At 32.7% G+C, this 568,353-nt stretch overlaps 14 protein-coding genes and 1 long non-coding RNA gene across 25 annotated transcripts; 9 read left to right on the top strand and 6 right to left on the bottom strand.

The window, feature by feature from the left end:
- Positions 1–7,512: 7,512 nt before the first annotated feature.
- Positions 7,513–10,904, bottom strand: LOC129951487 (F-box only protein 42). The gene is made up of 3 exons (XM_056063655.1): positions 10,583–10,904; positions 8,727–9,985; positions 7,513–8,656 (listed from the first exon to the last, which is right to left on the bottom strand). The coding sequence occupies exons 1-3, from the start codon at positions 10,701–10,703 to the stop codon at positions 8,231–8,233; spliced, it is 1,806 nt and encodes a 601-aa protein (XP_055919630.1). The 5' UTR covers positions 10,704–10,904; the 3' UTR covers positions 7,513–8,230.
- Positions 10,905–23,140: 12,236 nt separating this feature from the next.
- Positions 23,141–23,893, bottom strand: LOC129949777 (peptidyl-prolyl cis-trans isomerase Fkbp12). The gene is made up of 2 exons (XM_056061423.1): positions 23,752–23,893; positions 23,141–23,687 (listed from the first exon to the last, which is right to left on the bottom strand). The coding sequence occupies exons 1-2, from the start codon at positions 23,786–23,788 to the stop codon at positions 23,398–23,400; spliced, it is 327 nt and encodes a 108-aa protein (XP_055917398.1). The 5' UTR covers positions 23,789–23,893; the 3' UTR covers positions 23,141–23,397.
- Positions 23,894–27,112: 3,219 nt separating this feature from the next.
- On the top strand, positions 27,113–35,818 carry LOC129951687 (polyadenylate-binding protein-interacting protein 1-like). The gene is made up of 2 exons (XM_056063977.1): positions 27,113–27,254; positions 34,328–35,818. The coding sequence occupies exon 2, from the start codon at positions 34,407–34,409 to the stop codon at positions 35,721–35,723; it is 1,317 nt and encodes a 438-aa protein (XP_055919952.1). The 5' UTR covers positions 27,113–27,254; positions 34,328–34,406; the 3' UTR covers positions 35,724–35,818.
- On the top strand, positions 27,118–78,748 carry LOC129951686 (protein 4.1 homolog). 6 transcript variants are annotated; one of them, XM_056063972.1, is made up of 17 exons: positions 43,641–43,947; positions 44,119–44,185; positions 64,643–64,826; positions 64,894–65,136; positions 65,197–65,399; positions 65,454–65,606; positions 65,662–66,020; positions 66,089–66,222; positions 66,583–66,681; positions 70,854–70,947; positions 71,012–71,067; positions 71,355–74,225; positions 75,431–75,652; positions 75,846–75,944; positions 76,169–76,309; positions 76,376–76,486; positions 76,569–78,748. In XM_056063972.1, exons 3-17 carry the CDS (start codon positions 64,683–64,685, stop codon positions 76,632–76,634), a joined length of 4,995 nt encoding a protein of 1,664 aa, XP_055919947.1. In that variant the 5' UTR covers positions 43,641–43,947; positions 44,119–44,185; positions 64,643–64,682; the 3' UTR covers positions 76,635–78,748. The 6 variants fall into 6 exon arrangements, with proteins under 6 accessions (XP_055919946.1, XP_055919950.1, XP_055919947.1 ...); XM_056063971.1 differs by lacking the exons at positions 43,641–43,947; positions 44,119–44,185 and adding an exon at positions 27,118–27,254; XM_056063970.1 differs by lacking the exon at positions 44,119–44,185.
- Positions 78,749–85,504: 6,756 nt separating this feature from the next.
- On the top strand, positions 85,505–86,625 carry LOC129949641 (protein windbeutel). The gene has a single exon (XM_056061213.1). The coding sequence runs from the start codon at positions 85,614–85,616 to the stop codon at positions 86,382–86,384; it is 771 nt and encodes a 256-aa protein (XP_055917188.1). The 5' UTR covers positions 85,505–85,613; the 3' UTR covers positions 86,385–86,625.
- A 133,595-nt stretch (positions 86,626–220,220) lies between these two features.
- LOC129952384 (broad-complex core protein) lies at positions 220,221–224,609 on the top strand. Its single transcript, XM_056064940.1, has 2 exons — positions 220,221–221,339; positions 221,710–224,609. The coding sequence occupies exons 1-2, from the start codon at positions 220,269–220,271 to the stop codon at positions 222,799–222,801; spliced, it is 2,163 nt and encodes a 720-aa protein (XP_055920915.1). The 5' UTR covers positions 220,221–220,268; the 3' UTR covers positions 222,802–224,609.
- A 6,911-nt stretch (positions 224,610–231,520) lies between these two features.
- On the top strand, positions 231,521–242,904 carry LOC129952428 (zinc finger protein 236). The gene is made up of 6 exons (XM_056064997.1): positions 231,521–231,671; positions 231,737–232,001; positions 237,261–238,380; positions 238,461–238,638; positions 238,698–239,141; positions 242,518–242,904. The coding sequence occupies exons 2-5, from the start codon at positions 231,834–231,836 to the stop codon at positions 239,137–239,139; spliced, it is 1,908 nt and encodes a 635-aa protein (XP_055920972.1). The 5' UTR covers positions 231,521–231,671; positions 231,737–231,833; the 3' UTR covers positions 239,140–239,141; positions 242,518–242,904.
- A 2,910-nt stretch (positions 242,905–245,814) lies between these two features.
- On the bottom strand, positions 245,815–255,981 carry LOC129952056 (7-methylguanosine phosphate-specific 5'-nucleotidase). Its single transcript, XM_056064480.1, has 3 exons — positions 255,189–255,981; positions 246,240–246,663; positions 245,815–246,161 (listed from the first exon to the last, which is right to left on the bottom strand). The coding sequence occupies exons 1-3, from the start codon at positions 255,560–255,562 to the stop codon at positions 246,036–246,038; spliced, it is 924 nt and encodes a 307-aa protein (XP_055920455.1). The 5' UTR covers positions 255,563–255,981; the 3' UTR covers positions 245,815–246,035.
- Positions 255,982–280,584: 24,603 nt separating this feature from the next.
- Positions 280,585–334,809, bottom strand: LOC129949293 (uncharacterized). 4 transcript variants are annotated; one of them, XM_056060664.1, is made up of 8 exons: positions 323,002–323,245; positions 317,528–319,806; positions 317,398–317,459; positions 315,039–315,190; positions 313,226–314,965; positions 309,339–312,577; positions 309,078–309,222; positions 280,585–281,261 (listed from the first exon to the last, which is right to left on the bottom strand). In XM_056060664.1, the coding sequence occupies exons 2-8, from the start codon at positions 319,720–319,722 to the stop codon at positions 281,115–281,117; spliced, it is 7,680 nt and encodes a 2,559-aa protein (XP_055916639.1). In that variant the 5' UTR covers positions 319,723–319,806; positions 323,002–323,245; the 3' UTR covers positions 280,585–281,114. The 4 variants fall into 4 exon arrangements, with proteins under 4 accessions (XP_055916639.1, XP_055916640.1, XP_055916638.1 ...); XM_056060665.1 differs by lacking the exon at positions 280,585–281,261 and adding an exon at positions 294,047–294,723; XM_056060663.1 differs by lacking the exons at positions 280,585–281,261; positions 323,002–323,245 and adding exons at positions 300,677–301,464; positions 334,660–334,809.
- Positions 334,810–346,998: 12,189 nt separating this feature from the next.
- On the top strand, positions 346,999–367,267 carry LOC129949420 (phospholipase D2). 3 transcript variants are annotated; one of them, XM_056060871.1, is made up of 14 exons: positions 346,999–347,181; positions 355,597–356,056; positions 356,128–356,551; positions 357,765–358,024; positions 358,204–358,376; positions 358,439–358,674; positions 362,929–363,036; positions 363,097–363,945; positions 364,030–364,346; positions 364,406–364,531; positions 364,593–364,833; positions 366,477–366,573; positions 366,644–366,885; positions 366,944–367,267. In XM_056060871.1, exons 2-14 carry the CDS (start codon positions 355,638–355,640, stop codon positions 367,043–367,045), a joined length of 3,594 nt encoding a protein of 1,197 aa, XP_055916846.1. In that variant the 5' UTR covers positions 346,999–347,181; positions 355,597–355,637; the 3' UTR covers positions 367,046–367,267. The 3 variants fall into 3 exon arrangements, with proteins under 3 accessions (XP_055916846.1, XP_055916845.1, XP_055916844.1); XM_056060870.1 differs by having other exon boundaries at positions 347,059–347,098; XM_056060869.1 differs by lacking the exon at positions 346,999–347,181 and adding an exon at positions 347,258–347,899.
- Positions 367,268–378,524: 11,257 nt separating this feature from the next.
- LOC129949117 (zinc finger protein jing) lies at positions 378,525–511,462 on the top strand. The gene is made up of 5 exons (XM_056060381.1): positions 378,525–380,026; positions 496,595–499,712; positions 499,782–499,926; positions 500,638–500,815; positions 500,884–511,462. Exons 1-5 carry the CDS (start codon positions 379,023–379,025, stop codon positions 501,245–501,247), a joined length of 4,809 nt encoding a protein of 1,602 aa, XP_055916356.1. The 5' UTR covers positions 378,525–379,022; the 3' UTR covers positions 501,248–511,462.
- Positions 511,463–518,862: 7,400 nt separating this feature from the next.
- On the bottom strand, positions 518,863–519,804 carry LOC129949128 (uncharacterized). Its single transcript, XR_008782005.1, has 3 exons — positions 519,390–519,804; positions 519,064–519,337; positions 518,863–519,006 (listed from the first exon to the last, which is right to left on the bottom strand). It is a non-coding gene; the product is annotated as an uncharacterized LOC129949128 (long non-coding RNA).
- A 2,769-nt stretch (positions 519,805–522,573) lies between these two features.
- LOC129950632 (uncharacterized) lies at positions 522,574–528,159 on the bottom strand. Its single transcript, XM_056062560.1, has one exon. The coding sequence runs from the start codon at positions 528,157–528,159 to the stop codon at positions 522,574–522,576; it is 5,586 nt and encodes a 1,861-aa protein (XP_055918535.1).
- A 3,690-nt stretch (positions 528,160–531,849) lies between these two features.
- Positions 531,850–541,544, top strand: LOC129949121 (heat shock protein 75 kDa, mitochondrial). The gene is made up of 6 exons (XM_056060388.1): positions 531,850–532,166; positions 532,225–532,553; positions 532,612–533,145; positions 540,156–540,394; positions 540,452–541,138; positions 541,198–541,544. The coding sequence occupies exons 1-6, from the start codon at positions 532,031–532,033 to the stop codon at positions 541,370–541,372; spliced, it is 2,100 nt and encodes a 699-aa protein (XP_055916363.1). The 5' UTR covers positions 531,850–532,030; the 3' UTR covers positions 541,373–541,544.
- A 5,376-nt stretch (positions 541,545–546,920) lies between these two features.
- LOC129949126 (V-type proton ATPase 16 kDa proteolipid subunit c) lies at positions 546,921–552,815 on the top strand. The gene is made up of 3 exons (XM_056060394.1): positions 546,921–547,209; positions 551,001–551,190; positions 551,265–552,815. The coding sequence occupies exons 1-3, from the start codon at positions 547,131–547,133 to the stop codon at positions 551,467–551,469; spliced, it is 474 nt and encodes a 157-aa protein (XP_055916369.1). The 5' UTR covers positions 546,921–547,130; the 3' UTR covers positions 551,470–552,815.
- The last annotated feature ends 15,538 nt before the right edge of the window (positions 552,816–568,353 follow it).

Here is a 568,353-nt window from a genome sequence, read left to right as displayed (position 1 = left end):
TGTAAGATTAAAATACACATTATGTTATCTTATATGTGTCAGCCTCCTTTCAAAAACTTATCTTATGTTGTAGTAAACTTAATATAAGTACGCGTATGTTTGAGATAATTATCCTGTTAAAAGTGAAATCAGGGGTGGAAACGGGTAAGGTGATGATTCAACTGTTGTTGCCTTGGTCAAATTTTAAATTGATTCTTATAAAATATCTAAATAAAAGTATCAAATTGGCTGACTTTGAATAAAATTCTTACTTTTCTTGCTTTTTCGAATGTCGTAAGCTTTGTCGGCATAGGAATGTGTTTTTTTTTTAAGAAACAAAGTGAACTAAGAACATTTTCCTGTCGTTTGTGTTAGCGTCTGGTAGCTCTATTTGAAATAAACATATTTGTTTGAAAACTACTATCATATTTTTTTGTGACAGCTTTTTAGGTATCAATTTGACTATCACCTTACGTAGACTAAGTTCGATCATTTTGATTGTCATTTATCAACAATCACCTAAGCCGATTCCACCCCAGTATACGATCTCAAGTTTGTCTGCACTTTGTTTTAATTTTTCTTTTAAAATGCTTAAATAGACCTTATTCAAATCAATTCAATGATTTTAAAATTCCCAACACCACTGAATGACATACACCCCCATACAATTACACCACCGCCCCTGTGTTTCACAGTTTTATTTGTGTTTTTTGAACTAAAACGTTGAATTTCGTCTCGACGGAGAGTATTACGTTGTCCCATAATTTATTTGTATACACATTTGCAAAGTCCAGTCTTTTCCATTTATTTATTTCACTTACGAACGGCTTTTTACTAGGTGTGCACGACTTAAACCCTGATCTCTGGAGCGATCTTGCAACTGTTTCACTTTGTACTGATTGACACGCAATTGTCATATTTCAAGCTGTATGCAAAAAAAAAAGCTTACAGGACCGTTACAAATGTATGCAGTTAAACTGGTAAGGTGCAGAAGTATATGTTCCTATAGCTATTAGATATAATTAATGTATGTTTTTAAAATTTGTTTCAAATAATATTTTCAATTTCACTGAAGATGGTTACCATATTGAGATCCAACCCCCTGCTCAGGATGCTGTTGATTATTATAATAATAAGGGATGGTACTCTACTGTACTACTGTGGTTGATTATCGGTAATAATCGAAATTCAAATCTGAAACTTGGGGTTTGGTGTGAAAAGCCTATAAGATATGCTGAAGTGATTAAAAACAAGGGTTTTGCTACCAAATACTAATGATATCTTAGTAACACTAAACAAAATATGCATATGTACAGCTGTGTTCAAAATAATAGGAGAGTTTTTACAAAATTTGCTCAAGTGTTTTTTTTTTACCATGTGTATACTGGTAATCAGCCCATTTCTCTACCGGTAAGTATAACGGGACATTGAAGATGATAAATGAACTGGTTTGCAATTCATAACCGTTTACATTTGTAACCAGAGATCAAATGATCTTTACTCTCAATAAAAAAAAAATAAAAAACTTAAAAAAAATAAACAGTAAGTAACTAAATTAAAATAGGAATATTAAATAGTTGGAATATCGAATATCTAAACAAGTTTGGTTATTTAGTGGGCCGAGGAAAGCACTGCACCGACAAAAAACGGGAAATCATACAAAAGTTGCGAAATGAAGGAAAAACGTATAAGGATATAAAGTTGATGTTGGGGTGCTCCGACCAAATGATCGCCAATGCTGTAAAATATGAAAAAAAGTCGAAACCCGAGTGAAAATGACGATCGTCGTATTGTTCGCTACAGCCGAAAGGATCCTTTTGGGTCCTCTAAGATGATCCAGGAAGATCTAGGACTGGCAGTTAGTAGCATAACAATAAGAAGACGATTGTTGGAACACTATCTTTCCGCTCGCAGTCCACGAAAAGTGCTGACGCTTACAAAAAAACATGTAGCCGCTCGTCTGAAATTTGCAGGAAGCCATGCTTATTGGCCTGCAGAGAAATATCGAAACATTTTTTGGACTGACGAGACCAAAATTGTTTTATTCGGTGGAACTGGCTCTACGTCCGACGTGGAGAAAATTCCGAGTTTAAGCCTCGGTACACCATTAAAACGGTAAAGCATGGAGGTGCTAAAGTGATGGCATGGGGCAGTTTCTCTTACGCTGGTGTTGGCCCAATACATCAAATCATTGGCACGATGGACCAGCGCGTTTATGTGGATATAATGTCCAGTGTGATGCTGCCTTATGCGAGTTGGAATATGCCGGTTTAATGGGTATTTCAAAAAGACAAATACCCGAAGTACACCAGTAAGTCTGCCAAGGAATGGTTTCGGGTCAATGAGGTTGGGGTTATGGACTGGCCAGCTCAGTCGACTGGCCTCAATCCCATAGAAAATGTATGGGCAGATGTGAAAAAGGGAGTTTCTCCACGAAGACCCTTGAATTTGAGGCAGTTGTGGGACGCAGTCGAGGAAAAATGGAACCAAATTCCAGTTGAGCGTTGTCTTTTTATATACTTTATTTTGTTTACTCCTATTATTTTTAACAATTCGTTTTGGCTTTATTTTGATAAAATTCATGTTTTTACTACCTTATTTGTTTTAAACAAAGTAGTCTTTAAGCACAATAATAAAAGACTGGATTACCTATTTTGTACAGAAGAAAAAATAAATTTAAAAAAATTATACAACTTTTGAGTCACGACTTAATCTAAAAAGAACAGGCACTCCTATTTTTTTGAACACAACTGTATGTATTTTATAAAAGTTGCTTTTGTTTTGACCAGCCTTATATTGAACTAACTGTTCTAATTGTATTATATTTAATGAACGATTATAAAAACAGCTTTATTTTATTTTCCAAAATATAAAATATACAATAATTGAATAATAAATTTGTTTTTAAACTAAATGCTCAATAATCGAGGCAAATAAATGCTTATGTTTTGGTCAACACTGTATCTTAAATCACTTGCTAGCTTACTTATTTACTATCAGTTTGCTCAAGTTTTACTTGTCGATAAAATTTTATATCCTATCTTTCAAGATACATAATGTACATATGTATTTGATAGCTGTCGACATCTCAGAAGTATGCATTAACATTTTTTTGGCTTTTGAAGAAACAAAAAAATAAACAAAAACGAAATGCGATATTGGATGCAAAATATCGTTTTAGCACAATTTCTTTCGTTTTTAAAAATCGAATCTGACTCCCTTATAGTAATAGACAATTATCATTACTTAACGACATTTTCATTTCCAAAATGTTTTAATTTCATACTATCTTAACCAATTGGATATACAAAAAGTTCAAAAACTCAAAATCGTGCGATTTTTACCAATATTTTCTTCGACAGCAAAATACTGCAAAAATGTTTATTCTCCCATTGAAAATGTTTCCTATGGGGTGATTGATAGTCTACCGTTAGGAGTTGGACACAAGAAATTTAATAATCGCAAAAAACGTAGGTTGTACGCTTAACTTAGGGAGTCACTGTACATATTTCATTGTAAGTTTTTATTACATACAGTTCTGTTCACTTGATTAAACGCACATATTTTTTTTACACAAATTTGATTTTTTTATAAGTGTGTGCAAGAATTATCAAGCAATTGCATTTTTTAGAAAGCTTATTAAGTTCTCAACAAAAAAACACCAAAAAATGGTAGGTGAGTGGAAGATAACGGATATTTTTTCCCTTTTTTTTGTATATGCTGTAAGAAAAGTGAAGTTTTTTTTCGTTCACTTGATTAGACGCACACTTTAAATTATTTATTTGGTCGCGATCTAGTACGTGGATTTGAGTTCGCTTCAAAGTTAAAGCATTTTAGAGCATTTAATATTGTTTTAAATCAAAAATGGGGAAAAAAAGTTGTATCCGCTGAAGAAAATGGAAAAATTGCGCGTTCCATTCCGAAGGGTTTGCCATGAGAAAAAATAGGCCGAAGTGTCAATGTTATAAGGAATTACATAAAAAACAGTGCTTCATATCTAATGAATAACAAGGGACGGACAAAAACCTCTTTAACTCCTCAGGACAAAAGAAAACTTATAAGAATTGCGTCACATTCAGCTGCCTCCACCAGCAAAATAAAAGAAAAACCGGGGATAACTGCAAGGATATCCACTGTTCGGTGAGCTATTTTGATCGCAGACCATCTGAAATTAAAAAAAAAAAAACTTTTAAAAAAACCTCCACTAAACGCCGTACGAAAAGAACAGCGGTTGGAATTCGCACGCCTTCACATGACGTGGGATACCGAGCCTGGAAGGCGAAATGTCGTTTTTTCAGATGAAAAAAAAAATTAATTTGGATGGCCTTGATGGGTATAACTAATATTTCCATGATGTAAGAAAAGAGGAAAAGTTTCTGACACGTCACCATTCGAGTCAAGGAGCAGTAATGGTTTGGGGAGCCATTTCGTAGGTACTATGGGGCGTTCGATTTGGTGTTCGGTTCCAACAAAATGACGGGACTTTCGTACAAAGCTCTTTTGGCATCAGCCTTCAACGCTATGAAAGAACTGATTGGAATTGTTGTCATGGCCATCTTATTCACCTGACCTCAATATAATTGAAAATGTTTTGGAAATGGCTCACGCGTCAAATTTACGAAGGAGGTAGGCAGTATTAGACCTGTGAAGAACTAATTGTCGCCATCAAAGAAGCCTGGAAGAAGATTTAGAAAAATTGTACGATTCACTAAAAAATAGAATTTTTGATGTGATTTTAACACATGGTGGTTCTACAAAGTACTTAAAATATAAAAGAAACATACAAAAAATAAATTTGAAAAAATTAAATCAAAAAGTCTGTGTTTCATTTTTACTACCATTTTACAGGGGCGTCTAATCATGTGAACAGCATATACAAAAAAGAGAAAAAATATCCCTTATCTTCCACTCACCTACCATTTTTTGGTGTTTTTTTGTTGAGAACTTAATTAGCTTTCTAAAAAATGCAATTGCTTGATAATTTTTGCATACTTATAATAAAATTAAATTTATGTAAAAAGAAATGTGTGCGTCTAATCAAGTAAACAGAACTGATGTACTGTTTTGTATTCCTGGATAGAACCATAGAGGAAATATATTAAATAATAAAAAATGTATATTGATAATATATTTCCCCTATGGATAGAACGATGGATGCTTACTGAAAGTGACTATTTGCAAGAGCTTGCAATAGCTCTGAGCAACAGTTAGGCGTACACTTACACGCAATTCAAGAAACAGAATTTGCGTGCAACTGTTAAACATGATCATGTTACAGGGATCTATGGCTTTAAGTTTAACGGGTACCTTTGAGTTCATTGACACAATTATGGACAAAGGAAAATGTCTGGACATGCTTAAAAGAAACATGCATTAGTCCACAGAAAAACAAAATTTATCAGCAACATTTTACTCTAAACAAGATACCGATAAACATAAAGGAACGGTTCCTTATAATGCCAAAGCAGATCAAGACCCCACCGCTCAGTCTCTCACAAAATAAATTTTTTGAATCAGTGCCGCGATGTTTTTTTTCAAGGGGATATGAATACCCTTATTATGATTATACACAATTCGAGCAATTAGGAAGGGAGGGTAGGATTGGAAAGGAGATACCGCACATTGGTTTTGAATGCCGGCACATTGTAATGAGTGGGAAATATTGGGTCTAGTAAAGCATTCCACATTTGTGTAGTGCGACTAAAAAAAGAATCTCTGTACTTTACTGTACGTCCGAAAATGGGCTCTAGAATAAGCTGATAGACATTCCTAAAAGAACGGGTATTATGGTTAAATTGTTTGAGAGGAGGAATGCAACTGGCTATTTTACTAGAACATTGTTTATGAAAATAGCAATAAAATAATGACAAACATGAAACCTTAGGGCCTTGCTCAAGAGATACAAAAGTTTCAGTTAAACGACGATCACCTATCAATTTTAGTGCTCTTTTTTGAATTTTGTCCAAGAGATTTAAATGTGTTATTGGAGCACCTGCCCAGATATGGGAATTGTACTCGAGTTTCGGACGAATAAGCTTAATAGATTGTAGCCAGATCAGAAGGGGTAAAAAACTTCTTGCATCTTCGTAGAAAACCTAAACACTTAGCAGCATTTTTGGCGATGTCAAATATGTGATCACTCCACAACAAGTGGTTTGTAATGCACATACCTATGACTGAAAGCTGTTCAGTCTCCTCTCACTGGGGGAGGGTTACGCTTTTGTTACAGAAGACAGCATTGAGTTTTCGAAGCATTAAATTCTACACGGTTTTTGAATCCCCATTCAACAATGCTGTCAAGATCAGAATTTAATGAGCTTATCATACGCTGCCGTTGGTAGTCCACATCCGTAGCACAAGGATGCGAATATAAAAACGAATATGAGAAGTTGAGGATAATGTCATCAGCGAAACAATTAAGTGGATTAGGTGATTCAGGCAAAAGATCATTTATAAAAATAAGGAAAAGTGTCGGAGACAAAACGAAGCCCTGGGGCACACCAGCGTTTATTTTGTGAATATCAGATTTGAACCCGTCCAATACTACTTGAATTCAACGATCCGAAAGGTAATTTCTAACCCAACGAAGAAGGGATTCATCAATACCAAATGCATACATTTTTGAAAAGAGAGCTTGGTGCCAAACTCCATGAAATGCCTTTGAAATATCAAGTGCAATGATCTTACTTTCTCCAAAACGATGTAAAGATTTGTTCCACTGTTCGGTGAGATAAACCATGAGATCACTAGTGGATCTATTGCAACGAAAGTCATACTGCCGGTCATTAAGATATTTCTTAAGTTGAAAGCGTTTCCATGACCTTGGAAAGAAGTTAGAAACACCCTGGACAAATGCAGTTTTCCATCCACTCGGAAAGAGACCTGTAGAATAGGACAGAAGAAAAAGATTACGCAGTGGTTTTGCCAGCGTTGAAGAACATCTCTTCAGAACAATAGCGGGGATACTATCCGGTCCAGCGGATTTGTGTATGTCAAGATTTTTAAGTACTCTAGTAACTAAGGTGGCCCTACAAAATATTAATCTTCCAATTTCACCGCACTCTTACATTTTTTCTTAGATTAATCTCCAAAAGTACTCTTAATTTCGTGTCAAATATTTGAAGATTTTATAAGTATTTTAATTTTTGAGAGTAACTCCACATGTCTTCCTGCTACGTCCCACGAAATCAAAATTCTATATCCAAAAGTTTGTCTAATAGATCGAGTAATTTAGTGAGATAATCATTTCAGAAAAATTATTCTAACCGAATTAATACAAAATTTTTGTCTGAAAAAGAAGAATCAAAATAAAAACGCTTGTGCCATTAGATTATCACAATTCAAAAGTGTCTAGCATATTTTAATTTTTTGTTTTTACCTCCAATGGTCCATTAATAAAGAAGATAAAATTAATTTAATTTTAATATTTGTAAGTACAGTACTGAACAAAAGATAATTATCTGTTATGCTATTTTTATATTTTATAACATTACTTTTTATAAAGCAATACAATTCAAAAAGGCAAAATTCACATAAAATCTAAACATATTATAATATAAATATATATTTATGAATATTACGGTGAGTTAGACAATAAACTTTGTATTTTATTTGAAATTCGAGTAAAAAAATGATTGTTTGGCATCTTTAAAAATAAATCTAATAAATTATTTTTAACAAGTAAATTCCATTACACGGAACAAGTTTGGAATATTTTTAAATACTTTGAATGCCGAAAAGCAATTTTTGTTTACTTAAGTTTTACCAAAGTTTGATGTTAAATAAAGGATAAACATTTGAAATTTTTTTTAAAGTACCAACCAATCAATTTTTCACCACCCGAAGCAAAAAATAAATTTGTTGTTCTACAAACCATTACATAAATAAATATGCGTTGAATTATTCAGAGTAATACTAATCAACATTTTACATTAGGATTTTTGCTACTGTACACTCAGTAGTTACATTTTACAGGAATTTACATACGATTCTATTAATATAATAAAAAAATAAGTTTAGTTTAGTTTGTGTATTTTGAAAAGAGGGAGCTTTAATAATTATTGTTTATATATTTACTTATATAAATATTAACCGTCTCAGATGCTAGAAATTCGCTTTTGCAGTTTTGTATTAATTAAGTTGAAGGAACATTTTTTAAATTGTTATTTTTATATTCGATTAAAATTGAATAACATTCTCTCTGTCAATTTAAATATTTCTATCGTGAAAAAAAACTTAGCATAAATATAAACTAAACAATATCCCTAGGAGCACTCAAAAAATGGACAGAGTTTGAAACGGAGTGAGTTATTTCTGATAAGGTTTCCTTATGCACTCCTCCGAAAAGTATTAATTCACCATTTCCTGCCACCATTGAAGACAGTATTAAACGTTCTGGAGCACCAGGAATAATGCCATAGTTTTTATATTCAATCCATTGTAAGAACGGATCAGTTTCGGATAGGGCATTTTTGAGATCGCACACAAAAAGTGAAAGAACATTTCGTTTAACGCGCTTTGGTGAAGGTTCCTTTATTTTTTGCTCGGCAACTAACGCTCTTCTAGAGTTTCGTATGGCATTCATTTTTTCCTCCATTCGTCGAATGCGTTCATGATGATCTTTTGATAGACTACGCGCACGACTTTGTACGTTAAATGCAGCCATGCGAAAAGGATCCTGAACATAAAAATGGTATTAATGGTAATAATGCAGTACACGTTTTAAAGTTTATTATGATTTTACCTACCTCATGCAATTCGTCAAAACGTTTCGGTAAACGAGGTTCGTGATCTCGACATCGAAGAGCTAAATTTCTTTGCAAGCGGTTTGCGGTCTCGATATCTTTATGATTTTTGTCATGAGCCACAATTGGAGCAGGTGGTGCCGGAGCAGCATCATTGTCATTTCTATTACCTCGTAATTGTGGTCGGTTATAGTTTCTCTCCTCAGGAACGGGCGGTGCATGCATTCTCGGTAGTATGTTATTATTGTTGTTCTGATAGTTATTGTTCATACCAATGCCTCGTCGATTTAAACGTACATCATCCACTACCCTAAAATTATCTAAATGATTTATTCCACCGCCGCCGCCACCTCTTACTTCAGGAAATTGTCCAGGGCCTCTCATCGCCGCAGGGGATCTTGTCTGCTTCATCATTTGAAAATCTGTTGGCAAATTTGGCGTTGGTCCCAACACCACTAACTTAGAGTCTACCTTACAAGCGGGATTACACCACATGTGTGAGGCCCCCCATTTTTTATTTTTCACTGGAATAGATTTCCATTGCCATTGCTCTTTCGACATGTCCAATACCCATGCATCTGTGTATATACTGTTGGGTCCGCCACAGCCACCAACAATCAGAAGATGATCCTCATCCAAGTTAACTTGAAACTGCCCATACCGCGGGGGTGGCTTTGTATTACCCACAATTTTCGGTATTGACCAAGTAAACGAGTTCATATTTAGGCACCAGGTATCGTTAGAATTGTTATTAACGCCTTCAGATATCTGATAACCCCCAAAAACAACCATTCTATGGCGATGGACACTTGCTGAGTGCCCGGCCATTGGTGGCGGTGTGGGAAGTTGTGCGCGAACGTGAATCCAACGGTTCATTTCAAGATCATAAACGTGCAACTCATCGAATAAACACCAGGGCTGATATGGTGGATGGAGTGACGGATATCTCCATCCACCAAATAAAATTAATTGATTTTGGTAGCAGACCATTGAAGCAGAGCCTTTAGGAGACGGATAGGTGCCTAATGATATTGGACGCTCCCATTTTGTATGCGACAAATCAAATCTCCATAAATCATTGAATGTTGTGTCAGACGAGGAACCACCACCAAATATAAACATTGAATTTTCGTGCAGGACAGCTGAATGCGAGAATCTTCCAGCTATTGTTGAGATTTCTTCTTTCGGTCGATACATCTCCCAGCAAAGACGAAAGTCGTTTAAGCCTTTTTGTAAATTCATTTTGGAACGGCGTATAACATCTGCAAAAAATATAAAAAATGATGAAACAAAAATTATATTATTCTGATTCAGTGGCAATTTTAAAAAACACAAAGAAGTGAATATGAAAGTTAATGCAATGGGGATACAATTTAGTAAATAACGAAATGCAGATCTTGAATCCAACAAAATTTCACAACTAGAACACCGAATATTATTGACAAAATTTGCTGGTACATAAATGTTAAAAATGTCACAAAACATTTTTAGGGCAAAGCTAAATTAACAGTTCTGATGTGATATTTCTATTAATAATAATACCTAAAATGCACTTTATCTATGAAATCTTTTCGTGGTTACTTAGGAAAATATCAGAAATAACTAGTTTTCGAAATGTAAACATTTAATTCAAAAAATTAAGTTAATAAAATGCAATTCATAAACAATAAGCCCATCATTACACTGGAACATATCCCGGGGCTTTGGCATCTGCTTTATTCTAATAAAGTCAAGTCAGTAGGTAAGAAAATGTTTTTACAAACAAGAGTGTGGAAACTCTCTTGTATAGTTTTATAAATCAAACTGTTTTAGTTCACACTAATTGGAGAAATTTTATTTGTGAATTTTTTGAAACTTACTTTTTACGATAGAATTCCATCGTTTGCATACTAAACGGCATCCTTGAAGATCGGCGTAGGGCGGCAGGTAAGTGAAAATGAATTCAATAATTTCGTCGGGCAGTTCTTCGATATCAACCATATTTATGTAGTTCTATTTGTGTGATATAGAATAAGTAGTATTGATGTTTGAACTTAATATTTTCTTAAAATGTATTATTTTGTGATATTACTAAAACTAAAAAAAATATTAGAAATTTATGTCTTCTCTTTTGGTGTCTTTTTTTAATAATTTTCTTTTCCTTGCTTTATATCCTCGTATTCTGTTTTGGGTTTTGACAGATGAAAATTATAATTTTCAAAATTATATTTTTCAATGACAATCAGGATGAATGCATTCAGCCATCAAATATCTATATATTCACAATAGATACATATGTTTGTTATTTCTTTTCGGAGTAGAAAAATTAAATAAATGTATTCCTGATCGTATAATTAAATCAAGAATGAAGATTTTTTAAGACTTATATTAAACCAGTGGACATTTTGATAAACAATTATTTATTATGAGGCTATACTGAATTAAAAACGAGTACGATATTCTTGTCATTTTTGTATATAAAACCTGTAGTACAAATACCGTTGGTTTTAACGGGGCCGCATCTATTGGCTGCTTTATATATACTTTATTTAAAAAACTTCCAATGCCACCATCATAGAGGAAATCTATTATTATATATTTCCTCTATGGCCACCATAAGGCTACGGCGAACGGAAACAAAAACAAAAATTGCTCAATGATAATACTATAGATTTTATATAGAAAATGGTCATAGTAAAAATTAACGAAATTCGTTCTGCTTATCATTTTTCGTTGATGGAATTGGAATCGATAGTGTATCAGATTATTCCCATGAGCACAACAAACGTTTTAACAACTATTTTTAAATTTTGACCCTTTTTGCACCTTGTTTTTTTTTTTTATTATTCGAAGCGCATGACGTTCGGCTTCGACAGTATTTTTTTTTGTGTTGAACAAAATAAGAAAAAAAGTGCCTACTAAATAAAAACTAGAAATTGAAGAAGATTGAAAAAAACTTAAATATAGGAAAATCACAAACACAAAAAGATCCACAGGGCAAATCTATGTATGTATGTATGGTATGGATATATATAATATATGGATATTCAAGCGTATCTATTATGGGTAGCTATTTCCGCTATCGCTATTTTGCTTTCTAGTAGGAACTCCAGGTATTTTTAAACTAGTTTTTTTTCGGTGGTACGTTTAAATTTTTTTTCTTTCTATTTTTTTTTTTTAATTTTGAAATTGAATTTTTCCTTCTTTATTTTTATTTTTAAATTTCATTTTATTTCAATTTTTAAATTTCCTTTGGTTTCAATTTTTTAAATTTACTTTAATTTCAGTTTTTAAATTTCCTTTGATTTAAATTTTTTGTAGGTTTTAATTAGGGCCGCCGGAAATCAATCTATTATAAATAAAAAATAACATTAAGTAAATTCCTATACTACGATAATTTAACAGACTCACCACCTTTTCTTGTACTTTGCTTGATTCTTTCTTTTATCCAGAGTTGTTGGCACTAATTAAAATTCAACTTAGTTTTCACTATCTTAATACACCTTTTCTTTCCTATAAGGAATTAATTTTTATATTTGTATTTAAAACAAATTAATAAAAAAAAAAAACTAACTATACCAGAAATCTTAGTTTGCTGGTCCAATTATTTCTTGTATTTTCAGATATTTGAATAGAGTGATATAAACTCTTATTGTATCTCTTTTTTTGCCTGTGTTGGTTTGATGGTAATTTCAGCCCACTCTCATTTGTCCAGCTACCACACAGTGGAGTAGAAAGTGAGTTCTATTCTAAGTTCATTAAAATTCTCTATATTTGAGCAAACAAACAATACAAACGAGTTAGCAAGTGTGGTTTGAGAGACAATGGGCTTTTCAACAGGCAAATTTAAATTTCCTCAAAAATTTATTTTTTTGTGGCGCATGGAACACGATTCGAATTGTTTTTATGTTTTCATTCCATTAGTGTAACTTCGTGCAAGTGATAACGAGTGCAATAGAGCTATCAAATTCCAAGCTTAATTTTTGCTGCAAAAAGAAGTAAATATGAAAAAAAAATCCAAATCTGCAGATATGATCTTAAATTAAAAATAAACTTTGCCCCATGGAATACAAAAACAGGGAAAATTTGTGTTTTAGCAGATCTGGATCAAGAATAAATTGATTTATTTTACCCCTGGAAAACTCCATAAATCATTTTAGCGAAAGGTTCGATCATTGGTTGTAAGCCCCTTTATGTTTCAGGTATGAGTGTAGAAACTCTTGCAACGTATTTTAAAAACCTCCTTTGCCCATTTGTTATTCCGTCTTCCTTCTACTATGCTTTGAACTTGAACTTTATATAAGTCTACAAAAAAGCCAAAACAAGGAAGTACTGTGAGAAGATTCGACGTTAGACGGCTACAATCGCAAGAGACTGCCATGTCCTTTTCCGATCGAGTCTCTTATAACCTCTTAAGGAGTCCTATGCTTCCTGCATTAAGCATTGAAAACCAATGGCAACATTACCTTGCAGCCATCAGAGATGCCGCCTCTGAAGTGCTAGGTTTCATACGGCCACCACAGCGAAACCCCTGGTTTGACGACGAATGCCAGCAAGCGCACGCAGCGAAACAAGAGGCATACAAAACGGCGCTGCACAAAAGGACTAGAGCTGCTCTCGAGCTCTACGAGCAGAAGAGGAGAGAGGAACACCGGCTTCTTAGATGGAAAAAAAGAGAGCATGAGAAGCGCGCGATTGAGGAGATAGAGGGATGTCACAACAGGAATGAGGTTCGTAAATTTTGCCAAAAGGTAAAAAAACCTCCCAAATGTACAAGCCAAGAACCGAAGCCTGTAATGAAGAACATCGTAGTGGAACCGCAGTCTATGTTGAGAATATGGAAAGACCACTTCTCCAAATTATATAAAGGCGATGACTAATCGAATTCCGATGTAAGGGCGATAGAATCACTCAACCTAGGTGACGCAGATCAACAATTCCGCCTACCCGACCTAGAGGAATTGAAGATAGTTTTATCTAAACTTAAGTCAAACAAAGCTGCTGGAGCTGACGGCATCGCTGCCGAACTATTCAAAGCAGCAGGCGATGACTTGGTAGGAAGCATGCACCAACTCATCTGCAAAAATGGTCGGAAGAAACCATGCCCGATGAGTGGAATCTCAGCATAGTGTGCCCGATACATAAGAAAGGAGACCCTCTAAACTGCGCCAACTACAGAGGCATCAGTCTCCTTAACATTGCGTATAAGATCCTCTCTGCCGTATTATATGAACGTCTGAAGCCATTCGTCAACAACCTGATTGGTCCTTATCAGTGTGGCTTCAGACCAGGAAAGTCCACTATCGACCAAATATTCACACTACGGCAGATCTTGGAAAAAACCCAGGAGCTTCAAATCGATACCCACCATCTCTTTATCGATTTTAAAGCCGCGTATGACAGCATCTATAGGGAAGAGCTCTACCGAGCAATGTCTAGTTTTGGCATCCCTGTCAAACTTATCCGTTGGTGCAGAATGACGGTGGAGAATGCACGCTGCTCTATCAAGGTCGGAAAAGATCTTACCGATGCATTCGATGTCACAAAAGGTTTTAGTCAAGGCGATGTACTGTCATGCGACTACTTCAACATCGTTCTGGAAAGATTTGTGCAAAGCTCAACCGTCAACACTAGAGGCACAATCTTCCAAAGGTACATCCAATTACTCGGATACGCAGATGATATTGACATAATTGCAAGATCAAAGCGTGATGTCAGTGGAGCGTTTTTGAGCATTGCGATGGAAGCGAAGAAGATGGGTTTAGTTTAGTAGTCAATGACGGCAAGACCAAGTATATGCTGTCATCAAAAAAGGACACTGAACGACGACGTCTTGGACAAAATGTAACCATGGACAGCTATAACTTTGAGGTAGTTATTAATAAAGACAACGACACCAGCGCTGAAATCAAACGAAGAATAACTCTTGCAAATCGCTGCTTCTTTCGACTTAGAAGGCAATTGGGAAGTAAAGTCCTCTCTCGAGCATCTAAAATCACCATCTATAAGACACTTATCATCCCGGTTCTCATTTATGGCGCTGAGGCCTGGATCCGGTCAAAGAAAGATGAGAGCGTCTTAGGATGCTTCGAGAGAAAAATTCTTCGGGTGATTTTTGGTCCCGTACGCATAGATGGAGAATGGAGGAGAAGATATAACGACGAACTGTACGGGCTGTACAGCGACACTGACCTAGTTAGCAGAATTAAAGTCCAACGGCTTTGATGGCTAGGTCATGTAGAGCGGATGGACATCAACGCTCCAGCCTGGAAGATCTTCGAATCCAATCCCGAGGGACGGCGCAGTAGAGGAAGACCGAGACTCAGGTGGCGCACCCAGGTGGGAGAGGACCTCAACCAACTTGGCGTGCGAAACTGGAGACAGCTAGCTAGGGACCGAGCTGGCTGGAGACGCTTGTTGGTTGAGGCCCAGGTCCGCCCCGGACTGTAGCGCCACCTTAAGTAAGTAAGTAAGTAAAAAAATGAAAAACAATAAAGGGGTACGTGAGCTTTTTGTTGAATGAAAAAACATGATCAACTGTCATTTTGACAGAAGTAGACTTGACTTTATAGTAAGGGAGATTTATTTTAGTTACTTTCCAGTCAACTTTCCAATAAAGTTGCCTTAATTGAAACATTTCGAACATTGGTCTTTCATGTAAGCTCCTTAGAATAAACAAGCAATTCACACATATGCAATGGCATCACTATGCCAGAACTTTTTGATACTACAACAGGTGTTTCCCAAGGATGTGTCTTAAGTCCAATTTTATTTGCCTTCTCATTAATGAGTTACCAAAATTGTAGGTGGTGGAGTGGGGGTGGGTGACGAACTTAAGGATGCTGCTCTTCGCAGACGATCTGGTCTTACTTGGTTAATCCCCTTTCCTCACTTTAGCTCCTTATTAATTACTTAAAAACTATTGCGACCCATGAGATCTGCGAATAAGCAGCGTTAAGTCTAAATTTTTGTTTTAAGTTTCCAAAAGCAAATAATGAGATTAAAACCAACTCCTTTTCCGGGAATGGTTCGATATCGCGGATATTTACGAAGTGGATCTCAGTCTTTTAAATCAGCCCAGTAAATTTTGGTATGAAGCATTTTACAACTGCATTGCCAATGTACATAGATGACCATTTTTACCAACAATGCATTCATAGCGAACAATCCTCGGCTGATTTCCTTAGGTAAAAGACATTATTTTAGTAACTATTTGTCCAACTATCAAATGAGTACGATGGCATGAGGCATGAGTTGAAATCTTAGGACTTTACTTTAAACCGCATAGGCAAGAATTTTATCTACTTGTAATTTGTTGAATAAAAATAAATACATTTACGACTTTTTAGCTATACATACAAATATGTTCAATTCTGAAAAAAATAAGAAAGAGGCTTTTTCTATTTTTCTAAAACTAAGGATATTTTGAACAGTAATGATGATTGGAAATTAGGTAAGTTTTAATTTTTGCGATCATGCACTTACATAGATATCGATATAGTATTGATTTGTAACCTCGCTCTTAAGTTCTTTGTTGGCCATTCTTAGTGATGTAATGATAACCTTTGTCCTTTCAATTTCTAGTAAATTTGTATTAATTAAATTATATGTTAAATACTTTCCACAGACGAACCTTGTTGCCATGTTTTTTTTTTTGATTATTTTTGTATGTATGAATGTATGTTTTTATATATTCTTCATTTGAACTAAGAAATGTTGATAAAATTAATAATATAAAGCCAGTAATCAAACATATTTTTCTGGTGTTCAAAAAAAAAGGAAACTATGAGTTTTTGGTTTTATTTGTCCGAACAGTTTTTAATGTCTTTAATTTAATTTAATTTCCTGCCTTAAATTTAGAAAAAAAAAGAAAAAAATATATGAAGCTTGGCTAGAAAATGTACTTATAAGAAGCATTTGAGCTTACGAGCAACTTCATTTCTGGACAAAATTAATGGAACTCCTAACAGAAGGTTAGCAACGCAAAGTCGTAGATCGGCTTATGAACGAGCTTCTGGATGAATGCAGTTAAAAAATAGTTAAGGACGAGAAAAGAATAACATCATTTAATTACGGCAAAAAGCAAGTTTAAGGACGTCTGAACGATTATGTGTAATGCCAAGACAACTAAAACGGAAGAAACTATTTGGAAATGAGTCTGTAATTAAAAAAAAATACTTAACGCTATAGACATATTTTGTACAAGTCGTCTAGAATATTTTATGGGAACGAGACTTTATTTAGTTTATCCCAAAAACAGGCAAAGTTATCAGCGATAAAGGTTTCAAAAAACGTATACGAATTGAAACTATCAACTATCCTCTACCAAAACAAGGTACTAATTAATGGCTTTTATATTTAAAAAATAATCCCAAAAATTATTTTGCATATAAAGTTTTTATTGTTTTTATGTTTGTTTGCGTGTTATTATTCTTTTTTTTAAGTTAAGTTCGGCTTCAGGTTGCGAGATTTCGATAGCTGGGGAATTTGTTTTTTTTTCGGTTTTTATATAAAAACTATTAGAGTACATTTAGTTTCAGCTAGTAATTAACATTTCATCATACATTTACGTTCAAGGGTTTCCTTAAAGATGAAGGTTCCTTTTTTATTTTTTTATAAGCCATTAAGGGTTCGATTAAAGGGGATATGATCCTATAATACCTTCCCTTAGCTCTTAGATCATCAGTTCATAAGGCCTGGTTCCTTCGAAGCTTCGATAACAGGCCTGTTCCTTCAAGACGGTCTTTTAACATATATAAACGGACAACGAAAATAAAACGGTTCCACAGTTCGGAACTTAATCCTTCAAAACTTTGTTGTTCTTACCTTGTCCTCAGACGGATTCCAACCAAGTTCAGTAAAAAATGCGCTTAAAGATAAAAAAGATTTCATACGCTTTAACGGTTTTATGTGTATTCATTCTAGAACATGATTTAAACAATCAGCATGGTGTGGTATATAATTTCTTTATTAAAATATAACTCTTATTTAAAGACTACAAATCTAATTCGACTGGCTTGGGCGCGTCCGTTGAATAGAATAGACGTTAGAATACAAATTTTTATGAGAGCGAGCCAAACAACCTTTTGTCTCGCTTCTATGTCTCAGGTTTCAGAGTTTCGCGCTCAGCGTGCGACATCTAGCTACGAAACTCTGAAACCTAAACATAAGGGGAATTACACATTATTAATGATAGTTGCCTTAATTTTATACTACAACTCGGCCAATCTGACAATTTGATCGCCCACGATTAAATTAAACAAACAAGTCTTAAGTTATAATCATGAGATGGTAGGTGTCGCCCTTAATCAACCGAACCTTCAGAGTCTCGATTCTTCCAAAGTCGAATATTTCGAGACTCGACAATGCCATCATATGGCAGCTGTGTGATTTGACAACCTTCGATATCGCGTATTACGTATCTATCATTAGGTAGAATTTTGTAAACAACGTATGGGCCTCTGAACTTTGGAACCAATTTCTTATTTACACCGGTTGTTGTATCTACATTTTTTATTACTACATAATCACCCTCATCGTATATACGTGCCGGGTTATTATGCTCATTAAAATATTTAATATTATATTCCTGAATCTTAGTGATTGCTTCTGAAGCCTTTTCTCTTGACAATTCAAGATTTCTTTCCAGTTGACTTAATTGTTTATCATCAAGAAATTCTGTTAATTTGTCGATTACTACTCCCCTTTGGTTAATACCAAATAACAATTGACTTGGTGTATTTTGAATAGCGCGATGTATAGTGTTATTTAGTCCGAATTCTATTTGTGTTAAAGTAACAACCCAATCTGAGTGCTCGATTGGTTCCGAAAGCTTAGCAAGCATGCCAGTTAATACCCTATTGACTCGCTCTACTTGACCATTGGCCTGTGGCGAATGAACTGCCACCTTAACATGATCTATATTCTGGTCTATAACAAATGAACTAAACTCTAGTGATGTAAAGCAGGTTCCCCTATCAGTAATTACTCTTGATGGCCTACTGTAATACTCAAAATATTTTCTTAGTGCTGCACATACTTCTTTTGAGCTTGTAGATACAACTGGGTATAATTTAGTGAACTTTGTAAATGCATCTATTACCACTAATATATGTTTTCTCTTTGACTTTATTGAAGGGAGAGGACCAAGATGATCCAAGTGTATTGTATGGAATGGAATGGGCTCCTTAGGAATATTGAACAAATTGCGTATATTAGATCGAACTGGTGCTGAGTGCATTATGCAACGGATACAATTTTTAATGTATTTTTCAACTTTTTCCTGAACATTCGGAAACCAATAGTGACGGCCAATTTGATCAGAGCTTTTTGTTACACCTAAATGCCCAATTTTCTCATGGATCATTCTTATAACATTAGTTTCCATTTCAGATGGGACATAGAATCGAAGTTTACCATTTTTATTTTTTTTGAAGACAATACCATCCTGAACTAAAAACGAATTATTATCTTTTAAATATAGTTTGTTTTTCATTTCCAAAATCTTTACATCTCGATTTTGGGCTGCTCTGAGTTGGAAATCAACATCCTCAGAGTCAATAACGGATATAACATTACATCTGCTTAAGGCATCAACATGATTCATATTGGCACCACTACGATGTTTGACCTTATAATCATAATCCTCCAGCTCTAAGGCCCATCGAGCAATTCTATGATTAACATTCTTTTTGTTCAGTGTCATTGTTAAAGAACTGCAATCAGTTACGATTGTAAAAGGAATACCTTGCAAATAAACACGGAACCGACGTAAAGCTGAAATTATGGCTAAAGTTTCCAATTCAAAACTATGGTATTTGGCCTCTTGATCAGTGGTGCTTTTAGAGAAGAATGCTACCGGATGTAATTTATCATCTTCTTGTCGTTGGAGTAGAACTGCACCATACCCTAATGAACTTGCATCGCAATGCAGTTCTGTTTCTTTCCTTGGACTATAGATTGCCAATACAGGTGGAGATGTTAACCGTTCCTTTAAAGTCTGAAAAACATCTTCGCATTCGGAAGTAAATCTAAAAGGAGTTTCAGCTTTTAATAAATTATAAAGAGGTCTTGCTATTCTTGAAAAGGATTCGACAAACCTGCGAAAGTATGAACAAAGTCCTAAAAATGAATGCAATTTCTTTCTGTCTTTAGGCACAGGATATTGAGCAATCGCTCGAATATGGGAATCACTAGGTTGGATGCCATGTTCCGTTACTTTAAACCCTAAGTAATCAAGTTTCGAATATGCAAAGCGACATTTTGACAAGTTGAGCTCCAACCCATTCTTCGCTACACAACATAAAATTTTAGTAAGTATCTCAAAATGTTCAGTAATAGTTTTACTAGCAATTAATATATCATCTAGGTAGACAACTATATCTCCTCTGTCTATAAATTCACGAAAAATTTGAATTATGAATCTCTGAAAAACACTGGGCGCATTCTTAAGGCCGAAAGGCATTTTAAGAAATTCCCATTGACCGTTCGGGGTTACGAAAGATGTTAATTGTGTTGAATCTGCTGCTACCTTTACCTGGTAAAACCCACTCTTAAGGTCTAATAAGGTCATAACCTTCTTCCCCTCCAGGTATTCAATGCAATCGTCTATCAATGGTATTGGATGAGGATCTCTTACTGTACGTTTGTTCAATGCTCGATAGTCTATACACATTCTGGTTTCACCAGATTTTTTCTTAACTAAAACTATTGGTGCAGCATACGGAGAACTACTTGGCTGAATAATTCGTTTTTCCAATAGGTCTTTTATTATTTCACTCACAGTACCTTTTTCTGAGACTGATAGCCTTCGCGGAGCAAAACAAACAGGAATATCAGATGTAAGTCTAATGTGCATCTCAAAATCCTTTGGTGAAACCATAGTTTTATCAAAATTCAAATAATTTTGAGATACTATATTTTTAATAGTTTTTGAAATGTCTAAACTAAGATTTGAATCAATATCTATATAATCTTTTCTATCCCATATAATCTCAAAAGCATGGCAGCCAAATAAATCACTATCTACCTCAACATTATTGTATTCTCTCTTCACATCAAGATCGTCTTTAAGCTTAATCCGATCATGATCAAATGTATTCAACTTGTCTTTGAAGCAATCACTAAGTTCTTTAGGTTGTATCTTTAATTCACCGGCTAATACGCTGCTCCCAAAAACATCATTTATGTTGTTCTTATAATGACTACACTCTGAAGGTTCGGTTTTTTCATCAGAATAAGTGCACATATACAATTGGTTAGAAAGAAAAACTTTATTCGAACAAATTTCATTTTGACACTGCTCAGAAGTTATATTAACTTTATTACAGTTCATGTTAAGTTTTATATTAAAGATTTCAAGGAGATCACGACCAATAAGTAAAGGTATAGGAGTTACTTCATCTGGAATAACCATAAGGGAAACAAGATTTAAATTATCTTTTATATTAATATAACAATTAATCGTACCGTACGTAAAGAGTTTAATGTTTCCTAATCCTTTAAATCTTGAATACGTTAATGATTCTTGAACGTTAATTTCTTCAGGCAGAACAGACTTTCGTATGAAACTAATCGGACTACCGGTATCCAAAAGAGAACAACAATCGATAAATTTTGTGCACTTATTCTTATTTGTCATAAAGGCGACACTCACCATCTGAACAGCATCCAAACTCTGAGTCAGCTCCTTGGTGTCATCATGTAGGGCATCCCGGTTCACGGCTCCAACTCTGGTCTTCACAATATAAGGGCAGTTTTTGTAAGTGTGCCCCTCGTCAGCACATTTGAAACAGGATCCAGCTGGTCGTTGCTCCTTTGGACATTTTGCTGCGATGTGCCCATACTTTGAGCAATTAAAACATCTCTTGGACTGCTCGTTGTTTGATGCTGAAGTTGAGGGAACCATATTTCCTCCAGAAGTTGTTGCCCTAGCAACCATAGTCCTCGGAACTCTTCTTTTTTCGTATCGTGGCAAGAGGTTTTTGAGCTCTACTATAGTTTTGGCGGCAAAAAGAATAGAGACATTTGCTGGTGAATCCCTCAAACCATCGATAATGAATTCGATCAACTCTGCCTCATCGATTTCAGCATGTGACCCAAGTTCTTGCATACATATGACATATCGAAGAAGTGGCTCGCCCTGACGACGTACTCTCTCACTCAGTTGACGATAGACCTGCTGTCTGCTCATCTTATGGTCGAATTCTTTGATAAGTATTTGCTTCAAAGAATCCCAGTTGTCAACGTAGACCGTGCGTAACAGCATTTTCGCAGTTCCCTGCATGAGACGGCGTGCAGACAAGTACTTGCATCGGTCATCGCATCCCAGCGAGTCGGTCACATCTTCGTAGTCAACTATCCATTTAGTGATGCTGTATGGATCGTCACCGTTGAATGCAGGAACAGCATTTTCGATGTCTGAGAAGTCCACTGCACGCCATGGTGCAACCGAAGATGTTGTGGGCGCTTCCATCTGGTCCAATTCTTTCCTTAGCTCAAGGATTTTTTTCCGACGCTCAAGTCTGGCCAGCTCTTGTTCTTCTTCCAAGTCTTGGACATCAGAAGCTGTATTACTGTGCCTGTTATCAGAAGCGGCCAGTGTTTCGGAAGTATTCTCTCCATTCGGAGATGCAGAAGGTGGAGTTTCCTCGGTTAGCTCAGCAGAAGGTGGAGTTTTCTCAGTTAACTCACCAGAAGGTTGTTGGGGTGCCACTGTAACTGTACTTTCATACAATGCCCGAAGTTGAGCTAGAGAAGCCGTGTCTGGCACATCTACTCCAGCGCTCTGAAGTGCTTCAACCAATTGTGCTTTGTTGAGTTTTGTCATAGCTGGCTTTAAATCCGCAAAAAGAGGTAATATACACAATAATTTAGTTTTCTTTTGGTGTATTACCCCACATCTGACGTTGTGGTATATAATTTCTTTATTAAAATATAACTCTTATTTAAAGACTACAAATCTAATTCGACTGGCTTGGGCGCGTCCGTTGAATAGAATAGACGTTAGAATACAAATTTTTATGAGAGCGAGCCAAACAACCTTTTGTCTCGCTTCTATGTCTCAGGTTTCAGAGTTTCGCGCTCAGCGTGCGACATCTAGCTACGAAACTCTGAAACCTAAACATAAGGGGAATTACACATTATTAATGATAGTTGCCTTAATTTTATACTACAATGGTGAAGTTAACATTAAATCCTTAATGGCTTTAGGTATCAAATATTCGAAACTCGGCATTGCTTTGAGGATTCGACTAAAAAAATACAAACCAACCCTATGCCTTATACTCATCAGTTCAATTCATTCTTCATGAAAGTACCTCTTTAATCCTCATAGACGGGTTGTAGAATCTTTTTCATCAATCATATGCTCAGCATAGAATAATTAATATTTAAAGAACAGAATATCCTTAAATGTTTTTATCTAAATCAAAGAATCGTTCACTTTTGTAATTCCTATTTATTGCAGTTTTGTAAAATTATAGAAAAACATTAGATAAAAGGAGAAAATGGTTTAGGTTGAACGTAAGCTAATTTGTCTATTTCTAAACATTCACGAGTAGGCTTTTTGTACTACGCCTCGGTTACAACTTAATTTAAATGTGTAAGATCCTTCAGAAATGCACTCTGTTAGATTTAAGATGTTTTTTTCTTTTTTTTACTTTTGCTACTGCAATTTGATTGGTTATTTGTTCATTCATTCTACTTTAAGAAGTTCTACATCAAAAGTCAATGTGGAGTTTGGTGGGATAATTCCTGGATGTCCACGACTGCCGTAAGCGTAGTCTGGCGAACATACCAACTTAGCTCGTTGGCCTAGAGAAAGCTGCTTAACGCCTTCATCCCAACCACGGATTACCTCTCCACGGCCAATGGTGAATTTGAATGGTTTACCGCGATCGCGCGATGAATCAAACTTGGTGCCATTGTCTAGAGTTCCGGTGTAGTGGACAGAAACAAGTTGACCACTTTTTGGGTATGTGCTTCCTGTTAAAATCATTGGTTAGACTTTAATATTTGCATTAATTTTAGATATTGTTTTTTCTTTTACCGTCACCAGGAGTAATTGGAATAACGTCTACGCCCATATTTAGCTATAAAGAATATTATTATCTAGATGAAACACCACAAAATATTGCTAAGTGGAACCGCAGAGTAGAGCGTGGTTGCGAAGAAAATTTCGGTATTGGGCAAAAAACGAAAAAATGGAGGATATACGACATACGCATAGCCACGAGTCTCGACTATCAAAATTGCTTTGGTTTACTGAACCCCTTAAGTTCTTAGGCGTGGTTCCCACTAAGATGAACCTAGTTTCAGGCAACTTATGCAAGAAGCACAATAAGCATATTTAAAGTTGTCTACCCAAGCAACTTAACACATTCCAATACGATTGACTTTTACTTTCCGGAACTGGAAATTCTTTAGATAAAAGAGGATATAAAATATTGAAATTAAATAAGTTGCATAAATGAAAACAAAACAGAATACAGAGATCTACATAAATGCAGATTCAAGAAAATTGTGGTGCACCGGTATAGATTTATGCGAAATTACGGGTGCAAGAGATTGATAGAAGATGTTGCAAATGTTTGTTTTATTTTAGAATAAATCTCAAAGGTTTTAATCCCCAATGAGATTTTTTTTCATTTCGATATTTAATTTGACGTTCGATCTACTGGAACAACCGCATTTAACAGTACTCAAAAGAAAGAGTTGCATTTAACAGTTTACAAAAGGAAAAAAGATTTGATTAAAATAAAAACCTTTTGAGATGAGTAAGTAAATAGATATTTTTTGTATAATTGTGTTGTTAATAAATTTGTTTAATTTACAAAGGGATATAAATTAATTTAATTTGACTTTGCCTCTCTGAATTAACTGCAATGTAGTATACAAATTTGATTATTCTATCTTGTTTTAATGTAAATATACCCTAAAAATTATTTTTTAAGAGCGCTTACATTTTTAATGGAGAATAAGTATTCACCAGCTGCATTTTGAAAGTGCAATAAAATTTTGATTGTAAGCAAAAGAATGAAATTCAAAAAGTTCATTACAAATTTACAAATTAATTTAACTATGTTGCCATGAACTTGTAGAAATTTTAAGCAATTTCAAGTAATTTGTAAGTTCCTAGCAACTAGGTTATACTAAGTGGGTACTAGATATTGACATGCGTTATAATGCGTTTTACTTTATGAGAATGTTTTTCTTTCAAAAAAATTGTTGAAGTGTATGATCTTTTTTCTTGACCATAGGCCCACTGGGCAATTTTCCAGCTGCCCTGTTTGGTTTTATTTGTCAATTGTTAAAGACCTTTTTATACAATCCCCTCTCTTATAAAAGGAGTTTAATTATATACAACAAATAGAGTTCAAATTAGTATTTATATATTATTATCATTATCATTATCATTAGTATTTATATATGTCAAACATATCTCTTTATTTTAATATGGGGACCTATTGGAAATATCAACACCCGTGATTTATTGGAAAATCTATCAATAGTATAGAAGAATTTTACGCAAATAACAAAAACAATATGCGTAGTATGAATATTACCGATAAAAGTTAAAGCAGAATCTTACTACGGATGGGTTTTTGAAATTTATACGAGTCTCGAATATATCTAATGTGATTTTTTTCTCAAATGTTTTTACGATTGATATTGCATTCGCATCTCGATGGCTGTATTCGTTGAATACTTGTCCTTTTGGAAATAAGTTTGATAGCACTTTCTAAAATGCAAATGGTGTTTATTCATGTTAAACAATGAAGAACTCAACAGTTCAGCAACGTATAAGAATACGCTACCTACTTTATGTGCATTTTGTTTGGATTAAAACAAAACTATTTTTTTGTACACAAACATGCATTATCTGTAAAACCAACTCCTCCACACAGGCTTTTTTTTACAAATTTTGAATCGACTTCTATTCCCGACCGGAATCGAATCGAATCAAGCTCATTGCAACTCGATTCAAATACGTATGGAATTGAGGCGAGCTTTAATCTCGCTTCAACACCACATGTTAACGTAGTAGTCTACAAACAAACCCCCTTCTTGAAGTTATTATTTTATCTCAAAGCTGCAATTGTTAAATCTTATTTTCGTTTTGCTGAACTTAATTTTAACAAAACTTTCTTCTATTTGTGTTTTTTTTTATAATTATTATTTTGTAGTACCCGCGGCATGATGATTAGTGCGTTGGACTGTCATGCAAGGGGTCTTGGCTTCAATCCCTGCCTGTGCCACCTTAATTTAAAAAAAATAATTTTCGCGGGTACTGCCTCTTGCGAGGAATTGACAAATCCTTCAAGAGTAATTCTTGTCATGAAAAAGTGCTTTCTCAAATTAGTCGTTTCGATTCGGCCTAAAATTGTAGGTCCCTTCCATTCCTGACAACTCGCACCCAGGAATGGTTGAGATTTGTAAGTCACTAGGCCCTGGTTCCCAACGGACTGTTGGGCCACCCAATTTATTTTTATTATTCTGACAGATCTTCTTTCAGTTATACCAATTTTTAAAAACAAAAATCTGGCTACTGCCGATGCGTTTTCTTGGAAATTTTCTACTGTACTATTTACAGAATATCAACAAAAAAACACGGGTTATGAAATTTAAAAATGATTACATGTTCATAATTTCAACTTCCATATCTTTAGAAAAAAAAGAAATTATCTCAAAATTATTCCTGAAATATCACCTTCTCCATAAAAAAAAAGTGCTAATCTTTGTTCTTACGCTGATCACTTCTTGAAATCTCCCTTTAAAATCAAATTCGTTTCAGGTTTTTACAAGCTCACGTTCAGCTTCTCACTAATTATTGTCAAACAAGTAAAATATCATTATTTATTGACATCCATTTAACACATTTGAAAATCGATTTGATTAAGCGTTCATATTTTGAAATTCAAGTCAATCAAAACACATTTGCCAAACATATTCGAAAGTGTGAACCCCCCTATAGGTTAGGTACGCGTTTGTAATGTAAACGAGCACAAGCATTCCATACGTTCAACCACTACTAACTTCGCTTTGTTGAATTCGAAAAAGAAAATTTTGATTAATGGCGTTTTGTAATTTGTGGAGTGGAGAATAGATAAAGATAATAGAAAATAAAGTCACTAATTTCAGCTGAATGTAGTTTTCAAATTGGAAGGAAAAATTCTTACTCTAAATTCTTATAAGGATAGAAATGGAATATAATTGAGGAATATTCAAAATATTGTTGGTTATTATGTGCCTAGTGTATTTCATGTTTTATTGTCTTGTGATCAGATTTTGAGTTTCTTCAATTTTTCCTTCAAACTGAAACAAGTGTTGAAAAACTGAAGTGGTTGTGGCAACCTGGCGACCACCTCCTTCCGAAGCATTGGCAAACAAAAAAAAAAAAACGGTGACGCAAGCAGATTTGTCCAACGATTTGTTTATTTCAAATCGCGTGTGTGTATAAATTTCTGCAACGACGGGAAAAAACCAAGTATTCTCTTCTATATTATCGATCAGCAATCAGGAAGCAGTATTTATCAACAAAGAATCCTTTAGGTAAGATTTATTCAATATTATATATAATTTTTGTTTCTTTTTGATTTTGCCTTTTTTATCCTTTTAATTCATTTAAAGTATCTTCATTTTGTGAAAAAATTACATTTATTTTGTTTTTACTTGCTCAGCGGAGCAGTTTTATTTAGTTATAATTTTATTTCGTTACTTTATAATCAACAAGTTAATTTTTAAAACAAGAATTCAACTCAAAACTTTACCATCAACAATGCTTTTTTATTCTTTTGTTGCACCACTGATGCTTCAATCCTTTGCTACTGCTACTAATTGTCGATTTGCTACTTTCCCTGAGTAGATGACTAATATCCAATTAATTTGTTCAACTTTTCATGTTTTGAATAGTTAATTAAAGTTAAGTGTTACTGCATTATAATATTTCAAAGCAAAACTTTTTTTTTGGAAAAAAGAAACTGCATTTTCTTCTGTTTTAAAGTTTCGTTGTTTTTTTTTTTAATTAAAACTACATACATAGTACCCTAAAAGAAAAACTAGGAGTTTAATTTATTAGAAATATAGTCATGTACTTACTTAGAAGATTTGTGGTTATTGTGCTGTTTATGATGAAAGGGTTTTCTGATTAATATAACCGATCGCGTAATTATTTCAATAAACCCGATAAAAATGATTCAGAAAGCCGAAAAAAATGGCCAATTTGTCAATGAGGTTAAAAAAGGATTTAATAAGCTTTATAGAGCCGCATAATATTAACTTATAAGGCTTTATTTGGCAAACAACGAAATAAAAGTACAAATCTGTAACTTTATCAAGAAATACACAATTACAAGAAACATGTGGCAATATACATTGCATACTAATTTTGAAGTACAACTTATTAGTCTTATGTCCTTTTATTAAATTGTATCTTTTTTACAATTAAAAATGATTACTAAACAGGAAAACTGACAAACTTTAGTATTTTATACCAATACACTTTACATAATTTTTAGTTGAAAATTTCCCTTCTGTATACCTATTTCTTGAATTAGTTTTTATTTTTTTATTTTTTTCTGTTTACTTTAAGTTTATTTTGCCTTTTTATATTTTTAAAATAATTAATTAATGGCGAGTCCACTATGTTCATAGGAACCAGGGCCCAGTGGCTTACACTCTTAATTTTCCCGTGTTTAGTTTAATAAATGCTTAACAAATGACGTCGATATTCAATTCTTGCAGACGCAAAATACTGCTCGCATGAAGTAGTAGGTGTGGAAGTTAAAATTCTGGGAGTCAGCTTAAAATACTAATCGCTATGAGAAGAGAACTACTTAAACTTTAACTTCTTTTCAAATCATATTATTATAATAAACTGGTATTTTAATTTTATATGCAACAAGTTATGTACAAGAAAGAAGTTAAAGGATTAGTAAGATACTACCAATTAAACAAAAAAAAAAAAAAAACAAGAACTGAAATCATTTTGTTTCCAGGGTCGAACTGAATTGAAGAAAATTTAAATAAAATTTTTACGAAATAACAATAGTAAATAAATTTAATAAAATAATAGGAACGAGGATAAGTAGTAGCAGTAATATTGACTTCATTTCATTATAAAGGTTAAGTTATAGTGGCTGTCCAAGATGGAAACGGACACACTTAGGTCAGTTTAATGGCCCATTGTGATACCACATGAATCTTGAGGCTTCCTTCTAAGCTCAATGAAACCAGCTTGAGCCCCTTACGAAACGTGAGAGGCTGATTATACCGATATGATTTAGATCGTTTAGATCGTTAAAGAAGAATTCTCCTAGGTATTTCTTGCGTTTTCGAGCTAGAGCAGGGCAAGTGCAGAGAAGATGAAGAACCGTTTCTTCCTCTTCCTCGTCTATACAGCTTCTGCAAAAGTCATTTGAGAATACGCCTAGTCTCGTGGCGTGCTTTCCTATTAGACAGTGTCCGGTTATGACACCTTATCGAGCTTATATGTGATCTGCTTAGAGAGAGAAACCCCTTGAACGTATTAAACCCAGTGTTGGCCAGATGTTTTTTGTGACTGGACACGTGGTGATGTTGTTCCACCTGGTGCCTGCCCTCCTCACTGCGTCTTGCATTAGCAGCAGTTTACAAGTAGCGATTGGTATGCCAGTACTTGCCAAACGTGGTAGAATGGGCTGTACTGTACCATTCCTGGAGAGTTCATCTGCCTTACAGTTACCTGGAATATTTTTTCTATGGCCCGGCAAACAGCAAACTTGAAAATTAAACTGTTGCGCCATCTCCATTAGAGATGATCGACAGTTATGGACTGTTATAGAGTTTGAAGAGACAGAGTCCAGAGATTTGATAGCGGTTTGGCTATATGAGAAAATACGGATATCAGATATTGAGCCAGGACAAGAATTCCTTTATCGCCAAAAGTTCCGCCTGGAACACGCTACAATGATTGGAATGGAGGAATGAGATACTTAATTTCAGTCGTTCAGAGTACACACCTCCACCAACCCCTTCTTTGGTTTTTGACCCATCTGTGTAAAAATGGATTGACTCAATCCTCCACGAATCCTATCCTCCCAAAAACATCTGGTAGGTATAGAAATCTGGAAGTTTCTGTCTAATTGCAGTTGGGGGATGGTATAGTCTGTGTGCTTTGGATTTGATTCTAAATACCTTAGAATTACGGAGTGGCCAATGACGAAGCTTTAAGGCGAATAGCAGAGCTTGCAGCTATTTGTTTGCTAAATATGTCAAGAGGTGTAAGGTAGAGCAAGGTGTCCAGTGCCGCAGACATTAGCTTTTTTGACTCTTTCCTGTACGTTGCGTTTCCAATTTAGTTTTTTGTCTATGACAAGACCCAGGTTTGTAGCCTCGTGTGAGAATTTTAATTGGATTCCTTTAATATAAGGAGGGTTGACAAATGGATTTTTTTATCTCCTCGAAAATAAGACCAAATCGGTTTTGTGTGGGTTAACACCCAGTCCACACCGATCAGGCCAAAGTATTAGTCTGTCTAAGGCATTTTGTAAGAGTTCTTTTAGGATGTTAAGATGCTTTCCTGAAACTGCTATAGCAACGTCGTCCGCATATGCTATCAAATTACATTTAAAATTGGACATATTGCTAGAAAGTGTAAAACGTCTTCCCTTACTTTCATATTACATATGTTGCATAATATAGGCAGTTCTGGTTCGTGTGGAATGTAATTCAAATTAACTAATTCTCCTCTCATTTTTAGAATAGTGCTTATTTTATCAGTTGTATAGTACTTTAAGAGATATGTTTTTTCTTCAAGATTGTATTTAAGTTTGCTATAGTACACCCTGTATAGGGAAGTTTTGGCTTCATTGACATATTTTTGATATACAGCGTTGTTCCTATAATATGCATAAGGTCTTTTTAAGGTAACCTCTCTTCCTCCATCGCAATCACTTTTACTATGTAATTGAAATGCATTTTTAATGTGTTCAAAAACATAGGATCCGTTCCCGTTTCTAAATGTAGCATGTAGTTGGGGGTACTACTTGGTAATCTAAATATTCGCTTAAGAAAGTAGCGCAGAAATTTTTCAAGTGCTTCAAATGAACAGTATCCCCACACTTGGGCTTCATATAAAAGAATTGTGGATGCTGTTGCTTTGCACTGTGACTTACATGTCTATTACTTATGCATTTGCTCCAATTCTCCAACAATTTCAATGGGTTTATCTTGCAAAGTCCACTTTTCATTTCGACTGTATCTTCCGCCAACATTTGTAAATATCATCATTTTGGATTTTGTTAGGTTTACAGAGAGATTCCAAGTGTTGCAGTACCCATCAAGCTACCCCGAAAGCTATATTATTTGTTTATTTACTTTTTTCGATATTCCATATCCATATAGCTTATAGAAAAGCGCCTCTCTAGAAACAGAGTCGAATGCTGCTCAAAAATCTATAAAAAATGCTTAAGCTTTTTGTGGTCCCTGTTGTAGATTTCAACGAGTTAGTTAGCGTAAATATTTGGTCGATTGTGGAATAGTTCTTCCTGAAGCCCGCTTGAAATTCGTGAATGATTTTCTCCTTATCTACCCATTGAATAAGTCCGTAAAAAGCACTGCACCAAAAAGCTTGGTTGAAGTATTTAAAAAAGATATTCCTCTATAGTTTGTCTACTCATTACAATCACCTTTCTTGTGCAGTAGAAGTATTATTGATTTCAAAAAACTCCCCGGTATATCAGCATTTTCAAACATTATTGAATTCAGATACAAGTGCTGAAAGGAATTCACTCGTACAGTTCTTAAAATTCAAATGAAATGCGGTCGTCTCCTGGGGCTTTGTTATTTTTAGATTTCAAGATAACACTTTGAATCTCTCCTAGAGTTATCGGTGAATTTAGGAGTTCATCAACAATCCAGGGTGCTGCATATTAAAATGGCTGAGAGATTTGTGTTGTGTTGAGCAAGTTTTCAAAGTGATCTTTAATTTGTTCGGCTGGCAAGCTTAGTGCGATATTGTTTTTTTTTAACCATTGACATGCTTAACAGCTTTCCAAAACTCTTCTGGGCATTTTGCTTTGTTTAAAAGGGCAATATTTTCCTCGTTAAACGCTTGTTTTTTTTTTAGAAAGGCATACGTTTTTGAAATGCTTATTTGCTTTTGCATATAGTGTTTTTAACGTATTTGTGTTGTTCTTTCTAATAAGCTGGAGAAATGCAAAAGATGCATCTCTAGCTCGCTTGCAGTCTATATCAAACCACCTTTAGCATTTTTTAATGTTATTTTGGTTACGGCTTTTCTCATTATTTCTGTAAGGCTTTCAATATTTGGTGACGCATTAATATTTGTCAGAGCTACGACTACTTTGAGGATAATACTATTTACTTCAAAATAAAAATAAAAACAAAAATTGATCATTAATTTCAAGGTACTTTAGATATAAGGTCAATTATAAATACTGTATAAATCTATTTCAAGCCTTTGAAAGCGCGTATGATAATTACATTTGGTTAAAAAGTGTAGATCGCTATTAAAATGAGGGCGAATTTGACATATTAACTAAAGAATTTGATTAACTTTAATGAGTACTTTTAAGTTTAAGACTAGTTAATAAATTCATAACTGTACCATAACTATATCCTCTTCTCTATCTTACATTCTTTATCAAACCGTGGCAGTACATTATACTACAATCCTCTCGATAAATTTGAATTTTATATTGTTACGGTATTGCTATCGTCATAGTTTGTACTTGGATCTATCTTTTATAGCGAATCATCAATTAGCACTGACTTGTATTTTCTTTCAAGGTGTATATAAGCCTTTAAAAACATTTCTGCGAAACCGTGTATTCAGCATAAAATGCTATCTTGTAATTTGACAATCACTCGTTTTTCCTGATTCCGTGTCACTTTGATACACTCAAAATTATAGATTTGTTAAAAAATAAATCCGAGCAATATACCAATAGTCAGCAATGAAGTTAGTAAAATACCTTTGGTAATCATATGTTCATACAGTACCCGTGGCATGATGTTTAGTGCGTTGGACTGTCATGCCAGAGGTCTTGGGTTCGATCCCTGCCTATGCCATCTAAAGTCTTTTCACTGGTACTGCCTCTTGCGAGGAATTGACAAATTCTTCAAGAGTAACTCTTGTCATGAAAAACTGCTTTCTCAAATAAGCCGTTCGGATTCGGCATATAAACTGCAGGTCCCCTCCATTCCTGACAACATTATTCGCACACAGGAATGGTTGAGAGTTGTAAGTCATTAGGCCCTAGTTCTCAAACGGACTGTTGCGCCACCCAATTGTATATTCATATGTACATGATGTGAATGGGCCAAAGCAATTCGAATGTACTTGCTGTACGATTTTCGTAGTAAGTAACTGCTCTCCGTTTTTTCGATTTTAAACAAGTTACAGAAGGGAACTTTTCTTAACTAATATCTATCCTTGTTACCATACATGATTATAGAATATAGTATTGTTTATTAAAATGACACAACCATAGCCATACGTCATTGACTTCACATTCATAGGCTTGTATAACTGGCTAACACTCTATTTGCAATTTTAAAATAACATGACTCAGTGAAGCAATTTCCAGTGGTCAAAACAGATTCTAAGCTACCTTTCCCTCAAGCAGAAAGAAAAATGTTTCTAAGTTTTTTTAACATGTAACAAACCATTAAGCTCTATGAACACTCTTTCCATCAACAAATGTGTGCGTTATGTGTAACTTTATGTCCACAACCTTTCTATTCAGTACTATAGATTAAAAGCTTTTTAATTGTTCAACAGTTCTCAATGCCGGCCGCCGCCAATAGAAAAGCATTCGCCAGCTTTATTTTGTTGTTTTGTAAACCAAACTTTTCTTGTTTTTGTCGAAAGTCAAAATTCTTAAGGCTCTTTTTTGAACATAAAGTATTCTAAGTATTCACTAATGAAAGCAGTTGAAAGAATATCTTACACATTTTAAGCCTCTTAAAAATTTTGTATCCGATGTTTCCAAGATTTGAAATTTTAACCGTCGAATCCTTTTTTTTTATTTTAACGAATACTAATTCTAGAGCTTTGTAATCTGGATCAAAAACCTGTAGATCGTAATGTAAATGAAAGACAAAACGACAACTTGATAAAACAATCCAAAGGAATATAATAAATAGTTTAAGGTTAAGGACTAAATAATAAAATCATAACTATAAACCATAACTTCAATTGTTTTCACTATCTCACGTTGCTTTGACTTAATTATTAAATTTTGTAGTAGAATATAATTTAGAAGTCTTGAACAATAAATAACTAAAATGCTTGTTTAGAACAAAATGTAAACATTAAATCGTGTAGGTACATTAAATAGATACAACAATCTTTTAATTCATTTAAAATTGTTTCGTGCGATGACGCCCAGCGTTGTGCTTAAATATGACTGTAGTTAACTAGAGGCAGAATCAAAAAGAAATTAAAGAATTAAAATTCAATACAAAATTAATTTTCAATCAATCGCAGCGCTGGGTGTTTTCAATTGTGTATAATGTTATTTATTTAATGCTTAAAAAATTCAGAAAAATATCCCAGCGTTGTAAAGATAGTTTAAATATACATACATATCATTTTTAAAAGACAACAATTTATGTTCTAGACTTTGACTTTCTAAAAAGTACAACAACGCCATCGAGATCAATTTTTTTCGAAACAAAAGTTAAACTTCGAATTAGAAAATGGAAATTAGTCCAGGTCGTGCACCATTTGATGTTGACGATGATTTCACTCCATTAAGAAAGCCACATACTCGTGAAATAAAAAAAGCAACATTGCCGACATCCACACCTCCGAAAAGTCCTACGCCATTGTCTCCAATGGCTAAAGTGTTTGTCCCAAAAGTAAAGAAAAATGACAGTTCTGACTACCAATCGGATTCTTTCTTAAGTCCAGTGTCTCAACAACAAATTGTAATCCAACCAAATTCGGTTAATAATCGATTACTTAGAATTCAGCATCCATTAGAATACGCCGCCGCTGTGAATTCGAATTCGATTCAGATGAACGTTGCTTCAGTGTCCTCTGCCGTACAAAACCGTTTAAGTATTCAGAATAATTCACAATCGGACTTTAACTCAAATTGCTTACAACCAGCAGAGGTGGAAACCATCGCTCTGGATTACTTGGCTACAGTGATTCAATGTTTAAACGATAATCCTGGTTCCTTTGACACCGTTGCTACAAGATTTTTAACAATCTTTGATGGAATGGAGAACAATGAATTTGTTTTAAGTAACGCTATGGAAAATATATTTACTGAGTCGATTGACAATCCGAACTTTAGATACATGGGCGCAAAACTTTATAATCTCTTGCACATGCTTAATTTGCGCGATGATTCTCTTTTCCATACTCTCCTTAAATGTAAGCTTGAGTATCAGCAATCCGAAGTAATGGAATATATGCAAAACAATTGCGAACAGAAAGTCAGAGAAACTGCATTATTCCTCGCTGAGTTGTATATGCAATTGCGTGGAGACGACACTCGAATTAAATTGATTGCTGAAAACATAGTTTTTTCTCTGAAGCAATTGTTGACTAAAGTTTCGAATGATAATATTCGTTGTATATGTTTGACACTGAAATTAGCTGGATATGATTTAGACTCAGATTGTCGTAACGACGTTAGTGTGATTTTGCAAAAACTAGAATCAATAAACAAAGACAAACCAGGAAAATATCCTCTGGTCAAAAATGTGATTTCCCTAAAGAAAAACAATTGGGGACGAACTGTGTTCCAAGAAAATGCTAATATGCTGAGTAGCCCAAATGATTCAAACTGCGAAGCTACTAACGAACCAACGTTTTATGGTCCAGATGGAAAAATCATGACCAAAGAAGAAAGCCAATTTCTGGCCACAAGCGTTTCTAAAACTGTATCATCCACTGAGGACGATGAAGAATATGATTTGGAAGTTGATTTGGACCCAGAAATGGATGAAGAGACGGAAAACGCATATCGCAAATTTTGCAAACTAAATAAAACGAATAATTAGATAGTTTTTTTTTAATGCTTTGCAGACGACCCCATTCTCATTTTATTTGTTTGTCCACTTAAATTTTTGTATTATTTATTATTTAATGTGAAAAAGATTTAAAAAAACGTATTCGTTGTGCATATCCTATATTTTTATGTTATAACTTTAATTTAATAATGAAAAAAAAAATGATATAATAATTAAACTTTATTTTTTGTAAAACAATATAATAACTTTGTTTAATTTTGTTCAGTTATTTATTTTCAATATGCCAGTTGTTTTTTTTCAACAATCGATTATTAAAAAAGTTTTTATTCAAACGTTGTATTGACACTAAAGGACACGTCATAACGATACCTTTTAATTTAGTTTAAAAAAAAACAATGGAAATATGTATCCTACTCCATTACGGACAGCCTCTTTAACCTAACGTAACCATGGACATATTTTTTGAAAGACGGCTTTAGTAAGACAAACCCTTTTATATTAGGTTTTTAATTATTTTTTTAAACTTCGGATTGTTCTATTAAAATTTCACCAAAAATGGCAAGAATATGATTTTTCTTGGTAGAATAAGATTATTTAATTTGTTGGTAATTTTTGTTTCTAAAAACCTATTGTGTGAGATATTTTGTTAACCAAATTCGTTTAAAGTAGTAATCATACGCAATGAGAAACAATATGTGAATTGAAAATTGGTCCATTGTCTAAGATTATCCATCAATTCAGAAATCGTGTTAAAAATTCAAACAGCCTAAAATTGACCTGTAATGCTTAAATTAAAAAAAAACCCTAGCTACTGGAAAGTTTCTTGTAACTTAAAAAAAAAATGAATAAATTTGTTTCGGGTTTTCCACAGCAACGAGCGAACTCATTTCCGTTGATATTAAAATAAGTGTTTTGGTGAATCCCTCAATAGCTGTTTTTTTTTTTTTTTTTGTGTAGACTATGGAGTTAAGACAGTTTATGTCAACAACGATTGCAAGGTGAACGAACTGAATATATCTAAACATTAAGAAACTTAAATCAATTTTTGGCGAATAATTCGCTTAAATGTTTCACACTTCTTTTTTTTTGTATGCTATGAAATGATGATTAAAAAATGATTTTGCGACAGAATTTTGTTATACAATGTTAAAAGATAAGTTAAAAAGCATTGCATTTAATGAACAGAACTGAATTGTAAATCATAGGGCTTATGCAATTTATAATTACAAAGTTGGAACACTCCAAAATGTACGTATACCAAACGTAAAATTGAATTCTAGTTTTTAAGAAAATTAAAACATGACTAAAACTACTTTTTTAGTTTTTGTATTTATTTAAGCTTCAGTATTTAATTAAGAATTTATAGGAACATCAAATAATTATAATACTTAATTTGAACAACTGTACCGTTAAAGCGAAATAAACCCTCTTTGCCACTATCTATGAGTGGCACTTGCATCAACGAAACTGAAAATCTCGAAAAATGCCGCTAGATGTCTAGGTTTATTGATGACTTGCAAGAAATTTTTCATTCCGTCTGATATTGCTACAATCTACAAAACCTATATACGTTCCAAACTTGAATATAACTCTCATCTCTGGGCTGGTGCTCCAGTAACTTATTAAGCCTCTTAAACAGTATTCAAAGAAGATCTTTTAAAATGATTGGTGACATTAACATCAACTACTTAACGTCACTTGAACATCGACAAAAAGTTTCTTGTCTCACCTTTCTTTACCGTTATTTTAATGGCCTATGCTCTAGTGAAATAGCCAGTTGCATTCCTTCCCTTACTACGTGAATGTGGAACGCCTTACCACGCTCTATATTTCCCTATCATTGCAGTGTTTAGGAATTCAAATCAATTTACACCGACACCTCCTATCCAACCCTTCCCTCTTTTCCTAATGCTCGCACTGTGTCTTTGGCATATTAAAGGCACATAAAAACCTTTTAGTGTTCGCTAATTATAACAAAAAAAAACTATTACCAAATAAGTTAGTTTAAAAAAATATTAAAGGAATAATAAAAATAAATAAATAATGTGGCGTAACAGCTCGTAGAGAACCAGGGCCTAGTGACCTAAGTAATATCAAGTATGGAGGACAGTTTGTATGCGAAATCCGAACGGCTAATATAGGAGTGCACATTTTATAATAACTACATATGTGCAGGTTCAGACAACATAAGGGCCTTCATTTGCAGTCAACTGCGTTTTTTGAACGTACATTACATAGACCAAGGTAACTAGTTAGTTTTTCAAGTGTCATAACCTTCAAACTCGGAACTTTACTTCAATAACCTCTACCAGTAGTGACTACCAAAAACAATTTTTTACAGTACTCTCCTCAGGCAAGCTACAATTACATCCCGACCTGTATTTTGTATTTAAAAAAAAAAAACATACTTATCCTTTTCCAATTTGACAAGAACCCTTTTACAGAAGATATTAAATGAAATTGAGAGAAAATAAAAAAAGCATTGATTAATAAAGTTCAGCTTTCAGTTACATGAAGAATTACGATCAGCTGAAAGGTTGATTACCTTTCCAGTGAAGTTTCTAATAAAGTTGCCTTAGGTAGGTAGGTAGGTAGAAATGGCAATCTCAAGGCAACCTAGCCTGAGATCCAATTAGCGCTGTAGTGCGCCGTTTTGATACCAAAAACTCGTTTGACCTTTGATTGAAAGGGATAGATTGATAGAGAAGCTTCATAGCGATTATGTTAGAGCCATTTTGTCGCATTGAGAAAAAAGATTAGGTCTCTAATCTTTGTCTCAGATAGCTCATCAAGTTCTTGAAGAAATGCTTTTCCAAAGTATTTCATTCTAGTGTTTGCCAGACATTTGCAGAGGAAATGGATTATCGTTTCACTTTCTCTTTGGTCACTACAACTACGGCAAAAGATTTTGTAAGAGATACCCAACTTCTCTGCATGAACTCCTATAGGCCATTGTCCGGTACAAACCGCACCAATCCTGGCTATGTCTTGCCTTGGCCTGCATAGAAGATCGTTTGTTCGGGTTTTGTTATAGGTGGGCCATATCTTCCTAGATATAATGCAGTTGGGTAAATTGCTCCACCTTCGGCTTGATTCAGTTTGGTAGATAGAAAAGATTTTACCCTTCATAGCAACAAGAGGAATGTTAACTATTTCCACAAGTGAGCTATGACGGCCCGATCCTTGCCTGGCTAGCTCGTCAGCCCGTTCATTTCCCACGATACCACTATGGCCCGGAACCCAGATCAGGGTGGCACCGAGGTTAATATTCAGGCTCGCAAGCTCATCGCGACATTGCTGGACCAATTTAGATGAGAATATGGCCGAGCTAATGGCTTTGATAGCTGCCTGACTGTCTGTTCTGTTTTGGTTTTGGGTTTTGTTTAAGTATCTTACATGCCTCCCTTATTGCCAGCAGTTCAGCCTGAAAAACGCTAGCAAAGTCAGGAAGCCTAAAGGATTTGGCTACATTTAGGGATTAGGGAAAAGATCCCAGAACCAACTCCGCACTCCATCTTTAAGCCGTCAGTAAAGATGGTTGTGTCGAAACCTATCGACACGATGTCATCCTCTCAATCTTTTCTCGATGGGAAAATAACCTTAAAACCCTTACCAAGGTTCAAAGTAGGAGTGCAGTAGTCAGACCTTCTTAACCCGTACCTCAATATTTAGTTTCCAGTTTAGTTTAGGGTCGAGTATAACTCCCAAATATTTTGCACTGGAAGATAATGATAGGATTTGACCGCTGAGTCGAGGTAGCGTGAAGGGCGGTACTTTAGTTTTGGTGGTAAAGAGCAACAGTTCAGTTTCACTTTGGTTAACTCCTAGTCCACAACTCGTGGCCGAGTTGCTAACTTTCTTCAAAGCTGACTCCGTGATTTCACTAATCACAGAGGTGTACTTTCCTGACACCAATAGCACCAAAACATCCGCGTAGGCTACCGCCCACATCTCTCTAATTTAACGAGAATTGTATCCATGACCAGAATCCATAGAAGAGGCGAAAGGACACCACCCTGGGGTGTTCCCCTACTCACGTGTTTTGTTGCGATTGTATTGCCTAAAATGGCTCGAATCTTCCTATGAAGATGAAGTCTTCTTCACCGAACTTAACGAGCGATTCTTCTATGGATTCTGTAAGGACGTTGTTAAAAGCACCTTCTATGTCTAGGAGGTTGGCAAGAGTAAATTCTTTATAATGGATTGTTTGTTCTACAGTACGCACTAAGATAAGCATGCTGAGAGCTTTCGAGAGGTCGTTTAGGATTTCTAAGTTGTCTTAATTAGAAGGCAATTTTTTGTCAGATTCTAGAAATTTGCCTTACTTTAAAGTTCGCCAGAGCCTGCCCAATTGCTCTTGGATGATTTGTCAATTCAGCCTGCCCAATTGCTCTTGGATGATTTGTCAATTCAGTACCCGTCAAGAGGCAGTACATCCGTAAAAAACCTCTAAATGGCAAAAGCAGTTCTCCAGAACTACATTCCTACGCATTCACAGCAAAGTGACGAGACGACAAAAGTTTTCAGAAAACTCATAATTCCTTGTACATTCGTTTTACCGTTATTTTTAAGTATTTTGTATTTTAAATTATTTTGTGCCTACTTGCACTGGGTCCTATGATTGAAGTTTAACGTATTTTTAAATAGTTTTCATAATACAAATGTATTATCTTATTTATGAAATGGTGGAAAAAAGAAGAAACAAAATTATTTATATATATTATAGGTATATACCAAAATGGAAGAAAGTGGCCCCAAGTTAAGGAATCCAATTTTGGCGCCAATGTTAATGCACTCTCAATTGTTTCTAACAACCTCATGTTGGCTTTTTATCAGTAAAATCATTGTGTATAGGAATTTTAAAACAGTTGTGAAGTTTCTCAAAACATAATAATTAATAAAATGTAGGAAACCACATACATCTCATAATACATACAAATAAAATTAAAAATAATAAGACACCTGTTTTTTTCAAATAAACACTACCTTAACGACGACCTAAACAAATAAAAACTCAAACCTAAACTTAACTCAAATTCGATATCTACTGGATGAAAATAATATACAGTACGATCTCGATTAACTCAACCCTCGATTTTACAAGTGCAACATTTAGCTGTATACTGGAAATCTACAGTTTGCAGACGAAATACGTTTATCTTGCAAAATGTTTAATTATTTTAAATAATTTTTTCTATTACATTTATTCAATTAAGTTGAAATTAAAAACAAATAGTAAATTTCTCTGAAACAAAACAAAATAATTATTGATTTGAGAAGAACATGAAGTATTTATTTTATATTTACGCAACGAACTAATTTAATTAAGATTTCTAATGCTTTTGCTGATTTGTTCGAATCGAATTATTTAAATTCAAGTCAATGTATTAACATACATATAACTAGCGTTGTTTCGGATAATTGTATTAATATGAAGACATTTAAGCGCGTCTTTATAAAATTTGGAAGAATTTTATGTTTATTTTTAATAATTTGCTGACGAATGGAATACAGTCTTATAAATCCAAATTTTAAAAGTGTTCCAAAACAATTCAATTCTATTTAAAGACCAGTTAATAAACTAACGGTTATTCCAAAATTATGTGAAAAAATAGTTTGTAATCTGTTATGTTTCCTTTTAAAAGAAAAATGCAGGTCAACTTGTACTTATTTTTAACCCTTTTTTCTCACTTTATTTTAAATAATATTGAAATAGGTTTTCAAATGGATGTTGTCTATACAGGTTTAGCAAAGGCATTTGACAGAGTAGATCGAAAAATTGATTCAAAAACTGAAAGGAATAGGATTTCATTTCAAAATCCTTGATTGGTTAAGTTAAAATCGAAAAGGGCGTACTCAATATGTTAAAATCGGTTCGACAATTTCTAAATTAATAGATGTTACATCAGGAGTTCCTCAAGGAAGCCAGCTTGGTTCACTCCTTCTTTCATTAATTAATGATTTACCAGATGTTTTTTTCTAATTTGACAAGTCTTATGTTTGCAGATGACTTACAAATATTTTCATGTATTAAAAATTCTTTTGATTGTTTTCAGTAGCAAGAAGATCTTAACAGACTTTCAGAATGGTGCCATAAAAACAAACTGCTTCTTAATGTTTATAGATGTCAAATTTTTCCTTCACTCATTCGCTCATCTCCGTTTTTTTCTGAGTATTTTATTAATAATATTGTTCGAGAAAGATTTTTATCAAGAAAGATCTTAGGGTTATTTTTGACTCATAGAAAATAAATCCAATTCAATGTTAAGGTTTATAATTCGTTACTGGAAGAATTTAAAAGATCCGTTCATTTATTTCCTGTTTTTGCTGAATACAATTAATTCGTATGCTCCGAGTCGTTTCCTTGGAAATCGAAATTTATTTTATTAAGAAAATCACAGATCTAATTATTCTTTAAATGAACGTCTGAATCAATGTGTTGGAGAAATAAATATTATCTTCAATAATTTTGATTTTAACTTTAACTTTTACTATACAAGATACAGTTTTATAAATAAGTTAAGTTTATATTTTATATTTTTTTGGGAAGTCATTCCGTAATTTTCAAAACGATAACCGTCAACACGATTATCATTAACGATATCGTCAATAATTTGCTTCACAACTTTGTCACTATCGTCTCATCTATCGTTTTCAGTATAAGATAACTGAAATGTCAAAATGAACTCAACGAAAGATAACGCTGGTTCGATAACTTTAAAATATTATTAAACTTGGGTTTTGTCTATGGGAAATTGTGAAAATTTGCAACAATGTTCTTACCAAACTTATCAACTACTTGTTTATTGTTACTGTTACCGTTTTTTTGCCGCCGACGATGTTACTATAATTTATTTAAGTCTGATATTATTGAAATTATGAAGGCCTCTTTTGAAAAACTTTGAACAAAACTATAATAGTTTTAACTTTGTTGTGTTTTTGTTCCATTATTTAAAATTGTTCGTTTATTTATCTTTTATTTGTGTTATTTATTTATTTATACAACTTTTCATAACAACAAAAAAATGCAATAGTACAGTTAACTCAAAAGTAAGAAATTAACAATAGAAATAGTTCCACACATTGTAACATATATTTTAAATCTTCAGCTAATAAATTTGAAAAATCCCTTGAAGAAGCTGGAAAATAGCCAGCGAAACGACGGACGGGTAACAGAAGATGAATTAGTTTTTTATTAATTGCATCAAGAATATTGATAATTAAAGCCCAATCAAACAAACATTACATATTAAATCAAGAACTTACTATCCAACACCCAAACACATAATAGTTTAGATTATTTTAAAAGTGAGAAAGAAAAAACAAAAATGTTTAAATACGTATAGCTTGGAAGAGAGGGTCTAATTTATGTCTTATTTGTTTCCATAATAATAAATTTTATTTTTTTGCGAGTTTTCATTTTCACTTTATAACAAAATTTAATTACACCGAAACATTTTTATATCAATTTGCTCAGTTAGTATTTGGAAATCAATGACATACGATTTAGCTATCGTTTTGGGTGTATTACTTTGATGATTATCGTCAAAACGCTATCGTTTTACGGAATGACCCCCTGATTTAATCTTGGCCAGTGCTTAAAATATGTACTGCGTTATTGCAACAACCTCGGTCATTATAACCACACTTGTTTTAATTGGTTTCGAAAATCGAGAATGCACTGTAAATGAATTTGAGTGTTTCTCGCGTTCCACAACGAATAATAAAAATAAAAGAATAGTTGAAGACATCTAGTTTATTATTATGGAAAATGGAAACGTCATTCCACGTCCACCATACCTGATTCATGTATCTAAACCACAGTTGGCAACAACCTAGAACAACCTCTCGAAATCGAAACAGTAACTAAAAACCAACCACTGAACTGAATCAGAATTCAGAATAAACACGCTACATGCACTCCACTCCGAATCCAAAGAAAATTTAATTTCAGTTCGAGTCTCTTGCTTGTGCCGCTCGCTTGTAGATTGTTTATGAAGCGCTAGCGCAGTGTCCGCACCTCTCCGACAGTTCAAATCACTGAACCACGAACAAAAACTAAATTTCAAGTTTTTATTTTCAGTTATACCTAAGTGTAGTGTAGATTACTTTTGTTTGTCAATATTAAATCGATAACGGGTCGGGAAATACAACATCAACAAATTATTCTAGCGGTTGCCTAAATCCTTAATCATTTTACCTACCTACCTACGGTTGTGGATCAGCATTTTGTGTTTTAAATTAAAAGATCTAGGTACATAAATATATATTGTGTTTTCTTTTTTTATTTTTGTATTCGAGTCCGCTCCGCCACTTATTGACACAACTTTTTATTATTATATGTATCTTTTTTGTATATCTACACAAGTCTTGAGTGCTACTAAGAATTTTATAAAATATTTCCAATTGATCCTCTATAATATAGATGAACATCTATAACAAAGTGATATAAATACAAAACTAGTACCTAGTTATAATTGGATTTGGACTAGGTATGTAAAAGTTAATAAGGCGAAGACGCATTTTTGTTAAAAATTAAAATGAATGTTTATAAATATGTATGACACTATGTCTATGTTTCGTTTTTGAGATCATTTTTTGGGCTGTGGTCATAGGATGGAGAGACATAGAGAAGCACAGTAAAACACAAATCAAAAGAGACACATAAATGTATTTGTTAAAAAATCAAGTTTATTCTTCTTTATTATAGTTGGATACTGGTACTGGACTGGGTCTGGCTACGTAAACGTATCTTCTATACATACCATATTATTTTCTCATTTTGAGCTTGAGCTATTGGTTTGTTACTTTTTCTTCTTTCGTTCGCATTTAGGTTTTATTCTCATCGCACTCGCAACTCCATTAAATACTACATTATAAAGAAGTTAAATTACCTACCCATATTTTGAAATACCTATCTATTAACTTTTTTGTTTGCGAGAAGCAACATTATTTAAGTACAAGTACCTATCTATGAGTATTGAGTATGTCTGTTTTTGTTTTTCTTTTTCTTTAATAGAATATTATTATGGGTCTCTGGAAGGTATATCTAGAAAACTTGTTAGACGGGATCACTACTTTAAATACAAGTTTTAGCTTGGGATGGGATAGACGATAGAGTTGAAAACTAAGCTGTATCTTTTGGTCTTGTGTTTTGTATATTGTATCAACCTCATGCCATTGCCTTATTTCATCAACAGCGTCTTTGTGTCGTGAACGTGACTCTTTAATTCCTTTTTCTTGCTCTCTTTGGTGTTGTTGTTATTTTATTTTGATGGGAGACATGACATCAGCAAAGTGAAGTGAAATGAAGTTTCATGGGATGCGTGAATATGCCTTATAGATACATGCGCATCAAAAAAATTTCAAACAGCAAATTCAAAATAATGATACTTAATTAGGTAAAGGATGCAACAAGGCCAAGTCTTCATTTTGCGAAATTCAATTGATTTTAAAAGTTGAACGTTATTCTTAAAATTGAAATTAAAAAAAAAGGAAAATAAGATTTAATTTATGAGTTAGTCAAAGGATATTATAGAAGCTAACTTAAAAGAACCTTGGGGAAATCCGCAATTCAGCAGGACCCATTCTTACCCTGTGTTTATAAAGGTTTATTTATAATTCTAAGTGAATTAAAATGCTCATAAACAGTTAAATGATTATTAAGTTAATTTATTCAATTGTTTCTTTGGTCTCAAGGAGAAACATAATGGTTTCAAAATTGAACTAGGAGAGAAACAGTCGGTGAACAAAAAGAAAATACTTTGTGCTACTGTTTCAATACTCTTTAATCATACTGTATTTGTCATTTTTCTCTATCTATGTACCTATGTTCTTTTGACATTTTCATTAAGATTTTTGGGTGTCTGACGTATAGCATGTGTAGATAAGATAAATATATGGATGTCGTCATCACTGAGAATTTAGGTCACCCATTCAATGAGATTTTTTTAGCTATCGGTGTTGCTGATTTTTCACACTCATAAACAAGATTTTCAACATAATATTTTTCTTTCATGCAATCAGTTAAAAATGTAGGTATATAAGTAAATATGTATGTATATGTAGGTATGTATTTACATGATTACACACCTGTTGAAAAGACGAAGTAGGTCCTTTTGGGTATGGTAATGGTAATTTGTTTTGTTTGTAGATAATTTAATTATGTTTATACATAGGTACATATAAAGGTATCTAGTCTAACTTTGAAAAAGTACTCAGTGGGGTTTTGTTGTATTTTTCAAACATCGTATTTGAGAACATGTTTTTGGCGAAAGTGTATGGTGGTTTTGAAAAGTAAAAAAATCTATTACAATCAGAAAATTATCATACCTGTACCTACCTGTTTATGTATGTTATTTGGGAAAATGATTTTTTTCTGAACAAAATTAATTCGTTTTATTCTGGACTTATCCATTTGATCTATCGCTAGCCAATTACTGCTTAGCTACTTAGCTCTTACTTTAAAGTTAGGCATACAGTAACGTACAAAACAACAGGACGCTCTAGACATGAGCCTTAACTAAGGCCCACCAAAAAACAATTTTGAGTCTATAAATCACAAATGCAATATGAATATTCCTTAATTAGTTGTTTTAAATGGAAAAAAGAATCGTACAATCGTACAAAAGTCGATGAGTTCTCAAAAGCTTAAAAAAAATATAAAAAATGTGAGGGTCTAAATAATGAAGTAGGTAGGTAGGTATAAAATTATTGAACATTTTGTTTCACTAATAAGCCAAAAGAAGGGAACGTTGAACTCACCAAAGAATTTTTTTCCAAAGCTGTAGGTACCTAATACAAAGCTTTAAAATATATTTTTTTTAAATATATTATTGTTCTGCTTAAAGAAAAATTAAACAAACATCTATGAGACGCACATTCACAATATTAAATAAAATGAACGACTGGGTCGCACGAACTTGCTTATGTATCCAAAGAGTCTGTTTAAAAATATATCTCTTAAAGATATCGAATTTCGCAAACAAATGTTCAATATTTTATAAAAAATCAATAATATAAACATGACATTATCAATAATCAAACATTATTTAGACACTACCCGTGTATATATCCATAGTATAGTAGGATTTTACACGAATAACAAAAACAATATCCATAGTATGAATAACACCGATAAAAGTTAGAGTAGAATCTTACTATGGATGGGTTTTCGACATTTATACGAGTCTCGAATGGATCTTATGTGATTTCGTTCTCAAATGTTGTTACGATTGATATTGCATTTGTATCTCGATGGCTGTGTTCGTTCAGTAGTTGTGCATTTGGAATTATGTGTGTTTTTCATTGGGGAAAAATCAATCTTTTACTGTTGATATTATTTAGTTTTGCTAATAAAGATGAACTAACTGTCCTTATTTTGCAAGAGAAAACAATAGAAAAGATTATTAAGTTTTGCTATGTTTACACCAAAGGTTTATCTCAATTAAGATTAAACAAACCTTTTTGGTGTTTCCACCGCAAAAGAATATTTAAAAATAATTAAGTTTGACTGCACTTTCTAAAATGCAAATGGGTTTTCGATGTTTCTAATGAAGTGCAAGTGAGATAGTTTGGTACGTGTTAAACAATGAAAAACTGAATAGTTCAGCACCATATGCTATTTTTTTATTTTTTTAAATTTGATTGAAATAAAACTATATTTTTTGTACACAACCATGCAAATAAATAGACCATAACGCATTATCTGTAAAACCAACTCCTCCACACATGTTTTTCTTCGCAAATTTTGACTCGATTTCGATCCTCAACCGAAATCAAGGCGAATCAAGCTTATTTCAATTCGATTAAGGTATATAAAGAATTGAGGCGATTTTCAAGCTTGCTTCCACCAAATGTTAATGTAGTAGTCTACGAACAAACCCCCTGTTTGAAGCAATTGCTAAATGAACTTTTTTTTATAGAATCTCAATTTCCAGAAGTTTTCTTAACATTTCTTCTTGAAAATTTTCCATTTTATTAGTTTTAGTTAGTTTTTTTTTGCTAAGTTAATTTTGACTTTTGATTTTCGCAAAACTTTTTTCTATTTGTGTGTTTTTTAATATTATTCTGACAGATCTTCTTTCAGTTGAACCAATTTTCAAATGCAAGAATCTGGCTACTACGGATCGTTTTGTTGGCAATTTCTCTTACTTACTATAATATACTTACTATAAGAGCTTGTGCAAAAAAATTATAATTATTATTGAAATCGGTTGATTAGTTCTTGAGAAAACTGAAAACAAAATAACGAACATATTTCTTATATTAAAAGAAGCCAAATTAAAAACAAATTTTGTAGGGAAAATTACAAAAATCTTTGAGAAAATTCGAATTTTTAAGCAATTTTTTATTTTTAGTTTTGAAAACGCCTTACGCGAATAGGCGCAAAACCCTTATTTCCCAATTTCAAATTAATCGACCCAATGCCTTCGTCTGTGCAGAGGCCAGGACAAACAGATAGACGGACGAAATCGGAGATGCCACTTTTTTAAACGTAATGTTATGTTCGAGTTCGAAATTTTTTAAGATTGCAAAACTTGCCACATAATTTATATACATAATATTTACGCAGCAAATTAAAGTTATTTATAATGACATAATATTTTATCAATTTACTTTGGCAATAACGATTTTTGTTTGAATTGATAAAATTATATTAACCGTTAATCGGGTGAATTATTGTTGTTGTTTTGATTAAACTATATCCACTCATCAAATACTGTATTTAATTTACTTACAAACTCAGATTATCTTATGCTTAATATCAAAGCAGCACATCTTCGCTTATTTTGTTACAAGTAAAAATACAGAACTTTTTTTTATTCAAATAAGTCCTAACATAGTGTGTTTTTTTGAATATTATTTTAAAATTTACATGCATTTAGAAAACACTTTCTAAGTAATAAACACAATGATAATTAACTTTCATGACAGTAAATTGCCTTCAAATTACTTTTTAATTGATATGGACGAAAATTATCATTACTTCAAATTAATTGTTTTTCTTCATACTTTCTTTAAAAATAAAACAAAATTCACAACGCAAAGAAACTAGCATTTAAGTTCAAGGCTAGTATTTTAGTAAAGCCATGGAGATAAGAAGTAAGTTATAATAAGTTAACACAGCTATTCATAAACCTACAGTTTTTATGCCGAATCCGAACGGCTTATTTGAGAAAGCACTTTTCATGACAAGAATTACTCTTGAAGGATTTGTCAATTCCTCGCAAGAGGCAGTAAGGTGGCACAGGCAGGGATTGAACCAAGACCCCTTGCATGACAGTCCAACGCCCTATCCATCACTCATCGAGTAAGCTGGGGTTTAAAAAGCAGAATTACAAGTAATCCCTCTCAACATACAGAAACTATATTACATATAAAAGGATTTCTTCTATTTGAATAAGCATGAAGAGTCTGACGAACGATTAACGGTGTGAACTGTGAACAACTAAAGCGAATCCTAAGTTAGGCGCCAGTCATAGCTATCATTGAAATCGATCCAGAAAAATTTTTGAATTGATATTTGACGGTGTTGCCCTATGATTAGAAATAAAAATTGTATACTGATCGATCGGAAATCACACAAAGAATTTTTTTGATACATTTCATAATTGCATATTTATTTTCCTCTAAAAATGTATTTTTCAATTTTCCGGACGGAAATTCATTTTCCCGAACAGCTGATACTTTTATGTTCAAAAGTGAAACGAATCGTTCCACTGATTTGTGTTCCAATTTTACACAATTCCAATGACAGATTTCCGTCAGTAAAAGTTTTTAGGTGATTTCAATCAGGAAGTTTTTTTCAATGACAGAAACTTTTAATGACAGCTATAATAGACCTGTCAAGAAAATGCCAATGTTTGTTTTCAATGATGAAAACCAATGATAGCTATAACTGACGCCTTAGTATGTATCTGAATATATTCTAAAGGACTCTGAATTTGGAGATTCTGTCATTTTCGCTGACGAGTCTAAGCTTAACATAATTGGCTCTGACGGAAATTTACAGTTTATTAAGTATAAAAGTGTTTTGCAAATAATTTGAAAGGTGCCAACAATGTTCTATCTGTGTTGGACAATAACATCCGTAAAAACAAAACATCTAACACAGATGACCTTAAAAAAGGACTTATTGAAGAGTTTAAAAAAATTACCCCTGAAGTAACGAACAAACTCCAGGCTTTTGAAACTTACAACCCATAATTATTAAATGTTATTTATTTTTCTTGTATCAAATATGCTGTGACCATAAATTTAACAGAGTTTTTAGTTTTTGACAGTAACACTTATAGTTACTCTCAAAATTGAGCGTACACCAGCGAAAAAAAAACTGTTTTGCTGTTTGAAATTATTAAAATGTTATGGTTTTAAAATTTTGTTTTCAATTTTCTTTTTTTTTTTAAATATTTTATGTTAAATAAACAAGAGGAAAAATAACAAAAACAATTAATAAAAATAATAAAAATTTAAAAAAATAAATTTTCAATTGACTTTTGTTGGTTTCAACCTTCGCTTTTTTCTCACAAATGATCGATGGAATTGAGTTCCGATGACTTAGCTGGGGTCTTGTGCTTGTATTATACAGCAACCATTCCTTCTCAAAAAGCGATGTGTGTTTTGGATTGTTATCTTGTTGGAAGTAAAAGTTTACTAATAAATTCAATTTTTCTGCAGACTGACGCATATTTCTTTCAAGAACGTCCAAAAATGTCCACTTGTCCATTATTGTGTCAATAAATTCAAAGTTTCCAGTCCCATTTGCCACCATTGACCCCCATAACATACCATTCCTCTCCCATGCCTAACAGTGGCAAGAAAATTCTCTGTCTTGAACAGAGTATTGGGCTTTCTCCAAATAATTTGCTTTCCATAAGATCGAAATAAGTTACTTTTGGTCTCGTCCGAGAACAAAACATCGTTCCAGAAACTTTGGGATTTGTTGAGGTGCTTTTTAGCGAACTCAAGACGTTTTCGCTTATTAATTTTGGAAATAAGAGGTTTTTTTCCGAGCAACTCTGCCGTTAACATCATTCTTCCGAAGAACGCGACCATCATTTTCGGTTGAAACTGAACATTCAATAAGTGTCGCCATTTCGACCGCTAAGTTTGGTACACTCGTTTTGAGGTTTACCTCGAATTTTCTTAAAATGATTCATTTGTAATGCTGAGAAATTTTTTTCGTCCTCTTCCAGGTTTGTTTTGGGTCGTACCTTCACATATTCGTTAAGTATTGTTTAGACCGTTGAATGTGTTCAGCCGACGATTTCGCCATTTTCACGTAAGGATTTCTTGTTTAAATGTAGTTTTAAAATAATTGTCATGTAGCAATGTCGGTTTTTTTCTTTTTTCTACCATTTCCACAAAAAATGAGGAAGTGAATATTGAAAGGAAAATTATTTCTACGACGAACATTGGTTTTAAATTTAATTGAGAAAAAAAAAAACAAGTAAATATAGCAGTGCATTTTTTGAAAACTTGATTTAAGAAACCATAAATACAAAGTGTACGCCTAATTTTGTGCGATGAAATGTTGAGATAATGAAGTTTTTTAAATATTACCTTGTGTTTATTGTTTGAGTAATGTCTTTTTTTGTATTCCTAAGAAAAAACAAATATAATAAAAGATAGAAATTAAAAAGAATTTTCCAAAAACATTGCATCTTAAATATGAAAAGTAACAAATAACTAACTCTCAATTGAGTCACTTTTGGGAGCAACTGTATGTATGTACATTATATATGTATGTTTTACTGTGTATTTTTTTGATTGTTTTTAATATTCTTCCATATAAAATTGAAATGTTATCACAATCCTTTAAGGCTGGAAAATTATACAACTTAAACATAAAACTAAGGCCGCATGCAAACAATGTGAGTGTTAAAATTAACTTTTGAAAGTAGACATCCGTTAATTTCAAAAATAAATAAGTATGATTATTTATGCTTAAAATTAGAAAAGTGCAATCGAAGTAGAAGCGCCCCCAATATACATCTTAATGTACAACAACATTTACCAAGGACCGTTACAAAACTACCTTCGAGAGAATGTAGTCAATTTGAGTCTTTTCTAAAATTTAATAAAAAAAGAGAAAGATCAAAAAGGTTTCTCTTAAATCAAAAGGCCAGAGGGGTGTCTAGATAATAAGGGTTGAGTTTAAAAATGCAACTAGTTGTACAAGCCATGCCGCCAAAATTCATGCAATGCATTTATGAACAGAAAAACTACTGCAAGAATGCGGCAGATATACAATATCAAAAACCAGTTCATAAATGTCATCAAAGTATGACAAAAATAATTAAGTTTTTTTTGAGTTACGCAGGTTTTGGGTTTTTAGTGTCTTAATCAAATTATTTTAAAATGTCCAATAAAAACGTTTTATTAGAACTTATTTTAAATATTTTGAATGGAACAAATTCATTCATTAAATTATTTCTATGAAGTATAAATATTATATTTCAACTTATTATTAACCAACCATTTTATTTTTTGACAAGAATTTAATAAATATTTAATTATTTTACCTACTCATCTTGTTCTGAAATTTTCCTGCAGAGCAGCATCAGAAATAAAATGACTGCAGGTTTGATCGCATTTGAACTGTCAGACTGTTTTTTTGAACACAGTTACCGACTGCAGTAATGCAGTGTATTTACGTTTATTAACGCAAATCTGCATTACTGCTGCATTTTTACATTAATAAACTTACCCAAGGTTCCGTTTGCGGTTGTTCTTGATTTACCCAATCTAGAAAGTTTTTGAGCTGTTAAAACAAAATATGATAGCATTTTAGCGCAAAAAGTTGGTTAAATAGCATAATAAAAAATAAACTCGTTTTCAACTATTTTAAGTGTTTGTATTTTATTATTTTTTGTATTTTATTGGGCTTGAACCCTACGTCATATATATATATATTCTTGATATAATAATTTGTCTTGGAGCTGGAATGGACCTTACCAGTTTTGCTTTTAATACAAATTTAAAGATATATCTAACAATTGATAGATAGATAGATATTTTATTTTCATAGATAAATGCTTTTTACAAATAATTGTTTTTGTTTTTATAATACGCAGCTTGCTCAGAGATTTGATATTTAATTTATATCTTACAACTGAAAAATTTTATAATATTTTAAAGATATTTTGAATTGAAAATTACATTTGAAGGAAAACTATGATATATATATATATATCTAACAATTGAAACTACTTTCATATGAACATATACAAAAAAAAAAAGATATTACTCTTTGGTTTTTATTTTTCATGCACGCACATATTAAATTGCAAATGACTACACCTTATTTATAAGATTGATAAGATAAGTACTTGCTGTAAAAGTTATAACAATATAGGAAATAAGTAAATGTGAGTTTGAACTTGAACATACAAGCATGTTATATACATAATGTTAGGGATTATTGAAATAATACGATAAGACATGATACATTTCCAATTCCAGTGTATTTGGAATAAAAATGATATAAAACAATTTTTATCGCATTTCAGAAAAATTCTGTTTATATGACTTTATTTCAAAAACGCAGAAAATATTAAAACGTTAATGTATTCGTAGTTGTGACAAAACAAGGGATGAACAAAACAATGAGAGTGTTTATGCTTCATTTAAGTTCACAATTATTTTTAAAATATCAACTAAAATTGTTATTAATATGTGGAAAGAGCAAGGAGTAGCAAAGGCGTTCGGCTTTTTTTTTTGTGTAAACTGTGTTTTAATTCACAACCTTTTATTTTTTTTTTGTATAAACTAGGTTTAAGTTCCTTTAGTGCATTTAGTGTATTAACCAATTTGAATGCTATATTAACAGGAAATGGCTTGAATTCATTTTTAAAATTCGCGTTTATTTCCTATACGAAATTTGACATGAGCCTCATACCTTTAAAAAACCCAATTTTTGAATTATGTTTACCAACAGATGATTTCTCTTACCCTTACTAAAACAAAACATTGAGCCTCTATTTTTAATGAAAAGTAAGTGCCATATTTTCAAAAGGATAAAAGTAAAAAAGGCTTGAAAACTGCAATAATTAAAAAATCGTCTAGGTTTCGAAGATACCTATTTCATTTAAAGAGATTAAAAAACTGGAAGAATTAAAATATGTACCTTCATTTAATTTTCAAAATAAGGTTAAGCTTTCTTTTTTTTATAACTAAGATATTTAAACTATCAGTCCTATTTTGTTGATTCACGTGGATCGTATCGTATATATTCGATTCACCCATTCGATTCCCTTTCACACTGCCTTTGCATTCTGCTTTCCATAGGGTGAACTAACAAACCAGACAGCAAATGAAAAATCCGCTGCATTTTATATGCGGATCTGAATTGTATAGTATTAATGCTTTCACGTGAATAGAAGAATACCGCGCAGTATTACCGACGTTACCGACATACACAGATTCATTTTGAATGAATAGCAGAATAATGATTATTGAAATTTCAAGTAAAATTCCCCCCGATGAAAAGCAGAATAGGCCTGTATGTTCTCATCTCAATAAATTAAAAAGGAACTTAACCAGGGTCTACAGGGCCATAATTTAAGTATTGGTTAAGGTGCCGACTGATAGGTACTTTACAAAACACTAATCACATATTTCATGATTCATTTATTCTAGAGTTAGTGATACTCAGGCATTCGGTTGAATTACTCATTGATTCTATAATTTGTTTTAAATTTTTGAAGTGGTTTTTAGGTTTTGACAAAGTTTTTTTTTTGCTGAATTTTTTAAGCGGTTGTGAAAAGAAATGTTATTTTATAAATCTACTGTTTTTTAAATTGATTTTATTTTTTCTTATATGCTTGCCAATAAAAAAACTGATTTTCATACGTTTTTGAAATATGTCATTGAAAATTTGAAATATCATTTATTTTTTAATTTAGATTATTCCAATTTGCATGTTGGAAGTGTTACTCGTAGTTACAAAAGTTTAATTTTCTGAATATTTTGCTAAGGACTTAATTTTTGACTCTTTCTAGAAGAAATTGTTAAAGAAATCTTGTATTGTTCCATGTATGTATGTACATATGTTAATGCTTTAAAGATGATTTGCCTAATTTTAAACGATTTTAACATCTAACTATTCCTTCACAATTTTCTTAATTTAAAATGACGGAATGGCTACTTAATCCATATGACATCTACAATTATTCTAACAGTGGAATTCCATTTAATGGCTGCGTTCAACCAAAGACAGATAGGTTATCCGGATACCTTTTCGTTAGTGTAAAATAACAGCTGATCAAAAACAGCTGCGATGTCAAAAAATCAATACAAAGTTAACTCAGAATTTTTGGGGTATTTAGGTATCTGACAGAACAGGTGATTCAACACATGGTTGATTTTCAAGAAACTTGAACATTGATTTCAGCTTTTTGTATTTGTTGGTTAACAAAAAGATACAAAATGTTAGTTGAAGTTATCTTTGAGGATGTTCTGTACATAATGGACGATGAAGAAGCTACTTGTCTCCGAATTTTAGAAGATTATCTCTTATATATTTAATGCTTCGAAAACTCAATGCTGTCCTGTCGTTGAAGCGTAAAATACCCCCGATGCCGCTATCTATGATTGGCACTTGCATCCAGGAAACTAATCAACTGTCAGTACTCGTTATCAGATCACCTTTTATGGAATGATCACATATTTGATATTGCCAAAAATTGTGCCAGGTGCTTAGGATTTCTCCGACGGTGTAGAAATTTTTCACCCCTTCTGATCTGGCGGTAATTTACAAAGCCTTCATTCGTCCAAAACTTGAATATAACTCGCATATTTGGGCAGGAGCCCCTAAACAAGTTTGAACCTTTTAGATAATACAAAAAGGGCTTTGAAAATGATATAGGCGATAGAACTATAACCGAAACATTTACATCTCTCGAACACCGGCGCAATGTTTCATGCCTTTCGTTGTTTTACAGATACTTTTACAAACAATTTTCTGTCGAATTAGCCAGTTTCATTCCTCCCTCAAACAATTCAGTCGTAATACCAGCACTTCCAGGAATGCTCATCAGTTTGCCCTCGAGCTCAATAGTCAATTTCGGACGTACTGTTAAGTATAGAGATTCTTTTTTTAACCACTCATCGAGAATTTGAAATGCTTTACCCAACTCTGTTTTCCTCTCCCATTTCAATATTCAAAATTTTAAGACCAATGTGCACCAGTATCTCCCCTATCATCCTTCTCTATTTTCCTAAGAATCGCACTGTGTTTAACCGTAAACGTGTTAAGGGTATTAAAATCCCCTTGAGCGCCTGTACTTTATAAAAAAAAAATTGTTACGCACCTATCATTTCATCATCGTCCGACAAATCAGTTGAATTATCCATTAAATGTTTTATCTTACAACAATTTTTGTGAATAGCTGAAAGTTGTTTTTATTTTGTGACAGCTATCTCAATACAGCTATCCTACTCGTTCATCAAGGTAAATACAAATCCACCTATCCAAGATACCCTATCCAACACGAGATTAAACGCAGCCATCCGTTTAAGCGTATTTGGTTTGTGTATTTTTACGAACTGTCACTTTTTAGAAATGTTTCGTTGATTGTTTTTTAATAAAAGGCAATTATCAAATTCCAATATTTAGTAAAACGAATTGAAAAGTTCAAAATTTTGGAGTCCCTTAGAGAATTGCTAGCAAATTGCTAACTAGTAAATTGTTAAACCCTTAACAAAGGGATCAAATTTTGCATCAAAATTTCTCAAATCGTTTAAGGAAGAAAATGGCTTTTTCTTCAATTTGTATTAATAATTATAAAAATTATGACATCTTATGTTTTAAAATCAAAAATTATGTTATTTCACACATTCGAAGACAAGTGTCAAGAAGGTACAAGATGCGATTCTGCTACCAAAAATAAACGTGTAACGACCATAAATTTAAGTATTAAAAACAATTTTAACCATTAATTAAATGTATTACAAGAATACAATACCATTCTCAATTCGTTTTTATATTTTGTATTAAGTGCAAAGTAGTGGGGAATAATTCTATGAGATTCTTTTATAATGTATTCAATTTAATATGATTTTTTTTCTTAAAGTAAGGACAGTCGATAGGTAATTTTTCTCTTCGCAATACACTTTTACAATACAATAGAAGTTTCAAGCAACGATCGTTTTTTCCATCACTGTATATGAATGAATTGTGCACGCATGATCAAGCTATCTTTAATTAAACATTCTTTCTGAAGTATAGTAATGATGAGAAATAAATACTTCGATGCCATAAAAATTCCAACAAATGTCGTCAAAAGTTTATTTTTACAGAATGTTTTAAATAAATATAACTAGCAATAATTTTTATAACGTCATTCCTACAAAAAGAAAGAACCTCTTCAACACGATCTACAATACACAACCTAAATCTTGGAAACAAATTAATATCTTTAATGTATCTACCACTTGTTGGCGAGCAATAGGTATGCTTAATGTAAGAAAAAGATGCCATTCCTACGAAAACAAAATAATAGCATTGGGCATAAACAATAACTGAATAAATTATACTTCATATCAAAACGATGGAGCGGCAAACCAAACGGGATCAAGTTCAACCAGCAAAAATAAATTTATTGGGACTGATTAAACTATTAAGAAATATTCATAAATAAATGTATGTAAGTACATATTCTTAAATATATGTACATAATGTTCTTTAAAATACTTTTTCCTTTACTTCTTGATACATACAAATACTTCAAGATTATTCAATATCTCAAGTTCGCTAAAATAATGCAATCATCAAAATGACGCATATCGGGAGACACGTTCCGTAGTTTCTATCTCATTTTAAAAATTTCGTCATCGTTAGGCGTTATACTGAGCGAAAGATGAATCATACATACTCCCATTCATATGAATGTGTTAGCGAATTGTGAGTTTTTCATAAATTGTAAGTCTTAATAATTTGCCCTAAGTACAGTGCTTGGTTTTTGGGTTGTATATTATTATGGTTCGAAATGCAAAAAATAATCCGTTTCGATAAAATTATTTAGATAAAATATACAAATCTAACTTTCCGTTTTCTTACGTTAGTTTCAACAGAAAACAAAAACACACAAATAACCGAGGGTAATAAAAACGGAATGGTTAGATGATGTCACTCAGAGTTAAGTTTATAAGAGTAGAAGTTTCAATTTAGAATGATTTTGAGTTTCTCTGATTAATGCTGACTGACTTTGTTTTCTGAATTAAATCATTTCTTGTTTAAGTGGATGTATGAAGGTACTTTGGGTCATAAGAACACAATAATCGAATATGTGTTCATATTTATTAAGAATCAAAGTTGAATGTAATTTCCTGTTACACATTTCAGATTTTGTGTTTATGATATGACCTTAGTCTGAATTTAGTTAAGGCACCAGTATGATAACAACGACGACGGCGGCGATGCCGCACAGTGGTTCAGGGGCGGACAAAAATAATTTTATCGACTTTTAAACATTTAAATGTTTGACTTTGTAGTTTGATTAAGAAATAATTGAAGCATTAGGATCGGTATTTTTACTTGCGACATAAAGGAACAATATGGCAGGTTTTTCATTCGTAAACAATTCGAACTCATGATGTTGCTCAAATTTGACATTACGATTGTAAAGATGTCGAAAAAAGTGGGTAACCCGATTCATTCCGTCTGTCTGTCCTAGCCCCTAAGCCTTAAGCATTGGGTCTATTGACTTAAAATTTTTAAATAAAGGTTTTGAGCCGATTTGTCTTAGAAATTTTTTTCATTTTTTTTTTCAAACTAAAAATAATAATCAAACAGACCGCTAGATTTTTAACTCTCCATAGGAAGTTATTATAAAGGGTCCGATTTGTCAAATTGAAAAGTTTGACATTTCTCGACGTTTCAAGGTCCCTACAGTCGAAATAAAAGATTTTTAGAAAGATGTCTCTGCGTGAGTGTTCGTATGTCCGTATGTCCGTACGTCCGTACGTTCGCGATGTTTTTTCGCCGTGCATAGCTTATAAATTATACATATATGTGTTTATCAAATAAATTTTGTTATAGAGATAATAATGTAAATACAGCCCTCAAGAAAATTGCGTGGGTAGTTTTTTTTAACATAGCAGTTTAAAAAAAGGTGAACATTTTGGTTAATCCTAAATATCTGACGAACCAAAAACGCTAGAGACTTGAATTAAATTGTATATAGTATATTGTAACGTGATATATATATATCATATTTTTATATATATTTTTTGAAAAAACCCAACCAACGGTTTTTTTATAAATCAAGTTTTGAGGTTGTCACATCAAAAATTTTACGACTAAAATATAATTTTATAAATAATAAAGTTTATAACATCTGGTAAAATTTTGAGAAAAATCGAATTGACAGATTTTTTTATAAAAAATAAAAACATTAGATACTTAAAGTTGGTAAGAATTGATTTTTGACTTAAAGTTCTTTTCAAAACTTTTAGATATTGCCTTCAAACTACTTTTATCTTTGGAAAAATATTATTGTCAACATTCAGTAAAATTTTGAGAGAAATCGAATTGACAGTTTTTTTTTACAAAAAATAAAAACTTAAAAGAAATTTTAACAAAAGTTGGTAAAAATTGATTTTTAACTCAAATGTCTTTTAAAAATTTTGAGATTATAGCTTCTAGCTTATTCTAACCTATAAGAAATATTGTTGTCGACGTTCTGAAAAATTTTGAGAAAAATTGAATTGACAGTTTTTTACAAAGATTAAAACCTTAACAAAAAAAAAAAAAACAATATATAAACTTGGTAAAAATTTACTTTCGATTCAAATAGCTTTTTAAAAATTAAAAATATTGTCTTCAATTTTTTTTTTATTTCACAGAAAATATTATTTTCGATATTCAGTAGTTTTTTTTTTATAAAAAATAAAATCTACAAGAAATAGTACGCAAATTTGGTAAAAAATTGATGTTTAGTTTTTAATATCCCTCAAATTTATTTTATTCATTCAATTTTTATAAATTTAAAAAAATGCTACTAAAATCGGTAAACATTTTTTTTCGACTAAAAAACTATTTAACAAAACTAGATTTTTAAACTAAACTATTTCTTTATATGAAAAATATTGTTGGTAATTTTTAAATTTGTAAGAATAATTCAACCGACAACTTTCTTAACCCAACATGAAAACCTACAAACTTTTAAGCAAGATAAATCGACAGACAACATGGGAAGTTAAATTGAAGAAATGAGGTTTATTAAAACATCCTAAATAACTCTTACCAAAAATATTTTAAAAATAAAATTTACACATTTTGTGCATTGAACATTTATTTCAAAGAATTTTCAAATACTTTATTTTAAAAATTGGTTTGAAAGTACATCTTTAAATCATAAAATACAGTAAATATTTTTAAACAGAATCTTTGGATACATGAGCAAGTTCGTTCGACCTAGTCGTGTATCTTATAAATAAATAATCAATTTCAAGCCCCAAAGTTGACAAAAAAAACTTAAGTGATTTTGAAGCCAAAAACGAGCTTTCTTCAAAGAGGATTCTTTTGAATTTTTTGATGTTTTTACTTAATTGGGGAAAAACAAATACAATTTTGGAAAACAAAAATTAAGATGTATAGTTTTAAAAATTGTTTGTACTAATTACTCTATACAAGGAACCGTTAAGTATAGAATACAAAACAAATAAGTTACAAATTAGTTAGTAGTTTAAGTGGCAATGCCTCCAAAAATTGTTTTAATTGAATAACTTCAAATATTTTCCCTAAACAATGAAAGCAAGTATGTATATGCATATTTATTATTACGATTTAATAGTTATTACTATGACTTCCTTAACGCCGTAAATTATATTTTTTGATCATTTGGGAAAAAAAAATCAGTTAACACTAATGTTTATACTGTGGGGTATTACCTCTTCATGAATGTACGTAAAGAGACCATAGAGTTCATTCTGAATATGGCCACATGCAAGAATTCAAAATCTGGCGAAAAAATGAAGAAATAAACAAAAAGGAAAAGAATCAAAAAATGTAAATTGAATTTAAAGGAGAATAGAACTTAGGGTGAATTTCGTAAAGCTTGGCAGTAGATCAGATAATGACAGAAAAACATCTTAGAAATTTCTAAACAAACCATAACAAGGCAAATAACTGGAGTTAACTAGGACTTATCCATCGCTTTTCAGTAATATTGCAGGCAATCAATGCTTATTTTTCGATTGATCCAAAAAAGTTCGAAAATTACTGAGAGACTACAACATATCCTTACATGGATTTGTGTGTTTACAGTTCAAAAGGTTTTGATACATGGAGGAGAAAAACAAATAAAAGACCAACGAGTTTTCTGTATGCACCCCCAAAAAATGTTGGCAATAAACTCTGTTAGGCTGCTTACTGAGCTTTTTGTAAAAATCTCTACATCTCTATCGTTTTCTAAGAAATTGACCCAACAATAATTTGGATCGCCTCTAAAAGTGGGCGTGGTAAAAAAGGCGTATTTTATTAAAATTGTATGCAAATGTATTACTTATAATATTCTATCTAGTTTTTGTATGCTATTTTATTGATTTGTATTGATTATGGCCTCTCCATATAATTTAAAATACTGGGCGCTGCCGCTGCAAAATAATTACGAATGGTTCTTGAAGGAAAAAAAAAATTCATTTGTTTTCTTAGAGAAAAAGCCTAGTCTACTTTTAAAAGGTAGTTTTTTTTATTTTAAAGAAAGGGTTACCAACAATGACTGATAAAAAATTGTTTATTTTTATATAATATATGTACATTTGTGTAAAGATAAAACCCCATTTTATGCATACAAATTATATCTATTTATGTATCCTATCAAAGCTATTTTAGATTTAGGCCGGGGGCAGTGGCAGGCTATTCCATATGGTAAATTTTCTTATCTCGAAAAAAATACTTATTATTATCCTGTTAAAAATTGAGTGGCATTTTGACTTCCAGGTATGGTAGCATTAAGTATTGTATTTTTTCTACACATAATTTGCTAAGCGCCGTTTGTTTAGTTATTCAGTTATTAATAAATAATATGAAATAGAACTGTTTTTTTTTGTACAATCACACATTTTACATACATTGAAATGATTCCAAACTTGTGACCAGTTTTGGTTGTTACTTTAAAAGAATACAAACATTCGATATACTTTTAAAAATTAAAGCAAACAAGCCAAAATAGTATAAAAGCTTTTTCAGTATCCAGGTAGATCCGTTTTTTTCTATTTTTATATACTCCCACATGTTCCAATTCATATTACTATTGCGCCTTCTTACAAACCCCTAAACTACAAATAAACCTAGTGTTAGGTCGCAACAAGTTTTAATATCAAATCGAATAGCAAGTTTTTGAGAAATTTGCTGTAAATTTTATATTTTAAATAAAGTTATTATTAGTCAGACACTATTTGCATCAAATTTTTGAAACACTCAAAACTTGAAACATCGAATCCGTGAAACTACTTTTGAACGAACTCTATAATATGTGTTTACATGCAATTCATGATCGTACATTTGTCTTTTAACTTTGTTTTATATTTTGGTTGTATTTAGTCTGATTTGATTATTAAAAGACAAAAACGAAGGAACAAACTCCTATGAAATGTATTATTATTATTTTTTAAATGTTTTCTTCTAACTTTGTGTATTTCGAGGTTTTTGCATTCTTGATTTTTGCATTCTAGATTACGATATTTGGTACTTGGTGCTAAACCCATAGAACATAATGGGCGTTCTTGTGGTTCCTTTTTAAATCATAGGTTATTTTGACAATAAACGCTGTTTCCTACTCTAAATCTTTAAAAAAAGTCAATATTATTTCTTCGATGAACGAAATGAGAAATTTTGCGCTCTTTAACAACGTTGGTTATTATTGAAAACTAATTTCCAAAGTGCGTCTGGGTGTTCCATCGCCATGTGAACCGACTTTTTTCACTTACAACAAAAGCCATACCATAAATTTATATTTTAACCACCCATTGCATAGTGATAACATTTTATTCTAACTTATTGGATTCTTATACAGATGGGTCAAAAACAAAAGAAAGGGTTGGAAATTAATTCTCTCATTCGGCCTTCTCAATAATTGTAGAGTGTTGCAGGCGGAACTTTTGGCGATAAAGGAAGTCTTGTCCTGGCTTAAAGAAAACGTGATATGCGTATCTGATATCCGTATTTTATCAGATAACCAGGCCGCTGTCAAATCTCTGGACTCTGTCTCTACAAACTCTATAACAGTCCATAACTTTTGATAATCTCTAATGGGGATGGCACAACAGTTTAATATTCACCTTTGCTGGATGCCGGGCCATAGAGTAGAGACATTCCAGGTAACTGTAAGGCAGATGAACTCTCCAGGAACGGTACAGTACAGCCCATCCTACCACGTTTGGCAAGTACTGGCATACCAATCGCTATTTGTAAACTGTTGCTAATGCAAGACGCTGTGAGGAGGGCAGGCACCAGGTGGAACAACATTACCAAGTGTCAAGTCACAAAAAACATTGACAAACAGTGTATTTAAAACGTTCAAGCTAACCGGACATTGTCTAATAGGAAAGCACGCCATGATGCTAGGCTTATTCTTAAATGACTTTTGCAGAAGCTGTATGGACGAGAAAGAGGAAGAAACGGTTCTTCATATTCTCTGCACATGCCCTGCTCTGGCTTGAAAACGCAAGAATTACCTAGGAGAATTCTTAGTTAACGATCTAAATCATATTAGCATAATCAGCCTCTCACGTTTCGTAAGGGACTCAAATTGGTTTCATTGAACTTAGGAGGAAGCCTCATGATTCATGTGGTATCACAATGGGCCATTAAACTGGCCTAAGTTTGTCCGTTTCCATCTTGGACAGCCACTATAACCTAACCTATAGTACTGGAATATTCAAAGGAATAATTATAATACATTATTCTCTAACAACAACTTCGTTGAACTTTAATTTTTTCAAATATTTCAACAAAATTCTGTACAATTTCTTTACGAAAATAAATAAAAACTTGTAATTTCAAAAGTATCTAGAAGTTATTAATTACAACAATTTTAGATTTATAAGTAAGACATGTCAATATTGCAATAAAATCAAATTAAATCCGCAAGCTATAAGCAGTTACATAGCGAAATTGTCTTATTATCACACACTTTACCGTTTAATTCAATTATTCTACATTTAAACTTGACCACAGCTTCGTACGTTCGCCTTAAATATATAACACGACAGATGACAATCAACCGCAGATCGGACAATTGCCATCAGCTTTGTCCTAAGGCACTGTAACTACAATTTCTACTTATCTATGGAACATCGCCACTTGCTTTAATTCTTTAACATTGCTCTTTATTCATTACTCAATTACTTTATATACTTCTTACAATGTCATTGTTCGCTTAATTCGATTTGGAATATGAATATCATCTTAGTGATGCTCATGCTCACAGTGTTAATCTTTTCTAGTCAAGTTAAATATATAGAGGAGCTAAGAAACAAAAGTTAAAATACCAACTTTTTGCGCTAGTTGTTATTTTGGTTTCAAACCATTTATTTTATCGAGTACCAAGAACGGTATTAATGGGCAAGAGCTGACATTTTCATTGAATCATTAAGTTTTTAAAAGATTTAATTTTTGAACCAATTGGTCCTAACTTCATGATTTTCATAATTCATTTTTGCTAATAAAATGTAAAAACTTTAAATATAGATTCTAAGTTCCTTAATTGAATATAATAGTGCAACCTTTAAAAAATGATCGAAATTAATAAATATTATGTATATACAAATTAAGCAATACGGACCGGTACATATTTGACCTATCATTTCTTTTTTTTTTTTTTTGAATACATGTGCAAAAAGCTGTCATTAAACTTTTAGTTATGCTCCAACAAATAAAATTATAAATTACCAAAATTATTCTGCATTTTTTAAATAAATTAATTATTTTATATTTTTAGAAACAATTTTAAGTGATATTGATATCCTTAAAACATAAAGATGCCGGCAGAAACAAAATCTTCTCCAGCTGGAACTGAGACAGAAACACCTACAAAGAAAAAGTCAACAGCTGTTTCCACATCAAAAGCTGCCCTGGCACGCGTGACTCTCCTTGATGGTTCTATTTTAGATGTTACAATTGATGTAATAAACAATTATTATTATTAAATCGCTTATTTCTCATAAAATAAATATTATCTAATTTAATTAGCGTAAAGCCAGAGGACGAGATTTGCTGAATTCTATTTGTGCGGGCTTAAACATTCTGGAAAAAGATTACTTTGGTTTGATTTATCAGATTCCAACTGACGATCGTGTTTGGTTAGATCTAGAGAAACAGGTGGCTAAATTCTTCCGAACTGATCCATGGGTGCTACAATTTGCTGTGAAATTCTATCCTCCAGAGCCGGCTCAACTACAGGAGGATATAACTAGATACCAACTTTGTCTTCAAGTGAGTACCTTCAAATTTTTAAATAGAATTGATATAAATTAAATTAAAATTTTCTCATAGATTCGTAACGATATCTTGGAAGAACGATTACCATGTACATTCGTTACTCATGCCCTTTTGGGTTCGTATCTCGTTCAATCCGAAATGGGAGACTACGATCCAAAGGAAATGCCAGACAGAGGTTATTTAAAAGATTTCAAAATTGCACCAAATCAGAATTCTGAATTGGAGCAAAAGGTCATGGATTTGCATAAGACTCATAAGTATTTACAGTGCATACCCCCAAAGAATGATATTAATCAGGTTTATTTTTACAGAGGACAATCACCTGCTGAAGCAGAATTGCATTACTTAGAGAATGCAAAAAAACTTGCAATGTACGGGGTAGATTTGCATCCAGCTAAAGACTCTGAGGGTGTAGACATCATGTTAGGTGTTTGCGCATCTGGATTGCTTGTTTATCGTGATAAGTAAGGAAATTTAAAACAAATTATGTGATCGATTCTAATGATCAATTTTTTTTAGATTGCGTATCAATCGTTTCGCTTGGCCGAAAATTTTGAAAATTTCTTACAAACGTCACAATTTTTACATCAAAATCCGTCCTGGTGATTTTGAGCAGTACGAGTCAACGATTGGCTTTAAGTTAGCCAGTCATAGTGCTGCTAAAAAATTATGGAAATCCTGCGTTGAACACCATACATTCTTCCGTTTGATGACACCAGAGCCACCAACTAAGTCAAGTCTTTTTCCAAGATTCGGATCTAAGTTCCGTTACTCTGGCCGAACCATGTATGAGACCAGAAAAAATCCTGTAGAGCGTGCAGCTCCCAAGTTTGACCGGAGCTTATCGGGCCGTCGGCTAACCAGCAAGAGCATGGATGGTATGTACTTTAAGAGAAAATGTACTATATATGTTAGTAATACACCTAAATTTTCGTTTTTTATACAGCTTTAGCTTTAGCTGAAAAAGAACGTGAGAAAGATGCTCAAAAGCGGCATACTATGGGTCACCCACCAGATCACATTCCAGATTTAGATCCACCTCGCAGCAGAAGTCCATTGAAAAAAGATAAAAAAGAAAAGGTTTGCCTACATTTTTCTTTTAGATTTAAATATTTAAAAATTAAAAAATACAATCCATTTAAAATGACAAATACATATATTCAAAACAACAAAATAGTAATGTTTGCTTACTTTTAATTTCTCGATATTAATACGTATTCAACTAACATTTTTTTTTTTTGGTTTTTTTTTTAATTGTAAATCCAACATAAAATTCATTCACTTAACTCATAAACAACACACGCAAACACACAATCCACAACACATTGGTTATCAATTTCTCAACTCATATAATTTTTTGTATGTATCACAAAATAAATAAATTTATTTATGAATGCAATACAAAACAAATAAAAAATAATTGATTGATGACAACTACAGTTGAAGCGTGAATCAAGCACTGGTACAGCATCTGCTTCATCGCAGAGTTCAATTGAAGGCGATTACGAGACCGGTGCAGATTACATTGTCGACGAGCAGGTTATTAAAAAACATCAAAAATTAACTACCATGACATTTTTTTGTTTTTCAATTTTTGTATCCCAAACTGTTTTAAAATATTTTATTTATTTCGATTTTGAATTTCGTTTAGTTAATTTTCCTTTAGCTCGCTTTATATAAAAAAGTTGTATGTTTGACAGAAAATTGAGCTTTATTTTTTATTGATTTACTCGTAGGTATACTTCTATGTTTGATAAGATCGATGTTTGATTTTAATCGCTTTAAAGATAGACATATCATAAATACGTATAGATTGCCAACAAATACAATTACAGCCCAGTTAAAACAATTTATGAAAAACTTGCAGTTTTTAAAAGTTGCAGAACAGTAAAATGTTTAGTTTTTGTTTTGGTATTTTAAAATTAATAGAATCTAAAATTTTAGAAGAGAGATTATTTTTCCCATAGAATCTTGTTATAAGGAACTTTTTATGTTTTTTTTTTTAAATACATAAAATAACAAATAAACTTTATAATAGGTACTTATTAAATTTCTATAGACATAATTTTCGATACTATACGTTTATAGTAATAATATTATTACGATATAGCCTAGAATTACTTAACAATGTATTTCAATATTCGTCAGGCCGCAATCTTATTCGTTGCTAAATAAATAAAGAGAAACACGTCCTTTATTAGATTCTTTGGAATCAGAGGATGATCTTAAACAACTTCTCTATGAGTAATCTGTCTCGACTGTTACTTCTCTTTGAGTATTATGTCTCGACTGTTGTTGATGCAAAAAGAATCCGCTAAATCGTTCTTTAACGATCAAAACGCGATTAAATGTACATTGGTAGACTCAGCGATTAATCTTAATTGATTAATAATGTAAACTGACAACCACGTGTTGTACCCGTAAACTTTAACTTACTCTGAATTGGTACGCATTTCATCAATAAAAATGTATAAAATTAAAGGGTAATTGGAAAGGAGTGTTGCAATTTCCAAAGATCAAAAAATAAATTACTTAAGGCCACATGCAAAATTTCAAAACAAAAATACTAACAAATTAATGAAATATTTACATTTAATGGTTTAACAACATTTATTTATGTATAACGTTTTTTTTATTAGTAAAGACTAATGACTATGTCCTCAATAAGACGGTCTGGAATGGAAACATACATTTTTTTTTAATAATCACAGGAAATTTAGACCCAGGAATCACGAAAAACTTGGATTAAGGTTCTTCAAACGGTCTGCCAACTTCACAAACTTTATGAAAAAGCCATGGTCAAATGGTTTCAATCAAGTTAAAGTGTGATGAATATAGGGGTCATGGCATGGGGCATTGTCTTTTTGGAAAATCCAAGGCAGAGGTCCAAAGATGCTTTTTATTTTTGGAAATGATCGTTCCAGCAAACATTAATAGTTGTTCCCGGTTATTATTATGGAGAAAATTAAATGTCGATTGTGCCATAGAAGATTATAGCTCGCCACACTCTTACACCTGACGGCTATGATGTCTTTCCAAAATAAGCTCATTCTTTCTCAAATCATATGATTATGAATACAAGTTGTAACCAAAGGATCAGCAATATGGCTCCTTTAAACTTTCTTGCTTCTATTAAGTATCCTTGCTATTTCACGTCCTGAGAGTCGTAAATCCCTTAGAGCATCTATTTTTGCTCTATCTGTAGCTATCGAACTCTTTAAAATATAAATATAAATAATATTTGGCAGGTTAAGACAACATAAGAGACTTCATTTGCAGTCAACTTTATTCTTTGGACGTAAATTTTGACTAAGTCAATAAGTTATTTTTTCATGTGTCCTGAATTTCAAATTCAGAACTTTACTTCACAAACTTTTAGTTTAAGTTCATGTTACAAAAACTACTAAAAACATTACTGCCTACAAAACAGTCCTCAGACAATGTAAAAGTCTATCACGATTTGTATTTTGTACTGTAAAGAAATATTGCTTTTACAAATTGACAAGGGACCCTTTTACACAAAACATTAAATAAAGATATGCAGAAAATAAAAAAATCATAGAGTAATAAAGTTCAGCTTTCAGTTGAATGAAAAGACATGATCAACAGTCACTTTGGTAGAATTAATCCCTTATGTCCTTTGAACCTGCCTATTCTCAGTGGCCTCATCCATTTATTTATACTCTTTATTAAGAGTTTAATGTTTGGTATTCCCTTTTATTTAAATTTTATTATTTGTAATGGTAAAATACGTACCTATTCAAGGTATTAAAAGTTTTCGGGTACAACACTTCCACCAGCTTTAAAGAGCAACAGTTATTTATTTATCCTAGTGGTTGGTAGTATACCTACATATGTAATTCCATATCGGGTCTCCACGGATTGCTTTAGCCTACTAATATTTTTTTAATATTTTTATAACTTTGCTATCCAAGTAGGGCTATGTGGAAACCATTCATCGTTGCAATGTTATAGTAGCGACATAATATTGTTAACTATTGTGTCGTTTTTGTGAAAATGATTTTAAAAATTATTTTAACAGGGCTATTTACTCTAATCAACTTTGCACTGCTTTTACAAATAAAGTATATGCATTTATCGGAATATACCATAATACAAAATTATTATAAGAAATTTTAAGAAGTCAAATTCAAACAAGGCTAAGTCTTGAGTTTTTTTCATTTTCGCACATGATATCAACATAGCTATGTTAATTATTTCTATTCTTTTTTTGTAATAAATAACTGTGATCTTATTTCATATTAATATTTTATTTTTCTTGAATCCTATACTATACATTATTTATGTATGTATACTCTATGAAAATAATTCACTTTATGGCAGACTTATTTATCTGTTCCAAAATTCCAAAACTCATGTTTTATGTTGTACAATATAATACAGTCTATTTACATAATCTTAAGGTTTAAAGTTTGTTCATCTACTATGAAAACCCGCAACGCAATTTAAATCACTAATTTTCGTATTTCAAAAATAATCAGCACAGTATGTAAGCTAGTGCAAAAAAAATACCTATAATATCTCCTCAGCGTACACATACACAATACCTCGTTATATTTCGCTCTCAATGGCTTTGTTACTCGTTTTTTGTGATTTTTCTCAATTTTTGTTTGTATTCAAATACATTAACTTTTCTGTCCATTCAAAAAAATAATAAAAAGAAATTAGAACTTATTATAAGTGAACTCCTTGCACTTTAAATTGTTTGGAAGGAGCTCGTGAGTCCTAAAAAATCATTGGAACTCATGTTATTTTCAAAGCTTACGAACTTTCTTCTGTTCAAAATTTTCCAAAATATTAATCTGATATGTGAGCTCCATTTGAATAATGATGCTGTATTTTGGAAACAGTTTTATGTCCGTATTCTTTTGGCAGTCACTATCAAATAGCCAAATAGTTGTTCTATAAGATCAATTAGCATTTCATAAATAAAAGACTCTAAAAAACTGAACTTTTTTCAATCTTATCGTTTTTAATTATTCTGTTTTAAAAAATAAAATTTCCTTGTGTGTTTTTCCTTAATATATGTATGTATGTATTATGCTCGACATGTATTATTGTTTAAGAATACAATATTTAATTAATTATGTTAATAAACTATGTGCTAGAATTCACAAGCGCAAAAAAGATTGAATTCTCGAAAGAGAAAGGATAATAAAAAAAAAACATTTTTCTTTCGAGGATTCAATCTTTAATGTGCTCGTGTATTCTCGCACTATGTGGCAAGGGTGTTACACCCACCAAATATTTTTCCTAGAGCTTTTCAAATGTAAGCTTTTTAAAAAGACGATATGGCAAAAACAAAATAAAATCACAAAAAAAAGAGTTGCTCCATTTTTTAACATTTGTGTGTTGGTTGATATGTTGTAAAATTACCTTAAACAAAATTTATAAAGTCATAATTTTGATATTTTTTGTGTGATCATAGAAAAAATCAGGTACGAATTGGCAACAAAAACAAAACAACTACCAACACTACATCATATATAACTTTTTATGTTTATTTTATTACATAAACATATTTTTCTAAAACTCTATTTAAAAAATAATCCCTTTGTAATTTATTATTCAATAAAATATATACTTTTTGTTGCATGTGTGCTTGTTTCTTGTCTTATGTCCTTAAGCTTTTATTATACAATTTTATGTGAAGTCGCATTTCGTGAATTTAAATTGTGTTTTTCTAATAGGCCCGTCCTGGCGATTCCGATAAAGAAAACAAAGACAAGAAATCGAAGGATGACAAGGAAAAACAAAGCGGCAAACCTAATGAAGAAATAAATGGTATTTTTGAAAAATAATTTTTTGGAAGTGAACGTTGAACTTATATAATTTTTTTGTTGTACAGGCAATGATGGTTTAAATGGTTCAAACCACTCAGAAAAGTCTACCGGAAAAGGACGTGTAAGTTAAAACTTTTGTTTTTTCATTGTTTTCTTAAGAACAAATAATTTAAGAATATTAACATGAGATACGCAAATTTGCAATGATATATATACAATTAAAAACAAAAAAAGTCGTCTGTCTGAATATCATCGTGTGGAAATCAGGGATTTTGATTTTAATCAATTGATTGATTTTTTAATTATTTTATTTTAATTATTTATTAGATACTAGAACCTTTTTTTTAAGTTTTTCTTAATTTTTTATTTTTATTTTCAATTTATTTTTTTATTTTCAAAATTACTCAGGGACTTGGTCTCTTCTCTGGAGGCCGAAAATCCCCGAAGGACAAATCACCAAAAGAAAAAGAACAATCACCTTCACCAACAAAAGATTTAAAAGATAAATTCGGTAAAACAGGAAAAGAAAAAGTTGAAAAAGTAGGCGTGTTAGCCACCTCACCAGATAAAACAAATACAAATACTAATAAGGGTCAATCGGGTTATACTAGGCCTTATGAATATTCGGAAGACGATGCTGGTACAAGTCCAACACGAAAGTCGTACGTCCCTGGTGGATTCCGTTACGACCAAGATCCAAATTCCAATAAAGGCTATGACGGCAGCGAACAGCTGTCACCTGGATCACAACAGAAAAAGGTCGGATTGGCTTTTAATTATGCTCCTGGCAACGCAGAGCAACTTAAAGAGCATGCTCAAAAGTTGAAAAAGGGAGAATTATCGCCTAAGACTCGCGATAAATTGAACAAAGGCCAATTATCGCCGAAAACTAAAGAAAAGCTACTTAAAGAAGGAAATTTGTCACCCAAGTCGAAAGCTAAATTACTGGGCACAGCTGAAAATGCTGCTCCCTTAACAGATGCTCACGGTAGATCTTACTCGCCAAATGAAGGCAGAGGTGGTTATACATCTGGGGCTCCTGGTAGCTATAAGCCAACCATTGATCCAACAGCTGCATTTTTGGATGCTGAACGTTATGCCAAAGAAAAACCAAACTCTGGTTTAGATAGAGTGGGAAAATCTGTTGCCGGTTTACCAGTTAAAGATGCCGCAAAGGCCAAGAAGAAGAGAGTTAAGATAATGGTCATCACATCCAAATTCGACCCATCGACTAAGAGAGTCGATACCGAAAGCGGCCTAATCGAACACTCAAGTGGTATTTTAAATCTAGAAACTGGTCGCATCGAGTCCAAGTATGGTTTAATTGATCCCAAAAAAGGTACTCTTGAAGCATTGAATACAATGACAGGAAAAAAAGAAACATACCAAGGTGAAGTCGATCCCAAGACTGGTAATTTGCATCTTGTAAAAGGAGTTGCTGATCCAAAGACTGGTCGCGTAGACGACTCCTTGGGTCAGGTCATATGTATTACAGAACAGGATAATCCGGTTGTCGAGCTCACTGTGATTACAAGTAGAATCGACCCAATAACGAAAAAAGTGGACACTGTTAATGGCGAAGTCGAACGCTCTTTAGGCGTTTTGAATTTAGAAACCGGTATTTTGGACACAAAATATGGTGAAATCAATCCGAAGACAGGTGAAATCAAAACAGTGGATCCTAAAACACGAAAAGTTATATCTTCAAAGAATGTCACAGTTGATCCAAGTACTGGTCAAATAACCATTCTTGGAGTAACAGATCCAAAGTCCGGAAAGATTGATACAAGTGTTGGGCGTTTGATTGAAATCGGCCAACAGATTGACCCAGTTGTTGAAGTTACATCTTTGTCTGGTAAATATGATTCAAAGAAGGGCATAATTGAACCCAAAACCGCTGAAGTAGAAACATCAGCAGGACAATTTGATCCTAAAGCTGGCAAAGTTGATACGAAATACGGTCAAATCGATCTTGTCAGACACACAATTACATGTCATGATCCAAAAACAGGAAAATCAAGCGTTAAGGATGTAAAAATTGATGCAACCACTGGTCAAATTGTTCTTAAAAACCAAGTTAATCCCAAAACTAACAAACTTGATAAAGATTATGCTCGCATCTTATCATTACGCATAGTTCAGCATCGTGTCGACCCAAAAACACAACAACCTATTAATGATTTACGTGATGATAAAGATGTCATTATTGATCCCAAGACAAATCAAATTTGGGTTCCTACTGGTGTCAAGGATCCGAATACAAATGAACTTCAATATGTATCTAGTAGTGTTGACCCTATAACTGGTTATGTAATCACAATCTACGGCTACTTAGATCCAAAGGCAAATGAAATTAAGCAACAAACAAAATTAGACCCGAATGTGATTAAAATTGAACCAAACACTGGGAAAATATTTACTGCTACTGGTGAGGTTGATATCGAAACCAGACAACCACTATACGCTGCTACCCAAGTTGACCCAGAGAGTGGGGAAACTTATACGAAAGTTGGGCGTATTGATCCAAAAACTGGAAAAATTATTATTGTAAAAATATTTTTAATCTCAAAGACAGACGAACGCGGCCGTCCAGAAGAGTTTGACCCTCAATCGGTAGAAATCGATCCCAAAACGGGACGCATTTTAAAATTCTCCAATAGAACTGTTTATGTTTATAATATGATTGATCCAATAACTGGTGAAATTATTCAGGTTGATCCAAATGATCCTCGCATAGCTGGTGCTCGTACCACAGTCACTCACACCATGACGCTTTCAGGAGAGATTGATCCAATAACGGGACGCATTAAGAGTGAATACGGACATATTGATCCTGAAACAGGCGATATCGATCCAGATACTGCTATTATGGATCCAGTTACTGGAAAACTTATTCTCAATTATGCACAAATCGATCCAACCCACTTTGGTAAGGACGTTGAAGTCAGTACTACTACGGAATCCGTTCCAATTACCCGTCAGCAGTTCTTTGATGGTATCAAGCATATGGGTAAGAATGCTTTGCGCCGGGACTCTGAAGCTAGCAGTGATGACGATATGACGAAGCAATATGAGTCAGAGAATATTAAAGAGATGCAATCAGGAACACCAAAATCTGGAGGTGGAAAATTGGGAAAATATGTAAGCACACCAACAGTAGTTAAGACAACGACAAAACAAGTGCTTACTAAGAATGAAGATGGCGTCACGCATAATGTTGAGGAAGAAGTTAGAAATTTAGGCACTGGCGAAGTAACGTTCTCGACGCAGGAACATAAGGTTAGCAGTCATTAAATATTTAAAGTATTGAAGGGGCGTCATTTGATATACATTTCTTAATATTAATAATGGCTTTGAATGAAATGAGCTTTTCAAAATAGCTGCAAAAGACATTTATGAATCTGCTATAGCTTTTTTGGCACTTAATCATTATTGTTTGTATGTATGTATATGTTTATTGTTTATTGTTTGTTTTTTTTTTTTTTATTTATTGCAAGCGCTTATGGATTAACAGGCAAAATTATTTCTTACTAATACAAATATTTTTTATATGTAAACTTCATACGCCACAACTTGCATAAGTTTTCCTTTCAGTTTAAACTTTTTCAAAAATGGAAATTCTATAAGGTTTGAATATAAATGAAATATTTATGTTTACTTTAAAATCACACGGTTTGAGTATAACATATTTTATATTAAACCAAATGCTTCTTTAAAAAATACATTTTTGTCTTTAATGACCACAATTTGCTGACACATACATATGACCACAAAACTAAACGACAATTTTAAGTGGATAATTTATTATTTGAACTTAAAATATTTTATTATATCTGTACATAATCAACTGGTGGATGTTTCAAACAAGAAATGAGCCGAACAACCTCAGTATATACTTTTAACTAAACTTCAATTCTCGTGGAAATTTATTTTAAAAGAATGAACGGAATATTAGTTTTGATTTCCCAATCATTAAATTTGATACAAAAAACTTCTCGCATTTGAAATATCATGTTTCATTCGAAGTGAATGAAATATAAAATGTGCATTCCTTTTAAAATTAAAAATAGATGTGAAAAAAGTTTAATTGTTCACAATCTGTTGCCATGAAGTACCACAAAGTTGTAGTCCTTGAAAAAAATAATTAAACGATATAATGTTTCATATTTTCTTTCGTGGATACAGCTTAAGTAGTTTCAAAAGCAATTTTTTAAGGCGTTTCCTTTATGTCCCCTGCTTTTTTATAATTACATTTTGACTTAAAAAGAAAAGTTAAATTTTTGTATCGGATAAAATATCAAGCTCTCAAAGCAAAAAATTCAGCTCACTATTGATGTTATGCTTCCTGCTAACTTTCTCTACTATCATGCTTTCTTCTTGTTTCAAATGTTTTTGCTAAAAAAATGACCAAAATGATTTATTTGAATTTTGTTTGCATTAAAAACAAAAACGTTTTTATTAACACAACAACACAAAAAACCTAGGCCGAACCTCCAAGAGATGATTCAAGTGGTGCTTATGTAACAGCCACCGCTGTTACTACTCGAACTGCCACCACCCACGAAGACCTGGGTAAGAAAGCGAAAACCGAACAACTCGAAGAAAAAACTGTAGCCACTACCCGCACTCACGATCCAAACAAACAAGAACAGCGAGTTGTAACACAGGAGGTTAAGACAACTGCAACAGTAACAAGTGGTGACCAGGTAAGATCCGGCCTAAATACAAATCTACAAAAACTAGAAAAAAGTCTGCCTGTTTTCTTTTTATTTTATTTAAATACTTAATTGGTTTGAAAAAAAAAAAACAAAACTGCGCATGCATTTTTTTGAATGGTACAATTTAATTGTTTTATGTTTATTTTGTAATGAATCAAACAAAAATTTACAAAATTTTTAGTTTCAAAGAAGAGACAGTATTTCATCGGCAAGCTCTGGCGATTCAGGTACTCCAATTGATGGGCCGTATGGCTCTGTGGTAAAGTCGATAGCTTATCAGGTTTGTACTTAGATTGCAATGAGTTTAAATAAATATTAAAACAATAGTATAGTTACAATTACATTGTTCGTTGTGTTATTTAGTTCCGCATCAAATTTATTGTTATAAGTTAAGCATTTTGAAAAATTGTAACCATATATCATGTGGAAATCATTTATATTACATTTTATTATATTTTTTCTAAAAAAAACCATTAAATAAAAACATATATCATGAAATTACAGCAATCTCCAACAAGCACGGGACCACATGTTGAACAGACCAGAGTTATTCTGGGTGAGGAAACACCCGGATATTCTGGCCATGGAGAAATTGTTTCCTCACAAACAGTTAGTAGCAAAACGAGAACTGTAGAAACTATAACTGTATGACATCAATCGATTTGTGAACGTATTTATAGGTACAATTATTAATTTTTTTTTCAATTTCAGTATAAAACCGAACGAGATGGAATTGTCGAAACAAGAGTAGAACAAAAGATAACAATTCAATCAGATGGCGATCCGATAGATCATGACAAAGCATTGGCTGAGGCAATTCAGGTATAAAGTTTAAAAGAATAGTTTGAAGAATATTTACAAAATCGTTTTCTGGTTTATTAACATTAACATTTTGGAATTGCAGGAAGCCACAGCTATGAATCCAGACATGACAGTCGAGAAAATCGAAATCCAACAGCAAACACAATAAAATACCACATACCTACCAATTAAAAACAAAACAAAACAAACTATTTCTGAATGAACTTTTTAGAAAACTCTAATTTAAAAATTTATTTTTTATTATTATTTTAAAGTTATACAAATTTATCTTGCATATATATTAAGCGTTTTATCAAAATAGTTTTTAAATAAATCATACTTTATATATTTACAATAAAATCTTAATAAAAAACACATTTTGAATAAATAAAGGATAACTCAGGACACACACAGCAGCAGCAGTTATTAAAAAAATTAATAAAATATAATTGAATCAATCAAAAAATAAAATATATATACTGCGTTTAAAGTAAAAATTATTAAACAAAATTTATGGTTACACACATTAAAACAAGTTCAAATAAATACGTCCTACCTATACACACTCCCCCACCACTGATACACATTCTTTATTATTTATCATATATTAATATTATCATAAAGTTAATACATTTTTAGTGCTCAGACTTTAACAAAAATAAAATTGTGAATGTACATAATATAAAACTTTTATCAGTAAATCCTAAGTGTTTAACGCTCATAGAATATTTATTCACTTCAATGTAAAGGAATAACAATATACCCCCACAAAAACAATAAACATTTGGTACAACCAACAACAACTTGCATGTATGAAGTTAAGAAGAACAATGTCTTATAAATAATAACATGGAAAACTCCTCATTGAAGGATATTCAAAAATAAACGCAATGTGCAATATTTCAATGAAAATTAAACTTTACCATTTACACATTTACATATACGTATGTACGTGTTGAGTTTCCAAAATCATAGCTAAGAGTTTCATTACCTAATAAAACTAAACTTTTATAAACCAAGTTTCAATAAATATAAAGTTTTATATGTGCCTGAACTTATGTATGTATGTTGTAGCACGAAACATAAATATGAAAATTCTAAACATAGGAGTTTTAATTGTTATTTAAATTCTTCAGTACATAATTTTGATGAGGTTTGAAAAACGTAAGGATATTTTTAGTTTAATTTTTTGTTATAAATTTATGTTCTGCTATCCATTTTATGATTATAGATTTATATCGATAAAATATGACCAAGATAATTTGAGATGCATACTATTTTTAAGAAAAAAGTTTCCTTTTTTAAATACTAAACATTACATGTAGATTCTTAGCTTTTGTACTGAAGTATCTATATATTAAGTGGTTCTGAAATCAATTTGAAGTACAATATTTAGGGAGACTTGCATGGTATGCTCTAAGAAACTGTTAACATGAAAAATCTTACTTGTGGTCTGATAATTAGGCAATCCCCTTTTTCAAGACAGAAAAAGTTGCGTTTTGTATTTCAAGTTCGACTCAACCTCCAATTCAAGACCAAATACTTGTGGAAGCTTTTACTCCTCTATTGAGCATTTCTTTGTAATTTTTAAAATCTTAAATCACAAACGAAGATACAATAAGGACTTAAAATACTTACAACATACAAAAAGATGAAAGGTAATAAATTTACTTAATCAGAGTTCATTCCATAGTTAGTTATGATTTTGTTTACATTCGTAAAATTGATTTGTTTTCATTGGCTTTCAAAGCTCCAGTTACTGATATTTCATTTTTTAGTTGTTTGAAATAAACATACAGTACTTTTTATTTATGTTTTATAGACCGTAATATTGTTTGTATCTCTGACACATTCCAATCTTATTTATTCTTTTCTTGTTAATTGCAATGCGATATATTTATTAATATATTTTGTCTTGTTTTAGTTTGCCTTTAATATATTTTATTGTATATTTGCTATGTTGGATTTCAAATCATATTACATTTTATGGTAGTTATAACAAAAATAATATTATTACATTATAACAGTTATTATAAAAACAGCATTTAAAAATTATTTATGATGATTATACATAAATTTGTACGTGTCTCTCAAATAATATTTTCGATACTAACAATAAAATTGTATTAACAAAAATTAAGCTATTTTGGCATTTAAAAATAGAATAACAAACAATAACTACATGTGCTAGCTTTTAGATTTTTCACAATTGCAAAGCAATGATTTCTTTTGTATTAAAAACTAATATCTAATTATCATAAACAAATAATAATTTGCATTACAGATGTTGCATTTTCTTATTTTTTGAAGATCGCAATAACAAAAATAATATTACAAATTTGAAAAGGAAAAGCTTGAAGGCTAAGAATTTTTTTTATTGAAAACAAAAATAAAAACAAAACTTATTTGAAAAATGCTTAATGATAAACAGTAAAAATAAAATTGGAAAAATTGCGTTTTATTTGTATAACATCAAAAAGGATTTTCAAATATCAGGCTTCAAAGCATACAAGTTGGACAACTCCGAGTAATTATGCGGCCAAAACATTGACAATATGGCTTCGAAAGAAAACCGACAAAAGTCTACACGGATGAGCGGACTGGTGCAACCTATCAACTATATCAGAAATTCGTAGCTAACAATGGACAATTCCGACGGGGGACAAAGTAGTCCATTTAAAAATTAAATTAGGATTTGAGAAGGTTTTGCAAAACGGACAGACGGAAACGCAATCCCCAAAATTTGCAAATGAGTTAAGCAATATGAAGGACTAAGCCTTAACTCAAATCTGAAAAAAAGAAACGAAAACAAACTCCCCTCCTCTGATCTGCCAAATACAATAACCCACAATTGAAACTGGTCATGGATTTAATTTGCCTAAGGTTTTAAATTGCTGACTAGATTGAAGACTAGACTCTTAATCTTTCAAGTCATTGTAGCTGAAGTGAAAAAGTGAGCCTTTAGGTAGCCGTCTATCAGGAATAGGTTTCACTACCAGAGAATTGTTCTAAAATGTCAATTACCAAATTTAAAATTGAGGAATTGTGAGAGCTTAATAGTCTTTTGGCTGTACTTTTTATCTGTCAGTTTATTGTTCAAAGCTTTTGGTAAGGTAAGTAAGGCTAGTAATTGTGCTTTATTTCGAAACAAATACAGATTTTATACTCGAAAATGACTTTTTCGAGTTTTTTTCACATAAAATAGAAAATATAATAAAGAAATAATACTTTCAATGCCTTTAATATAATATGGACTAGCTGGTGAATCGATTATTATGCATTGGAGGCAATTCTTTATTTTTTGGCTTTTTTAACATCATCAACAAATGGTCTTACAAATTAGTCCAGTAACAAGTGTATTCCTATATCACACTAACTTTGGCTAGCAAAACGTACAAATATTTAGCTAATACAAGGTGATTCGTCAACTACACTTTTTGACATGATTCTTAGTCAAATCTTTATTTTTGTCGAAAAAAGTAGGTCCCTCGATTCCGTCCGTCTGCCTGCCTGTCTTCGCCCCCAAAACCCAAACCATTCCGTAGATTAACTAAACCTTGGAAGTTAAGGTTGAAAGCTAAGACTAAAAATAAGAGTAGTCCCCATACAAAGGTTTTGTCCAAAATCGTAAATTTGCATTTTATGAGAAACAGAATGATAGTTTTTTCTTGATTTAAAGTTTTCTCAAATACTTACTTACTTACTTCTCACTTTCTCAACTACTGTCTTAAAAATATTTGATGATCAAAAATGTCATTGTTTTTATTTTTGATTTAAAAAAAAAATATTTAGATTTTTTTTGATATTCGATGTCTTGAAAATGGGTTATCATATTTTTACATAATTGAAATGTAAAACGTATAACAATAAGCTCTAAATGACGGTATACTAAAAATACATCTAACCTTGAATTGAAGAATTGTATATATATGTACAAATTAATTTATTAAATTATAATCTGTCTTTTTGGATAGGTACATGAGCAAGTTCGTACGACCCAGTCGTGCATTTTATTTGCAATGAATTTTATAATATATTTCAAAAATAGATGAGATTTTATTATATTGGGGAATAATTGGTGCAGGTAAAATTAAAAGAAGTAGTTTTGTGATTTTATATAATTTTTATAATTTTCAAAAAATTCATTTTTACTTTAATGAAAAAATGCTTGCATAAGAAAAATCGTTTTTTAATTTCTAGACAATGGGTGATAAAATAAACATACATACTTTTTTTGCTCAGTACAACAGTAAGATAACTTTTCTTTTCCAATTTCATATAAAATGCATTTTATTATTTTTATTTGGATAAAGGGGTAATGGACACCCTTATAATTATTAAACAAAGTGCGAACTTTTAGGATGCACATTGGTTTTAAATGTCAGCACATTGTAATGAGTGAGAAGTATTGAGTCAGGTAAAGCATTCCACATTCGCGTAGTGCGGCTAAAGAAATTGGTCTCAAGGGTAAACTGATGGGCATTCCTAGCAGAACGGTATTACGGTTAAATTGTTTAAGGAGAGGAATGTAATTGGTAATTTCGCGAGAGCATTGTTTATAAAAATTACGATACAAAAATGACAGGCATGTGACCTTGCGGTGGCAGTGTTCAAGAGAAGCAAATGTCTCTGTGAGAGAACGATCTCCTTTTATTTTTAGAGCTCTTTTTTTCAATTTTATCCAGTACGATATTGGGGCTCCAGCCCAAATATGAGAGTTATACTCAATTTTAGGACGAATAAAAGCCTTGTAAATTATAGCCAGATCAGAAGGGGTAACAAACTTCTTGCATCGTCGGAGAAAACCTAATCACTTAGCAGCATTTTTGGCGATGTCAAATATGTGATCACTCCACAACAAATAGTTTGTGATGCACATACCTAGGATTAATAGTTGTTCAATCTCCTCGATGCAAGTACCACCCATGGATAGGGCATTGGAGGAGGGTTACGCTTTTGTGACAGTAGACAACATTAAGTTTTCGAAGCATTAAATTCTACGCAGATTTTGAATCCCCATTGAACAATGCTGTCAAGATCAGAATTTAATGAGCTTACCGTACGCTACCTTTGGTAGTCTACATTAATTTTACAATTATCTTCTGTATGTTCATTAATGATTTACCATCTGTCTGCAAACATACTGCAGTTCACCTCTATGCTGACGATGTTCAATTGTATCTAGCTCGGCCAATTGACAAAACAATTGTTCTTGTAAGTAAATTAAATGAAGATCTACATGAAATTTACTCTTGGTCTATAAAAAATGGTTTGCTACTAAATCCCAGAAAATCTCAAGTTATTCCAATTACTAAAAAGAAACTGGCTCTTAATACTCTACCTGATGTTTTATTATCTGTAGACAAGCTTAACATTGTTCAAACTGTGACAAGTCTGGGATTTGTTCTGAATTCAAACCTATCAGGATACGACCATTCAAACTCTGTTATAGGTAAAATATAGGGATGTCTTCGGAAATTGTGGATGGCTGCAAGTTTTACCCCACAAGATACCACCCAAAGGCTTGTTAAAAGTCTTATCCTACCACTTATTACTTACTCTGAAGTCGTATGCCCTAATTTAGATTCTTTATCCCAACGAAAACTTCAAGTTGCATTTAATGACTCGTTAAGATACATCCATGGGCTTCGTAGATATGACCATATTTCTCACTATGTAAAAAACTTTATGGGAAGTACTTAAGACAACTATATTGATGCCAGAAATTGTATCTTCTTACATAATCTTATAAGTAGTAAGACTCCAACGTATTTATATAAAAAACTTAATTTTGCTCGTTCCCTTAGAACTTCCTCACGCTATAACTATCTCAATTCATCCCGTTTATTTTTTATTCACGCCGTTTAATTATGGAATTCTTTACCAATAAGTATAAGATCTATCGCTACTGCCACTCGCTTTAAAAGTGCCATCTTCACTTCACTTCAACTTAATCTCAAAGCTACTCTTTCTTTTTTTTCTCATTTGTAAACTCTTCTTCTTTTTTTCAAACTCTTTTTCTACTGCTTTATTTTATTTTTCTTCATTTTTAAAATCTCACACTTCTTTGCTGCTACTCGTATCTCTAAAATAAAAACTCAGAATTTTGTAAATTTAAATTTAGTTTTAAGTTAAGGAATTTAAATTGAATACCTAAAAAACTAAATTAGTTCCTATTTATCTTATCTCTTTGTACTACAAAAGATATTAATCTTAATGTACAAATGTTAATAACATGTATACAATAAATTGAAATTCAAATTGACATCTGAAGAACAAGGATGAGAATCTTAAAACGAATATGAAATGCAGAATTTAGTGAGTAAGGAGTTTCAAAAAATACGCTTGTAAAAACTAACTAAAAATTGGGAAATTCATACAAATTAAGGCCTGCCAATACTGAATTCAAGACATACAATCAAAAGAGAATATAATGTTAAATAATTTTGTAAAATCTGTCTGTTTTGATTTTGAGCTTGTAATTAATTTTTGAAAAACAAGACAAGTGCGGCAAATGTGACCTACGCGGCTAATATAGCCTTTAATGGTATTGCCCAAACCAATAGAGCGAAAAAAAATGTAGCACTACGAACACTTTCAAACCGGTTTAGCCTCAGTATTTCGTGCTTAATGTGGAGCGACTGTTGTGAAGGATATACGGGGCGTTTTTTTTTTTTTTTTACTTTGGTTGTAATTTTTTGGTAAGTTTTCTAAAGTGTTTTAACATTAAATTTTGAGTTAAATTGGTAATTTCTTTTTTAAATTAAATTGTGTTTAGTATTTTATTAACATGTGTGATATCATGATTTAATAAAAAAAATATAAAATTTGTATGTACGGCCCATATTTAAAACCAGGTGGGCCATATTTGCCGCAATTTTTCTTAATATGATTTATGGAGTTTCTCTTAGTTTTTGTTTTTAACTTTTCGTTATGTTTCTTTTTTAGTTAAAGTTTTTAAAAGCTGAATTGAAAATGCTTCTATTTAAAAAAAGGTTATCTACCTATATTAAAAATATAAAAGTTCTAGAACTGGGTCTCAAAAAAAGTACTTTTAATTTTTTTTTGTAAGTGTTCTACATAAAATAATAGTACATAAAAAGAAGAAATATACTTTTATAGTAAATATGCTTGCGAATTAACCATCTAGAAAAAAAGCCTAGGTGATCGTCCCCGTACTCTGATTTGTAAGAATTACCTACATATGTACGTTCTTTAAACTTTAGAGTAATTCGAATGATTCGACAATTTTAAACAAAATAAAGTTACATTAAAAACGAATTGATATTCAACAACGTTGTAACAGAGCTTTAAACTAATCTACTCCAAAAATTAAATTGTTAATAAAAAACTTTTTTTTAGAACATTCTTCTCATCTTCTCACATGAAATGAATTCAGTTGTGAGCTCATCCAATCCGCACTTTAAACGTGGCTTTGTGTACTCAACAGATTGTCATGGAAGTCATTCAACTCTGTAGGTATAATTCCACCTGAACGAAAAACAAAATACAGAACCTATAACCGAACCGAGGCAAGTTTAGCTAAATGAACTTACAACGTTTTCCTATTCTCTTGCTTTTTTCTCACATATACATACATATGTATGTTCATACAGTAGCGGCCAAAAAATAGAACCGCAGATGATCATAAACTTTATGAAATGAAAGAATTGATTTGGTATTGGGAATAGCTGCTTTCTTTTTAACATTGTCAAAATAGCACCGTATCCAAATGGCATCTAATAAAATGAAAAGTATACTTTTCTTTATTAATTTTGGGTGTTTGTGCTGCGTGTTTCGCATATTTTCTTTTGAACACCAATCCCGTCAATCTCGCAGTATTACACCAGGATGTTTTTCGGTTGCGTGTTTTTGACACTTTACTTTCATTTTTTGATCTCATGCACAAAGTCAAAGTGTGAAAATATTTAAAGAAAACTGCACATTTTACTACAGCAATGATTATTGACATCCTGCCTTAATACGGATAATAATTCCGAAATGTTGGATAGACCTTTTTGAGGATGCTTTGAAAATTCCCAAGCAAGAGAAAAAAGGAATTGGATTGAAATCTGAAGAGAATCCTTCATTTTCCTGACGGATGAACTAAAATTAAATGATGAACCATTGTTTTTATATTATATAAGGATGAATGCAGAAACATTTAACCTGCTTTTGTCGTTCATTGAAAACGACCTTAAAAAAATACAACTTTGAGAGACAGAAAAATTGGGTATCACTTTGTTTCATCTGGTGAAACATTCCAAAGCTTAAACTACCAAGCTAGACTCTTTCAATTATTTCTTCATTGAAGTCTTTGCTCCACTTGAATTTGTCCGGCGGAGTATTTCTTGTTTACTCGGAAATATTTGAAACAATAATAAAAAAGCAACGCAAAGAAACAAAGAAAGGCGAGAAAAAGAAACGTCAAAAACCATCCAAGACAATCCTGAACCCACAACACTGCGGATTGAGACTTTTAAAAGTATTTCTATTTCACCTCCTTTCTATTTCGCACTTATTTGTGTCTTTATAAAAACGTATGAGTGTAATGACAAACTCTACTTTATTTTTCAATTTGTTAAATTTGTGGTTCAAACAATATAAGGTAGCATGTATTTTAATTTTAATAACCGTTTCTAAGCCACCACTATTTTTTATGGGTAACTAGGAATTGACAAATTCTCTAATAGTAATTCTTGTCATGAAAAGTGTGTTCTCAAATAACCCGTTCGTATTCGGCTTAAAACTGTAGGTCCCTTATATCCCAGACAAAATTACTTGCAGATAGTAATAAAGTGAAGAGTTGTAAGTCACTAGACCCTAGTTCTCTACAGACTATTACGCCACCTAACTTATTTTTTATTTTGGGTTAGGTTCGAAATATGGAAGCAATTCCCACCATACAAATCAATCTTCATTTTTTCTCAAATCATTTCGTATACTGTTCATTTCAGTGCTATTTTTTTGACCCCAACTGTATAATAATGTACAGTGCATACTCCAATGAACAGGTTATATGAACAACTTTTTAGTGCTATTCAAAACAAGTATCTTCTGCCGGCTTGTCACTTTTCAGTCGGTAGCACTTGTGTTTGGATAAAATTTGTTTACGTTAGAAAAGAGAAAAGTTTTTAAAAATATAATTATGGACCTACACAAATATGGATTTTTGTTACTAATTTGGTATAATTACAATTTAACACCTGTATCAGCATCTTGTCTTGGTTGCGTCGAACTCGATCACATAACATTCAACAAGTTAATACCAAAATTTCCTAATGCCTTGGTTAAATTTGATATTGCATTTCCCTATGGTGATAAGCACGAGGCCTTCAGCCAATTTTCAATCGAAGCTCATCAAGTGACAAATGATTTACTCCTTGGCATTGTTGGCATTAAGGACTACGGCGAGAAGGAAAACAGTGATTTGGCGGCAAAGTACAATGTTGACTCCGAAAATTATCCAGCTATATTTCTTTTTCGTGGCAGCTCAGTGGACGATTATGTCAAATTTCCTTCCGATTCGGAAGTAACTGTGGAGAATCTTAAGGAGTTCGTCACCCATAATACAAATCTCTATATTGGCTTAGATGGATGTGTTAAGGAGTTCAATGATTTTGTTTTGGGATTCTCACAGAAAAGCGCCGATGAACAACATGACCTGATTGAAAAGTCTTCGGAGATACTTGACAAAGTGCAAGGAGATGAACAGAAAGCAAGTGGCAATGTTTATATATCATTTATGAAGAAAATTCGTGAAAAGGGAGCACAGTTCGTTGCAGCTGAAACTGTGCGCCTGACAAAGCTAAAAAATGGTAAGGTCAGCGATACTAAGAAGCTCGAGTTATCGCACAGGTTGAATATATTGCAAGCTTTCAAGAACGAACCAAGTGCTGGAATCAAAACTGAGCTATAGGTTATCTATAAAGTACTTTGTTCTGGATAAATAAGATTGTGTTTGTGTGTGAAATAAATGTCTGTCAGGAAGTTCGTTTATTTGTTCTAATTAAATAATTGTTGAAATCGGTATTTTTGGATATTTTAACGTTTGTTTTGATGAGGTCTGTTACATTTATTTGATTGATTGGTAGCTTTAATTCTCTTTTAATGTATGTACTAAATAACACATTATTTATGGAACACAAACATTATATAAATAGATGTGTCATTGACAAAATATTTCTTTTTTTTTAATGTTTACATATGGTTATGTTTTATAATTGTTAACAAATTATTTCTAAAAACAATAAAAAAATATATGTACATATGTATCTGTAATCATCACTGCAATTTTGTATTGAAAGAAAATGTCAAAATAAATTTGTTTGTATTATCCAAAAATAAAAGAGTTGAGCTCGAAACTTGTTTGAATTTTTTTTTAAATCTACAAACAGTGATGAAAAAATAATATAAACGGTGCAAACACAGGCTACAATTCTTAACTATCATCTCCGTGTATTCAGGATCGAATTTAGAGGTTCTAAATTGTCTCAAAGACAAATTTGTTCGGATAAGGTAAAAAAAATCATGTCAGATTATCAAGGATCTTGAAAGATGCGATTATGCTAACCATTCTAAATTTGTTTCTATTATTTAAGGCTAAGTTAGTGCGAAATACTTCACTTTTAGAATTTAATATTATACTTTTTCCTTGAAGTATGGAGCGTTGTAAGATATTTTTAACTTCCCATAGGAAGTTATTGTAATGGGTTCGATTTGTCAAATTAAAAATGTTGACATTTCTCGAAGTTTCAAGGTCCCTAGAGTCGAAATAAATATTTTTTAGAAAAATGTATGTGCGGGCGTGTGTACTTACGTACCTCAGGAACTATAAGAGATATTTTGTTATGCTGATAATAATGCAGAAAGATTCAAAAAGGGCTCTCACAAAAATTGAGTGGGTGGTTTTTTTTTACCATAGCAGTTTAAAAACAAAGTGAAAAGTTTGGTTAACCCTAAATATCTTACGAACCAAAAAAGCTAGACACTTCAATTAAATTGTATATAATATATTGTAACATGATACCAAACAAGCATATTTTTTGAAAAAAAATCCAATTAACGGGTTTTATTTATAAATCAAAACTGAACAAAAATTTTTCACCTCGAAAATTTTACGAATACAAAATGATTTTGTCTCCAAAACAATTTTGTGCAAAGAAAAATAACGTTTTCAACATCTAGTAAGATATTGAGAAAAATCTAATTGACAGTTTAAACTTAAAAGAAAATTTAACAAAAGTTGGTAAACATTGATTTTAAACACAAATATCTTTTCAAAAATTTGAGATTTTGGATTCCACCTAGTTTTAATGTATAAGAAATGTTGTTTTCAACATTCAGTCAAATTTGTAGAAAAATCGAATTGACATTTTTGTTTACAAAAAATAAAAACCTATAAATAAAAAAATTAATAAAAGTAGGTAAAAAATGATTTTTGACTCAAATATCTTTTCAAAACCTTGAGATATTGGCTTTAATCTACTATCTTCTTTAAAAAATATTGTTTTCAACATTCAGTAAAATTTTGAGAAAATCCAAAATTAAATAAAAGAAAATTTAAAAAAAGTTTGTAAATATTGATTTTCAATAATTTGCGATTCTGGCTTTCAACTAATTTTCACTTATAAAAATATTTTTTCAACATTCAGTTAAATTTTGAGAAAAGTCGAATTGACAGTTTTCTTATAAAAAAAACTAAACAAAAAAATTAATAAAAAGTGGGTTAAAATTGATTTTCCGCTCAAATATCTTTTCAAAACTTTGAGATATTGGCTTTAAACTTCTTTTATCTTTTAAGAAATATTGTTGTCAACATTCAGTAAAATTTTGATTAAAATTTAATTGCCAGTTTTTTTACAAACAATAAAAACCTACAAAAAATGTTTACAAAAGTTGGTACAAATTGATTTTCTACACAAATATCTCTTCCAAACTATAAGATTATGGCTTCTTGCTAATTTTATCGTATTATAAATATTGTTTAAAATATTCAGTAAAATTTTTTGAAAAATCAGATTGACAATTTTCTTACAAAAATAAAAAAGTTATTAAAATTTGGTAAAAATTGATTTTAGGTTTTAAAAAATATTGTTGGCAACATTTAGAAAAATGTTGAGAAAAACATAATTGAAAGGTTTTTTACCTAACAAAAAACAATACTAAAGCATTTTTACTTTCGACTCAGATAGCTTTTCAAAAATTGAAAATATTGTCTTCAAACTCGTTTTATTTCGCAGAAAATATTGTTTTCGATTTTTTTCATAAGACAATAAAATCTACAAAATATAGTACGCAAATTTGGTAAAAATAGATGCTCGGTTCATGATATCTCTCAAATTTATTTTATTCATCCAATAAAATTTAAGAAATGCAAATTGGTAAAAATTTGTTTTAGACTAAAAATCTATTTAATAAAGCTAGATTTTCAAACTAAACTATAAACTATACAAAGTTATAAAATAAAACAAAAATTAGGTGGCCGTTGAGAACTAGGGCCTAGTGACTTACAACTCTCAACCATTCCTGTGTGCGGGTAATGTTTTCAGGGATGAAAGGGACCTACAGTTTTAAGCCGAATCCGAACGGCTTATTTGAGAAAGCACTGTTCATGACAAAAATTGCTCTTATAGAATTCGTCAATTCCTCGCAAGAGGTAGTACCCGTGAAAAAACTTTAGATGGCAAATGCACGTATCGAACCCAAGTCCTCTGATGTGACAGTCCAAAGCCTTTTTTTAATTAACATTTATTAATTCAATCGTATTAAACCTATCTTTAAGATAGACAAAAATTCATAAAACTAGCCTAAATCACCATAACGTACAACTAACTTAATGGTCCCATACGGATACTATAAGTTAAACTATAATACTTAATACTAATGCCTTTCGGCCCTAAGATCTATTTTACTTCAATTTAAATTTTATTTATTTTTGTATTTATTAGAAAATTTGAAAAAAAAACTAATATCAATATCCTTTTTTATTTTTACTTAAAACTACTTAAAATAAGGTCCTTAATACAGTCCAACGCACTATCCATCATGCAATGGGTACTACATATTGTTGGTAATTTTTAAGAATAATTCAACTAACAACTTTTTTAGCCCAACACGAAAACATACAAACTTTTAAGCAAGACAAATCAACAGACGGGATCCCAGATTTTTTTTTTAATTTGTTTATACTCTTCCCAATACGCTTTTTATTGCATGGAATTTGCAATTTGTTTCAAATATTTACAATTTAAAATAATCAGAATTTTCAAACTAACTAAATTGATCAGAGTTTAGTAAGCTCTCTACTATAGTAGGTATGATAATCTTATTTCAGAAATATGTATATGTACGTAACGTTTGTGATTTTTTTATCTGATAAGTTGGTTTGATAATTTTTTTAAGTTATTATTATTATCGAAGGAAATCAATCAATTACATTAGGTTAAATTCAGAGAATTAACTATAGGAACCAAATTAATTAGATTAGCATGTATATTTTTTCTTTAAAAAAAACCTTGCCATTTTAGGGTTTCCTATAATTCGTTATAGTAATATTTCTTTTCATTCAATATAAAGTTAGTAGGGAGATAAAACTAGATTCAATTGAAACGTTAGGTGTAAAGCAGGACTAAGTAACTTATAACTTCAAACGAAGTAAGAAATTGTATTACATATTTGTTTATAAAACAAACAGTGCAGGCATTTATTTTTGGTGCATTTGTTAAGAAAGTATTTGTATGCAAAACTTTTGAGCAATTATAAGGACATATGTAAGTAAAGGTAAGTATTAAACAATAGGAAAACATATGAGTTAATATACCCGAAACTTACCCTTTAAAAAACTTCATATTAATTAACTAACATAGTAGAATATTTTTTTCTGTTTTTCTCACAACATTTCTTTATTAACCAACGGGAATCGAATATCCAAACACCAACCTAGATCCCATAAATATTTCATCCATGCTCCAAAAATAGTCGCAAGAACATCTGCAAGTAATTCTACGCACTAAAGTTTCTCCTTCGAAAATAAAAATTGCTCTTATAGTCTTTAAATAAAATATTATTGTAGAATAGTAAATAGCAAAGGACTATTTTCAGAAGAAAAAAAAAACAGCAGTATTTTAACACATGCACACATGATGTGCGTGGGAAGAAAGAGGGAATATATTTCTTAATATTTCAGTTCCAGGACTATAGTAATTTGATACCTCACATGATTGAAGTGTGCACAAAACACGCGCATTTTTGTAAAGCATGTTTATTGTTGAAAATGTTTGAGAGAAATGATATTTTAATTTATTTGCAAAATAAAGGAAAATAATTGTGTGGAATAGTTAAATTGTTTTATCGTTTATGTTTTTTATAATAAAATGCACAAGTAGGTACTCTTGAAATTTATTGAAATTTTAGTAAGTTGATTCCCTATAGAAAAATAAGGAAGATTTTTGTAATACAAATATTTACACAAATGTACGCCAAGAAAACACTAGACTACTGTTATGCACATATTACGTGACAGTTTCTTTTAAAAACCAAAATTGGAAAATTATTTGAAGAGAAGTTACCCATTTTCAAATTAAAGTATAGCCTCAAAGACAATATTAACGTAAAACACAAGACTCACAACTGTATGTATTTATATGAACTATAATAGTACTATCTTGAGGAAGGACGAACGTAACAACCTCTGGGCAAGGGCGGATCTAGACTTCAATCAGACGGAGATCACGCGCTTAACATATGGACGAGTTTTTACTTACCGCTTAAAAATGTTCTTTAAAGGAGATTTACAAAATTTAAATAACATAATGTGTATCTTAACCTTAAATGTACACATTTCAACAGCTAAATTGACAACTTTATTTATTAAATTATTTTAGAACGCTATTATCCTGTGTATTCGCACACAGGAATGGTTCCCAACGGACTGTTGCGCCACCCAATTTATTTATGATTTTAATTTAAGTGTGAACCAAGTGATTTCTAGAATTCAGTTTAGAGATTTTAAGAATATCAATAAAACACATCCTGAAAATGATATAAACATGATAGCATGAAATGACATTTTCCTTATGCTTTCACCAAGTCAAGTTTTTAAACACAAATCTTAGTATTTTATTTAATCAACACGTTTCACTACAACACTAGTAAACAATAGTTTACTAGTAGGATTACAGACCTTATAAATCGGCGTGATCTAGCATATCGACGCTGGAAACGTCGCTCAGTGAGTTGTAAAAATCATTACGAAATAAAGTAGTTCAAGAGGTTAGGCGCGCAAAAGTACAATTCTACTCTTACCGTCTAGATTTAAGATGCGATGGTCGTAAACTACTGAACAACCTCCGCCAGCATGTTATAGGTAAACAAAGAAATAATTTTTAAACTGCAAATAATATAATTGAGCTAAACAGTAAATTTGCTTTTACACCTTTAAAAACTCGAAGAGATCATGAATTTCTCAATACCATACCGCCAACTTCTACAGACAATTTATTCAGTTTCGATTGTGTGATTATTTGCCTTAGACAAAGTTGAAAGTTGCATAAGTATAAAGTCCAATGCCACTGGTGCTGATGATATGAATCCAATTTCCATTAAAGTTATTCTTTACACATTAATAAAAACAAATCTAACAAATAAAATCATCAATGGAAAATACAGAAATAATTCCTATCCCCAAAAAACTCGCTTTGTAATGAATTTAGACCGATTTCAATACTTCGTTTTCTATCTAAAGTATGTGAAAGGATAATGCAAAAACAATTCAGCAGCTTCCTCAGTCGCAACAACTTTTTAGTCGATGTTCAATCGCGGTTTCGTTCACCCCATAGCTGTATTACGGCACTAACTAAAATAATCGAAGACATAAGGACTGAACTCGATATTGACAAAGTAAATTTTTAAGTCCTATTAGACTTTTTCAAAAGCATTCGACACGGTGAATCACTCGATACTTCTGAATAAACTGCAACGCAAATTCAACATATCTTCAGAAGCTATTAAACTGCTTTCTTCCTTTTTGAATGATAGAAAGCAAGCTGTTTTCTTAAATGAAAATCTCTTCGATTTTCTTCCGATTCAACCAATAGTTCCCCAAGGATCAATTTTATCCCTCCTTCTATTTTCATTATATGTGAATGAAATCGGTTTCACTATAAATGAAGTATCAAAACATTTTTATGCCGATGACATTCAAATTTACAAAAGCCGTCGTTTGGGTTTAATTGACGACTGCGCTTTCACCTTGAACCAAGAACTAGAAAAGATATCCTACTGGGCGTCGTGCAATAGGTTGTTTCTCAACACAAGCAAATGCAAATGTCTGGTTATATCAACAAAAGAATTAGTGTTAACATACTTTCCTTCCATATTTCTAAACCAGAACCCATTACAATTCGTAAATTCCAGTAAAAATCTAGGAGTAATTTTCAATAGAACATTGACCTGGAATGATCACACCAACTGATAGGTAAAACTAATGGGACGCTTTAAACGCTGTGGACCGTCCAAAACATCACTCCATTTAAAACCAGACTAATGCTAGCAAGGACTCTAGTTATACTTTTCTCACTAATTGATGTGAAATTTTTTACAACTGCGATTACTATACATTTTTGGGTTAAGAAGGTACAATGATGTTTCAGATTTGCAAGATATTCTACTTAATATGCGTCTAAATGAAATCATGACGCTTCGAACATTGACACTGTTTTTTAAAATCTTGGAAACACGTCAACCAGCCTATCTCTTTAAAAAAACCAGAATGTCAACATGGAACAGATCAACATCAGTCGATCGTTTTCAAAATAGGGCATCGCATAATGAAATATTGGTGCATCTTTTGTTGGATTCTTATGTTTTTGAAAGTGATCTTTCAACACATTGGAAGATGGATTCGGAAGTTTGTCTTCCATTGAGCGCCCTTAAGGTTTTCACAGAATTTATTTGATCTCTGAAATAAGCCAGTTGTAAGGCTTTTGCTTCATAAAACAAAGTCTTTTTTTCCTTTGGCTTATCTGAAAAATAATATTAGATTAGAATCTTCTATCTGTTTGGAATTTTTATTTGTTTCGATGTAAAGTCTTTTAACACATCGTTTACAATGTATCTGAAACCATACAAAAGATGTTTTTCGCATTCATCGTCAAAACACTTTTCAGTATTCCATTAAATGCATGATGCGTTTGTTTGTGTAGTGGATACGTTGATTTAATTACTCTTTCAATGTCTGTTAGATTTAACCCTTTTTCGATTTGAATTTCTCGATTAACATTGTGAAGATAATGAATAGCTTAATTTGCTTTCAATAACAGTTTTGGTGTCAGTAGTAGTTAATTTAGGCTCTCACTTGGTTTAAAAAATGTTACAAGACATAATTCTGTATGCACCTGATATGTGAAATTGTTTTGTAAAAATGATGGTGAATGACGAAATACGCATAATAGTTAAAAAAAAAAAATATAAATGTAGCACAAACATAGGAGTGTGGCGCATTTGAAAACCAGTGCTTGTTTAAACATTTACATTGTTTTTGCTTCTCATTTTTTCGAATTGAGATTAATACTCAACTAAAATAATCAAAATTCTGTGAAAATTTACAGAATTCTCTGCAAAGCGCAGAACTAAATTCTTGTCAATTTTAACACATATCTATGCACATATTCGACTGGGCTATAACACAAATTTTTCTGTAGATATAGTTTCGAAACAGTGTGACTGTACAATTTTTGATCTAATTTAAAAAAAATCGCTTTGAATTCTTTGCATTTGCTAAAAACTAAATTATTCATCATATTTTGTTATTCCTTCATATTTATATAGGTATTATGTACTGTACATATATGCATAGCAACAACATGGATGATTATGTATATAAACCCAAGCCACCCCTCTAATTTCAGTAACCCTCTTTGACGGCTGCACTGAACACAAGTAAAAAAATCAAAATAAAAAAAATCGGAATAGATTTCACACCCAACCGATCTGCAGGGTAGGAACACCTCACCCTCATGGGGTAGTTTTTTGCACAAAATTGAATATTAAAATTTCGATAATAAGAAAGCATTAAGGGTTGAATTTTTTTTTGTAGGATATGTGTTTTGTTTATGTTACCCAGAAGTATCTCTATAAAATGTGTGGATTATTATATGTACTTACCTTCCCCTTGTTAAGCAAAATCCTGTATGTATATTTCAGGACATACATACATTGCATCAGATGAAAGTTTCCTTTAGAAAAATAACAAACAAAAAACAAGTTCTTCTGCAAAATATGGAAGGAGATGGTTTCAAAAAAAAAAAATATATTACGGAGGGTTGGAATTATATAAGAATATTTTTGAAGTTAGCAAGCATTAGGATTCGCTGAAAGTGATACATTGCAAAAATTATCGTCAATAGTTTGAACCAATAGTGCAAATTTTAAAAAAAGGGGTTGGTAACGACAATGGTGATTTGTAAAACTGCATTCAAAATAACTGCAGAGATGCAGCCATTTTTGTTGTTAGTTTATAGGACCCGAAAGAAATTCTACGCACAAACTCATATTGAAGTCCTTATTTTTACCTTAAATAATTATAACTCAATGATTTTAAGGAAGTTTTTGTATTTCCGTTATAAATTTGACAATATTTTCATAAACAATGTTCTATGGATTCATTTCTTAAACAATTCAATCGTAATATCCGAATTTGTATATGAATACTCATCAATTTAAGCTTGAGTGCAATTTCAGCCTTACAGATATACATTTTTAACCAAACTGCACTTACGTGAAATGCCTTGCCAGTCTTGAACTAAAGTACATCAGTATCCCCTTTTAAATCCCATACCACTTTACCAATTGCTAGAATTATAAGCGTATTAATAACCCCTTCTGTGTCCATATAATAAATACAAAACATAATGTTGTTAAGGGCACACAATATCTGCTTGGAAGTATAAACTTAGTGTTTCGTATCAGCAAATTTTGTCACTACTGTAAATACTGCAAATGTACATATTTTATAAGAATTAGTTAAAAACATGCCAGCATCTTACAAATATTTAAAATATTACGAAATTATGTTTAATAAAACAAAAAAGTGTCCTCATATTGATATCTTTTGAGTCAACTCATTTCGAAATTTTATAAATTATACCTCGTTCTCGCTAATTTCTGAAGTGAAATATTATTTTTTTCATAAGTATTTCTAAAATAATTGCATCGGTATTTTGCCAATTTTAAACAAACAAACCTCTATTATTTTTCAGCCTATGTACAAATATTTTAAGCAAAAACCAATTCTTTATAACTAAATTGACAAATTTTAATTTTTTTCAAGCTATAAATTTTGAATGTATTTTAAACTTTATGACAGACTTTAGGTCTTCACAACGAAAGCCAGACACATAGATCCATTTTACTGAAATAAAAACTATTTTTCGTAAACATCTGTTCAAATTTATGCAAAGTTCTATAAAAATCGTTCTGTAAATTCTCAAATTAATTGAAATAAATATATAATCTTAAAATACTTATTAAAGATACACTCAGATAGTTTTCTATACAATATTCATAATATTTGAAGCGACGACCCCGACGAAAATGACATTTTTCAAAAACCGCACACTAATTTCTTTAAACTCAGAGAAATGAAGCTGAATAAAATTAAAATTCAAAATTGCAAATGCTACCAAACAGCAAGGTTCTAACCATCACCGTGGGAAAAACATTTTGGACTTCCTTCAATAATTCGGATAAAGTTGAACTTAATTTGCATTTTCTATAAATTGCTTCAAACATCTTAAATTTTCTTAACCATCGTCGGTATCACATTAAGGGAGCAAATTAATATGCAAATTTAACCCTAGCTGCATCACCAATAAAAAAACTACACTTCTGGTGATCTAAGAAAAGTCTTACTCGTAAAGAGAAAGATCAATTCTTTTTGTTAAATATGCAAATTAGCAATGCAGTTGCGTACCTGCTTATGGGACATTTGGTGTCCTTGTTTTTTTTTTTTATACTCAAGATCAAACACCTTTGGTTGTTATAATAAATAGTCTAGCAGAAAAATGCAATTTGGTAAAAATTATGTGTATGTGCCATTATCAATGCAATTTAAGAAATTATGCAAATCTCGTGAACATCTTTTGAACCGGGCGGGTGAAAGTCTTTTTTATTATCTTGAACCTCAAGGATTCTTCCTATATGCACACACATCGTGGGAAAAAGGGGTAACTCAAACAAAATATCTGGGTTATGTTTTCATTTTTTTTTGCAATTTGCATATTTTACTCAAGTAGTTGTCGCGTACCATTTTTTTAAATTGGACTATGGAATGAGTCCTAGTTCTTACGCATTTCTTCTAAGCAGAGAATGCAGGTACAAATGTCTTGAAATTTCCTTAAGAAAAATATTGGTACGGCGAAAAATGCGGAAATGAAATTAAATATGCAAATTATTGATTTCCTTATCGTGAGATTTTTTAATAAGAAAAATATAAATGCCATTGAAAGTTTGTAATAATTTATTGCAATTCCAACCATTCATTTATTGATTACATCAATTAGAGTTAACAGTATACTCAAATGGACTAATGAATTACACAAGTTTTATTTGAAATATTATCGGTATATATAAAAATAGATGCCACTTTTCGTTTTAATGTTATAACTTAACAATGCCTTTACTGATTTGGCTAGTTTTGAATTATTCGTGGAAGTCCAGAGAAGGTTTTTACGTAGAAAAAATTAAAAAAAATCCTGAAAAGGTGTAAAATCAATATCTTTCTATACTCCCATATACAAAAAATTTGTACTAATACTTGAAGGAATCCCGATTTGTTGATTACCTTGGAAATGTACAACGAAGCTGTATCTAATAATAATTGAAGACATGTGTCTACCCATTGTAAATAAAGCATTACCATAATTGGGTATGACCGTACCAAATCGTAAAATACTTGATTTTTTTTGATCGTGAATTGCAACGTGAGCAGGAGTTCAATTCTAATGATTTATATAATGGTACAGGCAAAACCTTCGTTGTACCATTAATTTAAGCGACTATTTTATCGGAACAGTAAATTTCATTGGAACATGCATCTTCGGGAATTGTTGCTACATTATTAGAAGGTGGTTGGACCGCACACTCTGCATTCAAATTGCCATTGAATGTTCGGGTGATTGAAACTCCAACTTGCAATATTTCGAGAATTTCTGCTATGGCAAAATTTCTGCGAATAACATCAATTATTTTATGGGATGAGTGCACAATGGCGAATAAAATATCAATAGAAGCATTTAATCGAACAATGCAACTTTTACGCGGTAATCAACAGCTGTTTTGGTGGTGCTCTAATATTCCTGTAAAGAGACTTTCTTCAAACATTGCCTGTCATTCCTCGATCAACTCCTACTGATGCAATAAACGCCTGTTTGAAGTCATCAGTTCTTTGGAGATATGTACGAAAATTCACACTGAACATCAATATGCGTATTCACCTGCATAATGATGCAACTGCCCATGAGTTATCAAATTGTTAGAAATTGGTAATGGCAAAATACCAATCGACAGTACCAACGGATTTAAAACATTCCCGAACAAGTTGTGTGCAATTGCTCAGTCTATAGATGAGTTAATTGAATGTGGTTTTCTGAAAAAATTATGATTAGTTGGGAGAGACACCATTTTAGTACCGAAGAGCATTGAAGCGAAACTGCCAGGTGTAGTCATAACATACATATAAATCAATTGACAGTGTTATGAATCAAGATGAGGCAATGAATTATCCAATTAATTTTTTTAAATTCATTGGAACCGGCTGGTAAAGCACCGCATTGCTTGAATCTGAAAATAAGTTCTTTGATTATTATTATTACGAAACATTAATCCACCAAAACTGTGTAATGGCACCAGATTGGCAGTGAAAAATGTATTGTCAAATTTGATTGAAGCTTAAATCTTAACTGGTTAATTAAAAGGAAAAGTGTTTTTGATACCGAGGATCCCTATGATTCCAACTGATATGCCATTTGAATTCAAGAGATTTCAATAGCCTGTGCGTTTATCATTTGCGGTGTTCATAAATAAGGCCCAAGGGCAAACACTTCACGTTTGTGGTGTCAATTTGGAGAAATCATGTTTTTCACATGGTCAACTTTATGTTGCCTGTTCCAGAGTCCGTACCCCCAACTGTTTATTTGTTCATGCTCAAAATGGAAAAACTAAAAATAGTTTTTATCCAACCGTTTTAGACTAATTCATATAGAGCCACCATAGTAAGAGTACCCAATTATCTTTTTTATTTTTTAGTTTTTACTCTTTGCTGATAAATATAATATGAATAATAATATATGGGTCATTTGGACGCAATTTAAAATATTTTTTTTTTTTTGAATAAATGAACTTAATAATCATTTTTTTTATAACTATGCCTTATACGTAGCGAAGCACGTACCGAGCGGCTAGTAAAATATAAAATTGAATTCGAGTTGCTAGAGTTATTAGTTTGTCAGCAATTTTGAGTTATTTTTGCATCTTTCTGCATTAAATGTAAAACAAAATTTATTTGAAGTCCATATCTCTACTGGTTCTTGAGATATGGACGAAGAAAAAAGCTTCCCGAACGTACGGCCGTACGTTCACACTCAGGCACAGACATCTCTTTTCAAATTTTTGATTTAGATTCTAGGGACCTTGAAAGTTCGATAAATGTTTCAAAGTTCAATTAGAAAAAATCGGGCCGACTCCAATAACTTTGTATGGGAAGTTAAAAACTATCTTATTAAGCCCTTCCGATTCTGGGTTTTAACGTTGCTAAGCATTACAATTTAAATTCACTACATTTTCTTGTGCTTTTTGTTTTGTATTATTAATTGTAAACAAAAATGAAAAAACGTTTAATTTCGGGAAGCTAATCATACAATAGGCTCAGCTGCATTATTATTGTTATTCTGCACAATATTAGTATCAACAAAAACCTAGCCCATGAAGAACCATTTTACATAAACCATAATCTACTAACTCCGGTTTTTATTTCATTCAAATTTAATTTACAAAATCAAAAACATGAAAATAAATTAAATACAAAAAGTCTGGTATTTTATTAACAATTTCAAAATTGTCCATTTTATTAAGTTAAACATATCTCTGGACCATTTTTTTACATTGAAAACCCTACCGGACTACTATGGAGATTTTGTTTTGGACATGTACTATATATTGAATCCCAAAATCAAAAAATATATCATATAAATTCAATTTAACAAAATTCATTCATCAATGCATTCTTAAATCCTTTTTTATGATAAATGTAAACTAGTACGTAACTACCCGCACATACTTTCAAATTGACGTTTTAGATACTCAGGTTTAAAATACTTTTCTTTCATCACATAAAGTTTCTTCATGCTGTTACCTTGTTTTCTAAGCCATTTAAGCATTCATATCGTAATTATGCCAATTTTCTTGACAGTTTGATTGACTTTGAAAAACTTGAAATCATAAACTAAGGAATGTGTTTACCTTATTTTCGTTTCAAATGTGTCCTATTTATGGCATTAGTTTGATGAAACACGGACACGGTATGAATTTCAAGATAATAAATTTAAATTAGCATATCATATGTTTATGAATATGGATGTGTTTCCATTATATGCAAAATATCATTGGTAATTTTTGAATTTTTCAACTGGCAACTTTTTCAACAAAACACGAAAGCAAGACAAACCGACCGACGGGATAGAAAGTTATCAGTGTAGGTCGCATCCCAGTCGGGGGTGTTGTTCTCCCAAATTTTGGTTTTTGTAGCTTGGGCTTCAATTCTGCAGCCTTCGCTTGATTTCTTCCCACAAATGCACAATGGTGTTGAAGTCCGGTGGCTGAGGTGAGGTCTTGAACGGTTACTGGGAATTATAACGCAAACGATGTATGATTAGGATCGGTATTTTGTTGAAAGTAATGTTGCTGGTGAATACAGTTCTTTTTGCTGTCTGACGCATATTTCTTTTAAGAATGTCCAGAAATTTCAATTTCTACATAATTTTGTGAATGAATTCAAAGGTTCCCATTCTACTTGCAGCTATAGACCCCTATAATATGACCAGGCGCTGATTGAAGAAAATGGGTGCCCGGGTCTATTTCAAATTTGAGGCCCCCTAAAAAGATATAAAACCCAAGCAAGCCATTAGACCCTTCCTTTTTGATTATTTAAACTTCTAAAAAATAAGAGTTGGTAACAAATGATGTAGTAATTAGTATTTATTATATTTTAAGAAACTCATTATTTCAAAAGGCTGCTCTACTTCTTAGGTTGATTGGAATTTGTGGGTTATTTTTTGGGTTCATTAGATTAGACAGTTTGAATATCGCGGTTTTCCGGCTTAAGTTTCACAAAGGTTTCCGTGGAGCCCGGGGTCCGACCTATCCAGCTGTTAATCCGGGCCTGAATATGACATAATCCCATGTTTAACAGCGGAAAGTTAAATCTTTCTTTATTTGCTTTCCGTCAGTTAGTTTAAATATATTAAAAAAAAGTTGAAGTAATTGCCAAAAACGGCGCATCTTAAATGTTAAAAGAATTGCGAGTACTTATTTTCACATGAGTTTATGTTCACTTTTGGGAGTAACTGTATGTATGCAGGTATCCGGAAGAAAAAAGAAGAAAAATGATATCTCTAAACGTTTAACGTCATTAATCGTACCAGTAATAAAAATTCCATCACGTAAATTCATATAAATATTTATAACCCAATATGAGAAAAGTTAAATTTTTAATGATTTTTAAATAATTTTATAATTTTAATTGCGACCCAGACTTCGTCTGAGTTCCAATACTCCAATATCCTTTCTAGTGCAAAATTAAGCTTTTATCTTAAGTTTTAATCGCTATCAAAAAAACTAATTTCCCAAAGAAAAAAATGTCAGTGAATACTTGTGAATATTTATCTATGTATATTGTGGATGTGCGCATTACATATGTACGTATGTATGTATATGTTCAACAGTATAATCATTTATGTCAATTTTTCATGTCCTGCACGATTAGAAAGCGAATAACTGTGCAACTAGCATAAAAGGATAGCGGTTAAAATTAAAATCAACTTTCAACTCCCTTGCATTCCAATGCAAATTCAACGCTATGGTTTTCTGACCACAACTCTTTTTTCAAAAGACACGGCCTTGTGGTAAGAAATCGCGAGCAGCCATCTGAATGGATTAGCGATAAAATAATTACCTGGCGACTTTGCGGCGAGTCATTTTCTTTTTTAATTTTACAATTGGCATTCACATTTTATGAACTGACGTGTGCAAATTCAATTGCATGTCATGTTCACTGTTCAGGTCTTTTTGATGTTGTTGCGTTTTTTTATTTTTGCAGAAGTTCAATCAATTTCGTTTCCAATTACATTGAGTAAAATGTAATGCGAATAATTTTTATCTGATCATATGCGGTTAACTTTGTATTATAGACACATTAGCTAAAATATAATATTTCGAAACTGGTGGCAATAATTAAGTGCACGAATTTAGTGCAGGTAGGAAAAATAAAGGAGGGATATTTACCTACTGGCATCAGGAATGTATATCTACCAGTTTTCACTTGCTTCCCATTTCTTATTAAATTATGCAAACAATTCTTCCTGCTTTTAAAAGGGTAATTCTTTTAAAAACAAAATGCCTGTATACATACATATATATATTTAAGATTCAAATTCGTTTATATAATTGATTGAAAAAAACACAATGTTCAAACAATAACGCTGAATCAACAAAAACAGGAACGCAATGCTTAAGCTCAAATCAATGAGTAAAGAACGAGTCTTTTCAATAATATTTTCTGTATTTTAAGATTTAAAAATGTAGGTACCTGTTAAAATGTAAGCGCCATTTGGATAAACTACTTTTTATATACAAAATTTTTCAATTTTAGTTGAAAAATATAAATTTATTAAGATCTTATTAAAATACGTTTAACATTTCAATTTGGTAAAAAAATGAGGCTTGGATGCGACCCACTTCCCATCCCATCTGTCGAAAAAGTTTGTATGTTTTCGTGTTGGGTTAAGAAAGTTGTCAGTTGAATTATTCCTAAACATTTTTAAATTACTAACAATGTTTTTCATATAAGGGAATAGTTTAGTTTGAAAATCTAATTTTGTTTAATAATTTTTAGTCGAAAACAAACTTCTATTAAAAAAACACTGAATATCCGAAACAATATTTAATTTTTGTAAAGCTATTTGAGTCGAAAGTACATTTTTAACCAGTTTTAGTATTATTACTATTTTGTTAGATTTTTATTTTTATTATGTGGGAAACAATATTTTTAAAAGATAAAAGTAGTTTAAAAGTAGTTTTGAAAAGATATTTGAGTCGAAAATCAATTATTGCTATCTTTTATTAATTTTTTCGTTTAGATTTTATTTTATGTAAAAGAACTGTCAATTTGATTTTTCTCAAAATTTTTCAGAATGTTGAAAACAATATTTCCTATAATTTTAAATAAGTTTGAAGCCATATACTCAAGTTTTTAAAAAGATATTTGAGTCGATATTCAATTTTTAACAACTGTAAGTAATGTTTTTTTAGGTTTTTATTTTTTATTAAAAAAAATGTGGATTAGATTTTTTTTCAAAATTTTATCAGATGTCGAAAATATTATTTTCGTTGCACAAATATATATGTTTGGTATCACATTACAATATATAATATAAAATTTAATTCTACCGTCATTTATTCGTTAGATATTTAGGGTTAACCAAAATTGTCACCTTTTTTTAAACTGCTATGGTAAAAAAAATAGCCCACGCAATTTTCTTGAGATCCTTTCCCCATCTTTCTGCAGTATTATGTGTTTCACAAAATTTATTACAAGTCGATATCTCTTCTGATTCTTGAGCTATGGACGACGAAAAAAAGGTCGCGAATGGACGGACGTAAGAACGTACGTACACACGCACGTGCAAACATCTTTCTAAAAATCTTTTATTTCGACTCTAGGGACCTTGAAACGTCGAGAAATGTCAAAATTTTCAATTTGACAAATCGGACCAAATTACAATAACTTCCTATGGGAAGGTAAAAATCTACGAGTCTGTTTGATTTTTGACCAACACATTTTTATGGGGAATATTATTATTTTTAGTTCAAAAAAAAATTAAAAAAATGTATGAGGCAACAAAATTTCTTAGGAGTATTGAGGTTTGTTTTCAGCGAATTTTTAAAGAAATAGAAAAAAAAAATGTATAATATGTCTTTCGAAAAAAATGTGTGCAAATAATTCAATATTTTAAAAACTATATCATATCTCTTTTAAAAGCTTTATTATTTGTAAAATAAAATTAATGAATTTTTTAAAAATTCGTTTAAAATAATTTGTATTTATTAATTTTCTAAAAAGTTTTATAACAAAATACATCTTTTAATAATTTACCGTTTAGACAAATTTTAACTATTTATAAAGAGTTCAGCTCATGGGAAAAATTATGAGCACATCCTATATATGAATTACTCTCTTACAATTTACCATTTTTAGAACTTTCAAATAATTTTAAGTAATTTTGAAAAAATAAGTGCTTTTCCTAGTTTTTGTGTATACAACTGTCAACAAATTTGAAAGAGGGGTAAGAAATCTAAAAATAGTGAAAGGAAAACTATTTTATATCTCAAAGTCCCGAAAAGAAAATGATTTTCTTGGTTCGGGTATTTTCAACAGCACTGTTTAAGGATACAGACAATATAGAAAAAAAAGAGGCAGCAATGCGACCCACACTGATAACTTCCCATCCCGTCTGTCGATTTGTCTTGCTTAAAAGTTTGTCTATATGTACTCGTATCAATTTTACCAAATTTGTGCACTATTTTTTGTAGATTTTATTTTTTATGAAAAAACGGACTGTTGGATTTTTATATAAAAATTACTGAATATTGAAAACAATATTTTCTCTGAAATAAAATAAGTTTGAAACCAATATTTTTAATTTTTGAAAAGCTATTTCAGCCGAAAGTAAATTTTTACCAAGTTTTAGTAGGTATTGATTTTTTCAGAGTTTTATTTTTTGTAAAAAAACTGTCCATTCGAATTTTTTAAAAATTTTACCAAATGTTGAAAACAATATTTCTTATAAGATAAAATTAGTTTGAAGCCAATATTTAAAATTTTTGAAGAGATATTTGAGTCGAAAATCAATTTTTACCAACTTTTATACATTTTTTCAGGTTTTTATTTTTTGTAAAAAAAACTGTCAATTCGATTTTTCTCAAAATTTGTCCTAATGTTGAAAACAATATTTCTTATAAGAAAAAATTAGCTAGAACCTATTATCTCAAATTTTTTTAAAGATATTTGAGTCTAAAATCATTTTTTACGAACTTTTGTTAATTTTTCTTTCGGTTTTTAATTTTTTGTACAAAAACTGTCAAATCGATTTTTTTCAAACTTTAACTGAATGTTGACAACAAGATGTTTTGAAAGATAAAAGTAAATTAAAGCCAAAAAAAAAAGTTTTGAAAAGGTATTTGAGTCGAAAATCAATTTTTACCAACGTTTATACATTTTCTTTAGGTTTTTATTTTTTGTAAAAAAACTGTCAATTCGATTTTTCTCAAAATTTTATCAGATGTCAAAAACATTATTCTTCGTTGCACAAAATTATTTTAAAGATGCAATCATATTGCAGTCGTAAAATTTTGGAGGTGACAATTTTTTTTTTTCAGTTTTATTGATTTATAAAAAACCGTTATATATATTTTTTTAAAAAATATACCTGTTTGGTATCACGTTACAACATATTATATAAAATTTAATTCAAGTCTCTAGCGTTTTTGGTTCGTAAGATATTTAAGGTTAACCAAAATTTTCATCTTTTTTTCAAACTGCTATGGTAAAAAAACCACCCACGCAGTTTTCTTGAGAGCCCTTTCTGCATCTTTCTGCTTTACTATCTGTATAACAAAATTTATTTGAAGCTGATATCTCTTCTGGTTCTTGAGCTATGGACGACGAAAAAAACGTCGCGAACGTACGGACGTACGGACGTACAAACGTACGTACACACGCACGCACAGACATCTTTCTAAAAATCTTTTATTTCGACTCCAGGGACCTTGAAACGTCGAGAAATGTCAAAATTTTCAATTTGACAAATCGGACCCATTACAATAACTTCCTATGGGAAGTTAAAAAAGTTGCTGCCAACCTTGAAAGATAACAAGGAATGAAGAAAAGTCTGTCGTTAACTCTTTAAACTAAATCCGCCCTCTAAATTAGATGCAAATTTCTTAACAATTTGGAAACACGATTTATTAAAAAAAATAAAACATAAATCTGTTTATGTTCCTTAAATTATAATGCCAAAACCGTTTACAATTATATAGTGAACAAGAAGGTATGGAATTTCTAAAAGCGTACGTTAACTAGGAATCAGACTTATTATGTATATTTCCGGACAAAAGCAAATTGTATCTTTCGGAGTGATGGCCGTGAATTGCTGTGGCGAAAACCAAACATTGCTCCAAACAAAGAAAATTTGCTTCCAACAGTCAAGCTAGGATGTTGCTGAGAGTTTCTTTTTCCAGCAAGACAATGGTTCCAAACATACTGCTCAGGAAAGGATCCTCTTAAATGCTCCTTATACTCTCAAAACATCGATACAACTTACTTTACCCTCTTGGAAAATCAGGTTTTCGTTCACACCATAGCTGTATAACGATACTAACTAAATTAATCGAAGACATAAGGACTGAACTCGATATTGACAAAGTAACTTTTTTAGTCCTACTAGACTTTTCAGCATTCGACATGGTGAATCACTCGATACTTCTGATTAAACTGCGTCGCAAATTCAACATATCTTTAGAAGCTATTTAACTGCTTTCTTCCTTTTTGAATGATAGAAAGCAAGCTGTTTTCTTAAATGAAAATTTCTTCGATTTTCTTCCGATTCAACAAGGAGTTCCCCAAGGATCAATTTTAACCCCCCTTCTATTTTTATTATATGTGAATGAAATCGGTTTCATTATAAATGAAGTATTAAAACATTTTTATGGCGAAGACATTCAAATTTAAAAAGGCTGTCCTTTGGGTTTAATTGACGACTGCGCTTCCACCCTGAACCAAGAACTAGAAAAGATATCCTACTGGGCGTCGTGCAATGGGTTGATTCTCAACACAAGCAAATGCCTGGTTATATCAAGAAAAGAATTAGACTTAACATACTTTCCTTCCATATTTTTAAACCAGAACCCATTAGAATTCCTTAATTCCAGTAAAAATCTAGGAGTAATCTTCAATAAAACATTGACCTCGAATGACCACATCAACCAATTAGTGGGTAAAACTTATGGAACGCTGTGGGCAGCCCAAAACTTCACTCTATTTAAAACCAGACTAATGCTATCAAGGATCCTAGTTATACCTGTTCTCACGATTCCATCGGCAAAAATAAATTAAACATAGCCTTTAATAGTATCATTCGATACATCTTTGGGTTAAGAAGGTACAACCATGTTTCACATTTGCTAGAGATTCTGCTTAGTATGCCTTTTAATGACTTCATGAAGCTTCAAACATTGATACTGTGTTTTAAAATCTCAACCAGCTTATCTGTTTGAAAAAATCAGAATGTCGAAATCTGTTCAATGCTTAATGCAGGCAGCATAGGACTCCTTAAGAGGTTATTAGAGACTCGATCGGAAAAGGACATGGCAGTCTCTTGCGATTGTAGCCAGATTGTAGTGGTCAATCTGGTTGACGGTTGATTGATCAGGAGATTTCCATGTCCCCTTGTGGATATTGAGATTTGTGAACTGCGTACTAGCTACCAGAACGTCTCGCCCCGCAGCGAAATCGATCAGCCTGAATCCGTTTTCGGAGGTGGTGTTGTGCAGGCTGTATCTCCCGATGGTGCCACTAAAGATGTATTCTCTTCCTAGCTTGGCATTAAAATCTCCTAAGACAATTTTTATGTCATAGCCAGGGCACTGCTCATATATCTTGTCCAAGAGTTCTAGGAATATTTCTATGGTGTCTTCATCTTTCTCCTTTATTGGGGGCATACACGCATATTAGGCTTATGTTGGCGAATGTTGAAACTCAAGACTTTTTGCCTGAGTCTAGTTCCAACATCAAATCCACACCAAAATAGACGATGTCTTTGTTCTCGGTAGCAGTCGCCGTAGTATACATCGCAGTCTTTTACGAGTAGTTTGCCCGGTCCATCGCATCGCACTTCTTGGATGGCGGTAATATCTGCCTTGCAGCAGTTTAGGGCTTCCGCTAATTGTTCGGCTGCACGTGGTCTGTTAAGGGACCTAACATTCCACGTACATATCCGTAGTTCGTTGTCCTTATTTCGTTTGCGTGGGTTGTCAACAGTGAATCCGTCGGTATCCGAGTCTTGTTGGTGCTTCGCAACTAAAGGTGTTTTTTACGTAGCCTGGAAGTCACCCCCACGACAGCACAATCCCCAACCTGGAGGGCCAGATCCTTAGTATAACTCCAAGGACAAGGAGCCGGATAAACCGCTCCTTACAGGTGTTCACTAAGTAGTTCAACTATTACCATTACTAAATTAGGAATTTAAAACAAACCAAATTCAAAACCCTCTCTCCCTTTCCTTATGCTCACACTGTGTCTCTGCATAATAAGGTGTGCTTATTATTTAAAAAAATTGACGTATTTACTTTGGCATACAAACATGAACATTTAAATGTTTTGAATTTTTAACAAATGTGTACAAGAAATTAGGCTGATCCTATTTAAATCAAATCACATGTTTTGTTAAAGTTTGTATTGCGTAAAAGGATAAAAATTTAAAGTGAAAACTTTGACAGAAAATAGAACCTACATATTTCAAATATTTAGCGCACAAAAACTATTATATTGGGTATCTACATAATTATAGAATATCTGTAATAACACACTCTTAAAAAAAAATAATTTAGGCCAAAGAAGGACAATCAAAAAATAAATTGGAGTACATATGTAATGTATGTACATTATCTGCGTCCGGCAAAAAAAATTAAAATGTACGATGTGTGTTTAAGACCTTCAATTGGAAAATGTGTGCTGGCTACAACATACCTAGTTTGGTTTCAATTTGATTATTTAATGAAGGAGTAGTGCGTGTTCTAATTCTTTTTTTTTAGCCAATTCGTAGGGATGTATATGAGCGTGTACATTATCAAATACTAAAGAATAGATAGAAACTTTATACAAAATTACTGCTATTAGATGCGGTCGAAATGGTGGGTTGATTTGATTGTCCTTCGACATTTGCACTAGAAGCCATACCCCATATCGTGCTAACCATCATATGCGTATACTCAACTCACTCAATCCATTATGGTGTTGTACATTTTTGTGCGTAGAATTTTAGTATTTACCTGCGGTTATTTTTTCGGCAGCACTTAATAATTCATATGCAACACACGTTTTGCCGTTTAAGTTTGTGTTTTTCGTTTAAGGACGAAACATATACAAAACTTGAATATATAGTCTTGCACGCTATATGTGGTTAATTTTCGGCAATCGATTTCAAAATCCTAGAATTGTTCAGCGACGCATTAGTGCTTCTATAGTTCTTTTAGAATAGCTAAGTCCAATAGTAATAACATATTTTTTGTAGCAATTTTCATTGAACTACGAGTAACATGTGCCTTTTTTTATTGCTGAGTCCATTAGTCCTCGATAATGATAAAAAGTAGTGCTTATTTATTTACCTCTTCTTTTTTTTTTGGATCGATCGATGGAGTGTTTAATTACTGTCTTTCATTTAGAAAAAAAAGGATGACCTATGAACGTACCTACATAAATGACAAAAAATGGCAGTTTTACCATTAAAGGATATTAAAAGTTTTGTTTTAGAAGGAAAGAAAGTATAACTATTAGTTTTGAAGATTTATTTAAAAAGCTATTAGTTTTACACATTTATGTATTCTAGCACTTTTATTGTATATGTTGAACTTGAATAACTAGGGCATTAGGCACGATACGTATACAACAAAATAAAAAAAACTCTAGGTCCCATGGTCTTATAATTATAATTGAGGATTTTGAAAATTTTTGGATCAACCTTAAAATAAACTGTCCGTAGAGATCAAGGACCTAGTAAATTGCAATTCTCATGTGAGAGTAATGTTGTCAGTGATGGAGGGGACCTACAATATCAAGCCGAATTTAAAAGGCTGATTTGAGAAAGCACTTTTCATGACAAGAATTACTCTTGGAGGATTTGTCAATTTCTCTCAAGAGGCGGTACCCGTGAAAAAGCTTTAGATGGCACAAGCAGGGATTGAACCCAAGACCACTGGCATGTCTGTCTAACGTTTATCGTACAAAAAGCTGAATAATATTTTGAGTTTGAGTTGAGAAGGATGTTTAAAATAATAACTTTATAAATTCTTTGCTCTTTTGAAATTCTCTTTAAGTTCTTTCTGGATTAAGCTCTTTCTAAGTTTGCTGTCAAATTTGCAACCATACGAACAAGTACAAACATTTATTTATTTGATAATTTTTTTATTTAATTCAAAATTCATGAAACTAATTTAAGTTTCCAAAATCAAATCTACAATACATAAACTTACGTAACTATACAAAGTCGGCTTCCTTAGAAGTTGAAATCCTTCTACGTCGAAACCCCCTCTATAGGTTAGCTTAGGTTAACGTGGCTGCGGATTTAGAATCCACACACTTAGGCTAAAAAAAGGCTCATTGTGATAACACATGAATCTAGAGAATTACTTTTTACTAGTCGAACCATTTTGAGCTTTTTATAAAGCGAAGAAGATATTTGATATCCTTTTTAGCTAGTTCACTGGGATTATCAAAAGAGAGTCTCCCAGATGAAGTTTGCGTCATAGTGAAAGAGCAGGGCAAGTGCAGGGAAGGCGAGAGATTGTTTCCTCTTCTTCTTCGTCCATACAGCTCCTGCAGAAGTCATTTGAGGCTACACCAAGTCGTATTGCGTGTCTGCTTATAAGACAGTGTCCAGGAAGAACACCTATTAGGGAGCTAATATGAAGTCTGCTTTGAGATAACAAGTCTTTAGAGCTCTTTAGGTTCAGTGAAGGCCATTTCAGTTTTGTGGCTGCGCTTGTTAGTAATTTGTGCCCCCTAGAAATTGCTATCGGTATACCTATCTTCTCTCTTTAAGGTGAAATAGGCATGACGGTTCCATTTTTAGTGAGTTCACGGCTCTACAATTTCCTGTGATGTCTCTGTGGCCCGGCACCCAACAGAGGCAAATGTTAAATTGCTGCGCCATTTCCATAAGAGACGATCGACATTCGAGGGCCGTTAGAGATTTGGTTGAGACTCCGTCAAGGGATTTGATAGAAGCCTGACTGTCAGAGAAGATGCGGATATCAGGAGTTGATATCACGTTTTCCCTTAGCCAGCAGAGAACCTCTTTGATCGCTAAAATTTCCGCTTGGAAGACGCTACAATGATTAGGGAGGCGGAATGAGATGCTTAAATTAAGCTTTTCTGAGTACACACCACTACCAATTCGCTCATTTGTCTTGGATCCATCTGTATAAAAATGAATACTTTTGTTATCCAGGAGTTTTTTGTCTTCCCATTCATCTCTGGATGGAATGGATACCTGGAAGTTTTTTCCAAATAGGGGGTTAGGAATAGTGTAGTCTATGTACTTTGGTATAGAACCAAAGGGGTTCTAAACACATTGTTGTTGGCCCATTAAGATGAGGTGTTGAGTCTTATAGCTGTTCTCGCTGCCACTTGTTTACTGAAGATGTCGAGGGGTGTCAGATGGAGGAGAGTGTCTAACGCTGCTGAGGGTGTGGTTCTCAATGCTTCGCTTATGCAGAGACATGCAGTGCGTTGAATTCTGCTGAGTTTGTCGTAGTATGTATGTGACTTTCTCCAGTGCAGTCCACCATACTGCAACCCCGTACATAAGTATTGGTCGGATGACTGATGTGTTTAGCCAGTAGGTTATGCGAGGTTGAAAACCCCATTTGCTCTCTATGACTTTCTTGCAAAGGAAAATAGCTGCTCTAGCTTTTTTAACCCTTTCCTGAATATTAGATTTCCAACTTAATTTTTTCTCTATTGAAGGAGGCACAATTATTGGGATCTTGTATTTCCGTGTAAAATGGACGAGGTCTGTTTTTTGAGGATTAATACTAAGTCCGCAGTGATCAGCCCATCTAGTGAGCATATTGATTGCGTTTTGGAGGAGGTCTCTCAGTGTATTAGGATGTCCTCCTGTGACGGCGATAGCAACATCATCGGCATATGCAACCACTCTGTAGCCTTTCCTCTCAATGGATATTAGTAGTTCGTTAACCATTATGTTCCACACGAGAGGGGACAGAACGCCACTTTGCGGAGTGCCTCTACCGACAGACCTTTTCGTACAAAAATTCCCTATCTTAGAGTTTATGATCCTGCTTTTTAGCATTAGATTAATCAATTCACAGATTGAGTATTTGACATTTAGGGTCGTCATAGCGAAGTGATAGCGAATGTGTCAACGTTGTTGAAAGCACGCTCAATATCCAGGAAGGCCACCATAGTATATTCCTTTTGCTCTAGGGAGTATTCGATAGTTCTTACCAGAGTGTGCAAGGCTGTTTCTACCGATTTCCCTTTGCAGTAAACATGCTGAGACATCGATAGTCTCTTATCAATGCTATTACGTATATGGATATCAATCAATCGTTCCAGAGTTTTGAAATTGAATGATGATAGGCTTATTAGTGTTAGCTCTAACTCGAACAAATTCTTTAGATTTTTGGACTATTTTAATCCCTCTAACAGAAAACTATAAAATTTTAGTTTTACAAAATCTGACTTTAAAAGAACTTTATTATTAGTTTGGTAGGTAATAATTTTTTCATGTGAGGGAAATCCTTATTTTTTAAAATTCATTGCTAACTTTTGGATAAATTATGGCCAAAAGAAAATTAAATAGTTACATAAGATCTTGACCCGAAGATAAATTAAGGAAATTGAGAAGGGAGTTGAAATAAAAAATTAAATTGTTTTTTGAACAGATATTTGATTAGAAAACTAAATTGTACTATTTTAATTACCTACTTACTTACTTAAGGTGGTGCTACAGTCCGGGCGGACTTGAGCCTCAACGAACATGGGTCTCCAGCCAGCTCGGTCCCTAGCTAGCTGTCTCCAGTTTCGTACACTAAGTTGGTTGAGGACTTCACCCACCTGCGTGCGCAACCTCAGTCGCAGTCTTCCTCTACTGCGCCGTCCCTTGGGATTGGATTCGAAGACCTTCCGGCTGGAACGTTGATGTCCATTCGCTCTTCATGACCTAGCCATCTAAGCCGTTGGACTTTAATTCTGTTAACTAGGTCAGTATCGCTGTACAGCCCGTACAGTTCTTCGTTATATCTTCTCCTCCACTATGTCTTATAGATGGAGATTTTAGATGCTCGAGAGAGGACTTTACTTCTCAATTTCCTTCTAAGTCCAAAGAAGCAGCGATTTTCAAGAGTTATTCTTCGTTTGATTTCAGCGCTGGTGTCGTCCAATCATGTCAATATCATCTGCATATCCGAGTTATTGGATGGAACTTTGGAAGATTGTGCCACTAGACACTCTAAGAAAAAAGTGAAGCTGATTGAGAAAAATGGAAGTAGCGTTCAAAAATTAACTTTTTCATATTATTCCACATATTTTTAAATTAAATTATTTCAATAAAAAAATAGATTTATTTAAGCCTCCATATTACATAATTCAATATGTTAATGTAACATTTCTCAAATTAATTCTTGGTTGTTGGCAACGAAAACGCAAAGATTAAAATGTACCTACAAAAAAATTTGTCTTCAAAAACCTAAATACCATTTGATTTTTCAAGAAAACATTAATTTTTTTAAATTTGTACCTTTTTAAAAATCGATTGAAAATATTTTTGGTATATAGTTTTGAACTCATGATTAGACCTCTTGCATTTCAATTTTGTAAAAAATTATGACCTATTTTCAAGATATCAAATTTGGAAAAAAATAGTTTTTAAATTAAAAATAAAAAAAAACTAAATAGTATTTATACTACTGTTATTTTTAGTTTGAAAAAGAACATGAAAGACAAACAGACAAACCGACAAAATCGGGGGACCCACTTTTTTCTACTTCTCTACCATCGTTATGTCTTGTTTAAATTAAAACTTGAAATGCAGCATCGAAAGTAAAAATAACAAAAGGGTTGAATTAGAACACAATAGATAAAACGGAACCTCACCGTTTAAAGACTACATATAAGAGTGATAAGAAGAAAAAGGAGTAGGTTCAGTTTATTTTTATAAAAATTGAATTGAAAATAGGTAGAAACAGAGATCTTAAAAATAAAGTAGATTTCAATATTTTGATGATGGTGCAGAGTAGGAAGTAGATTTCTAATTTATTTAAAAAAAGGAGTAGATCTACTTCATCTCGTGAAAGTTCTCCATTGCTAATATGTAAGAGTGTTCAAAGTCGCCTAAACCATACGTTCCGGCAGATTTCTGCATTTGGTTTCATATCTGCAAGTGATGTTTTTATGTGTTATAATAATAGTTTAATTTTAATTCGCATAGAAACGTATTTGACTCGAATATATGTCCTATTTAAGCACGTCAGATGATCTGATGCTCCATTGTCAAAATACTAATCTTCTATAACTAAAAAGGATATTAACATCGCATTCTTCTTTTAGACTTCAAACATTTACCGTACGTCCGTACGTTCGCGACGTTTTTTCGTTGTGCATAGCTCAAGAACCAGAAGAGATATAACAAAATAAAGTTTGTTATACACATAAAAAGGCAGAAAGATGCATAAAGGGTTCTCAAGAAATTTGCGTGGGTGGTTTTCAAAAAAAAAGGTGAACATTTTGGTTAACCCTTAACATCTTACGAACCAATAAATAATTTTATATAATATATTGCAACGTGATACCAAACAAAAATCCAATAAATTGTTTTTTTTTTTTTTTTATATAAAAAAAACTGAAAAACAAATTTGGCACCTCGAAAATTTTACGAGTGCAAAATGATTTTATCTCCAAAACAATTTTGTGCAACGAAAAATAAAGTTTTTAACATCTGATAAACTTTTGAAAAACATCGAATTGACAGTTGTTTTTTATAAAAAATAAAAACCTAAAAAAAAACATTAGTCAAAGTTGGTAAAAATTGAATCTCGACTCAAATATCTTTTCAAAAATTTGAGATTATGGCTTTCAGGTAATTTTTTCTTTTAAAAAATTTTGTTTTCAACATCCCAAAAAAGTTTTGAGAAAAATCAAATTAACAGTTTTCTTACAAAAAATAAAAAAATTAATAAAAGTTGGTAAAACTTAATTTTTGATTTAAATGTCTTTTCAAAACTTTGAGATATTGGCTTTAAACTACTTTTATCTATTTAAAAATATTTTTGTTAATATTCCGTAAAATTGACAGTTTTTTTTACAAAAAATAAAAACCTAACAAAAAAACAATATTAAAACTTAGTACAAATTTACTTACGACTCAAAAAGCTTTTAAAAATTAAAAATATTGTCTTCAAACTCTTTTTATTCCACAGAAAATATTGTTTTCGATATTCAGTAGTTTTTTTTTTTATAAAAAATCAACAGTCCGTTTTTTCATAAAAAAATAAAATAAAAAAAAAATGGTACGTAAATTTGACAAAAATTGATTTCGGTTCTTAGTTCTCTCAAAAAAATTTCATTCATCCGATTTGTAAAAATTTGAGAAATGCTCTAAAGTTTTTAAAAATTTGTTTATATGGAAACCATTGTTATTAATTTAAAAATGTATAGGAATAATTCAACTAACAACTTTTTTAACCAAACACAAAAACCAACAAACTTTTAAGCAAGATAAATAGACAGACGGGATGGGAAGTTATCAGTGTTGGTCGCATCCCAGCCTCTTTTTTTAGCATAACTATACCAATTTTTGACTACATATGCAGTTTAATTACTCACATTTGTTTTTGTTTTTTTACAAATTTAAAAAACTACAATTCAAAATTGTAAAAAAAAATAAATTCGACTCAAATATTTCGAGAACATATAACAGCATTGACTTCAACTCATTTTATTTTAGAAAACAATAGTTTTGTTAAAATTTTATAATTTTTTTTCAGAGAAATCGTATCGACAGTTTTTCAATAAAAATAAAAACTCACAAAAAATTGATTCACCTTTTATAACACATTGTTATTTATACCTGATGAAGTTCTTAGACCAATCTATAAACAGATTTTTGTATTCCAAATATTTCGATAAAAAACAGCCTATATACACTTCATTTATGATGCAATTAGACCTATTGCAAAAAAATAATCAGTTTAAAAATGGTTAAAATGGAAAGTTATCAGCCTCTTTTTTATTTTCGTTTTTTTTTTTATCTCTTCCCCGTTGGCCAACATGTGTTAAGTTAAATTTATGTGGCTTTATTTATGAAAGGATGAAAACATTAAAATTTTTATTTCTGAAACCCTCATACAAGAGCAATCTTCTATAAACACTAAAAGTTACATTACCTTAAATCAATACCTTAAAAAATTGAAGTTCAATTTGCAAGTAATCAAAAGACCAGTCATAAAGGACTGGTCATTGAAATATATATTGAAGTTTTATTAGGAAATATTGCAAATATGGTTTCGAGATGTTGTTTGTATTATTTTTATAGCACCAATTTTCCAAACAATACGTTCACCATATCGAATCAAATGGCCTATTCAAAAACGTACTCGTAGAAGGACCGAGGAAAACTGATTCCAATTTCAACCCTTTTTTATAGTTTATTTTTTATTTTACCAGTTCCCCGAATATGATGGACCAAAATTAAGTGGTTGACTATGCCTACTCAAATAAGAATTTATTGAAATGGGTTTGTATTCGTTTTTATTTTTCAATGTTGATCTGTTTTTACGATGAGTTCTATTGTATTAAAAATTCTGTTGCCGTTCGTACGGTTTATCTTTATTGTATATTTTTGCAAGGCCTAAATTATGAAAATCAAATCTTTATTATTTTCTTCTTTTATTTTTGGGAGCAGCAATTTAAGGAATGAGTAAACTTTTTATAAGACTGTGGAGAATTAACGCATCATCATAAAGGTTTAAAACAATTTGGCAAAAAAGGCTTTAGACAATGTGATGCGCTATCATTCGATTTCTTTAACATTTATCTTAAAATAAAAGTTCAGAGCTTCCACGTCACTAGAGGCATATCTTTCAAAAGTCTTTGCAATAACTAGCATATGCTGATGACATTGATATAATCGGGAAAACTCAGCGTAATGGATTTTGCGAGTATTGAGAGGGCTTAGAGGTTAACACAGAGGTGACACAATCTTGACATTACTGGAAAATGATGATATTTCAATAGAGGTTTGTAAAAGACAAAAGCTATGATAAAACGTCGAATATGTTGAAAAAAATTCTGGTTTGCAAGGAAGATTAAAGGAGAAGTGCGAATTTGCTACCTTTGTACCTGTGCACTGTGCAGCACATTCTCTTAGCTTAGTAGGCCTTCATGCTGCTTATTGTGTGCAGGAGGCAACAAGTTTCTTTCAAGTGGTTCAAAAAATATACAACTTTTATCTGCTTCAACGCATAGTTGGAATAAATTGAATGTATGTTTAGGTTCACATAGAGTTCTAAAAAGCCTTTCTGAAACATGATGCAGTTAACGCGCTATCATATAAGCAAATTACTGAATCCTTGACATTTATCTCTAGAGATCCAGAGCAAGCTCCAGATACAGCCTGTATAAGAAAATGTCAAACTGGAGTTCCTCATTTTAACAAACATTTGGAGCACAATATTAGAAAGAATTAATAAAACCAGTAAGAGCCTTCAAAGAGAAACAATAACGATTAACGTTGCTGCCAATTTGCTTTGTTCACTATATTCTTTCATAAATGAACCAAGGGAGAAATTTGAGAAATTTGAAGCGTGTGCTAAAATTAAGAATCCGAATGGTAATAATAAAGACTTGATGCAACTAAAAATAGTACGAAGTTCGCTTGCCACATATTTTGATGGTCATGCTAATTGGGAAAGAAAAATATTAACTTTTTTTCCATTATTGACACTATTTCTTTGCAATTAAAACTACGATCCAATTGCTATCAACAAATTAATGCTTTGTTTGGCTTTTTTGTCGATTGCAATATTTGACTTCATTGGAGTTGCAAAATTCTTGCAAAACAGTTTTCAAAAAAATATCATGGAGATGTCAGTGCAGAAAAACTTGAGGTAGAATGCCTGCACCTCGTACAGTATTTAAAAGAATTCAATAAAGATGTAAATGAAGATCTTATTACAATATCAAAATTGTAGAGTCTAATTACAGTGGATGAAATTGGGAACTCTTTTCCAAATGTAGAAACTGCCTGTAGATTTTTTGAATTGAACCGGATAAAAAATTAACTTCCAAGCACAATGCTACAACTAAATAGCTTGTCAATTTTATCTATTAAAAATAAATTACTGCAGGAAATTAAACTTGATGACTTAATTCATGATTTTGCAACTGACATAGTCAGAAAACTATGCCTTCACTAATATTTTATTGTAAGCTTAAACTTACACATATATACATATATATATAAAACAGAAACCAAATCAAAAGAAATAAACTTACATACACTTAAAAAAATATATAAAAATATTAGAAATCAACCAAAAACACAATAAAAATTCTCAAAAACCAACTGTAAAGAAAAATGTTCAACTATTGAAGGTAAATTTAAAAAAAATTATAAAAGTATACAAAAATATGTTTTTTTTTAGTTCTTTTTAAAAGGTACAAATATTTATACATATGTAATACACAAATTAATTTTAAAATAATTTTCTTAACCTAAAGAATTAAAAAAAATATATTATACCTACTTTTGGTGGCCCTAAATCCTATTGGGCCCAGGCCCCTAAAAGTCTTAGAACGCCCCTGAGAAGAGGAAGGCTGCTAAACAGGTGGCGCGCACAAGTGAAGAGTGACCTCACCTAACTTGCAATGCTCAACTGGACACATCTAGCTAGGGTTCGAGCTTGATGGATAAGCTTGTTGGGTGAAGCCCTATTTCACACAGGACTGTAGCGCTACCTGAAGCAAATCATACTTTTTATATTGTATGGTATGCATAGATTAATATGTTTTATTTAATACATAAATTAGTATTTTGGTACGAATAGAAATGCAAGTGCTTTTACTAAAAAATTTCTTTTTAAACTACATTTTATAAAAAATTTTCAAATCTACACTTTTATTATAAAGAGGAAAGATTTGTATTTTTGTATATAACGAATAAACTCAAAAAGTACTGGACCGATTTTACTAATTCTTTTTTCATTAGAAAACTACATAGTAACATAAGCTATATATATATATAAGCTGCGAAGAGTGTTCATGATAGGAAAACAAAACGTTCGACAATATTATAGAATACTAGCGGCCCGTCCCGGCTTCGCAACGGTAGACATAAATAGGTACAACTCTAATAGTCTCTGCACTGCTTCAGATGTACTTATGTACCGGCCGTTCAAAGAGTGCTTTTCCCACGGACAATTGTATGTGGCACTTTCTCAAGTGGCATCTCCGGAAAATCAATACGTTTTGTTGCCACCAACAAATACCACAGCCAACGAAGTGTACAGGGAGGCTTTAAGTCAAGCATAGCATTTTTTCTAATTAAGCTATTCATGGCAGTTTTAATTAGCATGCTTATAACTTAAATATATGTACGTATTTATGTCTACCCGTACGAAGCCGGGACGGGCCACTCGTATTCATATAAAAAGGTACAAGTGAACTATTTCTCACCTGCAGTGGTAAAAAAATACTCAAAAGTGGAGTTGTTTCCTTATTTATGGAAAGCCAATTCCCGTGTTAATATAGTTCCCGCACATTTTTTTTTTAAATCTTAACATTAGAGTGATCTAAGATATGTTGGCTAAGTGAAAAAAATACTTCTCGGTAAGGTCGTAACCCACGCTACTCCACTGCTCAAAAGGTTGAGCGTAAACAAAATTATTGCAAATTATATAAACTTGCCTTTTTAGATAAAAAGTGTTTATATTAACAAAATTGAAACCATAGAAACGGTGATAATCAGGAACAATTATGTTTTTAGATCTTTGATCTGCCATAATATACAAAAAAAGAGAAGATTTCATAAGACTTTTAATCTATTTTCAGAGCGCAAGGATGAAACCCTTATTTTATTGAACGATAAGTAATGTATGAATTTAACGAACTCAAATAAAAGTGAGATTTTTCTAAAAGCCACAGATTTTTTAATGTATTCATACTTTTATTTGCATGATTATGTATACTTACATACATATCTTTACCAGCATTATGTAGATTTTAACATTTGATACCAGACAGCAAACAGATTCAATCAATTTTAACCCCAACGAAGATGCGATAACCCCCCATTTGATATGACAACCCTTGCATTAGAAATCTTACATATTAATTTCTTACTTTTTAAATATAGTGGTTTTACCCTCACCTTGTCCTTTTATGATGGGAACTCTTAAACGCGACATTTCTTTGAATATATATGTGTTTTCATTTTCTATTATTAGGAACCTAATGTAGATTTCCTGCATAGGCAAAATGCATAAAAGGGTCAAATCGGGTACCAAATGCTGTCAAATATTAATTTTATCTCTCGTTGCAATATACTCACTTTCACCCTTATTTTTTTTAAGTCAATAAAAAATACTTTCCAGAGAGTTGTGAGTATTTACTCGTATGAAAAGGAATTTTCTTATTTTATGTCAGCACATTGTAAAATACCAAATAAATTTCAACGCAATTTTCAATTTATTGGCAGAATTGATTGCCACAAAATTGATATTTAACACATGAGAATTTTTATTAGTCAGGATGCGGGTTCAATAGAATGTCGACATGAAAATAAGTTTATCTGCAATGTATGCAGTTGCAATCAGGGTTAGTGTTGCAACAGTATATATTAAGAAGTAAGAGTTCAAGGCAGAAAGAGAACGATATTTCACTTAAAAATTAAGACTAATGAGGGAAAAGTTCCTACAAATTATGTAGTTATTGAATGGTTTTCTAACCTTGCGTTTGCAGCTATAGTGGAAAAAGATAAAACCGGCGTAAGATTATCAAATATAATAATTTAAGAAATTATTTGCTTACAACAAAAAAGAACTTGAAATTGGATTTGGTATAACCATGCCATTGAATTTAGACTTTGACATTCTTTGTTTTTAATGAAAAAAAAAAAATAGAAAATCCCAGATAAAACTGCTTAACACTGCATGTACTTAAAATCTACCATCTGAAACAAAAAACACATCGACTTTTACTTTAATACTATAACGGCCAATTCTTTGTCAAAATTCAAGTCTAAGCTTGGTTTATTGACTTTAATAGGACTTCAATTAAGATATCAGTCTGAGATAAAACTTCGACTTATTAGACTATGAAAATTGAGGGTCTAGGATAATAGAACTCGGTTTAGCAATGTTTTTAATTCTTTGAAAAAAATTATCAGGAAATATTGTTTTATTAAATTTGAATTCATTGAATTTTTTTAAATGTGTAATAATTATAAATTGTTATAAAATATAATTATGGTCGCGGACAAGCCCTGATCACAACAACTTTCGGTCTAAAATAAATAAACATGTCTATGTACATATATATAATATATATAATGTTTTTAGGTTTTAATGTTTAGCTTCTGTCCATGCAAGAGAACATATAGGTACAATCATAGACAATTTTTCAAGAAATAACTTTTGATCTCAAACGTTCCATATGTCCATAGGTAGACATTTTTTAAAAAGGCATAACGTTTGTTAAATTATACTTTGTGTTGCAAACGATATTCTTACATACAAGTTCCAAATCAGTGTTACTCTCTTTGATGTTTTTCCGGACACGATCTCTTTACCTCCGCCGCGAGATAATTTCAGTTACATGAACGTTTCAAGGAAGTCATATTTTTCAATTTCTGTAACCACAGCAAATATTCTAATTTCTTACTTACTTACTACTGTCCTGTGTGAACTAGGGTCCCTAGCTAGATATGTCTAGAAGTTGGGTGAGGTCACTTTCCACTTGTGCGCGCCACCTGATTCGCGGTCTTCCTCTACTGCTCTGTCCTGTGGGTGTGGGTTCGAAGAATTTCCGGTACGGAGCATTGGAGAGGTGCTTTCATCCGCTTTTGTCATAGTCTAATATAGCCATACTTTGGTCCCTCGAGAGAGGGCTTTACCACTTAATTGCTTTCTTAGCCCAAAGAAACAGCGGTTAGCAAGAGTTATTCTGCGTTTGATCACAGCGCTGGGATTTGTTTTCTGCGTTTATATTGATATTTAACACATCCTCATTAACCGTTCAACCCATTTTTGCTCTGTGAGCTCTGCACTATTTTGTCAAGTACGATTTTAAAAAAATAGCATGACAACGCATTACCTTGTCTAAAACCTTTTTTGACATCGAAAGTTGTTTTCAAACGTTATGTTTGTTTCCTAGAATCTATCGAATATTTTTAGGCAGATTTATTTGGAACAAAGAATGACGTTTTCAAAGACTGGTCAAATTTTGAAAAAAATCAACTAACAGTTTTCTACAAAAAATAAAAACGTAAGAAAAAAATTGGTAAAAATTGATTTTCGGCTCAAATATATTTTTAAAAATAAAATATGAAAAAAATATGAAAAACATTCAGTAAAATTGGAAACTTTTTTGGCTCAACTTTCCATTACCGCAGCACGAATTTAGACACGCTTTTTTTTATTTGATAGCTTTGTGTATATACATAATAATTTATTATAGCAATTTTAGACCAAGGAAAAATTTATCTCTATTGTAATTTAATTTTTAAAGTTCACCTTTTCACATACAAAACACGCAAAAATGGTTGATTTTGACACTTTCCCCTGTTTTTTTGTTCAGTGTTGCCATACTTGATTTTTTTTTCTTGGGTAAACTCGCAAATACCTCAAATAATGTAGTGATCCCAAGCAGGAGGTTGAAAACCTAGCTGTTAGTACACCGTACTATCAATTAAAAAAAATTGTTTTAGGCTCAAAAAAGAAATACTAAATAAGAAGGGTTAAGTCCGAAAAAGAAAACATTAAATTATATTATTAAAGGTGTTTCTTCGCCTTAGTATTCAAAACATGTTCCACTGCCTAGCTAAAAAAAATCACAAGGAATGGAAAGTTGCCCCACTTTTTTTACAAAGTCCGAAAACCTATAAAAACATAAAAAAAACTGATAAGAAATAGTTTTCGACAAATGGTTGAGTACAAAGAAGATATTGTCAATTTTTTCACCTCACATTGTATGTATATATGTGTGTTCACTGAGTTTTTTAATAAATTTGCTAATGGCATCACTTTCTTCTTATTTTAATAAAATGCCTGACTCCGAGTAAATTGTGTTTTTTTTTTTTTAATTCTCCCTGCAATCTAAAATCAGAGATATTCACCCAAACTCTATAGCATTTGAACTCTTCAATTCATCTACATTTAAAAATTAAAAAAGAACAAATTAATTGGAAACTTAGATGATTGTGAAAAAAGAAACTACGAGTATTTGTGAAACGACATATGGTACATTAAAGTTTGAAAGCAAGTACATATCTTACATTTGATTTGCAAAAGGTGATGTTCGCAGTTACGACTCAATTATAGCTTTTATCACAATTTAGTGTAGCATGTCCAACTATAGTTTCATTTTGCAAGTGGTTTCTTCTTAAGAAAATTACAAAATTACAGTTCAAATTGTTAGATTTACAACACAAACCTATTACCCGTTATGATTGAGTGGAAAAGAAACTAGCTCAAACGCTTCTTTGTTCAGTCGAACATTTTTCAAGATTCCAAAATAATTGATTTATGAGTAGGTACATTCATTATGTTGTTAATAACTTATTTCATATAGTTACATTGGGCTAGGAAGTTCCAAAATATTTTCTTTATTCCTTAAATTGATTCTCAGCAATTGAACTTTTTTTTGTAGTAATTTCTCGTTCTGGTGATACAAAATTTGCATTGAAGTATACATTACTGTTCATGTTCACTTATTTTTATTTAAACCTCTATATCTTTTTACTTTTTTCACTAAACTTAAAATTTACAGTGGAGCTGAAGTAAATTATCTTTCTCACAGAAAATTAATCAAAATATATGAAAGTGACACCTAAATAGCTATCACTAACAAACCATAGCAAAAAAGTGATAATCACCTTACGTGGAGCAAAATCATCCATTTTGATGGTCAACAATCAACAGTCACCTTACACGATTCTACCCCTGGTCTTTATATAAAGTGTATTTGGTTATTAGATCGAGTTTCAAATTGATTTTAGAACATTGTCAAGGAATTGGCTGTAAAACATTTCTGAAACCCTTAAAGATTATAATTTTCCAATTCCAAAAAAAGTAAACATCATCATTGTTATAGCTATCTCATTTTTCTTTTCATATTCAAAAAAAAGTATTAAACACACTATTGACATCTTTGCCTATCCGTAATTTAAAGCCAAAAAGGGGTTACTAATACGAACATGCAACAGGACAGGCAATCAGATCAAGATTAAAGTATCTTATTGGCTATTGCATTTAAACAAAAAGAAAAACTTCCCACACCTCGTCTCTTTCAACTGGCGTAACCGTGTCATAAAATTGTGAATTCACTTCGATTCGATAAAAAAAAATCGAATTAAAGATATTATACAAAGATTCACATAATTTTTGTCAGTAAAAAAAGGACAGCAAAAAGGGAAATCAAAAAAAAAATCTCAGAAAAAGAATGAGGAAAAAACAGGCTGCGACTTTTGGCCTTTTCCAACCGTCCAGCATAACGATTAAACAAAGAAAATATCTAACAAAGAAAATGAAAGAAAAAAATTAGGCATCCTGATGACACTCATAGCTGCAGTAACCTACACCCATGCTGCCGCCAGCCACGCCATGGCCATCACGCGATTAAATGCGCGAACAGGTTTTAGTATCCAAGAAATGCGCACGAAAATAAAGAAATACCTATACCTTTTTTTTGGTAACCTGTGTGGACCCTCGCTTGTTGCAATGTTCACAATAATGAAACATATCCCTGGTGTGGTGCCTCATCACGTGACAGGTGAAAAAGAAAACATCTAACATTTTTAACTGAGAGGAGAGGACTCTGCAACGCAACAAAAGATACACAATAAGCTATAAAATCTATGTATTTGCAGCAGGTTTTTATGAAAAGATCCTTTTTAGATAAAGCGAAAAAAAAAGTCCTAACCGAATTTCAGAGTTTTAAGTTTTCCACAAATTTGATTAGATTTCAATTAAATTAAAATTGATTTTAATTATATTGACATCAAAATCAAAATTTTGAAACATTTCCGGTCAATTTTTTGACAAAGTTCTAGTCTCTTAAACTCGGTTTATTAATAAATTAAGACTGGATTGAGTCTTAACTTCTTTCTTCATCATGTTCCCAAACGTTAAAACCATGATTTAGATCTCAGTTTGAGATAGAACTTCACTTTATTAGACCCTCAAATTTAGGGGCCTAGGAAATTAGACCTCGGTTTAGCAATGTTTTTAGTTATTTGAAAGAACTAATTTTTAGATTCATTTCGGCTTGGATAAAATTCCACACTACAAGGATTTGTATGTGCAATAGTAAAATACTCTTAGAAAATATATAAACATAAACGGTTTGCCAAAAAGTCATAAATAGTGAAAAATGTCGTAGACGCTGACCGTTTCATGAAGCGTGAAGGTAACATTTTTCACATCAATGGATGAGATGACATGATTTATATTTTCGTGTATTATGGCCACGATTATTGAGTTTGCGCACAGATACCTAGACGTGCAAATAATTAGAAACGATTTTTCATAGCCATTTTGTTTTGGCTGTCTTGCTTTCTTCTTTAATATTTTTTTAATTTTCTTTTTGCTGGAAATTTGTTTTCGTGTCTATTTTATCTAATCATTTTTTTTTTTAATTTATAAAAAAGATGAAAAAAAAATAAAATTAAAGCCTGAAAAAATAACGTTTAAGTTGTTTAATATTTGATTAATTTATTAGCATTTTATCTTTATGATATTATTTTTTAATATGTTACTAAATATTGTTAAATATTTTGTCGAATAACCACGGTTATCAAGTACACACTGCAATCTTTTGAGTATAGAGCTAACCAAATCTTCACAAACATTTTTTTGGAATCGATTTCCAAAATCCAAACATCCTGAATTTCTTGGAATAAATTACTCGTAGACATATTTCCAACTTTTTTGTCACTCATTTTTATTTTTAGGTGCTGCCATAGGTTTTCTATTGGGTTAAGATCCAGGCTGCACGACGGCCAGTCAAAAAGAGTGATGGAGTTGTCTACGAACCATTTTTTAGTGTAACTGGCCGTGCGCCCAAAAAGTCCAGCTTCGAGGAACCCATCTGCTGCGCCAAGCACTGCCCTTCCTAATTTCCCTTGCAGTTGCAAAAGGTTTTTTTGCTCTCCCGAACAATTAGTGCATCTTTCCTGTGAGAGGTTGATTTTGGTCTCGGCTCTCGGCTCTCCTTCTTTCCGTCACATGATTTGTCTTTGCCCATTGTGATGACCTGACTAAACTATTAAAATTCAATTGTCAAAAAGACTTGATACAATAAAGTGTAACTTACAATTCCCAAAAATAACTTTTTTATCTTGAAAGTCTCAAAATAATGTTCGTTTCTAATTATTTGCACCATCGATTTTGTGGTTATGTGCCTTTTCCTTTCTTTAATGAAAAAATAACGGTGTCCTATTATACTATTATGACTTTATAGTGAAGTTGCCTATAGATTTCAATGTAAACGAAAAAAAAAGATGGCCGCATTTATTTAAAGAAAACGTAATAATCGGAAATTGCATATGCATATGCAAATCTGTTTAAATATGTTTTGACATTGTATTTATTGATATTTTATGCATCTGAAAAAATATTTAAAAATTCAAAATTTTTAGAACTCAGTAAGACTTAAACTTATTTTTTCTTTTCAAAATTCATGCTTATTCACTTAATAACGAATGTTATAAGGTGCCCCAAAGCTGATTACATTGTTGTCAAAGGCTTTTGTCTTGATTTTGTCTCGAACTATTACCTAAAGTTTTGAACATGCGAGGAAAATTAATCAATTGACTTTAAAGATATTTTGGCGACAAAAATATATTTTGTTAAGTAATAACTTCCTTTCTCTTTCTTCTTTTGCAAACATAAGGAAAGGATTCTATTTGTCTTCTGTCTTTTAAAATATTGTCTTGGCATTCTTTTTTCTAACGCATTCCTTTCAATCAATTATTAATTAAATTTTTTAAAACCTTCTACAAAAACGGTGATTCTGCCACAGCCATATATCGTACTTTAAGAGGAGATTATGGTTTACATAATCATTCAACTACGCAAGTAATTGGTGAAAGTGTGAACAAATTTGAAGATACTGGATTGGTTACATCGTTTTATTCGTTCCACTGACAACATCGCTCCTTTAAGTGAAAGTGTTGTCGAAGACTCGAATGTGTCGATTCCTAGTCGTTCTCAGGAACTAAGACTGTCTTACTGCACGTTATGGCGTATTTTGCATTTGGATCTACACCTACTTCCATATATAAAGTCTAGCTCACACAACAACTGAAGCCATTCACAACATCGTAGTTACTTCGAATGGGTGCTTGAAAAACAGGCGGTGGGCGATGATTTTTCGAAATAAAATTTCTTCAGCGATGAAGCACACTCGGTGGGTATGTTAATAAACAAAATTGTCGTATTTGGGGCTCTAGAATTCTCAAGTAATTCTCAACTACATCCACAAAAAGTAAAAATGTATTTGGGGCACTCTTTGGTCCGGAGGTGTAATTGGACCTTATTTCTTCAAAAACGCCGATGGAACGACTGTCACCGTCAATTCGGAGCGTTATGGTCTTATGAAAACCGTAATTTTTTGTCTGCTAAAAATATGTGGTTTCAACAAGACGGTAATACATGCTTCAAACGAATATGGGTTTATTGGAAGAGACATTTCTCGTCGTGGTGATATCAACCGGTCACCAAGATGCGATTTAACACCGTTGGACTTTTTTGTGTGAGGCTATGCGAATGACCGTGTTTATGCAGATAAACCTTTAGCTCTTGAGCACTTAGGAAACAACGTTCGTCAAGTTATGGCTGAAATACCCCCAAATATGTGTCAAAAATTATTTCAAATGAATCGATGATTGCAACAATTCGTGTGATGGTCATTTAAATTAGGCAGTGTTTCACACATAATGTCAAAGTTCAAACTTGTATGAACAAAATATTTTATGTATGTTTTATTTACGTTTACTTTTGAAACCGCAGATGGATAACAATGTATTTACTTTTTTTGCAATTAGTTTTAACGATTAATTAAATATAAATGCTTATTTATTTTCATCGTCATTTAGAGATTATAGTAACTCTTACAGGCTAGCGAAATACAAAATTTGTCTTTACATACATTTTAGTTAATTAACCAGAAAAAATAGGCTGAGCATATTTTTAAGTTTATCCCTACTCAAATGAAAATTAAAATCAATAAATCAGATATTCGGTTAATTTCTCTGACACAGCGAGATATTGGCTCGTTAACAGCATAATTTACTCTATGAAGTACCTCATAGAATAAATAATGATTTCTTAGCACTCGAGTTGGAGCATGCAAATTTATAAGAGACAATAAAAACGGACAGTCAATATGATAGGATAAAATATCTTTTATAAATATTATGGAAAATATTTTGAGACGGTTTTCTAAGGTCTGAATGCCAAGAAGTTGACGTCGAGTATTATAAGGTGGCACAACATCAACGTTCCATCTAAGTTTATAATAACTATTCTTGTAAATTTTCTTTGAATTTCTTCAATTCTATCAGAATGAGTTTTGAAAAACGGATTCCATACCACACAGCAGTACTCCAGAACTGATCTAACATAAACAATGTAAATCATTTTTAAAATATAGGGATCACTTAGACCTTTAGAGTTGCGGAAAACAGATCCAAGCATAGAGTTGGCCTTATTAACTAAGAATTCTAAATGATTAGCGACGTTGAATTTAAAGTCAAAATTGACTTCCAGTTCTTTTTTGGTAGAGACTCTATCGAGAACTTTGTTCTCAATATGATAATCATATACAAAAGGAGACGAGCGGCGTGAAAATGTTAAAAATTGACATTTAGAAATGTTGAGGTTAAATTTATGATTTTATACTATGTTGATATAGCTTTGAAAATATTCTTGAAGAAGCACACAGTCAAGCGGATCCTTAATGCATCTCAGAAATTGGAGATCATCGGCAAACATCAAGGAAAGGAATTTAAGAGAAAATCAAGTAGACCATTTATAAATATAAGAAACAAAAGTGGTCCAAGATGGCTACCTTGAGGAACACCCGAGGAAACATCTATTGGACTTGAGACGATCGAATCAGTACAGACATATTGAATGCGTCCTGTAAGATATGAACGCAACCAATTTATCAAGTTAGAATGTATACCTAGTTTTTCCAGTTCATGAATTCAAATTTTAGTGTGAACTCTGTCCAATGCTTTGGCATATCGACTTGATATCCTTTTCTTAGATTATTTAAAACAAAGTTAGAGAAAATTCTAAGATTTGTAGAATTTGATCTCCCCGATACAAATCCGTATTGAAATGGGGGATGTAGTCTCATTTAATAAAAACGAAAGTTTGTCGCACACAATTTTTCCAAAAAGTTTTGTCATTACGGATAACTTGCAAATCGGGCGATAGTTGGATATGTCCTGTTTTAGACCACTTTAATGAATAGGAGTTATAAAAGATATTTTCGATTCGGAAAGAAATACACCTTTCCCAAGTGACCTGTTAAAATTAATAAGTATAAAAATAAAAATATAAATATTCGAGACAGGGAAGGCGAACAATTTTTAAAATAATGGGAGGAATTTCGTCTGGGCCGGATGCTCTCTCAACCTCAGTTATGTTAAAACTTAACAGACCAAAGTTAACCGTATTATAAGATGGTGCCAAAGAAAAAGCATTTTTGTAAAGCAAAGTAATTAGATTTGAAAAATTTGTCAAAATTATTGCAAATGTTAGGTATTTATTTCTTTTTAATGAAACATTTTTGTATTTTCTAACAATGAATTTATATCTTGCAATACAGTTTCACTAAAAAAGGATACTGCAAAAGGCAAGCTTAAACGCATTTAAATCAGATTATATCCAGAATAAAATGGCTCATATTGTAAAATAAGACTATTTGACCTTTTACTTCAATCAAACAGAATGCTTATAGAGTTAGAGATGCTTATAAAAAGGAGGTTTGGTGATTCATATTGTGAGCCTTTGGTATTCAAAGGTATAAGATAGACTGCAATGCAATGCTATAAAAAAGATAATCATCTCGGAGCATTTGAAACAAAAGATGCATTCTTTTTAGAGTATACAAGAAGGGAATGGGTAAAAAACCTGTCGCAGGTATTTTCAAGTAGTTTTTTTGTCCTAATGGATCTATGGCGACCTTTTCGCTCATTCGAAACATTTGTAACATAAAAGAATAGGAAGGGCTTAGATTACCCAGTCACATGAAATTGAAGATAATAATTTGGCGTATATATAAATGTCTGTCTCGTATGTACTTAGATATATCTTATGTCTCGTATTTCAAGCTAATACGACGCCATCATCCAAAAAGGTGCTGAAAGGCTTTTTTGAGCCCCAAATATGCTACAATTCAGCTCTTTAACCTATATAGGCTTTGAGGTGAAAATGGGCATCTTATTTTTGGATTTAAATTAGAATTGTTTTGATATATTTCAATGACCCAATCAGCGGAGATACGAAGTTGCTGGATCGGACCTATAAGTCTATATATTCATAATATGGCGTAATGTTGGCTGTTAAAGGTCTTATTATAAAAATTGACTAGGAATCGATAATCCATGATTTTCTTGAGAGACGCACACTGACGCTGTTTCGATTATTCTCCTCGCTAGCTTAGCCCAACAAATTTGTCTGCAGATTTCACTATTTCCGACCGAGAAGTTACGATGATAATACTTTAGTTTTTCGAACTGATGGGACTGCAAAATACACTACACTGTAGTGTATTTTAACAATTCAGTGCGTTGTATCGTTCCATTTGTATAGTCATTTAACTTGCTAAGTAAAATTGCAAATAGCTCGTTTTTTTATATTGTGCGCGCACTCAAGGGGATATGAATACCCTCATAATTATTACACATTGCGAGCAATTAGGAAGGGAGGATAGGATTGGAAAGGAGATACCGATGCACATTGGTTTTGAATGCCTGCACATTGTAATGAGTGGAAAATATTGAGTCTAGTAAAGTATTCCACATCCGTGTAGTGCGGCTAAAAAACGAATATCTGTACTTTAGTGTACGTCCGAAATTGGGCGCAAGGGTAAACTGATGGGCATTCCTAAAATAACGGGTATTACAGTTAAATTGTTTTAGGGGAGGAATGCAACTGGCTATTTCACTAGAATATTGTTTATGAAAATAGCGATACAATAATGACAGACATGAAAACTTACGGCGTTGCCCAAGAGATACAAACGTTTTAGTTAAATGACGATCACCTATTAATTTTAGAGCTCTTTTTTAAATTCTGACCAAGAGACCCAAATGTGTTATTGGAGCACCTGCCTAGATATGGGAATTGTACTTGAGTTTCGGACGAATATAAGCCTTATAGATTGTAGCCAGATCAGAAGGGGTAAAACACTTCTTGCAGCTTCGGAGAAAACCTAAACACTTAGCAGCATTTTTGGCGATGTCAAATATGTGATCACTCCACAACAAGTGGTTTGTAATGCACATATATAGGACTCAAAGCTGTTCAGTCTCCTCGTTGCAAGTACCATTCATGGATAGTGGCATTTAGGGAGGGTTACGCTTTTGTGACAGTAGACAGCATTGAGTTTTCGAAGCATTAAATTCTACACGGTTTTTGCTTCCCCATTGGACAATGCTGTAAAGATCAGAATTTAATGAGCTTATCATAGGTGTCGTTGGTAGTCCACATCCGAAGCACAAGGATGCGAATCTAAAAACAAAGCTGAGGGTACTGCCATCAGCGAAACAGTTAAGTGGGTTAAAAGATTCAGACAAAATATCATTTATAAAAATATGGAAAAGTATCGGAGACAAACGGAGCCCTGGGGCACACCAGCGTTTATTTTGTGAATATCAGACTACTTGAATTAAACGGTCCGAAAGGTAATTTCTAACCCAACGAAGAAGGGATTAATCAATACCAATACACGCATCTTCGATAAGAGAGCTTGGTGCCAAACTCTATCAAATGCCTTTGAAATACCAAGTGCAATAATCTTACTTTCTCCAAAACGATGTAAAGCTTTGTTCGACTGTTTGGTGAGATGAACCATGAGATCACCAGTGGACCTATTGGAACGATAGCCGTACTGCCAATCATTAAGAAGCTTCTGTTCTTCAAGATATTTCTTAAGCTGAAAATTGATCTGCGTTTCTATGACATTGGAAAGAAGGGACGTAAGTCCAATTGTACGATAGTTAGATGGTGAGGAGGATTCGCCTTTTTTAGGGACATGCTGGACAAATGCAGTTTTCCATCCACTTGGAAAGAGACCTGTAGAATGTGATAGATGAAAAAGCTTACCAGCCAGCGTTGAACAAAACCTCTTCAAAACAATAGGAGGAACACTATCCGGGCCAGCGGATTTGTGTATGTCAAGATTTTTTAATAATCTAGTAACTGAAAGTGTTCGAACAAAAGATTAGTCCCATAGAATCGTTTACGCTTTTTAAAAGTACAGGAGGAGTCATGTCACTCATTGGCAGCGTCGAATTAACAGCAAACTGTGCTGTAAGCAAAAAGGCTTAATCAATCGACGGTTCCGACGCTCATTTTTAATGACACTCCTCATTAAAAACTAGCTTCGGAACCGATGAAGACGTAGTGTTACGCACTTATTTTACAAATGGAGTAATATTTTTTGCCGTAATTTCTGGTCATGCAAGAATTTAATGCGTCGTGTATGTCCGTTGAAGGTCTTTCTGGTTGTTTGAACTTATTCCGGTTTTCCTGAGTTGGGTTGGCTTTTGTAATTCCGGAAACGATATTCGGGATAAAATTCCACGTCCCACAAAGAATTAAGTTTGTCATAATATCTGCATGGAATCCATGTCACTATCGAGGAAGCATATAGTGGCTAGTTAAAGTTATTGAAGAATTTATTGAGACCGTCCGAGTTGGCTTTCTCATATTGCCAAACGGTTTTCGTAGGGGTTTTAACTTTAACTGGCATTTTTTGGCATGAGAAAATTGCAGATATGACACAAAAGTCTGATGTGCCTAGAGAAAATAACTCGCTACTCAGAAGATAATGAAACTTGTTATTAGAAAAACCTTATATTTGACTCGGGTGTTGTAAAACTAAGTGACCAAAAAGTAGAAAATATTTAGAAATCGAGTATTTCTTCACATCTAACCATTTGTTTAGAATCATTTTTTAGTTCTATGAGTTCTAAGGTGCTTTTTTGATATTTTTGTAGCATATATGTTCTTTTTATAGCTTGGAAATTCGTGGAAATATTAAACATTTGAGTTTGGATTATATTTCTCGACATTTTACATTTTACAATTCCTTTTTACAACTGTTTGGCAAGGTTAGGTTAGATTAAAGTGGCTGTGTGTGATGGAGTAGGACACACCTAAGCCACATGAATCTAGTAGCTTCCTCTAAGTTAAATAAAACCAGTTTTAGTCTCCTAGGTAATTATTGCGTTTTTGAGCTAGAGCAAGTCATTTACAGAGAAGGTGAACATTGAGGTAGTTGCAAAAAATGTATTTTATGTTTTACAAAAAATATTGACAAAAGGTTGAAAAGGCACTATAAAATTATGGTACTCCATTCTTTACAATTCCTAAAGCTATATTGATTGCTTCTGGTTCTTTATTGGAAAGCAAATTTTCTTTGAGATATGATATTTTTGATTGCGATGTAAGGAAAAACTATTTCACCACTAAATTGTTGGGGTGGTTTAATGCGTGAGATACTGTGAAAGGACTTTTTTATTTTATACAATAATTTAACGACCCTCATATATAGTTTTTTTTCGAATTCCCAGAGAAAACTGCGGGTCACGAGATTGACTTTTTTATAGAAAGTCACACGTTACATTTATATATATATATTTTTTTGCGATACTTCAGAAATTAATTTGATGATGGATATATAAAAATAGTTCTAAGCGGGTTATAGTATAATGTAGTTTCTTATTCCATTTCCACAAAGAGACATATTGCAACGAACAAATTTGATTTGGAAGATAGTGATAAAATCTTCTCAGTAATCTATAGTATTTGTTAAGTAAAATGCTGGTACCTTATATGTGTACTACCTATGCAGAAGGGGATCTAGGTAAGCTGTCATATGGAGAAGGGGGGATGTCATAAGGCAAGGAATTGTACTAGGGTAACATCATCGAAACCTAAACACTAACACTAACTAAAGGCTTGTCATTGAAAGTTGTAATTGTTAATTTTGAGGGATTTCAAAACATAATTCTGTGACTTATTTATTGATGCTCAATAATAGATTTTGTTTCTTCTATTATCAGAGTTATCCTTCTTCAATGAGTTATAAGAGAGTATCTTCTTTAAAAATGCAATATTTTTATGTTGGCCTTTTTAGTATTGATGCAAAGTTATGAAAATTCAAATTTTTGTTATACAGATAATAAGATAGAAAAATGCAGAAAGGGCTCTCAAGAAAATTCCGTTGGTGTTTTTTTTTACCATAGGTTTAAAAAAAAAGGTGAAAGTTTTGGTTAACCCTAAATATCTCACGAACCAATGACACTAGAGACTTAATTAATGAATTAAATTTTGTGTTATGTAGTGTAACGTGATATCAAACCAGTATATTTTTGGAAACAAATCCAATTAACGATTTTTTTTATAAATAAAAAAAAATTGTCACGTCAAAAATTTTACTAATATGAAATGATTTCATCTCAAAAACAATTTTGTGCAACGAAAGATAATATTTTCAAAATCTGCTAACATTTTGAGAAAAATCAAATTGATAGTTTTTTTTTATACAAAATAAAAAACAATATTCATAATTAGTAAAAATTGAATTTCGAATTTTTAAGAAACTTAAAAGAAACTTTAACAAAAGTCGGTAAAAATTGATTTTTGACACAAATATCTTTTCAAAAATTTGAGATAATGGCTTCCAATTAATTTTACCTTATAAGAAATATTGTTTTCAACATTCTGAAAAATTTCGAGAAAAAACAAATTGACAGTAAAACCAAAATAAAGCATTACTCAAAGTTGGTAAAAATTGAATTTCGAATCAAATATCTTTTTAAAACCTTGAGATTATGGCTTCAAACGTGTTTTATCTTATAAGAAATATTATTTCAACATTCGGTAAAATTCTGAGAAATATCGAATTAACAGTTTTTTTTACAAATATAAGAACTTAAAAGAAAATTTACCAAAAGTTGGTAAAAATTGATTTTTGACCCACATGTCTTTTCAAGAATTTGATATTATGGCTTCCAATTAATTTTAATTAACAAGACATATTGTTTTCAAGATAAGGACAAACTTTGAAAAAATTAAATTGACAGTTTTTTTTACAAAAAATAAAAACCTAAAGAAAAATTTAACAAAAGTCGGTAAAAATTGATTTTCGACTCAAATATCTTTTCAAAACTTTAAGATATTGGAACATCTTGAAAAACAGTTTTTTCGAATTCCCAGAGAAAACTGCGGGTCACGAGAATGACTTTTTTATAGAAAGTCACACGTTACATTTATATATATATTTTTTGCGATACTTCAGAAATTAATTTGATGATGGATATATAAAAATAGTTCTAAGCGGGTTATAGTATAATGTAGTTTCTAATTCCATTTCTACAAAGAGACATATTGCAACGAACAAATTTGATTTGGAAGATAGTGATAAAATCTTCTCAGTAATCTAGTATTTTTTAAGTAAAATGCTGGTACCTTATATGTGTACTACCTATGCAGAAGGGGATCTAGGTAAGCTGTCATATGGAGAAGGGGGGATGTCATAAGGCAAGGAATTGTACTAGGGTAACATCATCGAAACCTAAACACTAACACTAACTAAAGGCTTGTCATTGAAAGTTGTAATTGTTAATTTTGAGGGATTTCAAAACATAATTCTGTGACTTATTTATTGATGCTCAATAATAGATTTTGTTCCTACCATTATTATCAGAGTTATCCTTTTTCAATGAGTTATAGGAGAGAATCTTTTTTCAAAATGTAATATTTGAATGTTGGCCTTTTTAGTATTGATGCAAAGTTATGAAAATCCAAATTTTACAGAACACCCTCTATTTTGCCTGGAAAACAATCAGGCTAAGAAGAAGGGTATTAAAAGCTTAAATAGTGACCAAAACTTTTAACTTCCCATAGGAAGTTATTGTAATCGGTCCGATTTGTTGAATTGAAAATGTTGACATTTCTCGACGTTTCAAGGTCCCTAGAGTCGAAATACAATTTTTTTGACAGATGTCTGTGCGTGCGTGTACGTACTTTCGCGAAGTTTTTTTTCGTCGTTCATAACTCAAGAATCAGTTGAGATATCGACTTCAAATAATTTTTGTTATACAGGTAATAAATAAGGTAGAAAAATGCAGAAAGGGCTCTCAAGAAAATTGCGTTGGTGGTTTTTTTACCATAGCAGTTCAAAAAAAGGTGAAACTTTTGGTTAACCCTAAATATCTCACGAACCGATGACACTAGAGACTTGAATTAAATTTTGTGTTATGTAGTGTAACGTGATACCAAACCAGTATATTTTTGGAAAAAATCCAATCAAGGTTTTTTTTTATAATTAAAAAAAATTGTCACGTCAAAACTTTTACGAATAAGAAATGATGTCATTTCCAAAACAATTTTGTGCAACGAAATATAATATTTTTAAAATCTTGTAAAATTTTGAGAAAAATCAAATTGATAGTTTTTTTTATACACAGTAAAAAACCAAAAAAATCAAAGTTAGTAAAAATTTAATTTCGAATTTTTAAGAAACTTTAAAATTTAACAAAAGTCGGTAAAAATTAAAAAAAAAGATATTTGTGTCAAATATTTTCAAAAATTTGAGATTATGGCTTCCAATTAATTTTACCTTATAAGAAATATTGTTTTCAATATTGGTATAAATTGAATTTCGAATCAAATATTTCAACAATCGGTAAAATTCTGAGAAATATCAAACTAACAGTTTTTTTTAAAAAAATAAGAACTTAAAAGAAAATTTAACAAAAGTTGGTAAAAATTGATTTTTGACCCACATGTCTTTTCAAGAATTTGATATTATGGCTCCCAATTAATTTTAATTAATAAGACACATTGTTTTCAACATAAGGACAAACTTTGAAAAAATCAAATTGACAGTTTTTTTACAAAAAATAAAAAACTAAAGAAAAATTTAACAAAAGTCGGTAAAAATTGATTTTCGACTCAAATATCTTTTCAAAACTTTAAGATATTGGATTTTAACTACTTTTATCTTTTTAAAAACTATTGTTTTCAACATTCAGTCAAATTTTGAGAAAAATCGAAATGACAGTTTTTTTTACAAAAAAAAACAAAAACCTAAAAAAAACAATACTAAAACTTGGTAAAAATATACTTTCTACTCAAATAGCTTTTCAAAAATTAAAAATATTGTCTTCAAACTTTTTCTATTTCACAGAAAATATTGTTTTCGATATTGAGTAGTTTTTTTTATAAAAATCCAACTTCCGTTTTTTCATAAAAAAAAATAAAATCTACAAAAAATAATACGCTAATTTGGTAAAAATTGATGTTCGGTTCTTGATATCTTTCAAATTAATTTAGTTCCTCAAATTTGTAAAAATTTAAGAAATGCTGCTAAAATTGGTAAAAATTTGTTTTCGACTTAAAATCTATTTAACAAAACTAGATTTTCAAGCTTAACTTTTTTATATAAACAAATATTGTTGGTAGTTTTAAAATTTTTAAGAATAATTCAACAGGAAACTTTTTAACCCAACACGAAAACCTACAAACCCTTAAGCAATAGAAATCGACAGACGGGATGGGAAGTTAGCTGTGTCGGTCGCATCCCATCCTCTTTTTAAATTTTGTGTTTATAACTAGGCTATACATACATATGTATATATAAAATTATATGTAAGTAAAATTTTCAAAGCAGGTATTTTAAAATGCAAGCAATCAGCACAAAAAATACACTCTTGTATGTATTTTTCAAAAGCGCCAAAAGTAATAGCCAAGGTTTTTCAAAACTTCATATAGAGTAGACTCGCCATGGTATAACTACATGTCCGACAAAAAGATGGGTCCGGAAAAAAGATCTCCCATATTTTAAAAGGCAATGACAAATAAATGAACAATTTAACAGACAAATTTTATTGAATTTTTAAATTAAATACTATGCCATTTTACATTAAATAAAATAATTACTTAGTTTTAAACATTACCATTATTTATAAATAGCTTTAAATATAAACGGCTAAAAATACGGGAGGTTTTTTTTGCATTAAGAATTTCCGAAAACTAAATAGAGTAGATACTAAAATGCCTTAAGCTGTATCTAATAGATAAAGATTTGTACTGTGTTTTTACTTATTTTTTGCTTTTTAAGCCTTAAAAGCATCGTACCTATATTGTTTTTTTTTACTTCTTTAAAAAGATACATTTCAAAACCTGAGCTAATAGAGAAAGTTGGAAATTAAATTCTGATTTAGGACAGCAAAATCCTGTGTACAATTATTGTTTGGTTAGTAGGATAGAAAACAAATCTTGAATTTGTTGACCTGTGTTAGAATAAGAATCAAAAGAAATATCTACAGACGTTGAAGATTATTATGAAAATTATGATTTACCTGTCCATTGAGAACAAATGTATTATTGTTTTAAATATTTTAAGGCAAACCGGCGGATGTATTTTTAGCAAACTTTTCATTTTATAGCAAACTAAGTATTACTTAGGAAAGCACATAAATTCCTACGATTTCTTTTATTTGCTTCCTGTTCACTATACTTACATAAACTAATACATAATTTTTATTTTTTTAATTAATTTGTTGACATATGTACCTACAAGTAGAAACTTTGGGTGAAATGAAGTTTTAGTTTTGGGGTGTTTTCTTAAGGCCAAAGAACAAGAGAAAGAGTTTGTAAGTTTATTCCCACATCCTACATTTCCTACATCTTTCCTGGCTTATGAAATCTGCTTCTTTTTTAGTAAAAATATTAAAATTGCCTATGAGAAAATATAAAAATTAATCTACTCTTATAATATTTAATTTTTATAATGTAGGTAAATATTTGTAGTCTATATTCGTTTTTTCATCCTCAAGGTAGAAGGCCAAGAGAAACATGGAGATCATCTGTCATATAGAAAGCTCCGTGCCAAAACTTGGAGACGTGGTCCCAGCTGAGGTATCATTCTAGGAGTAGAGAGAGAAGGAAGGAACTGGTTGCCGCACTATGCTCCAGGAGAAGTGCAACGAAAACGAAGAAGATATTCGTTTTGTGAAAAACAACATTAGTTGGTAAATTTTAAATTTCACTTAGCTTTTTAACATTAATCGCCTTCAAACTTGTATTTTTATTCTTTATGATATAATAAATTATAAAAATACATATGTATAGGTAGATAATCTTTTTTGGCATTTAAAATCGTTTTTAAAATATAACTCTTTGTATTGGTTTATCAGTGAGAGCAAATACATTTCCCCAAAATACATGCCGCACGTTAAAAAGACCTGAACTATCACTCCGATGATACAATGTGTTTCGTTTCAATCGCCATTGAACAAAATTTTATAGAGAAAAACAGAGAAGCGATGGAGGATGAAAAAAGGCGCCCAGTAGTGCCCATAATTGCCACAAGCCAATCCGCGCCGGCTGCTAAACTTGCCACCGCAACAAAAATGCTTGTTGAATGTGTATAGTATGAGCAACGTATGCCTATGTAGGGTTGCCATACCCTAAACTAGTTCGATATAGCCAAGTTTTAAAATATTTATATAAATTTAATATAGCCCCAAAATCGAGGCAAAAAAGTAGCTTTAATAGTTTTAATAGAGCCTCAATACAAATTTATTTTTATTAATAAAATATGTTATGCTATGGTTTATCGATTTATGCTTTGTTAATTGAAGACAAATGTATTGACACTATTTAGAGGTTGCTCGAGCAAGTTTAATAAAACTTGTCGGCAAGGTTTTTATCGTGGTAATTAAATTGTACTTTTTCAATTATTTTCCCTAACCTTAGTTCAAATGTGACTTCAAAATTACTCTACCACGAAAAGTGTACAAATATTATATATGTCACCGGAAATGTTTGTAATCCACAGTTTTATATAATTTCTAGGAAATGTATGTAATGCCAAAAATCGCCAGGAAATGTGTGAATTTAATTTTTCTATACACATTGCCTAGGAATTTTTTACTACTCCTAAGCAGCAATAGGAATTGTATATACCTAAATCCTATGTTTTATACTTCTCCGGTTTTTATCATGAAAAACAGGGTTTTTTACGCTGGCATCAAACAAACTCCTTATAAAGCCCTTTTTGGGTGTACAATTAAAGTCTGCAGTTAATAAATGATTTTACGCAAAATATCGAAACTGAAGAAGATTCAGAGAAAATCATTGAAAACCTTCAACAGAATGGTGAAGAAGATCCCAAGACATCTACTGCTAAACTAAATGTAAATAATATGATATAACCAATCCCATTGTGTGAGACAAGCACAATACCTTCAGCCAGTGCATATGATAAGGAATGCATTGTCTGTTCAAAGAAACGACCGTAGTAGACAATGCGGATGTGCACTGCACGCAATTTGTTCTGTAATAGAAGAGGCAACGAAGGGATAGAGGTCCAAACTCTATTGTGTTCAAAAAATTTAGTAGTTTAAAAAAATCGTCATTCTGCTAATAAAAATCTGAAACAACAGGCAGGAAAAACTTTTAAAAACAAGTGACAAAAAGTTTCCTTTTGTGTTAATAAAAACTTCTGTAAGGGTTTCTGTACCAAACCGACGACGTGGTGACGCCCAAAGTATTATAGTTGTAATCGTAAAACAGATAACGAGCTTTATCATATTGGAACAGAGAATGGACTTATACAACGCTTGTATTTCAGATCTGAATTCAGAATTCAGTGTGTCCCCAAGAGGTATTCTGAATACCAAAAGAGTACCTATTACCAAAATTTCGCTACGCTCATTTGCGGATATAATAAATAATAAAATAAGATCTTTCACTTAAAAATAAAGTAATACAAATTTAAGAACAAATCTTTTTATTTCATTTGTAGTTTCCAGGTTTTTGAAATATAAAACATTAATTAAACACATTTCCTAGCGTTGTTAAGCAGTTGTATACAACTCCTAGGAAATATATACATCTCCTAGGAAATAAGTGTCTTACAAATTCTTTTGTAAACATTTCTATACATTTCCTAAATAGACTCGACACTGTATACATTTCCTAGGGATTGTATAAAATTCCTAGGTTTCCGGTAACATATATAAGTCTTTTTGAGACTATGTGTATAAATTCGCTTTTTTTCAATAAATTTATAAATCTCTTCCTTGAGTATTCAGTTAAAATATTTATAGTGTTCCATAAAATAGTCAGCTGTCTTCAGTTTTTAAAATAGATAAGTATATTAATAAATACAAATCAATATACAACACAGGCATTTCGTAAATATGAGCAGATAGTTAAAATCGAAGTCCGAAGGAAGCAGGAATTAGCACTAGAAATTAACTCCAAATAAAGACTAATAACTTTTGATAATTACCAGAAACTAAGACAGATACTTAAATTACTTAAAATGTATCCAGAAGACAAAGATTTGCAATTTGTTTGTACTTTACAAAATCAGCATACAATTTCTGTTAAAGAATATGTTGTTTTTTAACTTAGTCTTTAAAAATCGGTTTTAAGTTGACTTTAACATTTTAAAAATTGCATATTTTAAAAGTCTGATGTGATAGAAAGCTTTACAAAACAAATTCCTTGTCCAAACTAATGTTTATAGTTGTCAGAAAGTGGATTTTTAACTTGGAAACTTTGTTTACAAAAAAATATGAAAGATATGAAGATACACTTTTCAGTAATTTCTCTTTTATATATACAATACTAAAAATAGTAAAATTTAATTTTGATTAGTGGAGTATTTAATTATAAATTATATTATAAATATAAATGATTTTTTATCAAAACAACTTATACAGTTTTGTATTCATTAAGATGTTTATAGGTCGGTTAAACCATTATTGTATTTTCATTTTTATTTTTATTTAATTTTTTTTGTTTCTTAAATATGGCCAAGCATCTTCAACCAATAAAAGAAATATAAACGCAAGAAAAGTGTGGTAAGATATTTTAACTTGACATAAGCGATTTTCTTTTTTTGAATAATATCATATTTTACCAAAATCATGTCTGCCTATTATCTGATAGTTAAAATAAAAGTTTACATAAGAAGAATTATCCCCTTCTTAAGTTGTTTTAAATTTTATTAAACAGTACGAATCAAACTAAAGCTATTTTACAAACATACATTTCATGTTTTAAAAGATTAATCAACGAGGGTAAAAAGAAATATAGTTTGTAAAGGGAATATTTTTAAAAAAAAGGATAAACAGCTAAAATCATTTAAGTCGAGTTGGAGAAAAATATCACCCAAGAAGATTCAGTACCCGTGGCTTGATGGTTAGTGCATTGGACTGTCATGCCAGAGGTCTTGGGTTTGATCCCTGCCTATGCCATCTAAAGTATTTTCACGGGTACTGCCTTTTGCGAGGAATTGACAAATTCTCCAAGAGCAATTCTTGTCACGAAAAGTGCTTTCTCAAATTAGCCGTTCGGATTCGGCTTCATCCCTGCCAATAGTACATGCACACAAGAATGGATGACAGTTGTAAGTCACTAGGTCCTAGTTCTCAACGGACTGTTGCACTATCCAATTTATTTATTTTTTATTTAAGACGATATAGCCCATTTATTATGGGAACAGTGCGATTGACCGCAAACTAAAATATCTTATAACGAAATCTGTTTTTTTTTTTAAATCTCACATTTTTAATTTAAAAATATTACATTATAAAAATTTGGCATTCAAAAATACAGCAGATTACGCACAAGCAATATAAGGCAGATCTTTAATCTCGCATTGAAATAAAATACATGTTTTGAGATTTTGGTTTGTGAGATTTTAGTTTTGCGGGCTATGATATGCGCGATTTTGTATTTGCAAGATTTTGATAGAAGAGATTTTTGATTTTTTAAACGAGATTTTAAAATGCGGTCAATCATACCCAACCATTTATTATTGAGCTATCATATTAACTTTACGACAACTTTTACAAATTTTTGGTAAACAACTCACTCTGGCAAGCCTTAACTTATGAAGCATAAATGCATATTGCTCAAACACTTATATGAAAATATATAGGTATATATATATGCATGTGCATATGTTTCATCTCTGCGCTGATCTACACGCACAACGCGCACTTATACAGTTACATTTTGGGGCCAGAGGGCTTCTGTAGATAAATTCGCTGCAAGTGTCAATGAACTTTCGTTATCTATATCATTCCGCGTGTTATTGCACCATTCAGTGGAAACACAAACGAGTCGCGCATTTAGGGTCCAATACACCGCGCCATGGAATCAATACAGAGATGTGTTGGTTTGGTATAGTGAAACGATCGCAGCTGTATGGGTTTGAGATATATTATAACCAAACTTAACCAAAAATTATTATCGAAATAGCGAAATGTGTTTGATAAAGGGGAGCCCCTATACACATTTTACTAAATTTTTGTAAAACTAGCTTAGGTTGGTTTCATGCACTTTTAGAGTTTGCCACAATATCTGATGGCGATGGCGGGGAGAACGAATAATACCATTAAGGCAAAACAAAATTAATAATGTGGTTGTGTGTTGGTGCACAAACTGTTTTTTTTCTGTGTAACCTTTTTGAAATATTTACACAAGCAATTAAAGATAAATCGGTTGTTGTAATATTGGGAAACTTTTTAACAGTACCTACACAATAGGCAGTTTAGGTTTTTAGTTCAGCAGAAATGTAATATTTGGGTTTTTATAGGTGCCTACTTCTTTGATTAAGGTATTAAGATGGATAAAAACTGTAAGCAGTTTCATGAAAATTAAAAACTGTAAATATGCCAACTTCAACTAAAATGTATGCATGTGGGTAGGGTAGGTATAACCTAGGTATAGTTATTAGAAATGTAGGTAGATATATAATATGATATCTTCATCACTTATTAAAGTTTTAGATATTAATTGATCCTTTTAATATGTATCTTTGAAATAAATAAATTTGTAGACTGTATACCCTGCCCATATGTAGTTCTTAAGGTATAGCTTTTTAATGAAGAAATTACTTAAATCTATTATAATTGTATACAATAATTAGGTATTTAAGTAGGTTCTACATTTTACTTTCACCCGAAATGAAATTGAAATCTATTCAAAATATAAATTGTTGTTTTGAAGTTCACTTTTATCGATATCGTTTTTTTTTTAACGCGATTTTCAAGTGATTTGAGTTCGAAAAAAAACAAACCCTAACTCCTTTATCTATAATGCACTTGGTTCCTGAGAATTAACGGATTCTACTTTGTAGTTGAGGGAACAGACAAAGTATTTAAAATGATTTTTCAGCACGCCATATTTCCCTTCCATATCATTTCGAGTAAAACAATGTTCTTATAAAAACTTACACATTCAAAAAATAACCAGAGTTTTTCCCATAACTATATCTTCGAAAACTTCTTATCGTAAAGAACTGCAAACTTGCAGCAAGCTGATGTGTGCATCAACACAATGCAAATAAAAACCACGAATATTCTGTATTTACTTTATTGAACAAATAAAAAAATAAGAATTTATAGAAATTATGACAATCAACTGAATTATTTATTGACTAATGTGATATACATATGTATGTAGATGTGTAGCTTAATGATTGTATTGATGTGATCTGTCACAGAAATTTTCCTCAAACACTGAAAATAATTTAATTCTTACTTTTACAATTTACTCAATATTTGTTTGGATAATCTAAGCTAGGTCTCTACTAAATCCATGAATTTTGAATTTATTCAATTGAATGTTCTCTTCAATGATCTTATAATGGAACTGATATACTTACTTACTTACTTACTTACTTAAGGTGGCGCTACAGTTCGGGACGGACCTGGGCCTCAACCAACATTGGTCTCCCTCTCCTCCTCGGTCCCTAGCTAGCTGTCTCCAGTTTCGCACGGCAAGTTGATTGAGGTCTTCACCCACCTGAGTGCGCCACCTGAGTCACGGTATTCCTCTACTGCTCCGGCTCTCGGGATTGGATTAGAAGACATTCCGGGCTGGAGCGTTGATATTCCATCCCAATAATTCACGGGAGAAACGGTAAATGCCATACTAACTGCTAAGGAAGTTAAAAATAATTTAATAAAAAAAATGTAAGCCATCGAAAACTGTAATCGAGAATTACAAAAAACTTTATTAGGCGCTAGTTATATCTATTATTGGTTTTCTTATTTGAAAACAAATATTGGAATTTTTTTGACGGGTCTTTTATCGCTATTCTTAAAAATGTCTTTCATTTAATAAAATTTTCTGATTGAAAACCACCGACAAAGCAGTTTAACGATTAGTTTCAGTTTTGAACACAAAAGTATCAGCAAAATGAATTTCCGTCCGGAAAATAGAAAAATGCATTTTTAGCAAAAAAATAAATGCGCAACTAAACTTTTTCTCAAAATCTTTGTGTGATTTTTAATTGATCAGTATTAGTTTTCATTTCTAATCAATGGTAAACACCGTCAAATATCAATTCAAAAATGTTTCCGGATCGATTTCAGTGATAACTATAACTGGCCCCTTAATGTTTATTATAACTGAATTTACAAAAACGTATTGAAAATTAATTTTTTTTTTATAGGTTTAAGGTTTAAGGTTTTATTTTTGTTGTTTTTTTCGATAAGTCATATGGTAGGGATAAGCTTTTCTCATGTATTTAATTTGTTTAAGGATCTTAAAACAAAAACATAAGACTTAAAATGATGAAATTAATTATTTGTATGTTGATGTAAAATATTTTTTTAATTGCCAATTTCTTATTTAATAAACAAAAAGTGATGAATTTAAAATTTTTTTTATTTTATATCTTTATAATTTTAAAATGTTGGCCTTTGAGTCTGTTTTCGGAACATTAGCCATTGCAGTAGATCAATTAACTTCGAATTTTGAAAGTACTATTTTAAGTTTTTAATTTTGTTCATGGACCAAGCATGTATATGTTGTTTTTGGATTTACTTCTCAATTTAAGAAAAAACTCCCCAAAATGACATATAAATACTACTCTTGAAATGTTTAACACGACAGCACCGGGTCAGACAGGCAGACGGACCGAATCGTGTCACCCACTTTATTCGAATTTTCTATATGGTCTCTCTTTTTGTCTTAACCCAACCTACTGGCTCTAGCCTTGTTTTGCACTTTATACCGTTCATCGTCTATAATCTATATGAACACCGCGTTTTATTAAAGTTGTTCATGTTTAATATCTTTGTTTTATATTAATTGCCTTAAATGCATATATGTAATAACCACCAACTCTATTTGTGTTTTCATCGAAATCATTAATTTACCTTAATTTCAGAAGTGTCTTCTATTGATGAAATCAGAAACCTAAAAGGTAATATTTTCATTCATATTCCTTCTCCTAAGAAAACATCCCCTAATGCATCCTTTTTCCATTGTGAAAAAAGCAGGGTTCAGACACAGGCACACAATAAATAATCTTTTCTTGTACCTACAAAATTTATCAAAGGTTGAATTTTTTGCAATGTATACCTACTCAATGTAGAACTCTGTTTCTAAATTCAAGAAGTCAATGAAGAAATCCTTTTTTTAAATGCTTAAATAAAATTGCGTTCTTTTTAAATTATACTCAGTTATAGTTTCGAAACGGATTAATATATTTATAAATGATATTTTAAGGTCAATAATTTGTAAATTAGCTTTTTTTTTAAATTATATTAAAAATTGCACATGGATGCCAAAATTTGTATGTTTATTCTACAATCAGGAGAATAAAAACGTATATCTCTAAACAAATTTGGGCTCTGCCATTTATTTAATATTTAATAATTAACTATTTGCTGAAAATCGATTTGGTACTCAAGTTAAATACAATAATAGAATGAAAATTTTGTAATCATTTTATTGGATTTGCGAAACAACATCACAACACATTTCTTTTCTCCAAAACTCTCCATCACCCTTTATGTCCGTATATCGTGGGAAAAAGTAAATAATAGTAAAATAACAGATTCATAATCATCTAAACCATTTCACCTACTTTACATATTCCATTGCTAAAACTACCTTGAAGAGTAAAATATAAATAAATATGCATTTTTAAAGAACAGGAAAACAAAAAAAAACCCTTCACCCTGTGAGCATCTTATTCTTAAATCATGGACAAATACTTTCAAAAAATTGCATTGCCTCACCGTGAAAGCAACACACAAAATTAATGCACATCCTTTAGAACCTACGATATGCCGGTGACATGATTAAATCATTGCACAGCTTGAACTACAAAACATCATCTTCCCCATAATCTGCAGGGAGACTTTTGATTTTAATATGCAAATTATTCTGCCACACAAAAATATATGCATAGGTATTTTTGTATTATCCTTCTTTGGCACGTAGGTTTGCACAAGCAGGAATATGTAAATGTACGTATATGTAATCAAAAGATATGTTAATTATCTGAACATTTTCGGCAAGTGAAAAGTGTAAACATCTCATCGATCAGGAAGGTTTCTGGATTCGCATCATATCGTGGGAAAGTGGAGTCTTGTCGGAAATATTTATTTTCATATCCGCAATTTGCATTTTCACCTATTTTTACAATTAACTTTAATAGATCACTATCCAGAAGATTTCCTTCTTCCGTGTTTCTCAAGATTCACTTTTTAAAGGGTTTAGGTATATTTATAGGTGAGATTTCAGCTGTTATGTCATGCATATGGATTTGAAGCTATTCTATTTGAATTTAAGTATATATGAATTATGTCGTAGAGGTTCAAACGGAGTTCTTAGCAAATCCTGGGTTTTAAATGCATTATTATGTTATGTATCATTTCCAGATGCGAATGTAGTAAAAAAATAATTTCGGCGGGTTTCAAAAAATACGTATTATATAATTTTTTTTTATTTTAAATGTCAAGTGTTTTTTTTGCACTATTTTATATATGCAGGTATTAAAAAAAAAGATGAGGTGAAGTTTTTCTATTTTCATAGTTCTCTTTTGTTTGTTTTCGCATATTAAAATTTACCGTAGATTGCTAAATTAAATTTTGAAATTGTTGTCAAACACGTTTTTTTTAAACTCACCATGGAAATACTAGAAATAATGATTTTGAATGCGTTCCGAACCTTTAGACCGAAGACATAGGGTCATATTCATAGTTCCTTGATAAGTTCTGATTTTATCTTAGCTAAATTAAACTTCAGTTTATGTTATTTATAGACAATTTAAACCCATTTTAGAAAGATAATCTGGAGTCTAAAAATAAACGCGAAAGAACCTATGTTTAAGCTGTTTCTAAATCTATTAAACGTCAAAAATAAACAAACTGATTGAGTAAATTAAAGTACGAGACATTTTATTTGGAAATTAAAAATCAAAAATTAAAATGTCAAAAGACTTAAGCATATATCAATATTTTGATATTTTGCTGGGTGTTGGAATGCTAACTACTAACAAAAAACGAAAGCTCTACTTAACCCGATTGAACCCCTTTCAAATAGATGAAGACGATTTCCATGAACGGTATCGATTCGAAAAAAAACTGTCAAGTTTATGATTGACCTTCTAAATATTATAGATCGAAATTTAATGAAATTATTGCTAATATCTTCGTGCTTCCAAGTCTTAAAACCACCAGTCCGCCTTCACAAAATGTCTCAAGTAACAGCAAACAAGATAGTTAAAAGGGTTTCAAATATTTTTGCTCTCCTGCTAACGCAATTTATTTTATTCCCCTCTACATTCTACAAGCCATTATGTGTAGGTTTAAGTTATTTTTTTCAAAAATGTAGTAGAATATGCCTTAACCTTGTTTCTAACTAAACAGAGCGGGCAAATTCTTTATGAATAGCAGCTGTGTGAAACCTATATTTATGTTAAATTTAAACTCCAGTTCAAATAGACTCGGTTTAAAATATGACGATGCATATGCCCCATATTATTTTAAATGCAAAAACGCATTCAAATGGTTAAAAATATTGAACTTGGGAGACATCACGGTACTTTCAATATTAATTTGATTCTTGTACTTGAAAAATAGGAAAAAAACGCGTCAAAGGCAAAAAGGGTTGCTGTTTTTGTTTTAAAATATTATTGTGTCACAATTCAAGAAGTGAAAAAAGTTAAGTTAAAAGATTTTTTTTAATTTACATTTAAAACTAACATAAATGAACTGATCAACTTTTCGGTGTTTTGATATTTAAATGTCTCATAAACGGTCGTGAGATCGTTTTAAAAACGAGTACAACTAGGTCATTTTGAAGGTCATTTTCTGTGTTAAATATTTCTTTCTTTACCAAAAAATACAGAAATTTATTGTGCACAATTTCTATCACCGTAGCAAATGTATTAAAATTTTCGTTTGACACGTTTGAGAATTTAAGTTAGAAATTAATTTTGTACTATTTCTGTTTTTTTTTTTCTTTTGAGCAATAATGGACATTTGATTACTGCAAGTATTCCAATATTTGGGGGAGGGGGTTAACCCTCAAAACCCCTAACTGTGTTCACCCCTGATAACATCTAATTGAAAAACAAATTCATGAGTATTTTAAAATATTGATATTATTAATGTAATTTATTACCTATTCTGAGTGCAAGATATTGATCGTATAGTTAAAACTTTAAACAGAATAGTATTATGCATCAGTTTATTGTATTGCCTTCGCAAAACTTACAGCATAATCATTGTTTTTACTTGCGATTTATAGAAACTAGAGTTTTTAACTAAACACGAAAATACGATGTCGAAAAAATGAGTCCCGCGATTGCGTCCGTCTGTCTGTTCCGATTGAGTTCAAACTTGGAAACATAGATTTGAAGCATACTGGTGTCAGACCTTTTATATTTTTTAAGACCAAAAATAACAGTAGGTAGGTATCGAAAAATCGACCGATATATTTTTATTAAATTTTTTTTCAACTGCACTACATTTTTCAAAATTCAAAAAACTAAATATGCAGTTAATTGAACTTTTTTTTATTGAAAACTAGTTGTGGGAAGAAAAAAATATTTGAAATTCTTTTCTTCCACAGCTAAATTTAAGCAAAAAAGCTATAATTAATTACACCGTTACATTTTCGAATATCCTTGTTTTATGCCTGGATTCACGGTGTAAAGTTAGCACTACATTATTTTGCAGGTACATTTCTAAATACGTTGTTTTATACAGAATCTTGATCTTGCTACTCAGACGTGCATTTTATTCAAACCGCTTGACAACAATTTTGAGCTTAAATCGGGGTATTGAGATAGTCAAATGCATCCAAGAAGTAGCACTGCAGTCAAATATTATTAATTTAAGTACAATTGGTGTATTTATGGCAAAAAATGACTCATACTACTAAAATGGTGTTAGCAAAGAATTATGGATGTGTGGGGCTTATAGACGATTCTATATTAAAAATCTTGTAAGCAGTAGCCAAAAAAAGAGTTCTTGTATGTTAGTTTAAAATATGGGTTATACAACTTTATTTTGCTCAATTTGTGAGCGAAGTTGTACATAAACAGTTCAATCGGGCTCCGTTCCCGTTCCCACGTCAATGAATTCCAAATTTGATAAATTGGGTTGTTTTTGGTTATAATTACCACAATCACTAAAAGTTTAAAAAAATTATTATCTCCTCTATTTTATTAGATTCCGATGTAACTTACTCATCTGGAATACCCACATAGGGTATTCAAAATTTAAGGATTCAAAGTGAATCCATCGTACCGGGGTTGAAGCTCCAGAGCCACTCGGCACACTATTTTCGATACGAAAGTAAGAGCGAAAAAAGTTTCAGAGCGTGGTCCATTTACTTTAGCACTATTCGACTGAAAATAGCAAATTTTACTGTCACCAATTCGGGTTTAATCATTCGATAACCATAAACTTACCAGGCCTTCCCAAGACAAGGTATATATCCCCAAGTATTTATTCTTGCCATTTTATCTGCATATTTTTGGTCGTCTTTAGTTTTTTACTTAAAGTATCAGCCGGGTTCGAACTCTTTATTTGTAGTCATTTTTTTAAATTTTTTTTTAGGAAAATGTTGTTTTTTTTCTATTTATTTATTTATTTTCGTCTTTCAAGTAACATGACTTTATAGAGTCTACAATTAAATCAAATAATAATAAGATTTATAACATATGAGTTAAATATAATTAGCTTAAAATAATACAGTTTATAATAAATTTAATAAATGTCTCTTAATATCTAACCTATAATTATTATAATCAATTAAAAATCAAATTTATTAAAAGCAATATAGGAATCAGTAATGGGTTGTGTTTGGCATAATTTGTACTATGAAAAGGAACATGTAAAAAATTTCCATCTCTAGGTCGCAAACTACGAGAAGGTACGTAAATATTAAACATTGAAGCAAAGTAGAACAATCTATGTTATAATTCAAAACATCGAAAGCAAAGAGTATCGAATAAAGCTTTCTTTTCTACACTTAAGTTTTTAAATTAATTAATTTGCACCTGGTCTTATAAGATGGAATATCTGAGTTTCAAAAAACCTTACGTAAAGCGAATTTGGTAAATATTTTCTGAACTTTTTTAATCCTTAGGATACTTTTGAGTAAAGTATCCTTACAACAATACTCCAGCAGTGGTCTGACAAGGGATAAATAAAGGGTTTTAGTGCGTATGGATCTTCAAATCATTTAGAACTTCTAGATATAAAACCCAACATCACGTTAGCTCTAGAAAAAATGTGGTCAATATAAAACGAACAACTCATTTTATAGTCAAAGATAACTCCAAGATCTTTTTGTCTTGTTAACCTTTGTAATGGATGATTATAATTTGGCAAATCATTAATAAAAAAAAATAAAAAGGAGTGGCCCAAAGTGGCTGCCTTGAGGAACACCTGAAGAGTTTAGCGGGCTGCTAAATTGCTTTTACAAAAAGAAGTAGAGGTGCAGCGGAGAAACTATTGTCCAAAAATGATAAAGCTGACAACACATCATCTAAAGATAAACAAAGGCTAATAGCATTTTGATTGAAATAATAAGGTCTTTCGTCTCATTGCATAAATCTTTTACTAGAAATAAATCTGTTACATGCTAAAAAACTAAAATTAAACATTTTACTGATGGATTTTACTGGTATAGCTATAAACGGCCCCTAAAAAATAAACACACACAAAATATTTGTTATTGCTCCAGAAATTTCTTTTAAGTAATAATTTGCATTCTCTGGTCACAGTTCAAATGCAAGGCAATGCAAGTGCACTTAAGACAGCCTGTTATTTTAATTCGCTGCACATCTTTTTACTTGAGCTTATTCTTGAATGAAGAAAACTTTTTGATACATTGTCTGACGTTAAAAGGTGTAGCTTGCTCTGTTTCAAGAGAAACTTTTACAAACTATTAAACATAAATCCCTGTGTATAGCTCAACTACATCATTTCCTTTTACTTTTACTTTTAAAATAATTTCACACTTAACAAGTTGCATTTTAGTGTTCACACACGAAAAAAATTGTCTTTTCCTCAATGAGTTACCCAAATTAAACCTTTCTGGTTTTTAAGTGCTGCTTTTGTATCCATTAATTTCTTTTTCTTACGAAACGTGACCAATCAAATTTTGGGCCTATAGGTAATTTTGTTTTCAAAACACCCGCAACTCTTTGATCCTTCGCTGTGGCCTGGCTCTGGTGCAAGTATATTTTCATTTCATATATACACATACATACTCGTATATTGAATGCGCTTCCGCTCTAAAACCGCCTAGACTATACAACTCAGTTCTTTGTGCCTTAAAAAAAAAAAAAACAATAATTACATGACATGGTCGCCATTTTCACGATTTTCATACAAAAATAGAAGTCTTGAAGTGCACAACCATTTAGGTAGGGGAAGACAGCGCTGAATCGGGCACGTTTTCTTGTTATAGGGAACTTTGCAAGATCTGCATCACTAAGCGTCATGCATTTTTCAAACGCAAACGAATCTGCTTTCAAACTAAATTAATCGAGAAGAATTCTGGAATAATATCAATTTTGACAGTTAACGATTTTACGAGCAATGTTTTGACATATCCCCAAACGTTGATCGTAATATCATCTACTTGCATTCTCACACTACATTTAGCATAAGGTACCTTCTCTTCCCAGTAGGAAATTTGCTCACCAATGAAAATTTTGTGTGAAATCGCCAAGGAAATCAGCTACTCGAATCATTTAGGAATAGCATGCAATGAAATCCTTACTGAAAGGCATTGCGTTTTTCCTATGATTATACAATCCACCCTATCTTTTTCCTTGTAAAATATTTCATTCCCGATATGAAGCACGAGATGGGTGTTTTGTTTTTGTTTATATTTGCCTTTTTCTTCTCTACCTGCCACTGAATAATACGGAGATTGGCTTCAGTTTTAGAATTTCAATGCTCGGGTTTTTTACATACAATAAAAAATTGCCGTTCCCGTTCGTCAGCCTGGTTTGCTTCGAGAAACAAAGTTATTTCCAACAACAACGACCGACGGTGATGGCGACGCATGGTTGAAGGATTGCAATGTTCGGGTTTTTTACATATCATAAAAACTTCAATTCGCGATCGTCAGCCTGGTTTGCTTAGAAACAAAGTTATTTCCAACAACAACGCACAGTGTTCGGGGTAAGTGATTTTTTTTTGAGATCATTGTTGTTTTTTCGAGAAACAGTTTTTAGTTGAATTTCATTGTTCATAGTGTCAACAAGTGAGTAAAGCTTAAAGTTATTAAAAAGAGTTTAGAAAATAAATTATAATTGTAAAAAAGTGAATATTTTGGTAAATTGGTAGAATTTATGTTCAAATGGACAAGAAAAATATTCAGGTAATTTCATTTAAATTACAAATCCCTTTCTACAATTATCTAATCCTATTTTATTTCTCTTTTTTTAAAGGCTTCCGGATCTAAACAGTCGGCAATGGACTTCATTGAATTTTCACCCACAAAGCAGCCAAGGCGGATTTTTAAGAAAACGGTAATTATAACTATCATTATTTTATTAAATTAAATTTCTATATATCTGCTTTACATTTTGTATAGAATCAACAAGATATGATAGACGAAATGAGAGCGGACATTAAAAGGCAGCATTTTTTTCAATAAAATCATAAAAATTTACATGGCTGTTTTTTTTTAATATTTGTATCCAAAGATTTAGGTATGAGTAAAAAATAATTCGATAATAAAAACATGATTGACTTCATTTATGCACATTCACGACATTTTTCACCAGGTCAATTTGCATTAGTGAATGAGTTACATTGGCTTCCCTAAGGAAACCACTGGTCAATATTCATTTATGAAAAAGGCCTTCAATTTTGCAAAGTGAATTCCTTGGTGAACATTCATCACATTTTTCACCAATGTAAAGTACACAAGTATATCAGCAACTCCACTAACCCAGTGATTTCCCCGGTGTGAATTCACGGTATTTTTCATCAACTAAAATTCACTTTGGAATACACCAAATGCACTTGCTTGGTGATTTCCTCTCTGAACAGTCACCATGAAATTCACAACTTGGTGAACGCCAATCCAATCCCCATGTTAATTTCACTGATGTTTTCACCATGTTTTCATGGGGTGTAGCTTCCATTCACCAAGGAAAAAGTTGGTGATTCACCGATGAATTTTTTGAAATTTCCTACTGGGTTATAGCGTTTAAAAAACATATTTAAAAATTGCCATGAAATGATTAATCTTCTACAACTTCAATAAATGCATTGACTTGAAAATACAAAAATTCGAAGATCAGGTTTATTGACATTTTCGAAGATCATTCAAATCATTAAATTTTCATACAATATTCCGTTTTTGTACACGAGTGGTCAGCTGCCTAAATTTGACCCACCTTCTTAAAGGTTTTTATATATTTATATATATTAGCAGTGTAATCAAATCATTATACGTTTTCTAATGTCTTATGTGGTCAGATACATTTTATCATGGACCATCTACAAGACACCTATACGAGTATGTCAGATACCTGCTTATAGTTTGGATACGTCAATAACTTGCAGAAAATAGAGACGGAAAGGGACGCTTTTTCATGGCTTCTTTTTTTCTATATACCTACCAAGCCTAGTCTCCGGATAGTTGCGTACGTGAATATTTTTCAATGCATCAGTGACTGATGCGATGCGGAGTGGATACAATTTGAATCTAAAAATATCTTAGAAGAAAGATGGGCCATCGTAGGTACGCGTATACTGCACGAGGTGGGGGAGGAAGAAAAACCCGAAATTCTGGAAAACCAAAAATCGTGTTGGTGTAGGGCTAACATCGCGTTGTCGGTCGACAAGCCATGGCCTCGAAGACGACGACGCGACGGACGCAAATAAATACAGTGCAACTCTATACCATCATCATGGACGCACGCTGATTGTAGAATGGAGTTGTGGGTATTTGTTTATTCATACCACGAAAATTCGAAGGGGAAACAGCATAGAAATACAAAAAAAAAATAGATACCTACCTAAATTTATACATATCTATCTATGTAAGTATCTATGCGTATACTTGTAAGTATCTATGTATATACTTGAACCAACAAAAGAGAACTTCAAAATGGATACATAGAATACAAATGCATCCACACATGCGTGCATAGTATCAGGATAATTGTAACTAAAATTAAACATACGCGCTTATGGTTTTTGAATTAACATTGCATGTTATTGGATGCATTATGGGCATAGATATGTGTAAATTTTAAGAAACTGTTCAAAGAATATATTTGAAATGTGGAGGTCTAATTTAAGGATAAATAAAGTGATATTAAGTTATCTATTCACTAAAATTTTCAAAAATTCACTGTACTTAAAGGAACACTGCCCTCAGTTTTGACATCTTTATTATAAAGACATAATACTTACACTTACATATAATTACAACTATTAATTATTGAGTTTTTTAATTACGAATAAAAAAAATTATTATAGGTATACCCTTTAATTTGTTTTAATTTTATTTTTTATTTATATCATCTTTTGATAAAATAAATATTTTAAGAACAAAAATTATATTATCCCCAAAATAATTTCATGAAACGAAGAATAACGATTTTTATACCTGATACAATTTTTTTTTACAAAAAAAGAATTAATACCTAAGAAAATGAAAACTAAAAATTAGTTAAAAGTTATTTTGGACTTGATTCATATAAAAAGCATAGATATAAGAAGTTCTTAGCACTAGGTATAATTTAAATAACGAAAATAAATAATTAACAATTTTGAAAGACAAAAAAAAACCTTTTATAATTTTGTAAAAGTGATTTTCTACTCGAATGCCTTTATTTGTTCTGAAGATATTGGATTTTAAAATTATTTACTCCCATTTAAAATATTGTTGTCAACATTAAAAGGCCTTGCACGTGAGAGCGAACAACAAATGAACGAATGAACAAACAAACGTGATTTTACACATTTCAAAAAGTCAATTTCAAACAAAAAACACATTTAAATTATAAGAAACCAATTGACACTTATGTTAGGATAATAAAATTTGCATTTTGTTCTCTAAAACAAGACAATTTTGTAAAAAATTTTTGGTAGTAACGAATTGTAGTGTGGTTGCTAGGAACTGTCAAACTCTATTCGCTTTCCACACACCATCTACACTTATTCGCGAACAACATAACCTCAAAATTATACCACTATTGTTGTGTTTTTGTGTGAAAGATCATGGCTGATGAAAATATGGAAAAAAGGGTAATTCAATTCGTCGCTGTCTGCGAATAGAAATAGAGTCCATGTGAAAGAAATGTCAAAATATGCTAACAGTTCGGAGTTCATAGTTCGTAGCTCATGCGCAAGATGCTTAAAGCACTATTCACATGAGCACGAACAACGAATGAACTCACATGAGAGTTTTAAATTCGTCGCGAACGAAGTTTGACTTTGACAATTGTTTTTTTGTTTTGCTTGTGTTTATCATTATTGTGTTTTGTTTTGTTTTGAAAACAAACGATTGGGAAAATGCGGTGGAAGCCATATTTGTTTAAAAAAAAAATTTGTGTCCTTGTTAATAAACAAAACAAGAAAAAGATTTCATGTGCATCCATTTAATGCAAATAAGACTGCTGGAAAAATCTTCAGAAAAGTTCATTACATATTTTAGAATGTCAAAGGAAACATTTGACTTCATTTTGAGCAGCCGAACACCATTAACCACCGAAACCAAAACAAGAATTTTTTTAGGTTAAGTACGCGCAATTATTTTATTCGTTTCGGGCAGACGGCAATGACAGGCCCATAACTTTTTATTTACTAAAATTTGAACTGTACATTTTGTAAACTTTATTATGGGAAAAATAAAAATCTAATCTATTCGTTGCAAGTGTGGATTATGTGGAACGCGAATAATACCGACAGTTCGTATCAACGACAATTTTTTTCCGCGACGAATAAATTTGTTTTCTTAAATTTATTAATATATGATATTGAAAAGTAAAAGAAATCATCATAAATCAAATAGAAACTATGTATATTGCTATGGTTTTGTTAAGAATTTGTGTGGAAATATGTCTTCAAACGTATAATAAACCCACATTTTGTATTTTATGCGTCGTTCCTTGGTCGCGCTTATGTGAATACTGCTTAAGTATTGTTTTTAGAAAGATTTTTATTTAACAGTATTTTCTTACAAGAAACCAAATTGGTTAAAGTTGGTGTTATACTAATACACTCTGAGAAAGAAAAAAGATAGTAAAATCAAACTTATTTTAACTTATAGAAAATATTTCTATTAATATTTTGACTATATTTAGAAAAATCCGAGGCAATTTTGTTTGCCAAAAATTCACAAAACAACTAAAAACTACAAATTTATCGTTGAGAACTAGGGCCTAGTGACTTACAACTCTCAACCATACCTGTGTGCGAGAAATGTTGTCAGGGATGGACGATACCTTAAATTTTAATCCGAATCCGAACGGCTAATTTGAGAAAGCAGTTTTCATAACAAGAATTACTCTAGGAGAATTTGTCAATTCCTCGCAAGAGCCAATACCCGTAAAAAAAGCTTTAGATGGCACAGACAGGAATCGAACCCAAGACCTCTGGCATGAGTTTTCGTGTTGGGTTAAAAAAGTTGTTAGCTGAATAATTATTATTCTAATTAATAATTATTATTATTCTTTAAAATTTTTAAATTACCAACAATATGAGCTCGCCAAAAACGGAACACATAGGAACACCACTTGCTACATGCAAATATCTTCTCAAACAATATGCTCTAGAATCAACAAATGCTAGTGGTCACAGAGCAAAAATGGCCAAGCATAGACTTAAAACGGTCAAAAGGCTTGATATCCCTGAGCAGACAAAGTATAAGCTTTACAATTGGGGTAATAACACTGCACTGCCTCATAGGAAGACATGCTCTGAGGCTAGGGGTCTACACAAATGACTTCTGTAGAAGCTGCATAGACGAGGAGGATAAGTAAACAGTCCAACACCTTCTATGTACATGTCCAGCACTCTCCATTAGAGGGAATAACTTTCTCGGTAATCCCTTTTTCGATAATACCAGTGAACTGGCAACGATTGACACAAAATGTCTCTCTAACTTCATTAAAGTACAAAATGGTTTGTTTAAGTTCATTACTCTCAGATGAGGAACCTCATTAGTAGTATCACAATGGACCCTTGAGGTCTAAGTGCGTCAATGACATCTGAGCCAACCAACAATATGTTTCATATAAAGAAATAGTTCAGGTTGAAATTCTAGTTTTGTTAAATAGATTTTTAGTCAAAAACAAATTTTTACCAATTTAAGTAGCATTTCTTAAATTTTTACAAATTGGAGGAGTGAAATTAATTTAAGAGATATCAAGAACCGAACATCTATTTTTACCAAATATGCGTACCATTTTTTGTAGATTTTATTTTTTTATGAAAAACATGACTGTTGGATTTAAACAAAAAATTACTGAATATTGAAAACAATATTTTCTGTGAAATAAAAAAGTTTGAAGACAATATTTCTAACTTTTGAAAAGCCATTTAATTCAAAAGTAAATTTTTACCTAGTTTTAGTATTGTTTTTTGTAAGGTTTTAATTTTTTGTAAAAAAAACTGTCATTTCCATTTTCCTCAAAATCTTACCACATTCTAAAAATGTTATTTTTGTTACATAAAATTGTTTTGGAGATAAAATCATTTTGTATTCGTAAAATTTTCGAGGTGAACATTTTTTTCAGTTTTTTTTTTTAACTTATTTTATTATTTTGATTTATAAAAAAAATCGTTCTTTTTTTTTTTTTTAAATATGCTAGTTTGGTATCACGTTACAATATATTATATAAAATTTAATTAAAGTATCTACCGTCATTGGTTCATGAGGTTAACCAACATTTTCACCTTTTTTTAAACTGCTATGGTAAAAAAAATCACCCACGCAATTTTCTTGAGAGCACTTTCTGCAACTTTCTGCATTATTTATTTTATTTGAAGTCGCTATCTCTTCTGATTCTTGAGCTATGGACGCGAACGTACGGACATACGAACGTACGTACACACGCACAGACATCTATCTAAAAATCTTTTATTTCGACTCTAGGGACCTTTAAACGTCGAGAAATGTCAACATTTTCAATTTGACAATTTTGACCCATTACAATAACTTCCTATGGGAAGTTAAAAATCCAGTTGAAAGTTTTCTACAGAAAAATGAAAACCTATAGGAAAAAAACCTTCTTAAAAGTACTTAAAATTTAAACTATAATATTTTGAGAAAACTACTGTTTTCAAAGTAGTTTCACGCCATAGAAACATATTGCTGTTAAAATTTTGTAATATTTAAAAACAATGGCGCAAAGTTTTAATCAAACTATTGTTAAGGGTTTAGCAATTGGTAAATATTTAGCAATTTATTAATTGACTCCAAAATGTTAAACCTTTCTTTTTGTTTTGCTAATTTTATAGTAACTTATTAATTGACTTTCAATACAAAATGATCATCTACACATCTCTAAAAAAGTGACAGTTCGTAAATATAATCAAAGCTTAAACGGATCTTTTAATTGAATTCCCAACTGTTGACTGGTCCACTGTTCTTATAAACATAATTGTACATATGTCATATGGGTTTAGCGAATTGTTAAATGTTAAAATAGCCTTCCCTGATTTTAACTTTAGCAATTTGTAAAGATATAGTAAGATGTTTAGGTCGTTTAAAATAAGATCTTTAGCTAAGTAAAAAAAACTAAAAATGGATTGAACAATTTACTTGATCGTTAAAAACCGTAGAGGATCTAAAATATTTCTGCAATTATGTTTGAGCTATAAGGAAATAAATCTGCTTAAGCCAACTATCATATATATTAAGAAATAGCTTCTATATCGTTTCTAATTAAAGTCAATACAAAATTGCGCCAATGTTTAGAAAATCTACTGATTTAATTCGGTATAGATACTTTTAAGGCAACTTTAAATAAATATGATAACTACGTAAATCTATCTACACATATGTAGATATATTAACGTATGTCTGTTTATGTCTGCATGGCAAAAATAATAAGGTTCTTATGAATGTCATAAACAAGTCTACTGAAATAAGAAAGATTTGTTAAGAGAAGAAGGTAACTAGTACCTACCCTTCTCAAGATCCCCAGCCCCAAAAACAAATATTTACATTTTAAATTCATACCTATACTCACATAGGTAGGTCCATGCGTATACAATAAAATAACATAACTTAAAACTTAGGTACAGTTGTATTAGTATTTCTATACAAAAAAAAACTAAAATCCTTCTAGTGTTTATATTGAAACATTCACATTCAATTAAAACAACAAGTCGAAGTTATTCTCACGACAAACCTAAAATGTACCTTCATGCATATGTATCTACATATACAAATGTATATACAGGTTCCAAATTTATCCCTGCGTTCGTTGCATAATCACGAAACATGCAGTTCTTTCAAGTACCATCTCTTGGGCCTTTCCTATATTTTTTATAACTTATGCCTACCTACCTAACCCAGCTAGTGTAAAAACATTTTTCTGCATTTTCCTACGCCTTAAAGATAAACTAAAAAATGAATTTTTGACTTCTATATGACCCTGAATTCCTAGGTTAACGAACCCACGCATAAAAATCTATACAAAACTCGGGATGCGAACACTAAAAAGACGGAAAATATAACTCGTAGAAGTGTAAAACTGTACAGTAACAGAAAGAAAATGCAAACATTTAAAAACAAAGACCGTAGCCATAAGAGTTTTGTACAGGGGTCCAATCTTTAATTGAGTGAGTACATTTCTTTTTGTTGTATTTTCTCTTCTTTAAAAACTAAATATTAACAAAGTTGGATTGGTTTTTAAAAAACAACTTCAATATTTTTTTTCGAAGTTGATTTTTGTAAGCTGTCACTTGGTTTATGCTCAATTTTGTTAAGAATTTCATTATAAATATATTTACTCCTGAACAGCGTGGAAATTGTACAAATTGATTACGCATCATTTATTGAGTCAGATAAGCTCGAGACAATTGACATTATTACTGAAATTCGCCAAAACCCAAAAAAAAAACAGCAAAAAGGAGTCGAAAATTGGGCTTCTTGATTTTAAATTATAGGAGTCATTCGCAGCGGCCACTTTCCCGAAAAATATTTGAAACATATTGGCGAAATCTTATCTCTATAATAAAGCTAAATACTTGGCCATAGCGTTTAATTCTATGCGTTTTATGTGTTCCTAAAAACCACACGTCTACAAACAAAAACGTCACCTTAACCTTAATTTTAAAAAATTAAATTGTCGAAATTACGTTTTTTTCCTGTTGCACAAATAAAACAATATTTTTTGAAAAGAATAAGATGTCTTCAATTCGAATTTCGCCTATACCTTTTTTTATCACATGAGGTTTTTTAAATATGCAACTTGGAAAATGCTTAACATTTAACAAAAAGAGGCATTTTTAAGCCTAAGAAACAATTCTATAAATCTGTTGCTTTATTTTTATAAAAAAGTAGAAAATAGTTTATATTCTGCTACAAAATAATTTAAATGCAATACAATATTTAAAAACCTTATTAAAATAGCTGACATTTTGCGAATCCAAACTCATGTTTTAAAAATACTCGTTTCAACCTTATTTTTTTTATTTTTAAAATATATTTCAGATTCGTTACAAAACTTACACTTTCAAACCGTTTTAACTTTTTTTAGCATACTTGGTTTGACGTTTCTTTTAAATTTTTGTAAGACAAGTGAACTCTAACAATTTTTTAAATACTAGGCATATGAAATAATTATTAATTTGTTATTAATAGTATATTTTTAATATGTTCTTGATAAGAAAAAATAAAATAAATTAATACAAATGTTTTAATTGAATGGTAAAGAGAAGAATTTTATATTTGGAACACCATTACGGATTTTTTTTTTTGAATAATGGCATGAAAAAACCTGAGCTGTACTTTTTTGTGCGTATGTTTGAAATGTGCCGAGATGGAATGAGGCCATACTAAGTTTGATTGTCATAGGTTAGGTTTAGGTTAGATTAATACATTTTAAGAAGAAGATAAGTTGCTGTTGTACATTTTTATATACGACGTGTTTTGTTTTTCCTTCCTTGAACGTAAAGATTTTGTGGTTTTGAGATTCGTGAGCACGCTACATGTTACTGTCCATGAGAAAAACATTTTTTTTTCTCCAAATTTACAGCGTTTGCCCTGAGCTTTATATATTGTTATTGCAAATGCTGCTTTCAGAGGAAACTGCACTCTTTAAAACTGAAACCGCAAATCGGTTGGAATTATCGGAATTCGGGGAATTCCAGTCATAGCTTTTATAATATTTTTTCCTAGGTCAGTAATCTGTAAAGATTTCTTATTAACAGGACTGGAACACCAACCTTCAATCTCAACTTATAAGAAGGCACCTCTGATAATTCCAAAGAATTTAGAAACTCTATGGGGTATGATTTTACTTGCTCCGTGTCCATAACGTTGTCTACTGAAAGGTATTCGACGATATCTCCCTCCACATTTATATGGCTAACTATCGCATTAGTTGGAGCTAAAATTGCCCTCTCACACAAGCACTCCCGATTGCCCATATTTATATGCAGGTTTAGATAGACATTGCTTTTTTAATTCATATGTGCTACAGACAATTTGACAGAATTCATGACTCAACGTAATCGAGCCGTTGGTTGAGGTCAAAAGTAACTCATGTCTTTTCTTAAGTTTTAAACTATCTCGTAACCAAACTTTGTAAAATCGATCGGCCACCTGAATTTTCCTATGGGAATGCGTCATTTTCTCAGGATAAAAAGTAGCCTATGTCCTTTCTCGGATATCTCCATACCAAATTTCATGCAAATTGGTTCAGTAATTCAGACAGAGTTACTTTCGCATTCATAATTTTAGTATGATGTATGTACGTGTTTTTAGAATTTCAAATAGTGATATCTTTAAATCCTGATATCACTATTTTGAATTCGGATTTTAATTAAGGCGACCAAAACCCATTGTAAAAGTTCAATTTTAATGCTAGTATAAGAAATCCTTGTCGACCAGTGTTAAAGTTAGATGTTATACATATTATTTACGAGAGACTAAAGGTATATGAATACGTATTTAAGCTCAATTTAAGAGATGTAACATTTTTGCGACACGTTTAATACAGGATTTAAATAGAAAGATTTTAGTATTTACAACTTAAATTTAAAAAGATATGATCCTTATCTAAAGATATGGAGACATGTAAGTATTTTAAAATATTGATATAGACTACCCATTAAAAAAAGCACCTACCTACATAACTGAATTTTTTTTAGATACGACCTTGGCTGTTAGATTATGGACATGAAGAAATGACAAAGAAGAATACAAAAGAAAACTCAATTTTTGATTAGAACTAAGTGCCTAAAAGAAAAACAAAACACACACATAAAAATAGTCAGCGTGTTTTTTATGCGATCTCCTCTTTGGATTTGGATGCACTGCACTTCGATCAAATTTGCTTGAGTTTGATATTTTTTTTATTTTTGAACATTTAGCCATTTTAAATTTGTTGAACATTTTTCATCTTACAGTCTCTTTTGCATTCGTTTCTTCTCCATTTTGAAAAGATACAATTAAGTAAATAAAAATGCATACCTATAGCCTTCTATAGGTTATAATTTTTCCCTCTTTATTTGTGTTTTTTTATTCGCTTTAAATTCTATTATTTCCTTTCAGATCAGCCTTCACTTGTTGTGTTTTTTGTTTTTGAGTCAATTTTTTGGGCGTTGTCCGTTTTTTAATTTATAATTTGAATTGAAAACTGGTTATGAACAGGTTGGAATGATTCTCAAAAGGAATTTCGATTGTTTCTTTTGTTAAAGATGCTGCGATGCTGTAACTCGGGGGACAGAAATCCTTTGTTAATAAAATGAACAAATTTATCAACAGATATTTTACAAATCGTATTTATGTAGATGAAGTGCGAAAAAAAAACAATTTTTCTGCTCAGATTCGTTAATATTTTGTATTATTATTTATAATATTTCACAGTGAAACTACTAATAGAATAATATAGTTTTAGATGTTTGAAACTACTTTTACAACTAATTGATTGTCATTTGAAAAAAGTGAACCGGAACCTAATAATTGTAATTATTTTAAATTATTCAACAATAATAAAAGTAATAAATAACATCCCCGGTGGAATGCGTTTAAGCATGTAGGAATGTTCAAAAGACATTGGCGCAAAGTATTAATGAAACCTATGGTTTATGACTTAACAATTTATATAGAAGCTAGCAATTTGCTTAATAAAATTGCAAATTAACTTAGGGTCTCCAACATTTTAAACCTTTCTTTCGTTTTGCTAACTAGAAAATTGCTAATGGCCTTTTATTAAAGGACGAGCATCTAGACTACTGTTGCCGTTTTGAGTTGTTTCAAGTCAGATTTGACTGGATTTTTTCTTCGTTAACTGGAAATAAAATACAGATCAAGTCAACATTTTGTTTTGGACTGGAATCAAGTCGAAAAATCGAAACACTTTCTTTAATTATTTGCTCATAGTGAACTAAGTGTAAGCGAGTTATTATAATTCCTATAAATTATAATAATGTATTAGTGAAACATACTTATACGTAGCAACTTGGCTACGAAACGCTATATAAAGTAATAAATGAATCACCCAATCGTGTCCACCTAGATAGCTGTCAATAGAATTTGCTGTTTCAGGAATTCACAAGAAATATCTTCAGCTTAAAAAATATTTTGCAATAACCGAATAGACTGAAAACTCTTTTAAGATAATCTAGTCTGAGTGATAAGTAAGGAAATATACGTATGATGCCTATTTATATGTTTTTTTTCAAACCAATTTTAGAAGAACTTTAAAGGGTTAAGGGTGATTTGAAACTTCTCATATTAAAGCTTATCAACAAAAATTGTTAGGCCCAACTGTGGTTATGATTTTAGTCCTGATTTAGATATAAGTTGCTTAAGGCTACAAACAAAGCCTTACCTTGAAGTCGAATGCGAAGAAAAACTAAATGAGTTAGAATTAAACTTGGAAGTAAGCAAGGAAGATATTGATGTATTTAGACAAAACTGTAAACATTTTATCATAAAGCTAGTAAAATCTTAACATTTTAAAGCAGATAAGAATGCTTTCGGTAAGCGAATGTCTTTCGCAAAATAAATCCTCCCTGCAACTGCAACCTGTTTGGAATACAATGAATGTCGAGGCGATTATAGGTGACAACATTTCTAGATTTTCACTTTGTAAGATGGAACAACATAGAAGAAACAGCACCTTTTTGGTGTAAAGTTTCATCTTATAGAGATGCTAGTGGAGAAAATCCTTTTAGAGAATTGGCAAAGTTCGATATTTCGGTATTGTTATTGCCAATATCAAACGCTGAGGTAGAAAGAATTTTTAACCAATTATAAACTTGTTCAAAACCAAGCAAAGAAACAGGTGCTATTTTAATTATAAGAAACAATTTGGGAGGGGTAAAATGTTGCCAAAATTTCATCATTACAAGTGAAGTTACGAACAAAATTTTGAAACGGGAAACAAAACAATACATCGAGTTCCGATTCGGAATAAGTATATTCGTATATCTTAATTGCCTGAAAAGAATTATTCTTATTATCATTAATTTAGTCACATGCATTCTACATAATACGTTGTGAATAATAGGAAATAAGTAATTTTTTGTTAATTTTTCTATTATAGTTTTTGTTATAAAACAGAATAAAATATGTTATTTGTTTGTTAAAATGTTTTTATTATTTGACTGATGGATTTTTCCGTGATTTAAACTTTAAGTAATAATTGTTAAGATATGGCAAGATTTTAAAATCGTTCAAAATTAGGTTAACCATCTTTTAGGCTTAGTACATTGATAAAATTACTTTAACATTTTACAATATCGTTTTTCGCCACTATTTTTGAAATAACATTGTCATTCATTCTTGGGGGAACAAATTACAAATTTTTATAGACAGGGTCCGGCAAAAAGATATCCCATATTTTAAAAAGCCAATGACAAATAAATAAACAATTTAAAAGAAAAATTGTATTGAATTTTTTAAATTAAATACTATGCCATTTCATTAAATAAAGTAATTACTTAGTTTTAAACATTACCATTTTATCTATAATAGCTTTAAATATAAATGTCTAAGAATACGGGAGGTTTTTTACCTCCTCTTACCAAACCTTGATTAAATCCTTTTTAAGAGATTTCTTCTTATAGAATACTTATAGAATACTATAAGAACAAACAGAGACAGAAAAAAAAAATAAATTATGTTGCACAACAGTCCGTTGACAACTATAGGGTCTAGTGACTTACAACTCTTAACCATTCCTGTGTGTGATTACTGTTGTCAGGAAGGAAAGGGACGTACAGTTTTAAGAAGAATCCTTGGAGGATGTGTCAATTCCTCGCAAAAGGCAGTGCCCGTAAAAAAAAAAACGTTTAGACGGCACAGACAGAGATCGAACCCAAAACCTCTGGCATAACAGTCCAATGCACTAACCGACATGACACGGGCTTACGGTATTACACGGACGGAAGTCTGACAAAAATTCAGATCAAAGTTTCTCTAATTTGAAACTAGCAACTATATCGTTTCACGGTGAGCATCGCGCATTTGTCGTAGAGGAATATATCCGTAATGGCGTTTCTGCGATTACTACACAGCGACCATTTCGCATTCGATTTCATCTTGGACGACATAATCCTATTCCGGATAGAAAAACATTTCAAGTTTGGTATTCAAACTTTAGAGCAACGGCTTCTGCGCCAAAGAGAACATTGTCTGGCCGACCTTTAAACGCACCAACGCCGTAGAACCGGCAATCTCCTAGCGAGACGTTCAGCACTTTAACATGCAGCTCCCCTTGGATTGCTTAATTGGAGTGTAAGACGAATTTTGCACACAAAAATGATGATCGCACAAGGATTAAGCGAGAGAGATTTTGAATCTCGCCGAGTTGTTTGTGAAGACATTCTTTAAAACATTCCCGTCGGTGCTGTTTTAATTTCCTCTGACGAGGCACATTTCTATTTATCGGGTACTGTAAATAAACAAAATTTCCGATACTGGGCAACAGAAAACCCTCAAAAAATTCATCAACGACTACTTCACAACCCTAATGTGACAGTTTGGTGTGCTGAATTTGGCGTATTAGGTCCGTATTTTTTCGAAGAAAATGAGCAAAAAGTTACTGTTAATGCGGATTGCTACTGTCACATGATTGAAACCTTGCTCCAACCAAACTTAAATCAGTTTGCTAGGAACCACAAAGAAGTCTGGTTCCAACAAGATATAGAGAAACAGCACACACTTCACGGCGTTCACTAACCATTTTGAGAGAGATGTTTACCTGGCCACCAAGGTCCCCCGATTTATCACCTTGTGATTTGTTTCTTTGGGGCATTTAAAGGCCCAAGTCTACACTCATCGCCCAACATCTTTGGAAGCACTTAAGGAGGCAACCAATCAGGAAGTGGCAGCCATTCACCACAAATGACTTGACGAGCAATGGAAAACTTACGCGAAAGGCTTCGTTTAATGTATTTATAATAGAGGACAATATTAAACTTACATAATGTTTAAAACTAAGATATTATTTTATTTAATGCAAAATGGCATAGTATTTAATTTAAAAAATTCTATAAAATTTTTCTGTTAAATTGTTTATTTATTTATCATTGCCTTTTAAAATATGGGAGATCTTTTTGCCAGACCATGTATAATCAAAAAATCAGAACCTATATTTAATTCTTCTGAAGCTAGAAGTCAATATAACACACATTTTTTAATATAATTTCCTCCCACTGAATTTGATGCTTAAGATCTTATTCCAATTGTCTTGCAAGAGATTGGTTATCAAAAGACATAATACCTCATGTTTAACAAATATGTTTCATTAAATAAATCAAATTCCCCTGACATGTCTTTTGTCATTTTCGTAAAAGATCCTCTGATGCCTGAGAGCAACGATACCTATCGCACTAATGTAACAACTATACCTTAACTATTCCATAGTGTGGAAAAGATCAGGATATGGGGGCGAATTGCGTACATGTTCCCCCTTTTAAAATTGCTTCACAAGAAATACTATTGACTTTTTTTGTACAAATATTACATCCCCCGAAAATCATCTGCAGATCCTTATTCGAAGAATAACATTTTCCCATGACTTCTTCCTCCTTCAATAAACACCTTGTATCTTTGTTGAGGTTTTTCTTTCTTTATTTATAATTTAAAGGCTGAACGCATCTTTTGTGTGGAATGTGTACCTATTGTGGTACCTGTACTTTTTCTTTTGGTGAATAAGGTTGCTGCTGTCGATGGTTTAGAAAGTGAAAGGATAAAGAAGACAATGAAAGTACTACTGATTATTGTTACTCGTTATACAATTGTACTATTATTATTACACACACATAACCTATATATAGATATACATATATGTATATAAATATGTAGGTTTATACATTTTCTAAAGAAATTTTAATTTAATTATTTCGATAAATTAGATAATGTTGAAAAGAAGATAATATTTTTTTTGGCATTGCGGATTTGAAAACAAAAATGAATTGTTTTAAACAGTAACTCTTTTCTGGCGTCTGATAAATAAATTGTTTTCGAAAAATAGTCTTCTTAAAACAAATGAATACCTGCAAATATTTTTACAAATTCTTTACAATTTTGCCAAATATTGAGAGTTTTTGTGACATCCTTGGGTTCTTCCTGTTTCCTTTAGAATGTTAAAAAGAATTCATAAAAAAGTATCCAAATAAAACTTCGATTTTTGTTTGTAAAGTATTTCTTTCGTAAAAAAAGAAGTTTTGTTTGAATCAATTAATATAGGTACAACGACAATTTAGTCGGTATTTATAAGAGTTTTTAAATACTGAATATTTTAAATCAACAATTGTAGTGTTTTAAGTGAAATTGAATTTCTGATCCAAAATTTTAAGACCAACGGGTAGATCTAAATGTCTTAGCATTATTTCAAAAGCTAAAATCGACTTGATTAGACAGCAAGACCTTACCGGAGACGTGCAGCAGCTGATAAAATTGGTCGATGGCTTTTGTTCGTATTTAAAAATAAATATTTTAGTACAGATAAAACATAAAGAGAGGTAAAAAGAACTGCAAAAACAGCAGCTTCAAGAATAGCAGTATTAAGGTGTGCATCTGATTCTTGTGATTCTGTAGCTAAAATAAAACAAAAAAGGGGCTAGGATGCGACCGATTTGTCGATTTGTCTTGCTGAAAAGATTTGTAAGTTATTAAGTTTTGTTAAAAAGTCGTCAGTTGAATTGTTCTAAAAAAAATTTAAAATTACCAACATGATGCATGATTTCAAAATCTATTTTGGTAAACGAGATTTTTATTCGAAAATCAATTTTTACCAATTTTAGTAGCATTTATTAAACATTTTTATTTCTTCTATAAACAAATACAAATTGGATGAATAAAACTAATTCAATATCTTCTTTAATTCACGAGATTTCGAGAACCGTACTATTTTCTGTAGATTTTAATTTTTATAAAAAAATGTTGGATTTTTATAAAAAAAATTATTGAATATCGTAAACAATATTTTCTGTAAGATAAAATTAGTTTGAAATCAATTTTTTTTTATTTTTGAAAAGATATTTGAGTCGAAAATCAAATTTTTCCAACTTCTAGTATTTTTTTCTTAGGTTTTTATGTTTTGTAACTAAAACTGTCAATTCAATTTTCCTCAAAATTTTATTGAATATTGACAACAATAAATTTTACAAGATAAAACTAGTTTGAACACAATATCTTAGGGTTTTGAAAAGATATTTGAGTCGAGAATTTTTTGTAGGTTTTTATTTTTTTATAAAAATCAACTATAAACTCGATTTTTCTCAACATTTTACAAGATGTAAAAAGCGTTATTTTAAGTATTTAAGCACAAAAAAATCGTAAAATGTTCGAGATGACAAATATTTTGTTCAGTTTTCTTGATTTATACAAAAAAACGGTAATTGGATTTTTTCCAAAAATATACTAGTTAGGTATCACGTTACAATATATAATATAAAATAAAATAATATATAATATAAAATAATAAAATGTAAATTAAGTCGCTAGTATTATTGGTTCGTGCTTTTTTTTGGGTAAACCAAAATTTTCACCTGTTTTAAAAAAACCGCACACTCAATTTTTTGAGAACAAAATTTATGTGAAGTCTATATTTTTACTGGGTCTTGAGCTATGGGCGAAGAAAAAAACTTTGTGAACGTACGAACGCACGTACACACGCACTCACAGATATTTCTCTAAAAATCTTTTATTTCGATCTAGTGACCTTGAAACGTCCAAAAATATCAAAATTTGCAATTTTACAAATCACACCGATTACAATAACTTCCTATGGGAAGTTAAAAATTGGAGTAAACACAAGTCTCCCAACAGTTTAAAGAGTTAAACAAGCCATCTAAAGCGTAATTAAACTTAAACGTTATTTGAAGAATAAGGGAAAGCCATGCTATTAGAGTTTTTTAAAACTCAAATAATTTGGACAAAAGAATGGTATCACGTGTTTTTTTCAGACGATAAATCTATTTAACTTCGGTGGTCCTGATGGTTCAACCTTTTATTTTCACGGTTTAAGAAAATAAAAAGGTTTTAAAAGCTTCATCAGAACTGTGAAGGCCCTGTTGCCGGGTATAAGGGAATCTTGGAAGGAAATGCCGCGTCGGGAGAGATGCTGCAGCTAACCAGACCAAACACTTTTTGCATTAAATATTCAACCAAAAAGACTGTACAAAAAATTGGTTATATATGATCTGATATGAAACTGGATTTGTTTTCTATTTATGTATTTTGTTTTCGGCTCCCTATCTTACTTTGCAAGGTTTTTAATTTGCTGCAAAATGACCATTCCCAAACGAGTAAAAGGGTATTTTGTCCAGTTTCATAGTTTTTGAGAAGATTCAGCATTTTTTTTATTAGTCAAAAAAGCTGAAACAAAATTTGTCACATCGAAAATTTTACGGATAAAATATGATTTCATCTCCAAAACAATTTTGTGCAACGCAGAATAATGTTTTTGACATCTGATAAAGTTTTGAGAAAAATCGAATTGACATTTTCTTTACAAAAAATAAAAACCTAAAAAAAATTAATAAAAGTTGGTAAAAATTGATTTTCGACTCAAATATCTTTTCAAAGCTTTGAGATTATGGCTTTCAGCTATTTTTAACTTATAAGAAATATTGTTTTCAACATTTGGACAAATTTTGAAAAAAAATCGAATTTACAGTTTTCTTACAAAAAATAAAAACCCAAACAAAAAATTTAATAAAAGGTGTAAAAATTGGTTTTCGACTCAAATATATTTTCAAAACTTTGAGATATTGGCTTTAAAACTATTTATCTTTTAAAAAATATCGTTGTTAACAATCAGTAAAATTTTGAGGAAAATCAATTTCTTACAAAAAATAAAAACCTAACAAAAAAACAATACTAAAACTTATTAAAAATTTTACTTACGCCTCAAAAAGCTTTTACAAATTAGAAATATTGTCTTCAAACTTATTTTATTTCACAATATATTATTTTCGATATTCAGTGGTATTTTTTATAAAAATCCAACATTACGTTTTTTCATAAAAAATAAAATCTACAAAAAAAAGTACGTAAATTTGGTAAAAATGTATGTTCGGTTCTTAATATCTTTCAAATTAATTTCATTCATCCACTTTGTAAAAATTTAAGAAATAAGTAAAAAAATATTGTCTACTAAAAATCTATTTAACAAAACTAGATTTTCAAAATAAACTATTTCTTTATATGAACAATATTGTTGGTAATTTTAAAATTTGTAAGAATAATTCAACTAACAACTTTTTAAACAAAACCCGACAAAATGAGAAGTTATCAGTGTAGGTCGCATCCCAGGTTCTTTTTTGTTTTCAAATTTTCTCAAGAACTTAATCCACAGATTTCAAAAATCTTGTCTTTCAATGCAAGCTCTTGTCGATGGTCAAATGTTCAAATTGATGATGATTTTTGATGATCTTTCTTTTTATTGTTATTTATTTTTGTTTAATGGCATTTAATTTTTTTTGCAGGTATTGCAGCCGGCAACTTTAAGGTCGTAACGAATTTTAGGAAATCTACATTTTGAAGGGAATTTGCTTAAGATGTCTTGGAACTGAGATTTGAACACGAATTTCAAGAATATAAATGTCCCAAAAACAACAAAGTTAAATTTTTTTTAAACTAATGGCTAATTGAAAACACAATGCACGTTTCATATCTATTCATATAAAAGAACTGAAGTTAAAAGAGTCTAAAGCATTATTTTGGTAAGCTTAAATTATTAAGATACAAAATCTACGTATATAGTTCTACACTGAAAAAATTATTATACTTAAAAACTGTGAATCTCGTTCTTAAACCGAAATTCTTTAATTTTTAAGGAATATTCACTAAATTTAAAAACGATTTCTTTAAAAAAAGTGTGATTTTAAGAATAATTCATAAAATTTAAGAATCAGTTTTCTTAAAAAATTTTCCTTGTAAAATATTTGTATGAATTTTGATTAAGAACGAATACACTGGTTAATGAATAAATTCATAAACTTTTAGTACCAATTTGAAAGAATATTTCATTAAATTTCAAGAACGAAATTCATTAATCCAAAGTTTAAGAACATATACATTTAATTTATGTAGTTATGCATAAAAATTATGAATAAATACTTAAACTCTGTTTTAAGTACCTTTTCTTAAAATTGATGTATTTTTTCACTAATCGATCAGTAGAAGTCTAAGAATCTTTACATTTGTTTATGAACAAAATTCATTATTCCTATTAACTAAGGAATTTGTTCATTAAATGTATGCAGTAATGCATACAAATTATGAACAAATACTTTAACTTGAGGTTTTAAGTATTCTTTCATATTTTTTTTCAAATTTGTACATTAATTGAACAACTTACTGACAGGTTTAAGGAATTTTTCATTAAATCTAGAATCTGTATATCCTTTTAATATCACTTTGAACTATAGAATTTCATAAATTCTTAATTGAAGAATACATTTTTTTTAATAATTGTAAATCATGAATTACAAACTTTTACTTTATTTTCAAGTTTAGGAAAAAGTTCTTCACAGTACTTTTTTGAGATTTTTTTTCTTAGAATATACGAATGCAATGAATTTTTTTATGAATCGAAAAAATAACAAACATTTCACCGTTATCCAACTTTTTATTTACTGTTACAGGATTTTTCATATTTTTCCAAAGTTTAAGAAAATATTCACAACCTTTAAAAATCCGTGCATATTTTTAAATGTACAAAATTCACAATATGTAGTTCATATTTTTAAGTATTTTTTCTAACTCTTTTTATCACTTCTTTGATATTAATATTTCAAAAAATAAAACTTCAAAAATTTTCATATTATCCGAGGAATTAAAAAATATCAAAAAGAATTTAATTTTAATTTATTTTTATGTAAATATGTATGTACATAGTTTATTTAGTATTATTAAGTTTAATAATAAAACATTTTTATAACGTTTAAACTAAAGCATTTCTTTTATTTAACTATTTGCTGTTTTTCAAATTGGGTTGTTTCTTTTTTGTTGGTTTCCTGTTTGGAATCAATTTTATTTTTCAGGAACGATCTGAAGGATTGAAATGGTAATCTATCATACGTTTTATAAATTGAAAACAATCTACAACTTTATAAAATAATTCATATTTATTGATGATTTATTTCATAAATTTTAAGAAACATTTCACTTACTTTTTCCGGAAATTAATGAAATATTTCCTAAAATTAAAGAAATAAATTATACATTTAATGATTTATTAAATTAATGAAATGTTTCCAAAAATTTAAGAAATAATTCATAAATTTAATGATTGATTTCATAAATGTAAGGAAACATTTTACTAATTTTTTTCCAATATAAATGAAAAAATCATAAAATTTTACTTACTTTTTCTAGAAATTAATGAAATGTTTCCTAAAATTTAAAAAGTAATTCATATATTTAATTATATATTTCATAATCTTTAGGAAACATTTCATTAATTTTTTTTCGAAATATATGCAATAAATCATTAAATTTAAGAATTAAATCATACTTTTTTTGAACATTTCTTAAAAGAAAAAATAAAAAGTTTAAGAAATAATTCTTAAATTGTATGAACATTTCTTAAAATCTAAGAAACTTTTTATAAAATGTCTTCAAAAATGTTGGAATATGTTTATGAACAGAATTCATAAAATTTAAGAACTTGTTCTTACTTTTTAAGAAAGATTCATTCTCTTATGAATTCGTTTTTAAAAAGATGCTTAAATTTAATGAATTTATACGTTGGCTGATTTCCCACGAATTTTTTCATTGATTTAATGTACAAATTCATTTATTTTATGTACCTTTTTGATTCAGTGTATATTACAGTTTTTCTTACTTTGTGCATTATGGGTGCAGTACAATGCGTGAACTGCTATTCTATTTTTGTGAACAAAAAAACAAAAACTCCTTTAACGTGATGAAAGTAACTTTAAAAAAGTCAATAATATTTTTTTTTAATTAGATTTTAATCAACAATAATTTTTGTTCTAATAAAATAATTTAATTTTTTATTAGAAGTAAAGTGAAATATATTATAACGTTGATAATAAAAAGCCCTTTTGTTATATTTGGAGAGCACTGCTATTTTTATTATATCTACATTGAATGATTTATGCTTTTTTATAAACTCTTTCAATTTATATTTCATATATTTTTTTTTTCATTTCATATATTTTATTGAACAGGTTATACTGTAAGATACACTATCTCTTAAAATACTATAAACTTAATTATTATATTATGTGTTGTGTATATTTGTTTGTGAATTTTCAAGATGAAAATTAAATTAAATTGTATGTTTGTATGTGAACAGTTTAAAAAAAGTTTAATTTAAATTAATACAAAATAAAAATCAAGAAATAATACTTTATAACTAACAGAAAAAAAAATAAAAAGAACTCAAATCATCACTACCTTAAGGTATGCAAATATTCCTCAATTTTAATTCGAAAGAGCTAAGTACACTTTATCATTCTTAAGGATCGAGGAAGGCAGTTCCACAAACGAATCGCAGCTATGCAAAATTGGCGTTCTGATACTAAGAACGTGTAACGTATGGGTAAAATATTTAATGTTCTATTAGAATGTGAGTAACGTATCCTTTCATAAAGGTAAGGTGGTTGAGGCATTTATATAACATTATTTAGCAATACAAGTGATCTAAACTTGAAAATGTTTCAAGAGTAAGGCCATAGACAGAACTTGAGAAATTAGAAACTCGATCGTAACTTTTTAATCCAAAAATGAATCTGGCAACATTAAGTTTGCGCTTGTGCGCAAAAGTTTCACAGCAGTAGAGCATTATAGGCACGAGCAATGTTTTATGATTTGTCCAAAGTAGACGAAGGCCTCCGTAAACAGGACCTATTGTCAATCTTATGTGGTAATTCCAAGAAAGCGTTTTTGTAATTAAACCTAAGTTTTTGGCTGAATCGACAAACTCAATTTGTTTATTATTTAAAATTATCACGGGAAAATAGGACGTGTCGATGGCTTTTCTTGAAATTACCAAACATTTTGATTTTACTGGATTATGACAAAGTCCATTTTTCGCTGACCAAGAAAATATATTGGCAAGGTCTTCGTTGACTTCAACGGCAGCGTTTTCAACCAATCCTAAATGAAAACTTTTACTTATTTGAACATCGTCAGCATACATATCCAATTTAGAGTTCTGCATTCATAAGGGTAAATCATTGATGTACATAGAGAAGAATAGTGGTCCTAATATTGAACCCTGCGGAACCCCTTTTTTAACCATAAGAAGTTCTGAAGCAGAAGAGTTTGCAATAACTGCCTGAGATCGTAAATGCAAATAAGAATGAACTATAGACTTGCTGAAGAAGTAGAAAAATTAAATTGATTTGTTAGTTTACTAAACAGTATTTTATGATTGACCGTATCAAATGCCTTTGAAAAATCAAGGAGAACTAAAAGATGACATTGTCGCTATCAACAGCTTGTCTGATGTTTTCTACAACGTTAATGAGAGTTGTGGTGCAGATGTGCTTAGGACGAAAGACAGATTGGTTAACACAACGCAAATTGTTCTCAGTTAGCTAATTCCTTATCTGACCATTCATAATTCTCTCTAAAAAATGGTAAAATCGCAATCGGTCGAAACTCACGTTGGTTTTTTGGAATTGGAATAATTTTTGCTTGTTTCCAAGCTAATGGAAAAACATTCGACATTAATATTGTATTGTAAAGATGTGTTAATTATATCTTAGAATGTAGGGTAGGTAGTATAGCTTTAACAAAGACTGGATGAATTTCATCTATTCTAATAGAGTTTGATTTTATATTAATGCAGCTCTCTAAGACGTCAGCCAATGGCGGATGCAGGGGGGGGGGGTCGTAGAGGTCATGACCCCCCTGGGAGATAATTTGTTTGCTTTTTCGTCAATTCAAAACTAATCGTATTGCGTTTATAGATATGACCCCCATTATATTCTGAATTATTTATTTAGTATATGAAAACAACATTTGTATTTTACTTCCTTAAACTTTGTTGCTTAAAGTACTACTTTTGACTGAATATTGGACCAGGAACATAATATGAATCGGATATTCAGCCCTATTCCAAAAACACAGCACAAATTCATCAACTTTTGACCAGTTGACGATCCAGGGGGGTCATAGGAGCCAAAAAGCTTAAACAGTTAAGTTGTATAAGTAAATATTTCATTCAAAGATTTATTAGTAATTTAACGATATTCAAAAAAATGTGGTTTGCTGTCAAAAACAACTCAAACTTTGATTTTCGCTCAATTTAGAACTTGAAAAATCTTTAGTCATGCTTTAAATTATTTTCATAAAATTTGTTTCTAAGAAAAAGAGCAAATATTCAGGTTCTTAAGAAGAAACCTTGAATAAGAGATCATCAATTTTATATTAAGTTGCCTTTGAATTCCTTAAACTAGCCTTCAATTTTATTATTAATTTTTTTTGACACACATAAATAGTGAACATTGAAGTGATTTTTACTTGCGACATACATATAGGAACTATATGGTATGTTTTGCATTAGTAAACAATTTCGAAATAGAGTTTTTAATCAAATATGACATTACGAAAAAAGTGGGTACTCCAATTCCTTCCGTTTGTCTGTCTTTCATATCCCCTACAGTCCAAAAAATTGTGCTGATTGAAATTAAGATTTTCAGCCGCGTAGTGTAAGGCGTTTTGTTCGTTTTATCAATACGAAAAATAACTACAGTCCCCACACAATTTTTTTGGTTCAAACATTTGATTTTTCTAAGACTTTTCCAAAATTTTGTGTTCTTAATTTGGCTTCTTTCTACAAGAAAAACTTATTTTCGTATTAGGTACTCCAGAAGGGTACCCCTAAAAAAATCATTATTTTGTTTTTTTTTTTCTTAAGAACTAATGGAACGATTTCAAAATACTTCTCTTTCTGTGCAAGTTCTTGTCAATGATCAAATTGATTTTGTATGATCAAAAATGTATTTTTTTTATTTTTAATAAAATACTAATTTTGTTTACAAAACTCGATATCTCAGAAAGGGGACAACATTTTTTTACGAAATTTAAACGTAAAATGTTCATATATTCATAAGCTCTTTATTTAGTGCTTACCTATACCAAAAATATTTTTAAGACAAAATTTAAAATGATTTTCGAAAAAAATCTAGATTTTTTGACAAATAAAATGGCATTTAAATTTTTAAGAACAACCTATTTTAGAGGTACATTTTTAAATCTTAAAATATAGGCAATATTTTTAAACGGACTTTTTGGAAGAAATTATCAAGTTCTTGCGACCCAGTCTTGCATTTCATTTCTTTCAAAATTGGTTTCCTGTTGAATACAAAAGATCTTAAAAAAATAATTAAAACTACTTTTAAAGTGAATTTGCTTTGAATGCTCTAGAACTTAGATTCAAACACGAATTTCAATAATAAAAGTTTCATATTTATTTATAGAAAAGCTTTGAAACGTGTAATTTGTGAGTATCACAAAACTTTTCTTTCCAACTTATTCGTTTACTCACCTTACTTTGTTTTAATTTAATTTCTTTAGAGAAATTATGTACTTAAATGCAACTATTTCCTTTAATTCAAGAACCAAACTTTTTTGGCTCTACAATTTTTAAGTTTTGTTTGACGCCTTTATAAGATCGAAATACGCGTAAGAAGATTGATAGTAAAGGGTGATTTTTTTGAGGTTATGATTTTCATGCATTAGTATTTGACAGATCACGCGGGATTTCAGACATGGTGTCAAAGAGAAAGATGCTCAGTATGCTTTGACATTTTATCATGAATAGACTTACTAACGAGCAACGCTTGCAAATCATTGAATTTTATTACCAAAATCAGTGTTCGGTTCGAAATGTGTTTCGCGCTTTACGTCCGATTTATGGTCTACATAATCGACCAAGTGAGCAAACAATTAATGCGATTGTGACCAAGTTTCGCACTCAGTTTACTTTATTGGACATTAAACCAACCACACGAATGCGTACAGTGCGTACAGAAGAGAATATTGCGTCTGTTTCTGAGAGTGAAATGTCGATTTGTCGCCATTCGCAGCAATTGGGTTTGTGTTATTCGACCACATGGAAGATTTTACGCAAAGATCTTGGTGTAAAACCGTATAAAATACAGCTCGTGCAAGAACTGAAGCCGAACGATCTGCCACAACGTCGAATTTTCAGTGAATGGGCCCTAGAAAAGTTGGCAGAAAATCCGCTTTTTTATCGACAAATTTTGTTCAGCGATGAGGCTCATTTCTGGTTGAATGGCTACGTAAATAAGCAAAATTGCCGCATTTGGAGTGAAGAGCAACCAGAAGCCGTTCAAGAACTGCCCATGCATCCCGAAAAATGCACTGTTTGGTGTGGTTTGTATACGCTGGTGGAATCATTGGACCGTATTTTTTCAAAGATGCTGTTGGACGCAACGTTACGGTGAATGGCCATCGCTATCGTTCAATGCTAACAAACTTTTTGTTGCCAAAAATGGAAGAACTGAACTTGGTTGTGGTTTCAACAAGATGGCGCTACATGCCACACAGCTCGCGATTGTATGGCCATTTTGAGGGAAAACTTCGGAGAACAATTCATCTCAAGGAATGGACCGGTAAGTTGGCCACCAAGATCATGCGATTTGACGCCTTTAGACTATTTTTTATGGGGCTACGTCAAGTCTAAAGTCTACACAAATAAGCCAGCAACTATTCCAGCTTTGGAAGACAATATTTCCGAAGAAATTCGGGCTATTCCGGCCGAAATGCTCGAAAAAGTTACCCAAAATTGGACTTTCCGAATGGACCACCTAAGACGCAGCCGCGGTCAACATTTAAATGAAATTATCTTCAAAAAGTAAATGTCATGGACCAATCTAACGTTTCAAATAAAGAATCGATGAGATTTTGCAAATTTTATGCGTTTTTTTTTTTAAAAGTTCTCAAGCTCTTAAAAAATTACCGTTTATAATAGAAATAAGAGACTCCCGGAAATTGAGTTCGAAAAAACTACGTCAAAAGAAGCCCGACGTTTTTACATATCAGATCCTCTCTCATTTTCTAGATTTTAAAATTTGTGTAGCGTTCATCGCATTAATAGAAATGAAAACAAGAAAAGTGTGTTTTGTTTTTGGAAAAAAAACCAATCGTTTCAAAACAATTTCCTACATTTCTGCGCGAAATGCACCAAAAACCCTCTATGCTATTGTATTTTAGCTCTTAAATATGGCATATTTAGACAACTGTTCGAATCTTGGAATGCTTTCATATGAGTCATCCAAATTAAATAGTTAGACCATAACTTGCTGGACAACAGTGTTCTAAATAATTTGATAACTAAATTTGTCATTTTAGCAACTATTAAATTTTGTTAGCATCCTTTACAAAACATTAAAGAACATTTTTAAGAGGTGAGTAAAAACTCATCTAAGTGTGTGACCCCCTCCTGATGAAAAGTCTGGATCCGCCCTTGCGTCAGCTTCAGTTACCTACGAGAAACTAAAACAAGGAAATGAAAACGACGCATTCTCAAATGAAGCAAAAGATATTTCTTCATTTAATTCAGAGTTTGGAAGCGACCAAAACTTTTTATTGAGCTCATCACAGTCAACATGGCACGAGTACGATAACTTTGGCGCCGAGATATAATAACGGTTTTTGGTAGAGGGGCTTAATACAAGCATTTTTTACTATGGGAGGGGGGGGTCTATCTCCCCCCGTTTAGGCGGTAGGGACAATTTAAAAAAACATGTACTTTAAATGGAAAAAAAATAATTAAAAAATAACGGTAATACTTTCAATTAAGTATTATACCTTTTTTTAAAGCCAACACTTGTGTCTAGTAGCTTGTTTTTAAATCAAGTCAAAACTATGCATAGTTTGCGAAAAACACTGTTTTAAACTCAAAATTTGGTCAAAAAAAAAGTTAAAAATATGGTTTAGAGTGTAATATTTCGAAACTTTTAGATTATCTACAATTTTTTTTTTTAGAATACATTGCCCTTATTTATTTTTGATCGAAAACTGAAAACTAGATGATTTTATGTCTTTTAGTTTTTGAGAAAATTGAAAATAACCACAACTACTATTTTAATTTAATTCTTTTTTTTTGCTTCAAAAATCTTATTTTGATAGTAACAATGGTAGGTGCAAGTTTGGTTGTATGCAACAGTGGGATCCCTAAGGGGGGCCATGCTGCCCCCCTGCAACCCCCCTGCTTGGGCTCACTATAGGATTTGGGGTGGGTGCGAGTTAGGGTGGGTGCAAGGTGGAGAGGGTGAAAGGTTCGGTGAGTGCATGCAAAATTTCATATGCATCTAAATAAACTGGATATAAAAAAAGTAATTTAATTGAAATATTTTGTTTTGGTAATTTTCAATTTTCTCAAAAACTAGAAGACATAGAAACATCTAGTTTTCAGTTTTCGTTAAAAAATAAATAAGGGCAATGTATTCTAAAAAAAAAAATTGTAGATAATCTAAAAGTTTCGAAATATTACACTCTAAACCATATTTTTAACTTTTTTTTTGACCAAATTTTGAGTTTAAAACAGTGTTTTTCGCAAACTATGCATAGTTTTGACTTGATTTAAAAACAAGCTACTAGACACAAGTGTTGGCTTTAAAAAAAGGTATAATACTTAATTGTAAGTATTACCGTTATTTTTTAATTATTTTTTTTCCATTTAAAGTACATGTTTTTTTAAATTGCCCCTACCGCCTAAACGGGGGGAGATAGACCCCCCCCTCCCATAGTAAAAAATGCTTGTATTAAGCCCCTCTACCAAAAACCGTTATTATATCTCGGCGCCAAAGTTATCGTACTCTCCCCGTCAACATCATGATAGTTCATCTTTTTTTGCTTGCCAATGCCAATTTCACGTAAGTTTTTCCAAAGGTTTCTACACGCTTGTGAAGGATCTAACTTTTATATACCTATTATGTTAATGATGACTACGAGTAGATACATTAAATCCCTAGTTATATTTTTTCTTTTATCAGAGTTACAAATTTGACCCCGAAGTAGCATATTATGACAATCCTAATATGCTTAGGTCCTAGACCAGCACAAAGAATCCATCTTATTTAAATGCCATCAGCCTTACCTCTCGTTCTATATTTAACATCGTTCTCCTACCCAAAACCACTGTAGTTATAACTGTATACATACTTTAATACAAATACACTCTCTCAAAAACTGGAATTGAAACAGAAAATAACAAAAGTGGTTTGTATTCGGTGTGCAAAAAGTTGAAGAAAACAACAACAAGACATTCATGCAATTTTGTCATTGGCGAATATTTTGTTACTTGCTCTTAAAAAGCACCCCTTCCATAGCTTTTGCAAAACAAGATAGCAAATCCCTTATGCGTAAGAGAGATAACGACATCTAATACAACAAAACAAACAACAAAAAAAGCTCCTTTTTCGCACAAAATAAAACCAAATAAAAGCTTTATTTTTGCAACATGCTGATTGGTTATTTTGCAGATGTAGCCTCGCGCTCGTACCGGTTCGTGAAACTTCGTTTTTTGCTAACGAAATTTTGCGAAGTATCTTCGTTGTTGGTGTGGTGCGTATTTTTTCGCTATCTCGATTCTCGCCTCGCCGCACAACGGATGAACCATTGAGGTAGGTTATGGTTAAGTAAAAAGAAAAAGTAGTGAAAATATTGCTGAATGAAGCTAACAGTGCTATGCTAAATTTCGGTTCGGGTCTTCTGAAGAGAGGCGTTGGCGCTTTTTATTTTTGCCACACAAGACACAATACAATGATCAGTTTCATTTTGAACTTGAAATTTTTCAAGTTCAAGTTTATGTGTATTGTATGGTTGTGTGGCATCGGTAGGTTATGGCAAAAATCACTCACGTCACGTATTTCTTTTTTGGTTATATAATGGCGAACGGAAAAGAAATGGATAATGGCTGCTTGATGAGGTGACAAATGGATGCACGATATTAAATTGCCATTATACCTATAAAAATGAATAATTTTGCAACATAGCTAATCAACAATGTAAGAAAACAGTATTTTTTTAACAATTTATTAGATTTTAACTACACATATAATGTGATAGATTATGAAAGATTAAAACACCAAAGTTTCCTTCTTTTTTTTTTAATGAAATGGCTACAAAATAAATACAAATTACAATTTTTTTGTCACTTGAAATACAATAGTAGGTAAAAATAATTAATAAAATATAGTTTTAAACAAAAGAATGATAAAATGAAACACTGATTCTAAGAAATAAAATATTGGTCCAAATAATTTTATTTATTATTCTCGTTTCAACAAAAATAAGTTTAGAGGAAAAACGTTCACGTGTTATGAAGAACATAAAATATTTGTCTAAAAGGCATCGAGAGAAAAATTATTTAAAAAGCTTCCCTTTTCAATTTGATTGTGTAGGTGACATTTTGTTTATTAAATCGAAAACATAAATAGCTAGGTATACCACTCATGTAAATTGTATAGCTATGTATTTGCGAGGCCTTATACGTTTTCATATAACAATACCTATACTCATAAAAACTTACGAAATATGTCTATACAAATGTACGTAGGTATGTTTACTATAAAAGCCCAGCGAAATAGACCTTTTCAAGGTCAGTTTATTTGTCCATACTTTAGACTTAAAAGTCTAATATAGTAAATACGTATGTACGTATATATGAATTGAGAATTAAGTTCTAAACTCTTGATAGCTTAGATAGGTTATAGCTTACATTTAGGTACGAACGTACCTATACTGCCTACGAACATCATATATTTTTTTTAAAGTTATAGAAAAAAGCTTGCCGCGCACAAGTTGTAAGAGAAATTTTACATTACAACACCAGCGCGAGAGCGCTGCGAAGCGTCATGAAACATATCTACCAGGAAAAAAAAGATCTAGGCGAAGAAGTATTTGTAAACTTTACATAAGTACATTTATTATATAGGTTTCTATACATAATTATGATTGTATGTAGCTTTTTATATATACATATTTAGCTAGGTACATCTTTAGATACTTTTGCAAATCCAAAATTCACTTTAGATGTGACGAATTTTTTTGCAAGAATTATTGTTTTTACTTTTAATTTGGAGCCAAAAGTGCGCGTGGTTACTCGGAAATTGAAATTGTTGTATATTTTGTCCTCCTATTTGTTAAAAAAACAAAATACCTAAGTGAGTGCTGTTTCTTTAAAAATATGTGCGCCCTTTAAACGGATAATGTATAGATAAAAAACGAAAACAGAACATTGTTTGTTTTATTGTAAACCGCAAAAAAATAATATTGCGTGGTAAAAAAATAAACGCACACTTCAGTAAAAACTATGTCTAGGTCAATTTAATATAAACCATATTTTTGGTTTATTTTGTCAAAAATTTGTACCTAATGTGAGGTTAAATTTTATTTTCCGCGAGTGATTTAATTATAGAAGCATTTTATAGAGCTTTTATATATAAGTTATATATATGTACATTATACCTATAAGTTGGTACATATCTACGAAAGTAAATCGAAATATACCCCTAATGAACATTTTGAAACTTTTGTTCATATTTGCTAACATTTAAATATTTAATTTGTGCATTTGAGGAATAAGGAAAGTGTCATTTCCTTAACTGCACTTCATGTGTTTTGGTATTATCTATATATTATAAACCTCTGTAGGTACTCGTAGGTAGATATTTATGTTTGTATGCCTACAAGTATAAATTATGAACTCATAGTGAATCTCAATGATATTGACGCGAATGTAATTATTTTTTTTTTTAAATAAAGAACACACTTTTGTCTTCAATAAAGAACTTCGAATAGGTTCTTTACCAATAAAAGCTATTTTTAGAATTGCATCAAAATGGAAACTATAATTATAGAAACCGGTGGGAACTACAAGGATATTTCTTCAAGTAAGTAATATTATAAATCATATTTATGCATGTTTAGTTCAACATAAAACATTTCCTTATGCTATATTTTAAATTGTAGGCCTAGGAAGGTCATTGTTGTACATAAATCTGATTTCATTTAAAATTCAACCTAAACTTTAAATTAAATAAATATAGATTACAATCATCTTCTTCTTCTTCGTTTCCGGCTGCTAGTAGCAGCACTTTAACTCCTCCTGGAGCATATGGCCAGGGCGGCAACCAGTTTCTTCCATCTCTCTCTATTCCTAGCACGATACCTCACAGCTTGGACCACGTCTCCAAGTTTTGGGATCGAGTTTCCTTCATGACAGATGATCTCCATGTTTCTCTTGGCATTCCACGCCGCCTTTTACCTTAAGGATTCCATTGAAAGCACTGCTTTGCTATGTTTTCTCCGCGCGATGTAAACTTTTGTTTACCCAGGCCCACATTAATAGAGGGGCTAGGGGGGACTGCAGCCCCGAGACCCGCGGAAACGAGGGCCCCATCCCATTAAGAAATTTAAACCGTAAAACAGCGATATTTAAACTACCCTAAAAACGTTAATCCCATATAGCCCAACTCACAATTAATCTCATAAACTTTAAACCCACATAGCTCAACTCGCTATTAAGTAGCTATTAACCCAAAACTTTAAACTCAAAACATATTAATCCATGCAGCCTAACTCACAAAGGATTTTCTAATTGAAAAAAATGTATTTCTCTGCTTCGTATGTTTTTGTGCGAAGTGTGGAAATATGCTAGACTAATTAGTTATTATCTCGAGTACCTTATTTATTCTTGATTAAGAGAGATGTGTGAATTGAGCGTTTAAGTACATTTCGATATTAGTGTGGTAAAATTTAGAATTGTTAATTTCCACGAGTCCGTTTTGAGTTTAACAATCGAAAAATGGCGGGGAAAGCTTCTTGGATTTTCGATGCGGCAACTCCTCGGCGTATCGTCCGAGAGCGTGGGCTGCTAGCGCCCGGGTTATTGGGTTGGCTCGCTTGGGGTTCAGGACGCTCTGGGTTATGAGGGGTTGGCTTGCTTGGGTTTTATAACTTTTTAAGGGGCCTCAAATTTGAAATAGCCTCGGCCCCCATTTATTTAATCTGGGCCTGCCCAGTTCATCGTTAGATATGGTTTGTGGCCATCGGATCATGATATGATTATATAGTATTCTTATTTCTAAAACTCTACATTCAAAATCAAATGGGGTGGCGCAACAGTCCGTTGTGAACTAGGGCCTAGTGACTTACAACTCTTATCACTCCCTGCGATAGACATTCCAGGCAATTTTAAAGCAGCTGACCCCGCCAGTAATGGTACATTTCATTTTACCACGTTTGGCTAATAATATACTATTATACCAATCGCAACATGTAAATTGTTCCTAATGCAAGACGTTAAATGAAGAAGGCAAACATCAGATGGTATAACATTACCACGTGTCATGTCATAAAAACATCTGGCCTACACTAGATTTAAAGCCCTCAAGGTGCTTGCTATATCTCTTAGGAGATCGCATTTAACCTCGATAATCGGTGTCATAATCGGGCACTTTCTAATAGGAAAGTATACGCCACGTGGCTAAGCGTATTCTCAAATGACTTTTGCAGAAGCTGTATGGATGGAAGAAACAGTTCTTCACCTTCTCTGTACATGATGCTCTGCACTAGCTCAAAAACGCAAGTATTAACAAAGAGAATTCCTCTATAACGATATAACATCTAAACCCGGTATTCCCAAAGAGTGCTCCGTCTAGAATATCCAAGTGCTCCGCGGAAATATTTGAAAAACTGTAAAAATTCCAAGACGGACTAGTTAGTCTTGGCTTCTGATCTTGTAATTTTGATCGCATCATGATTCGAATTTGAAATTCACATTTAAAAAAAAATCAGCATATATATAGTACCTTACTACAAACAAATTTCAAACAATTTTGTAGTTCTAAGGAACACTTTTGCATTATCTTGAAACGGTAAAAACATATTAATGGACAAATTTTATTTTTTATTCCATCTCACTCTTATAAATTTACATTCAATACAACGAAGACTAGTGAGAGTGACGATTGAAATAGAAACATTTTTTGTTCAATTTGTTAATTTGCTGTTTCTTTTAGAGCGTGAGTTTAACTTTATTTTGTTTTTATACATATCTACAATTTTCGAAAGCATTGCTGGCTTAAGTCTGGATCTTTGAAAAAAGCAAGTAAATGCTCCGCAAAAGCACCCGAAGTTGTCCTTTGGATAGCTTCATTTTAATTTCATAGTAGAAGAAGCAGGATGGAAAATGAATTATCTGAAGATAAGAAAGAGGCAGAACATGTATGTTTAAATTTTAAAGCGATCTCCTGTTGGTTGTGTAGTTAGGTAGGTGTTTAAAACGGATAAGAATAGTTTATTGGCGTGATCAGCTTAATGAAGATAGAAAGATAAAGACATGTTTATGATGGTAATGAAGGAATGTTATTGGTAGTAGGTAGAAGGTACTTACTACAATCCAATCACATTCCCTCTTTTCTACAAGTTTTCAGCTCAAACATGGAGTTATTGCGTTCAATTTATTTTTTTGTTAAAGTACAAGGAATTGCTATTCATGTCAGTTCTTGTACGTTTTGGATTTTAGTTATGAGTGACACGTAAGCAGTAGTTGTACAGTTTGTACGTTTCTTTAACTAGTACTAAGTATTTATTGTTTTATATAGGCGAGGGCACGTAAAGTATGTGTAAAACAACCTTATTCTTAAAGAATAATATTTTAAAATCGTATATACAAAAGTACCAAGATATTAATTCTTGATAGACACTTTAAAATAGATTGTTGATTAAACATATAATATTCGTTAATCCGATGCAGTGGCGCTACACGGCCATAGTTGGTATTTACAATAGTTATAGTTATAAAAATACATACATAAATATGTATCAACTGTATTCATTTAGATAAAAGATAGGAATGCAAATAAAATTTTGTCAAAATAATTTACTTTAAATATGTTTAAATAATTAAAAAAAAAGATTCAAAATTTTACCTGAAAAATAACTTTGCCTTGAAAAATTTAAATGCCATTTTATCAATCAAAAAACCCTTGATTTAATTTTTTTTTTTGAAAATCGTTAGAGCGTTTTTTTTTTTTAATTATTTTTTTATATATAAAATTTTTCAATTTTGTTCTAAAAATGTTTTTGGTATGCAATTGTTTAGAGATTGTAAATATACGCTAGACATTTAAATTTCGTAAAAAAATGTTGACCCGTTTTTGAGATATAGAATTTCGAAAACATAAAATTCAATATTTTTTAAAAATCCAAACAATACAAAATTACATTTTTGATAATCAAATATTGTTAAGGCAATATAAAAGCTTATTCAGAAAAAAATGTATTGAAATCAGTTCATAAGTTGGGAAAATTAAAAACAAAATAACGGTTCTATGAGCGGTACCTACCATTCCTGAGCAATACTAAAAAATATGTTTTTCTTATTAAAAAAAGCCAAGTTAAAAAATAAAATTTTCGAAATATCGTTTTTTGACCAAAAAAATGTATGGGGCCACTGTTAGTTTTGATCTTAAAAAAAATGAAAAAAAGGCCTAACGCGAATCTGCTCAAAACGTTAACTTCCAAGTTTGAACTCAATCGACCCAATGGTTTAGGCTGTAGGAGCGTGGATAGACAGACATAACCGACCGGACGGAATCGCGGGACCCACTTTTTTCGACTTCTCTACCATCGAAATATCATGAAATATCAAAGCACAATGAATGTACAAATAGCATTACTATATACTGATGTTTTACTCTAATTTATAAGGTATTGTATCTTAATGAGTAAATTCATGCAAATAAAATAAATGAAATGAAATGTTTGATTAAAATGTCGAGTTCGAAATTTTGCACGAATGCAAAACTTGCCATATATGTAGTTCCTATATGTCGCAAGTAAATATCAGTTAAAAGGAAGTACCACGAATTATATTTAAATTTTGGATTTGATGAGACAAGTTACAAGAAACCTCACTGCGTAATTTGCGGTTAAGTGTTGCTATGTTTCAATCAAAACTTAAACGTCACTTTACAGGGATTCATCCAGATTGCAAAAGTAACCCGACTGATTTCTTCAAAAGAAAGTATGCTGAACTTACTAAATATCAAACCATTATTACTCTTATCACTTAAAGACAGTAAACGAAAATGCGTTGATGGCGTCCTACTTGGAAGTTTCCGAATAGCGCAAATTGATAAAGTGTTAAAAACATTGTTGAATGTTTGTTGGGTGAAAAGGGCAAAAAATAAGTTGACACCGTTCCTTTGTGAAATACCACAATATCAAGACGAATCGGAGACAGTCCTTTCAAGAAGATCTGCTCTTCTGCAAGCCGTTGCCAATTTTTAATTTGATTGACAATTTTTTGTATTGTAAATAACATACAATGGTTAAACTGCATGGATTTATGCACGGACTGTGCCATGGCCATGACTGGAAAAACGTCCGGTGGCATCGCAAGCATAAAGCAAATTGTTAAAGGATGCACAAGTAGCCACTGCGTTATACACCCCCATGCCCTCGCAATGAAAAAAATTCCAGTGTCCCTTAAAGAGTTGTTGGAAGAAAGCGTGAAAATAATAAACTTTATTAGCCAAAGAATACAAGGCTTTTTAAAGTATTGTGTGATGACATGGGTAGTCTAAATACATCTTTACTTCTTCACGCAGAAGTAAGGTAGCTTTCTCCCAGAAAAACACTGGCGTGGCTTTTCGAAATGATAGCTGAGGTTAGAATCTTCGTCATTGACGACAATGTTGTGTAATGAGCAATGAGCGTTGGTTATTGAAATTGGCGTTGGTTATTTAAAAAATAAATGATTTAATTGTATCACTTCAGGGAAAGGCAATAACAGTGAAAAAATATAGAAGAATTTGAAAATAAAATTCAGTTTTGGACTGCATCTATAAAAAATCGAAACCTAGACAGCTTCCCGATCATTCCCGATGATGTTTTAAATGAGTTTAATATCTATCTAGAATGTTTTTTAGATAGCTTTCTCTACTATTTCCAGACGAATTCCACCTAAACATTAAGGAAAACGTATGGTTAATAAACCCGTACTATGCCGCGTTGGAAAAACCACTTGATATCGCTGCAGTTTGAATGCTTGATTGATCAACAACAAATTCTTCGATAGAGAACTTTTCGCAACAAAGAAGTCTTTATCAGAATTCTGGTGTATGTTGAAAGACGAGTTCAGTTTACTGTCAGAGAAAGCTAAAATAATAACAATGTATCACAACACAATTGCCTATATTATACCGGCCTATAAGTAAGTGTGTCTTACTCTATCACGGACAGCCACTTTAACCTAACCCAACCTACCTCGAACATTTTAAAATCTATCACTTTTTTATAAGGACGACCACAGTGGTACTTTTTCGAAATTATCCCTTTACCTCATTTTTTAGAAAAATGATTTTTAACACTTTCCTGTTATGGGATTTCAAAGGATTTTTTTGGAATTTCTTGTGTTAGTTATCAAATTTTCACTTGTACTTCTTTTGTGTGTATATCTCTAATGTCTCAGATTTTGTGGGTAATTCTCAAATCTCAACGTTTTTGTTTAAAAAACCAAAGATATTTGAGATAGGTACCTACCACAGAAATATTCCAAGTCTTCCTTTCCCAATTTTCGGAAAAGCCAATACATTTTTGCAATGGCGGCTCCAGACACACTTAGATGAGTTTTTACTCACCACTTAAAAATGTTCTTTAATGTTTTGTAAATTATGCTAACAAAATTTAAATAATATAATGTGAACGAGTATATTAACCTATCCTTTACACATTTCAATTGCTCAAATGACAACTTTAGTTATCAAATAATTTTATAACAGTGTTGTCCAGCAAGGTACGGTCTAACTATTTAATTTGGATGACTCCGTACATATGAAAGCATTCCTAGATTCCAAAAGTGTTCTAAATATGCCATATTTAAGAGCAAAAACATAATAGCTTAGGGGTTTTTTGCTGCATTTCACGCAGAAATGTAAGAAATTGTTTTGAAACCAAGCTTTTTTTCAAAACTAAAATATACATTTCTTGTATCCATTTCTCTTTATGCATAGAACGCTAAAAAATTTAAAAATCCAGAAAATGAGACAGGATTTCTTGTGATGAAATGTCGGACTTTTTTTGACGAAGTTTTTTCAATCTTCATTTTTGGGAGTCTTTTATTACTATCGCTATCAGTCTGCTTTCTCGGATTTTGATCTTAAAGGAGTTAACAAAACTTAGGAATTTTAGAGGGAAAAATTTTTGGTTCTTCAATTTAAGGAAATATTTGCATTTAAGTTCATAATTTACCCTAAAAAATTAAATTAAAAGAAATTATAGTAAACAATTAAGTAAGGAAGAAACGTTTGTGTAGCACTCACAAATTACACGTATTTCTTTTCACTTCAAATATCAAGAGATTCAAAGTTCTTATATCAATAGATATGAAACGTTTATAATGTGTTTTTCTATTAGCAATTAATTTAACAGAACTACCACTTCTGCTCTTTTTGGGACATTCATATTATTGAAATTCGTGTTTAAATCGCAGTTATAGAGCATATACAGGGCAAATTCACTTCAAAAGTAGATTTATTTAATTCTTTAAGATCTTTTAAGATCTTTTGTATTGAACAGAAAATCAATTTTGAAATAAATAAAATGGAGGACTTGCTATTTTTTACCAAAAAGTTTGTTTAAAAATATTTCCTATCTTTAAACATTTAAAAATGTACCCGCAAATAAGTTTTTCTCAAAAAATTAAGATCAGTTCATTTTTTTCATAAATAATTTAAATTCTAAATTTTGTCTAAAAAATATTTTTGGTAAGCATTAAATAAAGAGCTTATAAATATATATTTTACATTTAGATTTCGTCAAAAAATGTTGATCCCTTTCAGAGATATCGAGTCTTGTTAACAAAATTAACACCTTTTTAAAAATTAAAAGAAAACACACATTTTTAATCATCATCATTTGATCATCAAAACTAGCTTACACAGAAAGAGAAGATTATTGAACCATTAGTTCTTGAGAAAACTTAAAAACAAAGCAATATCAAAATATGTTTTTCTTGTAGAAAGAAGCCGAATTAAGAACACAAAATTAAGAGAAAGTTTTAGGAAAATCAAACCAATGATTATACAATTGTTTGGGCTGTAGGAGCCAGGAAAGACACACAGACGGACGGTATCATAGTACCCTTTTTTTCGACTTCTCAACCGTTCGTAATGTCATATTTGATTAAAAGCTCTATTTCGAAATTGTTTACTAAAGCAAAACTTGCCATATAGTTCCTATATGTATGTCGCAAGTAAAAATCACTCAATGTTCACTATTTATGCGTGTCAAAAAAATTTAATAATAAAATTGAAGGCTAGTTTAAGGAATTTAAAGGCAACTTAATATTAAATTGATGATCTCTTATTCAAGCTTTCTTCTTAAGAACCTGAATATTAGCTCTTTTTCTTAGAAACAATTTTTATGAAAATAATTTGAGGCATGACTTAAGTTTTTTGAATTCAAATTAAGCGAAAACAAACATTTTAGTTCTTTTTGACAGCAAACCATTTTTTGGTGAATCTATACTTATACAACTTAACTTTTTGTATCATATGATCCCCCTGGATCGTCAGTTCGTCAAAAGTTGATGAATTTATGCTGCGTTTTTGGAATAGGCTGAATTTCCGATTCATATTATGTTCTTGGTCAAGTCCTCAGTTTAAAGTAGTACTTTTAGCAACAAAGTTTAAGGAAGTAAAATACAAATGCTGTTTTCATATACAAAAAATCAATAATTCAAACTATAACGGGGGTCATATCCATTAAGGCAATACGATAAGTTTAGAATTGAAGGGAAAAAGCAAACTAATTATCTCCCAGGGGGGGCCATGACCCCTACGACCCCCTCTGGATCTGCCATTGCATTTTTGACTGTTCTATCCGAATAAAAACTATAAAACCGAATTGACGTAGTTGTTGTCTATACATAATTTGTGCGATATCTTCCTTCTAGCATTATTATAAAACTTGTTTGAAAAAAAGATATTTTCCAATATACCTAACCAAAACAAAAACCATTTTCTCCTATAACATAGTTTTATAAATTAGCTTACCAAATGCTTTTTAACACTTCAATATGTTTTAAGGTTTTTTTTAAACCCAAATATTGTGCTTAAAAGTTTTACAATGTTTTAAATAAATACCATATTTATATTTATACTTTTAAACAAAATCTATGGTTTTGAGCTTTTATATTAGTATAAATAAAACAAATTTTAAATCTACGGGTACATTGTCTTGAATAATACATAATACAGAGCTAGAAGGGTTTCAAGGACTTCGACTTGCACTTTTTTTATTTAAATATCCTTTTTTGTAATAATAAGTTGTCATAACATTCATATTTTTAACCCTTCGCTCAATGTATACCCAACATAAATATGAGATTCCATTGAAAAATTCTCAAAAAATTATAAAAATAATTCTTTGTTACCCTTTTGTTTATGGTATTTTATGGAATAGGTAGGTATACATTCGGGTAAATACAAATGTTCTTTTCTTTAATAGTTTCTCTGTCAAAACATCACCGCAAACATCAAGCAGGTAAATTCTCTTACAAAATAATTCAGATAAAAACAGGAGCGCCTCATCAATGAAAACCAAATCCTGAGTATTCATTGTTTTCATTTTCCGTCAATCATGAATCCTCTCAAAGGTATAAAACCATTAAAAAAAAGAAGAAAACTGGCCTGCAAAATGTTTGAATACAATTATGTGTGTTCATTGTAAAAATATATGACCTCCGGCCAAAGAGAACGGACGTTCGGCACGAAAACGTTTTCCTTTGAGGATTTTCATACAATAGAGTGGCAAATTGTTACTTTATGACACCTCAATTAGGAAAGACAGTACCTAAAGTGGTTGTTGCAGTTAAAAAGGATTAGTTTTCAGTTTTATAACATTTATTACACCCTACGCCGCCACCGCCGCCGCCCGCCGCTTCCGCTAAACCCTTTCGATTTTGTTTTTAATTTTAAAGAAATGTGTTAATGAGACAAGGATATATGTATCTAAAATATTTAGTATTTTATGGTAGGTATATTCCAAAATAAATCTATATGTGCATGAAAAGTGCAAAAGGGTTGCTAAATTAAAGGGTTGCTGTTTTATTTGCCGTTTCCTTTTCCTAGAAATGCGGATGCAATTTTGCCGGCACCATATACATAGCTCTTTTCTATAATGACATGATACCCTCAAGCGAAGGGCATTTGAGTGATGTACTTACTTCAAATTCTTAAACATATTTTTAAGAATATAAAAAATGACATATTGTGCCTCTTAAATAATTTGAAGGTTAAGATGGTCCTAATACCTAACCTACCTACACAGCTGTTGGATTTAAATCAAATTTGCATTTGTATTTAAGGAAGTTATAGTAAAAGTATTGAATAGAAATTGATTGGTAAATTGTTTCTCATTAAATAATTGCAAAAGATTAATTGCTGATGTCGAATCGAGTCTTTTAAAGAGACAATTAATTAACTGTGTATCATTGACTTTTGTTCTTTGTACAACCGCTCACTGTATATCTGTGGTGTACAAAACATGATAACTATACCTTTTAACATTTTTTCCTTGAATGAATTTTAAACTTCCCATAGAACGTTATTGTAATCGGTCCGATTTGTCAATTTGAAAATTTTGACATTTTTCGACGTTTCAAGTCCGTAGAATATAAATTTTTAGAGAAAAGTCTGTGCGTGCGTGTGTACTAAATCCCGTCCATATCTCAACAACCAATAGAGATATCGACTTCAAAGAAATGTTGTTATACAGATAATAATGCAGAAAGATGTAGAAAGGACCCTCAAAAAAATTTAAGTGGGTGTTTTTTTTACTAAAGAAATATAAAAAAAAGTGAAAATTTTGGCTAACCCAACATATTTCACGAACCAATAGTGCTAGAATCTTGCAAACATTTTGAAAAAAAAAACAATTAATGGTCTTCTTATAAATCAAAAAAATAACTGTGACCTTAAATATTTTACAAATAAAATATAATTTTATCTCCAAAATATTTGTATACCTACAACGAAAAAATTAGAGAATAATATATTTGACAGTTACAAAGTATAAAAACCTAAAAAAAACTCCTTTACTAAAACGTATTATAGAAAACACTGTTTTCAACATTCAGTAAAATTTTAATAAAAATCCGACGGTCAGTTACACAAAATGAGTAAAAATTGATGTTGGATTCTTGATATCTCGTAAATAAATTTAGTTATTGACTTTATTGGCTTTCGACTAAAAATCTCGTTGGCAAAAATAGATTTTGAAATCAAACTATTTCGTCATTTTCAAAATATTGTTGGTAATTTTTAGTTAATTAAAAAAAAAAAACAATTGTCATCTTTTTTGACAAAACACGAAAACCTACAAAAACAGCAAGAAGCTCATAACAAATTGTTTTCGACTCAAGTATAAGAAGAGCAAAGAAAGATATTGACTTCATTATATTTATCTCACACAAAATATTGTTAAAAATTATTTGTTAAACTTTTAAGAAAGACAAATCGACAGACGGGATGGGATGTTACCTAACGATAGCGAGTCACTGATTTAATGAAAGGAATGTTTTTTAGACTTATGGGTATTAAGAAGGAATACAATGCATATAATTAATTTAATGTTTCATTAATAAACAAAATTAATACAATTTAGTATATATTAGCAATAATGTACGGATTAGTGTCTTCCAAGGCGTCAATCATCACCAAAAGTTTCCTTCAATTGAATAAATAGATGCGTCGCGCCAACCAGGCCCAGGCCTTGGGCATCAAGAAAAAAGGGGTCATCATAAAAGTAAGTAGAAGCAACCGAATCTTTACTGCTCATACGAGCAAAATGTGTAACAGATTTTGATGGTTTTGATTCAGAAGAAGAAATATCAATACAAAGTAAGTTGCAGCAAATTGTTCTGACAAATCCATATACAGTCTATGTACCTTGTGCATCACACTCTTTAAATCTTGTTGGTCGCTGTGCTGTGGATTTCTGTCGTCCAATCGCTTAACAATTTTTTTTTTGCATCAACTAGTAGATGGCAAACGTTAAAATCTGCTCTTCAAAATGATGCTGCAGATACTTTTGTCATTATTAAATCGTATAATAAATAATTAGATAGTTTAAACGACATTTCTGAAGATAATTCATTAAAAGGAGATGCTAAGGGAAGCTGATGATCTACTAAACAAAATGAATAAACTAGAATTCGAAGATGAAATATTTCACTATTAACAGCCGAATTTGCTTTAATGCTTGTTATTTGAAACGATATTTTACAAAGTTTTCAAAAAGTAAGCAATGTTTTGCAAAGCAAAGACATGCAAACATGACATGCGCGAATTTGTATAGATCATTGTCCGATCAACTGGAGAAAATGCGTGATAACTATTACGCTCTAAGGAACTTCTACTTGATCTTGATGGCAGCTACATGATTATACTATTTATTAAACGAATTCGCAAAAAAATGGCTAACGATGGTAATGCCGATAAAGATTCAAGCCCGAAGGATATGTTTCGAATAAATGCTTTTTATATTATTATCGATATAAGTTAAGAATACAAATGGATTCCAGAGGTCAAATATAAAGAAATTTCTGAATGATTTAATTTTCTTTGCACAAGCAATGAAAAAGTCAACGTTTGGTGTCAGATTATCCGAAAGATTTTTAAATCCAGAAGTTGCTGACGAGTTAATACAATTCCATTGTTATATGATGCATAAAAATGGCTATAAATAAAAAAAAACAATCAAGCAAATGTAAACCATACAATACAAGAGAATACATATAGGCAAAGGGGGCTCCATTTACTTTTCAGGCCTAGGGCCCAAAAAAGCTAAATTTGGCGATGTGTTGCGCTATCCGAACCATATCATTTCGCTAATAAATGTGCACAAATTGCAAACGTTGTCCATGACTAAGTCTTAACTAAACTAAACATAATTCAAGTGATAGCTGTCAAAAAGACTAACTACGCAAAAAAATTGCTATAGATTGGAAAACACGCGTCTTAAAAAAAAAAAAACAATACAAATTTAAGCTTAAAAGATCCAGCTTCAGCTTTATTTTATTAATAAATACAAAACAGATTGAGCTAAATTCTTCATATTTTGTCTTTCTTACATTTACTCACATATTATTGCCTAGATAAAGCTGATTAATAGCCCGAAAACCGGACCAAGAAAATTTGTACTTTTTGTATACATATACTACTGATGTTTATTGTTTATTAGAATTACATGAAATACAGTTGATTAGATCATTTTTTGGCATCTAAAAGTGAACTACCTTAACTGCCATAATCCGTCTTTAAAGGTTGTACCAAAATAAGAACTAGAAATAATGATATTTTTGTTGCGTTCAATATAATAATATTTTACTACATATCTATAATTTTAAAAATGTGCATATTTTTTCACCATGCCCTGCACCAATCACCGAATCTCACCAATTTAAAAGATGATATACAAAAACAAAATATAACACAATATTTGCTTCGAATGTATCTATCTATGTTTGTATGGAAATGGAAATGCATATGTAACATAAATAAGCATATGCATATATTAACACAATGATATAAGCAAACAAAAATTATCGCGCGTCATGTTGGAAAGTTGCGGCCATGTTTGATGCGCTTAAATATAGTGCCCTGTTTAGAAACATCGGTTGCTGTTGCGGTCATTGCACTTTTAGCTAAACACACATTTCACCATGCTATTGCTATATATGATAGAATGTGTTTTGTATATGTATTATTCACATGTTAGCTAAAAATAGCACTAATTTGAGAAAAATGTGCCCTTTCTTACAAATGCCCCAGATGAGCAATATCTATGATGGAAAAACTTATAAAATACTGACTGTACATTGAAAAATATAATGGCAAAGTTAATGACATAAAAAATATAGAAGTGATGTTTTAGAAAGTAGAGGGTAAATTTTAAAAATAGACAGTTAGAAAGTCACTAAAAGTATTTTTGGGTCTGTTCAAAGAGTTTAGTTTTCAAATGTTGAATCCTTATATAATGTGCAATGTACAACCGCGTTAAGGAAAATATCAGTTGTATTTACGGTATTATGAATGATAAGGTTTTTGAACAAAGAGATACTATTTCGCGGGAAAAAGATTATGTTAAATCCAAAAGCAAATTCACACCAAACAGCAGATTTATTAAATTTTTAAAATCATATAAGTTTTTGTATTCAACAGAAAATCAATTTTGAAAGAAACAAAATGCTGGACTGGGTCGCTACAACTTGCTCCTGTCTCCCAAAAATTCTGCTTAAAAATAAATCTTAAATTTTAAGTTTTGCAAAAAAAGTTTTTCTCCAAAATTTTAAAGGCATTTTATTTCTCAAAAATTTTTGTAGCCTTGTCTTAAAAATATTTTTGTTTTGCAGTTTTCTGAGATATCGAGTTTTGTAAAAATTTATAGAAAGTTTAAAAAATATCTATAACTGTTTTGAAAAAATAGACAGACAGACAGAAAGACGCACAGAATCGAAGGACATTTTTTTTTTTGATTTTGTCATGCTTGTTTAAAAGCTGGGTTGAGTTCGAAATTATTACGAATTACAAATTCTTTAGATGTAATTGAAGGCGAGTTTCAGGAATTAAAAAGCAACTTAATATCAATTTGACGATCTCTTATTCAAGGTTTCTTTTTAAGATCCTAAATATTTGCTCTTTTTATTAGAAACACATTTTATGAAAATATGGTTTTTCCAATTTCTAAATTGCGTGAAATAACATTTTTTGTTGTTTTTGAAAGCAACCCACTTTTTGGAAAATATCGTTAAATTACTTACAAAACTTTTGATGAAATATTTGATTATACACCTTATAAATGTATAGATATAGACGTGAATAATTGTCCATCTGGATGGAGATCGAATCCCAAGTGTACCTAAATTGATATTATTTGTAGGTATCAATGCTTAAAAAATATAACTTGGCCTTTAATTTCCTTAATAATGAATAAAGTAGACATTAGCAATACGGGCATCATTTTCTTTTGTATAGTGTGAACAAAAATTACTATTATTGGAAAAATTGGGTCTCCGCAGGCGGCCTTAACCCAAGCTACGTCACTGTTTTTTTTTTAAATATTTATGTACAATACATATATTTAAAAGATTATGAGGAGCGAAAAAATTCAGTAAGTTTAGCTGATAAGATTCAGAAACTATACCATTTACAAAAATAATATGATTGTATGTTGGATTGCACATATAAGTCACGCATACTTGTAGCTACTCGTAGAGTGCATATAAAGGAATAACATATCAGAAAAATTAAACTATTTGGAGATAACAGAATTGTAGTTTATACACATTAAAAAGGTATAAAACGCGATTTTTTAGTCTTTTTTGAAGTATACAATAAATACGAGATAAAATAAGGTGAATGAACTTTTTTCTAGACTCGAATTTCAAATTCGTAAATAGAACACTTATTTTTTAAACCAGATATAGATATGAAAAAAAACACTTATTAAGGATTTAATAATTTAAACATTATGCATACTTCAATCAGAATCACTAATAATAGTAATTATGTATGGTAAAGTGTAGGGAAGCGCAAATGTAGCTTAAGGACAAATTGGATCATAACATAATGGAAACGTAAAATTTAAATGACAAAAAAATTAAATAATTCTTATAATTATAAGGTTTTGATACTTAGTTTGAAATTCAAAAACAAGTTTGATTACAAAAAAATGTTTAATAAACATTGTTTTGAAACAATCATGAAAATGTGCCAACGCTACCTACTATATACATATTTGTTTTGATCTCGGAATATCATCCTATTGAATATTTTGGAGCAGAAAAATAAAAAAAGAGGCTGGGATGCGACCCACTATTGAATTATTCTTAAAAATTTTAAAATTAGCAAAAATAATTTTTATATAAAGAAATAGTTTAATTTGAAAAACTATTTTTTTAAATAGATTTTAAGTCGAAAACGAATGTTTTATCATTTTAGTAGCATTTCTTAAATGCTTACAAATTGGATGAATGAAATTTATTTGAGAGAGATCAAGAACCGAACATCAATTTTTACCAAATTTGGGTACCCAGTATTTTTTGTAGATTTTATTTTTGTATGAAAGACTGTAGGATTTTTATAAAAAAAAACTACTGAATATCGTAAACAATATTTTCTGTGACATAAAACAAGTTTGAAAACAATATTTTTAATTTTTGAAAAGCTATTTGAGTCGAGGGTAAATTATAAAAAAGCTTTGGTATTGTTTTTTTTTTTGTTTAGTATTTTTTGTAAGAAAACGGTCAATTAGATTTTTTTTGTAAAGAAACTGTAAATTCGCCAACAATATTTTTTAAAAGATAAAAGTATAGTTTAAAATCAATATCTCAAAGTTTTGAAAAGTTATTTGAGTCGAAAATCAACTTTTAACAAATTTTATTAATTTTTTTGATTAGGTTTTTATTTTTTTGTAAAAAAAACTGGCAATTCAATTTTTCTCAGAATTTTACTGAATATTAAAAACAATATTTCTAGAGAGATAAAATAAGTTTGAAGCCATAATTTCAAGTTTTTGAAAAGATATTTGAGTCGAAATTTAATTTTTACCAACTTTGAGTAATGTTTTTTTAGGTTTATATTTTTTATAAAAAAAAAACTGTAAATTTGATTTTTCTTAAAATGTAACCAGATGTAAAAACGTTGTTTTTCATTGCACATAATTGCTTTGGAGATTAAATAATTTTTTATTCGTAAAATTTTCGAGGTGACCAATTATTTTGTTCATTTTTTTTTGATTTATAAAAAAACCGTTAATTTGATTTTTTTCCAAAAATATAGTTTAGTATCACGTTACAGTTTATAATATAAAATTTAATTCAAGTCTCTAGCGTTATTGGCTCGTGAAATTTTTATGGTTACCCAACATTTTCACCTTTTTTTAAAAAACTGCTATGGTAAAAAAAACCACCCACGCAATTTTCTTGAGAGCCCTTTCTGTATTTTTCTGCAATATTATCTGTATAACAAAATTTATATGAAGTCGATATCTCAACTGGTTCTTGTCACGCACAGACATCTTTTATTTCGACTCTAGGAATCTTGAAACGTCGAGAAATGTCAACATTTTCAAATTGAAAAACCAGACCCATTACAATACTCGTAACATCCTATGGGAAGTAAATAAAGTAATAGTCAATCCCAAACTGCTCTTTAATGTATCTTATTTTTATTTTTATTTTATTTATAATTCAAAAAAAAACACACACACTTTTCTAATGAGAAAAATCCCATCGCAAATAAACGGAGATTACAGTTAAGAATTTTGGTGGAAGCACAATGAGTTTTTGCTAGTTTTTTCACCATCTGAAGCTAGGCCAATTTTTTTAATGAAATGAAAAACACGTGCTGTGGACTAAATTCAGATTTTAAGTACCGAAATAATGGTTAAAATAAAACAAATTGATGGTGATCCACACTTTTCAAGACATGTGTCAAGGTTGTTAATTCTTTATTGAAAGATGAGAATATGCCATTTATAATAAATGCGAAATGATTATGTATCTATATCTATATAATATAAAACCGAAATCAAGCAAAAGACGAAATCGTTGTTACGGTTTGGCTTCGAAACTTTTTATCCAATTATGTCATGCAGTTTTTTTTAAAGGAAAGAGGATATCAAGGAGCAGGTTTAAGTGCAGATATAAGGTCCGATAATGTTGGCCAATAATTTGTTATCTATACATATAAAATCCAAACATAACTGACTCACTGATCTCACGTTTCGATAGGAAATATGAATACCAAGTGCAATTTCTGTAGGGCATTCTGCTGTTCAGGACGAAAAGGTTTATTGGCAGAAATTGCTGAACCACCGGAACCATTAAAATTTCTTTTGAATCATTCTCATCGAGATTCTTTACATCATTCTGGATATGGTTCGTGTTTACGATTTCCAAATGACGTCATTCGGTGCCAATGGAATCAGACATGGAGGTTTTATGCCTACATTTAAAGTTCCAGGGTAAAGTCTATCAATTAGCTGGATCTCTTTTACCAAACAACCCTAACGAACCGAAATTTGTACAAATATATTTCGTGGGTGATTAAGTGAGCGAAGTACAACGGCGAATATCGATAGCCTAAAATACTTACAGAGAATTATTATAAAGAATGGAAAAACCCCTCACGCAACATTCAAACTGCCTTTAGAATTGCAAAGCCAAGAGCGTCCATTTTGTAGTATCTAGCTCACTAACTAAAGTGCTTAAGAAACGACGTTTATCGTATGGGACCTTTCGGCTATGGTAAATAAAGGTGGGCCTGAAGCTATAGATCGTACACTTAGAGATTTTAGAGCTGATGAGCGTCCGATGGGATTTTCGGCAAACATTACCAGTTGTGCCAAGAGGTACAAAAAGTGATGAAATAAATGCCTGCCTAGAATGGTCGTTTCTGTGTTATTCTGTCAAACTTTTAAGATTGATCACAAATATGCGGGTGGCGTACGAATGGTCGACAAAAAAAATGTCGACTGGCCAACTGAAAACTTTACAGACTCTTTAAATGTCGACTGAAGTTTGATCGACAAAAAAAAAAGTTGCCCATTTAAATGTCGACTATAAAAAATGTCGACTGAAAAGTTGTCGGTTAAAATGTCGACTGTTGTAAAGAAAAAAACAAGAAACTCTCTCTTTAATGTGGAAACTCAATTTTATTTTTAATTCAATGATATACTATACACATCGGTTCATAAAAAATTTCACATGCATGCGTCGAATGTAAACATTAACAGTTAACCACGAGTGACTTGTTGATCGACAGTGACGACCTTTTACTAGTCGATATTTTCAAAATCGACATTATAAGAGTCGGCATTTTGTTCGGTCGGTATTTTTATCAATCGACTTTTCGACAATCGACATTATAATGGTCGAATTTTTTAAATCGACATTTTAAAAATCGGCAAATCGTACCCAACCCCAAATATGCGGGTACATTTGGGTAGTGATAATAATGCAGCACAATTTTCAAGAACTGTTTTGGATATATTAAATGGAAATATTTTAAATAATGATGGTGAAGTACTAATAGAACCAACTATAGCGTCACCGGACAAGACGAATTAATAGCTAATGTTGACCCACAAGTCGCCCAAACGATTTTGTTACAAGCCTAAATAATTTCAATGTTTCAGGCCCATCAACAAACTTATTTTTCTATTGATAATCTGACTGAATACATCAGGACTTCCTCCGCATAAACTGGACTTGAAAATTGGGACTCCAATAATACTTATGAGGAATTTAAATGCACTGAAATTATACAATGGTACTAGATTACGGATAGTAAGAATGTGATTGAAGCTAAAATTCTTTCCGGATCAGCTCAATTTTAAGTCGTTTTCATACCCAGGATACCGCTGATTACTAAGGAATACCCGTTTGAATTAAAAGGAGTACAATTTCCTATAAAACTTTGTTTTGTTATATCTACCAATAAGGCGCAGGGGCAGACACTGGAGGTTGCAGGCCTTGACATCACAAATCCCTGTTTTACCCACGGACAATTTAATGTTGCTTGCTCCCGTTTCAGCTCGGCAAACTATCTATATGAGTATGCTCCTAGCCAAAGAACAAAAAATATTGTTTACTAAGAAGTATTATAACCGTAATAGAAATATGTACAGAAATAATATATAAATTAACAAATAAAAATGTGCAATATAAGAAAATAGTAGTTTTTTCATCTTCATTTTTTGTATATAAAATAGTTGAATAGCTCCCGGGTGAAGCCGGGTAAACCATCTAGTTTAAAGATAAGCTACAATTTTAACCATCAAATAATTCCTTAGCAATTATTGATTTTCGTAACCATTAATGCGAATTCTAGCTGTCACCTTTATAACAAAGGCACCATTTCACACTTTCTTTTATTTTTAACTACAACTAGTTTTTCTAAAACTTTCAATGTTTCTATTTTTATAGATTCTTTTCATTTGAATTTATTTGATTTGCATATCAATTAATGTTAAAATTCATTGCACCTATACCCAGTGCTATAGATAGATACAATAGAGAAGACAACAAATATGAGCAAATCTTAAAACAAAGAGTCGAAACAATAATATAATATACATGATTGGACAACTATCTAAAATAAACATTAACTGCAAAATTAAATTAAAAACAACTTCAATGACAATGACCAGACAGACCCTCGTCGTCAAACCAAAAACCGCTATTCCACACAGCCCAAACAACCATCACTTATTACTAGTGTAAGGCTGATAACAATTGAATTTCCGGTATAGTCGTAATATAACATTCACTATGTCAAAATCTAAACTGAAAACAAACAAACAACAAAAGGAACACGAAAAGTATGCACAAATCCAAAACGAACTATCAGACAATGCGAACACATTATATTACACGAATTATAGGTGCGTGCAGCAATTTTTGTTCATTGACCCTCATGAAAGATAAACTATTTTATTTGACAAATAACAGGGTCTAGGATGCCATTATCTTGTGAGGTTCTGATGAGCATACTTAACAGAGTATTTAGTATAGAACAAAAGGCCAACATCAACAATATTGTAAAAAAGCTTTAATGAATTTCAGGTAGCATTGTTTTTGTCAATTATTATCTATAGATACTTATTCATAATGTTGTATTTTATGACTGTGAAAACTTTGTTTTGTTCTTTTCACACTTTGAACTTGTATACTCGTACACATTTTATATGGACTGTCCAGAAGGAAGGTTTTTCTAATAATCTTGGTTGAATTATTAATAAGGCGTAATTATAATGTCGTTATTCAGTTTTTAAAACAATCATTTTTATGTTATCTAACTCAGTATTCAAAGCTTTTTAATACACTTCTTTATTTATGCACCTTTTTTTTCGTTTTAGTCTTTTTTAAGCATATCTAATAAAGCTTTACCCGCAAGGTTGCAATTTGAGTCCTTCTCACTTTTTATTAACGACAGTGGACACAGTGTTCCAGGGGTGTTTATTATGGTGATTTGCTTATTAAGGTGCTTTTATATGCGGATGGCCTTGTCATTCTTACTGACACTCTAGTAACTCTACAACTGCAAATTAACAAACTAAACCAATATTGTAACTCTTGGGATCTTTAAATAAATAAATAATAAAGTCGAAGATTATATGGTTTTTAAAAAATGTAAATACTTTGGTTTTACAATAACACAAAATTTAAACATCGTACCTCATATAAAAGATAAAACATCAGCGAAATGAGCCATTAACTGCATTTGGTCAAGTTTTTTTAATAACAATCGTATCGAACGATTATGGTAAGATTCAAAGTATTTGATGCAAGAATTAAAAGTTCACTCTGTTATGCTAATGAAGTGTATTGTTACGAAGTATGTGAAGACTTTGAAGTTATCCAGAGCTATTTCTTCAAACTATTTTATTTATTTTATTTTTATTCTTTAACTTTTATCAGAATTGATCGTTTCGATATAGTTACGAGTATAGAGAATACAACAGAATTGTTTTTAGTTGCCTTTGATATGTTTTATAAAGGTACAGTTGCATGATGTTTCTGAAAACGCCTTATTCAAAATGGTGCCGTAAAATAAGGCCAAGTTAAGTAAAACCATTTTTTAAAACTTAGTGGACTTTACAAAAGTGAAATAGGGCTAATTTTCAACAGTTGGTCATATTTCACTATATGACAAAATAAAATAAGGCCAAATTATTTGTAAGTTTAGCTATGTTATCACTAGTACCCGTGACGTGATGGTAAGTGTGTAGGACTTTAAATTTTCTAATGAATAAAAGAATAAATAAAATTGAATTGAAGTTAAATTGATCTAAGGCCCGAAAGGCATTAGAATAAAGTATTATTGTTTAACTTAGAGTGTCCGTATGGGATCAGTAAGTTGGTTGTAAGTTATGGATAATTAGGCTAGTTTTATGAATTTTAGTATAGCTAAGAAATAAAGAATACAAATTAGTTTAAAAAAGTGCGTAGGTCTGTCATCCCAGAGGTCTTGAGTTCAATCTCTGCCTGTGCCATCTAAAGTTTTTCACGGGTACTGACTCTCGCGAGGAATTCACAAATTCTCCATGAGTAATTCTTGTCATGAAAAGTGCTTTTCTCAAATTGGCCGTTCGGATTCGGCTTAAAACTGTAGGTTCCTTCCATCCCTGACAACATTACTCGCACACAGGAATGGTTTTAAGAAACTAGGCCCTAGTTCTCAACGGGCTGTTGCCCCACATAATTTAATTACTTCCCATAGGAAGCTATTATAATGGGTCCGATTTGTCAAACTGAAAAATTGGACATTTCTCGGAGTTTCAAGGTCGAAATAAAAGATTTTTAGATATCTGTGCGTGCGTGTGTACATGCGTTCGTACGTTCGCGACGTTTTTATCGTTGTCTATAGCTCAAGAACCAGAAGAGATATCGACTTCAAATAAATTTTGTAATACAGATAAAAAGGCAGAAAGATGCAAAAGGGCACTCAAGAAAATTGCGTTGGCGGTTTTGTAAATATAGCAGTTTAAAGATAAGTTCAACATTTATTTAGCCCTTAATATCTTACGAACCAAAAACTTAAATTAAATTTGATATAATATTACGTAACGTGATACCAAAAAAGTATATTTTTGAAAAAAAAATCCAATTAACGTTTTTTTATAAATCAAAAAAACTGAAAAAAAAAATTATATGACCTCGAAAATTTTACGCACACAAAATGATTTCATCTCCAAAACAATTTCGAGCAACGAAAAATAAGGTTTTTAACAACTGGTAAAATTTAAAGAAAAATCGAATTGACAGTTTTTTAATAAAAATAAAAACCTAAAAAAAAAACATTAGGTACATAGGTACTCAAAGTTGGTAAATATTGAATTTCGACTTAAATATCTTTTCAGGAATTTGAGGTTATGGCATTCAACTAATTTTAACTTATAAGAAATATTGTTTTCAACATTCAGCAAAAAATTGAGAAAAATCGAATTGCCAGTTTTTTTTTACAAAAAGTAAAAACCTAAACAAAAAAATTTATAAAAGTTGTTAAAAATTGATTTTCGGCTCAAAAATTTGAGATATTGACTTTAAACTACTTTAATCTTTTAAAAAATATTGTTGTCAATAGGTATTCAGTAAAATCTTGAGAAAGTGAACACGAGTGTAGTTAGAAAAAGTTAAGTTGTCGCCCGTAAACTAATTTTTGCTGAAAATAAACTATCTATTGATAAACAAATTTGTATCCGCAATTTCTGCCAAAAAAATTTCCTTCAGAGTAGGCTACGAAAGTCTGATGGGGGTAACATTACAATAGATCTTTAGGCCACAGTGCACTAACCACATGTTTATATTTAATTCCATTTTTTAAAATATTGAGGACAATCCAGATACATATAGGAGAGGTGTACATATGTAAAAGAACCTATTGTTAAAGAATTATCAATCTACTAGTTAGCAATTTGCTTAACATTTTACAATTTACTAAGGGACTCCAAAATTGTAAACCTTTCTTTTCGTTTTGCTAACTATAAAGTAAATTGCTAGTTGCCTTTTATAAAAAAACGAGCATAATTTTACTACATTTTACTAAATCGTTTAAAATATTTCGACATTAAGTTTAAATGTTATAGGTACATCACATACTTTTTATGGAACGTTTTTAAAGTTTTTCAATTTATTTTAAAGTAATATACTTACTTGTATAGGTACCTTAAAAACAATGCATTTTCGTTCACAGGATATATACATCCATATGTTTTTAAATACTGAGTTAACCGCGATTGATGCTTATAAGATGTTAGAAAATTGTTCATGAAAACAATTGATGCTCTTACAACCTAGGTATGTTACACCAAGAACTACTTAACTTCCTATAAAGGTACCCAACCTACCTGTTGAACTACATGCAACTGATACATTCTGCTTAACCATATCCTTCTATACAGACTAAAGACAACAAGTTTTAAGTTTTCACTTAACTGTATAAGTACCTACCATAGATACAAAAACTTGCTAAATTTAAAAACATGCATGCAGGTTAGGTATCCAAACATTAAAAATTGTTAAAATATCTATACCTATGTTCTAAAACTTAATCACTTATGCATATCCTTTCATATACATAAGAAGGTTAAAGGTTTTAGTAAATGCAGATACTTATATAAAGCTACCTTTACCTGCCTATAACAGGTGAACAAAATATATCTATCTACTATTTCTCCTCTTATTAAATTCGAAGGCCCAACAATAAAAATCGAGGCGAAAATCTTAATTTCGTTTACAGACCCACTATAATAACGACATACCCCTTTGCCTACATCTTATATCAACCATATAGGTACCTAAACCAATCTGTAATACGCTTCCAATAAATATTCGAATCGAACTTCTATTTTCTGTTTAGGTAAATTATTCAAGATGACTTTCTCCACTATCTCTTTCTAACACTTTAAATTTTGTCTCTCCTAAATATTTCTGCCCAATGCAAACACTCGCGAAGGTTAGATGCGTATAGAAATAAAAAAATATAAAATAAAAAAAAGAAAAATATACATTTCGTATTCGTATCTATGAAATGAACAACAAAAACACACATTCCTTGTGGGTGCATTTTCTCTTCGCATTGTCTGCTTCTCTTTCTTACGTTCGTGTATTTCTCCACCTATCTCATTAATTGTTGCACTACATGCGTATAATATTTAACATTATGTGATGAATAAAAAACCGGGACCACTTGTAATAACTGCAAACACAAAAACCAACACTCCTAAAAAACCAACTCATACTTATGCATCTGCAATTTTTTTATTTCTAAAATGCATCCCCGATTGATAACATATACATTCACAAAAGTGCGTATTGCGTATATGTAGTATATATATCTATCTCGCTTGTACGAAACATTTTTTTCACATATTCTATTTTTTAAAGTGGTGAAAAATAATGCGTTTCACGCATGTTGTCTATGTGTTGTGCTGTTTTGCCTTTGCCGTTGCTGTTTGACTATGATTTTTTTTTTGCCCATCGAATTTTCACATTTTCCCCTGAACGACATTTATACAACAACAACAATGCATTGCGCTCTGCCACTTCGAATTAAATGTATTTCGTTTTCGGTTTTCAGTTTTCGGTTTTCGGAAGATTGCGAGTATTCTACTGTGGCTGTTGCAATCGTGGGTTTATTCAAGTTTGAGAAGTTGAAGTTGCAACTACGTGCTGTCGCATAATAGATACACCTTAACCTTTCTAAAATACTTGTAAAAACAAATAATTATAGCTGCAATTTTCATTCCCGTTTTTCTTTTTCTTAAATTTAAGATCATAAATATTTTTTGGCAAATTATTCAAAAAAAAAAAAATTATATTATTGCTATTTCCAAACTCGAGTTTTTATGTTTTTTAATTTGAATTTGATTTGAACGTTTGTGAACCTTGGATACTAGAAAATTTTTAAAAAGTGAATGAACTTTTAGATAATTAGTACCTATCTAAACCAACCTCTGACTTAAGTTTTCTTCTGATAGTATAGAGACCCATGAAAAGTGAAATTAATTTTTAATTAAATAAAAAATAACCTAAAAAAAACACAAAATTAAGTAAATTTAGTGCAAGCACCACACAGCCATATACATTCTTTGAACGTTTTGGATTATTTTGAATTTGGCTTTTAATAATTTTTGGTTAACTCGCTGTGTGTGTGTGTTCAAAAAATTGACATCAAAATTTAAACTTTACAAAATTTCAAAAAGTAAATAATTAAAAAATACTATATTAAATACAACTTGCCATTGGATACAATTCTTTCAAAAAAACAAGGAATACGCAAAACCATACTACCTATACATTATTTTGGAATGTGGCTTTGAAAGTTTTTTTTTTTAAAAGGTGAGTAGAAACTGTGTTTCAACCATTTATAATTTACCACAAATACGATTACTCTAAGACATAAAATGACCCTCGATTGAATTTTGTTATTATTCATACCACCTATTTTTCAAACCTGTTTCCGGACTCGACAAAACTAAAAACAAGTTGGTAAATAAATTTCGCAATTTTTTCCACTAAAAAATTTATAGCAAAACACACATTTCATCAAAAGACTTTTGAGCAATAATTTATGGAATACTTGTGTTATTTGGATGTTCATTGTGCATGTGTGTACGTTTGCTATATAATTGCCCTTTATCGTAACAATAAAAACTTAAACTTAAAACTTGACTGATCATAACTTTTCTATGGGATATTTTAATTATGATAACGGTATTTACTGATGAGATTATTGGAAAAATTTTGAAACATTCCTGAACCCTTTCAAATTGTTTGTCCTTTTAGACCAATTTTTGGTTTTAATTTAAAAATGAATAATTTGCAGTCTGGAATCAGTTTATGTTAACTTAATGAACGAAATATTTTGTATCTCTTTTCTTCTTAAGATGTTTAAAATTTTTCGCTTTTGAGGGATAAAACTTTTACAGAATTAAATAAGTTTCTATAAGTTTTTTAAGTTTAAAAGACTTTACTCAATTTCTTATAACTATTTAATATCCTTAATTCCTTATAAGAATCTGATCATGACACACAAGGTATCTTAAATTGATACATACACATTTTGTGATTTAAAAAATAAAAAGTTTTAATGGAGTGAATATGGAGTAAAGTTATTATTACTGATTTCTGCTCATTGTAATTTTGAAAGCTCTTATCATCTATCTATTAACTTTTTTCCATCCCATTTTTACTTTAGAAGATACTTTAACTTTACAATAATAAAAAAACGGAAATAATACCTCGCTCTTTTAACTCTAATATTTACCCACTCAATTAGTTTTAAAAGACACTTGTGAGCTAATACGATTAGCCTATCGGTTTACATTTTTATATTCTTTCTAAAACAATCTTATAACACAAACATATGAACAATATAAAAACGATCAAAAATGTGTTAACGTTTTAATCCGTTTTATGACAACACTATTCTAACAACAGGTTTAAAAATGTACCTTCATATATCCCATAATCATTTCTCTGTTATTTTTTTTATCATTTAAACTGCTAATCTCTTTTCTTACTTTTCACTTAATAATCGTCTTATAAGATCATTTTCTTTATGTTGTTAAGAATCCAGTTGTGCAATTTCAATTTCAACCCCGTAACCTTTACCATCCATTCCGAAATAAAAGATACGATTTTTTTTTTGTTGTGTTTTTAAATGAAATCAAAAGAAAATAGAAAAATACCTGCTATGTCGTCCCTACAACTATATATTTTATATAAAATTAAGGGATCCTTTCTCTTTTTTTTATCGATAAACAAAAAAGAAACGATCGTCATTTATTATACTCTTGGATTGTTACCCTCATCCTCGTATGTTGTTGTTTTTGTTTGCAAGGATCTTATATCATTTTTCATCTTTTTTTGTTTCTTCTGTTTGTACGTCGCGTCGTCGTCCTTTGGCGTCCTTCGTCGTCGTTATCAACCTGCAAACACTTCGAAATAGGATATTTTGCAGTCTGATAGGTTTCTTTGTTAAGATAAACTGCGACGCACATGTCTTTCATGTGTCAAGATCTTATAGCAATTTTGCTATTTCATTCCCATTGGGATGACCTTTTGAATATCATCTCCTTAAAACCCCAGATGTGTGGAGGAGATAGGATCGTCAGACAGTAATTTATTGTGGGTTTGAAATGAAAATGATAAGCTACCTATGGTTTCGAACAGTTTTTAGGCTAAGTTAGCTACCTACCTCTAATGCACTCTTATAGTTTTATTATATCGATGAAATTTTTGTCTGCGAAATTGAAAAGACCTGTAAGGGAAAATTAAATTTCGAAACGATCGAAATCAATTTACTGCTTTGATTAAAAAAAAAATCGAAATGATGCTGAATGCCCAGGAAAACTAAACCTCTGTTTGTATAGGTGCACATGTTTAAGTTTCACCATATACTTTCTCACTAAAACTTTTGTTATTTTTTTATATTCCAAGAAGTCAAGATTAATATTCTTATGAATATCGTGAAAAAAAGTGTGATTTCTTGATTGAATAATTGTTGTCTAAGCATATAATTTTATTTTAAGCTTATATTGGGTCAGGAAAAAACGATCGTGAACATAGAAAATAAAAGAGAAGAAAATGTCGTTGTAAGGTTTCCCGGGCGCCATTTAATTTTTAAAAACTGTCTTGCATTTTTGTATAAAACATACAAACATATATACATACATACATATATACATGTGTATTGTATTGTGTTCATGTGTATAGTAGATTTATGCCAACACATTTAAAAAAAAAACTAACTTAAGTCAACGGTCTAAGTCTTTTCGATCATTCGAAAATAACCACATGACACGAAAAAACAATTTAATTTTCTGCAATTTTCTTTTTTTTTTTTGTTCCCTATTTTTATTTTTTTGTTTTGTCTTTGGTCAATTTAACATATGGTGTAAGACTCGGACTGTATCAGAACTTGGTATATACTCATTTTATGTAGAATGTATATATGTAGTTATCTTGAACTTGGGATCTTATTGACATCTGGTTAGCATTAGATTATTTTGGTATATATATGTACGTATATTTTTAGACGCATTTAAAAAAATAGATACATATTATTAAAAAACAAACACATTACTTTTTGAATGCATTGAGATATCTACTAAGATATGTTTTTGGTGCAAAAATATTTTACTTCAAAAACATTCGATTTTAGGTGAGTTTTTGAGATACGGTTAACATTGTTTGGTCGTTAATTTTGCATAGATATGTACTAAGGTCGGATCAAAACTTTATATCAGGGGGGGGGGGGTGTTAGAACTCACACTTAACATAGAGACGAGTTTTTGAGCATGTTCTTTAATTGTATCTAAATAACATGTGTATCTATCTTAACCTTACATTTGCATATTCCAAGGGTTAAAGAGACAACTTAAGTTATTAGGTTATTTATGAAACTCTTGTAGTCTAGCTATTTAATTTGGATGACTCCGAAAATATGAAAGTATTCCAAGATTCCAACAGGATTCTAAACATGCCATATTAAAGATTAAAATTGTTTTTAGTGCATTTCCCGCAAAAGTAATAATATATTCTGTTCTTGTCAGCGTTTCTTTAATTGTGAAGCTACAAAAATATAAATGCAGAAAACCCAGACAATGAGAATGTTCGCCAACAAAATTAATCTTTTTCCGTAGGAAATAAAACCGAATATGTTATGAAGAATTTTCTGGCTTTTTTGACGTATTTTTGTCGGAGCTGGTACTCAATTTTAGGGAGTCTATTATAACTCTCGTTATCAGTCTGGTTACTCGTAGATTGGAGCTGATGCTAAAAGACAGCTTCTAAACGAATTACTGTTTTGCGTGAACCTTTTGAAAATATTTTGTTCTTAAGGAATTCAACAAAACTTAATTGTATATTATTATCTTACTATAACAACTAACACATGCACTTATGATGAGCCTCTGATCGTGGTTTGAAGCTTGCTATAAGCTAACTACTTTCTCAAATTCTGAAGTGTAAATTGTAGATAGACAAATGTTTGGTTCTTGTATTTAAGGAAATAGGTGCAATAAAGTTCATAGTTTCTCTAAAAATTAAATAAAAACAAATCAAGGTAAACCATTAAGTTGGGAAGAAACTTTAGTGTGCCGCTCACAAACTACTCGTTGCAGAATCTCTTTTAGCTTCAGTTCTCGAGAGATTCAAATCTTTTATATCTAATTAATAGATATGTTTAGTTCTAGAAAATCTCTAGACTTTCTTAATTTTTTAAAATCTTAAAAGTTTTTTCTATCTTACAGATAATAAATTTTGAAAGAAAAGGACACTTTAAGAAAGCCTTACACTATTCATGTGCGTCAAAATAAAATAAGAATTAATTGAAAAAAAAAATATAGCAATTTAGATTTTTCCAATTCTAAATCGTGTGAAAACAAAGATTTTAGTTATTTTTAACAGCAAACCGCATTTTGGTATGATTATCGTTAAATTACTTGCAAATTTTAAGATGAATGCTTTATACGAGGTGTGTTCAAAAAGTACCCGGAATTTTTAAATTTCGAGATCTAGAGAGTCCGAAGGTCAAAATTTGTGTTGGTATACATGTCCCAAAAGTATGATGCAATTTTCAGCTATATTCACTGTGTACTTTGTCTGTGGTAGTTGCTAACGTTCGGCGTGTTTTTATAACCATGGCTATTTTTGCTTGTTTAAACAATGTTTGACCAAAAAAACAATCGCATGAACATCGCCCAGGAGCTGTTAAATGACGTCAACGACTAACCAAGTTTACTTGAAAGGCTCACAACTGGTGATGAAACATGGGTGTACGGTTATGATATCTAAACCAAAGCACAATCGTCAACCTGGAAGCATCCAACGCCACCAACTAAAAAAGCACTTCAAGTTCGATCAAATGTTAAGGTTTTGCATACTTTTTTCTTCAATTTGAATTGCATAGTGCATCAAGAGATCTTACCACAAGGTCGTACGATTATTAAGGAGTATTACCTTGAAGTTATGCGACGTTTGCGTTTAGCAATCCGAAAAAACGTTCAGATTCAGAAACAATACCGGTCATTCCCCAACCTCCATATTCACAAGATATGGCTACGTGTAACTTTTTTCTGTTTCCAAAGTTAAAGAGATCCATGAAATGACGGTGTTTTTCCTCAATCGAAGAAGTAAAGGCCGAATCGATGAGAATGCTCAAGGACATATCATAAAGTGAATATCAAGAGTACTTATATCTAGGGGGGCTACATTGTAGTCGACCACAATGATGTAAACGAATAAATAAATATTTTTTGATGGAAAAACGAAAATTCCGGTACTTTTTAAACACACCTCGTGGATCATTCAACCCACCCTGTATCTTTAATTGGTCAAAAGTTGATGAATTTGTGCTGAGCGATTGTTATCATTCAAAAGTAGTATTTTTAAAAACTTTTTTTAATGCTAATTTTATATTCATTTAGAAAAAGTAAATTACTATACAAATATAAGGGGGGCTATATCTATTAACGCAATACGAACACCTACAAACATATGTATCTACCATCCTTTTGACTAATTTATTTGTAAACTTTACTTATAAACAAATAACTTGAACCTAATAATATGAGTATAGCAATATTGAAATTAATATTTTCAAATTTCCATAACCTGACACTATAAATATAGGTGAGAAAACACATACATATCAAGATACTAACCTTGTACCTATATAAAGCTATTAGTTGCTATTATAAATGCAAACCAACAATATTGATAAAATAATAATTGTTATTTTGGTTGAACTAGTTCTTGGACTCAAAATTTGAATGCATAGGTACATGTTCAATATTTAATTTCTGTTATACGCATATTCAAAGTGTATACTCATGTTCCTAAAGACTTATACTCAATATCCTTACCCCAAAGATAAAATTTTATCTTTTGTTTTCGTATAACATACATGAGCCTAAAACTTCCATTCGTAAATAAATATTCTATAGTTCGCATAAAACTAAAAAATACGCAGTTTCTATTTCTTCAAACAAAACAAAAACTGCACCCACACAAAATCATATAAAACGCATTTTCCTTATTTCCTTTATTCTCGAAACACAAAGCAAAAAAAACTCAGAGTAAATAAAAAAATATATCGTACAAAAAAATTTCATACGCGTTAAAAAAAAAGAAGAAAAAAACAGCCCGGAAGTTTAGCGGTTTTATTTAAATTTTTCATCAATCTATTTTAAAAACGGGGGTTGAAGTTGAGAAAAACACAAGAAGCCATCGGAGTACACGTATTTTGTATGCAATCCAGAAACCAGAAAAGAATGAAGCGGCGGCGACATAATTTTCCATTATACATTATGTATTTTGTTTTATGTTGTAAGTTGTAAGTTGAATACCCACCTTATGTACTTGTTTTGCCGGTGATTGTGTTTTTCTTCTGCTTTTTACATTTAAGTACCTTAAACCTTACCTATGCTTTTTTTCGTCGCGTCGCGGTAGTCGTGAAAAAATGAAAACAAAAATTCTGCACGCAGTCGGCTTTTCATTTATTTGATAGACTCGGAGGTCTAACACATATACATAGATATGTATATAGACCCTGTATACAACATACATTATTTTTTTATTTTATGGCAGAAAATGGAAAATGCGACGATGCGTAACAAGGGCTATTGTCTTTAATATGACATTCTATTTCTTAGGCGCTTTGCTTTGCTTGGCTATTTTTCGCTCTTAGCTCTTACACGCATAATTTTGCTTTTTAAAGGGATCAAATGCCAAAAAAAAAGAAAACAGACACAAAACAGAGATGGAAATTGCTCTTTATACATTTTCGTTTGCTTGTTTTGCATTACAAATTTGTTTACATTGCATGCCGCATTTAATTGATTGGGGGTAGATGAGGACTAACGAATATAGTTTGTATGAGATATCTATCTATCTATGAGTATAAGGCTTTTATTTTGACTTAAAACGAAAGAATATTGCAAATGCATAAAACTAGTGACCATGACTGCATTGAAAAGAAAGAATATTTTTCACAAATGTCATGACTCTGTATGACAGGACAGGATGTAGGTAATTATGTATTAAGTTAATTGTATCTGAATTGTAAGAATACATATATTGAATAATGTAGGCCTATAGGTTCATATGAATATGCATTTATATACATGTACATACACACTGTCGGACAAAATAAAGTGCAAATCCAAAATCTTAAGTCGGATTGAAATATTTTCATTTAAATACATATGTACGTGAGTGCCATTAATATTTGGTTTTTAGTTTCTTTCCATAAAACACTTTACTTAAAAACCAGTTTTTCTTTAAAATATTTTAGATTTAATAATTTCAATATATACACATTTTTTAATCAAAATAGCAATTTAACAAAATAAAAAACACAAAGAATACGATAACTCAAAAAATAACACTTCATTAATATTCGGTTTTTTTACGTACTTATATTAATTTTTTAATTAATCTTTCTTACCATTGATTTTAAGATTTAGTTGGACACCCTTGATTGGATAAATCACCGTTCAGTCGCTTGGGCATGTTTTTTATAATTTTTTGAAGGTATTCAATGCCTATTTTTCTAAATTCTTCTTAAAGCCGTTGTTTGAGTGCACTTATTGACGAGACAGAGTTTTTGCGAACTCAACGGTCCAATTCATCCCACAAATTCGCGATTGGGTTAAGGTCTGGAGATTGTGGAGGTGTTTGGATAACTTTAGGACAGTTATACAGAAGCTATTAACTTACAACATGCGCCTTGTGCTCCGGGTCTTTGTCCTGGTAAAATTTGAAATTCCTTAAAATGCCCATTTATTCAGCACTTGCATTTAATTTCCTTTTAGGATCCTCAAATAGTATTCCTTATTCAATATACCGTCGACGAATACTAAATTTCCCATGTCTCTTGCCTAAATGCACCCCTAAACAATCATGTGCCAGCTTCCATGCTTCACTGTTGGCTTTGTGTTCCTGCTTTTAAGCTCTTCATTTGGCTTGCGCCACACCATAACTCTCCAATCCGATCCTAAGACGTTGTACTTACTCTCGTCCGCAAATATTACATCATCCCACCAAGTTGCATCCATATTTTTGTGTTCTCTCGCAAATTTGATCCGAATTTGTTTGTTAAACATATTTATAAATGGTTTTTTTTTTGGGCAACACGATCATTGTAGCCATTTGTCTTTATGGTTCGGCGTACCGTTGATGCAGATATTTTCATTTTGCATTCCATTAACAATTCTTGCACAATTGAACGATCTTACACTAAATTGCTTTAAAAATGTATGAAACGTCTATTGAACACTTTATTTTAACGGTACTCTTGAATAGACAAACTGTTAATAGTGGCAAATGTCAAACTCAGCAAAGAAAACAAAAAAAAACGAATATTAATGAAGCGCTTACATGTGTCCTTTTTGCGCATCCCATTATTTTGGATTCTTTCCCAAAAAGACGGTAAACTGCAACGCTCATCCAAAGGTATTCTGTCATCCAAAATGGACCAAAGGTGCTCAATAGGGCTAAGGTCTGGGGTTGAGGTGGCCGTTAACTAATCTTTTGCAATTCTGCTTGTATGCTTTGTGTTATTATCTTGTTAAAAAATATAATATTCCAAAGACATTTTTGAAGCAGAAGAAGCTATATTTTCTCTGACAATATTGACGTAACTAGAACCCGTCATTTTAGTGTCCATTTTAATAATATTTCCAACCCCACTAAAGGAAAAACATCCCCATACCATAAGCGACCCTCCTCCATGTTTGATGGTATTTTGAATGCACCTTTGGCTCAGTCTTTCCGATGGTTTGCCCTAAACTCGTTTTCTGGCTTTTAAATTTTTTAATTCAAATTAAAACTCATCGGGCCAAATTACGTGATCCCAAAAGGATTGTGGCTTTGATAGAAACTTTCTGGAAAAAGCTTATTAAAGGCTTTTCTTCGCAAAAAAAATTCTTAAGCCACTTTCATTCAGTCGCCTTTGAACAGTCCTTGGTGTAATGGATAACTCCAGGTCTTCTTTGATGCTTCTGGCCGAAGATTCTCGAGCCTCAATTTTTATTCTGCGGTCAAAAAACATCTGTAGTCTTCCTTTTTCCCTTTAAAGCTGACGACAGCTCTTTGTTGTACAAAATTAAAATAAATTGTTCTTACACCAGCTGTTTCATAATATCCTTACCCGAATAAAATAAAAATAAGCAATTAAATGAATATAACTTTAAATTTAATTTATACACCTTTTAATATTTTCCCTGCTATAAAAAATGTTCCTAATTTTTTTTTTTTAATATTTAGTAAGAAATTGAGAGAGTAATAAAAATTGCACTTTATTTTGTCTGACAGTGTATTCTTTTAATTTGATCATACAAAATTGCCAGTTTAGGTTTTGAAATCTAAGTAGATACAATGGCATAAGGAGGATTTTGATCAAGGGCTGTATTGAAATTTTTGAAAATTCACCAGTTTCCTACAAAAAAATTTAATTCAAATCTCGGCTCTAAATTTTTCTATCAAATCAGACTGTTGATTCGTTCATAACAAAATATTGTATGTGGTTAATAATTTGTAGTAATATCTTTCTTTGTTCTCCTAGTACTTGAGTCAAAAACTTTTCCTTATCAGTTTTTTGTTGTTTTTGAAGGTTTTCGTGTTCTGTTAAAAAAGTTGTCAGTTTTATTTTTCTAAAAATTTAAATAAATTTAAATTTAAATAGAAATCCAATTTAGGTACCATTTAGTAACACAAATACTGATTGTTTTTTCTAAGAAAATTTAGCACAGAATGAAATCATTTTGAAGTCAATACCTGTATTTATTCACGACATATTGAGAATCGAAAATCAATTTTGCGATTTAAATTTTTATGAAAAACTGACTGTTATAAAAATTTTAACCAGATGTCAAAAACGTTATTCTTCGTTGCATAAAATTATTTTGGAGATAAAATTAATTTTTGCTCGTAAAATATTAGAGGTCAGAACTGCTTGTTTTCAGTTTTTTTATTTGTAAGGCAATTTCGAGCCTTTTCTGCATTTTTCTGCATTATTATCTGCATAATAAAATGTTATCTATATATAAATGATATCTCCACTGAGACATGGACGACGAAAAAAACTTCCCGAACACATACATCTCCCTCAAAATCTTTTATTTAAACTCTAAGGACCTTGAAACGTCGATAAATAGCAACATTTTCAATTTGACAAATCGTACCGATTACAATGACTTCCGATTGGAAGTTAAAAATTACTTTCAAACCTTTTCGCTGTTCTGTTGAAAGACGTTTTATTAGTAATATTTCAATTAAGGCTATCAAAATGGATTGAAAAAGTGCAACTTGATTGTCAGGAAAAAGCACTTATTTAAGGAATCAGCAATAAGCTATACTTAAACGTTAATTCCCAAATGAAAATAGACTTTTGATACAGCTAAAAATACCTTTGTATATATTTATCTAAAATCTGGTACACTTGGAACACAAAAAATCATGTGTATGACAATTTTATTTGTATCTATCATTGTTCCCATTGAAATTAAATACTTATTCTCGTCTTCAAATATTTAGGAGATTTTATTCTTTTCTTTAAAAGTATATTTCTAAACTCACTTCACTTATACATAAATCATATTTAAAACAAAAACGTTAAGCTATACAAATTTATATTTTTAATTTTATTTTTTTTTAGATAACTTCATGAAAAATACAGATTTGATATCCGAACTGGCGCTTAAAAATAACATCTTCTCGACCTTTCAACAAAGCTTCATCAGGATGGGTGGCCCAACAACAGCTGAAGGGCAAACCTATTGCTTGCGATGGAACAATCACAAATCAAATTTGGTTGAAATTTTGGACGCTCTAATCAAAATTGAGAGCTATGTTGATTGTACGATTGTAGTTGACGATCAAGTACAATTCAAAGCACATCGTGTTGTATTAGCAGCAAATTCTCCATATTTCCAATCAATATTACAAGATGTCCCCATGGATCATTGTAGTATTTTGTTTCCTGGGGTTCAAGCGTTTGAAATGCGTGCGCTTTTAGAGTACATGTATACCGGAGAAGTAAATGTTACACAGAGCCAAATTCCAAAAATAATGAGAATAGCTGAACAACTCGAAGTAAAGGGTCTCTTTGATATGGCCGACTTAAAAGAAAAATTCAATAAATTCGAAGAAAGTGGAAGTAGTCCATATGCGACCGCAACAGCAGCTACTGCTTCTATTGCAGCTTCTTCTTCTTCCCTACCACATTCTTCACACGAACGCCGTTTAAATGGCGGAAAGGACTCCAATGAAAATTTGAATTCTTCACCAATCATTTCAACTTCTACGAATATCAGTCCATCTGCTGCACCTACAAGTAGCTCGTCACCTACATATTCATATAAATCGGCATACCCGAACATGTATTCAAAAAGTCCACAGCCCGTTCCCTACGCTATGGATCGTCATTCGTCTTGGCCAATTTCGCCAGTGGTACCAAGTTCATTACCAAACACCGCTTCTATGTTGAGCTCCGTGTATGAATCTGCACCCGATATGAACCCTCTGAAACGAAAAAAGTTGTCATCTATTTCGAGTATGCTAATGAACCGCGATACGCCTATTTTGCGAAATGTATTGGCCCAAACACATTCTGCAGATTCATCGCAGCCTATGCCATTGGTTTGTCAACCTGCTAAAAATGAAAAGACTGAAAAATCGCCACAGGTTAGCGCAACTGGTGCAAATTACTGCAATGGAGCGGACTATAATGATAAGGTAAACTTTCCTATTACAAGTTTTGTGTGTTGTTCTTTTAATAAAAATGTCAGTGTGAGCTAGGAGTTTGAATTCATATGCAGAGGTAAGAATGCAATGTGATTTAACCTAACCACCTAATGTAGCCTAGAGGTAGAGATACTTGATATACGTTTGCGTTTAAATGTATTAATGCATCTTTGCTGAGCAACAAAAGTAGTCGATTGTTTAATTTTCTTAAATTATATGTGTATGTATATAAATTATATATTTATTATAAATATATAAATATATAAGTATACATATATACATATATACATATATACATACATATATGTTTATATTAATTGAGTATCAGTTTTAACAATTTGTATTTGTTTCGTGATTCTAGAAAGTAAAATACGATGAGCCTCATTCACCATACACTGATAGATCGTACGACGACGACGGGCTTGACAGTCCACAAACTTATCCAGGAGAAAATCGATTAGGTTCATTTGGATCGCAACAACAACAGAAACCGGAATGGAAGCGTTACAAACAGTACACTCGCAGCGATATTCTGCAAGCCATCGAGTGCGTTCGTAATGGCATGAGTGCTCTGCAGGCATCACGCAAGTTTGGAGTTCCCTCGCGCACACTCTACGATAAAGTGAAGAAGCTTGGAATAACTACCGGTCGACCCATGAATAGAACCATTAAACGTAGTCCAAGTACAGGTGGTGGCAGTAGTGCTGCATTCCCATATAGTCATGGTTACGGCCAATCGGAGCCTTTGCTTTCATCGATGCATGATAATGTTGACAGAGAAAAGGATCAGGAACGCCATCATCCTCCCACAATACCCCATCCAGCAGCTGCTCTCTTGGATCCTGCATTTCTGCAGCAAGCTTTTGAAAGCCGCGGTGGTGATATCGCTGGACGAGAAGCCTTACATGCAATGGCATTAGCTGCTGCAGCTCATGCTGCTGTTAATGGAATGTCAACTAGTCCGGGAACTAATGGAACCGCTCGCTCACCCAGTCCTAGTTTTGCAATGAAATATGGTAGATCAAAAAGTCCAACTGGTCATCAATATCATGAAAGAAATTTATTGATTGAAAGAGAAAAAGAACGTGAGTGTGAACGCGAACGAGAGCGTGAACGAGAACGTGAACGAGAACGAGATCGTGAACGTGAACACGAAAGACGCATCATCGATCATGAGATGAAAAAAGAGAAAGAGCGTCTTCAACGTGAGAGGGAGGCTGAAACTGATCATGAACGAGAAATATCTCAGCACAGACTTGAAGGACAGGATGAAGAAAATGATCAAGTCGAAGATTTATCGGTAACACGTAAAGAAACCACTTCACCAAGTTTTAATAATCATCATGGTGTCATAGTACCCCCAATGAGCACCAAACTCCCAGCTCATAGTAGTGACGAATTTAGAGCAAATGAAAATTTATCACGTGAAATTCTAAGAGACGAATGTGATTAGACATAAATAAGATATTTATAGGCTTATAGATATTGATGAGCAAGAACAGTTACCTTCTTGTTTTTATTTATTAAGTAGGGCTATGTATTCAGTGCAATAGGTTACTCTAGTACCTAGTTTGTTCCTCTTTATAAGCAGCAATTAGACTCTGTGTCGCATTGACTTTAAAGGATTATGTATTCTTAACTAAGCCTTTCATCTAACATTCAGCTGAAAGCATTATTAATAAACAAAAATACTTTGAACTTTTGCAGAAAATAAGAATAACGTTCAACGTTACTTCAAACATATTAAACAAAATTTTAAATAAAAAAATAAAGGAATATCTAAACTTAGCTTTAAAGCAGGCTTTAAAAGTCATTCAAATGTTGCTCAATGATATACTTTGTAAAAGGAAACAAAGTTAATTCTATGACTTTAAAAATTAAACATTAACATTATCATTAACTAAAAATTCAATTCAGCTGAAATGTGTAAAAGGTTCTAAGAGACATACATGTAGAAAAATTATAGTAAGGCTACATTATTTTCTCAGTGCAAACAAAATATAAATAGTGTAAGTGTTGATATGCATAAAGCGTATATAGTAAAATTTGTTGTTAAATCACCGAGTGCCTAAATGTAGAAAAAATATTATCTATGTTCGAATGAAGATTATTATTTTAAAAATGTCCAAAATAATTTCTTACATGTTATTTGCCATTATAGTTTATTTTAATTTTCTTGACTAAGAACATTACAAAACCACTTCAACAACTTTTGCCATCAATCATTTTATTTAGTTCTTAAGCTTAGATTAAAGTTTTTCTTCTATCTCTATCAAACAAAAAATATAAATAAAAATAAAAATAAAAAAAGACTGATATTGAAGAGCTACAAATATATTAAATTTAAAAAAAAAAATATTTTTCTTAAAACAAAAAAATACGTAAACAATATTTTCCTATATTGAACCTTTATTGAAATAAACTCAAGAAAGCTACACAAATGGACCTGAATTGTTAAGAAATGCAAATAGAAACATTATTAATTTTATAAAAGAGAAAAAATGAATACCTCCTAAAAAATATTAATAGTCAAAAAAACCTGCCAGTGATTTGTTTAAGAGCTACCTCCTTAGATTAAATTTTAGTTTTAAAAATTGTATGTATCATAAATATAATTAAGTAAATAAATCAAATCAAAATCAAAATACCTCATTTAAAGCAAATTATACAAATTTTAACAATTATCTTAACAATGTTCTTAACCAAGTTATAATTTTAATTTTGTATGTTAGTTTTATTTTTATGTTAAAAGACTGAAGTATGTATAATCACATTAAAAGTATCAAAAATATATCCAACATAGTTTTGTACCAACTTGGAATAAGATTAAAAATGTATTTGTTATCTAAGGTTTTTAATTTGAAAAACTTTACCTACGCGCTGGGGCAATGCAATTTAAATGCTCTTTTAAATCTAATTTTATTTTCGATACATAAATTAATTGCTAATGAATGTAAATACATAAAGTTATTACTTTGTTTTCTTAAAAATCAGTTAAACTTATGATATGCAAAACGTTAATACTATTTTAAATACAGAATTCAATGTTTTTGTGTTAAGAAATTCAGTTTAAGGAAAGAATTTAAAAATGGCAGCACGAGCACATTAAAATATTTTTTTAATCGTTTAAGTTAATTTAAAAACTAGAATTTTACGCAATATGAAGTATGCTATGAATATGTTTAAGTTATTATGTTCCAATCGTATATTCAAATTCATAGAAACCCTAAGTTTTCAAACTGACTGAAATAAAATTAAATAAATTCTTGAAAATATAGCACAAAGTGAAGTTTATTTTAATTTTTTTTAGAAATTCACAAATAAGTCCCTAATGAGTTATCCGTTCGGAGCGGAAGCTTGTCCGTAACTGATTTCGACGGAAGTCCATGATGTTGTGTTCGATAGAAACGGACACACTTAGGCCCATTGTGATACCACATGAATCTTGAGGCTTCCTCCTAAGCTCAATGGAACCAGCTTGAGTCCCTTACGAAACGTGAGAGGCTGATTATACCGATATGATTTAGATCGTTTAGATCGTTAAAGACGAATTCTCCTAAATAATTCTTGCGTTTTCGAGCCAGAGCAGGGCATGTGCAGAGAAGATGAAGAACTGTTTCTTCCTCTTCCTCGTACATACAGCTTCTGCAAAAGTCATTTGAGAATACGCCTGGTCTCGTGGCGTGCTTTCCTATTAGACAGTGTCCGGTTATGAGACCTATTAGAGAGAGCAAGCACGTTTTAAATCCCAGTGTCTTGCATTAGCAGCAGTTTACAAGTAGCGATTGGTATGCCAGTACTTGCCAAACGTGGTAGCATGGGCTGTACTGTACCGTTCCTGGCGAGTTCATCTGCCTTACAGTTACCTGTAATGTCTCTATATGGCCCGGCACCCAGCAAAGGTGAATATTAAACTGTTGCGCCATCTCCATTAGAGATGATCGACAGTTATGGACTGTTATAGAGTTTTTAGAGACAGAGTCCAGAGATTTGGCCTGGCTATCTGAAAAATTACGGATATCAGATGTTGATATCACGTTTTCTTTGAGCCAGGACAAGTTTTCCTTTATCGCCAAAAGTTCCGCCTGGAACACGCTACAATGATTGGGAAGGCGGAATGAGAGACTTAATTTCAGTCGTTCAGAGTACACACCTCCACCAACCCTTTCTTTTCCTTTTGACCCATCTGTGTAAAAATGTTTCCACCGATTTACATTTACAGTAGGCATGTTGAGACGAAAACAGAAGGCTTGTATCGATACTTGCCCTTAAATGGATATAAATCAATCTTTCCAAGGTCTTAAGAAGGAATGATGATAGACTTATAGGTCGTAGATCTTTATTATTGACTTTCGAGCATTTACCTGCTTTGGGTATAAAAACAACTTTAATTTCTCTCCATGCCGGGGGAACATGGAACAGGTAAAGACAGCTGGTAAAAACTGCCTCAAGGATTGGTGCAATTATGTCAGAAGTCTTTTGTAACTCGGGTGGTATTATTCCATCTGGTCCTGCAGATGGAGAGGTTTGAAGCTGTTGAGAGCCCATTGTAGCTTATCCCTTGTGATCAGACCTTGTGGATATGTTGTATTTGAACTTGAACGTATATAATTGTTGCAAGTTTCGGTAAAAGAACTACCAGGAAAGTGAGTGTCTAATAGTAAGTTCTGCGATTCATTACTTGAATTTGTCCAGAAGCCGCCTGCATTTTTCAAGCAGCTTGGCATTGCTGGACTAATTGAAAGAATTTTCCGTAACCTAGAGGCTTCAGAAGTTTCTTCTATCGTACCACAAAAGGATCGCCTAGAAGATCGCTTAGATTTCCTCAGTACCTTCTTGTAGATTTGTAGGTATTCTTTGTAAGAGTCCCGGTGAGGGGCTGGTCTTGCGGCTTTGGCCCGGTTGAAAAGTTTCCTGCATTATTTCCTGAGCGAGTCAAACTCTGAGGCCCACCATTGTGGTTTCCCCTTTCCTCTTATGTGTATAAGTGGACAAGCAATTTCTAGCAATCTGTTCATAGCTGAGGTAAATTCGTTGACTTTGTTGTCAAGTTCGTTAGCTTAAAAGGAATGACTAGATAGTCCAGGTTCTAGTAAACTCTGTAATGAGTTCCTGTATGAAGCCCAGTCAGTTTTTCGAGAGTTTCGAAAATTCACATTTATATTGGACTGGATATACATGGAGAACGAGTGTTCGTTGGATACTTTCCAGTCCTCGATCATATGGTGTATAGTATCTGAGACAAGAGTTAGGTCTAAGACTTCTTGTCGTGTTTTAGTTATGAAGGTTGGTTCATTTCCAACATTACTTACTAAGAGGTTCGTACCAAGAATATAATCCAAAAGAGACTCACCTCTGTCGTTGATATTCGTGCTACCCCATACAGTATGATAAGCGTTAGCATCGTTCCCAATAATTAGGCGGATCCTTTGCCTTTTCGCTTCAGCGACGAACTTCTCCAAGGTTTATAAAGGAAGAGGACCAAGGTGGTCATGGCCAAGATACGCCGACACTAGCCTTGGTCGTTTCCAGCCTAACTACGGTGGTACCTTTGTCACTGAAATGATGGAGTAAAAATACATTAACGCTACGTTTCACTAGTATGCAAGATCTAGGTGCACCTTTATCTGTCACACACAGTGTGTAGTTCCCAGGAGTCCTAAATCCTCGAACAACGGATCCCACAATCCATGGCTCTTGGATCAGGACAATGTCTTCCCCGTTGCTTGCCAGACGGAGAAGAAGTGAGGCCGAGGCCTTTAGGGAGTGTTGGAGATTAATCTGTACTAACTGCAGTATTTTGACAACAATTAGGCAGATCCTCCACCACGGTTTTGTTCTGATCCTCTAGGTCTGAGGATGAACCCAAGAGTTCGTCCTCGCTAAGAAGGATCATGTTAAGGTCCTCCTCAGTCTCCATTAAGGATGGACTGTCCACGACTTTTGTAGGGGGTTGAGTCGCGATTGGAGAGGGCATGGGTGCATCGTCACCTTCTGTTAGGAGACGCCCAATTCCCACCAATCGCTAGTTCATCTTCGGTTGTTTTTGGAGTCCTTCTTTCCGCGTTAACCTCATCTTTTTTATATAGATTCGAATTTTAATGGATTCGAAGCCATAGTTTATGGAGCCCTCGTTTAAGGCTAGAGGAGCCAAGGATTCTTTATTGAGTACCCCTATCGCAACGCATCTTTCGTTGGAAACTCACTTTCGGTTATAGTTACTTTTCATCGGAAGAAAATTGAAAGTATTTTCACTACCCGACGCATTGCGATGGACGTCAATTTCAGACAAAGATTTGCAAATTCAGTGCCGTCGAGAAGAATTCCGGGCCTGGGACGGAAAAATCTCGGACCCCCATATTTACCATTTTTTTTAAAGTTCATGCCTAATGACATGCTATATTCTAATTTGAATTACGAATAGCATGAAATTGGAACCAAAAAAAAGTTAATCATCGAATCAATCGCAAGAGTATCGTCCAGTTATAGTTGAAATGGTGGATGGATAGAAAATAATTCTACATGCGAGGAGATCAGATTCCGAACAGAATCATAGATTCACTTCGATATTGTCAACGAGATGTTAGCAACTGATAATATGGTCGATTAACTATTGAAAAAAAAATGCCATGAAGATATATTATCTAATATGAAAATAAAATAGAGCGAAGTAAAAGTATATGAAATTTGGCTTAAAAAAAATATGTATCGTTTTTCTTTATAATAAAATATTATCATAATGTTTTCATTAGAGTTAGTTTGATTAAATGAAATATTTTCTTTTTGCAAACGAGCTTTCCTAGCTTTCTGATCCGCATAGTGTAGCAAGTCCGGAAACACGATCTTCTGATGAGCACGAACGATTTTTCGAACGAAATTCTTTGTTCTTGCAAGGACGCTAAATGAACGTTCGGCACTAGCTACAGTTACAGGTGTGGTGGAAAACACACAGAGAGCAACACAAATGTTGGGGAAAATCGTCTCCAAGTTCTGGGAATAAATAGCATTGAGAAAGCTCAATGGTGGAAGTTCTGCTTCAAAAATGGCTTCATATAGGTGTTTCAGATGAATTATTTCTTCTTTCAACTCTTGAGACACATGCGAGTTATAATTTTGGATGAACCTTGTACGGAGGTTTTTAATCTCAGTTTTGTCCATTGTTGAAAACTGTCATAAAAATGAAAACGTAGCATTCAAAATTTTCATCGTATTGAACCGTCGAGAAATTCGAGATATAATTGAATCACCAATGACGGAAGAGGTGTTCGCCTTGAAATTTATTTCTTCGTCTGTTTCAATTTACTCTCCGGCTCTTCGATTTTCTCCAAAATGTCTCTTTAATTGCCTTTTTCCGTTCGATGGGAACGATTCTGGAACATCCCCCAATTCAGTTGCAACTACTTTGCATTCAGATAAAATCTGATTCCATCCGCTTCGAATAATGTTCAAATCGGAGATCAAGCTGTCGATATTTCGAATTTCAACTTCAATAGTGATGTTTCTAGCTTGAAGAATGGAACTTTTTTCATTTATAGCGCTAAGAACCATGCACCAAATCAAAGACATCAGGACGCATTCAAATGTGTGCACACATATTTTTTAAAACGCCATTTGCATCTCTTTGACCTTCAGTAGTTTATATCACTCAATTCTTCTTATGATGTTCCAAGTTTTTTCAGATGATTTGCAAATGGTTTCACTGCCTCAATTCTAATAGTACCTATGTTGATGATGAATAAAGATAGAGTATATAAAAATAAAACACTCTCCTTAATTTTACAGGCCCCTAGAAAATCCCGGGCACCTATCGACGGGGCTGTGCAAATTAACAGTAAAATCTTAAAAGCGATGTATTTTCGATAGTTTGTTTTGAAAGAGACAACATTTTTGGGTTTTTAAACTATGAAAAATAGCTGTAATAGTGTAGTTTTTTATATTTAATCGTATCTATTAATAATTATATTGCGCTAGCATTTTTAAGTGTCTAATAAGATGTCCCCTTTTTCAATTCAAAACTATCGAATAAAGTTCCCTTCCTTTACCAAAACTTATGTTTAAAAGAATTAAGCCATAATAATTAGAAATGGATAGTGTAGAATTATTTTTGGACGCCGAGTCCAATGAGCTAAGTGCACGAAAAAAATGTAAAATGTATAATCGACAAACGAAAGCAATATACGCGAATTATTCGACGTGGCGTAAGTATACGTATTTTCTTATCTATTTCTTATACTCTAACTCTACAACTCTTCTTATCTTCTAGTTCGCTTCCAAATTTAAGAAAAACGTTCACTTAAATAAAAATGTGTTTGCTTTTATTTTGGAGAAGATTAAACACAAATACAAAACAAATCATCGGTCTCTCAAACAAGTTCCCGTAACCAAACCTGTACTTTGGAGAAAAACTCCCATTTAAATGGAATGCGTTGAACTTCTCCATAGAGTAATTTCCGATCATCTAATCTGAGAACCACCTCGAAGCAAAATGTCTCAGAGTCATAGGAAATCAGAGACAATTTAGCTCGGACAGTTACCTTGATTCTGTAACAGCTCCAGAAATCCAAAAATTAGTTTTCATCGCCGCTATTTTGTGTTGCAAATGGTAAGGTAGTGTGAACTTAAATTTAAACAAAGGGAAAAAAGAGATAGCTGTATGATAGTTTTATAGCCTTTTCACACCAAACCTAAAACCGGGTTTTCGACATAATATTTTCGAAAACCCGAAAATCGTTGACACCGACCATTTAAACGTTTTCATTTGACATTTTAATTTATTTAAAACCGACTGTCAAATTATTTGTGATAACAAAATGAATTCTAACCAATTCAAATTGATTTTAACGTAACACTAGCTCGCCTCGAAGAAGAGTTTCAGCTGAAATTCTAGGGACGGGTGGAATGGGCTCACGACATGAACCAACAAGCTCGCTTACTTTAACCGGTCCAAACAATTCACTAAGGAGAAGCTAATGTTCTAGAAAAGATCAAAAAATCAACAACAAACAAAACTTACAATACAAATTCATTTTATTTAAAACATTTTCTCCTTCTTTCACAACAAATTCAATCCAAAATACTGAGCTTATGACTATTGCTTCTGTTGGCCTAATGTTCCTTCAGAATCGTCATATATTGTGGCCGTCCGAGCAACTTATAGGCGGGGTTGAGAAGATTCTTAATGCCAGATCAAAAAAAGTCAATTCCTAGTTCCAGATTCGTACTAAAATCAAACTCATCCAGAGCGATCACTGAAGATGTTTTGATGGGCTGCAATTTCTCCATGACTATCTCTTTGGTTTCTTTCTTTGAGGACACGCTTGGCTTGTCCAAAGGACTGAGGATCTTCTTGATGTTCGCATTACTGTCCATCAAGGGGCGATAGCCCACTGTTAGGGTTTTATTTACTGGAACAATCCTTCCAACATTGTGGAATGTTTTGGCGCAAATTTTCCTAGCCCGCTGCGACATAGCCTCCACCAGAGATTTTCTTTCTTACTTCTATGAGCAAGTCTCCCTCGTCCTTGGGGTCGTTACGCCAGTAGCCATAGTGAATTCCGGTTCCTCGCTTAACAAAGAGCGTTTGAAACTCTGAAGGATCATAAAAGAACCGTCTGTGCCGTAAATAGTCACTGGGCTTTTATAGGCTTTTCATACCAAGTACAAAACCTGGTTTCGCGAAGAAATTATCTACATTGAAAACTCAAGTTTTACCGTAAATTTTTGCTAAGCCACAATTTTCGTAAACCACAAGTTTTATATAAAACCTCTCGAAAACTAGTAGCAATTCAAAGTTGAACTAAACACACAAACCTTTCGAAATATTCAGCCCTCAAATTAATATAAACAAAACGGCTGATGGCTGCTGTCAAAACAAATATTTAATTTTGAAATAAATTTGGTCGTGGTAATATTATTTGTACAATTTCCTTACAAAATAAGAATTATTGCTTTTTTTATTTACAGAATATGGAAGAGAAAAAAAAGAAACTTTGGGGGAGCTGCGTGTCAACAAAAAAACGTCGACGTCAGTCTACTTTTCTGTATAATTTTAGATGCCTCCAAGTGTGGCTAGGACCTTAAGATTATGTCATTCAACTTTCCATAATGATCTACTACATTTCGGACCGGCTCGCGTTTATTCGAAATTTAATTCGAACAAGCTGTCAAATGTCATTTCATTTTCAATCCAAGAGCGAAACCTACATACCTAAAGAGCTATAAAAATAAAACTTATTTCTTTTAAGATTTTGTTTATGAGAAAATAAAAATTGTTTTGTGAAAGAATTTTGTGACTTTTCGTCCTCGAACTGAATGATTTTCTCGGTATATAGCTAATAAATTATTAGGTAGTTCAAGTAACAAGCTTTTAAATTATTTTCTTCTTACAGAATAAAAAACATTGACCCGAAATTCGGCCATGTGCGGGGTTGTTTTATAGTTTGCTAAAAATTTCAAGGAAACAAATAGATTGCAAGTTCCCCTGCAATGGATAGCGAATCCTCTTCATCTTCTTCACTGCCGTCAATCAACGTGGAAGCAACAAGCAGCACAGATCAAAATCCTTCCTGTTCCATATGTAAATGCGCTGATGGTAAAGTTGCAGAGATCTCGGACGTCGAGGAACTGAAAAGTATAAAGGATCAAATTATCGAGGTACAGCATTCAATGCACTATATTTTATGCTTAAAATGAAATTTATGAAATTACTTTTACTTTATCAGTGAACAAAAACACAGCAACCTCTTTTTCACGTTGCCCACAAAAATAGTGCATTATAAATTTTTGAATAAGCCTTGAGTTGGAGATGAAAATAGAATATCTTATTCGGGTTCTTAAATCTAGTTAAATTGAAATAGATCAACAGTGCGTTATTGATTTCTCGGATATTCTAAAATGTTGAAACTATTTCTTGACAGATTTTCTCAAAACGTTTTCCGAAATTAACAAAAGAGTATAGTTCACTCAATTCTTCACTTCGGTGCTTATGCTTATTCTGAATCACTTTCTTCTGATTTATTTACAAAGTTGCAAAACCTAAATCTCGTTTTTTCCAAAAAAAACCACCCCTGATGGTAATTGAGTTACGGTGTCATGCCAGAAGTCTCTGGTTTAAAAGTATTTTCCTCTTGCGAAAAATTAACTAATATTCCAAGAGTAATATTCCCTGAAATGACTAGAAATGGTTCTTCTCAGACGCTGCTGCGCGACGTTATTTTTTTTGTATTTATTTATTTTATAACTCGAATGAGTTCTAACTGATTTCTTCATTAAGTTGTAAATTGTTAGAACTCTAGTTACGATCTCGGTTTGAGTTAAAACTTTGTTTTTTTTTTTTATCTCAAATGTGGGGCCTAGGAACTCGAAAACTCGATTAAGAAAAGTTTTTATTTCTTCTAACGACTCGATTTTTGTATTACATTAGATTTAACAACAAATTCAACACCATACGAATCTTAAATACAGAATATGCAATGACATTTGATTTTTATAAAAATGGTGAAGTTTGTATGTATAAATGTAACATTCAAATTTGAGTATGACCCATATCTTATACGATTACCATGAACAAACTTCAGAACAATCTCACTTACTTACTTAAGGTAGTTCTACAGTCTTGTGTGAACTAGGGCCTCACCCTAGCATGGACTCTAGCTAACTCCAGTTGGATACTCCAAATTGGTTGAGGTCACTCTCCTGCGTTGTAGGCTTTGATTCGAAGATTTTCCGAGCCGGAGCATTGGTTTACGTGCGCTTTACGTGACCCAGCCTCAGTCATTGGACGGTGCATTTTCTCCTCCACTCACCTTGTATGCATAGGGGACTGTAGACCACGCGAAGAACTTATCTTTTTGTTTGAAGATTATTTCATGAAAATGTTGACCTTGTCTGCGCCTCAAATGGTTTTTATCCGCTTATTCCAATTTAGGCATACTTTTTCCAACATTTCGGCCGGTATCTCACGTATAATTGTTTCAATGTTGTCTTCTAATGCGTTAATTGAAGCGGGCTGGTCTGTATAGACATGGGCTTTAACATAGCCCCAGAAAAATAAGTCTAAAGGCGTTTAATCGCACGATCTAGACGTCCCCAACGTGAAATAAAATGTTCACTGAACTCGCCTCTCAATATGTCCATTGTTGCGCGTGCTGTGTGGCATATGGCACCACATATAAGTTGAAACCACATGTCATGCAAGTCAAGCTCCTGCATTTTGTGCCAAAAATGTTAGATATCATCTCACGGTAGCGGTAAAAAAAGTGAATCTTCGGCCAACTTTCCCATTCACCAAAAATTGTACGTTGCAGTAGGTCGTTCGGCTTTAATTCTTGCACCAGCTGTATTTTGAAAGGCATCACACCTAGGTTAGGTTAGGTTATAGTGGCTGTCCAAGATGGAAACGGACACGCTTAGGCTAGTTTAATAGCCCACATGAATCTTGAGTCTTCCTCCTAAGCTCAATGGAACCAGCTTGAGTCCCTTACGAAACATGAGAGGCTGATTATACCGATATGATTTAAATCGTTAAAGAAGAATTTTCCTAGGTAATACTTGCGTTTTCGACCCAGAGCAGGGCATGTGCATCTTCTTCGTCCATTCAGCTTCTGCAAAAGTCATTTGAGAATACGGCTAGTCTCGTGGCGTGCTTTCCTATTAGACCGGTTATGACACCTATTACCGAGCTTATATACGATCTGCTTAGAGAGAGCAAGCACCTTTAACGTTTTAAATCCACTATTGGCCAGATGGTTTTTGTGACTTGACACGTGGTGATGTTGTTCCACCTGGTGCCTGCCCTCCTAACAGCGTCTTGCATTAGCAGCAGTTTACAAGTAGCGATTGGTATGCCAGTACTTGCCAAACGTGGTAGCATGGGCTGTACTGTACCGTTCCTGGCGAGTTCATCTGCCTTACAGTTACCTGGAATGTCTCTATGGCCCGGCACCCACCAAAGGTGAATATTAAACTGTTGCGCCATCTCCATTAGAGATGATCGACAGTTATGGACTGTTATAGAGTTTTTAGAGACAGAGTCCAGAGATTTGATAGCTGCCTGGCTATCTGAAAAAATACGGATATCAGATGTTGATATCACGTTTTCTTTGAGCCAGGACAAGACTTCCTTTATCGCCAAAAGTTCCGCCTGGAACACGCTACAATGATTGGGAAGGCGGAATGAGAGACTTAATTTCAGTCGTTCAGAGTACACACCTCCACCAACCCCATCTTTTGTTTTTGACCCATCTGTGTAAAAATGGATTGACTCATCCTCCAAGAATGTCATTTCCTCCCAAAAAGATCTGGGAGGTATAGAAATGTGGAAGTTTCTGTCGAATTGTAGTTGGGGGATGGTGTAGTCTGTGTGCTTTGGAATTGATTCTTAGTACCTTAGAATTACGGAGTAGCCAATGTTGTTGTTAGTCCACTGCGACGAAGCATTGAGGCGAATAGCAGAGCTTGCAGCTATTTGTTTGCCAAATATGTCAAGAGGTGTAAGGTAGAGCAAGGTGTCCAGTGCCGCAGACGGGGTCGTGCGAAGCGATCCGCTTATACATAGGCAAGGTGAACGTTGGACTTTATTTAACTTATCCCTGTTTATACCTTTCTCTAAAGCAGTCCACAATAATGCAGCACCATACATTAAAGTCGGTCTGATTACCCATGTGTATATCCAATGCGTGATTCTTGGTTGTAAACCCCATTTATTACCAATAACTTTTTTGCAAGAAAAGAGAGTTACATAACTTTTTTGACCCTTTCCTGTACGTTGCGTTTCCAATTTAGTTTTTTTTTTATCTAAGACAACACCCAGGTATTTAGCCTCGTCTTAGAATTTTAATTGGATTCCTGTAATATAGGGAGGGTTGACAAATGGAATTTTGTATCTCCTCGAAAATAAGACCAGATCGGTTTTGTGTGGGTTGACACCCAATCATTTTGTAAGAGTTCTTTTAGGATGTAAAGATGCTTTCCTGAAACTGCTATAGCAACGTCGTCCGCATAGGCTATCACTCTGAAGCCCTCCGCATTCAGACTAGTTAGGATTTCATTCACCACTAGGTTCCAGAGGAGAGGGAATAGAACACCACCTTGCGGTGTCCCTCTACTAAATAATCGCCTACCCGAAGAGTTGCCCAGTTTTGAGTTAATTATTCTGCTAGTAAGCATTAAATGAATTTCCTCCCGAAGCGAACTCTCTACAATGTGAGTGCAGATGTGTCTACGTTGTTAAAGGCACCTTCGATGCAGGGAATATTCGACGGTGCGCACTAAAGTGTGTAACGCTGTTTCCACCGATTTACCCTTTATATAAATTTATCACAATCGACAAATACTGTGATTTCAATTAAAAAACTATTGCAATGAAATTTTACTTGAGTTATAATCTTTATTGCCACATGCAGCTTAAGCCCACTATTAACAGTTTTGTGTCCGAACTAAATAATTATGTAAAAGGACTAAACTGTACAATTATGTTCATATATACGTACATCTCATTTGTGGGCATTAGCAAGACTAAAATATTCATTTTGATTCAGTATGGGGTTGCAGTATGATGGACTGCACTGGAGAAAATCACATACTACGACAAACTCAGCAGAGTCCAACTCACTGCATGTCTCTGCATAAGCGGGGCATTAAGAATCAGGTATCCATATCATCCAGAGATGAATGTGAAGACAAAAAACTCCTGGATGACAAAAGCATTCATTTTTATACAGATGGATCCAGGACAAATGAGGGAGTTGGTAATGACGTGTACTCGGAAAAGCTTAATCTTAGCATCTCGTTCTGCCTCCCTAACCATTGTAGCGTTTTCCAAGCGGAAATTTTAGCGATCAAAGAGGTCCTCTCCTGCCGGCTAAGAGAAAACGTGATATCAACTTCTGACATCCGCATCTTCTCTAACAGCCAGACTGCTATTAAATCTCTTGACGGTGTCTCAGCCAATCTCAAAGGGCCCTTGAATGTCGATCATCTCTTATGGAGATGGCGCAGCAATTTAACATTCACCTCTGTTGGGTGCCGGGCCATAGAGACATCACAGAAAATTGTAGAGCCGATGAACTTGCTAAAAATGGAACCGTCATACCTATTTCACCTTAAAGGGAGAAGATAGGCCTACCGATAGCTGCATGTAAACTTCTGCAAAAAGAAACAGCTTTTGCGATCACAAACTCTAGGTGGCACAATTTACCAACATGCACAGCCACAAAACTCATATGGCCTTCATTGGACCTAAAGCGCTCTAAAGACTTGTTTTCTCAAATCAGACTTCATATTAGCTCCCTAATAGGTGTCCTTCCGGGACACTGTCTTATAGGCAGACACGCAATACGACTTGGTGTGGCCTCAAATGACTTCTGCAGGAGCTGTATGGACGAGGAAGAAGAGGAAACAATCTCTCAGCGTCTCTGCACTTGCCCTGCTCTTTCATCTGGGAGACTACTCTTTTGATAATCCCAGTGAACTAGCTAAAAAGGATATCAAATATCTTCTTCGCTTTATAAAAAGCTCAAAATGGTTCGACTAGTAAGAAGTAATTCTCTAGATTCATATGGTATCACAATGGGCCTTTTCTTTTGCCTAACCTAGCCGGTGTTAACGTAAGACGGTGTTTTTGCTATTGTGAGTCTACTCACTCACTCACTTAAATTGAGAAAGAAGTTAACATGTTTATGCAATTTTTAGCTATCTGTTTTTAAAAGTATGTTTTCTTTGTATATCACCAAAATTATCTTAAACTTTTTAATTGTAACGTCTTGAAACCTTTTTTGCCAATAGACGCTTTTAACTTGTACTAAAGATAGTAACCAAGAGAACATTGATTGTTGAGTCGAATATTATCTTAATCTAATCTGATTTTAAGCCTTTGTATAACTGACTTGAACTTCATTTCTTATGTGTTTCTAGCATTCGAGCATCATCAAAAAAGTAACCCATGCCTGCTTAAAATGTCTTTACAAATTGTATACGTTCATTGAGCATAGTCGAATCGAAGAATATAAAAAGTCTCGAAATAAACAACTATTTGTTGTAGGTGATCTCATAGTTGAAACTGGTGGAATTCGACCTTCAATATCATTGTCATCAGAATCCTCTTCATCGTCAAATAGCTCTATTATCCCAGATGAACAAATATTTGAAAGAGAATTTGCAGGTGGCAAAAATATTCGCATGGATTCAGACTATAACAACGACAGTGATGAAATAAATGAACCTGAAGAAGAGGAAGAAGAAGAGCATATTGGCGAAAACAATGAAAATGCCATAAAAGAAATATCCATGGAAGATCATCAGAATCGAAGAAGGATTTCCGATCACTCAGATGATTTGGACATCATGTTTGAGACTTCGGAATCCGCTTTGGTTACTGAATCTGGTGGCAATCCCGGCCAGTACAAACCGCAACCGCAAAGATGTTTGTATTGTTCAAAAACGTTTGTGCGGCCGAAAATGTACGATAGACATATCAGAACGCATGAAAATAAACTTCGGAGTCGCAGTCGAAGTGCATCTAGGGCTCGTTCGACACCTTCAAATGTTGTTTATAAATGCGACGATTGTCCCACTACATTCTCTAGTTCGCAACTGCTCAAAAAGCATTCAAAAATTCATCTCAAGCAGCATAGTTGCAATTATTGCCATTTATACTTTTTTACTAGCTCCGAACGTGATATCCATCAAGCTGAATGCTTTGGAAAGGAAATGGCCAAGACATCCATCACGAGGCATTCTACACGATCCGTGACTCGATCTCTAGCCGCTCGATCACAATATGCACAATCAGAAATACTGCAAAAGAAAAACAAAGCAGAAAACCACTGTGCGTCTATTTCGAAAGAGATTGGCATAACAAAACAGTCAGCACAATCTGTGGGATATGATGATGAAGATGATAACGATGACGAATTGTCAGTATCGTGTTCGGATCATTTTAGCTTTGTTCAGAGCTGGGTAAACAAAACATGCAAAATGCTTAGTTCTGAAATAGCTGCTGAGGATCCAATTGTTTTATGTCAAAAGGAGTATGGTAAGCAATTTTTTTTAAGTATTCCATGATACCTTTAAGATATAAAAGATTTCAACTATAAACCAACATTTTGTTTATAGACATAATCATGCTAGAAAGGCTAATAGAGCAATCTGAAATTTTTCAATATACCTGCACTTTTATTGGGTGTGGTTATACAACAAGAAGACTACGAGATATGTGTTTCCATGAAGTAAAAACGCATAGATCAAAAACGTATTACAATTGTCGAAAGTGTAAAGGTCGATTTACTTCAAAGTAAGATTTTACATAAATAATTTCATATTTAATTTAAATATTTAATTTTTTTTTGACAGATTGTTCCTGGATTATCATTTGTATTTGCAAAACTATGGCGAATATCATTGCAATAAATGTGGAATGACATTCATTTATGAGTACAAGCTTCAGCATCATTTGATTCAGCACCAACAACACGAATCATTTCCCTGCCTGTATTGTAATTCAAGTTATATGTCAGAGACAGAACTTCGAATACACGCCATCGAAACTGGCCATAACACGAAAAAAAGAAAGAAAACCATATCAATTGATAGGCTAATGACAATAACAAATGCAATTCCGCCTGAACCACAACCACCAAAGAGAGAATATAAGTTTACAGAAAAGATATTAGATCTGCCAAAAACCGACACCAAGCGACCAATGGATATTATTTGGCCAAAGTACACTAAAATATTTTTGGGGGATCTTGACTTTCAATATCAGCCAGGCAGAAATTGTGTCAAAACAAATTAGATGTAAGTTTTTATGTTTTTTATTACGTATTAATATGGGCAGGTAAAATATGCACTCCGCTTCAACTGAATACGCACAATTTTTTTCGAAAATCCTTTTTAAATGTTTTCAAATATTGTTATTTTTATAAACTGTTGATGCTAACTACGCCTTTAAGATGTGAAGTAAAAACTTATAAAACAAAAATCACCAACTTTAGTGTTTGACCAATGGAAAAATCTACATGAGCTGGAAGTATTTCGAAAACTAAAATCGACTTGATTAAACACCAACTTCTAACCGCAATTTTTTTTGCTTACGAGCTCTTACCACAATATGGTATTTGCACCATTTCCTTTTTTGATTATATGTGGTTTAAATTCTTCCTAAATAAGCAAATCATTCACTATTCCTTCCTTTATCGAAGCCCTAATTTAGACTGAGTTTCAACGTCCGTGCATTTAATGCTTTGTTTGATTCCATCCAAAGAATTGTTTCGTCCTATCCTCGCACTGAAACCTGTTACGGGAGATTTCAATGTACACAATTCTTCATGGATTCACCATTCAGGCCAGGCAAAACCCGAGGGAGTGTGTGCAGAAATCTTCCCTGAGTTGAACCACCTAACTCAGCTGGTCAACGAGCCCACCCGAATATCGGACGTTGAAGGTCGAGCAGAAAACACTCTTGACTTGTTTCTTACCTCTGACCCTGATAAGTACACTGTTAGTGTTCTATCTCCTCTAGGCACACCTGACCATTGTGTTGTATCAGCAAATTTCTCGTGCCAAAACTGTTCAGTTAAAGAAAGAGCTCCTGAGATCAGGATCTTTAACTGGTCACTATGCTTCCTCAATAGTGACGTTGACGCCAGCGCTGATATGATCACAAATCTAATTCTCCTGGAAATGAGAACTTTTATACCGAACAGAGTTAAAAGTACCAGACTCAAGGAAAACTCATGGTTTGATGCCAGCTGTAAAGAGGTTATTAGGGCCAAAGAGGTAAGTTTCCGTTGCTATAAAGCCAACCGTACTGAGGAAAGCCGGAAAAAGTTTAAACAAGCCAGGAAGGCTTGCAACGCCCATATTCGACGGACCAAATTTTTACATGACCAAAAATTACGGCAAAAAGTACTACAATGTCCCAAAGACAGTACAAATTTTTGGTCATTTGTAAAATCGGTTCCTAAGCTCGTTGTCAATGAGACTCCTTTTGTTAGATCTTTAGAGAAAGCTAATCTCTTTGCTAGGCAGTTCGCCGCCAATTCTACGTTACCAGTCAGTTTTATGACTCCGAGTTAGTGGTTCTATGAGTCCAATCTTTTTTCGTACTCGTACTGTGGCGAGAGTCCTTTGAGATCTAAACACATATAAATCCGCTGGTCCGGATGGTATCCCCGCTATTGTTTTGAAGAGCTTTTTCATCTACTTCTTAGGTCTCGTTCCGAGGGGATCGAAAACTGCTTTGTCCAGCCCATTCCCAAAAAAGGCGAATCTTCCTCAACCTCTAATTATCAACCGATTGCACTTACGTCCCTTCTTTCCAAGGTCATGGAAACGCTGATTAATTATCAGCTCAAGACATATCTTGAAGATCGAAAGCTTTTTAATTACCGTCAGTACTGCTTTAATTATCAGCTCAAGACATATCTTGAAGATCGAAAGCTTTTTAATTACCGTCAGTACTGCTTTCGAAGCAATAGATCCACTGGTGATCTCATGGTTCATCTCACCGAACAGTGGAACAAATCTTTACATAGTTTTTGAGAAAGTAAGATTATTGCACTAGATATTTCTAAAGCATTTGATAGGGTTTGGCATCAGGCTCTCTTATCGAAAATGCTTGCTTTCGGTTTTTATGAATCCCTGCTTCATTGGATTAGTAATTACCTCTCGGATCGTTCGATACAAGTAGTATTCGATGGATTCAAATCTGAAGTCCATAAAATAAACGCTGGTGTGCCCCAGGGCTCTGTTCTATCTTCAACACTTTTTCTCATTTTTATTAATGATCTCCTGTCTGCAACTTCTAATCCAATACATCGTTTCGCTGACAATAGTACTCTTACCTTTTTTAGGTTCTTTTTCAGACTCACATCCCTATTTTTCGGATGTGGAACTGCAACGACAAAATATGATAACCTCATTAAATTCCGACTTAAACAGTATTGTACAATGGGGATTCACCTCTTGTGGAACGATCACATACGCGATGTCGCCAAAAATGCAGCAAGGTGGTTTAGGTTTCCTTAGGCGATGCAAGAAATGTTTCACACATCTGGCTGTTATCTACAAGGCTTATATACGTCCGAAGCTTGAGAATAACTCCCATCTCTGGGCTTGTGCTCCTGCAACTTACTTAAGCCTCTTGGATAGTATTGAACGTAGAGCATTCAAATTGATAGGTGATAATATCACCATAAGTTCATTTACTTCGCTTGAACTTCATCGTAAGGTTTCTTGTCTCACCCTTTCTTACCGATATTTTAACGGTTTATGATCTAGTGAAATAGCCAGCTGCATTCCTCCCCATAAACAACGCTTCTGGGAATGCTCATCATCAGTACCCTCGAGTCCAACTTCGGCCGTACTGTCAAATACAGAGATTAGTTCCTTAGCCGTACAACGCGAATGTGGAATACCTTACCACACTCTGTCTTTCCTAGTCATTGCAATATTCAGGAACTCAAAACCAATGTGCTCCTACATCTTTTTAAACCCTCTGTCCTCTTTCTAGTGCTCATACTGTGCCTCTGCATAATAAGGATAGTAATATCCCCTTGAGTGTGTGCTTATTATAAATAAAAAAAACCGCTCGTGTAGCAGCTGATTAAATTGGCCGAAGTCTTAATGGACCTGGAAAAAGAATGGTATCACGTGTTTTTTTTCTGATGATAAAGTATTTAATTTCGATGGCCCTCAATTTTCCTCAAATTCCTGGTAGAAAGCTTTCCAAGTGGTCGAAAAACAGCTTAAAGGAGTAGTTAGCACCAACAGATGGCACAATACCCATCAACATTTGGAAAAACGCTGAATGGTATTATCAAAAATGTTTGTGCGTATTCAGTTGAACCGGAGTATATCTACATTACAATCCCTCTTCAAGTGTTATAGACTTTCTGGTTGATAATTTTGGTTGAAATTTTACAATAATTTTTCGTTCAATTATAATTATTACCTATTTTTGGCTCTAAACATTTGTCAATTTGTGTTGTTTGACACACCTAAAGACTAATAATGTTTGTTTTTAAAAAACAAGGAAAAGGCTGTCCTCTAAACGAGGCAAATTGTCAAGTTTTCTTTTTTTTACCCTAATCAACTTTGTATAGCTTTCTTTTAAGTATAATGTTACGTTAAATATACTTGAATACATATATTTTATTTTGTTTCCTTCCAGAATGTTGCACATCTTTCAAAACCAACATAGAATAAATATTTATTTTTTACTTTATTAAATTAAACAAGCAAACATTTTGACAGTGCATTGCTAGTCTTACAGCAATATAAAATCAATCTTTGTTGCCGAAACACATCAAATAACAATGGACTCATCGAATGGGGTGAATTAGTTTAAATTAGTAACACTTAGTCTGCTCCAGCATTTTGCAGTTGCCACGATTGTTAATGGATGAAGAAAGGATTGATTTTTAGATGACTATTATTGTACCTAAAAAACATTATTTGAATTTTGTGGAATTTTAAGTTATTTTAGTATTTTAAAATGAGAAATATTTAAATACAGCGTTGATTAAAATAAATGAATAGAAGTTGATTGAAAAAATAAAAAAAACGTTAGTTTTCAATTATAATGAACATTTAATAAAAACATACATATACAAACAAATAAATATTAGTTCATATGTCTATGGTAATGACATTAGCTTCTAATGGAAAAAAGAATTCAGGTCTGAAAACATTGTTTTCCTTTGACATCTTGGTTATGAAAAAAATCTCCGATTTTTGTCTGAAGTTTTTGAACGTTCTGTGACGAGCAGAAAGACGATTGTACTAACGCACGATTGTACATGTACATACTCAAGTATCAAGTTAGAGCGTTGTATGAAAACAATGCGGCCTACGTATAAGATGGGGAGTATATATATGAAGACTTTTCAACAGAAATGGGAGTTAACAAAGGCTGTGTGTTAAGCACACTACTATTTGTTTTGTTTATTAATGATATTTTGCAGGAGGTCGGAGGAGGAGGAATCCAGTTCAGAAGTACTCGGATACCAGGACTGATATTTGCGGATGATATTGTATTTTTATCTGAATCGGTGGAAGGAATGCAGCGTATGGTGAACAGACTGGAGACACTGTGAAAATTGGAATCTCTCAGTTAATTTACAGAAGTCTAAAATTATGATATTTCGGGACGAAGGAGGAAGATATGCAAATAATAAAAAGTGGATTTACAAAGCTGAATATGTTGCAATTGTTCGAGAGTACAAATACTAAGGGGTTTTAATAACATCCTCAACAACGTCAACATATAAAAGCATTTTGTGCCCAAGCTCGGGGAATCGAAAAGAGCAGTTTCTTCTGTGTGGAAACGTGGCATCTATAATAAAGGTGTCGAGCATAGTTCAAAGCTAAACATTTTTCATACGACAGCATCTTCTATAATGCTTTAAATGGAAAGGTTCCTCAGGTATTTCTTAAAGCGCATTTTTCGGCTACCAATTTCTACTCCAATTTATATGTTACATTTGGAAACAACTGAACCTCCATTGTTCTTAAGGACGAAGAAAGATTGCCGAGACAAGTACTTGAAAAGATTTTGTCATCCAGGGGTAATCTAGTCAAAAAGTGGGAGGAGTTGGCTCTTAGCTTAGGTGAAAGTATCGAATTTTTACCCGGTATAAGCCTTTCAGATCTAAAAGACAATTTTAAAACAATAATAGATAAGTTAAGCCATGTCGCGTATAGAAGTTTTAATGAGGAAGCTCAATCTTCGCAACATAGAATGGTTTACAGTCAACTAAATTTAGATCCTCAATACAAATTATATACATCCATAAGTACACTGAACTTCCCTTGCCACCTTAATGCGTTATCACAACCTGTTATTGCCTCGGCAAGTTTTTTTTTTGTGAATTTCGCTTTCAATAGATTTTTGGTGCTTATTGGTTAGTTCTTCTTTTTAAAAATGCACAAAGAATTGACTGAGGTTGGGGTACAGCTGGTTTCTGGCAGTACACGATGTTAATTTAGGATAGATATCTTGTTTTTCGTTTTTTCTACGAGCTGACGCATTTTTTCTTTCTGTCTGACCCAAATATGGTAACTTAAATATTATAAGAAAAAGAGAGAGGCCTATCACGGATCCCATCGTAATCGGAAACTTTTACGAATTTCGAAGAATCGTATCACAAAGATTTTCCACTACGAACGTACATATTTGGCAATAGTTTTGTTTGGGAATTCGTAATTTTCCTAATCCCGAATTTTGAACAGGGCTGAATATTAAAATTAATGAAATGCTAACATATTTTCACATAGGTGTACGCTCAATTGTATTGTTTGATTGCCTAATTAAACAAAAACCGTTGTTAATTGTGTTAAGGGTTCAAATTAAATACATGTGAGATTCCTGACATTTACTTTTGAATGTTTTAAAAAATATTTTTATGAAAAATTAGTGAGTTGTTTTGTATTGAAATCCGAATAGGAAAATAAAATTTACAGCCCTATTCTGCTAAACGTTCACGTGAATGTTTGTATTTTGCTATCCGCCAGGATAAAAGAAATTGCCTGAAAATGCTTATAAATTGATAGCGAAATAAAATTTAAACAATTAGATTGCCTTTAGAAATCCAATGATAAATATTGTTAAAGTTTTGCATTCAAAGGATGCACGATTTCAAGAAATATTTTGAAGTAAATGTAACGAATCATTCACGTGAATCGAAAGATTCGAACGAATCGTATAGCAGAATAGGCCTTTAGTGTTGTTTCTTATGTACTTGCTTAAGGTGGCGCCACAGTCTGGGCGTACCTGAGCCTCAAGCAGCTAACTGTTTGCAGTTTCGCACGCCAAGTTGGTTAAGGTCTTCACCCACCTGCTTGCGCCACCAGAGTCGCGGACTTCCTCTACTGCGCCGTCCCTCGGGATTGGTTTGGATTGGAAGACCTTCCGGGCTGGACCGTTGATGTCCACTCGATCTACATGACTTAGCCACCTAAGCCGTTGTACTTTAATTCTGTTAACTAGGTCAGTGTGGCTGTACAGCTCGTACAGTTCGTCATTATATCTTCTCCTCCATTCTCCATCTATGCATACGGAACTAAAATCACCCGAAGAATATTTCTCTCGAAGACGCTCTCGTCATCTTAAGTCACAACCTCAACATTAAGTTATATTTCATTTAAAAGTCAAAGCAAAGTAATGCTAAAGTTGCCTTTCAATAAAGCACACATTTTATGCATTTTGGGATAGTTTTGCCCATACATGTATTGATACCAAAATATAGTTTGTAAAAATGCATTGTTTTAGTTACGTAATTCCTTAAGTTTAAGTTTTAAACACAAAATCCATCCTTAATTTGAAAGTGCCCTATGACTTTTAGTTACTTTTTGTTAAAATTACGGCTTAATTTTATATCAACAAGAAAAGATTCATTTCGTTTATTGTGAACCAATTGTGTAAAAGTGGTGGAAAATGTACCGTTCTATTTTTAGTTTTCAAAAACAATTATTCTGAACATCTTCTTTATTACAGGATTTATAATATGGTACTTATAAGCTTGTTAGACAAACACAAAGAATAAATCTACGTATTACATGTCATGCTTTATAAAATTAATAGAAACATTGATTATTTTCCTGGAAAAATAAGAAAACGTCTTTACCATCAAATTAAACAAAACACAACTTTTAGTTAGAAATATAAAACATAATGAAGAAGGTGTCTGGTCACTCATTACATTTTAAATGGTTCTTTTCGATTATATCTAAAAGAGATCTTGGTACATCCATTGTTTGATCATCAACTAGAACTATATCAAAAGCATCCATGTATTTACTAAGATTCTCGTCAACCTAAAACAAAAGAAAAACAGAATATTTTATTTTATCAGATACAAAATATGATTAAAACAAAATATAATCCATTCTTACATGATCATAAAGAAATCCAATTTTAATTATATGCGAGGAACTGGGAACTCCATCAGCCATTCCGGCGTCACCGATTGAGTCACCCATTACTATGATATGATCTCTAGAATGCACAAGATCATAATACTCACTGCCCTCCAGAGCTGTTTCATTTTTATTGTATGTGTGTATCATAGGCTCTTGGAAGCCATCTAGCATATCACCTTTGTACTGCAGGAAATTAGAAATAACTTTCACATTTGGATACATTACTTTCGAGTGTTTCAAAACGGAGACTACTGAGTTTCCAAGCCCAGCAGAGAAAACTAGTACAGGAACGTTTAAGCGATTAAGGGAATGGAACAATTCATAAGTATGATCTCTTAATTTATCCTTGCAGTCTAACGCTATTTCATCAATTTCGTCCTGACCAAGTGGAAACCCACTGAAAATAAAGAAGGATACAGTAAATGTTATTAAAGAATAAGAACAAATCAGAAAATGATTCAATTGGAATGGTGTTCAACTTAAAAACTATTAGTAAATATAAAAACTACTAGCAAATACAAATATAGATATGCAAAATTCAAAATTTTGAAATTTAGAGCAGAAATTGAATTTGATTTTTATTAGTTGCTGGCATAAGCCTCCCGCAATGTCTGAACTCCACTGAAGTCTTTTCGTTCTATCTGTAACTTTAATTATTCAGCTATGGTTGCAGATTTATTCATTTTGTATCCTTTCGCTGGGTCTTATATTGAAGATGTTTCTTTCCATTTTCGTCTGACAGGTCCTTAGCTGGTTAATAGATTTCTTCGTTAAGTTCAGGGTTTGTAATCCATATGTGAGCACCGCTAGCGATGGCGGAGTCAGAGATATTTTCGTGTTTCTATACTTCGGCCCAATTCTGAAATCTGTTTGAGGCTATATAATTGTTTTTAGTTGATTGTGATGCGTCTGTTGATTTCTTTTCTTGGCCTTTAAAAGATTTGATCTGTCCTAAGTGTATATAGTCTTGCAGCTATTCAATTCCGTAAAGTTAGGAAAGTTTCTAGTATCTGATTACTTCCAATTAAAGCAACTTTAATGGAAAGTTGTCTGGAAAGTTAAGTCAAGTCCACTTCTATCAATATGACAGTTGATCATGTTTTTTATTTAATTGAAAGCTGAACTTTATTACTCTATGATTTATTTATTTTCTGCACAACTTCATTTAATACATTCCGGGTCCCCCGTCATTTTGAAAAGAAGTTACTAATATTTCTTTTCAAAAAAATACAAATCGTGATGGACTTGTAGCTGGCCTGAAGAGTGTTTTCTAAACAATAATTTGCTTGGTATTTTTTGTACTATGAACTTAATGTAGAGGTTTGCGAAGTAAAGTTCTGAATTTGAAATTCATGAAACTTGAAAAACTCCCTTATGTTGCCCGAACCTGCCCATTCTAAATGTACGTCCTGTTCTCTCTGTGCTTTTATATTATTTTGTTAAATAAAAATGTTAAGATTTCAGAAACCGGTTCTTTTCCGTAAATTATAATTTCTGCAGAGATTTCATCATTCCCAGGCCATTTGACCATTTACATATTAATAATCTAGGGTCCTTTCAATGCTTTTTTTGCAAAACTTGGGTGTTTGTGTTGTAGGGAGACCGATGTCTGTGCTATGAAATATTTTCATGGTTAATTAGGTTATTCGTTGAGGTGAAAAGTTTTTCAAAGATCTCGGTGGCATTTAAAAAACATTTCTATTTGTTGTTTTGTTTGCATTTTGGTTCTTTAAACTGATTACCCATTCTTGTTGACTGTTAAGTAATTACTTACTTACTTAGGTAATCAGACCTGTTAAGTCCGTTGGGAACCCTTTAACGGGCATATGGCATCTTCTACGCCTACGCGCCATCGTTTACGGTTTCCGGAGATGTGTTTCAGCTCCCTCCAACTCTTGCCTAGTGACGCTGATTTCGCCTTGACTGTCCTGCGCCAAGTGCTTCTCGGCCTTCCAGCTCTTCTTACCTTTTTGAAGCGTATGTACAATCCATAACATCTCCGTATTATAGATTCTAAAGGTTCCTGAAGGACCTCATTTAAAATAAGGTTTGGCCAGAAAATCCTTAGGATGTTATGAACCCATATATTTACGAAGGTTTGCAGCTTTGTTGTTTTGGCTGAAGTAACCTTCCAAGTGCTGCACCTATAAAGATGCACAGATTCGACATTTGTGCAAAACAGTCGAAGCATTGTTCTTAAGCTGAAAGAGTTATTCCTCCAAATTTGTGACAGCCTACCGAAAGCCGCTTTTGCTTTGCCGATGCGGCAGACGACGTCTTGTCTGGTTCCGCCTTCGATGGAAACGATGCTTCCAAGATATTGAAAGCTCGCCACTTTTTCCACCGGTAGCGAGAAAATATTTATTTAAAAGGATGGTCGGGTTCCGAGGCTAATCATTTTTGTTTTGCCGGAATTAATTTTCAGGCCTACAACTTCTGCCTCTCTCCACACTTGTTGTCATTTCATGGAGATCTATGATACAATGAGAGAGCAAGCAAAAATCGTCCGCGTAACTCAAATGCTTTAAATAGGATGTAGAAGTCCAATGGATCTCTCCGCTACCTTACAGAGCTAAGCGCAGTACATCGCTTATCACCAACAAAAGCAATATTGGCGACAGAATACAGCCCTGTCTGACTCCACTTCGGATTTCAAAATCATCTGACAACCTACTACAACAACGTGCAGAACGTGACACTTGGATCCATCATATGCTGCTTTAATAATAGCAATTAGTTTTTCTGGGATGCCTCTCCTCCGCAAGGCTAACCAGATATACTCCCTGTTAACGCTATCAAAGGCTTCTCGAAGTCGATGAACAGCAGGTGTAGTGGTGATCGATATTCAACGCACTCTTCAATAATGATCCGCAGGTTGTTAATATGATCAATACAGGAGAATCTAGCGCTGAATCGTGCTTGTTCGGCATCGAGTGTGGCCTCAAGGTGTTCTTTGATGCGTTCCAGTATAACATTTGCTACTATTTTGGCAACGGCTCCAAAATAGTTTTTGCATTTTGTAAGATCTCCTTTTTTGGGAGATTGACACTCGGTTTAAAACCTAGCAAAAGTGTTCTTTCCACCTTTTGACTTGCTCATCCGCCGAACTTATCACAGTACCATCTACCTCTTTCACCAGGTGTTGCATTTAGCTGTGTGTACCGGTCAGCTCTTTGGTTATTCTGTAAAAGGTCCTCCTCTCGCACCTGTTTGCAGCATTTTCTGCTTCTTGCACCAATGGGTTGATGCAGTTACGCTTGTCGCGGCACACACTGCGGTGAACCTCTCTCTTTTTCATGCGATACGAGGACTCCAGCTCGTTTCTTTCTTCCTCTTGTGCAGCATTTATTTCTATGTATATAATGGATTGGTCGTTTTTTTAATGTTTTATGATTTATTGTTGTTTCTGTTCGTTTTATTCGTCAAAATTAGGTCTATTACAGTTTTTGTTTTGCCATTTGGTGAGATCCACCACGTCCATTTTCTACTTTTTTTGTAAAAAAAATTACCGAACTTTCAATTAATCTCTTTAATCCATCTTATAACTTCTTTCACCTCTTTCATTTCTTTCTCTGTATCCATAGGGCCCTAAAATTTCCTTTTCTTCCTCGTTAAGTCTCTTTCCAAGTTTTAAGGTGGCGCTACAGTCCGGGCGGACCTTGCCCTCGACCAACATGCGTCTCCAGCCAGCTCGGTCCCTAGCTAGCTGTCTCCAGTTTCGCACGCCAAGTTGGTTGTGGTCCTCTCCCACCTGGGTGCTCCACTTGAGTAGCGGTCTTCCTCTACTGCGCCGTCCCTCGGGATTGGATTCGAAGACCTTCCGGGATGGAGCGTAGATTTCCATTCGCTCTACATGACCCAGCCATCTAAGCCGTTGGACTTTAATTATGCTAACTAGGTCAGTGTCGCTGTACAGCCCTTAAAGTTCGTCTTTATATCTTCTCCTCCATTCTCCATCAATGCGTACGGGACCAAAAATCACCCGAAGAATTTTTCTCTCGAAGCATCCTAAAACGCTCTCATCCTTCTTTGACAGGGTCCTGGCCTCAGAGCCATAAATGAGAACCGGGATGATGAGTGTGTTATAGATGGTGATTTTAGATGCTCGAGAGAGGACTTTACTTCACAATTGCCTTTTAAGTCCAAATAAGCAGCGATTTGCAATAGTTATTCTTTTTTTGATTTAAGCGCTGGTGTCGTTGTCGGTGTTTATAGCGGTGCCTAGGTAGACAAAGTTCTTAGCGACCTCGAAGTTATAGCTGTCCATGGAGACGTTTTGTCCAAGACGTCGTCGTTGTTCAGTGTCCTTTTTTGATGACGGCATATACTTGGTTTTGCCCTCATTGACAACTACACCCATCTTCTTCTCTTCCGTCGCAATGCTCAAAAACACTCCACTGATATCACGCTTTGATCTTCCAGTTTTGTCAATATCATCTGGGTATCCAAGCAATTGGATGTATCTTTCAAAGATCTAGTGTTGACGGTTGAGTTTTGCACAATTCTTTCCAGAACGATATTGAAAAAGTCGCATGACAGTGCATCGCCTTGTCTAAAATCATTTTTGGTTGCCTTGAGATCCAATTAGCGCCGTTTTGATACCAAAAACTCGTTTGACCTTTGATTGAAAGGGATAGATTTATAGAGAAGTTTCATAGCGATTATGTTAGAGCCATTTTGTCGCATTGAGAAAAAAGATTAGGTCTCTAATCTTTGTCTCAGATGGCTCATCAAGTTCGTGAAAGAATGCTTTTCCAAAGTATTTCATTCTAGTGTTTGCCAAAGCAGGACATCTGCAGAGGAAATGGATTATCGTTTCACTTTCTCTTTGGTCACTACAACTACGGCAAAAGGTGTTGTAAGAGATACCCAACTTCTCTCCATGAATTCCTATAGGCCAATGTCCGGTACAAACAGCAACAATCCTGGCTATGTCTTGCCTTGGCCTGCATAGAAGATCGTGTGTAGGTTTTATTATAGGTGGGCCATATCTTCCTAGATATAATACAGTTGGGTAAATTGCTCCACCTTCGGTTTAATTCAGTTTGGTAGATAGAAAAGATTTTACCCTTCATAGCACCAAGAGGAATGTTAACCATTTCCGCAAGTGAGCTATGAAGGGCCGATCCTTGCCTGGCTAGCTCGTCAGCCCGTTCATTTCCCACGATACCACTATGGCCCGGAACCCAGATCAGGGTGACACCGAGGTTAATATTCAGGCTCGCAAGCTCATCGCGACATTGCTGGACCAATTTAGATGAGGATATGGCCGAGTTAATGGCTTTGACAGCTGCCTGACTGTCTGTAAAGATAGCCGCATTTCGGGTTTTTTTTTGGGTTTTGTTTAAGTATCTTACATGCCTCCCTTATTTTTTTTTTTTTTTACACTTCAGAATTTCAGAAAGTAGTTAGCTTATAGCAAGTGTCAAAATACGATCAGAGGCTCATCATAAGTGCATGTGTTAGTTGTTAGTAAAAAATAATACAAATATAGCCTAACACACGCACAAAATACAAAACAAAATTAGCATTTAACTATTACAGAACAAAAAATAAAATGAGAACGATTACGATAGTGGAGCACTGGTTCTAAACAATGATTTTAATCACACCTTATTTAAATTGAAATCTATCGATGAACAGTTTAAGTTATATAAAATGCTCATTCGACTTAAAGCTTCATTCTTGCCATAGTTAGTTCTATGGAAGTCAATATGTATAAAATCAAATGAGCGCAGGTGATGAGTTCCGCCCCGGTAATTCAAATGTACACAAGATAGCAAATAAGGTGCATCAATTACACCATTAATGAGTTGATGAAAAAATACATTATTAACACGCCTTTGATGGAGAGATTGCATTTGAAGAAGTAGAATACGATGTTCATAGGGAGGCAGATCATAGGGATCTTCCCAAGGAAGACCTTTTAGGGCAAAGCGAATGAAATTATGTTGAATTGATTCAATACGTTTTCTATGAATTTTGTAATAGGGAGTCCATACCTGCGAAGCATATTCAAGATGAGGACGAACATGGCAATTATACAAAGAAAGGGTAACATAGGGATCATTGAACTCCTTTCCCCAGCGTTTTATAAAACCAAGCGTAGAACTTGCCTTATTAACAATAAAATTAATGTGATGTGCAAACTCTAAGTTGGAACAGAAATATACACCTAAATCTTTAAATGTGGAGACACGACAGAGTTTTTGCTGTGATATACAGTAGTCAAATACGTTACTGATTAGTTTTTTAGTTAAAGTTATCGTCTCGCATTTTAAAGGGTTGAGTAAAAGGCCATATTTCCAACACTAAAATGTGAAACTATCAATGTCGGCTTGTAAAAGAATACGATCATGGTTGGACTTCATTATTTTGAAAATCTTCATATCGTCAGCAAAAATGAAAAGTTCACTTGAGCGTAGACATGACGATACATCGTTAATAGACAGGATGAACAGAAAAGGGCCAAGATGGCTTCCCTGGGGAACACCAGATTTTGCAACAAAAGGTTCAGAATGACAATTTCTAAATTTTACCTCGTAGGATCTGTTTTCAAGGTATGACTTAATGTGAGGAGATTAGTAACGGTTGATGTTTTTTTCACAAAACCATGTTGCTGTTCGCAAATGATATTTTTACTAAAATATGCTACGCTTTCACAAACACCTTGCTCAAATACTTTAGGAATGCACGAAAGTTTTGCAATGGGCCTGTAGTTGCTTATATGCGACTTGTTACCTTTTTTTAAAATTTGTGTTAGAAATGACTTTTTCCATATACTGGGAAATTTGCGTTTTTAGAGAAAGTTTGAATAAAAACGTAAGGGGTTCAACAACTACACTTTTTTAGTAATATCGGGGGAATACCATCAGGACCGCCTGAGCAGTCATCATTCAACGCAGATAAAATATCAAGGACCGTACTCTGTAGCACAGGTATGTGACTACAGCTAGTTTGCGAAAAAGTGTGAAGATTATGAAAATATACTTCATCAACTCCTTGAGGGCTATTAACAAATGACACACGGAAATTCGTTGCGAAAGCGTTACAGATATCAAAAGTTTAATCTAACGAAAGGTTCTTGTGAGTGAAGTTAACTGGAAAGCCATCTGATTTTTTCTTTGAGTTTACAAAATTCCAAAATTTTTTAGGATTCTTTTTCAAAGAGGTGGCCATATCAGTAACATAACAAGCATATAAAAAATTAGAAAGGTATTTAAATTGGTTAAAGAGTTCAACATAAAAAGAGAAGTTGACTCAGAGTTTTGAGATACGTTTTCCATGCCTTATTTCTTTTGTTACGTAGTAAACGCAATTCCTTCGTGTACCAAGGATGGCTAAAGTTTGTATTTCTTGATTTCTTTATCGGTACATTTTTTTTAAAACAATAATTAAGGATCCTATAAAAAGTTGAAACTGCTTCGTCAATGTTAGAAAATGCTAGTGTATCAGCAATTCCAGAAATGGTTAATTCTTCAGACAACTGCTGGAAATTGGCTCTTCTGAAATCAAAATTATATAAGCAATCAAAAAAATTACTGTGATTAGTAAGGTGATTACTTAAGTCAAAAAAAATGTCCAAAGGGGGGTGATATTTGTCAATATTAGTAATTCCTGATCTAGATTCTAGAACAAGAGTACTAATAGCATCAAAAGAAAAGAGAATTCGATTTTTTGAGTTTTTAATACCGCTTGTTTGCTGTAAGTCAGTAAGAAGGACTTTATCGAGAAGAGTTCCATTTGTGAAGAAGAAGGAGAGGCTTCAAGGCAGGATTCGTCTTCGGATGGAATCCAGTCAATGCGTGCTAAATTAAAATCACCTAAAAATAAGATATTGGTGTCAGAGCTGGACAAATTTATAAGATAGTCTAATGCCAAGGAGAGATCGTTATAAACAGACTCCAAACTTTTTGGAGGAATGTAAACGTTTAAAATGAAAAAAGTCTTAGTTTGTACCATTATCTTTACACATACCAGTTCAATTGATAATACAAATTTAAAAGATACAGAAGAAGAGAAATATGTATTTTTACCGCTATGAGAACATTATTGCAAGCAGTTCAGCTTGAAAAACGCAATCAAAGACAGGAAGCCTAAAGGATTTGGCTACATTATGGGACTCAGAAAAAATCCCAGAACCAACTCCGCACTCTATCTTTGAGCCGTCAGTAAAGATGGTTGTGTCGAAACCTATCGACACGATGCCATCCCCTAATCATCTCTGGATGGGAAAATAACCTTAAAACCCTTACTAAGGCTCAAAGTAGGAGTGCAGTAGTCAGTGTCTACCGAGATAATATAGCGATATGTATATAATTTTAAAGAATTAACTTTAATAAATAAAAAAAAAGAATGTTTAGTGATTTGCTATGTTACTATTTTGTCACCCTTTACAGTGCTCTATACCTCTCCCACTTATGTATGTATATACCACATCCTTACACAATAACAATAAGTTATTTATTTCTATCAAAATATTCTCTAGAAACTATTTATATGACAAAACAACGTTTGTCGGGTCAGCTAGTAAATACATTATAATAATAATATGGATTTTAACAAGTTAATACATTTTAAATTTTTGGAAAGTTAAATAATTTTTAGATTTATAAAATTTTGCATCACCACAATTAAATACGTGTCTTGTAACGCATATTATAAGCAGTTTGTTCTTAAACTGAATATATCACGAAAACGCAACAAATACAACGTGCTCAATTTTGATTTTTATTTCATACCAATGTCATGGTACAAAAAAATATGCCATCTTACCAACAAAAACTTAAAACCTATCTAATGTAAAAGCTGAGTCAGCTAGATTTATGTAGAAACATTGTTATGGTTTTGTGCTTTGCCTTTGGCGCCTTTTTCAGCTTTTGTTAATATTTTATTGTTAAGAAATACAAAGCAAATACTTACACCAATAAATCTCCAGTTTTTCTCCACCACTCAACCATATATTTGACCTTTTCTTGAACCGGTATGTGCGGATCAATTTCAATAGGACGGTATTTGTCGTACAATTTTCCAGATTCCTCAACAAACGAACTTGGAAGTGATTTGCAGGCATTCAAAATACCAAAGCTACTCAATACTTTCGAACCATCTTCAGTTCTTTGCTTTGTTATTGTATAATCAAAGTCAGAGACAACTTGCAAGCGATCCACTCCTCCAAGTATAAGTTCATTTATGATTTTCTCAACACGTTTAGGATCCTTCATTTTACAGTGACTTTGACTGAGTTTTGGAATATCCTTTAGATATAAGTACTTGTTGGAATTGGATCCTACCATTTTTGTAAAAATTCTGGTAAATGTTGAACGTGTAGGCAACGATGGAAACAGTTTAAAATATTTTTGTCGAATTGAGTTTACTCCGATACAAATGCCGAAAAAACAAAACACAAGAAACAACGATTAGCCTTTTAAAAATGGCTTTAGACGTCTTTTGTTTTTATGAACTGTTTTGTTTGAATTGTATTTATAGATTTAAAATGACTTGAAGAATTAATTTAAGCTAAGAAAGCTTATGCAATTTTCCTTTTCTAACTATTGTTAAAAAGTATTTTTTTTGTGCGGTCAGTAAACGTGACGTGTGCGCACCAAGCAACAAAATAAATTCAAGTTGTCACTTTTATTTGGCCTTTGAAACAAAAACGATAACTATAACAGCTGATGATTGTTGACGTTTTTGCAAAAACAGATTTTAAGGGAATCCATTGTAAATAAACACCAATTCCAATTTGTATACAATGAAAATCCGCAGGATAAAACGGAAAATGAAACGATAACCTATCAGAAATGAATGATATCGAAATGATATACTTGATAGTAATATCGAAAGTAAGAATCGATGCCCAGTGATGTGAATTTGAAGAGTACTATCGTGAAGAGGAAGGAATTTTTGAATTATGAATTTTGTTTTATTGAACATAATTTATATACAATTTGGATCTTAAATAATATGATACTTATGATTAATTTACTTCGGCCTAACGTTATACAGTGGCTTAAGTTTAAAAAATTATAGAAATATAAATTACATGTCAAAAAAAAATTTAAAAATCAACTGAAACATGGGGTGGAATCGGGTAAGGTGATTTGTGATAAGTGACAGTCACAATCAACAAATTCGGTCTGTGTAAGGTGATAGTCACCGGTGACAATCACGATTTGGTGACTTTTTCTGGTAAGAGCTCTTTAGTTGTCACTTTCATTGGAAATTGAATTATTTTTAGTTGCTGAAATTTCAAGACAATATGAATGTGTTTGTGCCTTTGATTTTACATTCTGAAAATGCTGAAAATGAAAATATTTATCATAATAAAAATGTCCGGCTCTTGAGGATTAACCTCCGCAATAAAATAAACATTCTTGATCTTCCAAGTCCAAAGTAAGTAAGCATATGTGCTATATATGCGGTCAACAACTTTCTCCCTATTCTTCGATTAGCCGTGACTTTAAATTTTCTTGGAGGTGGTGGCTACCAAAGGCAAGTTGGCGCTAACTGGTCAGCTCCAATGGGCCAAAGTACTGTTTGTGAGGTTATTTCTTTAACCTTGAAACAAATGGAGAGGAAATTGTGCCCACTTAAATTCAAATTTAATCAATGGGCTTTAGAAGCAACAAAAATGTTCTTCTACGAAAAATATCAAATTCCTGGAGGTAGGATTTTGTTTCTTAGTAAAAATAAACTAATTTTATTACTTGTTTTTTATTTTATTATTTGTTTCCTAGTAATCGGCTGCATTGATGGGAGCCATATTATGATTCTCCGCCCTTCGGAAAATGAGCTTATGTATTTCAATAGAAAAGGAAGACATAGTGTAGACGCTATGACTATTGTGCAGGCAGAACATCATCGTGGCTACTTGGTACATCAAAACTTATAATTAAATAATAATCCGGATAGCTTCAGATCGGTTTTTGAATACAACCACTGAAATTGTAACAAACGTCAGTGAATTTCTTTTAAAGTGATACCAAATTCTAAACAACATTTTGGTGATCACATTACACAGAAGCAAAAATTAGTTTGATCACTTTTTATGATCACAAAGGTGATAATCAAAAATTACCTTAGCCGATTGCACCCATGGTGTTCATTCTGGGTTGTCAATGTTCCTTTTGGTGTAGGTAGAAGGCTGACCCAATGGCTTCCTCTTTGTTCATGATTAAGCTGTCATCAAGCGTTTCCATCACACTGAGGTATCTTTGCTCTGGATGTCGTTGTACAGTGGTCATCCTTCTCATGAGTTGATTCGGGTGGTCGATGATGTCCCGTGCAAGTCTCTTCGCCGATAGGACTAGGTATTTGTCAAGCGGGATTTTTTTGGCATCAGAGTATAGATAATTGTTCCTGTAGTGTTTCCGTCACTGCCGGTCGAAGTACAGGCCGGTGAAAATTCTGAGAATTTTCCTTTCGTATACTAAAAGCTTCTTCATGGCTGTCTTCGAGATTGAAAATCAGACTGAAAAGGATTAGCTGATGACTGGTCTTAAGAGTTGCTTGTAGATGAGTATCTTCGTTGGTTGACTTAGTCCTGTTCTATTCTTCATCAAAGGGTGTAGGCGGTGGAAGGCCAAATTAACTTTTTTAAGAACATTTTTATAGTATTGGTTGAAGCTTACCAACTCATTGAAATGGATTCCAAAGTACTTAACATTCTGTTTGGTAGCTATGGTGAATACGCCAGGCAGTCTCAAGACCAGGTTCCTGCAATTGGCTGTGGTGTGGCTACCTCTACCAAATGAGGGCCTCCTGAAGCAGACAAGTTCCGATTTGGGAGTGTTGATACCCCATTTCTTGTAGAAATTGAAGAGTCTGCTAATGTGTGCAAAGAGCGGATAGTGGAGAGCGATAGGTGGTGATATTGAGGAGGTCTAGGTGAGCGAGTCATCAGAATATAACAGGGTTGGTCGGATGTCATCAGGCTGTAGAGGAGGGGGCCTAGTTTTGAGCCTTGGGCGACTCCGGCTTTGATGTTCATCATGTTTGATTTGCAGTTGTCCAGTTATACGAAAAATTTTCTGAAAGAAAATCACTGTATTGTTACTTCTACGTTTCCTATTGCGTGGAAAGCAGCCAGGATAACTCCTGTTCCGAAAAAGCCCACACCTTCCGAACTCGCCGACTACCGGCCAGTAAGCATTTTACCATAGTTCTCGAAAAAATCCTTACTAAACAAATTATTGACCATTTTACGTCCAAAAGATTGCTGTCTCCATACCAATCTGGATTTAGAGCTAACCATTCCTGCTCTACAGCAATGGTAAAGATCTTAGAGGATATAAGACTCGAATACGATAAAGACAATATCTCAGTACTGTGCCTATTGGACTTCTCGAAGGCTTTTGACAAAGTTGATCATCGAGTTCTTTGTCAAAAACTTGAGCACTACTTTGGTTTTTCGAATTCAGCTGTTCGTCTCATTGGTAGTTATTTGTGTAACAGAACTCAGCGTGTATGTGTTGGAAACAATTTTTCAGCACATACGTACTTGAAGATGGGCGTGCCACAAGGCTCTATTCTGGGGCCAATTTTGTTTTGTGCCTTTATCAAAGATTTGTCTTCGGTTTGTGAGCACTTCTCTTTTCATCTATATGCAGATGATATACAAATTTATCTCTCACGTAGAATCGGTTTAATAGAGGATCTTGTCTTTCGCGTTAATGAAGATCTTGAGAGAATTTCTAACTGGGCTAAGGAAAATGGTCTAGTACTCAATCCCAATAAAAGTCAAGCCCTACTAATTTCTAAGAAGACATACAACCATAGAGATCTACCTTCGATTACTTTGAATAGTGCCCATGTTAGTTTTGTAGATTCTGTGACCAGTCTTGGATTCAAAATCTCTAGGGATCTCTCTTGCAGAGACCATATATATTATGTCATTGCACGTATTTACGGAACTTTAAGAAAACTATGGGTATCTAATTCTTTTACTCCTCAAGAAACAAAACTTCGTCTTATGAGAACTCTACTCGTACCAATCATTTCCTTTTCTGAAGTCGTGTATCCGAAACTGGATTCTTTATCTGAATACAAACTACGTGTGGCGCTTAATGACATGGCTCGCTACGTTTATGGTATTCGCCGATATGACCATATCTCTGCTTTCAGCAAAAAAATTCTTAAGTGCACTATGGTCGTATACGTAAATTTCCGTATTTGTGTCTTTCTCCACAGAATTATTCGCACAAGAACACCTGAGTACCTTTATGAAAAAATTGAGTTCTGTACATCGTCAAGAACAAGTAATCTAGTTATTCCAACTTTTAGATATCTAAATTCCTCACGGTTGTTCTTCGTTCACAGCATTCGCCTTTTTAACTCTTTGCCGGTTAGCATTAAGAGGATAACGGATGCAGTAAGTTTCAAGACCGAGGTTTTTAAACATTTTTCGAACAACTAGGATGTTAAGGGGGAAATAGGAAAGAAGAAGAGAGGAAAAGTCTTATATGTATTATTAAAAAAAAAAATAGTAATAATTTTAGCAGCCTAAGTATTATCTTATTGTATATAGAATCAAACAGCACTTTAATTGTTCAACCAAAGTACAAATACTATAAAAGACATTGTCTTAGTGTATTGTTTACAATAAAGAAATTGAAATTGAAAGAAAGAAAAGAAAAAAGAATTCTTGAAATCTACTCGCGACCATAATAAAGTAAAACGTTTAACATTAATAGTTTTTAGATTTCAGTGAAATCTACTGTAAGCCTTGAAACTATATACATAAGTGCCTCATATCCCCGCAACACATTTTCTTGACGAAGGCATTTACAATTTAAGATTGAATTCGGTCCGTGTAAGGTGATAGTCATCTGTTACAATCACAATTTCCCGTGACATCTATTTAGGTGTCACTTTCATATAAAATTCACTTTATTTTTGTATTGTTTGTTGTTCCTAGTCAAAACGAATGTGTTCGTGCTTTTGCCATTGTTTTTTCATCTCAAAATCCTAAAAATCAAGATATAAATCGTAATAGAAATGTCCGGCTTTTGAGAATAAACCTCCAGAATAAATTTAACGTACTTGATCGTCCATATCCAAAGTAAGTGTACCTACATTACAAATATTCCTTCATCCATGTTTATTAAATCTATATCTTTCTTAATAAAATAGATTAAAAAAAAAAAACTTTCGATTAGCGAATGAAAAATGTTTGCATATCTTCACCTTTTGGAATTGCCAAGTGGAATTCACTATACCCATATTTCCCCTATACTCCAGTTAGCCATAACACTCATTTTTCTTGGAGGAGGTGCTCTATCAAAATCAAGTTAGTGCTGGCTGGTCAGCTCCCATGGCCCAGAGTATAGTTTGTGAAGTCATCTCTTCTACATTGAAAAAAAATGAAGAAGACATTGTGTCCCCTCAAAATAAAGTTTACTCCGTCGAATTCGGAAGCAACCAAAAGATACTTTTATGAGAAGTATGTAAATGTCTGCTAGCATACATTTCCACTGCCAGAAGCAATATTGACAGCATCACCAACTGAAAATTCAAATAAACAGCAAGCTGAAAGTGCAAGAAATGAAGGAGCAAGAACCGTTCAATATTATGGTATGTCTATGTTGGCCAGCTCCAACTACATTCAATTTAGTTGGAGTTCTTCTTTTTTTCAGTGCATTTTCATACTCTCTTTCGTTTTGCTTTTCTTAGCATTGCAACTTTACATAATCTTTCAATTCAATTATTGAAGTGTTGACTGTTTGCAAAGTTTTATCGATGTCTTCCAGCTTTTGGATTTGCAAACCAATAAATGTTTGCATTGTATTTTCGAAATCTGTGCAATATAAACAATGAGAGAACACCAATCAAATAAATATAAATACCTACCGTATATCACTCTGCTGTTGATTTTGCAGAAGGCCCATTCTCGTTCAGCATTCGGATTCTCTGTGAATCTCTTGAATTTATATTGTTTCCCGAAAAGGATTTGGCCAAATCGGGATATTGTTCCATATAGTAACTCAGAAATTGAATTTGAGCTTTGTTGATACAAATTTTATATTTTACAGTCTAGTAAACAGTAATACAATACACATAAATGTTTACTTATATTTTTGTTGAAATTAATTCCACTTTAGGAACACACAACATCTAGAAGAACAAAACACAAACCAATTTGCCGGCAGATTAAAAAAAATCAAATGTCAAAGTTTTTCTTCTAAAGTGATACCAAATGTAAGAAATATTTTGTTAATCACATTACACAGACGAATAAATTCCTTTGATCCCATTTGATTGTCACAAATGTGACAGTCACAAATCACCTTACATGATTCCACCCGTTATTTATTTTACTTTAGAATTGGATTTTCGTCAGCTTATCATTTTGTTTATTTGTTTGTTTTATTTTTATTTATAAAAAGAGGCTGGGATGCGACCCACACTGATAACTTCCCATCCCGTCAGTCGATTTGTCTTGCTTAAAAGTTTGTCGTATCAATTTTTATCAAATTTGCGTACTATTTTTTGTAGATTTTATTTTTTTATGAAAACACGGACTGTTGGATTTTTATATAAAAATTACTGAATATTGAAAACAATATTTTCTCTGAAATAAAATAAGTTTGAAGCCAATATTTTTAATTTTTGAAACGCTATTTGAGCCGAAACTAAATTTTTACCAAGTTTTAGTATTGTTTTTTTACAGTTTTTTTTGTAAAAAATCTGTCAATTCGAATTTTTTAAAAATTTTACCAAATGTATATACAAAAACTATCAATTCGATTTTTTTCAAAATTTTACTAAATGTTAACAACAATATTTTTTGAAAGATAAAAGTAGTTAAAAGCCAAAATCTACAATTTTTGAAAAGATATTTGAGTCGAAAATCAATTTTTACCAACTTTTATAAATTTTTTTTTAAGGTTTTTAATTTTTTGTAAAAAAAACTGTCAATTCGATTTTTCTCAACATCTTTCAGAATGCTTAAAACAATATTTCTTATAAGATAAAATAGGTTTGAAGTCTGACTTTCAAGTTTTTGAAAAGATATTTGAATCCATATTCAATTTTTACCAACTTTTGTTAATTTTTGTTCGGTTTTTAATTTTTTATAAAAAAACTGTCAATTCGATTTTGTTCAAAATTTTACTGAATGTTGATAACAACATTTTTTGAAAGATAAAAGTAAATAAAAGCCAATATCTAAAAGTTTTGAAAAGATATTTGAGTCGAAAATCAATTTTTACCAAGTTTTATTAATTTTTTTTTAGGTTTTTATTTTTTGTAAAAAAACTGTCAATTCGATTTTTCTCAAAATTTGTCCTACTGTTGAAAACAATATTTCTTATAAGAAAAAATTAGTTAGAAGCTATTATCTCAAAGTTTTTAAAAGATATTTGAGTCGAAAATAATTTTTTACCAACTTTTGTTAATTTTTTTCGGTTTTTATTTTTTTGTAAAAAAACTGTCAATTCGATTTTTTTCAAAATTTTACTGAATGTTGACAATAAGATTTTTTGAAAGATAAAAGTAAATTAAAATCAATATCTCAGAGTTTTGAAAAGATATTTGAGTCGAAAATAAATTTTTACCAACTTTTATAAATTTGTTTTTAGGTTTTTTTTTTTATAAAAAAAACTGTCAATTCGATTTTTCTCAAAATTTGTCCTAATATTGAAAACAATATTTTTTTATAAAAACAAATTAGTAAGAAGCTATTATCTCAAAGTGTTTAAAAGATATTTGAGTCGAAAATCATTTTTTACCAACTTTTATTAATTTTTTTTTCAGTTTTTATTTTTTGTAAAAAAAATGTCAATTAGATTTTTTTCAAAATTTTATCAGATGTCAAAAACATTATTCGTCGTTGCACAAAATTGTTTTAGAGATGAAATCATATTTCAGTCGTAAAATTTTGGAGGTTACAAATTTTTTTTTTAGTTTTTTTGATTTACAAAAAAAACCGTTATATTGATTTTTTTCAAAAAATATACATGTTTTGTATCACATTACAATATATTATATACAATTTAATTCAAGTCTCTAGCGTTTTTGGTTCGTAAGATATTTAGGGTTAACCAAAATTTTCACCTTTTTTTTAAACTGCTATGGTAAAAAAACCACCCACGCAATTTTCTTGAGAGCCCTTTCTGCATCTTTCTGCCTTATTATCTGTATAACAAAATTTATTTGAAGTCGATATCTCTTGGTTCTTGAGCTATGGACGACGAAAAAAACGTCGCGAACGTACGGACGTACGGACGTACGAACGTACGTACACACGCACGCACAGACATCTTTCTAAAAATCTTTTATTTCGACTCTAGGGACCTTGAAACGTCGAGAAATGTCAAAATTTTCAATTTGACAAATCGGACCCATTACAATAACTTCCTATGGGAAGTTAAAAATAAATTACTCATTCTTTTCATCTTCAAACATGTTGAAGCGCATGTATATTCTTTTATTTAAATATAAAGCAACTTTTAACAGGTTATGGGCCCAGTCCATGCATAGTATAGTTAATAGTGACGAAAGCCAGAGCGAAAATAATTCTGCTCATCGATCCAATAAACTATGTATGTAAGTCCACGTTCAGTCTGCGAAAGAAGCAATCTGGAATGAACTTTTGAGGATTCAGGACTGACGGGCAGAGTTGGACTTTTGCAAACTTTAATCACTACACGATTGAATGATAGTGATTCTGTTGAGTCATACGGAACCAAAATCGTAAGTACTGCCCACAAATTCAGATCAGTGGCCATGGAGGTGAGTGACACATGGGTTGGTACGTTGCTGCTTGCTGGATTATCTGTCGACTATCGCCCCATGATAATGGGCCTTGAGAGTTCAGGTATTCTCATAACCGCGTATTCTATCAAGACAAAACTTCTTCAAGATGTTAAAACTAGTGAGTCCGAATCTACAGAGGTCCTTGGCTAACGAAAGCCAAAGAAAAAGTCACGCGGACCAAGGTACTATGAATGCCGATATTTTGGCCATATTTCTCGGAATTGCCCAAAGAAAAATAAAAACAACTATGATTCTAAACCAAAATCACATTCAAAGACCAATAGTTTGTGTTCTGCTTTTACGGCTAGGTTAGGTTAGGTTAGGTTATAGTGGCTGTCCAAGATGGAACGGACACACTTAGGCCAGTTTAATGGCCCATTGTGATACCACATGAATCTTGAGGCTTCCTCCTAAGCTCAATGGAACCAGTTAGAGTCTCTTACGAAACGTGAGAGGCTGATTATCCCGATATAATTTAGATCGTTTAGATCGTTAAAGAAGAATTCTCCTAGGTAATTCTTGCGTTTTCGAGCTAGAGCAGGGCATGTGCAGAGAAGATGAAGAACCGTTTCTTCCTCTTCCTCGTCCATACAGCTTCTGCAAAAGTCATTTGAGAATACGCCTAGTCTCATGGCGTGCTTTCCTATTAGACAGTGTCCGGTTATGACACCTATTATCGAGCTTATATGCGATCTGCTTAGAGAGAGCAAGCACCTTGAACGTTTTAAATCCAGTGTTGGCCAGATGTTTTTTGTGGCTTGACATGTGGTGATGTTGGTCCACCTGGTGCCTGCCCTCCTCACAGCGTCTTGCATTAGTAGCAGTTTACAAGTAGCGATTGGTATGCCAGTACTTGCCAAACGTGGTAGGATGGGTTGTACTGTACCGTTCCTGGCGAGTTCATCTGCCTTACAGTTACCTGGAATGTCTCTATGGCCCGGCACCCAGCAAAGGTGAATATTAAACTGTTGCGCCATCTCCATTAGAGATGATCGACAGTTATGGACTGTTATAGAGTTTGTAGAGACTGAGTCCAGAGATTTGATAGCGGCCTGGCTGTCGGAGAAAATACGGATATCAGATGTTGATATCACGTTTTCTTTGAGCCAAGACAAGACTTCCTTAATCGCCAAAAGTTCCGCCTGGAACACGCTACAATGATTGGGAAGGCGGAATGAGAGACTTAATTTCAGTCGTTCAGAGTACACACCACCACCAACCAAACCTTCTTTGGTCTTTGAGCCATCTGTGTAAAAGTGGATTGACTCATCCTCTAAGAATGTCCTATCCTCCCAAAAAGATCTGGTAGGTATAGAAATCTGGAAATTCCTATCGAATTGTAGTTGGGGTATGGTGTAGTCTGTGTGCTTTGGAATTGATTCTAAGTACCTTAGAATTACGGAGTGGCCAATGTTGTTGTTAGTCCACTGCGACGAAGCATTGAGGCGGATAGCAGAGCTTGCAGCTATTTGTTTACTAAATATGTCAAGAGGTGTAAGGTAGAGCAAGGTGTCCAGTGCCGCAGACGGGGTCGTGCGAAGCGATCCGCTTATACATAGGCAGGCTGAACGTTGAACTTTATTCAACTTATCCCTGTTTATACCTTTCTCTAAAGCAGTCCACCATACTGCCACACCGTACGTTAAAATCGGTCTGATTACCGATGTGTATAGCCAATGCGTGATTCTGGGTTGTAAACCCCATTTATTACCAATAGCTTTTTTGCAAGAAAAGAGAGCTACAGTAGCTTTTTTGACTCTTTCCTGTACGTTGCGTTTCCAATTTAGTTTTTTGTCTAAGACAAGACCTAGGTATTTGGCCTCGTCTGAGAATTTTAATTGGATTCCTTTAATGTAAGGAGGGTTGACAAATGGAATTTTGTATCTCCTCGAAAATAAGACCAGATCGGTTTTGTGTGGGTTAACACCCAGTCCACACCGATCAGCCCAGAGTATTAGTCTGTCCAAGGCATTTTGTAAGAGTTCTTTTAGGATATTAAGATGCTTTCCTGAAACTGCTATAGCAACGTCGTCCGCATAGGCTATCACTCTGAAACCCTCCGCATCCAGACTAGTTAGGATTTCATTCACCACTAGGTTCCAGAGGAGAGGGGATGGAACACCACCTTGCGGTGTCCCTCTACTAACGAATCGTCTACTAGAAGAGTTGCCCAGTTTTGAATTAATTATTCTGCTAGTAAGCATTAAATGAATTAACTCCCGAAGCGAACTCTCTACATTTAGAGATGTCAGTGCAGAAGTGATTGCAGATGTGTCCACGTTGTTAAAGGCACCTTCGATGTCAAGGAAAGCAACCATAGTGAACTCTTTATGATGGAGGGAATATTCGATGGTGCGTACTAAAGTGTGTAACGCCACCGATTTACCTTTACAGTAGGCATGTTGAGACGAAGACAGAAGTCTTGTATCGATACGTGCCCTTAAATGGATATCGATCAATCTTTCCAGGGTCTTAAGAAGGAATGATGATAGACTTATAGGTCGTAAATCTTTAGGATTAACTTGGGAGCATTTACCTGCTTTAGGTATAAAGACAACTTTAACTTCTCTCCATGCCGAGGGAACATGGACCAGGTAAAGACAGCTGGTAAAAATTGCCTCAAGGATTGGTGCAATTATATCAGAGGCTTTTTGTAATTCTGCTGGTATTATTCCATCTGGTCCTGCAGCTTTAAATGGTTTGAAGCTGTTGAGAGCCCATTGTAACTTATCCTTTGTGATCAGACCTTGTGGATATGTTGTATTTGAACTTGAACGTGCAAAGCTGTTGCAAGTTTTGGTAAGAGAACTACCAGGAAAGTGAGTGTCCAATAGTAGGTTCAGTGATTCATTACTTGAATTAGTCCAGGAGCCGTCTGCATTTTTTAAGCAGCTTGGCATAGCTGGATTAGTTGAAAGAATTTTCCGTAACCTAGAGGCTTCAGAAGTTTCTTCTATCATGCCACAGAAGGATCGCCAAGAAGATCGCTTGGATTTCCTTAGTGCCTTCTTGTAGATTCTTAGGGATTTTTTGTAGGAGTCCCAATGAGAGGCTAGTCTTGCAGCTTTGGCTCGGTTGAAAAGTTTCCTGCATTCCTTCCTGAGCGAGTCAAGCTCTGAGGCCCACCATTGTGGTTTCCTCTTTCCTCTTATGTGTATAAGTGGACAAGAAATTTCTAGCGATCTGTTCATAGCTGAGGTAAGGTCATTGACTTTGTTGTCAAGTTCGTTAGCGTTAGAGGAAGGACTAGATAGTCCAGGTTCTAGTAAACTCTGTAATAAGTTCCTGTATAAAGCCCAGTCAGTTTTCCGATAGTTTCGAAAAGTCAATGGACTCGGGTTATCATCCACATTTATACTGAACTGGATATATCTATGATCAGAGAACGAGTGTTCTTTGGATACTTTCCAGTCCAAGATCATATGGTGTATACTATCTGAGACAAGAGTTATGTCTAAGACTTCTTGTCGAGTTTTAGTTATGAAGGTTGGTTCATTACCAACATTACTTACTAAGAGGTTAGTACCAAGAATATAATCCAAAAGAGACTCACCTCTGTCGTTGATATTCGTACTGCCCCATACAGTATGATGAGCGTTAGCATCGCTCCCAATAATTAGGCGGATCCTTTGCCTTTCCGCTTCAGCGACGACTTTCTCCAGGGTTTTTCCAGGGAGAGGGCCAAGGTGGTCATGCCCAAGATACGCCGATACCAGCCAGAAACTTCCTTTGGTTGTTTCTAGCCTAGCTACGGTGGTATCTTTGTCACTGAAACGATGGAGTAAAAATACATTAATGCTACGTTTCACTAGTATGCAAGATCTAGGTTCACCTTTATCTGTCACACAAAGTGTGTAGTATCCAGGAGTCCTGAGTCCTCGAACAACGGATCCTGCAACCCATGGCTCTTGGATCAGGACAATATCTTCCCCGTTAGTCGCCAGACGGAGAAGAAGTGAGGCCGAGGCCTTTATGGAGTGTTGGAGATTAATCTGTACTAACTGCAGCATTTTGGCTACAATTAGGCAGATCAACCTCCACCACGGTTTTGTTTTGATCCTCTGTGTCTGAGGATGAACCCAAGAGTTCGTCCTCGCTCAGAAGGATCATGTTAAGGTCGTCCTCAGTCTCCATTAAGGATGGACTGTCCACGACTTTTGTAGAGGGTGCATTCGCGATTGGAGAGGACAAGAGTGCATCGTCACCCTCTGTTAGGAGAGAAGACGACGTCCCAGGTTCACCAACCGCTAGTTCACCTTCGGTAGTTTTTGGAGGCCCGCTTTCCGCGTTAACCTCATCTTTTTTATATATTCGAATTTTAATGGTTTCGAAACCATAGTTTATGGAGCCCTCGTTTAGGGCTAGAGGAGCCAAGGATTCTTTATTGAGTACCACAATGGCGCTCCTATAAAGACCCTTCACCTCCTCTAGCTTGGCTATTTTCCAGTTATGCGTCGGAAGGGACGGGTTACACACTTTGACCATCTCGAGAATGTCCTCGATACCAGCAGGTTCAATCGGTATCCAGATACGGGCTCTAGGTCTGCTGGGAATGTCTTCCACAGCGACAACCTCGAGCTTCGCACCTGGCCAAACGTCACCTAACCGGCTGACAGCAAGCTTGTAAAGGTCACAAGATCTCTGGTCGCCACAAACCATGAGTTTGACATGGCCTTGATGCCAACCCCCATCGCTTATGGAAGGAAGTGGTCCTGGAAGCTCTCTCAAAATGCTCAAAAAGCCACCCGAGAGCTTAACCTTGACCAACTGCCAACGATCAGCCGATATTGTGCCATCATCATCGCTCCTGTCAATGACCGCAACCACGACTTTGCCCTTCGCGACGTCACTGAAACTAGATTGTTTCCAGATGGGATTGAGGGGGGTGCTCGTGTTATGCACCCGAGGCCGTTTTGGTGTCGGTGCGGCCCCCTCAAGAGATCTTTCTCTTTTGGACGTAGAGTCCTTATTGGATCTAGTTGTAGCAATTATGCTTTTGGCCCATTCGACGCTAGCGGTTTGCTGCGGTGTCTTTTCAGCCCCCGATGATGCACCAGAGGCCTTCAAGATTCTCGCCGCATGCCGCCTTTGTTTATAAAGACCTTTAGAGATTTTTCCATTTCTGGAAGTGTTCTCAGTAGTAGTGGTAGGGCCATTTTTCACAACCCTGCCACTACTGAAATTAGGTATCGCTACCTTTTTATTCTCGTTGCTACCAACAGCAGAGGAGGGTCCATGGTTAGCCACTACTCCCTTCTCTGTGTTGGCCGCAAGAGATACGACAGCAGGCTTTGACACCAAGCTGCCGCCCGGTCCTGAAGTGATACCGGTCTCACATGTGTTTTTGTTGTTGGTTTTGTTCATTTTGGTCCCACGAGATGCGAAGAAAAGATGATTGCTAGCTTTTTCGCCATTACAAACGTGGGAGGTGGGATGGGAGTTGGTGACATAAGCGTAGGCCGTTATGCCTTGTTTATGTGTTAATGGATGATGATTTTGGGAAGGTAGAGGGATAAGAACGTCCTTTAGTTTCAGGACTCATCTGGAGAAAATTCTCGAGAATCATTGACCTTACTCAGCTTCTACAACTCGACAAGTTCGACGTTCAGAGTAGAAGCTTTTACGGCTAACGCAGGAAACAATGATTGGTTTATTGATTCAGGAGCATCAGCTCATATGTCTATGAAGCGTGACTTTCTCACAGATTTCGCAGAACAAGATAAGGGAGAGATAATATGTGCCAAACAAGTCTCGCCTGTCTGTTAAAGGGATAGGAAAATTGAACCTACGAGTTGCTGTTGAAAAATGTCTTGTGAGTTAATTTACTGACTGTAAGCCAGATCGTTAAAAATTGAAACTCCGTTGTCTTTAATTCAAAAGGCTGCACAATTTTCAGTAGCGATAAACAGCTAGTTGCCATCGCTTCGCCTGTGGGTGTTATGTTTAAGTTGAATGGCTCTAATATTAACGTGAGTATGATGGCAAATGGTTACGTCAAAGAAGCAAAAGTAGAGGATAGTGAGTTGTGGCATCGCCGCATGGGCCATCTTAACTTCGATAGTTTGCTAAAGTTGAAGAATTGTGTCTCTGGGGTTAACTTTAACAAAGTCAACAAGAAAAACTGTGAAGTCTGTGTGAAGGGCAAGCAAACTCGAATGCCTTTCGAAGACTCACGCAACAGAACTTTTGGAATTAAACCAATCTTTACGGTCCTATTTATGTTGCTTCTCGCGGTGGTGCACGTTAAATCATTTTACTAGTCGCTGATTTTAATAGAAAACTCTTTGTTTATTTTTTTAAAGCAAAGTCTGAAGTTTTTCAAAGATTTGTCGAATTCAAAACTTTTGTTGACAGACAGAGCAACAAGCAAATCAAGATTTTACACACCTTTAACGACAGTTCAACGAGTTTTACAACCGTTCATTTAGCAAGCTGATGAAAGAAAATGGAATTCAACACCAGACGACAACACCGTAACGCCAGAGCAGAACGGCTTAGCAGAGACAACCAATCGATCGATTATCAACAAGTAACGATGCATGTTATTTGACGCTGGACTTGACGTTAAGTTTTGGGCTGAGGCAGTCTCTATCTACTGCTGTTTTCATCATGAACAGATCTCCTAGCAAATCACCAACTGGTGTGACCCTGAGGAGACTTTTTCTGGACGAGTTCGAAATCTCAGTCATGTTCCAGTTTTTGGGTGTAATAACCTTTTCATACCAAGCCCAAAACCGAGTTTTTGGCAAAAAGTTTTCGAAAACCCGAAAATCGTTCACACCGAACATTTACACGTTTTCATTTCACATTGAAATTTGTTTAACACCGGCTGTTCAAATTTGGTATTGATGAACAAAATCTGTGAGTAAAAAGTTATGACTATTTCTAGGGTTTGGCATCAGGCTCTCTTATCGAAGATGCGTGCTTTCGGTTTTCATGAATCCCTCCTTCATTGGATTAGTAATTACTTTTCGAATCGTTCAATACAAGTTGTATTGGATGGATTCAAGTCTGAAAACCACAAAATAAATTCTGGTGTGCCCCAGGGCTCTGTTCTATCTCCAACACTCTTTCTTATTTTTATTAATGATCTCCTGTCTGCAACATCTAATCCAATACATTGTTTCGCTGACGATAGTATTCTTAGCTTTTCATATTCGTTTTCAGACTCACGTCCCTCTTCTTCGGATGTGGAACTGCAACGACAAAATATGACAAGCTCATTAAATTCCGACCTAAACAGCATTGTACAATGGGGAATAAGAAACCGCGTAGAATTTAATGCTTCGAAAACGCAATGCTGTCTTGTATCGTTAAAGCGAAATATACCCCCCTGCCATTATCCATAAATGGCACTTGCATCGAGGAAACTGAACATCTCGATATTCTCGGTATGTGTATCACCAACCACCTCTTGTGGAACGATCACATACGCGATGTCGCCAAAAATGCCGCAAGATGTTTGGGTGCGATGCAAGAAGTCTTTCTCCCCCTCGAATCTGACTGTTATTTACAAGACTTATGTACGTCCAAACCTTGAGTATAACTCCCATATCTGGGCTGGTGCTCCTGCAACTTACTTAAGCTTCTGGGATAGTATTGAACGTAGAGCATTTAGATTGATTGGTGATATTATCATCATAAGATCATTTACGTCACTTGAAGATCGCCGAAATGTTTCTTGTCTCACCCTCTTTTGCCGTTATTTTAATGGTTTATGCTCTAGAGAAATAGCCAGCTGCATTCCTCCCCTTAAACAGTTCAACCGTAATACTGGAGCTTCTAGGAATACTCATCAGTATACCCTCGAGCCCATCTTCAGTCGTACTGTCAAGTACAGAGATTCGTTCTTTAGTCGTACTATGCGAGTGTGGAATACCTTGCCACACTCTGTCTTTCCCAGCTATTGCAATATTCAGGAATTCAAAACCAATGTGCACCGACATCTCCTTTCAACCCCTCTCTCCCTTTCCTAGTGCTCACACTGTGCCTACATAATAAGGGTAATATATCCCTTTGAGTGTGCGCTTATTATAAAAAAAAAGTACTTATCAAGTTTATTTTCAGGAAGATAAAGATCTATACGAGCTCGAAAAGAACGAATGGGATCCCGTCATTGAATGGTTAAACAAATGTTTCGATACGAAAATACAAAACACTTCCAAAATATCACCACCCACTCTCGGATGCGGATAAAATGAAAATATCCAAGTACTTCCTTTCACACAGTGAAAGGTATATATTCTCTCAATATTCAATTTTTTTTAAGTGCAAACATTCTCCTAAGGATTTGTCTTTGCCGTCGACACCCTTTCCTTTCCTGTGATAGAGCAGCATAACAGAGCGAACAATGCCGTAACAATAGCTCGTCTCGAAGAAGAGTTTCAACTGAAATTCTAGGGTCGGGTGGAATGGACTCACGACATGAACCAACAAGAACTTCAAGCTCGCTTGGCTGCTGCTATCCTCTTTGTTCACTTCAACTGGTTTAAACAATTCACTAAGAAAAAGCTAATTGTCTAGAAAATATATCATAAAATTAACAACAAACATTTAAAACATTTTCTTCTTCTTTTACAACAAATTCAATCCAAAATACTGATCTTATGACTATTGCTTTTGTTGGCCAAATGTGCCTTCAGAATCGCCATATATTGTGGCCGTCCGAGCAACTTCGTGTAGGTCCTTATGGCCGGAGCAGAAAAGGTCAATTCCTAGTTCCAGATTCGTACCAAAATCTCACTCATACACAGCGATCACTAAGCTGTTATGATGGGCAATTTCTCCATAACTATCTTTTTTGGATTCTTCCTTTGAGGGCTCGTCTGGATTGTCCAAAGGACTGAGGATCTTCTTGATGTTGGCATCGCTGTCCATGAAGGGGCGATAGCTAATTATACTTATTCTCCTCCACAAATGAACTTATCGTCTTTCTCATATCTCCCAAACCCTTGTGATTGAACGGAGTGACCGCAAAGTCTTTGTTGGCATCGCTGTCCATGAAGGGGCGATAGCTAATTATACTTATTCTCCTCCACAAATGAACTTATCGTCTTTCTCATATCTCCCAAACCCTTGTGATTGAACGGAGTGACCGCAAAGTCTTTATCTAGGTAGTAAGCTAAAGCTTCGAACATATTTGTGTCGGCGAGTTCGAAGACGCATCCCTTGGAAACGTCATTACGAACTATGAGCAAGTCTTTCTCGCTTAACAAAGAGCGTTTGAAAGTCATGAAAGATCGGCCATTGTCGCAAATAGTCACCGGGGCTTTTATTAGCGACGTTTTTTTTTATTGCCAAGCAACTCCCCCATATTCTGTAAATAAAAAACAAAAATCAATAATTCGTATTTTGTAAGGAAATTGTATAAATAATATTACTTACCACGACCAAATTTATTTCAAAATAAAATATTTGTTTTGACAGCAGCCATCAGCTGTTTTGTTTACATTAATTTAAGCGCCGAATGCTTCGAAAGGTTTTTTTTGTTAAGTTCAACTTTGAATTGCTACTAGTTTTCGAAAGGTTTTATATAAAACTTGTGGTTTACGAAAACTTTTGGTTTACCAAAAATGTATGGGAAAACTTGAGTTTTCGATGTAGGTTTTCGGCCAAAACCGATAATTTCGCTAAAACCAGGTTTTGGACTTGGTGTGAAAAGCCTATAAGGCAATGGTGCATGTGCCAAAACATTGCCGAAAGAAGTTTGATTCAATGTCAGAATGCTGCATTTTTCTCGGTTAATCTGAAAATACGAAAGGTTATCAATTATACCAGGCCGAGGAAGATAAAAGCATTACTAGTCGAGATGTTGTGTTTTTCGAGTATTGTCAAGCTAAATCCGTTCAGTTTACCCTGAGGCTCCACAAGAGTTAAGTAAAATCCAACTTCTCTCTCATCCTTAATTATATAAAAAAACGCCTTTGAGTAAACAAAAATTGGACCTTCTAAAGAAATTAATGCTGGTTAAGAAGCTGGAGGAACTACAACAGCTAACAATTCAAGAGGATAAAAGAAAACACAGGTTTTGGGTAAATCCATTTCTGGAAGAAAGAGAACTTTATGATCTTGAGGCTTACTATTCAAGGATTCAAGGACTTACTATGGAAGGAAGGAGCAGATTATAAGAATTTTTGTAGGATGTCGGTCGACAGCTTTGAAGATGTTCTGTGCTTGAAATTCCACAAACATTCTTTTGGCTTCAGTGACAAAAGCCCAAGAGCATGTAAATGAAAGCAAGCTAGCCGTGTTTGATTATCTAAGGGGAAAATTTTGTACGTAGCGGTTTATGTAGATGATCTTCTCATATTTACTAACGATAAATACTAGAAGTTTGAATTGAAAAAGAACTTACAAAACTCTTTCAAAATGAAAGATGCTTCTTTTACTGTAAGGATTTCATGCATGTTCTTTCTTCAAATTCTTTTTCTTTGAAAATGTACTTTTAGCTAGGCACAAGAGCCTTGTTGTAGCCATCTTGGGTTGCCTACAAGCTAAACCGGAAATCAGACGCATAAACTCATTTAAGTATGTGTGAAATTTCTCTAAATTATGACATTACCCCTAAAAACTCAGATATAGTGTTTTTAGTTTTAATATCAACTCCACCGCCATCAGAAAGAGAAAAGAACTAATTATTTGTTTCTCTCTGCTCGGAAGCTTGACATTGTTTTAAAGCCTACATTTTATATTCGCATGCATGGGATTGGGCAGGTTCAGTAGACATAAGGGACTTGAAATTTATGCAAGTTTCTAGATCTGATAAGCCAACTTCCAAAAAATTACCTTCCAATTAGGCAAATTTAATGGAAAGTTGACTGGAAAGTTAGCCAAGAATCTAAAGAAATGACAGTTGACCATGTTTTTTCATTCAACTGAAAGCTGAACTTTATTACTCTATGATTTATTTATTTTCTGCACAACTTCATGGATTCCTTGTGAATTTGGAAAAGAAATAACTAATATTTCTTTACAATACAAAATACAAATCGTGGTGGACTTGTAGCTTGAATGGGGAGTGTTTTGTAGACAAAAATTTTGTTGGTACTTTTTGCACTATGAACTTAAAAAACTATGCAGTTGCCTTTGTCAAAATGTACATTCAAGAAATTAAGTTGACTGTCCATTGATTACACTGGAAAACAGCATGTTTGTTTCATGAGATTTCATAAATGAATCTGAATAATTTTTCCACGCTGATTTCAAAAATATATGCTGTTTTTATGTGGCAGCTCTAGTTTTGGAGTAATGAAGGGATAGGATTTTTCATTTAAAATGCACATATTTTAAGTTTAAAAAATTTATTAAACATATTTATACTGAATAAAATTTTCGTTTTTTGGATTTGCTGGAGTGAGAGAACTATTTTGAATGCTCCAACAATAATCAGCCATCATATGTTCATTCCAGTACCCCTGATACCTTTCCTCCATAGTGCGAATATCCTGGTGAAAGCGCTCTCCCTGTTCCTCGCTTAGGTCGCCGAGATTTTCAGGAAAATAGTCTAGATGGCTGTGAAAATAGTGAAGCTTGATGCTCATGTTGCTTCCAAGCCGCTGGAAGTGTATCAGCAACTGCTCGACGTGCTGAATGTAGCCGTCAGACTTCCTATTGCCCACAAAATTCCTCACTACCCAAACAAACTCTTCCCATGCAGATTTCTCGACAGCTGTCATATAGTTGATGAAATTTGTATCATCTATCAACTTCCTGATTTGTGGGCCATCGAAAATACCACTCTTGATTTTTTCACTACTCAATTTTGGAAACACTTTTACAATGTAGTTGAAACATTCGCCATCTTTGTTTAGAGCTTTTACGAACTGTTTTATCAACCCCAGTTTTATATGCAAAGGAGGCAATATAATTCGGTCTCTGGATACCAGTGGAGCATTAATTACATTTTGCTTACCGGGAATCAAAGCCTCCCTGGAAGGCCATTCTCTTTTTGTCCAATGCTCAGCTTTAACTCGGCTGTCCCATAGGCATAGGAAACAGGGGTATTTTGTATAGCCACTTTGTTGGCCCAGGAGAAAATTTACCATTTTTAAATCAACACATAAAACCCAGTTATGTTCCTTGTACTTAATTTTGTCGAGAACTAAAGATATTGTAGGATATTCTTCTTTAACCTTTTTAGAATGAGCAATAGGTAAGGAACCAAGTTTGTTGCCATTATGTAAAAGTACACATTTCAAACTTCGTTTTGACGAATCAATGAACAACCGCCACTGCTCTGGATGATACTCTTTTAATCCCATTGCATTCATTAGACCCGGAATATCAGTACAAAACACAAAATTATCTTTTTTAGTAAAGAAAGGAAGTAAATCTTTTTCCCTGTTACGGTAGTACGATATCTTTGTTTCTCTGGTCAACAAATTTCTTTCTTTCAATCGGGAAGCTAAAATTTCTGATGCCGTATTAGACAGGTCCAAGGTCCCTGATCAAGTCATGTAGATCATCTTGATTTAGTGGTCGGGGACTAACGTAGCAATCAAAATCACTGTTGCTACCATTGCCGTCGTTTTCGCTTTGTCCGCTGCACTGGTCTGAATTTTCCGAAGATGTACATGGTTGCTGTGGTGTTGATGTATCACCAATACTCAAAACTGGTCTTATGGCAGATTTTAAGTTGGGATATATCCACTTAGAGCAATTTTTATGGTTTATTCCTATGATTTTCGTTACACAGAAATAACAGTCGTCATGATGGTTGGATGGTTCACGCCAAATTATAGGAGCTTTGTACTTAAAAGTGGGTCTTTTTTTGTTTGCCCACAGCCGCAAATATTCAACACAACTTTTACATACCTGACTTGGTATCCAAGGTTTAGCATTTGATGGCAACGGAAACCCAAAGTAGTCGAAGTATGCTTTTTTCACAAAGTCCGACACATTTAAACGAAATTTTTGGAACATATATCCTCCGCAAATAACACAAAACAATCAGGGTTATTTAAACACGTCCTTCTTGAGGAAGACATAATGAAATTTGTAAAGGAACTACTTAAGTTACACCGCTATTAATAGAAACTATCGACTACTTAACGGTACCCGTATCTCACTAACTAGAGCTGCTACAAAAAATCTGAGAGTAGATTTGAAATCAGAGAACCCAAATTAATAAACAACGGTAAAAAAATGTCATGCAACACAAAAAACGGTTTATTTTGTTTTTCTGTGTTATATCCCGCTGACAATTAATTCAAAACCTAAGTAATAACCATGGATTACACAATTTGTGATAGTTTTAGTAAAAAAGGTTGTAACATCGTCTTCTGGATTCTTCTTCACACTATAATTTTGTTGCAAAAATAGTATGTTTGAGATAAGATGTCATGTTAAGGAATTTTTGGACGGTTTTTAATAATGGTGGCTCGGGGGTACCAATTATTAGCTTACAGACTTATTACGGTTGTCAAAGATCAATTAATTGACAATTGAAACATTTTGTCAATTAATTGATAAATTGGTATTATATGAACGCTAGTTGATCATTTTTTTATCCATTGTGAATACCACCAATAATTTTGATATGAGTCCCATCGATAGCACCAATAACATTTGGAATACTGCTCTTTTGAAAAAAGTATATCTTGGCCTGGCGTTCTTCTTCTTGTGAATAGTTAAATTTTATCCATTTAGAATAAATATTTGTTTCCAAATCATTTAAAACTTCTTTCAAAACAACTGAAACCGTTGGTTGCGCCATACCAATGTTAAAATCGTTCCCAACACTCAACTGGTAGCTTCCTTGCGCGGGGAATCTTAAGACAGCTGCAAATTTTAGTATGTTTGGGATGGATTGTTGTCTTTTCGTTGGTTTTAACTTGTCGTTGATATCTAAAAATACATTAAGGAAGGCTTCTTTCAAAAGTCTAAAGTTTTGAATGAATCTAAAAGTGAGCCAAATTAGATTTTCTAATGTAACTAAAAAAGATCTTTTATCTACATACATATGTTCAGCCAAATCCATCGGATTTGAAGCATCGCGTAGTTTTCTTCGAATCTTTGCTTGCTCCAAAGTATTTTCTTCTTCAATTTCATTTTCACCGAAAAATAGTTCAATAGTAGACATGCTTTTGGCTTTCGCGATCCGTAAAATATTTTATCAACAAGGAATTTGTGATTGACTGAAAATTTGATAATTAACAAATATTTTGACAACCATAATACCAAGACTGTCAATTTGAATCATTCACAATAGATCTAATTTCTGAAGAGCGTTCACAGTTTATCAAAAATTTTGATTGCTGACAACGATAATACGAATTCATCTATTTCATTGAAAAATGTCAACTAGCGTATTTTCCCTTCAGTTCAATTCAGATTTGTCAGTTGTGAGTAGGAAGGGAAAGATTCGATAGTCGAAATAATATTTCATGTAAACTGGAGAGTTCACCTGTAACCATGGAGCGAGAACTTGGAACGATAACACGACACCTGATCGTCATGAGATTGACGCGGCCAGCCATCTTCGCGATTGGAGATGGGTGGAGAGGAAGGAACTGAAGGAGAAATTAGAGGTTGAGCACCGTGTGTTGATCGTATGGATAATAAACTACAAAAAATTGCTAATTTCAAAAAGCACTTTCCATGACAGTCATACGCCCTAACCATCATGCCACGGTGTTATAAGGATAATGCTTCTCGAGAACCACTAAGTTTTAAATTTAATTTCTTTTTATTTGAATAAAGAATTATTTTTTTTCGAACCTATCAGTTCTTTCGTACTAATTATCGAATTAACATTGGTCCTTCGAGCCGGATTTCCTTTGTTGGGGACAGACTAATGCTGCGGGCGAGTGTCGCTTATAATCAGTACTGCCTGGAAAATGACAATGAGATATAATTTGGGACTAAAATTGCCACAGGTACACAAAAGAAGAATGAAGTCATTTTTTAACCATTTGCTTGATGTCGCTTTTCATATTTATCCCGATAAATCATTCGGATATCAATTTGACAGTACCCGTCGCGTGATGGTTAATCTAAGGGTTGTCATGCCAAAGGTCTTGAGATTAATACATCCTGAGTCATCAATTTTTTTTTTTGTATGTGCTTCTTTTTTGTGATTCTGTAATGGTTTTCATTTAACTTTCACTTTTTTTTGAAAAGGCTTGACCCTTTGAGAAAATTTGGGTGACAGATTTTTCTTAACATTTAACAGAGTTTTACATTTAAGGATTTAAATTACCTGTTGTTATTATGTCATTACATCTGTTATTTCTGACAGAGTTTGAAGTTTTTAAAAGTTCTTCTAACACCTTGTATAAAATTGTCTATATAACTTGAAAGGCAAACATTTGTTATTACGTGAAATTGAATTGTTGATGGTTTTTTCTTCGATGATCAACTAGAATCCAAGTTCTTGAATGATATGCGTTGTGAATATTGGTTGAGGGACATCCGCTAAAATAAATAACCAGTTTATTTATCTTTTCAGTTCAGAGACGATCTGAATGATTCTTGTTTTTGCCTATGTTTTGATTGGAGCTCCATTTGCGGCGTAGAGAATATCCATTGTCTGTTGTTAACGTTTTTGCAGGAAGTTTAGTCCGAATAATCTGCACCCATGTCTGTAAGATTTTTGTTTTTCAATCATTAATGAATAAGCGACGGCTTTCATTTGTGTCAGCTTTTTGCTTTAATTAGTTTTACAGAAAATCGAATCTTTAAATTGGCAGAGTTCGACGAATTTTTGACAAAACGAGATTTAGACTTACTTGGTATTTTGCTTGTATCCCTCTTTATTTATTCTTGCCTACTGCTATCATTTGATTTTGGTGTTCTTCATCTTGTTTTGAAGAGCCTCGATTCTTAATAGCAGTTCTGATTGGCTGCTGAACGTCTGATTTGTTGTGGAAGTCTTTTTAACAAATATGTTGGTCAAACGAAGCGACGACATAATATTTCATGCAACTGGCCGCTTACATTTTGTATTGATATCTCTGGATGATCATTCAGCATCTTAACATTTGTTGTTGAATAATCCAGAACTCATGATTGAGGTCGTCTGAATCAATTGCTTTTACAACAATTCTAAAAACAATATACATCTCCATCTAAAAGTTCGATAAACTAGTCACCTGGTATTCCACCCCAATCTACTTATTTTCTCCAAATTCAATTCATGACATGTAAATCATGTGAATTTATTACATTAGTTTAAACTTGAACGCTCTCAAAATAAAGCTAAGACCTTAAATAAAGGTTCTAAGTCGCATTCCACTTAGATACCAATGAACGTCGTGATTTACAGTAATAAAACTCTTATTTATAAATTGTCTGTGTATTATGCAGCAAAGCCGCAAAGAACGAGTCAATTTTAAAATTTGTTTATCACGTACAAAAATGAAAATTATATTTAATATTTTGTATTATGACAATCTTCACGTTTATTTAGCACATTATTCATTTATATAATATTTCATAAAATATTGTATGAAATAAAAGATTAAAACAAAATTATAAACTAAATAAGTATTTACATATTTGAAATAAAAAAAAAGTTGTATTAATACTTTAAATATTTTTTCTTCAATTAGAATTTATAATTCTTTTTATTTTAGATTTTGAGTATGTTACCTTATTATTTAAAAAGATAATGTTTCATGTGACTTAAATTATTTAGGTTCTTATTTATTCTAGTTTCATCAATCAGTAATTCACTTAAGTGATGGTATACTTAACTTTTAATAATAAAAATACACATATTTACACTCATTTAATTTAAATAAAACTAAAGTTTACATATTAAATTCATAACTAGTTTACATGATTATGTTCATAATATATAAAATACAAATAAAAGATTGAATGTTTTAACAGAACAAAAACGTAATACATTTACAGTCCTTTTTGTATTTAAAGATACAACAAATAAAATTGCAATTAAGGCACCAGTCTCTTCTCTTACGTAAATATTAAACATTTACTTAACTTATTATATTACCAATGGTTTGATTCATTACATTAGTAAGAACATCCTTTAATATATTTTCTTACAAAAAGAGAATTGAAAAATTGGATTTCACAATGAGTTTACGAGTATATAAAAAGCGTATTTTTCTAAAATAAGGAAAACGCCTAGTCATCATCTGATAAGTCGATGGACTCACCTGGCTCTAATTGCTTTCGTGCAGCATTTTGTTGCTTCATTGTATTTAGAATTGAGGCAGGAGTTGTAGAAATTGATGTGGTGTGTTCATTCAAGCTTTGTTTAGTCGCAATTATCTGATGGATCAAACAAGAATATAATATTTTAGTTGTTTATTTTTTTTATTCAAAAAGAAATGTTTAATTTTCATTATTTTCACATTTTATAGAACTGAATAATTTGCAAGAAATTTAAACCGTGTTTTCCGAAGTAGTTGACACATATTCGGATATTCAAGTATACACTTGTCCTCGTATTAAAAATATAATTTTTCAACAAGGTTCCTCAAAAAATGACCATAGTCAAATGAAGACTCATTAGTAATCACATACACATATAAGAAGACTCTAGAAGATAATGATTTGTACTCACAGAATCATCACACAATTTATAGTTGAGGCCCTACCTTAGCTTTAAAAAGGCAGTTTTAGTTTTTTGCTTTTACTTAAATTTTTAAAAAGTGCATTTTTCAAAAACATGATGTGATGAAAAATTAAAAGTTGATATTGTTATAGAGGGCAGCTAAATCCTTCATAAAGAATTGTTTGGATTGTTGAACATGAGAAGGAAATTCCAAATAGGAAAGATAGATTTTCAAATTTGTAACCTAAAACTAGGTTCTCATATCTCAAAACAATTTGGCAAACAGGTTACAAGATATCAGTTTAAAATTAAAAAGGTTTTATTCGGTGATGTTTTGCTACGAAAACAAACTTTTTTTTGTATCGTGAATCCTTCATTAAGTTGTATAGATATTATAAGGGGTCATCCATTTTGCGGTTTCAAAAGAATAGGGCTGGAATTCGACATCTGTCAAACTAAGTCGGTAAACCAATTTTTTTGTCTGACTTTTATGAAACTGAATCGTTTAAATATCGCACAACGCATACAAATTGTTAAAACCTGCTACAAAAATGGCGATATCGTGCTTTAAGAGGAGATTATGGTTAACATAATAGTCCAACTACGAATTTGAACAGATTGAATTGGTTACAGCAACTGCATCATCGTTTCGCTCGTACCACTGACAGTATCGCTCCTTTAAGTGAAAGTGTTGCCGAAGACCCGGATATGTAGATTCCTCGTCGTTATCAGTTATGGCCATATGAGAAATGCGACTTAGAGAATATGTGATTTCAACAAGAAGGTGCTACATGCCACACAACTCGAACGAATATGGCAACTGGACACCAAGATCATGTTATTTGATACCGCAGGACATTTTTTTGTGGATCTACGCCAAAGACCGTGCTTATGCAGATAAACCTTTAAATCTTGAGCACTTACAAACCAACATTCGTCAAGTTAAGGGTGAAATACCGCCCACTATATGTTAAAAAGTGATCGAAAATTACCTCAAAAGAATCGATGCTTGCAGCAATTCGCGTGGTGGTAATTTAAATGATGTATAAATATTGAACAAATAAACATTTCAATTACTTGTAATGGAAAAAAATCGCTTACTAATTACATGTAATTGAAAATTGAAGTTGGTTTCTTTAAGTTTTACACTTCAGAATTTTCAGAAAGCAGTTAGCTTATAGCAAGCTTTAAACTACGATCAGAGGCTAATCATAAGTGCACGTGTTAGTTGTTAGTAAGATAATTACACAGTTAAAGCCTTACACACGCACAAAATACAAAACATAATTAACATTTAACATGAATTAATACAGAACAACAAAAAAGTTCTTGAGGGAAAGAACTTTTAAACTACATTCAAGGTAATTGATTTCTCTGATGTTTTTAATTTCAAATGTAAATTTTGTATTTTTGTAATATTTTGGTTAGGTTAGGTTATAGTGGATGTCCAATAATGAAACGGACACTCTTAGGCCAGTTTAATGGCCCATTGTGATACCACATGAATCTTGAGGCTTCCTCCTAATCTCAATGGAACCAGCTTGAGTCCCTTACGAAACGTGAGAGGCTGATTATACCGATATGATTTAGATTGTTAAAGAAGAATTGTCCTAGGTAATACTTGCGTTTTCGAGCCAGAGCAGGGCATGTGCAGAGAAGATGAAGAACCGTTTCTTAATATTAAACTGTTGCGCCATCTCCATTAGAGATGATCGCCAGTTATGGACTGTTATAGCGTTTGTAGAGACAGAGTCGAGAGATTTGATAGCGGCCTGGCTATCAGAGAAAATACGGATATCAGATGTTGATATCACGTTTTCTTTGAGCCAAGACAAGACTTCTTTTACCGCCAAAAGTTCCGCCTGGAACACGCTACAATGATTAGGAAGGCGGAATGAGAGACTTAATTTCAGTCGTTCAGAGTACACACCTCCCCCAACCCATTCTTTTCTTTTTTCATCCTCCAAGAATGTCCTATCCTCCCAAAAAGATCTGGTAAGTATAGAAATCTGAAAGTTTCTGTCGAATTGTAGTTGGAATTGATTCTAAGTACCTTAGAATTACGGAGTGGCCAATTTTGTTGTTAGTCCACTGCGACGAAGCATTGAGGCGAATAGCAGAGCTTGAAGCTATTTGTTTGCTAAATATGTCAAGAGGTGTAAGGTAGAGCAAGGTGTCCAGTGCCGCAGACGGGGTCGTGCGAAGCGATCCGCTTATACATAGGCAGGCTGAACGTTGAACTTTATTCAACTTATCCCTGTTTATATATTTTTCTAAAGCAGTCCACCGTACTGCCACACCGTACGTTAAAATCGGTCTGATTACAGATGTGTATAGCAAATGCGTGATTCTGGGTTGTAAACACCATTTATTACCAATAGCTTTTTTGGAAACCTACAGTAGCTTTTTTTACTCCTTCCTGTACGTTGCGTTTCCAATTTAGTTTTTTGTCTAAGACAAGACCCAGGTATTTAGCCACGTCTGAGAATTTTAATTGGATTCCTTTAATATAGGGAGGGTTGACAAATGGAATTTTGTATCTCCTCGAAAATAAGACCATATCGGTTTTGTGTGGGTTAACATCCAGTCCACACCGATCAGCCCAAAGTATTAGTCTGTCCAAGGCATTTTGTAAGAGTTCTTTTAGGATGTTAAAATGCTTTCCTGAAACTGCTATAGCAACGTCGTCCGCATAGGCTATCACTCTGAATCCATTGTGAATATCACCAATAATTTTGATATGAGTCCCGTCGATAGCACCAATAACATTTGGAATACTGCTCTTTTGAAAAAAGTATATCTTGGCCTGGCGTTCTTCTTCTTGTGAATAGTTAAATTTTATCCATTTAGAATAAATATTTGTTTCCAAATCATTTAAAACTTCTTTCAAAACAACTGAAACCGTTGGTTGCGCCATACCAATGTTAAAATTGTTCCCAACACTCAACTGGTAGCTTCCTTGCGCGGGGAATCTTAAGACAGCTGCAAATTTTAGTATGTTTGGGATGGATTGTTGTCTTTTCGTTGGTTTTAACTTGTCGTTGATATCTAAAAATACATTAAGGAAGGCTTCTTTCAAAAGTCTAAAGTTTTGAATGAATCTAAAAGTGAGCCAAATTAGATTTTCTAATGTAACTAAAAAAGATCTTTTATCTACATACATATGTTCAGCCAAATCCATCGGATTTGAAGCATCGCGTAGTTTTCTTCGAATCTTTGCTTGCTCCAAAGTATTTTCTTCTTCAATTTCATTTTCACCGAAAAATAGTTTAATAGTAGACATGCTTTTGGCTTTCGCGATCCGTAAAATATTTTATCAACAAGGAATTTGTGATTGACTGAAAATTTGATAATTAACAAATATTTTGACAACCATAATACCAAGACTGTCAATTTGAATCATTCACAATAGATCTAATTTCTGAAGAGCGTTCACAGTTTATCAAAAATTTTGATTGCTGACAACGATAATACGAATTCATCTATTTCATTGAAAAATGTCAACTAGCGTATTTTCCCTTCAGTTCAATTCAGATTTGTCAGTTGTGAGTAGGAAGGGAAAGATTCGATAGTCGAAATAATATTTCATGTAAACTGGAGAGTTCACCTGTAACCATGGAGCGAGAACTTGGAACGATAACACGACACCTGATCGTCATGAGATTGACGCGGCCAGCCATCTTCGCGATTGGAGATGGGTGGAGAGGAAGGAACTGAAGGAGAAATTAGAGGTTGAGCACCGTGTGTTGATCGTATGGATAATAAACTACAAAAAATTGCTAATTTCAAAAAGCACTTTCCATGACAGTCATACGCCCTAACCATCATGCCACGGTGTTATAAGGATAATGCTTCTCGAGAACCACTAAGTTTTAAATTTAATTTCTTTTTATTTGAATAAAGAATTATTTTTTTTCGAACCTATCAGTTCTTTCGTACTAATTATCGAATTAACATTGGTCCTTCGAGCCGGATTTCCTTTGTTGGGGACAGACTAATGCTGCGGGCGAGTGTCGCTTATAATCAGTACTGCCTGGAAAATGACAATGAGATATAATTTGGGACTAAAATTGCCACAGGTACACAAAAGAAGAATGAAGTCATTTTTTAACCATTTGCTTGATGTCGCTTTTCATATTTATCCCGATAAATCATTCGGATATCAATTTGACAGTACCCGTCGCGTGATGGTTAATCTAAGGGTTGTCATGCCAAAGGTCTTGAGATTAATACATCCTGAGTCATCAATTTTTTTTTTTGTATGTGCTTCTTTTTTGTGATTCTGTAATGGTTTTCATTTAACTTTCACTTTTTTTTGAAAAGGCTTGACCCTTTGAGAAAATTTGGGTGACAGATTTTTCTTAACATTTAACAGAGTTTTACATTTAAGGATTTAAATTACCTGTTGTTATTATGTCATTACATCTGTTATTTCTGACAGAGTTTGAAGTTTTTAAAAGTTCTTCTAACACCTTGTATAAAATTGTCTATATAACTTGAAAGGCAAACATTTGTTATTACGTGAAATTGAATTGTTGATGGTTTTTTCTTCGATGATCAACTAGAATCCAAGTTCTTGAATGATATGCGTTGTGAATATTGGTTGAGGGACATCCGCTAAAATAAATAACCAGTTTATTTATCTTTTCAGTTCAGAGACGATCTGAATGATTCTTGTTTTTGCCTATGTTTTGATTGGAGCTCCATTTGCGGCGTAGAGAATATCCATTGTCTGTTGTTAACGTTTTTGCAGGAAGTTTAGTCCGAATAATCTGCACCCATGTCTGTAAGATTTTTGTTTTTCAATCATTAATGAATAAGCGACGGCTTTCATTTGTGTCAGCTTTTTGCTTTAATTAGTTTTACAGAAAATCGAATCTTTAAATTGGCAGAGTTCGACGAATTTTTGACAAAACGAGATTTAGACTTACTTGGTATTTTGCTTGTATCCCTCTTTATTTATTCTTGCCTACTGCTATCATTTGATTTTGGTGTTCTTCATCTTGTTTTGAAGAGCCTCGATTCTTAATAGCAGTTCTGATTGGCTGCTGAACGTCTGATTTGTTGTGGAAGTCTTTTTAACAAATATGTTGGTCAAACGAAGCGACGACATAATATTTCATGCAACTGGCCGCTTACATTTTGTATTGATATCTCTGGATGATCATTCAGCATCTTAACATTTGTTGTTGAATAATCCAGAACTCATGATTGAGGTCGTCTGAATCAATTGCTTTTACAACAATTCTAAAAACAATATACATCTCCATCTAAAAGTTCGATAAACTAGTCACCTGGTATTCCACCCCAATCTACTTATTTTCTCCAAATTCAATTCATGACATGTAAATCATGTGAATTTATTACATTAGTTTAAACTTGAACGCTCTCAAAATAAAGCTAAGACCTTAAATAAAGGTTCTAAGTCGCATTCCACTTAGATACCAATGAACGTCGTGATTTACAGTAATAAAACTCTTATTTATAAATTGTCTGTGTATTATGCAGCAAAGCCGCAAAGAACGAGTCAATTTTAAAATTTGTTTATCACGTACAAAAATGAAAATTATATTTAATATTTTGTATTATGACAATCTTCACGTTTATTTAGCACATTATTCATTTATATAATATTTCATAAAATATTGTATGAAATAAAAGATTAAAACAAAATTATAAACTAAATAAGTATTTACATATTTGAAATAAAAAAAAAGTTGTATTAATACTTTAAATATTTTTTCTTCAATTAGAATTTATAATTCTTTTTATTTTAGATTTTGAGTATGTTACCTTATTATTTAAAAAGATAATGTTTCATGTGACTTAAATTATTTAGGTTCTTATTTATTCTAGTTTCATCAATCAGTAATTCACTTAAGTGATGGTATACTTAACTTTTAATAATAAAAATACACATATTTACACTCATTTAATTTAAATAAAACTAAAGTTTACATATTAAATTCATAACTAGTTTACATGATTATGTTCATAATATATAAAATACAAATAAAAGATTGAATGTTTTAACAGAACAAAAACGTAATACATTTACAGTCCTTTTTGTATTTAAAGATACAACAAATAAAATTGCAATTAAGGCACCAGTCTCTTCTCTTACGTAAATATTAAACATTTACTTAACTTATTATATTACCAATGGTTTGATTCATTACATTAGTAAGAACATCCTTTAATATATTTTCTTACAAAAAGAGAATTGAAAAATTGGATTTCACAATGAGTTTACGAGTATATAAAAAGCGTATTTTTCTAAAATAAGGAAAACGCCTAGTCATCATCTGATAAGTCGATGGACTCACCTGGCTCTAATTGCTTTCGTGCAGCATTTTGTTGCTTCATTGTATTTAGAATTGAGGCAGGAATTGTAGAAATTGATGTGGTGTGTTCATTCAAGCTTTGTTTAGTCGCAATTATCTGATGGATCAAACAAGAATATAATATTTTAGTTGTTTATTTTTTTTATTCAAAAAGAAATGTTTAATTTTCATTATTTTCACATTTTATAGAACTGAATAATTTGCAAGAAATTTAAACCGTGTTTTCCGAAGTAGTTGACACATATTCGGATATTCAAGTATACACTTGTCCTCGTATTAAAAATATAATTTTTCAACAAGGTTCCTCAAAAAATGACCATAGTCAAATGAAGACTCATTAGTAATCACATACACATATAAGAAGACTCTAGAAGATAATGATTTGTACTCACAGAATCATCACACAATTTATAGTTGAGGCCCTACCTTAGCTTTAAAAAGGCAGTTTTAGTTTTTTGCTTTTACTTAAATTTTTAAAAAGTGCATTTTTCAAAAACATGATGTGATGAAAAATTAAAAGTTGATATTGTTATAGAGGGCAGCTAAATCCTTCATAAAGAATTGTTTGGATTGTTGAACATGAGAAGGAAATTCCAAATAGGAAAGATAGATTTTCAAATTTGTAACCTAAAACTAGGTTCTCATATCTCAAAACAATTTGGCAAACAGGTTACAAGATATCAGTTTAAAATTAAAAAGGTTTTATTCGGTGATGTTTTGCTACGAAAACAAACTTTTTTTTGTATCGTGAATCCTTCATTAAGTTGTATAGATATTATAAGGGGTCATCCATTTTGCGGTTTCAAAAGAATAGGGCTGGAATTCGACATCTGTCAAACTAAGTCGGTAAACCAATTTTTTTGTCTGACTTTTATGAAACTGAATCGTTTAAATATCGCACAACGCATACAAATTGTTAAAACCTGCTACAAAAATGGCGATATCGTGCTTTAAGAGGAGATTATGGTTAACATAATAGTCCAACTACGAATTTGAACAGATTGAATTGGTTACAGCAACTGCATCATCGTTTCGCTCGTACCACTGACAGTATCGCTCCTTTAAGTGAAAGTGTTGCCGAAGACCCGGATATGTAGATTCCTCGTCGTTATCAGTTATGGCCATATGAGAAATGCGACTTAGAGAATATGTGATTTCAACAAGAAGGTGCTACATGCCACACAACTCGAACGAATATGGCAACTGGACACCAAGATCATGTTATTTGATACCGCAGGACATTTTTTTGTGGATCTACGCCAAAGACCGTGCTTATGCAGATAAACCTTTAAATCTTGAGCACTTACAAACCAACATTCGTCAAGTTAAGGGTGAAATACCGCCCACTATATGTTAAAAAGTGATCGAAAATTACCTCAAAAGAATCGATGCTTGCAGCAATTCGCGTGGTGGTAATTTAAATGATGTATAAATATTGAACAAATAAACATTTCAATTACTTGTAATGGAAAAAAATCGCTTACTAATTACATGTAATTGAAAATTGAAGTTGGTTTCTTTAAGTTTTACACTTCAGAATTTTCAGAAAGCAGTTAGCTTATAGCAAGCTTTAAACTACGATCAGAGGCTAATCATAAGTGCACGTGTTAGTTGTTAGTAAGATAATTACACAGTTAAAGCCTTACACACGCACAAAATACAAAACATAATTAACATTTAACATGAATTAATACAGAACAACAAAAAAGTTCTTGAGGGAAAGAACTTTTAAACTACATTCAAGGTAATTGATTTCTCTGATGTTTTTAATTTCAAATGTAAATTTTGTATTTTTGTAATATTTTGGTTAGGTTAGGTTATAGTGGATGTCCAATAATGAAACGGACACTCTTAGGCCAGTTTAATGGCCCATTGTGATACCACATGAATCTTGAGGCTTCCTCCTAATCTCAATGGAACCAGCTTGAGTCCCTTACGAAACGTGAGAGGCTGATTATACCGATATGATTTAGATTGTTAAAGAAGAATTGTCCTAGGTAATACTTGCGTTTTCGAGCCAGAGCAGGGCATGTGCAGAGAAGATGAAGAACCGTTTCTTAATATTAAACTGTTGCGCCATCTCCATTAGAGATGATCGCCAGTTATGGACTGTTATAGCGTTTGTAGAGACAGAGTCGAGAGATTTGATAGCGGCCTGGCTATCAGAGAAAATACGGATATCAGATGTTGATATCACGTTTTCTTTGAGCCAAGACAAGACTTCTTTTACCGCCAAAAGTTCCGCCTGGAACACGCTACAATTATTAGGAAGGCGGAATGAGAGACTTAATTTCAGTCGTTCAGAGTACACACCTCCCCCAACCCATTCTTTTCTTTTTTCATCCTCCAAGAATGTCCTATCCTCCCAAAAAGATCTGGTAAGTATAGAAATCTGAAAGTTTCTGTCGAATTGTAGTTGGAATTGATTCTAAGTACCTTAGAATTACGGAGTGGCCAATTTTGTTGTTAGTCCACTGCGACGAAGCATTGAGGCGAATAGCAGAGCTTGAAGCTATTTGTTTGCTAAATATGTCAAGAGGTGTAAGGTAGAGCAAGGTGTCCAGTGCCGCAGACGGGGTCGTGCGAAGCGATCCGCTTATACATAGGCAGGCTGAACGTTGAACTTTATTCAACTTATCCCTGTTTATATCTTTTTCTAAAGCAGTCCACCGTACTGCCACACCGTACGTTAAAATCGGTCTGATTACAGATGTGTATAGCCAATGCGTGATTCTGGGTTGTAAACACCATTTATTACCAATAGCTTTTTTGGAAACCTACAGTAGCTTTTTTTACTCCTTCCTGTACGTTGCGTTTCCAATTTAGTTTTTTGTCTAAGACAAGACCCAGGTATTTAGCCACGTCTGAGAATTTTAATTGGATTCCTTTAATATAGGGAGGGTTGACAAATGGAATTTTGTATCTCCTCGAAAATAAGACCATATCGGTTTTGTGTGGGTTAACATCCAGTCCACACCGATCAGCCCAAAGTATTAGTCTGTCCAAGGCATTTTGTAACAGTTCTTTTAGGATGTTAAAATGCTTTCCTGAAACTGCTATAGCAACGTCGTCCGCATAGGCTATCACTCTGAATCTATTGTGAATATCACCAATAATTTTGATATGAGTCCCGTCGATAGCACCAATAACATTTGGAATACTGCTCTTTTGAAAAAAGTATATCTTGGCCTGGCGTTCTTCTTCTTGTGAATAGTTAAATTTTATCCATTTAGAATAAATATTTGTTTCCAAATCATTTAAAACTTCTTTCAAAACAACTGAAACCGTTGGTTGCGCCATACCAATGTTAAAATCGTTCCCAACACTCAACTGGTAGCTTCCTTGCGCGGGGAATCTTAAGACAGCTGCAAATTTTAGTATGTTTGGGATGGATTGTTGTCTTTTCGTTGGTTTTAACTTGTCGTTGATATCTAAAAATACATTAAGGAAGGCTTCTTTCAAAAGTCTAAAGTTTTGAATGAATCTAAAAGTGAGCCAAATTAGATTTTCTAATGTAACTAAAAAAGATCTTTTATCTACATACATATGTTCAGCCAAATCCATCGGATTTGAAGCATCGCGTAGTTTTCTTCGAATCTTTGCTTGCTCCAAAGTATTTTCTTCTTCAATTTCATTTTCACCGAAAAATAGTTCAATAGTAGACATGCTTTTGGCTTTCGCGATCCGTAAAATATTTTATCAACAAGGAATTTGTGATTGACTGAAAATTTGATAATTAACAAATATTTTGACAACCATAATACCAAGACTGTCAATTTGAATCATTCACAATAGATCTAATTTCTGAAGAGCGTTCACAGTTTATCAAAAATTTTGATTGCTGACAACGATAATACGAATTCATCTATTTCATTGAAAAATGTCAACTAGCGTATTTTCCCTTCAGTTCAATTCAGATTTGTCAGTTGTGAGTAGGAAGGGAAAGATTCGATAGTCGAAATAATATTTCATGTAAACTGGAGAGTTCACCTGTAACCATGGAGCGAGAACTTGGAACGATAACACGACACCTGATCGTCATGAGATTGACGCGGCCTTGATGCCAGCCATCTTCGCGATTGGAGATGGGTGGAGAGGAAGGAACTGAAGGAGAAATTAGAGGTTGAGCACCGTGTGTTGATCGTATGGATAATAAACTACAAAAAATTGCTAATTTCAAAAAGCACTTTCCATGACAGTCATACGCCCTAACCATCATGCCACGGTGTTATAAGGATAATGCTTCTCGAGAACCACTAAGTTTTAAATTTAATTTCTTTTTATTTGAATAAAGAATTATTTTTTTTCGAACCTATCAGTTCTTTCGTACTAATTATCGAATTAACATTGGTCCTTCGAGCCGGATTTCCTTTGTTGGGGACAGACTAATGCTGCGGGCGAGTGTCGCTTATAATCAGTACTGCCTGGAAAATGACAATGAGATATAATTTGGGACTAAAATTGCCACAGGTACACAAAAGAAGAATGAAGTCATTTTTTAACCATTTGCTTGATGTCGCTTTTCATATTTATCCCGATAAATCATTCGGATATCAATTTGACAGTACCCGTCGCGTGATGGTTAATCTAAGGGTTGTCATGCCAAAGGTCTTGAGATTAATACATCCTGAGTCATCAATTTTTTTTTTTGTATGTGCTTCTTTTTTGTGATTCTGTAATGGTTTTCATTTAACTTTCACTTTTTTTTGAAAAGGCTTGACCCTTTGAGAAAATTTGGGTGACAGATTTTTCTTAACATTTAACAGAGTTTTACATTTAAGGATTTAAATTACCTGTTCTTATTATGTCATTACATCTGTTATTTCTGACAGAGTTTGAAGTTTTTAAAAGTTCTTCTAACACCTTGTATAAAATTGTCTATATAACTTGAAAGGCAAACATTTGTTATTACGTGAAATTGAATTGTTGATGGTTTTTTCTTCGATGATCAACTAGAATCCAAGTTCTTGAATGATATGCGTTGTGAATATTGGTTGAGGGACATCCGCTAAAATAAATAACCAGTTTATTTATCTTTTCAGTTCAGAGACGATCTGAATGATTCTTGTTTTTGCCTATGTTTTGATTGGAGCTCCATTTGCGGCGTAGAGAATATCCATTGTCTGTTGTTAACGTTTTTGCAGGAAGTTTAGTCCGAATAATCTGCACCCATGTCTGTAAGATTTTTGTTTTTCAATCATTAATGAATAAGCGACGGCTTTCATTTGTGTCAGCTTTTTGCTTTAATTAGTTTTACAGAAAATCGAATCTTTAAATTGGCAGAGTTCGACGAATTTTTGACAAAACGAGATTTAGACTTACTTGGTATTTTGCTTGTATCCCTCTTTATTTATTCTTGCCTACTGCTATCATTTGATTTTGGTGTTCTTCATCTTGTTTTGAAGAGCCTCGATTCTTAATAGCAGTTCTGATTGGCTGCTGAACGTCTGATTTGTTGTGGAAGTCTTTTTAACAAATATGTTGGTCAAACGAAGCGACGACATAATATTTCATGCAACTGGCCGCTTACATTTTGTATTGATATCTCTGGATGATCATTCAGCATCTTAACATTTGTTGTTGAATAATCCAGAACTCATGATTGAGGTCGTCTGAATCAATTGCTTTTACAACATTTCTAAAAACAATATACATCTCCATCTAAAAGTTCGATAAACTAGTCACCTGGTTTTCCACCCCAATCTACTTATTTTCTCCAAATTCAATTCATGACATGTAAATCATGTGAATTTATTACATTAGTTTAAACTTGAACGCTCTCAAAATAAAGCTAAGACCTTAAATAAAGGTTCTAAGTCGCATTCCACTTAGATACCAATGAACGTCGTGATTTACAGTAATAAAACTCTTATTTATAAATTGTCTGTGTATTATGCAGCAAAGCCGCAAAGAACGAGTCAATTTTAAAATTTGTTTATCACGTACAAAAATGAAAATTATATTTAATATTTTGTATTATGACAATCTTCACGTTTATTTAGCACATTATTCATTTATATAATATTTCATAAAATATTGTATGAAATAAAAGATTAAAACAAAATTATAAACTAAATAAGTATTTACATATTTGAAATAAAAAAAAAGTTGTATTAATACTTTAAATATTTTTTCTTCAATTAGAATTTATAATTCTTTTTATTTTAGATTTTGAGTATGTTACCTTATTATTTAAAAAGATAATGTTTCATGTGACTTAAATTATTTAGGTTCTTATTTATTCTAGTTTCATCAATCAGTAATTCACTTAAGTGATGGTATACTTAACTTTTAATAATAAAAATACACATATTTACACTCATTTAATTTAAATAAAACTAAAGTTTACATATTAAATTCATAACTAGTTTACATGATTATGTTCATAATATATAAAATACAAATAAAAGATTGAATGTTTTAACAGAACAAAAACGTAATACATTTACAGTCCTTTTTGTATTTAAAGATACAACAAATAAAATTGCAATTAAGGCACCAGTCTCTTCTCTTACGTAAATATTAAACATTTACTTAACTTATTATATTACCAATGGTTTGATTCATTACATTAGTAAGAACATCCTTTAATATATTTTCTTACAAAAAGAGAATTGAAAAATTGGATTTCACAATGAGTTTACGAGTATATAAAAAGCGTATTTTTCTAAAATAAGGAAAACGCCTAGTCATCATCTGATAAGTCGATGGACTCACCTGGCTCTAATTGCTTTCGTGCAGCATTTTGTTGCTTCATTGTATTTAGAATTGAGGCAGGAATTGTAGAAATTGATGTGGTGTGTTCATTCAAGCTTTGTTTAGTCGCAATTATCTGATGGATCAAACAAGAATATAATATTTTAGTTGTTTATTTTTTTTATTCAAAAAGAAATGTTTAATTTTCATTATTTTCACATTTTATAGAACTGAATAATTTGCAAGAAATTTAAACCGTGTTTTCCGAAGTAGTTGACACATATTCGGATATTCAAGTATACACTTGTCCTCGTATTAAAAATATAATTTTTCAACAAGGTTCCTCAAAAAATGACCATAGTCAAATGAAGACTCATTAGTAATCACATACACATATAAGAAGACTCTAGAAGATAATGATTTGTACTCACAGAATCATCACACAATTTATAGTTGAGGCCCTACCTTAGCTTTAAAAAGGCAGTTTTAGTTTTTTGCTTTTACTTAAATTTTTAAAAAGTGCATTTTTCAAAAACATGATGTGATGAAAAATTAAAAGTTGATATTGTTATAGAGGGCAGCTAAATCCTTCATAAAGAATTGTTTGGATTGTTGAACATGAGAAGGAAATTCCAAATAGGAAAGATAGATTTTCAAATTTGTAACCTAAAACTAGGTTCTCATATCTCAAAACAATTTGGCAAACAGGTTACAAGATATCAGTTTAAAATTAAAAAGGTTTTATTCGGTGATGTTTTGCTACGAAAACAAACTTTTTTTTGTATCGTGAATCCTTCATTAAGTTGTATAGATATTATAAGGGGTCATCCATTTTGCGGTTTCAAAAGAATAGGGCTGGAATTCGACATCTGTCAAACTAAGTCGGTAAACCAATTTTTTTGTCTGACTTTTATGAAACTGAATCGTTTAAATATCGCACAACGCATACAAATTGTTAAAACCTGCTACAAAAATGGCGATATCGTGCTTTAAGAGGAGATTATGGTTAACATAATAGTCCAACTACGAATTTGAACAGATTGAATTGGTTACAGCAACTGCATCATCGTTTCGCTCGTACCACTGACAGTATCGCTCCTTTAAGTGAAAGTGTTGCCGAAGACCCGGATATGTAGATTCCTCGTCGTTATCAGTTATGGCCATATGAGAAATGCGACTTAGAGAATATGTGATTTCAACAAGAAGGTGCTACATGCCACACAACTCGAACGAATATGGCAACTGGACACCAAGATCATGTTATTTGATACCGCAGGACATTTTTTTGTGGATCTACGCCAAAGACCGTGCTTATGCAGATAAACCTTTAAATCTTGAGCACTTACAAACCAACATTCGTCAAGTTAAGGGTGAAATACCGCCCACTATATGTTAAAAAGTGATCGAAAATTACCTCAAAAGAATCGATGCTTGCAGCAATTCGCGTGGTGGTAATTTAAATGATGTATAAATATTGAACAAATAAACATTTCAATTACTTGTAATGGAAAAAAATCGCTTACTAATTACATGTAATTGAAAATTGAAGTTGGTTTCTTTAAGTTTTACACTTCAGAATTTTCAGAAAGCAGTTAGCTTATAGCAAGCTTTAAACTACGATCAGAGGCTAATCATAAGTGCACGTGTTAGTTGTTAGTAAGATAATTACACAGTTAAAGCCTTACACACGCACAAAATACAAAACATAATTAACATTTAACATGAATTAATACAGAACAACAAAAAAGTTCTTGAGGGAAAGAACTTTTAAACTACATTCAAGGTAATTGATTTCTCTGATGTTTTTAATTTCAAATGTAAATTTTGTATTTTTGTAATATTTTGGTTAGGTTAGGTTATAGTGGATGTCCAATAATGAAACGGACACTCTTAGGCCAGTTTAATGGCCCATTGTGATACCACATGAATCTTGAGGCTTCCTCCTAATCTCAATGGAACCAGCTTGAGTCCCTTACGAAACGTGAGAGGCTGATTATACCGATATGATTTAGATTGTTGAAGAAGAATTGTCCTAGGTAATACTTGCGTTTTCGAGCCAGAGCAGGGCATGTGCAGAGAAGATGAAGAACCGTTTCTTAATATTAAACTGTTGCGCCATCTCCATTAGAGATGATCGCCAGTTATGGACTGTTATAGCGTTTGTAGAGACAGAGTCGAGAGATTTGATAGCGGCCTGGCTATCAGAGAAAATACGGATATCAGATGTTGATATCACGTTTTCTTTGAGCCAAGACAAGACTTCTTTTACCGCCAAAAGTTCCGCCTGGAACACGCTACAATGATTAGGAAGGCGGAATGAGAGACTTAATTTCAGTCGTTCAGAGTACACACCTCCCCCAACCCATTCTTTTCTTTTTTCATCCTCCAAGAATGTCCTATCCTCCCAAAAAGATCTGGTAAGTATAGAAATCTGAAAGTTTCTGTCGAATTGTAGTTGGAATTGATTCTAAGTACCTTAGAATTACGGAGTGGCTAATTTTGTTGTTAGTCCACTGCGACGAAGCATTGAGGCGAATAGCAGAGCTTGAAGCTATTTGTTTGCTAAATATGTCAAGAGGTGTAAGGAGAGCAAGGTGTCCAGTGCCGCAGACGGGGTCGTGCGAAGCGATCCGCTTATACATAGGCAGGCTGAACGTTGAACTTTATTCAACTTATCCCTGTTTATATCTTTTTCTAAAGCAGTCCACCGTACTGCCACACCGTACGTTAAAATCGGTCTGATTACAGATGTGTATAGCCAATGCGTGATTCTGGGTTGTAAACACCATTTATTACCAATAGCTTTTTTGGAAACCTACAGTAGCTTTTTTTACTCCTTCCTGTACGTTGCGTTTCCAATTTAGTTTTTTGTCTAAGACAAGACCCAGGTATTTAGCCACGTCTGAGAATTTTAATTGGATTCCTTTAATATAGGGAGGGTTGACAAATGGAATTTTGTATCTCCTCGAAAATAAGACCATATCGGTTTTGTGTGGGTTAACATCCAGTCCACACCGATCAGCCCAAAGTATTAGTCTGTCCAAGGCATTTTGTAACAGTTCTTTTAGGATGTTAAAATGCTTTCCTGAAACTGCTATAGCAACGTCGTCCGCATAGGCTATCACTCTGAATCTATTGTGAATATCACCAATAATTTTGATATGAGTCCCGTCGATAGCACCAATAACATTTGGAATACTGCTCTTTTGAAAAAAGTATATCTTGGCCTGGCGTTCTTCTTCTTGTGAATAGTTAAATTTTATCCATTTAGAATAAATATTTGTTTCCAAATCATTTAAAACTTCTTTCAAAACAACTGAAACCGTTGGTTGCGCCATACCAATGTTAAAATCGTTCCCAACACTCAACTGGTAGCTTCCTTGCGCGGGGAATCTTAAGACAGCTGCAAATTTTAGTATGTTTGGGATGGATTGTTGTCTTTTCGTTGGTTTTAACTTGTCGTTGATATCTAAAAATACATTAAGGAAGGCTTCTTTCAAAAGTCTAAAGTTTTGAATGAATCTAAAAGTGAGCCAAATTAGATTTTCTAATGTAACTAAAAAAGATCTTTTATCTACATACATATGTTCAGCCAAATCCATCGGATTTGAAGCATCGCGTAGTTTTCTTCGAATCTTTGCTTGCTCCAAAGTATTTTCTTCTTCAATTTCATTTTCACCGAAAAATAGTTCAATAGTAGACATGCTTTTGGCTTTCGCGATCCGTAAAATATTTTATCAACAAGGAATTTGTGATTGACTGAAAATTTGATAATTAACAAATATTTTGACAACCATAATACCAAGACTGTCAATTTGAATCATTCACAATAGATCTAATTTCTGAAGAGCGTTCACAGTTTATCAAAAATTTTGATTGCTGACAACGATAATACGAATTCATCTATTTCATTGAAAAATGTCAACTAGCGTATTTTCCCTTCAGTTCAATTCAGATTTGTCAGTTGTGAGTAGGAAGGGAAAGATTCGATAGTCGAAATAATATTTCATGTAAACTGGAGAGTTCACCTGTAACCATGGAGCGAGAACTTGGAACGATAACACGACACCTGATCGTCATGAGATTGACGCGGCCTTGATGCCAGCCATCTTCGCGATTGGAGATGGGTGGAGAGGAAGGAACTGAAGGAGAAATTAGAGGTTGAGCACCGTGTGTTGATCGTATGGATAATAAACTACAAAAAATTGCTAATTTCAAAAAGCACTTTCCATGACAGTCATACGCCCTAACCATCATGCCACGGTGTTATAAGGATAATGCTTCTCGAGAACCACTAAGTTTTAAATTTAATTTCTTTTTATTTGAATAAAGAATTATTTTTTTTCGAACCTATCAGTTCTTTCGTACTAATTATCGAATTAACATTGGTCCTTCGAGCCGGATTTCCTTTGTTGGGGACAGACTAATGCTGCGGGCGAGTGTCGCTTATAATCAGTACTGCCTGGAAAATGACAATGAGATATAATTTGGGACTAAAATTGCCACAGGTACACAAAAGAAGAATGAAGTCATTTTTTAACCATTTGCTTGATGTCGCTTTTCATATTTATCCCGATAAATCATTCGGATATCAATTTGACAGTACCCGTCGCGTGATGGTTAATCTAAGGGTTGTCATGCCAAAGGTCTTGAGATTAATACATCCTGAGTCATCAATTTTTTTTTTTGTATGTGCTTCTTTTTTGTGATTCTGTAATGGTTTTCATTTAACTTTCACTTTTTTTTGAAAAGGCTTGACCCTTTGAGAAAATTTGGGTGACAGATTTTTCTTAACATTTAACAGAGTTTTACATTTAAGGATTTAAATTACCTGTTGTTATTATGTCATTACATCTGTTATTTCTGACAGAGTTTGAAGTTTTTAAAAGTTCTTCTAACACCTTGTATAAAATTGTCTATATAACTTGAAAGGCAAACATTTGTTATTACGTGAAATTGAATTGTTGATGGTTTTTTCTTCGATGATCAACTAGAATCCAAGTTCTTGAATGATATGCGTTGTGAATATTGGTTGAGGGACATCCGCTAAAATAAATAACCAGTTTATTTATCTTTTCAGTTCAGAGACGATCTGAATGATTCTTGTTTTTGCCTATGTTTTGATTGGAGCTCCATTTGCGGCGTAGAGAATATCCATTGTCTGTTGTTAACGTTTTTGCAGGAAGTTTAGTCCGAATAATCTGCACCCATGTCTGTAAGATTTTTGTTTTTCAATCATTAATGAATAAGCGACGGCTTTCATTTGTGTCAGCTTTTGGCTTTAATTAGTTTTACAGAAAATCGAATCTTTAAATTGGCAGAGTTCGACGAATTTTTGACAAAACGAGATTTAGACTTACTTGGTATTTTGCTTGTATCCCTCTTTATTTATTCTTGCCTACTGCTATCATTTGATTTTGGTGTTCTTCATCTTGTTTTGAAGAGCCTCGATTCTTAATAGCAGTTCTGATTGGCTGCTGAACGTCTGATTTGTTGTGGAAGTCTTTTTAACAAATATGTTGGTCAAACGAAGCGACGACATAATATTTCATGCAACTGGCCGCTTACATTTTGTATTGATATCTCTGGATGATCATTCAGCATCTTAACATTTGTTGTTGAATAATCCAGAACTCATGATTGAGGTCGTCTGAATCAATTGCTTTTACAACAATTCTAAAAACAATATACATCTCCATCTAAAAGTTCGATAAACTAGTCACCTGGTTTTCCACCCCAATCTACTTATTTTCTCCAAATTCAATTCATGACATGTAAATCATGTGAATTTATTACATTAGTTTAAACTTGAACGCTCTCAAAATAAAGCTAAGACCTTAAATAAAGGTTCTAAGTCGCATTCCACTTAGATACCAATGAACGTCGTGATTTACAGTAATAAAACTCTTATTTATAAATTGTCTGTGTATTATGCAGCAAAGCCGCAAAGAACGAGTCAATTTTAAAATTTGTTTATCACGTACAAAAATGAAAATTATATTTAATATTTTGTATTATGACAATCTTCACGTTTATTTAGCACATTATTCATTTATATAATATTTCATAAAATATTGTATGAAATAAAAGATTAAAACAAAATTATAAACTAAATAAGTATTTACATATTTGAAATAAAAAAAAAGTCGTATTAATACTTTAAATATTAAATATTTTTTCTTCAATTAGAATTTATAATTCTTTTTATTTTAGATTTTGAGTATGTTACCTTATTATTTAAAAAGATAATGTTTCATGTGACTTAAATTATTTAGGTTCTTATTTATTCTAGATTCATCAATCAGTAATTCATTTAAGTGATGGTATACTTAACTTTTAATAATAAAAATACACATATTTACACTCATTTAATTTAAATAAAACTAAAGTTTACATATTAAATTCATAACTAGTTTACATGATTATGTTCATAATATATAAAATACAAATAAAAGATTGAATGTTTTAACAGAACAAAAACGTAATACATTTACAGTCCTTTTTGTATTTAAAGATACAACAAATAAAATTGCAATTAAGGCACCAGTCTCTTCTCTTACGTAAATATTAAACATTTACTTAACTTATTATATTACCAATGGTTTGATTCATTACATTAGTAAGAACATCCTTTAATATATTTTCTTACAAAAAGAGAATTGAAAAATTGGATTTCACAATGAGTTTACGAGTATATAAAAAGCGTATTTTTCTAAAATAAGGAAAACGCCTAGTCATCATCTGATAAGTCGATGGACTCACCTGGCTCTAATTGCTTTCGTGCAGCATTTTGTTGCTTCATTGTATTTAGAATTGAGGCAGGAGTTGTAGAAATTGATGAAGTGTGTTCATTCAAGCTTTGTTTAGTCGCAATTATCTGATGGATCAAACAAGAAAATAATATTTTAGTTGTTTATTTTTTTTTATTCAAAAAGGGAATATTTAATTTTCATTACTTTCACATTTTATAGAACTGAGTAATTTACAAGTAATTTACAAGAAATTTAAACCATGTTTTACGAAGTAGTTGACACATATTCGGATATTCAAGTCTACACTTGTCCTCGTATTAAAAATAAAAATTTTCAAAAAATGACCATAGTCAAATGAAGACTCATTAGTAATCACATACACACATAAGAAGGCTCTAGAAGATAATGATTTGTACTCACAGAATCATCACACAATTTATAGTTGAGTTTTAGTTTTTTGCTTTTACTTAAATTTTTAAAAAAATGCATTTTTCAAAAACATGATGTGAGGAAAAATTAAAAGCTAAATCCTTCATAAAGTATTGTTTGGATTGTTGAACATGAAAAACAAATTCCAAATAGGAAACATAGATTTTCAAATTTGAAAACTAAAACTAGGTTATCATATCTCAAAACAGGTTACAAGATATCAGTTTAAAATAAAAAAGTTTTTATTCGGTGATGTTTTCCAGCGAAAAAAAAACGTTTTTTTGTATCGTGAATCCTTCATTAAGTTGTATAGATATTATAACGGGTCATCCATTTTGCGGTTTCAAAAGAATAGGGCTGGAATGCGACATCTGTCAAACTAAGTCGGTAAACCAATTTTTTTTTGTCTGACTTTTACGAAACTGGATCGTTTAAATATTGCACAACGCATACAGATTGTTAAAACCTACTACAAAAATGGTGATATCGTGCTTTAAGAGGAGATTATGGTTTACATAATAGTAAAACTACGAATTTGAACAGATTGAGTTGGTTACAGATACTGTAAGCCCCGTGCATCATCGTTTCGCTCGTACCACTGACAATATCGCTCCTTTAAGTGAAAGTGTTGCCGAAGACCCGGATGTGTAGATACCTCGTCGTTCTCAGTTAATATGATAAATACGACTTAGATAATATGTGGTTTCAACAAGACTGTGCTACATGCCACACAACTCCAACGAATATGGCAACTGGACACCAAGATCATGTTATTTGATACCGCAGGACATTTTTTTGTGGAGCTACGCCAAAGACCGTGCTTATGCAGATAAACTTACAAACCAACATTTGTCAATACCGCCCACTATATGTTAAAATTACAATTACTATTACTTGTAATGGAAAAAAATCGCTTACTAATTACATGCAATTGAAAAGTGAAGTTGGTTTCTTTAAGTTTTACACTTCAGAATATTCAGAAAGCAGTTAGCTTATAGCAAGCTTCAAACTACGATCAGAGGCTAATCATAAGTGCACGTGTTAGTTCTTAGTAAGATAATAACACAATTAAAGCCTTACACACGCACAAAATACAAAACATAATTAACATAACATGAATTAATACAGAACAACAAAAAAGTTCTTGAGGGAAAGAACTTTTAAACTACATTAATTGATTCCTCTGATGTTTTTAATTTCGAATGTAAATTCTGGCAACAAATTAAAACCATTTGATAAATACGGTAACTGTATTTTTATAATGTTTTGGTTAGGTTAGGTTATAGTGGCTGTCCAAGATGGAAGGGGACACACTTAGGCCAGTTTAATGGCCCATTGTGATACCACACGAATCTTGAGGCTTCCTCCTAGGCTCAATGGAACCAACTTGAGTCCCTTACGAAACGTGAGAGGCTGATTATACCGATATGATTTAGATCGTTTAGATCGTTAAAGAAGAATTCTCCTAGGTAATTCTTGCGTTTTCGAGCTAGAGCAGGGCATGTGCAGAGAAGATTAAGAACCGTTTCTTCCTCTTCCTAGTCCATACAGCTTCTGCAAAAGTCATTTGAGAATACGTCTAGTCTCGTCGCGTGCTTTCCTATTAGACATTGTCCGGTTATGACACCTATTATCGAGCTTATATGCGATCTGCTTAGAGAGAGCAAGCACCTTGAACGTTTTAAATCCAGTGTTGGCCAGATGTTTTTTGTGACTTGCACTTGACACGTGGTGATGTTGTTCCACCTGGTGCCTGTCCTCCTCATAGCGTCTTGCATTAGCAGCAGTTTAGAAGGAGCGATTGGTATACCAGTACTTGCCAAACGTGGTAGGATGGGCTGTACTGTACCGTTCCTGGCGAGTTCATCTGCCTTACAGTTACCTGGAATGTCTCTATCGCCCGGCACCCAGCAAAGCTGAATATTAAACTGTTGCGCCATCTCCATTAGAGATGATCGACAGTTATGGACTGTTATAGAGTTTTTAGAGACAGAGTCCAGAGTTTTGATAGCGGCCTCGCTATCAGAGAAAATATGGGTATCAGATGTTGATATCACGTTTTCTTTGAGCCAAGACAAGACTTCCTTAATCGCCAAAAGTTCCGCCTGGAACACGCTACAATGATTGGGAAGGCGGAATGAGAGACTTAATTTCAGTCGTTCAGAGTACACACCTCCACCAACCCCTTCTTTTGTTTTTGACCCATCTGTGTAAAAATGGATTGACTCATCCTCCAAGAATGTCCTATCCTGGTCTGGTAGGTATAGAAATCTGGAAGTTTCTGTCGAATTGTAAGTGGGGGATGGTGTAGTCTGTGTGCTTTGGAATTGATTCTAAGTACCTTAGAATTACGAAGTGGCCAATGTTGTTGTTAGTCCACTGCGACGAAGCATTGAGGCGAATAGCAGAGCTTGCAGCTATTTGTTTGCCAAGAGGTGTAAGGTAAAGCAAGGTGTCCAGTGCCGCATTTGATTTGAATTTATATATAAAGCTTGCGCTATAAAGAAGATATTGTATCTTACTGTGTAATGCTATTCCTTTTAAATAAAGAACTAAAGAACTAGGCAGGCTGAACGTTGGACTTTATGTAGCTTATCCCTGTTTATACCTTTTTCTAAAGCAGTCCACCATACTGCCACACCGTACGTTAAAATCGGTCTGATTACAGATGTGTATAGCCAATGCGTGATTATGGGTTGTAAACACCATTTATTACCAATAGCTTTTTTGGAAACCTACAGTAGCTTTTTTTACTCCTTCCTGTACGTTGCGTTTCCAATTTAGTTTTTTGTCTAAGACAAGACCCACGTATTTAGCCACGTCTGAGAATTTTAATTGGATTCCTTTAATATAGGAAGGGTTGACAAATGGAATTTTGTATCTCCTCGAAAATAAGACCATATCGGTTTTGTGTGGGTTAAAATCCAGTCCACACCGATCAGCCCAAAGTATTAGTCTGTCCAAGGCATTTTGTAAGAGTTCTTTTAGGATGTTAAAATGCTTTCCTGAAACTGCTATAGCAACGTCGTCCGCATAGGCTATCACTCTGAAACCCTCCGCATCCAGACTAGTTAGGATTTCATTCACCACTAGGTTCCAGAGGAGAGGGGATAGAACACCACCTTGCGTTGTCTCTCTACTAACGAATCGTCTACTAGAAGAGTTGCCCAGTTGTGAGCTAATTATTCTGCTAGTGAGCATTAAATGAATTTACTCCCGAAGCGAACTCTCTACATTTAGAGATGTTAGTGCAGATGTGATTGGAGATGTGTCCACGTTGTTAAAGGCACCTTCGATGTCAAGGAAAGCAACCATAGTGAACTCTTTATGATGGAGGGAATATTCGATGGTGCGTACTAAAATTTGTAACGCTGTTTCCACCGATTTACCTTAACAGTAGGCATGTTGAGACGAAGACAGAAGCATTGTATCGATACGTGCCCTTAAATGGATATCAGTCAATCTTTCCAAGGTCTTAAGAAGGAATGATGATAGACTTATAGGTCGTAGATCATTAGGATTGACTTGGGAGCATATACCTGCTTTAGGTATAAAAACAACTTTAACTTCTCTCCATGCCGAGGGAACATGGGCTAGGTAATGATAGCTGGTAAAAATTGCCTCAAGGATTGGTGCAATTATATCAGAAGTCTTTTGTTATTCGCCTGGTATTATTCCATCTGGTACTGCAGCTTTAAATGGTTTGAAGCTGTTGAGAGCCCATTGTAGCTTATCCCTTGTGATCAGATCTTGTGGATATGTTGTATTTGAACTTGAACGCATATAACTGTTGCAAGTTTTGGTAATGTTGCGTAAGATTTAACTAACGAAAATAATATTTTATTACATTTATGTGTAATTAACCTTCAAAAAGTAATCATTACTTTTGTTTTCAATTACATTTTAAATTTTTTTCAATTCTTCATTTAAAGTTTAAAGTAATTAAAAAAGGGTGTGTAATCATTTTTTCCCAACTATTAAATTAAATTCGTTGTTATTTGTAGAGGTTTTCATTATTGAAAACAAACATTGGTAGCTTTTTCTAGGTCGTTTTTATAGCTATCATTAAAAATTTGTGTCATTGAAAATAATTTTTTGATTGAATTCCACTAAAAAATGTTTACTACAGAAATCTGTCATTGGAATTGTGTGAAATTGGAACACAAATCAGTGGAACGATTCGTTTCACTTTTTAACAAAATAGTATCAGCTGTTCAGTTGTATAGTTGCTTTCATCAGTAAAATTTTTAATGATGTGATCGGAACAGTAAAAAATAGGAACACCAACTCTCTTGGCAGTCAGCTGTTCAATTAAATGAAATTTTATCATTAAAAAAATTAAAATGGATTTATAAATTAAATAAAACTTTAAATGCATTGTTTCTTTTTGAAAAAAATTACTTGAATATAGGATTTATCTTATTTCATCAAACTTTTGCTAAAAATAAATCTATAACATGTTCAAAACTAAAAACAAACATTTTACTGATAGCTATAACCAGCCTTACCTCAAACGTTGATTCCAATAAGAAAATGCTTGACTCCAACCAGGAAATTTTTGTCAAATCACAGAACCGTTCAAAAAAAATTCCAATTTCTGGTTTCAATAACAAAACCAATGAAAGCTATAAATTGATCCTCAGAAAAACATAATTTGAAATTTTGTATAAATGCATTTATCTATTTTCTTAGATAAGGTAAAACTTATTTTTCTTTCAATTTAATACTCAAGGGGTTATTAGTACCCTTTATATGTTTATATTTAAACACAGTGCGAGCATTAGGAAAATAGGGAAGGATTTAAAAGGAGATACCGTTGCACAGTGGTCTTAAAGTTCTGAACATCAAAATGGGAGGGAAAAACAGAGTTGGCTAAAGCATTCCACATTCTCGATGTGCGATTTAAGAAAGAATCTCTATACTTGACAGTACGCCCGAAATTGAGCTCAAGGGTAAACTGATGAGCATTCCTGGAAGTGCGAGTATTACGGCTAAATCGTTTAAGGAGTGGAATGCAACTGGCTAGTTCAACAGAACATTGTTTATAAAAATATCGATACATCAACGAAAGGCATGAAACATTGCGACGGTGTTCTGTTTCGATTATAGTTCTATCGCCTATCATTTTTAAAGCCCTTTTTTGTATTCTATCCAAGAGATTTAAACTTGTTTTAGGGGCACCTGCCCAGATATGCGAATTATATTCAAGCTTTGGACGGATGAAGGCTGTGTAAATTACAGCCAGATCAGAAGGTGTGAACAATTTCTTGCACCGTCGGAGAAATCCTAAGCACATGGCAGCATTTTTGGCAATATCAAATATATGATCGTTCCATAAAAGGTGATCTGTCATACACATACCAAGTACTGACAGTTGATTAGTTTTTTGGATGCAAGTGCCACTCATAGATAGTGGCATCGGGGGTGTGTTACGCTTTAACGACAGGAGACAGCATTGAGTTTTCGAAGCATTAAATTCTACACGGTTTTTGATTACCCATTGTACAATGCTGTCAAGATCAGAATTTAATGAGCTTATCATACGCTGTCGTTGAAGTCCCACATCCGAAGGACAAGGATGTGAATCTATAAACGAGTATGAGAAGCTGAGGGTACTGTCGTCCAATTCCAAATTCAAATTTCTGTCAGAAAAAATCCAAATAGTTTGATTAGTTTGAATGGGCAGACATAAGAGTGATTTATTGGCATTCAATTGTATTCTTTGCGCGAAAAATGAAACTAAGACAGCTAGTTAGTTTTTTTTTTAGATGTCCTTAATTTCAAACTTGGCTACCTTTTACTTGAAGAAAGTACCAATAACATTATTATCTACAAAACAAAAATCTCCTTACGCTGGTTACAAGTCTATAATAAGTTGCATTTTGTATCACGAAACACTCTCTTTTTCTTGTGGCAATATGACAAGGAAACATTTTTTTTACAAAACTTCAAATCAAAATTTTACCCTAAGTGAATTAACCACAAAGTTATGAAGTTCAGCTTTTAGTTTAATGAAAAATATGATCAGCTGACATTTTGACATAAGGATTTTTCTTGATTAACTTTCCTGTCATCTTTCCAACTAAGGCAAGTTCAGAAAACAAAAGCGACTTATTTGCACTCAACTGTATTCTTTGAACTTACATTTTGACCAAGGCAACTAGTTTTTCAAGCGTCAAAAATTTCAAACTCAGAATTTTACTTTACTAACCTCTATCTTCAGTTCATCGTACAATAGGAATTATTGTCTACAAAACAATCTTCAGGCGTTTTGTTCTAAAGTAATTTTATTTATTTATATTCTAATATGAGAAGGAAATCTTTTTCACAAAACATTAAAACGAATTTGCAAAAATAAATAATTCATAGAGTAATAAAGTTCAGTAGACTTGAGTTGCTAGTTAAGGGAATTTTTCTTGGCTTACTTTCCAATAAAGTAGCCTTTCAAGTCTCTTATGTTGTCCGAGCCTGCTCAAATTTTTGGCAGCTGCTCAATTAACGGTTAATGAGGGCAAAACAAAGTACATGCTGTAGTCAAGAAAGGACATACAACACCCACGTTTTGGTCAAAACGTCACCATCGACAGGCGTAGTCAAGGACTTCGTCTACCTAGGCTCCGCTGTAAACGCAGAAAACAACATCAGCGCTGAGATCAAACGAAAAATAACTCTTGCTAACCGCTGTTTCTTTGGGTTAAGAAAGCAATTGAATGGCAGAGTCCTCTCTCGAAGGACCAAAGTAACGCTATATAAGACCCTTATCATCCCCGTTCTGCTATACGGTGCAGAAGCATGGACTATGACAAAAGCGGATGAAATCACCTTGGGTCGGTTCGAGAAAAAAGTTCTTCGTGTGATCTACGGTCCCGTATGCATTGGAGGAGAAGATCAAACGACGAGCTTTACGGGCTGTACAGCGACGTAGACTGAGTCAGAAGGGTAAAAGTCCAACGACTAAGATGGCTGGGTCACGTAGAGCGCATGGAAACCAATGCTCCGGCCCGGAAAGTCTTCGAATCCGCACCCACAGGACAGCGCAGTAGAGGAAGACCGCGGATCTGGTGGCGCGCACAAGTGGAAGGTGAACTCACCCAACTTGGAGTGCGAAACTGGGGACATCTAGCTAGGGACCGAGCTAGATGGAGAAGTTTGTTGGGTGAGGCCCTAATTCACACATGACTGTAACGCCACCTTAATGAAGGAAAGGTACTTTCGACATATTAAAGTATACAAATAAATTGATTTTATATGCCTTCATATAAGAAACGCCATAAGTTATAGTTTGGATTTATTACGGTTTTGGACTTACCTTTTTAGACATTTTATTAATAGGTTTCGTGAGTGGCGAAATTGATTTATTAACAATATTTAGTTTAGACCGATCTTGCGCTTTGAATGTCCATTTTAAATCTGCAATCTCATCAATGGTTTTTCCGCATTTTTGTGTCGTATATCTAAAATAGAGATCGGAAGTTATAGATTTTGGTACACACAAGTTGAATTGATAATTCAAATACTCATGGAACTGGGTAAAACGAAAATATCTAGGTTACTTGTGAATTATACTTACTGGTTCAAATAATTATGAACGGTTGATAATCCAGTTAATTTGAGTATTCCATTAAAGTTCGGTACTTTAATCAGAAAATCATCTCCAACACGTTTCACCACAAACTTTGGCAAACCATCTAAATTAGCATGAAAATATCCATATTCCGCATTTGCATTTGACGAACTTGTAGTTGTTTTGCTCCCAGAAGATGACACTAATGTATTCGTCGTAGTTGTAGTTGGAATCGAGGAATTAGTTTTTATAAGTTTTTTAGGGATGGAGTCATCAAGACTTCCTGGTGAACTGATTGTAGATGGTTCGGAACCTTTTTTACAACTGATTTCAGCTTTGGCTGGTGGTATTACATTTTGGGTTGGAGAGCTCATAATGGCAAATTTTTTTAAACGTGGTAGTTCAATGGGTATGCCTTTAACTTGTGAAGACAGTTTGACTGCTAATGGATCTCCTCTACCATTAGCAGAAACAGGTTTCGGAGCAAATTTTTGGGCGGGTTGTAGTCGAAATTGAGGGCGGATGGGTGCTCCCAATGAATTCCTTTTTATTCCAACAGGGGAAATAACGTTTGTTGGTGGTGATTGTATTTGGTTCTGCTTAGCAGTGTGGTTTACGCTCTGTATACCGTTAGTAAGATTTGACTGTTTTAAATTATTAGATGCATTCTTTGTTGATTCTTCAAATATTCGTAAGGGGTCGAGTTGGGAGTTTTTAGTAAAATCAGGTATAGGAATTTTAGGAATTGTAGTGCTTTGAATTTTCTTCGCTGCGTTCTGCAGTGAATTGACTTGTTGATTTGTGTTGGGCATTCTCTTTGTCATTGAAATGTTACCCACAGGTATTGGAGATACTAAACGTGTAACTTGAGTTGTTGCGTTGGGTGCTCGCAATCGTATACCTGAACTAATTAAATTAGGAGCAGGCCTAACCACACAAGTATTAAACCCTGGGTTTCGAATCGAATTTGGTCGCTGTGATCTTAATGTTGTATTTATTGCAGACGGTGACCTTACTATTAATCCGCCTTGTGTCCGTTGTTGGAAATTTGGCTGGCTTTTAACAATGTTTCCAACTGCAGGTCGCTGTTTTATTTGAATAGACGCCGAAGGTTTTGTTGGCAGACGATAGAATTGTGATGTATTTGGTTGAAAATTAGTTCTTTGTGGAGCCTGAACTAGCTGCGGTGGTCTTGGGTAAATGGGTTTTTGTTTCTGTACAGGTAAGAGATTTCTTGGATTAAAATTTGTCGTCATTGACACAGGCTTCTGAGATAAAAGTGGAAAAGATTTTCTTGAATAACTAAATGGCGCTGATGTTGATGGGCTTCGCTCAACTTCTGTCATTATCTTTTTTATTGTAATATTTTTATTAAGTTTCATTGGAACTTCATTTAATTGTAAGCTTCGTCGTTGTGATTCAAAAGTATCTTTATTACTTTCAGATTGAGTAACACTACTTAAAGTGTTTGAACTCGAAGAATCATTGAGTTTAGAATCACTTGGTGCTATTGAGAAGTTAGCAAGATGTTGGGCAGGTATTGACAAATTAGTATTCGCATCATGAGTTGGAAACGTGAGTATAATTTCACCAGGATTAATAACATCGTTCGCTGTCTGTAGACTCAATGGTCTACAATTTTCGGATGATAAATTAAAAATAGTATTGATTGGTATTGGCTGATTGGCATTTTTCAGTAAGTTCGGTTCTTCACTTTTTTGTAAGTTAACTGAAGGAGGTTGAGCTTCTGATAATATAGTAAAAGTATTGCTTATTCCGTCGGGAAGAACCGTGAGTTCACGATTACATTCATTTTGTATTACCATCAGAGGTGAGTTTTCTCCCCCACATGATATTGTGTAGTTTATTCTGGCAGTATTTATTTCTTGAGAATCTACTGATGTAACTGCAGTCGAGACCACTGGAGAAGCAAAAGCAGGTGATTGAGAAGTGTTCGGAGGAACAACAGCAACAGATGGAGCACACACTTCATCATCTACGATCATACAATCGTCATCATCATCAATATAATTGTTAGTATTCGAAGTATCTTGCTTTCCTTTTTCTAACCCCGGAACAGATTGAACACCTGAAAGTCTTTCTGTTAATAGATTACTTTGTGGATCTTTAACGTTTGAAAGAACTTCACCAATATTTTCAATTTGATTGTTTTGTTGAACTTGAAAGCTTTCCAAAGATTGATTACTTTTTTCTCCAATCAATTGAACGTTTCGATTAGCTGAAATATTTGGTGTGCCCTTTTGAGTATCTTCAACACAGATTTGTTGCGTATTAGCATCACAAGAACTGATATGATTGGTATCTTTTGGATCCTGTTCAATGACTTGTTCAACATCAAGATAAATCTTGCCACTTTTTTGCACAACCCAAAATGCAGTTGTGCTAAATGTCTTTGGAATAATATTATGCCGGGATTCGTATACTTCTCGCAACATCATTTGTCCGTCGACACTTTGAAGTAGAACAAGTTTTGGTGCAGTTATGCTATGTCGATATGGACCGAAATAAATCTTTTTCTGAGATTTTGGTGTGACATACGCATTAAACAGAGATTTTTGATTAAACTGCATTTTAACAATACGATTTTTGGCAAGAGCATAAGCCATGACTTTTTGAATTCGATCCAGTGTTAACAGGTCTTTTAATTCTGGTATAAATATATGTGAAAAATCATTGCTAATGTCTAAAACAAGCCAATGATGATTTGAATTCATTTTTGCTGGCGGGAAAATTTCACAAAGTTCAGTGTTACGTATTTTACGGAATGATATATTGGTTCTTACAAAACCGTACGCCTGTGATACCATTTGCTCTAATATAGAGGTTGCCTGATCGGAGATATTTCTTTGCATTGGTAAGACTTTAAGCTTCAGACTTATATTATTTTGATCACTGGACACTTCAGGACAAAGAGAAGAATTTGAAGTAGTCGGAGTTTTTGGTTCAAATGAAATATTTAAATCACTAGTTCTGGGTTCTTTTTCTGTTATATCATTAATGGAATTAGATGGCAATTGTGAAGATGTTGGTATATGATGTGTTTGAAGGGCATCTTGACGCTTTTTGTGCTCGTTGAATTGATTATTAATCAAAAGCCGACACAAGACATTTATTTTTCTGGTAAGCAATGGATGACTTTCTGGTGTTGGTTTTGGACAAATGCGTGTTTTGTCGGGTCGAAGGAATCCTTTTACAATCCAATACATCTTTTGACCTTGCATTACCTGAAATAAAAAAAAAACGTATATACTTAAAATTAGATAACGTTCTTTGATGTACTAGATTTTAATTTTTAATTAGGAGTTCATTTATGAGAACTCAATTTGTTCTTGAGTTACATTAAAATTCTGCAGTACTACGCATCAGATCTAATCAAATAAAATGTTTGACGAAGAGTGTTTAAGGCACACCCTACTAATGTTGTAGCTGACAACTTTTTGTATTAACTCGAAAAAAATATTACATAAAGTTCTGTTTTAAGGGTTTGAATGATACAACACCCGCTATAGTTACATTTAACGAGAGCCATCTTGATCACTAGACCCCTTCATTTCTGGTAGTAAGTTTTTTCAAACGAGTTGAAACACTTTCTACAGATACTCAGATTTAATTTCATCTTTAACTCGATCTAGGCCAACATTTTATTGAATATATTTGAAAGATCTTAACTATACAATTTATTTTGTAATACCTTTGTACACAAAAACTTTTCAGAGAAGTTTTGCAACGGCATGCATCAAAAACTTAATATTGAAATGTATTTCCAAATATCTTAAGTTTTATTAAATTAAATGTAGACTATGCTACGAAAAAAGCAAATTTGTGTATATTCATATTGAGGATAATTTAACTTAAATAAAAATCATACATACCACAGCTAAACCTTCTGAACTTGTGCTACGCTTTCTGTCCATCAGCATTCTTCCCAAAAGAGGCAGTTTATCCCTTAAGATAGCTTGAATATTAATAACACTCAATGCATTTATAACTAATGGCATTATTGGTTTTATAGTTGCAGCTATGAATGTTATGTTTGTAGTTCGCACTTCCCATAGATAAACAAATCCTTCTAAATATGCTTCTAAGAAATTATTCCATCGAATAATACATAATATTTCTGCATTCGGTGCTGGAATGGCTTTGCTTTCCCTTCGTAATGCCATGTCAATATCTTGCATTTTTTTGCTCACCAAGTTATTCATATTTTTGATGACTTGTTTGAAAACATTCTTGAATGCATCTGAACTTATACCATGTGCTAGTGCCATATCTTCGGAAGAACTTTGAGCAATGTCAATGGCAGAAGTTGGCTCGATCTCAGGCGTTGGAACTGCCATTGGTACTGGAAGTGACACGGGTCCCGCGGAATTTTCTGTAGTTCCCGTATTCAGGGAAAATATTTGTGAAATTTTTGGGACGGTGATCTGTTCAACATGTGCTGGAATAAATTTTGGAGAAGCTTTAGTTTTATGATCGTTTGAAAGTCCCTCTTCCTGTTTCAATGATTCCTTATGCTGGTTAACAAGTAAAAGTGATGTTCCTTTATCAGCCTGAAACACACTCATTCGCCGTTTTTTTATTGGAACTGGTGATGTATTATCACTTTCCTTGGTAAATAATTTGTGTTCTTTTATTCTGGAATCTATCTCATTAGTTTTTTCTATGTGACTAATATTTTCTTTTTTTAATTGCAGTTCTTCCTTTACTTCAGAAACTGTTTTGATTTTAGGTACGTTGTAATCTTTGTGATAGTAAACAGACCTTAAAACATGTTCATTGAGACTTAGCCTTGTTTCGTCGCTTTCATTTTCTGCAATATATAATTGAATGTGCGCTACTCGTTTTTTATTTCTTCTTTTATAGATATTTCTAGGAATAGGGACAACACGACGACAATGATTAGCTTTAGCGTTCATATACACTTCAATATAATGGTTATCTGATATCCGACCCCTTTTTTCAATTTTAGTTTTGTCTTCTGTCGAAGGACTAAAATCAGAAACTGATTCACTAGCTTCGCTAGATGCTGAGCTTACATAAGTATCACATTCCAAATCTGTGCACGTTTCTACATTTCTATTGCATTCTTCTTTTTCGAATGAATATAATGTTCGATTTTTCACAACCAAGGGTTCATCAATTATCGTTGCTTCAAGTGGTTCCTGTGTGTTGATGTGTTTTTCTATTACAATTGGATGGCCGATTGTTGATTGACCTTTGCAAAAACACTTATATACCATGTGAATCATACACCAAGGAGCCAAGTCTTTTACATCATTCAATTTCTTCAATCTCACCGAACTATGTTTAAGGTGATTATAAATAGTTTCGTTTACAAGCACAGGTTCTGTAGGAAAAGTTACAGTAGTTTCGGTTCTCTTTGTAGAAGTTTTAGAATCGATTGAATCATTATCATCGTGATCAACGAAATCACCGTATCGCTTTGGAATCTTTGTGCAACGTCGCTTTTTATCGTATTGGGATTCATTAATCAAAAGAGTTTCACTTCCAGTAAGAACTATAGTTGAAGTGAATTCTTTTTCAACCCGAGCTAGCTTTGCGGTAGCTTGACGTCTTAACATAAAAGCATCTTCAGTAGTTATTTTTCGACCCTGAAAAAAGATAAATATTAAATAATAATCGAATTAATAACATATAAAAAATAAATAATAGCAACAATCTTACATCAGTTTCTAAGCGTAGTACGTTCGGATTTTTACATTTGCACTCGAGAACACATCTTTGTTTTCCACAATGTTGCCTTACAGTAGGCCCTTCGCTAAGACTAGAACAAATACAACCAAGTTTACAATATTCTTTATCACAGTCCGTTCCACCTGAAAGTAAAATATTTTTATCATAAGTCATGTACATTGGTTTTTATGTAATTTTATGCGAAAATAAAAAGCTCAATATCAAAACCTCTACGTGTTCATGTATCTTAAATTCAATATAGCTTCATTCTTCGTGATTTAAACTTTGAATACATTTCGAAAAATGTTATTAATAAAAAGCCAAGCCATTTACATTGAAAAATTGTCTTTAAAACAAAAATTAAAATATTTTACTGTTGTACGAGATGCACGATAATATTGTTGTATAACGTTTTATTTTTCCTATAGATTTTGGTGCTGTTAATTTATTTATTACTTTTCAAAATTCGAACAACTTTAAGGCTTTGAGGAGATACATAAATACATAAAGTTGCTTCTTTTTAATAAAATGCTTCATGATTTTCCAAATTTATAATCCCTTTTTTTGAATATTGAGTTGAAATATTAATGCTCAACCGTTCTCCAAAAGGCAAAACGGTTTAAAAGAAAGTTTTGTTTTTTAACAATTTAATCATATCAAGTTTTTGAAATAAATCAAAAAGTATAAAAATAATATTGAAAATGTGTATTTAAAGCTCGTTCTCAAATTTAGCCCCAAAATGTATTTTTCTAAATTATTAAATTTAAGGTTTGCTCAAAACTTTATATAGATTCCAATAAGGCTCATAGCTAACTAGATTTTCATAAAATAAGTAAGTTAGTAGAATGATTTAAATTGTATGTAGAAGACTAAGATTTGCGCTTTGCAAAATCATTATAACATTTGATATTAATGGATATGTTGTGCTTTAAACTTTGCTTTAAAAAAAAAATATTTTTGGTTTCCTTTCACATTTTTAAAAATCTGCTGTGGTAGACAAAATATTAAGACAAGATTAGAATTCAGGATAACTTAATTCTTTAAAAAATATTTGTTTAGTTTTGTTTGTGTGACAGAAGCAAAGAACTTAATTTTTCGACAAGAGTAATTTACTATTATATAGTTAACTAACCATAAATTATTATAAACTAATTGTATACTTTAACATATGCGTAACACCCTTGACGTGATGCCTAGTGCGTTGGACTTTCATGTACTGCCTCTTGCAAGAGCAATTCTTGCCATGAAAAGTGCTTTCTCAAATCAGCCGTTCGAATTCGGCTATAAAACTACATCAATGACAACCTAACTCGCACACAGGAATGGTTGAGAGTTGTAAGTCACTAGGCCCTAATTCTCAACGGACGGTTGCGATACCTACTTTATTTTGTTTTAACGTATGCTTTTGTTTATAAACTATGCCCGTAATTATAATCAGAATAAATTGTTCCCGTTACCGTGTGTAATACACTAAGGAAAAACGAAAGCTACGGACTCAAATAATTAAGCTTATTCTATATTATTATTATACTATTATTGTTTTATTTTCAAAATGAAAATTTTAGGCTGAATACAAAGATTTAACACGTTCAGTTTAATATGAGTAAGAAATAATAATTTGAAAGTATAGAATTTTGTTCGAATTTAAGTACCGTTTGTACATCATTTAAGTTTTATTTCTTTATAGGTACATCTTAACAAAAACCAATCCGTTAATTGGGATCTCATCTATTTATTTTGATGTTTTTGGTTTAAGTACAAAATTGTTGAGCAAAAACCAAAGTGTGGTTTAAATATGACGTTATATCTTTTAGAACGAAAAATAGAAAACGAATGACAACAATTGCTAAATCGATTGGACTATTCCAAATCATTTGGTCTATCAGTCATACGTACAATATTGGCAACACACATGTATGAACAATTGTGGCGACATTTTATTGCACATTACACAACTGATCAAAGCTCAAAACATTTTGCTAATATTTGTATGTATACAATCTTCTTAATTTCTTGTTTATCTATTAAATTCTTTCCGTTTTTTTACATTTTAATTGTTCGAAAAACTTTTTCGCAGTGTTCGAAAACTTTTGCACACTAGTTATTTTTTATGTTTGTCCTTGTAATTTAAAATTTGTGTTGTTTTAGTACAAGGAATAGAAAATTCCATGACACAAGGAATGGAACATTAAAACTGAAAAAAAAACTTGTAGATCCCTGAAATGGTTCCTAAAAAACGATTTTTTAAATTAAATAATACTTGACAACTTGATATAATCCACAAGTTTTACATCACTTAAAAAACAAAACACTTAAGACACAAATTAAAGTTTTAACTATTTTGTAATACCTTCTGAAGATTTAGTAGTAGCTGCATCAATAACAGTTGCATTTAGTCGCTTCAGTTCATTCCTTGAATAAGAAATATTGATAATAAAATAAAACACTATCTTCTAACAGAAACGTTGTCTTTAACTTACAACAAGCGACTTTGTTTCTTATTTGAAATTCCAGCGTGTTGCGGATGTAGCTCGGTCTTACGCACTGATTTCTCTTCCATCACATCTTCATCATCGACACCGTATTGGTAAATGTTATCAGGATCATCTCTGATAAATGAATTCTCACTGCAAGCTATGGCTACGCTGTTGATCATATCTGTCAAAATATCGGCACATTCAACGGACAATGAATCCAATGGCTCTTCATCTACTGGCTTCAGATCAATTTCTCTCCGAAAAGACAAACAATTGTAATCGAATTCACTTTCGAACTCTTCTGAGCGTTTGTATACTCGACGAATTATTAAATGATTTCGATCGTTTGCATAAGGAAGCTTAAAAGTGTAAGATTTTGTTGGTTTACTTGCATTCTCCATATTTTGACTATCAAAAAGTGTAGAAACTGAAAACTCTGCCCATTCACGAGTTATCTCACCATAGGGAAGAATCAACTGAAGATACTTTTTTGCTATTTCAGACAAAGGTTTATTTAGCTGTGGAAACACTTCGAGTTCTACTTGAGGCATACGTACAATACCTAAACTACCGAAATCGGATTCCTCGTCACGTGAATGCTGCAAAATTTTGTGAGAAAGTGGACAGGGCTTGTAAAGTACCTTCTTCGAAGAGTCATTAAGTTTTGAACGTTTTTCTGGAATTCTGACTGGTCTAAGTGATCGAAAAGCAACTCGATCCGTACAATTGGCAGGACATATAGATATTGATTTCATGCATAAACTTGAATGGGGTTTTCTGAACTTGTTTCGAAAATTACCACGTCCTCCATATAAACGAACATCTTCACCGTCAACAGTAATTGTTTGACAACAATAATTGCCTATTTCTGTAAGAAGCCATGTAGCAGCTTTCCATCCTTGTCGTGTCATTGGAACTGAGCTAGAGTTTATCACAGATTCCACAGCTTGTTTATATATGCGATGGCCTTTAGATCTTTTTTGTAACTCTCGGAAAATCGTTCCAATATTATTTATAATGCAATATTTCGTGTTTTTTGTTCTTTGCAAAAAAGAGCGTCTCTCAGCAACTGTTCGCAGACCTTGAAGTCCTTCTGGAAGGGCAGGCATATCTAATTTTGGAGGGATTGATTTTGGTAGGACTTGTCCATCTTCTGGGCGGTGTTGTGGATAGTTTACGGCTGCGGAGCTCTCAAGCGAATTATCACGCATGTAAGCATTAAGAGTCTCACTAACAAAAGCTGAATTTGACTCACGTTTACGGACAAATGGCGTAGACAACATCCCAGGAAAGTTTCCCAATACCCGCTCGTTGTCTTCGAATCCGAAAAAATCACTTGAACTATTAGAGTTTTCACGTTCTTCAGTCTCAGTAGTTTCTTTTTCAAGTATTTTGTTATGTGGTCTAGGAGGTTCCATTGACGTTTCCAAAACCGGCGAAGTTTCATTTGGACTGTTTTCGTCAGACGTATGTTTAACCTTTGAAATTAACATGTCTAGAAAACTTCCATTTCTTTTTTCAGTTCTTTGATTATCTGACCCTTTGAATTCTTCTTCTGAAATATGAATCGCCGTAAGTAAAGGTACTTTTGGGATAGTTACGTTTTCTTCCAAGTTAGCCACATCTGTACATGCCACCGGTGGTAAACTCTCATTTGTAGATATTGCATCGGTCGAAGGAACTCTTGCAGAGTTTTGACTGTTTTCAGCTTGTTTTAAATTATTTAAATCTTCGAACAGTGGAACAGTGCGTTTTCTGCACTTAAGAAGTTCAAGTTGCTGTTTTAATTGTTCGCTTACCTCTTTTGGACTCAAAGCAGTTTTAACAGTATTGTCTTCTTCTTCTTCTTCTTTTTGTTTTTCTTTTTCTTGGTCTTCTTCTTCAACAAATTCAATAACTTCGAAACGTCTAAGGTGCAATACTAAGCGCTTAGACCATTGAGAGTGTAGACGTTTAGCTTGTCTTCTTTTTTTAAATTTTGTTGGGTCAAATAATAACTTTCGAAGATAATTGTGTCGCAGAAAAACACGATTGCGTTTTCGAATTAGTTTACGTTTTAATACGATGCGGGGTGTTATGGCATATTGTATGAACTTCAGCATGGCAGTCATATTACGTTGAATAAATTCATCGCACACTTTGAAACGCCGCTGGGCACGGCGAAAAAATAGCTTTGCTTCTTTTTCTGTGAGTCTCATTTTTGTTTGCCTATACGACCGGTGCGCAATGAGAATCCTTTTTAGTTTTGCTAAGAACTTCAAAACGTGTTTTATCTGAAAAAGCTAAAAACGAGATATTGCTTTTAGAAACATCGATGGAACATTTATTGATATGATTCAGTTGTATATTTTATAAATGACATTTCACATTAATTCAATGAATAAATGAGTTGTGTTTAGTTAGTTAGTGAGAACTAAAATGGTTAATGAAATAATATTAAAAAAAAAATGCTTAGAACACAACCAAATTAGAGATACATTTTAGTTTTATCCAAATCGAAAGGAATTTCGTTTAAGAATTGAATTTTGTTGTGTTTCCTTTTTTGTTTATTTTTGCATTTTACCTATTGGTCAATTTAATTATTTCCGTGAATATTTTTTTATATTGGTTTTTGAAGCCATTCAAAGAAGGAGTTTTCTTTTAATTCCACTGCTTGAAATCAATGTGAAATTATTTACTAGTTTACTTTATATCTAGAAATAATATTTTTCATATTATTCAACGAAAAGTTAATATTCTCATGGAAAAAACTTAGTTACAGCTTTTATCGTTCAAATATGAAAAATATTTCTTCAGCAATACTTTTTTGCTAAGAATTTCTAGTTTCGAATTATCAAAAAAATCCAACATAGTTTAAAAAAAAAATTAAAAATTTGGTATAAAACCGTCACAGACATAAAAATGTTGAAAATACAGAGGTAGAAAACGAGATACACAATCGCTTTTTGATAGCCTATAAGTGGTACTTCTTCAAGGCCTAATTGAAAATGTATTAGAAAAAGTAGGTAGGTACTATTGAATTAATATAATTATTTCTTTTAAGTGCGAACTGGTCGAAAAATCAACTCTATTAAAATGTATTTATTTTTATCATATAATTGGTATAAAAAAAAATCCAAGACGGCGCAGTAGAGGAAAACCACTCATGAGGCGCAAGCAGGTGGGTGAAAACTTCAACCAACTTGGCGTGCGAAACTGGAGACAGCTAGCTAGGGACCGAGCTGGCTGGAGACGTAAGTTGTCGAGGCCCAGGTCCGCCCCGGACTGTAGCGCCACCTTAAGTAAGTAGTATTTTATATTCTGGAAATTCCCATTAGTTATGAGTCCTTATTTGACTTTATATGAAGTTTTGAGCAAGCCTTGAATTTAAGACCTTCATTGTTATGAAAAATTGCTCTTGGAGTTAATTTTTAATGCTGATTTCTAATCCTAACTTTTATTTTAACTATGTAACCTTTTATAACATTATTTTTACATTTCTTTAAATTGTTTCAAAAACTATATATAATAGAATTGCTGATACAAGAACAAAAAAATTCTGTTAAAAACCGTTTTAGCACAAATGGTTCGGAGTTTCTTATAGATTAATTTGAAGCACGTAAAATCTAGCAACTTAAATTTTATAAAATGCTTTACATTTTCCAATGAACATCGAACAAAATGATTATAGGTTTGAAAAACGATTACTTAATGAATTTAGATAGGCTCAAAAAGCATTGTATGTGTTTTGAATTTTCAAAAGTAATATCTCAAAAACTGTACGTAATAAAGTTATTTTGAAGAAGGCTAACACAACCAACTGAAATTAGATTGCCAGGAAGAAAACCTAGTCGAACAGTGTGTAATTTAAATCGCATTATAAACATCTAGAAATAGAATATACAGTCCCTGGCCATATTATTAGACGCACTGCAGAATTTTTATATTTATTATAAGCAATATTATAACAATATAACGTTCAAGAATTGATGTATGGTTAAATTTGTATGCAAGATGGAGCTTCATGCCACACTGCCCGGTCCATAAAAACTTAGTTGAGGGAAGGAAACATCCCTCTGTTGGACTGGCCGGGAAACAGCCCAGATATGAATCCAATTGAAAACGTGTGGGAGCTGATGAAGAGGGAAATAGCTAAAGATGCGGTCACTTATTGAAAGATTAATTCACGTGTGGAATCACCACCCAAAAATGCAGGAAACAGTCAAATCATGCATTGACAGTATGCCGCGCAGAATTGAGGCTCTTATTAAAGCAAAAGGAGGTTCAACAAAATATTGAAATAGCTAAAGATGCGGACACTTATTGAAAGATTAATTCACGTGTGGAATCACCACCCACAAATGAAGGAAACAGTCAAATCATGCATTGACAGGATGCCGCGCAGAATTGAGGCTCTTATTAAAGCAAAAGGAGGGTCAACAAAATATTGAAAAAAATTACAAAAATAACATCAAAAAACGAGAAAAAATTAATTTAAAAAAATCTTTAAATCTGTTGCTTTATTTCTAGTAAGTAGTTATAATTTAAATGCATTACAATATTCGATAACCTGATTAAAATAACTGGAAATTAAGATTTTGCATAAAATCTTAAGTGCGTCTAATAATATGATCAGGGACTGTAGGTAGGTAGCCTTTTTTATTTACAAGTAGCAATTTTCCAATTTTAATGAATTATTTAAATGTTATGGTACTTAATTTTTACTTTTCATAAGAAAATATAAAAACAAATGTATACATTTACCCACCTAGTAAGGTATTTGATTCTATTATCAGGCAAAAGATAAGCCCATCTGTAACTTCTGTTACGAGTTTTGTATTGACGAACACATCCCTAGGAATAAATTTAAACTTTTATTCAACTACCAACTTTACACAAATTCTACAAAAGTTCTAATAATTATTCGTAATACCTATATGTAAAATGTACAATCTTATTAAGTCGTAATTGTAATTTTTGAAGATAACTCGTAAACCGTAAGTTTTGTGGTGGGCAAGAATCTATCATGCTTTCGCCGGAAATTGAATGTCTATTGAATGATATCCATTCCGATTTATGGACGCCATTTTCAAATGAAATGAACTTTAGTTAAGAACCTATACAAACTTCTTGCACGTTATTCTGGTATTTCTATCTACATACCACCGAAAAAGTAACGCACTGATGTAGCTTCGTTTTACTCTGCTTGTCAATACAATGATCATATGATTAGATACACAACAAATGCGGTACAAAAAAAGTACCTACAAACCAAAAAAAACATCAACAAACACCCTTCTTTGGAAACTATTATCTATGTACCTAATATTTTAACAGAACACCATAAAAGATGCAATAACACAAAATTGAACATAAATCAGAAACACATTCACTTATTAATTGTTATAGTATCCTCATCAATAAACAAAATAAAAACTAAAGCCACCACCTAAGCTCATAACATCACATAATGCACAAACAAATAAAATAAAAATTACCTCTGCTATGAACACTGAACCCAGAACCAAGTTAACCTCGATTCACTCCATAGCAAGAAAAACAGATAAAATATTGAACTCAAACAATTTCAATCGGTCGCAATTAACAAATGCACTTGATTTTAACTTATTTCAATAAAATATTAAATTAAAATCCCGAATAAAGTGTTATTTTATTATCCATGTGTGTGAGCAGATCAGTTTTGCGATTGCCGGATTCTGACAGTATGCTTGACGATTGACATTCGAGATTCAACTAATGGCAATTAATACCAGTTCATTTCGGTGTTTTGGAGCGAGAACAACAGAGAATGGAACGAAATACTGGTGAGTAAAGTGCGACGAGTGAGCTAAATATGGGGAATTTGTGAGTTATAAAATGGCGTCATGATGATTTGCGCAGAAAATAAAACAATCAATAAGTATGAAAAATATTGTATTATTTTTTATGGAAATTGTTGATGAACTGAAATTTAAAATAGACGATCAGACATATTATATTGTTCCGGATGCTAAAGTAAATTATGGTTAAAGGAAGAAGATAATGGTCATGGTGAAGTGTACACCCGCGCCATTGTCTAATTCCAAAATGGAGGATGCAACATGAAAATTTCACATGTGCGCAAATTGGGGTGGTTTTTGAGGTTAGGTTTTAAACAAAAGTGTGTACATTATTATATTTTTCTCAAACAAACAAAAAAATTACTAAATAATGGAAAATATGTTTTAAAGGTACAAACTTTTAAAATTTTAATGAAATAGTATTTACGTTTTGTTAAGGAATTAGAGTCAAATTCATTCATTTACATGCGATATATGTATGTATATGTACTGCATATATGTATGTATTATGTTCATACCTTAAATATGAAACTTGGCGTATTATCCGTAAGTTTAAAGTAGATTTGCAGCACTGTATGTAGTTTAATATACATTTAATTAATAAAAAGTATTAGTAAGAGAAGTAATGTATATTAAGGATATATATATACACATGTATATACATATGTATGAAGGATAAATTGATGCCATTTTCTTTTATTACAAAGTTAACTCCATATTTATTTGTTTAGATGGCGCTATTCGTTAAAAATAAGCTTAATTCATGATTAACGGCTCAAATTATGGATTCAGTATTCGAGTATATACTAAAAATCTACATGGATGAATAAACCAGCGCTTAATGACCTGAATCGAGTTTAACTTTAATCCTGCTTTAAATTCAGGCAAGCTATTTAAAGTCATTAGGGGGAAGTGAGAGCACATTTCACTTTAAGCTGAAATTGCGTAAAAACGTTCGATTTTTTTTTGCTAAGCCTAAAGATATTCCAAAGAATAGGATAAGCAATCAAATGATTTTAACATCATATATTTTGCCAAAATATAAATCAAGTTAAAATGTGCACTCTTGCCTCGAATCTGGGTACGATTGCGCAAAATCTTAGCCAACAAAATCACTACAAAATGTAATTTCGATAAGAAGTTGGTTTTTAATTCGAAGAATAATAATGTATTGTTTTATAGAGTGTTCAAATAAGCATTATTCATAAAATAGTACGTCGGATAAATGGCTGCATTTCTTTCTTGGCAAGTACCAAAAATACTCCATTTACCAAGATGGGAATCTTTCGTACATTTCACTCTCCAAAAACCGTTTGTTCACATTGTTGTATTTGTAATTTTGACAATTAGTCCATGAATAGATGCAAGCGGCACTTTGCAAAAGCAAAAATAAATGGGGAGGTTAATAAGTTTTTTTTTAGATTTTTCTTTGTACTTTTTTCGATGAAAAAGTCAGTTGCTTTAATTTTGCAGTTGATAGCAAACCAATGTACATTTTTGTCTTGAAAAAAGCATGTTCATCATCACTTCATTTACCACTACGAAATTCTTAAAATTTCATAATTAACCTCGGATTATTGTATCAAAGATGCGTTCGAAGAACCATAAAGTTAAGGGTGCGAGCGCAATTTATTAAATTCCAATAAATTTTCGTTAATGAACGGCGCAAATTTTGTTTTGCAAGTAATTAACATCTGTATCAATTTAATAAATCCAAGTATATTTACAGTTTGTTTTTAACGATTTAAGCTTGCAACTATTTTTCAATTAAATTTTGATTAATAAATATTAAATTTAAAAAAAAAGTTACAATCGAAAGTACCTCATGCAAAACATTCTTCATTGATGGAAGCTTACATGTATTTGCTATTAAAAAATTATGCTTCGAAGGAACACCAATATTTAAAAAAATAATCAGAACGATTATAGATTTTGACGTTTAGCACAAAATGAAAACGTCTTTAAATCGATCTGAATTCATGCACAACTAATTCAATAGGTCATGTAATCGACATGAATGTGTATTGTTGACGTACAGAAGTTTTTTTTTATGAATTCCCACAGTTTAAAAATATAATTTCCTTAAAAAATTTTAGTTACCAAAGTTCAAGTTTACTTATTATTATTATTGTTTGAAGGGTATGTTTAGTAAAAGTGCTGCTAATAATGAAAAACATTAATGACTTTTACGTACATATTTGTATTGTTCTTAATATAATAAATACTTATAGATATTACATTTTATAAATGCAGAACATAAACAATAGTTTTCAGATATAAAGCAGAGGTTAGTGTAGACAAATATTTTTGTGAAAGCCAATGATATTTTAGGTATGTTAAGGTATGAAATTTCCGCTTCAGCTAACCTTCATCAACTTTTTATGTTGTCTATAAATGTTCATATGCTACAAAACTCGTAATTTTCTGCGTAAGCATAGAAGATAACATTATTTGGTCAAGAAATTCACCGATTTTTTTTCTATTGGGTTTTCGATTTCCCCATACTGGAATACAAAAAGTTACTTAAATCATTTATTGCACTCATTTAATTGGTAATGTGTTAGACCATATTGCCTATTTCTATTACTTAAAGATGCTGTAAACAAAGCATCTTATTTGTATTCCAAAATCTAACTAAAAACAAAATTCTTACTCTCACATAGTCCCTCAAAAAAAAATTTTCAGGGATATTTCTGCAACAAACAAAACTAAAATTTGGTCTTGCAACTGGCGAACTACTTAATTGGTGAAAATACTAATGTAATTGATGAATCTGAACTAGCTAAAGTTGGCAATTGAACTCCACAAGTATGCTTCTCGTAGCATTGTCTGTACAAGAAAAATACGGAGACACCTGCTTATTGTTTCCACCTGAACTTCTAACGTCACGAAAAAAATGCTTTTAGCAAACTACAGCTGAAAAAGACTGTCTGTTTTGTTAAGCATTTTTTCCATTTCCAATTATCCTTAACCAGTTGCAGCGCGTATTGCTTTCGCAAATAATTTAATTAAAAAAAATACAGCACTAATAAATCATTAAATACGTATTTGGTCAATGTTATTTTATTTAATATGCAACATTTATTTGGATTGAAATTAAAAAAGACCATGTCAGCACTTCGATTCTGTTGGTTAGGACTGTTTCGTTTTTGAACAAAGGCCATGAAACATTCAAAATGAAGCATTTAGATGGGTTTGAGGAATAAAATGAAGCATTTTGATGGGCCTGAAGACTAAATGTGAGAATGTGTTTGTGTTTTTACTCACACTTTCTCACATTTAGTCCTCAGTAGGTTGTAGGCAAACCGAAATGTCAGTCTGAGATTCCCATCTTGTTAAATGGAGTATTTTTGGCAAGTACTTCGCTTTTATAACACTGAACTCGAAATATTTTAAACTATTAAAATGCTAATAGGATACATGTTTTGGGGCAAAAAAATCATGTTGTGTATTGGAAGAGATTCGTGGAAGAGTTGTGTAAGGTACTTAAGAAGATTTGAACTGGAGTTATTTTTAAGTACCCAGTACCGGACTTAAAAATTACTAGCCTTCGAGTACTTTTGCTAAGAAATGAAAGTATTTTTTCAAGTATTGATGGTCGTGAATTTGTTTGCAAAGACTTTCTACTTAAAATAAAAAGAAAAATATCCAATGAAATTGAATCTTAAGATCTAGGTGGTCTATTTTGATCGTAAAAAAAAAACAACCAATTAGGTACACGTTTATAAGATGCGTATCTGTTTCAGTAAATAATTTCTTTCTCTGGCTGCATGCCATTTGTCACATGTTAGTCACATACATATGCATGCCCTAATCCACAAAATATCTGTGCGATTTTAACCCCAAACTTCTTTTTTTTTCAGTTCTACAAATTCAAAGTTAAATGTAAATTTAAAGTAATATTTTACTGAAATTAAATACAAGTGTGCACTATCAAAAAATACATCCCACTTACTGCCTAGTGGTGCCAGACCATAATATTCGTGCAGAGCGAAAACAGGAAAAGAGACATCGTTCAGCGTAGCTTTTCTCCAATTCCGTTTCTATAAACGTGTTATTTTATAAGATGCATATCTGTTTCAGTCATAAGGCAACAAAAGAAAGATATATTGGCAGCAATTTTTCTTTTCAACTTTCGTCGTTTGATATGTGTGGTTAATCTGTTAGACTTTTTACGATTTTTGTTTGCAAACAAAATAATTGTTTGTATAACCTAACTTTAACGCTAAAGTTCCAAGTGAATACGCTACATCGCAAAATTTAAGACGGAAAACAAAAACAATGTATTAGTGAAACAAAGTAAGTTGGTAGCCAGTAAAAATATTTTAGTGAAGATTTATTAATTTTTACATTAAGTTCAACACATACTTTAAATCAAATGTTGAAAACAAATAAAAATAAATAAATAAATTGGGTGGCGCAACAGTCCGTTTAAGAACTAGGAACTAGTGACTAACAACTCTCAACCATTCCTGTTTGCGATAATTGTTGTCAGGGATGGAAGGGACCTACAGTTTTAAGCCGAATCCAAACGGCAAATTTGAGAAAGCACTTTCCATGGCAAGAATTACTCTGGGAGAATTTGTCAATTCCTCGCAAGAGGCATTACCCGTGAAAAAAAACTATAGGTGACATAGGCAGGGATCGGACCCAAGACCTTTTGCATGACAGTCCATCGCACTAACCATCATACCACGGGTTGAAAACAAATGGAGAACTAAAAAACATCAATTCTTCCCATTGAAGACTACTTTTTAGAATTTAATGACAGGACCAAGAAAATCAACTCCAATTTACTAGTCTTTTAGCGACTTTTAGAAACAATGCGGTCTCAAAAGGAGTCACCAACCATAGAGCTATGTAAATCAAAAATGAATTGATTTTCGTCAATCATAATTTGTATAGCACATACAATTCTATTTTCAGAAACACAAGTTTCTGATTGAACCAATATTTTGGTCGTGCAATGTTCGTTTATGTACCCATTCGAAAAGCCATGAACCTTATGACCGGCGACACGCGGCGTTTCCACGAATATTTCAATTCAAGGGAAAAATGTAACTTTAGAAAATCATTTGAGTATTTGAGCATATATGTACTTTGTTGACAATTCCAGTGATGCCAATAAGTTGATGATTCCGACGCGATTTGAAGCAAACATTTTAAGAAAAAGACAGTAAAAAGTATTTAATCAAATTCTAAATTGTTTATAAATTAATTTATTTGATGAATTTCAGCGAATTTTTTACTAGCGCACAAATTAAACTATTAATAGAAACCAGATTAAAATATGAAGGTGAATTTATTGCAGGCAGTAATGTAGAGAAAAGTTCTAAAGGAGATAAAATGTGTGGCTCCAAATTATAATTGAATATGCAATTTCGAAAAGGGGACATCTATGGAAAATTTTAAATGTTTAGGAATTGAAAAAAGTGGTTATTTTCCAAACTAGTGCATACATTTTATTTTTGTATGTACAAGCGATGTCCTTTATAGTAGAATTAATAGAGAAGCATTTACGTCACATTGGTAAATGAATCGCATTTGACAAAATATCCGACATGTGCCCTTCTCGAAATTGCATATTCAATTACGATGAGAGCTTTTAATAGTATCACATCCATCATAAAGCAAAAGATATTTTTAAACGTAAAACTTTTTGTCAATCAGCATCTCATCGTAATCAGCTGAGCTGTGCAACGATCAGCATCGCAAAAAAGCAGTGATGCCAAATCACTACCAAACAATTTGACGTTTTTAAATTTACCCAAAGTTATATCTAGTGAGTATAGCGATCTTTCGGTACTTGTATTACTACACTTAATTTAGCCGTGTTTTATTTAGTTTAATTTTCTTCTCGAATTGAATTATTTATGCACTTTAATTTTTAAACAATAAATTAAACAAAATCTATCGATTTGATTTTTGTCCATTAGTGAACATTCATTAAAGCTTCATTGCAGTAATGATTCAAAAACGTTTAAAGTCAAACTTTCACAAACTCAAATTTTGCAACGATGCATTAATGCCCAAAAACTAAACAAAAAAGCATCAAGAGAAAGTGATTAGTTTTTGACGCCGTTGAGTATTTGGAAATAAGGAGAAAGAAAACCAACATAAGCATTGATAGCAAATATTTATTAAATTGATATTTATTTATGATTGTTTTATGTTTTTAGGGAGAACTTCATAAAACTTGAAAAAAAAAATGATTCTAATATGAACCCCTTACTAATTGCTTGACGCATATTGTACACAAAATTATCAAGTCTGTATTTATAAAAACCTTAGTCCGAGAGAAAAATTAAGCTTCTCAAGTGATGCAAAATATGTTCTGTTCAAAACAACACTAATACCACCTACATTTTCAAATTAAAATTAAGTTATACAAATGTAAATTATATAAATGAATAGACCGTTTTATGGCTACTTGTATTTCGGCATATAAAAGGTTACATTTTGTTGATTTGCTTGAGTTCGGATTCTAGTTCACATGAAAAACTTTTGAAAAATATATAAGGAAAATTGACATACATGTCGGCTTATAAACGTACAAATTGGTGCTGTCAAACGAAATTTTGTTCATGTTTTTCATTTTTATCTCTTAAGTTTTCTGAATAATATCCAATAAACAACAAATGTTTCCACAAGGAAAAACCGCATAAGAAGAATATTGTTATTTGCATTTTCCTGTGTGTTATTCGATGAGCTGTTAAATATTAACTTAAGTTTTCACTCACCTATATCTTAAATTCCTGTAGAAAATTTTAAAGAACCAACAGCCAGCGGAAGAAATATATTGCATTCTACTTTTTTATATTATATTAAAATTAGTATTTTTTAAAAAAATATATTAGTACTAAATACCGTGTTTCTACAAATAAGCATTGAAATAAAAATTCAAATTCATAGAGGGCACCACTAAAATGTTCGTAAACAAGAAAAAGATCTCTGACCGCTGCCGAACAAAACTAGGGGAGGACCAGCTGACCAAACGTGTGGGAGTTTTCGTACAATAAACGTAATGTTGTGTTATTTAAAGACAAAAAAATACTCAATAACACTTTTTTTAAAATAATTTAAGGGACTTTTAAAATTATATGAGGCATCAGCATATAAGATTTCGATGTTGTGTTATTAAGTTATTGTTTTTAGACCTTATTGTTTTTAATGAATTGAGTAACAGCACGTTTAATTTGGTACTTCAAAAATTATTGGACGACTAAGGGTTCTCAAAGAAATAAAATGCACGACTAGGTCGCTCGAACTTGCTCCTGTATGCAAAGATTCTGTTTAAAAAAGTACCTATATAAGATTTAAAAATATACCTGTTAAATAAGTTTGTTTTCAAGGATATAAATGTCATTTGATTTGTCCACAAAAACAGCACGATTCATCCCAAGACACAACTCATCCCGGAAATGAAATATACTTGTACTTAACGAAAATAATTGTTTGTATATTCAACGAGTTCGTTAAAAGCTTTTTCCTTTGGATAGCTTTATTTTATTTTAATATTAGATGAACCAGGATGGAAAATAAATTATCTGAAGATAAGACAGAGTAAGAACATGTATGTTTAAATTGTAAGGCGATCGCGTATTGGTTGTGTAGTTAGGAAGGTATCTAAAACGAATAAGGAATAGTTCATTGGCTCAGCTTTATGCAGATAGAAAGATAAAGACATGTTTATGATTAAAATGAAGGAGAGTTATTGGTGGTAGAAGGTGCTTACTACAATCCAATCAAATTCCTTCTAAAAGTTTTCAGCTTAAACATGGAGTTACTACGTTTAGTTTAATTTGTTCGTTAAAGTTAAAAAAAAAAACAAACATACGAACAGGTACAAGAAATTGCTATTCATGTGTTGTTTACAGTCAGGCTCTTATGCGTTTTGGATTTTAGTTATGATGTGACAAGTAAGCAGTAGTTGTAGAGGCTGTAAGTAATACAATATGTAGGTGTACGTTGGAAAAGTGATTCAGATAGAAAATACATATACTCTTTCTGGCTCGATTGTTTAAATTGTAATAATTATTTATTCTTTTATTGAGGCGAAGGTAATTAAAAAATAATATTTTAAAATCTTATATACAAAGGTACCAAGATAATACTTCTTGATAGACACTTTTAAATAGATTGTTGATTAAACATAGATATCAATTTTGGTAATCCGATGCAGTGATGCTACACGACCATCGTTGGTATTAACAATAGTTGTCGTTATAAAAATACATAAATATGTCATTAGTTTCGATAAAAGACAAGAATGTTATTAAAATTTTGTCAAAATAATGCGATCTTTCGGGATTTGATCTGGTGAGATGGGAGGGGGTTACATTTAATGCAGTTAAAATAATTTAAAAAAAACTATTTTAAGATCCAAAATTTTACCTGAAAAATAAGTTTCACAATGGACCCTTGAGGTCTACGTGTGTCAATGATATCTGGACAGCCACTCCAAGCTAAGTTTGTCATCAAAAATTTAAATGCCGTTTTATAAATCGAAAAACCTTTGATTTTCCAATTTTTTTTCACTTAATAATCAAATATTGTTAAGGCAATATAAGAGCTTATTCATCAAAAAAAATATTGAAATCAGTTGATAACTTGCTGAGAAAATTAAAAAAAAAACAAAATAACGGTTCTATGAGCGGTACTTTTCCAAATACAAAAATATGTTTTTCTTATTAAAATAAACGAATTTACAAAATAAAATTTTAGAGAAAATTAAAAAAAAATCTATCGGTATGTTTTTGAGAAAATTCGAATTTTCGTTTTTTGACCAAAAAAATGTATTGGGGCCACTGTTAGTTTTGATCTTCCAAGTTTGAACTCAATCGACCCAATGGTTTAGTCTGTAGCAGCGTGGACAGGCAGACAAAACCGATCGAACCGAATCGCGGGACCCACTTTTTTCGACTCGAGATTTTAATCAAACATGATATTACGATGGTAGACACCATCTCGAGTTCGAAAATTTGCACGAATGCAAAACTTGCCATATAGTTCCTATAAGTACAAATGCTGTGGTTTACCCAAAGAATGATTCAGTTTTTAACTTGCAGTACCTTGGGTTTACGGAATGCTTTAGTCATTGACTCAAAATTTTAAACAACCTATTGTTAAGGAACAATTAACTTGTTAGCAATTTTCTAAATATTTAGCAATTCACTAAGGAAGTCCAAAATCAAAAACACCCGATATGAAGATATAAATTCTTCGTACGTATCACCCTCCAAAACCTATTTGATTACATTGTTGTATTTGTAATGTACGCATACATAGAAACACTTACTGAGTTTTTTAATAATATAAAATTTAAATTAGAGGAGAAATTACACGCATACTATGAAAAAGTTTATGAGGCTGATTTCCGGTTTAGTTGTAGGCAAACCAAGATGTCTACCGAGGATTTATATGTTCATATAAGGCGTTTTTCTTTTTTAAAGCTCGAACTGTCAAAAGAATAATTGTGTTTCTTTTTGAGCTCTGATCGTTCAGAGCTTCGAATTCGTGTTTCTTTTTTAGTTCTGAACATGTTCAGAGCACGAAAATAACAGAGTAAACGGAGTAAAATGTTGAACACAAACAATTTGATATTTGAAAGCCGGGAAATTAAAAAAATTATCGTCAAAACAATAAAAATAGCGGAAGAGGCTAGTCGCTTTGGTGTAGAAGGAAAGATAATTTAAAAAAAATTATTGCATATAGCATTTTTATGAATCAAATTTATTTCAGGAGTCAAATGGTCCAACTCTATGACGGTTTTAATAATTAATTTGAGTAAAGAAAATTTTGAACGCCTTCAAACAGACGATATTTAAAATCATGACAGTTTAGTGCTCAAGTTCAGAACATACTCTGCTCAGAACTCTACTCTACTCTACTCTGCTCAGAGCTCAGCTCTGAACTAAAAAAGAAAAACGCCAATAAAGTGTTTTTGTCCAAAATTTTAAATCCCTCCTTTAGTTTTACTAGCTAGTAACCTGTAAAAAACGAGTATCCAAACATGTCTAAAAAGTGGCAGTTCGTGAAAATAAACAAACCGACCTATTAATTGGAGTTACCAACTTTTGACTGGACGATTCCACTCACTGCTCCTATAAGAATAATAGTACAGATATCATATGGATTTATTAAATTGGTAAAACTTAAAGTAGCCTTTCCGTGATTTTAGCAAATTATGAAGAGATGGTAAGATGTAAAAGTTTTTTTAAAATTAGACATATCAACTTTTAAGCTTAGAAAATTGCTAAAAATGGCTTTGACATTTCCCTAAATATTTTAAAAATTTGCGCAATATTTTTAGAAAAAACAATACTTTACGCTTTTATGTTGTTGTCCAATTATTACAACATTATTAATTTATTCATTCATTGGGGGTATGCAGTGTCTTTTGCATTTAAAAACGATGACCCCCATAGGTACATCACTGCTTAAGCGTTGTAATGCTGTGTCTAAACTTATGAAAGTGAAATAAATATAACAAAGTTTGGCTTAATTTTACGTTCTTTAAGTGAAGACCAACTCCCAAAAATTGGTTTCCTTTCACTAGGCTTTTTTGACGGCACCGAAAAATAAACTTCGTAATTAACTTGTAGCACTATCCTTTGCCGGTGACTTTGGGATATTGAAAAATATAACAAATTCACACAAAGTACCACGTGTGAAAGTTCACCATAAAGCAGTATTCACATGAGCGCTACCAAAGAACGACACATGAATTACAAAATGTGAGTTTGTATACGTTTGAAGAAATATTTCCATTAATTTAACAAAACGATAGCAATATAGTTTCTATTTGATTTATGATGCATACTTTTACTTTTCATGATATATGTATTTATTAATAAATTTAAGAAAACAAATGTATTCGTCGCGAAAAAACTTGAAGTTGATACGAACTGTCAAACTTTATTCGCGTTCCACATTAACCACACTCGCAACGAATAAAATAATCGCTTGTACTTAACCTAAAAAATCATTCTTGTTTTGGTTTCGGTGGTGAATGGTGTTCGGCTGTGGCTTCATTCGCGACGAATTAAAAACACTCCTGTGAAAGAAATGTCAAAATCGACGAGTATTCGTAATTCGTTTTTCGTGGTCATGTGAATAGTGCTTAATTGTAGCCACTTAAACATAATGTAATCTCACCCTCAATGAAAAATCGAACACTCTTTGTTCAAATATAATACAAAATAAACCAAAAAGAAACAGAACTTTCAAAAAGAAACAGAACATAATCACATTACTACGTACATACATACACACATCTACTTATATAACTAGGAAATAATATTTATCTTTACCAACCAGCAGAGATGCTCGAGTTTATGCACAAAGAAATTACAATTGATCAAATGTTAACACTTTCATTACAAATTATACCAATTATATGAACTTTACATCACCATATTATTTGCTCGCACTTTTTGTCTTTCTTTATTTTGAGTTACAGTTACAGTACAGGTATGCGGGTAAGCGATTGCTATACTTTACGGAAATGTGGCTTTGGCTTGGCTAGTGGCGCGGTGCGGTTGATGATGGCGAAGCGCTAAGGAAATTGACATTACTCTAGATATGGGTTGTTTTTTTAGGAAGAAAAGGAAAATACTGGGAAATTTTTGAGAAAAAACATGATGTGATGGCATGTTTAATGTCATTTTCGATTTAATTTTTGTGATGTTGTCCCATTCTGAGGGAACTTTGAAATACTAAAAGTCTACATTTCTTGATGATTGTTTATTTATAGAAAATAGAATATTAAATATAAAATAAATAATAAAGCAAGACAAAATACTTTTTTTGAAAAATTGCAAACAGATTCGTTGTGCCATAAATATAAATGGACGATCTTAAAGATGAATGAGAAGAAAGTTATTCAGTTGAAATCTTTAAGATGAAGTGCAATTCTTTTGTTGCTTTACTTCCAGCATAATTTATAACAGAATTATCCTATTAAAAGCCAAAAAATAAAAAAAAAATATTTTCCTTATTACAAAATTTGTTTCTAGATTTAAAAGCGATTAGAAGCTAGATGAATACGAGCATACTTGTATGGAGACCGTACCATCGATGTTACACATAATTATCATTTGAAAGGTCTCAATGAATGTTACAATTGGTTAGAAATGAAAATTATATACCGATCGATCGATTTTTTTTCAGAAAAAAAAGTTTTGCTGCATGTTTATTTTTTTCTAAAAATGTATTTTCCTATATTCCGGAAGGAAATTCATTTTCCTGAACAGCTGATTCTTTTATGTTCCAAAGTGAAACGAATCGTTCCACTGATTTGTGTTCTAATTTCACACAATTCCAATGACAGATTTCTGTCAATAAACATTTTTCGGTGGATTTCAATCAGAACATTTTTTTTCAATGACAGACATTTTTAATGATAGCTATTAACGACCTGTGGTAAAAATTCCTATGTTTGTTTCCAACGATGAATTCCAATGATAGCAATAAGGGGCTATCATTAAAATCATTCCGGAAGCATTTTTGAATCGATATTTGAAGGTGTTTCCCTTTGATTAGAAATGAAAATTATATACCGATCGATCGGAAATCACATAAAGAATTTTTTTGAGAAAAAAAGTGCAATTGCGCATTTATTTTTCTTTACAAAATGTTTTTTTTCTATTTTCCGGAAGGAAATTCATTTTCCTGAACAGCTGATACTTTTATGTTCCAAAGTGAAACGAATCGTTCCACTGATTTGTGTTCCAATTTCACACAATTCCAATGACAGATTTTGGTCAGTAAAAGTTTTTCAGTGGCTTTCAATCAGGAAACATTTTTCAATGACAGACATTTTGAATGATATCTATAAACGACCTGTGGAAAAAATTCCTGTGTTCGATCTCTATAACTGGCGCCTTAGTAAAACCCATCAGTAAAAATCAAAACCGCTGGATTCTGACATTTTTTACTGATGAGCTTTTATAGCAATCAGTAAATTTACGTTATTGAATTAGAGGTATTAATAAATTCCAATCATTGGAATTTGACAGGTCATAGCTCTCATTGAAAAGGTCAGGTTCTTTATAATTAGAAAACATTTGTTTATTGAATATTTTAAGTCTCTTATTTAATATTTAATATGAACAATGAATTAATATAAAACATAAATCTTCCTTCATGGATAACAATGGTCATGAATAAAACATGGTTTTAAATTCGAAAATCTTAAAATTGTAATTTGATGAAACAAGAAAATAATATTTATTGAATATTTCAATTATTGATTAAGAGGACTATGAGCAACACAGTTTGATCTGCTAAAAGTTGTATTAAGGGGTCATTGGAGTCTTATGGTCGATCGACTAAAACTAAATTAAAAAGAATAAGAACCGTAGTAGGTGATGATGTTGTTCCATTTATTATTCCTGCAGCAAAATTGTATATATTCTAAAACGAATAAAAACCGTAGGTTATGATATTGTTAAAACAAAAAAAAAAAATTGTTAATATTTTCTATGGTTAATATCATCTTAATCGAAATTTTCTTTTGCAATGTAAACTTAATATATACCTCATTCATTCCAAATTTAGGGTTTTACAAAAAACTAAAGGGTTTAAAAGATATCGTTAAATTATAAACGAAAAAAGCTTGTCCCTATTGATGAGACACGAAGTGTATGTATGTATATAAATTCCATTATAGCGCTTACTTACACCTGAGTGGCAGTCTTCCACTACTGTGCCGTCCCTTTTGGATTGGATACCAAGACCTTTCGCTTTACATGAACCAGTCATCTTCATCGGTGGACTCTAATTCTGTAAACTAAGTCAGTGTCGCTGTACAGCCCGAACAGTCCGTGGTTATATCTTCTCCTTCACTCTCCATCGATGCAGACGGGACCCAAAATTACCCGAATAATTTTTCTCTCGAAGCATCCTAAGACGCTCTCACCTTGCTTTGACAGGGCTGAAGCCTCAGGGCCATAAATGAGAACAACGATGATGATCTTCTTATAGATGGTGACTTTAGAAGCTCGAGGAGAGGACTTTACTACACTATTGCCTTCTAAGTCCAAAGGAGCAGCGATTTGCAATAGCTATTCCCCGTTTGACTTCACCTTTGAATCGTTGTCCAAATTTATAGCGGAGCCTAAGTAGATACAAATCTTTAATTACCGTCTATGTTGACGTTTTGTCCAAGACGTTCGTCGTTTTAATGTCCTTTTTTGATGACAGCATATTTTTGGTCTTGACCTAATTCACCATTAATCACATCTTTTCTGATTCCATCGCAATGCTCGCTTTGATCTTCCAATTATGTCAATATGATCAGCTTGTCCGAGTAATTGGGTAGACCTTTGGAAAATTGTGCCTCCAGTGTTAAAGGTATAGTTTTGCACAATTATTTCCAGAACTATGTTGAAGAAGTGCATCGCCATGCCGAAACTCTTTTTTGATATCAAACGCATCGGTGAAATCTTTCCCGATCTTGATAGAGCAGCGCGCATTTTTCATCATCATTCTGTACAAACGGACAAGTTAGACAGGAATGGCAAAACTAGAAAACTAGACATTGCTCTGTAAAGCTCTTTCCTACAGATAGAGTCATCGCCGTTAGATAATTTGGAGAAGTAATCTTTCCATATTCTCAGAATGGACTGATCGTCTTTACAGGCTTTGATTGATGGTTGGTTTGGTTCCCTTGGAAAAATGTGTGTACTTTTGGTAAAATTTACTAACTACCTAGTTTATGTTAGTAATACGTTTTAATTGGATTTTAATAGCTATTAAGTGATTTATTTTGTTTGGTTTGGCATTTCAACTTTAATAGACTGACGCATGAACAACGCGTTCAAATTTTTCAAATTGAGCCCAAAAAAAAAGATGCTTGATCCCAATTTTATTTAGGGATAAAGCTCATTTTTTGTTGAATGGAAACTGCCGTATTTAAAGTAATGATAATCCTCAAGTGTATCTTAAGACATTGTTAATCCTGATTGGTGGAATAATTCTTTCAAAACGATGTTGACCAAAACGTTAAAACGGGATGATTTCTGACTTTCTTATAATGAATTAAACAAAAATGATGTGCTGTAGGAGATTGAGAATCTTTAAATTGAAGAGCCTTTGACAAAACGTGGGCTACTCATATGTTTATTTATTTTATTTATTTCAAAATCAATCAACTTACACAATAAGATATAAGATTTTATAAACCAGTGATGATTATGATATTAACGAAACAAATATGGAAATTTATATCAAACGGTAGATGCTCAATAAAATTATTATTAACTCTATCAAACGGTAGATGCTCAATAAAATTATTATTAACTCTAAAATGAATACAATTTTAAAATAAGACATAACATACATAAATATGTATATCGTTTTTATTTTTATTATAAGGTAACATTGGTTGTAAGCAGGTTATAAAATGTTTATAATTGGTAAAAATCTAGTAGCATTAGGTTAGGAAGTACGTATACTTAACCTATTCAACATAAGTTGCCTTTAATTCACCACAAAGTATTAAAAATGTTTTTCAAAGAGTGACCGTTTTTATATTTTTTTAACATTTGACCAGGGAAAACTACAAAATTGGTCAGCGAAAGTCAAAAAAGTTTTCAAAATATCTCAAAACGGTGTTATATTTAAAAGATAAGTTGTCAACTACTTATTGGAAAACTCGATACTATTGAAGAAAAAATGTTATGTATAAAGCAAAAAACCTTGCTCCTAGGCTATCCGTAATGCAGAACTCAAGTTTTATATTAAAACGATTTATTTGTGAGTTCGACAAATTGCGTTGGCGCTGATATAAGCCCAGTCAATGAACGAACAAAGTTGCCTTCACCTCAAAAAAATCCAACAGTTTTGAAACTTGGCACACTTACTAAGAGATGTCTGGTCATGCTTCAAAAAAAAGTCCCAAGAATCTAACGTGAGCTCTAGCGGCAGTTAAGAGAAACATAGAGATTGTTTCAGCTTTTCACGGTTATCTCAAAAAATATTTGTGGTATCAAAAAATTTTGTTCCAGGAAATAAAAGCTCATTAAATTTTATAAAAAAAGCTTTGGTAATTTTGTTCGTAATTCTTATAGTTTATAAAATAAATCTAGCGGCAGTGAAGAGAAACATACGGTTTCTCGGGTGTATCTTGAAAACTATTTGTCGTATTAAAAAGTATTTTCTACAAAATTAAGGCTTTTAAATTTTCTAAAGAAATATTATATTAATTTGTTTGTACTTGTTTTAGTTTGTAAAATAACTCTATAGGCATGTAAGGAAAACATGCGATGATTTTTTCAAACATGTTGATGACGATTGTGTATCGAAAAACCTAAAAACGTCTCTGGAAACTCTTAAACTAAAGAGGACGAACATTAAAAATAGAAAAAGGAAGTGCATCGCAATAGGGCATAGCATTATATCAGTTGTGCGGCGCAGATCATATATGTCTCCAATACTAAGCATTTTTATATAGAAAACTTGGATCTAAGAAGTTGGTAAACCTTATATCAAGCTTAGGGTTTTGTTCTTCATACGTGGAATCATACTATGAAGTTCAGTTGTTGGAGATATCACCTATTACACGCGACCAGATTCCAGCGATTCATTTAACCAATTTCTGTTTGGTAATGCGGACTTTAATGTCAGAACGTTAGATGGACTAAATACATTACATTCTTTGGCCGGTAATCGCTGCATCTACTTCCATAGGAAAAAAAACCGACATACCTTATGCTAAATCAACTAGATAACTTGGTGTACTTCTTTTGGAAACATTTCAGAAAACAGATGGCGGTTTTTGAGAATGTGTTTGCGTGTTCCGAAGAAATGCAACAGCCAAAACAATATGACACTCTTTGGTTGGCGTCAAAGTTTATTGGCATTTACGATTTTCCAGGATGGAAAGGGTACATGCACTCAACAACAACCGGCTTGTTTAGTGCAAAAACTAAAATCATTCCTCTTCCGTTCATAAACTCTCCACTCCAAAACGACTGGTGGTAACATTTGACCAGCCTCTCTACGAGTGTATAAAAAGTAAAGAAATCGTTGCCGCAGCTTCATCTGAGTCCCGTCTATCAGATTGGGTGGATTTCACCTGTTAATGTCCTATATTGTTGGAATAGGTTTTCTGATGAGTAGAAGTGGCCTGTAAGAATAAATGAGTACTATATACGCCCGGTTTTTGTTAAAAAGATGCTGCAAGGAAAAGCTTTCGTTAGAACAGTTCGTGTTTTAATACTAATACAAACATCTTTAGCTAATGTAATAATGGAACAAGTCGACATAAGCCAATATGAATTAGAGGAAATCCAAAATCTTATGAAAAATTTTCTTGATGAGTCTCCTTCGTTGTGTGCAATTAAACAACCCTCATTTGATTCAATAGTGAGAAACTACAAACAAATCTTAACGAACTCAAATCTAGTAGACCAACAGTCCACTTATGGATTCAGTTGTTTAATATGATTACATTGCTTAAAGATTTTATTGACGCTTAGCGGTCTGGCGATTGAAATGCCCATATTAACTGTGTGAAGAATATGATTCCATATTTCCGTGCCGCCGGAAACTTCTCGTACGCCAAACCATGTCACCTGTAATTGCAGGACATGATAAAACTGCCCCCATATGAATTTAAGACTTTGTACAAGAGGGTTACTTTACTATGAGAAGAACTGACCGATTTTAGACACTGGTGTGGTCCGACCAGACAATTGAACAAACTTTAATGCGTGGAATGAAGAGTATGGGTGGCTTGACAACAGGGCGTCGAATCAATGATAGTGTAATTAGCAAATGAATTCAAGGGCTGACTGCTACTCATGAAATTTTCTCATCACTCGAAGAATTCACTGGCGTTCTTTTTTCTACTAGTGATCAACAAAAAGATTTTGGGAAGACACGTAAAATTAGAGATAAAACAGACATTGCAAAGCTGTCAAATTGGTTCCAAAGTCATCCTCCATTTCCAGTTACAAATGAAATCATGTCAATGCTTATTCTCTAGACATGCAGGCAATGAGCCATATAGTAGCCCAACGAGTTTCAGAAGTAAGAAACGACATGCAAATTAAATGCTACAGTTTTTTGTGGACAATAACAGAAACGAAAAATTGCATACCATATTATTTAAGGAAATGAAATAGGCTTTATTTTTGTGTAAAAAAACACATGTTTTCCTTAAATGCCTATAGAGTTATTTTACAAATTAAAACAAGTACAAACAAATTAATATCATATTTCTTTAGGAAATTTAATAAGATAAACCTGAAATTCAGAAAAAACCTTATGTTTCTCTTCACTGCCACTAGAGTTATTTTATAAACTATAATCGATAAGAATAAAATCATCAAAGTTTTTTTTTATACAATTTAATGAGCTTTAATTTCGTAGAACAACATTTTTTGATACGACAAATAGTTTTCGAAATAAACGTGAAAAACTGAAACAATCTCCATATTTCGCTTAACTGCCGCTAGAGCTCACGTCGCACAGTTGTGCGAGAGCGGAAAAAAGTCTTTTTATGTACTCTTACTTAACCCGAGCATATGATTTTAAAGTATTTTTTAACATATGTATTGTATGTTCTGATTTATAAACCCTCAAAGTTGAAAAATAATTTTACTCAAATCGCGAACCGTATTTTCAACAAATTTTGAAATGTATTTTTGCGAAGTTCCTTCAAATAAATTCTCAAGTTTTTTTCTATTTTCGATAATATGAAAAAATATATATATAAAAATATTGATTATTTATAAAAGATACCTTCTATAAGTAGTCTGAAGCTTTAGTACTAGGAAAAAATGCAATTTTTTTAAACTTTTTGATTTAAAAAAAAGGGCCAAAGAAAGTAAGTATACCAGCATATGCTGCATACATTTATAAATATTAAAGCACAGAAAAAACAGCTGGAGATACGTTCAGATGTAGAAATAATGATCAAAAATGTTTCACTAAATCGGATTTCAAAAAAACTACGTTTTGACGCTGGTGTTTATCAAAAAGTTTGATTTCTTCCGTATTAATTGTCAGAATGAACTGGTAAAGACCATTCTTTTAAAACAAAATGTCAAACTTTATTTTAAAAATAAAACAAAGTTAATACATGGACCCAGGTCTGAGAATTTCGATTTTTGCGAAACTATTTATTTCTGCTTGGAAAATTTGTTTTAACTTTGAACTCAATTTTCTTGAAAACAATATAGTTTCATGATATTTTAAATTATATGATATAGCTTAATACAAAATAAAGAAAAGGATTGGGAATAGTCATAGTAGAAATAAAAAAGGCGTTATATTTAAAGTTTTATTGCTTTGTTTTTGTTGTGTATTGCGTAATTTTTTATTATCTGCTTATTACTTAAATCTATATTCATAAAAGATTATTTAAAAAAAGTCAGTGAGATAATTTGTTTGCTTTTTCGTAGGAATTCCCTTCAATTCAAAACTAATCGTATTGCGTTAATGGATATTACCTACCCCCATTATATTTTGAATTATTTATTTTTTGTATATGAAAACAACATTTGTATTTTACTTCCTTAAACTTTGTTGCTAAAAGTACTACTTTTGACTGAAGATTGGACCAAGAACATTATATGAATCGGAAATTCAGCCCTATTCCAAAAACACAGCACAAATTCATCAACTTTTGACTAATTGACGATCCAGGGGGGGGGGGGTCACATGAGCCAAAAAGCTTATAACAGTTAAATTGTATAAGTAAACATTTCATTTAAAGATTTATTAGTAATTTAACGACATTCACCAAAAAGTGGTTTGCTGTTAAAAACAACTCAAATTTTGATTTTCGCTCAATTTAGAACTAGAAAAAACTTTACTCATGCTTTAAATTATTTTCATAAAAATTGTTTCTAAGAAAAAGAGCAAATATTCAGGTTCTTAAGAAGAAACCTTTAATAAGAGATAATCAACTTTATATTAAGTTGTTTTTGAATTCCTTAATCTAGCCTTCAATTTTATTATTACATTTTTTTGACACACATAAATAGTGATTATTGAAGCGATTTTTACTTGGACACATAGGAACTATATAGCAAGTTTTGCATTAGTAAACAATTTCGAACTAGAGCTTTAATTTAAACATGACATTACGACGGTAGAGAAGTCGAAAAAAGTGAGTACCTCGATTCCTTCGGTCTGTCTGTCTTTAGTGGCCCCTACAGTCCAAACAATTGTGTTGATTGAAATTAAGATTTTCATATGATTAGTGTAAGGAGTTTTTATCATTTTATTAATACAAAGAATAACAGCAGTCCTCACACAAATTTTTTGGTTCAAACATTTGATTTTTCTAAAACTTTCTCAAAATTTTGTTTTCTTAATTTGGCTTCTTTTTACAAGAAAAACATATTTTCGTATTGCTCCAGAAGGGTACTCCTCAAGAACTAATGAAACGATTTCAAAATTCTTCTTTTTCTGGTGCAAGCTCTTGTCAATGATCAAATTGATGATGATTTTTTATGATCAAAAATGTATTTTTTTTTTATTTTTAATAAAATACTAATTTTGTTAACAAATTCGATATCTCAGAAAGGGGACAACATTTTTTTACGAAATTTAAATGTAAAATGTTCATATATTTATAAGCTCTTTATTTAGTGCTTATACCAAAAATATTTTTAAGAACAAATTTAAAATGATTTTCGAAAAAAATTGGTTAATCTAGATTTTTCGACAAATAAAGTGGCATTTACATTTTTAAGAAGAACTTATTTTGGAGGTACATTTTTAAATCTTAAAATATTGGCAATATTTTTAAACAGACTTTTTGGAAGAAATTATCAAGCTCTTGCGACCAACTGGTGCATTTGATTTCTTTCAAAATTGGTTTTCTGTTGAATACAAAAGATCTTACAAAATTAAATAAATCCACTTTTGAAGTGAATTTGCTTTAGATGCTCTAAAACTCAGATTTAAACAGAATTTCAATAGTACAAATGTCCCAAAAAATCAAGTGGCACTTTTGTTAAACTGATGGCTAATAAAATCTATTGATATAAAACCTTTAAAACGTGTAATTTATGAGTACCTACTACAAAACTTTTCATGCCAACTTATTTGTTTACTTAACTTACTTTGTTTTAATTTAGTTTTTTTTTAGAGAAATCATGTTCTTAAATACAACTGTTTCCTTAAATTCAAGAACCAAACCTTTTTGTCTCTACAATGTTTAAGTTTTGTTGACACCTTTATAAGATCCAAATACGAGTAAGCTGATTGATAACGATAGTTAATAAGATAATCCCGGAAATTGAGTTCGAAAAAACTACGTCAAAAAAAGCGCGACATTTTTACATATCAAATCCTCTCTCATTTTCTGAATTTTTAAATTTTTGCCGCCTTCGTCGCATTAATAGAAATGAAAACAAAAAATTGTGTTTTGTTTTTGGAAAAAGCAACGTTTCAAAACAATTTCCTACATTTCTGCGCGAAACGCACCAAAAATCAACTAAAATCTATTGTATTTTAGCTCTTAAATATTGCATATTTAGACAACTGTTCGAATCTTGGAATGCTTTTATATGAGTCATCCAAATTAAATAGTTAGACCATAACTTGCTGGTCAACAGTGTTCTTAATAGTTTGATACCTAAAGTTGTCATTTTAGCAATTATTAAATTTTGTTAGCATCCTTTACAAAACATTTAAGAACATTTTTAATCGGTGAGTAAAAACTCATCTAAGTGTGTGACCCCCCCCTGATGAAAAATCTGGATCCGCCCTTGCGTCAGGTTGCTTTTCCTGCTTACAATTTGATCCGGATGCATTATTTAACAAGCAGAATTGTCGAAGTGCCAATATTAAATATTAAGACATGCCATGTCATTAAGACAAGATTTTACTAAAAAATTCTATTTATATATAACATCAAAAGCATCTAGTTTTTTTTTTTATCTTAAAATGTGTGTAAAATTCGCGAAGTAGTTCAGATTTTACAAACTTTTTTCGCTCTCCCATACAAACAGCAACACCCTCAAATTTTAGAAAAATGACAATTAATTTTTTATAATAATTTTTTCTTGACCAAATTTTGACAAAGCATGCATAAAAGTAATCTTAACATGTCTTTAAAATTTTATTTAAATTCGTTTAAGAGTTCAGATTTGACAGATTTTTTTCCGCTCTCCCATACAAACATAATATCCTCAAATTTTAGAAAAATGTCAATAACTTTGTTTATAATTATTTTTTTTCCAACCAAATTTTGACCAAATATGCATAAGACTAATCTAAACATTTTTGCCAAATTTCATTTAAATCCGTTGAACCGTTCAGATTAATCAGACTTTTTGACGCTCTCTCATACAAACAGAACCACTGTGCGTCATCGGATTCTTGGATACTTTTTTTGGTCATTACCAGAAATCCCTTAGTAAGTGTGCCAAGTTTTAAAACTGTTAGATTTTTTTTGAGGTAAAAACCTTTATTAACTGGACTATCATGAGAATAAATAAAGGTTTTACAAATACGTGTTATATTTATTATTTTGGTAGTTTCCGTGATTGTTGTACGTTTATACTTACTTTGTAAAAGCTATCTCTTGTTACGTTTATACTTACTTTGTAAAAGCTATCTCTTGTTAAAATTTAAATTACATTGCACTTAGCGTCCCGTTTCTGCTTTATTGAACCACATATCTGCAAAATTCGTCACAGAAGCACACCCTTTCCATACCGGCAACTCCAAAATTATAGTTTTAAAGAAGAAATATTTGACTGTTAACAGTCGAATTGTTTTTTTCCTAAACACCGTTTGTTTAATAAATATGATTTAAAATCAAACCAGCATAAGAGTGTTCCTATATGCGTTTCGCTCCGATGTAATGGTTGGGCTCATCAGAAGATGACCATTACACATTGTATTGACTCATATTTTCTCGAATAAATCGAGATTCCATATAATCCAAGTGACATAGAGCAACTGCGAATTGTATAGTTGCTACAAGTTTTCAAAGAAGATAAATTGTAACTATTTTTATTGCCTTGCTGTGGGACTTGTAATGGTCATCTTCTGGTTAGCCCAACCATTACATATGGGCGAAACGCATATATAAACATTTTTATGCTGGTTTGATTTTAAATCATATTTATTAAAACAAACGGTGTTCAGGAAAAAACAATTCGACAAATATGCTGGTTTGATTATAAATCATATTTATTAAAATTATAGTTTTGTTTGCTATCGAAGTGATTTGGGGCACCCTGCACTGCATTGAGCTTAAATAGCTTCTTTACTTTACTATAGTGATAAATTATTATGCATTTCCTAAATTGAAAATAAACAATAGCAATAAAAGAAATTATATTCTGTGTTCAACTCTCAGGTTCCGGGTCAAACGTAGTTTTTCAGTGTGATATTGCAAAACCTCTTACAAACCTTGATGAAACTCGTCAAACCTCTTTTAAATTAAACCTAAAAATATGTTCTTTTTAATTATATTACAAGTAGTGCTTCGACTTCATTAATGAAAGCTATTTTTCTCCGACAAAAAGCACCGATTTCTTTCTCAAGACAGTGAATTGAGTTTGTGTCTATTCTTGTAAATACATGGAAACAGCACGCGGCGAAGATTTTCTCTGATATGATCTTTTAAAAATTACTAAAAAAGTTGTAAAGCTTTTATGTTCAGTATGATTTGACGATTAAAGGGCAGCTGTGTAGTTGTTAATAATGTGGAAAAAACTTGAATTTAATTGAGTATTTTTGTTTTCGTAGCAAACTATGATCCAGTGTGTAGTTGGATTGGGTGAGCAACAGTTCATACATAATATAGTAAGATCCACGCTCCGGTCATGGATGTTTTTGAATAAAGAAAATTTAAAGACAAAGGTTAGTCACTGCGAACTTGTTATATAGATACTTATTCGGATTATTTTGATCAAAAGAAATTAAGTTTGACAAGTGTAAAAAATGAAACAGAGTAATGCTAAACCTTGATACCTATTTGTACCTGTTTTCAAATCTTATCGCTCTGTATTTTGCGATAATAGGTTCTTGTGTACATGTGCTTTAATTGATAAGCGCTTTGGACTCTCCATTAAATATGAATTGCCTGCTGATATTGTTTAAACTTGAAAAGAGTTAGTATTGTTAACCATTCAGTGGTGGTAAAGCGCTAACGATCAGCCGACCGACACGACGACGCGACGGAGAAAAAAACCTCTTTCAACTCGCTTTTATCTACATCTGTTAGGAACTTGAAAATATATGTTTGGGGTTTTATTTACGTTCGTGTGTAACATATTTATGTATATTATATTAATATATATTTTCTGTTTTTAATCGTGCAAAATATTAAATTTATTTTTTAATGAATCAACGGTAGAGCAGTGACGTAGTCCGAACAATCGGACTAAACCAACATCGTGTGAAGTGTAATCGGTTGTCAAAAATGTATTAATGGCTAAGAATTGTGTGTTGGAAATTTGTTAATAAAAAGAAATTATAAATAGTCAGAATAGTGCCATTTTAATCACAATGAGTGATAATTCTATGCTGGAAGTTCGACGCCATCGTCGGAGTATTTCTCAATTAATGGCTAGCATGGGTAAAAGTTTCGATAAATCTTTCTTTAACAATTTTGTTTTCTCATTTTAATGTCACATAGGTACAACGTCAGCATTTGTGTTTTATTGTTATTCTGTTGTGTTTGATTCATATTTGTTATGTGCTTAAGTTTCTTTAAATAAAAGATATGAAAATTGTGGAAAGTATACCTACATTGACGATCTTTTGTGTATTGTGTTGTAGTGTATATTCTCAAAATGTTTTAATGAAATAGTTTCAATTTAAATTAAATACCTACATTTAAGTTCAATTGAGAAGCTTTAAGGAAAAGAAAATTTCATCAGTTGTTCCAGAGTATTTATAAAAGTAAAATTTTTGCCGTACACGAATACCCATACAAAAGATAATACATCATTAATGTAGTATTGCACACTTGTTCATGTGTACACATGTTGTTTATACCTATGTATATGTAGTTGTAGTCGTTTATTTCGAACTTCGCAAAACTGAAGTTCGTGAGCCTTGGTTGAAATGTAGCTTGTAATAATTAAATGTAAAATAAAGCTTATAAAATAAGTTTAATCCTTAATAACTTCAATTAAAAGATTGAGCTATTGAATTCACTTCTCTTAAAAAAAGTACTTAAAAAGACTTAAAACTTTGCAATCGCCGATTAATTTGGTATACCATCTGTGCACTTTATGCATTCATTCGAAGTTTTCGCATCCTTTTCTAATCCTAGCGTTCTTAGAATTCTGTAAAATAAACTGAGGCCTGTCTAAAATAAAATCATACAAATATTATTTATTTATGTTATGATAAAAACATAATAATAATACATTCATTAGTTGTTTTTAAATTTTTAGAAATCTTCAGAAATTATTCTTTCTGTGTACCTCAACGCAATTACTTTATTTTCATATATTTCATCAAGTAGAGTACAAAATTACAAATAATAATAATAAACTATAACAATACAAATTATTAAACTCCATAGCTAAAAAAAAAACATTAAATGTGTTATGGCTTTTTCAGAATTAAAGATCAATCTTAAGAAATATTAGTTATTTTTATTTGATCTCTCAGTTTTCGAATGAATCTTTAAATTACAATTATATATGACAACCTTAGCTTATACCTATATAAAAATAAAAAGTATTATTGAATTAAAAAGTAAATTTAAAACAGGTACCCTTGCAACTCGGTCAAGTTGTAAATGTTAGAATTTTACAATCAAATTTAAAAATTATTTAAGAAAAATTAAATAAAATTATTTTAAAAGAATGTGATATACTTAATCTAACCTTTCTGAACTAGAATTCAAACCATGTGAATCCCTCCAATCAACCCAGGAACGTATACGTGAGGCTTCAATTACACCGTCATAAGGAAACGAGTTAACTGACAATTTTCAATATCATTGATTACGTATCGATCATTTGGGAGGCCTTTATGCACTTTGTATGGAACGCGGAATTTAGGGATACATTTCTTATTACTACCAGCTGTTGTATCAATGTTTCGAATCATTACAAAATCTCCTTCTGAAAATGTTACGTGTGGTTTATGCACATTTGCGTAGTATTCAGACATATTTTGTTCATGCAACTCTATATTATAGCAAGCTTTCTTTCAAAATGCAGCTAAGTCATGTTCAGAAGCCAAAAATAGTTTTTCGTCTAAATATTCAGAAAGTGTGTCAACATCACGTCCACGTTGGTTTACACCATATAATAATTGACAAGGGGAAACGCTAGTAGTAGAATGAATAGAGTTATTAAGAGCGTATTCAACTCTTATCAAAAGTTTTGACCAATCGGAATGTTGAATTGGTTTAGTAATTTTAGCTAACATAGACTTAAGATTGCAGTTGACACGCTCGACTTGACCATTAGCTTGCGATGAGGCTGTGGCTATTTTAACATGTTCAATATTGTTTTGAAATAAATATTACGGAAAACATGAACCAAGATCACTAATAGCTCGACGAGGTCGACTATAATATTCGAAATACTTATCTAGGCAAGCACATACTTCTTTAGTACTTGTTGAATTTACTGCATATAATTTTCCATGTTTTGTAAAAGCATCTACAGTTAAAAAAAATTGTTTTCTTTTAGAAATAATTGACGGGAGAGGTCCAAAATGATCAACATGAATGGTATCGAATGGTATAGGCTTTTTTGGAATTTGGTAAAGAGTGCGATTGGAAGAATGTGTTGGCACAGAAAACGTTGTACCATAAATTTTTTCTTTCATTTTTGGAAACCAGTATTGTAATTTAATTTGGTCTAGACATTTCGAAACACCCATATGACAAAGTTTTTCAGGAAACAACCTTATAATTTGCGATTCCATTTCTTTCAGGACATATAACAATAAACATCCATTATCCAAATTTCTGTAAACTAAGCCATCATCAAAAACTAATTTTGGAACTTCTTCTTTTCTAAGCGATCGCGTATTGAGTTATTTGCAATTGCATTTCTATATCATCAGGATTAATTACTGAAATAACTTGTTTAAGTTTTTTGGAAGTTTAAACACAAGATGACACAAGCTAGCGACTCAAAGCATCAACATGACCCATTAAAATGCCACTTCTGTGTTGAATACTGTAATCATAGTTCTCAAGTTCAAGTGTCCAACGAGCTATTCGAGCATTAACACTTTTACGGTTCAATGTCATTGTAAGAGAGTTACAGTCCGTTATAATCTTAAATGGAATGCCCTCTAAATACACACGAAACTTTCGTAACGAATATATTATTGCTAGGGTTTCCAATTCAAAACTATAAAATCGAGACTCAGAAGCAGTTGTACGTTGTGAAAAATATGCAACTGGATGAAATTTGTTATTATCTTGTTTTTGCTGATTCGGAGTAGAAGCCAATTCTTGTTACAATTGCTTTAACCGACGTCGTTTTTCCAAAACTCTAAGCTGTGCATCAATATCAGCTTCTTCTTCTCTTAAAGATGCAAACTGGATTGAACGATCAAATACGTTTTTTTCATTATTTCCGGAATTATCTGAATTTTTAGTTTCCACGGAATTGTTATCCCTTTGATTTAACTCCCTACATTTTTCATTGTACAGCTTCCGCAATTGCGTCAATGAAGCTATTGTTGAAAAAACAACGTTTTGCTCCTTGAGCCAATTCTGGATTTCAACTTTGTCCATTATCAGAATTCTTTATAATATAGGTTAATATTAATCATCAATTTTCGGAACTATCCCACTTCTGAAGTTGTTATGGCCTTTTCAGAATTAAAGATCAATCTTAAGAAATATTAGTTATTTTTATTTGATCTCTTAAAATTAAAATTATATATGACAAACTTAGCTTATATACAAAAAAAATTAAAAAGTATTATTGATTAAGTAAATTTAAAACAGGTACTCTTACAAATGTGACTTAAAAATATCTCTACTAGAACATTGGAAAAAATCTACATTTTTATTTTTACACACTGAATTTGCCTGTCTTAACCAACGGGAAATTGGCTCATGTAAACAATAATTTAATCTGTGTTGAGGAACACGGAAGGTATCAAACACTCTTAAAGTTTACCCCGGAAAATTTAAACAAACTTTACTTAGTAAAAATGGACAATCAAATTTAGAATTTAATCTAATAAACATTGCATCAAAATATTTTCATCTAATTTTAAGACATTGTAATCCAAAAAGCAAACATCGTGCATCATATGAAGGTGGAAAAATATTCCAGCATAATAGATACAAAATGTATCTAGAAAGGTATTTTTGAATTCTGTCTAGTCTATTTGACTGAATGGAATAAAAAGGATTCGATACTATACGACCATATAGTAAAATGGGTATGAGAAATGCAGGCTCTTAAGAGTGAAGGGATGCTTAAATTTCTTCGAATTTCTTCTTATAAATCCTAACATACTCTTAGAACTTGATTTGGCTACTAGATATTCTCTGTGACTATTAAAATGGAACTTAGTGTCAAATACTACACTCAGATCCTTCATTTCTTTAATTTTATTAAAAGTCGTATTTCCTAAGGAATATATATAGATACATTTAAAAATAGCTTATTATTTACTTACCAATCATATAAATTGAATAAGTCTGTTTGCAACTTTAAACAATCTGATGCATTTTTTACGATGCAGTACATTTTCAAATCGTCAGCAAACATAAGACATTGTGAATGAACAAGAACATCTGGAATATCATTGATAAGTAGAAGAAACTACAAAGTGCCCAGATGACTTCCTTGGGGACACCGGCTGTAACCATAATAGCACCAGAAAGCCTATTGCCAACACGAACGAATTGGGTTCGATAACTCAGATACGACTCAAACCATTTAAATAGATTAGAGTGAAAACAATACCCCTAAAGCTTTCGAAGCAAGATATGATGATCAACTCTATCGAATGCTTTGGCAAAATCATATTCATATCCATTGTTCTAAGCACAAAATTAGAAAAAAAATATAAGACTTGTGTTGGTAGATCTACCACTTACAAAACCATGTTCCATTCGAGAGATCACTTCTTTTAATAAAAGTATAAGTTTCTTATAAATCAAGCTTTTGAAAAGATTTGGGATAGCTGATATTTTACAAATTATACAATAGTTTTGGACATCATTTTTTGAACCTGCCTTTGTAAATAGAAAATATGAGAGAATTTTTCCAACTTTTAGAAAAATGATTGACTTAATACATCTTTTGAATATAATGTTAGGTGGCTAAGTAATTGCCTGTGCGGTATTTTTCAAAAGTATTGGTGGAAAACCATCAAATCCTGCTTTTTATCTAGTCAGCATGTTTAACTCTTCTATAACTTCGTTTACCGAGGTATACAAATTTCCAAAATTTAATGAGTTTATTGAATTATTATGAAAGATCAGATGATGTAACGTCTTAATACTGCATTGTATTAGGAATACCCATAGACTTTTTCTTGTTGTTTATAAAACACCAAAAATATTTTGAATTGCTTTTAAGGTTTGTTTCAACTTTAAAAATGTAATGCGTGTACAGAAATTTACTGAGATAATCGAACTGCTTTTGAAGACAGCAATATTTTTGATACAGTGATTCATTACTTTTAGAATTACGGATCATTCAAATTAATCAATTCCTTGTTAAACCATGGCGGTTTATTTGGATTTTTTGAGTGAATTTTTGGAACATATAAATTAGTTGCCTCTTTTTGCTTGGAAGTAAATTTTTCATTATTTTTCATTATTTAATTCTAAATTGCTTTAAACAGATTGCCGGTAAAAGGACACAGGTGATTTTACAATGACATAAATATAATCACCATTTATATGATCATAACAATATTGATGTTTTATACTGTTTACATTTTTAAAATTGTTATAAAATTTGATGTTTAAATCAAGTGCAAAATAATGAGGGGATTTGGATAGTGGAGTCGAAGAGATAACATTTATATCACCACAAAGTTCCTTGTCGATTAAAATTAAATAAAGGGTGCGATCGAGATTATTTGAAAAGCTATTAATCTGCTTAAAATAAAACTCAGCTAATCTATCAAAAACTTCACTTTTCCAATCTTACTTAACATTAAAAGGCAATACACATTGAAATTCCTTGTCATAAATCCATTTTAAAGATGGCAAGGTAAAATCTCCTTAAATAAATACATGCAGATTAATTTTTCAACAGTTAGTTATATGCAATTTATACAATTTCAAGGGGCTATTTGGAGGAATATAACTTAAAATAATAAATAAATCATGAATCTTATCTACGCTAACGCAAACTGTAAGTTGGTGAATATCATACTTACATTAATACTTATTGATAACAAACCATTCTCAATACAAGAAAAGGATGATTTGACTGCTATCAAAACCTGATGTATTGGGGCATCGACCTTTGCGGAAAACATTATAATCCTCGATGCAAACTCTTACAAAATTGACGCCACCGGGAAGGTAGTCAATGAGTGTATTTAAAAAAATAAGCGAAAACAAGGTCGGGCTCAATGTACAACCCTGCCTCACTCCTGTTGTTGTTGCGACCCAGCCAGAGAGTTGTGCACCATTCAGTATTTGGAGCTTTATTTTTATGAAAGAAATAAGTGCAATTTAGATTCCTGCTGTTTCAATTTTTAACTGAAGTATTTTACTGATAGCTATAACCAGAATTCAAGAAGTATGCAATTAATAATTCTTGATTCACCGTTTCGAAGGTATTTATTTAAAACAATAGAACTCAAATAAAATGATATTAAATTTAATACCTTTATTTGCTTTGAAGATATTTCAGTCGAGAAACAAACTTTAAAACTGAAATAACACGGTTAAAGTGAAAGGTCAACGCTTTGACTCACTAAAAATTCTCTCTCTCAACGTTTACATTATTAATGCTCAAAAGCTTGAACATCACATTCATAACGCTCTTCGGTTTATGTTGTCCCAAACTGCAAAATTTTTATACGACCACACAATGCATGTGAGTAAATGTAATTTTTGTAATTCATTTTAGTCTGGGAAAGTAGTTAGCTAAGGCCCAACGATTATTTGTTAAATTTGTGTAGCCTTGAGCTGACAAATTTCAACACTATATTTGGAACAATAGCAAATGTTTTATCCGCAAGCAAACATTTCGCCTCTGAAAGAAGTTGTAGAATTGTTTTTGCACCCGAATATAAGGCTGATGTTGCACTCGCTTTTTTTCGAAGGGCTTTTGGAGATTGACAAGGGTGCGAAGCCACCTCGAACATTATCATTGAATCCCTTGTCGCGATCAAAGTACCTCTTTGGTTTTATATTGATTTATCATTTTTTTGAATGTAATAGTAGCATAACTATGCTTGAAAACATATGTATATGCTTAATGCATTTACGAAATCAGGATGATTCGGTTTGAAATAATCTTATAAAAGCCAGTCTTTGTGTTACTAAAGACATTTTGCAAGCAGCAAAGACAGTGCTGTTCTCTTAAAACTCTAAATATTACGAAAAGCTTTAACCTTCCTTCTTGTTGATTCTCATCAAACTATGTCTCTAAACAGAGGAAAATACAATTTATTACATCGCCGCAGATTTTATTTAGAAATTAACAAAACGTTGGAGTATCGAATTGTGTGATAAGGAATTTCGAATCTTACTGCTGTTAAAAAAAACAATAGGTACGAAATCACATTACCTTTTTTGGCTTTAAAGTATAAGCTGATCATGTGCTTGTAACACTTGCAGAATTTGTAATTGAAGGATCTATTTTTTTTAATTTCTCAAAACATTTTCAAAGTCTTAATTGGTTAGCTGTAAAGTAGAATTTCAAGCAATGTTCTTAGAAACGATTGATATTACTCATAAAAAAAGCTTTTTTGTACTTGTATATTTCTTTTAAATAAAAATAAACGGCATTCTATTTCAAGTTTTTTTGTTATCGAAATTAAATTAAAAATGTTATCAACAACCGCATAGATAACTTTTGTAATGTTTTTTTTTGTTCATATCAAGAAAAAGATATTATTTTTAAACTAATTGAAAATATGGAAGATAAAAATACATTAAGGTTTTAATTTGAACTCCCTACGGAAAGTGTTTAATTTTGTATTGAACTTGAACTTAGATATTTTGCGTATTTATTACAAAGAATTAAAATAAATAATTTCATTAAATGTGTGTTTTCGAAATTTACTTTTGTGATTTAATCAACTATATTCTGTAAATTTATCCTACTCAAACAGTTTAATATAGCTTTCTTAAATTAATAGAATACTCAAGGAACATCGACACCGGAACGTCGAACCCAGCAATGGTAAATGACGATGGAACTGTAGATCAGCTGCGGGCTAATAGTATTGACCCGCAAGAAGACAACGTCGAAGATAAAGACGATGATGATGATGATGAAACTAAAAGCTCAGGTTGTCTTCCTGAGTTTCAATTCTCTATGATTGACTCAGAATATGATGAAACGCTGGCATTTCCTGATTCTGTAACCATTCTGTCAAATGTCGGCGACAAACCAGTTCTAGTTGAACGCAAGGAAATGGACGACGAAGAAGCGGATGGGCCAGAAATTATTTCTGAAATTCCATTTTTATCTCTGTATGGCCAAAGCATTAAATTCAATTCATTTCAAAGAAAAATATTCATACCTGGTGTTGAAGTTAAAGTACAGATTGTCGACACTGAACGAAGTGTTACAACACACTTTTTGAGTCCAAATTTGTAAGTATTGCTCCAAAAAGGAGAACTTTTTCAAAAATAATCAATTTTCTATTAATTATTGATATTATTAGATACACCATTGAGCTCACACACGGTCCGTTTACATGGACAATTAAAAAACGCTACAAACACTTTAATAGTCTTCATCAGCAGCTTATGGTATTTCGGGCTTCACTCAATATTCCATTTCCCATAAGAAGCCATAAAGAGAAAAGGGCAACAATGCGAACTGTAGCAATACAAATGGATGAGCAATCAAGCCAAAATACGGAAAGCAAAAGTACAGACGAAGCAATAAGTGGAGCGACCAATCAGGAAATTGTACCAACAACAACAGTTGTAAAAAAAAATAAGAAAAAACGTAAGCTGCCCCGATTTCCAAATCGTCCAGAATCTTTGGTTACCGCTGAGTCTATGGAAACCAGAAAACAACAACTAGAAGAATATTTATCAAACTTACTCAACATAAGTCTATATAGATGCCACCATGAAACAGTAAGTATTTCGGTAAAGTTTGTTATATCAAGATTGAGATAACCTACTGGTTTCCGAATAATAACTAAAGGGACTCTGATAATTTTTTTTTTTTTTATAATTTCATAGCAAATGTTTCTAAGGTTTAAGGAACAAATTTCTATGTATAATAAAATGGTTCTCTCGTTTCAATCCTTTTCTAGCTACTGCTGGTGTTCCCCAAGGTAGTCATTTAGGCCCTCTCGTCTTCATCGTAACAATTAACTACATTAACATGTTTATTAAACATTGTCTAATATCCCGTTACGCTGATATGAAATTTTTCAAAATCATTGCAATTCATAAAGACGTATATCTCCTCCAAACAGATCTCGACAATTTCTCAACCTGATGTACTGAAAATTGTTCTAAATTTTGGCAAATGCCAGACGATGAATTTTTCGCGTAAACGCATTAACAGCTCCCCGTCATAAGTACCTTAATAAACATCCCATACATATAGTCGAAAACATAATGGTTGACTCACAAACACGCTTCAGCTTTGGCTTCGTCTGCGTTACAGTGAGCCTGCTTCGAGAATGCTATAAATGACTTTTCTATTATTTCATCCCTCCAAAGAGCAAATATTTTGTTAGTTGACATTTTTTTACAGCTGTTGAGCTGTCAGACAAAACAAATGTTCGGTTTATTGAACTAGAGCTCCCGTTTGGAGTCACATTACGTTCTTTTCCTTACGATTGTCAAGCGAAATGTGAGGTCGAAGCTCCGAAGCTATCTGAGAAACCCTCGGATTTTCTATTTACCAACCCACCTCACCTCCTATGGATTTAACAAACCTTTTACCCATATGCTTCCGTTGGTCAATTCGAATCCAAATTCATTTTATTTCAACATCAACACCTATGTATAACCTCAAACTCCTTTTGACCCACCCACACTCATGGTTATAAAATTAATAAGAAGTTGATTTGGTCTCCTTTGAAGCAGAAAAATGTGTGCCCTGTTCTTAGAGCGTCTAAATATTAATTTTATAAAGATGGGGGACTAATAGGAAGTATATCTTTTGGTCATTGGCTTCATTATAGTATACTTATAAAAGAGATGTCCAAGAATATATTTGACAATCCGATACTCTCTAGTTTTTACTATTTACAATACTTTTTCATTTCCATTGGAAGCTTTACATTCCAAAAATGGCATTCACAAATTTTTATGAAACTTTACTTTTCTATAGCTCAATTTTGTGGAAGTTTCAAATGTTTCATTTGTTTCTGGACTGGGAATCAAGGGAAAGGAGGGAGAAATTCTAAAGCGAACAGGTTCAACCCGTCCAGGTCAGGCGGGTTGCGATTGTTTTGGTTGTTTCCAGCACAAATGCTGTATACGATGCAATTATTTTTGTTCCGATGTTCTTTGCGGCAAGTGGCGAAAACGATGGTTCTTCGTCAAAGAAACATATTTTGGTTATCTTCGACCAAGTGATGGTGAAATCAGGTGAGTTACATTAATTTTAACTTCATCACAATTTTTTTTTGTTAAATTTAAATTTCACTTGTTTGCTTATAAAATTAGAAGATACCTGCAAAATTTTTTAACCAACGGGTCTTAACATTATAAATACCATCACTTAAAAAAATAAACATTTTAACCAAGAATTATAATTTTCTTTATAGAGCTGTGATATTATTTGATCAAGGATTTGATGTGTCAACTGGCATTTATCAAACAGGCATGCGTAGAGGTCTACAAATTTTAACAAACAATCGACACATTGTTTTAAAATGCTGGACGAGAAGAAAAACGAAAGACTGGTTAACATTTCTAAAACAAACTGCCAATCAATATGGTATACTACGACTACTAATATTTTGTACATACAATATTTTTAATTAAACTCTATTTATTTAGCGAGAGATTTTACCTGTCCTAATCCTCATTTTTCTTATGCACCTGTTCGAAATTCGACACAAGCTAGTTGGTTTGTAGATGGTTCGAGTTACATGAGTGCTGTGGCAGACGCCTTGGAAGGAGCAACCACAGAAATTTATATAGCTGATTGGTGGCTGAGTCCTGAAATTTATATGAAGCGTCCAGCAATTGATGGTGATTATTGGAGATTAGATAAAATATTACACAGAAAAGCGGTAAGCGGTAATTTAAATTACAGTTAACAGAAAAGAATAAATAATTAAATAAATAAGTACAATGTGGCGCAGGGTTAAACGTCTAAAAGTGAATAGTACGTAATGAACTTTTGAATCATTTATAAATAATGATTAATTTTCAGCTTAACAAATATCTCGAAGATCGAAAGCTTCTTAATGACCGACAATACGGCTTTTGGCAATAGGTCCACTGGTGATCTCATGGTTCATCTCACCGAACAGTGGAACAAATCTGTACATCCTTTTGGAGAAAGTAAGATTATTGCACTTGATATTTGAAAAGCATTTGATAGGGTTTAGCATCAGGCTCTCTTATCGAAAATGCGTGCTTTCGGTTTTCATAAATCTCTCCTTTATTGTATTAGACCCAAACCTAATCCCAAACCCAATCCCAATCCCAAACCTAATCTCAAAAAAAAAATATTGAAACCAACTGGACTCTTAAAACCCAAATCTTTCCAAACTTTTCTCTTTCTAATCAACTTTCGTCCTTTAAACGGAAAACTTCTCCTACCTCTGTAAAGCCTCCATCCAAACGAGTTTCTTTTAACCCTTCTCATCCGGTCTTGGGTTTTGCCCTCCGATTGTTAATGCTCCTGCTACACCCGCTTAAACAAATGTCATCCATTCTCACACCATTAACCCTACTTCTTCTTCATCAGTTTCCCAAGAACCACAAGGATTCCTTAACCCAATGATCCCTTCAAATGTTAAGTTAACTAAACATTTATCTGAGGCCAATACTAATGATCGGTATGTCATGTCCCGTCTTAGAGACCACAAATTCTACAATAATGTTCGTTTTTGCCTAGCTTTCCTGAACGACAAACCAGATTCTGTTTGCTTTTAAAGGTAAAACAAATGCAAACAGGTTTCATTCTCCCCCCTACCAAACGTGATGCACTTATGGAAATATTTTTGAAATTTTATGATGGCCTTGAAATTTCTCCTCATAAAGTGAGAGAAAACCTTACCACTTTTGCATCGTTTATCTCTTTAAAACGATTATCTCATATCCAAAAATCCCGTGTAGATTTGAAGAAATATTATCGCTCCTAACCTGAAGACTACTAAACCCAAATGTCTTAGCCTTTACTATCAAAATGTAAGAGGGTTAAGGTCAAAAACTTCTGCCGTCTTTAATAACTCCCAAAACCTTCCTTATAACATCTCTGCCCTTACTGAAACCAACTTCACACCTGATATCCTTAGTACTAAACTTTTCACTAACTACTATTCCATCTAGCGAATGGATGTCGTGGAATGTGTGAGTAATACACATGGTCGTGGTGTGCTTTTAGATATCACTAGTAATTTTGAAAGTTCATTACTCCGTATTCCCAATTCAATTGAATTTGAAGGTATGTATCAGCTAAGGTTACACTCCCTAAGTTTTTGTCTTTTTCTCTTTTTGTCCTTTGTTGTTATATTCGACCAGCCCAACAAATTAAAGCATACCAAGCTGCTGTTAATGCCATTGATTATCTGCTTGAACAAGTGCAACCTAATGGTTTGTTCATCGTTCTTAACGGCTTTAATCTTCCCCGTCTCAATAGGTCCACCTCAGATGATCAGACATACTTCTTTCCAACTAACATCTCTTCTGAATCTGAATCGCTGTTCATTGATCGTCTGTCTGATTGTGGTCTTTTTCAACTATATGGAGTAGCAAACTTTATGGGGAGACACCTCGATTACATACTCTCATCTGATTACGATAACTGTGTTGTCTTCAGGAGCCCTCTGCTTCTCTTAACCTTGCATCGCTATCATCCTCCCCTTATATCTCCTTCCCCATTGAATTTGAAAACAACTTTTTTTGAAATGGAGAATTACTGTTATGATTTTCGTAGGGCTAGTTTCTCCAAACTTAACAATCTTCTTAGTTCAGCCGGCTTTGAATTAAGATCCCTCCACTGAACATCTTCATGATCCTCTCTTTCATCGTTTACAATAACTGAAGAAATGGAAAGTCTCAAAGAAAACTTTATCCCTGGTCCTGATGGTGTCCCATCAGTTGTTCTAAAAAATTGTATGCATTCTCTGTCAAAACCTCTAACTGCATTCTTTGAACTCTTTTTTTTCCAAGGTGTGTTTCCTCATATATGGAAAGATTAATTTATATTTCACATTCATAAACAAGGCAATAAAACTGAATTTATCAATTATAGACCTATTGCTAAACTTTCATGCATTCCAAAACTTTTTTTTTAAGATTACGTTTATTTCCATTGCAGGCCCTTATTCTCCCCAGCTCAACATGGTTTTCTTAAAGATCCATCCACTACGACTAACTTAATTGAATTTAAATCTAGAGTTTTGTCAGCCCTCGAGAATGGCAATGAATTTGATGTTGTATACACTGTTTACAGCAAAGCCTTTGATAAAATATCCATAAGATAATTTATCTCAAACTAAGATCCCTAGGTTTCCATCTATATTTTTAAACTGGATAAGCTCCTATCTTGCGAATAGAACTTATAGAGTCTATTTCCGTAACTCAGTCTCCAGCATGCAACTTCTGGAGTCCCACAAGGTAGCAATTTTGGCCCCCTTCTCTTCGTCTTATCTGTTAACCATGTATGATGATAAGCACATTTTTAAGATTATATCTACTCCATCTAATTCCTTAATTTTACAAAATGATCTTAATACCTTTTTTGTTTGGTGCATGCATTATTTCGTAGAGTTAAAAAACAAATTACCTTTTCGCGTAAACAAATTCCATCTCATAGAGTATACTACTTCCTTAATGACTCCGTCAACGTAGTCGATTCTATTAGAGATCTTGGTATTATGTGTGACAAACACCTGAATTTCCATTCCCATTTTGACCAAATTATTAATAAAGCTAATAGATCTCACAGTTTTATTAAGAGAAGGTCAAAAGAATTTTCCAACCCCTATGTAACTATAGCGCTTTACATTTCCCTAGTCCGTCCTCATCTTGAAGTATGTATCCCTTTTATGAAAACCATTCACTCAGAATTGAAAATGTTCAAAGACGTTTCGTACGATTTGCCTTACGTGGCCTCCCCTGGGATGATACATCCAACTTGCCTCCTTATGCCGATCGACTAAAACTGATAGGTTTGCAGCCCTTATATATTAGATGCAAAAAAATGGGCAATATAGATTCCTCGGCACACCTGAGTGATATTCATCTTAACACCAACCCTCGAAATCTGCGATCTGTCTCCCTCTTCTATATCCCTCATCACCGCACTAATTACGGGCACTTTGAACCAATAATGTCCAGAACTCTTCGTAACTGCAACGATGCTATGGTAGTCTTCGACTTTAACATTTCCAAATCCCATCTGAAAGATACCCTTTACTTGTTCCCTTTTTGAGTCCGAATTCCTGATATCTACAAGACATACGGTCAAAGCTTGAGTATAACTCCCATATCTGGGCTGGTGCTCCTGCAACTTACTTAAGCCTCTTGGGCAGTATTGAACGTAGAGCATTTAGATTGATTGGTGATATTACCATCATAAGATCATTTACGTCACTTGAACATCGTTGAAATGTTTCTTGTCTTACCCTCTTTTACCGTTATTTTAATGGTACAGAGATTCGTTCTTAAGCCGTACTATGTGAATGTGGAATGTCTTTCCCAGCCATTGCAATATTCAGGAATTCAAAACCAATGTGCACCGACACCTCCTTTTAACCCCTCTCTTTTTTCCTAGTGCTTACACTGTGTCAACATAATAAGGGTGGTATTATCCCCTTGAGTGTGCGCTTATTATAAAAAAAGGGTTTAAAGTCCATAAATGTATTATGAACCATTATTCAAGTTTAGGCCAAAAGTCCAGAAGGAAAATGAATACTCACTTTATAATTATTGTTAGAAATTAAATCGACGAATTTATGGACTTAACTCAACCAAATGAGCCGATTCCAAGCAAGAAGCAAATATGGATTTCTAGACGGTTTCCCCAATTAATGCTTCATGCTTTAAATAAGCTAGGTTATGTCTTCTTTTCTACTCGATAAAACAATGGAAAATATTCATTTTTATGAAGATTTATAATAGACTGTTTTTTATCTGAATCTGATCCATCAACAGGATCTTTGTAGTAAAAATCTATCTGTTGAAGTCTACGCCACATCATTTATCTTCATACAGAAAATTAACTGTTGTTTTAGTTAAAGTATAATGTAGTCGGAACTATAAACTTATGTTTTTTAAATCAATCACATACATACAATGTATTCTTTTTTAAGACTGAAGGCGTCAAAGTGTTTGTGTTACTTTATAAGGAAGTGGAAATGGCACTAGGTATCAACAGCTTTTACAGTAAACAGAGGCTTAATTCGCATGAAAACATAAAGGTATGCAAGAGTCTGTACTTCCGACACACATTTATTTAAAACACTTCTTTTCTTTCCAAGGTTATGCGTCATCCAGATCATGCTCGTGTGGGCGTCTTTTTATGGGCACATCATGAGAAAATAGTTGTTGTGGATCAAACTTATGCTTTCCTAGGTGGCATAGATCTCTGTTATGGTCGCTGGGATGATTTTCGACACCGATTAACTGATTTGGGTAGCATTTCCAAATCAAGTGTTTCCGGAAGCCTTCCGAAAAAGTCATTTTTCAACGACGATGACTCAGCTTTTGGATCCAGGAAATCATCTCGCAATGTCAACATCGATATGCAGGAACATGAAAAAGATATTGTCCTACGAGTTTTATCTCCAACTCCCAGTGATAAAGTAGTAGTCAAAGAGTATGCAATGGCGGGTGAACCCTTGGAAGAAACTTTAAAACTGAACACCCCAGAACTTGAACGAAAAAATGTGTTGGGGAAATTTAAAGAAAGTGCTGTTAAAAAAGGGAAGGAATTTGTGAACCGTCTGACTCTTACCGATGGAGTTCAAAAGGATTTATCAGAGGGAGAGAAAGTTCCCGACTCAAAAGATTTGACATTTTCCGCTGCCGAGTTGGATGAAGGAGAAAAAGGTAATTTTGAAGACTATACACCGTTTCAGACACAAATTCTTGGACAGTATTATGGCAATGCAAAGTTCTGGTTTGGCAAGGACTATGCAAATTTTATTATGAAAGATTTTGTTAACCTGGATGCACCGTTTGTGGATTTGGTTGATCGAACTACAACCCCAAGGATGCCATGGCATGACGTAGGTATAATGGTTACCGAAAGTTCTGCTAGAGATGTGGCAAGACATTTTATTCAGCGATGGAATGCTCAGAAATTAGAGAAAGTTCGTGAGAATAATGTGAGGATTTAATTTACAATTGAACTTTGTTTATATGTTTACTTTTAAAATATTTATTTATAATTATTTTTAAAATGTTTCCAGACATTCCCATACCTGATACCAATGTCTTACTCATCCTTTAAAGTAAACCCAAGTATTATTAAGTCTAAACCTAACACAGTTACCTGCCAGCTTTTAAGAAGTGTGTCTTCATGGAGTTGTGGATTTATCGAGCCTGATCTTGTCGAACAGAGCATTCATGACGCCTACATTCAAACTATTACAAAAGCGCAACACTATATTTACATAGAGAATCAGTTTTTCATATCATTACAACTTGGGGTTAGTGGAGCCTCTAATAACAATATTCGAAACCAGATCAGTGAAACATTATTTAAAAGAATAGTTCGAGCTCATAAGTGCGTATTTTTCTATTCTAAATCTTACACCTATATTAAAATCTTTAATTCTGATAAAGGGAGCAGAAAACCTTTCGAGTAATTGTTGTTATACCTTTATTGCCCGGTTTCGAAGGTGATGTTGGAGGCAGCACAGGGATTGCTGTTAGAGCCTTAACTCACTGGAATTATGCTTCCATTTCAAGGTTTTTATTTAAGCAACTTAATACCAGAGTCATATTTTTAATATTTATATTTTTTTTTCAGGGGAAGAGCTTCAATTCTGACTCGACTAAAGGAAGTCGGAGTTGATAATCCCCATGAGTACATATCGTTCCACAGCCTTCGAACGCACTCTGAACTTAATAACATTCCTATTACTGAACTCATTTATGTACATTCTAAACTGTTAATAGCAGATGATCGTGTAGTGATTTGTGGATCAGCTAATATCAACGATAGGTCAATGATTGGCAAAAGAGATTCTGAAATTGCAGCTATAATCACCGTAAGTTAATATTTAAAATGAAATTTTTACTGTAGGTAATGTCTAGAGAAGTGTAACGCCACTATGTGGAAACAAATATTTTGTCTGCGATTCATAACTTCCAAGAAAAAAGTTTATTTTTGAAACTGAACTGAAAAAAATTATATACTGATGTACTTGAGGACTTTCATTGGTATTTAAGTTTTAGCCGTTCAAACTTCATTATACATAGGTCGGCTCAACTTTCCATTACCGCAGCGCGAATTTCGACTAGCGGTTTTTTTTATTCGATAGATATGTGCAAATAAATAATAACTATGCCAATTTTAGAGCGAGGAAACATTTATTTCTATTTTTAATTAATTTTTAAAGTTCACTTTTTTCCATAGAAAACACTCAAAAATGGATGATTTTGACATTTCTTCCCTGTTTTTTGTTCAGTGTTGTTTTTGTTACTTGTTTTTTTTCTTGGTAATTTCTTTTATTTTAGTGGTCAAATGGAAAAGTACTTTGCATATACCCAAACTCGCACCCACCCCAAATCCTATAGTGACCCCAAGCAGGGGGGCAGCTGTTAGTACGCCGCCGTGCTATCAATTAAAACAAACTTGTTTTAGGCTCAAAAAATGCAATACAAAAAAAGTAGGGTTAAGTCCGAAAAAGAAAATATTTTTTTTTATAACTTAAAGTTGTTTCCTCGCCCCAATATTTAAAACATGTTCTATTGAGACCCCTACCTAACTGCAAAAAAAAAATCAGAAGGAAATTCGTGCTGCGGTAATGGAAAGTCGCCCTCATAGGTCTGTTCCACACCAATTTTCAAACAGTTTCAGATTGAAAGTTTTGGTAATTTTCTGTCCGAAGTCGTTCCACACTTCATAAGTTGTGCTTATTCCTACAAAAGGGAGCGCCCGCGAGAGAGTAAATCATTTGACCTTTTTTCCAGATTTAGTCCGAGAAATTTCTTTTAGCTATTGCTGGGTTGGCTGTCAAATTCGATTTGACATTCACGGCAAGTAATGACAGAGGAAAAGAACTTATGACTAAGGGTTGCCCAAGTAGTTCTTCTATTTTCATTTTATTTTTAGTAAATGTGAATATTGTTCATGTTTTCTATTTCCTTTAAATAAGCAAATCATTTTCATTAAATTTATATTTTTTTTTATAAAACTGATACTGAAGAAGAAATTTGTAGTTGTAGTAAAAAATATGTATAATCAATATTTATTAAAAATTTTGTAAAGAAAAATCATTTAAGTTTCATAATTTAAGGAATAATTTTATTTTTATTTAAAAAGTTTACTTCTGTTGATATTAATTTTATTGGATTCTTATTCATAATTAAGTTGATTAAAATTTATCAATTACTCGTATCTTCGGCAACTCTGCTCGAGTATATTTTTTTGACGTTAAAAAAGGAGCGCAAATTGGTGCGAAAACCGTTCCAGACATTTTGACAGTTTGCTTTCTGTCTTAGAGCATTTTATGCCCACTCCTCAAATTTGACATTTGACCACTTTTTAGTGCGAGAAATGTCAAAATGTCTTATCTCGTCGAAATGGATGTTGGAGGAATAGTAGTTTTTCTCATTTGAAATTATACACGATATATTTATATCAACAATACCATTATGCGTTTCTAATGTGTCATGTATTGCTTTTTAGGACAACGAGTTTGAAGATGGTCGGATGAATGGGGAACAACTACCCAGTGGTATTTTTGCAGGACGTTTAAGAAAATATCTTTTCAAAGAACACTTAGGTAAGTTCAAGTTCTTAACAAACATTCTTTTCATAATTTAAGGTTAATGACTCATTATATTTCATCATAGGATTATTAGAGCCTGATCCTAATGGTCCTCGTATTGATGTAACCGATCCCGTTATAGATCAATTCTATAATGGCATATGGAGAAGAACTTCCAAACGAAACACGGATACATACGATGAAGTTTTCAAATGTGTGCCAAATAATTTAGTGAAATCGTTTTCAAGTTTTAGAAAATACAATGAACAACCACCTATGTCCAAAACAGACCCAGAAATGGCAGCTAATATGGTCAAAAATATTCAGGTAAAAGATTTAGATTTAATAAAAATTCAGACTGTAAACTATTTGTTTATTTTTTTAGGGTTTTCTGGTTGATCTTCCAACTGATTTTCTATCTCAAGAAGTTCTCACTCCTCCAAATGCAAGCAAGGAAGGAATAGTACCAACTGCGGTATGGACGTAGACCAAAAAACGGGTTGAGAGAATGGTTGTTTTTTTTTTTTTAGAAAAACTGTGTTTTGCTTTAGGGTGTGTTTGTACTAAGATTACATTTTTTATTCCAGTATAAGATTGTATGCAATAACGTTCTTAATATATTGTATTCGTTTTTTTCTCTCGGTGATATTTATGTTTTGTAAGATATAATTTTTGTTAGTAAAAAGATGTTGGGATGTTTTAAGTTTAAGTTAAAGCTTGTTTTTGTTTACGTAACAGTTACAAAGTTATACCGAGTGCAATAGAGTTCTTAATATTTCAATAATCAACATTATAAACCTGGAGAGCTATATTATCTAGAACAAGATACACAGATTTTTCAGAATTCAATTTTGGTTATTTCTCACACCTTTTATTCACGATTAATATAACAGAAAACCAATACTTTCTGGAGATCCAACCGGTAATCCTCTGAAATACCATAGAATTTAGTTTGAGGTTAAAAACAACTTTCTTAATGTGTTTCTTGTTCATTACAGTGATAAGTATCCATGTTGGCTTTATTTCGTTTCAGCACCGTACTAGGTGCGATTGTACGTTCCAGTCTTATAGTATATCGAGCCCTTCCCGCAAATTTATCGTAAGTGCAAAATAATTGTTATCGTAAACAACAAATTAAATGGTTACTGCTAGTCCTTGAAACAACTTGTACTCATAGTCGGTATTGGAAGTTATTAATTAGTCTTACGGTTAGAAATGACAATAGCCTTCAAGGCTCTATATGTTATTTTTATTGAAAATGTCGCTTACAATAAAATGGCTTGAAGGCTCGATATGTAACAAGGAGTGCCCGTTTACATTTGAAATATGTACCTACCATAAGTGTTCTATTTAAATGGCTGTAAATAAAGAAAAGATCTTTGAAAACTATCGAGTGCGAACTGGACAAGAATAAAGCCAATGAATCATCTGTAGTACTCTTTCTCATAAAATAATGCATTTTAAGATCCAAACTCTTTACTAACCCAGCTACCCCAAGGAGGGTGTTGGTAGTCCCTCAGCCTTAGGCCTTAAGATCCGAAATAGTCGTTAGATTCTGCTAAAGATAATTTAAAGGAATATTAAACTTAAATTAATATCTCTACTCAAGTATGTTTTTTGAAAATCAGAACTTAACTCAAATATTCTTGGAAAATTAGGAAAGTCCAAGTCTATATTTGAAAAACGAATTCGATGAATTGCAATTAGGGTATAGTGGTGGTTTCGGGATTGACACAGACTTGTTACTTAACAAATAATACAACCACGTTAGATAAATAAAATAAAGCATTTTTGACAGGTGCTTTAATTTAATTAATCGCAAACAGTCGTAGTCGTAGCTGTTCAGTAACAATTTTGATTACATTTTTCTTAAGGATGTTTTTTTTTAATATTTGGGTTTCTGTTGAAAAACCTTTGATTTCGCGATTTTAAGGCAAATGCAATTATTTGACATTTCAGTATGCTCGGCATGGTATCCCTATTTAGGGGCCAGTTATAGCTGTCATTGGTTTCATCATTGGCACCAATAAATGTAATTTTTTAAATTATTTCGTAATAATTATATTTCTTCGAACTACTTTAATCTATTGCATTATGTCACAATTTCAATCTTTGGGATAAGGTTATTGTGGCTGTCCAAGATGGAAACGGACACAGTTAGGCCAGTTTAATGGCCCGTTGTGATACCACATGAATCTTAAAGCTTCCTTCTAAGCTCAATGGAACCAGTTTGAGTCCCTTACGAAACGTGGGAGGCTGATTATACTGATACGATTTAGTACTTTTAGATCGTTAAAGAAGAATTCTCCTAGGTAAATCTTGTGTTTTCGAGCCAGAGCAGGGCATGTGCAAAGAAGATGAAGAACTGTTGCTTCCTCTTATATACAGCTTCTGCAAAAGTCATTTAAGAATACGCCTAGTCTCGTAGCGTGCTTTCCTATTAGACAGTGTTATAACACCTTTTATCGAGCTTATATATGATCTGCTTAGAGAGAGCAAGCACTTTGAAGGTTTTAAATCCAGTGTTGGCCAGATGTTTTTTGTTACTTGACACTTGGTGATGTTGTTCCACCTGGTGCCTGCCCTATTCACAGCGTCTTTCATTAGCAACAGTTTACAAGTAGCGATTGGTATGCTAGTACGTGCCAAACGTGGTAGGATGGGCTGTACTGTACCGTTCCTGGCGAGTTCATCCGCCTTACAGTTAGCTGGAATGTTTCTATGGCCCGGAACCCAGCAAAGGTTGTTGTGCCAACTCCATTAGAGATGATCGACAAATATGGACTGTTGTAGAGTCCAGAGATTTGATAGCAGCCTGGCTATCTGAGAAAATACGCATATCATTTGTTGATATCACGTTTTCTTTAAGCCACGAAAAGACTTCTTTTATCGCCAAAAGTTACCCCTGGAACACGCTACAATGATTGGGAAGGTGGATTGAGACCCTTTCTTTTGTTTTTGACCCATCTGTGTAAAAATTTGTTAACTCATCCTCCAAGAATGTCCTATCCTCCCAAAAATATCTGGGAGGTAAAAAAATTTCTATCGAATTGCAGTTGGGGGATGGTTTAGTCTGTGTGCTTTGGAATTGATTCTAAATACGGAGAAGAAGTGAGGCCGAGGCCTGTATTAAGTGTTAGAGATTAATCTGTACTTACTGCAACATTTTGGCTACAATTAGGCAGATCAACCTCCACCATCGTTTTGTTCTGATCCTCTGAGTCTGAGGATGAACCAAAGAGTTCGTCCTCGCTCAGAAGGATCATGTTAAGGACGTCCTCAGTCTCCATTAAGAATGGACTATGTACGACTTTTATAGAGGGTGGAGTCACGATTATAGAGAGCATGGCTGTATCGTCATCCTCTGTTAGGAGAAAAAACGACGTTCCGGGCCCACCAACCACTAGTTTAGCTTCGGTTGTTTTTGGAGGCCCGCTATCCGCGTTAACCTTATCTGATTTATAGATTCGAATTTTAATGGATTTAATGGAGAGATAGCGAGCTTGTAACAAGACCTATGGTCGAAACAAACCATGAGTTTGACTTGGCGTTGATGCCAACCCCCATCCCTTGTGGAATGAAGTCATCCTGGAAGCTTCCTCAAAATGCTTAAAAAGCCACCCGAGTGCTTAACCTTGACCAACTACCAACGATCAGCCGATATTGTGCCATCCTGTCAATAACCGCTACCACGACTTTGCCCTTCGCGACGTCATTGAAACTAGATTGTTTCATAATAGGATTGAGGGGAGTGCTGGTGTTTTGCAACCGAGGCCGTTTTGATGTCAGTACGGCCCCCTCAAGAGACCTTTCACGTTTAGACGTAGAGTCCTTACTGGCCCTTGTTGTAGCAAGTATGCTTTTAGCCCATTCGAAGGTAGTGGTTTGCTGCAGTGTCCTTTCAGCCCCCGATGATGCACCAGAGGCCTTTAGGATTTTCGCCGCTTGGCGCCTTTGTCTATATAGGCTTTTTGAGAGTTTCCCCTTCCCATTTCTGGATGTACTCTCATTAGTTGTGGTAGGGCCATTTTTCATAGCCCTGCCACAACTGAAATTAGGTATCGCTACCTTCATATTCACATTGCTACCAACAGCAGATCAGGGTCCATGATTAGCCACTACTTCCTTCTCTGTGTTGGCCGCAGCAGATACAGGTTTTGACGCCAAACTGCAGCCTGGTTCTGAAGAGATACCGGTCTGATCTTTCTTTTCATTTTTGTTTTTTGTTTTATTTTTGTACATCTTTGGGCCCACGAGATGCGAAGAAAAGAGGTCCGTCTGCAGAGAGATTCGCATGTACAGATAATGTTAGTTAATCCAGAGGTCGCCAGGTATCCGGATACTCCGTCAGAGACTGGGTTATTTTTGAATTGGGCCCCCAGCCAGGCTGATCATCGGCACGGGTCGTTTAACACCTTATATCCAGCCCAATAAAGATAAGAGTTGGTAGGTGAGAAAGAGATAGGGTGAGGAGTCAGTTGATGTTAAATCATCATTCTGATATGTAAGGAAAAGATTGGGATTCGGTAACAGCAATTCAGCTAGGTTACCAAGAGTGAGAAGGAGCATAGGAGATAGGAGCGCTGTTAAGCTTTTTCGCCATTACAACGTGGAAGGTAGGATGGGAGTTGGTGACATAAACGTAGGCTGGTATGCCTTGTTTGTGTGGGAATGGGTGATGATTCTGGGAAGGTAAAGAGATAAGAACGTCCTTTAGTTTCAGGACTAATCTTTAAAAAGTTCTCGAGAATCATTAACCTTACTCAGCTTCTACAATTCGACGTTTAGGGTATTAGTATCTTTGGTATAAAGTTATAAGGAATATTTTGCCAGATTATTTAAACTCTGCAAAATCGTGATGCAGCCATTGCAAGTATTCGTGAAAAGTACAAGTGCAGAGAGATCTTTCGCATATTCTTTTATACCATAGATTGAAAAAGAACTGAAACGTCTTGAAGATCTTAATATCTCGGAATGGGCAGCGCCATTACCATTTTATTATTTGAGTTAAGGCACTGCTCACATGCTTTGTCCAAGAGCTCGAAGAACATATCCTTTGTGGTTGTCATCCTTCTCTACTGTAGGGGCGTGTGCGCATTGCAATGTCAATGTTGCCAAATTTAGCCTTGATGCGAATGATCACCCAAAGCTCAAGGCTCGTTGCCTATGTCTTGCTCCAATGGCAAAGCCGCATTCAAATAGACATTGTTGGTTTTCGCAATAGCAGTCAGCATAGTAAGTATCGTAGTTTTTCATCCTTTTTTAGAATTTCCTAGATTGTGGTAATATCTGCTTTATACTATAGTAGTCTAGGGCCTCCTCTAATTGCACGTGGTCTATTAAGGGACCTAACATTCCAAGTGCATGTCCGGTTATATTGAAATACAAATTGTATCCAAAAGTGTTTTTATTTATTTATATGAAAATGAATAAAATGAGTCAATATTCATGCAGCAATTTCAATTTATAGCATCTTTGCGAAAACGTTGCTTTCATGTTAATTTTTAGATATATACAAGTAGATTGCCTTCGCTGTAGGTCATTCAGTAACTCAACGTAGCTCTAGGATTGATTGAATTATATTAGTGGTTTGTTGGCTGATAATACGATTTGGGAAATTGGTGCTCAAAAGTTCGCGTATGACAAGACTGGTGTATAAACCAGAGGTCGTTTAGATCTACGTCTTTAATTTCACTAAAAAAAAGAAGATTCTCAGAAAAATTAACTTATGGCGGGTTTATCTGTCATATTTGCACGTTATACCCTCATATCGGAAGTTACGGTGACATTACCTCTTTTAATGGGTCCGATTTGTCGAATTGAAAATTTTGACATTTCTCGACGTTTCAAGGTATCTAAGTCGAAATAAAAGATTTTTAGAAAGATTTCTGTGCATGCGTCGTCCATAGCTTTTAGAAAGATTTCTGTGCATGCGTCGTCCATAGCTCAAGAACCAGAAGAGATATCGACTTCAAATACATTTTGTTATACAGATAATAAGGCAGAAAGGGCTCTGAAGAAAATTGCGTGGGTGGTTTTTTTACCGTAGCAGTTTAAAAAGGTAAAAAATTTTGTGCAACGAAAAATAACGTTTTTAAAATCTTGTAAGATTTTGATAAAAATCGGATTGACAGTTTTTTTTACAGAACACATTACTCAAATTGGGTAAAAATTGAATTTCGACTCAAATATCTTTTCAAAAATTTAAGATTATGGCTTCCAACGAATTTTATCTTATAAAAAATATTGTTTTCAACATTCTGAAAAATTTGAAGAATAATTGAATTGACAGTTTTTTTACAAAATACAAAAACCTAAGCAAAAAAATTAATAAAAGTTGGTAAAAATTGATTTTCGACTCGAATATCTTTTCAAAAATTTGAGATTATGCATTTCATTTAATTTTATCTTATACAAAATGTTGTCATCAACATTCTGAATTTTTTTTAGAAAAGTCTAGTTGACAGTTTTTTTTACAAAATAATAAAAAAAAACTGGACAAAAAAATTATTAAAATTTGGTAAAAATTGAGTTTCGAATCAAATATCTTTTCAAAGCTTTGAGATATTGGCTTAAAACTACTTTTTTCTTTTAAACAAAAATTGTTGTCAAAATTCAATAAAGTTTTGGGAAAAATCGAACTGACAGTTTTTTTTTACTTACTTACTTACTTACTTAAGGTGGCGCTACAGTCCTGTGTGAACTAGGGCTTCACCCAACAAACTTCTCCATCTAGCTGGGTCCCTAGCTAGATGTCTCCAGTTTGCGCTCCAAGTTGGTTGAGGTCACCTTCCACTTGTGCGCCCCACCTGATCCGCGGTCTTCCTCTACTGCGCTGTCCTGTGGGTGTGTATTCGAAGACTTTCCGAGCCGGAGCATTGGTTTCCATGCGCTCTACGTGACCCAGCCATCTTAGTCGTTGGAATTTTACCCTTCTGGCTAAGTCCGTACAGCCCGTACAGCTCGTCGTTCTATCTTCTCCTCCACTCCCCTTCGATGCATACGGGACCGTAGATCACACGAAGAACTTTTCTCTCGAAGCGACCCAAGGTGCTTTCATCCGCTTTTGTCATAGTCCATGCTTCTGCACCGTATAGCATGACGGAGATGATAAGTCTTTGGTCCCTCGAGAGAGGACTTTACCAATATCAATTGCTTTCTTAGTCCAAAGAAACAGCAGTTAGAAAGAGTTATTCTGCGTTTGATCTCAGCGCTGGTGTTCTTTTCTGCGTTTACAGTGGAGCCTAGGTAGACCAAGTCCTTGACTACCTCAATGTTACGTCTGTCGATGGTGACGTTTTGACCAAGACGTCGGTGTTATATGTCCTTTCTTGACGAAAGCATGTACTTTGTTTTGCCCTCATTAACCGTTAAACCCAATTTTGCCGCCTCTGCCTCAATACACACAAGAGCCACATTGACATCACGCTGAGTTCTTCCGATTATGTCATTGTCATCAGCATATGCCAGTAATTGGACAGACTTTTGAAAGATAGTGCCTCTAGTGTTGACGTGTGAGCTCTGCATTATTCTTTCAAGCACGATGTTAAAAAATCACATGATAGCGCAACACCTTGTCTAAAATCTTTTTTGACATCGAAAGGTTCTGTTAATTTGTTTCCAACCTTTATGGAGCAGTGTGAATTCTCCATGTTATCCTGCACAAACGGACGAGTTTGGCAGCGATGCCAAAACTAGACATGGCTCTATACAGCTCGTCCTTATAGATGCTGTCATATGCGGCCTTGAAATCGATGAAAAGATGGTGGGTGTCGATTTGGTGTTCTTGGGTTTTTTTCCAGGATCTGCCCTAATGTGAATATTTTATCAACTGTGGACTTTCCTGGTCTAAAACCACACTGATAAAGACCTAGCAGGTTGTTGACGATGGACTTTAGACGTTCACATATTACGGCAGAGATATTTTATAGGCTATGTTAAGTAGACTGATTCCTCTATAGTTGGTTCAGTTGAGAGGGTCTCCTTTTTTCAGGATCGGGCAAACAATACTGAGGTTCCATTCATCGGGCATGCTTTCTTCCGACCATATATTACAGATAAGTTGGTGCATGCTAATGACCAACTTATTTCCAGCTTCTTTAAAGAGCTAGGCATTCAAGACATCCGCTCCAGCGGCTTTATTAGACTTCAGCTTAGATATGGCAATCTTTACTTCGTCTAAGTCGGGAGAGCGGGATTGTTTGCTTTCGTCGTCTGTGTTGAATGCATCATCCTGCCTGACTGCGGAATTCAGTTCGTGGTCGCCGTTATACAGTCTGCAGAAGTGGTCTTCCCATATCCTCAGCATTGACTGCGGTTGATGTTTCCATGATGTTTCCACTTTCGTCTTTGCAGCCTTCGGTTCTAGGTGAATTTCGTTTCACCTCTTCATAAAACTTTCGAACTTCATTCCTGCTTTTAAAACTCTCAACATCTTTGACCGCACGCTTCTCATGTCTGTTGTTTGGCTGCATTTCCCTACCGATATTCCTGATCAAACTAGGGGTTACTTGTTGGTGGCTTTTTGAAACGCAGCACATCAGCTTCTTTGATTGCATCTTGACAATGTTGCCACTGGTTTTCGATACATTGTGTTGGCGGCAGAGAACTTAGAGAGAGGTTACTTGCAACTCGGTCGGAAAACGATTTGGCGATCTCTCGCGATTGTAGCCGTTCGACGTTATACCTTCTCCCAGCAACTCCCTGTTTTGCCTTAGGTCTGGAAATCTGAAGTGCTACCTTGGCTACAACTAGGTAGTGGTCCGAGTCGATGTTAGCTCCTCGGAGAGTTCGTACATCCATGATGCTGGAAGCGTGTCTGGCGTCAATCGCAATATGGTCAATCTGGTTGACGGTAGAATGATCTGGAGAAGTCCAAGTTAATTTGTGGATGTTGAGGTGTGGAAAACGCGTACTGGCTACCATGACGTTTCGCCCCGCACCTAAATCTATGAGCCTGAATCCGTTGTCGGAAGTGTTGTCGTGCAGGCTGTTCATCCCGATTATACCACCAAAGATTTCTTCCCTTTCTAGCTTGGCATTAAAATCGCCCAGGACTATTTAAATATCGTAGCTAGGGCACTGCTCATAAGTTTTATCTAGGAGCTCGAAGAACATATTTTTGGTGTTGTCGTCTTTCTCTTCTGTGGGGGTGTGCGGGCATATCAGGCGAATGTTGCCGAATTTAGCCTTGATGCGTATGGTCATGAGGAGCTCATTGATGCACCTATAGCTCAAGACTTCTTGCCTAAGTCTGGCTCCAATGACGAAGCCGCATCCAAATTAACGCTGTTGGTTTTCGTGGTAGCAGTCACCATAGTAAATATCGCAGTTTTTCATCCTCTTTTTATCCGGCCCATTCCATCGTATTTCCTGGATGGCGGTGATATCTGCTTTATAGCGGTCTAGAGCCTCCGCTAATTCTTCGGCCGCACGTGGTCTGTTAAAGGACCTAACATTCCACGTGCATATCCGAAGTTCGTTGTCCTTAATTCCATTGCGTTGGTTGTCAACAGTAAATCCGTCCGTATCCGAGGCTTTTTGGTGCTTCGCAACTATGAAAGCTTTTACGTGGCCAGGAAGTCACCCCGACGGCACAACCCCCAACCTGGAGGGCCAGATCCTAAGTATAACTCCGAGGATGGGGAGCCGGATAAAACCGCTTCTTATAGGCTGGGCTCCGAATAAGTCGAAGAAGCCCTATAAGGTGTTCACTAAGTAGTTCAACCTTTCTGGAACTGTAGACGCCACCGTTGATTCCATCTCGGGAATTCCTCCGCTGCCATCTGGATAAGGAGTGGTGCCTTAGTGGAAACACCTCTCCCCACCTCTCTCGTTTGCTGCCCCAACAACTTTCCACTGGGGTTGGAAATCAATCTCCAGTTAAGGTACTAGGCAGCCGATGTTCACGACGGGGAGGTGAGAGTAGGAATTGATAGACAGAGGTTGGTTTTTAGAAAAACCTGTGGACGGTTGCGTCTTCTTGAACATCAGTACAGTTTTTTTGCAAAAAATAAAAACTTTAAAGAAAATTTAACAAAAAATAAATTAAAAATATTGTCTTCAACCTTTTTTATTTCACAGAAAATTTTGTTTTCGATATTCAGCAGTTTGTTTTATTTTTATATAAAAATCCAACAGTCCGTTTTTTCATAAAAATAAAATCTAAAAGCAATACTATGCAAATTTAGTAAAAATTGATGTTCGGTTCTTGATATCCCTCAACTTAATTTAATTCATCCAATTTGTAAAAATTTAAGAAATGCTACTTAAACTGTAAAAAAATGTGTTTTCGACTAAAAATCTATTTAACAAAACTGGATTTATAAACTAAACTATTTCTTTATATACAAAATTTTATTGGTAATTTTAAAATGTTTAAAAATAATTTAACTAACACGAAAACCCACAAACTTTTAAGCAACACAAATATACAGACGGGATGGGAAGTTATCAGTGTGGGTCGCATCCCAGCCTCTTTTTTATAAAAAGTTTGCATTCGCAAAATGATTTCAGTTCAAATGAAACTGAGTATGCCTGGCAGTGCTGCCCAACAGAATTTTCGAAATCCATTATTATCAAGGACCACAACCAAAATAAGTTCGCTGCATCTTCGAATATGAAAACTTATACTTTTCGATGTACAAAGGTGTAGGCTTTGTATATGAATACCATACCATATTCATATGCAAAGGTATAGTTTATCCACTGCCATCATTCGCAACAAAACTGTCAACTTTTTCGAACAAATTAAGATTTTAGTGAGGAAAATTTAAACAAATAGGTAAAGAACAGAACACATTTTACCGACATGACATAGTTCAGTAGAGTTTCTTATAAGAAAAAATGGCATGCGAGTTTTAGAGCGAGTACGAAACACCATGTTATGTTTGAATATTTTATTTTACTACAAAAATATTCAATTTTGTTCAAAAATATTTTGTGATTGTTTATCCATTATTTGGGTATGGTTGAAAAACACTCACACAACTTCAACACCTAAACAATTCTACAGCTTCATTAAACTGCCACTAGATACCAGTGTAAGTCTCACCTCTCAGTCTCAGTGCGACTTTTCATGTCTGCGAGTGGGGTGGATGACGGTTGTTGTTCTGATTTTCCTTTTTTCTTGGTTGTTATTAAAATCGGAAAACTAATTTAAACAATATCGATAAACCTGCATGAACATTTTTTTAAGAATCAAGTTCGGTTACTAGTGTCAGATGTGAAATATTGTCGAGAGTAAACATAACCCAAAAAATTAAGTTTTTAATTGACATTTCGATCTCTACATACAAACAAGTTTCGTTGCCTAGATTATCACGTTCGGATATTAAATCAATCATTTGTTGTTTTATGTGAATTCAAACGAAAAGTTTGGCATTATCGAAACAAAAACAAAATATAAACCTATTAAATGCTAAAAAAGTGCGAATGTATGAAAAGAATTTAGTTTCATGTTTGTGTAAAACTATTTCCATTTCCACACTTTTGTTTTTTGACATGTAAGGTGTAGACTTCACTAATTTCATATACACGTGCGTTAAAAAGAGACGGTATTATAATATGTGTAGAATTATTTTTCTTGATAAGTAGATATGTGCAATCTCTCCACCACTAATTCCATATAAAACAAAATACTCATACAAGAGTTCAGTGCCATTTCATGCAAATAACTACTCATAGCCGCATGTCGTGTATATATACCTCACGGAATCAACATAATATCGCCGAAGGTGTATGTATACAATAAAAATATACAACAAACCCCAACATTAAGATATATTTATGTACATACATATGTAGGTATAGAACTAAAAACATAAATGAAATTAACAACAAAAATTCTAAAGCTTTGAGTTGCAAATAATAATAAAACAGAAGAGCTTACCACTACATGAGAGTTTAAAAGCTTATAAAGCCGAACCGAAACCGAACCGAACAGGCTGACAACGGCACGGTGGACGGTGGACGGTGGCATTCTACTTTCAGTTCGCGCGCACACATATCTGTTTCTGTAATGTACCCTGCTCGTGCTTCTTGTCGCGCAATGTAAACGCGAAGTCTCTAGGCAGGCGAGCAGTGCGTTTTATTGTATGCACTTAAGGTATTTCTTATTCATATTTCATTTTCATTCTTTGCTGAGCGTTCTTCTCTAAAACAACATTGCACGGTCGTTTTCGGTTACTGATCTTTGTTTTGTTTTAAATTGTGTTCTGAAAAACATTTTCTTGAATTTGTTTTGAATAAATATTTGTTCCATGTGTAAAGTTGACATTTTTAATTTCAAAAATCAGTGTTTTGCGATTTAAAGAAAATAAAAACATTGTAGCGAGGTTTCCAATGGTGTCGCCATATCGTTTAACAACAACAACGAAGTTGAAAACTTTGCTTTATTAATTCGTTTAAAAGATTGAGACGGTTGAGAAGGTTTTCCAACACAGCTCAGTTGTGTTATTATTAACATGGCAGATGAAGCTTCGAAGGCTTCCGGTAACTCTATTCTGTCGACATTTGACAAATTAAAACTAAGTTGCGGTACCAACAGTTATTCAATAAATAAACCAAGCACTCGTTCTTCTTTGATCGATAAAACTTCACATTCAACGGTTGATGTGACATCAGCAGCAGCAGCAGTTTCCTTTTCCCCAGCAGTAGTAGCTTTGGAGACAAGCAATAGTTTTATGTATGAAAAATCGATAGATTCACCACAGCTGCCACAAACAGTCATGATGTTCGGTAGTGGTGAAAGGAATACTTCTTTTACAAAGAATGGTGGGACAAGTGCTTACGGAAAGAGGTCCGCTTCCGGTTGCTCTCAATTTCCTTCTCAATCTCAATCACCGTCTTCACCGGTTATGTATGAAAAAACAATGCACAATTTGTGCGAATCTACGACTGATAGTGTAACGTCACCATTATCGCAATCATTTAATGTATCATCATCGAACTCATCATTATCGCATTCATCAATTTCATCAGTTGAAATGTTACTTCCGAAAAGTAGTGCAAATAATAAGGCGGGAAATTTTGAAATGTTTTCAACGCCATCATCATCTTTAAATAAAAAAATGGTGCAAAGAAAATCTAATCAATTTGATACAAATGAAATTCCAATAAAAATGTCAAAAAGTTCAAAGTGTAAATTATCAACTGCAGCAATTGATGTTGCAACAAATTTAACACATACATTAGCAGTTCAAGTAAACATAAAAAAATGTTCTTCATTAAATAATATTTGTGCTCCGCCACCCAAGGTGCCTCCTTATAATAATAAAATTGGTAATAGTAAAAAATCTAATTCAAAACTTAAAAATACAAATGTCGGTTTGCCGTTGTTGCCGGCAAGACTAGATACTAATTCTTTGGATTACAAGAAGGAAATGCAATCAACCAGAGTGACCACAGACGAAAGGAATAAGAAGAAACGGTGTTCAGATCGTTATGATTCTTCGGAATCTTCTGACAGGTGAGTTCCAAAAACAATAAACAAATTAGGTACTATTATCATAAAATTATTAGTTTATTTCTCATTTTGTAAACTAAAGTGTATAGGTACCTACAAATAAATGAATCTTAAGTTTTTGGGAAACTATGAAAGATAGTTACGTATCTATTTAGAGGGATTTATGAAATCTTTCTTTCTGCGATGTTTGTCCATTTTTCAAGTGTTTGTTGTAATTTCACTTTTATCTACCATCGGTAAAACTGATTTCGTATGTATGAGCCTTAAGGATTACATCTGAATCTTGTGATTCTAAAGGTATGTACCTACTGTGCAGTTATGTTGTCATTTATACATAAGAAGGTTCGCTGTTACAATCTAATAGCATTTAATGAAGAAACAACGAAAAGTAGTTTTGTTGTTCTTTACGGAGGGAATAAAGAACCTGTTTCTCACTGAAAACGCGTTCTGTTTATTATTTGATTCATCAAAGTTGAATTTATGATAAATTTAATAATTTTTCTTAAATGTTTTTCTCATAGTTTGAATGAACATACAAATTAGGTAGATGTCTATATAAAAGACCTTTGCTTTAATGCATATCCCGCTGGTTTTCCACTAAAGCAATGAACCTATTTTGAAAAACCACTAAAATATGTTCTTCATTTATATTCATCTCAATTATTGAATGATTTGCATTAATTACACAACATACTTCATACATATTTTGTTGTTAACTGAAATAAATACTATATGTACATTATGTGCATTTTTTACATACCTCCTAACAGTGAGTGTTTTAAACGTTTTGTTAAGTTAAATCTTAATTTCTATAGAAATACATGGGTAATTGAATACCATATTTGAACTTGAAATCAGAGAACCGGGTACAAAAACTCTTTTTTTAAATATATTTACAAAAATCCAGACGAGACCATTATACATAAAGTGTTATTTTATAAGGATTCAAAAACAAGATGTTCTAAAAACTTCAAATATTAAAAGAAGAAAAACTTTGTGGGTAATTGTACAAAAATGTTCATAAGTATATGTACGTATGTACATATATAAATTTCACCTATACTCAAATATTTGACGCTTGCGTAGTTTTAAAAGAGTACATTTTACAGAACTCAGAGAAGAATTATTATTTTTACATCGATTATCAAACACTTACAATAGAAAAGCTTTGTTTGCCTTTATTGAACAAGAAATAAAAAGAAAAGTTACAGAATAATGAACAAATAGCTGCGGAATGGCATTGTTCTTATTTTGTTTAATGGTTTGAAACAATATTGTGACTGAATCTAACAGTTTTTATTTTGTCTTGTTGATTATTTCAAACAAAGTGCAAAAATACTATATGAGGTACGTTTATTTCATTTACAAATTCAGCAACTTTCCTCTTCCGGTTTGAGTTTTACCCATGTGTATGTATGTATGTAGGTGTAGGTACATTATGTAGACATGGATTTATACTGTCACTTTTCTGTAAATGTGGTTCTTTAAAGATTAAAAGAAGTACTTGAAATATATGTACGTATATGTATTCGTGTATATATGAACATTTGTGTGTATATGGAAGGATCAATTTTCCTAACCTAACACTATTCAAAAGGACTCTTCCTTGTTTGAAATTGCACGTACCGTTCTGTTAGTTGTAGACTAATTTATTTTCAAAGTGAGATTTTTATGTACATACATATGCTTATACTTCTGCACGTATTAATATTCCTAAATGCTTAGGATGAAGCCTTAGTTTTGAGATAAATCCACGAACAACTAGAAATTCCGACACAAATGTTCACCACTTCTATACAAAAAATTAGCATTACTCTTGAATTTGAAGCAATCGTTGAGCAAAGAAACTTTTCTGTGGCTAAGAAGTTGTTTCGTTATTGGTATAAATACAAACTTGCGTATTCCTGTCATAAGTTCTGTCCCTCACACAAACACGTAAGCCAGTTATCAAAATTCTTTTCATGATATTTATTTTAAATTGACGTTATTAATTTGTAGGAAATTATTCAAAGTTCCTACAATCAACCTTGGAACACTTTCATAAACGATCTGGCCATTCTTCTACGCACGACTTACAAGCGAAGCTGGTAACTTACCCAGATCATCTTTTAGATACGCAACATTTCGGTGAGGCTAGAAGCAAGCCTTTTCTTCCAAGACATTTCGTAGACGATAGTTCAGTGGATAAAGATCTGGACATTCCGTAGACGATAGTTCAGAAGATAAAGATCCGGGCTCCTTGAGGACCAATCTTCAGCAGCGATAAATCCCGGTAAAATGTCCTTAAGTCAAAGTTGGGTTGTGCTACTTAAGGGCTTCACGATCTTCTCTAAAACATCACTTTTATAGTTGGAAGCACGTGTTATCAGTACTTGGAAACGCAAATTTGAAACACCCTCATACAACGCTCTCCACCAAACCATCACTGAAGGTGGATTTCGAACTCTTTGTACTCTTCCAATCTTTTTAGCAGCTTCCTTGTAGCTATGTAAATCCTGTAATTGTGGCGCCTAAATTTCTGTTCCACTGAAAATGTTCGCATATATGTATGCAATGAATATTTTTATTTGCTCCGTTTGCATGTCTTTAAAGCAGCACCTTTGATCTTGTCACTCTTATCTTGCGCAGAGCCTCAAATTGGCTTCCACAGGCCTTAGGTCTTGTTTTATGATGTGTGACATTGTTGTTGTGGGTATTTTCATTCCTCGAGCCATAATTTTCTATTTTCCGCAACTGTCTTAATCACTGCTATCATCCTACTTTGAAGAGGTCGCCCACTTCTTGATCTATCATTAACAGAGAATATTTTGCGAGGTTTCATCAATTCGAAAATCTCAGTGGGAGTTTTGAGAGTGGAATCGACTAAGGTTATTATCAATGAACATCCAAAATCAGCCAATTTCATCCTTGTGAGGTCACAAGTTCTATCTAAATAGTTAGCGAACGAAAAAATTGATAGCAACAATATGAATGACATACATAGGTTAGGTTAGGTTAAAGTGGCTGTCCATTATGCAAAACGGACACATTTAGGCCAGTTTAATAGCCCATTGTGATAATAAATGAGTCTTGAGGCTTCCTCCTACGCTCAATGGAACCAGTTTGAGTCCCTTACAAAGCGTAAGAGGCTGATAATGCTGATATGATTTAGATCGTTAAAAAAGAATTCTCCTAGGTAATTCTTGCGTTTTTGAGCTAGAGCAGGGCATGTACAAAAAAGGTGAAGAACTGTTTCCTCGTCCATACAGCTTCTGCAAAAGTCATTTGAGAATACGCTTAACCGCGTAGCGTGCTTTCCTATTATACAGTGTCCGGTTATGACACCTATTATCGAGCTTATATGCGATTTGCTTAGAGATATGAGTAGCAAGCACCTTGAACGCTTTAAATCTAGTGTTGGCCACATGTTTTTTGTGACTTGACACGTGGTGATGTTGTCCCACCTGGTGTTTGTCTTCTTTATAGCGTCTTGCATTAGCAACAATTTACAAGTAGCGACCAGTGTTTGCCAAACGTTCCTGGCGAGTTCATCCGCTTTACACTTACCTGGAATGTCTCTATGGCCCAACAAAGATGAATATTAAACTGCTGTGGCATCACCATTAGAGATGATCGACAATTATAAAACTTTTAGAGATAGAGTCCAGAGATTGTATAGCGGCCTGACTATCTGAGAAAATACGGATATCAGATGTTGATACATACTTAAAGCTAACTCCGTTATCTGGTTTTTCTTTTGAATAAAATGGTTGTGGCCTAAATAAATGACTTCTTTTATTTTCACACCTACTGGTAACCATTACTCGGATCCAAATTAAGAAGCTCAAAAGGAAATAAGAAATCTGAACTATGATTCCATGCAGCTACATGCATAGAAACGATGAAAAAACTAGCCAAAATTCGTAACCATCATCTTTGTGTATTTGGGGTCCAATTTAGAGTTTCTTGACAAATTTGTTTATGTAATATGGGAAAAACCATGTCAGACAATAAGGGAACTTTAAGTTCGATCCCAAATTCGAATTTTTTAAAAACGGGATTTTAAAAAGCGGGATTCCGATACTCCCCTTTCAAGGCATGTGTCAAGGAGGTTAAATCAAAGACCATGTGTTTAAGGATTAGAAACAATTTTAACCATCAAATAATTTTATTACAAAAATACAGTAACATTCTTTATTCGTTTTTCTTATTTGTTCCCAGGGCAAATTAGTGGGAAATACTTCAGAGATTTGTTAAAATTATTTTGTTTAAGTTTTACAATTTAAAACTTTATTATTGCATTTTTTCCATAACTGTATGTAATTGAATTTTTCGAGTAAAATCAATATTCATATTATGGTGGTTTTTGTTTTTAAAATATCAGCTACCTAATTGTAGCCGTACAAAATTTAATAAAAATAAAAGTACCACATCTGAAAAAGGAGTAATTACCCGTGTTTTTGTTGGCATTTATGTATAGTAAAGTAGAAAATTGCCAAGGAAACACATTATCAGTAGCCAGATTTGTGTATTTAAAAATTGGTACAACTGAAAGAAGATCTGTCAGCATAAAAATAAAAAAAACACACAAATAGAAAGAACCGCAACATAAAATTAACTTACCAAAAAAAAAAACTAACTAAAACTAATAAAATGGACAATTTCCAAAAGGAAATGTTAAGAAAACATCTGGAAATTGAGATTCTATAAATATAGTTCATTTAACAATTGCAGGTTTGACAAAAAATAAAAACTTCAAAAAGGGGGTTTGTTCGTAGACTAGTACATTAATATGTGGTGTTGAAGCGAGCTTAAAGCTCACCTCAATTCTTTATATACGTGGATCGAGTTGAAATGAGCTTGATTTGACTCGATTCCGGTCGGGGATTGAAGTCAATTAAATTTGTGAAGAAAACCCTGTGTGGTTGGTTTTATAGAAATGCATTATGGTCTGTTTATACAATTATACAATTAACGAGCTCATAAGTGATGGTTCAAAAACTTTTGAGCTAATGGATCTCGGAAATTATATCAGAAATAAAATAGAAGCTAAGCAAAAAAATCTAACGGTATAATTCAAAATTCTTTGTATAATTATTGCTTATTAAAAATCATGCATTCCCACGTGTTATCACTGAGTTATGCGATTGGGTATTTGCACTGTTTCATAGTTGTATTACATCCCAGCTTCAAGCTGCCTTCTGTTAATTAAAATTTTTTATTAACGTTTCTATTATTATTAATAACAAATAAATTCGTAGTAAAATACCAATAAATTCTCTATAGTTGTGAAATGGAATTCTTTGAAAAAAAATTGGATACACCAAACCTCGAATGTACAGAAGCCTCACTTTTTGGACAACGAAATGCATATTTTTCTCGTATTGACTATTGCCTCACCTACGTGGCCTAAAACTTCATAAGCAACAGGTCAAAAGTTCACAAGGTTTTTTTTGGATTTTTGGCCCAGTTGTTTGAGTTGCACATAATGCATTTGTGCAACCGTGGCTTGCAGGTTAGGGCGTAGGACTACATGTCAGAGATCTTGGATAAAATCTGGGGTAGTGCCTCTTTCAAGGAACTGAAAACTGTCATTAAAAGAGCTTTGTGAAATAAGCCCTTCGGTATAAGAACTGTAGGTCCCCTCCATTACTGACATCACTCGTACACATGAATGATTGAGAGATTTTAGTAACTAGGCCCTTATTCTCTACGGGCTGATGTGCGGTCTAATTTATTTTTTGAATGAGCAAAAAGGTCGTAATGGGCTTAAGTTTGTACGCCGAATTTAATCTGCTACTTTGAGAAAGCTTATTTTATGCAGGACTAAAGCAGTTTTTTTTGCCATTTTCAAGAAAGGAGATTCAAATCTTGCGGAAAACTACAGAGGAATTTCTATTCTTAACACTATAAGGACGATTCTGACATCAATTTTGCAGCATTTGACAAGGTCAACAGAAAGTCTTTGATGTACATATAAGCTCTCATTACTAGAGATCTCCCGAGAATTCCTGATGATGTATTTTTTTTGGAGTCATCAAGCGCCTCTGTATGGGATGGATCAGAGTTTTTGGATTGGTGTTCCACACGCTACATTTTAAACCCAATAATGTTTGCTTTGTTTCTCGACGATATCTCTGATGAACTTCCAGGAGGTATTCGCCGATATCCAAGTGAAGGTTTTGCTATACGCGGACGATTTAGTAGTACTAGCTGAAAATCCTTTCACTCTGCTCCTATAAATAAACAGATTGAACTCCTTCTGCGAGGTGGAGCTTGCATGTTAACACAAACAAAACGAAAATAATCATTTTTGAAGCGCGTTAAAAAAGAAGGCTGCCGGAAGAGAGTTGGTCACTCAAAAGTATTGAAGTAGTACAAGAGTTTAAATATCACAGGCAAAATGTCACAGGCAAGCTTTGAACCCAGACCTCTGTCAGACAGTCCTTCCCTCAAACCATCTCAATACGGTTATTAAATAAAATATCATTTAAATAGGTTATTAATTGAAGTATGCGGGTACATTGTTATCATACCGATTATGAATGCAATTGGAGTTTTTTTTTGGTTCAGAGCCGAGCTCTGAGCAGAGTCTGAGCAAACAGAGTAGAGTAGAGTTCTGAACAGAGTATGTTAGGATTTCTCTTATTTAATTATGAAACAACGTGAAACATGATTTGAAATGTAGTCTGTTTGAAAGCGTTCAAAATTGTCTTTAATCGAATTAATTAAAAAAAAAAAAACAGTTATAGCGTTCGTCCATTTGACGCCTGAAATAAATTTGATTCATAAAAATGCTATATGCAATCACTTTTTCTAAATTATCTTTCCTTCTGTACAAAGCGACCAGCCTCTTCTGCCATTGTTATTGTTTTGACGATAATTTAATTTCCCGGCTTTCAAATATCAAATTGTTTGTGCTCAGCATTTTACTCCGTATTTCGTTTACTCTGTTATTTTATTCTAAACTCACATAGCGCGCTGTCAACTTGTTCATAAAAAAAGAAGAAACACGAATTTGAAGCTCTGAACGATCAGAGCTCAAAAAGAAACACAATTATTTTTTTGACAGTACGAGCTCTGCTCTGAACTAAAAAAGAAAAACGCCAAATGAATGAATTGCTCAGCTAAGTTCGGAGTAATTTTTTGACAGCTATTGTCAATGTCAGAATTGTCATTATTTAATCGGTGTAAATGTTAATTCAGGATTGAGTTTTATAATTGTGCAGATGTTCAACTGGGTTGAAAATAAAATTGTAATGTAATGAAATGCAAAATTTAAGATCAAATTTGCGTTATATTTATTAAAGTACCTAGGTATTTTTTTGTAAGGACATGTTCCCATGTTCCGAATTTCGATCGAAAGTGAGTTGAAATCACTTTTCGATTTCACGTGAAACGAAATTGCATGTTCTTCAATTCGATCGATTTCGAAAACTTCGAAATTGCTTCGAACTGTCAGAACTGAAGGATCAACCATTTTTATTTTGTTTCTGAAGTAAAATGTTTGCTGTTTTGAAGATGGATGCAATATCATCGGAATTTGTAGGTGAAAAAAAGAAGCAGAATTCAAGAGAAAAAATAATAAAACGAATTTTGCGAGACAAATAAAATATTTTGGATTTACCTGACACAATGTAATTGTGTGAAAATTATGTAGAATTGTTCTAATAAATAAAGTAAATTCTTGATTTCCTCTTTCAAGCTTTCATTGTAATTATTTAAGATTAAGCAAGACGCTTTTTTATATGTTCTAAGAGAAATAGAACCATTTATTTATAACTTCATCGATTCCTTTAATTCCAAAACTTGCTGCAACCCTCCGACTCCTAGCAGAAGGAAGCTATCAAAGATAAATTTACCGAAATTAAAAATGTGATTTGAATGCGTTCAAAAAATTGAACAAACCGAAATACAGAACATCCATTTGCATGTTCAAAAATCTAATTCACAATAACGAAGTGTGGAACGCCCAAATTCACTTTCGCAAAGTGCATTCACAATAAGGGAAATGCAGAACATGGGCAGGAGTCTCTCTTTAGATCGAGATTTGAATTGATATTAGATAGGATGGCTTGATTTTCATTTAAACATCAGATAGAATCATCACAATAACCAATCAAAGAACGTGCGCAATATTTGAAAGAATGTAAAGGGTATAACATATTCTATAGGATAGTGTTCCACATCAAATTAAAACTTGACCCCTGTATTACGCTTGGAAAAATTGTACCTAGAGTAGGTTTGACGGTTTGTCATTAAACAAGTACTTACTTGGAAGTTGCATTCATTTAAGCTCATTCACCTTGTACATCTTTTTTATTCATAGCAACAAAATAAAATAACAAAAACTAACTACATACATACATATACATAGTATAAATTCGAATCAAAAAAGAAAAACACCAAAAGAAACAAAAATACAAGTTTCACTAACCCACCCAAACAAAACAAACTATTTTGACTCAATTACCACTAATACAACAACAATTTAGTGTTCTTTTTGGGTACACAGCGTATTTTGAATGCACATTGAATGTGTGTGAGTATTGAGTTTATATGGTTTGGTTCTGGTTTTAGTACAATTATTGTAGACCCCCTCGCCGTCGCCTATTGAATTGTGAATGGATGCATGTGTTTGTCAAGAAGTTATATGCATGTATAAATGGTATAGAGTTTGGTTGAGTATGGGTGGGGTGTTGTAGGGCGGAGGTGGTGTGTGGTTTGAATCTTTTAGAGTTTTTCTTTTTGTTTAGACTTTAAAGCGTAGGGATGTTGTAGCGTACGACTTGAGTAGAGTAGCTAAGCATCGTCGTCGGTCGGGCTCGGATCGGAAAAAAAGAAAATCAAAATATATATGTATGTCTGTGTTTTCAGTATATATGTATATATATTTACAGTGTTTTCTTATGCATCATTTTTCGTTCGTTGAAAAGCAAAGCGATTCTGTTCTGATAGATATGTAGGTATGTACGTTAATGGGAATTATTTCGTCTGGTTCTCTTTTAGCAACAGAGCGCAGCGGCTGCAACAACGATAACAATAAAACTGGGATTGGGATTTCAGTTTTCTTTTTGAACTCAAATTTAAAAACAAATAGGTATCAGTTGGTTTTTATTTTTATGATTTTCTGCTTCGTCTTCTAAGCAAATACAAAAAGGGTTGCCGCTTTATTTTGATATAATAGGGGCATTTTACATTAATTGGTAGGTGAAGATACAAGTTTAAAAACTTGCTTATCCTGTTAGGTGCCTACCTGTTAAGCAGTCGCAGGTGTGAGTTGTTGCTCCACTTTGTGTCTATCCTTTTTTAAGGATTTTTAATATTTAAACAAACAAAACTAGTTAGAAGGAATGTGTTCGTATTACCTTATACAGAACAAACCTAAGGCTCGTTTCACACTACACGGTTCTGAACGTACCGCAAAAAACCAGACGGTGACATTTTGTTAGAGGCGCGAAAAGGAGCATATAGTTAGGCTTTCATATTATACTGTCACGGCAAAATGCAGGCGCCGCATCGTGGAGCATATATCGTGTTTCACCGTACGGTAAAACCGTATAATTTGGAAATAGCCATTGATCGGCTTTATGCCGTCAGGTTTTTTGCCGTATGTTCACAACCGTGTAGTGTGAAACGAGCCTAACGCTATACTTTCATATTCTTTATAATAGATACAATTAAAATAAATTAGTTGGCGGAACAGTCCCCTGAGAACTAGGGCCTAGTGACATACAACTCTCAACCATTCCTGGGTGCGAGCAATGTTGTCAGGGATAGAGGGGACCTACAGTTTTAAGCTGAATCTGAACGGCTTATTTGAAAAAGCACTTTTCATGACAAGAATTACTCTTGGATAATTCGTCAATACCAGTAAAAAACAAATTGATGGCACAGGTATGGATTGAACCCAAGACCTCCGGCATGGCCGTTCAACGAACTAACCATCAAAACTTGGGTACTGATGATTGAAGTTAAAATCCTTACGACGTATGAATTCATGTGAAATATACCATTTTTATCTTTTTTCATAAATGTTTCATTTTTGATTAACTTATTTTGAAATTTACATTTTACCAGTTTACATTTCTTTATGATTTCTGAGAAATTTATCAAACGTATTTAATTGGCAGAACTGGAGAATGATATATAAATTAATTTCATATTCTCGCCTAGCAATGAATATAACTTTGGATTTCTTTTTTCACAATTCAAAAAGTGCGATAAAGAGTTCTTCAAAAATCAAATCATAAAAAATTGTGTTCTCGGATTTCTTATGGCTGAAACACAAACATGCTTCAGCTTCTTCTTCGTCTGGGTAACGATGTGTCTGCTTTGAGGTTTCTTTGAATGACATTTCTAATATGACATTTTAAAAATGACACTTCTGTCATTAGCAGTTGTCATTTTTTCTCAAAAGTTTGTTTTGATTCTTTGTGCAGTAAAAAATATGAATTTTGAAATCGAAAACACAAACAAGCTTCGGCTTCACCTGGCTAACGATAGGCCTGCTTCGAGGTTGCTTTGAATGGCATTTTAAAAATGACACTTCTTTCATTAGCAGTTGTTATTTTTCCTCAAACGTATGTGAAAAATATGAATTTTAAAATCGAAAAAAAAAAATATGTCGCGAAAGTAGCTTACAGAGCCTTTCGTGGGTATGTTCTGTTCAGCTCATGGAGCAAGAAGAAGCACAGGCTAAGAGACGTCGATGGATTCGGTAGCTCAATCTCTTAATCTACGGAGTTCTTCAATCTATGAAGAGTTTTTTGAACTCATTTTCTGTTCTACAAAAATAAAACCTTTTCAAGACAAAATTATTGTTATTCTATGTATATTTCAATAAGTTACCTTTTAAATTTTTCTAATAACCAATAGGAATCTCTCCAAAAGCAAATGTATTTTGTTTGTTGACTTCTTTTTACAGCTGTTGAGCTCTCAGACAGACTAAGCAAATTTTCAGCAAATTTGAACTAGAGCTTCCGTTTGGAGTCACATTACGTTTTTTTCCTTAGGATTGTCAAATGAAACGTGAGGTCAAAGCGTAATTGTGATACCATGCATTTAATTCCTATGGCTGAACTCGTAAACTTCAGGCAAAGCTGAAGCGTGTTTGTGTTTCAGCCATTAGATATAGCAAAAGTCAGAAATTTGTATGAGAAATTTTGTTAATATTTTAAAAAATAAAGAAATATCTGAGATTTCATAAAAATTAAAGCTTAAAAGAAAGATTTATGTGGTATCACAATGGAGCATAAAATTGGCCTTTAATTCAACCTAACATAGAAATGTACCTATAAACTGGTCAATAACTTTTTGAAAAGGAATATTTCAAAACAATAACGAATTCACTTTTAACTCTACACTCGGGTCCATAATCTTCTTGCTTTTTCCTAAATCAGTTTATTTCAGTCTGAATAGATAAAATACCCATCTCTTTCTATGAACACTCATAATCATAGCGAAAGTAGGTAATGCAAAAAGGAATAGAATCCTCGTACCAGTTCACTCCTTTTCCACAAAACAAAATCACTTTAAAACCCTTCGTACATATCACTCACCAAAACCAAATACATAAAACAATATTTGTACTCATTTATTTAAAGAATGCAGGCGGTAACCATGGTAAACCTGATATTTGTTTCCTCTTTTCCTGCTGCTGGTCTGGTTGTACTATTATGATATAAATCATGTGGGTGATTACACAATAAAGAACAAGAGAATGATAGTAGACAACGAAATCGAGACAAAATAAAACTCGAGTCGCGAGAATAAAACAGAAAGTATACAAAATGTTATGTGCAAAAGTGAAAAAGAAAAACTACATCAAGCATGAATATCACAAAAGACAAAACAAGTACCTAAGAGAGATAATACTAAGAGAGAGATAGAGATAGAAGAGATACAAAGAGGAGGAAAGAGAGAGATATAATACTCATCTCTCTCTTATAAAGGTAATAAAACTAGTATACCTACCTACACACTACATTTGAATCAAAGTGATAAACAATAGCCAAGCAAACCACGTGAATTTTCTTGAAAAGGTTGCCGCGCTGCGCCGCCGACCTATACATATACAAATGTACATACATACATACTTATATTAGTTTAGTTCTTTGGAATATTTTTGTGCTGGAAAAGGGAAGTTGTTGGTAAGTGCATTCATAGATTCACTTTAAAAACTGATGTTAAAAGTGAGTTAAATTGAATTATCTGTGACTGCTATTGGTTAACTAATAACTTAATTAATAGTTAGAGTCCAGTAATGGATAAAACTTTAATTCAAGTCTAAGAAAAAGTAAGTTAGGTAGGTATGAAGGAACTAGGTAGTGTCTAAACTGGTTATTTGATTTCGAATGGAAGCTGTGGGTAGTTGGCCCATTTGATTTGTTTCAAACAGGGAAAAGTATAAACTATTTTAGAGTGGTTTTAAATTTAGGGTACCTACCTACCACAAAAAAACTATATCAAAATACGGTTCGTTCTTGATAAACTTTTAACGCATATCTCAATTATTGCAATTCCGCTACAACAAAAGCTAAATTTTCATTTCCAAACAAAAAAAAATGTACACAATAACGTGTGGGTTTCAAGAAGAAACAAAGCGCAAATAATTTAATGTGTTGGCCAAGAATTAAGTTTCATTAAAAACATTCGGGCAAGGCCCAATTTTTGGCAACTTTTTGCAGTAATTGGAGCCGTATTTCAGTAATAAAGTAAAACATTTCAATAACGCATCGAATATTCTTTGTATTGTAATTTGGTAGACCAAATTAGTCATAAATCAAGAGACAGCTGTCAAAAAGATCAACTCCGAATAAATTTATGTTTTTGTCGTTTGCGTTACGTTATGTCTCCGAAGTTATTTTATCGCTACTTTTGAGTCAGTTGTGAGTTTGGAAAAATGCAGCAATTCGATTGTTTCAATAGGTGTTAATTCGATATACAGAACTGAAGAAATCTCGAGTCTTCAAAAATTGCGATTTTAAAAACAAACAAAATAAAAAGTACCTGGATAGATACAGTTTTTAGTATACATATGTAAGTATTTATAAACTTAAGGTACTCGTGTATCTGAATGAATTTACTTCCTCTTTGTGTCTTATACAGCCCTATTATAGTCATCAACTATCAACAAGAAACTTGATAGAAAGATAAACAAATAAAATGAGTTGGTGTTACGATAATCAAGTTTAGGCTTTTCTGATCGACTGTGAATTTTATAAGATTTTATGATTATTGTGAATGTTTTTTTTGACAGACGGATATCAACAAAATAGATACACATCAATTTTCTTATCAACGACCAATTCTTGGTTGGAAAGTTTACACAATAATTTGTTTAAGATTGAAAAAGGGAAACAAAGTAAAAAGGGTAATGACTTCGATAAAATTGTTTTTTGAAGTAAGGTGACGGTAATGTAAATCACCAAATTAAAATCCACCGAGCATTACGGGATTTTTTAAACCCAATGGACTTGAACGAACATATGTTATCAATTAAATACTTTTTTTTTAATTTTGAAATTTGGCTAATACAAATCAATTGTATATACATATATTAAAACTTTAGTCTTTCCAACATTTGGAGGAATTAAACGTTATTGATAATAAATTCAAACCAATCAAAAGACACGGGTGGAATCGGCTAAGGTGATTGTTGATAAATGACAATCAAAATGATTAAATTGTCAAATTGATACCTAAAAAGCTGTCACAAAAAAATGTGATAGTCATTTTCAAACAAATATGTTTATTCCGGATAGAGCTACCAGACGCTTACACAAACGACTGAAAAATGTTCTTAGTTCACTTTGTTTCTTTAAAAAAACACATCCCTGTGATCGACAAAGCTTACGAAAAAAGCAGAAACGTAATAATTTTATTCAAAATCAGCCAATTTGAAACTTTTATTTAGATATTTTATAAGAATCAATTTAAATTTTCACCAGGGCAACAACGAATTTCGACAATTTGAATGAAATTGTTCAATCGAGTTGAATTGAGTTCAATCATCTTACTCTGGCTGAATGTAAATGATAGTCAATTTGACTATCAAAAAAATGATAGTCAACTATCACCATAGCCGAGCAACTTACATTTTCGCACAAAGAATTTTTTTCTTTAGTGGACGTCAAACGTCAAATAGAATAAATAAAACTCATTCACAATGAATTTTTGATAAATATTCACACAATACCAGTTGACACCTATAATATCAACTTATCAAATAATTGATAGAAATTATCGACTATCAAATTGATACCCATAATAAGCTGCTTTTAAACCAAATCCAAAAAATCTACAATAAGTTTTCAAAAACCCGAAAATCGTTCACACTGAACATTTACATGTTTTCGCTTGACATTTGAATGATTCCAACATCGACTTTCAAATATTGAATTGATTGACATTTTTTGAGTAAAAATGTAGTCCTTCAATTATTATTGACGCCTTAACTTCAAATATTTATAAAAAGTGAGATCAAATTAAAATTTCGAAGGCGTTTTAACAAAATAAATATTTCCTTGAATAATTTTCCACGATCAGCTCAAAGCTACTTATGTTGGTAAACACTAAACAAATATTAAATATTGCGAGTAGAAGTAGTGAAGCTGTGAATAAGTTGAACCAGGAGCCTATTTGCTTTAACAGATGTTCAACACGTCTGTCAAGAATTTAGCTTTATATCATAAGGATAAGGTCTTACCGTTATGTTTTAAAAATGATTTCGGACAAAGGTCAATACTTGGACAAATTAAATTTTATAAGCCCGCAAACTAAGATGCTTCTGCAAAATCTTCCATGAAGTATATAAGCATAACTCCGATTGTTGCGCGCAATCGGATGGACCCTTTCGTACAAACCGAACTATTTTACTAAATTCGAAAGTCACTAACAAGCTTATGAACTAAATGTTTCTTAAGAAGAAGAAAAAATGCTAAGTTTAACTAATTTCCTCCTGCAATTAAATGGCAAATGAAGCTCTTAGGTATTGATGTGCCTCTGGTCTAGTCGTCTTTGCAGACGCGTAGATACGTAGAGTACAATAAATACAAAAAAACACAAAATCAAACAATAAAAAATAAAATAAGTAATCCAAATAGACACTTTGAAATAATAAATACATAAATATAAATCAGAAACACAATAAAAAGAAGGGAAAATAATAAAGTTCAATTTATTTACAAAAAATAAACACATCCAACATTAAAACAACAGCAACAAAGGCAGCCACTCATAGAAAAAGATACATTTTTGTCTTCCTTTTTTTCTATAGATGTGTTTGTGGCTTAGAAGCAGAGCTGTCGTAGTACAATATAAGGAGTAGTATAAGGATTTGTAAACTGTAATGACGAAATTTTTCTGTTTGAACTTTTTCATATAGACATCGAAAAGTCTCGACGCTCCAAAATCATAATTTTATTTAAAGTTTATGTTTTATTGATTTTGATTCCCATTAGGTCCGTTCCCTTACTTTTTGCACTCATTCGTAAAAAGAGATATTTAAAGGGTGGGCGTAAAATTCTCTCACAAAATTACAAAGAAGAAAGCGAACAGGAAAACAACAAATTTTACACAAAATTTGCTTGTCAAAAAAAATATAAATTTTGAAACATCATCGTTTCATTTCGTGTTTAGAATTTTTTTTTACAAAATTAACACAACATGAACTTCAAGCAACATCATGCTGTTGCTTTGTTTTTTTTTTTATTAAAAAATAAACTTGATTAAATTAAAACTAGAAAATTATATATTTAATTTATTGAAAGTTCTATCAAATTTGACACTTTTCACAATCAGCCAAGAAATATCTTGGGGCTAAAATTCGTAGGTTGGTGAGTAGTTTAAGAAAAACTACGAAATTTTTGAGTACGCGAACAGGATTTAGTTAAATTTCGTAATTTTTTGTAAAATTAGACTGTTTAAGGAGGTACTCGACCGGACCTATTTAGCGTATTCTTACTTACAGTGTCAAAACGAGTTCCTCAGATAAATAAATATGTCAGGTTGTTAAAAATCTATTTAATTTCAATGATAAAACTTCCTGAAGTGTAATAGCTTGGTTCAAAAAAAATGTATCACAGTTTTTGATGTCTTAGTTAACAAAAAAAAAACACACGGAAAACAAATCAAATCAACATAATCCAATTAGAAAGTTATTTTGACCTTTACTAATGAGTCTGGAAAGAGGAGGTATGATCGACGACGGTTGACAACATTTTCTGTTAAATAAAGACTTTTCCTAGTTCCCTACATGGTCTGTCACATATTTCATGTAATCGATGGTTTTCAAGAGCCAATTTCAAAAAAAAAAATAAACCAGAACTAGCTCATTAGTGAAAATAGTTTGCGGTATCCTATCAGATAATTCGATACTTGACAATAACTGGACAGAGACACATAAGTGTACCACATCTGCTAAATAAATAAAGCGGTATAATAAGGTTTAACTTAATACATTTTATTGTATTTAATAATACAGTTTTAAATGAATAAATATACAAAATTGGTACAGTACTATTACGAACTATTTTTTTGTGAGATGACAGCCCTGCTTAACAGGTGCATGCATTATGCTGAGCTTATATAAGCTCTTTGACATCAATTCCGCGCCTGAACATGTACATATTCCATACTAGTTTTGAGTTGGCAGAATGCGAATTAAGTTGGCGGGTTGACTAACTATCATGATGGCCATATTTTGGTTTCTGCATGGGTTCTTTCGAGATCGTGTTCCACGAATTTAACTATAGTGTTAACTTTACCTATAAAATAAAGACTTAGGCTTATCGTTTGCTCAAAAAAAACCCGTCCTTTTGCAAATGTTAATTTGCTTTCATACTAAATGTCAAGTTTTCTATTCTCGACATTGTTCAATATCAAGATTTTAATCATTTTTTTATGATGAAACCTCCGACGTTTGTGTTATAAAGTTTAACTAGTTGAACTTATTTCTATAAGTAATTAAGGAACTCAGTAGCCCAATGACTGATTTTTAACATTTATTCTATGTATATAAAGGGTGTTTTCTTAGAGTTATAGAATTTTGAAATTGAATAGAACAATGATGATTTTTAATTTTCTTGTGGCATTATGATTTAATTATCGGGCTTATCGGCGAGACTAGCGATATGATATATCCCCACGAGCACAACCTGTATGGCAAGTTCCACCGTTTTGTTAAAAGTTTTAAAATGAAATCACAGCTCCTGGTTATCATGTTTGTTTAATCGATGGACGAAAAAGTCAGTTATCATGGCTCTATAACGGTCACCATTGACTGTAGCGTTCTTGTAAGGGTCAGTTGTTCAAACGGTCAGTTCTCTGGGATGTAATAGTGTTTCAAGTTACCAAACACGGCAGTTTTGTTTATTGACGTATCCATTCAACAAGAAGTAATCTTCAACGCTAAACTAAATTCGCTTATGAAAAATAAGAGAATCATGATTTTTAATATAAGTCTCTATATATTATGTTAAGATGCCAAACGAAACTAAAAATAAGTAACTTCATAACTGACACAAAATCCAATTAAAATAGAGTTCCCGACTTCAAGTTATTTTGTTAAAAGATATACAGCCCTGTCGAGGTAACCGTTTTATCGGAACTTTCTCCGCAACGTATCCTCTTTCGGAGTATGAATTCCGATTTAAGGTAGCTGTCATCGGAATAAATTTTACAGACATACGACGACGCAATGCGATGGATATACATTTCAGGCAGAGATGTGCAAATTAACCGATATATCGAAAATGCGATATATTTTCGATAATATTTTATAAAATAATGACAACAAGCGTTTTGAAACATGAAAAATTAGTGGTAATTTATTGCTTACACAAAGTTTTTTTTTTTCAATTATAATGCGCTAGCATTTTTAGGACATGTAATTAGATGCAACGATTTTTAAATCAAAACTATCGAATAAAGTCCCCTCCCTATTTCAAACATATGTATGTTTTTATTTCCATTTAAAGTGTCAAGTAAAAAGAATAAATTAAAAAAAACTGTTGAAACATAAGTTTTATTTATTTATTTGACTTGGTTTATTTTTGGACGCTGAATCCAATGAGCTAAGGGCGCTAAATATAGAAAATAGGAGAACTTTAGAAATACGTGAACTATCAGCTGATCGGACAACTACCTTGAAGCAAAATGTCTCCGATTCGAAGAAAATCGGAGAGAATTCCGCTCCGACGGTTGCCTCGATAGGGCCGATATAGTTATAAAGAAGATCAGTGGTTCTTATCGCGGTTTTTGGTTTTAATTTTTGTCAAAAAAGCTTCATTGTTTTTGGTACTAATCAAATACAATATACAAAAGTTATGCAAACTTAGAATACAATTGATTTGGTTTCTTTTTTCATATTCATAAAAGGTTTTATTCAAACATGAAAAAAATGCTCACAAACAGGATAAACAATTTTAAATTTTGTTCTGGATGTTTTTTTTTCGTATTATTTGTTGTTATCTTCAATCAATTCAAACAATCTGAAAACTACCTAATCAATCCTTAATTGATACTTCCGCTAAAGATATTAATTAAGAGCATCTTGCTCATATGATTGTATTTATAATACCATTCTTTAAAGTTTTAAAAATTCTGCGGAACGAAAGCGGTTCAGTAAACCGGATAGCGAGGAAGCCCAATAAATAAAAAGAAAAATGCAACCAAACTGCTGATCTATATTAAAATAAAAAAAGAGGCTGGGATGCGACCCACACTGATAACTTCCCATCCCGTCTGTCGATTTGTCTTGCTTTAAAGTTTGTTGGGTTAAAAAAGTTGTCACTTGAATTATTCTTCAAATATTTTAAATTACCAACAATATTTTTTTTTAAAAAGAAAAAGTTTTAGATTTTTAGTCGAAACCAAATTTTTACCAATTTAAGGAGCATTTCTTTCTTAAATTTTCAATTGGATGAACGAAATTAACTTGAGAGATATCAAGAACCGAACATCAATTTTAACCAAATTTGCGTCCTATTTTTTGTAGATTTTATTTATTTTATGAAAAAACGGAATGTTGGATTTTTATAAAAAAAAACTACAGAATATCGAAAACAATATTTTCTGTGAAATAAAAAAAAAGTTTGAAGACAGTATTTTTAATTTTTGAAAAGCTATTTAAGTAAAAAGCAAATTTTTATCATGTTTTAGTATTGTTTTCTTTTTAGTTTTTTTGTTTTTTGTAAAAAAAACTGTCATTTCGATTTTTCTCAACGTTTTTCAGAGTGTTCAAAACAATATTTCTTATAAAATTAAATAAGTTTGAAGCCTTAATCGTAAGTTATTGAAAAGATATTTGAGTCGAAATTCAGTTTTTTCCAAATATGAGGAATGTTTTTTTTAAGTTTTTATGTTTTATAAAAAAAATGTCAATTAGATTTTTTTCAAAATTTTACCAGATGTCAAAAACATTATTCTTCGTTGCACAAAATTGTTTTGGAGATAAAATAATAATTTAGTCGTAAAATTTTCGAGGTGACAAATTTTTTTTCAGTTTTTTTGATAAATCAAAAAATTGGATTTATTTTCAAAAAATATACTTGTTTGGTAGGTATCACTTTACAATATATAATATAAAATTTAATGCAAGTCTCTAGCTTTTTTTGTTCATGAGATATGTAGGGTTAACCAAAATGTTAATTTTTTTTAAAACTGGTATGGTAAAAAACACCCACGCCGTTTTTTTTATTGCCCTTTCTGCATCTTTCTGCATTTTTATCTGTATAACAAAATTTATTTGAAGTCGATATGTGGTTCTTGAGCTATGGACGACGAAAAAAACTTCGCGAACGAATGGACGTACGGATGTTCGAACGTACGTACACATGCATGCACAAACATCTTTCTAAAAATCTTTTATTTCGACTCTAGTTAACTTAAACGTCAAAATGTTCAATTTGACAAATCAAATCAAATGGGGTGGCGCAACAGTCCGTTGTGAACCAGGGCCTAGTGACTTACAACTCTCAACCATTCCTGTGTGCGAGTACTGTTGTCAGGAATGGAAGGGACCTACAATTTAAGGCCGAATCCGAACGGCTAGTTTGAGAAAGCACTTTTTCATGACAAGAATTACTCTTGAAGGATTTGTCAATTCCTCGCAAGAGGCAGTACCCGCGAAAATTATTATTATTTTTTTTTTTTTTAATTAAGCTGGCACAGGCAGGGATTGAACCCAAGACCCCTTGCATGACAGTCCAATGCACTAACCATCATGCCACGGGTACTACAATTTGACAAATCGCACCCATTTTAATAACTTCCTATGGGAAATTAATAAATGAGGTACTAAACTAACCAATGAGCTCTAAATTTTCTATAAGAACTGTCAAAATAATGATTGCCATAGTGTAATTTTCAAGTGGTTACAATAATAGATCGTAATAAAAGTAGCAACTTGATTGTTTTATGATAATTAGACTAATTTGTCCGAACATCTTTTTCTGTCATTGTGCTATCCTATAAAATGTCCATTAAATGACATGAGCTGTCAAAAAACTTTTCATGAATTTTTATTCTGGTAGTCGGAATGTCAAATTGATATGAAATGCCCAAAAGATCTGTTTTCAAACATTCGGATTGACCTAAAAATTTCATTCAGCATGCCAACATTTTGTATAATATTTTTTATGAATTATAAATGATTCCCTTAAGTGTGAAATAAGTAATGTTTGTAAAATAAAATGTAAGCATGTTTAAGTATTCAACAATTAAATAAATTGAAATTTAATTATTTTATGAAATTGAAATTAAAAGGAAGTCCCGATGTCCGTTGCATAAAGGTTCATGAGGTAGTAAATTAAATTTAACAAATTTTAATGAACACATTACAACTTTTGACATATTCGACATTCCGTTTTCAATGTGAATACTTTATACAAAAAATATACGATACGTTCTAGTTACCTATCATATGTATATTATATATACAGTGGAACTTCCATAAGTCGAACTCTTAAAATGAAAGAAAAAAACTTCGAGTTACTGAAACTTCGATTTATAAAGAAATGAGACAAAAGTTAGTGAATTGCTGCTTTTCCAACTAAAATAAATAAACAAAGCTAGAAACTTTTGCGCATAAAAACTAGTAACCCGTTCAAAACCGAAGTTTAAATGAAAAACATACAAACTCTTAAGCCTAGTACATACTTGTGAACCATCTCGTGAACCCATACAAATTTCAGTTTTTAGTTCACCCGTGAACTTGCTCGTGAAGCTGAGTGGAGAACAAAGTGGAGAGTTTTCGTTCACGGGCAATTCACGTGCAAAATGTACGGGAACTGTTGGTGAAGCTTTGCCATTTGGTTTGTTCATGTTCACAACGTGTACTCACAAGTGTGTACCAGTGAGCAATGTCAAAAGTTCACTTTCTCCACTGGCGAACGTTCACTTCACGAGGAAGTATGTACTAGGCTTTAAAAAAAACTACAGAAATTAATCACAGTTGAATCACGTATTTTTCAAAAAATTGAAAAAGGGGGTTTCCCAAATAAGAGAATTTCGAATGTACTAGTAGTAGTAGTAGCCTTATTAAATTTCGAAAAAGAGGTTAAATGGGATTTCCCCAATAGGAGAACAAGTTCGAGTTAAAGAGATTATTTGGCTTCAAACAGAATCTAAAAAAATAGATTTATAGAGAAATTCGACTCACAGAAGTTCGAATTATGGAGGGCAAAATTTATGAAAATAAGGTTGAAAAACCAAAGTTCTCAACAAAGTTATGAGTTATAGAGAAATTCGACTTAAGGAACTTCGACTGTATTGAGTAACAGCTGATTATAATAACAGATTTAAGTTCTTTTCGGCAACAAATTTAGTTATAAAGGGTGTCCCAAAATTAACGCAAGATTTGAATTTGCCGCCATTTGTGCAGTGAAGTGTTGGCAATCCTGAAAAAAAGCAATTTGACAGCTAACAGTATAGGGTTATTAAAAATGGAACGTTACACGATAGAACAACGTGTCTTCATTATTAAAGAATATTTCAAAAATAGTGAAAGCTTGGCGGTTGCAGTTCGAAAAGTGCGCATGTGCATGCAAAGCCGTGGAGGCAAATTGTCCGATGTGTTATTCCATACATAACCCTATCCTATGTAGGTACTTTACGAGTCATACAAAATATAACTATCAAAAGACTAAAACGGCGTTTTCTATTTAATTCAAATCTTGAATTAATTTTGGGACACCCTTCATAAAAGAATTTAATGAACTTCTAAATGTCTATTATGAATTATAATAGAAAAATTCATAATAGGATACCAGATTTGGCGGTCCAGAATAGGCTTAAATATTGCCTCTTTTTGTTGTTTTGATAGTCGTAGGTAAGCCTTATCGGTCAAAAGAATTTTTTGTTTTGAAAGGAAAAAGAGATGATTAAGAAAATATTGCATTTGAGAGCGTTTGGTAGCTCTGTTCATATAGAAAATTACTATAACATTTTTTATTGTAACAAATATTTAACTATCAGTTTGACTATCACCTTACAGCTTACATTGATCAAATTCGTTCATTTTGACAGTCGTGTATCAAAAATCAAACTAACCCTTGAACATCTGAATTAAGGTTTAAAAACGTTGTAAAAACATTTAGGTATTTAAAATTAGTTAAAATATGATGTAACCTTTTTATAAGTATCTTCTCATAAATTTTTCGAAGAACATTTTTCCCTCTGTTTATTGGTCCATTAATCAATATTAAATTATAAAAATATGTACACTTGCACACAAATATATCGAACAACCATACTTCTTACTCAGGAAGTATCTGATATTCTCAGACGCCTTTCAGATGTGTCGCACGCGATCGCATCATACTAGTATTTTTAAATTAGCTTCTACTTTAGCAAATATTCCTATCCTAACTCCAACTGTGTCGTGTACACATTAACCGATATATATGCACTTTTCCCAAGCACCAATTCCCGTATAATAATATTTTGATAAGGAAAGGCTACACTGCAGTAATATAGTATAACGTGTTAAAGTCATGCACAACAAACTCCGAATTTGAGGCGGAAATAAACATGGATTGGTACAGCCTTTTAAAGGGAGGAGTCTTTTCAGTCTAATGCCCAAAACAAAAAAATGGGTGAAGCGAAGAGCGGAGACAATGACGAAGAAGAAGTTATTCTAAAGCAACATTAAGACACACCCTTTTAGACAGGATGTGTAGCAGTGGCAGTGCTTGTGGCAGAGGCAAGCGGTATGTAGACATCCGTGGCACTCATCGGAGTTATCGTCATCACAACAACTCATCGTATCGTTGTCAGTTAGTATAGGAACGAAGTGCTGCTGACAGTTTTGTATTTGGGGCTTTGGTGTCTGCCTAGTTAACCTTTCTCTAGGTAAACAACTATCTGACACCTAAGAGCATTATCTACTATCTTGTGCTGGGATGGATAACTTGTTGTTTTGCATCCATTTTGATTTATTTTTCATTGTTTTTAGTCTTATAATGTTAATAAATTAATTTGATTGTACGACACAGAGATCATATGAATTTGTTATAATATGTGAAATCTATTTTGTACCCGTTTTGAAAGGAAATAGGAAAATTGTCTAAAAAGCAACTCCAGGAGATAGAAAATAATTTCCAGTGGCGCATCCATTTATTTTCCACTCCTAGGGAACTCAACAAAAAATGTCTGGACTTAACTACATATACAGTGGGGGTTTTTCTAGGGAAAAAGGAAGAACTCAGATCTTCACATGAAACATTTTTTTACCTGAATGTATGAACTTCTTTAAACTTGTATTTGATACTAACTTTAAATGATCAGAATTAATCTTGATGAAACAAGCATTTGACAAGTTAATAGAGTTATACAAGTTAGACAAAATAATTCCCATAAAGTTGATTTTTTATGTGTGTTCACTACTAATGAGGACTTAGAAATATCATGCAAAAATTACTGTATTTTAATTGTGATATTCCCAGTAGTATTCTCAATTTCATCCCTCCATTCCTGTTAAAATGCGCTTGCGTCTGTCTAGGAGAACTTATTTTGAAAGTACATTCAATTTCTGCTGAAGACTTTGAAATTGGTGTTTTTTTACGATTTGGGATCGAGTGAGGAGATTTTAAGCTCCTTTTCCCTTTCTGTTAATTATCAAAAGGGACTTTTGATAACGCTGAATGTGCGAGATCTTGAATTGTATAAATTGTATTGTACTATTTTCGGCCATTTGGAAGGGACACACTTAAATAAAAACAGTTCACCTTAATTGGATCCGGCAGCCAGCAGATCCGTTGGAGTAGGCCATCTTTTGTGTTTTGATGTTGGTGTTCATGTCTGGCCTATATACAAAGCTGTAGATTTCATCCGATGGAGTTGTTGAGAACAAGACCGTCGACAGGAATTCCGGTCCCGGGACGGAAAAATCTCGGGCCCCTCATATTTACCATTTCATGCCTACTGATATAGTATGTTCTAATTTCAATTACAAATAGAAGGAAATTGTTTGGAATTAACGGAAATAATAATTTTTTGTTTCCAAAGTGAACCGAAAAAAAGTGTTAATCATCAAATCAATCTCCGATGGATGATAGAAATTAATTCTACATGCTAGTAGATCAGATTCCGAACAGAATCATTTATTCAATTCGATATTGCCAACGACATAAGGACGCATTGAAATTTCGAGCTTCAGCAGTTAAATTATTATCACTTAATGACGTTCTAACGTTTTTTAAATGATTTGCAAATGGTTTCACTGCCTCAATTCTAGCTGACCATCCTGTATCGAAAAGATTGTGAAGGGCTCAGGGCACATTTTTCTTAAGAATTTTCCAACGTTGGGCACTGCTGCTAAACAAGTTGAAACACTTTTGAACAACACCAAAAAATGTGATTGCGGCAGAACAACATTTCGCTATATACACACTTTGAAGTAATTTGATATCTTTCAAATCTTCAGTAAACAACTTATTCAAAATATTAATTAATATAACAGAAACCACAGTTGAAAAACGTTTGTGTGTGATTTTCCGGTCCCCCGAAACCGAATCAAAAATTTCGGTCCCAGCAGAAACAAAAATAGGAGAAGAGAAATTTTATAAAATCAGAAACCGAAATAAATATTTGTGTTTTGTTTTAAGTTTCCGGTCCCCTATTTTAACATTACAAATTTTTAAAATAAAATAAATTTGAAATTTACGTTAAATTAAATAAGAAAAGCGAAACAATTTATTACCACTTTCTTTTAATAGTTCAGAGTTGCTCAATTTTCCCCCTTTCACCCTCCCTCTCGACGGGGCTGGTTGAGAGTGACTACTCGTAACATAAGCTCGCTGTATAGTGTTGCCATAAGAAGTGATAAATTTTGATATTAGTTTTAACTTTGTTGTGTTTTTGTTTCATTATTTATATTTAGAATTGTTCGTTTATTTATCTTTTTATTTGTGTTATTTATTTATTTATTCAACTTTTCATAACAACCAAAAAATGCAATAGTAAAGTTAACTCAAAACTAATAAATTTGAAAAAAAATCCCTTGAAGAAGCTGGAAAATAGCCAGCGAAACGTCGGGTAACAGAAGATGAATTAGTTTTTTATTAACTGCATCAAGAAAATTTATCATTAAAGCCCAATCAAACAAACCTTATATACTACTCGATTTGTCAATGATGCTTATATCTTTTTTCCTGCGAATGAAAATGCCCTTATCGAGTCGTTTCCCTTGATTTCAATGGCCAGCGATTAGCCACGATATGACAGAAAGAATGTGGAAAAAACTACTGTCTTATTTAAATCTTTAAGATATGTTTTTATGAAGTACCCTCTGTATTCAATAACCATGTTTTTTTTTTATAAATAGTATAGTAGAAAATTCCTAAGGAAACACATCGGCAGTAGCCAGATTTTTGTATTTGAAGATTGGTACAACTGAAAGATCTGTCAGAATAATAATAAAAAAACACACAAATAGAAGAAGTCTTGCACTTCATAAGAAACATCGAAACACCTTTTGCATTTTAGAAAGTGCTTAATGATTTTGAAATGTTCTTGTGCGGTGGAAACACCATGAAGATTTATTTAATCTAAACTGAGATAAATCTTTTGGTGGAAACATAGCAAAACTCAATTATCTTTTCTATATTGTTTTCTCTTGCAAAATAAGCCCAGTTACTTCATTTTCATTAACAATACTAAATAATATCAACAGTAACAGATTGATTTTTTTCGCCAATGGATAACACATGATTCCAAATACACAACTACTCAACGAACACTGCCATCGAGATACGAATGCAACATCAATCGTACCAACATTTGAGAACGTAATCACATAAGATCCATTCGAGACTCGTATAAATGTCAAAAACCCGTCCCTAGTAAGATTCCATTTTATCGCTAGTATTCATACTTTGGATATTGTTTTTGTTATTCGTGTAAAATCCTACTGTACTATGGATAGATTTTCCAAAAAAAACACGGGTAGGTGATGACTTATGCAATTTTTCCACAGCAAATTGCTGCTTTTCCTGTTATAGTCAGATTTAAGCTTTGGTTTTCATTTATCGACGTTTTATTTTGTCTTTTGTCTTAAATACCATTTTCGAGTATTTTTTCTATCAAATCTGTCAAACAAATTTCAACTCCTATATGGACAAAACTCGTTGTGTTAAGCAACGTGCTTGTAGTTTTAAATGAAACTATAGAATAAGCACAACATGGCAAACAAAATAAAATATTAAAGACTTGCATGCCTAGATACAATAAAAACATAAAAATACTCTATGTAGGTATGAACATTGAACATCCTCTCGGAAGAGAATTTCTGAGAATTTTTAGTCACCAGTGTCATTTTCTTATGTTTATGATGTAATTTAATCTTGGTTTTATGTATATCTATGTAAACTTGTTTCTGTATCACGTATCTTTCCACTTAAAGTCATACTTTATATAGATATTCCTATAACCTTTTTAAAGCTGAAGAAGACACTCAAAACTTAAGCTTCCCTTTGTCACAAATCAGTCCTTTTTATATTTAATGTTCTTTTTTTAACTACTCAAAAAACATAGGCGTTCGTTTGAAATTTGGGAGATATTTATTACATATTCGCGGAAAGGGTTTTAAAAAATAAAAATAAGTTAATCCAAAAAAAAAACACGCTGTCTTATGTCGTCGACAAAACAATAACAATGTTTAGTAATCGTATACTCGTATGTAAGTAACTACATAGTGCCCTAGTCCAACAATTTGAATTTGAGACTTTAAACAAAATATCAAGAAATGCAGTATTCATAGGGAGCTATTGAGGCCAGTTAGCTATCATTGAAATCCTGAACAGTTCCAATTACAGATTTCTGTCAGTAATTTCAATAAATTTTTGTATTCAATGACAGAAATATTAGCTATAAAGACCTGGCAAAAAATGCAAATGATTGGTTTTGACGATGGAAACCAATGATAGCTATAATTTTCCCCATACTTCGAACTATTACTTAATATTTGTCGCAGTAAATGAGTGTTGCTTTTGTTGTTTTATGTCTATTTTAATTCGGAAGGGGGTGATAGCTCACAAGCGCATCTCACTCAAGCGAAACATAAACCTTATCGCATGTCCCATCGGAAAATATTTGTACCAAAAATGCCAAATTACTAAAATATTTAACATGATATTTACAGTCTGTAAATTTTAGTATTAAATTCTGTATGGGTATGCTTGCGTTAGGATGTGACTAGGGTTCCCAATTTCCGTTGAAACCAAAGGATACAACTTTTGTAAGTGTTTTGTTTTATTTCATTTACTATTCATTGGCGATCTCAAGGGAGCCTAGCCTGAGATCCAATAAGCGCTGTAGTGCGCCGTTTTGAAACCAAAAACTCGTTTGACCTTTGATTGAAAGGGATAGATTTATAGAGAAGCTTCATAGCGATTATGTTAGAGCCATTTTGTCGGATTAAGAAAAAAGATTAGGTCTCTAATCTTTGTCTCAGATAGCTCATCGAGTTCTTGAAAGAATGGTTTTCCAAAGCATTTCACTCTGGTGTTTGCCAAAGCAGGACATTTGCAGAGGAAATGGATTATGGTTTCACTTTCTCTTTGGTCACTACAGCTACGGCAAAAGGTGTTGTAAGAGATACCCAACTTCTCTGCATGATCTCCTATAGGCCAATGTACGGTACAAACCGCAAAAATCCTGGCTATGTCTTGCCTTGGCCTGCATAGAAGATCGTTTCTACGGGTTTTGTTATAGGTGGGCCATATCTTCCTAGATATAATGCTCCACCTGTTTGATTCAGTTTGGTAGATAGAAAAGATTTTACCCTTCATAGCACCAAGAGGAATGTTTACCATTTCCGCAAGTGAGCTATGAAGGGCCGATCTTGCCTGGCTAGCTCGTCAGCCAGTTCATTTCCCACGATACCACTATGGTCCGGAACCCAGATCAGGGTGACACCGAGGTTAATATTCAGGCTCGCAAGCTAATCGCGACATTCCAAGACCAATTTAGATGAGGATATGGCCGAGTTAATGGCTTTGACAGCTACCTGACTGTCTATAAAGATAGCCGCATTTGGGTTTTGGTTTGGGTTTTGTTTAAGTATCTTACATGCCTCCCTTATTGCCAGCAGTTCAGCCTGAAAAACGCTAGCAAAGTCAGGAAGCCTAAAGGATTTAATGAAAACTCAAGAAACGTTAGAAGAAGAAGGACGGGATGCGACCTAAACTTATAACTTTCTATCTTTGGTTATGCTGGTTATAATTATACTATAATTATCTAATAAGTGCACAATTTATTTACAATTTAAAGTTAAGGAATAACATCTTTTTCTTTACCTTTGCATGGATTTTTTTTTGAATAGGTAATAATGTTTTGGTCATTCTACAGGTAAAAGATAGTCAAGTAAGGTTTCAAGTCTGAAATAAATGTCATCTGAACAAAAATAATTAGCTGCCTTATTTCTTATTTTGCGTTCAAAGAATGCATTGGAATGAGAAATTTTATGCCGAATAGGGTGAAATCTATCAAACCCCAAGATAACTCATGGTTTGATTCGAGCTTTTAAGAGGTTATTAGGTTCAGAGATGTAAGTTTCCGTTGTTATAAAGCCAACCCGACTGGGTTTCGGGAAACCGAAATAAGTTCAAACAAGCTAGAAAGACCTGTAATGGTCATATTCGACGAACCAAATGTTTGCATTATCAGAAATTAAGGCAAATAATACTAAAATGTCCCAAAGGTAGTAAAACTGTTTGGTCATTTGTAAAAAACGTACGAAAAACCACGTCATCCTCGGTTCCAACGCTCGTCAACAATGACACTCCTTATGTAAGCTCGATTGATAAAGCCAATTTGTTGCAGCACAGTTTGCTGTTAATTCGACGCTACCGGAAAGTGTCGTGAATCCTCCTGTTCTTGAGAGCGTAAATGATTCTATGGGACAAATCTTCTTTCGCACTACTCGTGCAGTTGCAATAGTACTGAAAGACCTTGACATACACAAATCAGCTGGCCCGGATAGTATCTCCCCAATTGTTCTGAAGAGGGGTTCTTCAAAGCTTGCAAAACCACTGCGTAAGCTTTTCCATCTGTCCTATTCTACAGTTCTCTTTCCGAGGGGATGGAAAACAGCAGTTGTACAGCCTGTTCCTAAAAAAGGCAAATCCTCCTCCCCTCTAACTATCGTCCAATATCATGCAAACGCTGATTAATTATCAGCTTAAGAAATATCTCGAAGAACGGAAGCTTCTTAATGACCGACAGTATGGCTTTCGTAGCAACATGTCCACTGGTGATCTCATGGTTCATCTCACCGAACAGAGAAACAAATCTTTACATCGTTTTGGAGCAAGTAAAATTACTGCACTTGATATTTCAAAAGCATTTGATAGAGTTTGGCACCAAGGTCTCTTATAGAAAATACATGCTTTTGGTAATGATGATTCCCTTCTTCGTTGATTTAGAAATTACCTTTCGGACCGTTCAACTCAAGTAGTATTGGACGGGTTCAAATCTGATATTCACAAAATAAACGCTGGTGTGCCCCAGGGCTCCGTTTTGCCTCCGACACTTTTCCTTATTTTTATAAATGATCTTTTGTCTAAATCTTCTAACCCATTTAATTGTTTCCCTGATGACAGTACCCTCAGCTTTTCATATTCGTTTCTAGATTCACATCCTTGCCCATCGGATGTGGAACTTCAACGCCAGGGTATGATAAGCTCATTAAATTCTAATCTTGACAGCATTGTCCAATGGGGAATCAAAAACCGTGTAGAATTTAATGCTTCGTAAACTCAATGCTGTCCTTTGTCGTTAAAGCGTATCACACTCCCGATGTCATTATCTATGAGTGGCACTTGCATCCAAGAAACTAATCAACTGTCAGTACTCGGTATACTTTTATGTAATGATCATATATTTGATATTGCCAAAAATGCTGCCAGGTGCTTAGAATTTCTCCGACGGTGCAAGAAATTTTTCAACCCTTCTGATCTGGCTGTAATTTACAAAGCCTTCATCCGTCCAAAGCTCGAATATTATTCGAATATCTGGGCAAAACAATTTTCAATCTCTTGGATAGAATACAAAAATGGTTTTAAAAATGATAGGCGATAGAACTATAATCGAAACATTTACATCGCCGCAATGTTTCATGCCTTTCGTTGTTTTATCGATAATTTTACAAACAATGTTCCGTCAAATTAGCCAGTTACATTCCATCCCTTAAACGATTCAGCCTTAATACTCGCATTTCCAGGAATACTCATCAGTTTACCCTTGAGCTCAATTTTGGGCGTACTATCAAGTATAGAGATTCTTTCTTAAATCGCACATCGAGAATGTGGAATGCTTTAGCCAACTCTGTTTTTCCCTCCAATTTTGATGTTCAGAACTTTAAGACCAATGTGCACCTATGTATCTATCTCCTATTAAATCCTTCCCTATTTTCCTAATGCTCCCGCTGTGGTTAAATATAAATATATAAAGGGCACTATTAACCCCTTAAATGCCTGTAAATTATAAGAAAAGAAAGAATGCAGTTGACTGCAAATGAAGTTCCAACACTACTTTGGTTTGTTTTTCTTTTTTTGTTTTTTATTTTGATGTTATTGTTTGTAATACAAAATTAGTTTGAAGTCGATATATGACAGAACGTACAGAAAGACTTCACTCTAAAACCCTTATATTTAGATTCTGGGGACCTTGCAACGTCAAGAAATTACTTATTTTTCAGTTGGAAAAATCGGACGGATTACAATAACTTCCTATGGGAAGCTAATAAGCTAATTAACATTAATTGAATGGAAACGTGGAGTTATGTTACGTTACCATTCTTAAACGAAGGTTAGCGGAGACAATAAATTAGAATTTATAATTAAAAAGAATCATAACAAAACTACAAAATTATAAATTTTAAAAACTTCACAGGGAGTAGAAATTATGATACGAGAAAAGTATAGAATATACCGCAATACAGAACATTTATTAATTATACTTAAAACATATGCATACGTATGTAAGTGTGTATATTATCATTATAGATGCACATGTTTTAGTGTAAAAAAAGAAATAAGATACAATTTATATTTTGGATACCTCCATACAAAATATTCACACTCTGTTATTCCGCCGAGCTATGAAATTTAAAAACAACTTCCGACCAAGCTCATTTTCTTAAGGATCTACCTTACCTATCTTGGTTTTATTTTGATTATTCAACATTAATTCACCTGTATACTCGTACCTAGTAAATGAATTGCAAAACTGTTGACAAAACAATGAAGTGCATTAGTCTTCGAAACTTCTATTTAACACAAGTTGCAGTTGCCGCTTTCTTATGGGGCGGCTCGTCATTGCCTTCTTCTACAATTTCAATTCCAATGCAATGGAAACAAAAAAGAATAAAAAGAAAAATATTTACAATCGCTTATTTGCATTTATAATTTTTACATTCATTCTTTTCGTTTACGTTTTACGTGCATCTGCGTTTGCTTTGAGTTTGAATCGTGCTCGTAGCGCAGCGAAGAATCGTGGTCTGTGGAATGGCAATCGGAATCGGAAGAAAATCATCACTCAAAGGAGTAAATAATAAAATAAGAATATAGCATGGAGTGCAACAAACCGAAATCGAGATCCCAATACAACCAGTTTTGTCCGAAAACTTTAACATTTTTAAAACATATTTAGATACAGGGTGGTGCAAAAATTTCGTTACAATTTAGGTTAATTTGTTTGGTTATTGTATGTCTGCATTTATAAGATTGTCTTAAGCGATAGATTACTTTGAAGTTAAAATAAATAGTTTCATCAGTTATTTTGTTGAAGATGTACATAAGTAGTGTAGTTTAGTTTAGTTTATTGCATCAATCAGATTACAATCTTATTGACTAGATACTAATACAAAATATAATATAATTGTTGGTGGAGATATACTAATATAAATAAATAAATATTCCTATAAATTACATTTTTTATTTATAATTTACAACTTAATGATAAAAAAGATTAAGTCTTAAAATTTTTAGGAGGTTACAGTTTAAATATTATTTAAAATATATTTTTTAAGTGATTCTCTCGAAACAAAGTCAATTTTCTTGTGCAACGCATAATGGGCTCATTCCTGCCATAATTTGTACGATGAAACTGCTCATAAAAATGAAACCATTAATTAACTAGTCTTCGAGAAGGAGGATAATTGGTATGAAATGTTACGATGTCTCTTACTGTTAGCTTATAAAATGCATACCTTGTAAAATATTTCTGAACTTTTTCAATTATATCAATTATATTATTGTAACAAGGGTTCCAAATAACGTTACAGTATTCAAGAACTGACCTTACCAGTGAATTGAACAGAGATTTTAAGATATATGAATCTGAGAATTCCTTGGTGTTTCTTTTTAAGAAACCAAGCATTTGATTCGCTCTGTTTATGATATAATCATAGTGCGGTAAGAAAGTAAGTTTTGTATCTAAGATTACTCCTAGATCCTTCTTTCTTGTTACACGCTCTAAATTTGCATGATTGATTGCATAATCAAACACTATGGTATTCAAATTTTGGAAACACTACAAGACATGACATTTAGAAGAATTTAACAGTATAGGTGATTTAGCTTGCACCAATTATCGAGCCTTAAGAGATCTTCCAAAACAAGAACACAATCGGCTTGACAAGAAATCTTACAGTAAAGTTTGAGATCATCCGCGAAAAGAAGGCAGTTTGAATTATAAAAAATATCAGGTATATCATTTACAAACAACAAGAATAATAATGCACCCAAGTGGCTTCCTTGTAGAACACCTGATGGGACCGAGACATATTTCGAGTATATTTCGAGAGCGAGCTATCAACTTTTACTATTTGAATTATACCAGCTAAATCAGATTCAAGCCATTTTAGTAGGGAAGAGTGAATACCTAGAGAAGTTAGTTTGTTAATTAAGATTTGATGGTTGACGCTGTCAAATGCCTTTGCAAAATCTGTAAAAATAACATTTGTTTGCAACCTTATTTCCATACTTGTAATGCTTAGTTTGTTGTGGTTGATTTCCTACAAACCATGTTAAGCAACCGAAATATGGTTCTGAAATAACACAGTTAACCTGTTGCAAACTAATTTTTAAAATACTTTTGGAATACAAGAAATTTTACAAATGGGTTTGTAAATGGTTACATCCTGTTTCGAGCCCGATTTGAAAATTGCCGATAAGAATTAAACCTCCCAGCAATCCAAGAATTGCCCTTTGAGCTATTGCAATACCACATTGAACAATCTACTCATAAAAGGTAGTTTCTGGATAGGGGCAGTATCTAAAGAGTAAACCGACTGAAAATAGTCAACGAATAAATTAAAAATTGTAGGTAAATCACTAGCAATTGTATTTTGATGATTTGATTTGAACTCATACTATTGCCTAGTAGTTCGCTCGATTTACGCCTTGAGCGTACAAAATTCCAAAATCGATTGGCATATAAAATATTTTGATCGTTAGTTACTTTCTTTACATATTGATAGAAATGAATGTTTCCATCAATTGCTGTATGATGAATTGAATTTGCAATAACTAAGAAATTACACTTATCAATACAAATATGAAAATCATTATCAAAATAAAGAAAAGATTGACAATTAAAGCATTTATATTTCGTTTACTTTATATACCACAAACTAAACTTACTGTGCAAAAGAAATGCAGTTTGCGAAAAATCGATATTTTACTTTTTTTAATGCACAAGTTGTTTTGTAGTACACTTCATGATCTAAAACTTAATTTTAGATTGTATTTGTCCAATGACCAATTAAATAGGCATTTTGGCGTTAACCTCTTTTAGCACTTGTTGAATATTATTTTATTTAAAGAAAAAGTTTGTTTTCCATTTGACACTTAAGACCCTGTTAAACGTACTTCCTTGACCTACTGCCTAGTACCTACACCAACCTCCCCACTTATATAACATCCTATTTACAAAGCCATACTCTACCCACTTGACTTCATCAAAAAGTAATATTGTAAATTAATCCAAAAATTTACTGTACTTGCCAAAATATTCAAAATTTGCCAATGAATTATCCTATGAAATCTTAACTTAAATTTGGAAACATTGCTTTTAAGTTTTAAGATTTCACAAAAATTTAAAATCTAAAATCAAACGAATGTAATTTTCTAAAAAAATACTTATATGTAGGTAGGCACAAAAAAATCTTATAACTATGATAATAGGTACGGTCGCGTACCGTCGTGAAACAGTCTAATTTTACGAAATTTAACTAAATCCTGTTCGCGTTCTCAAACATTTCGTAGTTTTTCGTAAAAGAAAGCGCTCACGAGAGATTAAAATATTTCCTTAACCTACAAATTTTAGCTCAAGAAATTTCTTTGGGCTGATTTGTGAAAAGTGTCAAATTTGAAAGAACTTCAAATAAATTAAATAAATTGCTTGCTTTTGTCACTTAGTAAATTCAAAATTTTTTTCCACAAAACAGCAACAAGATTTCAATTTTTAAATTTTAATTTAATCAAGTTTTTTCATAAAAAAAAAACAATGGACCAGCATAATTTCGCTTGAAGTTCATGTTGTCTTAATTTATCCATTTACAAAAAAATAATTGAATTCTAAACACGAAATGAAACGATGATGTTTTAAAAATTTATATTTTTTGACAGTCAAATTGTGGGAAAAATTTGTTGTTTTCCCGTTCGCTTAATTTTTTTTAGTTTTGTCTTTTTATGAGAGAATTTTAGTGCAGAAAGTACGCGAACGGACCTAGCACATGAATTTTTTTTTCTCATCAAGTAACTATGACAACAATTTATTAACTTCCCATAGGAAGTTATTGTAATGGGTCCGATTTGTCAAATTGAAAATTTTGACATTTCTCGACGTTTCAAGGTCCCTAGAGTCGAAATAAAAGATTTTTAGAAAGATGTCTGTGCGTGCGTGTGTACGTACGTTTGTACGTCCGTACGTTCGCGACGTTTTTTTCGTCGTCCATAGCTCAAGAACCAGAAGAGATATCGCCTTCAAATAAATTTTGTTATACAGATAATAAGGCAGAAAGGGCTCTCAAGAAAATTGCGTGGGTGGTTTTTTTACCATAGCAGTTTGAAAAAAAGGTGAAAATTTTGGTTAACCTTAAATAACTTATGAACCAAAAACGCTAGAGACTTGAATTAAATTTTATATAATATATTATAACGTGATACCAAACAGGTATATTTTTTAAAAAAAATCAATATAACGGTTTTTTTTATAAATCAATAAAACTGAAAAAAAATTTTACGACTGAAATATGATTTCATCTCTAAAACAAATTTTGTGCAACGAAGAATAATGTTTTTGACATTTAATAAAATTTTGAGAAAAATCTAATTGACAGTTTAGTATACAAGTTGGTAAAAATTGATTTTCGACTCAAATATCTTTTCAAAACTTTGAGATATTGGCTTTAATTTACTTTTATCTTTCAAAACATCTTGTTGTCAACATTCAGTTAAAGTTTGAAAAAAAATCGATTTGACAGTTTTTGTAAAAAAAATTAAAAACCGAAAAAAAAATTAACAAAAGTTCGTAAAAAATGATTTTCGACTCAAATATCTTTTAAAAACTTTGAGATAATAGGTTCTAACTAATTTTTTCTTATAAGAAATATTGTTTTCAACATTAAGACAAGTTTTGAGAAAAATCGAATTGACAGTTTTTTTTACAAAAAATAAAAATCTGAAAAAAAATGTATAAAAGTTGGTAAAAATTGATTTTCGACTCAAATATCTCTTTAAAAATTTTAAATATTGGCTTCAAACTAATTTTATCTTATAAGAAATATTGTTTTCAACATTTGGTAAAATTTTTAAAAAATTCGAATTGACAGTTTTTTTACAAAAAATAAAACTCTAAAAAAAACGATACTAAAACTTGGTAAAAATTTACTTTAGGCTCAAATAGCTTTTCAAAAATTAAAAATATTGGCTTCAAACTTATTTTATTTCAGAGAAAATATTGTTCTCAATATTCAGTAATTTTTATATAAAAATCCAACAGTCGGTTTTTTCGCAGATCCTAATACTTTTGTAGTTTATATCCTCTCATCTCGACTTTTTGTCTAAATATTTTTTCGAACACGCAGCGCCATTTAGGTGGTAGGAATCTTCAACAAAAATGTCTTTTCCATGGTATTACTATCAAGCATATATACAATGGTAAATTTCAACGAGTGTTAAATGAGGTACATTGTTAAAAAAAATAGAAACTTTTATTGTTTATTTATTATGTTCAATATTTAGAAGTTTTCATTTGTATATAAAGTAATTGGTAAAAAATTTCTTATGCAAACATCGAACATAATAAAATTAAAAGATGCATCAATAATAAACAAAATGCTGAACCAATTAAATGAAGAAGTAAAAAAAACCTAATGTGCTCTTGTGATTTATTTTCTTAGTTTTGCAGTTCTGATCATTGAAGTAATTGATAATTGTTTTAAGAAAAAATAAAAATAGATTTGAAAAAGTGTATACACAGCACTGTATTTTTTTACCTTAAGTTCAGCCACAATAAAACACAGACTTACATACATACATTTGTAAACACATTAAAATAAAATCCCAGACTGTGTTCACCTGCGGTATAGATATATGTACTCTTAATCTGAACTCTGACTCAGCACCAGACGCAGACTCAAAAATTGTGTCTTGGATGTTGGAATACTGAAAACGAAATGGAAGACAACAACAGCCGAACAACAACATATTTGAAATGATGAAACCGGTTTCATTAAAATTGATTGATAATAGGTACTTTGATTTACATACATACATTTGCGAGGAATGTTAGTGGGTTTTTTATTACGAAATGATATGCTTTGTTTATGTGTCACATTTGTCGATTAGCAAAATCTATCTGACTAACAACATGAACAAAAAAGTTCTCATAGATTTCAAGCTACCACGTTAATTACGATTTATAAATCTACATAACACATATATCTATTCTTAATGTTTAAAAGTTCGGTAATACATATTTATAAATAACACTTTTGAACCTTAATCTTTATTTATAGCTTAAAAATTAGCATGTTTAGGAGTATTTTTAGAGTCGTGTGTGCATAGATATACAAATACATAATAAGTAATTATATCGCAAATAATCGTTACAATAAAGTTCGTAGGTTCGAAAATTATTATAGAATCTTAATCGTGGGATACTTCATAGTTAATTGAAGCATATTATAGAGAAACAGTTTGAAACAGCTATTGAAACATATTCCATAATGTATAGAGTGACTTTTTAAAAGCTATAGGAAAGTTTTTCAAAAAAAAAATATACAATTCAGAAAAATGCATGAAATTTTTATTTAAATCGATAGTACGGTCCATATAATTTAATGTTTAAAGATTATTTTATGCAAATGTTGACCTTGACTGGCTCAAATGGTCTATCCGTTTAGTCCAATTTTGACATTTCGGCCGGTATCTCACGAATAAATGCTTCAATGTTGTCAATTGAAATGGGCTTGTCTGTATTGAAATGAGCTTAAACATAGTCTTAAAGCGTTAAATCGCATGAACTAGGCGTCCAGTTGACCGGTCTCGAACGTGAAATAAAATGTTAACCTAACTCGCCTCTAAATAAGTCCATTGTTCATTGTTGTGCGCGCTGTTTGGCATGTGGCACTATTTTGTTAAACCACATATCATGCAAATCACACTCTTTTATTTTGGGCAAAAAACAAATTGGTAGCACTTACCTTTCACAGTTACGTTACAAATCGCATCATCTTTGAAGAAGTACGGTCCAATGCTGCCACCAGTCCAAAACCCGCACCAAACTGTGACTTTTTGTGGAGCATTGATAGCTTTTGCAATGCTTCTTGTTGATATGCACTCCAAAATCCACAATTCTGCTTATTTACGTACCCAACCCATTGTGCCAAAAATGAACTTCGTCGCTGAACACAATTTTTCGTTTTTTAAGTGGATCTTCGGCCAACTTTCCAAGAGCACATTCACCAGAAATTTTACCTTGTAGTATTTCGTTCGGCTTTAATTCTTGCACCAGCTGTATTTTGAAAGGCATCACACCTAAATCCTTCCGCAACATTTTTCACGTTGTTGAGTAACAGAGGCGCAATTGATGCGAACGCCACGCGACGAATCGATATTTTCATCAGTTCGCACTCTACATGTAAATTTGGTGCGAAATTTAGTCACAATAGCCAGAATAGCCGTTTCAGTGTGTCGAATAAACTTACCATAAAATGGAAGAAGCACGCGATGAACTTTATTAACAGAACATTTTGATAAAAAATTCAATAATTTGCAAGCGTTGTTAGTTTGTAAGGGAAACAAAACACGAAACGTGTGTCAGCTGTTTAAACCAGTATTGCCAAAAAGATATTAGCTAAAAAATCACCCTTTATTTCACAAAAATGTATTTCAAAAATAGTAATTCAAACATAATTGACAAGTGTTATTCGTATTGTTCGGTTTACCTATACAAATTTATAGTTAGACCAATTTTCAGAATTAAATTATTTTTTATTTATTAGCAGCTCTAGTTTGTCATGCTCTTCATTTGTACGAGGCTTTCCAGTGTTCAGGTTCCAACAAAAAATCAAACAAAAGAAGTGCAAAACTTAATTTTATATTTTTCAAACTTCTATTTAACATAAAATTGATTTCTGCATGATAAAGGATAAGAAATTCGAGCAATTTAAAAATCAACTCTTACTTTATTATAGCAACTTCGTATGCATCAGTTCTGCCTAGAGATGGCAGAGTGGATTACGTCAGGTAATCTACTCAGTAAACTACGTGTAGTTAATTGGATAAACTACACGTTTGATTTGTTTCATTTCCTACCCTAAATTTGTTACGTGTTTCACAAAAAACGTTAAATTTCAAAAAGAATTTAAAAAAAACGAGTGAATAAGTAACGACTAACGATTGAAAAACACTGAACTATACTCGTACATAAGAAGCAAATATTTTGCGTAAATTAACTAAATCAAGGAATTCTAATTTTTATGAAATAAAAATGCAAATTTAATAATCATCTGTTTTATTTTTGTCGTTCATTTTAAGAGCATAGTGTATATGATATCTATCAATTTTTTGGTATGTTCTTGCTTAAGCCTGTTCCGAATTTTCGAGAGTTAGTTTTTCACCCTTTTACAGTTATCTTTTCGATGCAATTTGTCAATTTGGTGGTTGAATGGACATTTCAAACTACGTTTTGAGGTCTACCGCTACGTTTGCTACATTTAACTACGTTAACTACATTAACTAACTGATTAATGTAGCAGACGTAACAAATGTAGTAAATAAAAAAAAAAACGCATTTCTGCCATCTCTGGCTGCCACAATGTTACAAGTGTAACAAAAGCTTTATATTTCTTTTTAATTATCAAGCTTTTGTTACTCTGTTATTTTTTTTTAGGTTTTATTACACGTTAGTTTTTTCAAGAATTTTCTTTAACTTTCCCATAAATTGTTAGTTTTATGCAACTAATTGCATAATCCGAAATGTATTGCTTCTTTACTAAATACAAAATTATAGGGTTTCTTGATAGGGACTTGAGAACTTTGTATTGAATTTGTAAACGCACCTTTTCCACCCACCGAACTGTCATTGTCAATTTATTCAGTCAACTCAAAATGTGCATGATGGTTAAGTATAAACGAACGAGCAACATCTGCAATTCGAAGTCAGTGACCGCAACTGCTTTTTCTTTGAATTTTTTTGTTGTTTCCGAAATTGTTCAAACTTGTTACAAATTTTTAACTTTTGTTAGGTTTCTAGTTTAATTCGTTAAGGCTTTCGGAAACACTGTGCTGTCAAAAAGTTTTAGTATGTTCCTCCTTCTAATTTCCTCTATTTTGCAGTATCGATTCATGTAAATCTACTTTTAGGTCCTTCCCTCACTTGTCGGTGCGATATACCTGGTACACATTCCTTACAGATGTTGCACTTAATACATACACATTTTATTTTAAACCCACTGATTTGTGCGTTATCGGTACGGTAAGAAAGCTGTATAACCAGGAATCGGTAATGTTTTGATATTTGATAGTACCAAAAGTTTACCGACAAGTGATTAGGTAAAAATTAGAACGGTATTTATTCGATGACAAAAAAAATACTAATTACAGATACCGCACCGACAAGTGAGATAGCAACCTTAGACTTACAAGGTACAGCTACGAGCAATGAAACAGTAGTGGGTACTGAAATTAAGTATACCTTTGAGTTGGTTAAAATACAAAAGCTTGTATAACATGGACTGCAGTGCTAAAAGATAGTATAGATACCTACTTTGTTTTTAAATAATAAAATCTGATTTATTTATATGATACAATTAGATTTTCCAGAGCAATGAAAAAGTAGAGTAACACTAAAAAATACATTTTTTGAAAAAATAACGCTATATTTCAAAATATTTTTTTAAATGAACTTAATACTTAGTAGCTTATACTTAATATTCCTCCACTTGTCAGTGGGCCAAATTGAAGACGTCGGGTCACATGACTTTTCTTCAAAAGCGACACCTTGCGGGGGCTGCGAGTATTCAATTTATGCTTTCGTAGACGTCTGCGTACCATGTGAACACCACAGGCTAGGTTTAGCTCGTCGCGGATTTCTGTAGCAGACGTTGTTGGTCGATTTTTAGCAAAACGAGTGACCTGTCGAACTGTAGCCTCTGAAAGAATCCGCTTTTTACCACGTGATCGCATTGCGTATCATTGGGGCTGAGCACCCGACAAGTGTTCCCACCTCATTTAAGGCCTTGTCTTGTTTTATTAGATTTTGAATCAAAGTTCTTTTTTCTTCGTCCCACAAAATTATGCATAGTCCATTTTTTTTATTTAATACAACAAAAAACTTAATATAATATTAACTCACTTTTTGTACCATTAATGGAATATTTTGTTGCAAATTCAATATTTATAAATTTGTATGCTTGTCGCTACTATTTTATTGCTCGCTTAGAAAATCAAATCAAGAAATAAAACAAGCAGTCAATAATAACGGTTAAAGTTTGGCACCTGAAAATGCAAAGTCAGGGTTGTCACACATGATCGTTAATAAAATAATGCATAATGGAGACCGATGGTGCACAGTACGCAAAATATGTAGTAAAATAAATTCAACTTACAGGCACTACTATTTCATTGCTCGTAGCATATTTTTTTTGAATCTAGTAATGTGTTTCATTGTATGTATTTACTTTTTACTTTATTTTATTTAAATTAATTAACTTGTTTCGAATGGCGACGGGGATAACTACTCTATTCCTTGCAAAGGCTGTAAAAAATAGTAAAGCTAACCTTGGAATCCAAAACACATTATATGGAGGTATAAAATCCTCAGCGAACAGCTGAATTAGGAGTTGATTCAATGTGTGCCCGAAAAACTCAGAAGTTTTTGGTATGTGCAAGGGATCTTTAATTGTAAACTGGATTGGAACCAAAAACCAGATAAAGGTTGAAGACGCAAGCCCAAAGTAAAATACCATACATACTTTACCGGCTTCCTTATAGTTTGTGCACCATAAGTGAGCCCAAAGTAGCAGCTGGTGGTATGAGGTTGTTGTCTAGTTGCAGAAGCTATAACCTAAATTTACTTTGCAACATTATTGTTTCCCAAAAGTATTCCAATACTTTTCCAATGAATATTTCGCAATTACATTTTAAAACAATTAAAAAGTTATAAAGTCCTTAATCGATCGTATTTAGTAGAAAAATCATCATTTTCAACCTCGTTTCAAATTATATTAAAACACATATTAGATGTTGTGTTATTACAATACAATGTTTAAAAACCTTTCTCAACTTTTATAGTTCAAGGTTATGTTGATTTGCTATTAAATGATTAGTCGTCAATATTTTACGGTATTAACATTTAATACTTGTAGCAAATAATTTTGATTTATTTTTATCGATAAAAATAATTGATTTAATCCTTTGTTTAAGAGATGTGCGTTTTTCGATTGGATGCATTCACTGGCAATAGTCTGTGCTTAGCATAAATAAGCGGAATTTCCAGACTCTGATTTGAATAAATTCAGATGTTGAAAAACATCTTTATTGGTAAGACAATTTGTTGCATATCAGTAAACGAAATTCAAAAATCAAAAAAGATGTGGTTCTTAATTTTGTTTTCCCCGGGAGACTTGTTCTCCCGAGAGTAAAATTTTCCTATTTCGAATTCCCCGGGAGACAGTTTTTTCCTTCGAACTCGGGAATGAACATTTTGTATGTTCGAAGCACCTGTTCTGAAGTATTTGACACAAGAATGTAGGTGTACAAAAGTTTCAGAAAAGAAAAACAAACATCTTGAAATTGATATTTATGCATAAATAAATGCATATATAAGTAAATTAAATTAAAAAATTTACAGTTTTGCAGCAAGAATCTTGTTTAAAGAGGAGTTAGAAGAACATCAAAGCCCAAGAGTTGTTAGAAGATCCTTGAGGGGCAGTTCGAACCCTCTGGAGTTGCCTCAATGGTTGTAAGTTCTTGTAAATTCACAAAGATTTATTCTAAATTTGTTTTTCTAGTTTCGTAAAACAACTTAATTCTTAGGTTTCAATAGTATTATAGGTTGTCTTCAGGTATTTGCTTTATATTTTCTCTTGGTCCTATAATCCAGCTAAAAAAAGTTTTGCGATTCCACCAATAACAAAATTGAGTGCTTGTTTGCGTTTCTTCGCTGAAGGAGGATACCAAACGTCTGAAAAAACTAAAATGTTGGACTGGCGCAACTTAGTTTTAGAAAAGTGTTTGCCGAAGTCTTAAACGTTTTGGAGGAGCAACTATGTCCAGAATGGATAAAAGTATGCCAAACGGCCACAGAAAAAAGAAGAGTTGCGCTGGCCTTCTATTCAAAACATAACTTTCCTGGCATTATAGGGTGCGTTAATGGAACGCACATTCGGATCATTGCCCCATCTATTCGATTTCATTTTCCTTGCTTCCAGACCCAATGTTGTTGCCTGTTCGTAGTCCGAAAAAGGTTGCTCCTTATTTGGTCCACCACCAGTCTAATTCCTTGGTTTCAGGTTCGCAGCCGCCTTTGATTGAACATATTTCTATTAATCACTCCAAAATTACGATTATAAATGTACATGTAAATACATATCTACATATATATGTTAATAAAAATAAATCTACTAAATTTTTGTTTAAATGTTTACTTTTTTCCATTCCGTTAGTGTCTTTCTTGGTGGTCCACACGAATTCAGCTCATTTTCCACCATTTGCCAAAACAATGCCACTTCCTCCTTAGTTTTTTTTGTAGAATCCACACGCAATATTGCGTTGAACCTCCATCAAATTCAAAAGCATTTGAAGCTGACCCTTGTTTGTTGTTTTTGACCTTAACATATTTGAAATATTATCAATTATTATTTCCAAAAAAGAAAAACTTACATTTATTTTTGTAACTCTCCAGCTCAAGTGTTGGGAACAAACTCGGGCCAAATGAATTTGTATTTTCCCTTTTTTGACATTTAGAATAGCTACCTTTTTTTTCCCGGAGTATTTGTTCCCATTTTCGAACTTGTTTAGAATGAGGGAAATTGAGCAGGGAACAAAATCCCAGAGAATTTTTTATTTAGAATGAGAGAGGGAGAGGGAAAAGGGAAATATTTCCCCGGTAATTGTCATTTAGAATTAGGCTGAATCTGATTTGAAAACGCTTGGCAAAGCTATTTGACAACTTTTTGGCCCAACGAACACAACACCAATATGACGGACTTGATTCATAATTTTTAATGTTTTAACTTCTCTCAATGACAACTCTTAATTTAAAGATAACAAATTGTTCAATTCCAGACCCTTTTTAACCTATCTTTGATACGCACATGTGCACTTTAATGTTCAAACGAATGCACTGTAGTCTTTCTTAAGCTGTTTTTTAATACACCCATATTAAAGGGTCATTGACCAACGCTACGCTAGAAGTGTGTTTCTTCTTCTTCTTCTTATCGCATCGCGACTCCGCGACGAAGAATAAAATAACAACGCCACAATCTATCTATAATTGTAAACACTTATCGTAGCGGGAGAAGAGAAGTATATTTAATGAGTGTGCGGTAACGTGAGGTTTACAAGCGATATGATGGTGTGTGGGTATTTATTTTTTGTTGTACAAAATAGAAACTTATTAATATGCAGGTCCGCATTTAATTTTATTCTAAAGGCGCTTCAAGTATGAATTTAATTTCTCATACAAATTAAAATAGAATCAATGATTGGATTGCATTATGCACAGAGATTCTTTTGTGGTTAAGGAAAACTATAAAGTGAATGCTAAAGGGCCTTGCACATGAGAGCGAACAACGAATGGACGAACAAACGTGATTTTACACATTTCAAACAAAAACACATTTAAATTAGAAGAAACCAATTGACACTTATGTGAGGATAATAAAATGTGCATTTTGTTCCCTAAAACAAGACAATTTGATAGTAACGAATTGCAGTGTGGTTGCTACAAACTGTCAAAATCTATTCGCGTTCCACATACAATCCACACTGCAACGAATAAATTGTTCGCGCTCAAGTTAACCTCAAAATTATACCACTCTTGTTTTGTTTGTTGAAAAGGGTATATATAAATTAACAATTCGTCACTATCTGCGAATAGAAATAAAGCTCATGTGAAAGAAAAGTTAAAATGTGCAATTCGTAGCTCATGTGCAAGTTGCTTTAGACTCTTTACATAATGACGAAATTAAAACATACATTATTAAAAAGCTGTTGCCTATTTTTACACACGGTGTGTTAAAATTGACAATGCACTCTCATCCGCATAATCCTTTGACATCTTATCTAGCCCACATGGTAATTAGAATATTTGTAAAAGAAATGCTTACAGTACAAAATAATATTTATTAAATTGAAATAAATAAAATAGCCACAAGGATTGACTTCGAAATAATGCTTCCCTGAAAATACTAAATCAACGGAAATATTTCTGAATAAACACTAAGTTTATTTTTGTTTGGAATTTAAGTACCCCCACGATGCAAAATGAACTGTATAGTTTAATTTCTTGGTTCATATTCTTTTAATTTGACATCGGTGACAATTAGATTAATAATGTTTTGTTTGATGCTTGTAACCAACAATGTTCTAAACCGTTCATAGTGTGTTATTAAAAATTCCAAAAGGGATTGTTTGGTTAAGGAAATAAAAGCGTTGCATTGCTAATGGCGCATTGAACTTGATAGAATCGTAAATGACTCAGTGTAAAAGGGAAGTTTTAGGACCTGATCAATTTGTAACAAGGCAACTTCTTTTTTATAAAAATAAGTACTAACTTATAGTATTTATTGATATTTTATTTCTGCAAAATATAATTCTGAGGAATATTAAATTAAAAGCTAAAAAAATCTACTCAGTTGGAGTAATGTTTCGAATAACACGGCGGCGTAAAAAAGTTCTAAATAACAATTTTTGATTGCACACTTTTCGAAGTTCCTTAAATGAAAATTGTGCTTATTACAAATTCCATTCTTGTTGAAAAAAAAGTTTAACTTTGACAATTGTTTTTTTGTGTGTTATCACTATTGTGTTTTGTTTTGAAAACAAACGATTTAGAAAATGAGCTCGAAGCTTCATGTGTTTAAAAAAAGTAATTGTTCTCCTTGTTACTAAACAAAACAAGAAAAGAAAGAAAGAAGGAGAATATGTTTCCTAAATAAGACTGCTGGAAAAATATCCAGAAAAGTTCTTTACATATTTTAGGATGTCAAAAGAAACATTTCATTCACCACCGAAACCAAACAAGAATAATTTTTTTAAGTTAAGTACGCGTGATTATTTTATTCGTTGCGAGTGTGGATAATGTGGAACACGAACAAAGTTTGACAGTTTGTATTTTGTTTTCTTAAATTTATTAATATATGGTATTGAAAGTAAATAAATCAAATAGAAACTATATTGCAATCGTTTTGTTAAGAATTTGTGTGGAAATATGTCTTCAAAGGTATATAAACTCACATTTTGTAATTCATTCGTCGTTCGTTGGTCGCGTTCATGTGAATACTGCTTTACTGATGCAGAATTTCAATACGTTTACCATTGGCATTTCTTCGTCAAGGTACAGTGATGGAAACTCAAAAAGGTCTTTATTGAAACATCAGGAATGCTCAAACTTTGCTGTACATGTCAGGCATGTCAGAAATGATAAAGTAGCCTTAGGAAACCGAAATGTAGTTCATTTGGCAAAATTCATACTTAAATTTTACAACGATTGATAAAGGTCAGTGGATCGAATTGGCTCTCCGGATGTGAAGTTCTTAGAATTCTGTAATATGATTAAAAAAGCCTGCTACTTCCCTATGTAAACCTCTTTCTTAATGTTTCTTTTTCCACTTCTGAAGCTATTTTCCCAAAACTTTGGAAAGATTTCAGTATTTTGCCTGTTCATACAAAAGGAGCACTTCGAAAGCATTGTCTACGACTTTCTCTATTTTCATTGTAGACCTATTTTTTCTTTCATAGCTTCTAAAAAGACAGATCCACTACAACTTACTGGATTTGTGTCCAAAGCTCTAAACGAATTAGAGGAAGGGAATGAAGTGGACATTATCACTACAGCCTTTGATAAAATGAGTCACCAAGTTATTTATCCTAATCTTAAAGCCTTGATTTCCCACGTTTTTATTCCATGGCTCAGGTCATACCTTCAGAACTGCCGATATAGAGTTGTTTTTAGGGTTTCAATCTCCGATCCCATTTATGTAAACTCAGGAGTCCCTCAAAGGACAAACCTTGGTGCTTTGTTATTTGTCTTATCAACGACGTTATTAACTCTATTAACGCTTATGAAATAAAAATAACAAATTTTATTTCTACTCCATCTGATTCTGCCCTACTCGAAAATTATCGTCAACCTATATTGTTAGACCTCTACTTGAATACTCTAGTTAAGTCTGGTGATCTCATCAGTGATCTTCCTTGAGATGAAAATCTACTCTTACCCCTTATGAAGATTGCTTAGAACTGCAAACCCTCCAAGAACGCCTCAAAGTCGCTGATATTCTCTTTTTACACTAGCTTTTAGCAGGTACCGTATAGACTCCATTATTTCTAGAAAAGATTCTTATTTATACTAATCCAAGGAACGTCAGACAAGATCTCTCTTTCTTCTTCTCATCTTCTTATCACCTCCCATATCAGTCCTTCTTCCTTTAGAAACAATTTCTACAACTCGTTCCTCATTAAAAAATAATGGGTGGGACTTCGGGTCCAAACCTAAGCACAATATAGAACTTAAGAAAAATAGTTTTAAGTCTAGTTTCAAGGCCATTTATTGTTGATAGCTTGCATAAGGCGTTAATAAATAAATCAAAGAAACACAGTAAATGCTCATACACACATTGTTGCATATGACCTCGGTTTTAAACCAAAGGCTTTTAAATTCTAACATGCAAGATCATTTCAATCTTTACTATTTGTCTGATTTTCCAAAGTTACATTTCAGGAAGACGCAACAGTAGCAGTTATTACGAAATTCGTCTTCCTTTGTTTTAAATCTACCTTTAATCGTTCAGGATCAAGACTGTCTTTCTTAAAGTTATTAATTCATTAGTTGCGGAATCATACTCTTAATAATCCACCCTCTCCAATATAATGACTAAAGTGCCTAGCTCTTAGAAGTCGAGAGTTTTGGTTGGTAATGTTGTTCCAAATTGTTAAAAAAAAAGAAGAAAAGAAGTTACTCTTGAGTTCAAAATATAAGTGTAATATTTTTGCTTTCAGCTAAAAAGTTTGAACGAAAGTTCACCTTAATTCCGCAAAAACGACTTCTACAAAAAATAGTCTCGACCGTCTTCGAATGCAAAAGGTTATTCATGGAGGTCTTTTGTGTTGATAGGTATGAGTTATGATTGTTGTGAATTGTGGAAAAAGGTTAGTTGGTTGGGATGCTTAATGGTTTGTATGTTTTTAGTTAATGGAAATACGAAAAGTATTTAAAGAAAGCACCCTTTCTCTTTCACAATATCAGCAACAATTAAGGCACCACCTGAGATGAAGGATCATCACTGACAATCGAAACGAGATTATCATTTACAAAAACATCATCAGACACTATCGAGGATAAAAAACCGATACAATATTCTAATCATTTTTAATTCTTGGTAAACTGTATATAATTGGTTTTGCTTTGTATTTGAAGCAATGAAAATTTAATTTTTCAAAAGTGACAAATCTTAAACATACAAAATTGTAAATTGAACCAACGTAAACGCTAGTGTATAGTTTATATTTCATTGTGAATAATGTGCGTCACTCTCCATAATTGGAACTTGTGCGTGTTAGTTTTGGAAAAAGGCGAAGTACTGGTAGTTTCAAGCATTATTTTTTGGAGTAAAGGTAAAAAGTGATTACATAATTGAAAGGAGCATTTATTCTGATTCTACTCGTATTTTGTTCATAGTATATTATTAAATAAACAAGTGTGTTTAAAGTTTAATCGCTAGCTAATCTTTTTAAAACGTTTATTCTTAGTTTCTTTCAAAATTTGTTTCAAAGTCAATCTTCCCATCTGCATTCAGAAAATGCAATCTTTTACCAAAAACAAAACTCAAACAATATGGTTTCCTTTGCCATCTAGAAAACAAAAAAAAGACATATGTGTTTGATGCTGTAAGAACGCGTGCCATCATCCACTGTAAGGCTACACACTATTAATGTTGATTATGCACTAGTGCATAATGAACTTATCCAAAAGCCAAGGAGACACTTCCACCGAGTGATGGTATAGTATAAGAAATTCAATAATTATGGTAGACTCGGCTCCTCGCCCATGTTTACCCGAAAAAGCCGCTAAAAAAATGGGAAAACAAAGGGTGCTAACAAACATAAATAAAGAACCCGAAATTATGGTGGAAATATGTGTAAGGTGTGTAACGCTGTTTCCACCGATTTACCTTTACAATAGGCATGTTCAGACAAAGACAGAAGTCTTGTATCAATACTTGTCCTTAAATGGATATCAATCAATCTTTCTAAAGTCTTAAAAAGGAATGATGATAGACTTATGGGTCATAGATCTTTAGAATTGACTTGCCGAGGGAACATGGACCAGGTAAGGCCAGTTGGTAAAAATTGCCTCAAGGATTGGTGCAATTATGTCAGAAGTCTTTTGTAGCTCGGCTGGTATTATTCCATCTGGTCCTGCAGATTTAAATGGCTTAAAGCTGTTGAGAGCCCATATTAGCTTGTCCCCTGTGATCAGACCTTGTGGATTATTGTATCTGTACTTGAACGTATATAATTGTTAAAAGTTTCGGTAAAAGAACTACCAGGAAAGTGAGCGTCCAGTAGTAAGTTCAGCTATTCATTACTTGAATTTGTACAGGAGCTGTCTACATTTTTCAAGCAGCTTGGCATCGCTGGATTAGTTGAAAGAATTTTCCGTAAATTGGAGGTTTCAGAAGTTTCTTCTATCGTGCCACAGAAGGACCAGGAAGATCGCTTGGATTTCCTTAGTGCCTTCATTCTTTCCTGAGCGAGTCAAGTTTTGAGGCTCACCATTGTGGTTTCCTCTTATGTGGATAAGTGGACAACCAATTTCTAGCGATCTGTTCAAAGCTGAAGTAAGGTCAAGTTCGTTAGTGTAAGAGGAAGGACTAGATAGTCCAGGTTTAAGTAAACTTTGTAATAAGTTCCTGTATGAAGCCCAGTCAGTTTTCCGATATTTTCGAAAAGTCAATGGACTAGAGTAAGGTTCGTATAGTGGTCACTTTTATGTATCTGAAAGAGGAAAGGAGGATTTATTTATGAAGAATTCTAGTTTCTATTGTTCCATTACATTTCACACTACTTAGCACATAAATGTACAGAGTAGAGAAGACAGCACCTTAAGCGACTAGACTATGTAAGGTGATAACACCACAAGACATTAATACAAGACAGAAGGACAGCAGAGAGAAAGAACAACAGACAGAAAGAAAACATTACAACAACAAGCGGTAAGTTTCGAGACGGTCGCCTATCTTTCTACTAACCACGCTCCCTGATGCTTGATTTCGGTGATCGATGGGAACCGAGGCTTTATCAGTATGTAGTAGAATAAAGCTTTAAACCTAGAATCAACTATTCCTGACTTCAAAACTAATATTATAAAATCAGCATAGCAATTTTACCCAAACGAAGAAAAAATTATTTGGCTCAGAGTGCATAATTCGAGAATAACCATTTGCAAATTTCAAAACAGTGGCAAGGGGGTTTGATCAAAACTAATTGGGTATCTAACTATCTACTGAAAATACCAGACCAAGTAACTGGTTTTCAAAGAATAAAAATAGAGTTGTACAAAATAATTGAAGATCTCTCCAAGAAGATTGCTGTTGCAAAATTGGCAATGACAAAAGTCCTGCGAGGACAAGAACCACCAACAACAAAAACCATGAAAAGAAACAAAAAATGTATGAAGGTATTAAGTAAGAGGACAATTCTTCAATTTCACACAATACAATTTTTAACCACAAAAGCAATATCATATGACTCATTCATTGTACATGTGAATTTTGTATTTAATAGCAATATTTTTTTTAAAGACTGAATAAGAGGAGCTGCCTGGCTTGAGTTTTATGTAATGAATAGTATTTTTGCGTGGTACATTTTACAAGAACTTGTTATATTACAAAAGAAGAAAAAAAACATGTTTAACTTAACAGATGTGAAATTTTACGATGGAGGTTTTTATTTTTATTATTTTATCACATGCTCGAATTCGTTTCTTCCTACAATTTCAAAATGTCTGAACTTATCCCAATGTTAAGTCCCTGATAAAGAGGATTATGTTTTTCTTTGGCCAACAATCAATCGAAATTGGCGACGAAGAAATAAAATAGAGTATAGGCTACCCTTCTATCCTATATCCTTCATAAATAAATTCCTTTGAAAATTATTTAAATTTTTTATAACAAAGGTTTTTAATGTTCTATTTTTGTTTGCTTTTTTACAGGTAAGTCCAAGAACGAGTTTCAAAAACATTACCATACAAAAAGTAATACCTACTATGTGTTTGGATTATCTAACACCTCCTCCAATGCACTCATTAAAAGGTAAGTATCTGTAAAGTATTGCGTATATGCATTAGTTTCAAAGACACCGACTGGGAAAACTCTAGCTTTTATGCAAAGACCATGACTTGTGTACATAATTATTAGCACTATGGCAAATAGAAAGGAAACAAGTAAAGGAATTTTACTGTCTTGGTAATCGTCCACGTTTTCGTTGGTGCCATGGAATCTCTGAATAGGGCAATCATGCGTAAATTTACTTGCAGGTGTCCACTTGTTGTTGTTGTTTACTTATGAACCAACACTTATCTTGAGGTTTTTCTTCTTTTTTTTTTTACTATTAGCGTTTTTATTTTTTGTTTTTCTTTTTCCGTCCTGTATTAAGAATCATCATATTTTTACTATTTTTATGAATGTATATGATTTTATGTTCGTAATTTTACACACACATATGTATTTTTTCTTCTTTCAGCGGGTGGTATATTCAAAAAAAGTAACTTCTTAGGAAATGTACGCTATAATAGGTTCATATAGTTAGAGAGATTTAATAAATAGCAGCCATTTTGACAGATTAATCTTCAATCACCTGTCAAAGATCGGGCAATCCTTGTTGAAAAACACTTAACACACTATTGAGCAGCACAAACGTCCTAAATAATTTTAAAAAGAGATGTCGGAGTTTAAGGAATGATTTAACGAAAAATGTATTAACGAAGGGAAATAGGATTACTAAATAACCTGGCTTGTATTTAAAAACCAGGATCATTAAATCGTGCTTTTAAAAATGTCTTGTTACCTACATTGATATTATGAGGAGGAAAGATTTGTATTTTTGTATGTAACGAATAAACTCAAAAAATACTGCACTGATTGTAATAATTCTTTTTTCATTAGAAAGCTACATTATCACTGAGTAGCATAGGCTTTATTAAGTACTAGATTATAAATCATTAGAAATTCGTATTAAAATCAAAAGAAGGTGTAGAATGTCTTTCATCGTAAATGTCGTAAAATGTCTTTCATCGCATACGCTGCGAAGATTATTAATTATAGGACAAAAAAATGTTCCAGAACATTATAGAATATATCAATATCTACAAAAAATTTCGTAAGACCATAAGTCTAACTATTGTAGTTACGTCACTATAACTACTTTTTTACATTTTACAAATCTATAGAAATGCATATCAAAATCAGACCGTGTTATCCATATCGTTTATAAATTTGTATCCAAACAAATAATTTAATATTTAAGACTTTCTCAATATCTGATGATTACTTTTTGAATTAATGAAATCGGACATTCCATTTAAAAGATATCATGGAATTAATAAAAATACATGCCCGAGGCGGCTGCCACGCAGCGCATCGAGTAACTAACTCGACGAGAGTGCAGTGGCAGAGGCAGAGCGGGAGATGAGTGGACGCAATCGACATTAAATATTTAGAGTTTTTTTAACACATTTTTATGCTTTACTTAAAAAGTTCTTTTTAGAGCTACTCAGTTTTTGTATTAGGAATCACACTTTTTCATAATATTTGTCAAAGTTCTTTTCAGGACTATCTTTTTGAACTGGATCAATTTCTTTTTTATTATTATTATTAGTTTATTCTTAATTGCTCTGACTTAAAATAAATGTCCTTCATAGCAAAATGCCTAGAAAAAGATGGTCGCAGCTTTCTAGGAATAGTTCCCAAGCGAGATTATCAAAAGTTCTACGTATTGAAGAGTCTTCTTCTGAAAATGCAGATCGTCTAGAAAGTATGAGAGTGTACGCGTCCCAATTACGAGCCAGAGAATCTAGTGCGAACTTTCAGTTCGTTTTACAGAACAAAATCCAAGATCGTCGCAACTATACGAACGGCTGTCAAGTTCTGAGCGACTTGCTGAAAATAGGGCTAGGAATTGGCAAACACGGGCAAGAGAATGTAGCATTGATCGATCACTTCATCTTGCAGACCAAAATGCGAGATCAGTGAGAAAAGTCCATTGGCTCTGTTCGAGAGCGATATTGTCACCCAGAAACGATTTAGTAATTGTCCCGATGATACCAACTGATTTGCCTAAATCTTTTAAAATGTTACAGTTCCTTTAAAAATATCCTTTGCACCAACAATAAACTAATCCCAGGGACAAACTGCTAGTTAATTTCATAGTTTTTTATTAAAAAGCCAAGTTAACCCCACACACTATTAAAAATGTTGGGGTATAATATTTAATATTTTTGGGGTTACATTAGCCGCGTTTTATTATCACCGTGATCTGATCCGGATCAGATCATGATAATAAAACAGCATTGGATCATCATATTTTTTATTATTTAAAGTTTGGTAGCAGTGTCAAATTCGTTCTTTCAAAAGTGACATTTCGAAGCAAAAAAAATATAAACAAATACCCAAAATGGAAGCTGCTGTGGTTGATCGAAGTATTCATTTTAATTTTTATTTCTTTTCTCTTTTAAAAACTTTTATAATTTGCAGTTTTTATTTGAAAGTGATGAAAGCGAAGAATTTCGAGAGAAAATCATACAAAATTCTTAAAAGTGTTACATACAACCCACCGTCATTTCAAAACTACTCTCTTAATTGAGATGGTTCAGACGGTTCTGAGTTCTAATTTATGTCACCTAAGTGCTTCTTATAACCATTTTCAATTAAAAGAATGATTTCAAAAAAATTCCCATGTAAAAGTATTTTCAACATTTTTTTCTGCTGCAGCTTTCTCGATTTTATTTATGTTTTTTGACATTTAAAGCAGGGTTGCCCATAGACCATTTTGCTCAATGATTTTTTTTTGTTCCTTTTTTTGGGCAAAATATTACCCATAAATTATATCAAATATACATTTTTCTGGACTTAATTAATTGAATTTCACCAATTAGATAGTTTTGTTAAAATATCTAATTATTTCATGGATTATATACCAAATAAATAAATATAAAGCTTCTCGTTTTTTATTTAAAAAAATATTTTATTTCAGTCAAATTAAAATGTTTATATGGCAATACAGGTTTTATTTAATTTGTTTGCAATGATACCAACAATTACATGTGAAATCACAATGATAGAGCGCTCCTTGTTGTGAAAAAAAAGAATTAAATTTTGGATCTCAAATTGAGATCCAAACACAAAGCAGGATCTTGTGTTGTTGTTGTAATGCATGTTAATCCAAGATCCGGATCAGATCATGGGGATAATAAAACGCGGCTATTATAACCCTGGATTTTTTAAGAAGTGCATATGTGCTTTTCATGTGGAGTTATTTTTTTTTAAAGCTGGCTCTTTATTTATGTTTGTTTTTTCATTTTATAATGAATAGACTTACTCCTATGAAGAAAGTTTGCAAATTGTGCAAATTTATTACCAAAATAAAGGTTCTGTTCGCTCGCCGGGCCATACAGCTGACGAAACAATAAATTCATTAAAATGAACTTTTTGTGAGGACACTATCTTGCGTCCCGTGTTCATGTGGTGTGGCCCCTGGACTACTATGTGCACAAATTTGAATTACATTCAAAATACATAATTAAAATATCAATGATCCGGTATTAAATTTTTAAACTTAATAATATATTAGGTGGCAGTCCGCAGAGAACCAGGGCCTTGTGACATACCACTCTCAACCATTCCTGTGTGCGAGTACTGTTGTCAGGGTTGGAGGGGACCTACACTTTATATGCCGAATCCGAACTGCAAATTTGATTGAGAAAGCACTTTTTCATGACAAGAATTACTCTAAGTCCTAAGTGTACAATCTTCAACAACAAGTCCAAAATATAATTGAAAAATGTAAGGTATTCAACCCCTTCACTCACACACCGTATTTTTTTATACAAAATGTAGTTTTAGAGATTATACTAAAAGATTATTTATTTTTAACTTTAAAATATAGAATTCTGTGCGCTGCCCTGTCAAAGTTTATTAATATACAATTTTTAAAACAGTATAAGCGAAAAGTCATCATTTTAGCTTGCAATTTTTTTTTTATCATAAAACCAATTTTGAAATTTGAAACCTTGGTGATTTTGAGCCAACTATGAAAATGTTCTCAATTATAAAATAAGTTAAGTTTTTTTTACTTAATAAACATACAATTTAAAACTGTTTAAAAATGTAAGTTGGTATGAATATGCTCGGTAGTAAAACTCAACTTTCCACCAACGTTAATTTTGCAACTTTTAAAAACATGTTCGTCTTTAGACACAATAAATTCAATAACGCTAGATTCAGTAATGCATTCGTATTATTGTACGAATTAAAAATCAACAATAAAACAAAAACAGAGGTAGGAGCATGAAATTCTACACCCGCGCGCTGAAAAATAAGCTCCCAGGAAGATGTACATAGATTCAAGTATACATAAATATGAACAAACAATAAACATATAACTATACAAATGTTTGATACAAAAAATTGAAAGGGGTGCCACTGCCATAATCATAATTTCATATACAAACATATATTTACAATACACATAAATATGAAATACACAAAATATGAAAACAAAATAATAAAAGTCATGGAATCCAAATCCCCAGAACGTTGCAGACAACAACAACAGCAAAATGAACCCAACGTAGTTCGGTTATAAATTTTTCGTTCTTTGTTTGCTAAAATTACTTTCAAAAGAATGACCTTCGAGGAAACAGGCTGCGCGCTGCCGCCGCGCCGCAACAAATGCCATGATTAGCTGCGGCGTTGTGTTATTAGCCAGTTTAAATGTTATATGCGGCAGCCGCATTTGTGAAAGGGAGGGGATAATAACATCCAAGAGATTTGCACGTATACGAGAAAAAAATAGAAGGTGAGTTGGTTGCACAGATTGTTTTTTAAATTTTGTATTATAAAGCTGGGATTATAGGAGGCATTGCAGATTAGAATCTAACTTTTGGCTATAGGCAGCCACATGGATTTGTAGGTTTGAATATTTGTAGCTTGTGCATAAAGGCATTCAAGGCAACAAAATCAGTTTTTCCTTAAATAAAATAAAATTCAAAGAACACTTTAAATGTTTGTTAAATTATATAACTTTACTTAAGTTACACGAATACACATTCCAATCAGTGGCTTACAACATTTTGAGCATTTGATTTCTATTGGTCAATGAGTATTATAGGATAAGTTCAATTTATTTGGTGAGGTTAAACCAGAAAGAAACATTTTTGGAAAGCTTAACGTCTTCCATTTTGAATTTAGTCACAAGCTGTAATCCGAGGTAGAAAAAATGCATTGCAAATTGCATGCGGACTTTATTTCACTTATTGCAACAGTGATTTGTATGGGGCTTATATCATAAAATTTTCAAAGGTCAATACATTAACTTCTATGGGCTGGGCAAGTTGAAAAAATAGAAATTCCATTGCAGGTACCAAACCAAGGTCAAAAAAGATAGCATCCTTACAAACATGACGAATGGTATACAAAATAAGTAAAATAGCTTTTTATCGTTATATTAAAAGTATCGATGGCTTAGTTCTATGCTAATCGTCAGACTGAAAAAAATGTGAAAAAAATATAAATATTAAATTAAATTTAATATAAATATTAAAAGGCAAACTTATACATTTGGAACTTACTTGCGACATCAATAGTTCCCAGGTGTCAAAAAATCTAGTCTTGGCTTAAATTAATCGGCATTAAGTTAATTTAAAACAAAACATTTTGTTAAATATTCCTCTGTCTAAGGTACCTTCACCACAAACCCACCAGTGAGAATTGCAGATGAATTCTCAAGGAAATTTATAGAGTTTTAAAAGTATAATATTTTTGTATAAAATGTCTCTTCACCCTTTTTTCGACCAGGGATGAAGTTACGCTGCACCCACCGATTTTGTTTTTTTTTTCATCTTTTAAACAAGTAGGTGTCTAGAAGACATTTTGAATTTCAATTATTACAGATAAAATTAAAGGTCAAAAATGTCCATTATTTTTTTGTTAACTTCCCATACGAAGTTATCAGTCCAATTTCTAGAATTAAAAATTTTCGAATTTCTCGACATTTCAAGGTCCCTTCTCAGGAAAACCTACAAAAACAAAAAATTGATAAGAAATGGTTTTTGACTCAAGTTTTAGGAGAACAAAGAAAGATATTGACTTCAAATTATTTATCTCCACAAAATATTGCTATGAATATTTTGATAAAGTTTTGAGTGAGACAAATCGTCGTACGCGCCCATTTTCCAAATTTCGATCGAAAGTGAATTGAAATCACTTTTTTACTTCTCGAAATTGTAAGTTCTTCAATTCGATCGATTTCGAAAACTTCGAAATTGCTTTGAATTGTCAAAACTGAAGGATCATCCATTTTTATTTTATTTCTGAAGCTAAATGTTTGCTGTTTTGAAGAATAATGCAATATTATTGGCAATTTTAAGTGAAAAAAGGAAGAAGAATTCAAAAGAAAAAATAAGAAGACGAACTTTGCGAGACAAATCAAATATGTGTGAAAATTATGTAGAGTTGTTCTGATTAAAAAAGTTATTTAAGATTAAGCAAAGACGCTTTTTATGTATGTATATGTTCTAAGAGAAATAGAACTGCAATGCCTTTTATAATACTTTCATTGATTCCTTTAATTCAAAAACTTTCTGCAACCCTCCGATTCCTAGCAGAAGGAAGCTATCAAAGATCAATTAGCAAAAATAAAAAATATGATTTGAATGCGTTCAAAAAATGGAACAAACCCAAATACAGAGCATCCATTTGCATGTTCTAAAATCCAATCCACGATAACGAATTGTAGAAAACCCAAATTCACTTTCGCAAAGAGTATTCACAATAAGTGAAATGCAGAACATGTGCAACGGGATGGGAAGTTATCAGTGTTGTCGCATCCCAGCTTTTTTTTTTAAATCAAAATCAAATGAAATTGATCGCATTAATTTTTTGTCAAAAAAATAATACCTTCCTAAGTATGTCAAAAATAAGATAAATTATCAAAAATTAAAAATAAATACATAATGTACTATAAATGTAAACATCGAGTTTTCTAATCTTCTTTTCCGGCTGCTAGTAGCAGCACTTTAACTCCTGGAGCATAAGGCGGCAACCAGTTCCTTCCATTTGTCTCTATTCCTAGCACGATACCTCAGGTGGGACCACGTCTCCAAGTTATAGGACCGAGCTTCCTTCATGACAGATGATATACATGTTTCTCTTAGCCTTCCAGGCCGCCTTCTACCTTGAGAATTCCATTGAAAGGACTGCTTGGCTATGTTGTCGTCCGGCTACCTCAATGTATGGCCAATCCAGCGCCACTTTCTCTGCGCGATGTCAACATCAACTTTTGTTTGCCCAGTCCTGAGCCACAATTCATAGTTAGAGATGGTTTGTGGCCCCCGGATGTTCAGGATGTAACGTAGACAGCGGTTGACAAAAGTTTGCAACCTTCTTGAAATGTTAGCACAGCAGGCATATAGCAGCATGGAGTTCCACACTTTAGAAAGCATTCTGAATTCACTACAGGCTTTATTTATTCTATTGGTGACTTTCAGGTCCGTTCCACCATCGATTGCCAAATAGCTTCCCAGATAGTTGAACTGGGTGACCTCTTCTACTGTCACTTGTCTCACAATAACTTGTTGTTGTTGGTTTCGGCTGGTGTGCATTAACTAAGTCTTACTGTTATTAATCCTCAAGCCAACCACCTCCCAATTTTGTTGAAGAGAGTGGCACATTTTGCTGAGGTCTCCATTTCTGTTTGCCATTACGCATATGTCGTCAGCATAGTCCAAATGGCTTACTGTTTTCTTTAGGCGCCATTGGATAACGTTTTACCGAAATTCAGAGCGTTAACCAATTTTCGTAATTCATTATTCTCGCTCTAGTAAACAGTTTAGTCCACAAAATTGAAACTACATATTCCTTGTGAGATGTTGCCGTGGAAAAGAAACAATAGGTTGGTGGAAGTTCCGAAAATGTCACTGTCGTTCAGGCATCCGTTGCAAACTATCTAAATTAGTAAATTCCACGGCGTTCTCAAAAATTTCGTATCGTCACGTTACTAGTTAGTTAGAAAAACTTTATTTGAAAAATGGTTTTAAAATTAACAATTATTATTCACAAGTTAAGTATGGTTTTGACAGTGGCCGTCCACCACATTGACAATGTATTGAAGTTTAATTGTATAATTAACCTGGTTGTTTAATTAAAAGTCTCCTTTGCGGATACGTTATCTATAACGCAATGCGGTTTTAATATTTGTGCTCCAAAATATTTATACGAAACTCTTTCAAAACAGGACATCTTGCAATGAAGTGGTGTACATCTTCTCTCTCATTAGGATTAATAGTACGCCTCTAACTTTAGATATAACATTTATCATATTATGGGGAAACGGTTGAGGAGGTATTTTCGTTCTTGAAGATCTAAATTTAGTTGACTGCAAATAATTCTATGTTGCGAAGATTCAGCTTCTTCTTTAAAACTTCTATACGCGACATGGCTTAACTTCGCTATTATTGTTTTAAAATTGTCTTTTAGATCTGAAAGGCTTATACCGGATAAAAATACTTTCACCAAAGCTAAGAGCCAACTCCTCCCACTTTTTGACTAGATTACTCCTAGATGACAAAATCTTTTCAAGTACTTGCCTCGGCAATCTTTAAGGACCTTAAGAACAATTAAGGTTCAGTTGTTTCCAAATGTAGCATATAAATCGGAGTGCAAATTGATAGCCGAAAAATGCGCTTTAAGAAATACCTGAGGAACGTTTCCACCTCCTCGTATTGGCAATATCCCCAAACTTGCGCGCCATAAGGCATTAAAGAAGCTGCTGTCGCATGAAAAATTTGTAGCTTTGAAGTATGCTCGACACCTATATTATCGATACAACGTTTCCACACAGAAGAAACTACTCTTTTCGATTCAGCTAGCTTGGACTCAAAATGCATTTTTATGTTGAAGTTAGATGTTATTAAAACCCCTAAATATTTGTACTCTTGAATAATTGCAACATATGCAGCTTTGTACATCCACTTTTCATTATTTGCAATATATTTTTAGACTTCTGTAAATTAACTGACAAATTCCAATTTTCACAGTGTCTCCAGTCTGTTCACCATACGCTGCATTCCTTCCACCGATTCAGATAAAAAAAAAAAACAATATCATCCGCAAATATCAGTCTTTGTATCCGAGTACTTCCGACCTCCTCCAAGATATCATTAATAAACAAAAAAAATAGTAGAGTGCCAAACACACAGTCTTGATTAACTCCCACATTATTTTCATACATCGCTTAGACAAGGGTAACGACTTTACTTGTTTCCTTCTCAAAGACCTCTGCAATGTTTATCAAACTGAATACTTGGTCTATAGTCAAATAGCTCTTTCTAAAACCTGCTTGAAATGCATTAAGAATTTTCTTTTCTTCGGTCCAATGTGTAAGCCTATTAAAAATTAAAGTACTGAAAAGCTTTAAGGAAGAATTCAAGAATGAGATGCCCCTATAATTTTCCGGTACACCATAAGACGCTTTTTTGTTTAAGGGGTATATTATTGACCTCTTGAAGCTTTCAGGGACGTCTGCGCTCTCATAAATCCTGTTGAACTCCTCTGTCAATTCTATAGAACAGTTCTTAATGTAAACGCGGCATAATTACCTTTTATTTTTGGCCCGAAATGGAAGATTCGCACACCATAACTTCGATTTATTGAAGAGTAAGTTTGATAAGCGTATTATCTTAAAAAATGGGCCGGTATATTGGTCCATATGCCAATAAGCCGACGATGTTGAAAAGCTCAGCGTCAACATCGAATACGGAATAGCCGTTTCTGCTATAATTTGTGACAATGTTATCGAAAATTGGGTGCAACGAATCGGCCGATGCTAATTCGCTCGTGATGGCCATTTGCAGGAAGTCTAGTTCCATTTGTAATTGCTTTGATTGTACTGCAAGCCGATAATAAAGTCTTAGAAATATCTCAAATTTGAGTTTTGTTTTTAAAAATAGTTGACAAGTAATTATTTGAAAACCCCTTCTAATAATGTTACGATTATCATTCTTAAAAATTCAATGGATGTATATTTTTTTGTTTGATAAATAATAAAGAATCAGCAATTGAATTCGAAGTAATTCAATGTTATACCTTTTAAACCAAAACGCATCGTATGTGTATACATGCATGTATATGTCACTAACCTAATCGTCAAACATAGTATTAGCAAAGTGGCTGATTAAGTGCACCCAGTTCTTAAGGGTAGAAAATTCACCTAAAGGAGTTAGAGTAACCTTTTTAGAGTGTTCTTCATAAAAAGAGTCAACCAAAAAAATGTTGGTTTCTTCACATTGAACATTGTGCAGTTTTTGATTATGAAGGGAGGTTTTTTATGCCTTTTGAATTTTGAGGGCCAACATAAAATACTAATCGTTGCAAAGTATAGGGGCGAATTCATTCCGCATGGCTTTTAATATACTGTTGCATAAGTAACACAAGAAACGTTGGTTGGAAACATTGAGTACTATAAAGTGCGTGTATGGGGAAGGTTGCAATGGGTGCAATTGGCTCCCCCCAATGAGGCTCAAGATTAACAAAGTAGTAAAAAGTAGAAAATAAAAAACAATTTGAAAAAAAAAACTACAAACTGCTTTTATTGTAAATTGAACTAAATATTGTGAAATAATGTTCAGAATTTCGATCGAAAGTGAATTTAAATCACTTTTCAATTTCACGTGAAATGAAATTGCATGTCCTTCAATTCGATCGATTTCGAAATTGCTTCGAACTGTCAGAACTGAAGGATCATCCATTTTTATTTTGTTTCTGAAGCAAAATGTTTGCTGTTTTGAAGATGGATGCAATATCATTGGCATTTGAAGGAAAAAAAAAGAAAGCAGAATTCAAGAGAAAAAATAAAAAGACGAATCTTGCGAGACAAATCAAATATATTGAATTTACCTGACACAATGTAAGGGTTTGAAAATTATGTAGAATTGTTCTGATAAATAAAGTAAATTGTTGATTTCATCTTTTAAGCTTTCATTGTAATTTTATATTAAGCAAAGACGCTTTTTAATATGTTCGAAGGGAAATAGAATCTTTTATAAGTTCATCGATTCCTTCAATTCAAAAACTTGCTGCAACCCTCCTATTCCTAGCAGAAAAAAGTTATCAAAGATAAATTCACAGAAATAAAAAATGTGATTTGAATGCGTTGAAAAAATGGAACAACGAAATACAGAACATCCGTTTCCATGTTCGAAAATCCAATTCACAATAACGAATTGTAGAACACCCAAATTCACTTTCGCATATTGTATTCACAAAAAGTGAACTTGGGCAAATGTTCAATATTCATATTTAATACAACACCCTTTGAATGTCTACTCAATAAATATATTTTAACTAAAATAAAAATTAAGTGACAAAGTAAAACTGTGTTGGTTATTTTAAATTATAAATACATTATCAATTTACATTTTGATAATGTTGAACGAACGTCAAAAATTGTCCGTATAAAAACTTAAACTGATAAAAGACTCCGTAGCCTTGCTCTGATGATGATCCACAGACAAACTCTATTTACGTTGACTTGAATGCAACATTTTTTCAAACCGAATCATCTGAAAAATACACCACTTTGCTTTATAACTTTTATAAAATTATTTTTTTCAGTCCCGTTGAACAAAATCCTGGGTCCGCGCCTGAATGCTATATTTATTCTTTTTTCTTTTGTATGATGTATATGAAAGATTGTCGCTCTGGAAGAGTGCTTTGTATGAGTACATATTAAGGTAATTGTAAGGCTATTCATCGATTCATTTATAGTAGATATTTCATACGCTGTGTACTTATAGATTTATTGAACCAGTGATAATTCAATATTCTATTATTTATGAAATGATTTTTAAGGTTGATAAAATCAACGTAAGTCAAGAGTTTTAAGGTTCCCCTAAAATGAAAAATTGTATGATAAAATAAAACCATTCCATCTCAACAGCAAACGCTTATGGCATTAAGGGGTTAAAACTCCACCCCTCACCAAATGTGTGGAATGAAGAAAATATCCATTCAATTTATTTTATGTGTGAATTCGAGTTTCCAACTCGTTTGTCCACGTTTGTGCAACCTGCCTGATACAACCTGAAAGATACAAACCATTAATCTTCGCTTCGATTACCAGTGTTACTTTATTCTTGGGATGAGTTTTTGTTACCAGTATGGGGTGTTCTGAGGTACAGGCAGAGATTGGCTGCGGTCACACCGCTTACAAAAATATTCAGCACAGTCCCTTGGCTTAGCTCACTCTAAGACCAATCATAACATTAAAACAACTCTTCCCAAAAAAATATAAAATACCGCAGAACTAACTTATCGAAAGAAATGGTTCGTATATTTGCTTAGTTCGTTCAAATACACATACCATTTACATTATTTTCCCAGTATTTCATAAATATATTATTATTTAAGTTGTTCAACAAATTATAAATACATATTCAAAAAGAAAATCGGTTAGTCTACAGAAAACTCACTTTCTTTTAAAACTTTATTTGTTATCTGTAATCTGATACTCCAATTATTGTGAATTACTCTGCCCATCATATTCTACTTGAAGGAAACTTATGTTTTTATACTTTTATGAACAAAAATTTAAATAGTAATACTTTTATACCTATTTAAAATAAGGCTAACTTTACTGCAATGAATGAGTGTTTTGTATGCATTTCTTGGGAATCGCTTTTATCTAAAACTGAATTGAATAACGTAGATTTGTTCCAAATAAAAAAGCCAAATCTATGAGTAATCCTGCATGATTTAACAAGAGACTTATAAATCTTAAAAATAAAACAAAATAAATCTTTTAAGTTACTTAAAGCTAATCGCCATGATCCTAATTTGAACTACATTAACACTAAGCGCAAAAGCAATGGGAATCCAAGATGTATGAAGTACTTGAATAAATCAACGAGTGATGTTGAAGAAATTTGAATCTTCTGTTTATTTTCACTCTGTTTACTTCACAAACACTACACCGAATGTTTGTGTTTACCAAGAGTTTCTTCTATCGTTAACATAGGGTCTTTGGTTCTGACGGTTTCTGAAGTAGAATCAGCCTTATTAGGTTTAAATACCAACACAAATGCAGACCCTGAAGGGATCCTACAAATGTTATTCCTTAAATGTTCCTCATCTTTAGCTATTCCATTGACAGCTATTTTCAAACTATCGCTTACAAATGGTGAATTTTTAGAGTGTTGCAAACTGTCTTATACTACACCAATTTTTAAATCTGGATCTAAATAAGAAATTAAAAATTATATTATTATATAAATTATCAGCAACAAACTTTTGGAACTGGGATTTCATTTTAAGCTTCTGGATTGGTTGAAATCTTATTTTACATCGAGAGTTCAGTCGTTAAGATTGACGAATATCACTCGAATCAAATATTGGTTCCATCTGGTGTCCTTCAGGGTAGCCGCTTAGGCCCTTTTATGTTCATGCCTTTTGCAAACGATATTCCCAAAATTCTCAGTGTTTTCTTTTTGCGGACGACCTTAAACTATATCGTTGTATTAAATGTTGTGATTATTGTGTTTTATTAAACGATGACTTAAATAAATTTGTAGATTTGTGTTATATATAAAGGGTGTCCCAAAATTAACGCAAGATTTGAATTTGCCGCCATTTGTGCAGTGAAGTGTTAGCAACCCTGAAAAAAAAAGCAATTTGACAGCTAACAATATAGGGTTATTAAAAATGGAGCGTTACACGATAGAACAACGTGTCTTCATTATTAAAGAATATTTCAAAAATAGTGAAAGCTTGGCGGCTGCAGTTCGAAAATTTCATACAAAATATGGTCGGAATAGTGTTTTAACTTCGTCAACTGTGAAAATAGAAAATAATTGAAAAATTCATGGAGACTGGATCCGTTGGAGACGCCAAACACACTGGTAGTCCAAAAACAAGCCGTTCATCTGTGAATGTCGAAGCAGTGCGTGAGAGTGTTGCTGACAATCCAGGAACCTCAATTCGACGTCGCGTCGTGGACAAGAATTGCAAATTGCAAGAAACTCTCCACAGCGTATACTCACCAAAGATCTGTGTCTTCATGCTTACAAAATTCAATTAACACAACAATTGAAGCCTAAGCGATGAAGCACATTTTCATCTTGATGGCTTTGTTAATCGCCACAATTGCCGCATTTGGGGTTCGGAGAACCCACATGTGATTGTCGAAAAACAAATGCATCCACAACGCGTGACTGTATGGTGTGGATTTTGGACTGAAGGCATAATTGGGCCATATTTTTTTGAAAATGATGCTGGTCCAGCAGTGACTGTTACTAGTGCTCGATATCGCGACATGATTACAAAGTTCTTTCTGCCAAAATTGGATGATATTGATGTGTCCAATATGTGGATTCAACAAGACGGTGCCATATGTCTACAGCCCGTGAAACAATTTAATTACTGCATGAGACATTCCCAGGTCGTGTACTCTCTCGTTTCGGTGATCAAAATTGGCCTCCTAGATCGTGTGATTTAACACCATTAGACTTCTTTTTATGGGGTTATTTGAAATCACAAGTCTATGTCAACAAGCCCACAACCACCCGTGCATTAAAGGAGGAGATTCAACGCTGCATCAACGAAATTCAGCCACATTTATGCAGAATGGTCATGGAAAATTTCAACAAAAGAGTGCGCATGTGCTTGCAACGCCTTGGAGGCCATTTGTCCGATGTGTTATTTCATACATAACCCTATCCTATGTACTTTACGAGTCAATAAAAATATAACTATCAAAAGACTAAAAACGGCGTTTTCTATTTAATTCAAATCTTGCGTTAATTTTGGGACACTCTTTATATATATTTCAAAATGCCAAGTTATGTCTTGCGTTCTTTCGATTTTTCCAACCTCTTACGAGTATCAAATTGATTGTTCTATATTGGATCATGTAAAAAAAGATTTAGGTGTTATCCTTGATACTAAGCTTTTTTTTCTTCCTTATATTGACTATATCATAAATAAATCCAACCAAATGTTAGGGTTGATCAAAAAGAATAGTAAGGAATTCATAGATATACCATAAAAACTCTTTTTTATTTCTCTCTTTCGATCTTTCCTTGAGTACTGTAACACAGTTTGAAACCCTTACTACAATAACTGAATTGTAAGAATCGAGAGAATCGAGAAAATCCAGACAAATATTTCAAGGTTTATGTATTATAAACTTCTTTGGGGTATTGTTATTCCATCGTATGAAACTAGATGTCTCTTATGGTATACGAGTTTGGAAAATCGGCGTGCATACTTTGAGATAATGTTTATTAGAGGTATACTTGCTAATCATATTAAATGTGCTCAACTTCTATCACTTATATCTATTCGTGTTCCTAGTTTAAATTCCAGAGATAATATTCTTTTTTACGAGCAATTTCATAGATCAAATTATGGTCGTAATGAACTGATTTCTCGTTGTATCAGAGAAGCAAATTCAGTTTGTACTAGTTTGGACTTTTTTAGAATTTGCACTAGTGATACCTTTAAAATGTGCGTTTTAAATGTACTTCTACTTGATGTTTGTATATACTCGTATTAATATATTATTTTTAATTTTGTATATATTATTGCAGTTATATTGAAATATTGTTATCTATTAGCCTATAAAAGAACTTTGTTCTTTGATTGACGAATAAATAAATAAATAAATGCTGCAGATGCAGAATACATACTTTCTTTCATAAATTCGAAATATATTGTACCACGATCATATTTATATTTATTGCCATACAATTTTGTATGCATGCCGAGCCCCCTCCGAAAAATTGTAGTAAGCGCAAATAAAAATTATATCAGAAGCTACAAAAACCTTTAATGCCAGTCAATGAAACCACTTATTTATAAAGTCAGCATTGAATATTATTAACAATACCCTAGTTGCAATATGACAACAGGTTTGATAGCTTCCAATGCAGTGGTAGGAAATAATCAATAATTTATTTTCTTTTCTGTAAGTTCTGTTGTTGTTAAAAACTTTGCCGTATAAAATCTCTCGAATAGAGTTCACATCTTGTTTTATAAAGCTGACGAAAAGGGTGGGCATAATAATATAAAAAGTGTACTTATAGGGATACATACGTAATTATTGCTGGTATTATCAATGTGTTGCTTCGCACTTATAAGTACGCTCTGCTGCTAGTGCCAAGCTGCCACCTTTGTTTCACTCTATACCTATGTGTATATCAAGAAGTATTCGGCTCATGTCATCTGTCAGTTGCATAATAATGAAATAATAGTGATAACATCGGACAGAAAAGAAAAAAATAGTAGAAATTGTTTAGTAAGGTAATATGCCTGGTTGGAAAATCAACCTGAAGAACGTTGTAGTTGATTATTTTTCACATATGATTGGGTATGTCTTGGATGGGAATGGAAGGAAAAATGGTTTAAACGGAAAAACAAACCATTCAAGTGTAGGGATCGATGTTAAAGGTGCAATCATTTGTTTAAATTGTATTGGAAACAAGTACATACCAATTTTCCCCCAATATTTTTATATCTGTTACTATAATATCAATAAGTTTGGAATGATGCAAAAATGGGGTGATGACGTTTTCCCATCTCTAAGATAAAATCGCCAAGCCTAAAGGTTCCAAACTGAATATCTCCAGCTCTCAAGTTTCCAAATAGGAAAGTTTTTTCAGTCAAAATCACGCAACCAACATTTTCAACAACGTTGCATCCAGACTTTTATTTAAGGGGGGTCACACATTTAACTTAAAGATGAGTTTTTATATTTAAATATTCTATAAAGGAGGCTGACAACATTTAATCAACATTATATGTATCTGAACCTAAAATTTACATATTTCAAAGGCTAAAATGACAACTTAAGTTATACAATTATTTTAAAAGACTATGTTGTCCAGCAAGATATGGTCTAACTATTTAATTTGGACGACTCCCTGCATATGAGAAGATTTTAAATATGCCATTTTTACAAGTTGAAATAAAATAGTTTAGTTTCAGGCAGAAATGTTAAAAATTTGTGTTGAAACGAAACTTCAAACATCTACGAAAATTAAAAAAATAATCGCCATGGCCTCTACGACCCCCATTACGACCATTACATGTTCAAGTAGTGAATCATGCAATTAAATCGCTCAACTTATTAACATAATTTACTACTCGAATACTGCGGGCCATACCCGTCGTCCAGCATTAGTCTCTTGTCTGTCCCTAACATGGGAAAATCCTCGAAGGGGCTACACATTATTTAATCTTCATCATCATTTAATAAGGCCAATATTTGAAAGTTGGGCTTATTTCGCTTGGCATTATTTCCAGGACAGAATTACTCAAGTGGATCTACCAAAATATTGTGTTTTACTTATAAAACGAAAAATTTTCAATCCGACTATTTAATGAGTTTCATAACAAAATTGTGAAGTGGTGTAAGTTGTAACTAAATTCGAAGACTTTCCGGGCCGGAGCATTGTTTCCATGCTCTCTACGTGACCCAGCCATTTGGATTTTTACCCTTCTGGCTAAGTCTACGTCGTTGTACAGCCCGTACAGCTCGTCGTTCCATCTTCTCCGCCACTCCCCGTCGATGCATACGGGACCGTAGATCACACGAAGAACTTTTCTCTCGAACCTACCCAAGGTGCTTTCATCCGCACACTGATAAGGACCTATCAGGTTGTTGGCGATGGGTTTTAGACGTTCACATATTACGGCAGAGAACATTTTGTACATCGCGTACAAAAGTAGATTGATTCCTCTATAGTTGGTGCAGTTTAGAGGGTCTCCATTTTTCAGGATCGTGCAAACAATACTGAGGTTCCATTCATCGGGCATGCTTTCTTCCGACCATATCTTACAGATAAGTTGGTGCATGCTCTTAACCAACTTATCTCCAGCTCCTTTTAAGAGCTCGGCATTCAAGCTATCCGCTTCAGCGGCTTAGACTTTCAGACTTTAGACTTCAGCTTAGATATGGTCATCTTTACTTCGTTAAGTCGGGAGGACGGGATTGTTGGCTTTCGTCGTCTATGTCGCATGGATCATCCTGCTTGACAGCGGAATTCGGTTCGTCCTCTCCGTTATACAGTCTGCAGAAGTGGTCCCTCCATATCTTCAGCATTGACTGCGGTTTCACTATAATGTTTGCACTTTCGTCTTAGCAGCCTTCGGTTCTAGGTTTATTTACTTGTGAATTTAGTTTCACCTGTTCTTAAAACTTTCGAACTTCATTCCTGCTTTTGAACCTATCAACATCTTCGATCGCACCCTTCCCATGCTCTCTCTCTTTTTCCTTCTGAGAAGTCGCCGTTCCTCTCGCCTCTTCTACTCATAGAGCGCATGAGCAGCTCTCGTCCTTTTATGCAGCGCCGCTTATGATGCCTGTTGTTTGGCTGCATTTGTCGACATTCCTCGTCAAACCAGGGGTTCCTTGTTGGTGGTTGCTTGAAACCAATCCCGTCAGAGGCGTGCATCTTGGCAATGTTGCCACTGGTTTTCGATACATTGTGTTGGTGGCACAGAACTTCGAGAGAGATTACTTGTAACTTGGTCGGAGAAGGATTTGGCGATCTCTTGCGATTGTAGCCGTTCGACTTGTACCTTCTCCCAGCACCTCCCTGTTTTGCCTTGGGTCTGGAAATCCGAAGTTCTACCTTGGCTACAACAAGGTAGTGGTCCGAGTCGATGTTAGCTCATCGGAAAGTTCCGACATCCATGGAAGCGTGTCTGACGTCGAACGAATATGGACAATCTAGTTGACGGTAGATTGATCTGGAGAACTCGAAGTTCCTGTCATGCCAGAGGTCTTAGGTTTGATCCCTGAATATGCCATCTTTCACGGGTACTGCCTCTTACGAGGAATTGACAAATTCTCCAGGAGTAACTCTTTTCATGAAAAAGTGTTTTCTCAAATTAGCCTTTCGGGTTCGGCATATAAACTGTAGGTCCCCTCCATTCCTGACAACATTACTCGTACACAGGAACACTAGGCTCTAGTTCTCTACCGACTGTTGCGCCACCCAATTTATTTTATTTAACTTAAAATGATCTAAAATTGGAACTTCTGCGTAAATGAGAAACTGATAAAAACTCAAAAAGGTCTTAATTCAAACGTAAAGAAAAATCAAACAAATATATAATATAATACTCTTATTAACAAACCGTAATATGAGCTTTATTAGAATTCTCTACTCTCCAATTCTTAAAATCTGTCTAGACAGGCAATTCAGAAATGGTAAGATTGTCTAGGATTCGACCATCTACTTCATTCGGCGAATTTCATAAAAATTTAGTTTTACGACGAATGGTAAAGGTCAGTGGATCAAGGAAGTAACAGATTCTAAGAATTCTGTAATAGAGGTGAATATTAAAAGATGCCAAACAAGATTTTTTTCGTATGTTAAAATTCAACGACTCTACTATTTGAGCTGATTTATGGGTTTTTCTATGTTGCCATAATGCTGTAATTTTACATTCAAAATTAGTAGTTTTTTTTTGACATTTGTACAGATTTACAATTCCTCCATGAGAAACGTACCTACATTTTTAAACTTGAAACTTGTTAAAGTTGAAGGTAGGTACCTAAATAGCTTCATATGTTTTCTAAAAAGAAGAAAGGTAAAGAAGTCCGCTTATTCCTTTTAATTCTGGGATGGGAGCGCCCAAAATTAAAAGAAAATAGATACCTATACCTGTATTTATTCAATTTTGCAAAGTTTTTATCTGCAAAAGAATTCTATATAGATACATCTACAAACTACAAGATTATTTTTGTTCTCCCATCCCCTTTACTGTAAAATGTTCATGTACGAGTAGTTGTGTTTTATAATACCAATACAAAATACATTTAAACTTTTTAACCTTGACAACAAAAAAGGTGAATATATATGAATCAATACATGTTTGTAGTTGTTCTAAAGGTTTGTATAGAACAGCTGACTTGATTCAGGTTTGATTACTTTTTTTGTATTTATAAGATACTCGTACCTATACTACATTCGTTGGGAATCACTCGACAGTCTTTACCTATGGAAAAAATAAAGGAAATGAGTAGACGACCAAGAAAAAGAAAAGCCAGCACTGTCGTTTGAGAACAGGTAGACATTATTCCCGTCTGTCGTCGTCGTTCGTCGTCTTCATCTTCGAAAGTCGTAGTCTTCTTCTGCTTTCGGAAGGAAAAGAAGATGGAATCAGGTATTTTTTTCCACCAAGCAAAATAAAAAAAGGTCCTAATACACAAAAGATATAAATCGAAATAAAGGTAATTCCAAGAAGGCATCTTCTCGGATGTTACTTTACTACCTGACTACGTAGAGCATACGTTAAGCGTGTTGTGTCGTCTCCCCTCTGCTTCTCTTCACAATAGGAAAGTCATTCTGGAAAGAAGAGGAGCTTCGACGATGATGCGATATTTTTTTCACACATGATTTGCCATTATACTGGAATGAGATTTGCCGATTTTATACACTTATCTATACATACTCGTATACCTATGTGTCTATACGTTTAGTTTCTAGTGTCTTAGAGAAGACTGCAGCTTAGGTGAGTAGGAGGATGTGAAGATTTCGTTTTTTGGTAGGTATCATGTTATTTGAAGATAAGTTTGAAAAAAAATTTACTTAGATTAGATACTTGAAGAAACATACCTACCCTATAAAAAAAATAAATATAAAAGGGTGACATCAACGCAGTGTAATAATGTAGGATTTTTTTAGCTGTCGGGTAAAGGGTGTTTTTTAGACGTGTAGTTTTTAAGGTGAAATAAAACGTATATATGCCTATGATTTAAGTAGTACCCGTTGCAAGATGGGTAGTGCGTTGGACTGTCATGCCAATCAATCCTTGAGGTTAATGTCTGTCTATGCCATCACGGGTACTGCCTCTTTTAAAGAATTGACAAATCCTCTAAAAGTAATTCTTCTGACAACTTTAATCGCACTTGTAAGTCACTGGACCCTAGTTCTCGACTGACTGTTTCGCCACCTTATTTTTTAATTTTTCCAAAAATGTCTCAAACATATGTTCAAACGCTTTAGGTTATAAAGTCTACTGTATTTACACTGAATTTTCTAAAGCTTTTGACCAACTAAGTCACGGAGTTGTTTTATTTAAACTTAAAGTTCTTGGTTTTCCACCAATTTTCTTAGCTTGGATCAAATCATTAACAGATAGTATGAGGTAAAAGTTAGAAATTGTCATTCAAAACTTTTTGCTCAATCTGGTGTTCCCCAGGGAATCCATCTTGGCCCTTTTCTGTTCATATTGTCTATTTACGTATTGTCATGTCTGCGTTATTTCAAGTGAAGTTCTCATTTTTGCTGATGAAATGAAAATTTTTAAAATAATAAAATCCATCCATGATCGTATTTTCTTACGAGCCGACATGACAGTTTCCCATTTTGATGTTGGAAAAGTAGCCTTGCCCTCAACTATTTTAAATGCCAGACTATAACTATTACTAAAAAACGAATCGGTAGTATATTTGATTATTGTAAATCACAGCAAAAGCTCTGTCGCGTCTTCACATTCAAAGATTAAGGTGTTAATTTCTGTTCCAACTTAAAATTTACACGTGATATTAATTGTATTGCCAATACGACAAGTTCTATGTTTGGTTATATAAAACGCTTGGCAAACGAGTTAGGCTCGTTTCACACTACACGGTTTTGACCGTACGCACGGCAAAAAACCGGACGACATAAACCGGATCAATGTCTAATTACGCACTATACGGTTTTAACCGTATGGTAAAAGACATTATATACAGGGTTCCTCTGTTTAGTATACTTTTTCACAGGTTTAGTTCTAACTCTGCCGCACGAATAAAATCGTACTAAGTTTATCGCGCCGTCCGGCTGCCGTATACTGTAGTGGCAGTAGACGGTTGCTACACCGCCGCGCGCGGGCCAGCATTTTGCCGTGACCGTATTATATGAAAGCGTATATGCTCTTCTTCGCTCCTCTAACAAAATGTCGCCGTCCGGTTTTTTGCAGTACGGTCAAAACCTTGTAGTGTAAAACGAGCCTTAACAACGAATGAACAAATAGACGAACAAACGTGATTTTACACATTTCAAAAAGTCAATTTCAAATAAAAACAATTTGTTAGTAACGAATTGCAGTGTGGTTGCTACGAACTGTCAAGCTCTATTCGCGTTCCATATACCATCCACACTGCAATGAATAAATTGTTCGCGCCCACTTTGTTTTGTTTGTTAAAAAGGGTAACTATAAATTGAAAATTCGTCGCTGTCTGGGAATAGAAACAAAGCTCATTTGAAAGAAAAGTCAAAATGTGCGAACAATCACAGTTCGCAATTCGTAGCTCATGAGCAAGATGCTTTAAACTGTTCATCGATAAGGTTGGACTAAAATTGTTTAGAACCAGTGCTCCACAATAGTAAATGGTTGTTTTTAATTTTTGCACTTATGATGAGCATCTGATCGTAGTTTGATGCTAAGATAACTACTTTCTGACAATTTTGAAGTGTAAATCGCATAATCTTTAAAGACATAGACCTACGATGAGAGATAATGCACTCAATGACAAACCAAACAAAGCATAAGTATCCGCCTAAATACAATGAGTGAAGCTTGAAGCAAAAGTTGTCATTACAAACACGGGTTTTGAAGCAATGGACTTTCACAGGATTGAAGTTTGAAGCTGTCAATATAAAAAAATAAGAATTCATGTGTCAATTTTATGCGGGGGTTTTGTTGTCGTGCTATATTTGTTTTAGTAATGCAAATGAGTCACTATTCAATGAAGCTTATAAAACAAAACATATATATTCAAGCTTTGGACAAAGTAAGGCTTTGTAAATTACAGCCATATCAGAAGGGGAATGATCGAATATGTGATCATTCCATTAGAGGTGATCTGTGATACACATACCGAGTACTGAAAGTTGTTAAGTTTTCTGAATGCCAGTGCCACTCTAGGGCTCAAGGATAGAGGCATTGGGGGTGGGTAACGCTTTGACATTAATGCTTTTGAAGCACACGGTTAATAATTTCCCATTGGGCAATACTGTCGAGATCAGAATTTAATGAACTTTACATACGTTTCCTTATGGAAGTTCCACATCCAAAGGATAATGATGTGAATCTAGAAATGACTATAAAAAGCTGAGGGTGCTGTCGTCATCGAAACAGTATAATGGATTAGAAGTGACAGACAAGAGATCGTTAAGAAACATCTGAGAGAGTGTCGGAGACAAAACGGAGCCCTGGGGAACACCAGCACATAGTATATGGTATAACAATTTTTTCTGTATGAACTTCATTTTTGTCGTTCAACAATAATGTCTTAACAAATATCACACCTATCAAGTCATTGGGAGTTTTAAAAGCTTTTTTTAATGTGCTTGTATGAGTGTTTGCCAAAATGTAACAAAAACAAATATAAATAGAAATAGGCATATTTAATTTGTATATTCATCTTAAAACAATAAGTATAGGCACTGAACCTGAAGTACATTTTCTTCTTGTTGAAATTATGGGTCTGGAGATAACAATTTTAAAAACGCTTTACAAAGTGATAAATAAAACATTCAGAAGCGTCTGAGCATTGAACCTTAGTTTAAACTTCTATTTCAAGACTAAAAAACATACGCATACATATATGTTTCATGTATGATAAAGTATGCATTTATATACAATTCAACACACCTTCGAACCCATCTTAACAATAACCAATTTAAATACATACATACATAAGGTTGTATATGTATATTTGTGGTGTATCCTGTTTAATTAAAAAGTATATATACCCCTATTTTCAAACCCTCAATTTTATATACACTATAACGTGCCTATAAACCTATAGAATAAATAGACGAATTCTCCTTAGACTTCTACATATTTACAAACTGCAAAACATGCACCGTATCACTACATATAAAAATCACCACCTACACTTATGCGACATATTGATCCTGCGCAAAAATCATGAAATTTTACTTCCGATGATGATGGCAGGAATTTATTTATAGAGATTTGTTTTGATACACACAATTTCTAGACGCAAAAAAAGACCGAGAATTCGTAGAATAACTCGCATACTTCTGTATTTGATATTGCAGGAAGAACTCACGTGAACTGTCGATGTTATTGAACTTGACATGAATATATTCTCGGAAAAAAAGACTTTTTCATTGTTATTGGTAGGTGTACTCATGATATTGAAATGGAGAATGATATTCAATTCATACTATATAACTAAAAACTTGTCCAATGGAAGACTCGTTGCGTTCTTAACCCAACACGTTCGAATGCTTTAAAAGTAGAAGTTTTAAGAAATCAATCTCTAATTTAATATCATTTCATTTCCAAACTTTTCCTGATAAACGAGAATAACAAAAAAAAAATTGCAAAAATAGAACAAAACAAACACATCATTTTAATATACTAAGAGGATGATAAAAAAAGTTACCGTACACTTTTCAGCCCAATTAAAAAATCTATCTTTTTTTTGCTTTTTCAACTATGAAGTCAACATGTTCATTAATTGTTAGTTGTCAGAAAATACATATACTCTACTTAACGGACAAAAATCAAACATGTAACTTAAAACGATTGGAACTTTTTTGCGTGAAGACTCATGGTCATTTGTCAACATTTATAACAAGACGAATATTATTGCACCATCTCCTGAATAGTATTAAGTCTTCTTATAAGAGTAGAAAGTCAGATGCAGAGTTAATTTTCTCAAAAAATTTAATGTCATCAGCATACATAAGGACAAACGAATTTTGTATGAACGAAACCAAGTCATTCAAAAATAAAACAAATAGAATAGGACCAAGGTGACTACCCTAAGGGACACCAGAATTCACAACAAATAAAGTTGAACACTCATTTAACACAAATAATTGAACTACAGTAAAAAGAAAGGACGCTACAAACGATTGACTCAAATAGTTAAGGTATTACAGATAGATAGTTTAGCATAGGTCGGTAGTTTATTATTTCGTTTTTAGGACCTATGTTGTGTACTGGTATTATGATGGAGCTCTTCCAGATAAAAGGAAACAGCAAGTTAACTAAAGACGTGTTGAAAAGAACACATAACCGGTGTACTAAATACGCAGCACACTTATTTAAAGTTGATGATGGTACACCGTCGGGATCAGGGCTAAAACATTCGTCAAGTTGTAGGATACTATTAAAGACTGTATCTTTACTTATAACTTATATTGATAGAATTTAAGTGGAGGAAATTTGAAACAGTCAGGATTTAGGGTACTCACATGCTTTCTTCTTACGATTAACGTATTCCTAAAAACTGTCAGGATTATTTTAATGGTTTAACTCAATTTTCCGAATGTAGTCATCATATGGGATGTTAGAGTAGTCAGTGACAATTTGTTTTATTATAATGAACGTCCTATAGTCATCATCAGTTCCTGTTTGATTATATTTTATCTAAGCTGTGTTCCTTTTATTTTTTAAGTTTTTATCTTGAGAATCAAACCATGGCGGAACACTCAAATTATTTGGAGTCTTTTGAAACAGTCAAAAAGAGTTAAATAAAAAATGTTACGCATATCGTCAATATTTAAGTTACAAAATAAGTGATCCCAATTGATCGTACATAGTAAGTTAAAAAGGTTTTCAAAATTACACCTACTAAAGTTGAATTCTAGTTTGTTATTATTAGATAGCAAATGAGGCGAAGCCATGTTTAAATTAAGTGCTATATCTGATGCAGGATGATGACGATCTTTGTCCACAATTTTGACAGCAGAAGAAATCACAGCTGCTTCAGAGCATATTGTTTGGGAGAAAAATACCAGATCAAAATGTTTTTCCAAAACGGTTTTTTGCACCGTTGAGTTGACTTAAGCCACATGAAGACATCTGTTAATAAAAGCTTATTTAAAGATGACGCATTTATTGCAACGTAGAAGTTATCGTCTTCAATTTGAATCCAATTGAGATTGGGCAAATGAAAATCACCAACAACCAGTACTATGTCCTCAGGTTCCAAAAGGATATATGTAAATACTTTCAATACAGTTGTTTAGTTTTTCTTAAACCTCGTTCTTGGAGCTGGAGGTATATATGCTGATACAATAAATAAATGTCCTGTTGCCATTTTCATTTTCAAGCATAGTATTTCAATGTCTGTTGATGTTGAGAATTCCGCCACCAACGGCCGGCGTTTGAATCGTCTGAGTTATTACGATCACGTCTAAAGACTTGATAAGAGGAGTCAAGAAGCTCCGAGTCCGAGATAGAGTTACTAGATGCTACTTAGTAAAATTTTAAGCTCATGACTGACAATGGGTTATTTAAAATTGTGCGCCAATACTTCTTCCATTCTTCGTGCATCACGCAGAGATTGATAGGTAGCCTGATAAAGTAGAACAAAGGTCATCAATTGTGCGACATATACAAACGTATTAATGTTCATGAAAAAAATGCAATTTTTACGAAAAGCCAGAAAGTCGGCAAGTATTTCTAGACAGCATTTAATTTTTACATTTTTTTCCAACAAAAAAAGAGAAAATAGATTGATGATCTTTGTTAATATGACATAAAATGTATACCAACTCCAACACCAGTAGTTAGTTTGTAGTCAGCGAGAAATTGAGGTTTAGTTTATGCGTCGATTTTATCCTTCCGACTATTTTGGACTTAATTTGTAAATGGTAATAACACTCAACTATCAGTTTTTGTATATTAAATTAATGCTCGATGGCATCCAGCATCCTTGATTTAGTGAGTATTTAGAGGATACTTACATAATAGCTCACCGCTTAGTCTGACCGTTGTATATCCACATGTTAAAATAATTACAGGAACATTACCATAACTATGCTTTGCTTTAACTAATTTATCTCTGTTGAAATAAAAGATTCTATCCTATTTAATATTCACCAAATAAAATTGAAAACTAAGATTTTTCATTTTCAACCATCTGTAATCTCATTCTCATGTGATTGATTTCATAGTTAATTATTGTTGAGTCCTCGTTCTTAATCCGGGTTGTCACTCACGTCATGCTATAAAGAAGGATTTCCGGTGTTTTCTATTTCAATCACCTTGCACACGTTTTCGGTTACATAAATGCAATGCTAGCTAACATTTGATAGATGTATGTATGTAAACAATATCGAATAATGTATGTTTAATACGAATCCCTCCGTTTCAAATATACAAAAAGAATTCCTGTTACATAAACTAATTCGACAATCTAAGAAAATAAGGGAGACCTTATTTTAAAGCATATATACAAAAATACTATATATGTACGTATGTACAATGTACATACATGCATAGCATTTATACTGTTATATTGCATTGTGCGAATGAGTTAATTGCCGTCGAAAAACTCGAGCACAAGTGCCCGTCAACATTTAACTGGCCCGATAGTCTTTCGGATAAATAAAAAAGTCAACACAAACCGAAATAAAATAAATGAACAGGATGACATTATCATTAACTTAATAGTGATAATAGCGAATAAAACTGTCAGATGTTTAATGCTAATAATATTTAAGAAATCTTTAAGAAACTTCCATTTTGTAATCTGATGCAAGTTTTGAAAAACGTAACTGCTGACTTTTGGTTCCAAAAAATTAATAAATTGGGAAAAATAAAGAGTATTTTTGTATGTAGTAGAAATGTATTATACTTCTGTGCTCAAAAGGTGAAGTCTCTAAACCCTTTACTGCATGGTGGCTCATATATAAGCCAAACTGTATTTTTGTCGATATTTTCCAGTTTTCAACAAATTCTGTTGTTTTGTGCATACAGTGTGAAATTAGTAATATAAACGCTCTAAGTTTTATTAATAAACGCCATCTATGAACGAGTTTCGACAGCAATTTTTTCCGTCAAACTCGTAACGTTAAAGATTATAGTACGAGAAACGCGTGTTTGAGAAATTCCACTAGGTTTTATTGGAAAGAAAGCCTAGGTTACTCAAAAATTAACTCTGTAATGGCATGTAACCAATAAAAGCCAATCGGATTGCGGGTTATAAAGTTTTTACCGAAAATGAATTTGAAAAAAAGGAAGATGTGCAACTGTGGAAAAACTGGCGATGATTGATAATCTGGATATTTCTGTGGTAACATGGTTTGACCCGTGTACCCGTGGCTTGATGGTTAGTGCGTTGGACTGTCATGCCAGAGGTCTTGGGTTCGATCCCTGCCTATGCCATCTAAAGTCTTTTCACTGGTACTGCCTCTTGCGAGGAATTGACAAATTCTCCAAGAGTAACTCTTGTCATCAAAAAGTGATTTCTCAAATTCGCCGTTCGGATTTGGCATATAAACTGTAGGTCCCCTCCATTTCTGACAAAATTACTCGCACACAGGAATGGTTGAAAGTTGTAAGAAATCACTAGGTCCTAGTTCTCAACTGAATTGTGAATCTTGCTTTGACATATGTCGGCAGCAAACCGTCTTCTGAAGTCCAACGCTTCATAAAAAAAAGATCTACCAAACTGTATCATGTCCAAAGGCAGTCATGACATATAATCGGCATATGGATGGAGTTGTTGGATGCTCTTCTTGGAAACTATCGAATACAAATTAGATCGAACAAATTTTACCACAGAATATTCTTCCACATGATCGACATGACAGCCTTGAATGCGTGGCTATTGTGCAGACGAACGCCTGATGGTCCTGAGGCGTGGCTGCCACTAGCAGATTTCAATTGCGTGGTAGCCGAAGATTTATGCCATGCCAGCAAACTAAGTACAACAAAAAAACGTGAACGACGCTCTTATGTCAGGGAGAATAATCTACAATTGAATAAGTTGACAGGCCCTGTTGCCATAATGCCATCGCAGGACCTTTCTGTTCGAACCACTCCACTTATCAAATTTAAATTTAATAGCTTAAAACTGTATCTGCATATTCTTCTTTTTTTTTTGTTAAAAAGCGTTTTCAAGTTAAAAATCCATTTTATGAAAAAAAACTATAAAAATAAACCTGAGCTTTTACCTTTTGAACTTTCTAAAAACAAATCAACAGCTTTCATTATTTATATGAGGCGATCAATATGGGTACCTTTATACCAGCGTCGTGTTCCTTATCGTGAGATTTTGGGATTTGGTCCCCTCTACCCTGGTCCAACAATAAATTAACTGAATTTTGTTACATTTGTATCTTTGCAGTGCTTTTTTTAAATTCTATAATCAAAGAAAATCACTAACGAAATTCATTTATAAAAGTAAATTGCAAAACATTTTAAAAGAAATAAATTCCGAGTAAGATCACTTATTAGAAACATTCATTACTTCGCCACATTTTAGTTCTCATAACCTCATAGCAGTCCTATTGTGGAAAAGATATTTTCAAAGATGATACAAACCTTTAATTGTAACGAGCTCCGCTATACATTTAATAGTATTAATGGTGTTTTCAAACTATTTAGCAACATTCATCTGTGGAAATTGTATGCTGACACCAAAAATGCAATTAAAATGTATATGATGTACTTTTTATCAATTCCAGAAATACCAAACAAATATTAAATTTTATAGAAAAGAAGATTGAGTAGCTCTGAAGTTCATCATAAACTAGAAGATATATGAAAACATAAATGCAGTGTTCGTTTAAGAATATATATAAAGAGCTTTCACATAACAATCATTATAAGCCAAATTTGGAACTTATGTTTTCAAATCGTTACCATCAATAGTTTGAAATTGATTATGAATTTTATTGACAGAAATAATTTAATTTAAAGGAAAATGTGTTAGACCATAAAATTATTGCCATTCTTCTTTACGACTTCCCTTCTTCACTTCAATCCCCTCTTTTTCCCATAATATACAAAATTGTTGTTTTTTTACCGCTCTGCAAAATAAACGTTATTAACAATTGGCTCTTAAGTAGTCGTACTCACCCCCTAAATTAATTTATTAGTGATGAAAGTGCAAAGAAAATAGTTTTTATTTTAAACCGGCTCAAATATTATTTTCCCTTAAACCAATCTTGTTGAGTACTCAACTTTAAGCTCGGCAGGTCGCCTAAGTTCTACATGTGATTTTCAATCGAAAAAAATTAAATTTCACTTTTGTCTAAATCGATTTAATTTTTTTTTCGAACTTAGACGTAATGAAAATACATGTTCTACATTTCAATTTTTTCGTTTTTAAGTGGATTTTTACCCAACTAGATTAACTTAGCGTGATTTGCATTCAACAAGAGGGTTTTTTTTAAACAGTTGCAGTTTCACCTCAAAGTATTAAGAAATATAATGAACTTGATTGGTTGCAACTTCTACTTTGTATTTTAGAAAATATCTTCCCCATAACAGTTCTAGTTTAGAAACAGCCTTTTAAAAACTTTCAAAACAGATTCAGAAACTAAAACTTCAACACCAATCTTTCCCAACCGATATTTGGAAACTGTTTAACGCAAAAAACCGCCAAGCAACGTGCATTAACACCCTGCAAATAAAAACATAAGAATTAATACAAATTATAGATAATCAAAAAAATATTATTCACTAATGTGATTTACATAATATGTATGCATGTATGTGTGTATGTCAGCTCCTTTAATTTCACTTGAAGTCATTTAAAAAATTACTCGAAGATATGAAATCGATCGAATGATAAAACCCTAAACAAAATTTCTGAAGTAAAATTTTTGCTCTTTTAAAGATGGATGCAATATTATTGCCAATTTTAAGTGAAAAAATTAAGCAGAATTCAAGAGAAAAAATAATAAGACGAATTTCGCGGGATAAAACAAATATACATATTATTCGATTTACCTGACACAATGTAAGTGTGTGAAAATTATGAAGAATTGTTTTAATAAATTAAGTAAACTCTTGATTTCCTCTTTTAAGCTTGATTTCCTCTTTTACCTTTTATAATACCTTCATCGATTCCTTCAATTCAAAATCTTGCTGCAACCCTTCGATTCCTAGCAGAAAAAAACTATCAAAGACCAATTCACAGAAAAAAAAATGTGATTTGAATGCGTTAAAAAAATGGAACAAACTGAAATACAGAAGATCCGTTTGCATGTTCCAATCCAATCCAAAATCCAATTGTATTGGAACACCCAAATTCACTTTCTCAAAGTGTATTCACAATAAGTGAAATGCAGAACATGAACATTAGGTTTGGATTTGATGTCACTCGATCTTAGGAACCTACCTGTATACTTCAACACCTTTTATAACTAATTCGTTTAAATTTGATTCTGAAAAAGTCCCTACTATGTAACTCGATTTTACTTTTGATTCTATTCGAAACTCATTTCCGATTCTATTTTCAAATCGTACAACGTATGGAAGTAGAAACGAATGCCGGTTAAACCAACTTTTTTTCAAAAAAATGTCTACTTTCGTACGAATATCGAGTCGTTTGAATAAGAGATAATTCCAACATACTTATGTAAACGGTAGAATAGTTGAACGCATTCTTGATGAAAAATATGTACTTTTGTTTTAGTTTTGTTAAGAACTATAGTCTTTCTAAAGACGGATTTATGTTCTTACTTTTATCATCCGAAATGACTACTCGCAGAAGACAATATGCTGTTCCGATTATCATTAAATTATCAGCAGCATTGAAGTTTATGGCAACAGTAGGTTACCAAAACCAAATCGGTGGTGACAAGAACGCTAGACTTGCACAGCTAACCGTATCAAAAATATTTGCCTAAGTTTTGACTTCAATCGAAAGATTCATTTGCCCGCTGATGATGAATTTTAAAATGAATGAAGAAGAGAAACGAAAGTTCGAACGCTATTTTTCGCCGGCTAGTAATGAGCATCTTTTACGCTTTGACAAACAACTTCGCTCGTTTTGACAAACAACGTAGTTCCTCTCTTATTCGAAAGTTCATAGAATAATTGGCACTGCTAGAACTAATTGATTTTCGTTGGTTCGAAACTAGTCAAATAGATACATAGTACCAATTTCTCGAATTCGAGTAATTTCATTGTAGAATCGAGTTACATAGTAGGGCCCCTGTACTTTGATATCTTTCGGCAGACGTATTTAAGTATAAAATGTAAAAACAAAAATTATAAAATAATATACAAAAGAAGAACGTACGCAAGCAAAGCGCGACATTATTTTGGCACGTGCAGCTCGTGATCATTTATCCAAGATGCAGTTCACTTGGTAATCCTTTTTTGTATGTTCATAAATAACTACTGTTCTTCCCCCTTTTACTTTTTATTTTACACTATAATAAATATGCACATCTTATACATGAAGCACCGTTAGCGTCAACATTATATTCATTCAACAGCCCCTTTGCCTTTCGACAAAAATTGGTACAACGTAAACAGGTTTTGTGTCTTGTGTGTGTTTACATATACTATATGTTATATAGTGTATGTACATATACAAATGGGGTGTGTGTGCTGTGTAAACTTCCAATATATTTTTTGACCAGAGGTCCTGATAATTGTTTGAAAAGATATAAAAAAGCCTGCTACTTGGTTGTAAGAAGTTGCATATAGTTATTTCGAAGTTTCGTTTCTACACATGGAAAGGTAGGTCTTATGTGCGTTAAAATGAATTCGTGAAAGCCTTTGAAATGTGTCGTCAGGAGATAGCTATGTAAGATTAAGGGCATAAGACAAAGAAGAGTGTTTCAACCGAAGTTTTCTTTGTCTGCTCTCGACGCCTCTGTTTTGTAGAGCTACTCCGTTGTATACTCGGTTTCAAAACCTACCTTTTTGATGGGGCAACCTTGAACCACACCGGACAACCATTGTCATGTGATGAGGATGAATTGTGCTATATTTTTACTTGATTTTTATGAAACATTACTTCACCTTTACTAACATTTAAAATGATTACAAGAGAGCATATACTGCATGTATGTATGTGACCATTTGTAGATCAAATTTGTAGTTATTCTATTATCCAACCAAACCTGTTATCTGGACGAAAAGGGACACAAGCGAACGCCCCGAAATATAACCTAGACTAGCTTACTGCATCAATAATAATACTCATTCTTCGCCCATAAAGCGCTAGAAATCTAGTCGTATTCGCCCTTCCGATGAGCGAAAAAGTACACGTCTACAAACATAAAGCAACGGAAACACTTTAGTTTAAAGGAATAGATTTACTAGTTTATTAATTTAATTTAAAAAAAAGAGGCTGTGATGCGACCTACACTGATAACTTCGCATCCCGTCTGTCTATTTGTTTTAGTTAAAAGTTTGTAGGTTTTCGTGTTGGGTTAAAAAAGTTGTTAGTTGAATTATTCTTTAAAAATATAAAATTACCAACAACGTTTTTCATATAAAGAAGTAGTTTAGTTTGAAAATCTAGTTTTGCTAAGTAGATTTTTAGTCGAAAACAAATTTTTACCAATTTTAGTAGCATTTCTTAAATTGTTACAAATTGGATGAATAAAATTAATTTGAGAAATATCAAGAACCGAACATCAATTTTCACCAAATTTGATTACTATTTTTTGTGTAGATTGTATTTTTTTTATAAAAAAAAAGGTCTAAAAGTCTGTTGGATTTTTATACAAAAAACTACTGAATATTGAAAACAATATTTTCTGTGAAATAAAAAGAGTGTGAAGACAATATTTTTAATTTTTAAAAGTAAGTAAATTTTTACCAAGTTTTAGTATAGTTTTTTTTGTTAGGTTTTTATTTTTTGTAAAAGAACTGTCAATTCGATTTTTCTCAAAATTTTACAGAATGTTGACAAAAATTTTAATGTTTATAGCCAATATCTCAAATATTTGAAAATATATTTGAGTCGCAAATCAATATTTAACAACTTTTGTTAAATTTTAAATATTTATTTTTTGTAAAAAAAACTGTCGATTCGATTTTTGTCAATATTTTTCGGAACATTGAGAACAATATTATTTGAGAGATGCTAATATCTCAAAGTTTTGAGAAGATATTTAAGTCGAAAATAATTTTTTACAAACTTTTATTGATTTTTTGTTTAAGTTTTTATTTTTTTTTAAAGAAACTCTCACTTCTATTTTTCTCAAAATGTTTCAGAATGTTGAAAACAATATTTCTTATAAGATACAACAAAAGATATACAAAAAACTGTCAATTTGATTTTTCTTCTTTTTGTATTCTTAAAATTTTAGAGGTGACAAAAAACCGGTAATTTAATATTTTTTTAAATATACTTGTTTGGTATCACGTTAAAATATATTATATATAATTTAATTAAAGTCTCGAGCATCATTGGTTCGTAAGAAAAATTTTAACCTTTTTTTAAAACTGCTATGGTAAAAAAAAACCACCCACGCATTTTCTTGAGAGCCCTTTCTGCATTATTATCTGTATAACAAAATTTATTTGGAATCGATATTTCTTCTGCTTCTTGAGCTAAAAAAAGTCGCCAACATACGGGACGTACGAACGTACGTTCACACGCACGCACAGACATTTTTCTTAAAAATCTTTTATTTCGACTCTAGAGACATTGAAACGTCGAGAAGTGTCAAAATGTTCAATTTGACAAATCGGAACCCATTACAATAACTTCCTATGGGAAGTTAATATTAAATATTTATTATTAGCCCACAAATATAATTTCTTGTCTAAGTACTAAAAGATTATTAGCTAGGTACCCTAAACCGAGTGAAATGAAATAAATATAAAATATTGGTGTTTTTTTTTTAAACTGTGTTGATGCACATTTGCGGTTCTTTGCAATAAGCAGTTTCTAAATATCGGGTAAGAAAATGTGGCTCTGCTAGGATATATCCCATTTTAAGTTTTTAGCACCATAAAACGTCCTCTTTTAAAATTAATTGTTGCTTTGAATCTAATTCAAAGCACTGGAGTGTATTTACAAAATGTAGACACATAAAATAACCCTCCCGCACATAATTTACACAGATGTTAAAGGCTTTGAGCTCAACTGAGAGTTTCAAATTAAAAATAATATTGAGAGTAAATATAAAGGGATGGACCACATGGAGAGCACCCTTTTATGCACCCCTATCTTACTTAAATTATTGTTTTTTTTCTGATTTTATTGAAATTCTTCTTGCTGCTTGCTTTTATGAATATTTCAAGAGTTGATTGCAGTTTTATTTGGTCAGTTAAAGTTGGGTTTGAATTATAAGATATCCTATAGATAGAAGTAGATGATATTTGAAAGTTTTCCAAATGTGTGTGTTGTCCCTATACGTGTTTTGAATGTTGTCTATACATTGAAGTTTTGTTTCAACTACATACTACATATTTTTAGAAACATTATCAGAATGTTGGTTCTTAGTTCAACACTAAAGCTACAGGCGATGTTCTGAGAATTTTGTTTTGGCTATTAACCCCCCTAAAGTGGTCAAGACTTTAAAATTTTAGTCAGTATGATGCACGTTTTGAAATATTTGTTTCTGGATAGCGTACACTCGCCGCCGCCGCCATTTGGTATCTACAATGGAAAAAGATTTGCCAATTTATCTTCATTTTTTTTTCTTTAGCGTCGCGTCGTCGTTGTCGTCCTTCGTCCGTCGTTGGTCCTTGATTTGTTTTTAGATTGAATTTTAATTTTGTTACCGTTTTTTTATTACTCTCTTTCCCTCTCTCTTATCTCTTTTGTTTTTTTAGCGTACTTGTTAGGGACGTCTCCAACATTTTCAGGCAGATAGGTATAAAATTCTGCAACCCGTTTGAAATTAGTATTTAAACGAAATAAGAAAATCAAATTGTGGATGCAACAAACCGAAAAATGTATTTAAAAATAATATTAAATATTTAAATTAAATGATAATTGCCGTTTACGTATAAGGAACTAAATGGAAATTCCAAAAATATATTTTTCTAATCACTCATGATTATTAAATAAACAAAAATGAATTTATGTTTACCTCAGTTTGATAATAAAGTAATATCCGCTAAAAGTCTTTCTTTGACTTAAACCTTTACAGTGTTTAAGGGTTGATAACACACGTTTGGGACATTTGTAACCCAACGGGTTCGAAAGGTTTAAGTGTTCGTTGAAGAAAAATATAAATGATTTACTAAAATATCAAGTTAGCCGTTTTTACTATATATGTATGTTTCTCTTTATCTACTTTCAGGTAAGACGCCAAATAATGTTTGTTTATATTTTATGAACAAGTGTGAAACCGAGATTTGATGGTGAAAAGTAAAGGTAACAATATTGTTTGCATTTTTTGATATGAGTTCGTGCTTAAAGTGTGTGCTACAAATATTCCTGGAATAATATTTACAGGTAGATAAACTTGTCCAGTAGATAATACAGGTAGATATAGAAAAATCATTATTTACCAAGCACTTCAATAAAAACTTAAAAAACACAGTTTCTCAGGAAATGGAAGATAACATTTTATTATTGAAATAAAAATCATTATTATTTTAATATAATTTTTAAACCTATTTGAAGTTTCGAAGTTTTTGAAAATACGTTTTGGACTTAATTTTTAGTGCTGATTTCGAATTTAGTTTGAATGCTTGCTCAGGTTTTAATTTAATGTTTTAAAAAATATTATTTTTATATCTTTCAATGTATTTCAAAAACTTGATATAAAGGAATTGTTTAGACAATAGATTCTTTACAAGAAAAAAACTTACCTACTTTTAAACCGTTTTGTCTTTTTCTGATGAAAACCATTTTAGCATTAAGATTAATTAATTAGATTTTTGTAAGACAGGTGATATCCAACAACTTTTAAAGTTTTTTATAGTATTATATTAATTTATTAAATTATTCATCAATATGACATTTAAAAATCTACAATTAGAATACTAGATAAATATGTACATGTGTACGAATTATTAAATAAACTTAATTTACAATTTCATTTTCAATTTAAAATTAAGTTAGATTCTTTGACAGCGGGTTATTGGTTCATTTTTCGCGTAATTAACTTCTTGAAACAAACAACGTATTTGATGTTGTTGCGATGGAGCATACAAATTTATTAAAGACAAAAAAAAGGTCATTAAATATGATATGATAAAATAGAACTTATAAACAACACAAAAAACATTTTAAGTCTATTTCAAGTGATTGAATAGCTAAAAGTTGGTATCTAGTTTTGTATGATGGAGTTTCGATGGTTCACCCAAATTTTTGAATAGTGAATCTTGTAAATTTTGGTTGACCATTTCAATTCATTTAGATTGATAAGGGTTCTAGATTACACAACAGTTTTCCAAGATTGGATTTGAGAGTAAAAGATTCTTTAAAGTATATTCTATTGCATTTGATAAAACCGAGCAATAGCATAGAAATATCGTATTGTAAGAGATCATTAATAGACTTTAAGCCGTCGGCAAAAAGAAGTTGAATAGAATTGAGGAAAATACTAGGGAAGTCATTTATAAAAATTAGAAAAAGAAGGTGTCCAAGATGGCTACCTTGGGGCACACCAGACGAAACCAAAATTGGTTTTGAGAGAACTTCGTCAATGCAAACAAATTGAACTCGCCCCTTAAGATAAGATTCCAACCATTTCAAAAACTTAGTACGAAATCCAAAGTTTTTGAATTTCTTAATTAAAATAGAGTGACTTACTCTAGCAAATGCCTTTGAAAAATCGGTATAAATTCATCAATTTGATGTCCTTCTTCGAGATTATTTAAAATGAAATTGAAGAAAATAGAAAGATTAGTGGTTGTTGATCTTCATGCAACAAAACCATGTTGTAGCGGTGAAATGTGCTCTTTAACTAAAAATGCTAGATTTTCATACATCAATTTCTCGAAAAGTTTTGGAATACACGACAGTTTACAAATCGGATGGTATTTGGATATTTGCTGTTTAACCCTGATTTGTAAATAGGATTTAAAAATGATTTCTTCCATGATGGAAGAAATTGGCCGTTTTTTAAAGAGTTATTAAAAATTAGGAAAAGCGGTTCAGCTAGAGAAGCAGCACATTTTTTAAGAACAATAGGTGGTATTTCGTCTAAACCTGGTTTATTGTCATCATCTAAACTCAAGAAACCATCTTCAATTTTGGAAATATTTAATTCTAAACAACCAATATCTGTCTTACATTCAAAAGGCAAATATTCGACTACGCATGCCGTATGTACCTACATATTACTTGCCTATTTCAGGTTATCAATAAAAAAGTCATGAAAATGTAATAAATCCAAAGAACAAAAATACTCACACCTCGGAATATGCACCATGTAACTCGCTATGCCTTCGAAATTAGCTTTTTTGTAATTCACTTTCAATTTCACACAATTGTTAGATTTGATAAAATCATAAAAAGAGAAACAAATATCTAAAGCATTGTGATGAACAGAGTTAGAAAACATAGGGCTCTGTTCTATCATCAACACTCTTTCTTATTTTTATTAATGACCTCCTGTTGGTAAGTTCAAGTCCAATATATTGTTTTGCTGACGATAGTACTCTTAGCTTTTCATATTCGTTTTAAAATTCGCATCCCTCTTCTTCAGATGGAAGATGAATTTGGATTGCCTTACCGCACTCGTAGTCATTCCAATATTCAAGATTTCAAAACCAATGTACATTCAAGAAGAAATAAAACGGATAACATTGAATGTTATGGACAAGAATTTACCTTTGTGTGTTTGCCATTATGTTTCAAAATTGATTTCGGGCAACGGTCAGCGGCCGCGGATAGCTGGAATAAGTTTCATCCGAGAAACCAACTTTTCGACAAATTTTTGCATCAATTTTGGTCTTCCAGGGCATCAATCGTCTCGTATGCGTATGTATGTGTAGGAATTCAATGCATGCTATCACAATGAAGCTTTGACCTCACGTTTCGTTTGACAATCGTAAGGAAAAGAACGTTATGTAATGTAATGTGACTCCAAACGGAAGCTCTAGTTCAATTATCTGAACATTTTCTTTGTCTGACAGCTCAACAGCTGAACAAAAATGTCAACAAACAAAATATTTGCTCTTTTGAGGGATGAAATAATAAAAATGTCATTCAAAGCAACCTCGAAGCAGGTCCACCGTAACGCAGTCGAAGCTGAAGCGTGTTTGTAATTCAGCCATTATGTGTTAAGCTTGTAGTTAATTTTATGGGAGCGAGGGGGTCGAAATGCTTTATTTTAAACTTTTAAGTATTCTGTTGTCAAAATTCTTTATTTCAAAAAGTTGTTAATTGGCTGAGAAATAAAAATCGATTTAAAACGATTTATTACAGCATTTTGAAATACAGAATTTTTAAGATACAGTATTTTTAAATACAGTATTTCGAGCTACAGTATTAAGGACCCCGACAATAATTTTATTTATTAAAGAAAGTTTTTTTTAATAAATACTTAATACCTACTGAAATTAAAAAAAGTACCCTTATGCCATAAACTTTAATTATAAATTATAAAAAATCTCAAAATTTTGTAGGTATGTAATTTTTCAATAAAATTGAAATCTTTTTTTTTTTTCATTGAATGCACTTGAAAATAGAAATCAATTAATTTTTGTATTATACAACATTTAAGAAACACTACTGAATTCTTTGAATACCTAGAATGTTTGTACATATATAACAAGCATTCCCAGACAAACTCCATCATCCGTTTGGAATCAAAGCAAAAAAATTGTGCAGAATGTTAATAACAAAATGTTCATAACAAAAGATCTAAACAGGCTTAATAAAAATATATATAAATAAACCTTACGAAAAGAGAACAAAACGAGAGTCAGACGAAGAAAAGACCTTCGATTCGATCGGTCAAAGACGAGATCAATGATTTAAAGTTATTTTTTATTTTCTTTCAAATATATATTTCTTTTTTATACCCATAGTATTCCTTGCTGTTTAACGATCCTTCATTTAAAAAGACCTTAATTTAAAAAAAAAAGCTAGCTGCCTACATAAAATTGTATTAAATGAGTATTTGGCACACAATAGACTTATTAAGAACTTCATAATTTCGTTGTTATAGTTGTAGGTGAGTGATATCTTATCTACGTTAGCCTAAACAAACGAAATGAACTACCCTACCCTTTGATTTTCCCTTACCGCCGTATGTTATGTACACAACAACAACAAAAAAGCCAGAAAACCAAATAATCATAAAAATCCAACTAAGAAAGAAAATATATAAACTTATTTATTTTCTAAGACGCGGAAGACAATGACCTCCACTTGAATCATTTATACTCTTGTATCAGCGCACCGTGTGCGTTTAAGACACCTGAGGAGTCTGGCTCAGAGTATGATGGTGAATCACTACACCACACTCACTGTTCGAAGAATCGAAGACGCCCGTCTGTGTCGTCGGTCGTCTCGTCAGCCACAGCTATTGCTGCTTCCAGTTCCATATAACTTGCCCATGATGGTCATTCCAATTTGTTTTTTTGATAAAGACAGACACATAGCCGGACTATAAGCTAGCGGGCAGTCGGGATATTGCTTGAAGGGCCCTCGGAGAAAAAAGAAGTGAAGTGGGTGATAAGGGCCTTACGGCCCAAATCGGTCCCTAAAAGGTCTCCACAAATTCAAACAATTTAAAGAAATTTCAAAGGTTTCTTAGTGTCAAATATGTAGCTCCTAAGGAGGCTGCACAATACAATACCTTTAGCGGAATTTCCACTCCAATTTTCGAACTATGCACCCATCAGTACGCCTAAGTAAAAATATGAACTTAGAATGCTTATTAAACAGTTGGGAATGACTAATTAATATAAAAAAAAGTTTTGTGTGAGGCTTGTGGAATTTTTTTAATATTTAAGGTATATGTTTTGATTTTGAGCTATTGAAAAAAAAGTACGCAAATTGAATTCAATTCTACAATCTGTACCGAAAGCAATAAAGATTTTAAGAACCATGTATTGAGGATTAAAAAATATTTTAATTCGTTAAGTGCTTTCTATCTCTTAGCAGACCGCATATAAGCTCGATAATCGGTGTCATAACCAGTCACTGTCTAATAGGAAACCACGTCACTTGGCTAGGCGTATTCTCAATTGACTTGCAGAAGCTTTATGGATGAGGAAGAAGAGTTGTCCTCTGAAACCTACAACAAATATTCAAACTAAGTCTATTTTAAATGGTCTTTTGTTGAACATTAAAAAATCGAAATGCGTTGTGATTTCTAAAAGGATTCTTGATCTCTCTTACTTTCGCTCGATTTTGTTAAGTAATGCCACCATTGATTATGTAGAAACTGTTTACAACTTTGGCGTTAAATTCAACCGCTCTCTAACATGGGAAAACCATATTAATGGTGCCTTATCAATTATACTTTAACCAAAGTTTATGGTGTCCTATGTACTTTATGGGTAACACGGTATTTTACATCAATAAACACGAATGTTGCTTCACCAAGACTTTGTTAATACTAATCTTAACACATGGTTGTTGATTATATTGCAACTGTAGTTAAAAATATTGTTCGTTATGTTTTCGGCCTACAAGGATATAAGAGTGTATCCAATTTTACTACCCTGCTGCTAGATATGTCCTTTGATAATTACCTTAAATTTCTTAATTTTTTTCTACTCTCTGGTGTACTGCCTAAACGCCAACCACAACACTGTTTTGACAAAATTTATGTTCCTAACTCTAGAAGATCTTGTCAATAGATTTATCCTGAACATCCGAAAGTCAATTTTTTATAAACAACCAAATTGTCAAAATGACTACTGAAGTTGTCATATTGACAACCCGAAACTGAGTATCGAAAATTGTTCCTTTGACTATCCAGTAGTGATTTTTTTTTAAATAAGGTTATCATATTGACTATTTTGATAGTCAATATGAAAATTGGGCAAAAATTTCAAGTTGATTATCGATGATTTTTATTATTATAGCTTTATTTTTTCTGTACATGCCTTGCTTTAACTCAAAAATTCAAGAATTTCCTAGGAGAATTCTTCTATAACGATCTAAATAATCTCAATCATATTAACATATACAACTTCTCAAGTTTCGAAAGGGACTCAAACTGGTTTTCATTGAGCTTAGAAGAATGATTAAAATTCATGTGGTATCAACAAAAACAACAAAATTTTACTTCAGACAAAAAACAAAAATGGATGATCCTTCAGTTCTGACAGTTCGAAGCAATTTCGAATTCGATTGAATTGAAGAACAAGCAATTTCATTTCACGAGAAATTGAAAAGTGATTTTAATTCACTTTCGATCGAAATTCGGAACATGGTCGTATATATAACTTCTAAACCGGTTGAGTCTTTAAAAATGACAGTGGTACACTTTGTATTTGTTTTATATATGTATTATAAAGTTATACTCCTAAGTTCGCCCTCTAATTTTAGTGACAAACAATTCAAAAAAACTTAATCATAAAAATAGAGGGAGTTGCGTATATTGTTTCGTAGGCTATGATTTGGAAGTCAAGGTGCGTTGTTAGCTATGCACTGGATTCTTGAGATAGGTTGAGAAAGGCTCTAGAATTGTACGGTGAAGAGATTGAAAAGAGGGATATGTCTAACGAATCGTGAGTTAGAATAAATGATTCGCAAATTTGAATTGCAAAAAAAGCATTTAACATTTGTGTTTTCCAGAAGCAGCAAAAACTTCTTATTTATCTTATTGAGCAGATAATTCATAATTTCTCAGAAAATAAAGAAGTTCGTTTTTACGAAGATAGTTCGAAGATGATGGATGGTTTTTTTATATGCACATTGCACATGTATATTTTCAAAAACTTCAATCCATTTCAAATATAGACGAAGACGTCAATATTCCACGTACGAGTATTTAAATCTTAAAATCTTTTTTGGTCTTGAACGAAAATTAAAATTGAAAATAAATTCTATTTGGTGTCCACCTACCCAGACAAATTGTAAACGAAAAATAAAATCATTTCCGATAACAAGAAAAAAAGCATGTAAATGAAAAATATGATAAAAAACCTAACTCAAGACACCAGGCACATAATGATAGCAGAAACCGAGACGGCAACGAGTGTTGCCAAAAAAAAACCAGAGGTAAAGACCCAAGAGTATCTCTTATCGAGACGATAAAAATAAAATATACAACATCGTCGTTGTGGCCATTGGCGTTGTCAGTTCTATTTCTTGCATTGGCAATCGTCTCCACGGGGGTCTTCATTCCGTTTTCCATTCTCTCCGAAGTCTTTAGTGTTGCACCCTTTTCAATTTCAATTTGTATCTGAAGTAGATTCTTTTATTGAACGGAAAAAGATGATGGAGCTTAAGTCTAATTCGTCTAATTTTCACACAGTACCTACATATGTTTATTTGTCTAATTAAATAACTTGGGTATTCGAGTAAAAGGGATGGTATTTAATGGTCTCCAATATAACATTTTGTCATTTAAAAATAAATTGACACAATATTTTCCAATATTAAAGTTAAACTAATAATTGTTTGTTTAACATTTTTTGTGTGTTCTCTCGTTAGAGTTTTACTTTTCCATTCAAACTCCGCACAGAAATGTAGGAGGTAGAGACATTGCACTATGACGTTTAAAAATACTTGGTGGAAAAGGGTTTTTCAACAGGAGCTTGCATTTTAATAGTAAGCATTCACTTTCATAATGTAATGTTTTGACAATGAAATGGTACACGAATTCAATAACGCATTGAAATGTTTGAAATTCACTACAAAAATAGTGAAAGCAGTTCGTAGTCATCATTGACATTTTCGACAGTAAGATAATGTTCCACTATCCTTATTTCATTGTAGTACCCATAGCGTAGATGGTAAGTGTGTAGGACTGTTACGCCAAAGGTCTTGGGTTCAGGTCCTGCGTTCAATCCCTGCCTGTGGCACCTAAAGTTTTGTTCGCGAGTAAAATTGTAAGCCACTAGGCTTGATCAGTCAAGCTTTCCACCGGTTCTGCTGGGTGGCTCAGTTATTGAATTTGTAACGTCTGCTAATAATCTAGGTATTATTTTTAACGAGACTTTAACTTGGAATCACCACGCAGCTACTGCAATATGCAAGTTAAAAGCTTGGCGTCTACTGTGGACATCCAAAAGGTTTGTTCCTCTCAGCAGTAAAATCTCTTCTGTTACCTATTCTACTGCTGGATTAGATATCACGACCACATTTCATGTTATTTTAAACAAATAACGGGTCTGACTTATGATAACCTTATAAAATGTATACAAATTTAAAATGTCTGGTGGTCTTAGGTTAGGTTAGTTTAAAGTGGCTGCAGATTCAGTATCCACGCACTTAGGCCAAAAGAAAAGCCCTATTGTGATACCACAGATATATTTCATATCCTTTTTTAGCTAGTTCAATGGAATTTTCAAAAGAGTAGTCTCCCAGATGAAGTTTGCGTCTTAGTGAAAGAGCAAGGCAAGTGCAGAGAAGGAGAGAGATTGTTTACTCTTCTTCTTCGTCCATACAGCTCCTCCAGAAGTCATTTGAGACTACACCAATTCATATTGCACTAGACTGCCTATAAGACAGTGTGCCGTAAGGACACCTATTAGGGAGCTAATATGAAGTCTGCTTTGAGATAACAAGTCTTTAGAGCGCTTTAAGTCCTGTGAAGGCCATATGAGTTTTGTGGTTGCGTATGTTGGTAAAATGTGCCACCTAGAGTTTGCTATCGCAGAAGCTGTTTCTTTTAGCATGAGTTTACATGTAGCTATCGGTATACCTATCTCCTCCGTTTCTGGTGAAATAGGCATCACGGTTCCATTTTTAGCGAGTTCATCGGCTCTACAATTTCCCGTGATGTCTCTGTGGCCTCGCACCCAACAGAGGTGAATTTTAAATTGCTGCGCCATCTCCATAAAAGACGATCGACAATGAAGGGCCGTTTAAGATTTAGTTAAGAAACCGTCAAGAGATTTAATAGCAGCCTGACTGTCAGAGAAGATGCGGATATCAGAAGTTGATATCACGTTTTCTCTTAGCCAGGAGATGACCTCTTTGATCGCTAAAATTTCCGCTTGGAAGACGCTACAATGATAAGGGAGGCGGAAAGAGATGCTAAGATTAGGCAACTCCCTCAATCGTCTTGGATCCATCTGTATAAAAATGAATGCTTTTGTCATCCAGGAGTTTTTTGTCTTCCCATTTATCTCTGGATGGAGTGGATACCTGGAAGTTTTTACCAAATTATATTGGTATAGAACCGAAGAGGTTCAAAATGATGGAGTGCCCCACATTATTGTTGGTTCATTGAGATGAGGTTGAGTCTTAAAGCTGTACTCGCTGCCACTTGTATGCTGAAGATGTCGAGGGGTGTCAGATGGATTAGAGTGTCTAACGCTGCTGAGGGTGTTGTTCTCAATGCCCCGCTTATGCAGAGACATGCAGTGCGTTGGACTCTGCTGAATTGGTCGTAGTATGTGACTTTCTCTAGTGCAACCCCGTAGATACATAAGTATTAATCGGATGACCGATGTGTATAGCCAATAAGTTATGCGAGGTTAAAAACCCCATTTACTTCCTATGCCTTTCTTGCAAAGGAAAAGAGCTCCTGTAGCTTTTTTAACTCTTTCCTGAATATTAATGTTCCAACTTAATTTTTTTCCAATATCAGACCAAGATATTTGGCTTCATTGGTAAAAATTAGTCGTATACCTTTTATTGAAGGAGGTACAATTACTGGAGTCTTGTATTTCCATGTAAAAAGGACGAGGTCTGTTTTTTGGGGATAAATACTAAGTCCGCAGTGATCAGCCCATCTAGTGAGCATATTGAGTGCGTTTTGGAGGAGGTCTGTCAGTGTACTAGGATGTTCTTCTATGATGGCAATAGCAACACCACCGGCATACGCACCCACTCTGTAGCCTTCCCCTCTCAAGGGATATTAGTAGTTCGTTAACTACTATGTTTCACAGGAGAGGGGACAGAACACCACCTTGCGGAGTGCCTCTACTGACAGACCTTTTCGTACAAAAATCACCCATCCTAGGTGATCCTGTTTTTTAGTATTAGATAATTCAACTCACAGAGTGAGTATTCGACGTTTAAGGTCGTCATAGCAGAAGTAATAGCGGATGTGTCAACGTTTTTGAAAGAGCCCTCGATATCCAAGAATGCAACCATAGTATATTCCTTTTGCTCTAGGGAGTATTCGATAGTTCTTGCCACAGTGTACAAGGCTGTTTCTACCGATTTCCCTTTGCAGTATAAGCATGCTGAGACATCGATAGTTTCTTATCAATGCTATTACGTACATGGATATCAATCAATCGTTCCAGAGTTTTGAGAATGAATGATGATAGGCTAATAGGTCTAAGGTCTTTAGGGTTGACATGCGAGCATTTGCCCGCCTTTAGAATTAAAACTACCTTTATTTCTCTCCATCGCTAAGGTATACAGACCAAATCTAGGCAACTTCTGAAGATCATATCAATTATGGGCAAAGTTATATCGGTGTTATGTTGTAGCTCAGCTGATATGTTTTAATCTGGACCTGGAGATATGAATGAATAAATATGAAAAAACTAGGCCCTGGTTCTCTATGGACTGTTGGACCACCTAATTTATTTAAATTAATATTTTATCCTTATTTCATAAATAATATGGTGTTGCATTTCCATTTCTAGGATGCCTTCTTCTTTGCAGTGAAAGACACATTTATTTATTTTTCTTAAAAATACTACTATAATTGAATATAAATTTAACCGTTCCACGTATATTTGCTTTTCGAACGTTCGCCCATTTTAGTTGAAATAATAAATTTTAAATTAATGAAAAATGTGAATACAAGACTTTCTGTTAAATCACCATCAACGTGTCAAAATCCACGTTTCAAACAAAACTTTATAATTATTAGACTTAACAGGTTCTCTTAAGAAATATAATATGTAAACTGCATACACAACAATAAATAAATTATAGGTCGAGTTATCGAGGGATATAGAGGGAACCTACGACTGGTTTTAGAAAAAACTTTGCATGACATGAATTACCCTTGGAGAACTTATCAAATTCAAAAAAAGGGGGTGTACGACTGGTTTTAGAAAAAACTTTGCATGACATGAATTACCCTTGGAGAACTTATCAAATTCAAAAAAAGGGGGTGTACCTAAGAAAACTTTTAGATGTCACAAACGGGGATTGAACCCAAGTACTAACCCAACTTGAATCCAAAACCATGATTTCTAAAACAAAGAATGTAAGCACAAGAAGTTCATTAAACCTTTTATTTATCTACCTCTTCAATTGGGCAACAGTTAAGGTTTTTGTGAATCATTCAATTCGTTCGAAAGATTTTTGCAGAATCGACAATATACATACATAGGTCGTTAATTTTGATTCGCATTCGCGGTATCGGCCGGATGCGAATTCCTGAAGACAAAGAATATAATATACGTTTTTTTACAAACCATGTATATACATGCATTTATGTTTGTTTATATTAAATTTAACACTTATGTATCTACATACTTTTGCATGCAAAATTCACAGAAATACAATCCAAGCAACACAATGCACATTATTGTTATGGGGTGCGGGAGAATGTATTTTATTTTTATTCTGAAAGACGTATAACTAGTCATTTTATGTTTACTTTTATCTTCAAAACTTTAAATTGTTTTTAATGATCTTTTTTATGTTTTGCAGGTAAAAATGATTTGGTGTAAGATTTGAGTTTTTAATTGTTTTCAAACGATAAATTGATTCGGCAAACAGAAAGTCCAAAAACTATTAAGGAAAACTCAATATGCACATGCACACACATAGACCTTAATTATTTTGTTCTTATTACTTATGTTTTTAAAATTGTTCATTGTTTGGTTCAGCTATCCTTTTTTTTTTGAAAGGAAAACATAATTTAAACAATAAATGTATTGTGCCCATTGTGTTAATCGATTAGTAATATAGAACTTTGAACGCTGCTGGTGTGCCCCAGGGCTCCGATTTGTCTCCGACACTCTTCCTTATTTTTATAAATGATCTTTTGATTGAAACTTCAGCTTTTCATATACGTTCATATGACGAACGATCACATACGCGATGTTGTCAAAAAATACAGAAAGGTGTTTGTGTTTCCTGAGGCGATGCAAGAAATGTGTCTCTCCTTTTGATCTGGCTGTTATCTACAAGACTTATATACGTCCAAAGCTTGAGTATATCTCCCATCCCTGGGCAGATCCTCAAAATTGATTAGTCATAATATGATCATTAGTTCATTTACTAACCCTTTTTTCTGTTATTTTAACAGTTTACACTATAGAGAAATAGCCAGCTGCATTCCTTCCTAAATAGCTCAACCGTAATAATATAGCGCTTCTATAGGAATACTCATCAGTTATACTCTCCAGCCCAACTTCGATCGTACTGTCAAATACAGAGATTCGTTCTTAAGCAGGACTACGCGAATGTGGAATTTCTTACCACTATACGAATGTGGAATGCTTTACAAGACTCAATATTTTCCACTCATTACAATGTGTAGACATTCAAAACCAATTTGCATCGATATTTCCTTTCTAAACCTACCCATTGACTTGAAATTTAAAATTTATCTTGTTAAACACATTAGCTTGTAGCTTAAAGCATAGGTTTTTCATTTTGTAAATTTTATGCAATAAGTTTAATAATTATAACATTTATTTTGGAAATCCCATGATCTTCTATTGCAGTTGTATTATTTAATTAAACATATTATTATGAAGTTACAGAGTCTGTTAATCCGGCCCTGCTAGCTTCTCAAATATTGTTCCTAATATGTCTCATATGTCATGCCTATTATTTGGGTATTAAATCAATCACATCCTCATTGTTTCTCAGCGGTGCTAAACTTCTTCGTCATACACTTATTTAAGCCAAAACTGACCTAACTCAATGAACATTACACATTTTTTCGTTTTTATTCTTTTGCATATTTAACTCACTTTCTTTTTAAACTTTATAAATGCCGATGACCATGAACTTACCAGCTCCCGTCTCAACTCAAAAACTCAAGTAAAAGGCGAACGAATTAAGAAGTACCAATAATCACAATAACAAATAATGAAGAAAAAAATCATCATAACAAAGCTTGGTGAATAAACATGTTCGAGATACATTAAAAAAATCTTGTCCTTTTTTAGCATAATAGCAGTGAAGTGTTCAATAGATACAGTGGAAACCATAAGTTTTAATATAGGTCTTAATCTAAAGGTAGCCAGATTGACTATTAACATAAATTATACCAATATTGTAATAAGCTTTTATAATTTTCTATGTGGATTTAAAAAAGAAGTTTATTTTAATTTTTTTTTTCAACTTTAAGTTTGAATTAATTTAAATGGATTATTGTTTGATAAATCAGAAATTCTAGATCTATAACTAAACCCGATTTTGCAATATTTGCACAAATTGCCGACATTCATCTCATTCAGCAAGGCAATAACTTGTTCATCCGATAAAAAGTTACTTCCAAAAAAGCTCCTTCTTGTTTAATTTAAATTAGGGCATTTTCCAACGAAATGATTAATGTCCTCTCTTTCTCTAAGATTGCACATACTACACTCTAATCGTAATTCGGGTCTATGTGGTATGAAATTCAGGCTTATAAGTTCGCTTCGGAGTCTAAGAGCTACTTTCTTGACCAGTCGGGAATCAGGCATCTTGAAAAATTTCATTAAATAGTCCGCTTGCAGTCTAAGGGTTTTGACGAAAAGAGGTAAAAGTCCTGTCTCTCACGTAATGAGTTAGTAGTTTCTCCACTGCGAGAAACATTTAACATCCCCAAACTTGGGTGCCGTATAAAAGAATACACTCCGCTGCAGCTTCAAATACTTTATATTTTATACTATGTGCTATGTTGACGTTCATAAAAACTCTTGTCTATGCTATATTTATAGCTGTTTTTGCTTTTTGCAGTTTTTCTACTAGATGCTTTTCCATGTTTAAGTTGCTCGAAAAGATGACGCCTAGGTATTTGTACTCCTTAACGCATTCAATGTCTTCTCCGTTAAACACCCACTTTTCATTCCATAAACAACAGTAATTGTAATTCTTGTTTATCATAAGTTTGAGTGTTTCTGGGGAGTAAGCAAACAAGACTATATCATCCGCGAACATCAATGCTTTAATACGCTCTCCCGCAAAGTCAACTCCTTCAGGAAGGAAATCAATACGATCATTTATGAAGAGCGAAAAGGGGGTAGGACTCCGTGTGCATCCGTGCCTCACTTCTGACGAAGTTGCAAACCAATTCGAAAGTTCCGCTCCATTACAAACTGCAGCCCATGTTCCTCTGAACAACTCTTCGAGTATTAAGCCGAAATTCAACGAAAATCCCAGACTGTACAGTTTGTAAAATAAGGAACTTCTGTTGATCGTGTCAAAAGCTGCTTTGAAATCCATTAAAAATACATACATACAATTTTTTAACCAGCATGCAAAAGCTTTCAGCAAGGCTCCTGAGGACAAAGATATTGTCGATTATAGAGTATCCGGATCTAAAACCAGCTTGTCACTCGTTAGCGCATTTTGCGTTGTAATCCATCTTGTAAGTCGTTTCTGTAACATTGTTGTGAAGATCTTATGTGTTGCATTTAGAAAAGAGATTCCTCGATAGTTCGCTGTATCGAACAAGGATCCTTTTTTGTGTATTAGGAAAATTACAGCAATCTGCATACTTGTTTTTATTCATATTTCCTATTTCCTATTAAATTTCCTATTGGCCTCTAAGTAGTCAATCCTAAATGAGCTTTAGGAGGAACTCCGAAAATTGTTCAACCATGCAAAAGAAATGTTCCTAGCTTTTCGGCATTCTTGATTAAAACTTATTAAACTATTTACTTTTCATGCGCTTTATTTTAGTTATTATATATATTTTTAAAAATACTAACTTTTATCAATATTGCTGCATTTTTCATCAATCTATTGAACATACGATTTCTTGAAACGGTACGATATATTACTTTCTTTAATTCAAATTGCATGCATGACATGGTATTCTAGAATTTTGCGGATTCGAAACCATTATCTTTTGATCTTTTTTCAAGTTAGATGTCCAGTGCAATACGAACACATCTATATATTATAAGTACATGTGTGTATTTATCATGAGTTCTAAATATTTTTAAAAGAAGTTCCATAGATAAACCGAGAATTACTAGATCGAGTTCTTATTTTATTTAGAACTTCGTCAAAAAATTCACTGTAAGATTAATTAATCAGAAACTGTTCCATCACATTGCAAATTACGCCAGTAAAAATCTAGTATAGAGTACATATATTTTCAAATGTTCGCTTATTTTTCCAAAGACTAGATACATGTGTAACAATATCAAAAAATTAAACCTAAATGAATTAAAATGGAAAACAAGGCTGATTTTCTTTTTTGAGTTTATGAAATTCATAACGTGTCTTTTCTCTTGTCATACACTGTAATAAGCTACTTTTTTTTAATAATACACAAATGGATCTATATAAAATGTTAATGCATGTAGGTACTCGTACGTTGGAAAATAAAATGTTTTCATCGGAATGGATCCGCGCGAACATTGGGTCTGGAATAGAGTGGACACAATCCGAGATACGAAAGAGGCTACAGCCAACAAGCCGAACGCAACGTCCAGCTTACAGGTCGATCTGACTGGGCTGGGCTATTCAAAGTTCATTCAACCTACAGAATTGACACTGTAATCGCAGAGAATATTCAAACATAAATTAAAAGAGATAAAGTTAGTTAAGAGGAGAAAAAATGTGTCTTGCTGAAGAGCTAAATGTTTTTGTTTAAGGTTATTTCTCTCTTCATTTATTTATGAGGTATTATGAGATTTGACTCGATTCAAATTAAAATAGACAAAGTTCAGTGATAAAATTGAAAGTTCTGTGTTTTTCTGGATGAGAAAGCTGTTCTGAATATATAAATGAATCTTATGTTCTAATCAATTTCGTGGATATAATATTATATCAAGCAAGATGCAAAATTGATAACCTTAAACATTATGAATAAATTTAGGGCCTAACACCGATTTGCTTACAACATGAGTTAAGAATTCAAAACGAAGGTTGTTTACATATCAGGTTGATTATTTAAAAATGGGTTGGGATGGGAAAACTCGTTGATTAGGAAATCATAAACTACGGCTTATGTTTAAATTTCGATTAAGGAACTTTCTACGTTTTTCAACATTTTCTTATAAGAAACGTTTACTGTTTACCTTTCATCAAAAACGTTTTAAGGTTTTATATGGTTTGTGTTGTATAGATAAAAATCCTCACTTGGGATTAGAAAACAATAACAAACCGCATATTATTTAGCTTGAAAACTTCCCAACTAATGCAAGCATAATATTAACTCCTAAATTTGGTCGACCTTTATTTTAAGAGTTTATTAACTTCCCATAGGAAGTTATTTAGCTATCAAATGATATCCAAGTGACGTTTTTCAAAAATCCCTTGCTCCCTCTATCTATCTCGTGCTCGAGACATAGACTTAGGCACAGTTTGTTCGCACTTTATGGCTGAATCACAAACACGCTTCAGCTTCGGCTTCACCTGACGTTTACAAGTTCAGTCATAGGAATTCAATGCATGCTATTACAATGGAGCTTTGACCACACGTTTCGTTTGACTTGACAATCGTAAGGAAAAAAAAATAATGTGTCTCCAAACGGAAGCTCTAGTTCAATTATCTAAACAGTTGCTTTGTCTGATAGCTCAACAGCTAAAAAATGTCAACAAACAAAATGTTTGCTCTTTGGAGGGATGAAATAATAGAAATGTCATTCAAAGCAACCTCGAAACAAGCCCACCGTGATTCAGCCATTACCAATCAATCCAATCGGTTTTTACAAACGGCATTTGTTCACTAACATTTTAATCAATGAATCTATGATTCAGCTTGAACCTTCATTCAATTTGTCGCTAGAATTCAGTTTGCTCATGAACAAAATTACGTACGCTAATAAGATATACGATCGTCGTGTTCTTTTTTTTGTGACATCACCATCCTCTTTCATTATTGTTTTAATTTTTAATAGACGACCTATGTATGTTTTCAAATTTAGCAATTGAAGAAATATCTTTTACGCCATTAGAATTGTAAAAATATCAATAGTTAAATTTGCTTAAATTAATAATTCTTTTTGGAATTCTTTATAATTGTTGTACAGTAAACATCCTCTGGCTGCCATTTATATCCTCAATTCTGATATAGGATTTGCGAAAAAGCCACGATTTGTTAATAGAGCTTTTAATTATTTCGGATCCTTAATGATGGATTAAGATAAATCCGTGATAAATAAATTTGCAGATTAAACCCACTTACCTTACTCCTGTATTAGCAAAATATTGGTGATCTTCATACAAAAGAGAAATAAACTTGTTCTTAACCCTTATTGCTAAGGTAAGTGAATACGTTAACATACATTTGTTAGTGGCAACATCTATCACCTCTGGCGCTCTCCAAGATCGAAAATTTAGGCCTTAACTTTGTCACTGTTTTGGTAATAATATCCCTCGTTCCATTACATCGTCTTTTTGTGTTATGTTTGCTGACGACATTAAATTGAAATCTTATTGAAACAGTACGAAATGTTTATTCTTACAGTACTAGTTGTAATTGTTTATTACTAGAAGACTATACTTTGATAATGTTTTCATTCTTAACATTCTCGCATAAATAACTCCTACACCTTATCCTCCGTTTAAGCCAGGTGAAACAAGAGTTTGTTCACGCTTCCTTTCCAAAGAAATCCTACATATTTCTATGTAATCTTACATCTCAAATTAATACTTTATATATTACAATATGCACTTGAATGTTAAAAGTATGATTACCAGAAATAGCATTACAAATTTCAGATTTATACAATATGAGAATCGTTCACACCGAACATTTACACGTTTTCATAGACATTTAAACTTGTTAAACACTGGCTGTCAAATTCTGTATTGATGAAAAAATGTGTGAGTTAAAAGTCACGACTATTTGTTCGTCTCAAATTATTTGTGAAAATATAATGAATAATAACAACATTCTCCTAAGGATTCGTCTTTGCCGTCGACACCCTTAAGTCGATAATCCTTTTCTGTGCTGTGATAGAGCAGCATATCAGCGCAGACAAGGCCGTAGCACTAACTCGTCTCTAGAAGAGTTTCAACTGAAGTTCAGGAGTCGGGTGGAATGTGCTCACTACATGAACCAACAAGAACTACAAGCTTGCTTGGCTGCTGCTGTCAATTTGTTCACTTCAACCGGCCCGGACAATTCACTATAAGAAGATGCTAATTGTCTAGAAAATATGTCATAAAATCAACAACAAACAAAACTGTTACAATACAAATTAATTTTATTTAAAACATTTTCGTCTTCTTTCACAAATCAAAACAAATTCAATTCAAAATACTGAGCTTCTGTTGGCCAAATGTGCCTTCAGAATCGCCATATGTATATTGTGGCCGTCCGATCAACTTATAGACTGGGTTGAGAAGATTCGAACCGATTTCGAGTAGGTCCTTATGGCTGGAGCAGAAAATGTCAATTCCTAGTTAGAAATTCTTACCAAAATCAGATTTTCTTTCATACATATTCTAATCTACAAATGAACTTATCGCCTTTCTCATATCTCTCAAAAGCTTGTGATTAAACGGAGTTACCGCAAAGTCTTTCTCCAGGTAGTAAGCGAAAGCGTCGAACATAATCGTGGCGACGAGTTCGAAGACGCATACCTTGGAAACGTCATTATGAACTATGAGCAAGTCTTCCTCGTCGTTTGGGTCGTCACGCCAGTAGCCATAGTAGCTTAACAAAGAGCGTTTGAAGCTCTGGAGGACCATGAAAGATCAGCCAGTGCCGCAAATAGTCACCGGGGCTTTTATTCTCGACATTTTTTTTTTCCAAGCAGCTCCCGTAAAGTTTCCTTTTTTTTATTTTTTTTTCTCTTCCACATTCTGTAAATAAAAAACAAAAAGCAATAATTCTTATTTTGTAAAAAAATTGTAAATATAAATAATATTACTTATCACCACCAAATTTATTTCAAAATGAAATATTTGTTTTGACAGCAGCCATCAGCTGTTTTGTTTACATTAATTTTTAATTTGAGCGCTGAATATTTCGAAAGGTTTGTTTTTTAAGTTCAACTTTGAATTGCTACTAGTTTTCGACAGGTTTTATATAAAACTTGTGGTTTACCAAAATTGTATGGGAAAACTTGAGTTTTCGATGTAGGTTTTCGGCCAAACCGATAATTTCGCGAAAACCGAGTTTTGGACTTGGTGTTGAAAGCCTATTACACTGGATTGTAGTACCCCAAACACACGTAATAATGTGATTATTGCATGCAACAAAAATCCATAAATAGATGTATTCCCTATTGTTTCTCCATTGACAACGAACATTTTTATTTTAGGAAGAGTTTGTCTGCATTTCAAAACTTAAGATATACGACATAAAAACATATACATAGGTATATAAATGCATGCGTTCGTTTTAGACTCAATTTTCAGTGTGAGACAAAATGTAAAGTTGAGCCAAATTTTAAAATTTACAGAGTTGCTTTTGACATAAGATTTTTGTTTTGGTTTAAGTTATTGGATTGACTTCTTTTATGGTTTCCTAACTCTGGTTTAATCCATAACTAAAATAACAAACAGGACACTGAATATTATCTACCAATTACTTCGCTGATCAAAGCATTTATTGATAAAAGAATATTTGTTATATTGCTTTTACATATTTATATGTAATGTTAAAAAGCATAAATAAAATCACTCATATTCGTTATGGTTATTTATTTAGATTTTTTTTTAAACTGAAGCATCGTGCTAAGATGGAGTACATACCTTAAACAGAACGATAAAATAATATGCCTTCAACAAAACATACTTGAATATCATTTTTAAGGACTTGTCTTCTACTTAGTTTCTTGTATTGAACTTTAAAAAAATTTGTTTTTGTTGCAAGCGTTAAGTTCAGTTTAGGGGCCAATTATAGTTGGCCGCTATCATTATCATTGGTTTTCATAATTGAAACTAATCATTAGGGGCCGGTTATAGCTATCAGTAAAATTTTAGTTTTTGAACATGTTACAGATTTATTGCTAGCAATAAGTTGAATCCTATATTCAAGTATATTTTTCAAAAAGGAACAATGCATTTAAAGTTTTATTTAATTTATAAATTCATTTTAATTTTTGTAATGATGAAATTCCATTTAACTGAGCAGCTGACCGCCAAAAGCCAAACAAAATTCCATTTCGTTTTACTGTTGGTGTTCCAGTTTTTTGTAAAACATTGGAATTGTGTGAAATTGAAACGCAAATCAGTGGAACAATTCCTTTCACTTTTGAACATAAAATTATTAGCTGTTCGGGAAACAAATTTTCGTCTAGAAAATAGAAAAAAAATGTCGAATTGATTTCAATGATAGCTATAAATTGCCCCTTATATATCTTTTTTTTAATGCAGGTGTGTCAGAATGTATTTTATTTGTGTGCATAATTTTCGTTGATTTAATTTTGTGTAAACATTTATAAATTTAGGGAACAGGAGGTATCACAATATTCTTAGATGTATTTTTTTTAGACTGAAATAAAAAATGGCGATGCATAATTATTGTTAAAAAATCGTTAGTTGATTTTTTTTTTAGTTGGAAGGCTTTAATGCAAACAGCATTGATTAATAATAAATCCATAAATAATGAATGTTGACAACAATATTTTTTGAAAGAAAAAAGTAAATTAAAGCCAATATCTCAAAGTTTTGAAAAGATATTTGAGTCGAAAATCAATCTTTATTTTTTTTTAGGTTATTATTTTTTGTAAAAAAAACTGTCAATTTGATTTTTCTCAAAATTTTATTAGATGTCAAAAACATTATTCTTCATTGCACAAAATTGTTTTGGAGACGAAATCATATTTTAGTCGTAAAATTTTGGAGGTGACAAATTATTTTTTCAGTTTTTTTTTGATTTATAAAAAAAACCATTAAATGGATTTTTTTTCAAGAAATATACTTCTTATCACGTTACAATATATTATATGAAATTTAATTCAAGTCTCTAGCGTTTTTGCTTCGTAAGATATTTAGGGTTAACCAAAATGTTCAGGTTTAACTGCTATGGTAAAAAAAAACCACCCACGCAATTTTCCTGAGAGCCCTTACTGCCTTATTATCTGTATAACACAATTTATTTGAAATCGATATCTCTTCTGGTTCTTGAGCTATGGACAACGAAAAAAACTTCGCGAACGTACGTTCACACGAACGCACAGACATCTTTCTAAAAATCTTTTATTTCGACTCTATGGACCTTGAAACGTCGAGAAATGTTAAAATTTTCAATTTGACAAATGGGACCCATTACAATAGCTTCCTATGGGAAGTTAAAAAACAGTACCATTTTTAACTGGTTTCTATTATTTATTACCGGGGCAAATTAGTGGGAAATATTTCCGAAATTTTTTCATAATTTCCTTTTGTTTAAGTTTAACAATTCAATGTGATATTTTTTTCTTAAAGAATGGAGAGTTGATAAATATTATTAAAACTGTTTATACTCTTTTCATTACACTTTAAATTGCAATAGAATATGGAAACTAAGATAGGTTGTATTATTTTTTCCATCGCTGTTGGTATTCCCAAAACAATATACAAAAAACATCTTCTAGTAGGACTGCCATGTAGTTATCCTGACTAATTCTTAGAACAAAAAGGTGCTTTGAAAAATGAAAATGTAGAATTTTGTGTAGGCATAAATTGTGTGTCTAACATTCCAGCCCCAAAGAGCAAACAATGCGATGAATTAACTATCCAGTATTTTAAAAACGATTAGAAATTCGAACGTACGAATTACCTCATCTAGTCTAAAACTTAGTCTAGTTACTCACAGTTTCAACTGGTTATTTTTAAAAACACTATAAAATGTTTGACATATGTATCTACAAATATAGTTAAGTATGCACAAAATTTACTGCTACGATAGGGGATATAAAAACGAATATATGTATGTAGGTAATTAAGGTACCTATTCACTTTAAGATTCTAAGAAACCTTTCCATCAGGTTTTCTACTTCTTCCACGCATCTTGTGTTTTAAGGTGCTTTTTAAATGCACTTACCCTACCATCTGCCAAATTTTATCCAAGGCTTCTTAGGACTCTTTATAGGTATGTACATACATACATATTTTATTGTAAAACTTCTTATTAATGTTTCTCAAGTTGTTTGGTTGGTTCCTATCCTGTAATAGGTACCTATTTTCTTCAGAAGAAAAACGAGTTTTACTTATGATAAGATAGGCATTTGATGCTGCGGAAACAAACGTGTAAACAATTCCTAGTTCACAACAAGAAACAAACCAAATAAACAAAATGTGTTTACAATCAAATCTGTGTACCTATTTATAATTTCCTATACCTTCTAGGTACTATGTAGGTATCTACTGATATTCATATTCATTGGTACTAGGTATAAGGACAACAGGAAAATCTAAATGAATATGTAGGTATACCAACGTATAGAAAAATAAATAAAAGAAAAACGATTTTCTATCTCTAGACTAGGCGTACTCCATCCTTTTGAAGCTATACCTCCTGCCACCAGCTGTTCCTGTCATCTCACACACTATACTACATAGCTATAACATGTTCAGTTCCTATGTTTATAAGCTGACATGCATATCCCTACTCACAAACACGAACATATATACACACACACACATGCATATACTACAGCACACACATGTAAAATTCAGGTTTTCCGACATACACACAAATAAATAAAATAAATGTATCTCAATGTTATTCGCACGGAACATGACACAAATAAATTTTTGTGTTGCTCCTTTTCTAAATTGAGATTGAAATTACTTTTCACTTATTGTTATTATTATTTCTAGTTCTGTTCTCCTATCCTTCTCCTGTCCTGTCCTGTTTTGATACCTGATGGTTAATGTATAGTAAAAGGTCCTTTTTTAATTATTGTTAATCCACACCTATACTATTATGGACATAGAATTCTCGCACACGAACGCGTCAATAATTGCATTAGTATTCTTAAAGCTGTAAAACGAAAAGAACAGACAGATGGGCCAAATAAGAAGGGAAAAGGGTGGAAGTTGGGGTCAAAGACACACTATCAAACATTACATTACTTGGACGGTATAAGTATAGGTATAGGTATAGGTATACATTTTTGTGTGTTTCAAATGGTATCCGTATGTTGGCAGCAGGCATTATAGGCACTAGGCAGCGGCGGTATAGTGGCTTGGTTTTGTTTGTGTTTTCGTTTTTTAGTGTTAGAAAACTGAAAAGTGGTGTTTTTCTTCTGTTCTGCTGCGGCTCGGCTCTGCGCTGCGAGCGAGAGAAAAGGAGGAAAAGAAGTTAAGTAAAACCGAAACTGAAACCGAACTGAACTGAACTGATACTGAACCGAATGTCTGACTGAATCCAACGAAGAGGAGAAGTTGCATGGATTCTTTGAGGCAACAGCAACAGCAACGGCAACAGCAACGGCAAGGCAAGTGTACCTCACTCACTTCACTACCTCAGAGACCTCAGTCAGCCATTTTCCTTCGCTTCGCGTTGACTGTAGCGCATCTTCATCTTAGGTTATCGCGCGGAGCCATATACTAAATTAATGGTGCTTTAAATATAATATTGACTGCCTACATATACATAACAAATAACAAAAGAGTGTTTTTGATCAGTACAATATTATTAACAACATTTATAAAATTGATATTACTTTATTCGAATAAAAAGGATACCGGATACCTACTCAGGAATTTAGTGACTGTGATTAGTTGTAAGAAAATAAAATATTGAAACATATTGCATGTGCTGCGGCTGCACATGTTTTTTATCTTCGATCGATGCTTACACATTTTACATATATACATAACTCCATCTACCCACGGAATAAAGTTTGAAATTTACTCAACTTGTATTTTTCTTACATATACATACATATAGGTACCTACCTATCTACCTACCTACATAACTATTAAGTTAAGAATGCAATTAACTTAACAAAGTAAAATAAAAAGAAAAATTGTGCGTCTCCTCTTTTCGCTTCAGCGCGGCAGCTCCCCATACGCCCATTGCCTATTATCATTAAAAAGTGGTCTTTTTTTTACATATCTACTTTGTGTTGTGTGTCTTTCACCTTTTCTGGATAACTCTTTTTGGATTCCAAATTATACACCTCTATACCTTAAATACCTGGAAAGTTTAGAAGATGCCATAAATATAAAATCTTCAAAAGTTCATTCCAGAAACCAAAGCAGACAGTCTTGTGGATTTATTTTATTGTCATCGTCTAGGATTTCATTCTTTAATACTTAATAAAAAAAAGGTAAGATTGAATTAAACACAATAAAAGACAACAAGAATCTTCAAAATATCTAAACCTACCTACCCAAAATGGATAACATGATTATCCCAAGGTATTGGGTGGTAGTGGAAAAGTTTTTCAGCTGAACTTTTTCTTCTTCAAATTTTTGTTCATCCATTAAATAAAAATTATTGTTTTCCTATTTTGTCGCTTTAATGCAAATATCGTACCTAATAGAGATTTTTAAATAGAAGCAGAGGAGTAGAGAGGCCGGCTGCACTAAAAAGTGATGGATTGGATTGATAAAAAAGAAAAAATTAATTTGGGGAAATGGAGTAGCTATTATTATCATACATATGTAGATAGGGTGGGTTTGGATTACAAAGAATTTTATGTTTTTTTGTATTTTTATCTATATAAGGGAGGCTTCCTATATACTCTTTGAAGTGAATTTAGAAAAAAGACAAATAGTGTATATATAAACTTGTACATATGTATTTATGTAGGTATGTATATGGATACACATGTATTTGTTTTTGTATAGGTTTTTTATTAGTGTGTGTTTATGGAATTCTTAAGTTCTTAGATACCTAAAACTAGAGGATTTAAACCAAATTTTAGGAATTGGTACCTATGATGACTTCTAAAATTTCGAAAAACAATATTTCAATCTAAGTTTCTAATCCTTCGAAGGACTATTTACCTACGTACCAAAGAAGTAATCAATTTACAAAAAAAAAGATTTAAGTTCCTAAGTTTATTTCTGTTTTAAGTTTTTGATTATTGTTATTAAATCTGCAACTTCCATAAATTCTTTTCACTCAGAATTAAATTTGTATGAGGTTTGAATGCCTATCTAAGCGGGGGATGTAGGTAGATATTGTGCTATTTCACGTAGATGAGTATATTTGATGGAGAGGAAGCTGCGCATTACGCTTCTTCAAAGGATGAAATAGATTTAAAACTTGAAAAAAGAGATTTTAACATCCCTACTCTCTTTAGAGGGTGTTTTTTTTGTTGTTTTTTAATTGATAACATGGCAGAAATACAGTATGTGAATTGTACATACGTATAAGTAAATATATAAGTAAAATAAGTCTAGTATTTAAGGGTCAGCTTTATTTAGTGTTATGTTTCTAAACAGCTTCTACCCGGCACGTACTATACGCTACTTACTGTATTGATCAAAGAAATATACTAATATATATGTATGTATGTAGGTTTTAAATAACCGATTCCAACAATATTTTTCGAACATATTGCGGTGAAAATAATATAAAACAAGTTATATTATTTGCCATGGGTGAAAATATTATTTTAGTCCTTCGAAGCAAAGTTGTGTCCATCTTAAGTTCTAGAATACCGTTCTACTTTATGAACGAGTCCATCCGCCAAAGAATCCTCTATCCGATGAAAGGCATTTGGCCTCTATGAATAGGAATGATTTTCAAACCCTCCCAAATCTCTTTCATGATTTCATATATTTTCGTTAAGATTTGGATGCAAAACAAGTCAACAGATTATTACGGTGGTCACTAATCCTTTACTTAACCAGCCAAAAAGTTTGAAAAGTACTTATGTATACATTATCGCCGAGCCGGTGCATACTTGCGTCATTTTAAGATGAGGTGACGGAGCCGCACTACATTTAGGTTTTCAAGTATTTTTAAATAAATTAAGTGGTTCTTCTTGCCACCTCGCAGGTTTATGCGAGGTCCCTGCGTCACCGCATTTACGTTTGGGTCTTCATTTATGGTTATTGATGAGAAAGGAGTTGCTATGACATTTTTTAACATCATTTGCAGTGCATTGCAGATTAATCTCTAAAATAAAAATCGTATGTTACCTATCGCTGCACGGCAGGGTTACAATGATACAGGTTTCCACCGGCGCTAAGGTGTGAAACGATTGGATTTCCTATAATATACTATAACTACGAATTTTGAATATAAGCTAACGAAGTTCTTAAACGGAATGATTGTTTATTAGAATAGGCTATTGCCATTATAAACAATAAAATTAAACTTAAATATTTATTAAATTGGTCTTACATTTTGTTTAACCTAAAACTTGTACATAAGAGTAGTTATATAAAATAGGATCCAAAAAAGAGCTTTGAAAATGATAGGCGATAGAACTATAACCAAAATAATTACATCGCTCGAACACCAACTCAATGGGCAGGTTCAGATAACATTAGGGACTTTATTTGTAGTCAACTGCATTCTGTGAACGTACATTTTGACCAAGGCAACTAGTTAGTTTTTCAACTGTCATAATCTTTAAACTTGAACCTTTACTTCACTAGCCGTTCTACCTTCAGTTCATTGTACAAAAACAATTTTGTCTACAAAACACTCCTCAGTCAAGCTACAAATCCATCATGGTTTGTATTTTGTATTGTTGAGAAATATTAGTTATTTCTCTTCCAATTTGACAAGGAACAAAAGATTAAATGAAATTGTGCAGAAAATAAATAATTCATGGAGTAATAAAGTTCAGCTTTCAGTTGAATTAAAAAAAAACTTCATCAATTGTCATGTGACATAAGTTCACTTGAGTTGATAGTTAGGGAGATTATTCTTGCTAACTTTCGAGTCAACTTTCCAATGAGGCAATTTTTTGGCAGCTGGCCAATCAAATACTAGGAACTTGCCTTACTTTCGAGTCCCTTATGTCGCCTGAACCTGCCCAATGTTTTATGCCTTTCGTTGTTTTACCGTTATTTTTACAAACAGTATTCTGTCGAATTAGCCAATACAATTTAGTTGCAATACTCGCACTTGCAGGGATGCTCATCAGTTTAACCTTTAGGTCAATTTCGGACGTGCTGTCAAGTATAGAGATTCTTTTTTTAACCGCACATTGAGAATGTAGAATGCTTAGCCCAACTCTGTTTTTCCCTATCATTTTGATATACAAAACTTCAAAACCAATGTGCACTAGTATCTCCTCTTTAATCCTTCCATATTTTCAAAAAGCTCTTACTGTGTTTAAACTTTGAAAATTCTTAAGGTTATTAATAACTTATGTGCCTGTTAATTATAAATAAATATTAAATAATACAAAATTAGAAGATTTAAAAGATTTATGAATCAGTTGAATTAAAAAATAAAAAATTCATCTGGTATTTTGAAAAACATAGAGTTGATTTAATGGTAGTTGAGATTTTTTTGTAGTAATTAACCAGGCATTCAAAATTATTTTGTAAAATAATGTGTACAAATGTTTGCATGTTTCTATAGAACGTTTAAAGGGTAGAAAATTAAGTCAAGAATCGATGAAAAAGTTGATAGTATTGATACATATTTTTTTTTTTTCAAAAATAAGTTATAATAATTGATAGACTTTCACATCTGCATTAACACTTTTTATGATTATTCGGAGGGTATTTTTCTCCTTAACGCATTCTTTGTCTGAAACTCAACTTTCGAGGTAGCGAAAATTTACTTTCGATAATTTGTTACAAAATAATGAACATTTCGGTTTTACCCATAAAATATCGTTGAAATATTGTAATTCATTGTTCATGAAAAGTAAATTTTTCAATTATATTGCGCTATTGTTTTAAAAAAATGTTATAAGATGCACCGATTTTTAATTCTAAACTATTGACGAAAGTCCCCTCCCTATTTTCAAACATATTATGTATGTCTTATGTTTCCATTTGAAGTGAAACAAAAATGTAAACGCAGCAATATACCCGAAGTATATGACTTGGCGTAACTTATCTTCTAAACAAATTCTTATCTTCTAATTCTACTATATTCTTCTTATCTTTCTATTCTCTTCCAGATTCAAGAAAAACGCTTGAATAAAATTCGTTTGCTTTTGTTTTGGAGCAGATTAAACACAAATAAATCCTAGGTCTCCGAAGGGAGTTTCCGCAAGAAGAACTTGTCGGAGGAAGTGAGAGAAAATGTGTTTGTATCTGTCAAAAATATAACCATTACAAGTACTTAATCGCAAATTCGCAAAGCATCGCATCTAAATGACATGCGTTTAATTTTCTCATAAAGAATTTCCGACATGCTGATCGGAGAACTACCTCAAAGCAAAAAATATCTCCGATTCCTTAAAAAAAAGGATTTTATGCGGGTTAGGTATTTAAGCGAAGCACTTATCATAGTTTATTGTACTTACCTTCTGTTGATAATAATAAAACATAAAAAAAATATACCTACATATACAAAACTTCATTACAATCTAAAGGGTTTTTTTATAAGGCCTTACAAAATGGAGATTTAAGTTCAGAATTTTATATTTGTGTAATATATCAACATGTGGTAGTCGTGATATGCTAGAACTATCATACCAAAGGATTCGATCCCTCACTGAAGACCCTCTCGCGAGGAATTGAAAAAACCTTTAAACATTTTCATGAAACGTGTTTCCTTAAATTAGCAGTATGTCTGACAATTATAGGAACGGAACGGTTGATGGTTGTAACTCACTAGACACTGATTCTCTACGAGATGTTGTGGTACCTAATTTATTTATAAATAAAAGTCATATCTCATCTCATGCAACCATGCCGCTACTCTGAATTCTAAACCTAAAAATCTATTTTACTTAAGAAAAAGACTAACCTTCAGACAATAGAAGGATATTTGTAAAATTGGAATTTCCAATCATAAAATTTAAGATATTCCTGAATTGTAAGGGTACATTTTGAACCTTGAACAGAAATATTGGTTAAATACTTATATGTGGTCAAGGTGTGAGGTGTTTGCCTCTAGAGAAATGGAAATACAAAAAGACTTGAGTATGGATATGTATGACTGTGCTACAATACAAAAACCAACACTTCTTTTTATCGGTTATGAATTGAATTTGAATTCAGTTTGGTATTTTTAGCTTTTATATAATTTTATTGAAGCTGTTTGAGTTATTCAGCTAAAAAAAGAATCAATTTTTCTCAATTAATATTTATTGCATTACTTCTTGTTGAAAAACTTTGAACTTTATTCAAGATTATATTCTTATTTAATAAAAAATCCTTTTTTGTTTAATTTTAGCGGTGTTGCGACTTCACTCAGTTGCACAGATTCAAGTACCGCTTCTAGTGATGTGTCTGATCCTGGATCACCATACAGCACAGCCTCATTAGGCGATGAATTAGTTCAAAAGTCAATCATAATGCCACCTCAAACAATACTTGCAACAACAAACGGTAACGCTGGAAAATCACCTACAACATCTGCTGCAACCCCAGTACAAAATGTTCTAAAAGGCAGCAAGCAACAACAAAAACAGTCACAAAACAAAAATCAACAACAACCGAAACTTACAAAATCACAACCATCATCACCATTACACAAACTAAACCAACACATCTGGCCATGGACTACACAGAATGGTGGTGTTGGCACGAGAACAAACATTATCAGCGAAATGGGAAGCAGTAGCAGTCCAAAGAATAATTTTTTAACTTTAAACAACAACAAGAATAGCAATAAACGGCATTCTCAAACATCATCAACACCAATAGATGGTGGTGCCAAGAAGACACGCACATTAAATGGCAATTCAAAAGATAATAGCATGGCTGCCGGCGGTGTTAATGCTAACGGTAATGCATCACAGCCGCCACAGATTGTATCGAATAACAAAAGACTGAAAGCTGCCGCTATGGAAGAATCACAAACTAAAATAACTGGCTATTTTAAATCACAAATGAAAGCACAAATACACCAGAGCGGCCTTAAAAAAGACAGCACTCTGTCACACATTTTGCCATCCTCATCTGCAATATCAACCCTTTCACCTTCGGTCACTGTAACAGCCGTAGTATCATCATCATCTTTTTCGTCCATTAATACTGCTCCGGCAGTTAAAACTACGAGCTGTAGTTTAAATAAGTATTTTAGTCTCCTTAATTCACAAATGCGTGAAGAACAAGAGCGAACAGCAGCAACAGCAATGAATGCTTCTACCAAACTACCATCACTGCCACCGGCCTTAAAAAAAATCGAACGTAGCAAACCTACGAAAATAGCTCAAGTCGCACCGAATCTTCGCAAAACTACAGCAGCTCCACCGTTGTCTCATTTTACAGACAAATCTCCAAAGAAGCACGTGGCTATAGCACCGCGTACAGCGGAAAGTAGACAAAGACATGAACAGTCTGTCCCTTCTCCCTTAAAGGCTCCCATTACACCGGCTCAGCAGCAGCAACCTGCTGTACTCCTTACTGCCATACATATTCCGCAATCGAATCAACCTCCCCAATTGGTGCCCACTTCACCACAGCAACAGCAAATGACAGTTGGAAAAACTCAATCGAACAACAACACTTCTCAATCTTCAAAAATTCCAACTGGCCCCTCACTATACCAGATACCGATGATGCCGAATCTAGTCCAAATTCCAAATCTTATTGCAGCCAATGTTAGTCAATTAACAGATGCCCGTGGTAACCATCATCATCATCCTGGTGCTTCTGCCCAATACATTCTTAATGGAACTGTCTTTAAATTACACCAATATACACATTCGCCACCCGCAACTGGGACTCCTATAGCAACTTTAAGCTCCGATACTGGAAATCAATCAATAAATACAGCAACCATGACCAATTCGGCTATAGCTACGGATCAGCAACAGCATGCGTCAAACAACAAAAATACCTCCTCAATCACTGCCACTAGCTTGCAGGAAATGTTCTCTAACCAATTTCATACGCAGCAACAACAACAATCAGCATCTGCACACAACCATCGCCTGCATAATTCCCAACCAATATTTATGGCAACTACTACTGGGTTGCTACTAAATGCCACCTCACTACCAGCAATGATGGCTGGCACAGGTAAACATGCTGTGGCCATTCAACCACAACAAATACCCGCCCTTCAACCTATTCAAGGTGCTGTGATGCCTGGTTTGAGCTCCATTTTCAGCCCCCATCAACAGCAACAAATGCAGCAATACAAATCAGAGCAGATTGCACCACTTGATCCCCAAATCCCACTACTGCAGCAGCAGACTAATATACCTCCTTTAGCAGTACCATCAAGTGCGTTTAGCAAATTAGCAATAGTTAAGGCTGGCAATGCCTCTTTTACATCCTCGATTCATCAAGTTTCTGCCACGCAGCCACCACCACTGGTGACAATATCATCGGGAAATCCAATTGTCAGCAGTTGTGGCTCAAAGTCACATGGTTCAGCAAAGCCATACGAGTTAAATGGTGGACAGCAGGAAAGCATTGCAAAAGCTAAAAGAACTGTCTCAGAAAATGCAAATACAAAGAAAGCGTGGCTAGATTCTACGCCACTAATTCTGGCAGCACCTTCAGTATTAGCGCCTCTTAAATCACCTCCTGCTCTAATATATCCTTCTCTTACAACAAAGAAAGAAGAGCAACACACAAATGAAGATATTTTTGACATACTGAAGAACTCGAAGAATGAGACAACTTTGACTCCTCCCTCCTCCACACGTAATCAATCAAATGAAGAGATATGCCAAGGGGAACAAGAAGAAAATGATATAACTCATACAGTGTGTATGGAATCTTCTTCATTGCTCTCAGCAGAAAACACCTCCAATACCACAATATCTGAAGAGAGCATCAAAGACTCACCACCCTCTTTGCCAGAGTATTCTATTACTTCTTCGTCGTTGATCTCAGCCGAAAGTCCAAGGCTTGAAATTGATCAAAAGACAGAGGAATCAGAGACGTCAGTAAACATTAAAGAGACGTCATCCGCTGATACTTTTTCTATTATAAGCAAGCTTTCCCCCACCGTTGACATTGCTTTAGCTGACAATGATTGTCTGCCAAAGTGTGCAATTAGTCCGATACTGTCTCAACCTAAAACGATCCGCTTCCCTGCCAAACATGAGTCTGGCCATCGTTATGGTCCAAAGGGAATGCGTCGCCATGATGGCGTATGCTATTGGGATAAGTGCAATAAGAAGCACGATAGTAATTCAAAGTTGTTAGATCACATGCAAACACATCATGTGAACACGCAAACAGGACCATTTGCCTGCTTGTGGTTAGGATGCAAAGTTTATGGAAGGGAATCTTGCTCGAGGCGATGGTTGGAGCGACATGTGCTATCTCATGGAGGAACAAAGCCATTCAAGTGCATTGTAGATGGATGTGGGCTAAGATTTGGATCCCAGGTAATAATTAAATAAGAAAAAGAATCATTTCATAACTACTGATATTTACATTTTGTTTTTTACTAATAGTTGGCGCTTCAGAAACATGTTAATGGACATTTTACTGCCACCGAAAACAAAGACAGTACAAATAAAAGAACTTCAGATCCTCCAGTGCCAAAGCTATTGAGAAAAAATGGAAAGAAGTTACGCTACCGAAGACAGCCATTTTCAGGTAAGAAAAAACTAAGTACTTAAGTTTAGCCTCAAAGCGAAGGATTAAAACACACGTTTAAATTTTCGAGTAGGTTGTTATTTAACTTAATACGATAACTTTTAAAACCTTTGTTTTATATATGACTAATGAAGAAGAGACCTATCTATTTCTTCAGCTAAAACATTCTTAAAATGATTTCGTACATTTTTGTAGATGTTCAGATAGAGTTTAGTTTTTTTTTTATGATAAATGCGAAAAGTGAGTTATTTAACTCAAGCAAAATCCATAAAAAATTGATGTCGTAAAAAAAAGAAATTTCAATTTATAAACAATGTTTTTAAGATCAACGATAGAGTATACCGAATATAAAAACACAACAATAAATAACACATTTCAACTATGTACATTGTACATTAAGACTTTGCGGTTTTACATTTTTCATGTAAACTAAATAATTTACGTTTTTTAAATCATAAAAATCCAATTGATAATTTTTGGTACACAAGTACACAACTAATAGGAAACCTCAACAAAAATATCTGCAGAATTTTTATCACACGATTGATAAAATTATGCATGCCAGTAGAAAATAATCATAAACTTATTTCATTTAGGTCAATTTCAGCAAAAAATAGTAAGCTAAAACTAGAACTATCATATTACGCTCCTCAAGCAACACGTTTTATAGTCCTTCAAAAATTCCTAACGTCTAATTTTTTATGTTCACAGCTCGTATGTTTGATTTTTTCGATGCCAGAATCATGGAAGGACTGCATCACCGACTTCGCCAAATAAGCACACTTACAAATGGAAAAAATTGTATAACATTTCGAGGGCAAATTACGATGCGTCGCAAAAATCCAAACGGAATTTGCGAATGTTTTGTTGAATGGGCACCACCAAATATGTAATAATAACATTTAAACAAACAAAACAAAATAAAACTCATTTTTATATATTTAATTTTTTTTTAAGAATCGCCAATGAATGGCTCCCAGAAAGTAATATTCCTTACATTAAAACACTTCCAATCAATCGAATGCAACCGAGAGAGAAAACAAACATTGAATCTTTATTAAGATCTGCATATCGTCTCCCACACTCACCAAATTTATTTCAAAGTTTTCATTCACTAAGTCGACAAAACTCGCAGGATTCTACATCAACTTACAACTATAGTCAATCGTCATCGACACCCTCTGAAGATACAGCAGATGATACGAGTCGAAGTAGTAGCTTTGGCTTATCTAGTATAAGTAATCTTCCTTTAAAGTTTCCACAAATAGAACTGAGACAAAAGCAATCGCGCAAGCAACCAAAAACGATACAACCATCGTGACCTTAAATCGTTTAATATGTATAATGCAACAACATTTAAAAAAAAAAAAAAAAAAACAAACATATATTGTACATAAATAGTAACTAAGTATAAAATAAGAAGCAAAAATTAATGAGTAAAAACATTACAATTAGTATTACTGTTTAGTTTTTCTTTTCGTACTCAAAATTGTAACAAAATAAAACAAATTATGGTCAAAATATGTGTGTACATACATACATAAATACAAATTTCAAATATTGTGAATATTAGAGTTGGATTGCAATTTAAAAAACACTCTTTACACGATAAGAAACTGTCAGTTTCAATATTGTAATATCAATATGTTTGCTTAATTATTAACTTAAGTCGAAAACTACCTATAAACATTGGTAAGCGAAATTAGCTTCAATGATTTAGTTTAGTTTTGCTTAATTTTAGTTAAAATAATAAAAACTGTGTAATACACAAACATAAAATACGTTTAGTGGAATTTTTTGTAATATAATATTATAACTTTACAAAATTATAATTAAGTCTAGACGATTATTATTTTTCCTTATATGTACACATAAGATTTTTTTTATTATTTGTATTATAATATTATATTTTTACAAAATATGTTTAAGTCTAGGCGATTATTATTTTCCTTTATATGTACATATAAGAACCGTTTAATAATATAATAATAATTTTATGTCTGTTCAACTAGATATGCGTGTCAAGATTTTACTTGTTTAATATTATACTACTTTTGGTGTATAAAAAGAAACAATGCATTTAGCCTAGTAGTTAAGTGTATTTTTTACTTACTAATCAACTTATTTGAACTTTTAACAAACAAAACATCAAATTGATAATATGAGTTAAGTTAAATGATAAAGAGAGAAGTATGAGGAAATATGTATATGTATATTGAAAACCCTACACTACCAACCCACTGCCAAAATCAACAACGTAATTATGCAAACTATATAAAAACGATTTTCTAAAATGTTTGAATTTAATAAATACTGTGTATTATAATTATTTTTTGGTACTAAAAATCTAGTGCTTAGTTTAAAACAAAATAAAGAGAACAAGGTCTGTTATTATTTTTAATTCAAGCAAGACTTTTTAAGATTATAGTTAATTTTTTTGAAATCAAATTGCAAAAATAATAAAAGAAATGCGTTTTTGCAATGTAATGGACACTTTTATATAAAAAAGGAAGCTGTTAACCTGTGAATAGGTTTTTCATTAGTACGATTTTAAAATGTCAAAAATGCTGCAAAGTTATAAATATGTAAAGTAGAGCTGTGGACCTCGCATGCAACTGCATCTTCAGCAAACGTTGCTTTGTGACATTGGCTGCGCTCAATCTCAAACAGAAAGGGTATCCGGATACCCTTTTGTTAGTATTTAACGTGACCCAAAATAGCTAGGAAATAAAAAAGGTATCCAAGAATTTCCGTTATATGTGGGTATCTGACACCAAAGCTGATTCAACATATGGTTAAATTTAAAGGAACTCGAAAATAAATTTCAAATATTAAAATGTTGTTCTTATTTGTTGCCAGCTATCTCAATTTAGGTATCCAAATTATTAAATAAGGTATCTAAAAATCCACATATCCAGGATAGATTATCCAATATGAGATTAAACGCAGCCTTTGAATTTATATACATTAATAAGGGTTCGTGGTGCTTTCAGTTTCCCTAATTTTTGTGTTTGTTTATTTCTCATACTTTACATACATTGCTTTAATTTAAAAAAAGAACCTATTTGCAAATACAATTTTTGTAAATACTTCCATTTTACGAGACCACTTAAAAATAAAACACGGTAATAATAAATAATGTCGAAGAAGATGGAAATGAACTTATACCAGTGCCAATGTATCCGAAAACTAAAAAAAAAATGAATTATTAAAATATTTTAAACAAATATTCGTTGTGTGCAAAACTTATTTTATTAATAACGTTATCGATTGCTTGTCGATCAATTGATTTTTTTTAAACATTCGATGCTACGAAAATTCAAACAGACGATGTGTTTTCAGATGTTCCTGCGTTTGCATTCTATTCAAGCATTTAACAGGAAGTCAATTTTTTGAAAGATGATATTAGAAACCTACCTTAACATGAACAAAAGTAACAATCTTTATTTATTTATTCATCTTTTAGATTAGAACTCTGAAACTATTGAAAAACACTATGCACGTTATGTTAGGTGTCCATAGACCTAGAGACAATTAAAATATCATACGATATAAAATAATAACTACAGTTTCTTGTTTCCAACAATTAACCTTTCTCAGGGTGTTGAATTTTAAACTAGGCACATTGCGAATATTGAATTAAAACTTCAATATATAAAGGTTTCCGATAACGTTTAAATAGTGTTTTCTCATTAAAATAAACAACAATTGAAATGTAGAATAATTTAAAAGAGCTTGCTTGGATTTTAAATACAAATAAAAATATCTCATAAAGAAAAGACCTTTAAATTAAAACCCCACCTTTGAAAAAAAAAATTGTTTAGACTTAAATCGAGAGACTAAAAAAAACTAGTTTAAAAAAAAATAATTTAAAAAATCCTAAATTTATGTAGACAATTACAAATTCAAATGAATTAGTTTTCTGGTTCTATCATTTTATTTGCATTTTTTTTCTTATAAAACAAAATATTTAACCATTTCATTTTAGTACAAATATTTTTTGGACATTTCAGTTCCTCTTATATTAAAATTAAAATATAAAAATCATCATTTAAATAAAATAATAAAGTTTGAACATAATATAAACATTATATTATTAATATTTGCTTAGCTTTGTAGTAAATTTTAATATTTTCATTAAACAAAAACACTTTATATTTAGTTATTATACGATTTTGTATATAATTTTTTGAATCGGATAAATATATAAAAAGAAAATCATGAAAAACACTAACACTTTTTTCTTGAACGAACAACACATTAAATTATGTTTTTTTGTATTATGTTACGTTTTTCATCAGTTTATTCTGGTTTGTATTTGACTTCTAAGTTGTCTTTTCGCGAACTTTCCCTATCTACATGACCATGAAAGTAAATATCCTGAAACAAGTATCTTCAAAAATTAAGTTAAATACAAATATAAAAATACTTTTATAAGTAATGTATATAGAAAAATATATGGATAATTTTTTGGGCATTTTCTTTATCTCTTCAAGTGTAAGAAAAAGAAATTGAAGAGTATAGTTTTGTAAACCTGTAACTTAAGTTTTCTAATATGTTAAATTATGTGATTATAGTTACAAAAAGATGTTTTTCAACATTACTGAAAGATCATAACTCCTAATTATTTTTTTTTAAATCTGCAGGCTAGGCTATTAAAAGATATCGTTCTTTAGTATTGATACTTAAAACATTGCAATCATCAATCATTTGACATCACTAAAGAAAAAAGAAATTATGTACCTAGATATCCACAAAGTGTACTCCTCGCATCAATGGACAGGTTCAGACAACATAAGGGACTTGGTTTGCAACTAACTGCGAAGACACTTCATATAGAGTGTCTATGGTTAACTGCATTCTTTGGACACTAAATTAGACCAAGAAGCAAGTTAATTTTTCAGGTATCATTAATTTCAAACTAGGAACATTTCTTGCCTTAATTTCAAATCCCTGAACCTGCCCAATAGCTACATTTTAAAAAGTGAGTGCAAATTTGTTTTAAAATGTATAAATCCAATCAAATAATTGCACGCAATTTCAACACAATTTCCCGAGGGGTCATCAAAAACTGTTGGAATAAAATTCCGAACAACTAATCGGAAGAATACTTGTAAGAAGAGGTCCTCCGATTATTTTTCTACGCGAGAGATAAGCAAGAGACAATACATAATTGCAACTCTATGAATCTGATGTTCTAGTCTAATTTCTTGACCTTTCCAATATTAAATAGACGAATTATTTTAAGTATTTCATTAACAGCTGGCAAAATGGAACTCTTGCGAAATGGTCTCCTTAGTAACATTCTCAAATTTCGCTCCAAGCCAGCAATCATCTGAAATGTTTTGTCCCACTTAAAAAACCTCAGCGAGAGTGGCCTAATGAATACAAATGCTTGGGAAATATTGAAATGAATGCAGAGTAAAAAAAGAAGATTACATTTGGCAATTATGTACAAACCTGATTAGGTCAGGTTAGTGTATTGGCTGAATAGAAAACAATATACTTAAATAAACCCGTTATTGGTCCGCTGTGATACAAAATTGGATCTATTGGACCTACCCTACCTTAACTATGTATGTGGAGATCGCTTTGATTATTATATTAGGAGTCCTAAGTGTTTTTTTTTTAACTTTTTCATGTATTACTTATCCTTAAAGTACGTTTCGCTTAACTTCATTCGCCGCTGAATTGCTTTCTATTTTCTACACTTTTTGTATCTTCAAATTAGCTGTTTACATCCAAAATGGTGATTCGATAAATTAATGAAAAACTTTTACTTAACACGCACACAATTATAAAAATTGATAGAAAAGATGATGTAAGATCAATATTGTATTCAAATCCAAAGTCCCTTTAAAACTTCGATCCCCACGTACAAAAATTCTATAGGATATTTTCGACAATATTCGAATTTCCAATGTTCGATGTTAGGCAAAGTTCCGAAGTCCCCGAAATCACTACGCACAAAGTAACAAACAACACTAACAAAGTACAACTCTGACGTTTCATATTCAAAGTTCTGCTGATTTTGATTTCAAGTCTAAGTAAATTTCTCTTTTTTTCAGAATCATAACTTTAACTTTTTCCCAAAAGAACATTTTAGGTGGAATCCAGAATGCTTCCCGATTGCCAGATAAAAACGAAGTTAATTATAGCGAAGATGCAGCGCCTCTGATACGTACTCCTGGATCAGTATGAAATGTAATTTTAAGTTAATTAATTTATTTCTTAACCTCATAAATCATCTTTGTATTTAAAAAAAATTACTGATCAAAAGTTAAACCGACAAAGCTAAGCAAATTATATTATTAAGCTTAGCCACGCTTTGTATTTTATTTCAACATGGTTAAATATGATTTCATTGTTCTTTCATTAAAACAATTTTATAATTTTATATGTTAAATTGTTACAATTACTTTAAAACAAAAATGTCTAAAAAATATTGTATTTGTTTGTTTTGTATGTTGATTTTGTCTGCGTCCATAAATCGATTATTTTTTGTATCCGTAGTCATTATTGTTAAGACCAATACTTGTTTCGTAGCCCGCTTTTTCATTCATCAGAAATTAAAATACAGAATTAGATCTTTTAGAAAGTCTTAACGTGCTTAAGCTTAAAGTGTCTGGAATATCTAGAAGAAAAAGTTTAAATTTCACTAGATTGCATAAAAACCTATTACTAAACATACATAATATTCAAAAGTACTTGGTAACTCTATGCCCCATATGTTATTGACATTAATTCCTTATGGACTCTGACTTTGCACATCTAAGTTAACCAGACGTTTAAAAATTGTCAACAAATTTTATTTCAAAGTTTTCTTTAACTTTACCTTCAATTTTATTAACTCCAAATTAAACAGTCTTTCAATTTAAATGAAGATGTAGAAAACAGCTTAAAAACGTAGTTTTTGTGCATAGTATGTTGTATTTATGTAAGTTTGGAGGTTAACATTAGAATGGTCGTTATTTTCAAAACCAATTTGTGGTAAGTGCGCATCAAAAATCAAAATTGTATGTTTTAAGAAAACATTATTACAACATTTTGATCTAAGGTCGACCTGCAGAATTTATTTTTAGTTTTTGAATTCAAACATTTTGCATAAATATTATTTTGATTGTCAAAAGTTTAAGCTTGTTTTCAACACTTTGTGCTTTAATAATTGTTTTATCTAAAAAAACATAGCTAAAAAAAATCCATTCAAATATTTATAAAAACAGAGTTATAAACAAATGTTCTAACATTTAAAATAATTAATAACTTAGTACTTTTGTTATATCAATAGTATTTTCTTAAAAATTAATAAACTTTTGATATCTTGTGTGCAGGTTTTAAATATGAGTTTGAAAAATAATGGACATTATTTATGTTAAGAGTAATATGCCCTTTTTGGTTTTACTTTATTTTGTTTTAAAACAAATGTTATGTTATTATATAATTATATAAATATTTATACATATGTATGTATGTACAATCTTAGTAATAAGTATAATATAAATTTAAAGCAAGTTAAATAACAGGCCTTGAAATGTGTGGCTGTGAAAAAGTGCAATTTTCTTAAGTGTTAGAATATAATAATGATATAAAATATTATTTTTATATTATAACGACATATTAACAAAAATATAAAAATCAAGAAAATACAAATTTTTACATTAGACCAAATGGATCATGGTGTGTATTTAAATATTGTATTCTAGGTGTATCAAAGAATAAGAAAGTTTAAAATACACTTAAGCTTTAAACAGAAAAATGGTATTTATCTGTTAAGCTTACCTAAACAGAAATGAAGAAAATGCTTTTAAAACACAATTTAACGACTTCATAGTCAAAAATTGCAATCAAAATTACAAAACTATGTAGCATATACATATAATATAGACTATTGGAATATACACAATACATTTTATTATTAACTTCAGATTTTGTTATATTGCTTATTTTAATTCATGATAGCTTCGAAATGTAAAATTCATTTATTTGTGCTGTAAAATATGTATGTATGTCCAGACCAATGGGTATAATGTAATTTATTGATTTGAATGAATTACGAACGAAATTATGTACTTCTTGAGAAAATTTAAAGATAACAAACAAATTATCTACTAAACAATATGAACACAGTAAATTATCACTGCCAAACTAATTGACTGATTATTATTATTGTATAAAAGATGATGAATTGCATTTTTACTGGAAGCAATTAATTGTTAGAAAATTCATGAACTGTAAATTTGTTTAAAATTAAAGCCTCATAAAAGTTCGATGACCATTCACTGCCCAGAATGAGTATGCTGTATGCTCCTATTTTGTTTGGTGTTGTTTTAAAATGTTTATCAAAGGTTTAATAAAGCATGAACGAAAAATCAAGACACATTCAAATTGAATGAAAAGTTATTATTTTTAAACATTCTTTTTTTGTCCTCATAAATCAATTATATTTAACCAAAACTCCTGCCTACATATTATATACGATGTCGACAAAACTTTTCAAAACGAAGTTTGGTACATTATATTAACTTGAACCCATAGTATGTTTTTATGTATATACTGCATTAAGAATCTGGCCGAAAGTCCGAACGTCTTAAGAGAAGCAGGGGACCTGATCATACATCAAATAAGTCTTAGATTACACTTAAAGTGCAAGTGATAAGTATGTGTTATAATTCAAATATAACGCAATTAGTGAACCTTATCCACTAACAAAAATATTTTTGAACAAGTTTTGTAAGCATAAAAAAGGCATTGTTATCAAAGTTTTCAAATCACACATGAACTCCATTAAAATAAGTACAAAAAAGTACTATAAAACCCTTTAACAGCATAATTTTAAAGGTTTCCCTACGACGTTTGAAAAATCGAAACTAATTTATTTTAAAGGGTTCTTGCCAAGGATGGGAAATGATGAACAAATTAAAGGTATTTGTATTAAATTGTATGCATAAAGCTCATATACTTCATGACACAATTCTAAGCGCCAAAGTGTATAAAATAACCAATCATGTGGAGTCCATCCTAGCAGACGTTCAAAAGATTTGTATATTTCTTATAAAGAAAAGTCCCATCTCCTAAGAATTGCTGATTTATGGCATTCATTTTTAACACCTTGGTAATACTAAAATCATTTTTTAATTCTTGAGAAAAGTTTTAAAAATTATTTCAAATATACCTCAGAATAAAAATCATGTTTAGTAATAATCCACCTGGGCATCGCGGTTTTCCATCAAAAAACATTTTATTCGATCATACATTATGAAAACTATTGATTTGCATTGAAAACAATATTTTGAAACAAAATGTCTACCTCATGTTTCATAGAAACCCTAACATAACTTGTTTGGGTGTAGTTGTATTTTAAAAGAAACAAATATATACTTAAAGCTATACAAAATAAAGTCATGAAGCATTTTAAAATTTTATACTAAATTTGTATAACCAATTGTAATAAGAAATTTAAACAAAATAAAAAATCAAACAAAATTGTATTAATGTTAGAAAATTTACAAAAAGCAATATTGTGTGTAGCTTAATATATAAGAAACAATTGTAAACTAATTTAAAATTATTTAAAATTTCTATAGGTTGATTTATATTTTTATGAGAGTTTGAAAAAATTAAAAATGAGAGGCACAGTAGAGTAATGAACTTGGGTTAGAATTTGCAGCGTTTGGAAAGAATTCTGATTGTAATTAATTAAGTTCAAAATTGTCATGTACAAAATTGTCTATGCCCGCAAATCGATACAATAATGACAATTGTGGAATCTTACACATTGGGCAGGTTCAGACAACATAAGGGACTTCATTTGCAGTCAACTTCATTGTTTGAACGTAAATTTTGACCAAGGCAACTAGTTACTTTGACAAGTGTCATGAATTTCAAATTCAGAACTTAACTTCACAAACCTCTACTACAAGTTTATAGTACAAAAACTACCAAAATCATTGTTGCCTACAAAACACTTCTCAGGCAAGCTAAAGTCCATCACGAATTGTATTTTGTATTATAAAGAAAGGAACCTTTTTACAGGAAGCATTAAATGAAGTTGTGCAGAAAATAAACAAATCATTCAGTAATAAAGTTCAGCTTTTAGTTGGATGAAAAAAACATGATCAATTGTCATTTTGACATAAGTTGAGTTGACTTGATAGTAAGGGAGATTGGTCGCATTCACAAAGCTAGTGGATACGTAGTCAAGCGATTCTGATTGGCTAAATCTAACTACAAAAGTAGTTGAAATTTTCCCTCCGACGTAGTGTAAACAATTCGGCTACAAAGTTAGTGCACACTGGTTTTGACGTTTCACAATCAGTTGCTCGGTAAGGACACACGAATTCAAAATGAAATGAATCTTTCGGTATTTAAATACAAATATAAACCAATCATATTATATCTTCTATTTGGTTTTATTGAATTTAAAAAGAAAGAAAAACTATTTAAAGTACTGAAAACACAAATTTTTCTTATTTTATATATTTGTATTTGTCATTAATACGACAGTTCCGGATTGACTAGCTTTAAGTGCAATTTCGCATTCACAATTTTGACTACGTAGTCACTAGCTTTGTGAATGCGCCCATTTTTCTTGACCACTTGGCTAACTTTCCAGGCAGCTGGCCAATCAGATACTAGAAACTTGCCTTACTTTCAAGTCCCTTATGTCGTCTGAACCTGCCCATTTACTCTTCACCAGGCGGTTTCTTTCAATGGGCTCTAGAATTTAAATATTTGAGCAGATGTTACATGAGTCATTCTCTTTTGGCTATAGAAATGTTTAATGATATTTAAAATTTTGAGAACGATTATGAATTTTTGTTAATTCTCGGATAAGTTTTTTTCAGCAATGTTAAGAATTAAGCATCTAGGTATACCTACCTTGCATTTCAAGGTATTGCCGTTGTGTTTTCATACTTTTAAAGTGAACTTTCTTCTTGATGTAACATTTTTTTAAATAATCGCTATCACCTAATCATACACTTCAGAGAATGTAGTGTTAGGTACACACATTATGACAAATACCGTGTATATGTTGTTTTACTATTATTTCGTCCACTATTTGTGAAAGATGCATTTTAGCTTATTCCTAAGTAACTGATACTTGATAATCTTTAGATATACTCGTAAAAAATCACAAACACCGTATGGAAAGCAACGCCACGTTTATTATTCAGCTAATTTACAACTCTTACCTTAAAAATTAGTTGCTAGTTCTAACTTTTTTTAGTCCTTAGAACTTATATGTATTACATTACACAAACTGAAAACGTTATAAAAACTGTTCTATGAGCTGTCACATCAATTTCGAAAAATATATTGACTAAATACACAAATAATGTCTAAAATTAAACTTAACCAATATTTATTTAACCTCGGTTATAAGGCTTTTCAAAACTGCATAAAAGATCAAAAAAGTTCACTCCTACAAACTAAAAAAATGAATAGCGGCTACAAATCTTGATTGAATAACCCACCTGGTCTTTTACTTTTCGTAAGGGATTCAAACTGGTTTCATTCACCAAAACTGTTGAGCTCGGGGTTCCAAAAAAATAAAGTTGTTTTCAAAAACCTCAAAAACACCGTATGTTTTTTGATTTTTCAATAGGTATTTTTCAAAAAATTGATGAAATAGATAAATTAAGTACCATGATGGGTAACGTGTTGGACTGTCATGCCAGAGGTCTTCGTTTCAATTCCTGCCTATGCCATCTAAAGTTTTTTTTCACGGGTACTGCCTCTTGCGAGGAATTGACAAATTCTCCAAGAGTTACTCTTGTCATGAAAAGTGTTTTCTCAAATAAGCCGTTTGGATTTAGCTTTAAACTGAAGGTTTCCCTAAAAGCAGTACTCGCCCACAGAAATGGTTGAGAGTTGTAAGTGACTAGGCCCTAGTTCTCAACGGACTTTTGTGCCACCCAACTTGTTTATTTCATTATAGATAAATTAAGATGACATTCGAGCTTAGTAAAAAAAAAAAAATGTTTTAATTCGCGGGGGTCAAAAATATAACTTATTCGTATACCTACATACCTATTACAAACCATGTAATTCGCATCAATGCAAATTTGTTGTTAAAACCAACATTATAGCCTATAAATCTTCAAATTTTGTCGCTTGTTAGCTGTTTTGGACTTCTACCAAAATTATAAAAAAATAGTAAAGAACAAACTCGAAAATCTTAAAGGAGAATTAACCACATTTCAAGTTTTTTTTTTTTAAATTATTTTATTTTTTTTATGTTCTTTAGTTACACACTTTTTGATGTTAATTTTTACTTAAATTAATATTATGAAATATATAAATAATATAGGAACTTAATGTAGATATAATTATTATGCTTGGAAATTTTGTATCTTTACTTTATATAATTAACATTAATTGTAAGTAAAAAATAACAAATATGTAATTATAAAATATCATTATAAGCTAAAAAAAATGATTTGTCAAATTAAACTGTATTGTAATATTGAAATATATTGAAAAAAAAAAGTTTTGATTCTGATTTTAGCTGCAGTTGTAAGGTTTTGATAATTGAGATCGTAAGTAAAAATGAAAACAGAACTAAATTAAAACCTACAATAACCAATTTATTTTGGATGCATGTTAAGGCTTTTTATCAAACAGAGACAAAGCTCTTATAGATTACATCATACAAATATTAAATATTATTACTACATACAGATAGAAATAGACACAGATACAGTTGTTGTTTTAATTGTTATCAAAAAAAGGTTAGACTCTCTTATGTGTGGAGATGAAGCGTTCCTTAGATAAAACTGTGTTTTTATTGGACATTAAAATAGAAAACATTGAAACACTGACCTTAAAATTTAACTAGATTCAAAAATATTAGTTTTTAATATTTTGTTTTTACTTTTATGAGAGAATAGTTCAATTTAGAAAGTAACATTAAATTATTTTAATAATATTATAGTTAATTCTAAAGAAAACATTGGTCGTAGTTAGCATTGTTATCTAGAAGAGAAAGCTGTCATTTTAGGTCTACGAAGTAAGGGAAAATAGCCAGAATAGTGGGCACATCTCTCAAGTTGATTGCAAGAGCAATTTGACCAATTGAGCAAAAAAACAGCTGAGAAAACCAAGCAAAACAACCCCAAGAGAAAACTGAAAGATAATTTGCGCCTCAAAAAAAAAATACCCTTACAAGTCTTCAAGAGAAATAAAAAAAAACATTGTTCATAGAAGACTTGTTAAAGCTAACTTGTACAGAAGGATCGCAACAATGCCTCCAAAAGGAGGCAAAAGGTAGGTAGGTAGAAATGGCGATCTCAAAGCAACCTAGCATGAGATCCAATTAGCGCTGTAGTGCGCCGCGTCGTTTTGATACCAAAAACTCGTTTGACCTTTGATTGAAAGGGATAGATTGATAGAGAAGTTTCATAGCGATTATGTTAGAGCCATTTTGTCGCATTGAGAAAAAAGATTAGGTCTCTAATCTTTGTCTCAGATAGCTCATCGAGTTCTTGAAAGAATGGTTTTCCAAAGCATTTCATTCATTCAGCAGGACATTTGCAGAGGAAATTGATTATGGTTTCACTTTCTCTTTGGTCACTACAACTACGGCAAAAGGTGTTGTAAGAGATACCCAACTTCTCTGCATGATCTCCTATAGGCCAATGTCCGGTACAAACCGCAACAATCCTGGCTATGTGTTGCCTTGGCCTGCATAGAAGATCGTTTGTACGGGTTTTGTTATAGGTGGGCCATATCTTCCTAGATATAATGCAATTGGGTAAATTGCTCCACCTTCGGTTTGATTCAGTTTGGTAGATAGAAAAGATTTTACTCTTCATAGCACCAAGAGGAATGTTAACCATTTCCACAAGTGAGCTATGAAGGGCCGATCCTTGCCTGGCTAGCTCGTCAGCCCGTTCATTTCCCACGATACCACTATGGTCGGGAACCCAGATCAGGGTGAAACCGAGGTTAATATTCAGGTTCGCAACCTCATCGCGACATTGCTGGACCAATTTAGGTGAAGATATGGCCGAGTTAATGGCTTTGACAGCTGCTTGACTGTCTGTAAAGATAGCCACATTTCGGTTTTGGTTTGGGTTTTGTTTAAGTATCTTACATGCCTCCCTTATTGCCAGCAGTTCAGCCTGAAAAATGCTAGCAAAGTCAGGAAGCCTAAAGGATTTGGCTACATTTAGGGACTCAGAAAAGATCAAAGAACCAACTCCGCACTCCATCTTTGAGCCGTCAGTAAAGATGGTTGTGTCGAAACCTATCGACACGATGTCATCCTCCCAATCTTCTCTCGATGGGAAAATAACCTTAAAACCCTAACTAAGGTTCAAAGTAGGAGTGCAGTAGTCAGTGTCTACCGAGATAATATCTGAGAGAATTAATTCCGTAGTGTTGCTGTGACCATAAGGTTTTGACAACCAGCTATTTGATTCCTTCAGCCTAATAGCGCTGCAGGAAACTATGTATTTAAGGCGTCCGTTGGGCAAGTACGCATGGCCCCTGTGGTGCCCACGCAAGCTGTTCTCTGAACCTTCTTTAGCTTATTAATATTATAGGCTTTGCTAAGAGCAGGCCACCACACAATCGAACCATATGTTAAGATTGGGCGTACTACGGCTGTGTACGTCCATAAAATCATCTTCGACTGAAGTCCCCACTTTTTGCCGAAAGTTTTGCTGCAGGCGAAGAAGGCAACACAGGCTTCTTAACCCTTACTTCAATATTTAGTTTCCAGTTTAGTTTAGGGTCGAGTATAACTCCCAAATATTTTGCACTGGAAGGCATTTTTAAGAGCCCCTAGACTCTCCTCGCTAATCCTCAGAAGGGAAGAGGCGCTGGTCTTCTGCGGTTCTTCTGTTTTAACTAAAGCCCAATCGTGCATGAGGACCAGCGGATTTTGCCTCTGAAGACCGCGGATCAGGTCCTGTCCGCTTGGCTTTATGGTCATGAGCGGCAACCAAATGCGAGCCTTCTGTTGTCTAGGGATGTCCTTAGCTGGGATAAGCTTGAGCTTCAAGCCCTCCCAGTCATTGCTAACCTTAGCAATGCTTTCTCTAAGGAAATCTCTAGAAAACCTGTCCGCACACTTAATTACCCTATGCCCCTTGAGCATCTCGCCAGAGAGAAAACTACATGCACTTACATACATCATTTGGTTTAAAGCCTTCTAACCACGTCAAGGTAGATGTATTGAAGAAGGTTTTTTTTTTTGTTTTTTTCTTTATTTTTAAGTTTTTAAAGTTTTTTTTTTAGTTTTTGTTTTTCTTTCTGTTTCTTTCATATTAAGTTATTAATGAAGAATAATAAACTTGCTTATAAATTAATTCAATGCGCCTGGTCTTTTGTTTTGCGAAAATATCGACTACTTTGTTTTTGAAGTCAGTTAAAACCAATAATTCTTTAACTAATTCTTTTTCAATTGAAAGTAGAGCTAAGCTTGTTAGTATTGAATCTGCCATTCTATTCCTTGAATATGTTTTTAACCTCTTTAGTGCACTCATAGATCTTTCACTAGAGGCTGTTGAAATTGGAATAGTCAAAAACAACTTTAGTAATGTAAAAGTTTCAGAATAAACATTTTCAAGGCCGTTTTCAATTAGAAAGTTTAGCAGATCCAAGGGTTTAAGGTATTTTGAGGTGTCGGAATAAATAATTTGCAGTTCATTTTTTAACTTTTCTGCATCAAAATATTGTTTATATTTTTTAAGCAGAACTTGGTAGGGACCGTTGGGAAACTTGGTATGATATTTGGCAAATCTGTCCTGATCTAACAATTCTACGAATACAATTTCTTTAAGATCACCGAATCTTAGATCTAGTTGTACTAAAATGCAGTCCAAAATTTCGTATGCCATCACAGAAACCTCTTCGTTTTGTGACCTCACAGTTCTTATTTCATATGATTCATTTTTTTCCAACTCCTTGATTATTTTCTTTGCTTCAAGAATGCACTCATTTATTGTTTCGTCTGTTCTCAGTCTTTTTAAAACTTTCTATGATGCCGTTTACTTCTTTCGTGCATACAGCTATATTAGAGGAAATTTTATTTTGAAGTAAGTCAAAAAGATGATCAGTCAAACTAAATATTTTTGTATAGAGACATAAGTTAAAAATGAATTTAAAATCATTAATAATGCGCTGCAACCCAAATGCTGCATTAATAGTTTCGCTATCAAAACGGTCGCTATCTATTATAAATGAAAATACCTTAGAAAGCAGATTGGTATGACCTTTTATAGTCTGCACAGCCCTTGAATGTTAATTCCATCTTATTTCTGATGGATGGGGCAAAGAAAACCCTTCTTCCCTTAGCAAACTCGTTCTTGATGTGGAGCAAGAAAAAAATGAGTGAAATGCAGTCAAGTTTGCAGACGAATAATTTGACTTCTTTTATGTGCTTAGAGCCATAAAGCATCACCAAATTTAGTTGGTGTGCCCAACAATGCACAAAAATTGTGTTTGGACATATTTCCTTAATTAGAGCCTGAATCCCTCCCTTATGCCCAGCCATTACACTGTCTCCGTCATATGTCTGGCTGATCAGTTTCTCTTTAATTTTTTTTTGTTCAAGAACATCCTCTATTATTTTAGCTATGCTCTTCGCTGTTTTGTCTTTTGAAACATTAAAAAAACGAGAAAAACGCTCAATGACTTTATTATTTTTAACAAATCTAAGAATAACACAAAGTTCACTACTACAGGACACATCCGTAATTTCATCTGCCTGAATTGAAATAAATTGGCATGAATCTAATTCATTCTGGATAAAATTGCTTACAGCAATAGTTAGCGACTCAATTAAATCATTTTGAATGCTGTTGGACGTGCCTTTAAATAATGATGAAGACTCTAGATGGTCTTATATTAGATTTTCTCCAGCGGACAAAAGTTCCAAAAGTTCGAGATAATTACCCCTGTTTTGGGACCCGACACTTTCATTATTTCCTCTAGAAGCTAGCTCTTGTCTAGCCAAAAAACTGACCACATCCAGAAGCCTAAAAACAATAGCTCTATTCTTATCGACTTGTAGATTGTGTTGAATTGCAGCCATTTTACATGCACTCATTATCTGGTGGTCAATTCGAATACTACCTAAAATTTGAAAATTTTCCTGGAACTACCAGCACTAAATGAGCTCCCCTTCAAAGTCTCCTGGCTGGAGGCCAAGAGTTCATCCTCCAAGTCTGTGAGGGGTTCTGCGTTCGTCTTGTCTATTTCGTCCATTTTGTTAAAAATTATTGTATTTTGGTCCCACAAGTAGGTTGGAAAAGAGAGGTCAGCCCCGGCAGAGCCGATATACCGGGGTAAGGCAGAAGATAAAACGGACCTTGCCAAGGCATCCGAATGAGCTCGTTAGCGACTGGTTTGCCCCCCAGCCTTTCATTCTTCGGCACGGATTATGTAAGACGCTCATACCACCACTGAAATTAGGGACCCCATATCTATGGTCAAATTGCATTGCTAAAGCTTGCTACTATTAAGGAGTAGGAAACTTCAGCAATTCAACCTGACCTTAGCTGATCTCTATCTTGACAACGTACAAAACAACTGTGGTGATCATTACCGCCCGGCACCCACTGGGAGGGTTTGAAACGAGGATTTTTGCCAGGCAAGGAGGCAAAAAGTGGAGGAATGTTTGGTGGATTGAAAGAACTAAATCCGAAATATATCTAGAAAACGGTAAAGAATTGTGGCGGCATGCAGTATCATACTTTGGGGTTAATTTTCTTGATAAGGCGTTGGACCAATACATTTGATTGAGGGTAAAATGGATAAAAATATGAAGGTGAATATCATGAAGGATACAATGTTGCTTTATGCGAACGAGAACGTACCTCTCAAAGTTGTCCACAGCAGAAATCTGCTCAAAAGTATTTTAAAGACCAAAAAACCAGCGTACTGGAGTGGACATCCCAATCGCGGAAGATTTAAAAAGCGCGGTTGGAAAACATTTAATAAAAAACTAAAGCCAAACTGTGGACGATGGTCCAACAGGAGTGGCACAATATTTCAATTGACAGATTCAGCTGATTATTTGACTCAATGTGCAACAGATGTCTCACTGGAATTAAAGCTAAGGGCCAGGCTACCAGAAATTTAAATAATTTTTAAATCCAGAATAGCTTTGCATTTAATTTTTTTTTTTAAATCTGTGTATCTATTTTAATGTCCACATAATGTGTTCCTTTTTTTACATTTATGAATTTAAAATATTTTAAGTTATAATTTTACTATAAATAATGGATAATTTTAGAAAGAAAATAAGAAAATGACCAAACTTAAAAAAAAAACTTTTTAAGTCAATAAAAAAATTAATTTTGAAAACGCTGTTTACTGTTTCTATTTTAATGTCCATATCTGTATATTAGAAAAATATAAAAATATGAATTAAATAAAAACCGTTACTAAACAATAATATACAATAGAGAATAAGCTCTATGAACACAAAATAAGCGTAATTTGACATTAAGAACATTCAAATTAATACAAAAATTCGGAAAATCATTAACAAACATGAGAAAGAGAAGAGGTCCTAGTTGGAACCGCGAACATTTTAACAATTGAATTCGAAGTAAAGTTATTTATTCAAACATTAATTAAGTTCCAGAGTTAAATAGGACTCAGACCATTTAAGGAAGTTAGAATGAAAACCTAAATTATGGAGCTTGGTTATCATTGGGAGCGCATTCACAAAGCTAGTGACTACGTAGTCAAAATTCAACTAGCAAAATTGCACTAAAAAGCTAGTCAATCCGGAACTGTCATATTAATGACAAACAGAAATATATAAAATAAAAAACGTTTGTGTTTTCAGCATATTAAATAGTTTTGTTTTCATTTATAAATTCAATAAAACCAAGTAAAAGATATAATATGATTGATTTATATTTGTATTTAAATACTGAATGATTCATTTCATTTTGAATTCGTGTGTGCTTACCGAGCAGCTGATTGTGAAACGTCAAAATCAGTATTCACTTACTTTGTAGCCGAAATTTGTACACTATAAATGAGACCAATAATTTCTGATCAACTCTTTTAAAGACTTAAGAGAAATAAGTCACATCATTTGATACCCCTGTTCAAGAGCTGCAAAAAGAAAATTGTTATTTATGTTACTGAGAAAAAAAAGGTTATTATAAATACATAATTCAATAAATTACGAATTGCAGACATTTTACATATGATTATGACTTCATCCGGATTTGAAAACAAGTAAGAGATACATATACATTTTCCCATTATTAAGTTATTATAAGTAACAATTTTTAAAGAGATCAATTAAAGATATTTTTAAGTGTTCCGCTAGATATACATAGTTGATAAAGTATATCACATTTCCTTACTTGAATTAACTAAGATGAAGAAATAGGCGGGCCCTAGTTTACCAAAGTGAAAGTTTAAATACATAACAAAAAACCTGCAAAGAAATCGTAGATAGTTAAGAGTTCACTAGAATTTGTCATTGATACTTTCTAAACTTTTCTGGTAATCTTAACCAAACGTCATTGCAATGGCGGAACAAACGAGGGTCGTAGAAACGATGACCTTTTCCCCCCTGGTATATTTTTTTTTAAATTTTTGTAGAAATTCCCTCGAATTCAAAACTAATCACATTGCGTTAATAGATAAGACCCACTTATATTTTTAATTATGTATTTATTATATGTTAAAAATAAAATTTGTGTTTTACTGCTTAAAACTTTACTGCTAAAGCAGAGAGAAAAAAACTAAACGAGAGAACCAACTTCGACGGTTGCTCTCTTTTTGCCTACAAGCTGCGATTTGCACATAAACTTGCATATGTATTAACTCCATATAAAAAAAATGTGGGGAACGAATACTTATGCAAGAAGATGTGCATACTCCCCACATTAAAAAAAAATGGCGTCCACCTTTAAAAAATGGCGGATACCATGCTGTTCAGAGGTGTTCAAAGAAAATTCAAAATTGTGGATGAACAATTTTTTGGTATTCTCATTGTGTTACTTTGGGAGTAATATTATTCGAATATGAAGTGAAATTAATTACTCTTGTTAGGTGCCAGAACAATGAAGATTTAGCAACAATTGTAAATTACGCATTTAGAGAAATATTAGTTAGTTATTTAAAGCCAGTTTTAATTATTAAGTAAGTAAAATAAATAAGGTGGTGCAACGGTGCAATGAGAATTAGGACCTAGAAACATAAAACTCTGAAAGAACTACAACTATTATTTGTTTTATTATTATAGCTTATGCGTTTAATTTTCGCTCAGACAGTTGAAAAATGCAAAAAAAACTCAGATTTAGTTCAATTTTCAGAGTTCATCGACTTAATTTTGGCTGCGAGAGTTGCTGGAACATTGACAACGAGAGTTAAAGAATGTAAACATGGATCATTAAAATAAAACAACGCAGAAACATTGAAAACATTTTTATATACTCATCTCTTTTTTACATTCCTATTGTATTTGTGTGTACTCGTTGTTTATTTTCTTTATGTTACCGACATTTCCAAAATGCTGAAAATAAGTGATTTAAGTAGAGACTAAATAAAAAACCGTGAACTTCTGAATTGGCGATAAGCTATGCTTTCCACTAAGCTAGTGTGCTGTTTTTAAAGGCTTAACTACATATGTAAGCCGAAAAGTACTTCTGTACAAAAGTAAAAGTATTTGTATTCTCGCTAGGTCAGTGGTTTTGTGAAGAGAATATACAAACTTGTTCTTCAACCAAAATTTAAGTCTTATGCATCATTTTTATAAGTTTTCCAGTTCTACTATTTATTTATATCTTATCTTTCAGTTATATAGATAACAGAAAAATCTGTTAGGGAAAGTTCTAACTACAGTTTTTCTGAAAGTGCATTGTGGGTTATTCATAGATGTTTGCTAAACTTTTTAGGCTATTCATAAATAAATGCAAATCTAAGTTAAGGGCTAAACCTGAATAACTATAAACATGGAAAATGCTGTGTCAAGTAATTATTATCGCAGCCAAATTTCATAATTAATTTTGTTGGTGTATAAAACAGCTGAAACTGAATGACTAATTCATGTTACGTTAACACTAAAATCCAGAAAATATCGATTGATACCGCAATTACAGAAGATATGGATATTTTATATAAATATTCCCGGTAAACTGTAGACCTTTATTATTTCCACCTATTATAATTAATTCGATGTAAAATAATCCAATGCAGTATATTGTAGATAAAACAGCAGTTAAGTTATTAGTTAAGGTATTACTATTGAAATAAACATAACATACATTTATAAAAAACATGTGCTTGTTCATAACAAATAAAGTCTAGTCTAAAAAACCTTAACCTTGTTATACACTCTTTCTGAACACATCTTTTCTGGTTTTGGTTGTTAATGCCATCTATCTGTAACTCAAAGAAAGAGAAAAGAAAACAAATTCACCACAATCTTCCCTTTCAACGTTTACCGTAATTCATTGACAAACGAAAATTGTTTGCTAGAATTAATTTGTGAAAACCAGAGAGAGACAGAAATATCAAATGTCTCGATTCCCTCTGCTCTTCGAGGTGAAAACATGTATACACCGATACGAATTCAACACGCTATAAAAAATGTGAGTAAGAGGTTCCAAAGGGACGGAGACGAGGACATTTGGCTCTCTCATTTAGTTTTTTCTCTCTGTCTGCGGTTCTTAAGAAGAAACTATATAAAAGAACGTAATTGCCTTTAAATTCTTGAAACTCATTTTCAATTTCATCTTGGATTTTTGACGCACGTAAATAATGTAAGTATTTTTTTTTCAAAATTGATTTTTTATTAAATACAAATACTTAAGATCTTAAAAATATTTAAGAAATCTACTTTTTTAGTGAAATTTGTTTTAGATACTTTAGAACTGAGACTTAAACACGAATTTCAAGAATGTGCAGGTTCAGACGACCTATGAGACTTGAAAGTAAGTCAAAAAATGTATACTTCAAATTAAGGCAACGGGCAGGTTCAGACAACAAAACGGACTTCATTTGCAGTAAACTGCATTCTTAGAAAGTAATTTTTTGATAAGGTAACTAGTTAGTTGGTCTAGTGTCATAAACTACAAACTCGGAACTTTACCTCAGATGTGTTATTACATCTCTAGCAAGTGCAATCAAGAAATAAATTCTCCAAGTTTCTAGAGGTTTTATATCAATTAACGCGCACCGATCTTTATAAGTTGGTAAGGGCAAAGTCCATTCAAGTTTACGAAGAGAATATTTTTTGATTTTTTTCAATTCTATTAGAAGCATTTTTGTAGTAAGACCAAACTACACATGTTGCTCTTCCTTATTATTGGAACAACTTATTTAAAGAAAAACAAAGAATCAATTTTAAATTTGTCAGTTTCGAATAATTTTATTAAAAGTAGAAATTTTTATGAGAAACTACAAATTTCTTTTAATATTACTTCGCAATTCTTGTGGTTCGTTGGTCTTCTCTCAATGACTGCTGAAATACGTTTGTCTGGAATTTGAATTTTTCGTTTCTTCTTCTTTTTTGCAGTTGCTATTGGTATGGCTTGGATTTTGTATCGTAAGTTTGGTATTTGTATGACATTGATGTTTGTATCTTGAAAGTTGGCAGTCGAAGATATGAGTGACAGTGATGCCACTGCCACTAACACTCCCCCCGGTATGCTGACCTACAGATCATCAGGTCGGTATATCCCGAAAAACATCGAGGACTGCCAGTTTCACAGCCGGTCGTTCATATATCCCTGAAACAGTTTGTACCGTTGCTCTCCGAACTTGTCCGTCTTTTCCGGGCTTGACATCTATAACCCGTCCCTTTGGCCATAAGTTGCGGGGGTTTGATTCGTCTGTTACTATGACTATATCTCCAACAGCAATAGGCTTCGTCGGTGTAAACCACTTTGATCGTCGAGTTAGTGTCGGCAGATATTCATGTAGCCACTTTCTCCAAAATAGATTCGCGTATTGCTGGGCTTTCATCCAGTTTCTTCGTAAGAGCGTATTGTCGTTGGTAGGAATACTATCTGTCTTTTCACCGTTGGATGAGCCTAACAAAAAATGATTCGGCGTTAGGACTTCATCATTCGCATCTTCGAGTGCAATATAAGTTAAGGGGCGGGAATTAACTACACGTTCGACCTCCAGTAGCATGCTGTGCAGCAATTCGTCAGTTGGGTTACGACTTGGCATGATTTGATATAAGGTCTTTTTTATGGAGCGGACTAGGCGCTCCCAACTGCCACCCATATGGGGGGATGCTGGGGGATTGTATATCCATTGCGTTTGGGAGGTTGAGAACTTTTTGGCCATGTCGGATTGTAATTCATTATAGGTTTCTTTTAGTTCCTTTTCAGCTCCATGGAAGTTTGTTCCATTATCACATCGGATTTCTTTGGGAACACCTCTACGAGCAATGAACCGTTTAATCGCTAGTATACAGGAGTCAGATGTAAGGCTATGGGCAATTTCCAAATGAACTGCACGGGTGGTCATGCAAGTTATCAATACACCCCATCGCTTTTCAGTATGTCGACCAACAGTGGTGTACATCGGGCCGAAATAATCGATGCCAATGAAGGTGAATGGTCTGGTGAACGGTGCAAGCCTGGCTTCTGGTAGGACTCCCATTTCCGGTGGTTTCGGTGAAGCACTTAAATTTTTGCATAATTGACATTTTTTACGTACCTGTTTTACAGCTGTTCTAATGTTCGCAATGGAAAATTTTTGTCGGATCTCATTGACTACGGTTTCGTTGTTGTGATGATGATATGTCTCGTGAAATGACTTGATAATCAGGAACGTGATGTATGAGTCTTTAGGGAGGATTATTGGATTTTTTGCATCATAAGAGACTCCAGACACTGCATCAATTCTACCACGAAGTCGTAGGAGTCCATCTTGATCTATGAACGGAGACATCTTCCGAATAAAGCTGGATTTGTCCAAAGATTTATGCTGGGCTAACGGAAGATCAAGGTTGTTTTTTAGAATACTTATCTCATCACGAAACGAATCCAGCTGGGCTTGAAGATAGAGTGATCTTTCTGATTCCACATATTCTCCATGTGTGATGTACTTTTGATCTCGTTTAGGAACTTTCTTCTTGATAGCTCTGGTATTATATATAAATCGGGAAATGTATGCTTGAGTTCTTACTAATTTTTGCCAATTGGAAAAACGTTTGGAGTCTATTAGTGCTTGATTGTGTACAGTATGATGGAACAAAATTGATGCTTTCAGTTCTTCCGCAGTTTCTTGAAGGTTTGACAAATTGAGTGGCCATTTGTTTTCGTCTTGCATCAGAAATGGTGGGCCTACAAACCATCGCGAATTCATATCAAAGTCGGGTATTTTTTCCCATTTCGTGGCGTCGTCTGCTACGTTGTCTTTTGAAGGTATATAGCGCCACAGATGAGTTTCGGTTGTTTCCAGTATCTCGCTGACTCTGAATCCGACGTATTGCTTATAATTGCGATGATCAGACTGAATCCACGAGAGAACTGTTTTGGAGTCCGACCAGTAAAACTCTTCTGAAAACTTGATGGCGTGATACTGCTTGATGCTGTTCGCTAATCGTACACCGAGCCTTGCGGCGTCGAGTTCTAGCCTTGGTATGGAAGTTAATCGAAGAGGCGCAACCCGAGTTTTTGATGAAATTATTCTGCATTCAATTAGGTTACCTTTTGTTACTCGGATGAAGGCTACAGCGGCAAATGCATTGATGCTAGCGTCAACAAAAATATGTAGTTGGCATGTGTCGTGCTCACCATACATGATTTGCTTTAAATAGCATCTGGGAATATGTATTCGGTCAATGTTTTTTAAGTGATTGACCCAAACGCGCCACTTCTCGCATAGTTTCCCTTCAATTTTCTCATCCCAGCTCAGTTTGGAACGCCAGATCTCTTGCATTAGAATTTTGATATAAATTAATGAATTACCAATCAGGCCTAAGGGATCAAAAATGCTCATTAGGACGCGAAGTATTTGCCGCTTGGTCGGTTCGAAGTCTTCTGACAGAAGCTCTATCATTGACGCCTTCTTTGAAACTGAGAATGTAAATGTATCTGTTTGAATACACCACCACATGCCTAAAACCTTTTCGGAAGTACTCTCAGGGTTGATGTCCAGGCTTCTTCTGGATGCTGGCGGTTGCTCTCCCAGAGCCTCCATGACCTTCGGTGAATTTGAGATCCAATTTCGAATTTCAAAACCACCGTTTTGATGTATGTATTTGACTTCTTTACCCAGCTTAATGGCTTCTTCTTCTGAGTCTACGCTATCAAGAAGATCGTCAACATAATGGCTGTGAAGGATGGAATCGACTGCTCTTGGATACTGTTCGGCAAATTCGAGAGCATTTTTATTCTTAACAAACTGCGCACAACTGGGAGAGCAACTGGCCCCAAACGTCAGTACCTGCATCACATAAACATCTGGAGTGGCATGTAAGTCATTGCTCCAGAGAAATCGTTGGGCGTGCTGATCGTCTGCTCGCATTTCAATCTGGTGGAACATTTCTCGAATGTCCGCACATATGGCGACGCGCCTCTCTCGAAAACGATATAGGACTGAGAGTAGGCAAACAAGTTGATCAGGTCCTTTTAACAGTACAGAGTTGAGTGACACGCCATTGACTTCGGCAGCAGCATCCCAGACTATTCGAGTCTTGCCCGGTTTATTTTGATTTGTAACAACAAATATTGGAAGGTACCAAGTTCGAGGAAATTGATGTTCAAGTTCGTTTTTAGACAATTTTCTTATGTATCTTTTATTTTCATATTCTTTGATCTGATTTTTTATTTTATTGCCCAAGTCTGGGTTGCGTTTCAATTTTTGTGCAAAGCAGTGGTGTCGTTTTAGAGCCATTTGGAAGCTCTCTGGGAGTTTAATGTTTTCATACTTCCATAAAAGGCCTGTTGTGAATCGACAACCGATTCTGATCGTAAGACTTTCAAGCATCTTGCAGGCGCGTTCGTCATCTTGCGACCTTAACAGCCCCTTTGGTTCCCCAACCCCAAGACTATCCAGAGAAAAGTAATCTTTCATCATGTTATGAAGGGTGTAGTCGGCGTCACTCAGCTTGGCAGTTGCGCATTCACACTCATGATAGTAAGAATGAAAGGACTCACCTGTGTTATTGTCTGTTACTGATGATGGTCCATATGCTACCCAACCAAGTCTTGTCTTTGTTGCAACTGGATCTCCTTCGCCGCCTTCTACCACCTTCAGAGGAATTGCTAGCTTCAAATTATCTAGACCGATCAACAAGCGTGGAACAGCCTTCTCGTAGGATTGAATTGGGTACCCGCGCAGATAAGGGTACTTAGCTCTGAGTTCTTCGACATCCAAGGATTGTTGTGGCAAATTAAGAGATTTCACAGTTCTGATGATTGGAATTTTAAATCTTTTATCGGTGTGTTCCCTTCCAGAAACTTCGACGGATACTATTCTTGATTCATTTTCGTTTCGGTGGGTGTTGCCTGTCCACTTTAAAAAGAGCGGTTGATTGATGCCTTTGAGATCCAATTCTTTTGCCAAGGAGTCCTCCATCATAGTAAGTGACGATCCGTCGTCCAGAAAGGCAAATGTCGCAATGTGCTTCTGTTCAGCATGAAGAACAACAGGAACAACGCGGTATTTTATATTATGAGTTGATCTGTGCGTGTTACAGTTGAAATTTGCGTCATCTGTAGAGGTAGCTTGGCTTGTTTCTGTCGTTTGCACTTCAATTGTTGATGTTCCTGTAACCACTGTGTCACTCGTGTTCTTGTGTAACAAAGGATGATGTCTATAAATGCAACCCTTCACACCACACAAAGTATTCAGTCTGCAACGAGATTGCGGATGAGATTTCAGGCATGTACGGCAAAGTCTGTTTTGTTTTATAGCATTCCATTTGTCGTTAAGGCTCATATTCTTAAATCTCTTGCATAGGTGAACTCCGCAACAATCCTGAGAGCAAATTTTACAGCGTCTCTTGTCGGACATTGGTGTCTTTACATCTTCTTCGGAGTGTGTATTGATGTGGGCTTTTTCTTTCTTGCGCATAGGTGTTCTCGAATCTTGATTGAATGATATAGCAGGACTTACTTTACATATGTTATCTATTAACCTGAAGAGCCATTCGTCAAAGTCCAATAGGTTGTATGATGTCATTCCTTCAATTGCTTTCGCCCAATCTAACATCAGCTGTGTCGGCAGTTTGCTCACAAGATCGTCCAGGAGCTCTGCATTGTGCAAATACTCTTGGAGGTCACAGGCTTCTATTGTCGAAATCAGATTTTGTACAGCCAAGGAATACGATATAATAGTCTCGACTTTCTCGATTTGGATTCTTGGCTGAGTTTGGATCTTCTGCAAAAGCGACTTTATTATGACTTTTGGACGGCCGTACATGATTCGCATTGTTTGTATGATGTTAGGAACATTAGATGGCAACATCAATCTGCCGCGCATTGTTTCAAGGACCTGTCCTTTTAAACATTTTTGCAGTCTCAAGAGGTTTTCTTCATTACTAAAACCACAGAGCCGTGTACTTCGATCGTAAGTACTGATGAAAAGTGGCCACTCTTCAGGGCTGCCATAGAAATTCGGTAAATCCCTTGACATTGAATGTCTGTTTGCCAATTGAACATTATCGGGTTGTGCAGACTCTTGCTGTAGATTTCTTGGATTTGCATGATGAAGTGATGTTGATGGGCCAGGGTTGTGTGGCATGGTGGTGGCAGGAATATGGATGCCCAGATGTTGATTTATTTGTGTTGTTATTTGTGCACTTTTCATTGTATTCACTGCAAGTGCTTGGTGTTGTACATCGTTCTGGTTTCGAATCCAATTCTCGACATCTTTCGGATCTTTATACGATTCGGAGCACGCACTTTTTTGACTTCCATTTACGAGCAAATCCAATTTCTTTCTTAGATAATCTTCATCTCTCTTCTTCTCTAGTTCTCTAGATTCTTCGAGGATCTGTAATTCTATTTGCCGGCGATTTGTTGATGACGTCTTCTTGGAACGTACGGATTCTGCATCTGCCTTCTTTTGGTTTAGACATTGCGCGCAGCTCCAATCTTCTTCTTCTATGGCCGCAGTCACGTTGACGCAATTGAAATGGTACCATTGTAAACATTCGTCGCACTGAACCATTTCTTGCGTGTTGTCTAGGTCGCATAATTTGCATCTACCATCTTCTTTGGCTTTGGCGATTCTACGACCCTCTTGTCGTTTACTTCTCCTTATTAATGGAGTTTCGTCAGCAGACATCTTTATCTTTATCTTTTACTTATTAATATAAAAGAAATTTGTAGAATTGTTGCTCTTCCTTATTATTGGAACAACTTATTTAAAGAAAAACAAAGAATCAATTTTAAATTTGTCAGTTTCGAATAATTTTATTAAAAGTAGAAATTTTTATGAGAAACTACAAATTTCTTTTAATATTACTTCGCAATTCTTGTGGTTCGTTGGTCTTCTCTCAATGACTGCTGAAATACGTTTGTCTGGAATTTGAATTTTTCGTTTCTTCTTCTTTTTTGCAGTTGCTATTGGTATGGCTTGGATTTTGTATCGTAAGTTTGGTATTTGTATGACATTGATGTTTGTATCTTGAAAGTTGGCAGTCGAAGATATGAGTGACAGTGATGCCACTGCCACTAACAACACAGCAATATTCCAAAATTGGACGAACAAAGCTGACAAAAATTTATTTAACAATATAAGGACACTTAAACTCATAAGAATTTCTAAATAAAAATCCAAGCAAAGAATTGCCTGGAATCAAAAATAACTCCTAAATCCTTGTGATTGGAAACTATTCGAAGTTCTCAGATATAGAGTAGTTAAAGACTACCGGACTATAACATCTTGTAAATGTCATTATACAACATATATTTAAGTCAAGGTCAATAAAAATACACCATTTTGATATACAAGTTAAGTCTTTTTGAAGTTGCATACAATCAGAGGGCGAATTTACTGATCGATATATCTTAAAATCATCAGCAAAAGACAGGCAACTTGATTTTAACACAACATTGGGTAAATCGTTAACAAAAAGTAAAAACAAGAGGGGGCCCAAGCTTACTACCTTGGCGTACTCCTGAATAATTAAAAATTAATTCCGATTTAATTCGACCAACTCTAACTGCTAGCACTCTGTTTTCTAGATAGCTTTTAACCCAATTTAACATCTTAAAGTGAAAACCCAAATATCTAAGCTTTAACAAAAGAATTTTATGGTTAACTCTATCGAATGCCTTTGAGAAGTCAGTGTATATAACATCTACTTGGCTTCGTTTCTCAATTGCATTGATACAATATAGTTAGTAAATAATGTGAGATTTGTTGCTGTGGATTTTCCACTGATATAAGTCATATAACTAGGTATACCAAGGGATTTCCTCTTAGAATTTAAATACTGCCAAAAGCATTTAGAATTTGTTTTAATGTTTGATTCTAAAGACCAAACATACTATTAATACAAGAATTTTTTCAGAAAATCATATTCCCGACGTAAGCGACAAAATTCACTTCGGAAACCTGAATTGACCTTACTCATACCTTGCATTTTACACATTGCATTTTTTAGCCTTGTTAAACCTTTAGTGAACCAAACAGGCTTATTATTTTTCTTCATTCGTTTAATAGGGATGAAGAAAGAAAAAGCTTTGTAGATTATGTTTAGCAAAGTCTTATAATTTCTTTCAACGTCCTGGAAACACAAGATCGAACTCCAATCTACATTATTTAAAAAATGTTTTAAGCTGATGTGATCGGCCTTACTAAAATCGTATTTATAATCCACTTCAAGATTAGAATAATGTGTATTTTTAAAATTGATACACTTTAACTCTAAACGCAATGCTTTATGATGTATTATTCAGTAGAGGAAAGTCCTCTTCAAATAAGCACATTTCAAGGTCTTCTTGCACAAAAATAAGATCTAAGATTCTACCAATAGAGTTTGCAATATTATTCGTATGAATACAATTTAAGGCTGACATAGTATCTAATACAAAGGTTTCGATTTAGTTTATATGGGATAAGAGCTTTATCATCCTCAGAGAAAATCCAGTTAACAGTACTCTTAAAATTAAAATCACCTAAGACTACTATGTAAGAGTTACTATCTAATGTACCTTAAATGTCTTTAATATTGTTTACATGCGCATAATAAATGTCAATGTTTGATTTTAGAGGAATATAAGAAACAAAATAATAAATACTTAATATGGGATAAGAGCTTTATCATCCTCAGAGAAAATCCAGTTAACAGTACTCTTAAAATTAAAATAACCTAAGACTACTATGTAAGAGTTACTATCTAATGTACCTTCAATATCTTTAATATTGTTTGATTTTGGAGGAATATAAGAAACAAAATAATAAATACTTAATTCACTAAAGTTGTGAGTGAAGCTCACATGAGCACATAATTGTTCTATCAAACCTGAAGAGTTTGTGGGAGATATTTGCCTACTATTAAAATTACTCTTAACTGCAACCTCTAGTAAGTTCTGTAGATTCCGTAGTCAGTATTGCAGATTTCGGCATTAGAAATTTCGTCAGTCATCACCCAGCCAAGTTTCTGTGAGAGCTATGATAGCATAATTACAATCACTTACGGCGTTATAAAAAGTAGACAATTTAGATGGCCATTTCTTTCACATGAGAGTTTTTAATTCATCGCGAATGAAGTTTGACAAGGAGCCACAGCCAAACACCATTCACCAGTGAAACCAAAACAAGGATGATGTTTGTAGGCTAAGTACGCGAGTTTATTTTATTCGTTGCAAATGTGGATAATGTAGAACGCGAATATAGTTTGACAGTTCGTATCAACTACAATTTTTTTCGCGACAAATCAAATAGAAACTATATTGATTTCGTTTTGTTAACTGTTTATATGTGAATACTACTTTATGTGAATACCACTTAAGTCCTAAAAGCTTGTCTCTTCAAAAACTCAACGCCTTAAGAAATTCATTAAATCAAAAGGATACTCAACTAAATTTTCTAATATTAAGTGTCCGATTATATGTGGGGCACTAAATTATAAGAGTTGTTTTTATTTTGAAGGCCCTAGTTCACACAGGACTGTAGCGTCACCTTAAGTTAAGTTTTTATATTGAATACGGGTATTAAATTGCTGCTTAATGGCTTAAATCATAAATGGTTATAAAATTTTACACTATCCATACATTTTCTTCAAGATTTATGTACCATATGTAGGATTAGTCGTGGTCTAAAATCCCGAACCTCAAAATCTCCAGTGCCGAAATATCAAAAGATAAAACCTACTTATTAGAATATCCTTAGATTTACTTACATATTTTTTGATCTAGTTAAGATTGCATGAAATATTATTTATTCATTAATTTTTATAGTCTCTTAAAACCTAATAAAATATATTGGTCTTTTTTGCAATCAGTAAATAAAGGTAATATCTCAAAAAGCTGAGATGATGATGTGATGAATTTGGAAGTTGGATTTAAAAAATGGCAACTATAAACCTTCTAAAATGTATAATTTGATTGCAACTCACAAAACCTTGGTTATCAGAGTAGTCTTTATCATGTTAACACGCTTTAAAAAATGTTATGAAACATACATACGTTTTTTTTGTAGCTGGAAATTGGGGATTTAAAGGTTTTAAGAGGTTTGGAAATAAAAATCGATTTCTTGAAGATTAATTTCATGTAGATAATGGAATTTTTAAATTCGAGACAATCAACCGACGTTTGTATAACATTTTTGAGAGTGTAAACATCCTGAACAAACCGTGTTTGTCGATTACATTTGACCATGTAAACCCCAAAAATGAAAGAAAAATGAAAGGCAAAAGAGACTTAAAAAACAACAATGCAGTCTCTTTCTATCCTTTGTTGGAAAATTGAACTCACTCCTGCTTCCAGTGCTTCCAGTTTTTACTTTTTTGACATTTCAATTTCTTGTGCAGACAACAACAATGTGCGTAATATTCCGATAGCGAATACTGAATTAAAAGTGATTACACAAGTTGGATCTTGCTTGGATGTTAAATTAATTCAAATCGAAATTAATCTAGAAGTTAAGAATTTGTCAGTTGTATCTTGTATCTGATTGTTGTTAAGTTAAAGTATTTTCATTCAAGAAAATGTATCTCGCTAATCGCATAATAAGATATGCAGTAAAAACAAACCATATCACCAACTACAGTGCCCGCTCTGCATGCACCTTGCGTAAATCACTAGAACATGTGCCCTTAGTTTACTCTGCACGTTGGGAACCTAGTAAGTTTGATAATGTAATTTCACTTGACTATAATGATACAACTTTATTTTGGTTTAGAAAATACCCTGGTACGACAGTTTAGCTCTGCAAACCCAGACGAAAAAATCCATACAATCATCAGGGATAAAGAAAGTCCAATAGGAGACAGTAATAAACATGAATTCCAGGCTGAAACCCGAATGTTGCTCGATATAGTTGCACGCTCATTGTACTCAGAAAACGAAGTCTTCGTCAGAGAACTAATATCAAACGCTAGTGATGCACTAGAAAAATTTAGGTACACAATACATACTGCCGGTGAAAATGAAAAAGACTATGAAAGTCAAGATCGTGCCTTAGAGATACACATTGGTACGCAAAAGCAAGGAATGCAGCTGATAATTCAAGTAAATATACTATTTGAGTTAAGCTTGAAATTGAATTAAAAGATAATAATTCTTGTAGGATACTGGCATTGGAATGACTGAAGAAGAACTCATAAATAATCTCGGCACCATTGCACGTTCTGGGTCCAAAAATTTCTTGGAACAGATAAAAGAAAAAGGAGCCGCTGTCCAAAATTCATCTAATATTATTGGCCAGTTTGGTGTGGGATTCTATTCAGCATTTATGGTAGCAGATCGTGTTGATGTGTTTACGAAATCATCAAAAGTTGGTTCGCCAGGGTTAAAGTGGTCAAGTGATGGTTCCGGATCGTATGAAATCCAACAAGCCGAAAACGTTGCTCATGGAACTAAAATCGTTATCCATTTGAAACCCGAGTGTAGGGAGTATGCTGATGAAGATAAAATTCGGGCTGTTATCAAAAAGTACAGCAATTTCGTAGGAAGTCCTATTTTCTTGAATGGGAAACAAGCAAATGTTATTCAACCTGTTTGGCTGATGGAACCGAAAGATGTTTCCTTAGAGCAACATACTGAGTTTTATAGATTCATCGGAAACACTTTTGACGCTCCAAGATTTGTTTTGCATTACAAGGTGAGAAAAAAATTGTTGGGCAAACTTTTGCTGAAGAATGTTCGTAATCGATATCATTTTATATGTTTAGCTTAGAATGGTTTTAGCTAGCATAAGAGCCGACAGTTTTTGGGAGTTGCTACCTATATGAACAAAATTATTATACAAAGGGTTGTTATGATAATCGCTTTCAAAGGGATTATCAGAGTTTGAATTTTTATTTTCTTGAAATTAGGAGTATTGTGAAATTTTTGTCAGTATTTTATTTATTAAATTTTGATGGTTTGGTATAAGTTTTAACCAAAAGTAAATCGGAAACCTACAAACATATGCATATGTTCATCTCGTCTCATCTTTTGCCTTCTCCTGTTGAACGTTGCGAAATTGGTCGAAAACAACATTTCTTTAATCCAGAGGTCTATCATCTTAAAGCTTATGATTGGAGAATTTATTCTTTTCATGCTAATTGAATCTTAAAGAAATTTGACTGTGTACGTAAGAAATTGGCTTTAAAGTCATCAAATTTATTTATGAACATAATTTTCGGGCATATCGATCGGCATATGCAGGCACTCACACCATTTTTTAATTTCAATTAATACATTTTTCAAGTTTTGTTGTTAGAGTTTAGAAGCTCAGTTAGTATAATGCCCTTTTTTATCTAAATACAGTTTGGGTTTAAGTTAAAAATTTACTTACTTAAGGTGGCGCTACAGTCCGGGCGGACCTGGGCCTCAACCAACATGCGTCTCCAGCTCGGTCCCTAGCTAGCTGTCTCCAGTTTCGCACGCCAAGTTGGTTGAGGACCTCTCCCACCTGGGTGCGCCACCTGAGTCGCGGTCTTCCTCTACTGCACCGTCCCTCGGGGTTGGGGTCGAAGACCTTCCGGGCTGGAGCGTTGATGTCCATCCGCTCTACATGACCTAGCCATCTAAGCCGTTGGACTTTAATTCTGCTAACGAGGTCAGTGTCGCTGTACAGCCCGTACAGTTCGTCGTTATATCTTCTCCTCCATTCTCCATCTATGCGTACGGGACCAAAATTTTCTTGAAGCATACTTAGACGCTCTCATCTTTCTTTGACAGGCCCAGGCCATAAATGAGAACTGGGATGATGAGTGTCTTAGAGATGGTGATTTAAAATGCTCGAGAGAGGACTTTACTTCTCAATTGCCTTCGAAGTCCAAAGAAGCAGCGATTTGCAAGGGTTATTCTTCGTTTGATTTCAGCGCTGGTGTCGTTGTCTGTATTAATAGCGGTGCCTAGGTAGACAAAGTCCTTAACTACCCCAAAGTTATAGCTGTCCATGGTGACGTTTTGTCCAAGACGTCGTCGTTCAGTGTCCTTTTTTGATGACAGTATATACTTGGTCTTGCCCTCATTGACCACTAAACCCATCTTCTTCGCTTCCGTTGCAATGCTCAAAAACGCACCACTGACTTCACGCTTTGATCTTCCAATTATGTCAATATCATCTGCGTATCCGAGTAATTGGATGGACCTTTGGAAGATTGTGCCTCTAGTGTTGACGGTTGAGTTTTGCACAATTCTTTCCATAACGATGTTGAAGAAGTCGCTTGACAGTGCATCGCCTTGTCTAAAACCTTTTTTGACATCAAATGCATCGGTAAGATCTTTTCCGACCTTGATAGAGCAGAGTTAAAAAAAAAATAAAAATTACTACGTTTAATAATAATCATAGACCAAAAATCTTTTAAATTTCAGCTTTCTTCCAGGCGGAGAGAACTGACTTTTATTGATGATTTTTAATTTAATTGCAAAGTTTTTGAGTTTTCAATTAACTAATGCGTTTCCAATTATTAATGTTAAATAAGCATCGCTAGATGAGTCAGATCTAGTGTCGTAGAAAAAGAAACATTGATTAACAAGTTGTAAATCAACGTTAAAATGGCACTATTCAATTATTCAATGTTTTTATACTTATTTTGATTTTTAACCTAATATGTAAGCTTGTGTTGTCCTCAGTGAGGAATAGAATGCGCTGTCTTTTGTGCTGGAACATTGTAATATTTGCTGAAGCTAATTTGAATGCAATTTATGATTTTCTGGATGGTACAAATTGGCAAACATTGTTCACCAATATAGATTTAAATGAGTGCTATAATTTATTCATAAATGTTCTTAATATTGCGATGGACTTATATATACCCAAAATTAAGAAAATCAATAACAAAAAAACTGTGTGGTTTAATAAAAGAATCATTAATCTTAATAACTTAAAAAATAAGGTTTACAAGCAATTTCGCAAGTCTAATAATGATCGTGAATTATATAAACAATATCGAATTTTACAAACAAAAATTCTATACTTTAAATAAATGTATATACAATCAATATCTCTTTTGTGTTTAGCAAAAGTTTTTGGAGATTTATAAATAATAAATAACAATCAAATGGCATCCCAACCGTATGCGCCATGACGGCATTACATCATCTGACTTCTCTGTTGTATGTAAATTGTTTACTAATTATTTTCAGTCGGTTTATTTAGACAGTTGTTCTAATTTATCTAATGCTACAAACATAAACTCTTCAATTACTCCTATTAATACAGGCAGTTTAAGTTTTTCCACTTTTGAGATTAAGTTAGCGTTGTCTAAGCTTAAGCTAAGCTTTACAATATAACAAAAAATAATTAAAAGATAACAAATTAATAATAAAAAAAAGAAAAATAAATAAAACATAACAAATAATCATACTAACATTACGTTATTACAAGCATAAAAAAGTTAAAGTTGAAGTTACTTGATAAGGGTAAATGGGAGCGGGTTTGGGGGTGAAAGTTAGCTAGTTGCTTTGGTTAATAAAATGCAGTCTTAACTCGTCGCTAAATTGTTGCTTGTCACTTAGTTCTCTCAAGTTACGCGGAATTGTATTCCAAAGGCGTATAGCTAAGATAAAGAATTGTTTCTCGGTTGTAAGCCTGGTGAAATGTGGTAAAATTAAACAAGCAGATCTGTTGGATGTCGAAAGCCGGATTTTATCAAAAAAAATGACGGCTGCATAGTTTTTAGAATTGAAAATAACAAACACATGGTACGAAACTTCATATAATTAAAAAATGACATTCCTAATAAATTTTGTTCCAAATGTGAAATATGGTCGAGTCTCCTCAGATTGTAAATATAGCGCAGAGCACTATTGAATGCTACTTGAAGTTTTCTTTTGCTGTCAGTATCACAGTTATAAAATATTTCACAATATACGAGAACTAGTATAACCAAAGTCTTAACGAGAACTAATCTTGTGTTTGGTGGTGTAAACTTTTGAGTTGTCTATAAAGTTCGAGGAACCCCATATGTTTTACCCATAACTTCATTAATATGGTCATTCCATGTCAAAGTTCGGTTGAATATCAACCCTAAGTTCTTCGACTTATCCACGAATTCAATTTTTGAAGAACCAAGCATAATTGAGGGAAAAGAAGACAGATCTAGCTTCTTTTTCGAGATAACAAGGCATTTACATTTCTTCGGATTGAGCGAGAGACCATTGTTTACCGAGCACCTCATCGTTTACCGAGAGATCATCGTTCACATCATTGGCTCAATTTTCTATGAGCCCAAGAGGGCAGCTTTTATAGATTTGAATATCATTAGCATAAAAATGCTTCGAAGAATTCAAGATTGTATGTTGTATGTCATTTATGTACATAGATAATAACAGAGGGCCCAAAATCGATCCTTGTGGAACGCCCCGTAGCACAGGACAAACATTTGATAAGGCAGTCTCTAAGAAGACAGCCTATATCACTAAGATACATTGAAAACAATTTTACAGCAGAAGAAAACATATTGAAACGGTGGCTCATCTTATCAATAAGAATAGAGTGGTCAACCATATCAAATGCCCTGGAGAAGTCCAGTAAGACAAGAAAAGTAACCTGGTCTTCATCTTGTTGCGCTCTTATGTCTTCAACTACTTTCAAAATTGCTGTGGTATAGCTATGTTTGGCACGAACACCAGACGTATGAGATAATCATTAACTTGCTTATTCATAATTCGTTCGCAGATTTTGGAAAAATGGGGAAGAATTGAAATCGGCCTACTGACAAGGAAACACAGGTCAAAAAGATGTGAGTTATATACCGAAGCAAAAAGTATAGCTTTCATAAAAACCGGGTTTATTCCATCTATACCAACTGCATTAGAGATAATGGATAAAAAGCTTTCCACTACATTCGTACTTTCTATTCTTTCAAAGAAAAACGGTGTTTCAGTGGTGTCTACAGTGCTATTAAACGGGACTCTATTACCATAGATGATATTAGTATCTGGAATCGATAAGAAATTTAAGTTTAGTTCATTTACATCTATATCACTTTTGCACTTCAATTTCTGCTTGCCTACTCCTAATTCCCGAAGATTATTCCACATCTGTTGCCCATCTACATTAGTTTTAAGCTTATTAGAATAGAACATTGTTTTAGCTATTTTTATCTGACGAACAACTTCTTTTAGTTTATTTTTGTAAGCTTGAAGGTACTCGTCTATACGGTAGCGCTTCCATCGCTGGTAAGCATGATCTCTTTGCATTATTAACAAACGAATTTCATTCGTAAACCAAGCATTTACTTTAGGTCTCACCCTACCGGTTGATAAGGGAACATGTGTGTTAAATAGGTTATTTATATTACTATGAAGTAAGTCAACTTGAGAATCCTGCGAGGTCATACCATAAACAAGACTCCAAGGAATTGAACGAATATGATTTTCCAAAGCAGCATAATTCATATTCTTGAAGTTACGGTAACTATAAGTTGTATTGTTGGCATGAACGTTAGTATCGAAGTCAAAAGTTAGAAAGATGAGGTCATGTCTTGAAAAACCAGGAACAGAAATTTTTTTCATAAAAGAGTACTTTGTCAATATTATTTATTGATGGAATTTCACCAATCATTTTACGAATGTGTGCGAATGCATTGGCTGTTCCTTTATAAATTATTTTCAATCGTTTACTTGCAAATAGCGAGTTTCTAAATACTTGGAAACATTCAACAATCACACCTATTTACAAATCAGGTGGTTGGCAAGATGTTTCAAAATATCGTCCCAATTTGTAAAATTGCTACGATTCCCAAATTTTTTGAAAAGTTAGTCTATGACAAATTATTTCCTTCTCTTAAATAAATGATTACACCATACCAACATGGTTTTGAAGCTGGTAGATGCACTGCAACTAACCTCACTATTTTTAGTATTTTAGTCTTGAATGCACTCGAGAATCAGTATGATGTTGTCTATACTGACTTTTCTAAAGCTTTTGACAGAGTCAATCATGATGCTTTACTTATGAAGATAAATAAAGTATGTTTTCACTCAATCTTTTTAAAATGGCTAAATTCATACTTAAGGGATCGTATTTAGTACGTTCGTATAAATAACATTATTTCTACACCGGTATATGTTACGTCGGGTGTCCCGCAAGGAAGCCATCTTGGTCCTCTTCTTTTTGTGTTATTTATAAACGACATTCCTGATATGTTTCTAAATTCAAAGTGCTTGATGTACGCAGATGATCTTAAGGTATTTCGCTGTATAAAATCTGAACATAATTTTTTTCTTCTGCAACAAGATCTTGATCTTTTATTGGGCTGGTGTTTAGCTAACTGTTTACATTTTAACATTTCCAAATGCCAAAGCCTAACGTTTTCTCGAAACCGTCGTCCAATTGCCATATGCCATTGTCCGTTATAACCTTTAAAAAAGATTTTGGTGTGATTTTTGACATAAAACTTGACTTTGTAAAGCATATAGATTTTTTAGTTGCTAAAAGCAGTTCAATGTTAGGTTTCATATTGCTTCGAAACCAGCCGTTTTTTAATGTTCCATGTCAAAGAACTGTTTATGCTTCCAATGACCCAATATCCAGGTGTTTAAGAGAAACAAATACTGTTTGCAACGTGATTGATTTCAATGTAAGTAGATATTTATTTAAATCAAATTTATTGTTAATTCTAAATAACTTTGCTGGTGGTAATGTTAAAAATAATCAGTTTTCCAATTTTGCGAATCTTTCTCCAACGTTAATAGGCTGGATGGTAAGATCTTAGGACCGTCATGGCTATGGTATTTACCCTTTGTTCACGGGTACTGGCTCTTGGGAGAGATTGCCTAGAGCTCCAAGAGTAATTGTTGTCATGAACAGTGCTTTCTCAAATTAGCCGATCTGATTCGGCATACAAACTGGCATGACACAGGAATGGTGGAGAGTTGTAGGTCACTAGGCCCTATATCTGTAAGGACTGTTGCACCACCTAATTTATTTATTTTATTTTCAATAGTACAATAAATAAAAACAGTAGAATCAAAATCAAAACACCACAAAAAATATTCAAATCAATTAAAAACAAACTCAAAAACGTAAAACAATATTTTTTTCGTAAGTATTTTCCTAAAAACATTTGGTGGAAAATTGTACCTCTACAGATGTATCATTGTTTAAATAACCTAGTAAGTAATTGTAGAAGTACCCGTGGCATTGTGGCTATTGCATTGGACTGTCATGCCATAGTCTTGGGTTCGAAACCTGGCTATGCCATCTTTGAGCCGTTCGGATTCGGATTAAAACTTTAGATTCCCTCCATCCCTGACAACAGTAATCGTATACAGGAATGGTTTAGAGTTGTAAGTCACTAGGCCCATGTTCTCAACGGACTTTTGCGCCACCAATTTATTTAATTAAGTAATTGTAGAAGAAATAGAAAGTAAATGCAAGCATTTAGTTATTGTTTACGAATGTTAGGGTGATAAACATCACGGAAAAATTACTATTTTGAAGGTCTTTTTTAAACATTTTGAGATAATTATTTTTAAAATATATATAGCAAATAATCTTGTTAGGCGAATAACTGATAAAAAAAAAACTTATAACTTGTTTTATATCTTTCTTGAATGTTCTTGAAGAAGAAAATAAACTCTTAGAAACACTAAATGGCCTAAGTAAATTAAATGAAAAAAATTTATCATAATCAATTCAAAATAATGTATTACAATCGTATTTTTTTTTAGACTGACGTACCTTTGAGCATTCGTGCCCTTCTGTATTTCCCCGAAGGAAAACCAGGGCTTTTCGAACTCTCTCGCGATGCTGACATTGGTGTTGCTCTTTACACTAGAAAAATATTAATTCAATCTAAAACGGATAATCTACTTCCTAAATGGCTGAGATTCGTCAAGGGCGTAGTGGACTCTGAAGATATTCCATTGAACCTTAGTCGAGAACTACTTCAGAACAGTAATTTAATAAAGTAGGTTATATGGTATTTTAGCTTATATTTTTATTTACATATACAATTTTGAAATAGAAAACTTAGCACAGTTTTGACGAGTCGAGTACTGCGTTACCTACAAGATCGCGCAGTTAAACAACCCTCAGAATATGAAGCTTTCTACAAAGAATATGGTTTATTCATGAAGGAAGGTATTGTCACATGTCAAGACCAAACCGAAAGAGAGGAAATAGCCAAGCTTCTGCGATATGAATCTTCAAAGTCTGCTGAAACTAAGATATCACTAACTGAATATTGCAAACAAGTAGGTTTGGAACAAAAGGTTATCTATTACCTTTGTGCACCGAGTCGTGTTCTTGCCGAGTCATCTCCATATTATGAAGCGCTTAAGAAAAAGGATGTAGAAGTTTTATTTTGCTATGAACCTCACGATGAAATTGTTCTAATGCAACTTGGTATGTTTGGTGGGAAAAATATTATTTCAGCAGAGAAGGAAATGCGCCAGGATGCAGTAGATATGACAGACTTAGGCGAAGGAAGTTTAAAAAAATCAGAAATTGATGAAATAGTTCCATGGATAAAAGAAAAGTTATCTGGAAAAGTTTCCGAAGTTAAAATTACAAATCGCTTAGTTTCGCATCCTTGTGTCATAACCGTGGAGGAAATGGGTGCAGCTAGACACTTCATACGAACCCAGAGTCATCAAATGCCTGAAGAAAATCGATACGCGCTATTACAGCCTCAATTCGAGATTAATCCTAAGTATGTTTCAATATCCTTTAATAATTTTAATAACTAATATATGATTTACTTTACATTAGACATACTATTATCAAAAAATTGCACAAACTTAAGACAAGTGATCCTGAGCTAGCCGAAATATTAACAAAACAACTGTTCGTAAATGCTATGGTTGCAGCTGGTCTGTCTGAAGATCCCCGAACTTTACTTGACAATATGAATGAGCTCTTGAGTAAAGCTTTGGAAAAGCATTAAAATTATTACAAATTATACACACATATGTATATGTTGTTTATGTTAAGTTTACGCTAAATAATAATTTAAAAATATTTACTATGCTAGTAATGCCATTTTTTTAATTTTCAACGCGATGTAATAAATAGTTATATAAGAAATAAATAATTAACGGTTACATTTTTTTCATTAATTAATTTTTATATATACGAATTTAGCACATTGAAAAGATTACAAGTATTTTTCTACTTCCAATTATTTATTACTTGCAAAACGGTTCATTTTTATGTTTTTACTATGACTACCTTATATGGTAATAAAAATGTGTCAATGATTGAAAAGTAAGATACCGTTTTGCGAAAAATGAAGATTGTTTTTGATTTTGGTTTTTTATGGCTGGACATGAATTAAGACCGTTTTGCAATCAAAGAGTGTATTTTTAATTTGTGTTCTTTTTTAAAAAGAAAATAATAGTTTTTGAGGTAATTAAATATTCCTTTAATGATCTATATTAAAAAAATAAATTAGTCATGGCAAAAGGAAAATGGTGCTCAAAGGAAAAAAGAAGTCTGAACTTGAAAATGAAGTCAAAAGGGCGGACGGTAACATACATTTCTAAGTTGTAAGAATGCTCCAGGAAGCTGGTTTATAATGCCCTTCGTCATTTCAAAAAAAATTGGAGTGATTGAAAATGTTAAACACAACGCCCGGGCCAGAAAGACAACTACAAATGAAGATAGAATTATTTATAGGTTATCGACCAAGGATCCGTTTAAGACCTCCAGTGCCATTCAAAGCGAACTTTTAACAAACTAGAGTAAATGTTTCCTCAAGGACCATAAGACGCCGATGAATCTACGTGGGTGCGTTGCTCAGAGAAAACCGCTTGTATCAAAAAAAAAAAGTCTGAAATCAAGGTTAACGTTTGCCAAAGCTCACCTAGACAAACAAATTAGTTTTTGGAAAAACGTGTTCTGGAGCGATGAATCCAAATTCTGCCGGATGGGAAAAATATGTATACCGTCCAAAAAACAGGGAATATGATCCAAGGTGAAACACAATGTAGACAACGTTATGGTCTCTGCTGCTTTTTCATGACACGGCGGCGTTGGCCCATCGTAAAAATTGACACCAAAATGGACCAGAACTTCTACAGAGATATCCTGTTGGATCATATGATACCCTACGCAGAAGACAATTTGCCGTTATTATGGCGCTTTATGCACGACAACGACCCTACATATACTTCAAAGTTAGTGAAGTGTGCCTTAGAGATGAATAAAATCGACGTTTCCCGATCGAGAATTTGTGAAATGATGTTGGACATCACATTGAGCAAAAACAAAACAAACAACCAGTTTAACACAAAATGCTGGGCATGCAATTCCAAAGTCACGATGTGAGGCTTTGGTTGAAAGTTTGCCTAGAAGGATTGCTTCTGTAATGCAAAATAAAGGGTTCCCTACCAAATACGAAGAAAAACTTAGAATTGACAACGGTAAGTAAAATTCTATCAAGAAACTGTTGAATGTGCTAAATTCGTGTCCAGGCGAAAAAATGATGTTTCTACATTCCATACTTTTTTCTTCCTGCAGATGTTAAACATATGATGAAGTACTCTTAAAACATAGTGCTATGTATATGTAATGTAAATAAAATAAAACTAATTTAAGAAAACAAATTGAAAATGAAATGGTCTTTATATTCTTTAACAAGTGTGCTAAATTCTTGCCCACCACTGTATATATTACAAGGATGACAACAGTTCAATACCATTTGAAAGTTTCTTCCGAATAAATATTTTTAGTCGCCTAGAATCCAAATCAAGTCATGCACTAATAACTGCTTTTAAATCATTTCATAATTTGAACATTCCTGAATGTTCTGGTTGCGCATATCCACACTGTTTCTATAAGGTCAGCTGTTTTAGAATTGAGGGAACCCTACTAAATGAGGATTCCGTTCCTCCTGGGTACAGCTTGAAACCTTTATCTTTTCTTTTTCCTAGAAGAACTGTATTAAATTACCAGGAAAACAACTGGGTTAAACTAACTTGTTCAGAATCAAAAACTGGGCACTATTTAGTGATAAGGACTCCAGCGCAATTGATACCTAATGTGATCCCTACGGTTGGCCACTAAAAAAAACGAAACCAGAAATTTAATATTCTCTTCCTCACGTTTTTCTCTTGAAATTAAATTCGCAGTAACGTCTTGGGCTATTTCTTGAAAAAGTTTGATTTAATTTTCGTTTTATCTTTGAAACATAGTTTTTAAAACATCTTCAAAACTAGTTTTAAATTTACAGACGAGTTTAAAGTTTTTCAAAAACTAGTTAAGATTTCATTAAAATCGACATTCATTTGAATGATAATAATTTATAACGCTCACATTACATCAAAACTTGAATAAAAAGCATTTCGAGTTGCAAGTTTTTCAAAAAATTGATTCAGATATCAATCAAATTAAATATATCGTAATAATTTTAATGACATTTAAATCAAACTTTTGAAAAAATTTAAACTTGAAATCATTCTAAAACTAGATTTGCCAACAAAAATTGGATTTTAGATTTTAGAATTCTAATGTTAAGTATTTTTTAAAATAAAATAAAATTTATTTTTTAAATACATTTCAAAAAATTAATTAATGAGATTTATTTTGTATTTATTTATTCGTCTTAAAAGTTACACACTCTATTTAGGCTAATAATTATGAAACATAACATAAAAATAAAATACATAATTCATTTATTATAACAAATTTATATTTCAAAACATTTTTATTAATATTAAAGTCAATTGCAAAATCATATTAATTAAAATTCATACCAGCTCTTGTGATAGGATTATACTTAGCATAGCTAGAACTGTGCTAAGGAATATTTAAAAAATCATAGTCACGAGGGCGCAAGTTTTTTTAAAAGGCGCATAAGTAAAAAACATAGATAACAAAACTGGACAGTCAATATTAAAATTCAAGACATCAAAAGCAAAAAGTATTGAGTTTTTTTTCTCTGAGCAAGAAGTTTTACATCATTTAAAATACACTTCGTTTCATAAGATGGAACATTTGAATAACCAAACATTTTTCGTAAGGCAAACTTTGTGAACCTTTTTTTAACATTTTCTATACGACGAATGCTAGACGCGATATAGGAGCTGCATATAACAGTACAATATTCTAAATGGACAACTAGAATAGACGAGACTAGAATAAAGAGCTTTTAATGTATAGGGGTCTTCGAAATCTTTTGAATTTCGAAAAACAAACCCTAGCATAGAGTTTGCTTTTGAGATCGCATGGTCTATGTGATTTGAGAAATTCGTTTTAGAATCGAAGATTACGCTTAGATCAAATGGCGGATCCAGAGGGGGTCGTAGGGGTCATGACCCCCCCTGGAAGATAATTTGTTTGTATTTTTGTAGGAATTCCCTTCAATTCAAAACAAAACGTATTGAGTTAAAGGATATAACCCCTATTATATTTTGAATTATTTATTTTTTGTAAATGAAAACAAAATTTGTTTTTTACTTTCTAAGCTTTGTTGCAAAAAGTAGCACTTTTTAACTGACGCTGAACCAAGAACATAATATGAATCTGACATTCGGCCCTATTCCAAAAACTTAGCACAAATTCATCAAACTTTGACCAATGGACGATCCATGGACTGATAGCGATAGTAATATAAGACTCCCGAACATTGAGTCCGAAAAAATTGCGTCAAAAAAACACAGATAATTTCTGATACCAGATTCTTTCTCATTTTCTGGGTTTTTGAATTTTTGTACCGTTTTTCGCATTAATATAAAAGACAACAAAAAAGAATTATTCTTTTTGGAAGCATGCAAAGTTTCAAAGCAATTTCGTACATTTCTCCATGAAAGCAATAAAAACCCTATAAAATATTTTGTTTGGCACTTAAATATGGCATATTTAGAAAACTGGTAGAATTTTGCAATGCTTTCGCACTAAATTTGTCACTTTAACCCTTGAAATGTGTACATTTAAGGTTAAGATGCACATAATGTTATCTAAATTTTGTTAACCTCCTTTAAAGAACATTTTTAACGGTAAGTCAAAACTCGTCTATATGTTAAGCGTGTGACCCCCCCTGATCAAAAGTCTGGATCCGCCCTTGCATAGATCCTTATGCCTATCAAGTCTTTGTAAAATGTCGTTTTCAAGCTTATAATTATAATTAAATGGACTGTGATTTTTAGGAAATGTCACAACGCTACATTTCTTATTGTTAAAATAAAGCCTATTGCTATTGAACCATTTAATTAAATTATTTAAATCAATTTGAACTTTTTTTGCATCGTTAAGTGAATTTATGGAACTGAATATTTTCAAATCGACAGCAAATAGAAGTCATTTAGAAAAAGTAACATGTAATGGCAAGCCGTTAATAAAAATGATAAAAAGAAGTGGTCCAAGGTGACTACCTTGAGGGACACCCGACCAACTGACTGCAAAATGCCAACAAATTTCCATATCATTTTATTGATGGTGTTCTATCAAAAATTGTACTTAAAATTGGTTTTAAATTGTACTGAAATGGAGTTAAATATATCGGAAAGGAATTTCGTATCAAGCAAAACAATATTTATTTTATTTCAAAAATTAAAAAAAGACTGTCATCCCAAAAGGTCTTGGGTTCAATCCCTGCATAATCCACCTAAGGTTTCTTTTGTCACTGGTATTTCTCTTTGCGAGTTAAAGTGCCTTCTCAAATTAGCCGTCAAATCTGTCTCCCTTCTCCCTGACATTACTCGCACAGGAATGGTTGAGAATTGTAAGTCGTAAGTGTAAGTAGGCGATGATTCTCTACGAGCTGTTGCACAACCTTGCTTTATATATTGACAAAGCATGTAAATGAAAAATAAACAAATTTATTTTTTCAGTCAAATAAGTCTTTTTTGTCTTCTTTTCTGAAGAGTTTTAACAGCAATAACAATAACTGTATATTTACCACCTCTCAACAAACCATTCCTTAAATAATCTTACAACGTTTGCCGTCGTTGTACTGTTGACGAAGAAAATAAAAGAAGTAACCTAATTCAAAAACTTTATAAATTTAAAAAAGGTTAATTTTCATAGTGCGACATACCCCTCAAGAGAAGTGAAGTTAAGAAGTCCGAAAACAGTGTTTAAGTGCTAAGTAACCCTTAGGAAAGTACCTTTTTCGGATAAAGAATTTTTTTTTATTTTTACCACAGAAGTTAAGCAAAATGTTCTTCACTCAAATAAAATATTAGTATTTCTTAAATAAGAACATTTTCTTCATTAAAATTTAGTGTTTTAAATGTAATTTCATTGAATTACATCTTAAATTTTGCTGAGCTTGATGAATTAGTATGCAACTATTGTGAATTTTCGGATTAATGTAGACGTCAGTCTAAAAAATATGAAAGCTGTGCGCCAATTGGTCACATTTGGCAGATTACCGTCAAAGCGACCAATCAAATAATTCGTCTTATTTGCTGGCACTTGGCCGCATGTCATATGACCGCACTTCCAAATTGTTCGTTCGCACAGCGAACATTTTGACACTGGAACACTTTTAAAACCATTTTAGTTTAGTTCAGTGAGTGTGTGGATTAAGTTCAGTTATTTGCAGTTAAATAAAACCTGTAAATACTCCTGAATTCGTGAATTTTGTGTGTGCTTTGCTTGCAAAATAAAAAGTTTAAACCCCATTTACAAAAAATTGTAAAATTTTTATCTAGCAAAACAAACAAATTCTTGTTCAAAAACAACTTACACTAAAATCAAAAATGTCGAACCCATCAGATAACCCAATTTACGGACCCTTCTTTGGTGTCATGGGAGCCGCATCTGCTATAATTTTCAGCGGTAAGAAAATATGGTATTTATAAATCGAAGACAAATAATAACTAGGTTTAGTAAGAAAAAAGGTAATATTCAGGAAAATATCACAAAAAAAAGCTTTTAGAAAGAATTACATGTACAATTCAGTGAATTTTCTTGTTGGATATAATACATATATAAGATTGTATGTATTTTTGCTAAGTATGTATATGAGTGCGACAAGACGCAGAATCGTCTTTATTGCGATTTTGCTGAGAAAAAATGTGTAAAACTGAGAGTATTTAGTCTTTTTTGTTTTAATTTCTAGGGATCTCATCAAAGAAACAAAAAGATGAAAAAGAAGAGCGTCTGAGAAGCATTAAAACACTATTTTATTCTATATGGTTTATTATTTTTGATTTCTATCTTCGTTTGTCAAACATTCCCATTCCCAGCAATGTCCATCAACCTACTTGACTTGCTCCTCTCGCTTATCGATTAGTGGTCCAAGGACCTAAGATATCTTTCTATAGATTCTATGTGAAATAAAATTACTCGGAGAACTTATTTCTCATATACTCATGTATATACTTACAAATATCACCCTCGCTATTTCGTTATCCGAGGGTTTCTTTTATCTGTGGCAGTTAATGTTAAGGGGAAACTCTTTCGATGTGTCATAGAAGTTTAATGTCATTGGACCAGTTTTTTTTTCTAAATAAACGTTATAACTTAAAAATGAGATGCAATTGGAAACAAAGTTATTCATTAAAAATTGTCCATGTTTTTGTTTTTTTTTGTTGTTTAATCACTTTTGAGAGTACACGCCCATTCATTGGTCATAATTGTACAAAGGAGAAAAATTGTTTGTAGAGCTATGGAACTCGGAAAAATAGTATAGAGACAAGTTCATAGAATCTAACTACTATGAATGAAAGCAATAAAAACAGGGTCCATGGGAAATTGAAATTCTTCTAAAGGGAAAACCAATAAAATGTCTACATTATTCTACGTGTACAACATTTTCACTTATCACGTGACGACGTTCATCGGTCATGACAAAATGATTGGAACAAATTGGAATTAGAGAAACTGGAAGTGTCGTTTTTCCAGTTTATAGTAGATTTATATCATCTTTTTTCTTTTTCAAAATACTAAAAGTATGGAAGAATTTTCATGGTGAATTTTTATTTTGTCAATGCCAATTTTCAGGTTTTGTTTATTTTGTTGAGCAACTAATGCAAATTATTGCAATTTTTATGGACACATAGGTATATGCTCATTGATTTTTATGAAGTACATTGTAGATAAATGTTTTATGCATTGACAAATACAAAATTCATACGCCCAACCAAATGTATTACACTCTTAAGTCATTCCGTCAGTGTTTTTTTTTTCACAGATACTTAATCAAATTCACATGATTGGAATGAAATGATAAGATATATTTTATATACATACACATAAAAGCAATTTAATAAAAATGTCACATGCTTGATAACTTCACCTGAGACTCGGGTATTTGATAAAAAAAATAATTCCTATGTTTAGCAACTCAGGTGACATAAAAAGAGAGGTCCCATGATCTAAAAAGCTGATGGAAACAATAAAATAAAAGTAGATATTTTTCGATGGCTATGTGAATTATATTCACTTTAAACTTACTTAGCAAAGCTTTTAAAGGAAAAAGATCAGTAATTAGGTACCTACCTACTACAGTCCCTGGCCATATTATTAGATGCATACAAAACAATTTAAATGCATAACAATATTCGAAAACCTGATTGAAATAGCTGAAAATTGAGATTTTGTATAAAATCTAAAGTGCGTCTATAATATGACCAGGGACTGTATGTAGAACATAGGTACACTGAATTATTAAAAAAAGGAATATTTGAATTAAAATTGTGTGCCTGTTAATAATACCCTTTAACACAAAGGACAAGATATAATGATTGTCAGAGCAGCACTTTTCTCAATTTTGGTCTAGATTTTTTATTTTAAATAAAAAGTACGTATTAAAATAAATTTACTTCGACCTTACCTTTTAATCAGTGAATAAATCTAAACACCTACCTATGTAGGTACATTGGATACGATAAAAACTTTAACGTTCTTATTTTCATTTCTCAATCAAATTCAGCTCGTAATAAAATAATAAAAGAGGCATTTTTTTATATTTTCTACAAACAAAATAAATAATCAATTCTTCAGCAGATTTTAGTTACGCCTAATGACAATACTTGCTTTTTATGTACATATGTCGGTCATTGATTATTGAAAATAAGATCCTGATTTATATAGATGAAGATTTAGGGTAAAGTCTCTGAGTTACACTGCAGAAGAAAAAAATATGCACACTAAGAATCAAATGGGTTTCCATTTCTATTTCAATCGTTTTGATTAAATCATTGACAAATTGAATCTAAAAATTTCATTCCCAGAGACATTGTTACAGCTAAATGAAAATATGTGCAGAGTCCGGCAAAAAGATCTCCCATATTTTAAAAGGCAATGACAAATAAATAAACAATTTAACAGGAAAATTGTGTTAATTTTTTTAAAATTAAATACTATGCCATTTTACATTAAACAAAATAATTACTTAGTAACAATTTACCATAATTAGGTAGAAATACTGGAGGTTTTTTTGCCGTACTCTGTATGACAAATTTTGTTTAAAGGCACATTATCGGAAAATGATACTAATACAGTTATAGCCTTCATTAAAATCAATCCGCAAAAATGTTTCAGTGGATACTAATGTGTTATTTTATCCTAATTATGCATTTTTTAATTTTAATGATTGGTTTCAATTACGAAAACCAGTGTTAGCTATAACTAACCTAACAGTCCCTTAAATAGATATGTAGATACATTTCATACCAAGAAAATGGAACGCTTTCAATGAAACGATTTTGTTTCGAATTTTAAAACTAAAAACCAGATGTTTCTTAAGAAAGTTTTTAACAGTAAATAAATAATAATAAAATGGAATTTCTAAATAACTCAAGTTTTTAGTTATTTAGTGAATCGAATTTTTATCCGAAATATCATTGGAATTGTTTTTAAAAGTTATAAATAAAAATTGCTGTCATTGTAAATACAAATATTTGTCTGGTTTGTATCAATCATTTTCTGATTGGAACCAAGCATTTGGGGTTAGAGTTAACCATTGAAAGCGGAACGATCTTGTTTCAATTTACAAAGTTAAAAAACATTCAATCATTGAAGAAAAGTTCTGGGTCATTTTTTATAGTAAACAAGTTTACGGCTAATCAGCTTCATTTCATAATCAAACTTACAAATTCGACTATCTTAAAATAAAAACAAAATGATAGCTTACTATAACTGACACCCAATTGGCCAAGTCATTGATGGCAATTGGTATCATTTACAAATTTTATTTATTTATGGCAATCATTTTCGTTTTAAGTAATAATATTTGTTATATTCAAATTTTATCTATAAAATAATGTATGTTTTAATGTTATACTACACTTATACTTGTACTCTTTTCAATGTGCTAAATTCGTCTCCACCACTCTACGTATATTCCAAAAAAACATTAAGTATAAATATAGTTCTAATGAAAGTTTTAAAAAGTTGTTGCCATGTTTCTAGTTTGTTCGTCAACAATAAAATACTGAAATACTACCTAGGTTTTAACATCAATTATCTATTTTTTTTTTAACTTTAGGTTAAAGGAATAACTAAGTGTTAGTTTTAAAAGCTGGTGTCGAGATTACCGCAATAAATAAATTTGATTTTTAATGAACCGAATTACAATGCAATATATAGATTTTAATTGATAGTATTTCCTTTTTAAATTTTAGCTTTCGGAGCCGCTTATGGCACAGCTAAGTCAGGTACTGGAATCGCTGCTATGTCAGTGATGCGACCAGAATTGATCATGAAGTCGATTATTCCCGTTGTCATGGCGGGTATCATTGCCATTTATGGTCTGGTCGTTGCGGTCCTCATCGCTGGTAATTTGGAAGAACCCTCAAAATATCCCCTTTACAAGTAAGACCAAAAACCCAAATGAATTTATATAAGTTACACATTTTACATCGTTTTTATTTTTTTTATGTTTAAAGGGGATTCATCCATCTGGGTGCTGGTTTAGCTGTGGGCTTTTCTGGTTTAGCAGCTGGTTTTGCGATCGGTATTGTTGGAGATGCCGGTGTCAGAGGTACAGCACAACAACCGCGTTTGTTCGTCGGTATGATTTTGATTCTTATCTTCGCTGAAGTACTGGGTCTGTACGGACTTATTGTGGCCATCTACCTGTACACAAAATAAATAGCCCAATTGCATAAGTCCCACATAAAATTAATACAAATATTATAATTGATAATAATAATTTAGTTTTGAAAATTATAAAAAAATATATATATATAATATAACTAAGGATCAAAACACAAAAATGGGCCCTTAATATATCCGATATCAAAACATTTTTTTTTTCATCACCACTTAAATCATACATATTACCTTCATCACCACCAACGATAGCAGTAAAATACACACACATAAAAAGGAAGCACAGTACATAAAAGTCCACCAATTAAGCGCTGAACAATAAGATCATGTTGTTTTTAATATAACAGTGCAAGTTTCTCAACGTACCTTTAAAAAAAATCTGAATTAGAGGTATCGTTCGTTTTTCTGAGAAAAATCTTAAAGATCTACAAGGTTTATAAATTGAGGGTTATAGTCCTCTTCAATTGAACTTAAATATAAAATTAATGGATGGAATGTAAATACAATGCATGTGTAGCAAATACAAATGTGTACTTCCTAATCGCTAGAGAAAGATAAAATAATTATGTGTAAATTTTAAACTACACTTTTTGTCCAATATTATATCGTTCTTTTTTAAATATTATTTCCTTTAATTAGTAGTTTAATAATGTAAAAAGTGAGCAATTCAGTTTGTTATAGCAAAAGCAAAGAAAACAACTTTGAAAACGAATAACAAATCATACAAAGCGAAAAAAAGCAAAAAAACCAAGTCCTATGTTTTTCATTGTTTTTTTTATATAGAAAATAATTATTAATTTTTTTGTGATAAGATTTATTATTATATATGTACATGTAAAAAACGGTATTTATAAACAAACAAAAAATAAAATATTGAAATTTTTTCTCTGTTATATTAAGAAAAATTGTAAAAAATGAAAAACAACTAAAAACCCATCAAAAACAAAGGAGAGAAAGAAGGGAATCAAACTAAGAAACAATATCATCACGTTTCACGAGCGCGCTAAATGCAAAAGTATTTTTATTTTTTTTAATTTCGTTAAAGAACTACGGTGCATATTGCATTTTAAAATGCAGTTTTGTTGGCTCATATTAAATAGAATTATAATAAGAATTTTAAATTGTTATATGTTTAAATATTTTTTGAAATTTGTTGAAGGTACTTGCTTATGATGCTGAGAGCATTTCACTGGATACTTTGATCATGTTATTAAATAGACAGAATATTGTACAATTTTTATTTAACGTCAGCCAACAGTGTAAAAAAGAAGTGTTTTTATGCACTGCCCTTTTCCAATAAGAACATTAAACATTGGTAAAGAAACAGAATTGTAAAAAATCGTTGAAAAGAATAAACAATAAAAACGCGCATTTAACAACAACAACATCTCTTGCATTATATTTTATCTCCTTAGCATTATCTTTCTTTATTGAGTGTTTGATTAACTTCTTTACTTAATTAAGGTGAGTGGGTGCTTTCATAAACGTCGGAAATCTACGTTAGTACAATCATCTTTGTTGCATTAACAAACTAATTCTGCAGAATGAGTACAGGCCTGCCTAAGTACAATTTGAAATAGTCGCAGAGTGTTCATAAACGTCAGACAAAAATCAGGGGTGGAATCGGCTAAGGTGATTGTTGATAAATGACAATTAAAATGATCGAATTTGATCTACATAAGGTGGTAGTCAAATGGATACCTAAAAAGCTGTCACAAAAAAATGTGATAGTCGTTTTCAAACAAATATGTTTATTCGGAATAGAGCTACCAGACACTTACACAAACGACTGGAAATTTTTCTTTTAAAAAAACACATTTCTGTGATAAAGCTTACGACATTCGAAAAAAGCAAGAAAAGTAAGAATTGTATTCAAAATCAGCCAATTTGAAACTTTTATTTAGATATTTTATAAGAATCAATTTAAAATTTCACCAAGGCAACAGAGAATTTCGACAATTTTAATCTGAAACTGTTCAATCGAATTTTATTGAGTTGAATCATCTTACTCAGTCAACTATTACCTTAGCCGATTCCACCCCAGAAATTATTTTTTAATATTTATAACTTAAGCTTCCGCAGTCAAAAAAAAAAAAAAAACGGATGATTGGATGCACAATCTTCCCAATGCTGATGTGCTTTTTGGAACTTTATGAACAGATGTTTATGAAAACACCCAGTATGTTGGATCCCAGGCAAATCAACAACCAATCAGAATTGTACACTCACTTAGGCAGGCTATAATTTTTCAGATTTTTCTAGATTTTAATATTCCAACTTATTATCTATTTAAAGATTAAGGTTTTTTTTTATTAAACTTTATTTGGCTAAACAAAGCTATTTAATTAATAATACATAGTTTTATCTTAAAATCTATTTTTAACATATATTTTGGTTAGTCTTTTAAATTTATCTAAATTGAATTCATTCTTCATTTCATTTGGTAAGCTATTAAAAATAGATAATCCTTTATGCATCATAATGCATAATGATCATTTGCATTTCTTAGTTGATAAGAATGGACTTCATTTACATAGCTTAAATTTTCACATAAATAATTTGGTAAGAGGTTAAAGTTAGGTTAGGGTTAGGTTATAGTGGCTGTCTAAGATGGAAACGGACACACTTAGGCCAGTTTAATGGCCCATTGTGATACATCATGAATGTTGAGGCTTCCTCCTAAGCTCAATGGAACCAGCTTGAGTCCCTTACGAAACGTGAGACGCTGATTATACCGATATGATTTAGATTGTTGAAGAAGAATTCTCCTAGGTAATTCTTGCGTTTTCGAGCTAGAGCAGGGCATGTGCAGAGAAGATGAAGAACCGTTTCTTCCTCTTCCTCGTCGATACAGCTTCTGCAAAAGTCATTTGAGAATACGCCTAGTTTCGTGGCGTGCTTTCCTATTAGACAGTGTCCGGTTATGCCACCTATTATCGAGCTTATATGCGATCTGCTTAGAGAGAGCAAGCACCTTGAACGTTTTAAATCCAGTGTTGGCCAGATGTTTTTTGTGACTTGACACGTGGTGATGTTGTTCCACCTGGTGCCTGCCCTCCTCACAGCGGCTTGCATTAGCAGCAGTTTACAAGTAGCGATTGGTATGCCAGTACTTGCCAAACGTGGTAGGATGGGCTGTACTGTACCGTTCCTGGCAAGTTCATCAGCCTACAGTTACCTGGAATGTCTCTATGGCGCGGCACCCAGAAAGGTAAATATTAAACTGTTGTGACATCTCCATTAGAGATGATCGACAGTTATGGACTGTTATAGAGTTTGTAGAGACAGAGTCCAGAGATTTGAAAGCGGCCTGGCTGTCAGAGAAAATACGGATATCAGATATTGATATCAAGTTTTCTTTTAGCCAAGACAAGACTTCTTTAATCGCCAAAAGTTCCGCCTGGAACACGCTACAATGATTGGGAAGGCGGAATGAGAGACTTAATTTCAGTCGTTCAGAGTAAACACCTCCACCAACCCCTTCTTTGGTTTTTGACCCATCTGTGTAAAAATGGATTGACTCATGCTCTAAGAATATCCTATCCTCCCAAAAAGATCTGGTAGGTATAGAAATCTGGAAGTTTCTAAAGTTCATTTTATAAACAAATAACAGAACATTAAATATAATACTTAATTGTCTTAACATGTCTTCTATGTGCGTCAGTCTATTGCCCAACAAAATCACTCTCATTCCTTTATTTTTAAATTTTTGCAAGCGATTCATCATTGTGTTATTTCACATAAATAAGATGCTAGAACAATACTCAAAGTGAGGTTTAATAATAGTATTATAAACATTTATAGCAGTTGATTTTAAAATTCTTTTTCTGATTCTACCAAAAAAGTGAATTTTTTGGCAATTTTCTTACAAATATAATCAACATGAGAGTTAAAACTTAAACTATTATCAATCAAGACTATTTAATCTCACTTACTATTTCAATTTTTTGATTATTTATAAAATTTTTGTTTTATTGATATTAAGTTTCAATTTGTTCATATTGAACTATCGTTGCAAATCTTTTAAATCGTTATTTATCTTTATAAACTGCAACAACTATCTTTTTGTCATGTTTTTCAATTTTCCATTTAGTTATTATTAAATTGAGAAGAGATTCACAATTATGGTTTTTCCGGAATCCTGATTGATAATGTGATATTATTATTATTATATTTTTATTATATTATTACCATACAATTTTAAAAATTACATGCTAATAGGAAGAAAAGAGCTCTAGCTGCAAAGTCTTTCCACTCAAAGATAAAAGTATTTATTTAGATAACTAATTTATGAATATTAAGGTATTTTTCGATTTTTAAAATGTTTCGATACTAATAGTGTTTAAAAATGAATAGATATTTTGATTATAAGGCAAAATTGTATTGATTTGTTGAGAGATACTGCATACTGCGAGGCCGAGTAAATGTGAGGTATTAATGATGTTACAGACTGGACACAAAAGGTGGGTTTTCTTTTCTTAAGATGTGCCGATGGGTTGAGGAAGTGTGACCTAACCGAAGTAGGATGAATTTTGATGTTGTTGCTCTGGATAAAGATGGTGGGTAGATGGGGGTATGAAGATCGGTGTTAATTTTAGAATAGTGATTTTCGTAGCCACTCCATTTTAGGGTTTTATTCTTTTTAATGATTTGTTCGATGTATCTTTGAAGATCTTTTTTCGAAAATATGTCAAAAGTGAAGACAGGTAGTCTATTGCAAGACTTTGCTGCTTTGTCAGCGTATTCGTTGACTGGTATGCCAGTATGGCTAGGCACCCACATAAGTTTTAGTTTATTGGAGTTCCTTATAATAAGGTCACGTATGTTGTTTATTATCTTGCTATTGTGGTTTGCGTTGGATATGGCACGGAGAACTGAGAGGCTGTCGGTGCATATCACTTATTTGTAGCTTGAAAGTGAGATCGTTTTAGCAGCTTCTTGGATGGCTAATGCTTCAGCAGTAAAGATTGATGAGAACTCCCATAATATCCCTGCCTTCAATAAAGTGCCATTTGCATCGGTTACCCCAAATGAGGTGTTATAAGCTTATTTCGACCCATCGGTAAACAAAGGAGTCCAACCATCATGTTTAAGATTTCCTTTTATTTCTGCAAAGTTAGAATAATAAACTCTCCTGTTGGTGTTGTCGGTATTGTACTCTGTAAGGTTTAGCTGCAAAGACTTTTGACTTATTTTTCAGGGTGGAAGGTTTGGAGTGTAGCCTTTAACTCGTTTGAAAGGTAAGCCCAATTCTTTTGCCTTAGATAAGGCTTTGTTGATTGTGGATGGAAGACGTCTTTGCATTTTTGAGCAGCAAGTTGAATCAATGTCACTGTCAATGATCGAGTCTTTGGAAAAGACAAGTTTAGCGATGATTTTTAATAAACTTTCGGATTGGCGCTGTTCCAATGTGGGAAGGCCAGCTTCCGCCATGATGTTTTCAATTCTTGTTGTGCGGTAGGCATTTATGCTTCTTCTGGCCTACTGGTTATATGTAGATTTGAGAAGATTCAAAGTACTGCTTGGGCATTTACCATAAATATAAAGACCATAATCTATTTTACTCAAGACTAAAGATTTAGTTATATTACATAAGGTGTTAACATGAATATTAAGTTTTTTATTGGACAAGTAGCTAATTATGTTGCTTCTTGCGGCTAGGCTCTTTTTCAGGTTTATACAATGTGGCTTCCAATTAAATTTATGGTTAAATCTTAATCCTAAAATATCTAGGTTTTCTACATTTTTACATTTTTTACATTATTTATAGCTAATTCAATTTTAAGACAATTTTTTGCAAATATGTAAGAGTTTACATTTATTGAGAGAGAGCTTAGCTCCAGAGTTATCACACCTATTACAATGTCCTTAACAGCTTTTGAAAAAGTAATTTTTGTTATCTCTAAATCATTGTGGTTTTTCCGGAATCCTGATTGATAATGTGATATAAGGTTGAATGATAAGTATTTTTGCAATTGTATGTAAACTGCTTTTCCAATAATCTTACTCTCTAGCAACATATTAATAGGTCTAAACTTATCTGCGTTTTTGGTGTTTTTAACTTTAGGATTTGGTACAATAGTTGATTGTTTCGAACAATCTGGAAAAATTCCCTCAAGAATTGTATTATTTATTATCTTTGTCAATAAATTCCCACATATTTAAAAAGTATCTAAATACATTCTAATATCAGTAGTTTGTATCTTTTTTGTAGTTCATTAATTTCATAATTTCTTTTAATTCTAGTGTGTTTATTTGTTTGGACTCAAATTTAATATAATAATAATCATCTATTTGATTTACATACTTAATATCTTGTATCTGGTTTCTAATTTCAGTTATACTTTCTACAAACAAATTATTCAATACATTAGCAATAAGTTTGTTGATCGCTCGAACTATCAATTTTTCTCTTAACAAAGTTGTTTTTTTGCGGTCTCCAAGGCAGTTTTAAAACGGTTTCTTTTCATCTTATACGAATTCCAATAATTTTCAGTATACAATTTCGCGATATGATAGGTATCGTAATATTTTATCGTTTTTTTAATGTTCTTAAGTTTTCAGTAAACCATTCGTTCCAATTTTGCTCAATGGTTATAGTTTTCATAAATATTTGCAATACACTTATGAAATGTTCACTAAATTTGCCAGCAAGTAAATTTACTTCAACATTATTTTGTTCAAAATAAAAGTTTTTAGTTAGCAATTTATTCAAAAATTGTTCACTGTCATATTTCAAAAATGTTATTGATTTAAGTTCTAAAGTGATATCGGAAAGAACTTTGATTTTTACTAAAATTCTTTCATGATCACTGATTTTCAATTCACTCACCGTATTTACAATTACATAATCGATTAACGATGTTGAATTCTTTGTGATTCAAAAACCATCTGATGAAGAGCATTGTCTTTAAATAAACTACTTATTTGTTTTTTGAATGAATTATTTTTAAACCAGTCTATGTTAACACCTTCCATTATTATTAAATTTGAATTATTAGCAAAGTTGGAAATATCAACCCAATTTTCGAAATAATTTAAGAAAATCGTTTCACTATAGCTAGGAGATCGGTATGGACCAGCAAGTATAAACATTAAAATTTTGTGTGACACTTTTATCAATAACCACCATATTTGCTTTCCAATAACAATATTTTGCAACACTTCATAGTTATTATTATTATTATTTATTAATATCATATTCTCCTAACAATTTTTAGATATCTTATTTCTAATTTAATAATATACAGTGTCGAGCAAAAGTCTTGATACCCGTGTGGGTATTCTTGATAAATGAGTTGTGTAAATGATATTAAGACACAATTTTCAATTTATGTTTTGATTTATTCAAGTTTAAGTTTATTTAACAAATTAACACAAGAAAAACAGAAAAATATCCTTCAAGGATATGTCATTATACTAACAGAAACTTGGCTCAACTTTTCTATTCTTGACTCGGAGCTTTTTGATGCATCTTATCAAATTTTCAGACGTGATCGACATGATGAAGAAGACTCTAATGTTGTCGGAGGAGGAATTCTTTTTGCGATCAAGACCTCACTCACGTGTTACCTGATAGATGACTTTCGAGCCACAGGTGTCGAAGCTCTATGTATCAAAATCAAGTTGAAATCTGGCCATTTATTTATTATCTCTGCGTATATTCCTCCAAGTTCAAACAATGAGGCTTATGAAAAGATTAATGACTGCATAGAAAATATTTATGTACTTATGGAACCCGAAGATGAAATTTTGATCGTAGGTGACTTTAATCTACCAAACCTTAACTGGACAAAAATTGATGACGACAACTTCCATGTTCCAATAAATGCGTCCAGCCTTAATGAACTAACATGTATAGATGGTATGTCATCGTGTGGTTTAAGTCAATTCAATGGAATGAGAAATCGTTTTGGAAAAATTCTTGACTTAGTGTTTTTCGTCGATACAATTAACAACGAAATTGCTGTTTTAACTGCTACTGTAAAACTAATAGACGAAGATCGACATCATCCTGCATTAGATATTTCACTAGGTTTAAACATGTCTTCTCCTTACAATAACAATAATAACAACAAACTTGAATTTGACTTTTCTAAATGTAATTTTGTAGATCTTTTTGATATGTTAATAACTGTAAATTGGAATCAATTATTTTGTAATTGTAATATTGAGGATATGTGTAATAATTTTTATAGAACTCTTTTAAACTGCTTTTACGAAACTATTCCTTTAAAAAGATCACGTTTTGCTTCAAATGCACCACCATGGTTTGATACGCGTATTAAAAACTTAAAAAATAAAAGGAACAAAGCTTGGGTAAAATATAACATAACTAGAACTGACGATGATTACAGAACTTTCTTAATTCTTAAACAACTCTTTTCTGATTATTCTAACATTCTATATGACGATTACATTTGTAAAATAGAACATGGTATTAAATCTAATCCAGACAGTTTCTGGAATTTCGTTAAAAATAAAAGGAAAACGTGTGGCTATCCGAATTCGATGTCAAATAATTCTTCAACTAGTCATGATCCAAAGATTATTGCAAACATGTTTGCTAATCAATTCAAAGTAGCATTTGAAGAATCAGACTTTAATAATTCCTCTTCTTTTTCTTCTTCTTCTGACAGCTTTACTCATTTAAACCCGATTAATTTTGAAATAAGTGAAGACACAGTTGCTCAACATATTTTAAAACTCGATGAGTGCTTTACTCCAGGCCCCGATGGTGTTCCATCTTATATATTAAAAAAATGTGCTTCTTATTTGTCATATCCGTTATGTGTTCTCTTCAATGCATCCTTAAAAAGTTCAATTTTTCCTGTTATCTGGAAAAGTTCATTTATTATTCCCATACACAAAAAAGGCCCAAAAAATGAAATAATGAACTAAAGGCCCATTGCGAAACTATCTGTGATACCTAAACTGTTTGAGTCAATTGTGAGTAATGTTCTTTCTTTTCATTGTAGTTCTCTTATTTCTGATAGCCAGCATGGCTTTGTCAAAAAGAGATCCACTGTAACTAATTTATTTAACTTCATGTCCTTTTGTCTAGATGTATTTGAAAAACGCGGGCAAGTTGATTGCGTATTTACTGACTTTAGTAAAGCCTTTGACAAGTTATGTCACAATACACTAATTCTAAAATTATACCATCTAGGATTTAACAACAATTTTATAAATTGGATTTCTTCATACTTAAAAAATCGTCGTTATTCTGTCTTGTTTCGTAATGAAAGGTATTATTCTAGATCCCAAATTATCATTTAATGATCATTTAAGTTATATAATTAAAAAAGCCAATAGGGTTCTTGGATTCATTAAAAGATTCGGTCGTGATTTTCGGGATCCTTATGTTCTTAAACTTCTATTTATTTCGTTTGTTAGACCAATTTTAGAATACGGCTGTGTGGTATGGTCACCTTATTACTCAATACATGTTTCAAGAATTGAAGCGATCCAAAAAAGGTTTCTGCGTTTCTGTCTTCGGTCTCTTCCATGGGCAAGGGAAAATCTATTTTCTCCTTATTCTCAAAGACTAGCTTTGATCAGCCTCCCTTCTTTGACTAACCACAGAAAGTATTTACAATTTTGTTTTATTGTTGGGATTATTAATGGTTCGATATCATTACCATCAGTTCTAAGTAAATTAAATTTCAGTTTCAGTTTCAGTCGTGCAAGTTTAAGGCGACAGCAACCTATTATTCAAATATTTAGCAGATCAAACTATGGTGTATGTAGCCCTCTCAATCAGTTAATAACAATTTATAACGAATTTCATTTTTGTTTAGAATCTGTAAATGATAATATAAAATGTAAACAATTTAAACTTATGTTTTTCAACAATATTGTATAATAAATATAAATTATGATATTAGATATTATTAGAATATAAGAATTTTTTTAAATATTGTTAACGTTAGATTTGAACGAATTAAATAAATAAAAAAAAAAAAGGATCTTAAAAAAGTTAAAATAAAAGTATTAGTCCCTAACAACAATAGTGCAAAAGTCTTGGTACCCTAGAAGGACAATCGAATTAATTCGGTTTCGAATGTTTTATGTTAAGAATATAATTACCTAATATTTTGTGGAAAACCTTTGAGCCTAATAACCTCTTTTAAACGATTTGGCATAGAGTTCACAAGTTTTCGCGTGACATCTGACCCTATTAATTCTCATTCTGATACCGGGAGCTCTTTAAGGTGGGTTTTGCTCGTTATATTGTGTTTTCAAAGTCGTTTCTCTAAGACATCCCATGAATGTTCGATTGGGTTAAGATTTTGGGGGGGTGTAACTAGCATGTGGGGCGTGTTGTAGGCGATCCACAACTTTACATTTGCAGCCGTATGCTTGTAATCGTTATCCTGTTGGAAGTGATATGTGTCTACGATCCCAAGTTTCTCTGCACTTTGTTGTTTGTTTTGTTTTAAGATGTTCAAATAAACTTTCTTATTCATAATTCCATCAGTTATTGTCAAATTCCCGACACCATTGGATGACATACACCTCTATACCATTACACCCAAAAATCATTTGATTTATTTTTATAATCCTTTCCAAAGTCCAGTCTTTTCTTTTTATTTATTTCACTTACTAACGGCTTTTTACGAGGTGTGCACGACTTAAACCCAGATCTCTGGAGCGATCTTGCAACTGTCCACGGAGAAACTGTTTTATTTAAACTAATCTGTATATCGGTAGCAATCTTTAGAGCACTTTTGAATGTATTTTTTTTGTTATACTCGCGATTTTTCGTTCATCTCTTTCTGTAAGCTTGCGCGGACGACCAGACCTGACTTTATTTTCGATTCGGTTTTCTTTATTGTAACGGTTAATCACATTTTGTATGGTAGATTTGGGTCGTCCAACAATTTTATTAATACCCGCATAACTTTTACCTTGCTCATGGCAATTAATAATAATTTGACGCTCATTTACCGTTAGTTCTTTTCTAACCATCGCTTTTTTGGTTTTACACAGCAAAATTTCTTTAACCTTAACCTGCACGACCGATCGCTTTGTACTGATTGACACACACATGTCATATTACAAGCTTCATGCAAAAAAAAACAAAGCCAACAGGACCGTTACAAATTTAAACAGTTAAAACTGGTAAAGTGCAGAAGTACCTAGACTTTTGCACTACTTTTTTCATAGATTTCAAGATTTTATTATTTTTTGCTAGAAAATAGAATTTGTTTTTGAAGTTTTTTCTATTGGTAAAACAAAGAATAAGGTTTTATCATAAAAAATAACTTGATGCATGAAAATTAAGTCCTTAAGTTTTCTTTTCTTTCAAAGCTTTTAATGAGTACCATGACTTATGCTCGACACTGTATGTATTTTGTACAATTAATTAGAGGGAATAGGTTGTAGCATTTGGATTTTAAGTTAAAATTGAATTAATGCCACATTTACAAATTTTTATATTATGGGGTGGACATATTATAAATAACGTATATGATAAAAGAACAGAAGCAGAGAAAAAAGTTTTTTATCAAATGATCACTATGATTGATTTGAACTACATAAACAAGATTTTAATTATTATATACGTAAATAAATAAAGGGAATAAACATTATCAAATGACGTAGTTTAGCAAAGATTCAATTTTATAAGTATCGAAATTAAGAAGCCATAATTTAACTGATTTTAAGAACTGTGGACGGTTTCTAATGCTTCGTAATTCAGCTGGAAGACTGTTGTATAATTTGCGAGACACGATAGTGATAGTGTAAGAATTCCTAAAAAGTGTAGTTCGAAATTGTTTGATCGTACCGAGTTAGAATTTCTCATACTATTTGTATTACTCATAGGGCTTTCCAAATAACCACTCCTCATAAAAAATATTTTCAAAACCTTAAAATAAAACAAGTGTCTTACTGGTAGAATACCTGTTTGTCTAAATAAATCTACAGAGTGAGGCGGGCAGCGTTGCATATTTTTCTTAGGACACTTTTTTGAAGAACTGTAGGAGTGGGAGTATGCACCTCCCCAACAACTGATACCATATTGTAACTTCGAGTGGAAAATACCATAGTAAACCTTTTTTTAACGTGGAGAATGAACAATATTTTTCAACCGATAAAAGCATCTTACGGTTGAAAGAAGATATTGCTTTAAATCCGTAATGTGCTCAGTCCATTTTAAATGTTGGTCAATGTTGACACCTAAATACTTAAAATCTTTTACTATTTCTAAAGGGTGTCCCAAAATTAACGCAAGATTTGAATTTGCCGCCATTGTGCATTTGTGTTGGCAACTCTGAAAAAAAAGCAATTTGACAGCTAACAGTCCGATGTGTTATTCCATACATAACCCTACCCTATGTACTTTACGAGTCAATAAAAATATAACTATAAAAAAGACTAAAAACGGCGTTTTCTATTTAATTCAAATCTTGCGTTAATTTTGGGACACCCTGTATATTGAAGCATGTACTGCAGCAGTTTGCTTCAGAATTGAAGGTATTTATTAAATGAGATACTAGACATTTGCTATTGAAAAGTTTAAAACTAGAACAAGACGGAGCATGGAACAATAATTTTATGTCATTTAGTCCATTGCTGAACATCATAAGTTTGGATTTGTTACTGACTAAAAGTTTATGGTCCGCAAACCATAGCCTTAATAAATGTATATCATGGTTTATATCCGAAACGAAATTTAATGGACTAATTGAATTGTATCCAATTGCTATATCATCCGCAAATGCGTTAACTTTCCCTAAAAATGGCAGATTGAAGATGGAATTTATATAAACCAAGAAAAGAATGGGCCCAAGAACTGACCCCTGTGGGACACCCAAGTTAATATCTATGGAATCACTAAGAACATTACCTACTTTGACTATCTGAGACCTTTTACACAGATAGGATTCAAACCAATTGTAGATGAATCCTCGGAAACCAACATCATGCAATTTTTTCAAAAAGATACGAGTGACTGACCATATCAAAGGCTTTTGTAATTGTAATGTGAATTCAAATTGTGAGGGGCTTAAGTAATTCTTGCTTGTGAGATATCGTAAGATTCCACTTTTTATAATTTTTTCAAAAATTTTTGAAATTAATGGTAATAATGAAATAGGTCTGTAGTCCTTTTTGCTCCCTTTTTTGAACCAACCATCCAACCATCTTTAATGTAAAAAACAACACCACCTGTCAGACATATGAATTCAAATTTTGTTCTCATTTATAATGGTTTCAAGCTCACTGAACTTATTAATCAATCCCTGAATATTTAGACACAAACATTCAATTTCTGAAAATTCTAGTAGTTAATTTTACTTCTCTCAGATTGTAATTGCCTTCTATACGACGGACAACCTATACTTCTTGTATCGTGGTCAACATTTATGTTGTCAAAATTTGTTTTTGTTTTAACTCTACTGCAATTTATACACTTAATAATCTCACTTGTGCACTCTTTTACTTCGTGGTTTGTTTCTCCCATTTATAATAAATTTTGTAGGTTAACAATGACCAATTTCAAGTCAAGTTAAAAAAGACATAGCTATCCAGACCAATAAACATTTTCGATGGCCTCTGACAACCTAGCGTTGAAGAAAGCAATCAGTGGCTTGCACGGCAACAAGATTCGCCATCTTCAGGTCCAGCCATGTATGTACAGGAACGACATCGACATCAACGGGAGAACCTTAGAAGCCGATCGAGCAGGAGCTGCACAATAGTGAAGAAAGAACAAAGTACAAAGTGGTGGCTTCGACTGCAAAAAGAACAGGGGGGTCATTTCGTAAAACGATTATCGTTAGACGATATCGTTTCGACGATAGTCTCACTTCACGTAAGACGATAATCGTCAAAGCGATATCGTCAAAACGATAGCGTTTGCACGATAGCTAAATAGGTATCGTCTGTCATTAATTTCCAAATTCAACTAAGCAAATTGAAGTCAACATGTTTCGACGTAATTTACTTTTGTTACAAAGTGGAAATGAAAACTCAAAAAAAAAACAATTAATACGTTTACGAAGACAATTAAGAGATGAATCAGACCCTCTTTCTGTTCCAACCCATATGTAAGCATTTTATTTTATATACAAACGAAAATATGTACATATTACTTGTAAAATAATTTAACAAAATTGTAGTTTTATTCAACGTTTTCGCATTTCAAAAGAGGCCTTTATAATGATACTGGAAACAATAAATTTGCCAGACGGTAGTCGTTCTACATACATACCTTCAATATTAAGATTTGCTATAACTATTGAGACTTTGGGTGGCGGAGGGTACCAATGGTTGACAGGCAACGATTTTGGACTCGCTCTTGCACAAAGCACATTATCCAAAATAGTTTCGGAAACAACAAACGTTATGGAAGCCAAGCTAGGTCCCCTGTGGATAAAATGGAGTCTATCTGGGGAAAACGAAAAGTCCGAAATAAAGCAATGGTTTAATCAAAAATTTTCAATACCAGGAGGTTATAGAACGAATATTGGTTGGCAACTCTGCTCTAATTTGAATAAGTTCACTTTACGTATCGCTCTTACTAATTTTCAATTTTAAATATTTAAAACTTTATAATAAATGCTAAAAGTGGTACATGCTCTGTGATTAGTGATTATTTACCTAAAGACACCGGAAAAGTTAAAAATTAAAACCGGGTAATTAGCTTTTAAGCCGAAAAAATAATTCGAAAGCCGTACTTTTTGTCACATGACTGGCAACAAGAGAAAAGTTGGCCAAACTTCGCCCGAAGGAAATATACACCCACTCTCTAAAAACAACAGAACATCGAAGGTTTTTAAATATAACAAAACAATGTCTATTTCGCAATCGGATTTCCAACAAATTAAATCTATAATCGATGAATCACTTCACAAAGAGCTTACTTTAGCCGTTATCAACTTGGCAACAAAAGATGATATCAACAACATAAACAAAGAGTTGAGTCATCTCCGGCAGCAGAATCTAGAGTTGGCGTATAGGGTTCAACACTTTGAAAACCGCTGTAGATTGCTTGAAGATGAACTGGAGCTACAAAGTCGCGAAATTAAAAGCAAAAACATCATTTTCACGATCCCAAAGGATGGTAGTGAGCCCCAAGATCGAGTTCAAGATATTTCCAAGCTCTTGTTGGACAACCAATCACCACAAATGCCACAGGCGAGAAAATTAAGCGAAAACAACAACATGATCAAACTAAAACTCAACACAGGATCAAACGAAATTGCAACACAAATGTTAAGAAATGCCTCTAAGTTGAAAGGCACAGGTGCATACATCCAACGCGATCTAAGTAAACAATCACAACTAAAACGCAGGATACTTCTTGGCTATCGCAAGGCGATCAAAACAAAAAAACCAACAGAAGCTGTCTTGATTAAAAACAACACTTTATTAATCGGAGATAAAATATTTTATTTAAATAACAATAACATCTTAAAATATAAAAACAAAAGCGGAAAAGCTGAATTACAAAATATGTTTGGCGATCTAAACTTTGGAAATGTCAGTGATGGAATGACAGCAATGTCAAGTAAACGTCAAAGTGGATGGAGTAGATCAGATGTAGCAGATACACCAGGGATAACCTAAACCAACGAAACTACTTCCATGATGGACTTAGCTACAAGGACATTTCTTTTATTTTTAAAGCAAGATGTGAACTTATAAGTTTAAATGCTAGACCCTATAACGGCAGCTTCAATCAATTTTGTACGTTATGCAATTTAAAATCAAAGGAGGATTGTTATCACTTCATAAGTGTATGTCCAATATTTTACCAACAGAGACTAGTGTTTTTTGGTAAAAATACATTAACCATGCAAGAAACACTCCAAATTTTGAACGAATGTGATTGGAAGACCTTAAGCAACTTTTTAAAAGCCATATTTAAGTATAGATTCTTACTAATGACGGAATATGTTTGATTTTTATACCAATTTAAGATTGAAAAATGTGAATTAACAAAACATGTAATTTATTTATAAAATTTGCTAACCAGGCTGACGGCTAAGCCATAGCTTATCAATTCATTAACTTGTAAATCTGTATATATAAGAATATAAATAAATGAATTTGTTACTTACTTACTTACTTACTTACTTAGAACGAATATTGACAAAAACCATAAATTGCAAATAGTTATTCATTGAAGATGTACTATAGTTGTAGGTTGCATAGATGGCACACATTTTTATTTACAAAGACCACGGGAAGACGAACAAATATTCTTTAACAGGAAGGGAAAAAACAGCGTAAATGCAATGGTTGTAAGTAATACTGAAACAACGATATGAAAATCTATTAATCGATTTTGTTTTAAGATTTGTGATCATAAAATGAGGATAATGGCAATTAATGCTAGATACGGTGGATCTGCACACGACTCATTCGTATGGAAACATTTAAATGAAAGACAATTTTTCGAAAACACTTTTAATGTACGAGAACATAACTATTGGCTTTTGGGTAAAAAAACAACACTTCATACGTTATAAATAACTCATTATAACCAAAATTTTGTAGGTGATAGTGGATATCCATTAGAACCTTGGTTGCTTTCACCATATAGAAGCTCATCCGATGAAACGAAAAGTCATTTTAATAATGTACATGCAAAAGCTAGAAATGTAATTGAACGTTGTATCGGTATTTTAAAAGGTAAGCAATATGGGAAATTACAAATTAACTTATTTCAAGACATCAATACACATTTTTGGAATCCTCAGGTCGATGGAGAATTCTCTTGGAAGAAAGAAAGAGTTGCTACGAACCGATAAAAATTGCTACCTTTGCAAATGTTTGTGCTGCTCTACATAACATATGTATATATTATAATGTTGAAAATGGTAACATTTTAATAGAGGACGAAAACTTCCCTAACTATAGATTGAGCGAATCGCAAATATCAAGTGAAAACAATGCAATGAAGCAATTAGC

The sequence above is a fragment of the Eupeodes corollae genome, chromosome 3 (genome assembly GCF_945859685.1).
Source record: "Eupeodes corollae chromosome 3, idEupCoro1.1, whole genome shotgun sequence".
NCBI classification, from domain to species: domain Eukaryota; kingdom Metazoa; phylum Arthropoda; class Insecta; order Diptera; family Syrphidae; genus Eupeodes; species Eupeodes corollae.
The sequence above is the reverse complement of the archived record's forward strand: the minus strand, read 5'-3'. Positions and strand labels throughout refer to the sequence as shown.

Excerpts from the sequence above, each read along its gene's own strand:
- LOC129951487 (XM_056063655.1), bottom strand. The coding sequence starts at position 10,703 with ATGGTTGATATCGAAGAACTGCCCGACGAAATTATTGAATTCATTTTC. Across the intron at positions 9,986-10,582 it reads ATGGAATTCTATCGTAAAAA|ATGTTATACGCCGTTCCAAA; the intron begins GTAAGTTTCAAA and ends TATTTTTTGCAG. Across the intron at positions 8,657-8,726 it reads GTTTTGACGAATTGCATGAG|GATCCTTTTCGCATGGCTGC; the intron begins GTAGGTAAAATC and ends TTTTATGTTCAG.
- LOC129949777 (XM_056061423.1), bottom strand. The coding sequence starts at position 23,788 with ATGGGCGTAGACGTTATTCCAATTACTCCTGGTGACG. Across the intron at positions 23,688-23,751 it reads TCCAATTACTCCTGGTGACG|GAAGCACATACCCAAAAAGT; the intron begins GTAAAAGAAAAA and ends TGATTTTAACAG.
- LOC129951687 (XM_056063977.1), top strand. The coding sequence starts at position 34,407 with ATGGAAATTAGTCCAGGTCGTGCACCATTTGATGTTGACGATGATTTC.
- LOC129951686 (XM_056063971.1), top strand. The coding sequence starts at position 64,683 with ATGCCGGCAGAAACAAAATCTTCTCCAGCTGGAACTGAGACAGAAACA. Across the intron at positions 65,607-65,661 it reads TTGCTTGTTTATCGTGATAA|ATTGCGTATCAATCGTTTCG; the intron begins GTAAGGAAATTT and ends AATTTTTTTTAG. Across the intron at positions 74,226-75,430 it reads TCTCGACGCAGGAACATAAG|GCCGAACCTCCAAGAGATGA; the intron begins GTTAGCAGTCAT and ends CAAAAAACCTAG.
- LOC129949641 (XM_056061213.1), top strand. The coding sequence starts at position 85,614 with ATGGACCTACACAAATATGGATTTTTGTTACTAATTTGGTATAATTAC.
- LOC129952384 (XM_056064940.1), top strand. The coding sequence starts at position 220,269 with ATGAAAAATACAGATTTGATATCCGAACTGGCGCTTAAAAATAACATC. Across the intron at positions 221,340-221,709 it reads GAGCGGACTATAATGATAAG|AAAGTAAAATACGATGAGCC; the intron begins GTAAACTTTCCT and ends TCGTGATTCTAG.
- LOC129952428 (XM_056064997.1), top strand. The coding sequence starts at position 231,834 with ATGGATAGCGAATCCTCTTCATCTTCTTCACTGCCGTCAATCAACGTG. Across the intron at positions 238,381-238,460 it reads TTTATGTCAAAAGGAGTATG|ACATAATCATGCTAGAAAGG; the intron begins GTAAGCAATTTT and ends TTTTGTTTATAG. Across the intron at positions 238,639-238,697 it reads AAAGGTCGATTTACTTCAAA|ATTGTTCCTGGATTATCATT; the intron begins GTAAGATTTTAC and ends TTTTTTTGACAG.
- LOC129952056 (XM_056064480.1), bottom strand. The coding sequence starts at position 255,562 with ATGGTAGGATCCAATTCCAACAAGTACTTATATCTAAAGGATATTCCA. Across the intron at positions 246,664-255,188 it reads AAAACTGGAGATTTATTGGT|TGGGTTTCCACTTGGTCAGG; the intron begins GTAAGTATTTGC and ends CTTTATTTTCAG. Across the intron at positions 246,162-246,239 it reads TTGGATTTCTTTATGATCAT|GTTGACGAGAATCTTAGTAA; the intron begins GTAAGAATGGAT and ends CTTTTGTTTTAG.
- LOC129949293 (XM_056060663.1), bottom strand. The coding sequence starts at position 319,722 with ATGAGACTCACAGAAAAAGAAGCAAAGCTATTTTTTCGCCGTGCCCAG. Across the intron at positions 315,191-317,397 it reads TACTACTAAATCTTCAGAAG|GTGGAACGGACTGTGATAAA; the intron begins GTATTACAAAAT and ends TTTTACTTTCAG. Across the intron at positions 309,223-309,338 it reads GTTCATAATTATTTGAACCA|ATATACGACACAAAAATGCG; the intron begins GTAAGTATAATT and ends TCTCTATTTTAG.
- LOC129949420 (XM_056060869.1), top strand. The coding sequence starts at position 347,830 with ATGAGTGATAATTCTATGCTGGAAGTTCGACGCCATCGTCGGAGTATT. Across the intron at positions 363,037-363,096 it reads ATTCGCATGAAAACATAAAG|GTTATGCGTCATCCAGATCA; the intron begins GTATGCAAGAGT and ends TTTCTTTCCAAG. Across the intron at positions 366,886-366,943 it reads ATATGGTCAAAAATATTCAG|GGTTTTCTGGTTGATCTTCC; the intron begins GTAAAAGATTTA and ends TTATTTTTTTAG.
- LOC129949117 (XM_056060381.1), top strand. The coding sequence starts at position 379,023 with ATGGCAGATGAAGCTTCGAAGGCTTCCGGTAACTCTATTCTGTCGACA. Across the intron at positions 499,713-499,781 it reads GGCTAAGATTTGGATCCCAG|TTGGCGCTTCAGAAACATGT; the intron begins GTAATAATTAAA and ends TTTTACTAATAG. Across the intron at positions 500,816-500,883 it reads GAATGGGCACCACCAAATAT|AATCGCCAATGAATGGCTCC; the intron begins GTAATAATAACA and ends TTTTTTTTTAAG.
- LOC129950632 (XM_056062560.1), bottom strand. The coding sequence starts at position 528,159 with ATGTCTGCTGACGAAACTCCATTAATAAGGAGAAGTAAACGACAAGAG.
- LOC129949121 (XM_056060388.1), top strand. The coding sequence starts at position 532,031 with ATGTATCTCGCTAATCGCATAATAAGATATGCAGTAAAAACAAACCAT. Across the intron at positions 532,167-532,224 it reads CTCTGCACGTTGGGAACCTA|AAAATACCCTGGTACGACAG; the intron begins GTAAGTTTGATA and ends ATTTTGGTTTAG. Across the intron at positions 533,146-540,155 it reads GATTTGTTTTGCATTACAAG|ACTGACGTACCTTTGAGCAT; the intron begins GTGAGAAAAAAA and ends ATTTTTTTTTAG.
- LOC129949126 (XM_056060394.1), top strand. The coding sequence starts at position 547,131 with ATGTCGAACCCATCAGATAACCCAATTTACGGACCCTTCTTTGGTGTC. Across the intron at positions 547,210-551,000 it reads ATCTGCTATAATTTTCAGCG|CTTTCGGAGCCGCTTATGGC; the intron begins GTAAGAAAATAT and ends TTTAAATTTTAG. Across the intron at positions 551,191-551,264 it reads TCAAAATATCCCCTTTACAA|GGGATTCATCCATCTGGGTG; the intron begins GTAAGACCAAAA and ends TTATGTTTAAAG.